Source organism: Pseudophryne corroboree, chromosome 5 (genome assembly GCF_028390025.1).
Source record: "Pseudophryne corroboree isolate aPseCor3 chromosome 5, aPseCor3.hap2, whole genome shotgun sequence".
NCBI classification, from domain to species: Eukaryota; Metazoa; Chordata; class Amphibia; order Anura; family Myobatrachidae; genus Pseudophryne; species Pseudophryne corroboree.
This window is the reverse complement of record NC_086448.1, coordinates 20481021-21057736: the sequence shown is the minus strand read 5'-3', so window position 1 is coordinate 21057736 and position 576716 is coordinate 20481021. Positions and strand designations below refer to the sequence as shown.

Here is a 576716-nt window from a genome sequence, read left to right as displayed (position 1 = left end):
AGACATTATAGGCCAAAGCACTGTCCCAGCATACTCTATAGGTTGAATGTTGTCCCACACCCAACCAGTGGTCCCGTGACCGCCGAGTGCATATAGAGGATGTCTCATCCTCCTCCCTGTCTTCCCCAAATATAGTCAAGTGTCTGATTTGCGAAATGAATACATACTTGTGTCTAGGTCATCGATTATTGTCTGAAATATTTTTTTCTTATGTTAATAATTGATGGCAGTTATTGTTTACTGCCAAAGGGTGGAGTGTTGAAGTCAAAAATATTACATAGAAAGAACATACAGACTCTACATATATAAGTCGCTATGCTTGCAAATACGCGCAGCGAGCACAGCAATATATGGTAACACACTCATTTACACGGACATGCCACAGAGATGGATTCGACACTTATTTCATACAGTACATAATTATAATAATATCAAGCGCCAGACATCATAATGATTTAACATTATATAATGGAGTAATGTCATGTATGTGTATTATTGGAACGAAGCAAGATAGGCCTGTCATATTTGGTATTAAAGCAAGAAGATTAATGTGTAGATTCATTTGATACTTGTTATTAAGTTGTAGGACATTGCAACAAATAGTTGATTAAATGTATGAAAGCTGAAATCACTCTTATTAGGACAATGGACAGGAAACTCAGGCCAGCCCCTTTAGATGTCTTCAAGGCTGAACCTGTTTAGCATACGAACAGAACAGTGACTCATCATGAATGAGAAAGTTCCCTCCCCCAAAACTAGATAACACATTACAGAGACACACAGTTGTTAGTTGCTGTTTTTTCCCAGACGATGATGGAGGTGCTTCTAGACCAGTTCCTGTATTTATTTACAGAGAGAGAGAGAGTGATATGGAGGGAAGACTTTTATACGAGAAAGATATGGTGATGTATTTGCTGAACTGTAACTGTAACTGTATGTATTAACTGCTTACTGTATGAATTGTAACCATTGTAACTATATGTATACTGGCCCTCATTCCGAGTTGTTCGCTCGGTATTTTTCATCGCATCGCAATGAAAATCCGCTTAGTACGCATGCGCAATGTTCGCACTGCGACTGCGCCAAGTAACTTTGCTATGTAGAAAGTATTTTTACTCACGGCTTTTTCATCGCTCCGGCGAACGTAATGTGATTGACAGGAAATGGGTGTTACTGGGCGGAAACACGGCGTTTTATGGGCGTGTGGCTGAAAACGCTACCGTTTCCGGAAAAAACGCAGGAGTGGCTGGAGAAACGGTGGGAGTGCCTGGGCGAACGCTGGGTGTGTTTGTGACGTCAACCAGGAACGACAAGCACTGAACTGATCGCACAGGCAGAGTAAGTCTGGAGCTACTCTGAAACTGCTAAGTAGTTAGTAATCGCAATATTGCGAATACATCGGTCGCAATTTTAAGAAGCTAAGATTCACTCCCAGTAGGCGGCGGCTTAGCGTGTGTAACTCTGCTAAATTCGCCTTGCGACCGATCAACTCGGAATGAGGGCCACTGTACATTGTAATATATTGAATCCATATCCTTTTAATAACAAATATATACATCAATGAGCTTTGGAACTCAGATAATGTGTGGGTGTATTGTTTTCTCTTATGGGATGCAGTGTTTTGCGATGTATAGCACACATTCATGGCACATGGTAATAAGATGTGCAGGAGTCTACAATATATATTAGAGCGGGCATTTTAAATATTTGTTAGAAAGCAATTTGGTATTTACAACTGGATCTATTATATTTGCATATTTATTTACTTATTATGGTATGTATAACCTTTTCCTGGCCACTTATTTATATTATTTCAATGCTTGATACAGCCTATACTATAGACCATCTATAGTGTTAAATATTAATACTGTATTCCGTACACTATCCAGGGCATAAAATGACCAAAGTTTACATTAATGCCCAGGATTTTTACTAGGTTCTTCTACCGCTCCCCCGACTCCTGCACTTGCTCCAATGTTCTGCAGAGTGGTAGATTGTGGATTGCATTTAGAAACCCCACTCTAGAATTCCTGCGTTTGCCACTGGAGATGAGCGGGTTCGGATCTTAGAAATCCGAAACCCCCCCAAAGTTCACGATTCAACCCAGGATCTGATCCCAGAATGAAGCAAAACGTCATCATCCCGCTATCGAATTCTTATGGGTTTTGGATTCCATATAAGGAGCCATGTGTCGCCACCATTTTCACTCCAGACTTGGAGAGTGAGGGAGATAGACTCTGTCTCTCAGTGGGTGGTAGCATCAGGTGGGGTTAGTGTGTGCTCTTTTGGGGTGCTGTCCTGTCACTCTGGTGTCCTGTGCTTTTATGGATGCTGTTCTGTGCTGTTAGGGGTGCTGTCCTGTCACTGTGGTGTCCTGTGCTGTTAGGGGTGCTGCCCTGTGATGTTAGGGGTGCTGTCCTGTCACTGTGGTGTCCTGTGCTGTTAGGGGTGCTGTCCTGTGGTGTCCTGTGCTGTTTGAGGTGCTGTACAGGGGTGTTGCTGTCCTGTGAAGTACAGGGGTACTGTCATGTGGTGTCCTATGCTGTTTGGGGTGCTGTTCTGGTGTGTCCTGTAATGTTAGGGGTGCTGTGCAGGGGTGTTGCTGACCTGTGCTGTACAGGCGCACTGCTCTGTGTGCTGTAAAAATACAGGGGTGCTGTGTCCCTGTCCTGTATGCTGTCAAATATTGAGGTGTTGTTAAAATACAGGGGTGCTGTGAAAATACAGGGGTGCTGTGTCCCTGTCCTGTATGCTGTAAAATTACAGGGGTGTTGTAAAAATAAAGGAACACTGGCCCTGTCCTGTATGCTGTAAAAATACAGGGGTGTCATTATAATACAGGGGTGCTGTGTCCCTGTACTGTATGCTGTAAAAATACAGGGGTGTTGTTAATATACAGGGGTGCTGTAAAAATACAGGGGTGCTGTGTCCCTGTCCTATATGCTGCAAAAATACAGGGGTGTTGTAAAAATGGGTGGTCTTCAGGTTGCCGAATGTCGGGATCCCGGTGCACAGTATACTGGTGCCGGAATCCCGACAGCCGGCATACCGACACACATTCTACCTCATGGAGGTCCACGACCTCCCTGGAGGGAGAATAAATAGCATGGCGCGCGTAGCGTGCCACCGTGCCTGCAGCGTGGCGAGTGCAGCAAGCCCGCAGGGGGCTCATTTGCGCTTGCCACGCTGTCGGTATGCCGGCAGTCGGCCTCCTGGCACCGGTATGCTGGTCGCCGGGAGCCCGGCCGCCGGCATACCATGCTACATCCGTAAAAATAAAGGAACACTGGCCCTGTCCTGTATGCTATAAAAAATACAGTGGTTTTGTTAAAACATAGTGATGCTGTAACAGGGGTGCTGTGTCCCTGTCCTGTATGCTGTAAAATGCAAGGGTGTTGTTAAAATACAGGGGTGCTGGCCCTGTCTTGTTTGCTGTAAAAATACAGGGGTGATGCTAAAATACAGGGTTGTTGTGAAAATACAGGGGTGCTGTGTCCCTCTCCTGTATGCTGTCAAAATACAGTGGTGTTGTAAAGCTAAAGGAACACTGGCCCTGTCCTGTATGCTGTAAAAATACAGGGGTGCTGTAAATATAAGGGGGCACTGTTCTGTTTGCTGTAAAAATAAACTTGGCGGTTCAGCTTCTCATGAAGATGGAAGCCCTCCTCCCTCTTGAAAAATTAAAAAAATAAAGCTTGTTAAAGCACAGGAAAAAACAACTGTGCATTCAGAGATATCACAAATCCCCAAGGAGAGTCCAAGTGTGTCCACGGTTGCGATGTCTAGGCCTGACCTTCACAACACTGTTTTGGAAGAGGAGGCTCCTACCACCATTTGCATGCCCTCTGTAAGTGCTGGAAGGAGCACCACCAGTCCAGTTGCTGATATTGAGTATGACACTGTAGAAGTACACCAGGATGAGGAGGATATTGGCAGTGGCGGATTTAGGGGGGGGGGGGGGGGGCACCAAGGCACGTGCCCCCCCCCCTGTCATTTTGAATAGATATTTGCATTTATTTATTTTTCTGCGCGCGGGGCCGACCTGATGAGGCTGCTGCAGCTGCTGCTGCTCCGGGATTGGCTCCCTTGAGAAACGTGACATGCAGTCAGTCAGTGCATGTCACGTTCCTGTCTGTGCAGAGGAGCCGAGCAGGAGGAGGTCCCAGCTTCAGCCCGCCGCTGACCCAGTCAGTCACACAGCGCTGCGCACCGGACAGCAGCCGCCAACGAGGGACAGCGCACCCGCCAGCAGCCAGCCCACCTTGCAAGAGGAAGATGCCTGCCCAGTGCCTGGCCCTTTCTGGTGAGTCTTGTCCTGAGGGGGTGGAGGGGGGGAGGGGGGAGAGGGGGAGAGCTACCCAGTGCCTGGCCCTGATTTCTGCTGGTGGGTCTTTTCCTGGTGCTGAGGGGGGGAGTGGACAGAGCAGAGGCCTGGGGGGGGTCGCATGTGGTGGAGTGGACAGAGCGGAGGCCTGGGGGGGTCGCATGTGGTGGAGTGGACTGAGCAGAGTCCTGGGGGGGGGGTCGCAAGTGGTGAGGAGTGGATAGAGCAGAGGCCTGGGGGGGAGAGGGAAGGTCGCAAGGGTTTCAGTATGAATGGTCGACAGTCATTGGGTCGACAATCATTAGGTCGACCACTAATGGTCGACAGTCACATGGTCGACGTGGACAAAAGGTCGACACATGAAAGGTCTTTTCCAACCCTGTGTATAAATTCAGGGACCACTGGATTGCTTCTAAGTATACTGTAAGTTATATATATATATATATTTTTTTACAGGTACTATTGGATTCTACATGCACAAGTGGACGTGATCGTCGTGGGATGTAGGTAAGTAATCTCTCTCTCTCTCCTGTTTTTCCCCCCTATTGGATTCTACTGGACAAGTGGATGTGATCGTCGTGGGATGTAGGTAAGTAATCTCTCTCTCATTTTTACAGGAAACCCTATTGGGGTCTACTGGACAAGTGGACGTGACCGGCGTGGGATGTAGGTAAGTATGTGTGAGTGTGTAAGTGTGGTTTAATAAAGTTTTACTTTCACGGTGTGCGTGTTGTGTTTTTATTTGGGTATTTTTTTGTTGTAGAACTACAGGTACCAGCTGGCCCATTATTTCCCCACATGCTGGTACTTGAGGTTCACCAAGTACCAGCAAGCGGGGGAGGCTTGCTGAGCCTTGTAGTTCCACAACAAAAAACAATATTCTTTTTTTACACACTTATGGCTATCAGCCTGGCACCCACCGCCCAGGGGTGCTGGGGACAGCCTCGGGCTTCACCCCTGGCCCTTGGGTGCCTGGAGGGGGGACCCCTTGATTTAAGGGGTCCCCACTTCTCCAGGGAACCCCGGCCAGTGGTGACTAGTTGGGGGGGTAATGCCACGGTCGCAGGGACCTCCATAAATGTGTCCCACGGCTGTGGCATAATGTCCCTGGCTAGTGGAGCCCGGTGCTGGTTTTTAAAATACGGGGGACCCCTACACTTTTGTCCCCCATATTTTTGGAACCAGGACCGGTCTAAGAGCCCGGTGCCGGTTGTCTAAATACGGGGAACACCTGTCCAATTTTTTCCCAGTATTTAAACAACCAGGACCAGCTCAAAGAGCCCGAGGCTGGTTATACTTAGGAGGGGGGACCTCACGCATTTTTTTTTTACATTTTTTTAACCCATTCAGACCCTTTTCCATTAAGTTAATGGAAGCCCTGGACAACAAAATTGCATTCATGTCCTCCTCCCACTCCCTTCCCTGTCCCAAACACTATTTTTTATTTCTATACAAATGTACAATATATGCAGCAGTCCCTCTCCTTCCGCATTGGCTGGCCAGCGCTGCTGTGAATGCTGGGATGCGCTTCCCTCATCCCAGCATTCACAGCGGCGGCGGGCAGCCAATGCAGAAGCAGAGGGACAGCTGCAGCGGCGCCTCTACCAATTACATAATCTACCAATTACATTCGGTCACCCGCTGACCACAAAGTTCCCACCATTGGTTACAATGGAGCGCATAGGCGCTACATTGTAACACTGCCGTGTGCTGCCTGTCATACAATACAGGAGCACACAGCCAATCAGGAGGGTGCCACAATGTGGCGCTCCCTGATTGGCTGAAGGAACCCTCTTAGACATAAGTCAGATGGGGTTCCTGGCATTCGGGGAAAGGGGTCCCATGTGAAAACATGGGGCCCCTTTCAGTGCGATGTCGGGTGTCTGTTTTTTTATTTTGACAAGTACCTGGATTACAAATGGATTACAAGAAGAGCCTTCTACACTGGATTTTGTGAGTATAATTTTTTCAACAGGTACACCATGGATTCTACATGGAGAAGAGGACCGACCCTCGTGTGAACATAAGGTAAGTATGTGTATATGGAGGTGTGGATGTATGTATTAAAGTTATACTTTCAAGGTGTGTGTCTTATGTTTTTATTGGGGTATTTTTTTAGTAGTAGTACTACAGGTACCAGCGGGCCCGGTTTTCCTCCGCATGCTGGTACTTGTGGTTCTCCAAGTACCAGCTTGCGGGGGAGGCTTGCTGGGACTTGTAGTACTGCTACTAAAAACAATATTCATTTTTTTACAAAACGGCTATCAGCCTCCAATCCGCAGCCCTTGGATGGGGGGGACAGCCTCGGGCTTCACCCCTAGTCCTTGGGTGGCTGGAGGGGGGGGACCCCTTGATTGAAGGGGTCCCCACTCCTCCAGGGTACCCCGGACAGGGGTGACTAGTTGGTTATGTAATACCAGGTTCGCCGGGACCTATATAAAAGTGTCCCCCGGCTGTGGCATTATGTATCTGGCTAGTGGAGCCCGGTGCTGGTTTCAGAAATACGGGGGACCCCTACTCTTTTTGTCCCCCGTATTTTTGGAACCAGGACCAGGCGCAGAGCCCGGTGCTGGTTGTTTAAATATGGGGGAAACTCTATCATTTTTTTCCCCATATTTTTGCAACCAGGACCGGCTCAAAGAGCCCGAGGCTGGTTTTGCTTAGGAAGGGGGACCCCACGCAATTTTTTTTTTTATTTTAACACTGATTTTTTTTTTATAAAAGGTGCACAATGAAGCCCAGCACGGATCTCTCAGATCCGGCCGAGATTCATTGTATTAAAGTCGGCAGTGTTTTACAAGTCACTCACGTAAAACACTGCCAAAAAAAACGAATGACATCGACATCGGTAAAACCGAAAATGCAGAATACGGCAGCTTAGTAAATTAGTCGTACTAAATTCAAAAAGTTGCACATTTACACTTTCGATGTCATTCGTGATTGAACTTTGACCTCAAACGGGAAAATACGAATTTTAGTAAATATACCCCATTGGCTGCTATGTTAGTTGTACGCAGACAATAGTTGATGAAGAACGTTGTAAAGTATTGCGTGATCCTTGGTGTACAGAAGAAAATGACCAATTTCCTTCTGTTGCACAGGGAAAAAAAATAGATCTTTTAAATTGCACTGGATAAAGGAGTTTCCTTGGTTGTCTTACAGTCATAAATTTAATGGATGTTTTTGCAGAATATGTGTCTTATTTGGAGGAGAGGAAGGAGGTCGTAGTCATGTGAAGCTAGGAAAGCTGGTGTTAGAACCTTTATGTTCGTATAAAGATGCCAAGAATGATTTCAGAGTTCATGAGAAAAATGAATATCATAAGAACAACTTGTTGAGATCTCAGAATTTTACTGACATCATGGATGGTAAAACATCAAGTATTGAGGCTTTAGCTGACAGTGCGATCAGACGTAGAATCGAAAGCAATAGACAAAAATTAATTCCAATTATTAAAACCATACTATTTTGTGGCATGAACAATATCCCATTAAGGGGTCACAGAGATTATGGATCTATCTTCACAGAAGACAGTGACGATAAATCAGTAACAAAAGGTAATTTTAAAGCATTGTTAAGATTTCGGATTGATGCTGGTGACAAAATCCTTGAGAGCCATTTGCAGACTGCTGGAAAAAAATGCTACTTTTATTAGCAAAACTACGCAGAATGATTTAATCACATGCTGTGGTGAAATTTTGCAAACTAAAATTGTTGACAAAATAAAAATGTCAAAATTTTACAGTATATTAGCTGATGAAACAACAGATATTAGCATTTCGGAACAGCTTTCATTATGTGTTCGGTACCTTGACACAGGTAACTGCTGTGTAGAAGAAAGATTTCTTGGTTTTACCAAAGTAGTAAATATGACTGGTGAAGCTTTGAGTGACACTATCATTGAGTTTTTGAAAAGTGCAATCTGGATATTGCATACCTCCGTGGACAAGGCTACGATGGTGGTGCAAACATGAGTGGATTGCTGAAAGGAGTACAAGCACGAATTTTGAGAATGCAGCCTCTTGCTATTTATACTCATTGTGCTAATCACAGATTAAATTTAGCTTTAAATAAGGCAAGTACTGTTACAAGTATTCGCAATACGGTTGGCATATTAGCAAACATTAACAATTTTTTACGAGACTCTGCATCTAGAACGCATCTGTTGAGTAACAAAATTAGTGAAATGTTGCCTTCTCAGAAAGCTGTAAAGGCCAAGAAGCTTTGTGAAACTTGCTGGGTTGAGAGGCATAATGGTATTTTAAATTTTTTAGAAATACTACCTGCAGTTGTTGGTGTACTAGAAGATATTGGTAACAGTACAAGTACAAACGCAGCAAGCAATGCCCAGTCAGTGTTGGCAGTAATTTGCAAATTTGAGTCTTTGGTAAGCTTAAAAATTTTGAGTAAAATTTTAGCCATAACACTACCACTTTCTGTCCAACTGCAAACTGTGAACGTAGACTTTGGAAAGTCTGTTGAAATGGTTGAATGAAATCTGCATTACGTAGAATCAGACAACATTCAGAGGATAAATTTAAAATTCTATTTGGGCAGACAAAGGTTGTTGCAGACAATCTAGATGTGGAAGTAAAACTTCCAAAAGTCAGAAATGTGCACCAACACCGAGCTAATTTGACAGAAATGGAAACTATTTTCGTGTTAACACATTCTTGCCTTATCTGGACTTTCTGATTTCTGAGTTAGAATCCAGATTTTCACAAGATAACACCTCACATATGGCAAAACTCCAAAAAATAATTCCAAAATATTATTTTGAGTCAAACACATCAGATGCAGACATACTGGAGGCAGCCAAAAAATATGAGTCAGCTATACCATCCATTGTACAGGTACCTGAAGGAGAACTGAAATTATGGAGGGAGTTTTGGGCAATGAAGTCTGAAAAAGTTGATACAGCAATGGAAGCTTATAAATTAGCATCTATGTTTCCTAACATCAGGACCCTATTGATGATTCTGTGTGTGATACATGTTACCACTGCAACAGCTGAACCATCTTTTAGCTCATTGAAAAGAATTAAAACATACTTAAGATCAACAATGGGTCAGGAAAGACTCAATGGTTTGGCCATGCTAAATATACATGACGATATTGAATTAGCCCCAGAAGAGGTTCTAGATGTATTTGCTGTAAAACATTCACGAAAACTTCAATTGCAGTTCATTTAAGAAAAATAATTCAGCGACTGTGGACCTAGGAAAAATCCGAAAAACAAAAGAGACCACTTAAGTTTCCCTGAACTGCATTGAACATAAGCACGCTGTGTCTATAAATACTTTGCATCATTAATAAAAGTTGCATTTTTTTCAGTCAGTCTGCACCACGTGGTAGTATATGTTATTTTATTACTATACATATAAAAGAAAAAGGTTGTCTTTGGTTATATCAAAGCTGGTTACTGGCTTGTTACATGTATGTATATTGGGGGTCATTCCGAGTTGTTCGCTCGTTATTTTTTTTTCGCAACGGAGCGATTAGTCGCTAATGCGCATGCGCAATGTCCGCAGTGCGACTGCGCCAAGTAAATTTGCTATGCAGTTAGGTATTTTACTCACGGCATTACAAGGTTTTTTCTTCGTTCTGGTGATCGTAATGTGATTGACAGGAAGTGGGTGTTTCTGGGCGGAAACTGGCCGTTTTATGGGAGTGTGTGAAAAAACGCTACAGTTTCTGGGAAAAACGCGGGAGTGGCTGGAGAAACGGGGGAGTGTCTGGGCGAACGCTGGGTGTGTTTGTGACGTCAAACCAGGAACGACAAGCACTGAACTGATCGCACTGGCAGAGTAAGTCTCGAGCTACTCAGAAACTGCACAGAGAAGTCTTTTCGCAATATTGCGAATCTTTCGTTCGCAATTTTGATAAGCTAAGATTCACTCCCAGCAGGCGGCGGCTTAGCGTGTGCAAAGCTGCTAAAAGCAGCTTGCGAGCGAACAACTCGGAATGACCCCCATTGTTCATCAGTGAATTCAGTGTTACGGTTATTACTTTCCTAGATTCACGTGAACACTGTAATCTGGTTTTTTGAATTGTATGTTCTTATCACTGCTGCTGTGTTTATAAATACTGTTCTCGAAGTAGCATTTTTTATATACAATCAGCATATGTTGGCATTTTCTGATTTTTTTGTCATAATGTATAAAACTATTGTTCTTTTGCAAAAAAATGTATATATTTTTTTTTAATAAACTGTTTAAAAGCAAATGTTTCTCATTTGTATTCATTAAAACTCCAAAATATATTATTGGGTAAACATATAAAACATTAATTTTCAAGTTCTTTGACATGTAAACTCAGAGTAAGTCTTAGTATACTCACAATTTCCTTTTTATAAGCTAGAGCTTATACTTTTTTTTTCAATTAGTTTTTTTAGATTTGTTCATAGGCCCATATAGAAATAAACAAATGTTAACAGATATACGGGGGTCATTCCGAGTTGATCGCACGTACAACTTTTTGCTGCCCGTGCGATCAACTAGACACCGCCTATGGGGGAGTGTATTTTTGCATAGCAAGGCTGCGAACGCTTGTGCAGCCGCGCTATGCAAAAACATTTTGTGTAGTTTCTAAGTAGGTCTGACGGTACTCACCCGCTGCGATGTCTTCAGCGTGTCTTATCCCGGAATTGATGTCAGACACCCGCCCTGCAAACACCTGTACATGCCTGCGTTGGACTCACCACTCACCGAAAACGGTGAGTTGCCGCGCCAGAACGCCTTCCTGCATTCAATCTTCATGCGATTGCTGCTGCGATCGCTTTCTTTGGTATTCTTGTCTTTGCCCAGCAACTGCCGTCGCTGGGCAATAACGCACCTGCGCATTGCGTCCGCCGCATATGCACAGTTCTGACCCATTCGCATGGCTGCGAAAACCAGCAGCGTGCGAACGGGTCGGAATGACCTCCATAAGGTATAAGAACTAACTGTGGACCTGTACCTCCTCCAGCAGTGCATTTCGACCACAGACACACTTGATACTCACATTGAGCACTTGACCACACCCCTCACACAATTGGTCACACCCACTGAAACTTGGTCACGCCCACTCCACTTCTAACTCCACCCCTCCTTGATAGCGCAACCACTTATGGTGTACCCCCTGTAATTTTTTTCTGGATCCGCCCCTGGATATTGGTGTAGCTGGCGTAGAGGAGAAAGTTGATGATGAGGATTCTGATGGTTATGTGGTTTGTTTGAATAAGGCACCAGTGGAGACAGTTGTTGGCCATGGGATGAAAAAGCCCATTGTAATGCCTAGGCAAAATACCAAAAAAAGCCACCTCTTCGGTGTGGAATTATTTCTCCACAAATCCGGACAACAGGGGTCAAGCCATGTGTTGCCTTTGTCAAGCTGTAATAAGTAGGGGAAAGGACGTTAACCACCTAGGAACATCCTCCCTTATGCGTAACCTGCAGCGCATTCATCACAAGTCATTGTCTAGTTCAGAAAATTTGGGTAAGAGCGTAAGCAGTCCACTGACACCTAAATCCCTTTTTCCTGTTGTAACCAAGCTCCTGCAAGCCACACCACCAACTCCCTCAACGTCAGGAACGGAAGTAGTCCTGCAGGCCATGTCACTGCAGTGGCAGAACTACCGCCAGTGCAAGCGGTGCCTTGGATTTATAATTGAAATAATTTTGTGGCCACACCCCTTCCCCATGAAGCCACGCCCCTATATTTTTTGCGTGCGCCTACGGCGCAAAATGCCCCTGCTCTCCATAGAGAGAAGGGCTCCGATGCCGTTTCATGCACACAGCGCTAAAATGTCTAGTACTGTATCTAGGTATCTATTTCCCTTGCCCTGAGCAGGTCCCCTTCACCAGATCCTCTCCAGGGGTGAGGGGGGTGGACTTAGACGGGATGGGGGGGGGGGGGGGGCAAAGCATTTTGTCACACCTGGGCTCACCGTTTGCTAGTTTCACCACTGTGCCACTGGCATGACTGATGAGTCCTCTCCTATCCGAGATTCTGTTGTTGCTGCTGGGAGTCGATCGTCATCCCAGAGGGGAAGTTGGAAGACCACTTGTACTACTTCCAGTAAGCAATTGACTGTCCAACAGTCCTTTGTGAGGAAGATAAAATATGACAGCAGTCATCCTGCTGCAAAGCGGATAACTGAGGCCTTGACAGCTATGTTGGTGTTAAGGTGTGTACACACGGTGAGATCCTTGCTATGTTCGATTTTTACTTGCTATTTCCCTTGAACTCCCCGGAGCCCAGATAGGACAGATTTTGACTAACTTTTCTTGAGATATGGACTATGTGTGCTTACGATTTTGGCTTATGTGAGATTTTGTCTTATGTGAGATGTCATTGACATGTGAGATGAACTAGATAGTACACCGATCTAGCAAGGATTGACTTGCCTGCACAGTCTATCTTTTCTTGCGATGCCGACCTGGCGGGGCCGCGCATCGGGATCGCAAGGTGACTTTCACCTTGCGATTTGCACTAACTTTTCTTGCGATTTTGACTATATAGTCAAAATCTCAAGAAAAAATCTCACCGTGTGTACACACCCTTAGACATGTGCCTGGTATCCACCATTAGTGCAGTGGGATTTAGACAGTTGATGGATGTACTGTGTCCCCGGCACCAAATCCCATCTAAATTCCATTTCACTAGGAAAGCGATTCCCGGACTGTACAGGGACATTAAGAAAAGTGTCCTCAAAAATGCTTGTACCCACTTTCCACTTAATCACGGACATGTGGACAAGTGGAACAGGGCAAACTAAGGACTATATGACTGTGACAGCCCACTGGGTAGATGTATGGCCTCCTGCAGAAACAACAGCAGCGGCACCAGTAGCAGCATCTCACAAACACCAACTCGTTGCTAGGCAGAGGCGTCACTCACCTCTTTTGTACCCGGTGTGGCGGGGGCATGGCTTCATGGGAGGGGGCGTGGCTTCATGGGAGGGGGTGTGGCTAAGCACCCCAACCCACATTTTCATCACTCCAGGGTCCGGGAGTTGTGGCCTGCCCCCGGAGACTGACGTGTCTGCAGAGCCAGGTCCTACATGGTGACAGGAGCCGGGTTGCTGCAGTAATGTTACAGTGCAGCACCCGGCTCCTGTAACTGAGCAGGAGCTGGCACTTTGGTGTCACCCCTCAGCGGATGACACCCGGGAGCTGGACCCCCCCCCCCCCGCACCCACCTTGTGACGCCACTGTTGCTAGGTGCTGTGAATCACTGGTTTTTGCAAGAGGTACACCGCTGAGAACCTCTTACAGAAACTGAGGGACATCATCAATTAATGGCTTACCCCACTTAGACTCTCCTGGGGATTTGTGATATCTGACAACGCCACCAATATTGTGTGTGCATTACATCTGGGCAAATTCCAGCACGTCCTATGTTTTGCACACACAATTAATTAATTTGCCACACGTGAAGTCAGTTCAGACACTGCCAGCTTGAGTCAGGTCATTCCCCTCATCAGGCTTTTGCAGAAGCAGCTGTAGAAATTGAAGGAGGAGCTAAGATGGAGCGATTCCACTAAGTATGTGGGACTTGTGGATGGAGTCCTTCATTCGCTTTGCCAGGATTCACGGGTGGTCAATCTGTTGAAATCAGAGCACTACATTTTGGCCACCATGCTCGATCCTAGGTTTAAAGCCTACGTTGTATCACTCTTTCCGGCAGACACAAGTCTGCAGCGGTTCAAAGACCTGCAATTGCCTACAGAAAGTAAACAGGGACCTGTGATGGTGGATTCCAGCGGGGACAAATTAATACTCTGTGAGGATGAGAATGTAAACACTGAAAATGGGGAAGAATCGGAGGATGAGGATGACATTTTGCTTTGCAAGGAAAGATTTATTGCTTCTTTTTTGGTGGGGGCCCAAACAAACCAATCATTTCAGCCACAGTTGTGTGGCAAACCCTGTCGCTGAAATGATGGGTTTGTTAAAGTGTGCATGTCCTGTTTATACAACATAAGGGTGGGTGGGAGGGCCCAAGGACAATTCCATCTTGCACCTCTTTTTTCTTTAACTTATCTTTGCATTATGTGATGTTTGGGGCCAATTTTTTTATCTGCCATCCTGTCTGACACTGCAGTGCCACTCCTAGCTGGGCCAGGTGTTTGTGCCGCACACTTGGGTCACTTAACTTAGTCATACAGCCACCTCGGTGCAACCTTTTGGCCTAAAAACAATATTGTGAGGTGTTCAGAATAGACTGGAAATGAGTGGAAATGATTGTTATCGAGGTTAATAATACCGTAGGAGCAAATATACCCCCAAATTCTGTGATTTTAGCTGTTTTTATGGTGTGGGGGGGAAGTTTCAAATAAATCCAGATCCAAAACCAAAACCCGAAAGGGTGGTTTTGGCAAAACCAATCCAGATCTAAAACACGAACGGAGATCCAGATCCAAAACAAAACACAAAACCAGAAAAGTGTCCTCCGCACATCGCTAATCGAAACTAATAATTATTTTTCCAGTTAACTTTAAAAGGAATTTGGGGACCAAAGTAGAGATAACGCCTTCTCCCCGGCAGGTCCATTGGAACATTACAAACCTAGTAAGCACGGCAGGAGGCTGTTACGATTTTGTACGTCCATAATTCTTTTTTTCTATTGTAGGCAGCTACACCTCCATCTTCTGTGTCCCTCAGTCTCCTGTCCGCAGAGGGAAGACATTGGAGTAAGCACAGGGTTAGGGAGGAGTTGCATGCACAGTGGCACCACTTCCCCATGTGCACTGAAGCTCCAAACAATGTTTACCAGTGCATGTGCCAACCCTATTCAGGGGGCACCAACCAACCTGCACGCCAGCCCCGACACCCAGTCCGCTTTACTGAACGTAGTGATATTTATTTTTGAAGAACTGATTTGCAAATGTTTAATAATCCTTCGGTATTTAATTTCAGAACTACAGTATGACAATTCAAAGTTTTAGTTCCAGCAAATGTTTTAGCTTGGTGTATTGGTATTGAAAAAGTTCAATCTGTCAATTTTTGGTTACAATTTGGAAGTTAGAGAGTATTTGGAGAGCACTGTAATTTGCTGAATCTCAAACAGATCTGGAAGGGAGATCAGGGGATCAGCACACAGATTAAGGGGGGGGGGGTGCAAGGGATACTGTACCCCAGGGCCCTCTCCGTCAGGGGGCCCCCCCGGCCCGAGTACACCGACATCACTAGCTCTCCCTCTTGTGCAGCAGCAGAACCAGGTAGCCTGAATTTAAGGACAGTATGCAGTGCAGGCAGAGACACAGGAGGACCAGAGTAGAGATAGGAAGGGGGAGAGAGCTGTAAATGACCCAGTGATCCCAGCATCTCCTCTTCTGTGTTGAAATACCTTTCTTATTAATTAAATAGTTCAACACAGGTGATGCCAATCATATAGTCCAGGAGCAGAGCATCATGTCCCTCCTGTAATGGGTCATTTGCGATGCACTATCTAAAATACACCGCCTCCCCTCTTCCCTAGGGTACCCTTATCTTAAATGCCCTGGACCCTCGAGGCTTAATCCAGGGTTCCAGAGCACTTAAGACAAGGGGACCCCAGGGAAGAGGGGAGGGGGTGTATTTTGGATCAGCATGTCACTTTCCGCATAGAATAGCAGTTTTAGTTACCAAGCACACTTGGATACCGGTTGTATTTGTGTTCAACATAAATTTTATTGGCAGGCGTTCGGTTAAGGGGACACTTATTCATTAGAACTAAGGTTTCGGGTTTGACGAGATGTCAGTGAGCAATTTATCTTGGAAGCGATACGCAGTAAGATTCCTCATCATGATGGGCCACCCCATAGCGTGAGACGTCATCACTGCATCTAATGAAAGGCAGGGAGATGGCACATCCACGGGAAGTACAGCGGCAATTTTCTGTTGTAACTTATTCATGACTCACCCATAACAATATATTTCATTTTTGGTAAAGATGTGCAGTTTTGTTCTTGAGAAATCTGAACCCTTCCAAATGTTGCAGCTCCGAACCTTACCGAGTTCCCATTACGTTCTCCTGAGGAGAGACAAACCAAAACGAATCCTGATTAGAGATGAGTGGGTCCGAGTCTCCGAGAACCAGACCAACCGAACTTCCAGAGAACCAGACCCACCCGAACTTCGCGAGAACCGGACTCACCCAAACTTCCCGATCTGAGACCTGCTCTGGGTTTCCCGCCTTACGCGGATCACAAATCGAGGCAAAACTTCATCATCCCGCTGTTGGATTCTCACAGGTTTTGGATTCTATAAAGGTCCCGGTGATCAGCACCATTTTGACTGTGGAGAGTGTACTGGATGGACGTGTCCGTCTCAGTACTGTGTTGCCTGACTAGCGTGGGGCTGTATCAAAAAGGGGTGCTCTGTCTGTCCATCCAAGGGCTCCGCCCCAGTGTGAAATGAAAACAATAAAAGCTAAAAACAAAAAGCCTAAAAATATAATTTCAAAAACAAACATGTTTTTTGTCTGTGCTGTACCCCAGGGTAATATACAATAAATTTTAATTTATTTCCATAAGTGCTGTGACACTGCCGGTCAGACCACAGTATATTATTTCCTACTCATACACGTATTGTAACACTGTATGTGCTACATTTTTTGTACAAATTGTAGTGTGTGCTGTACCCACTTGGTTCGTGTTTGTTGATACTTGACAGATATGGAGGACGAACAATTGAGAGGATAGGCATAAACGGCTTAATTCAGGGCATGTAAAATCAAATGTAAACGTAAAAGTCGGATTAGTAAAAGTCAGATTAGTGCAATCACATAACCAATAAAAATTGCTGTCTATTCATTAAAGACCGTCACCAAGGCCCACAATGATTCATTTACATTGATCCAAATACGAAGGAGATACAGATCCAAAACCCAAAATCGAGATTTGGTCAGGCGCACATCTGTAATCCTGATTCAGATCTTCACACAGTTTGGAATTTGGATTTTAAATCAGAATTTTGGGTTTTGGATTGCAAAAATGACATGATTTTAGCTGTTTTCATATATTTTCAAGAAATCTAAAATTCAAGATTTAGATTTTAAACCTGAATTCTGAAAACACTTAAAGGGAGGTTTTGCAAAACCAAAACACGACGATGAAATAAGAACCGAAACCAAAACACGACGATGAAATTAGAACCAAAACACGACGATGAAATGAAAACCGAAACCAAAACACGACAATGAAATTAGAACAGAAACCAAAACACGACGATGAAATTAGAACCAAAACCAAAACACGACAATGAAATTAGAACAGAAACCAAAACACGACGATGAAATTAGAACCGAAACCAAAACACGACAGTGAAATTAGAACAGAAACCAAAACACGATGATGAAATAAGAAACAAAACCAAAACACGACGATGAAATAAGAGCCAAAACCAAAACACGACGATGAAATTAGAACCGAAACCAAAACACGACGATGAAATAATAGCCAAAACTAAAACACGACGATGAAATTCGAACCGAAACCAAAACACGACGATGAAATAAGAACCAAAACCAAAATACGACGATGAAATAACAGCCGAAACCAAAACACGACAATGAAATAAGAACCAGGGCTGTTTCTAGCCAATTTGGCTCCCAGTGCAAGATTTCAAAATGCGCCCCCCCCCCCCCCCCCCCCCCTCATAGATAGAAAAAGCAAGCAAGCGCCTAAGGCGCGCGCGCTCCCGGCAAGGGTGTGTGGCCTCATTAATGATCTCATCATCACGGCCACCACAGGAAATAAAAAGTCCTCATTTTACACATTGCGGCAGGCACATGTTCCCATTTTACACATTGCGGCAGGCACGGGTTCCCATTTTACACATTGCGGCAGGCACGGGTTCCCATTTTACACATTGCGGCAGGCACGGGTTCCCATTTTACACATTGCGGCAGGCACATGTTCCCATTTTACACATTGCGGCAGGCACGGGTTCCCATTTTACACATTGCGGCAGGCACGGGTTCCCATTTTACACATTGCGGCAGGCACGGGTTCCCATTTTACACATTGCGGCAGGCACGGGTTCCCATTTTACACATTGTGGCAGGCACGGGTTCCCATTTTACACATTGCGGCAGGCACGGGTTCCCATTTTATACATTGCGGCAGGCACGGGTTCCCATTTTACACATTACGGCAGGCACATGTCCCCATTTTACACAGTACGGCAGGCAAGCGTCCCCACTTTACACATTACGGCAGGCACATGTCCCCATTTTACACAGCACGGCAGGCAAGCGTTCCCATTTTACACAGTACGGCAGGCACATGTCCCCATTTTACACATTACGGAAGGCACATGTCCCCATTTTACACAGTACGGCAGGCAAGAGTCCCCATTTTACACATTGCGGCAGACAAGAGTCCCCATTTTACACAGTACGGCAGGCAATAGTCCCCATTTTATACAGTATTGCAGGCAAGTGTCCCCATTTTTACACAGTATTGCTGGCAAGTGTCCCCATTTTACACAGTATTGCAGGCAAGTGTCCCCATTTTTACACAGTATTGCAGGCAATAGTCCCCATTTTACACAGTATTGCAGGCAAGTGTCCCCATTTTACACAGTATTGCAGGCAAGTGTCCCCATTTTTACACAGTATTGCAGGCAAGTGTCCCCATTTTACACAGTATTGCAGGCAAGTGTCCCCACTTTACACAGTATTGCAGGCAAGTGTCCCCATTTTTACACAGTATTGCAGGCAAGTGTCCCCATTTTACACAGTATTGCAGGCAAGTGTCCCCATTTTACACAGTATTGCAGGCAAGTGTCCCCACTTTACACAGTATTGCAGGCAAGTGTCCCCATTTTTACACAGTATTGCAGGCAAGTGTCCCCATTTTACACAGTATTGCAGGCAAGTGTCCCCATTTTACACAGTATTGCAGGCAAGTGTCCCCATTTTTACTAGAGATGAGCGGGTTCGGTTTCTCTGAATCCGAACCCGCACGAACTTCATGTTTTTTTCACGGGTCCGAGCAGACTCGGATCCTCCCGCCTTGCTCGGTTAACCCGAGCGCGCCCGAACGTCATCATGACGCTGTCGGATTCTCGCGAGACTCGGATTCTATATAAGGAGCCGCGCGTCGCCGCCATTTTTCACACGTGCATTGAGATTGATAGGGAGAGGACGTGGCTGGCGTCCTCTCCATTTAGATTAGGGTTGAGAGAGAGAGAGAGAGATTGACCTGAGGCTGTGATACTGTAGAAGAGAGTGCAGAGTTTAGTGACTGACGACCACAGTGACCACCAGACAGTGCAGTTGTTTGTTTTATTTAATATATCCGTTCTCTGCCTGAAAAAAACGATACACACAGTGACTCAGTCACATACCATATCTGTGTGCACTGCTCAGCCCAGTGTGCTGCATCAATGTATATATATATCTGACTGTGCTCAGCTCACACAGCTTATAATTGTGGGGAGACTGGGGAGCACTGCAGTGCCAGTTATAGGTTATAGCAGGAGCCAGGAGTACATAATATTATATTAAAATTAAACAGTGCACACTTTTGCTGCAGGAGTGCCACTGCCAGTGTGACTAGTGACCAGTGACCTGACCACCAGTATATATAATATTAGTAGTATACTATCTCTTTATCAACCAGTCTATATTAGCAGCAGACACAGTACAGTGCGGTAGTTCACGGCTGTGGCTACCTCTGTGTCGGCACTCGGCAGCCCGTCCATAATTGTATATACCACCTAACCGTGGTTTTTTTTTCTTTCTTTATAGTCATACTAGTTACGAGTATACTATCTCTTTATCAACCAGTCTATATTAGCAGCAGACACAGTACAGTGCGGTAGTTCACGGCTGTGGCTACCTCTGTGTCGGCACTCGGCAGCCCGTCCATAATTGTATATACCACCTAACCGTGTTTTTTTTTCTTTCTTTATACATACATACTAGTTACGAGTATACTATCTCTTTATCAACCAGTCTATATTAGCAGCAGACACAGTACAGTGCGGTAGTTCACGGCTGTGGCTACCTCTGTGTCGGCACTCGGCAGCCCGTCCATAATTGTATATACCACCTAACCGTGGTTTTTTTTTTCTTTCTTTATACATACATACTAGTTACGAGTATACTATCTCTTTATCAACCAGTCTATATTAGCAGCAGACACAGTACAGTGCGGTAGTTCACGGCTGTGGCTACCTCTGTGTCGGCACTCGGCAGCCCGTCCATAATTGTATATACCACCTAACCGTGGTTTTTCTTTCTTTCTTTATACATACATACTAGTTACGAGTATACTATCTCTTTATCAACCAGTCTATATATTAGCAGCAGACACAGTACAGTGCGGTAGTTCACGGCTGTGGCTACCTCTGTGTCGGCACTCGGCAGCCCGTCCATAATTGTATATACCACCTAACCGTGGTTTTTTTTTCTTTCTTTATACATACATACTAGTTACGAGTATACTATCTCTTTATCAACCAGTCTATATATTAGCAGCAGACACAGTACAGTGCGGTAGTTCACGGCTGTGGCTACCTCTGTGTCGGCACTCGGCAGCCCGTCCATAATTGTATATACCACCTAACCGTGGTTTTTTTTTCTTTCTTTATACATACATACTAGTTACGAGTATACTATCTCTTTATCAACCAGTCTATATATTAGCAGCAGACACAGTACAGTGCGGTAGTTCACGGCTGTGGCTACCTCTGTGTCGGCACTCGGCAGCCCGTCCATAATTGTATATACCACCTAACCGTGGTTTTTTTTTCTTTCTTTATACATACATACTAGTTACGAGTATACTATCTCTTTATCAACCAGTCTATATTAGCAGCAGACACAGTACAGTGCGGTAGTTCACGGCTGTGGCTACCTCTGTGTCGGCACTCGGCAGCCCGTCCATAATTGTATATACCACCTAACCGTGGTTTTTCTTTCTTTCTTTATACATACATACTAGTTACGAGTATACTATCTCTTTATCAACCAGTCTATATATTAGCAGCAGACACAGTACAGTGCGGTAGTTCACGACTGTGGCTACCTCTGTGTCGGCACTCGGCAGCCCGTCCATAATTGTATATACCACCTAACCGTGGTTTTTTTTTCTTTCTTTATACATACATACTAGTTACGAGTATACTATCTCTTTATCAACCAGTCTATATATTAGCAGCAGACACAGTACAGTGCGGTAGTTCACGGCTGTGGCTACCTCTGTGTCGGCACTCGGCAGCCCGTCCATAATTGTATATACCACCTAACCGTGGTTTTTTTTTCTTTCTTTATACATACATACTAGTTACGAGTATACTATCTCTTTATCAACCAGTCTATATATTAGCAGCAGACACAGTACAGTGCGGTAGTTCACGGCTGTGGCTACCTCTGTGTCGGCACTCGGCAGCCCGTCCATAATTGTATATACCACCTAACCGTGGTTTTTTTTTCTTTCTTTATACATACATACTAGTTACGAGTATACTATCTCTTTATCAACCAGTCTATATATTAGCAGCAGACACAGTACAGTGCGGTAGTTCACGGCTGTGGCTACCTCTGTGTCGGCACTCGGCAGCCCGTCCATAATTGTATATACCACCTAACCGTGGGTTTTTTTTCTTTCTTTATAGTCATACTAGTTACGAGTATACTATCTCTTTATCAACCAGTCTATATTAGCAGCAGACCAGTACAGTGCGGTAGTTCACGGCTGTGGCTACCTCTGTGTCGGCACTCGGCAGCCCGTCCATAATTGTATATACCACCTAACCGTGGTTTTTTTTTCTTTCTTTATACATACATACTAGTTACGAGTATACTATCTCTTTATCAACCAGTCTATATTAGCAGCAGACACAGTACAGTGCGGTAGTTCACGGCTGTGGCTACCTCTGTGTCGGCACTCGGCAGCCCGTCCATAATTGTATATACCACCTAACCGTGGTTTTTTTTTCTTTCTTTATACATACATACTAGTTACGAGTATACTATCTCTTTATCAACCAGTCTATATATTAGCAGCAGACACAGTACAGTGCGGTAGTTCACGGCTGTGGCTACCTCTGTGTCGGCACTCGGCAGCCCGTCCATAATTGTATATACCACCTAACCGTGGTTTTTTTTTCTTTCTTTATACATACATACTAGTTACGAGTATACTATCTCTTTATCAACCAGTCTATATATTAGCAGCAGACACAGTACAGTGCGGTAGTTCACGGCTGTGGCTACCTCTGTGTCGGCACTCGGCAGCCCGTCCATAATTGTATATACCACCTAACCGTGGTTTTTTTTTCTTTCTTTATACATACATACTAGTTACGAGTATACTATCTCTTTATCAACCAGTCTATATATTAGCAGCAGACACAGTACAGTGCGGTAGTTCACGGCTGTGGCTACCTCTGTGTCGGCACTCGGCAGCCCGTCCATAATTGTATATACCACCTAACCGTGGTTTTTTTTTCTTTCTTTATACATACATACTAGTTACGAGTATACTATCTCTTTATCAACCAGTCTATATTAGCAGCAGACACAGTACAGTGCGGTAGTTCACGGCTGTGGCTACCTCTGTGTCGGCACTCGGCAGCCCGTCCATAATTGTATATACCACCTAACCGTGGTTTTTCTTTCTTTCTTTATACATACATACTAGTTACGAGTATACTATCTCTTTATCAACCAGTCTATATATTAGCAGCAGACACAGTACAGTGCGGTAGTTCACGACTGTGGCTACCTCTGTGTCGGCACTCGGCAGCCCGTCCATAATTGTATATACCACCTAACCGTGGTTTTTTTTTCTTTCTTTATACATACATACTAGTTACGAGTATACTATCTCTTTATCAACCAGTCTATATATTAGCAGCAGACACAGTACAGTGCGGTAGTTCACGGCTGTGGCTACCTCTGTGTCGGCACTCGGCAGCCCGTCCATAATTGTATATACCACCTAACCGTGGTTTTTTTTTCTTTCTTTATACATACATACTAGTTACGAGTATACTATCTCTTTATCAACCAGTCTATATATTAGCAGCAGACACAGTACAGTGCGGTAGTTCACGGCTGTGGCTACCTCTGTGTCGGCACTCGGCAGCCCGTCCATAATTGTATATACCACCTAACCGTGGTTTTTTTTTTCTTTCTTTATACATACATACTAGTTACGAGTATACTATCTCTTTATCAACCAGTCTATATATTAGCAGCAGACACAGTACAGTGCGGTAGTTCACGGCTGTGGCTACCTCTGTGTCGGCACTCGGCAGCCCGTCCATAATTGTATATACCACCTAACCGTGGGTTTTTTTTCTTTCTTTATAGTCATACTAGTTACGAGTATACTATCTCTTTATCAACCAGTCTATATTAGCAGCAGACCAGTACAGTGCGGTAGTTCACGGCTGTGGCTACCTCTGTGTCGGCACTCGGCAGCCCGTCCATAATTGTATATACCACCTAACCGTGGTTTTTTTTTCTTTCTTTATACATACATACTAGTTACGAGTATACTATCTCTTTATCAACCAGTCTATATTAGCAGCAGACACAGTACAGTGCGGTAGTTCACGGCTGTGGCTACCTCTGTGTCGGCACTCGGCAGCCCGTCCATAATTGTATATACCACCTAACCGTGGTTTTTTTTTCTTTCTTTATACATACATACTAGTTACGAGTATACTATCTCTTTATCAACCAGTCTATATATTAGCAGCAGACACAGTACAGTGCGGTAGTTCACGGCTGTGGCTACCTCTGTGTCGGCACTCGGCAGCCCGTCCATAATTGTATATACCACCTAACCGTGGTTTTTTTTTCTTTCTTTATACATACATACTAGTTACGAGTATACTATCTCTTTATCAACCAGTCTATATATTAGCAGCAGACACAGTACAGTGCGGTAGTTCACGGCTGTGGCTACCTCTGTGTCGGCACTCGGCAGCCCGTCCATAATTGTATATACCACCTAACCGTGGTTTTTTTTTCTTTCTTTATACATACATACTAGTTACGAGTATACTATCTCTTTATCAACCAGTCTATATATTAGCAGCAGACACAGTACAGTGCGGTAGTTCACGGCTGTGGCTACCTCTGTGTCGGCACTCGGCAGCCCGTCCATAATTGTATATACCACCTAACCGTGGTTTTTTTTTCTTTCTTTATACATACATACTAGTTACGAGTATACTATCTCTTTATCAACCAGTCTATATTAGCAGCAGACACAGTACAGTGCGGTAGTTCACGGCTGTGGCTACCTCTGTGTCGGCACTCGGCAGCCCGTCCATAATTGTATATACCACCTAACCGTGGTTTTTTTTTCTTTCTTTATACATACATACTAGTTACGAGTATACTATCTCTTTATCAACCAGTCTATATATTAGCAGCAGACACAGTACAGTGCGGTAGTTCACGGCTGTGGCTACCTCTGTGTCGGCACTCGGCAGCCCGTCCATAATTGTATATACCACCTAACCGTGGTTTTTTTTTCTTTCTTTATACATACATACTAGTTACGAGTATACTATCTCTTTATCAACCAGTCTATATTAGCAGCAGACACAGTACAGTACGGTAGTTCACGGCTGTGGCTACCTCTGTGTCTGCACTCGGCAGGCAGTCCATAATTGTATACTAGTATCCATCTCCATTGTTTACCTGAGGTGCCTTTTAGTTGTGCCTATTAAAATATGGAGAACAAAAATGTTGAGGTTCCAAAATTAGGGAAAGATCAAGATCCACTTCCACCTCGTGCTGAAGCTGCTGCCACTAGTCATGGCCGAGACGATGAAATGCCAGCAACGTCGTCTGCCAAGGCCGATGCCCAATGTCATAGTACAGAGCATGTCAAATCCAAAACACCAAATATCAGAAAAAAAAGGACTCCAAAACCTAAAATAAAATTGTCGGAGGAGAAGCGTAAACTTGCCAATATGCCATTTACCACACGGAGTGGCAAGGAACGGCTGAGGCCCTGGCCTATGTTCATGGCTAGTGGTTCAGCTTCACATGAGGATGGAAGCACTCAGCCTCTCGCTAGAAAAATGAAAAGACTCAAGCTGGCAAAAGCAGCACAGCAAAGAACTGTGCATTCTTCGAAATCCCAAATCCACAAGGAGAGTCCAATTGTGTCGGTTGCGATGCCTGACCTTCCCAACACTGGACGTGAAGAGCATGCGCCTTCCACCATTTGCACGCCCCCTGCAAGTGCTGGAAGGAGCACCCGCAGTCCAGTTCCTGATAGTCAGATTGAAGATGTCAGTGTTGAAGTACACCAGGATGAGGAGGATATGGGTGTTGCTGGCGCTGGGGAGGAAATTGACCAGGAGGATTCTGATGGTGAGGTGGTTTGTTTAAGTCAGGCACCCGGGGAGACACCTGTTGTCCGTGGGAGGAATATGGCCGTTGACATGCCAGGTGAAAATACCAAAAAAATCAGCTCTTCGGTGTGGAGGTATTTCACCAGAAATGCGGACAACAGGTGTCAAGCCGTGTGTTCCCTTTGTCAAGCTGTAATAAGTAGGGGTAAGGACGTTAACCACCTCGGAACATCCTCCCTTATACGTCACCTGCAGCGCATTCATAATAAGTCAGTGACAAGTTCAAAAACTTTGGGTGACAGCGGAAGCAGTCCACTGACCAGTAAATCCCTTCCTCTTGTAACCAAGCTCACGCAAACCACCCCACCAACTCCCTCAGTGTCAATTTCCTCCTTCCCCAGGAATGCCAATAGTCCTGCAGGCCATGTCACTGGCAATTCTGACGAGTCCTCTCCTGCCTGGGATTCCTCCGATGCATCCTTGCGTGTAACGCCTACTGCTGCTGGCGCTGCTGTTGTTGCCGCTGGGAGTCGATGGTCATCCCAGAGGGGAAGTCGTAAGCCCACTTGTACTACTTCCAGTAAGCAATTGACTGTTCAACAGTCCTTTGCGAGGAAGATGAAATATCACAGCAGTCATCCTACTGCAAAGCGGATAACTGAGGCCTTGACAACTATGTTGGTGTTAGACGTGCGTCCGGTATCCGCCGTTAGTTCACAGGGAACTAGACAATTTATTGAGGCAGTGTGCCCCCGTTACCAAATACCATCTAGGTTCCACTTCTCTAGGCAGGCGATACCGAGAATGTACACGGACGTCAGAAAAAGACTCACCAGTGTCCTAAAAAATGCAGTTGTACCCAATGTCCACTTAACCACGGACATGTGGACAAGTGGAGCAGGGCAGGGTCAGGACTATATGACTGTGACAGCCCACTGGGTAGATGTATGGACTCCCGCCGCAAGAACAGCAGCGGCGGCACCAGTAGCAGCATCTCGCAAACGCCAACTCTTTCCTAGGCAGGCTACGCTTTGTATCACCGCTTTCCAGAATACGCACACAGCTGAAAACCTCTTACGGCAACTGAGGAAGATCATCGCGGAATGGCTTACACCAATTGGACTCTCCTGTGGATTTGTGGCATCGGACAACGCCAGCAATATTGTGTGTGCATTAAATATGGGCAAATTCCAGCACGTCCCATGTTTTGCACATACCTTGAATTTGGTGGTGCAGAATTTTTTAAAAAACGACAGGGGCGTGCAAGAGATGCTGTCGGTGGCCAGAAGAATTGCGGGACACTTTCGGCGTACAGGCACCACGTACAGAAGACTGGAGCACCACCAAAAACTACTGAACCTGCCCTGCCATCATCTGAAGCAAGAAGTGGTAACGAGGTGGAATTCAACCCTCTATATGCTTCAGAGGTTGGAGGAGCAGCAAAAGGCCATTCAAGCCTATACAATTGAGCACGATATAGTAGGTGGAATGCACCTGTCTCAAGCGCAGTGGAGAATGATTTCAACGTTGTGCAAGGTTCTGATGCCCTTTGAACTTGCCACACGTGAAGTCAGTTCAGACACTGCCAGCCTGAGTCAGGTCATTCCCCTCATCAGGCTTTTGCAGAAGAAGCTGGAGACATTGAAGGAGGAGCTAACACGGAGCGATTCCGCTAGGCATGTGGGACTTGTGGATGGAGCCCTTAATTCGCTTAACAAGGATTCACGGGTGGTCAATCTGTTGAAATCAGAGCACTACATTTTGGCCACCGTGCTCGATCCTAGATTTAAAGCCTACCTTGGATCTCTCTTTCCGGCAGACACAAGTCTGCTGGGGTTGAAAGACCTGCTGGTGACAAAATTGTCAAGTCAAGCGGAACGCGACCTGTCAACATCTCCTCCTTCACATTCTCCCGCAACTGGGGGTGCGAGGAAAAGGCTCAGAATTCCGAGCCCACCCGCTGGCGGTGATGCAGGGCAGTCTGGAGCGACTGCTGATGCTGACATCTGGTCCGGACTGAAGGACCTGACAACGATTACGGACATGTCGTCTACTGTCACTGCATATGATTCTCTCAACATTGATAGAATGGTGGAGGATTATATGAGTGACCGCATCCAAGTAGGCACGTCACACAGTCCGTACTTATACTGGCAGGAAAAAGAGGCAATTTGGAGGCCCTTGCACAAACTGGCTTTATTCTACCTAAGTTGCCCTCCCACAAGTGTGTACTCCGAAAGAGTGTTTAGTGCCGCCGCTCACCTTGTCAGCAATCGGCGTACGAGGTTACATCCAGAAAATGTGGAGAAGATGATGTTCATTAAAATGAATTATAATCAATTCCTCCGCGGAGACATTGACCAGCAGCAATTGCCTCCACAAAGTACACAGGGAGCTGAGATGGTGGATTCCAGTGGGGACGAATTGATAATCTGTGAGGGGGGGGATGTACACGGTGATATATCGGAGGGTGAAGATGAGGTGGACATCTTGCCTCTGTAGAGCCAGTTTGTGCAAGGAGAGATTAATTGCTTCTTTTTTGGGGGGGTCCAAACCAACCCGTCATATCAGTCACAGTCGTGTGGCAGACCCTGTCACTGAAATGATGGGTTGGTTAAAGTGTGCATGTCCTGTTTTGTTTATACAACATAAGGGTGGGTGGGAGGGCCCAAGGACAATTCCATCTTGCACCTCTTTTTTCTTTTCTTTTTCTTTGCATCATGTGCTGATTGGGGAGGGTTTTTTGGAAGGGACATCCTGCGTGACACTGCAGTGCCACTCCTAAATGGGCCCGGTGTTTGTGTCGGCCACTAGGGTTGCTAATCTTACTCACACAGTCAGCTACCTCATTGCGCCTCTTTTTTTCTTTGCGTCATGTGCTGTTTGGGGAGGGTTTTTTGGAAGGGACATCCTGCGTGACACTGCAGTGCCACTCCTAGATGGGCCCGGTGTTTGTGTCGGCCACTAGGGTCGCTAATCTTACTCACACAGCTACCTCATTGCGCCTCTTTTTTTCTTTGCGTCATGTGCTGTTTGGGGAGGGTTTTTTGGAAGGGACATCCTGCGTGACACTGCAGTGCCACTCCTAGATGGGCCCGGTGTTTGTGTCGGCCACTAGGGTCGCTAATCTTACTCACACAGCTACCTCATTGCGCCTCTTTTTTTCTTTGCGTCATGTGCTGTTTGGGGAGGGTTTTTTGGAAGGGCCATCCTGCGTGACACTGCAGTGCCACTCCTAGATGGGCCCGGTGTTTGTGTCGGCCACTAGGGTCGCTAATCTTACTCACACAGCTACCTCATTGCGCCTCTTTTTTTCTTTGCGTCATGTGCTGTTTGGGGAGGGTTTTTTGGAAGGGACATCCTGCGTGACACTGCAGTGCCACTCCTAGATGGGCCCGGTGTTTGTGTCGGCCACTAGGGTCGCTTATCTTACTCACACAGCGACCTCGGTGCAAATTTTAGGACTAAAAATAATATTGTGAGGTGTGAGGTATTCAGAATAGACTGAAAATGAGTGTAAATTATGGTTTTTGAGGTTAATAATACTTTGGGATCAAAATGACCCCCAAATTCTATGATTTAAGCTGTTTTTTAGTGTTTTTTTAAAAAAACACCCGAATCCAAAACACACCCGAATCCGACAAAAAAAATTCGGTGAGGTTTTGCCAAAACGCGTTCGAACCCAAAACACGGCCGCGGAACCGAACCCAAAACCAAAACACAAAACCCGAAAAATTTCAGGCGCTCATCTCTAATTTTTACACAGTATTGCAGGCAAGTGTCCCCATTTTACACAGTATTGCAGGCAAGTGTCCCCACTTTACACAGTATTGCAGGCAAGTGTCCTAATTTTACACAGTATTGCAGGCAAGTGTCCCCACTTTACACAGTATTGCAGGCAAGTGTCCCCATTTTACACAGTATTGCAGGCAAGTGTCCCCATTTTACACAGTATTGCAGGCAAGTGTCCCCACTTTACACAGTATTGCAGGCAAGTGTCCTAATTTTACACAGTATTGCAGGCAAGTGTCCCCACTTTACACAGTATTGCAGGCAAGTGTCCTAATTTTACACAGTATGGTAACAGCAGGCAAGTGTCAAGTAGGGGGAGAGGGAGGGGGGGGAGAGAGAGAATTAGAGATGAGCGGGTTCGGTTTCTCTGAATCCGAACCCGCCAGAACTTCATGTTTTTTTTCACGAGTCCGAGCGACTCGGATCTTCCCGCCTTGCTCGGTTAACCCGAGCGCGCCCGAACGTCATCATGACGCTGTCGGATTCTCGCGAGGCTCGGATTCTATCGCGAGACTCGGATTCTATATAAGGAGCCGCGCGTCGCCGCCATTTTCACACGTGCATTGAGATTGATAGGGAGAGGACGTGGCTGGCGTCCTCTCCGTTTAGACACTTGATTTACTAATTTTGGGGAGCATTAGGAGTACTCAGTAGTGTACAGTGCAGAGTTTTGCTGATAGTGACCAGTGACCACCACTTTTATTTATAATCCGTTCTCTGCCTGAAAAAAGCGATACACAGCACACAGTGACTCAGTCACATACATACCATATCTGTGTGCACTGCTCAGGCTCAGGCCAGTGTGCTGCATCATCTTATATATTATATATCTGTCTGACTGCTCAGCTCACACAGCTTATAATTGTGGGGGAGACTGGGGAGCACTACTGCAGTGCCAGTTATAGGTTATAGCAGGAGCCAGGAGTACATAATATTATATTAAAATTAAACAGTGCACACTTTTGCTGCAGGAGTGCCACTGCCAGTGTGACTAGTGACCAGTGACCTGACCACCAGTATATAATATTAGTAGTATACTATCTCTTTATCAACCAGTCTATATTAGCAGCAGACACAGTACAGTGCGGTAGTTCACGGCTGTGGCTACCTCTGTGTCGGCACTCGGCAGCCCGTCCATAATTGTATATACCAGTGACCTAACCGTGGTTTTTTTTTTCTTTCTTTATACATACATACTAGTTACGAGTATACTATCTCTTTATCAACCAGTCTATATATTAGCAGCAGACACAGTACAGTGCAGTAGTTCACGGCTGTGGCTACCTCTGTGTCGGCACTCGGCAGCCCGTCCATAATTGTATATACCAGTGACCTAACCGTGGTTTTTTTTTCTTTCTTTATACATACATACTAGTTACGAGTATACTATCTCTTTATCAACCAGTCTATATATTAGCAGCAGACACAGTACAGTGCGGTAGTTCACGGCTGTGGCTACCTCTGTGTCGGCACTCGGCAGCCCGTCCATAATTGTATATACCAGTGACCTAACCGTGGTTTTTTTTTCTTTCTTTATACATACATACTAGTTACGAGTATACTATCTCTTTATCAACCAGTCTATATATTAGCAGCAGACACAGTACAGTGCGGTAGTTCACGGCTGTGGCTACCTCTGTGTCGGCACTCGGCAGCCCGTCCATAATTGTATATACCAGTGACCTAACCGTGGTTTTTTTTTCTTTCTTTATACATACATACTAGTTACGAGTATACTATCTCTTTATCAACCAGTCTATATATTAGCAGCAGACACAGTACAGTGCGGTAGTTCACGGCTGTGGCTACCTCTGTGTCGGCACTCGGCAGCCCGTCCATAATTGTATATACCAGTGACCTAACCGTGGTTTTTTTTTCTTTCTTTATACATACATACTAGTTACGAGTATACTATCTCTTTATCAACCAGTCTATATATTAGCAGCAGACACAGTACAGTGCGGTAGTTCACGGCTGTGGCTACCTCTGTGTCGGCACTCGGCAGCCCGTCCATAATTGTATATACCAGTGACCTAACCGTGGTTTTTTTTTCTTTCTTTATACATACATACTAGTTACGAGTATACTATCTCTTTATCAACCAGTCTATATATTAGCAGCAGACACAGTACAGTGCGGTAGTTCACGGCTGTGGCTACCTCTGTGTCGGCACTCGGCAGCCCGTCCATAATTGTATATACCAGTGACCTAACCGTGGTTTTTTTTTCTTTCTTTATACATACATACTAGTTACGAGTATACTATCTCTTTATCAACCAGTCTATATATTAGCAGCAGACACAGTACAGTGCGGTAGTTCACGGCTGTGGCTACCTCTGTGTCGGCACTCGGCAGCCCGTCCATAATTGTATATACCAGTGACCTAACCGTGGTTTTTTTTTCTTTCTTTATACATACATACTAGTTACGAGTATACTATCTCTTTATCAACCAGTCTATATATTAGCAGCAGACACAGTACAGTGCGGTACTTCACGGCTGTGGCTACCTCTGTGTCGGCACTCGGCAGCCCGTCCATAATTGTATATACCAGTGACCTAACCGTGGTTTTTTTTTCTTTCTTTATACATACATACTAGTTACGAGTATACTATCTCTTTATCAACCAGTCTATATATTAGCAGCAGACACAGTACAGTGCGGTAGTTCATGGCTGTGGCTACCTCTGTGTCGGCACTCGGCAGCCCGTCCATAATTGTATATACCAGTGACCTAACCGTGGTTTTTTTTTCTTTCTTTATACATACATACTAGTTACGAGTATACTATCTCTTTATCAACCAGTCTATATATTAGCAGCAGACACAGTACAGTGCGGTAGTTCACGGCTGTGGCTACCTCTGTGTCGGCACTCGGCAGCCCGTCCATAATTGTATATACCAGTGACCTAACCGTGGTTTTTTTTTCTTTCTTTATACATACATACTAGTTACGAGTATACTATCTCTTTATCAACCAGTCTATATATTAGCAGCAGACACAGTACAGTGCGGTAGTTCACGGCTGTGGCTACCTCTGTGTCGGCACTCGGCAGCCCGTCCATAATTGTATATACCAGTGACCTAACCGTGGTTTTTTTTTCTTTCTTTATACATACATACTAGTTACGAGTATACTATCTCTTTATCAACCAGTCTATATATTAGCAGCAGACACAGTACAGTGCGGTAGTTCACGGCTGTGGCTACCTCTGTGTCGGCACTCGGCAGCCCGTCCATAATTGTATATACCAGTGACCTAACCGTGGTTTTTTTTTCTTTCTTTATACATACATACTAGTTACGAGTATACTATCTCTTTATCAACCAGTCTATATATTAGCAGCAGACACAGTACAGTGCGGTAGTTCACGGCTGTGGCTACCTCTGTGTCGGCACTCGGCAGCCCGTCCATAATTGTATATACCAGTGACCTAACCGTGGTTTTTTTTTCTTTCTTTATACATACATACTAGTTACGAGTATACTATCTCTTTATCAACCAGTCTATATATTAGCAGCAGACACAGTACAGTGCGGTAGTTCACGGCTGTGGCTACCTCTGTGTCGGCACTCGGCAGCCCGTCCATAATTGTATATACCAGTGACCTAACCGTGGTTTTTTTTTCTTTCTTTATACATACATACTAGTTACGAGTATACTATCTCTTTATCAACCAGTCTATATATTAGCAGCAGACACAGTACAGTGCGGTAGTTCACGGCTGTGGCTACCTCTGTGTCGGCACTCGGCAGCCCGTCCATAATTGTATATACCACCTAACCGTGGTTTTTTTTTCTTTCTTTATACATACATACTAGTTACGAGTATACTATCTCTTTATCAACCAGTCTATATATTAGCAGCAGACACAGTACAGTGCGGTAGTTCACGGCTGTGGCTACCTCTGTGTCGGCACTCGGCAGCCCGTCCATAATTGTATACTAGTATCCAATCCATCCATCTCCATTGTTTACCTGAGGTGCCTTTTAGTTGTGCCTATTAAAATATGGAGAACAAAAATGTTGAGGTTCCAAAATTAGGGAAAGATCAAGATCCACTTCCACCTCGTGCTGAAGCTGCTGCCACTAGTCATGGCCGAGACGATGAAATGCCAGCAACGTCGTCTGCCAAGGCCGATGCCCAATGGCATAGTACAGAGCATGTCAAAACCAAAACACCAAATATCAGTAAAAAAAGGACTCCAAAACCTAAAATAAAATTGTCGGAGGAGAAGCGTAAACTTGCCAATATGCCATTTACCACACGGAGTGGCAAGGAACGGCTGAGGCCCTGGCCTATGTTCATGGCTAGTGGTTCAGCTTCACATGAGGATGGAAGCACTCAGCCTCTCGCTAGAAAACTGAAAAGACTCAAGCTGGCAAAAGCACCGCAAAGAACTGTGCGTTCTTTGAAATCCCAAATCCACAAGGAGAGTCCAATTGTGTCGGTTGCGATGCCTGACCTTCCCAACACTGGACGTGAAGAGCATGCGCCTTCCACCATTTGCACACCCCCTGCAAGTGCTGGAAGGAGCACCCGCAGTCCAGTTCCTGATAGTCAGATTGAAGATGTCAGTGTTGAAGTACACCAGGATGAGGAGGATATGGGTGTTGCTGGCGCTGGGGAGGAAATTGACCAGGAGGATTCTGATGGTGAGGTGGTTTGTTTAAGTCAGGCACCCGGGGAGACACCTGTTGTCCGTGGGAGGAATATGGCCGTTGACATGCCAGGTGAAAATACCAAAAAAATCAGCTCTTCGGTGTGGAGGTATTTCACCAGAAATGCGGACAACAGGTGTCAAGCCGTGTGTTCCCTTTGTCAAGCTGTAATAAGTAGGGGTAAGGACGTTAACCACCTCGGAACATCCTCCCTTATACGTCACCTGCAGCGCATTCATAATAAGTCAGTGACAAGTTCAAAAACTTTGGGTGACAGCGGAAGCAGTCCACTGACCAGTAAATCCCTTCCTCTTGTAACCAAGCTCACGCAAACCACCCCACCAACTCCCTCAGTGTCAATTTCCTCCTTCCCCAGGAATGCCAATAGTCCTGCAGGCCATGTCACTGGCAAGTCTGACGAGTCCTCTCCTGCCTGGGATTCCTCCGATGCATCCTTGCGTGTAACGCCTACTGCTGCTGGCGCTGCTGTTGTTGCCGCTGGGAGTCGATGGTCATCCCAGAGGGGAAGTCGTAAGCCCACTTGTACTACTTCCAGTAAGCAATTGACTGTTCAACAGTCCTTTGCGAGGAAGATGAAATATCACAGCAGTCATCCTACTGCAAAGCGGATAACTGAGTCCTTGACAACTATGTTGGCGTTAGACGTGCGTCCGGTATCCGCCGTTAGTTCACAGGGAACTAGACAATTTATTGAGGCAGTGTGCCCCCGTTACCAAATACCATCTAGGTTCCACTTCTCTAGGCAGGCGATACCGAGAATGTACACGGACGTCAGAAAAAGACTCACCAGTCTCCTAAAAAATGCAGTTGTACCCAATGTCCACTTAACCACGGACATGTGGACAAGTGGAGCAGGGCAGGGTCAGGACTATATGACTGTGACAGCCCACTGGGTAGATGTATGGACTCCCGCCGCAAGAACAGCAGCGGCGGCACCAGTAGCAGCATCTCGCAAACGCCAACTCTTTCCTAGGCAGGCTGAGGCTACGCTTTGTATCACCGCTTTCCAGAATACGCACACAGCTGAAAACCTCTTACGGCAACTGAGGAAGATCATCGCGGAATGGCTTACCCCAATTGGACTCTCCTGTGGATTTGTGGCATCGGACAACGCCAGCAATATTGTGTGTGCATTAAATATGGGCAAATTCCAGCACGTCCCATGTTTTGCACATACCTTGAATTTGGTGGTGCAGAATTTTTTAAAAAACGACTGGGGCGTGCAAGAGATGCTGTCGGTGGCCAGAAAAATTGCGGGACACTTTCGGCGTACAGGCACCACGTACAGAAGACTGGAGCACCACCAAAAACTACTGAACCTGCCCTGCCATCATCTGAAGCAAGAAGTGGTAACGAGGTGGAATTCAACCCTCTATATGCTTCAGAGGTTGGAGGAGCAGCAAAAGGCCATTCAAGCCTATACAATTGAGCACGATATAGGAGATGGAATGCACCTGTCTCAAGTGCAGTGGAGAATGATTTCAACGTTGTGCAAGGTTCTGATGCCCTTTGAACTTGCCACACGTGAAGTCAGTTCAGACACTGCCAGCCTGAGTCAGGTCATTCCCCTCATCAGGCTTTTGCAGAAGAAGCTGGAGGCTTTGAAGAAGGAGCTAAAAGGGAGCGATTCCGCTAGGCATGTGGGACTTGTGGATGCAGCCCTTAATTCGCTTAACAAGGATTCACGGGTGGTCAATCTGTTGAAATCAGAGCACTACATTTTGGCCACCGTGCTCGATCCTAGATTTAAAGCCTACCTTGGATCTCTCTTTCCGGCAGACACAGGTCTGCTGGGGTTGAAAGACCTGCTGGTGACAAAATTGTCAAGTCAAGCGGAACGCGACCTGTCAACATCTCCTCCTTCACATTCTCCCGCAACTGGGGGTGCGAGGAAAAGGCTCAGAATTCCGAGCCCACCCGCTGGCGGTGATGCAGGGCAGTCTGGAGCGACTGCTGATGCTGACATCTGGTCCGGACTGAAGGACCTGACAACGATTACGGACATGTCGTCTACTGTCACTGCATATGATTCTCTCAACATTGATAGAATGGTGGAGGATTATATGAGTGACCGCATCCAAGTAGGCACGTCACACAGTCCGTACTTATACTGGCAGGAAAAAGAGGCAATTTGGAGGCCCTTGCACAAACTGGCTTTATTCTACCTAAGTTGCCCTCCCACAAGTGTGTACTCCGAAAGAGTGTTTAGTGCCGCCGCTCACCTTGTCAGCAATCGGCGTACGAGGTTACATCCAGAAAATGTGGAGAAGATGATGTTCATTAAAATGAATTATAATCAATTCCTCCGCGGAGACATTGACCAGCAGCAATTGCCTCCACAAAGTACACAGGGAGCTGAGATGGTGGATTCCAGTGGGGACGAATTGATAATCTGTGAGGAGGGGGATGTACACGGTGATATATCGGAGGGTGAAGATGAGGTGGACATCTTGCCTCTGTAGAGCCAGTTTGTGCAAGGAGAGATTAATTGCTTCTTTTTTGGGGGGGGTCCAAACCAACCCGTCATATCAGTCACAGTCGTGTGGCAGACCCTGTCACTGAAATGATGGGTTGGTTAAAGTGTGCATGTCCTGTTTTGTTTATACAACATAAGGGTGGGTGGGAGGGCCCAAGGATAATTCCATCTTGCACCTCTTTTTTCTTTTCTTTTTCTTTGCATCATGTGCTGATTGGGGAGGGTTTTTTGGAAGGGACATCCTGCGTGACACTGCAGTGCCACTCCGAGATGGGCCCGGTGTTTGTGTCGGCCACTAGGGTCGCTAATCTTACTCACACAGCTACCTCATTGCGCCTCTTTTTTTCTTTGCGTCATGTGCTGTTTGGGGAGGGTTTTTTGGAAGGGACATCCTGCGTGACACTGCAGTGCCACTCCTAGATGTGCCCGGTGTTTGTGTCGGCCACTAGGGTCGCTAATCTTACTCACACAGCTACCTCATTGCGCCTCTTTTTTTCTTTGCGTCATGTGCTATTTGGGGAGGGTTTTTTGGAAGGGACATCCTGCGTGACACTGCAGTGCCACTCCTAGATGGGCCCGGTGTTTGTGTCGGCCACTAGGGTCGCTAATCTTACTCACACAGTCAGCTACCTCATTGCGCCTCTTTTTTTCTTTGCGTCATGTGCTGTTTGGGGAGGGTTTTTTGGAAGGGCCATCCGGCGTGACACTGCAGTGCCACTCCTAGATGGGCCCGGTGTTTGTGTCGGCCACTAGGGTCGCTAATCTTACTCACACAGCTACCTCATTGCGCCTCTTTTTTTCTTTGCGTCATGTGCTGTTTGGGGAGGGTTTTTTGGAAGGGCCATCCTGCGTGACACTGCAGTGCCACTCCTAGATGGGCCCGGTGTTTGTGTCGGCCACTAGGGTCGCTAATCTTACTCACACAGCTACCTCATTGCGCCTCTTTTTTTCTTTGCGTCATGTGCTGTTTGGGGAGGGTTTTTTGGAAGGGACATCCTGTGTGACACTGCAGTGCCACTCCTAGATGGGCCCGGTGTTTGTGTCGGCCACTAGGGTCGCTTATCTTACTCACACAGCGACCTCGGTGCAAATTTTAGGACTAAAAATAATATTGTGAGGTGTGAGGTATTCAGAATAGACTGAAAATGAGTGTAAATTATGGTTTTTGAGGTTAATAATACTTTGGGATCAAAATGACCCCCAAATTCTATGATTTAAGCTGTTTTTTAGTGTTTTTGGAAAAAAACACCCGAATCCAAAACACACCCGAATCCGACAAAAATAATTCGGTGAGGTTTTGCCAAAACGCGTTCGAACCCAAAACACGGCCGCGGAACCGAACCCAAAACCAAAACACAAAACCCGAAAAATTTCAGGCGCTCATCTCTAGAGAGAATACTTACAAACAGTAGGAAGAGGCTCTTCCCGCTCTTCGTCCCGCGCGCCGGCTGGCTCCTCCTTCCAGCTGGCTCCCCCTCCTCTTGTCATCAGTACTCCTGTTCGGGGGGCGGAGTTTCGCGAAATGATGCGATTGCGTCTTGACGTCATGACGCAATCGCGTCATTGCTCGAAACTCCGCCCCCCGAACAGGAGTACTCGGGAAGGAGGAGGAGGGGGAAAAGGACCTGCACGGCTCGCCCGCCGCTAGAAACGGCACTGATAAGAACCAAAACCAAAACACGACGATGAAATTAGAACCGAAACCAAAACACGACGATGAAATAAGATCCAAAACACGACAATGAAATTAGAACCGAAACCAAAACACGACGATGAAATAAGAACCAAATCCAAAACACGACGATGAAATTAGAACCGAAATCAAAACACGAGACCCCGCGCACATCTCTAGTTTCGGGTGAGATCAGTGTAGGTTCAGTTTTGCAGGACAGGCAGAGTTTATGGTTTGGGTTTCTCGTCTTTCCATACAAAACAGTTTATTTTCTTTGCTGCTGTGAATAATATGTATATATTGTTACATCACACTGCACATGACACACGTACTGTAAATGAGGGGGCGTATTAAGAGAGGAGGGGCTTGTGTGCACTCTCCGTCCGGGCCGCCGCCTCTCTAGCCATCAGCGCAGTGCTACTCTGAGACCCTAGCTATTGTACCGCAATTGTTGTGGTGACCATTTTCCCTTTTTTTTTCTGACTGTACATGCGCAAAACACAGAGAAAATGTCCGGCGAACCGTATTCCCTGTGATATGTGCAGCACTGCTGCCACTGACATAGGTCTCCAGAGGAATACTTATTCAAGAAATGGGTGCAGGGTGTGAGGTGTGGGCCACCTTGGACCTGGGGGCCTACACACCTTGCACCCATTGCCGATACAACACTGCGTAAATGTATATAGTGGCACCTTTCATGAATAAGTATACAAGCAGTGCCCCTGTGGATTTTTTTTTGTATTATTGCCCCATGATTTCAATAAAGAGTAAAATGCTGCAGTTCCTCTATTCATTATCTAGCTAATATGCCCTACAATATCACATTTAAATATTGGGCTCGTTAGTTAACGCCAATCATTACTGTTCTTACGTTCCCCACAAACTGTTGCATAATGTAGTGGTTTTCCTAATTGACTTACTTTTCTCTTTGTTTGACCTGGATCTGACGCGGTCCCTTGGCCTTAAAAAACAAATAAACAGGGAACCAGCAATATCAGCTATTGGCCCATGTCAAATATGGCCAGCCAGTCACAAGCGGTCTCTCATCTATCACATGAGAGACCGCTGCGGATTGGCTGTGCCTTGATTTGCGCAGGTGTGTCCAGATTGCTGCTATAGGGCATAGGAACTAGCAGGATTTGCAGTAATAACAGACCGAGAGGTGATGTTTTCTAGTGTGCATGTGTCTAAGGGGTCTATGTACTAAACCTTGGAGATATATAAAGTGGATGGAGATAAAGGGGGTAATTCAGACCTGATCGTAGCAGCAAATTTGTTAGCAGTTGGGCAAAACCATGTGCAGTGCAAGGGGGGCAGATGTAACATGTGCAGAGAGAGTTAGGTTTGGGTGGGGTATGTTCAAACTGAAATCTAAATTGCAGTGTAAAAATAAAGCAGCCAGTATTTACCCTGCACAGAAACAAAATAACCCACCCAAATCTAACTCTCTCTGCACATGTTATATCTGCCTCCCCTGCAGTGCACATGGTTTTGCCCAACTGCTAACAAATTTGATGCTACGATCAGGTCAGAATTACCCCCAAAGTACCAGCCAATCAGCTCCTAACTGCCATGTTAAAGGCTGTGTTTGAAAAATGTCAGCTTGGAGCTGATTGGTTGGAACTTTATCTCTCTAAACTTTATCTCTCTTCAAGGCTTAGTAAATAGACCCCTAAGTTTGAAAATTGACAATAAGGAGCTGATTGGTTGGTAGTTTATCTCTCTCCAGTTTATCACTCTCCAGAGTACATATAGGTGGTCATTCTGAGTTGATCGCTAGATGCATTCGTTCGCTGGGCAGCGATGAGGCAAAAAAAATGGCACTTCTGCGCATGCGTATGCGGCGCAATGCATACGCGTGATGTACTGTTACAACGAACGATGTAGTTTCACACAAGGTCTAGCGAAGCATTTCAGTCGCACTGCTGGCCGCAGAGTGATTGACATGAAGTGGGCGTTCCTGGGTGTCAACTGACCGTTTTCAGGGAGTGTTCGAAAAAACGCAGGCGTGCCAGGAAAAACGCAGGCGTGGCTGGGCGAACGCAGGGCGTGTTTATGACGTCAAATCCGGAACTGAACAGTCTGAAGTGATCGCAAGCGCTGAGTAGGTTTTGAGCTACTCTAAAACTGCACAAAAAAACTTTAGTTCGCACTTCTGCTAAGCTAAAATACACTCCCAGTGGGAGGCGGCATAGCGATTGCATGGCTGCTAAAAACTGCTAGCGAGCGATCAACTCGGAATGACCCCCATGGCCCGAAGTGTAAAAAAAAATAATGAAGATGCTCCCTCCACTGGTGCCATTGGGGATAGGAATGTAACGATGGTCACTAAAGTCAGCTTCATCTGTGTTTTTTTCCCCCTCATATCGCTTAACAGGCCGTAGTATGAGTGCTGGGTCCGCGGCGCCAATCGCTGTCTGAGTAACTAATCAAAAAAAAAAACTATTTTTTTTCAAAAAACATTTTTATTTTTTCTACATAAGACGACAGAATTTTATGCTGTTTTACAACTTGAGACCCCCATAGGATATGCCCCCATGGCCTCGGCGGCACAGACAGCTTCTTCACGGGATTTCAGGAAATCTCCAAGTACAGTAACTTTCCAAAAGAAAATGAATAAAGGTGTAAACTGAAGGGTTTATTTTCAATTAATGCTAAAATGACTTCTTACACAAACAATTAAAGATGGCATAATCCCCTGTAAACACAGCATGCAAAACTTCTACCAGAATAACAACGGCGGGGGTCGTTGCCCCCAAATGTGCCGCTATCTAACTGCGAGGTACAGCAGCCTCTTCACAATAATTATATCTATCATCAGTCAATTTACAAGTGCTGAAGATGAGATAAAATCCCTGGCAGTCTCCGCGCAGTTGTCATGAATACTAATGGCTCTGCGCTGTGCTCATTTTTACAGGAATTATTTCAGTTTTATTAGTTTATGCCGGAATAATTACCCAGAGATTTTACTAAACATTGGCTTCAAAATTAAAATTGCCACACGGGCACCGTTGCATTAAATTCTTGTTTCTGTTCTGTCAGTCACGAGCGTCTACGTTGTACGCCCTGTCTTACTCTGTTCATTAACCTTGACATGTCCTCATTTACAATTTACTTTATTTTCATTCAAACTTTCCAGGTTTATCAAATCTTGGAGAGTGATAAACTGCAATGTGGTAAAGTACCAGCCAATCAGCTCCTAACTGCCATGTTACAGGCTGTTTGAAAAATGACAGTTAGGAGCTGATTGATTGGTACTTTATCTCTCCCCACTTTAAACTTTAATAAGACTACCCCCCAGTGTACCCACCCAGGCCTGTGGTGACCCCAATATGCATCCACTGACTTTAAAGGCATGCTACACAGAAGTTATGCTGGATATATAGAGGGTTTCCTCCTACTGCTTTCTGAATTACCCACCCCATTCATTGAGGTAAGTTCCACAACCTGACCTTATAATGTAACAATAATACAGCCTAATCACAGGTTATATAATATATATACAATGGTTTGTAAATGTTACCAGTTTTATTTTACAGGAACTTATCAGCAGACGGTATCCACAAAGAAACCCATGAGTTCATTCAACATACAATTTAGCAATAATCTACTATATATTTGGCCAGATCTGTGACTCTGTGACTCATTTCCTAATGCTGGCCGTGGCTAGGAGCTCTCATTGGATTAGCGGTAGGTCTATCACACCCAGCCCACAGCTGATTGGCCGAGAAATGCCCTCCCACACAGGTAACATCCAATGGGAGGCTCTGCCCTTTGGCTGCTGTGTGTTCCCTGGACTCCACTCGGCTGCAGAGGGACTCACCGTCGGGGGGAAGCAGCGGTGCCTGGCCCGGTCACAGAAGCCTTCACCGCCTGCTGCAGGGAGCACCAACAAAGGAAACCGGCTTAGCTGCTTCCAGGAGGAGAAGCAGGAGAATGATTACCCATCCCTACCCCACTCGCAGCACCTCCGGGCCCCCTCCCACATCCGCAGCACCCCACAGCCACCCTTCTCCCACCCGCGGTGGCTCTGGACCCCCTCCCCACCTGCGGACCCCCCACACCCACCCCTCCCCCACTCGCGGCACCCCCGCACCTACCCCTTCCCCACACAAGGTGGCTCTAGACCCCCTCCCCCACCCGCGGCACCCCCGCACCCGCCCTGCCCCCACCCACGGTGGCTCCAGATCCCCTCCCCCACCCACGGAACTCCCACACCCGACCCTTCCCCACCCGTGGCACCTCCGAAACCACCCCTCCCCCACCCGCAGCACCCCCGCACCGACCCCTCCCCCACCCGCGGTGGCTCTGATCCCATCCCCCACCTGCGGAACACCCACCCCTCCCCCACCAGCGGCACCCCCACACCCGACCCTCCCCCACCCGGGCACCCCAGCAACTGCCCCCCCCCGCGCACCCGCAGCACCCCCGCAACTGCCCCCACCTGCGGCAACCCCGGACCCCATCCACGTCTCCCCTGCATCCGCCACTCCCCCAACCACAGCACCTACTAGGTGATTCATCGTGCCCTGCGTGCACTCCTCACACCATCGCAAGGGGCTACGGTCCCTTAACCATCGCACGCCCTTTGTCCATGCAATATTTAACCACTCACATAATTAAGACTGGAGGTAATACTCCATATAATAAAAATATTGCACGCCCCAAGGACGTGCAAGGGTTAAGGGGGTGTAGCCCCTTGCGATGGTGTGAAGAGCGCCCGTAGGGCATGATGAGTCACCTAGTACAACTATAAATGTCATTATCAGGCGAGAGACGGAACGCTGTTTGTTTTTCTTATTTTTTGTTTTGTGTTTTGTCCTTTAATGTTTGATACTCATTATTGGAACCTGACATATGGGGCTTTACTTTGATGGAGAAATCTTGCTCCACCGTCCATTGTATTTATCAATGCCGTTACATTTCTCCTGCGAGGATTCTGCTGCAGTTAAAGATGGCACTTTTAATGTCTTTATTATCTGCTTGTGACATTGTCTATTGTTACTGTACTATTGTATTGTGTATGTCCAGATTACACTTTCATTATTTTATATTCTACTGCGGTGACGTTGTCCTTGCACTATTGTGTCGCATTCTGTACTTTGTATTACATGTGACGCTTGTTGTGGAAAAATCAACGTGGACAGTTGTGGTCAGATTAGAGTTTATATTGATAATGGCAGAGCAAGATTACAATAAAGTGACAGTCAGCATGCACTTACAAGTAATTACAAGGGAGCTCCATCTGCCTCCCGAACATTGCATAGATGGCCCCTAATATTGCATTTTACAAAGAATTACTCCACCCAAGCTTGGACCAATCACAGCAGGCCTTGAGGCCCATTCCTCCTTATCGAACACCATCTGGTCCTGGGTGGGCACATGACACAAATAAGCAAGACTAGGGTGACTTAGCAAGTTCTTGTCACGTACCTACATTCTTTGTCAGCAAAACATCTTACATAATAATGTCTGTTACGTATTACATGATATTAAAAAGTCAGAATAGATTCTATACATTGCTTAAATTTCCTTAACAATTCTCACCCTTTTGATAATTTTATTATCACACATATATAAAAACATAAACTAAAAGGTAACAATGGCAGTACTACTAATGCTAAGAAGGTGGTGTGACTGTGACTGGGGATGATATAGCCACAGACGCACCTGGGCCTACCCTGACTCTGTTGCCACACCCCGCAGTCAATTGGTACCTGCAGGTCAAAGTCTTGTCCTTTAGCAGCCGCTTTTCCCGGGCGAATTAGGTCCACCCAGTACTCTGATGCCCCCAGGTTTTATTATGTGACAAAGTACCAATTGAGACAGGATGTATGCAAGAGGAAGAACTGACTAAGTACTGCCTCGCGGTTGCTATTCTGCTAAGCATTCACACACCTTTATTGAAGCATTCACACACCTATCTATCTAGCTGTAAGAATAGTAACAGCAGCCAGAGGTGCACTAGGGCATAGAGACCACTCGGTGAATTCGCTGGAATCGGAATGACTGACTCGTCGAAATCACTTCTCGGGATAAACTCCCTCTGGGGTGGTGTCCAAACTGTCGAAGTGCACCTGCGGGACCCTCTTTCAGAGATGATGTCTTCCACCCAACTCTTACAACAACTGAGGGGTCTCTCAGAAGAGATGGGCAGTTGGGCTGGGCCATCAGACGGTCATCTCTGTGGCTGTTATCATTCTTCCTATTAGGCGAGCGAATCCACATTTTTCCTGAAATGAGAAATACAGCACATTAAGCATTTCCAAGCGATCAAAAGAAATACAATCAATCCTATCACTACCACTATGGGTTTTATTAAATCCGATAATAGATTGTTAAACCATACACCAATTGACCCCATCCAGGAGAAGGGATTCCATCCCTCCTTGGATATGTCTCTAGCTTGTTTCTGTAATTCCTTTACTTTATTCATGTGCTCTTCTATGGGGTCATGTGAGTCCTCAATCCAGGTACAACATTCCTCCCCTATAACAGCACAAGTTCCTCCCTCCATAGCTAACAAATAAATGAGAGCCATCCTATTTTGTAGGGTCACCTTCCTAATTTGAGCCTTTTCTTCATTGATAGCATGGATGGCACTTGTGGTCTCATTAATTATCCCATCCATAATATTTGCATATTTATTTAACTTATTTGCTAATTCAATTCCCCAGCCTGTCCAGGCAGGGAACCACATCCAGGCTTTATCTGCCGCAGTAAACAATTCTCTCTTGTATCTAGTCTCTCTAGGGCTTGTTTCTATCATATTGGTAAAAGAGATGTTCTCACGTTGTCTTATGGCTGGCACAACTCTTCCTATAGTGCAGTTCCCCCATGCTCCCATAGGAAGCCATGAGTATGCCCTATTTCCACAAATATAGTATAGGCCTTGCTTCAGCACCCTAGGGATTATCTTACCATGGTTTCCCAACCAGCTCTGAAACCATACCATATTATTGTGCACTTGGGTCTTACAATCCCAATCATTCTCATCCATCTGGTTAGGGCAGGCACACCTAGGGGCACAAAGAGCTTTCATATTTGCACACCAACATTGATTGTTACAGTTACCGTTCACCTTGTCACATAACTTTTCATTGTATTCCATGTTAAACACTAAGGCAGCATTTTCACAATTTGTTTCTCCAACATATACCTTAGGTAAGTTGACTAGGTGACCTTTTAGTTCAGCCACGTGGTTAATAAACATAGGCCCTATGCACATAGTGGGCGGAGAGATTATACCAGCAATTTCTAAATATATTCCTAGGTCTGAAAGAGCATTGTGAGCAGTGTGATTTATGTCTATTTCAACATTATAGCTATAATCTGTGAGGTTAAGATCATTCATCGAGATAGGGATACCAATCAAAGGGATTCCTTTATGGTTAGCAGGAACATAAGAACAGATCCAACAGTCAGTGGCGTTCAGCTCCTTAGCGGTCTGCTGATGTAGAAGCCATATAGAGTTCTTTTGCTGTTCTCCTTTCACCTGCACACACTGATATAAAGCACAAACAAGCAGGCAGAAAAACAAGCGTATCTTAACAGTCCATTCAGTTCTCTTCTCCCCGGGGGCCCCATGCTTTTAGGACCAGTTTGCATCATTGACCTGAAAGTTAATTTTCTTACAGTGAGAAGCGTACTTTCCTCTCCACTTTGACGGAGGTCACTGTGGTCAATAGCACCTGGTACGGGCCATCAAATCGGGGTTCCAGATGTGTCTTGTGGATCTGGTAAAGAAGAAAACACTTTGCCATGCAAATTAGTCAGTGGCTTATGAAGCTGAACAATGTAGTCAGTAAGAGAAGCGTACTGTCCATGTAACTTGAGTGGCAGCCTGCCAAACAGTATCTCAAATGATGAAAGTCCATGTAATCCCTTTGGGGTATACCTCATTGCAAAAGGATCTACTAGTAAAGCTTGTACCCATGTAAGTTTTGTTTGCTCACAGATCTTAGACATTTTTAATACGCTATTTGCTCTCTCAACCGTTTCATGTAGGCCATACCTGCACACAAATTCAGATATCAATTTCTTTGCTGTTACTGCAGCCGTTACCTTGGCAACAGGCCACGCCTCTATCTACAAGGAGAACATAACCATTCTGTTATAAAGTATTTCAAATACTGTGCAAACCAAAATATAGCAATCATAGCAATCATTCCCCCTTTGGAAACATATGAAGGGAGATGTGCACACAATCGACCATCCTCATGTTTCCAAACAATATTTATTTATTTATTTGCAACCTGCCTTCCCCCATTTACCAAGTGTTTGGGGACCTGCCTGATTTGACATACTTTCTCTCTTGAGAACACGGGCTGCTCCACCGTCCACCAGATACTCCACTGAGTAAAAAGGCATTTCAGAGAGGGTCAAGTGGACAACGGCATCACCCCCCTACTCTCCGAGTGTTAGGAAACGAGTACAATGTTACAAATTGAGACCCTGGAGCTCTGTGGAATGTGTGACAACTGGGGAGTTCCAGTACTCATGAGTGAAGCTGCGGTCAGTATGAATGGCCGCAGCAAGACCTTTTCTAACCCTATAACCATTACTCCTCCCAGTGGTCAGATGGTACCTGAGGTGCTAGTCTTCTGCCCAAGGCAGCCGCGTTTGAATGGGCGAATTAGGTTCGCCCAAACTCCGATGCCCTCCAGTCTTACAAGGTTACAAGGCACCACCTGAGACTGCGAGTGAGGGGAAAACTAGCTACAGCTAAGGTGACTATAACATGAGAACTAAACAAACAAGTTATGTGCGGCGCTGCCGCCAGTACAAAAACACAAAACTAAGGCTAGTGGGAAGACCCACAAAATATGACACTGTAGTTACCAGGCTAGTAAACAAAAGTATAGCACTCTAAATAAGTACATAAGAAATCCTGGCATGCAAACAGAAATATATCCTAAAATACATGAACCGAATGCAGCTAGTGGGAAGACCCACAAAATATGTCACTGTAGTTACCAGATTAGTAACCAAAAGTATAGCACTCTAAAGTACATAAGAAATCCTGACATGCAAACAGAAATATAACATACAATACATGAACCGAATGCAAACAGGAATGAACCACTGCTGTGGCTCATAACACCAAGATGACTGGTAACACTGGAAGCCCTCCCTGTCAGGCGCTATCCTGCCCCCCTTTTTGGAGCTGGACAATTTCTTGCAATGTGGCCCTGTTTCACACAATTGTAGCACTTCACATTTCTGGACTCCCAATTGTTCCTCCCCCTAAACTTACCCCTCTGGGGGTTGCTGGTGTGTCAACTACCATCACCCTCTGGACCCTTTTCTCCTGTACCTCCTGTATATTTCTCTGTCTTGAGCTGGCTAAACTGACTTGTACCAGGCATGAACTGCTCTCTAACAAGTTAGGCTGAGGCTTGAGGCAAGCGATATTCCTCAGCCCTTTCATCTCTCTCACCTTGGGTTATTTTGGGAGTGATGACAAGCTCACCTTCCACTCCACACAAATCCCTTCCTCCCCCTCTTTCTCATCTGACTGTACCTCCCCTCCTTGCTGATTTGCCCCTCCTGTTCTTGTTTCTGATGTAAAAAAAAATACTTTGGGCTTTTTGCTGTCTTTATAAGATTCTACCATCCACCTACTCCAAGCTGCCTATTCATTTGACTCAGTGAATTTTGTTTTATTTTTTTGTAGAGGGTTGCCCAGCGGGATAATTCAAAGGTTCCCTCTTTTGGGATCCCACAATCCATCCCCCTAGTCAGCCTGACCCACTTAGGTAAATGCCGGCTGACCCATTTGCCATATTTCTTACTCATCTCCTCCTGTGGGGTACGAGGAGTCTCAGGACGTCCATTACTCTGATTTGGTGATCAGCCAAATCCACGTTTGCTGTGACTGTTTCCCATAGCCCGGCTATGGTGGAGGGGACTCTTGCACCCCTCTCTCAGTGTTTCACAGCACTATATTCTATGGCTATTGGCTGTTAGGGGAAGTCCCACACAGCGAATCCCCGCTTTTGGTCCCTCCAAATTTTCCAACAGAGCCAAATGAAAATCAGCAAGGCGAAGATGCCAAACAATATTTGCCCTCTAATGTCCTCTAGGTTAAACCATGCAAGTAAGGGATTATCTAAGTAAGAAGTATGATTTTTCATGAGACACAGAGAGACGCCAGTCTGCAGCTTCAGGACACGCCCTTCAGTGTAGCGAGAAGCAGACTCAAACCAGTGTACACAGAGCTGTCAGATAGCAGGCCAGGAGGTAATCAGAGATTATATCGCTCCTGTTCTGTGGGGAGAGCCACAATCAGTTGCCCACAGACCGGTATTGACAAGCAAGGGTAGACCAGCAGAGAAACTACTCTTCACCAACACTTATCCTTATATTTGTCCTTCCACTATGCAGACAATGTTAATGACAGTTTACGTGACAGACTGAGAAGATAGGAAACATTCGTGTCTGAGGACGATAGGGTCCTCTTACTTTTTATTCCACTGCCCCCAGCATGTTTGGGGCAGCACAATCATTCAGCCATAAAGGGCCTCTCTCGTGCTGATGTGGCAATGTGCCAGCATCTACATACACTCACACATGCATATCCAAACAGATATTACAACATAAAACAACTGTTCAGGTTCTTGGGATCTGTACTCACGATAGTGGGACGGAGGGTCTTAGGAGCGGAGGAGGGGAGAGCAGACAGAGACACAAATGTTCTCACCTTTTTTGAATGGCGCCAATCTGGTCTCCAGTCCTCCGTTCCTGTCCTGATTCCGTTCCAATCGTTTTCAGATCCCGGGTTTCGGCACCAAATTGTTGTGGAAAAATCAACGTGGACAGTTGTGGTCAGATTAGAGTTTATATTGATAATGGCAGAGCAAGATTACAATAAAGTGACAGTCAGCATGCACTTACAAGTAATTACAAGGGAGCTCCATCTGCCTCCCGAACATTGCATAGATGGCCCCTAATATTGCATTTTACAAAGAATTACTCCACCCAAGCTTGGACCAATCACAGCAGGCCTTGAGGCCCATTCCTCCTTATCGAACACCATCTGGTCCTGGGTGGGCACATGACACAAATAAGCAAGACTAGGGTGACTTAGCAAGTTCTTGTCACGTACCTACATTCTTTGTCAGCAAAACATCTTACATAATAATGTCTGTTACGTATTACATGATATTAAAAAGTCAGAATAGATTCTATACATTGCTTAAATTTCCTTAACACGCTTCAATAAAAAAACACGTTTCAAAAACAAAATTTCAATGTCAACAAATGACTCCGATGTTACAGTATACTTTCCTGCTAAATGAAGTGCTGCGCTTCTTCATGACACTATAGATTACATAACTTGCAGAAGACAACGATTTGACCTTACAATACATGAATCTTATACTGCAGCATATGGAACCTTAGTGTCATTTAAATGTTTTTAAATTCTTTCTAGATAATGGACTCAATGGTACACAATGTTACTTCACTCTCCTCTGTAAGAATTATGGAGCAAAACCGGAACCCTCTAGGGATTTCTTTGGTAAGACGCCATAGATGGTGCTGCCGTATCAGTGACAAGCTCTGGAAAATGTTGCTTTCCGGTGCTTGATGCATATGGGCACATCGTAACCCCACAAAATTCTACAAGGACTGCTGAGCAGGCGGGATCCCACTGGATATATCTGCCAGCTGCCTCAGACCGCTCAAATACAGTAGATATGGGGACTGCATTATATTGCTTGATATGTAAGGGGTGAGATTTATCAAATAAATATATAAAGTGGAGCGAGAACAAGGTGGGGATATACAGTATCAAAGCTTGGAGAGAGATAAAGTGCTAACTAATCAACTGCAAGCTGTCATTTTTATAGCACAGCCTATACAATGACAGCTAGAAGCTGATTGGATTTATCAAGTCTCAAAGACTTGATAAATCTCATAAAAAGGGAGGCATACGGTAATTTGACATTATTATTATTATTATTATCCTTTATTTATATCGCGCCACAAGAGATCCGCAGCGCCCAATTACAGTCCCAGATTAAGATGGTATTTCTTGTCAACAGTTATATTACGCACGCTTTACAGAGAATATTTGGCCATTCACATCGATCCCTGTCACTATGGAGCGTACAGCCTATAGTTCTAATTCATGTACACACATATATACAGTACAGTACACTAGGGTTCATTTTTTTCTTTCAAAATCCAAGTAACTACCAATTAACACACTGTGGTATTAGAGGAAAAAAAGAGTACACAGAGAAAACATATGCAAACACAGACAGGCCCTTGGTGGGAATTGAACCCAAGACCTCAGTTCTGTGAGGCAGTTTGAAATATGACAACTTAGAAATGGACCAAAAATAAGAAGGTTACACACCCTATTTATTGTTTGTTTGTCTTACTACAAGATGTGCATCATAAATATATGAATTATGGCCCTCATTCCGAGTTGTTCGCTCGCAAGGCGAATGTAGCAGAGTTACACACGCTAAGCCGCCGCCTACTGGGAGTGAATCTTAGCTTCTTAAAATTGCGACCGACGTACGCGCAATATTGCGATTACAAACGAGTTAGCAGTTTCAGAGTAGCTCCAGACTTACTCTGCCTGTGCGATCATTTCAGTGCTTGTCGTTCCTGGTTGTCGTCACAAACACACCCAGCGTTCGCCCAGGCACTCCCACCGTTTCCCCGGCCACTCCTGCGTTTTTTCCGGAAACGGTAGCGTTTTCAGCCACACGCCCCTGAAACGCCGTGTATCCGCCCAGTAACACCCATTTCCTGTCAATCACATTACGATCGCCGGAGCGAAGAAAAAGCCGTGAGTAAAAATACTTTCTTCATAGTAAAGTTACTTGGCGCAGTCGCAGTGCGAACATTGCGCATGCGTACTAAGCGGATTTTCACTGCGATGCGATGAAAAATACCGAGCGAACAACTCGGAATGAGGGCCAATATCATTTAATAGTACAGGCAGGTCACACATTATATTTTGAGCACTACTGCCATCTACTGTCCCATGTTGGTATTGGTTTATGAGACAGTAATCCATTGTTCTGAATTGTAAAGCACAACACAATAGACTTGCACTTTATAAGTACTGAAGAAGGGCTAAGTGAGTAATTATTTGGATGAAGAAAAGCCATGTCAATATTATCCATAAAGCAGTTTAGGATGTATGATTCAACATGATCATTGCAGAGAAATCATTGGGCTCTCCTACTGTTTGTCAGGTGAATTGTTTATTTATGCCAATCTTATTTTCTGATGTTAAGAAAGTAATTTTCTTATCTTTTGTGTCCGTTTGTTATTCATTCATTGGGTTAGTGTTTCAGGACTGTAACCTTGATAACCTGCATCTTCTGCTATAAAACAATATTGAAATCGTCAATATCTCTGTCCGTAGACACATTTCTATAGAAGACAACAAAGCAAAGTGAGATGACATCTAATGCAAACTGAGATTTGACTCATTTTATGTGTATTTGTATGTATCAATATGTACTGTATGCTCAGTGAGACTTCCAGGGCACCTATACAGAGGGTCCAAATAAAAAACACATGTACTGTAAGAAAGAGTGTATCCATGAATATGTAGTCAGTCCATTCTCCAACCAGTAATATCTACATCAGAGAACGTAGCGTAGAGATAGCATAGGGCAAAAATAGTGTCGCCAGAGATAGTGTAGCCAAAGATAGCATACAGTAGGGCAGAGATAAAGCAGGGTGGATACTGTAGGGCAGAGATAGCATAGTGCAAAGATAATGTAGCGCAGAGATAGCATAGAGCTGGGAGCATAGTGAAGAGATAGTGTAGCACAGAGATAGCATAAGGCAGAGATAGTGTAGTGCAGAAAGAGCACAGTGCAGAGATAATGTAGCACAGAGATAGCTGTAGTGCAGAGAGAGCACAGTGCAGAGATAATGTAGCACAGAGATAGTGTAGTGCAGAGAGAGCACAGTGCAGAGATAATGTAGCACAGAGATAGTGTAGTGCAGAAAGAGCACAGTGCAGAGATAATGTAGCACAGAGATAGTGTAGTGCAGAGAGAGCACAGTGCAGAGATAATGTAGCACAGAGATAGCTGTAGTGCAGAGAGAGCACAGTGCAGAGATAATGTAGTGCAGAGATAGCTGTAGCACAGAGAGAGCACAGTGCAGAGATAATGTAGTGCAGAGATAGCTGTAGTGCAGAGAGAGCACAGTGCAGAGAGAGCACAGTGCAGAGATAATGTAGTGCAGAGATAGCTGTAGTGCAGAGAGAGCACAGTGCAGAGATAATGTAGTGCAGAGATAATGTAGTGCAGAGAGAGCACATTACAGAGATAATGCAGTGCAGAGAGAGCACAGTGCAGAGATAATGTAGTGCAGAGATAGTGTAGTGCAGAGAGAGCACAGTGCAGAGATAATGTAGTGCAGAGATAGTGTAGTGCAGAGAGAGCACAGTGCAGAAATAATGTAGTGCAGAGATAGTGTAGTGCAGAGAGAGCACAGTGCAGAGATAATGTAGTGCAGAGATAGTGTAGTGCAGAGAGAGCACAGTGCAGAGATAATGTAGTGCAGAGATAGCGTAGGGCAGAGAGAGCACAGTGCAGAGATAATGTAGTTCAGAGACAGCTTAGCACAGAGATAGCGTAGGGCAGAATTGTGTAGCACAGAGAAAGTACAGTGCAGAGATAGCATAGTGTAGAGATAGCATAGTGTAGAGATAGCACAGTGCAGAGATAGCACAGTGCAGAGATAGTACAGTGCAGAGATACTATGGGGGACATTTACTAAGCAGTGATAAGAGCGGAGAAGTGAGCCAGTGGTGAAGTTGCCCATGGCAACCAATCAGCAGCTTTGTATAATTTTATAGTATGCAAATTAAAGATGTTATTTCAGTGCTGATTGGTTGATGGGGCAACTTCTCCACTGGCTCACTTCTCCGCTCTTATCACTGCTTAGTGAATGTCCCCCATAGTGTAGTGGAGAGATAGCATAGGGCACAGATAGTGTAGTACAGAGATAGCATAGTACAGAGATAGTGTAGTGCAGAGATAGCGTAGGGCAGAGATAGCACAGTGCAGAGATAGTGTAGTGAAGAGATAGTATAGTACAGAGATAGCGTAGTGCAGAGATAGCGTAGGGCAGAGATAGCACAGTGCAGAGATAGCATAGTGAAGAGATAGTATAGTACAGAGATAGTGTAGTACAGAGATAGTGTAGTACAGAGATAGTGTAGTACAGAGATTGCACAGGGCAGAGATAGTATAGTGCAGAGATTGCACAGGGCAGAGATAGTGTAGTGTATAGATAGTGTAGTGCAGAGATAGTGTAGTGTATAGATAGTGTAGTGCAGAGATTGCACAGGCCAGAGATAGTGTAGTGCAGAGATAGTGTAGTACAGAGATAGTGTAGTACAGAGATAGTGTAGTGTATAGATAGTGTAGTGCAGAGATTGCACAGGCCAGAGATAGTGTAGTGTATAGATAGTGTAGTGCAGAGATTGCACAGGGCAGAGATAGTGTAGTGTATAGATAGTGTAGTGCAGAGATAGTGTAGTGTATAGATAGTGTAGTGCAGAGATTGCACAGGCCAGAGATAGTGTAGTGCAGAGATAGTGTAGTACAGAGATTGCACAGGGCAGAGATAGTGTAGTGTATAGATAGTGTAGTGCAGAGATAGTGTAGTGTATAGATAGTGTAGTGCAGAGATTGCACAGGCCAGAGATAGTGTAGTGCAGAGATAGTGTAGTACAGAGATAGTGTAGTACAGAGATAGTATAGTGTATAGATAGTGTAGTGCAGAGATTGCACAGGCCAGAGATAGTGTAGTGTATAGATAGTGTAGTGCAGAGATTGTACAGGGCAGAGATAGTGTAGTGTATAGATAGTGTAGTGCAGAGATTGCACAGGCCAGAGATAGTGTAGTGTATAGATAGTGTAGTGCAGAGATTGTACAGGGCAGAGATAGTGTAGTGTATAGATAGTGTAGTGCAGAGATTGTACAGGGCAGAAATAGTGTAGTGTATAGATAGTGTAGTGCAGAGATAGTGTAGTGTATAGATAGTGTAGTGCAGAGATTGTACAGGGCAGAGATAGTGTAGTGTATAGATAGTGTAGTGCAGAGATTGTACAGGGCAGAGATAGTGTAGTGTATAGATAGTGTAGTGCAGACATTGCACAGGCCAGAGATAGTGTAGTGTATAGATAGTGTAGTGCAGAGATTGTACAAGGCAGAGATAGTGTAGTGTATAGATGGTGTAGTGCAGAGATTGTACAGGGCAGAGATAGTGTAGTGTATAGATAGTGTAGTGCAGAGATTGCACAGGGCAGAGATAGTGTAGTGTATAGATAGTGTAGTGCAGAGATTGTACAAGGCAGAGATAGTGTAGTGTATAGATAGTGTAGTGCAGAGATTGTACAGGGCAGAGATAGTGTAGTGTATAGATAGTGTAGTGCAGAGATTGTACAGCGCAGAAATAGTGTAGTGTATAGATAGTGTAGTGCAGAGATTGTACAGGCCAGAGATAGTGTAGTGTATAGATAGTGTAGTGCAGAGATAGTGTAGTGTATAGATAGTGTAGTGCAGAGATTGCACAGGCCAGAGATAGTGTAGTGTATATATAGTGTAGTGCAGAGATAGTGTAGTGTATAGATAGTGTAGTGCAGAGATTGTACAGGGCAGAGATAGTGTAGTGTATAGATAGTGTAGTGCAGAGATAGTGTAGTACAGAGATAGTGTAGTGTATAGATAGTGTAGTGCAGTGATTGCACAGGGCAGAGATAGTGTAGTGTATAGATAGTGTAGTGCAGAGATTGTACAGGGCAGAAATAGTGTAGTGTATAGATAGTGTAGTGCAGAGATAGTGTAGTGTATAGATAGTGTAGTGCAGAGATTGTACAGGGCAGAAATAGTGTAGTGTATAGATAGTGTAGTGCAGAGATAGTGTAGTGTATAGATAGTGTAGTGCAGAGATTGTACAGGGCAGAGATAGTGTAGTGTATAGATAGTGTAGTGCAGAGATAGTGTAGTGTATAGATAGTGTAGTGCAGAGATTGTACAGGGCAGAGATAGTGTAGTGCAGAAATAGTGTAGTGCAGAGATTGTACAGGGCAGAGATAGTGTAGTGTATAGATAGTGTAGTGCAGAGATTGCACAGGTCAGAGATAGTGTAGTGTATAGATAGTGTAGTGCAGAGATTGTACAAGGCAGAGATAGTGTAGTGTATAGATAGTGTAGTGCAGAGATTGCACGGGGCAGAGATAGTGTAGTGTATAGATAGTGTAGTGCAGAGATAGTGTAGTGTATAGATAGTGTAGTGCAGAGATTGTACAGGCCAGAGATAGTGTAGTGTATAGATAGTGTAGTGCAGAGATTGCACAGGCCAGAGATAGTGTAGTGTATAGATAGTGTAGTGCAGAGATTGCACAGGGCAGAGATAGTGTAGTGTATAGATAGTGTAGTGCAGAGATTGTACAGGCCAGAGATAGTGTAGTGTATAGATAGTGTAGTGCAGAGATTGTACAGGCCAGAGATAGTGTAGTGTATAGATAGTGTAGTGCAGAGATTGCACAGGCCAGAGATAGTGTAGTGTATAGATAGTGTAGTGCAGAGATTGCACAGGGCAGAGATAGTGTAGTGTATAGATAGTGTAGTGCAGAGATTGCACAGGGCAGAGATAGTGTAGTGTATAGATAGTGTAGTGCAGAGATAGTGTAGTGTATAGATAGTGTAGTGCAGAGATTGCACAGGCCAGAGATAGTGTAGTGTATAGATAGTGTAGTACAGAGATAGTGTAGTGCAGAGATTGTACAGGGCAGAGATAGTGTAGTGTATAGATAGTGTAGTGCAGAGATTGTACAGGGCAGAGATAGTGTAGTGTATAGATAGTGTAGTGCAGAGATTGCACAGGCCAGAGATAGTGTAGTGTATAGATAGTGTAGTGCAGAGATTGCACAGGGCAGAGATAGTGTAGTGTATAGATAGTGTAGTGCAGAGATTGTACAAGGCAGAGATAGTGTAGTGTATAGATAGTATAGTACAGAGATTGTACAGGGCAGAGATAGTGTAGTGTATAGATAGTGTAGTGCAGAGATTGTACAAGGCAGAGATAGTGTAGTGTATAGATAGTATAGGGCAGAGATTGCACAGGGCAGAGATAGTGTAGTGTATAGATAGTGTAGTGCAGAAATTGTACAAGGCAGAGATAGTGTAGTGTATAGATAGTGTAGTGCAGAGATTGCACAGGGCAGAGATAGTGTAGTGTATAGATAGTGTAGTGCAGAGATTGTACAAGGCAGAGATAGTGTAGTGTATAGATAGTATAGGGCAGAGATTGCACAGGGCAGAGATAGTGTAGTGTATAGATAGTGTAGTGCAGAAATTGTACAAGGCAGAGATAGTGTAGTGTATAGATAGTGTAGTGCAGAGATTGCACAGGGCAGAGATAGTGTAGTGTATAGATAGTGTAGTGCAGAGATTGTACAAGGCAGAGATAGTGTAGTGTATAGATAGTATAGTGCAGAGATTGTACAGGGCAGAGATAGTGTAGTGTATAGATAGTATAGTGCAGAGATTGTACAGGCCAGAGATAGTGTAGTGTATAGATAGTGTAGTGCAGAGATTGTACAGGCCAGAGATAGTGTAATGTGTAGTGCAGAGATAGTGTAGTACAGAGATAGTGTAGTGTATAGATAGTATAGTGCAGAGATTGCACAGGCCAGAGATAGTGTAGTGTATAGTTAGTGTAGTGCAGAGATTGTACAGGCCAGAGATAGTGTAGTGTATAGATAGTGTAGTGCAGAGATTGTACAGGGCAGAGATAGTGTAGTGTATAGATAGTGTAGTGCAGAGATTGTACAAGGCAGAGATAGTGTAGTGTATAGATAGTATAGTGCAGAGATTGTACAGGGCAGAGATAGTGTAGTGTATAGATAGTGTAGTGCAGAGATTGCACAGGCCAGAGATAGTGTAGTGTATAGATAGTGTAGTGCAGAGATTGTACAGGGCAGAGATAGTGTAGTGTATAGATAGTATAGTGCAGAGATTGCACAGGAAAGAGATAGTGTAGTGTATAGATAGTGTAGTGCAGAGATTGTACAGGCCAGAGATAGTGTAGTGTATAGATAGTGTAGTGCAGAGATTGTACAGGGCAGAGATAGTGTAGTGTATAGATAGTGTAGTGCAGAGATTGCACAGGAAAGAGATAGTGTAGTGTATAGATAGTATAGTGCAGAGATTGTACAGGGCAGAGATAGTGTAGTGTATAGATAGTGTAGTGCATAGATTGCACAGGCCAGAGATAGTGTAGTGTATAGATAGTGTAGTGCAGAGATTGCACAGGGCAGAGATAGTGTAGTGTATTACAGAGATAACATAGCAACGCACCTTGACAATGCTCGTAGTACTGTAATTGCTGCAATAGCGTTACCCTATTTGCAAGCAATATAATAATGTACTGAACTCTCGCCTACACAAGAGAGAGAGAGATATTATTACTGCCATATAAATTGTAATTAAGTACAAACACAAATTCAAAATACAAATGAAATTAATCAGGAACTGCGTTGACCCCTCCAGCTGACAATACTTAAACCATTAGCATTGCGGCGACATTATATGATGTTGCGGCCGTCTGTTTGCGTTACTTAATTGACATTTCCAATTGAACTACCAGAAGGACAGAAGATTCACATTTGATTGTTATAGGGGAAACAACAGATGTTTGCATATAATTTAATTTGTTTTCCACATTAAAAATCAAACGTCCATCATATCGGTTTAATTATAACATCATTTGTGCATTTAAAGCACCTTTTTTCAGAATTAGTATCATACAAACCCGGGAGATTTAGCAGAGACGGTGAAAAGGCATCTAACGTTGAAGTTTTTTGCGCAGTCACCATATTGCCTCGGGAAAACATGGGCCCTCATTCCGAGTTGTTCGCTCGCAAGGTGATTTTATCAGAGTTACACACGCTAAGCCGCCGCCTACTGGGAGTGAATCTTAGCTTCTTAAAATTGCGAACGATGTATTCGCAATATTGCGATTACAAACTTCTTAGCAGTTTCAGAGTAGCTTCAGACTTACTCGGCATCTGCGATCAGTTCAGTGCTTGTCGTTCCTGGTTTGACGTCACAAACACACCCAGCGTTCGCCCAGACAATCCTCCGTTTCTCCAGCCACTCCCGCGTTTTTCCCAGAAACGGTAGCGTTTTTTCACACACTCCCATAAAACGCTGTGTTTCCGCCCAGTAACACCCATTTCCTGTCAATCACACTACGATCGCCGGAGCGAAGAAAAAGCCGTGAGTAAAAATACTATCTTCATAGCAAAATTACTTGGCGCAGTCGCAGTGCGAACATTGCGCATGCGTACTAAGCAGAAAAACGCTGCGATGCGAAGAAAATTACCGAGCGAACGACTCGGAATGAGGGCCATGGATCGGTGACAACTACACGTTAGCCAGTATCCGGTCACAGTGGGCGACGGTAACCACGTCAACATTCATATTGTCAACACCACAATTGCAACGTTAGAATGTCAACATAGTTCAACCTGTTAACAGGCACCAGGACGACATCCTCAAACTGTCGGCAATGTCAACATCTGAAATGTTATTGTGTGAAATACTGACATTCTGAGGATGCCGACTGTTAGGGTTAGGCTGCGGGGTCACTGTCGACATGCATGCCAACGAGGTGCATGTCGACAGTTGTATCATGTCAGTATTCTCATGTTGACCTGATGAAGGACGACGACGAGTCATACCACACCCATGTCAGCCAATACTAATTTCTTAGTGTGTGAGGGAGTTTCCCGGCGTTGGCTGTTTTGTAATTGGCTTCCATCGTTGCGTTTGAGTTTCTGATTCAGGTGCCCCCTATTTTATCCTCCGATGTTGAATACACCAGGGTCCCCGGCGAGTTACAATGGAAATAACAAAGCATGTATCTCTGTAAGCTCAGGCTGCCACGCCGCGCTACTTGTCCACATAAAAGCTGAAATCTGGACTCACCGGGCTTAATTATCTTTTGTATTATCTGCAATGTCAACGCTAAAGATAAAATGTCTTCTGCAACACAGGAACCATTCCGTATTCTCTTAGAGGCTGTCAGGTTCACATTTGTTAAGACTTTTTCTTTCCCTCTCTATAATACCAGTAAACGTATAAAACAGCAAAACACGACGTATCCCAGTAAAAGCACTTTTTCGTTTTCCTACAAAGGAAACATTTTAAAGGAGACGCTTTGTAAGAAGAAGGGGCAGCTTATTCCTGACACAGAACTAAAAACATTTTTACAGCATTCTGTGGACGCCAGTGTTGTTAGTGGCATCGCCGCAGCTCGCCGCCAGGGCCGGTTCTAGCCCTTGTGGCGCCTCGGGTGAAAAATAGGGGCGTGGCTTCATACAGGGGCGTGGTCAGTTACGCCCCCTGTAGAGTTGTGCCCCCATTTGTGCCCCCTGTACAGTAGCGCCGCCTACAAAAAAATGCAAAAAAACAATACTTACTATCCCCGCTCCTGATCCCCGACCGCTGCAGACCTCCGCCGGCGCCGCTCATCTCCTCTCATCGCGCACCGCACAGCAAATTTCCTCTTCACGAAGGGAAACTAGACGGGTAGCGTCTAGTTCCCTTCACAGCGGGGGACACAGCAGGGGGCACTGCCAAACAGTAGCGGATCTTGCCACAGTGTGGCGCCCTCCGGATGGCGCCGGCACCCTCCGGAAGGCGGCGCCCCGGGCAAAAGTCCTGCTTGCCCGTGGCAAGATCCACTACTGCTCGCCGCTTAGGACCAAGGGCATTCCTCGTGGTTCGGATTGAAGAAATATTCATGATGTTGGGCTTAAAGCTTGCGGTGTGACACCATTGCAGAACCTCAGCATAAGAGACCGGCGACGCTCTCCGAGGCTTGCGTGGTAACCGCGAGGAGCACATTTTTTATCCAATAACTGAACATTTAGGTGGAAATGCATCAAAACTTCTAAAGAGTACAGCTGGATTGACTGATTGGTTGCTACGGGCAACAACTTCACTTGTCCCCTTTAAGAAGCTATGATAAATTCCCCCTTACTACAAGGAAGCTCTTTTCCAACCTGGGCCCCTCACAGGTATCCGTTTGGCAGGTTGACCCTACTTAGGTCGACAGTCACTAGGCCGACCACTGTTGGTCGACATTGACATGGACAAATGGTTGACACATGAAAATGGTCGACACAGGTCGACGCATGAACAGGTCAACATGGCTTTTTTTTTATTAGATTTTTTTAACTTTTTCATACTTTACCATCCACGTGGACTACTATTGGGAATACAAACCTGTGCCAAGCGCAGCGGTAGAGGAGCGAGGCTCGCTCGCCTTGCAAGTTGACGCGGTACACTAAATGTGATTCCTGGTCATGTTACGGGAAAAATGACACCAAAAACAGTTTAAAAATCCATGTCAACCTTTTCATGTGTCGACCAGTCCTTAGTCGACCATTTTCATGTGTCGACTATTTGTCCATGTCGACCAATAGTGGTCGACTGTTGACCTTAACATCGTCAACCATTCATACCAGAACCCCCCTCACAAAGGTGGAACAGTCCATTGGCGGGCCCCACAGCAGAGCACAGAATTATACAGCGCTAGTTACTCTACCTGTATTGTAAATCCAATCACCTAATATAGGGGGTCATTCTGACCCGTTCGCACACAGCGGTTCATCGCTGCGTTGCGAATGGGTCAGAATTGCGCATGCGCGGCAGCCGCATTGTGCACAGGTGTCGTTGCCCGGCGACAGCAGTCACTGGGCAGCAACCAGAATAAAGAAGAAAGAGATTGCTAGCGCTATCGCAAGAAGATTGACAGCGGGGAGGTGTTCCGGGGCGTCTACTCACCATTTTCCAGGCGTGGTGATCCGAACGCAGGCGTGTCCAGGCGTTTGGATGTCTGACGTCAAATCCGGGACCTTCCTCACTGGATCGATCGCACAGGGAAAGTAACTGCAGGGCTGGTCTTTTTTTAGCATAGCAGGGCTGCACAAGCGATCGCCTCAGAATGACCCCCATGGAGTGGGGAGAAAAGCACGTTTGCTGCAATCCTCATACAGCTGGCATGGTAACAAGACGTGACTTAGACGCCCATTCATCATTACATAATTACAGGGGTTAAAGTGAGCCGAAACAGGGTGGAACTGTGTTCCGTCAGTTCCACTTGGAGATGGAATGCAGTTCCGCCTCCTCCGGCTCACCTAACCCGATGTGTGGCCGGCACTGCAGGGAGATGCCGGGCGCTTGCTGAGATTGTGCTACCAGCGGGCAGCCGGAGGCAGGAGCTCACAACTGAGCTCCGGCTTCCGGCGCTGTCACTGTGCGCTATGGGAGAGACGTCATAACGTCTCTCCCATAGTGCCGAGGAGCGGACACCCAGAGTACTGCAGCAGCCGGACACGGGAGCAGGGCTTGGTGAGTATTGTGATTTTTGTTTTTTTTCCTTTGTGTAGCGACGCATCTACTGTGGGGGTGGGGGGGCATTACTACTGGGGGCATCTACTGGGGGCATTACTACTGAGGGGCATCTACTGAGGGGCAAACTACTGGGGTGCATTACTACTGAGGGGCATCTACTGGTGGCAAACTACTGGTGGGCATTACTACTGGGGCAAACTATAGGGGGACATTACTACTAAGGGGCATCTGCTGGGGGCAAACTACTGGGGGGCATCTACTGGGGCAAACTACAAGGGGGCAAGCTACTGGGGGCAAACTACAAGGGGGATAACTACTGGGGGCAAACTACAGGAGGGCATTACTATTAGGGGCATAACTACAGGGGCATTACTAGTGGGGGCGTAACTACAGGGGCATTACTACTTGGGGGCATTACTACTGGGGGCTAAACTACTGGGGGCATAATTACAGGGGCTAAACTACAAGGAGGCATTACTACTGGTGGCTAAACTCCAAGGGGCATTACCACTGGGAGGCTAAACTAAAGGGGGGGGGTAAACTAATGGGGTCATAACTGCAGGGGCATTACCACTGGGGGCATAACTACTGGGGCTAAACTACAGGGGGCTAAACAACTGGGGGTATTACTACAAGCAACATTACTACTGGGGCAATACTACACAGGGGCATTACCATTAAGGGCATTACTACTGGGGGCACTGCTAATGAGGGCATTGTAAAGGGGGCACTTCATAAGGGGCATCATTACTGGGGGCATAAGGGGCACTACTACTGGGGGGCATTGCATAAGGGGCACCACTACTATGGGCTCTATATAAGGGGCACTACCACTGTGGGCACTACCAGTACAGTGGACATTGCATAAGGAGAACTACAACTGTGGGCATTATGTGTATTATGGGGTGCTACTACTGTGGGCATTATGTGTATTAGGGGTGCTTCTACTGTGGGCATTGTATAAGGGGCGCTAATGCTGTGGGCATTATGTGTATTATGGGGTGCTACTACTGTGGGCATTATTACTATTGTGTGCGCAATACCTTTATTACATGGGCGCCGTGGGGGGGGGGGGGGGGGGGGAGTTTCACCACCTCTCTAGGACCACTTTAAGCACTGCATAATTATCACTAGTGATGATAATTGCGTTTTAAACTCACTGCAAGTTTTTAAAAAAACCTTCCGAGGAATTTATCATGCCTCATTGCCTAAAGTATCACCTCCAAAAAACTTGAAGCAGCTCCGTGAAGCCTGAATGGGAGGAGGAACTTCAGTGAGCAGGTGAGCCAGAGGCAATGGGGAGTCTGGTGACACAGGGCTGCGGTGTCCTGCAGGGTAGGAGGGGGGGAGTCGGAGCGCTCAGCTCCCGGAGGTAAGCAGACACAGCAGGGAGGGAACCTGTGTATATTATCGGGGGCCGTGCGTCTCAGGATAGCGTTCAGTTACACCACCAAAAATGCTTTTTTGGGACTGGATGAATAGTCCTGACAATTTATACAAAAGTATGTGAAAATGTTCATTTTTGACTTGCAGAGCCAACCCCTGGAAGATCCAGTCTGACTAACGCGTTTCATGACTTCTACACAAAGTGACAGAAGTGAGGAGACAAGTTCAGGTATAAACAGATGAATAATTGGATGATTATTTTCCTTATTGTTTACTGAATAAATGATTGCTTTGTTTTGTCTTTATTTTTGGTTCATTAGTAACATGTTACAGTATGTACTGCAGAGAAACATCTCACATGAGGTTAGTGGTCTGTTCTCTAATGAGTGCAAACAGAATAAACTTGCAAGAATAACTGTTATGTGGGTACAGTGTAATCTGCGCCTGATGGAAATAATATCATCTGGATACTTTGTGTAACAAATAATATAAATAAATCAGGCATACATAAGTGAGTATGGCCCTCATTCCGAGTTGTTCGCTCACTAGCTGCTTTTAGCAGCATTGCACACGCTAGGCCGCCGCCCTCTGGGAGTGTATCTTCGCTTAGCAGAATTGCGAACGAAAGAGTAGCAGAATTGCGAATAGAAAATTCTTAGCAGGTTCTGAGTAGCTCGAGACTTACTCCTACACTGCGATCAGCTCAGCCCGTTTCGTTCCAGGTTTGACGTCACAAACACGCCCTGCGTTCGGCCAGCCACTGCCCCGTTTCTCCAGACACTCCCGCGTTTTTCCTGGCATGCCTGCGTTTTTCCGCACACTCCCAGAAAACGGTCAGTTTCCGCCCAGATACACCCACTTCCTGTCAATCAGACTCCGATCACTTCAACGATGAAAATTCTTCGTTCGGACGTGAGTAAATCTACTAAGTTTTGAGCTAAAATACTTAGCGCATGCGCACTGCGTACCATGGCCCTCATTCCGAGTCGTTCGCTCGGAAATAATCTTCGCATCGCAGCGTTTTTCTGCTTAGTACGCATGCGCAATGTTCGCACTGCGACTGCGTCAAGTAATTTTGCTATGAAGATAGTATTTTTACTCACGGCTTTTTCTTCGCTCCGGCGATCGTAGTGTGATTGACAGGAAATGGGTGTTACTGGGCGGAAACACGGCGTTTTATAGGCGTGTGGATAAAAACGCTACCGTTTCCGGAAAAAACGCGGGAGTGGCTGGAGAAACGGAGGAGTGTCTGGGCGAACGCTGGGTGTGTTTGTGACGTCAAACCAGGAACGACAAGCACTGAACTGATCGCAGATGCCGAGTAAGTCTGAAGCTACTCTGAAACTGCTAAGAAGTTTGTAATCGCAATATTGCGAATACATCGTTCGCAATTTTAAGAAGCTAAGATTCACTCCCAGTAGGCGGCGGCTTAGCGTGTGTAACTCTGATAAAATCGCCTTGCGAGCGAACAACTCGGAATGAGGGCCCATGTGCATGCGCATTTTCGCCTTAATCGCTCCGTTGCGAAAATCGGCAACGAGCGAACAACTCGGAATGACCCCCTATGAACAGATGGATAGAAATTTGCATCAATAGTGATGGAAGATCAAGCACAGGGGCTCATTTAAAGCTATACCTATTTAAAAAAAATTGCATAAGGTAATGCGAGGGCACCAGGGTAATGTTGAGGGTTTTCACCCTGCCTATAACTTCCCTGCCCCGCTGCAGCCTCATGTGCCATCCAGGGATCCTAGGTGGCTTGGAACACTTAACACTGCAGTTGTCTATGAATACAAGAGACGTCATATACAAAATGCACACTCCGTAAATTATAGCACTTAAATAAATAAATTTGCTGGGGTTTCCCAGGTCTTCCACCTTTTCCAAAAGCAGGTATAGACTCCAATTCCAAGTTTGGGTGTCCGCTGAGTCTGGGCGGCCAAACCACCATCTTTCACTCCTATATCAACTTGGCAGTAATCAAGTCCATAGACTATTGCCTTTGGGGGGACTCAAGAGGTCTGATGGAGATTTTCATGATCCACAATGCAGGTGATTCAAACCATGATGAGCCCACAATGCAGAAAACTGTAGCCCTTGTCAGCACTGTCCAAGCAGAACGCTGGCAGTGGGAGAAGCTCTATTTTATTCTCTTTCAGGCACCCATGGTAGCGTGGCTTCTGCAAGGCAGCCATTAGATAGCCACCCTTCACTCTGCTGGATCCCATGACTGTAGCAGCAGGCCCTGTGCTATGAATGGATGATGGCAGCCCAGGTTGTGCTGACATAGGTTCTCACTTTAGCAGACAATGGAGCATAATCACATCAGTTGTTGACTGACTGAAGAAAAGCCCCATTTACCCTGGCAAGATCTTTTTCTGTGGCTTGCTCCCCTGGACCAACCATCACTTTGGGCACAACATGGCTGACCACTGATGAAGACAGTCCTGTAAAGTCTTTGGCCAGCAGTTGACACAGATTCTCATGGCGCCTCCAGGGTACTTTGGTGACCACAAGTGATATTAGATCATATCAAGGCCATACAGAGAATGATCACACTGGGATCACTGGCAGACTATGCTAGATAACTGATAGCTAGAGGTTGGTTGCTATGAGAAACTTCTCCACTTTATCTCTCTCCAAGGCACATTCCACCACTGGAAAGAGGTGGAGATCTTAGAGGGAGAGGGAGAGAGTTTCAGAGGTGAGGAGCAGCACAGGTGAAACACTGGTGGCGGAAGTGGCGTGGCGAAGTGTCCTGCTAAGGACACATTAGTGTCTGGTGTTGGGACAGCATGGCCGCTCCCACACCAGAATCATAGCACTGGATGGAGGAGCTGAGTCCCCAGTGGACGGCACTGGGACACTGTGTCTGTTCCCAGCACCTATAATCACAGAAAAATTGCACCCACACCAATTCGCGCTATATATGAGGCAGCAAGAAACAGGGTAACCCCTTGGGTGTTATCCTAACCCAAAAAACAATACAAATATGAAGAGAATGGGGTAACCCCTTCTCTGCGCCTCCTAATAAGTCAATTAATACCATATATTTCTACTTAACTTATGAATGGGCGGAGCTCTCTCAGTCTGCTAATTTCTTCTTAATTAATAAGAGATATGATATCCAGGTAGAAAAACATGTAAAAATAGAAAAAGACAATCTAGTGCAGCATAATCACAAGAGATGTCAATCATATAGCTTTATCAGCCTATGATTCACTCACAACAGATAAACATATGCTTCTTAATAAAAAAAAATTAATATTAAAAAGTTCATAATAAAATATCCATGCAAGGATATGATGAATAATCCATAGATGTTACATCCACAGGAACACTTATGAGGGTGGCTTCCTACCAGATTTACAGAGTATGTAGGTGCATATAAAAGGAACCGATTGATGTTCCAAAATATACCCGGGGAAGATTTCAGCTCCAAGAATGGGTCACCCGTCTTCTCCTCATCTGGTCAGGTCGCCGTTCTGTCCCTCTCATCAGCCAACGCTTTTCAAAGACGCCCATTCATAAGTTAAGTAGAAATATATGGTATTAATTGACTTATTAGGAGGAGCAGAGAAGGGGTTACCCCATTCTCTTCATATTTGTATTGTTCCCAGCGCCTGTCAGAAAGCAGCGGGAGTCCGGTGCCAGGACCTCCTGTTGGCTCCTAGCACCGGACTTACAGTGGCATCAGGCAGCGCAGCGGAAGTGGCGATTCAAACTTGGTGCCAGTCCAGAAGCCAATAAAAAGCAGCGGTGGTCTAGTGAATATGGCGCCATTCACCAACCAATTACGGCTAGAAGGAGAAGAGAAAAGATGCTGGGTAAGGAGTGCCAGCGGTCGCAGAAGAGGACAGAAGACAGTGCACTTAACATAGAAGACATGCAGCGCTGGCTGGGTGAAGAAAGGATAGGTCAGTGGTCGTTGAGTGAAGAAGGGGCCTGGAAAGTGCTGCTAGTGGGGAGGATGCAAAAGAGCTAATTAAGCTCTCCACTGCAGCCTCTCCCATTGTGCAGATAGGCCCTCTGTGCGGCCCAACTGTAACTAACCCTCCCTAAACCACCAGGCATTGGGCAATAGGACCATGGGTATTGTCAGGCATTACGCCTGTGGCACAGTTGGCAGGCCCTCGGCCCGGGGCATGGTAAAGAACACTAAGCCCTGTACTTAAGTGCCCCTTTCCAGGTGAATCAAGTGATCTGTGTCATAAAACGTGCCCGGGCCCCTTGTCACTTAACCACTTACAGTATTTGCTCTGTTGCTCCGGACTTCAGCTAGTTAAGATACTTTTTCTGCAGTCCCGAAGCTCCACCATGGCTGCAACCTCCGCTCCCTCTTATTGCAACATCACACGTGTCTCCGGCATTCACACATGCCTTCTGCCATCGGTGCCGGCTACTTGGCATTGTCATGACAGTACCAGGTGACCGCTGCACCACCAATGGGAGACCAGTATTCCACCACATGATTCCTTTTCCCCAAGCCCAGTGAGCCTGTGGTATAAAAGTATTTCCTATGGAGTCAGCCAAAGCCAGTGCAATGTCATACAGAGCCCTAGTTGTGTCCTGATTGCTGTGCTCCTCGTTGCTATATTTATTCCAGAACATTGCGCTACCAGTGCAGTTGTCTCTACACTGCACTACCACTTACAGTCCAGTTCAGAGTATCCCTTCGGTTACAATCTGGTTCAGTGTATTCCTCCGGTTCAAGTCCGGTTCAGTGTATTCCTCTTGTTCCAGTCCAGTTCAGTGGAATCTTCAGGTTCCAGTGCGGTCGTAGAGCTTCTCTGGTTCCTGACCATTCAGTACTAATCCGGTTCTGTTACGAGCTGACGGCCCGCTTCTGTCCTGAGCCACCGGCTCACTCTCCCCAGCATCCCGACCATTGCTAGGTAACCCGGACACTGAAGAGCTTCTGCCCGGCGGCTTGCTGTAGTTGCTTAGCGCCGGGGATGCCGGGTGGAAATCAGTATGGATGTGCAGCAGCCAAGTGTTACAGCTAGCGATGGTTCTCCTAAGGAGGGCGGAGCTCACGGAAGTCTTCTGGGCAGTGACCCCTGAACACCTGGGGTTGAGACTCATAGAACCTACCAGCAGGTCTTCATGCCTATAACAGCCACTTTTCCCATAAGGCGGAACGTGCCTACAGGTACTGGGATGCCGCCGGGTCTTATGCCACTAGCGGTAGTATGAGCTCCTGAGTGACCTTAATCAATGCAGATGGAGTGAAAGACCAAAAGTGGATAGGAGCTACTCTAAGACAAGGGACTGGAGAACAAACAATAGACACTTAAACACAGAGCTTTCACAAACTCTGGACAGCTTTCAGGCCAGGAGAGAACATAAGGTATGTACACAGATAATACACTACAAAAAGAAGTTAGACAAAACAACAAATAGACAGAGCCACTGGCATAGGGAGAACTGAGGATATGCAGGTGAGATAGATAACTGAAGAAACACAAGACCGTATAGCAAGAAGATGAGAAGTACTCTAAGCAGAAATAACAAAAGCAATCAAGACAGATAACGCAACTGACACAGAGTAGTATGCTGATGATTATGTACTGACACAGAAGTAGACACAGGTATAACTGAGTAGGGTGCTGATAATTACATAACTAACACAGAGCTAGACACAGGTATAACTGAGTTGGATGCTGATAACTATACAACTGACACAAACTGAATACTGCAGAGGACAGTAGCAGAATAACCAAAGATTTCCATGACTAGTACTAGAACCTAGAGACAAGGGCTTGCGCTGCAACCAGGAACTATGACCAGCAAGAAGTGAGAGACAAACAACACATACATAGGAGACAAGAGCCAATGAGAGTCACAGCACAGCCAGCCTTCCCTAATTACCAACTCTATGCAGCTGTGCTGCTGCACATCCACCAGACTCCTGACTTTCACAAGAAACAACAGGATGGAGTCAGGTAACAAAGCATTCCCAAACAGATGTGCTGCTACACACAGTAGCCAACTTCAAGGTTGCTAGGAGACAGCCAGAAACACAAACAGAAATGAGCCGCAGCAGTGACTCATAACACCAAGCTGGGCACACTATTAATTAGGTAAGGAGCCTGGATGTGCAGCACTCAACTACACAGTATTGTTAATCAAGGGGGGTCTGGCTGCATTGAGCCTTATCATTGGTTGGTGCTGCTTTATATTCTCAGTCTGCCTATCATTCCCTGCTGGTTATAGTTCTGAGTCGCGGCGGGAGCCCTTGTCTCTCTGTGATTCTAGTTATTGGGAAATCCTTCTGACTTCTGTATAGTGGTTTTCCTGCAGCGTTCTGTGTCAAGCTCTGGTGAATCTCAGCTTCCAGTTCAGTAGCCTGTGCTCTGAACCCATTGTATTTTTCCTCATTCTTGTTTCTGTGTTTTTCCCCCTGATTTGTGTTTTGGTTCTCCTCATAGATTTGTATTATATGTTCATCTGTTGTCCTCTGCACTTCCAACTTAATCCGTCACCCCCTCCAGTCCGTCTCTGGTATTTCTTTTACTCGTTAGTCTCTCCGTGTTTTTCCATCTTATATACTGTCTTCTTATCTTCTTTGTGTCAACTGTTTACCAGCATTGATCCAGGTCACTCAGGGTTGAGCTCGTACTACCGCCAGCAGCGTAAATCCTGACGGCATCCAAGTAACAGTAAGCACGTTCCGTCTTAAAGGAAAAATGGCTGTTACAGGCGAGAAGACCAGGGGCAAAAGTTACTAAAGTTTGATTTTGGTGTTTCAAGGGATTTGGGATTCTGTTTAAATTCAATTTCCATTCGATTTGAGTTGAACAGATTTACTAAAGTCCAAATCGAAAGTCAAATCGATTCTATTGGCAGATTCGATTCATATCCAATTAGAAATCGAATTTCTAAAAAACATCAATGTTTTCCCATAGAACAACATGAAATGCCCTCATTTACTAAGGTTAGATTTGAAATGGACCTCCAAATCGAACCTCAAATCTCCAAATGTTTATAATGATCCTAGACATTCAATTTTGGCTTCTAACCCAATTCTAAAGATAGGAAAATGATAGTGATGACTTTAAGTACTAAAAAACACATAGGGCACAGTGAAAGTAGCAAAAATGGATGCCCAAGACAATGGTATGTTGTGCACCTACCTATACCATACAAAACACCACCTAACTGAGAAAACTCTGAAAAAGCATTCAGAGTACTGTCAGCAGCTTCATGAGTTGAGAAGAGCACATATTTAGACTTTTAGGCAAAAAAAATTAAATATGCAAAAGATAGTACCAGAGCACAATATTTGCAAATTTACAGTAAATTATGATGAAATTAGCAAATAAAAAACAAGAGTGAAGTAATTGCCTATCCAGATTCTGCCCATGATGTTTAGATCCTCACCAACTCATCCTTGTCTGTCTAAAATCTTGTTGGACAAATTGCAGAGGGATGGTTGTTGTATAAGAGAACAATACGTGTTAAAAAAAAAATGTAAAGGCACATATATCCACCCAATCCTTTGAAGAATGTATCTTTGTTTGATTCCAATTATATTTTTTACAAATTGCATATTTTTTAATCAATATTTGCAAAATTCGTCTTTTTGCTCAGCTGCTGTCTATTGCATAACCGTGCAAAAATGAATAAATATATATATTTTCATGTATAAAACAATGTAATGAGTGTGTTTTTCCTTTAATTATGGAACATGTGATACATTTGGACCAATAGGAAGCAATGAGGGGGTTCTATTCGATTTTACATTCTATTTGGCTGGGGATTTCAATTGGGATTTGAGGTTTGATTTAGGAAGGGATTACATAGATTCAATTCTAAAACCCTTTTAAACATGAATCAACATCAAATTCAATTATAACATTGAATGAAAAATCAATTTTTAGTGAATATGGTAAAATTCAAAAAGTTTAGAAAGACCAAATTGAATCGATTTCAATCGATTTGGAAGATTCATAAAGCCCCTTCCAAAATCAAATGTTAGTAAATATACCCCTGTCGGTAAGTTCTATGAGTCTCAACTCTGGGTGTACACGGTTTACTAGCTAGAAGAACCTTGCAAGCCTGTCCAGTGTGGAATAGGAAACTTGTTCAAGTCCTGTTGATCTACTTAAAGCTCCTTCACCAGCTTCACTAGTGCATTCTGAGTTACTGAGTTCTTCCTGTACTCCGGCTGCTCTCCTTGTGCCATCTTTTGCCGACAGCCAGTCCATGTTACCTGTCTTCACACATTCGTCATGCAGTATGAGACAGTATCTATGAGCAGGAACAATATTGGGCCATCCAGCTTCCAGTCTAGCACCTTAGACTCCACACCTGCCAGTGACTCAAATCTGGGTTCATAAACACAAACATAAAAATCTGGGTACTAGGCCCATGCCACTCCATCTAGCCATAAAGTAGTCAGGCCAACAGGCTCTGAGCCTTCTATTTAATAGGGCACTGGTTCTCAAACTCGGTCCTTAGTACCGCACATGGTTCAACTTTTCCATGTCACCCAACAGCTGCACTGTGTATCACCAACTGTCACATTTCAAAAATCTACAGGTGACCTGCAAAACATGAACCGTGTGGGGTCCTGAGGACCGAGTTTGAGAATCTGTGAAATAAGGTGATCTGGGTACTAGGCTCAGATCACTGGAAGTCCCATAAGAAGGCAGGCTATAGTAGAGTGGCCCTGAGCACTAGGCCTTGGTCACTAGTTTAGATGAGCCGAGCAGTAGTGTTGAGGATAGATTGGAATGGAGTGAGGATGGAGTACAGATTGTCCAGATTCAGCTATGAATTCTGATCCCTGTCTTCCATCTGGTCCTTGAACCTGAGGCAGCAGTATGGATGTATCTCTTAGATTGGTTCAACTATAGACAGAGGACCCTTAGGGTGGCAGGCTTTGACTTACGACTCTTAAGCAATAGTAGTGATAGAGGTGGGTGACCAGTGGCGCACGCAGGGGGATTTCTGAGCACCCAGAAACCCCCCCCCCCTCCCCTGACAAAAAAACATTTTTTTGCTGCTTTTTCACAGACCGCAATTTAAGCTCCGCTCCTCCCAGCTTTAGCCTCCGCCCCTTTAAAGACCCGCAAATCGCGGGTTGTGCAGCAAATTCTTCCTGGCTGCTATTTGTCTTCTAGCTGTGGCTCCCCCTGATCTCCACCTCCGTCCCCCCACTATCCAAGACTCCAGAGATGAATCTTATTAATGTCTGTCTGGCGTCCTCTGCAGCCTGCTGTCTTCCTGGTGGCACTTGTAAGTGCTTAATAAAAGTTTACTTTATTTTAATTACGGTCTACATTTATATTTAAAGTGGAAATTTTGAAGTGGGGGTATGGAAAAGTGAAGGTTGTAAATATGTGCGTGCAGAAGGAGTGCGCTCCGGGAAAGGGGGCGTGGTCATGGAAAATGGGGCATGGTCGCAGAAAAGGGGCGTGTCCTTAAGTGTAGTGTACCACACCATGCACCACAATACTAGGACCCCTTATACTATCTAGTACTGGTGCCCCTTAAACATTATGCCACACTGAATGAGCCACAATTCACATTGTGCAACACGGTATGAGCCACAATTCACATTATGCAACACGGTATGAGCCACAATTCACATTATGCAACAGGGTATGATCCACAATTCACATTATGCAACATGGTATGATCCACAATTCACATTATGCAAAAGGGTATGATCCACAATTCACATTATGCAAAAGGGTATGATCCACAATTCACATTATGCAAAAGGGTATGATCCACAATTCACATTATGCAACAGGGTATGATCCACAATTCACATTATGCAACATGGTATGATCCACAATTCACATTATGCAAAAGGGTATGATCCACAATTCACATTATGCAAAAGGGTATGATCCACAATTCACATTATGCAAAAGGGTATGATTCACAATTCACATTATGCAACACGGCATGATCCACAATTCACATTATGCAAAAGGGTATGATCCACAATTCACATTATGCAACAGGGTATGATCCACAATTCACATTATGCAACATGGTATGATCCACAATTCACATTATGCAAAAGGGTATGATCCACAATTCACATTATGCAAAAGGGTATGATCCACAATTCACATTATGCAAAAGGGTATGATTCACAATTCACATTATGCAACACGGCATGATCCACAATTCACATTATGCAACAGGGTATGATCCACAATTCACATTATGCAAAAGGGTATGATCCACAATTCACATTATGCAACAGGGTATGATCCACAATTCACATTATGCAACATGGTATGATCCACAATTCACATTATGCAAAAGGGTATGATCCACAATTCACATTATGCAAAAGGGTATGATCCACAATTCACATTATGCAAAAGGGTATGATTCACAATTCACATTATGCAACACGGCATGATCCACAATTCACATTATGCAAAAGGGTATGATCCAAAATTCACATTATGCAAAAGGGTATGATCCACAATTCACATTATGCAAAAGGGTATGATCCACAATTAAGGGACAGGGAGAGTGACAGCAGGAACATAGGGACAGTGACAGGGAGAGTGACAGCAGGGACAGTGACAGAGAGAGTGACAGCAGGGACAGAGAGAGTGAAAGCAGGGACAGAGAGAGTGACAGACAGGGACAGAGAGAGTGACAGACAGGGATAGAGAGAGTGACAGACAGGGACAGAGAGAGTGAAAGCAGGGACAGAGAGAGTGACAGACAGGGACAGAGAGAGTGACAGACAGGGATAGAGAGAGTGACAGCAGGGACAGAGAGAGTGACAGACAGGGACAGAGAGAGTGACAGACAGGGACAGAGAGAGTGACAGACAGGGATAGAGAGAGTGATAGACAGGGACAGAGAGAGTGACAGACAGGGACAGAGAGAGTGACAGACAGGGATAGAGAGAGTGACAGCAGGGACAGAGAGAGTGACAGACAGGGACAGAGAGAGTGAAAGCAGGGACAGAGAGAGTGACAGACAGGGATAGAGAGAGTGACAGACAGGGATAGAGAGAGTGACAGACAGGGACAGAGAGTGACAGACAGGGATAGAGAGAGTGACAGCAGGGACAGAGAGAGTGACAGACAGGGATAGAGAGAGTGACAGACAGGGACAGAGAGAGTGACAGCAGGGACAGAGAGAGTGAAAGCAGGGACAGAGAGAGTGAAAGCAGGGACAGAGAGAGTGACAGACAGGGACAGAGAGAGTGAAAGCAGGGACAGAGAGAGTGAAAGCAGGGACAGAGAGAGTGACAGACAGGGATAGAGAGAGTGACAGCAGGGACAGAGAGAGTGACAGACAGGGACAGAGAGAGTGAAAGCAGGGACAGAGAGAGTGACAGACAGGGACAGAGAGAGTGAAAGCAGGGACAGAGAGAGTGACAGACAGGGACAGAGAGAGTGACAGACAGGGATAGAGAGAGTGACAGCAGGGACAGAGAGAGTGACAGACAGGGATAGAGAGAGTGACAGACAGGGACAGAGAGAGTGACAGCAGGGACAGAGAGAGTGAAAGCAGGGACAGAGAGAGTGACAGACAGGGACAGAGAGAGTGACAGACAGGGATAGAGAGAGTGACAGCAGGGACAGAGAGAGTGACAGACAGGGACAGAGAGAGTGACAGACAGGGATAGAGAGAGTGACAGCAGGGACAGAGAGAGTGACAGACAGGGACAGAGAGAGTGACAGACAGGGACAGAGAGAGTGACAGACAGGGATAGAGAGAGTGACAGACAGGGACAGAGAGAGTGACAGACAGGGACAGAGAGAGTGACAGACAGGGATAGAGAGAGTGATAGACAGGGACAGAGAGAGTGACAGCAGGGACAGAGAGAGTGAAAGCAGGGACAGAGAGAGTGACAGACAGGGATAGAGAGAGTGACAGACAGGGATAGAGAGAGTGACAGACAGGGACAGAGAGTGACAGACAGGGACAGAGAGAGTGACAGACAGGGACAGAGAGTGACAGACAGGGACAGAGAGAGTGACAGACAGGGTGAGGGACAGCAGTGACAGAAGGACATAGGGAACAGTATCTGTGGTGAGCGGCAGAGTAGAGGCTGTAGTCTGCGATGGTGAGAAGGCCCTTACCAGTGGCAGCGGTGAGGAGGTCATGGGCGGCGGTGCAGAGTAGGCCCTGGGCAGCGGTGGAGATGATGAAGATGTGGGCGGCGGCGGCGTTGAGAAGAAGGCCAGGGGCAGCGTCCACCATTTGATCTGCTGTGGTCCGGCAGCCAATCCGGAGCGGCCGCACCTGATTGGCTGCCGGTTTCAGCACGGAATTTGAAAGACAATGGCGGGGGTTTTCAGCTATATACACCCTACAGGCACTGCCCGCTCACTGCATGATAGGAAGTCACACAGGACAGGGAACAGGGGATACACCCACAGGCTTCCAGGCACAGTGCCCACTGACGCACAGCCCACACACCTCTACACAGCGCCCGGCGACCACACACACACTGCACTTTGACACACTTACACAGCACGACACTTTATGACATGCACACGGCGCCGTGTCGCTCATCCGCCAGCTTGTGCCCCAGGCCGCCCCGCCACTACATGGAGTCTGCAGCCTGAGCTGTCTCCACCTGACGCCCGGATGTGTGCTATGTGCCGGCGAGAGTGGGTGTCCTGCTGTCTGGCCAGGCCCCTGCTACACTGAGGCTCCGGTAGCTGCTGCCAGGGGCAAATGCAGGATTTGTGAGGGGGGGTTTCCTTACACACGCATGCCTCGCACACGTGTATATTTTTACTATGCCTTCTATAAAACACTATAGATGTAAAGCCAACATCAAACACACACAGACTGCCCCACCCCCTCACACACACACACACACACACACACACACACAATCAGACTGAAGATTACACACACCGACAGCCCCCCTCACACACCCACTCATACTGTAGATTACACACTCACAGACTGGCCACCCCCAAACACATCCACTCAGAATATACACACACATACTCATACTCTCCCCTCCCCCACACACACTGGGCTGCTAAAATGAACACACACACTCACACTGTCCCGCCCCCTCTTACAGCACGCCTGCGCCCGATCTCCTGATAGTAAGCTAAGCTGTAGCGGGCCCAAAATCTGCCGTCGGGGAGCTGCTGCCTGCTCACCTGCACCTCCGGGAGCTCGGTGGCTGCTGTTGATGGCCCACATGTTGCGGGTGCAGGGAGCCGTTCTCTCAGTGGCCGCACTCCGGGGGCTTCATTGGCGCTCGAAGTCCTCATCCCTCCTCCGCACACACTGACCGCCCAGGCTCTTCCTGTGAGCGCTGCCAATGCCAGCGCCTCCCCTTACCGAGAGCGCACTCACACGCTGCCTCCCAGGCTCCCCTTCCACACTAATATTAAAAAAAATTCAAAATGACTTCCGGGTTTGCGGCAAAGTGCCGGTATGCCATACCGCCGCATACCGGCCCACTTCGACCACTGTATATGTGTGTTTGTGTGTTATACTTGTGTATATATGTACGCATATTCATATATTTATATTTATTTTCCGCAAGAATATACAAATAAATTGTTTAAAAATCATACAATGTGATTTCCAGATTCTGTCTCTCACAGTTGAAGTGTACCTGTGATGGAAATTACACACCTCTCTCATCTTTTTAAGTGGGTCACCTTGCACAATCGGTGGCTGTCCAAATACTTCTTTGCCCCACTGTATATATATATATATATATATATATATATATATAAAATAAGAATTTACTCACCAGTAATTCTATTTCTCGTAGTCCGTAGTGGATGCTGGGAACTCCGTAAGGACCATGGGGAATAGACGGGCTCCGCAGGAGACTGTGCACTCTTAAAAGAAAGATTAGGTACTATATCTGGTGTGCACTGGCTCCTCCCTCTATGCCCCTCCTCCAGACCTCAGTTAGGCAAACTGTGCCCGGAAGAGCTGACATTACTAGGAAAGGATTTGGAATCCAGGGTAAGACTCATACCAGCCACACCAATCACACTGTACAACTCGTGATAACCATACCCAGTTAACAGTATGAACAACAACTGAGCCTCAGTAACAGATGGCTCATAACAATAACCCTTTAGTTAAGCAATAACTATATACATGTATTGCAGAGAGTCCGCACTTGGGACGCCCAGCATCCACTACGGACTACGAGAAATAGAATTACCGGTGAGTAAATTCTTATTTTCTCTGACGTCCTAGTGGATGCTGGGAACTCCGTAAGGACCATGGGGATTATACCAAAGCTCCCAAACGGGCGGGAGAGTGCTGATGACTCTGCAGCACCGAATGAGCAAAGGCAAGGTCCTCCTCAGCCAGGGTATCAAACTTGTAGAACTTAGCAAATGTGTTTGAACCCGACCAAGTAGCAGCTCGGCAAAGCTGTAAAGCCGAGACCCCTCGGGCAGCCGCCAAAGAAGAGCCCACCTTCCTTGTGGAATGGGCTTTTACTGATTTAGGATGCGGCAATCCTGCCGCAGAATGAGCTTGCTGAATCGTGTTACAGATCCAGCGCGCAATAGTTTGCTTTGAAGCAGGAGCACCCAGCTTGTTGGGCGCATGCAGGATAAACAGCGAGTCAGTTTTCCTGACTCCAGCCGTCCTGGCTACATAGATTTTCAAAGCCCTGACTACATCTAGTAACTTGGAGTCCTCCAAGTTCCTAGTAGCCACAGGCACCACAATAGGTTGGTTCAAATGAAACGCTGATACCACCTTAGGGAGAAATTGGGGACGAGTCCTCAATTCTGCCCTGTCCATATGGAAGATCAGATAAGGGCTTTTACATGACAAAGCCGCCAATTCTGACACACGCCAACAGCATGACCACTTTCCACGTGAGATATTTTAGCTCCACGGTCTTAAGTGGCTCAAACCAGTGGGATTTCAGGAAATCCAACACAACGTTAAGATTCCAAGGTGCCACTGGAGGCACAAAAGGGGGCTGAATATGCAGCACTCCCTTAACAAACGTCTGAACTTCAGGCAGTGAAGCCAGTTCTTTTTGAAAGAAAATAGATAGGGCCAAAATCTGGACCTTTATGGATCCTAATTTTAGGCCCATAGTCACTCCTGACTGTAGGAAGTGCAGGAATCGACCCAGCTGGAATTCCTCTGTAGGGGCCTTCCTGGCCTCACACCAAGCAACATATTTTCGCCATATACGGTGATAATGTTGTGCTGTCACATCTTTCCTAGCCTTTATCAGCGTAGGAATCACTTCATCTGGAATGCCCTTTTCCGTTAGGATCCGGCGTTCAACCGCCATGCCGTCAAACGCAGCCGCGGTAAGTCTTGGAACAGACAGGGCCCCTGCTGTAACAGGTCCTGTCTGAGAGGCAGAGGCCATGGGTCCTCTGAGATCATTTCTTGTAGTTCCGGGTACCAAGTTCTTCTTGGCCAATCCGGAACGATGAGTATAGTTCTTACTCCTCTCTTGAGGCGGGACGCCATCATGTCTACCTGTGGCCGTTCCCAACGATTTACAATCAGCGTGAAGACTTCTGGATGAAGTCCCCACTCTCCCGAGTGGAGGTCGTGCCTGCTGAGGAAGTCTGCTTCCCAGTTGTCCACTCCCGGAATGAACACTGCTGACAGTGCTAGCACGTGATTCTCCGCCCATCGAAGAATCCTTGTGGCTTCTGCCATCGCCATCCTGCTTCTTGTGCCGCCCTGTCGGTTTACATGGGCGACCGCCGTGATGTTGTCTGACTGAATCAGCACCGGTTGGTTTGGAAGCAGGGGTTCTGCTTGACTCAGGGCATTGTAAATGGCCCGTAGTTCCAGAATATTTATGTGAAGGGAAGTCTCCTGACTTGACCACTGTCCTTGGAAGTTCCTTCCCTGAGTGACTGCCCCCCAACCTCGGAGGCTTGCATCCGTGGTCACCAGGACCCAGTCCTATATGCCGAATCTGCGGCCCTCGAGAAGATGAGCACTCTGCAGCCACCACAGCAGAGACACCCTGGCCCTCGGGGACAGGGTGATCAGCCGATGCATCTGAAGATGCGATCCGGACCACTTGTCTAACAGATCCCACTGAAAGATCCTTGCATGGAACCTGCCGAAGGGAATTGCTTCGTAAGAAGCTACCATCTTCCCCAGGACTCGCGTGCAGTGATGCACCGACACCTGTTTTGGTTTCAGGAGGTCCCTGACCAGAGATGACAATTCCTGGGCCTTCTCCCCCGGGAGAAACACCTTCTTCTGTTCTGTGTCCAGAATCATGCCCAAGAACAGCAGACGCGTCGCAGGAATCAGCTGCGACTTTGGGATATTCAGAATCCAGCCTTGCTGTTGCAGCACTTCCCGAGATAGTGCTACGTTGACTAACAACTGCTCCTTGGACCTCGCCTTTATAAGGAGATCGTCCAAGTACGGGATAATTATAACTCCCTTCTTCCGAAGGAGTATCATCATTTCGGCCATTACCTTGGTAAATACCCTCGGTGCCGTGGACAGACCAAACGGCAACGTCTGGAATTGGTAATGACAGTCCTGTACCACAAACCTGAGGTACTCCTGGTGAGGTGGGTAAATGGGGACATGCAGATAAGCGTCCTTGATGTCCAGCGACACCATAAAATCCCCCTCTTCCAGGCTTGCAATAACCGCCCTGAGCGATTCCATTTTGAACTTGAACTTCCTTACATAAGTGTTCAAGGATTTCAAATTTAGAATGGGTCTCACCGAACCGTCTGGTTTCGGTACCACAAACATTGTGGAATAGTAACCCCATCCCTGTTGAAGGAGGGGAACCTTGATTATCACCTGCTGAAGGTACAGCTTGTGAATAGCCGCCAGCACTACCTCCCTTTCCCTGGGAGCCGCTGGCAAGGCTGATTTGAGGTAACGGCGAGGGGGAGTCGCCTCGAACTCCAGCATGTATCCCTGAGATACCACTTGTAGAACCCAGAGATCCACCTGTGAGCGAACCCACTGGTCGCTGAAGTTCCGGAGACGTGCCCCCACCGCACCTGGCTCCACCTGTGGAGCCCCAGCGTCATGCGGTGGACTTAGTGGAAGCAGGGGAGGATTTTTGTTCCTGGGAACTGGCTGCCTGGTGCAGCTTCTTTCCTCTACCCCTGCCTCTGGGCAGAAAGGATGCGCCTCTGACCCGCTTGCCTTTCTGAGGCCGAAAGGACTGTACTTGATAATACGGTGCTTTCTTAGGCTGTGAGGAAACCTGAGGTAAAAAAGTCGACTTCCCAGCTGTTGCTGTGGATACGAGGTCCGAGAGACCGTCCCCAAACAATTCCTCACCCTTATAAAGCAAAACCTCCAAGTGCCTTTTAGAATCAGCATCACCTGTCCACTGCCGAGTCCATAATACTCTCCTGGCAGAAATGGACATTGCATTAATTCTAGATGCCAGCCGGCAAATGTCCCTCTGTGCATCCCTCATATACAAGACAACGTCCTTTATATGCTCTATGGTTAGCAAAATAGCATCCCTGTCGAGGGTATCAATGTTGTCTGACAGGGTATCAGACCATGCTGCTGCAGCACTACACATCCATGCTGAAGCAAGAGCAGGTCTCAGTATAGTACCTGAGTGTGTATATATAGACTTCAGGATAGCCTCCTGCTTTCTATCTGCAGGCTCCTTTAGGGCGGCCGTATCCTGAAACGGCAGTGCCACCCTTTTAGATAATCGTGTGAGCGCCTTGTCCACCCTAGGGGATGTCTCCCAGCGTAACCTATCCGTTGGCGGGAAAGGGTACGCCATCAGTAACCTCTTAGAAATCACTAGTTTCTTATCGGGGGAACTCCACGCTTCTTCACACAATTCATTTAATTCATCAGATGGGGGAAAAGTCACTGGCTGCTTTTTCTCCCCAAACATAATACCCTTTTTAGTGGTAACCGGGTTAATGTCAGAAATGTGCAACACATTTTTCATTGCCGTAATCATGCATCGGATGGCCCTTGTGGACTGTACATTTGTCTCATCCTCGTCTACACTGGAGTCAGACTCCGTGTCTACATCTGTGTCTGCCATCTGAGCTAGCGGGCGTTTTTGAGCCCCTGATGGCCTCTGAGACGCCTGGGCAGGCGCGGGCTGAGATGCCGGCTGTCCCAAGGCTGTTACGTCATCAAACCTTTTATGTAAAGAGTTGACACTGTCGGTTAATACCTTCCACATATTCATCCACTTCGGTGTCGGCCCCGTAGGGGGCGACATCACACTTATCGGCTCCTGCTCCGCCTCCATGTAGCCCTCCACATCAAACATGTCGACACAGCCGTACCGACACACCGCACACACACAGGGAATGCTCTGACTGAGGACAGGACCCCACAAAGTCCTTTGGGGAGACAGAGAGAGAGTATGCCAGCACACACCACAGCGCTATATAACACAGGGATTTTCACTATACTGAGTGATTTTTCCCAATAGCTGCTTATTAAGACCAATTTGCGCCTAAATTTATGTGCCCCCCCTCTCTTTTTTACCCTTGTTGTACTGGATACTGCAGGGGAGAGCCTGGGGAGCGTCCTTCCAGCGGAGCTGTGAAGAGAAAATGGCGCTGGCTGTGCTGAGGAAGATAGCCCCGCCCCTTCAGCGGCGGGCTTCTCCCGCTTTTTATAATGTTAATGGCAGGGGTTTTTGCACATATACAGTGTTATACACTCTATTATGTGCTATTTGTGCCAAAAGGTAAACTAATTGCTGCCCAGGGCGCCCCCCCCAGCGCCTTGCACCCAACAGTGACCGGAGTGTGTGGTGTGCTATGGGAGCAATGGCGCACAGCTGCAGTGCTGTGCGCTACCTTAATGAAGACAGGAGTCTTCAGCCGCCGTTTTTCATCTTTATCTTCCGTCTTCTGGCTCTGCAAGGGGGACGGCGGCGCGGCTCCGGGAACGGACGATCGAGGTCGGGCCCTGTGTTCGTTCCCTCTGGAGCTAATGGTGTCCTGTAGCCTTAGAAGCACAAGCTAGCTGCAAGCAGGTAGGTTTGCTTCTCTCCCCTCAGTCCCACGTAGCAGTGAGTCTGTTGCCAGCAGATCTCACTGAAAATAAAAAACCTAACAAATACTTTCTTTTCTAGTGAGCTCAGGAGAGCCCACTAGGTGCATCCAGCTCTGGCCGGGCACAGATTCTAACTGAGGTCTGGAGGAGGGGCATAGAGGGAGGAGCCAGTGCACACCAGATATAGTACCTAATCTTTCTTTTAAGAGTGCCCAGTCTCCTGCGGAGCCCGTCTATTCCCCATGGTCCTTACGGAGTTCCCAGCATCCACTAGGACGTCAGAGAAATATATATCAGTGATGAGCGGGTTCGGTTCGTCGGAATCCGAACCCGCCCGAACTTCACCTTTTTTTGCACGGGTCCAAGCAACTCGGATCCTCCCGTATTGCTCAGTTAACCCGAGCGCGCCCGAACGTCATCATCCCGCTGTCGGATTCTCGCGAGATTCGGATTCTATATAAAGAGCCGCGCGTCGCAGCCATTTTTCACTCGTGCATTGGAGATGATCGTGAGAGGACGTGGCTGGCGTCCTCTCAGTTTCTATGTTCAGAGGGCTGCAAATATCTGTGCTCAGTGGCCCTCATTCCGAGTTGTTCGCTCGCTAGCTGCTTTTAGCAGCTTTGCACACGCTAAGCCGCCGCCCTCTGGGAGTGAATCTTAGCTTAGCAGAATTGCGAACGAAAGATTAGCAGAATTGCGAATAGAAATTTCTTAGCAGTTTCTGAGTAGCTCGAGACTTACTCCTACACTGCGATCAGTTCAGTCAGTTTCGTTCCTGGTTTGACATCACAAACACACCCTGCGTTCGCCCAGACACTCCCCCGTTTTTCCAGACACACCCGCGTTTTTCCCTGACACGCCTGCGTTTTTCCACACACTCCCAGAAAACGGCCAGTTTCCACCCAGAAACACCCACTTCCTGTCAATCCCACTACGATCAGCAGAACGATGAAAAAGCTTTGTTAAGCCGTGAGTAAAATACCAAACTTTTGTGCTAATTTACTTGGCGCAGATGCACTGCGAACATTGCGCATGCGCAGTTTGCGACTTATCGCACCGATGCGAAGAAAAAGAACGAGCGAACAACTCGGAATGGGGGCCAGTGTGCTGCAAATATGTACGTTCTCTGCCTGAAAAACGCTCCATATCTGTGCTCAGTGTGCTGCAAATATTTGTGCTCACACTGCTTTATTGTGGGGACTGGGGACCACCAGTATTATATAGGAGGAGTACAGTGCAGAGTTTTGCTGACCAGTGACCACCAGTATTATACGTTCTCTGCCTGAAAAACGCTCCATATCTGTGCTCAGTGTGCTGCAAATATCTGTGCTCACACTGCTTTATTGTGGGGACTGGGGACCACCAGTATTATATAGGAGGAGTACAGTGCAGAGTTTTGCTGACCAGTGACCAGTGACCACCAGTATTATACGTTCTCTGCCTGAAAAACGCTCCATATCTGTGCTGCATTGTAGTATATATAATAGGAGTACAGTGCATAATTTTGCTGACCACCATTATATAATATATAGCAGTACGGTACAGTAGGCCACTGCTCTACCTACCTCTGTGTCGTCAAGTATACTATCCATCCATACCTGTGGTGCATTTCAGTTTTGCACAGTTTGCTGACCATCAGTATATAATATATAGCAGTACGGTACAGAAGGTAACTGCTCTACCTACCTCTGTGTCGTCAAGTATACTATCCATCCATACCTGTGGTCAGGGCCGGACTGGGACTAAAAATAGGCCCTGGCATTTTTGAAGCACACAGGCCCACCTCTGTGACTCCTCCCCTTACTATTCCTGACTCCTCCCACTTACTAGTCTCTGCTCTTACAAATATAATTAATATTCTAACAACATACAAGCGTACATCATTCTCTATTAAAATACACACAACCAGTGGTTGAAGTGGAAATTTTTAAATGGGGGTATGGAAATGTGAAGTTTGTAATTAAGCGCGCGTGCTCCGGAAAAGGGGGCGTGGTCACTCAAAAGGGTGCGTGGCCTTCAGTGTAGTTTACCACACCATATATCCCTTATACGCATTATGCACCACAATAGTAGGACCCCTTATACTATCTAGTACTGGTGCCTCTTTCACATTATACCACACAGTATGAGCCAAAATTCACATTATAGCACCCGGTATGAGCCGAAATTTACATTATAGCACCCGGTATGAGCCGAAATTCACATTACGGCACACAGTATGAGCCGAAATTCACATTACAGCACACAGAATGAGGTGAAATTCACATTATAGCACCCGGTATGAGCCAAAATTCACATTATGGCACACAGAATGAGCCAAAATTCACATTATAGAACACAGAGTGAGCCGAAATTCACATTATGGCACAAGAGTGAGCCGAAATTCACATTACAGGACACAGAATGAGCCGAAATTCACATTATAGCACCCGGTATGAGCCGAAATTTACATTATATGCCCCCAATAGTGCAGTGCCAGATCCACAATTGCCCCCACAGTGTCAGGTATACAAATGCCCCCACAGTGCCAGGTATACAAATGCCCCACAGTGCCAGGTATACAAATGCCCCCACAGTGCCAGGTATACAAATGCCCCACAGTGCCAGGTATACAAATGCCCCACAGTGCCAGGTATACAAATGCCCCACAGTGCCAGGTATACAAATGCCCCACAGTGCCAGGTATACAAATGCCCCCACAGTGCCAGATCCACAAATGCCCCCACAGTGCCATATCCACAAATGCCCCCACAGTGCCAGGTATACAAATGCCCCCACAGTGACAGATCCACAATTGCCCCCACAGTGTCAGATTCACAATTGCCCCCACAGTGTCAGGTAATACCTGACACTGTGGGGGCAGTTGTGGATCTGATACTGTGGGGGCAATTGTATACCTGACAGGTATACAAATGCCCCCACAGTGCCAGGTAAACAATTGCCCCCACAGTGCCAGGTATACAAATGCCCCACAGTGCCAGCCAATTGCCCCCACAGTGCCAGGTATACAATTGCCCCCACAGCAGCCAGTGCTGCTGCTGCTGCTGCTGCTCCTCCTCCGGGCTCCGGCTGTGAGGGACTGGTGAGTCAATAGAGGAGAGCGCCCGCCAGCGCGGCTGTATCTGGTGCGGCGGCGTATAGCGGACTTCGTTCAAACCAGCCGCCGGTTCGTGATCCAATCAGAGCTCGCGGACCGGCGGCTTCTGATTGGCTACTGGTCCGCGAGCTCTGATTGGCTCACGAACCGGCGGCTGGTTTGAAGTCCACTATACGCCGCCAGACATAGCGGCGCTGGCGCGCTCTCCTCCCCTGACAGCTGAGACACGCTGCCGCCGGACTGTCTCAGTGAGCGCTGGACCGGCCCACGTGGCCATCGGCCCTTCTGGCATTTGCCAGAAGTGCCAGATGGCCAGTCCGGCCCTGCCTGTGGTGCATTTCAGTTTTGCACAGTTTGCTGACCACCAGTATATAATATATGGCAGTACGGTACAGAAGGCCACTGCTCTACCTACCTCTGTGTCGTCAAGTATACTATCCATCCATACCTGTGGTGCATTTCAGATTTGCACAGTTTGCTGACCACCAGTATATACTATATAGCAGTACGGTACAGTAGGCCACTGCTCTACCTACCTCTGTGTCGTCAAGTATACTATCCATCCATACCTGTGGTGCATTTCAGTTTTGCACAGTTTGCTGACCACCAGTACATAATATATAGCAGTACGGTACAGTAGGCCACTGCTCTACCTACCTCTGTGTCGTCAAGTATACTATCCATCCATACCTGTGGTGCATTTCAGTTTTGCACAGTTTGCTGACCACCAGTATATAATATATAGCAGTATGGTACAGTAGGCCACTGCTCTACCTACCTCTGTGTCGTCAAGTATACTATCCATCCATACCTGTGGTGCATTTCAGGTTTGCACAGTTTGCTGACCACCAGTATATAATATATAGCAGTACGGTACAGAAGGCCACTGCTCTACCTACCTCTGTGTCGTCAAGTATACTATCCATCCATACCCGTGGTGCATTTCAGTTTTGCACAGTTTGCTGACCACCAGCAGTGATCGCGCTGATCCAAAAAAAAAGTGGGTCCCAGGGACCCCTCACTTTCAGAAATTGGGGTCCTACCGTTCTTTTTCTGGGTCCCATCGGAATGAAGGTTCTTATTAATCTTAATCTTGTTTGGACACTACAAAAGTGTTGCAAGGTGGGGGGATGGGGTGACAATGCTGCTGGGCTGTGTAGCATGCAGGACACCCTGTACCAGAGCTGTAACTAGACATTTTGGTGCCCTAGGCATAAAGTGAATTGATGTTCCACCTGCCAGCTTGCAAAGCATAGGCAGTGCGCGCCGAAGGCGCGCTGCAAAAATTAAGGGGCGTGGCTTCATGGGGAAGGGGCGTGACCACATAATAGTGCCAATTCACATTACACCACACAGTAGTGCCGCTTATACACATTGCACCAGGTAGAACCGCCTATGCACACTGCGCCAGGTAGAGCACGTTATACATATTGCACCAGGTAGAGCACGTTATATACATTGCACCAGGTAGAGCACGTTCTACACATTGCGCCGGGCAGAGCACGTTCTACACATTGCGCCGGGCAGAGCACGTTCTACACATTGCGCCGGGCAGAGCACGTTCTACACATTGCGCCGGGCAGAGCACGTTCTACACATTGCGCCGGGCAGAGCACGTTCTACACATTGCGCCGGGCAGAGCACGTTCTACACATTGCGCCGGGCAGAGCACGTTCTACACATTGCGCCGGGCAGAGCACGTTCTACACATTGCGCCGGGCAGAGCACGTTCTACACATTGCGCCGGGCAGAGCACGTTCTACACATTGCGCCGGGCAGAGCACGTTCTACACATTGCGCCGGGTAGAGCACGTTCTACACATTGCGCCGGGTAGAGCACATTACACACATTGCGCCGGGTAGAGCACGTTCTACACATTGCGCCGGGTAGAGCACATTACACACATTGCGCCGGGTAGAGCACGTTATACACATTGCGCCGGGTAGAGCACGTTCTACACATTGCACCGGGTAGAGCACGTTACACACACTGCACCAGGTGACCACTTGGGCACATTGTAGCCACCATCTCGGACCCCCAGTTGTCGTCCCCAGACACAGTGAATACGGGTGTCAGTGGAGGGGGTGTCAGATGAGTGTGTGTATAATGGGCACTGTGAACACGTTGTGGGGAGTGCGTATGATTGGCACTGTGTGAGTGTGTATAATGGGCAATGTGTGGGGATTATTGGGGGTGTGTATGATGGGCACTGTGTGGTTGGTGGGGTGCATGTGATGGCACTGTGTTGCTATGGAGGGTGTATGGAGGGTGTGGGTATATGGGGGTGGGGTAACTATGCTGGCCAATGTGTGCATTTGTGTTGGTGTATGCTGGGCACTGCCCTCACCCCCAGTGTTTGAATCGTTAGCTGTTGCCATCCCAATTTCCCATATGTTTATTACTAACATGAATCATCCATGCCTGGGGCTGCTTGAAATTCTTCTCTGTAGCTCCTCACTGCTGTGGGCAGGATGTAGTAACCTCTTCTGCAGCATTAACTGGCTTTCCCTGCGGCCACCCGTCTTTTCCCCGTCCCAGCGCTGCTATTCGCTTCTACCCCTCACCGCCGTGGCCACTCAGGACTTAGCGTTGTAAGTGCAGCACCGAGCCTTGGAATCCACCGGCGCATACCCCCGCATCCTAAGTGGCCGAGGCGGTGAGGGGGGAGAAGTGAATAGCAGCGCTGGGACGGGGAGGAGACGGGTGGCTGCAGAGAAATCCTGTTAACGCAGCAGTTCGGGCCGCCTTCTGAGTACGGGTGCCGCAGCTGCATACAGGAGTGAAAGGCACCAACAGCTCCTCCTCCCCGTCTACTAGTTCTCCCGGAAGCCCGGCTGTTTGAGGGGGAGACGTCGGTGTATACATGTGATTGGCCGCTGGACCTAAAAGGCACCACAGGATTGGCCGCTGGACCCAGAGACATCAATGAAGCCACAAGATTGGCAGCGGGACCCGGCAGAGAGATCAAAGGCGCTACAGGACTGCCTACAACGGAGCGCGTCCCCAGGGACGCACTCATTTTGTAAAAGCGAGTCCCCGATCCTCATTATGGGGTAAAATACGCGCTATAGCGCGTTTTTGCGATCACTGCACCAGTATATAATATATAGCAGTACGGTACTGTAGGCCACTGCTCTACCTACCTCTGTGTCGTCAAGTATACTATCCATCCATACCTGTGGTGCATTTCAGTTTTGCACAGTTTTCTGACCATCAGTATATAATATATAGCAGTACGGTACAGTAGGCCACTGCTCTACCTACCTCTGTGTCATCAAGTATACTATCCATCCATACCTGTGGTGCATTTCAGTTTTGCACAGTTTGCTGACCACCAGTATATAATATATAGCAGTACGGTACTGTAGGCCACTGCTCTACCTACCTCTGTGTCGTCAAGTATACTATCCATCCATACCTGTGGTGCATTTCAGTTTTGCACAGTTTGCTGACCATCAGTATATAATATATAGCAGTACGGTACAGTAGGCCACTGCTCTACCTACCTCTGTGTCGTCAAGTATACTATCCATCCATACCTGTGGTGCATTTAAGTTGTGCGCAGTATATATATATAGTAGTAGGACAGTGCATTGCCACTCCTAGATGGGCCAGGTGTTTGTGTCGGCCACCTGGGTCGCTTAGCTTAATTACACAGCTACCTCATTGCACCTCTTTTTTTCTTTGCGTCATGTGCTGTTTGGGGACTATTTTTTAAATCTGCCATCCTGTCTGACATTGCAGTGCCACTCCTAGATGGGCCAGGTGTTTGTGTCGGCCACTTGTGTCGCTTAGCTTAGCTATCCAGCGACCTTGGTGCACCTCTTTTTTTCTTTGCATCATGTGCTGTTTGGGGACTATTTTTTAAATCTGCCATCCTGTCTGACACTGCAGTGCCACTCCTAGATGGGCCAGGTGTTTGTGTCGGCCACTTGGGTCGCTTAGCTTAGTCATCCAGCGACCTTGGTGCAAATTTTAGGACTAAAAATAATATTGTGAGGTGTGAGGTGTTCAGAATAGACTGGAAATGAGTGGAAATTATGGTTATTGAGGTTAATAATACTATGGGATCAAAATGACCCCCAAATTCTATGATTTAAGCTGTTTTTGAGGGTTTTTTGTAAAAAAAAAAAACGAATCCAAAACACACCCGAATCCGATAAAAAAATTTCAGGGAGGTTTTGCCAAAACGCGTCCGAATCCAAAACACGGCGGCGGAACCGAATCCAAAACCAAAACACAAAACCCGAAAAATTTCAAGTGCACATCATAGTTACCAATGTCTTAGGAATATGAATGAGGCGGCACTCCCAGGTAAGTCCAAAAACTCGTGTATTACAGGATCAGCATATTAATCAGGTGCGTCAACGTTTCAAAGCCCGCAGGCTTTTTCGTCGGGACGTATAATAAAGTGTACACGTTGGCAGACAATACAGAGCCCTATTTGGTGTCTAGTACAGCATATAAAATACGGTATGATGAAGTCTCATATTCAGAATACAAAACAAATCTTCATTCTGGTGATCAGTTCACAAAGAAGACCTCACTCTGGTTATTACAAGTGCATCAATCCCAGTCTGGTGGCTAGTATACCATCCGGGCACCTTCGTGATATAGCAGAACTAATTCTTGTGGTGAAAAAATTATGTATATTCTGTTCAGGTGTCAGTGATACAATGACGCTGGCCTCCTTCCGATTACTAAGATTGCTCCATTACACTTCCAAACCTTGCTTGCCTGGATGGCCCCACAATTATTTTAGTAGTAGTCAAGCCAGAGCCGGCCCTAACCAGTATGATGCCCTAGGCAAGATTTTGGCTGGTGCCCCCTAGCACCGCCGCTAGTTCTGCAAGAGATGCCTGGCATGAGTCCGCTGGCAGCTCTACTAACTTCGGGCGCATTTTGTTTATGAAAGTGCATCTTATTTGCATTACTATATGGCTAGAATGTACTACAAGCAGCTTCTAATGATTAAAATGATATGCAGCATGCCTATATTCTGTGTGCGACTGCGGCTGTATCTGCATATACGAAATGCTACATTACAGTTATTTCCAGGAATACACGCAACGTAGCATTTCATATGCAGATACAGCCGCAGTCACACACAGAATATAGGCATGCCGCATATCATTTTAATCAGCAGAAGCTGCTGGTGCCCCTAAGCATACCAAATGCCCTAGGCATTTGCCTAGTTTGCCTATGCCTAAGGCCGGCTCTGAGTCAAGCCATCTAGTGCTTGTTTTCTGTCAATAAGAACACTTAAGCATGGGTACCAACTGCAGTGCTTCCTTATTTACCCATTACAAACTACTGTATACCTACTCCGTACACTGGACGATACCCACCTTCCAGCCGCATGTACATACCTGCCTGCTGGAGGCAGAGAGGATGCTCCAGAGCCGCCCGGCTGCTCTTTGCTAGCCTATAATAATACTATAATACATTAAGCTCCTCTCAGTCTCGGCAGGCGCGATCCTTATATCATGTCATATCAGGGCAGGATGCCGGGCGCCACAGCGCTGTGACTACCAAAGTAAGACTCTGACCATCACCCACCACATCTGCCCCACAGACTCTCTTACCGTCACCCACAACACCTGTCCCTGCAGACTCTCTCACCCTGTCACCCACCACACCTGTCCCTGCAGACTCTCTCACCCTGTCACCCACCACACCTGTCCCTGCAGACTCTCTCACCCTGTCACCCACAACACCTGTTCCTGCAGACTCTCTCACCCTGTCACCCACCACACCTGTCCCTGCAGACTCTCTCACCCTGTCACCCACCACACCTGTCCCTGCAGACTCTCTCACCCTGTCACCCACCACACCTGTCCCCACAGATTCTCACCCTGTCACCCACCACACCTGTCCCTGCAGACTCTCTTACCCTGTCACCCACCACACCTGTCCCTGCAGACTCTCTCACCCTGTCACCTACCACACCTGTCCCCACAGACTCTCACCCTGTCACCCACCACACCTGTCCCTGCAGACTCTCTCACCCTGTCACCCACCACACCTGTCCCTGCAGACTCTCTCACCCTGTCACCCACCACACCTGTCCCTGCAGACTCTCTCACCCTGTCACCCACCACACCTGTCCCTGCAGACTCTCTCACCCTGTCACCCACCACACCTGTCCCTGCAGACTCTCTCACCCTGTCACCCACCACACCTGTCCCTGCAGACTCTCTCACCCTGTCACCCACCACACCTGTCCCCACAGATTCTCACCCTGTCACCCACCACACCTGTCCCTGCAGACTCTCTTACCCTGTCACCCACCACACCTGTCCCTGCAGACTCTCTCACCCTGTCACCTACCACACCTGTCCCCACAGATTCTCACCCTGTCACCCACCACACCTGTCCCTGCAGACTCTCTCACCCTATCACCCACCACACCTGTCCCTGCAGACTCTCTCACGCTATCACCCACCACACCTGTCCCTGCAGACTCTCTCACCCTGTCACCTACCACACCTGTCCCCACAGACTCTCACCCTGTCACCCACCACACCTGTCCCCACAGACTCTCACCCTGTCACCCACCACACCTGACCCTGCAAACTCTCACACCCTGTCACCCACCACACCTGTCCCTGAAGACTCTCTCAACCATCACATCTGCCCGTGCAGACTCTCTACCTGTGCCAAATAATTGTGCCACCCGATAGTAATAGCAAGGAAGGGACTGTGGGCTCCTTTCTCTTCTGTTCTGCTACCGACAGGCAAAGCCAGTTTTCAGTTGGGGGCTGGGGCAATTAATAGGTTTAATGGTTTTGTTGTCGGGACCTATGTGTATGTTTCTTTCTGTGGGGGCCAATGCATGTGTTCTTTATTCTGTGGGTCCAAAGTGTTATTTTTTTCCTATGAGCGCCAATGTGTGTGTGGGGGGGGGTTTCCTGCGGGGGCCAACGTGTTTTATTTTATCCTGTTAAAGCCACTGTGCTTTTTTCCCCCGTTAGGTCCAATGGCTTTTTTTTCCCCTCTGGAGGCCAGTGTGTGTGTGTCTGTGTGGTTTTTTTTTTTTCTGTCTGTGAGGGCCAATGTGTTTTATTATTTCCTGTGGGGGCAATGTGTTTTTTTTCCCTTAGGTGGCCAATGTGTGTATTTTTTTACTTGTGGAGACCAATATTTTCTATTTTTCCTGCGAGGTCCAATGCATGTGCTTTATTCCTCTAGGGGGCAATGTATGTGTTTATTAATAATAAAAATAATATTAAAAGTATTAATTATGGATTTAGCTGAAAGTGATTGGGGGGCAGTGAAATGGACAGTGAGTGCTGTGAGGGGGTTAGTGATCTGTAGTGGACAGTGAGTTCTGTTGGGGGGGGGGAGCAGTGTGAGCTGCAAAGGTAATGAGATGCAACAGAGGGTGTAATCATATAAACCACTCCTGAAGTTTTTTGCCATGTCCATTTTGCGGTTGTCATGCGCTAGTGGAAAAGCCGGGTAATTTTAATTACTTTGTCCCTCAGGCTAAAAGTTGCCAGCCAGCCCCAGGTAGTGTCTGCCAAAATCTTGCAGTGTCACAGATGTGATGCAGTGACACTGCCAGTGATGGCCAGGAGTCAACTTGAATGGCCGCACGTGCGTCATCACTTAAGGTAAGTTAACCCACTATGTGACATTGCATGGCAGTGGTGGTGGGGTTATACAATGAGCAGGGCCGGATTAAGGTCTGTGGGGGCCCCTGGGCAACAAATTTGTGGGGCCCCCACACACTGTCCTCACAACTGCAAAAAAAAACATTCTGTTCCTTTAATGCTGCGTCTGCCGAGGAGCTTCACTCACAGCAGTGTGAAGTCTCGCGAGATAATGTCAAATCTCGAGAGACTTCACACTGCAGTGAGTGAAGCTCCTCGGCGGCCGCAGCTGTAATGGAACGTCTCAGATGCCGAGGAGGACGGCGAGGAGACAGGTAAATGCTGTACTCTTACTCCGATGTTTTTTTGCAGTTGTGAGGACAGTGTGTGGGGGGGCAACTTGTGTGGGGGCCCCGGGGCGACCGCCCCTTCCGCCCCGCCGTTAATCCGGCTCTGACCATGAGTTAACCCTACTGACATCAGAGCCGGCCCTAACCAATATGATGCCCTAGGCAAGATTTTGGCTGGTGCCCCCTAGCACCACCGCTGGTTCTGCCTCTGACCTTGCACCTCTTTCCCAGCACCATCACCCCTCACCCATAGCAGTCCTTGTACCCCCTATATTTTAAATAGGAACAGTTCGCACATTTGACGCACAGCCCAAAAAGGGGCATCTTCTTGCTGGGAAGGGACATGGCCACACAATAGTAACCCCAATTACGCCACACAGTACTGCAACTTTATTCACATTTTATCTTGCGATAGTGTCCATAATTCATATTACATCCCACAGTAGTATCACTTTACCTTATAAACGTTACTCCTCACAGTAGAGCCCCTTATTCACATTACATCACACTGAATTGCTCCTTATTCACATTACACCACACCTTATTGCTCTTTATTCACATTAGACGACACAGTAGTGCCCTTTCTATTTGCAACGCCACATAGTAGAGCACCTTATACACATAATGCCACACATTAGTAATGCATTTATACACAATTCCACACAGTAATGCCCCTTACACATATGAGACACATTAATGTCCTTATAAACATAATGCACCTTACACATTATGACAACCTTTATTAATGCCCTTTTACACATAATGTCCCTTACACATATGCTGCACATTATTAATGCCCCTTATACACATAATGACACACATTGTGCCCCCTACACATTTGCTGCACATTATTAGTGCCCCTATACACATAATGACACACATACATTAGTACCCTGTTACACATATGCCGCACATTATTAATGCCCTTATACACATAGTGACACACATAGTGGCCCTTTACACATATGTTGCACATTATTAATGCATTTTTACATGACACACATAATGCTCCTTACACATATTCTGAACACTACTGCACAACCAACCCACGCACACTTCCACTAACACTGTGACCTCTGCCTCTGCTTGGATACAGATGTGTCCTCACAAATCTTGCATCAATGCTAACATCGGGCACTTTTTTTAATGAAAATGCATCTTATTTGCATTGCTATGTGGCTAGGATGCACAAGCAGCTTCTGCTGATTAAAATGATATGCAGCATGCCTATATACTGTGTGAGACTGTGGCTCTATCTGCATATGAAATGCTACAAACAGAATATAGGCATGTCGCATATCCTTTTAATCAGCAGAAGCTGATGATGCCCCTAGGCATATCAAATACCCTAGGCAATTGCCTAGTTTGCCTATGCCTATGGCCGGCTCTGCTGACACTACTAGATAAATGACAGTTATAAACACTGGCGTGCGCAGCACATTTTATTAGGGGGTGCACCGTCGGAGGGGTGTGTCTAGCACTGCCTTTTGGGCGCGTTTAGGGGGTAATTCCAAGTTGATCGCAGCAGGAAATTTTTTAGCAGTTGGGCAAAACCATGTGCACTGCAGGGGAAGCAGATGTAACATGTGCAGAGAGAGTTAGATTTGGGTGGGGTGTGTTCAATCTGCAATCTAATTTGCAGTGTAAAAATAAAGCAGCCAGTATTTACCCTGCACAGAAACAAAATAACCTATCCAAATCTAACTCTTTCTGCACATGTTGTATCTGCCTCCCCTGCAGTGCACATGGTTTTGCCCAACTGCTAACAAAAATCCTGCTGCGATCAACTTGAAATTACCCCCTAAGTACCATCTATTGATGGTCAACACATATAAAATATCCATCTTTGTACCAATCCTAATAAAGCAGATACATTGTCTGATGTTGTGGTGTGCACCAAACAAACACCCCTGATGGCACTCACTGCAATTACACTGCTCCTCCTCAGCCTGGTCTGGCTCCCCCTCTCTTTCCCCTGCAAGCTGCAGCAGCTTACTTACAACTCAGTCACTCACTGACACTGACAGTCGCAGACTAGTACTGCTGCTGCTGGAAAAATGAGTGACGTGTCAATGCTGCTGCCGGCCGCCTGCCAGTATTGAATTTGTCTTCATAAGAGGAACACTGGCTGCATGCTGCTCCTCATCAGTGGCTGGTGTTGGCATAGCATAGAAGGAGAGAGGTGTGTATGTGGCGGGTGTGACGGGTGGGCATGCGAGCAGCATGACGTAATCACGTCACATCACACTGTTTTTGTACATAGAGGTGGAGCTGGGAATTTGAAAGCCGGTGGCAGTGGCACCCTTGATTATCCCAGGCGTCCAGTCAGTAATGCATTCCTGACAGGGTGCAGCACAGAGGGGACAGTAATCAGCCTGCTCGGCGATCGCTGCATCAGGCATGTGAGATTGGGGTGCCAGACATTAGGAGGTGCCTGTGCGCACCAGGCACCCCCCCTGCGCACACCTATGGTTATAAATGTATTGGTTGCTTTGGGCCACTTCTCCTTATTATCTTTCTCCAAGGCTCGATACATCTCCCCCTGAATATTCTGGGTACATTACCCACCACAAAGGTCAGTGACCAGCAATGCAGTTTTCTTACTTCCAGTTTGATAGAGGGGATATCTGATGTGACGGAAGCCACAATATAACAGGACGCATCTACCCGTGGGAATATTAATCCCACGTAACTATATGAAGTCCACACTGTTCATGTACCACAGATTTAATATAGATAAATGTCTGTTACAGGTAGAGCGGAGTGTATTGCGGCGCTCCAGGGAAAATGATTTAGAGGAGACTCTGCTTACTGTATATTTGATGCAATACACTCGTTTCTTCTATAGAAAGATATTGCAGAACTAATGTCAGCATTTAGCACAGTTACCCTTTTACCCTAATCCACGAGAAAAGCATTATTTACCCTCGCTGTGATTTCTAGGGCAGAGCCACCTACTCTCCTTCTGTGACAGAGGCCGCGACTCCTCTCACACTTTTAAAGGGTTTTTATTTTTTTTACCCAAGCAATTTTCATTAGATTTTAGTAATGAGTATTTAATTAATTTCAATTAAAATCTTCAAGGAAATGAGAGAGATGAAAGTTGCTTCTAATTACCAAACATATTTGATGTTACCCAGAGCAATTCAATATTCTACAGTAATCTCCTGAAGTAGCTGATAAGACTATAAATGAATACACCCCGCGCATGATATCATTCCTCCCTGGTGGATGAAAGTGTTTAAAACCAACAACCCTGCATGATATTTATATGGTAAAGGGGAAAAAATATTTTAATATATAACGAGCTGTCAGCTATGTTTAATGTCAAAAATGCTAAACAGTTTCCGAGTGCAGATACAAGACTAGAGCCAAAACATCCTCCAAAGGTGTCAGTATATTAAAGTACAGACCCTACAGTACAAGGGTGGTCATTCTGAGTTGTTCGCTCGCAAGCTGCTTTTAGCAGCTTTGCACACGCTAAGCCGCCGCCTACTGGGAGTGAATCTTAGCATAGTAAAATTGCGAACGAAAGATTAGCAGAATTGCGAATAGACACTTCTTAGCAGTTTCTGAGTAGCTCCAGACTTACTCGGCAACTGCGATCAGTTCAGTCAGTTTCGTTCCTGGTTTGACGTCACAAACACTCCCAGCTTTCGCCCAGACACTCCCCCGTTTCTTCAGACACTCCCGCGTTTTTCCCAGAAACGGCAGCGTTTTATCGCACACACCCATAAAACGGCCAGTTTCCACCCAGAAACACCCACTTCCTGTCAATCACATTACGATCACCAGAACGAAGAAAAAACCTCGTAATGCCGTGAGTAAAATTCCTAACTGCATAGCAAATTTACTTGGCGCAGTCGCAGTGCGAACATTGCGCATGCGCAATTAGCGGAAAATCGCTGCGATGCGAAGAAAATTAGAGCGAACAACTCGGAATGAGGGCCAATGTGCTGTCCGTCCGTCCGTCCTATTGCTTCTCTTCATTTGGAGAATGTTTTCCTCCTGGACTTTGTTAAAACCCTTGATATATGTGACAGTCTCTATCATGTGCCCCCTTTCCCTTCTCTGCTCCAAACTATACATATTGAGATTTCTTAGTATTTCTGGGTATGTTTTGTGATGTAGGCCATGCACCATTTTAGTTGCCTTTCTTTGTACAGTCTCTAATGTATTAATATCCTTTTGAAGATATGACCTCCAGAATTGTCCAATCAACTGAATTTACCACAGGTGGACTCCAATTAAGCTGTAGGAACATCTCAAGGATGATCAGTGGAAACAGGATGCACCTGAGCTCAATTTTGAGCTTCATGGCAAAGGCTGTGAATACTTATGTACATGTGATTTTCTTTAGAGGTGCTGCAAAGAGGAATGGGCGAAACTGCCAAAAGATAGGTGTGCCAAGCTTGTGGCATCATATTCAAAAAGACTTGAGGCTGTAATTGCTGCCAAAGGTGCATCAACAAAGTACTGAGCAAAGGCCGTGAATACTTATGTGCATGTGATTTCTTAGTTTTTTATTTTTAATAAATTAGCAAAAATCACAAAAAAATGTTTTTCACGTAGTCATTATTGGGTATTGTGTGTAGAATTTTGAGGGAAAAATTTATGTATTCCATTTTGGAATAAGTCTGTAACATAACAAAATGTGGAAAAAGTGAAGCGCTGTGAATACTTTCCGGATGCACTGTAGTAACACATTTTTGCATATACAGTGTATGTAGAGTTGTATGGTTCTTTGCAGCCAAGCTGCCCCCGTCCATATGCTTGTTCACAGCTGGGCACAACTGCCCCAGCACTGTCCATAGAGAACAATGAGGGGTTGGGGTGGAAATGCCCGAGGTCGGGATGCTGGCAGTCAGAATACTGACCGTGGCATCCCACTGTTTAGAATCCCAGCAGGGGTTGGGCAAGCATGCTACCCCACATCCCCTAACCCTCCCTTACTACAGCCTACATCTAACCCTCCCTCCCCCGCAGCCTAATGCTTACCCTCCCCGGTGGTGCCTAAACCTAACCTCTCTTCCCTGCAGCCTAACCCCAACCCCCCCCCCTCTCCCCGGTGGTGTCAAACCCTAACCCCGCCCTCCCTGCAGCCTGAACCTAACCCACCCTACCCGCAGCCTAACCCTAACCCTAAACCCCCCCCCCCCCCCCCCCGATGGTGTCTAACCCTAACCCCGCCCTCCCTGCAACCTAAACCTAACCCACCCCTCCCTGCAGCCTAACCCTCATCGTGGGGTGCCTAACTCTAAAACCGCTCTCCCTGCAGCCTAACCCTAACCCTCTTCCCGCAGCCTAACCCAAACCCCCACCCCCGCGCAGCCTAACTCTAACCCTCCCCGGTGGTGCCTAAACCTAACCTCCCTTCCCTGCAGCCTGAACCTAACTCTCCCTCCCCGCAGCCTAAACCTAACCTCCCTTCCCTTCAGCCTATCCCTAACTCTCCCTCCCCGCAGCCTAACCCTAACCCTCCCCTAACCCCGCCCTCCCTGCAGCCTAATGCTTACATGTGCTGGGCTGAGTAGAAAAGCTATAGCTGATGCTGCCAGGTAAAGAGGGGGGGGGACCTGGGCTGGGGTAATTAGTTTCAGGGCATTAAGCAGTGTCATAAATGGAAAAAGTGTCAAGTGATTTCATATAAATCTTGTTAGTATTTACACAGGAGAAACCGTCCTAGATCCAGGTAAGCCGCAATCTAATGACTTTTTTTTTTCTCTTTCTCCGTGTCATTTAAAACCATTTTTAGAAATTGCTGTAAAGGCATCAGAGTAATTGAGTTAAGTATGACACAGTCTGTTACTCCCTGATGAGAATGTATTATACACAGCAGCGCAGGTACCACAGATGACATTCACAGAGCGCTGTTACGTTTATCGCGGGTTTTATGTAAAACTGTCACCGCAGCAATAACACAAATAGATTATTTTATATATGAGCATTTATAGGTATTTTTTATTCTATATTATAAAACAGCTTAAAAGTAACAGTATTTACTTAAAGTTCCTAGAAACATAGAATGTGATGGCAGATAAAAACCACTCTGCCCATCTAGTCTGCCCCTTCTTTTATCCTCTAGGTCAGGCATTCCCAACCACGGTCCTCAAGGCACACTAACAGTGCAGGTTTTCGTGATATCCAGGCTTCAGCACATGTAACTAAATTAGTAGCTCAGTTATTTTGATTTAACCATGTGTGCTGCAGCCTGGATATCACTAAAACCTGCACTGTTGGTGTGCCTTGAGGACCGTGGTTGGGAATGCCTGCTCTAGGTAATCTCAATCCTTTTTGAACCTTAGTTCTTTGTAAGGATATCCATATGTCTATCTCAAGCATGTTTAAATTGGGTGTGAATACGTTACAACTCACATTTTTCAGGCTTGCTAAAAAAAAGTCGCAATCAGCAACTCGCGTCCAGATGTTTTCCAATACAAATGGTAGATCTCGGTCATGTAATGCAACGTGAGCACACAAAAAATTACCAAAAATCTGAAAACTCTAGCCCAGGTTCTGATAGGCAAGTTTGACAGAAGCATGCACAGATCAGTGTATTTAAATAGTATTTTAGTAAAAAAAAATGATGTGTAGTCCCCCCATCCCCCCAAGCATAACCAGCCCCAGGCTGTTTGAGCCGGTCCTGGTTGCTAAAATACAGGGAACAAATTGAGTAGGGGTCCCCTGTACTTTGAAACCAGCACCAGTCCCTTGGACTGGTCCTGGTTCCAAAAATATGGGGATGGGGGGGGACATAGGCCCCCCTGCATTTTTGGAACCACTAGTCAAGGAGATATTGGCACAGATGGGGGTACACTTTTTTACAGGTCTCTGCGGCCATGGCATCACCCCCCCCAACTAGTCAGACCTGGCCAGGGTTCCCTGGGGAGTGGCACCCAAGGGCCAGGGCTGAAGCTTGGGGCTGTCCCCGGCATTCCTGGGCTGTGATTGCTGGGCTGATAGCCCAAGTGGAAAATTAAGAGTAAATATTGTCTTTTATCTGTGGAACTACAGGTCCCAGGAAGCCTCCCACACATGCTGATACTTGGAGACCCACAAGTACTAGCATGCGGGGCATTAGTGGGCCCGCTGGTACCTGTAGTTCCACTTGTAAAATAAATATTACAATAAAGACAAGACACACACACCGTAAACTGCATAAGTTTAATAAAACATACTTGCACACTCACTTACACACGGATTCAGTATGATATACCGATGGAAGGGATGCCAGTGGTCAGAATACTGGATTCGTCAGAATCCTGACAGCCCCCCAGAAAGTACCCTAACCCTCCTCTGCCCCCTCCCCTAACCCTTCCTTGTGGGTATCTAACCCTTCCCGGTGGTGCCTAACCCTAACCCTACCTTCCCCACTGCCTAACCCTAACCCTCCCCAGTGGTGCCTAACCCTAACCCTACCTTCCCCATTGCCTAACCCTCCCCAGTGGTGCCTAACCCTACCTTCCCCACTGTCTAAACCTAATCCTACCTGCTTGGTGCCTAACCCTAGCCTCCCCTTGTAAGTGCCTAACCCCCTCCCCGGTACCTAACCACCACATTCCCGTCCCTGCACCCTAACTCTAACCCCCCTTTCTAATGCCTAAACCTAACCTCCCACCTCCGTGGCAGGACACCAGCGTGTCCCGTTAATAGAGCGTTTGGGATTCCAGACATTGGTATTTCGACCACCAGGAAACCGTCCGTCAGCATTGTAACTACATAACTTACATACATACACACACCTAAATATACCTACCTACTGACCCACGGTCCCCTTGTCTAGTAGTAATCCACAGGTTACCTGTACTTAAACAAAAATACTCACCTGCATCCAGTGTAGATCGGTCCTCTGGGGTCCATGTACAGTAGGCATCCATACTCACCTGTATCCGGTGTAGATCAGTCCTCTGGGGTCCATGTACAGTAGGCATCCATACTCACCTGTATCTGGTGTAGATCAGTCCTCTGGGGTCCATGGACAGTAGGCATCCATACTCACCTGTATCCGGTGTATATCGGTCCTCTTGGGTCCATGTACAGTAGGCATCCATACTCACCTGTATCCGGTGTAGATCGGTCCTCTGGGGTCCATGTACAGTAGGCATCCATACTCACCTGTATCCGGTGTAGACCGGTCATCTTGGGTCCATGTACAGTAGGCATCCATACTCACCTGTATCCGGTGTAGATCAGTCCTCTGGGGTCCATGTACAGTAGGCATCCATACTCATCTGTATCCGGTGTAGACCGGTCATCTTGGGTCCATGTACAGTAGGCATCCATACTCACCTGTATCCCGTGTAGATCGGTCCTCTGGGGTCCATGTACAGTAGGCATCCATACTCACCTGTATCCAGTGTAGATCAGTCCTATGAGGTCCATGTACAGTAGGCATCCATACTCACCTGTATCGGGTGTAGATCGGTCCTATGGAGTCCATGTACAGTAGGCATCCAGGGGTTTAAAAAAAAACAAATTACAGTGTCCCGAACCAGCGGACATAAAAGAGGATCCATGTAACACACTGTCAAATGAAAGGTATATAGCGAATAAAATGAAAAAGCAAATGTTGCTCAAACTAAGCATTATGGAAACAAATATAAAGTGCACATAGGGAGTCGTTCCGGTGCGGCTGCTCCTGCAACCATCGGTGCAAAGAACCCGTTCTGCACGTGCGCGATTGGGTCCTGCTGCATAGGATGCAGCCCAGCATCAAACTGTCTTTGATTGACAGCCTGATGCCGTTTCGGTGGCGGGGAGTGGGCAGTGATGGCATCTGTTTGTGAAATCGGAGGCGTGTTGGCGCCGTTGTGGGGGTGGAAAGAGGCCAGGGATCTCTATCGTATGGTGGAGATTTCCTAGCTTCTGCGACAGGTGGCTTGAGCGATGGTGGGTGGTTTGATCCAATATTGCCTCCTAGGACGCTAGCTGGGATCACTAGTGCAGCAGGAGATGGCTGCATGTAAAAGACGCCTCCTGCTGCATTTACATACAGCGCTATCACTGCTAAACCATCTGCACCTGAATGATCCCCATAATGCCGCAATACAAGTTTAAATTAACGACGCAATTGTAACACAAAAAATAAGTTTTCTGTCTGACTCGCTCCATGTCTCCTGTCAGCGGCTCTTTCAGCTGCCGGAACGTTTCATTATAGCTACAGAATGTTTACCGCATAGAGAGATAAGTAATCGGAATAACAATCAGTTGTCCTCTCCTTGCTGCATACGTTTGTCAGTTTGCAGATAATATTCGTTACTGTATTCTCGCTATGACAACCGTCCAAATCCAATTTCAGCATTAAAAACTCCAGGCAGGAGAGCAGAAAGGTTCTGTCATTAGCCAAGCGGCAATTACACCTGAGAAAGCCTCTGTAGCTCCCCAGTGTCTGCTCTCTTCCGAAGGTTTGGAGAACATTTGGGAGGAACGAGTGGTTGGGGCAAGTGGCTGTTACAGGGCACCATGTATAAAGGTTCATCCAGCTGTGTGGACAGCACTACGATGTGTCCAGGTACAATATAAATAAATGTTATTATTAATTATAATAATAATAGTAATAATCTATATTCACTGTGGCAGTGACATATACTGTGCAACTCCGGAGGAGAGCAAAGGAGGGAAGAGAGAGGGAGACATAGAAGGGAGAAGAGAGAGCAAAGGGAGGGAGGAGAGAGGGAGAGACAGAAGAGAGAGGAGAGAGCAAAGAAATGGAGGAGAGCAAGGGAGGGAGAAGGGAGGGAGAAATAGAAGGGAGAGGTGAGAACAAAAGGAGGGAGGAGAGCAAGGGACTGAGGAGAGAGGGAGAGATATAAGGGAGAGGTGAAAGCAAAGGGAGGGAGGAGAGAGGGAGAGATAGAAGGGAGGGGTGAGAGCAAAGAGAGGGAGAGATAGAAGAGAGAGGAGAGAGCAAAGGGAGGGAGTAGAGAGAGAGGAGAGCGAGAGAAGGAAGCATGAGAGAAAGGAGGGATGGAGATAGAGGAAAGAGGGTGGAGAGAGAGAGGGAGGAAGGAGAGCAAGGGAAGGAGGAGAGTGAGGAAGAGAGGAGAGAAGGAAGGAGAGCAAGGGAAGGAGGAACTGGGGCAATGTGGATAGTGTAGTGGTTAGCATTGCTCATTCACATTACTGATGTCATGGGTTTGATTGCCATCACCGTCCTGTCTGTGTGGAGATTGTATATTCTCCCCGTGCTTGCGTGGATTTCCTCAGGGTACTCCCCACACAATCTAAAAATATACTTGTAGACTAATTGGTTCCTGACAAATATTAACCCTAGTGGGTAAGTGTGTGCATGTGATAGGGAATATAGGTTGTAAGCTCCGCTGGGAAAGAACTGATGTGAATGGACAAGAATTATCTGGAAAGCGTGCACAATATGTGCTATATAAATAACTGGTAATAACTAATAATAATAAAATGGCAAATGTTTTGTATCATAGAGACAGGTGACAGGCAAGAATGTCTCTTGAATGACAGGCAGACAGGGTGGTTGGTAAGAAAACAAAGGTAGAGGCAGGTAGTAGACAGGGTGGTTGGTAAACATAAAAAAGGTAGAGGCAGGCAGCAGATAAGGATGTTCAGTAAAACAAAGGTAGAGGCAGGCAGCAGAAGACAAGAATGTTTGTAAACAAGCATAGGTAGAGGTAGATGGCAGAGAGGGTGGTTGGTAAACATACAAAGGTAGAGGCAAGCAGCAAACAAGGATGTTCAGTGAAACAAAGGTTGAGGCAGGCAGCAGACAAGGATGTTCAGTAAAACAAAGGTAGGGGCAGGCAGCAGACAAGGATGTTCAGTAAAACAGGTAGAGGCAGGCAGCAAACAAGAATATTTTTTAAACAAACATAGGTAGAGGCAGGAGGCAGACAGGGTGGTTGGTAAGAAAACAAAGGTAGAGGCAGATGGCAGACAGGGTGGTTGGTAAACATAAAAAAGGTAGAGGCAGGCAGCAGATAAGGATGTTCAGTAAAACAAAGGTAGAGGCAGGCAGCAGATAAGGATGTTCAGTAAAACAAAGTTAGAGGCAGGCAGCAGACAATAATGTTTATAAACAAGCATAGGTAGAGGTAGGTGGCAGAGAGGGTGGTTGGTAAACATACAAAGGTAGAGGCAGGCAGCAGACAAGGAGGTTCAGTAAAACAAAGGTAGAGGCAGGCAGCAGATAAGGATGTTCAGTAAAACAAAGTTAGAGGCAGGCAGCAGACAAGAATGTTTATAAACAAGCATAGGTAGAGGTAGGTGGCAGAGAGGGTGGTTGGTAAACATACAAAGGTAGAGGCAGGCAGCAGACTGAAAGGATATCAGCCTCTTCTTGTACCCCTCGATTTGATGGCCACTGACGTCAGTGAGAGCAATCCTTAAAATTACAGATTATACACGACACCATGTAATTAAGAATCACTCTGCGTTTATTGTTCATAACAATGGTATATAAGGCATCATTGTCTAGGGAGGGATTGGAATGTCCAGGGAGGGGTAGGCAAAAGTAAATACTTTATTGGTTTAACTTTACTGCATAGGAGGGATAAAACAGGCTACATGGGGGGGGATGTAGGATACAGCCTAGTACTTCATCTAGGGGTGGTGATTTCACACAGTTCCCAACAAACTATGGGTGGAGCTATATTCATTTTATGCAATGCAAGCTAAATCCAAGGCAAAAGAAAAAGAAACAATATTTACACAATGCACAATGACAGAGGAGATTTAACCCTTCAATCCCCTCTTAGAATCATGATTGTTATACGACATGATTCTTCTGTAGAGCCCCCTTTTTGTTTCTCCAATTTTTTAGATATTGAACATAATCATCGGGGCCTTTGCTATCAGAGGAGGTGATGGGGCTAGTGGTAACATCATAATACATCAAGACTGTGTCAATACCTTTAGATGTGAGTTTCTTTCCACAGGGAATCACACAATAAACTATGAGACCTATAAAGATTAAAGTTACAAGTATGAATATGCTTATTTGCACAAGAGCCTGTTTCCAATTTTCAAACCACCCAAAATATTGGCTCCATGGGTTATCAATACCTGAATTTTTCTTAAGTTCTATGGATAAGGTTTCTAACTTGTTTATGGCTAAAGTAACCTTACCGTTGGGACCAGTGTTGTCAGGAATATATGTACAACAGCCTTCCACCTTACTAATGTAAACACATGTACCGCCTTTTTCTGCTAGAATCATGTCAAGGGCCATTCTATTTTGGAAGGTCATTTGGGAAGTGGCTTCTAGCTGTTCAGCTATACCTTTAAGAGCATCTTTGGTATCATTAACAAATCTTTGTTGATTATAATATATATAATTAATCCAGGCTACGTTTTTATTTACAGTTACTATAGGGAACAATGATTCAAAACCCGCAGCCACTTCATCTCTAGCTTTGAACTCATTTGGAACACCTCTTGGGACCCCTATAGCATCAATGTATACGTGGGGGTCAAAGCTACCTCCTGGGAGTGCTCTTTTCTTTCGATTAGCAGGAGTATTAGAGGGAGGAGTGGGGTCATCGGTGATCATTAGGAGTGGCATTATGACTTTGGCCAGGGCACACTCACCATACCATGGTGTGTCTAATTTACTTCTAAGTTTCATATCCCCACATATGTAATAAATGTCGCCTAATGATCTAGTTTGGTTGACTAAAACAGTTGTTCTTTTATTTGCACAATACCCTGGTGGGAAGGTTTTTAAATTTCTCCCTGTGGTGGTGTTAGATGTATAACAGGTATAGTTTCCAGGATATATGGTTATGGTGCTTCCTGGGTTGGGATTTTTTGACAATATGGGATATTCCCTTTTCCACATTTCGCACTGACTGTCATTTGTTTTGGTGTCATTAAAAAGGCTGAAAAAACAATTTTCCTGTTCTAGGGGTATATTAAGGGGCACTGTACCTAGGTGGGGCCTAGATTTGCCACAGACATAACAGTTACTTTTATTATGTTTGCTAGCACTATACTTCATCCATTCTAACCAGAAATTGATGTCAGAGAAACCAGTTTCAATAGCTAGGGTGTCTTTAAAGGTGGGATTGTTAACGGCCATCATATCCTTGAAGGTGGTTATATGAGGTTTCAAGAGGTTGGGGCGTGGTTTAGGGGGCTTGAGCTGGGCATACTTTTCATTGTTAAACATATCCTGTAACAAGAATGGTGTAAGGGATGGGTTTAAAAAAAAGATTCACCTAGGACATAGGTGCCTGCATCAGTAGACTGGGGATGTTTTATGCTTAATATGAATTTACTATCACATCTGTTTTGTCTATGAAGGGTAAGACGGGTAAGCAGGGACTCACCATATTTGTCTTTTCTTGAGAGAGCCTCTTTGGGCTGGTATCCATAACTATGGCCAGAATTCCATCCCACTGATCCCCAATACGCACATTTATTTCCCCAATATTTACTAGTAACACAAATATAGGCTTCAGTGGGGGTATTACGTGTACCATACTGATCACACTGCCAGGCATAATGTTTGTTAAGACAGGGAGCAATGGTACAGAAATCTATTTTATAGGCGGCAACCTCAGTATTGGAGGAGTTATACCAAAATGTGTAGGTGCCGGATTTTTGTGTAATGTCTACTTCAGCTGTAGCTTGGCAAGTGAGGACCATTAGGATTATCAACATAGTCCCCAGGATAGAGGTAGGGGACAGGTTCCTCATCCTCCTCTGTTCTTCTGTCTTCGCTAGGTGGGAGGTCAGGGCTGTCTGCCCCCGTTTGTACCTCGCTGGAATCACTTGCTTCCCTCTCTAGGTCTGGTCTAGGAACCTTTTTCACTCGGGATGCATGGATCCAGGTGGGGCTTTCCTCTGTCAGGACTGCTGTTCTGGTTACTGCTACGACCTCTGTCTCTGGACCGTAGGTAAAGTCTCCTGGGCTCTTGTTCCTGGGGAGCACCTTCACCACGACTCTGTCTCCGACTTTAAAGGGGTGTGTAGGTTCCTGTGGATTCAAAGGGTTTTTACAAACAACCTCATGTTCAATTTCATTCAGTTTTATTATCAGGGACCTGACATACTCTTCTCTGATAAGTTCTAGATCTCCCTCCTGTATTACTAATGGTTTCTTAGCCCAAGGTGTAGGGAAGGGCCTACCCATTAATATTTCAAAGGGGGAGTAACCCAAAGTCTTTTGTGGTGTCATTCTAATTTCTGCCAAGATAATGGGAAGGACTTGCTTCCATTTGTGGAAGGTGCCTCCTGTGGCCTTCCTAAGCTTGTCTTTGAGGGTCCTATTCATGCGTTCTACGACCCCTGAACTCTGCGGGTGATACGGGATGTGGAACTTCCATTCCACCTGCAGGGCCTTTACCAAGGCCTGTGTAATTTTTGCTGTAAAGGCGGAGCCTTTATCACTATTGATTTGCAATGGGCACCCCCATCTGGGGATGATTTCCTGAGTTAGGATCCTAGCAACTGTCTTTGCATCCTCAGATTTAGTGGGGAATACCTCTGGCCATCGAGAGAACATGTCTACAATGACCAGGGCATACTCCTGTTTACCAGTACCTGGGATATGGGTGAAGTCAATTTGCAGGTGTGTAAAGGGTGTGGTGGGATATTCAAGATGCTGATGTTTTGCCTTGTCAGGGTTGTTGGGGTTGTTTCGCAGGCAAGTGATGCATCTACTGACATACTGATCTACTAATGACTTGGCATCCGTGACATAGAAATCATTACGTAAGAGTAAGGTAGTTGTTGCCTTACTGTGGTGTCCTATGCCATGGTAGTGAGCAATAAACAAGGGTGCACTGGACTGGGGTATACAGGGTTTCCCCTCTTTGCAGATTAATCCTGTTTTAGGATTCTTCTGCAAAACTGGGTAAGTCCAGTCAGCTAGGTCGGCAGTGGAGGCTGAGGCCTGTAACTGGGTGATCAGGTAATGGTTGTCGAGAGCTGGGGGGGTCATGATGGTCATGTGGGCCTGAGTGATGGGCTGTGAGGCTGCATGTTTGGCAGCAGAGTCAGCAAGGGCATTTCCAAGGGAGACTGCATCCTTCCCCCCGGTGTGTGCCCTGCAATGGAGGATTGCAATGTCAGAGGGTAAGGTTATGGCATGCAGAAGGTCAGAGATGAGTTGGGCATGTGATATGCCTTTTCCATCAGCTCCAAGGAAACCACGGCGTTGCCAAATGACCCCATGGTCATGCACGACGCCGTACCCGTATTTGGAGTCAGTGTAGATGGTGACTGGTTTATTCCGGTAAAGGTGACAAGCCCTTGTGAGAGCAATGAGCTCTGCAGCCTGTGCTGACTGGTAAGGAATGGGCTGTGCTTCCAGAATAATGTCAGGGAGAGTGACAATAGCATAACCCGCTTGGTACGTGGTGTCATTGGGTCTGCTACAAGAACCATCTACAAAAATGACATCCGCGTCGGGGACAGGGACAGGGGACATGTCCAGTCTGGGGGATGTTTCTGACTCAATGGAGGCTGAGCAGTCATGGGGTTCAGGAGGGTGGTCTTCAGGACCTTTGAGCCCCAGTAGAGCGTTGAGAATGGGTGCAGGACCTGAAGAGTTGGTGGCATACTTAATGGTGAGTGAGGGGTTGTTCAAAAGGAGAACCTCATATCCACTAAGGCGCTGAGCTGACATGTGTTGTGTGTGTAACCCTTTTAAAATGGTTAGAACATCATGAGTGGTGTGAAGTATTGTTGTGTGGCCTAGGGTGAGTGTGGTGGCCATTTCAGTTACCATTGCACAGGCTGCAAGTGCCCTGAGGCAAGCAGGCATACCTTGCACAGTGACAGGCATTACTTTGGAAAAAAATGCCACTGGGCGCAACTTTCCTCCATGAAACTGTGTGAGCACCCCCGCCATGGTTTTACAATTGTCCCTTGCAAACAAATGAAAAGGTAGTACATAGTTGGGGAGGCCAAGTGCCGGACTTTTCATTAACATACACTTTAAGCTTTCATATGCAGTTAACATTTCTTGTGACCATTGTACAATATTAGGTTTGTCTTTCAGTGTGGCTTGTCTCAAAATGTTATCATAATAGGAACAATCAGATATCCACTGTCTGCAGTAATTTACCATACCCAGAAAAGACAGCAGTTCTCTCTGGGTAGTTGGGGTGACCAGGCCCAATACAGACTGAATGCGCTGTGGACTGACTTTCCTTTCCCCCTGAGTGAGCACAAAACCTAAGTAATCCACATGCTTCTTACACCATTGCATTTTTGTTTTGGACACCTTGTGTCCACATTCACAGAGCCAGTTTAACAGTGATATACCATCCTCCCGGCAGGCCTCCTCAGTTTGACTACAGAGCAGCAGATCATCTGCATACTGTAGCAGGACTGAACCATGGTGAGGTTGCCAGGGCCCCAATGTGGCCTGGAGTACAATGCTATAGACAACGGGTGCGTCAATATAGCCCTGGGGTAAACGACACCAGGTGAGTTGCTTGCCCTCAAAAGAAAATGCAAAAAGTAACTGTGTCTGTGCATCCACTGGAATGCTAAAAAATGCATTTTTTAAATCAATCACAGAAAAAATTGCAGCATCTGCAGGGATAGCTGAAATGAGTGAGTTAATGTCAGGTACAATGGGTGCTATGGGCACAATGAGTTGGTTAATTGCCCTGAGGTCTTGTACAAACCTTACACTACCATCTGACTTAGCAACAGGGTTGACTGGTGTGCAGTAAGGTGAGATTATGTGTCTGAGAATGCCTTGTTGGAGAAACTGTTGTATCATTGGTCTAAGACCTTCAACCTTCTCTTGTGACAAGGGGTATTGCTTTTGATAGACAGGTTGTGTGTCAGGTTTCAGGGTTGCTCTATATGGTGTGCAAGGAATGAGGCCAGTGTCATAGGGACCCTCCGACCATAGAGCAGGGTTCACTTTGTCAAAATCAGGTGTAATGTCTGTTGCCTCCCACACCGGTAGGTGTGGGGACTCGACCTCCAGGCCACTGCTAGTGGGTGAAGGGAGAATGGAGATTTCGAGTTTGCTAAGAAGATCCCTTCCCAGAAGATTAATTGGACATTCAGGTATTACAGTGAAATTGTGTTTACCCATATACGTGCCTCCCGTGGTTCTGACACTAAGGGCATCTGTCAGGTAAGCATCTGTGGGTATCCCATTGATTCCCATTGAAGGAGCAGTCTTTTCCAAATGACCATCGTACAGGTCGACACACAAAACACTAGTAGTTGCCCCGCTATCTACCAGGAAAGGGATTGCTCTCTTTCCTATAATCAAGGTTAGTAGCGGTGGGTCCTTCCAGTGTCTGGTGAGTTGGGCAAAGGCTGGGATACCCTCCTCCGGGCCCCGTCAGTGGGAGGGATCCTGCCAGTCAACCCGGAATCGGACATGATCCTGAAAGGGGTTGTTGTGTGACTGTCGGGGATGATCCCGGGAGGGAGCCGGAGCTTGGGGCTGTCGGTGGTTTTGTGGGGGACAAGGGCAATCCCTTGCCCAGTGATCGTCCCTTCCACAGTTGAAGCAGGAGGTTTGTTTCCTGCTGGCAGAGTCAGGGGGGTGGGGTGGCCTGGCTTGTGGGTTTTGATATCGGGCTGGATTGCGGGGTGGGCCAGTAAAGTGCTGCTGGCGTCTATCTCCCCGGTTTCTGTGATTTTGGTAATTATGAGTTGGGGCATTCTGCAAGGGTTTTTTAACATCAAAGCATCCTGCAGCTTCCTTTTCATATAAGTGCTTTTCAAATTCCTTAATATTATCAGAGGTCCAGGAAGAAACACCTTGCTTAACAGGGACCATAACAGATGGCAACAAGTTATTTACAAAGGTAGAAATTAGTAAATGGTCTGTATCTACAAGAGTAAGACCTGCATCTTCAGACCAACACTTTTTAAACCTCTTCCAAAACTCAGTGACAGTTTCAGTGGGCTTTTGTTTACATGCTACGGCAATAGGAAGAGAAGCTCGGGTTTTAAAAATCTCTTTCATATGGGTCTCAATTTCCTTCCACATCTCCGTTACACCGTCCCCAGTATTGAGAGGGTAGCGAACGGCATCGTTAAGGGTGGTAGGAGTGTTTATGGTGGGAATCTTTTTCCAATCCCACCCGTTGTAATGGTCTATAACCCCATCTATGATCAGCTTCATATCTTCTTGAGTATAGCTGCGTCCTGTGCAAGCCTTTTTCAAGTAAGCTATGCAGCCGTCAGGTGCAACAGTGGGTTTGGGACAGTTCTTAACAATTCTGTCTAAATCCTCTATTTCAATGGGTTTCTTTAACAACTGATCCCCTACTGTCATAAAGGGCAGGTGCTGGGTGGCGACACTGCTGGCATCAGCACTGTTTTCAAGGAAACCAGTGCCGGATCGCGTTATGGAGGGGGTAAGAGGGTGGTGAATGATAACAGTTGAGTCAGCGTTACGGCGGGAGGTGATTTGTTTGTTAGGAGTAGGGGCACTAGGGGCGGGGGTGGTTACGTCTATGTGGAGGGTACTGTCAGGGGGGGCTATTCCTCCTGAGCCTCCTTCTCCTTCCCCTTCCCCTCCTCCCCCTCCCCTTTGCATCGGCATTCGTGACAAAGCAACTGAGCCTCCTTCTCCTTCCCCTTCCCCTCCTCCCCCTCCCCTTTGCATCGGAATTCGTGACAAAGCAACTGCAGCTAACAGATCTGTGTCTTTTAAGGAGGGGTATAGGGGACTGTAGGGCGGAGGAGAAGAGTTTTTTAGAAACTTGTTGCTTCTAAATTCCTCAGCTTTGTGTAGTCGGGAAGTTACAGATTTTATTCTACGCTGTTTCTGCTTGATATTCTTGTCATACCAATGAGGTGCTATCGTGAGCCATTGCTCTCCTCCAGCACGCATATATGTCATGTCCCATTGTGGGTCATGATCATACCATGGCCAGGCTTCCTTATCTTCCAGACAAAGACCTTTGACCATGTCCATATAAAAGGGATAATTAATACCGTCACGGGGGAATGGACTGGGGCTGCCAACTTTCTCTGTCCACCCCGCTAAGTTATCTACCCAAGGGTTAACTAAATAATAATCTGTGGTGGAGTTACGGGCAACATATTCCTTACATGTTTCTCCTGGTAAAGGTGGAGGATAAATGACTGTCTTACTCTGACCCCCTCCCATAGTAAAGAATACAATCTACACCAGCTTTCTACGCAATTTCTACAACAACTTATAACAACTGTCTATGCAATATCACAACAAAAATGCAGTTTAAAAAAAAACCTTCTATACAATTTCACAACAAAAAGACTTTCTATGCATGCATTAGCTAACACCAGTTAATTAGTCATTGACAATATCACAATATTATCTGTATAATGAGAACATGAAATCTTTTGACGGGTACGCTTACCTTCGTACAAGATGTCAGAAAAAATACAGCGTTTTAAACAGGAAGCAAGAAAAGTGTTTGAGTAAGATATCTGGCAGACGAAAACTTACCAGCCGTCTGAACCAAATATAAGAACTTATCACACTACAAACATACAAGAATATATAGGCGATCAAATCGGGGTATTTTCTACGTTACGTATAGACCCCAGGTCTATTTTTTTTAAGTATCCCAGATACTAACGTCTTTGGAGAATTGCGCTTTTCTCAGACGTATCTTTAAGTCCCAGACATTAAAGATTATATGGTATCCCTGATACCTGTTTTATGGCTTTACATAAAACTACGTAATATTAAGTCCCGGACTTAAATATTACCTTGTCACGTGTTCCCGGAACACGGAGCGAGTTCAAATTCAGTGTTTGAACGCAATCCCTTACGGAAAAGACAGACAATGAATTCTCTATCTTACCGATTCGGGGGCGATCAACTGAATCCCGGACGAGCCCCCACTTGAAAGGATATCAGCCTCTTCTTGTACCCCTCGATTTGATGGCCACTGACGTCAGTGAGAGCAATCCTTAAAATTACAGATTATACACGACACCATGTAATTAAGAATCACTCTGCGTTTATTGTTCATAACAATGGTATATAAGGCATCATTGTCTAGGGAGGGATTGGAATGTCCAGGGAGGGGTAGGCAAAAGTAAATACTTTATTGGTTTAACTTTACTGCATAGGAGGGATAAAACAGGCTACATGGGGGGGGATGTAGGATACAGCCTAGTACTTCATCTAGGGGTGGTGATTTCACACAGTTCCCAACAAACTATGGGTGGAGCTATATTCATTTTATGCAATGCAAGCTAAATCCAAGGCAAAAGAAAAAGAAACAATATTTACACAATGCACAATGACAGAGGAGATTTAACCCTTCACAGACAAGGAGGTTCAGTAAAACAAAGGTAGAGGCAGACAGCAGAAAATAATATTTTCTAAACAAGCATAGGTTGAGGCAGGAGGCAGACAGGGTGGTTGGTAAGAAAACAAAGGTAGAGGCAGGTGGCAGACAGGGTGGTTGGTAAACATAAAAAAGGTAGAGGCAGGCAGCATACAATGATGTTCAGTAAAACAAAGGTAGAGGCAGGCAGCAGACAAGAATGTTTTATAAACAAGCATACGTAGAGGTAGGTGGCAGACAGGGTGGTTGGTGACCAAGCAAAAGTAGAGGCAGTGGCAGACAAGGATCTTTGGTAAACAAACAAATGTAGAGGCAGGCGGGAGACAAGGATGTTTGGTAAACAAGCAAAGGTAGAGGCAGGTGGCATAAAGGGTAATTGATAAATAAGCACAAGTAGAGGACGGTGGCAGACAAGGTTATTTGGCAACCAAGCACATATACAGTATAGGCAGGTGGCATACAGGGTGGTTGATAAACTTGCACAGGTAAAGACAGGTAGTAAATAAGAAAGGTTTGTTAAACAGGCAAAGGTACAGGCAGGCGGCAGACAAGAAGAATCCAGGTAAGCAAAGTCAGACACAAGGCTGACATTCATGCAAATGCATTATCCTTTGTAATCTGGCAGGACCATTATGCAATAGATAACACCTATCCTTGTGTATCAATGCCTATTTCCCTATAGATTGTAAGCTTGCGAGCAGGGCCCTCCTACCTCTAGGTCTGTCTGTTATTACCCAGTTTTGTTCTATCACTGTTGTTTTCAATTGAAACGTGCAATGGAATTTGCTGAGCTATATAAGAAACTGTTAATAAATAATAAAATGTGGTAAGCGGACAAACCCCCAAAATACTGTGCTTAGACTTGGGTCACATGCCCAAGATAGCTCATTGAGGAATGCAAATATTCCAAACCAGAAGAATCCTAAATCCAAAATAAAATACTCCTGGTCCCAAGCATTTCGGATACGGGATAATGAAACTGTACAGCAAACGACACTAAAGTGTTTGCAGCAGCGCGTCACTCATCGGTCCAGTGATCCTGTTTGTTTTGTGAATTGGAAAAAAGGGACGTTACTGTAATTACAGCTCATTTTACACAACGCCCTTCTGCCACCATTTTACAGCAAATAGTTTAAAAACCGAACAGCGACAGGAAATCCACTGTATATAAAATACTTCTGTCTAGGAAATCAAGATAATAACACCCCTTTCATACAGAAAGGCAAATTCCCGTGTGCAGAAGTTCTACCCGGTAATTTGCCGAAAAACTGTGTGAAAGAGTGAAATTCCCGGGAATTTGATACAGGAGTTTACCATGTTTGACCCTTTCACACAGACAAAATACCCGTGTGGATCTGCAAATTACCGGGTAGAAATTCTTGACCCAGTAATTTGCTTGTCTGTGTGAAAGGGGGGTCAGGCAGGGACCGGCAAAACTGCTCGGCACTGAAATACCGGGTAATTGGTGGGACTTTCAGACATTTCTGTCTGAAAGTGACCTCAGTGTACTTTTCCATCAATTGCTCAGGTAAACCATATTTCTCTTACGTCCTAGAGGATGCTGGGGACTCCGTAAGGACCATGGGGATAGACGGGCTCCGCAGGAGACATGGGCACTTTAAGAAAGACTTTAGATCTGGGTGTGCACTGGCTCCTCCCTCTATGCCCCTTCTCCAAACCTCAGTTTACTACTGTGCCCAGAGGAGCTGGGTGCTTTTCAGGGAGCTCTCCTGAGCTTCCTAACAGAAAGTATATTTGTTAAGTTTTTTATTTTCAGGGAGCTCTGCTGGCAACAGACTCCCTGCATCGAGGGACTGAGGGGAGAGAAGCAGACCTACTTCTGTGAGTTGAAAGGTCCTGCTTCTTAGGCTACTGGACACAATTAGCTCCAGAGGGATTGGTACGCAGGATCTCACCCTAGCCGTCCGTCCCAGAGCCGCTCCGCTGTCCCCCTCGCAGAGCCGGAAGATAGAAGCCGGGTGAGTATGAGAAGAAAAGAAGACTTCAGAGGCGGCAGAAGACTTCATGATCTTCACTGAGGTAACGCACAGCACTGCAGCTGTGCGCCATTGCTCCCATACACCTCACATACTCCGGTCACTGTAAGGGTGCAGGGCGCAGGGGGGGGCGCCCTCGGCAGCAATATAAACCTCTTATTTGGCAAAAAAGGACATATATACTAGAGATGAGCGCCGGAAATTTTTCGGGTTTTGTGTTTTGGTTTTGGGTTCGGTTCCGCGGCCGTGTTTTGGGTTCGACCGCGTTTTGGCAAAACCTCACCGAATTTTTTTTGTCGGATTCGGGTGTGTTTTGGATTCGGGTGTTTTTTTCCAAAAAAACTAAAAAACAGCTTAAATCATAGAATTTGGCGGTCATTTTGATCCCAAAGTATTATTAACCTCAAAAACCATAATTTCCACTCATTTTCAGTCTATTCTGAATACCTCACACCTCACAATATTATTTTTAGTCCTAAAATTTGCACCGAGGTCGCTGTGTGAGTAAGATAAGCGACCCTAGTGGCCGACACAAACACCGGGCCCATCTAGGAGTGGCACTGCAGTGTCACGCAGGATGGCCCTTCCAAAAAACCCTCCCCAAACAGCACATGACGCAAAGAAAAAAAGAGGCGCAATGAGGTAGCTGTGTGAGTAAGATTAGCGACCCTAGTGGCCGACACAAACACCGGGCCCATCTAGGAGTGGCACTGCAGTGTCACGCAGGATGTCCCTTCCAAAAAACCCTCCCCAAACAGCACATGACGCAAAGAAAAAAAGAGGCGCAATGAGGTAGCTGTGTGAGTAAGATAAGCGACCCTAGTGGCCGACACAAACACCGGGCCCATCTAGGAGTGTCACTGCAGTGTCACGCAGGATGTCCCTTCCAAAAAACCCTCCCCAAACAGCACATGACGCAAAGAAAAAAAGAGGCGCAATGAGGTAGCTGTGTGAGTAAGATAAGCGACCCTAGTGGCCGACACAAACACCGGGCCCATCTAGGAGTGGCACTGCAGTGTCACGCAGGATGTCCCTTCCAAAAAACCCTCCCCAAACAGCACATGACGCAAAGAAAAAGAAAAGAAAAAAGAGGTGCAAGATGGAATTGTCCTTGGGCCCTCCCACCCACCCTTATGTTGTATAAACAGGACATGCACACTTTAACCAACCCATCATTTCAGTGACAGGGTCTGCCACACGACTGTGACTGATATGACGGGTTGGTTTGGACCCCCACCAAAAAAGAAGCAATTAATCTCTCCTTGCACAAACTGGCTCTACAGAGGCAAGATGTCCACCTCATCATCATCCTCCGATATATCACCGTGTACATCCCCCTCCTCACAGATTATCAATTCGTCCCCACTGGAATCCACCATCTCAGCTCCCTGTGTACTTTGTGGAGGCAATTGCTGCTGGTCAATGTCTCCACGGAGGAATTGATTATAATTCATTTTAATGAACATCATCTTCTCCACATTTTCTGGATGTAACCTCGTACGCCGATTGCTGACAAGGTGAGCGGCGGCACTAAACACTCTTTCGGAGTACACACTTGTGGGAGGGCAACTTAGGTAGAATAAAGCCAGTTTGTGCAAGGGCCTCCAAATTGCCTCTTTTTCCTGCCAGTATAAGTACGGACTGTGTGACGTGCCTACTTGGATGCGGTCACTCATATAATCCTCCACCATTCTTTCAATGGGGAGAGAATCATATGCAGTGACAGTAGACGACATGTCCGTAATCGTTGTCAGGTCCTTCAGTCCGGACCAGATGTCAGCATCAGCAGTCGCTCCAGACTGCCCTGCATCACCGCCAGCGGGTGGGCTCGGAATTCTGAGCCTTTTCCTCGCACCCCCAGTTGCGGGAGAATGTGAAGGAGGAGATGTTGTTGACAGGTCGCGTTCCGCTTGACTTGACAATTTACTCACCAGCAGGTGTTTGAACCCCAGCAGACTTGTGTCTGCCGGAAAGAGAGATCCAAGGTAGGCTTTAAATCTAGGATCGAGCACGGTGGCCAAAATGTAGTGCTCTGATTTCAACAGATTGACCACCCGTGAATCCTTGCTAAGCGAATTAAGGGCTCCATCCACAAGTCCCACATGCCTAGCGGAATCGCTCCGTGTTAGCTCCTCCTTCAATGTCTCCAGCTTCTTCTGCAAAAGCCTGATGAGGGGAATGACCTGACTCAGGCTGGCAGTGTCTGAACTGACTTCACGTGTGGCAAGTTCAAAGGGCATCAGAACCTTGCACAACGTTGAAATCATTCTCCACTGCGCTTGAGACAGGTGCATCCCACCTCCTATATCGTGCTCAATTGTATAGGCTTGAATGGCCTTTTGCTGCTCCTCCAACCTCTGAAGCATATAGAGGGTTGAATTCCACCTCGTTACCACTTCTTGCTTCAGATGATGGCAGGGCAGGTTCAGTAGTTTTTGGTGGTGCTCCAGTTTTCTGTACGTGGTGCCTGTACGCCGAAAGTGTCCCGCAATTCTTCTGGCCACCGACAGCATCTCTTGCACGCCCCTGTCGTTTTTTAAAAAATTCTGCACCACCAAATTCAAGGTATGTGCAAAACATGGGACGTGCTGGAATTGGCCCAGATTTAATGCACACACAATATTGCTGGCGTTGTCCGATGCCACAAATCCACAGGAGAGTCCAATTGGGGTAAGCCATTCCGCGATGATCTTCCTCAGTTGCCGTAAGAGGTTTTCAGCTGTGTGCGTATTCTGGAAACCGGTGATACAAAGCGTAGCCTGCCTAGGAAAGAGTTGGCGTTTGCGAGATGCTGCTACTGGTGCCGCCGCTGCTGTTCTTGCGGCGGGAGTCCATACATCTACCCAGTGGGCTGTCACAGTCATATAGTCCTGACCCTGCCCTGCTCCACTTGTCCACATGTCCGTGGTTAAGTGGACATTGGGTACAGCTGCATTTTTTAGGACACTGGTGACTCTTTTTCTGAGGTATGTGTACATTTTCGGTATCGCCTGCCTAGAGAAATGGAACCTAGATGGTATTTGGTACCGGGGACACAGTACCTCCAACAAGTCTCTAGTTGGCTCTGCAGTAATGATGGATACCGGAACCACGTTTCTCACCACCCAGGATGTCAAGGCCTCAGTTATCCGCTTTGCAGTAGGATGACTGCTGTGATATTTCATCTTCCTCGCAAAGGACTGTTGGACAGTCAATTGCTTGGTGGAAGTAGTAAAAGTGGTCTTACGACTTCCCCTCTGGGATGACCATCGACTCCCAGCAGCAACAACAGCAGCGCCAGCAGCAGTAGGCGTTACACGCAAGGATGCATCGGAGGAATCCCAGGCAGGAGAGGAATCGTCAGAATTGCCAGTGACATGGCCTGCAGGACTATTGGCATTCCTGGGGAAGGAGGAAATTGACACTGAGGGAGTTGGTGGGGTGGTTTGCGTGAGCTTGGTTACAAGAGGAAGGGATTTACTGGTCAGTGGACTGCTTCCGCTGTCGGCCCAAGTTTTTGAACTTGTCACTGACTTATTATGAATGCGCTGCAGGTGACGTATAAGGGAGGATGTTCCGAGGTGGTTAACGTCCTTACCCCTACTTATTACAGCTTGACAAAGGGAACACACGGCTTGACACCTGTTGTCCGCATTTCTGGTGAAATACTTCCACACCGAAGAGCTGATTTTTTTGGTATTTTCACCAGGCATGTCAACGGCCATATTCCTACCACGGACAACAGGTGTCTCCCCGGGTGCCTGACTTAAACAAACCACCTCACCATCAGAATCCTCCTGGTCAATTTCCTCCCCAGCGCCAGCAACACCCATATCCTCCTCATCCTGGTGTACTTCAACACTGACATCTTCAATCTGACTATCAGGAACTGGACTGCGGGTGCTCCTTCCATCACTTGCAGGGGGCGTGCAAATGGTGGAAGGCGCATGCTCTTCACGTCCAGTGTTGGGAAGGTCAGGCATCGCAACCGACACAATTGGAGTCGGACTCTCCTTGTGGATTTGGGATTTCGAAGAACGCACAGTTCTTTGCGGTGCTACTGCTTTTGCCAGCTTTAGTCTTTTCATTTTTCTAGCGAGAGGCTGAGTGCTTCCATCCTCATGTGAAGCTGAACCACTAGCCATGAACATAGGCCAGGGCCTCAGCCGTTCCTTGCCACTCCGTGTGGTAAATGGCATATTGGCAAGTTTACGCTTCTCCTCCGACAATTTTATTTTAGGTTTTGGAGTCCTTTTTTTACTGATATTTGGTGTTTTGGATTTGACATGCTCTGTACTATGACATTGGGCATCGGCCTTGGCAGACGACGTTGCTGGCATTTCATCGTCTCGGCCATGACTAGTGGCAGCAGCTTCAGCACGAGGTGGAAGTGGATCTTGATCTTTCCCTAATTTTGGAACCTCAACATTTTTGTTCTCCATATTTTAATAGGCACAACTAAAAGGCACCTCAGGTAAACAATGGAGATGGATGGATTGGATACTAGTATACAATTATGGACGGGCTGCCGAGTGCCGACACAGAGGTAGCCACAGCCGTGAACTACCGCACTGTACTGTGTCTGCTGCTAATATATAGACTGGTTGATAAAGAGATAGTATACTCGTAACTAGTATGTATGTATAAAGAAAGAAAAAAAAAACCACGGTTAGGTGGTATATACAATTATGGACGGGCTGCCGAGTGCCGACACAGAGGTAGCCACAGCCGTGAACTACCGCACTGTACTGTGTCTGCTGCTAATATAGACTGGTTGATAAAGAGATAGTATACTCGTAACTAGTATGTATGTATAAAGAAAGAAAAAAAAAACACGGTTAGGTGGTATATACAATTATGGACGGGCTGCCGAGTGCCGACACAGAGGTAGCCACAGCCGTGAACTACCGCACTGTACTGTGTCTGCTGCTAATATAGACTGGTTGATAAAGAGATAGTATACTCGTAACTAGTATGTATGTATAAAGAAAGAAAAAAAAACCACGGTTAGGTGGTATATACAATTATGGACGGGCTGCCGAGTGCCGACACAGAGGTAGCCACAGCCGTGAACTACCGCACTGTACTGTGTCTGCTGCTAATATATAGACTGGTTGATAAAGAGATAGTATACTCGTAACTAGTATGTATGTATAAAGAAAGAAAAAAAAACCACGGTTAGGTGGTATATACAATTATGGACGGGCTGCCGAGTGCCGACACAGAGGTAGCCACAGCCGTGAACTACCGCACTGTACTGTGTCTGCTGCTAATATAGACTGGTTGATAAAGAGATAGTATACTCGTAACTAGGATGACTATAAAGAAAGAAAAAAAAACCACGGTTAGGTGGTATATACAATTATGGACGGGCTGCCGAGTGCCGACACAGAGGTAGCCACAGCCGTGAACTACCGCACTGTACTGTGTCTGCTGCTAATATAGACTGGTTGATAAAGAGATAGTATACTACTAATATTATATATACTGGTGGTCAGGTCACTGGTCACTAGTCACACTGGCAGTGGCACTCCTGCAGCAAAAGTGTGCACTGTTTAATTTTAATATAATATTATGTACTCCTGGCTCCTGCTATAACCTATAACTGGCACTGCAGTGCTCCCCAGTCTCCCCCACAATTATAAGCTGTGTGAGCTGAGCACAGTCAGATATATATATACATTGATGCAGCACACTGGGCTGAGCAGTGCACACAGATATGGTATGTGACTGAGTCACTGTGTGTATCGTTTTTTTCAGGCAGAGAACGGATATATTAAATAAAACAAACAACTGCACTGTCTGGTGGTCACTGTGGTCGTCAGTCACTAAACTCTGCACTCTCTTCTACAGTATCACAGCCTCAGGTCAATCTCTCTCTCTCTCTCTCAACCCTAATCTAAATGGAGAGGACGCCAGCCACGTCCTCTCCCTATCAATCTCAATGCACGTGTGAAAATGGCGGCGACGCGCGGCTCCTTATATAGAATCCGAGTCTCGCGAGAATCCGACAGCGTCATGATGACGTTCGGGCGCGCTCGGGTTAACCGAGCAAGGCGGGAGGATCCGAGTCTGCTCGGACCCGTGAAAAAAACATGAAGTTCGTGCGGGTTCGGATTCAGAGAAACCGAACCCGCTCATCTCTAATATATACAGCTGGACACTGTATATATGTAAGAGCCCCCGCCAATTTTACACTTTGAGCGGGACTGAAGCCCTCAGTCGGGGGGGCGGGGCTTCTCCCTCAGCACTCACCAGCGCCATGTTTTTCTCCACAGCACCGCTGAGAGGAAGCTCCCCGGACTCTCCCCTGTTTATACCACGGTAGAAGAGAGGGTTTTAAAGAAGAGGGGGGGCACATAATTCGGCGCAGATAATAATAACAGCGCTACTGGGTAAACATTAAATTGCTGTGTTTTTTCCTGGGTCATATAGCGCTGGGGTGTGTGCTGGCATACTCTCTCTCTGTCTCTCCAAAGGGCCTTGTGGGGGAACGGTCTCCAGAAAGAGCATTCCCTGAGTGTGTGGTGTGTCAGTACGTGTGTGTCGACATGTCTGAGGTAAAAGGCTCTCCTAAGGAGGAGATGGAGCAAATGTGTGTGTGGTGTCTCCGTCGACAACGCTGGCACCTGATTGGATATGTGAAATTAAGTGCTAAGACAGGGAATCTACCCATGTCTGTCCCTATGTCGCAGAGACCTTCAGAGTCTCACAACGCCCACTATCCAAAATAATAGACACTGATATCGACACGGAGTCTGACTCCAGGGTCGACTACGATAATGCAAAGTTACACAGAAAAGTATTCAATATATGATTATTGTAATAAAAGATGTTTTGCATATCACTGATGACCCATCTGTCCCTGACACGAGGCTACACATGTTTAAGGGGAAGAAACCTGAGGTAAATTTCCCTCCTCTCATGAACCAAATGACTTGTGTGAAAAAGAGCGGGAATCTCCAGACAAGAAACTGCAGATTCCCAAAAGAATTCTCATGGCGTATCCTTTCCCTGCTAGGCCCAAGATACGATGAGAATCCTCCCCTAGGGTGGACAAGACGTTGACACGTTTACCCAAAAGATAGCGCTGACACAGCTACCCTCAGGGATCCTGCAGATAGCATGCAGAAAAGTACTTTGAAGTCCATTTACACACATTTTGGTACCCTGCTCAGACCGGCGATTGTGTCAGCATGGGCTTATAGCGCTGTAGCAGCGTGGACAGATACCTTATCAGCGGAGATTGAAACCCTAGATAAGGATACTATGTTATTGACCCTAGGATATATATATATATATATATATATAAAAGATGCTGTCTTATAATATAAGACATGCCCCAAAAGACATTGGTCTACTGGCTTCTAGAGTCAACGCTATGTTGATTTCTGCTAGACGTGTTCTGTGGAACATGCAATGGACAGGTGATGCCGACTTAAAGAGGCATATATAGGTTTTACCTTACAAGGGTGAGGAATTGTGTGGAGAAGGGCTCTCGGACCTGGTCTCCACAGCTATAGCTGGAAAATCTGATCTTTTGCCTTATATTTCTCCCCACAGCCTAAGAAAGCACGACATTATCAAATGCAGTCCTTTCGGTCGCAGAAAAACAATAAAGTACGAGGAGCGTCCTTTCTTACCAGAGGTAAGGGCACAGCTAGTTCCCAGGAACAGAAGTCCTCCCCGGCCTCTACTAAATCCACTACATGACGCTGGGGCTCCGCTAAGGGAGTCCGCCCCAGTGGGAGCAAGTCTTCGACTCTTCAGCCACATCTGAGTTCACTCACGGGTGGATCCCTGAGCAATAAAAATTGTTTCTCAGGGTTACAAGCTGGGATTCGAAGAGGTGCCTCCTCGCCGGTTGTCCTTATCGGCCCTACCGGCTTCTCCCCCAGAAAGGGAGATAATATTAAATACAATTCACACATTGTATCTCCAACAGGTGGTGCTCAAGGTTCCCCTCCTTCAACAAGGAAGGTGATATTACTCAACCTTGGCTGTAGTCCCGAAACCGGATGGTTCGGTCAGACCTATTTTAAAATTAAAATCTCTGAACCTATACTTGAAAAGGTTCAAATTCAAGGTGGAATCGCTCAGAGCGATCATCGCCAGCCTGGAAAAGGGGGGATTTTATGGGGTATCTAGACATAAAGGCTGGATACCTTCATGTTCCCATTTATCCACCCCATCAGGCGTACCTGAGAATTGCAGTACAGTATTGTCATTACCAATTTCAGGGTAATTGGCGGAAAGGATGGTGCTCCTACGCAAGCAAGGAGTCACAATTATCCCATACTTGGACGATCTCCTAATAAGGGCGAGATCAAAAGAGCAGTTGTTGTACAGCGTGTCACTTTCGCTGAAGGTGTCACAGCAACACGGCTGGATTCTCAATATCCCGAAGTCACAGTTGGTTCCTATGACTCGTCTGCCCTTCTTGGGTATGATTCTGGATACGGACCAAAAATGGGTTTATCTTCCGATAGAAAAGGCCCAGGAACTAATGACTCTGGTAAAAAATCTATTAAAGCCAAAACAGGTGTCAGAGCATCACTGCACTCGGGTCCTGGGAAAGATGGTGGCATCTTACGGGGCCATTCCCTTCAACAGGTTCCATGCGAGGACCTTCCAATGGGACCTACTGGACAAGTGGTCCCGGTCACATCTACAGATTCGTCAGTTGAACACCCTATCCCCCAGGGCAAGGGTATCTCTCCTGTGGTGGCTGCAGACTGCTAACCTCCTAGAGGGCCGCAGGTTCGGCATTCAGGACTGGATCCTGGTGACCACGGACGCGAGCCTCCGAGGTTGGGGAGCAGTCACACAGGGAAGTAATTTCCAAGGTCTTTGGTCAAGTCAAGAGACTTGTCTTCACATCAACATACTGGAACTAAGGGCCATATACAACGCCCTACGTCAAGCGGAGACCTTACTTCGAGACCAACCAGTTCTGATCCAGTCAGACAACGTCACCGCAGTAGCTCATGTTAACCGCCAAGGCGGCACAAGGAGCAGAGTGGCGATGGCGGAAGCCGCCAGTATTCTTCGCTGGGCGGAGAATCATGTAAGCGCACTGTCAGCAGTGTTCATTCCGGGAGTGGACAACTGGGAAGCAGACTTCCTCAGCAGACACGACTTACATCCGGGAGAGTGGGGACTTCATCAGGAAGTCTTTGCACAGATTACAAGTCGGTGGGGACTGCCACAGATCGACATGATGGCGTCCCGCCTCAACAAAAAGCTACAGAGGTATTGCGCCAGGTCAAGAGACCCTCAGGCAGTAGCTGTAGACTCCCTAGTGACACCGTGGGTGTTCCAGTCAGTCTATGTATTTCCTCCTCTTCCTCTCATACCCAAGGTGTTGAGAATAATAAGAAGAAGAGGAGTGAGAACAATCCTCATTGTTCCAGATTGGCCACGAAGGACCTGGTATCCGGATCTACAGGAAATGCTCACAGAAGATCCATGGCCTCTTCCTCTAAGACAGGACCTGTTACAACAGGGGCCCTGTCTGTTCCAAGACTTACCGCGACTGCGTTTGACGGCATGGCGGTTGAACGCCGGATCCTAGCTGAGAAAGGCATTCCGGATGAGGTAATTCCTACGCTGATAAAGGCTAGGAAGGACGTGACATCTAAACATTATCACCGTATATGGCAAAAATATGTTTCTTGGTGGGAGGCCAGGAATGCTCCTACGGAAGAATTCCATCTGGGCCGTTTCCTTCACTTCCTGAAAACTGGAGTGAATTTGGGCCTAAAATTAGGCTCCATTAAGGTTCAGATTTCGGCCCTATCCATTTTCTTTCAAAAAGAATTGGCTTCTCTCCCAGAAGTACAGACTTTTGTGAAGGGAATGCTGCATATTCAGCCTGCTTTTGTATCTCCGGTGGCGCCTTGGGACCTTAACGTGGTGTTAAGTTTCATTAAGTCACACTGGTTTGTACTACTTAAAACCGTGGAGTTGAAATATCTCACTTGAAAGGTGGTCATGTTATTAGTAGAGATGAGCGCCTGAAATTTTTCGGGTTTTGTGTTTTGGTTTTGGGTTCGGTTCCGCGGCCGTGTTTTGGGTTCGAACGCGTTTTGGCAAAACCTCACCGAATTTTTTTTGTCGGATTCGGGTGTGTTTTGGATTCGGGTGTTTTTTTCAAAAAACACTAAAAAACAGCTTAAATCATAGAATTTGGGGGTCATTTTGATCCCAAAGTATTATTAACCTCAAAAACCATAATTTACACTCATTTTCAGTCTATTCTGAATACCTCACACCTCACAATATTATTTTTAGTCCTAAAATTTGCACCGAGGTCGCTGTGTGAGTAAGATAAGCGACCCTAGTGGCCGACACAAACACCGGGCCCATCTAGGAGTGGCACTGCAGTGTCACGCAGGATGTCCCTTCCAAAAAACCCTCCCCAAACAGCACATGACGCAAAGAAAAAAAGAGGCGCAATGAGGTAGCTGTGTGAGTAAGATTAGCGACCCTAGTGGCCGACACAAACACCGGGCCCATCTAGGAGTGGCACTGCAGTGTCACGCAGGATGGCCCTTCCAAAAAACCCTCCCCAAACAGCACATGACGCAAAGAAAAAAAGAGGCGCAATGAGGTAGCTGTGTGAGTAAGATTAGCGACCCTAGTGGCCGACACAAACACCGGGCCCATCTAGGAGTGGCACTGCAGTGTCACGCAGGATGTCCCTTCCAAAAAACCCTCCCCAAACAGCACATGACGCAAAGAAAAAAAGAGGCGCAATGAGGTAGCTGTGTGAGTAAGATTAGCGACCCTAGTGGCCGACACAAACACCGGGCCCATCTAGGAGTGGCACTGCAGTGTCACGCAGGATGTCCCTTCCAAAAAACCCTCCCCAAACAGCACATGACGCAAAGAAAAAAAGAGGCGCAATGAGGTAGCTGACTGTGTGAGTAAGATTAGCGACCCTAGTGGCCGACACAAACACCGGGCCCATCTAGGAGTGGCACTGCAGTGTCACGCAGGATGTCCCTTCCAAAAAACCCTCCCCAATCAGCACATGATGCAAAGAAAAAGAAAAGAAAAAAGAGGTGCAAGATGGAATTGTCCTTGGGCCCTCCCACCCACCCTTATGTTGTATAAACAAAACAGGACATGCACACTTTAACCAACCCATCATTTCAGTGACAGGGTCTGCCACACGACTGTGACTGATATGACGGGTTGGTTTGGACCCCCCCCAAAAAAGAAGCAATTAATCTCTCCTTGCACAAACTGGCTCTACAGAGGCAAGATGTCCACCTCATCTTCACCCTCCGATATATCACCGTGCACATCCCCCTCCTCACAGATTATCAATTCGTCCCCACTGGAATCCACCATCTCAGCTCCCTGTGTACTTTGTGGAGGCAATTGCTGCTGGTCAATGTCTCCGCGGAGGAATTGATTATAATTCATTTTAATGAACATCATCTTCTCCACATTTTCTGGATGTAACCTCGTACGCCGATTGCTGACAAGGTGAGCGGCGGCACTAAACACTCTTTCGGAGTACACACTTGTGGGAGGGCAACTTAGGTAGAATAAAGCCAGTTTGTGCAAGGGCCTCCAAATTGCCTCTTTTTCCTGCCAGTATAAGTACGGACTGTGTGACGTGCCTACTTGGATGCGGTCACTCATATAATCCTCCACCATTCTATCAATGTTGAGAGAATCATATGCAGTGACAGTAGACGACATGTCCGTAATCGTTGTCAGGTCCTTCAGTCCGGACCAGATGTCAGCATCAGCAGTCGCTCCAGACTGCCCTGCATCACCGCCAGCGGGTGGGCTCGGAATTCTGAGCCTTTTCCTCGCACCCCCAGTTGCGGGAGAATGTGAAGGAGGAGATGTTGACAGGTCGCGTTCCGCTTGACTTGACAATTTTGTCACCAGCAGGTCTTTCAACCCCAGCAGACCTGTGTCTGCCGGAAAGAGAGATCCAAGGTAGGCTTTAAATCTAGGATCGAGCACGGTGGCCAAAATGTAGTGCTCTGATTTCAACAGATTGACCACCCGTGAATCCTTGTTAAGCGAATTAAGGGCTGCATCCACAAGTCCCACATGCCTAGCGGAATCGCTCCCTTTTAGCTCCTTCTTCAATGCCTCCAGCTTCTTCTGCAAAAGCCTGATGAGGGGAATGACCTGACTCAGGCTGGCAGTGTCTGAACTGACTTCACATGTGGCAAGTTCAAAGGGCATCAGAACCTTGCACAACGTTGAAATCATTCTCCACTGCGCCTGAGACAGGTGCATTCCACCTACTATATCGTGCTCAATTGTATAGGCTTGAATGGCCTTTTGCTGCTCCTCCAACCTCTGAAGCATATAGAGGGTTGAATTCCACCTCGTTACCACTTCTTGCTTCAGATGATGGCAGGGCAGGTTCAGTAGTTTTTGGTGGTGCTCCAGTCTTCTGTACGTGGTGCCTGTACGCCGAAAGTGTCCCGCAATTCTTCTGGCCACCGACAGCATCTCTTGCACGCCCCTGTCGTTTTTTAAAAAATTCTGCACCACCAAATTCAAGGTATGTGCAAAACATGGGACGTGCTGGAATTTGCCCATATTTAATGCACACACAATATTGCTGGCGTTGTCCGATGCCACAAATCCACAGGAGAGTCCAATTGGGGTAAGCCATTCCGCGATGATCTTCCTCAGTTGCCGTAAGAGGTTTTCAGCTGTGTGCGTATTCTGGAAACCGGTGATACAAAGCGTAGCCTGCCTAGGAAAGAGTTGGCGTTTGCGAGATGCTGCTACTGGTGCCGCCGCTGCTGTTCTTGCGGCGGGAGTCCATACATCTACCCAGTGGGCTGTCACAGTCATATAGTCCTGACCCTGCCCTGCTCCACTTGTCCACATGTCCGTGGTTAAGTGGACATTGGGTACAGCTGCATTTTTTAGGACACTGGTGACTCTTTTTCTGAGGTCTGTGTACATTTTCGGTATCGCCTGCCTAGAGAAAAGGAACCTAGATGGTATTTGGTACCGGGGACACAGTACCTCCAACAAGTCTCTAGTTGGCTCTGCAGTAATGATGGATACCGGAACCACGTTTCTCACCACCCAGGATGCCAAGGCCTCAGTTATCCGCTTTGCAGTAGGATGACTGCTGTGATATTTCATCTTCCTCGCAAAGGACTGTTGAACAGTCAATTGCTTACTGGAAGTAGTACAAGTGGGCTTACGACTTCCCCTCTGGGATGACCATCGACTCCCAGCGGCAACAACAGCAGCGCCAGCAGCAGTAGGCGTTACACGCAAGGATGCATCGGAGGAATCCCAGGCAGGAGAGGACTCGTCAGAATTGCCAGTGACATGGCCTGCAGGACTATTGGCATTCCTGGGGAAGGAGGAAATTGACACTGAGGGAGTTGGTGGGGTGGTTTGCGTGAGCTTGGTTACAAGAGGAAGGGATTTACTGGTCAGTGGACTGCTTCCGCTGTCACCCAAAGTTTTTGAACTTGTCACTGACTTATTATGAATGCGCTGCAGGTGACGTATAAGGGAGGATGTTCCGAGGTGGTTAACGTCCTTACCCCTACTTATTACAGCTTGACAAAGGGAACACACGGCTTGACACCTGTTGTCCGCATTTCTGGTGAAATACCTCCACACCGAAGAGCTGATTTTTTTGGTATTTTCACCTGGCATGTCAACGGCCATATTCCTCCCACGGACAACAGGTGTCTCCCCGGGTGCCTGACTTAAACAAACCACCTCACCATCAGAATCCTCCTGGTCAATTTCCTCCCCAGCGCCAGCAACACCCATATCCTCATCCTGGTGTACTTCAACACTGACATCTTCAATCTGACTATCAGGAACTGGACTGCGGGTGCTCCTTCCAGCACTTGCAGGGGGCGTGCAAATGGTGGAAGGCGCATGCTCTTCACGTCCAGTGTTGGGAAGGTCAGGCATCGCAACCGACACAATTGGACTCTCCTTGTGGATTTGGGATTTCGAAGAATGCACAGTTCTTTGCTGTGCTGCTTTTGCCAGCTTGAGTCTTTTCATTTTTCTAGCGAGAGGCTGAGTGCTTCCATCCTCATGTGAAGCTGAACCACTAGCCATGAACATAGGCCAGGGCCTCAGCCGTTCCTTGCCACTCCGTGTGGTAAATGGCATATTGGCAAGTTTACGCTTCTCCTCCGACAATTTTATTTTAGGTTTTGGAGTCCTTTTTTTACTGATATTTGGTGTTTTGGATTTGACATGCTCTGTACTATGACATTGGGCATCGGCCTTGGCAGACGACGTTGCTGGCATTTCATCGTCTCGGCCATGACTAGTGGCAGCAGCTTCAGCACGAGGTGGAAGTGGATCTTGATCTTTCCCTAATTTTGGAACCTCAACATTTTTGTTCTCCATATTTTAATAGGCACAACTAAAAGGCACCTCAGGTAAACAATGGAGATGGATGGATTGGATACTAGTATACAATTATGGACGGGCTGCCGAGTGCCGACACAGAGGTAGCCACAGCCGTGAACTACCGCACTGTACTGTGTCTGCTGCTAATATATAGACTGGTTGATAAAGAGATAGTATACTCGTAACTAGTATGTATGTATAAAGAAAGAAAAAAAAACCACGGTTAGGTGGTATATACAATTATGGACGGGCTGCCGAGTGCCGACACAGAGGTAGCCACAGCCGTGAACTACCGCACTGTACTGTGTCTGCTGCTAATATAGACTGGTTGATAAAGAGATAGTATACTCGTAACTAGTATGTATGTATAAAGAAAGAAAAAAAAACCACGGTTAGGTGGTATATACAATTATGGACGGGCTGCCGAGTGCCGACACAGAGGTAGCCACAGCCGTGAACTACCGCACTGTACTGTGTCTGCTGCTAATATAGACTGGTTGATAAAGAGATAGTATACTCGTAACTAGTATGTATGTATAAAGAAAGAAAAAAAAACCACGGTTAGGTGGTATATACAATTATGGACGGGCTGCCGAGTGCCGACACAGAGGTAGCCACAGCCGTGAACTACCGCACTGTACTGTGTCTGCTGCTAATATATAGACTGGTTGATAAAGAGATAGTATACTCGTAACTAGTATGTATGTATAAAGAAAGAAAAAAAAACCACGGTTAGGTGGTATATACAATTATGGACGGGCTGCCGAGTGCCGACACAGAGGTAGCCACAGCCGTGAACTACCGCACTGTACTGTGTCTGCTGCTAATATATAGACTGGTTGATAAAGAGATAGTATACTCGTAACTAGTATGTATGTATAAAGAAAGAAAAAAAAACCACGGTTAGGTGGTATATACAATTATGGACGGGCTGCCGAGTGCCGACACAGAGGTAGCCACAGCCGTGAACTACCGCACTGTACTGTGTCTGCTGCTAATATAGACTGGTTGATAAAGAGATAGTATACTCGTAACTAGTATGTATGTATAAAGAAAGAAAAAAAAACCACGGTTAGGTGGTATATACAATTATGGACGGGCTGCCGAGTGCCGACACAGAGGTAGCCACAGCCGTGAACTACCGCACTGTACTGTGTCTGCTGCTAATATATAGACTGGTTGATAAAGAGATAGTATACTCGTAACTAGTATGTATGTATAAAGAAAGAAAAAAAAACCACGGTTAGGTGGTATATACAATTATGGACGGGCTGCCGAGTGCCGACACAGAGGTAGCCACAGCCGTGAACTACCGCACTGTACTGTGTCTGCTGCTAATATAGACTGGTTGATAAAGAGATAGTATACTCGTAACTAGTATGTATGTATAAAGAAAGAAAAAAAAACCACGGTTAGGTGGTATATACAATTATGGACGGGCTGCCGAGTGCCGACACAGAGGTAGCCACAGCCGTGAACTACCGCACTGTACTGTGTCTGCTGCTAATATATAGACTGGTTGATAAAGAGATAGTATACTCGTAACTAGTATGTATGTATAAAGAAAGAAAAAAAAACCACGGTTAGGTGGTATATACAATTATGGACGGGCTGCCGAGTGCCGACACAGAGGTAGCCACAGCCGTGATCTACCGCACTGTACTGTGTCTGCTGCTAATATAGACTGGTTGATAAAGAGATAGTATACTCGTAACTAGTATGTATGTATAAAGAAAGAAAAAAAAACCACGGTTAGGTGGTATATACAATTATGGACGGGCTGCCGAGTGCCGACACAGAGGTAGCCACAGCCGTGAACTACCGCACTGTACTGTGTCTGCTGCTAATATATAGACTGGTTGATAAAGAGATAGTATACTACTAATATTATATATACTGGTGGTCAGGTCACTGGTCACTAGTCACACTGGCAGTGGCACTCCTGCAGCAAAAGTGTGCACTGTTTAATTTTAATATAATATTATGTACTCCTGGCTCCTGCTATAACCTATAACTGGCACTGCAGTAGTGCTCCCCAGTCTCCCCCACAATTATAAGCTGTGTGAGCTGAGCAGTCAGACAGATATATAATATATATAGATGATGCAGCACACTGGCCTGAGCCTGAGCAGTGCACACAGATATGGTATGTGACTGACTGAGTCACTGTGTGTATCGCTTTTTTCAGGCAGAGAACGGATATATTAAATAAACTGCACTGTGTGTCTGGTGGTCACTCACTATATAATATATTATGTACTCCTGGCTCCTGCTATAACCTATAACTGGCACTGCAGTAGTGCTCCCCAGTCTCCCCCACAATTATAAGCTGTGTGAGCTGAGCAGTCAGACAGATATATATAATATTATATATAGATAATAGATGATGCAGCACACTGGCCTGAGCCTGAGCAGTGCACACAGATATGGTATGTGACTGAGTCACTGTGTGCTGTGTATCGCTTTTTTCAGGCAGAGAACGGATTATAAATAAAACTGGTGGTCACTATCAGCAAAACTCTGCACTGTACTGAGTACTCCTAATGCTCCCCAAAATTAGTAAATCAAGTGTCTCTCTAATCTATTCTAAACGGAGAGGACGCCAGCCACGTCCTCTCCCTATCAATCTCAATGCACGTGTGAAAATGGCGGCGACGCGCGGCTCCTTATATAGAATCCGAGTCTCGCGATAGAATCCGAGCCTCGCGAGAATCCGACAGCGTCATGATGACGTTCGGGCGCGCTCGGGTTAACCGAGCAAGGCGGGAAGATCCGAGTCGCTCGGACCCGTGAAAAAAAACATGAAGTTCTGGCGGGTTCGGATTCAGAGAAACCGAACCCGCTCATCTCTAGTTATTAGCCTTGGCTTCGGCTAGGCGAGTGTCGGAATTAGCTGCTTTATCACATAAAAGCCCCTATCTGGTTTTCCATATGGATAGAGCAGAATTGCGGACCCGTCCTCAATTCCTGCCAAAAGTGGTTTCATCCTTTCATAGGAACCAACCTATTGTAGGGCCTGTGGCTACGCGTGACTTGGAGGATCCCGAGTCCCTTGATGTGGTCAGGGCTTTGAAAATTTACGTGGCCAGAACGGCTACAGTCAGAAAAACAGAAGCACTGTTTATCCTGTATGCGACCAACAAGATTGGTGCACCTGCCTCAAAGCAGACTATTGTTCGCTGGATCTGTAACACGATTCAGCAGGCGCATTCTACGGCTGGATTGCCGTTACCTAAATCGGTCAAGGCCCATTCCACTAGGAAAGTGGGCTCTTCTTGGGCGGCTGCCCGCGGGGTCTCGGCACTACAGCTGTGCCGAGCTGCTACTTGGTCAGGTTCAAACTCCTTTGCAAAGTTCGATAAGTTTGATACCCTGACTGAGGAGGACCTCCTGTTTGCTCAATCGGTGCTGCATAGTCATCCGCACTCTCCCGCCCGTTTTGGGAGCTTTGGTATAATCCCCATGGTCCTTACGGAGTCCCCAGCATCCTCTAGGACGTTAGAGAAAATAAGATTTTAAACCTACTGGTAAATCTTTTTCTCGTAGTCCGTAGAGGATGCTGGGCGCCCGTCCCAAGTGCGGACTATTTCTGCAAGACTTGTATATAGTTTTGCTTACATAAGGGTTATGTTATAGTTGCATCAGTCTTGAGCTGATGCTATGTTGTTTCATACTGTTAACTGGGTAGTTATCACAAGTTATACGGTGTGATTGGTGTGGCTGGTATGAATCTTGCCCTTGGGTTAACAAAAATCCTTTCCTCATACTGTCCATCTTCTCTGGGCATAGAGGGAGGAGCCAGTGCACACCCAGATCTAAAGTCTTTCTTAGGGTGCCCATGTCTCCTGCGGAGCCCATCTATCCCCATGGTCCTTACGGAGTCCCCAGCATCCTCTACGGACTACGAGAAAAAGATTTACAGGTAGGTTTAAAATCTTATTTTATCATCTGTATTATGCTAAATATATTATATACTACACAAAATGAGCATTTCCACCATTTAGGGCCTGATCCGGAGGTGGGCGTGCCACCGATGTCGTACCGCAGTAGAGCGATTTTGTACTTACTGCGTATGTGTCTATCAGGGGGGGATTCAGACCTGACCGCTGGTGATTCAGGCCTGAAAACGCACAGCAGCGATCAGGTCTGTATCATCCCCTGAGTCGTTCCACGCATCTAAAGAAGCACCAATCAGTATTACACCATCTGCGTACACTAATAGTACGCGCCTCAGTCCTTGCACAGTCATAGCCACGGTTGTGCACCAGGGAAGGGCTTGGGGGTAATTCAGACCTGATTGCTAGGCTGCGTTTTCTCACAGCCTGCAATCAGATCTGAACTGCGCATGCGTATGCACCGCAATGTGCAGACGCGACGGTCCGCAGCAATGGGGATCGCCGGTCAGCGATGAGATGGTGCGAAAAATTCCGACCACACCGGCGATCGCAAGGAGATTGGCAGGAAGAGGCCGTCTGTGCGTGGCAACTGACCGTTTTAAAGGAGTGTTCAGGAAAACGCAAGAGGGACCAGGCGTTTGGAGGGAGGGTTTCTGATGTCAGCTCCAACCCCCGATCATCGCAGCAGCAGAGTAAGTCCTGGGCTGAGCACAAACTGCACAAACTAATATTTGTGCAGTTCTGCTACACATGCGATCGCACACCTGCACACATATCCAATACCCTCTCCCTGTAGGCGGCAACTATCTGATCGCAGGGATGCAAAAAACGCATTCTAGCAATCAGGTCTGAATTACCCCCTTTGTATTGTCATTTGCAGACACGTGACCACTAAGAGGCGCAGAATCAACCCCTTGGTGTTGTTTTGCATATTGCAATTATCATTAGCTGAGGTTATACCAAGAAAAATAAATGGAGGTAGATATTCTAAATACATTAAATGCGGCTAGTTATGCGCACGTCATTACAGACACATCTTTCCCAATCGGCCTCTACGGACAGTCTAATTGTTTCTCTGTGTCCTAAATAGACAGGGCTTTAAAAAAGATTTAGACAAGCCTCTGGGTTAAATGAAAAATCTAGAGGAAACCAAGCAAGCACTCTTATCTCCCCACATGGGAACCGGGTGATTAGATCTAGTGCTCCATTAATCTCTCGGAGAAAAGATAAGTGATTTTTATACAGTCAAGTGGAAAGACGACGCTTATTCCGCAGCCCGGTTACACAGGCAGAATATATACTCAGTATTAGGAGGAGGATTTACAGTGATTTCCCCCTATTTTCTCTAAACGATGTAGGCCTGACGCTCCAATTAAAAAATGGAAACTCTCTAAAAGACAAATGGCGACGTAGACGCTGACTAAACAGCATGTCCAAAAGTCTCTTCCAGAATGGCCAAAACTGGCTTATTTGCATACTGTCCGTAGAGAGTGGCCCACAAATCTCTCTGACTATTATTTGTATATTGGCAACAAGTTAAACAGCGATTTGCAGAGAATGTTTAATCAGTGATAATTTATGACACAGCGCCACCTACTGTCCGTGCATTGTAGCTCCCCTGCAACACTTAGCCTGCAGCTATTGCTATTTTCCAGTGCAAAACATGAGAGAAGGGAGGTGGGAAATAGCTTTTAAAAAAAAGTTAAACTTGTTGTAAATGGCTACAATGTAACTGGCATTTTGCAGAAGTCTGTTCCTCAGAAGGGAAGTTTGTGGCCATACAGCCTAAAAATCATGGTTATTGCTTCTGAAGCAGTCCCTCTCAGCGGACTTCAGAGTACTACAGTCCCCAGCATCTCATGAGAATACATACTATTTACCGGTCTCGTGATTGCATCCCATCTCATGTTTGCAGAAATTGTTTCTATCATATTTTTGTATTTAAATATTTATCAGTATATATTAGGGATGAGCGGGTTCGGTTCCTCGGAATCCGAACCCGCCCGAACTTCATGTTTTTTTACACGGGGCCGAGCGACTCGGATCTTCCCGCCTTGCTCGGTTAACCCGAGCGCGCCCGAACGTCATCATCCCGCTGTCGGATTCTCGCGAGGCTCGGATTCTATCGCGAGACTCGGATTCTATATAAGGAGCCGCGCGTCGCCGCCATTTTCACACGTGCATTGAGATTCATAGGGAGAGGACGTGGCTGGCGTCCTCTCCGTTTATAGAGAAGAGAGTGAGACAGTAGAGAGAGACACAGTAGTAATTTTGGGGAGCATTAGGAGGAGTACTAGTTACTTGCTGAAGTGATAGATAGTGTGACTGTGTATTATCTGACTTGTGGGGGAGACACTGACAGTGGGGAGCAGTTAGAGTCTGAGAGCAGGACTCAGGAGTACATATAACGTACAGTGCACACTTTTGCTGCCAGAGTGCCACACTGCCATTGTGACCACACTGACCACCAGTATAATATATATTGTGATTGTCTGCTTAGGAGTACTACTTGCAAGTTGCTGATAGTGTGACCAGTGACCTGACCACCAGTCACCACCAGTTTAATATATATATATATATATATATATATAATTGTATATAATATATATATAATATTGTATACCACCTACCCGTGGTTTTTTTTTCTTTCTTTCTTCTTTATACATACTACTATAGTAGCTTACTGTAGCAGTCTGCGGTGCTGCTGAGCTGACTGTGTCCAGCAGGTCCGTCATCAGTCATTACATAATAAATATATATACCTGTCCGGCTGCAGTACTAGTGATATTATATATATATATATATATATTGATTTCATCTCATTATCATCCAGTCTATATTAGCAGCAGACACAGTACGGTAGTCCACGGCTGTAGCTACCTCTGTGTCGGCAGTCGCTCGTCCATCCATAATTGTATACCACCTACCCGTGGTTTTTTTTTTTTCTTTTTTCTTTATACATACTACTATAGTAGCTTACTGTAGCAGTCTGCGGTGCTGCTGAGCTGACAGTATCCAGCAGGTCCGTCATCAGTCATTACATAATAAATATATATACCTGTCCGGCTGCAGTACTAGTGATATTATATATATTGACAATGCTAAATTCCCTTGTCGTATAAACAACCCTTTATGAAGCTAAGAACACTGTACGCTGTTTGCTTAAGAAATACCGTATGGGTACGCTATCTGCGTAACGATCGCTAAGCCGTAGGCGAGACGCTCAAGCGTCACGTTCGCTCACGGCCCAGTGATCACAGGACACGTTATTGGTTATGTCTAGGGGAATGATTCGCTGTAGCGTAGCCTACGCTCGAGACCACGAGGAGGTCACCAGCGATGCAGACGCTCACAACACTATACCTTTATGTTAAAACCTTATACCAATGAAATACACTGAATACCTTAATGTGAGTACAGGGTGTAAGTGCAACCTTGTGTAACCTGACTAACTACAAAGCTGCTTGAGCGTCACCGACGCTCAAGTGAACACTTAACACTATAGAAAATACACAGATACTGGTTTAGGTTCCAAAGCCTATTAACTATGTATTATAACTAATATACTTGCAAAAAGGAATCACAGTACAAATGATACACTACAGTATAACATAAACCACCTAACCAGATAACTATACAGGAAACACACTACAATACAATACAGTTAAGTTTAAGGAGAAATAAGAGAAGATGAGAAGACAAGAGAGAGAGAGAGATTTGAGAGAGATTGGCTCACAATAACATTAAAAGACAATATGGTTGCAGCGAAGCTTACACATGTGAGGAACAATCGCTGCGCAGTTAATCAATGCTGAGAATCTTTGTTTAGAAAGTACTTGAGCTTACCCATGCTGCCTGTCCCTATATACACAACACCCAGCTACACAATCGTCCCTACAATGCCGCATGGGGCAGAAGCTAGACTCCATTTTATTCCAAAATGTCCAAGCCTCAAAACAATGCATATGTTCTGATTTTACAATTCCAAACAATCTAAATCACCTTTCACAATGTAATCCAACTTCCTAGAACCATCTCATAATTTCACATCCCAAACAACTTCAGTATCTCTATAACCAGAGCATATGAGTTATCACAAGACCAGACCACCAGGTACTCACAAGTATCAGCCTGCCATTGCTACCAGCACATATTCAAAAGTACTGCATGGTGGTATTTATGATTAACAAGATCCCAGCTACCATCACAGATTCCACAGGGCACCAACACTAACACCCAACAATCATCACAGCCAAGTTACAATATCCTATTTAAACCAGAAAGCAATATGTCTATATTTCCTTCTATAGCCATGTGATTCTATACTTAGCCTTTGGGAAGGAATTCTGTCCTGGGGATGTAGCCGCCATGCTGCTTGATGCTAGCTTAGTTCTCAGTGTCAGTCAGCCCTGTGATCTCCAGTGGGTATATCATACCTGCATTCCAGCTGTGGGGGGGTGTCAACCACAGGAAGTGTGTGTCCCTCCCAGCATGTGAGCCAGCTGCATCAGTGGCCTTGGTTATGTAACACAATGGGTGATGACCAACACATTCCTGTCTAGTGAGAAGCTATTGTTTGGCGAATACAAAACAGAATCCTGTCTGGGTTTTGTTCTATATTCATGATGTCCACTTTCAGTTGAGACAATGACATCTCAGCCCTCATTCTCCTGTATACAAATCCAGCCCCATTTGTAAACACAGGTGTTGGCCCTCCTTATTGAGTCTCAAAAGCTCAGTGTAATTAAAGGCTATTGTACTCCGTCTGCGGGAAAGATACTGATTTGGAGTACAATTGATCTTCAATTACTATTCCTGTGTTTACCTTATGCATGTGTAGATATGAGGCCCTCTTAACATGCAAACTATTGTTTGGGGGATCTCTGAGGTCAAAGAGACATTTGAGACCTACTGATGCCTGTCTCCAACTGTTCAGATGCATGACTAAGTAAGAACAAATAATAATAAATAAATGGACATAACTTCTTATGTCCATAACTATTCGCACGAGCAATTAATACGCTCCAAACCAACACCGGAATATTGCTAATTAAATACTCTTCCGATGGGTACCAAACACTGCTGTATGATTCCTGTTAGACCCTTCGTACGATGCAAAGAGGGATTCCTCAGCTCAGGGACATTCTATTTTAACCAAACTTTCAGAATCTATCAAAGGGACCATGATCTATAAACTACATTAATTGTGAACATATGTAACGTATGAATCGCACGCTATGACTACATAAACTCTACCGTAAATACGCATACCGTGCGCCTGCGGGTGCCCGCGGCTGTGAGTATGTGTACGTACGGGAGAGCGTACGCCTGCGCAGCGCGGACATGAATGAGGTGCAAATATGGCAACGTGCATAGAGACATTTTTCTGACTTCGACAGTCCACCCTTTGGCAGTCAATAATAACTGCCACAAAACGTTTAAGGAGAAAAATGTAAGTCAGGGGTTAATTGATTTCCATGGTGGGGTAAGGAAGAAGAGAAGAGTAGGTGTGAAAAGGGTATGACCTAGTGAGAGAGTAGAAGCATATGTGTATGAGTCCATGTTTGGAGGGTCATGTATCATCGTGCCGTACGTGTGGTAAATCAAGCTTCGAGGTATTGCGAAGTATACATTTGAATTCCTTCTTATCCTGTGGTACAGGTCTGTGGATGGGCTGTCAAACTCTACCGAGCTCATTTCGGCTGTGGTTGTAACAAAATGGGGATGCACATTTTAGTTGATGATACATGAATGGGGGAGGTATGTGGTTGCTGATATCTGTGCCTGTATTCCCTATCGACTATGTGTGTTATTACCTGAGGGTTGTAGAGATGAAGATAAAGAACACTTATGGAAAATGCAATGATATTCTATGTCAGGGAAATGTACATCTGTCGTCGAAGTTGTTTTCGGTATCTGTTGAGAGTCGTCTTCTTTGCGCTGTATTGCTCCTTAGGCATGAGCAAATAGCTTTGTCTGAGCCATCAGATTTACAAAAAAATGTTGGGCTAGCGTGAGTTTAAAAGTACTAGGGAAACTGGGGATCCATGGCAAAGTTCATCAAGTGTCCATATTTAAAGTTGTCAAATCTTCTTCTTTGGTCAATCCGTTGTCTGTATACATCTCGTCTCGTCAGCTTCCTCGTCCAAGGGGGTCTTTGTATCTTGGAGAAAAGCAGAAAAACAGGTGAAAGAAACGGACCGTATAATCGCATTTTCATCACATTCTGGTTTCTATCATTGGGTCATAAATCAAATCCAGGTTAATTACAGTTTCCTCGCTCCTCAAGCTCATCACTTTTGTACTTTGTTTGCACCTCATTAAAGCCTGCCCGCATCTAAATATCAATCCAATCGATATAACGACACCCAAGATACATAGTAGAAACTTTCCAACATCCATTATGACTCCTTGAGCCCAGTCTCCTAAACCGGAGAACCAATTTCGCGGGTTCAACCATGACACCCAACCAGTCAGCTCATTACCTACAGCAGCAAGGGTGAGATTGTGTTTTCGACGAAATTCCCACTTTAATTGGAGAATATCATCCATCTTTTGGTCTATGACCTCTACCGGATCCTCGGTGCTATTTGTGATATACGTGCAACACTTTATGCCGTACTGTGTTGCCAATGTAACACAATATCCGCCTGTTACTGCTGTAAGATAATTAAGAACCATCCTATGCTGAACTAGTTCTGTTTTATAAGCTTGAAGTTCTCTTCCAGTGTATCTAAACGTGTCATCATACATTTCAGTGATATTATCTAACAAATTGGCGAGTGCGGAAATGTATTTATAATTCATCACTCCCCGAGCGGTACGAGTGAAATCTAACGCTACCAGAACCTGAATCCCGGTGGATTCATGGATAAGATCGGAGGCCGGATGCTCTAACCTTTCTGACAGTTGTCTTTTAACTCGGTGCTCGTAGTGAGTGTGAGTATAAGGAGCTTGGGCACCACGGTGTATGTCCTTCATTTTGTCATGTGTAACAGTCATCACTTCAGGCAATATTTTTCCAATATAACACAATCCTTCAGAGTTTGGGGCAAGCCACTTGTACGCCTTTCTCCCGCATATGAAATATGCATCATCGGGGAGAACATATGGGACGGAGAAGGACATGACCATGTTACAAACCTTCCAGGTGAAATCTCCTGACCCTAATTCTTCCATCTGCCTAATGCACGTATCAGTTTGTATGATATGTGCACAGTATCCTGGTGATACCTCTCCAACTCTAGTAATCCTATTTCCTAAGGTATATCGATACCGGAAAGATTTTCCTCTACTGGCTATGTGGCGTACCAGCTCTGTATCTGTAGGCATTCTATCTGCTCTGTGTGAAAAGGTCATGGTAAGGTTGCTCCATGACACTTCCCAATTTCCCGGTTTTCTGGGATTGGAGATGTTAAAACATATGAGGGACCTATCCACATGGTATTGGTGGAGCTTCAAACTAGGAGGGCTGGAGATATTAAACCTCCGGTCCACCGGTCTCCCACCACTTAGCTCAAGTACCTCCCCTAACGTTAAAGGAAATGGTACTAGCCCTGATTTGCTGTGACCCTGAGGTACTTGAGAGCATACCCAACAATCTGTTTGGTTTAACACGTTACCCACTAGAGAGTGATAGTCACTCAATGGATGCCGGTCCATATGGATATTAAAACTGGATTGGCATTTCTTTGTTACAGAGCCTACAGATACAACTTTCTTTTTGAACTAACATTCCTTCACAGTTGTTTACAAATAACATGGTTGTTAGATCGTGCCCGGTACTCGCCTTTGCTTGGTGATTGGGTTGCTATTGGAAATTTACACCTCCGTCTCAGTCATCAGGACCTTTCTGGATCCTTTCTCGACCTCACTGGTACTCTCACCGAAACAGACTGCTCTGGTCAACATCATGGTTAACGGGAAAAATCCATATCACAGTCTCTTGGGGCAAGTCCATCTTACAGGAGGAGAAAAGAAGAAATTTGTAAATGGGGTATAAGAAAATCAGTTTGAGGGGGAGAGAACTCGTTACGATAATAAGTTCTCTCGTCTTGTTGTTCTTCTTGTTCTGCTGTCCTCTCAAAGGTGTTGTCTCTCAGTCTTCAAAAACGATCATTCTGGTGATGCAATATTCCTTCCTAACCGACGATCTTTCTGTAAGGAGCAAAAATCTGGCATTACCATTGGTCCAACTGAGGGGTGACATAGCATCTTTAAACCATGGAAACATGAGTGAGAAGAGAGAGAAAATAAAAAAAAACAAAAGAGATAGAGAACAATTCATGTGCATATATACATTACATAACTCGACAATAACCATCAATAAGAAAAGAGAAACAAAGCATTTTTAAACATTGTAAGAAAACATTGTTAGCATTAGAAAAACATTGTCAGACTTATTAGGCTGTCATATCTATGTGTCTACTGGTCTCCTTGAGCAGTCCCTCCCCACCAGCACCTGCATTACTCCACTGTCTGTATCTGGCCAGAAATACATTGTGGCGGAGGTCATGCTGGGGTTTGGTAGACTTCTGCAAGGACCAAGTGGGTATGCAATGTGTGAATTCTTACCACTACTAGTCAGAGATGGGGATAGAGAGAGGGAGAGAAAAACATTTTTCACAAATACATTTACAACTTTTCACCTGGTCATTCCTGTGTCTTTAGTGAATGACCTCCCACTTCATTAACCGTTACTTCAGGCTTGCCTCCATTCCTAATAATCACCTTTCCTGCCTATGTGATCCTTGATTATAATGGTGTGTATTGTAATTTTGCTCATTTCTTGGTCTAGGGGGTCTAACTTTATGTGGGTTGTTGCAGTTACTGGCATAATGCCCTTCTCTTTTGCACAGATCACAAATCCTTAAGTTCCTCCATGTGCCAATGGCCTGGGGTTTTGGTTGATTTGATGCCTCCTCAAACGCTTGGATGCTCATCACCATCAACCGCTTTCCCTGTACCTACCTGATTCCTTGGATACCATGATTATGTCGTTGTCTAGGGAGTTGATATACCTTCTGTGAATCTTTGATCATACAGTTAGATCTTTCCTAGGATCTGGGTAATCAGACATGATTGATCTCAATTCTGTCCGGGACCAGGGATGGCGCATTGCACTGTCCTTGACGGGAATGGTTCCCTGATCGTCAGTCTTCCCATTGGGGACTGTGATCACCCTGACAGGACTAAACTCAATTACATCACCTTGTTTTGGTCTTATAATATGGGGTACATTTGTTTGTGCGTGATATAAAACATTGTACGTACCTGTGGACACGACCTCACCTGACCCTCCGTTAGGGGGTTTGATTATTGCCTTTACCAATTTGGTCGTGTCCACCTGGATGTCTTGTAGGATGGCTTCTGGAAGAGGTGCCGACATCGTTCTGGGCTCACTTTCTTGTTTGTATTCCTGAGGGAGGTTTGACATGGGGTGCAGCTTGCACAGGTTAATAGTTGTACATTCAACAGTATTACAATAATCATTGTTACATTTATTACACTTATTCTTATAATCTATATTACAGTTGCTAAGAGCGTTTTTATTGTTCACCCTTGTGTCTTTCTCTCCGCAATCAACCCCTCTCCTGATGCCACTGTCTCTCCTCTCAAGATAAGAGTCAGAAAAGTCAATAGACTCTTTTTGTAATTCACTTTCCTGTTGCCATAACTGTAAATATTCATAATGTTTATTTTGTCTCTTCGTTGGTTCAATGAGACTTATCCTCCTCCTTAAATTTTGTAACACTACTGGACTGAAGCTACCTATTCTTGGGAATTTGTCCCTGTCTTGTACAGTCATTCTCTCCCATTCATCACATAAAACCTCTGTGTGACTACCGTATTTTTCACACATTACATATCGTGCCGACCCAACTGGTCGGTTCTCTGAATCAACCCGAACCGAGGTTGATCGCCCCCTACCTGAACAAATGGCCCCCATAATCTGCAGGCGTTGCTTATTCCTCCTTGGATCTTTATCTCAAGGTTTTCAGCGAACCCTTACAAACAAACCAAGATGTCCTTGGGCAGGCCGGCGGTGGTGGTTTATCAAGTACCCCACTTACTTCTCGCCCACGTTGGCCTGTGCTGCAATCACTGTAACCAGAGCTGCTGTACCCAACCCAGGGCCCCTGTGAACCTTTATTTACTGGGGCGCGTTCCCCAGCAAGTATCGGTTGTTGGATAGTTCCTGAGTGACCAGCGAACTTCCCTTCCAAAAATAAAAAATTACACAAATCACGTCAGAATGTACAAATAGCGTTTGTGACCACTTTACTCTAATGGTATTAGGTCAGATTACTAACTACTGCACACAATTACGTGCGGTCCAATCGTTCAGTACACGAGCACTACTTGTCATGTACTGAAAGACCAATGGAATCGATGTTTCCGGCCGCGATTCCTTCAGCAAGAGCTTATGGCCTATATGGTTTCTGCACCAACACCCCAGGCGTTGTGCCACTGGACTTTTATAGCGGACCTCTTTGTCTATTTTACCTGTTACCTTATGACCTCCTGGTCTGTTACCTTATGACCTCCTGGTCTTGTTACCTTATGACCTCCTGGTCTTGTTACCTTATGACCTCCTGGTCTTGTTACCTTATGGTCTCCTGGTCTTGTTACCTTATGACCTCCTGGTCTTGTTACCTTATGACCTCCTGGTCTTGTTACCTTATGGTCCGCTATACTCTAATGCTCAAATATTATTTAACCAGGGATGCCTCCCTAGCCACCGTATATGTCACTTACACGTATGTCCCTTGACGAGTACCCGGCTTTCCTTTTGGTTCCACCTTAAAGTTATATAAACTTTTGTATACAAAACACACTCACTCAACACATGTACACTTTTGTTTCTATATCTATTTCTGCGCAGAAATTGTCTTTAGGCCAAAAGTGTTACCAATTAGGAGCAGGATCTGTTAAACTAAATTTCAGATTTTCCAAAAATAGATTTGCGTTATTTACCGCTTCGCGTTATCTACCGCTGTGCGTTAATTATCGCCTTTGCGTTACTTCACTTTATCACAACTTGAGCTACGTGGGCGTAACCGGACGCTACGTTGCGTAATGTACACTGCGTGCGTCTGCCTTTTGGATTGCGTACGCTAGTCTTTGTTAGCGACACGTGTACGCAATGCAAAGGATCCACCGTAACACAATATATTTTTTATCAATGTAAATGATCCCTGATCATCTACCGCAATCCACACTGACTGCCTTGTATCTCAGACAAACCGTGTGTTGTTCTATACTTTAACTATTACCTCTACTATGAAATAACAGCAAATCTCTTTTTAGCACTTTCTATCAACTATAAAATTGGCAAACAGGAATAGTGATATACGAAAATGAAACAGAAATGCAGATATATGCGTGCGTACGCAAGACAAAAGAAAAATAAACAGTTTTAAAAGGACACAAGCGTTTTGTTCTTACTTCCGGTTACCGGGTTCCTTCAGCACTCTTTATCTAAGCGAAGCAGACGCTTATCCCGCCAGCACTATGAGACAATCTCCCACCCTTTGCTGGGGGATAATGTCTGCTGATCTACCTAGTGCAGATGTGAGAAGTATAGGACGAGTTCCCAATTGACAATGCTAAATTCCCTTGTCGTATAAACAACCCTTTATGAAGCTAAGAACACTGTACGCTGTTTGCTTAAGAAATACCGTATGGGTACGCTATCTGCGTAACGATCGCTAAGCCGTAGGCGAGACGCTCAAGCGTCACGTTCGCTCACGGCCCAGTGATCACAGGACACGTTATTGGTTATGTCTAGGGGAATGATTCGCTGTAGCGTAGCCTACGCTCGAGACCACGAGGAGGTCACCAGCGATGCAGACGCTCACAACACTATACCTTTATGTTAAAACCTTATACCAATGAAATACACTGAATACCTTAATGTGAGTACAGGGTGTAAGTGCAACCTTGTGTAACCTGACTAACTACAAAGCTGCTTGAGCGTCACCGACGCTCAAGTGAACACTTAACACTATAGAAAATACACAGATACTGGTTTAGGTTCCAAAGCCTATTAACTATGTATTATAACTAATATACTTGCAAAAAGGAATCACAGTACAAATGATACACTACAGTATAACATAAACCACCTAACCAGATAACTATACAGGAAACACACTACAATACAATACAGTTAAGTTTAAGGAGAAATAAGAGAAGATGAGAAGACAAGAGAGAGAGAGATTTGAGAGAGATTGGCTCACAATAACATTAAAAGACAATATGGTTGCAGCGAAGCTTACACATGTGAGGAACAATCGCTGCGCAGTTAATCAATGCTGAGAATCTTTGTTTAGAAAGTACTTGAGCTTACCCATGCTGCCTGTCCCTATATACACAACACCCAGCTACACAATCGTCCCTACAATGCCGCATGGGGCAGAAGCTAGACTCCATTTTATTCCAAAATGTCCAAGCCTCAAAACAATGCATATGTTCTGATTTTACAATTCCAAACAATCTAAATCACCTTTCACAATGTAATCCAACTTCCTAGAACCATCTCATAATTTCACATCCCAAACAACTTCAGTATCTCTATAACCAGAGCATATGAGTTATCACAAGACCAGACCACCAGGTACTCACAAGTATCAGCCTGCCATTGCTACCAGCACATATTCAAAAGTACTGCATGGTGGTATTTATGATTAACAAGATCCCAGCTACCATCACAGATTCCACAGGGCACCAACACTAACACCCAACAATCATCACAGCCAAGTTACAATATCCTATTTAAACCAGAAAGCAATATGTCTATATTTCCTTCTATAGCCATGTGATTCTATACTTAGCCTTTGGGAAGGAATTCTGTCCTGGGGATGTAGCCGCCATGCTGCTTGATGCTAGCTTAGTTCTGAGTGTCAGTCAGCCCTGTGATCTCCAGTGGGTATATCATACCTGCATTCCAGCTGTGGGGGTGTGTCAACCACAGGAAGTGTGTGTCCCTCCCAGCATGTGAGCCAGCTGCATCAGTGGCCTTGGTTATGTAACACAATGGGTGATGACCAACACATTCCTGTCTAGTGAGAAGCTATTGTTTGGCGAATACAAAACAGAATCCTGTCTGGGTTTTGTTCTATATTCATGATGTCCACTTTCAGTTGAGACAATGACATCTCAGCCCTCATTCTCCTGTATACAAATCCAGCCCCATTTGTAAACACAGGTGTTGGCCCTCCTTATTGAGTCTCAAAAGCTCAGTGTAATTAAAGGCTATTGTACTCCGTCTGCGGGAAAGATACTGATTTGGAGTACAATTGATCTTCAATTACTATTCCTGTGTTTACCTTATGCATGTGTAGATATGAGGCCCTCTTAACATGCAAACTATTGTTTGGGGGATCTCTGAGGTCAAAGAGACATTTGAGACCTACTGATGCCTGTCTCCAACTGTTCAGATGCATGACTAAGTAAGAACAAATAATAATAAATAAATGGACATAACTTCTTATGTCCATAACTATTCGCACGAGCAATTAATACGCTCCAAACCAACACCGGAATATTGCTAATTAAATACTCTTCCGATGGGTACCAAACACTGCTGTATGATTCCTGTTAGACCCTTCGTACGATGCAAAGAGGGATTCCTCAGCTCAGGGACATTCTATTTTAACCAAACTTTCAGAATCTATCAAAGGGACCATGATCTATAAACTACATTAATTGTGAACATATGTAACGTATGAATCGCACGCTATGACTACATAAACTCTACCGTAAATACGCATACCGTGCGCCTGCGGGTGCCCGCGGCTGTGAGTATGTGTACGTACGGGAGAGCGTACGCCTGCGCAGCGCGGACATGAATGAGGTGCAAATATGGCAACGTGCATAGAGACATTTTTCTGACTTCGACAATATATATATATTGATTTCATCTCCTTATCATCCAGTCTATATTAGCAGCAGACACAGTACGGTAGTCCACGGCTGTAGCTACCTCTGTGTCGGCAGTCGCTCGTCCATCCATAATTGTATAACACCTACCCGTGGTTTTTTTTTTCTTTCTTCTTTATACATACTACTATAGTAGCTTACTGTAGCAGTCTGCGGTGCTGCTGAGCTGACAGTGTCCAGCAGGTCCGTCATCAGTCATTACATAATAAATATATATACCTGTCCGGCTGCAGTACTAGTGATATTATATATATATATATATATATATATATATTGATTTCATCTCCTTATCATCCAGTCTATATTAGCAGCAGACACAGTACGGTAGTCCACGGCTGTAGCTACCTCTGTGTCGGCAGTCGCTCGTCCATCCATAATTGTATACCACCTACCCGTGGTTTTTTTTTTTTTTTTTCTTCTTTATACATACTACTATAGTAGCTTACTGTAGCAGTCTGCGGTGCTGCTGAGCTGACAGTGTCCAGCAGGTCCGTCATCAGTCATTACATAATAAATATATATACCTGTCTGGCTGCAGTACTAGTGATATTATATATATATATATATATATATTGATTTCATCTCCTTATCATCCAGTCTATATTAGCAGCAGACACAGTACGGTAGTCCACGGCTGTAGCTACCTCTGTGTCGGCAGTCGCTCGTCCATCCATAATTGTATACCACCTACCCGTGGTTTTTTTTTTTTCTTTCTTCTTTATACATACTACTATAGTAGCTTACTGTAGCAGTCTGCGGTGCTGCTGAGCTGACAGTGTCCAGCAGGTCCGTCATCAGTCATTACATAATAAATATATATACCTGTCCGGCTGCAGTACTAGTGATATTATATATATATATATATATATATATATTGATTTCATCTCCTTATCATCCAGTCTATATTAGCAGCAGACACAGTACGGTAGTCCACGGCTGTAGCTACCTCTGTGTCGGCAGTCGCTCGTCCATCCATAATTGTATACCACCTACCCGTGGTTTTTTTTTTTCTTTCTTCTTTATACATACTACTATAGTAGCTTACTGTAGCAGTCTGCGGTGCTGCTGAGCTGACAGTGTCCAGCAGGTCCGTCATCAGTCATTACATAATAAATATATATACCTGTCCGGCTGCAGTACTAGTGATATTATATATATATATATATATATATTGATTTCATCTCCTTATCATCCAGTCTATATTAGCAGCAGACACAGTACGGTAGTCCACGGCTGTAGCTACCTCTGTGTCGGCAGTCGCTCGTCCATCCATAATTGTATACCACCTACCCGTGGTTTTTTTTTTTTCTTTCTTCTTTATACATACTACTATAGTAGCTTACTGTAGCAGTCTGCGGTGCTGCTGAGCTGACAGTATCCAGCAGGTCCGTCATCAGTCATTACATAATAAATATATATACCTGTCCGGCTGCAGTACTAGTGATATTATATATATATATATATATTGATTTCATCTCCTTATCATCCAGTCTATATTATCAGCAGACACAGTACGGTAGTCCACGGCTGTAGCTACCTCTGTGTCGGCAGTCGCTCGTCCATCCATAATTGTATAACACCTACCCGTGGTTTTTTTTTTCTTTCTTCTTTATACATACTACTATAGTAGCTTACTGTAGCAGTCTGCGGTGCTGCTGAGCTGACAGTGTCCAGCAGGTCCGTCATCAGTCATTACATAATAAATATATATACCTGTCCGGCTGCAGTACTAGTGATATTATATATATATATATATATATATATATATATATTGATTTCATCTCATTATCATCCAGTCTATATTAGCAGCAGACACAGTACGGTAGTCCACGGCTGTAGCTACCTCTGTGTCGGCAGTCGCTCGTCCATCCATAATTGTATACCACCTACCCGTGGTTTTTTTTTTTTCTTCTTCTTTATACATACTACTATAGTAGCTTACTGTAGCAGTCTGCGGTGCTGCTGAGCTGACAGTGTCCAGCAGGTCCGTCATCAGTCATTACATAATAAATATATATACCTGTCTGGCTGCAGTACTAGTGATATTATATATATATATATATATATTGATTTCATCTCCTTATCATCCAGTCTATATTAGCAGCAGACACAGTACGGTAGTCCACGGCTGTAGCTACCTCTGTGTCGGCAGTCGCTCGTCCATCCATAATTGTATACCACCTACCCGTGGTTTTTTTTTTTTCTTTCTTCTTTATACATACTACTATAGTAGCTTACTGTAGCAGTCTGCGGTGCTGCTGAGCTGACAGTGTCCAGCAGGTCCGTCATCAGTCATTACATAATAAATATATATACCTGTCCGGCTGCAGTACTAGTGATATTATATATATATATATATATATATATTGATTTCATCTCCTTATCATCCAGTCTATATTAGCAGCAGACACAGTACGGTAGTCCATGGCTGTAGCTACCTCTGTGTCGGCAGTCGCTCGTCCATCCATAATTGTATACCACCTACCCGTGGTTTTTTTTTTTTCTTTCTTCTTTATACATACTACTATAGTAGCTTACTGTAGCAGTCTGCGGTGCTGCTGAGCTGACAGTGTCCAGCAGGTCCGTCATCAGTCATTACATAATAAATATATATACCTGTCCGGCTGCAGTACTAGTGATATTATATATATATATATATATATATATTGATTTCATCTCCTTATCATCCAGTCTATATTAGCAGCAGACACAGTACGGTAATCCACGGCTGTAGCTACCTCTGTGTCGGCAGTCGCTCGTCCATCCATAATTGTATACCACCTACCCGTGGTTTTTTTTTTTCTTTCTTCTTTATACATACTACTATAGTAGCTTACTGTAGCAGTCTGCGGTGCTGCTGAGCTGACAGTGTCCAGCAGGTCCGTCATCAGTCATTACATAATAAATATATATACCTGTCCGGCTGCAGTACTAGTGATATTATATATATATATATATATATATATATTGATTTCATCTCCTTATCATCCAGTCTATATTAGCAGCAGACACAGTACGGTAGTCCACGGCTGTAGCTACCTCTGTGTCGGCAGTCGCTCGTCCATCCATAATTGTATACCACCTACCCGTGGTTTTTTTCTTTTCTTTCTTCTTTATACATACTACTATAGTAGCTTACTGTAGCAGTCTGCGGTGCTGCTGAGCTGACAGTGTCCAGCAGGTCCGTCATCAGTCATTACATAATAAATATATATACCTGTCCGGCTGCAGTATTAGTGATATTATATATATATATATATATATATATATATATTGATTTCATCTCCTTATCATCCAGTCTATATTAGCAGCAGACACAGTATGGTAGTCCACGGCTGTAGCTACCTCTGTGTCGGCAGTCGCTCGTCCATCCATAATTGTATACCACCTACCCGTGGTTTTTTTTTTCTTTCTTCTTTATACATACTACTATAGTAGCTTACTGTAGCAGTCTGCGGTGCTGCTGAGCTGACAGTGTCCAGCAGGTCCGTCATCAGTCATTACATATTAAATATATATACCTGTCCGGCTGCAGTTCTAGTGATATTATATATATATATATATTGATTTCATCTCATTATCATCCAGTCTATATTAGCAGCAGACACAGTACGGTAGTCCACGGCTGTAGCTACCTCTGTGTCGGCAGTCGCTCGTCCATCCATAAGTATACTAGTATCCATCCATCTACATTGTTTACCTGAGGTGCCTTTTAGTTGTGCCTATTAAAATATGGAGAACAAAAATGTTGAGGTTCCAAAATTAGGGAAAGATCAAGATCCACTTCCACCTCGTGCTGAAGCTGCTGCCACTAGTCATGGCCGAGACGATGAAATGCCAGCAACGTCGTCTGCCAAGGCCGATGCCCAATGTCATAGTACAGAGCATGTAAAATCCAAAACACCAAATATCAGTAAAAAAAGGACTCCAAAATCTAAAATAAAATTGTCGGAGGAGAAGCGTAAACTTGCCAATATGCCATTTACCACACGGAGTGGCAAGGAACGGCTGAGGCCCTGGCCTATGCTCATGGCTAGTGGTTCAGCTTCACATGAGGATGGAAGCACTCAGCCTCTCGCTAGAAAAATGAAAAGACTCAAGCTGGCAAAAGCACCGCAAAGAACTGTGCGTTCTTCGAAATCCCAAATCCACAAGGAGAGTCCAATTGTGTCGGTTGCGATGCCTGACCTTCCCAACACTGGACGTGAAGAGCATGCGCCTTCCACCATTTGCACGCCCCCTGCAAGTGCTGGAAGGAGCACCCGCAGTCCAGTTCCTGATAGTCAGATTGAAGATGTCAGTGTTGAAGTACACCAGGATGAGGAGGATATGGGTGTTGCTGGCGCTGGGGAGGAAATTGACAAGGAGGATTCTGATGGTGAGGTGGTTTGTTTAAGTCAGGCACCCGGGGAGACACCTGTTGTCCGTGGGAGGAATAGGGCCGTTGACATGCCTGGTGAAAATACCAAAAAAATCAGCTCTTCGGTGTGGAAGTATTTCACCAGAAATGCGGACAACATTTGTCAAGCCGTGTGTTGCCTTTGTCAAGCTGTAATAAGTAGGGGTAAGGACGTTAACCACCTCGGAACATCCTCCCTTATACGTCACCTGCAGCGCATTCATAATAAGTCAGTGACAAGTTCAAAAACTTTGGGCGACAGCGGAACCAGTCCACTGACCAGTAAATCCCTTCCTCTTGTAACCAAGCTCATGCAAACCACCCCACCAACTCCCTCAGTGTCAATTTCCTCCTTCCCCAGGAATGCCAATAGTCCTGCATGCCATGTCACTGGCAATTCTGACGAGTCCTCTCCTGCCTGGGATTCCTCCGATGCATCCTTGCGTGTAACGCCTACTGCTGCTGGCGCTGCTGCTGTTGTTGCTGCTGGGAGTCGATGGTCATCCCAGAGGGGAAGTCGTAAGCCCACTTTTACTACTTCCACCAAGCAATTGACTGTCCAACAGTCCTTTGCGAGGAAGATGAAATATCACAGCAGTCATCCTGTTGCAAAGCGGATAACTGAGGCCTTGACAACTATGTTGGTGTTAGACGTGCGTCCGGTATCCGCCGTTAGTTCACAGGGAACTAGACAATTTATTGAGGCAGTGTGCCCCCGTTACCAAATACCATCTAGGTTCCACTTCTCTAGGCAGGCGATACCGAGAATGTACACGGACGTCAGAAAAAGACTCACCAGTGTCCTAAAAAATGCAGTTGTACCCAATGTCCACTTAACCACGGACATGTGGACAAGTGGAGCAGGGCAGGGTCAGGACTATATGACTGTGACAGCCCACTGGGTAGATGTATGGACTCCCGCCGCAAGAACAGCAGCGGCGGCACCAGTAGCAGCATCTCGCAAACGCCAACTCTTTCCTAGGCAGGCTACGCTTTGTATCACCGCTTTCCAGAATACACACACAGCTGAAAACCTCTTACGGCAACTGAGGAAGATCATCGCGGAATGGCTTACCCCAATTGGACTCTCCTGTGGATTTGTGGCATCGGACAACGCCAGCAATATTGTGTGTGCATTAAATATGGGCAAATTCCAGCACGTCCCATGTTTTGCACATACCTTGAATTTGGTGGTGCAGAATTTTTTAAAAAACGACAGGGGCGTGCAAGAGATGCTGTCGGTGGCCAGAAGAATTGCGGGACACTTTCGGCGTACAGGCACCACGTACAGAAGACTGGAGCACCACCAAAAACGCCTGAACCTGCCCTGCCATCATCTGAAGCAAGAAGTGGTAACGAGGTGGAATTCAACCCTCTATATGCTTCAGAGGTTGGAGGAGCAGCAAAAGGCCATTCAAGCCTATACAATTGAGCACGATATAGGAGGTGGAATGTACCTGTCTCAAGCGCAGTGGAGAATGATTTCAACGTTGTGCAAGGTTCTGCAACCTTTTGAACTTGCCACACGTGAAGTCAGTTCAGACACTGCCAGCCTGAGTCAGGTCATTCTAAAAGGGAGCGATTCCGCTAGGCATGTGGGACTTGTGGATGGAGCCCTTAATTCGCTTAACAAGGATTCACGGGTGGTCAATCTGTTGAAATCAGAGCACTACATTTTGGCCACCGTGCTCGATCCTAGATTTAAAACCTATCTTGGATCTCTCTTTCCGGCAGACACAAGTCTGCTGGGGTTCAAAGACCTGCTGGTGACAAAATTGTCAAGTCAAGCGGAACGCGACCTGTCAACATCTCCTCCTTCACCTTCTCCCGCAACTGGGGGTGCGAGGAAAAGGATCAGAATTCCGAGCCCACCCGCTGGCGGTGATGCAGGGCAGTCTGGAGCGACTGCTGATGCTGACATCTGGTCCGGACTGAAGGACCTGACAACGATTACGGACATGTCGTCTACTGTCACTGCATATGATTCTCTCACCATTGAAAGAATGGTGGAGGATTATATGAGTGACCGCATCCAAGTAGGCACGTCAGACAGTCCGTACTTATACTGGCAGGAAAAAGAGGCAATTTGGAGGCCCTTGCACAAACTGGCTTTATTCTACCTAAGTTGCCCTCCCACAAGTGTGTACTCCGAAAGAGTGTTTAGTGCCGCCGCTCACCTTGTCAGCAATCTGCGTACGAGGTTACTTCCAGAAAATGTGGAGAAGATGATGTTCATTAAAATGAATTATGATCAATTCCTCCGTGGAGACATTGACCAGCAGCAATTGCCTCCACAAAGTACACAGGGAGCTGAGATGGTGGATTCCAGTGGGGACGAATTGATAATCTGTGAGGAGCGGGATGTAAACGGTAATATATCGGAGGATGATGATGAGGTGGACATCTTGCCTCTGTAGAGCCAGTTTGTGCAAGGAGAGATTAATTGCTTCTTTTTCGGTGGGGGTCCAAACCAACCCGTCATTTCAGTCACAGTCGTGTGGCAGACCCTGTCACTGAAATGATGGGTTGGTTAAAGTGTGCATGTCCTGTTTATACAACATAAGGGTGGGTGGGAGGGCCCAAGGACAATTCCATCTTGCACCTCTTTTTTCTTTCATTTTTATTTGCGTCATGTGCTGTTTGGGGAGTGTTTTTTGGAAGGGCCATCCTGCGTGACACTGCAGTGCCACTCCTAGATGGGCCAGGTGTTTGTGTCGGCCACTAGGGTCGCTTAGCTTACTCACACAGCTACCTCATTGCGCCTCTTTTTTTCTTCTTTGCGTCATGTGCTGTTTGGGGAGTGTTTTTTGGAAGGGCCATCCTGCGTGACACTGCAGTGCCACTCCTAGATGGGCCAGGTGTTTGTGTCGGCCACTAGGGTCGCTTAGCTTACTCACACAGCTACCTCATTGCGCCTCTTTTTTTCTTCTTTGCGTCATGTGCTGTTTGGGGAGTGTTTTTTGGAAGGGCCATCCTGCGTGACACTGCAGTGCCACTCCTAGATGGGCCAGGTGTTTGTGTCGGCCACTAGGGTCGCTTATCTTACTCACACAGCTACCTCATTGCGCCTCTTTTTTTCTTCTTTGCGTCATGTGCTGTTTGGGGAGTGTTTTTTGGAAGGGCCATCCTGCGTGACACTGCAGTGCCACTCCTAGATGGGCCAGGTGTTTGTGTCGGCCACTAGGGTCGCTTAGCTTACTCACACAGCTACCTCATTGCGCCTCTTTTTTTCTTCTTTGCGTCATGTGCTGTTTGGGGAGTGTTTTTTGGAAGGGCCATCCTGCGTGACACTGCAGTGCCACTCCTAGATGGGCCAGGTGTTTGTGTCGGCCACTAGGGTCGCTTAGCTTAGTCATCCAGCGACCTCGGTGCAAATTTTAGGACTAAAAATAATATTGTGAGGTGTGAGGTATTCAGAATAGACTGAAAATGAGTGGAAATTATGGTTTTTGAGGTTAATAATACTTTGGGATCAAAATGACCCCCAAATTCTATGATTTAAGCTGTTTTTTAGGGTTTTTTGAAAAAAACACCCGAATCCAAAACACACCCGAATCCGACAAAAAAAATTCGGTGAGGTTTTGCCAAAACGCGGTCGAACCCAAAACACGGCCGCGGAACCGAACCCAAAACCAAAACACAAAACCCGAAAAATTTCAAGTGCACATCCCTAGTATATATATATATATATATATAATATGCAGCAAAAGCAGCGGCACTCAGCAGACAAATGTAGATGAAGAAAATAGCGTTTATTTACATCCTACGGCGTTTCGGGGAACAAGCCCCGTCTTCAGGGACAGACGATATAAATATACAGACATGCACACAACATATATATACCTGTGAGAACAATTAGTCCTAAGACGGGATTCAACTCACCTGTCAGACGCCATCACCGCTGCCGCATGCAGCCGGGAGCCAGCGTGTCACGAGTCCCCGGGCATTGACGTCAGTGTGCTGCGCCGGACAGGGAGCCAATCACGTCCGTTACCATGCGGTTACTAAGCAACTGCAGGAAACATAAACAACAAAACTTGTGAAAATGATACATTGCATATTAACATAACGAAATCAATTACTACAAACGACTAACAATAAACAAAACCAAACAAAAAACGAATCAAAATATGATACAAAAAAGATTAAAAAGAAGGAAACGATTATACCCTCTGATCATAGATCTGACTATCCAATAAAGGACCAAATAAACGATCATCATTATATTTCAGCCTATGATTACAATTACATATAAGACTGTTTCAATATTAACTAAGGGCCATAAACGTAACAGGAAAGGACAATGAGCACTGTGTGAATCTAAAGGTTACATCATGGGGCAACTAATCTATGGGTGCTAGCTTTGGGTAAAGATATCCTGTATTCATAAGAAACTTTGGAGACCCATAGTCTCGTTAAGACCCCGTGGTGACAGGGTATTAAGGAAAAAGATCCATCTGCTTTCTCGTTGCAGAAGGATCTTGTTCCTATCTCCACCCCGATGCGACAGGGGTACCTGATCTATTATCATGGCACGCATGCTGGCCACTGTATGCCTAGCTTGTACACAGTGACGAGCCACTGGCTGGTCACTGTTACCCTTCTCTAAGGCCAATTTGATGGCACTGCGGTGCAGTGCCATTCGTTCCCTAAATTGTCTCTGTGTTTTGCCTATATAGGCTAATCCACAGGGGCACTTTAACATATAAATTACATGGGTAGACGTGCAAGTTACTCTGTGTCTAATGGTAAATTTTTTACCCGTAATAGGGTGACAGAAAAAGGAACCCGTCATCAGAGTATTACAGGTGGAGCAACCTAAACAGCGGTAACAACCAAGTTTGGGACGCAAAAAGTGTGATTGTTCCGTTTTACTTAAAGGGAAAATGTCCAATTTAACGACTGTGTCTGCAATACTTTTACCCCTGGTGTAACTGGGAAGTAATTTAGAACCCATCAGGGCTGGCAAGGATTTATCAGTATTTATCATTGGCCACAGTTGTTTGGCCTTCCTTACCAGAGGGGTAGTAGCTGTCGTGTATTTGTTGACCCATGGAATTCTATTGATATCCGTAGTGTGACTACGTGATGGAGCGGTATTGTTCAATAGGGATTCCCGTGTCTGTTTAAGTGCTTTGATCTTATTAGCAAAAAGCTCTGCCTGTGGATAACCACGCTCTTCAAACTTGGTTATCATATGGTCCATGGTTGTTTCAGTCTGTGTGGGATCTGAAATAATGCGTCTGGCTCGTAATAATTGTGAATATGGTAAACCCCTGCGTGTGGTCAGGGGGTGGAAACTAGCATGATGTAGCACTGAATTTCTGTCTGTGGGTTTAACATAAAGATTAGTTTGTAGAATACCGTCAACTAGAGAAATGGCCACATCTAGAAAATGTACAGTCTGGGATGAAATCTGATAAGTGAATTTAACAACATTATTAGAGGCATTATGGTCATCCAAAAGTTTAGATAGTGATACTGCTGACCCATTCCAAAAAATCAGAAGATCATCTATGTACCTCTTATAGAAGTACACAGATGATCCAAGTAGACTGTCAAACAGTAAGGTCTCCACCTTATACATATAAGCATTCGCGTACGATGGGGCCACTGGGGACCCCATCGCACAGCCGGTCAACTGTAAAAAAAAATTTCCATTAAATGTAAAATAATTACGAGTCAAAACCAAATTTAACAATTGTAGAAATACTTCAATTGGTGGACCCAAAAACAAAGGATTGTTAGTAATTAACATCCGTACTGCCTCCACACCTGCTTCATGTGGGATGCAGGTGTAGAGGCTAGTTACATCTGCACTGCACAACTGCAGTTGATCAGAACAGGTATCCAGCCCATGTAAATGCTTCAATAAGGCTGTAGTGTCCCTTAAATAGGAAGGGACTGCCTGGACACATGGGTTGAGAAAGGCATCCAAAAAGATGGAAATAGGGTGATACAGGGATTTTCTAGCCGACACAATTGGTCGGCCCGGTGGATTTAACAAGGATTTATGTACTTTTGGTACTGTATAGAATAAAGGTACGGTCGGGTACTGTACTGACATAGCATTTACCTGTTCACTAGATAATGCTCCCGTACTAACTCCTTGTGCCAAAACCTTATCTAATTCTGTTTTGTATTGTGAGGTAGGATCAAATGTTAAACATTTATATGTGGCAGTGTCCGACAATAATCGATTGCTCTCTGTCACATATACTGGTAAATCCTGTATAACTACAGATCCCCCTTTATCCGCTTCCCTGATTACCAGGTCAGACCTTGTAGATAAGTCCTTCAAGGCCACTCGTTCCTCTATTGAGAGGTTAGGATGATAGGTAGTATCAGAGGTCTGTTGATATGTTTGTTCTAACATCCTTGAGAATGTTCTGATAGACGGATTGTTCGTATTGGGGTCAAATCTGGATCTTGGTGCCACCTTTCTTAACTTTGATGGAATATTGGAATCATGCTTAGGCCCCTCTGCTGTTCCAAAGTGTTCTTTGAGTCGTAAAGTCCTGTTGAATTTATAGTTTTCCACCAATGAAGTAAAGTCATCTGGTCTAGCGGTGGGCACAAATGACAATCCACGTGATAATACTCTATGCTCAGTTGGAGTAAGTGGAGTAGAGGATAAGTTAATGACTAGATCCGTCAATGGCGTGGTGGTCGACGTGCGTTTGAGCCTTTTGTTCTGCCCCGACCGCCTCGTCCTCGTCCGGGGGCTGGGCGATGTCCCGACCGGGTAGCCACCCCTAAAGGGTATGTTGTAGTATTAGACGTAGAGGGGGTACTTGGTTGTTCAGCTTCACTCAATGATGTACTGGAGTCAGTTTGCTCAAACGGATGATTTCTTTGCCGATACCTCCTAAAGTGTGTCGGTCGCTGTTGGGTAGAATTAGTATTACTGAGCCAAGAGTAAACTCTTCTCTGTTGATAATCAGCTTGGACCTTTTGCAATTTTTCTTTCTTATATTTAATCAGGTTGCTCCTGTATTGCTCCATGTGCACCTGTAATTTGTCTAGCCAATTAGTGGTAGAATCAGCTGACAAAGTTGGCTTATGTGCACTCTCGAATGTGGTGAGTTGCTCTTTAATCTGTGTCAATTCGCGTGTCGATTCTTCTATGACGAGCAACATTAGATCCATGGAACATTTGTTTAAAATTGCTACCCATCTTCTACAGAAGGGTATACTATACCGTCCTATCGTGGGGGTATTTTTTATCCTAAATCCCCTCGGTATTTGATTAGTACGGTAATAGTCCGATAGTGTGATACCGTGATAAGTAAAATCACACTCACGTTGTTTCATTTTGAGCCATTGACGGTATAGTTCTTCCGTCAATGGCTCAAAATGAAACAACGTGAGTGTGATTTTACTTATCACGGTATCACACTATCGGACTATTACCGTACTAATCAAATACCGAGGGGATTTAGGATAAAAAATACCCCCACGATAGGACGGTATAGTATACCCTTCTGTAGAAGATGGGTAGCAATTTTAAACAAATGTTCCATGGATCTAATGTTGCTCGTCATAGAAGAATCGACACGCGAATTGACACAGATTAAAGAGCAACTCACCACATTCGAGAGTGCACATAAGCCAACTTTGTCAGCTGATTCTACCACTAATTGGCTAGACAAATTACAGGTGCACATGGAGCAATACAGGAGCAACCTGATTAAATATAAGAAAGAAAAATTGCAAAAGGTCCAAGCTGATTATCAACAGAGAAGAGTTTACTCTTGGCTCAGTAATACTAATTCTACCCAACAGCGACCGACACACTTTAGGAGGTATCGGCAAAGAAATCATCCGTTTGAGCAAACTGACTCCAGTACATCATTGAGTGAAGCTGAACAACCAAGTACCCCCTCTACGTCTAATACTACAACATACCCTTTAGGGGTGGCTACCCGGTCGGGACATCGCCCAGCCCCCGGACGAGGACGAGGCGGTCGGGGCAGAACAAAAGGCTCAAACGCACGTCGACCACCACGCCATTGACGGATCTAGTCATTAACTTATCCTCTACTCCACTTACTCCAACTGAGCATAGAGTATTATCACGTGGATTGTCATTTGTGCCCACCACTAGACCAGATGACTTTACTTCATTGGTGGAAAACTATAAATTCAACAGGACTTTACGACTCAAAGAACACTTTGGAACAGCAGAGGGGCCTAAGCATGATTCCAATATTCCATCAAAGTTAAGAAAGGTGGCACCAAGATCCAGATTTGACCCCAATACGAACAATCCGTCTATCAGAACATTCTCAAGGATGTTAGAACAAACATATCAACAGACCTCTGATACTACCTATCATCCTAACCTCTCAATAGAGGAACGAGTGGCCTTGAAGGACTTATCTACAAGGTCTGACCTGGTAATCAGGGAAGCGGATAAAGGGGGATCTGTAGTTATACAGGATTTACCAGTATATGTGACAGAGAGCAATCGATTATTGTCGGACACTGCCACATATAAATGTTTAACATTTGATCCTACCTCACAATACAAAACAGAATTAGATAAGGTTTTGGCACAAGGAGTTAGTACGGGAGCATTATCTAGTGAACAGGTAAATGCTATGACAGTACAGTACCCGACCGTACCTTTATTCTATACAGTACCAAAAGTACATAAATCCTTGTTAAATCCACCGGGCCGACCAATTGTGTCGGCTAGAAAATCCCTGTATCACCCTATTTCCATCTTTTTGGATGCCTTTCTCAACCCATGTGTCCAGGCAGTCCCTTCCTATTTAAGGGACACTACAGCCTTATTGAAGCATTTACATGGGCTGGATACCTGTTCTGATCAACTGCAGTTGTGCAGTGCAGATGTAACTAGCCTCTACACCTGCATCCCACATGAAGCAGGTGTGGAGGCAGTACGGATGTTAATTACTAACAATCCTTTGTATTTGGGTCCACCAATTGAAGTATTTCTACAATTGTTAAATTTGGTTTTGACTCGTAATTATTTTACATTTAATGGAAAAAAATTTTTACAGTTGACCGGCTGTGCGATGGGGTCCCCAGTGGCCCCATCGTACGCGAATGCTTATATGTATAAGGTGGAGACCTTACTGTTTGACAGTCTACTTGGATCATCTGTGTACTTCTATAAGAGGTACATAGATGATCTTCTGATTTTTTGGAATGGGTCAGCAGTATCACTATCTAAACTTTTGGATGACCATAATGCCTCTAATAATGTTGTTAAATTCACTTATCAGATTTCATCCCAGACTGTACATTTTCTAGATGTGGCCATTTCTCTAGTTGACGGTATTCTACAAACTAATCTTTATGTTAAACCCACAGACAGAAATTCAGTGCTACATCATGCTAGTTTCCACCCCCTGACCACACGCAGGGGTTTACCATATTCACAATTATTACGAGCCAGACGCATTATTTCAGATCCCACACAGACTGAAACAACCATGGACCATATGATAACCAAGTTTGAAGAGCGTGGTTATCCACAGGCAGAGATTTTTGCTAATAAGATCAAAGCACTTAAACAGACACGGAAATCCCTATTGAACAATACCGCTCCATCACGTAGTCACACTACGGATATCAATAGAATTCCATGGGTCAACAAATACACGACAGCTACTACCCCTCTGGTAAGGAAGGCCAAACAACTGTGGCCAATGATAAATACTGATAAATCCTTGCCAGCCCTGATGGGTTCTAAATTACTTCCCAGTTACACCAGGGGTAAAAGTATTGCAGACACAGTCGTTAAATTGGACATTTTCCCTTTAAGTAAAACGGAACAATCACACTTTTTGCGTCCCAAACTTGGTTGTTACCGCTGTTTAGGTTGCTCCACCTGTAATACTCTGATGACGGGTTCCTTTTTCTGTCACCCTATTACGGGTAAAAAATTTACCATTAGACACAGAGTAACTTGCACGTCTACCCATGTAATTTATATGTTAAAGTGCCCCTGTGGATTAGCCTATATAGGCAAAACACAGAGACAATTTAGGGAACGAATGGCACTGCACCGCAGTGCCATCAAATTGGCCTTAGAGAAGGGTAACAGTGACCAGCCAGTGGCTCGTCACTGTGTACAAGCTAGGCATACAGTGGCCAGCATGCGTGCCATGATAATAGATCAGGTACCCCTGTCGCATCGGGGTGGAGATAGGAACAAGATCCTTCTGCAACGAGAAAGCAGATGGATCTTTTTCCTTAATACCCTGTCACCACGGGGTCTTAACGAGACTATGGGTCTCCAAAGTTTCTTATGAATACAGGATATCTTTACCCAAAGCTAGCACCCATAGATTAGTTGCCCATGATGTAACCTTTAGATTCACACAGTGCTCATTATCCTTTCCTGTTACGTTTATGGCCCTTAGTTAATATTGAAACAGTCTTATATGTAATTGTAATCATAGGCTGAAATATAATGATGATCGTTTATTTGGTCCTTTATTGGATAGTCAGATCTATGATCAGAGGGTATAATCGTTTCCTTCTTTTTAATCTTTTTTGTATAATATTTTGATTCGTTTTTTGTTTGGTTTTGTTTATTGTTAGTCGTTTGTAGTAATTGATTTCGTTATGTTAATATGCAATGTATCATTTTCACAAGTTTTGTTGTTTATGTTTCCTGCAGTTGCTTAGTAACCGCATGGTAACGGACGTGATTGGCTCCCTGTCCGGCGCAGCACACTGACGTCAATGCCCGGGGACTCGTGACACGCTGGCTCCCGGCTGCATGCGGCAGCGGTGATGGCGTCTGACAGGTGAGTTGAATCCCGTCTTAGGACTAATTGTTCTCACAGGTATATATATATGTTGTGTGCATGTCTGTATATTTATATCGTCTGTCCCTGAAGACGGGGCTTGTTCCCCGAAACGCCGTAGGATGTAAATAAACGCTATTTTCTTCATCTACATTTGTCTGCTGAGTGCCGCTGCTTTTGCTGCATATCATATTGGATCCCACAGAGGATTACAGAGGGCACCGCAGCAAGTATTCCAGCACCCTTATTCGTGAGTGCCGATCCCCACACCGCTATCTATATATATATATATATATATATATATATATATATATATATAAATGTAACCCACCTTTAGCTCTCTATACTATGTAGGTTACTAGGGGGAGGTGTACTAAGCATTGAAAAGAGTGGAGAAGTGAGCCAGCGGAGAAGATTTGCATGGCAACCAATCAGCATTGAAGTAACATTTATAATTCACATAGTATAAAATTATACAGAGCAGCTGATTGGTTGTCATGGGCTCAGGCTCACTTCTCTCTTTCCACTGGTTAGTACATCTCCTCTTAAATTCTCTAGTGCCTTAATCCAAGCAATACCTTGTCTGAATATATCTAGTGCCTGCTTGGGAAGAGAATATACTTTGATATCTTTTATCACTTAGCAAACCCACACAGTAATTTACTTTGTATCTTCTGTAGGAACCTATACACTTCATATCTATAACTATATATAGTGACCTAGAAAGAAACTGATATATGTGTGATATCGATGTGACATCAGGCAGAGGAGCAATAAAGAGAAAATCAGACGCTTCACACTCACTGGGTGCAGTGCGCAGGCTCCACAAGTCCAAAATTACTATATGTATATAAATGTACATTTTGGGGTAGATATATACTTCTAGGGACTGTTTATGAATGATCAAGACATCCACGAGAGCGAAGCCGCGAGCAGACGCTAGTTCATAAATAAATGTTTCTTTTATTATTTTCAGGAACTGTTCTTCTTCTGCACCAAGGATTCATGGACTCAGAATACAAGGTCAAGTTTCATGTGCAACTTTCCCAGAAGTATTAGGGTGGTCCCACAGTATGCTTATATTTTACCTATAAATAAATTATCAATCACCCCCTCAACTCAATGTTATTAATCTAACTATATTCTTCTTACATCGGCAATGGTGAGATGTGAGCAGCTCTGCTGAGCTTTTCACAGATCTCTCTAGATGGCTCTTAATGGTGCCTTATTTTACTTGGCTGCCCTGGCCACTACCCCATCTCCTTCCTCTCCCTAGCTATTGGTGGGGGGATGAGCACTGACTCTCAGTTGCACACCCATCTCATTTCCCCTCCATAGCTATTGGTGGAGGGATGAGCTCTCACTCTCAGTTGCACACCCATCTCCTTCCTCTCCCTAGCTATTGGTGGGGGGATGAGCACTGACTCTCAGTTGCACACCCATCTCATTTCCCCTCCATAGCTATTGGTGGAAGACAGCACACTCTCAGTTGCACACCCATCTCCTTCCTCTCCCTAGCTATTGGTGGGGGGATGAGCACTGACTCTCAGTTGCACGCCCATCTCCTTCCTTTCCCTAGCTATTGGTGGGGGGATGAGCACTGACTCTCAGTTGCACACCCATCTCATTTCCCCTCCCTAGCTATTAATGGAGGGACGAGCTCTCACTCTCAGTTGCACGGCCATCTCCTTCCTCTCCTTAGCTATTGGTGGAGGGACGAGATCTAACTCTCAGATACACATCCATCTCATTTTCCCTCCCTAGCTATTGGTGGAGGGACAAGCGCTCACTCTCAGTTATACGCCCATCTCCTTCCTCTCCCTAGCTTTTGGTGGAGGGACAAGCGCTCACAGTTGCATGCCCATCTTCTTCCTCTCCCTAGATATTGGTTTATGGACGAACTCTCACTCTCCATCACACGCCTGTCTCTTTCCTCTCCTCAGCTATTAGTGGAGGGACGAGCGTTCACTTTCAGTTGCACACCCATCTCCTTCCTCTCCCTGGCTATTGGTGGAAGACAGCACACTCTCAGTTGCATGCCCATCTCCTTCCTCTCTCTAGCTATTGGTGGCGGGATGAGCACTCACTCTCAATAGCACGCCCATCTCTTTCCTCTCCCTAGCTATTGTTGAGGGACAAGCGCTCACTCTCAGTTGCACACCCATCTTCTTCCTCTCCCTAGATATTGGTGGATGGACGAACTCACACTCTCCATCACACGCCTGTCTCTATCCTCTCCCTACCTATTGGTGGAGGGATGATCTCTCAATCTCAGTTGCACATCCATCTAATTTCCTCTCTCTAGCTATTGGTGGAGGGACAAGTTCTCACTCTCAGTTGCACGCCCATCTCCTTCCTCTCTCTAGCTATTTGTGGGGGGATGAGCACTCACTCAGTTGCACGCCCATCTCCTTCCTCTCCCTAGCTTTTGTTGGAGGGATGAGAGCTCACTCTCAGTTGCATGCCCATCTTCTTCCTCTCCCTGGCTATTGGTGGAAGACAGCTCACTCTCAGTTGCATGCCCATCTCCTTCCTCTCTCTAGCTACTGGTGGGGGGATGAGCACTCACTTTCAGTTGAACACCCATCCCCTTCCTCTCTCTAGCTATTGGTGGGGGGATGAGCACTCACTTTCAGTTGAACACCCATCCCCTTCCTCTCCCTAGCTATTGATGAGGGGATGAGCACTCACTCTCATTTGCAGGCCCATCTCCTTCCTCTCCCTAGCTTTTTGTTGAGGGAAGAGCGCTCACTGTCAGTTGCACACCCATCTTCTTCCTCTCCCTAGATATTGGTGGATGGACGAACTCACACTCTCCATCACACGCCTGTCTCTATCTTCTCCCTACCTATTGGTGGAGGGATGATCTCTCAATCTCAATTGCACACCCATCTCATTTCCTCTCCCTAGCTATTGGTGGAGGGACGAGCTCTCACTCTCAGTTGCATGCCCATCTCCTTCCTCTCCCTAGCTGCTGGTGGAGGGACGAGCTTTCACTCTCAGTTGCACGCCCATCTCCTTGCTCTCCCTAGCTACTGGTGGAGGGACGAGCTCTCACTCTCAGTTGCAAGCCCATCACCTTGCTCTCCCTAGCTGCTGGTGGAGGGACGAGCTCTCACTCTCAGTTGCACATCCATCTAATTTCCTCTCTCTAGCTATTGGTGGAGGGACAAGTTCTCACTCTCAGTTGCACGCCCATCTCCTTCCTCTCTCTAGCTATTTGTGGGGGGATGAGCACTCACTCAGTTGCACACCCATCTCCTTCCTCTCCCTAGCTTTTGTTGGAGGGATGATTTCTCACTCTCAGTTGCATGCCCATCTTCTTCTCCCTAGATATTGGTGGATGGACGAACTCTTACTCTCCATCACACGCCTGTCTCTTTCCTCTCCCCAGCTATTGGTGGAGTGACGAGCGCTCACTTTCAGTTGCACACCCATCTCCTTCCTCTCCCTGGCTCTTGGTGGAAGGAAGAGTGCTCACTCTCAGTTGCATGCCCATCTCCTTCCTCTCTCTAGCTATTGGTGGCGGGACGAGCTCTCATTCTCAGTAGCATGCCCATCTCTTTCCTCTCCCTAGCTATTGATGAGGGGATGAGCACTCACTCTCATTTGCACGCCCATCTCCTTCCTCTCCCTAGCTTTTGGTGGAGGGATGAGCGCTCACTCTCAGTTGCACACCCATCTTCTTCCTCTCCCTAGATATTGGTGGATGGACAAACTCACACTCTCCATCACACGCCTGTCTCTATCCTCTCCCTACCTATTGGTGGAGGGATGATCTCTCAATCTCAATTGCACACCCATCTCATTTCCTCTCTCTAGCTATTGGTGGAGGGACAAGTTCTCACTCTCAGTTGCACGCCCATCTCCTTCCTCTCTCTAGCTATTTGTGGGGGGATGAGCACTCACTCAGTTGCACGCCCATCTCCTTCCTCTCCCTAGCTTTTGTTGGAGGGATGAGCGCTCACTCTCAGTTGCATGCCCATATTCTTCCTCTCCCTGGCTATTGGTGGAAGACAGCACACTCTCAGTTGCATGCCCATCTCCTTCCTCTCCCTAGCTATTGGTGGGGGGATGAGCACTGACTCTCAGTTGCACGCCCATCTCCTTCCTTTCCCTAGCTATTGGTGGGGGGATGAGCACTGACTCTCAGTTGCACACCCATCTCATTTCCCCTCCCTAGCTATTAATGGAGGGACGAGCTCTCACTCTCAGTTGCACGGCCATCTCCTTCCTCTCCTTAGCTATTGGTGGAGGGACGAGATCTAACTCTCAGATACACATCCATCTCATTTTCCCTCCCTAGCTATTGGTGGAGGGACAAGCGCTCACTCTCAGTTATACGCCCATCTCCTTCCTCTCCCTAGCTTTTGGTGGAGGGACAAGCGCTCACAGTTGCATGCCCATCTTCTTCCTCTCCCTAGATATTGGTTTATGGACGAACTCTCACTCTCCATCACACGCATGTCTCTTTCCTCTCCTCAGCTATTAGTGGAGGGACGAGCGTTCACTTTCAGTTGCACACCCATCTCCTTCCTCTCCCTGGCTATTGGTGGAAGACAGCACACTCTCAGTTGCATGCCCATCTCCTTCCTCTCTCTAGCTATTGGTGGCGGGATGAGCACTCACTCTCAATAGCACGCCCATCTCTTTCCTCTCCCTAGCTATTGTTGAGGGACAAGCGCTCACTCTCAGTTGCACACCCATCTTCTTCCTCTCCCTAGATATTGGTGGATGGACGAACTCACACTCTCCATCACACGCCTGTCTCTATCCTCTCCCTACCTATTGGTGGAGGGATGATCTCTCAATCTCAGTTGCACATCCATCTAATTTCCTCTCTCTAGCTATTGGTGGAGGGACAAGTTCTCACTCTCAGTTGCACGCCCATCTCCTTCCTCTCTCTAGCTATTTGTGGGGGGATGAGCACTCACTCAGTTGCACGCCCATCTCCTTCCTCTCCCTAGCTTTTGTTGGAGGGATGAGAGCTCACTCTCAGTTGCATGCCCATCTTCTTCCTCTCCCTGGCTATTGGTGGAAGACAGCTCACTCTCAGTTGCATGCCCATCTCCTTCCTCTCTCTAGCTACTGGTGGGGGGATGAGCACTCACTTTCAGTTGAACACCCATCCCCTTCCTCTCTCTAGCTATTGGTGGGGGGATGAGCACTCACTTTCAGTTGAACACCCATCCCCTTCCTCTCCCTAGCTATTGATGAGGGGATGAGCACTCACTCTCATTTGCAGGCCCATCTCCTTCCTCTCCCTAGCTTTTTGTTGAGGGAAGAGCGCTCACTGTCAGTTGCACACCCATCTTCTTCCTCTCCCTAGATATTGGTGGATGGACGAACTCACACTCTCCATCACACGCCTGTCTCTATCTTCTCCCTACCTATTGGTGGAGGGATGATCTCTCAATCTCAATTGCACACCCATCTCATTTCCTCTCCCTAGCTATTGGTGGAGGGACGAGCTCTCACTCTCAGTTGCATGCCCATCTCCTTCCTCTCCCTAGCTGCTGGTGGAGGGACGAGCTTTCACTCTCAGTTGCACGCCCATCTCCTTGCTCTCCCTAGCTACTGGTGGAGGGACGAGCTCTCACTCTCAGTTGCAAGCCCATCACCTTGCTCTCCCTAGCTGCTGGTGGAGGGACGAGCTCTCACTCTCAGTTGCACATCCATCTAATTTCCTCTCTCTAGCTATTGGTGGAGGGACAAGTTCTCACTCTCAGTTGCACGCCCATCTCCTTCCTCTCTCTAGCTATTTGTGGGGGGATGAGCACTCACTCAGTTGCACACCCATCTCCTTCCTCTCCCTAGCTTTTGTTGGAGGGATGATTTCTCACTCTCAGTTGCATGCCCATCTTCTTCTCCCTAGATATTGGTGGATGGACGAACTCTTACTCTCCATCACACGCCTGTCTCTTTCCTCTCCCCAGCTATTGGTGGAGTGACGAGCGCTCACTTTCAGTTGCACACCCATCTCCTTCCTCTCCCTGGCTCTTGGTGGAAGGAAGAGTGCTCACTCTCAGTTGCATGCCCATCTCCTTCCTCTCTCTAGCTATTGGTGGCGGGACGAGCTCTCATTCTCAGTAGCATGCCCATCTCTTTCCTCTCCCTAGCTATTGATGAGGGGATGAGCACTCACTCTCATTTGCACGCCCATCTCCTTCCTCTCCCTAGCTTTTGGTGGAGGGATGAGCGCTCACTCTCAGTTGCACACCCATCTTCTTCCTCTCCCTAGATATTGGTGGATGGACAAACTCACACTCTCCATCACACGCCTGTCTCTATCCTCTCCCTACCTATTGGTGGAGGGATGATCTCTCAATCTCAATTGCACACCCATCTCATTTCCTCTCTCTAGCTATTGGTGGAGGGACAAGTTCTCACTCTCAGTTGCACGCCCATCTCCTTCCTCTCTCTAGCTATTTGTGGGGGGATGAGCACTCACTCAGTTGCACGCCCATCTCCTTCCTCTCCCTAGCTTTTGTTGGAGGGATGAGCGCTCACTCTCAGTTGCATGCCCATATTCTTCCTCTCCCTGGCTATTGGTGGAAGACAGCACACTCTCAGTTGCATGCCCATCTCCTTCCTCTCCCTAGCTATTGGTGGGGGGATGAGCACTGACTCTCAGTTGCACGCCCATCTCCTTCCTTTCCCTAGCTATTGGTGGGGGGATGAGCACTGACTCTCAGTTGCACACCCATCTCATTTCCCCTCCCTAGCTATTAATGGAGGGACGAGCTCTCACTCTCAGTTGCACGGCCATCTCCTTCCTCTCCTTAGCTATTGGTGGAGGGACGAGATCTAACTCTCAGATACACATCCATCTCATTTTCCCTCCCTAGCTATTGGTGGAGGGACAAGCGCTCACTCTCAGTTATACGCCCATCTCCTTCCTCTCCCTAGCTTTTGGTGGAGGGACAAGCGCTCACAGTTGCATGCCCATCTTCTTCCTCTCCCTAGATATTGGTTTATGGACGAACTCTCACTCTCCATCACACGCATGTCTCTTTCCTCTCCTCAGCTATTAGTGGAGGGACGAGCGTTCACTTTCAGTTGCACACCCATCTCCTTCCTCTCCCTGGCTATTGGTGGAAGACAGCACACTCTCAGTTGCATGCCCATCTCCTTCCTCTCTCTAGCTATTGGTGGCGGGATGAGCACTCACTCTCAATAGCACGCCCATCTCTTTCCTCTCCCTAGCTATTGATGAGGGGATGAGCACTCACTCTCATTTGCAGGCCCATCTCCTTCCTCTCCCTAGATATTGGTAGATGGACGAACTCACACTCTCCATCACACGCCTGTCTCTATCTTCTCCCTACCTATTGGTGGAGGGATGATCTCTCAATCTCAATTGCACACCCATCTCATTTCCTCTCCCTAGCTATTGGTGGAGGGACGAGCTCTCACTCTCAGTTGCATGCCCATCTCCTTCCTCTCCCTAGCTGCTGGTGGAGGGACGAGCTTTCACTCTCAGTTGCACGCCCATCTCCTTGCTCTCCCTAGCTACTGGTGGAGGGACGAGCTCTCACTCTCAGTTGCAAGCCCATCACCTTGCTCTCCCTAGCTGCTGGTGGAGGGACGAGCTCTCACTCTCAGTTGCACATCCATCTAATTTCCTCTCTCTAGCTATTGGTGGAGGGACAAGTTCTCACTCTCAGTTGCACGCCCATCTCCTTCCTCTCTCTAGCTATTTGTGGGGGGATGAGCACTCACTCAGTTACACACCCATCTCCTTCCTCTCCCTAGCTTTTGTTGGAGGGATGATTTCTCACTCTCAGTTGCATGCCCATCTTCTTCTCCCTAGATATTGGTGGATGGACGAACTCTTACTCTCCATCACACGCCTGTCTCTTTCCTCTCCCCAGCTATTGGTGGAGTGACGAGCGCTCACTTTCAGTTGCACACCCATCTCCTTCCTCTCCCTGGCTCTTGGTGGAAGGAAGAGTGCTCACTCTCAGTTGCATGCCCATTTCCTTCCTCTCTCTAGCTATTGGTGAAGAGGGATGAGCACTCACTTTCAGTTGAACACCCATCCCCTTCCTCTCTCTAGCTATTGGTGGCGGGACGAGCTCTCATTCTCAGTAGCATGCCCATCTCTTTCCTCTCCCTAGCTATTGATGAGGGGATGAGCACTCACTCTCATTTGCACGCCCATCTCCTTCCTCTCCCTAGCTTTTGGTGGAGGGATGAGCGCTCACTCTCAGTTGCACACCCATCTTCTTCCTCTCCCTAGATATTGGTGGATGGACAAACTCACACTCTCCATCACACGCCTGTCTCTATCCTCTCCCTACCTATTGGTGGAGGGATGATCTCTCAATCTCAGTTGCACACCCATCTCATTTCCTCTCTCTAGCTATTGGTGGAGGGACAAGTTCTCACTCTCAGTTGCACGCCCATCTCCTTCCTCTCTCTAGCTATTTGTGGGGGGATGAGCACTCACTCAGTTGCACGCCCATCTCCTTCCTCTCCCTAGCTTTTGTTGGAGGGATGAGCGCTCACTCTCAGTTGCATGCCCATCTTCTTCCTCTCCCTGGCTATTGGTGGAAGACAGCACACTCTCAGTTGCATGCCCATCTCCTTCCTCTCCCTAGCTATTGGTGGGGGGATGAGCACTGACTCTCAGTTGCACACCCATCTCATTTCCCCTCCATAGCTATTGGTGGAGGGACGAGCTCTCACTCTCAGTTGCACACCCATCTCCTTCCTCTCCCTAGCTATTGGTGGGGGGATGAGCACTGACTCTCAGTTGCACGCCCATCTCCTTCCTTTCCCTAGCTATTGGTGGGGGGATGAGCACTGACTCTCAGTTGCACGCCCATCTCCTTCCTTTCCCTAGCTATTGGTGGGGGGATGAGCACTGACTCTCAGTTGCACACCCATCTCATTTCCCCTCCCTAGCTATTGGTGGAGGGACGAGCTCTCACTCTCAGTTGCACGGCCATCTCCTTCCTCTCCTTAGCTATTGGTGGAGGGACGAGATCTAACTCTCAGATACACATCCATCTCATTTTCCCTCCCTAGCTATTGGTGGAGGGACAAGCGCTCACTCTCAGTTATACGCCCATCTCCTTCCTCTCCCTAGCTTTTGGTGGAGGGACAAGCGCTCACAGTTGCATGCCCATCTTCTTCCTCTCCCTAGCTATTGGTTTATGGACGAACTCTCACTCTCCATCACACGCATGTCTCTTTCCTCTCCTCAGCTATTAGTGGAGGGACGAGCGTTCACTTTCAGTAGCACGCCCATCTCTTTCCTCTCCCTAGCTATTGATGAGGGGATGAGCACTCACTCTCATTTGCAGGCCCATCTCCTTCCTCTCCCTAGCTTTTTGTTGAGGGAAGAGCGCTCACTTTCAGTTGCACACCCATCTTCTTCCTCTCCCTAGATATTGGTGGATGGACGAACTCACACTCTCCATCACACGCCTGTCTCTATCTTCTCCCTACCTATTGGTGGAGGGATGATCTCTCAATCTCAATTGCACACCCATCTCATTTCCTCTCCCTAGCTATTGGTGGAGGGACGAGCTCTCACTCTCAGTTGCATGCCCATCTCCTTCCTCTCCCTAGCTGCTGGTGGAGGGACGAGCTTTCACTCTCAGTTGCACGCCCATCTCCTTGCTCTCCCTAGCTACTGGTGGAGGGACGAGCTCTCACTCTCAGTTGCAAGCCCATCACCTTGCTCTCCCTAGCTGCTGGTGGAGGGACGAGCTCTCACTCTCAGTTGCACATCCATCTAATTTCCTCTCTCTAGCTATTGGTGGAGGGACAAGTTCTCACTCTCAGTTGCACGCCCATCTCCTTCCTCTCTCTAGCTATTTGTGGGGGGATGAGCACTCACTCAGTTGCACACCCATCTCCTTCCTCTCCCTAGCTTTTGTTGGAGGGATGATTTCTCACTCTCAGTTGCATGCCCATCTTCTTCTCCCTAGATATTGGTGGATGGACGAACTCTTACTCTCCATCACACGCCTGTCTCTTTCCTCTCCCCAGCTATTGGTGGAGTGACGAGCGCTCACTTTCAGTTGCACACCCATCTCCTTCCTCTCCCTGGCTCTTGGTGGAAGGAAGAGTGCTCACTCTCAGTTGCATGCCCATCTCCTTCCTCTCTCTAGCTATTGGTGGCGGGACGAGCTCTCATTCTCAGTTGCATGCCCATCTCCTTCCTCTCCCTAGCTGCTGGTGGAGGGACGAGCTTTCACTCTCAGTTGCACGCCCATCTCCTTGCTCTCCCTAGCTACTGGTGGAGGGACGAGCTCTCACTCTCAGTTGCAAGCCCATCACCTTGCTCTCCCTAGCTGCTGGTGGAGGGACGAGCTCTCACTCTCAGTTGCACATCCATCTAATTTCCTCTCTCTAGCTATTGGTGGAGGGACAAGTTCTCACTCTCAGTTGCACGCCCATCTCCTTCCTCTCTCTAGCTATTTGTGGGGGGATGAGCACTCACTCAGTTGCACACCCATCTCCTTCCTCTCCCTAGCTTTTGTTGGAGGGATGATTTCTCACTCTCAGTTGCATGCCCATCTTCTTCTCCCTAGATATTGGTGGATGGACGAACTCTTACTCTCCATCACACGCCTGTCTCTTTCCTCTCCCCAGCTATTGGTGGAGTGACGAGCGCTCACTTTCAGTTGCACACCCATCTCCTTCCTCTCCCTGGCTCTTGGTGGAAGGAAGAGTGCTCACTCTCAGTTGCATGCCCATTTCCTTCCTCTCTCTAGCTATTGGTGAAGAGGGATGAGCACTCACTTTCAGTTGAACACCCATCCCCTTCCTCTCTCTAGCTATTGGTGGCGGGACGAGCTCTCATTCTCAGTAGCATGCCCATCTCTTTCCTCTCCCTAGCTATTGATGAGGGGATGAGCACTCACTCTCATTTGCACGCCCATCTCCTTCCTCTCCCTAGCTTTTGGTGGAGGGATGAGCGCTCACTCTCAGTTGCACACCCATCTTCTTCCTCTCCCTAGATATTGGTGGATGGACAAACTCACACTCTCCATCACACGCCTGTCTCTATCCTCTCCCTACCTATTGGTGGAGGGATGATCTCTCAATCTCAGTTGCACACCCATCTCATTTCCTCTCTCTAGCTATTGGTGGAGGGACAAGTTCTCACTCTCAGTTGCACGCCCATCTCCTTCCTCTCTCTAGCTATTTGTGGGGGGATGAGCACTCACTCAGTTGCACGCCCATCTCCTTCCTCTCCCTAGCTTTTGTTGGAGGGATGAGCGCTCACTCTCAGTTGCATGCCCATCTTCTTCCTCTCCCTGGCTATTGGTGGAAGACAGCACACTCTCAGTTGCATGCCCATCTCCTTCCTCTCTCTAGCTACTGGTGGGGGGATGAGCACTCACTTTCAGATGAACACCCATCCCCTTCCTCTCTCTAGCTATTGGTGGAGGGATGAGCACTCACTTTCAGTTGAACACCCATCCCCTTCCTCTCCCTAGCTATTGATGAGGGGATGAGCACTCACTCTCATTTGCACGCCCATCTCCTTCCTCTCCCTAGCTTTTTGTTGGGGAAGAGCGCTCACTTTCAGTTGCACACCCATCTTCTTCCTCTCCCTAGATATTGGTGGATGGACGAACTCACACTCTCCATCACACGCCTGTCTCTATCTTCTCCCTACCTATTGGTGGAGGAATGATCTCTCAATCTCAATTGCACACCCGTCTCATTTCCTCTCCCTAGCTATTGGTGGAGGGACGAGCTCTCACTCTCAGTTGCACGCCCATCTCCTTCCTCTCCCTAGCTGCTGGTTGAGGGACGAGCTCTCACTCTCAGTTGCATGCCCATCTCCTTGCTCTCCCTAGCTGCTGGTGGAGGGACGAGCTCTCACTCTCAGTTGCACGCCCATCTCCTTGCTCTCCCTAGCTGCTGGTGGAGGGACGAGCTCTCACTCTCAGTTGCACGCCCATCTCCTTGCTCTCCCTAGCTGCTGGTGGAGGGACGAGCTCTCACTCTCAGTTGCACGCCCATCACCTTGCTCTCCCTAGCTGCTGGTGGAGGGACGAGCTCTCACTCTCAGTTGCACATCCATCTAATTTCCTCTCTCTAGCTATTGGTGGAGGGACAAGTTCTCACTCTCAGTTGCACGCCCATCTCCTTCCTCTCTCTAGCTATTTGTGGGGGGATGAGCACTCACTCAGTTGCACGCCCATCTCCTTCCTCTCCCTAGCTTTTGTTGGAGGGATGATTTCTCACTCTCAGTTGCATGCCCATCTTCTTCTCCCTAGATATTGGTGGATGGACGAACTCTTACTCTCCATCACACGCCTGTCTCTTTCCTCTCCCCAGCTATTGGTGGAGTGACGAGCGCTCACTTTCAGTTGCACACCCATCTCCTTCCTCTCCCTGGCTCTTGGTGGAAGGAAGAGTGCTCACTCTCAGTTGCATGCCCATTTCCTTCCTCTCTCTAGCTATTGGTGAAGAGGGATGAGCACTCACTTTCAGTTGAACACCCATCCCCTTCCTCTCTCTAGCTATTGGTGGCGGGACGAGCTCTCATTCTCAGTAGCATGCCCATCTCTTTCCTCTCCCTAGCTATTGATGAGGGGATGAGCACTCACTCTCATTTGCACGCCCATCTCCTTCCTCTCCCTAGCTTTTGGTGGAGGGATGAGCGCTCACTCTCAGTTGCACACCCATCTTCTTCCTCTCCCTAGATATTGGTGGATGGACAAACTCACACTCTCCATCACACGCCTGTCTCTATCCTCTCCCTACCTATTGGTGGAGGGATGATCTCTCAATCTCAATTGCACACCCATCTCATTTCCTCTCTCTAGCTATTGGTGGAGGGACAAGTTCTCACTCTCAGTTGCACGCCCATCTCCTTCCTCTCTCTAGCTATTTGTGGGGGGATGAGCACTCACTCAGTTGCACGCCCATCTCCTTCCTCTCCCTAGCTTTTGTTGGAGGGATGAGCGCTCACTCTCAGTTGCATGCCCATCTTCTTCCTCTCCCTGGCTATTGGTGGAAGACAGCACACTCTCAGTTGCATGCCCATCTCCTTCCTCTCTATAGCTACTGGTGGGGGGATGAGCACTCACTTTCAGTTGAACACCCATCCCCTTCCTCTCTCTAGCTATTGGTGGAGGGATGAGCACTCACTTTCAGTTGAACACCCATCCCCTTCCTCTCCCTAGCTATTGATGAGGGGATGAGCACTCACTCTCATTTGCACGCCCATCTCCTTCCTCTCCCTAGCTTTTTGTTGGGGAAGAGCGCTCACTTTCAGTTGCACACCCATCTTCTTCCTCTCCCTAGATATTGGTGGATGGACGAACTCACACTCTCCATCACACGCCTGTCTCTATCTTCTCCCTACCTATTGGTGGAGGAATGATCTCTCAATCTCAATTGCACACCCGTCTCATTTCCTCTCCCTAGCTATTGGTGGAGGGACGAGCTCTCACTCTCAGTTGCACGCCCATCTCCTTCCTCTCCCTAGCTGCTGGTTGAGGGACAAGCTCTCACTCTCAGTTGCATGCCCATCTCCTTGCTCTCCCTAGCTGCTGGTGGAGGGACGAGCTCTCACTCTCAGTTGCACGCCCATCTCCTTGCTCTCCCTAGCTGCTGGTGGAGGGACGAGCTCTCACTCTCAGTTGCACGCCCATCTCCTTGCTCTCCCTAGCTGCTGGTGGAGGGACGAGCTCTCACTCTCAGTTGCACGCCCATCACCTTGCTCTCCATAGCTGCTGGTGGAGGGACGAGCTCTCACTCTCAGTTGCACATCCATCTCATTTCCTCTCTCTAGCTATTGGTGGAGGGACAAGTTCTCACTCCTAGTTGCACGCCCATCTCCTTCCTCTCTCTAGCTATTTGTGGGGGGATGAGCACTCACTCAGTTGCACGCCCATCTCCTTCCTCTCCCTAGCTTTTGTTGGAGGGATGAGCGCTCACTCTTAGTTGCATGCCCATCTTCTTCCTCTCCCTAGATATTGGTGGATGGACGAACTATTACTCTCTATCACACGCCTGTCTCTTTCCTCTCCCCAGCTATTGGTGGAGTGACGAGCGCTCACTTTCAGTTGCACACCCATCTCCTTCCTCTCCCTGGCTCTTGGCGGAAGGAAGAGTGCTCACTCTCAGTTGCATGCCCATTTCCTTCCTCTCTCTAGCTATTGGTGAAGAGGGATGAGCACTCACTTTCAGTTGAACACCCATCCCCTTCCTCTCTCTAGCTATTGGTGGCGGGACGAGCTCTCATTCTCAGTAGCACGCCCATCTCTTTCCTCTCCCTAGCTATTGATGAGGGGATGAGCACTCACTCTCATTTGCACGCCCATTTCCTTCCTCTCCCTAGGTTTTGGTGGAGGGATGAGCGCTCACTCTCAGTTGCACACCCATCTTCTTCCTCTCCCTAGATATTGATGGATGGACAAACTCACACTCTCCATCACACGCCTGTCTCTATCCTCTCCCTACCTATTGGTGGAGGGATGATCTCTCAATCTCAATTGCACACCCATCTCATTTCCTCTCCCTAGCTATTGGTGGAGGGACGAGCTCTCACTCTCAGTTGCACGCCCATCTCCTTCCTCTCCCTAGCTGCTGGTGGAGGGACGAGCTCTCACTCTCAGTTGCACGCCCATCTCCTTGCTCTCCCTAGCTGCTGGTGGAGGGACGAGCTCTCACTCTCAGTTGCACATCCATCTAATTTCTTCTCTCTAGCTATTGGTGGAGGGACAAGTTCTCACTCTCAGTTGCACGCCCATCTCCTTCCTCTCTCTAGCTATTTGTGGGGGGATGAGCACTCACTCAGTTGCACGCCCATCTCCTTCCTCTCCCTAGCTTTTGTTGGAGGGATGAGCGCTTACTCTCAGTTGCATGCCCATCTTCTTTCTCTCCCTAGATATTGGTGGATGGACGAACTCTTACTCTCCATCACACGTCTGTTTCTTTCCTCTCCCCAGCTATTGATGGAGTGACGAGTGCTCACTTTCAGTTGCACACCCATCTTCTTCCTCTCCCTGGCTCTTGGTGGAAGGAAGAGTGCTCACTCTCAGTTGCATGCCCATTTCCTTCCTCTCTCTAGCTATTGGTGAAGAGGGATGAGCACTCACTTTCAGTTGAACACCCATCCCCTTTCTCTCTCTAGCTATTGGTGGCGGGACGAGCTCTCACTCTCAGTAGCACGCCCATCTCTTTCCTCTCCCTAGCTATTGATGAGGGGATGAGCACTCATTCTCATTTGCACGCCCATCTCCTTTCTCTCCCTAGCTTTTGGTGGAGGGATGAGCGCTCACTCTCAGTTGCACACCCATCTTCTTCCTCTCCCTAGATATTGGTGGATGGACAAACTCACACTCTCATCACACGCCTGTCTCTATCCTCTCCTTACCTATTGGTGGAGGGATGATCTCTCAATCTCAGTTGCACACCCACCTCATTTCCTCTCCCTAGCTATTAGTGGAGGGACGAGCTCTCACTCTCAGTTGCACATTCATCTCATTTTCCCTCCCTAGCTATTGGTGGAGGGACGAGCTCTCACTCTCAGTTGCATGCCCATCTCCTTCCTCTCTCTAGCTGTTTGTGGGGGGATGAGCACTCACTCAGTTGCACGCCCATCTCCTTCCTTTCCCTAGCTTTTGTTGGAAAAATGAGCGCTCACTCTCAGTTGCATGCCCATCTTCTTCCTCTCCCTAGATATTGGTGGATGGACGAACTCACACTCTCCATCATACACCTGTCTCTTTCCTCTCCCTAGCTATTGGTGGAGGGACGAGCGCTCACTTTCAGTTGCACACCCATCTCCTTCCTCTCCCTGGCTCTTGGTGGAAGGATGAGCACTCACTCTCAGTTGCACACCCATCTTCTTCCTCTCCCTAGATATTGGTGGATGGACAAACTCACACTCTCCATCACACGCCTGTCTCTATCTTCTCCCTACCTATTGGTGGGGGGATGATTTCTCACTCTCAGTTGCACATCCATCTCATTTTCCCTCCCTAGCTATTGGTGGAGGGATGAGTGGTCACTCTTAGTTGCACGCCCATCTCCTTCCTCTCTCTAGCTATTGGCGAAGGGACGACGAGCACTCACTCACTGTTGCACGCCCATTTCTTTCCTATCTCTAGCTATTGGTGTGGGGATGAGCGCTCACTCTCAGTTGCATGCCCATCTTCTTCCTCTCCCTAGATATTGGTGGATGGATGAACTCTCACTCTCCATCACACCCTTGTCTATTTCCTCTCCCCAGCTATTGGTGGAGGGACGAGTACTCGCTCTCAGTTGCACACCCATCTCCTTCCACTCCCTGGTTATTGGTGGAGGGATGAGTGCTCACTCTCAGTTGCACGCCCATCTCCTTCCTCTCTCTAGCTTTTGGTGGAGAGACGAGCGCTCACTCTCAGTTGCACACCCATCTTCTTCCTCTCCTTAGATATTGGTGGATGGATGAACTCTCACTCTCTATCACACCCTTGTCTCTTTCCTCTCCCTGGCTATTGGTGGAGGAATGAGCGCTCACTCTCCGTTGCACACCAATCTCCTTCCTCTCTCTAGCTATTGGTGAAAGGATGAGCTCTCACTCTCAGTTGCACGCCCATTTCTTTCCTCTCTCTAGCTATTGGTGGGGGGATGAACACACTCTCAGTTCCACGCCCATCTCCTTCCTCCCCTTAGCTATTGGTGAAGGGACGAGCACTCACTCTCTGTTGCACGCCCATTTCTTTCCTATCTCTAGCTATTGGTTTGGGGATGAACACTCACTCTCAGTTGCATGCCCATCTTCTTCCTCTCCCTAGATATTGGTGGATGGATGAACTCTCACTCTCCATCACACCCTTGTCTATTTCCTCTCCCCAGCTATTGGTGGAGGGATGAGTACTCGCTCTCAGTTGCACACCCATCTCCTTCCACTTCCTGGTTATTGGTGGAGGGATGAGTGCTCACTCTCAGTTGCACGCCCATCTCCTTCCTCTCTCTTGCTTTTGGTGGAGGGATGAGCGCTCACTCTCAGTTGCACACCCATCTTCTTCCTCTCCTTAGATATTGGTGGATGGATGAACTCTCACTCTCCATCATACGCCTGTCTCTTTCCTTTCCCTGGCTATTGGTGGAGGAATGAGCGCTCACTCTCAGTTGCACACCCATCTCCTTCCACTCCCTGGCTATTGGTGGAGGAATGAGCGCTCACTCTCAGTTGCACACCAATCTCCTTCTTCTCCCTGGCTATTGGTGGAGGGATGATCGCTCACGCTCAGTTGCACACCCATCTCCTTCCACTCTCTAGCTATTGGTGGGGTGATGAGCACTCACTCTCAGTTGCACACCCATCTCCTTCCTCTCCCCAGCTATTGGTGGAGGGACGAGCGCTCACTCTCAGTTGCATGCCCATCTCCTTCCTCTCCCTGGCTATTGGAGGAGGGCCGAGCGCTCTGTCAAAGTCGAAAAATATCATGATGCATACCCCATGTACTAACCTCATGCATGTGCGAGCTGCTCGTGCACTCAGTCCGCCGTACGTGCACACATCCACAAGTTGCGTAGGATCGCTCCGGCGATCGTGCGCATAATGTGGGTATTTACGGCGGAGTTTGTGAGCGTGTAGCGTGTGACTCGAATATAGCATATTTAACCCATATAGTGCATTTTGTAGTAAATATTCCCCTAGACTATGTCAGCGAGTATGATTAGTTTAAACTGTTCCTGGACAAAGGGATTCCTCTTTGCATGATAGGAAGGGTCAGATAAAGTTTGAAAGGTGGTGTCTAGTATCCAGCTGTAGGGTATTTTAAGGGTAACATTCTGGTGTTAGTTAGGAAAGAATTGCATGTTCCTGCGTATAGTTATGCGCAGAAGTAGAAAATAGATAAATTGTATTTTAAAATATATTACGAATGGGGAGGGGACGAGAATGGAATACAGACACACATAAATTTCCCACAGACTGAGATACAATGGCCTTATTTACACTAAGCTTTGAGATTCTATGAAGAGGGCATACACCTTTGTTTATGAATAGGGCCAGGTTTCTCCCCAGAATAATGAGTGCTGAGTTGCCATTGTCTCAACAAAGAAAGAGACAAATAAGGGTGAACAAATGACCAGGAGCAGAGTATGTTTGGAAGATCAGAAACAATAGCTTTCCACAACATAACCAGACAGAGAGGAATTTAGAATACTAACAAGCCCTAGCCCAAAATCCATGGAGATAGAGGTATTAATTTATATATGTTTTATATATATATATATATATATATATAAGTGAATAAATATATAATGCCTAACAAATTGTAATAGCAGGAATGTGTGTGTTTGTATATATATATATATATATATATATATATATATATGAATATGTGGATATATGAATATCTTGAAGATTGAAATAGATAGTAATATCATATGTGGGTTCATATTGTTCAGAGTCACGTGAACATTAATCTGGTGGGAATAAGAACATTGTAAAAACTTACCTCATTAAGATATTAATAATACCAGATTTATGTTTAATGTGATGGGTTTAGACTGATTATGGGGCGGGAACTCCACATCCCAAGTCCTAGCCATCGCCCACTTCTTGAACTAACCAATGGTCCCTGGTGCAGGACATGTCCCACCCCTAACCAATGGAAGAAGAGCACATAGTGTATATTGTATTATGTCTTGAGCTAGTGAATAAATAGAGCTTGCAGCAGGCTTGGACACACAAGTCTCTGAAGGCTTTCTCCCAGAAGGCTGAGGACTGCTCCAGGACGCGCTTGCGAACGTATTCCACACGTATGTATTATTCTCTGTAGCGATTATTCTCTGTTATTCTCTGTTATTGTTATTCTGTTATTCTGTTAGATTTCTATGTTAGTTTGTAGTGTATAATTTGTACTGTTTTCCCCTTTTATTCTGAATAATCCACGGCAGTGTTGGAGCTGCTGCGGTTATAACCAAATTCGGTGTGGTGTCTTCACTTTCCTGCAAAGGGCTCTCACTTAGCGTCTTAATAGCACAAACAGCATATACATTGTTAAGGTTTCTAAGCGTTACATCATTACAGTATTTGACTAAAGGTTTAGAGTATAAGCATATTCTTACTGTGTTTATTAATAAGGTTTAAAGGTTATCAACTGTGTGTGCGCTCGCTGTGTGTATTCCGTACACTCAGCGCAGCGTGTGTGCGCCGAGTGCGTACCACGTACGGTACTCTCTATGCAAATAGCGAGCAAAGTGCGTAGCACGTGCACGTGGTATAGCGGCCATAGCGGCTCAACGGTAATAGTATATAGCTTTATGTTTAAAGGTAATATTTGACATTATCAGCTCACTCTCAGTTGCATGCCCATCTCCTCCCTCTCTCTAGCTGTTGGTGGTGGGATGAGCACTCACTCTCAGTTGCACCTCCATCTCCTTCCTCTTCCTAGCTATTGGTGGAGGGACGAGCTCTCACTCTCAGTTGCACGCCTAGCTCCTTCCTCTCCCTAGATATTGGTGGAGGAATGAGTGCTCACTTTCAGTTGCATGCCCATCTTCTTCCTCTCCCCAGATATTGGTGTGGGTGGATGAGCACTCACTTTCAGTTGCACACCCATCTCCTTCCTCTCTCTAGCTATTGGTGGAAGGATGAGCTCTCACTCTCAGTTCCACGCCCATCTCCTTCCTCCCCTTAGCTATTGGTGTAGGGACGAGCGCTCACTCCCAGTTGCATGCCCATCTTCTTCCTCTCTCTAGATATTGGTGGATGGACGAACTCTCACTCTCCATAACACACCTGTCTCTTTCCTCTCCCCAGCAATTGGTGGAGGGATGAGCACTCGCTCTCAGTTGCACACCCATCTCCTTTCACTCCCTGGTTATTGGTGGAGGGATGAGCACTCAATCTCAATTGCACACCCATCTCATTTCCTCTCTCTAGCTATTGGTGGAGGGACAAGTTCTCACTCTCAGTTGCACGCCCATCTCCTTCCTCTCCCTGGCTATTGGTGGAGGGCCGAGCGCTCACTCTCAGTTGCACGCCCATCTCCTTCCTCTCCCTGGCTATTGGTGGAGGGCCGAGCGCTCACTCTCAGTTGCACGCCCATCTCCTTTCACTCCCTGGCTATTGGTGGAGGGACGAGCGCTCACTCTCAGTTGCACGCCCATCTACTTCCTCTCTCTAGCTTTTGGTGGAGGGATGAGCGCTCACTCTCAGTTGCACACCCATCTTCTTCCTCTCCTTAGATATTGGTGGATGGATGAACTCTCACTCTCCATCACACCCCTGTCTCATTCCTCTCCCCAGCTATTGGTGGAGGGATGAGCACTCAATCTCAATTGCACACCCATCTCATTTCCTCTCTCTAGCTATTGGTGGAGGGACAAGTTCTCACTCTCAGTTGCACGCCCATCTCCTTCCTCTCCCTGGCTATTGGTGGAGGGCCGAGCGCTCACTCTCAGTTGCACACCCATCTTCTTCCTCTCTCTAGCTATTGGTGGTGGGATGAGCACTCTCTCTCAGTTGCACCTCCATCTCCTTCCTCTCCCTAGCTATTTGTGGAGGGACGAGCTCTGACTCTCATTTGCACGCCTATCTCTTTCTTCTCCCTAGATATTGGTGGAGGAATGAGTGCTCACTCTCAGTTGCACGCCCATCTTCTTCCTCTCCCCAGATATTGGAGTGGGGATAAGCACTCACTTTCAATTGCACACCTATCTCCTTCTCTCTAGCTATTGGTGGAGGGATGAGCTCTCACTCTCAGTTGCACGCCCATTTCTTACCTCTTTTTAGCTCTTGGTGGGGGAATGAACACTCACTCTCAGTTGCACGCCCATCTCCCTCTCCCTAGTTTTTTTTAGGTGGAGGAACGAGCACTCACTCTCAGTAGCACGCCCATCTTCTTCCTTTCCCTAGATATTGGTGGATGGACAAACTCTTATTGTCCATCACACGCCTATCTCTTTCCTCTCCCCAGCTATTGGGGAAGGGACGAGCGCTCACTTTCAGTTGCACACCCATCTTCTTCCTCTCCCTGGCTCTCGGTGGAAGGAAGAGCGCTCACTCTCAGTTGCATACCCATCTCTTTCCTCTCTCTAGCTATTGGTGGGGGAATGAACACTCACTCTCAGTTGCACACCCATCTTATTCCTCCCTCCAGATATTGGTGGATGGACGAACTCTCACTCTCCATCACACGCCTGTCTCTTTCCTCTCCCTAGCTATTGATGTGGGGATGAGCACTCACTCTCATTTACATGCCCATCTCCTTCCTCTCCCTAGCTTTTGGTGGAGGGATGAGTGCTCACTCTCAGTTGCACACCCATCTCCTTCCTCTCCCTGGCTATTGGTGGAGGGAGGAGCGCTCATTCTCAATTACACACCCATCTCCTTCCTCTCTCTAGCTATTGGTGGGGGATGAGCACTCACTCTTATTTGCACACCCATCTCATTTCCAGTGCCTAGCTATTGGTGGAGGGACGAGCTCTCACTCTCAGTTGCATGCCCATCTCCTTCCTCTCCCTAGCTATTGATGTGGGAATGAGCACTCACTCTCAGTTTCACTCCCATCTCCTTCCTCTAACTAGCTTTTGGTGGAGGGATGAGCGCTCACTTTCAGTTGCACGCCCATCTTCTTCCTCTCCCTGGCTATTGGTGGATGGACGAACTCTCACTCTCCATCACACGCAAGTCTCTTTCCTCTCCCTGGCTATTGGTGGAGGTAGGAACGTTCACTCTCAGTTGCACACCCATCTCCTTCCTCTCCCTGGGTCTTGGTGGAAGGAAGAGCGCTCACTCTCAGTTGCACGCCCATCTCCTTCCTCTCTCTAGCTACTGGTGGAGTGACGAGCTCTCACTCTCATTCATACACCCATCTCTTTCCTATCCCTAGCTAGTGAGGAGGGTATGAGCACTCACTCTCTTTTGCACGCCCATCTCCTTCCTCTCCCTAGCTTTTGGTGGAGGGACCAGCGCTCACTCTTAGTAGCACACTTATCTTCTTCCTCTCCCTAGATATTGGTGGATGGATGAACTCTCACTCTCCATCACACGCCTGTCTCTTTCCTCTCTCTAGCTTTTGGTAGTGGGAAGAGCGCTTACTCTTAGTTGCACACCCATCTCATTTCCCCTCTCTAGCTATTGGTGAAGGGACGAGTGGTCACTCTCAGTTGCACGCCCATCTCCTTCCTCTCCCTAGCTATTGGTGGAGGGACGAGCTCTCATTCTCAGTTGCATGCCCATCTCCTTCCTCTCCCTAGCTATTGCCGGAGGGATGAGCGCCCACTCTCAGTTGCACGCCCGTCTCCTTCCTCTATCTAGTTAGGGTTAGAAATAAAGGCAGGTACTTATCTATCATACAGTACCATCATTTGCTCCAAAATTATTCTGCAGCAGGACAACAACACCAAAAATACAGCCAATTTCATTAAGAACTACCTTCAGCATAAAAAAGAACAAGGAGTCCTGGAGGTGGTGATATGGCCCCCACAGAGCAGTGATCTCAACATCATCAAGTCTGTCTGGGATTACATGAAGAGACGGAAGGATATCAGCAAGCCTACATCCACAGAAGATCTGTGGTTAGTACTGCAAGATATTTGGAACAACCTCTCTGCCGAGTTCCTTCAAAACCTGTGATGTTCTGGCATCTTGGTGGGAACGATCTCTGTCAGTGGACTACTCTTGATTTGCGGTTTTTTATTATTCAGGACTTGCAACTTGTTGCGGAGGCTTTGCCATCATGTAAACTTGTGTGGTCGGCCATATTCTCTCGACATGTCTGGTGGAATACAAAATCTAGCACTTGGTTGTTGGGGAACAGTGTTGGTGTTGTGGAGCATATCTTGATCCAATTTCAAGATGCCCACCTTTGTCAGTCAGATGCGGTTCACCTAGGCGCAGAAGTTTTTTGTTTCTGGAAGCTGCATTTAGTTGGATGAGGCTTAGGCCTTGCTGTGGCGGTAAAGGGCGGTAGTTCAATGGTTTAAGTTAGGTTTTAGGATTAGTGGGGGAGTGCTCCTTGCATGAGGGACATGTTGTGAGCCAATTGTCTTGCACAGGAAATAGTTACACCACCTGAACGGGTGGGTTGTGGTAAGCAAAGACCCACAATGTTTGGTCTATTTGGTTGTCCTGGCCGTTCTTTAGTGCCGCCCACCATTGAAACATTTAAAGTAAATGTATTTGTATTTATAGCTAAGCTATGTTGGGGGTGATGTCAAGGTTCTTTGATTTTGCAGTGCAACACGGTAATACACGCTGATACTGAGAGTATAGCTGCAAGGAATGACTTAGCGATGGCTGCATGCTTCCTCCAGGAACCATTGCTGCTCTTGGTGAATTACATTTTATTCCTGTTTTTAACTGAATTCACGTCATGTAATATTCCTTTCTGTATAATGGACACTGTCCCCCAGGCCGGGAGAGTACACACACGGTGTTTTATTTTGGCATGAAGGAAATGTCTGGAACATTTGAAGAGATAAAATGTATCTTTATTGGGAAAGCTGTGTAGTAGAAGTTTTGGACAATACAGAACAAGGCGTTTTATGCATTGTTTTATGGGTAAAACATTTGCATTGTGTTCCGATTTATTACCTGATAACGATTGGTTGGTTATTAATGATGACCGTGTGGTGCATATTGTACATCTCTGGAGTACAGTGCGCCTAATTCAGATGCGGATGCAGAGCGGCTATTGTGCGCAAATCGGTCGATGTTTTCTTACTGCACATCTGAGCTGCAGTGCGCACGCACAACGAGTGAAATGCGATTGGATCTCACTGATGAATTAGTCTCAAGGTGAGTAACAGGAAGACAGCGTTTGTGAGTGGTAATGGGGTGTGGCTGGGTAAACGCAGGCGTGTCATGTTCAGATGGAATTTTCTGGGCGTGCATAAGTTAGCAGTTGCGATTTCACTTGCTACTGGAAAACCCTCAGCATCTCGGGAGAGCAGCTTTGCCTGGGCATCTACAGAGGCATTCAGACCCTGTGTCATGAACCAAATTGAGATGATGGTACCGATGTATCAGCAATTATACACCGCCTGTTGGAAATTATATGACAGCAGTGGGCGTCCCTTTGCTCAGGTTAGCTTTTGTCCATATTAGCATGTAACCGCAACTGCATATGGCAAAGGATAGCAACCGCATCTGAATTAGGCCCAGTATGCACAGGGCAGGATTTCTGGAGGAGAGTCTCACACACTGGAGTTTGGTTCCCTGTTACCAGATCCATCTGTGTCACTTTGCTGCCATCTGTTTCCTCACGGGCTGCATTTCACGTCTCCAGAGTCTGTACTCACTTACAGGTATCTGTAACTGTGATTGGCATTTCACTCATGGCGGTTCCCGTTGTTCCGCATCATGAGCACCGCCATCTTGGACTGTACCACATAATCCGTTCTGTCTAACCAGCTACCAGCAACTCCATCAGTACCGTTTCTTGCGGCAGGTGAGCCGTGCGATAGCACGGGGCTCCCGCCGCGGCACTTTGTGGCTCCTTCTGCTCTCCCTCCTCCCTCTAGCACACTACTCCGCTCGGGGGGTGGAGTTTTGCGGAATGACGCGGTTACGTTGTGATGTCATGCTCTGGCAACGATCACGGATGCCAGAGCATGAAACCCCTGGAAATGAGCATGACACCCAGCACATGAAACTCCTGGCAACAAGCATGACACCAAGCGCATGAAACCCCTGGCAACGAGTGTGACACCCAACATGAAACCCTGGCAACGAGCGTAACACCCAGTGCATGAAACCCCTGGCAACGAGCGTGACACACAGCGCATGAAAGCCCTAGCAACAAGCAGGTACAGTAATTTAAAAGTAATTAGAAGCTTTACTGTAGGGCATAATGTATCATGGGCATTGCGGTGTATGCATTACTGTGTGGGCTTAATATGGTGAAATGTTTATTTTTGCCAGTGGTGGCCGAGGTCTGTTGTTGCAGGGTCAAAAACTGGGGTGTAAGGTTGTCTTTTCGTGCGAGGCCACACCTATTTTAGTGAGGTCACACCCTTTTTAGCAAGGCCACGCCCCTCGCCGGGAATCTATTTTTCTTATGTCTACTGGGGGGGGAGCAATTTTGAATGTCTGGGGGAGGGGGGGGGGGGCACATCTTTTTTAATGCTCGTACTGGGAGTCATATTGTCTAGAAACAGTCCTGAACTCCATTCACACGTCTCACCCAGCCTATCAGTGCTCAGGGTACCCTATTTAAACCAGGAACTTCTGTCAGCACATTGCCAGTACAGCAACTCTCTCAGAGGATCAGTACCATGTCTCCTGGTTCAGTACCTGCTCCAGTATTGCTTCACAGCATTCTGCTCCAGTGTTGTCCAGGAAACCTGCTCCAGTACTGTCTCACAGCATATTTCACTGCAGCCTGCTCCATTAGTTCTCCAGCACCCAGCACCCTGAGTTTCCTGCAGTCTGCTAGTTGTGCTTCAGCCACTTAGTTCCAGTATATTCTCGCAGCCAGCCTGTTTTATATACTCGGTTCTATATACATTCTTGTAGCCATACTGCAGAACTAGTCCTCTGCTACTACTAGTCGCCAGCACGGGGAATAGCATTATCAAGCCATCCACCTTCATTCACTCTTCAGCACATACATTAAACCCAGGGTGTCCCGACCCGAACCAAAAAGCTCCTAGGGCCTGATTACGTGTTGATCGCGCGAAGCTGCTTTTTGCAGCCCGTGCGATCAACTATACTCCGCCTGGTATCCGTTTGGATGGTCGACCATGTTATGGTCGACAGTCATTAGGTTGAGCACTATTGGTCGACAATGACATGGACACATGGTCGACACGTGAAAATGGTCGATGCGTGAAATATCGACGCATTAAAAGGTTGCCATGAGTTGTTTTTTTTAAAATCCTTTTGGGGAACTTTTCCATACTTTACGATCCACGTGGACTACGATTGGGAACGGTAATCTGTGCTGAGCGCAGCGAGGCACCGTGCCTGAAGCATGGCGAGCGAATCGAGCCATGCGAGGGCATACGGTGCACTAGTTGGGGTTCCCCGTCACTTTACGCAGAAAACGACACACACAAAAGTTTAAAAAAACCTCATGTCGACCGTTTCACGTGTCGACCATTTTCATGCGTCGACCATTTGTCCACGCCGACCATGCCAATGTCGACCAATAGTGGTCGACCTAATGACTGTCGATCATAACATGGTCGACCATTCATACCGGAACCACTCCGCCTATGGGGGTGGGTTTTTTCCCATAGCAAGCCTGCGATCGCTTGTGCAGCCCTGCTATGTGAAAAAAAAGTGTGCAATTTCTATCTAGGGGGGTCATTCCGAGTTGTTCGCTCGGAAAATTTCTTCGCATCGCAGCGATTTCCCACTTAGTGCGCATGCGCAATGTCCGCACTGCGACTGCGCCAAGTAAATTTGCTAAGAAGTTTGGATTTTTACTCACGGCTTTTTCATCGCTCAGGCGATCGGAGTGAGATTGACAGGAAGTGGGTGTTACTGGGCGGAAACAGGCCGTTTTATGGGCGTGTGGGAAAAAACGCTACCGTTTCTGGGAAAAACGCGGGAGTGGCTGGAGAAACGGAGGAGTGTCTGGGCGAACGCTGGGTGTGTTTGTGACGTCAAACCAGGAACGACAAGCACTGAACTGATCGCACTGGCAGAGTAAGTCTCGAGCTACTCAGAAACTGCACAGAGATGTCTTATCGCAATATTGCGAATCTTTCGTTCGCAATTTTAAGAAGCTAAGATTCACTTCCAGAAGGCGGCGGCTTAGAGTGTGCAATACTGCTAAAATCGGCTTGCGAGCGAACAACTCGGAATGAGGGCCTAGGTCTAGAGATACTTACCAGCTGCAATGTTTTCAGCCTGTTCGGTCCTGGCTCTGACATCAAACACCCGCACGGGACACGCCTGCATTTCATCAAACACGCCCGCGTTTTTCTTACCACTCCCAGAAAACGGCTCCGAACGCTGTGTTGCCGCTCAGGAACGCCCATGCCTGTCAATCTTCAAGCGATCGTCGCTGCGATCACTTTCTTCGCTCCCTTTGTTGTTGCCCGGTGGCAATGACGCGTGCATGTATTATGGCCCCCGTGCATGCGCAGTAGTGACCCGGTCGCAGCTGTGCGAGCGAAAGCACGCTGCGATCGGGTCGTAATGACGCCCCTAGTGCGGTGGCAGGAGGTTTCCGAACATTAGATGTCACAGCAAAGCAAAATAAAACCCTTTTGCTGCACCAGTAATATAATTAGACAATGTATAGAGATGCAATAACATATTGGCCCTCATTCCGAGTTGTTCGCTCGCAAGCTGCATTTAGCAGCTTTGCACACGCTAAGCCGCCGCCTACTGGGAGTGAATCTTAGCTTAGCAAAATTACAAACGAAAGATTCGCAATATTGCGAAAAGACTTCTCTGTGCAGTTTCTGAGTAGCTCGAGACTTACTCTGCCAGTGCGATCAGTTCAGTGCTTGTCGTTCCTGGTTTGACGTCACAAACACACCCAGCGTTCGCCCAGACACTCCTCCGTTTCTCCAGCCACTCCCGCGTTTTTCCCAGAAACGGTAGCGTTTTTTCAAACACTCCCATAAAACGGCCTGTTTCCGCCCAGAAACACCAACTTCCTGTCAATCACATTACGATCACCAGAACGAAGAAAAAACCTTGTAATGCCGTGAGTAAAATACCTAACTGCATAGCAAATTTACTTGGCGCAGTCGCAGTGCGAACATTGCGCATGCGCAGTTAGCGGAAAATCGCTGCGATGCGAAGAAAATTACCGAGCGAACAACTCGGAATGACCACCATTGTACGTTAAAGAAACAAATGCACAAGACTAAATGAAGATGTAGATTAAAGTAAAAACCCCACATGAATAGAAACCTCCTCTTACATAAATCCATCGTAACAACGCTACCAAATGAAATACAATTTAGTATTTTGTTTATTAATAAAACTCTACAAAACAAATGCAAAACTCTCCTCACATGCAATTAGAGTTTTATTGTAGATGACACTAATTATACATTACTAGAGTTCCTCACCCAGCGCTTCACGTCACCGTGCAGAGGACGCTGTAACTTTCCGCACTTCCATAGTCGCACAAAATGTCACAGTCTCGGATAATTAGTTGTCAGTAAAGGTTTAGCGTCGGGTGTGTTGAGGCACAGAGTCTGACAGACCACGTGGTGTTCACCAGAGACCATGGTATGGGATTAGCTGCTGGGAGCCTGCTCATTGGCGTATCTCTAATGGGTGCAGAGTGTGCGGGGCACACAGGCCCCGAGATCCAGGGGTGCCTACCCTGCACACACTGCACCTATTTGTTTAATACCTATCTCTCCGGAGTCCCCCGTCGGAGCCATCCCTTCTCAGCAACGCAATAGAGTCTGAACACTAGGGGGAACAGACTCTATTGCGTCCTGCTGAAAACTCTGGAAACGAGGCACGGCGGCCATTTTTCTGGAGTTTTGCACATGCACATTAGGTAAATCTTCTAGAAAATAGCCACCCGCTGTGTTCCCGGAGGTCTGCGCTATAGACTCTATTGCCGCTGCGGAGAAGGACGGCACCGCCGGGGGACTCTGGAGAGGTAAGTATTAAATCCTTGTGCCTCGGTCAGAGAGGAGAGGGCCTGTGATGCTGGAGGCTGCACACGGGCCTCCTCCTCTCTTAAAATGCCCCTGAGCCTGCTGGTCACAGCCCTCTAACAACACCCCCACTCCCTCAACTCCATGTCACTAGCGGGGAGTAAGGAGCTGTACAGCAGTAGCGTCATTAAAGCAATACATCAGGTACCTCATAACTAGAGATGAGCGGGTTCGGTTTTTCTCGGATTTACCCGAATCTCCTCATTGGCAATCAGACGGCACGTGTTTTGGATAGCCAAAGGGAAAAATCCAGAAAATAAGAAATGGCGATAATTCTGGCGTAAAGCCGAGTAAATCCGAAACCGCTCATCTCTACTCATAACTGTCCTGATGTAGATGAGGTGAGCCGAATTTGATAACTTTATAATCCCCGGCCAGCCATGTTCCACTAGAAGGTGTGTCTGATAGAGCAGGAGTGGACAGCTGCCATGCGTTCCTGTCACTGTCAAGTTTTGCAATGAACAGGCCTTGGAAGTTGAGGAGGACTATTGGACAACCTAACACTTAACCACATTAGGCCTGCAGTCTAGGTGTGGCCATGCCGCATGCGCATGTGCCAAATGGATCTCCTCTGTAAAAGCTGGGGGACGCAGTGGGGTGGTGATGGTCACATGGGATGTGACCATGTCAGGTAAAGCCTACACCAGTTAAATGGCTAAAGGCTGGGTAATGAAGCGGGGTCTGAGTTACTGCATTCTCCAAATGAGTGAGAGACGGCTTGGAGGAGCTACCTGGGTCTCCTAGTCAACAAACTCATTAAATTGTTGCATGTGTCTCCCTTGCAGAAGTGGATGCGTCTCACGTTCCGACTAGCCATGCAATCTGTGTGAAAAGCCTCTTTTTTACCAACGCATTTTACCCTTGCCTCAAAATGCGTCCAACTCAGACTTGAAGTACACCTTCAGCAATTGAGGAATGGCATTTCAGTTTGATGTTTTCTGTATAAATGTTAATACAGGTTGAGTATCCCTTATCCAAAATGCTTGGGACCAGAGGAATTTTGGATATCGGATTTTTCCGTATTTTGGAATAATTGCATACCATAATGAGATATTATGGTGATGGGACCTAAATCTAAGCACAGAATGCATTTATGTTACATATACACCTTATACACACAGCCTGAAGGTAATTTTAGCCAATATTTTTAATAACTTTTTGCATTAAACAAAGTGTATCTACATTCACACAATTCATTTATGTTTCATATACACCTTACACACACAGCCTGAAGGTCATTTAATACAATATTATTAATAACTTTGCGTATTAAACAAAGTTTGTGTACACTGAGCCATCAAAAAACAAAGGTTTCACTATCTCACTCTCACTCAAAAAAGTCTGTATTTCGGAATATTCCGTATTTCGGAATATTTGGATATGGGATACTCAACCTGTATAGAAAGAGTCTGATAATGGAGAGCACCAGTGGCGGAACTAGCGAGCGGTGGGCCCAGGTGCGGCAAAATGCTTTGGGCCCCATCCCATCCAAGTCCACCCCCTCACCCCTGGAGAGGATCTGGTGAGGGGGACCTGCTCAGGGGCAGAGAAATGGATACCTAGCAACAGTGCCGTAACTAGACATTTTAGCACTGTGTGCAAGAAACGGCATCGGAGCCCCACCCCTGCATGCAAAACAGGGGCAGTGCGTGCCGTAGGCGCGCGCAAAAATACATAGTGGCGTGGCTTCGTGGGGAAGGGGTGTGGCCACAGAATAATACCAATTCATAAAACGGTGCACAGTAGTCTCCATTATTCAAATTACGCCGCACCGTAGCACCACTACACCAGGTAGAGACCCTTTTACACCTTACGGCGGACAGATTCCTCTTTTTACACATTACGGCAGACAGCGTCCCCTTTTTACACATTACGGCAGACAGCGTGCACTTTTTACACATAACGGCAGACAGCGTTCCCTTGTTACACATAGTGGCAGACAGCGGGCCCTTGTTACACATTACGGCAGACAGCGTCCCCCTTTTTACACATTACGGCAGGCAGATTCCCCCTTTTTACACATTGCGGCAGGCAGATTCCCCATTTTTACACATAGCGGCAGGCAGATTCCCCATTTTTACACATAGCGGCAGGCAGATTCCCCATTTTTACACATAGCGGCAGGCAGTCCCAACACAAAGAAAGAAAGAAAGAAAGAAAGAAAGAAAGAAAGAAAGAAAGAAAGAAAGAAAGAAAGAAAAAGAGAAAGAAAGAAAGAAAGAAAGAAAGAAAGAAAGAAAGAAAGAAAGAAAGAAAGAAAGAAAGAAAGAAAGAAAGAAAGAAAGAAGAATTATACTTACCCTCTCCGCTGGCTCAGGCTCCTCGGTGCAGCTTGACGATTCCCGGGCAGGAGAGAAGGAGGAGGAGGGAGGTGGAGGAGGGAGCCGCAGCAGCGCTGTGTTATTGGTAGAGGCGCTGCTGCTGCTGCCCCTCTGCTTCACTATATGCTGTTCTCGGAAGACAGCCTATAGTGAAGCAGAGGGGCAGCAGCAGCAGCGCCTCCACCAGTAACAAAGCGCTGCTGTGGCTCCCTCCTCCACCTCCCTCCTCCTCCTTACCCCGTACCGCTGCTCCTCTCCTTCCGGGCGGCTGTGCGCTGCGGGCAGCGGTTGCCCGCAGCACGCAGCGGCATGTAATGAGTCAGTTTGACTCATTACATGCTTTGGGCCCCTGGACAGAGGCGGGCCCCAGTGCAACGCACTGGTTGCACTGGCGGTAGTTCCACCTCTGGAGAGCACATTCTATTGCTGCCTATTGCCGGTTGCTATAAAGAGATGGATCGCACATCTTTCTGCCAAGTAGTGAGCGCCGATTGCGTCAAATTAATCTGTATTCAGCTCCTCAACTCTGTAGCTACATTCTGGAGCAGTAAAAACACAAAAGGTAAGGGCGCTGCTGTGTGATCTAATGATTTATAACTCAAAGGTGACCAGCAAAGGGTGCTAAACAATAAAATGGAAAATCAGGTGCACAATAATATATGAAGTGGGGCCCATCAATAGGAATACTCCCCCCCCCCCCCCCCCTTCCTGGGCTATTGGTACTTACATTGTAATAATGCAGATATTTTAATAAATACACAGTTGAGACACACAACAGACTGTAACGCTGAATAAACATTGGCGTTAGAAACACTTACATGGACAATAAATTAGCTCTCATCTAAAAACATTTCTACGTCTGCATTCATCTTACCGGCTCCCTAGTACATGAGGAACAAGAATGGTGAGAACCCACCACTATACATCTGAGCGTGCTGCAATTAAACCCCCACACACTAAAAGAAGGATCTGTCAATCGAATGAAATCTGTGGCTGGAAGGTTTTTCCTTGTCTGCAAATCGCTGTTTTATTAAAACAGTATAATAATTATGTCTGCATAAATATGTTCCCACAAACACCAAGGCATTTAATACAATTTTAAAATAAAAGGGGGAAAAAAAAAGCTTTTTAATGCCAGACTTAACAAAGCTGAAAGCCTGACAGGAGCGCGAATGGAAGGAGAGAGCGCAATTTTTTTCATGACCTTTAAATAAATGCTTTTCAAGTGATAATAATAAAAAAAAAAGAAATGGAACAGGCTTGGTGAGGATTTTAGCAGGACGTCGGATTTCTTTGGAGGTTTCCAATTAAAATTTTGGCAGCGCCGGCTGGGTCGTTGAAGTGTTGAACCTACATACGCTGCGATGACTGAAACCGCTTTTTGTTTCTGAGAAATGAAATAAAACAAGAATGAAATTGCTGTGATTATTACCGCTTATCATGGCAGAGCACAGAGACAGCCAGACAGAGAGGAAGACTTCCAAGTCTGAGCCGCCGCACTTGGCTTGTTGGCCCCCACGTAAATCCCTGACAAGAGGGAATATGCAGGATGGATTTCACCTGGTTGTGTGGCGATAAGCCGTCTATCACTGGTGTACAGGACAGCGGATTCCTGGTGGGGGGAGGGGGGAACAGGTTGTTTGGAGTTGGGTGAAGATGACTCCATTTGCGGGTAGGGGATGAGTCAACGACTTTAAAGTTAAACTGCAAATAAAAAGTTACATTTATAGAATGTGATACTGTATAAAAAAAAGCGTTGAGAAAATACTAAACATTAACATATTAAGCATACAGTTATGTATTTTTTGGTCTTGTGACCATTGCTTGTAGAGATGAGCAGGTTCGGTTCTCCGAGAACCGAACTCCACGTGTTTTACATGGGTCCGAAGCAGGCTCGGTTGTTCCCACCTGACTCGGAAAACCCGAACGAGGCAAAACGTCATCATCCCGCTGTCGGATTCTTGCGATATTCGGATTCCATATAAAGAGTCATGCATCGCCGCCATTTTAACTCGTGCATTGTAGAGAGAACAGAGAGGACGTGGTTACGTTCTCTCAGTGGCAAATCTCAATATCAGTGCTCAGTATCAGTGCTTATTGCTGCTCAGTAATACAAGTACAGTGTCTCTCTTGTGCTGCATCTTGCTGCTGTAGGGTGCTGTGGTAGTAGTGTCCTGTGACCAGAGCCGGCCCTAACCAATATGATGCCCTAGGCAAGATTTTGGCTGGTGCCCCCTAGCACCACCGCTGGTTCCGCCTCTGACCTTGCACCTCTTTCCCAGCACCATCACCCCTCACCCATAGCAGTCCTTATTTTCGTGTTTGTACCCCCTATATTTTAAATAGGAACAGTTTGCACATTTGGTGCTCAGCCCAAAAAGGGGTGTGTTTTTGCTGGCAAGGGGCATGGCCACACAATAGTAACCCAAATTACAATTACACCACACAGTACTGCAACTTTATTCACATTTGATCATGCGATAGTGTCCATAATTCATATTACATCCCACAGTAGTACCACTTTACCTTAAAAACGTTACTCCTCACAGTAGAGCCCCTTATTCACATTACATCACACTGAATTGCTCCTTATTCACATTACACCACACCCTATTGCTCTTTATTCACATTAGACGACACAGTAGTGCCCTTTCTATACGCAACGCCACATAGTAGAGAACCTTATACACATAATGCCACAGAGTAATGCCCCTTACACATATGAGACGCCTTATTAATGTCCTTATAAACATAATGCGCCTTACGCATAATGACAACCTTTATTAATGCCCTTTTACACATAATGTCCCTTACACATATGCCGCACATTATTAATGCCCTTATACACATAATGACACACATAGTGCCCCCTACACATTTGTTGCACATTATTAGTGCCCCTATACACATAATGACACACATACAGTAGTACCCTGTTACACATATGCCGCATATTATTAATGCCCTTATACACATAATGACACACATAGTGGCCCTTTACACATATGTTGCATATTATTAATGCATTTTTACATGACACACATAATGCTCTTTACATATATTCTGAACACTACTGCACAACCAACCCACTCACATGCACACAGCACTCACACTGCCACTAACACTGTGACCTCTGCCTCTGCTTGGATACAGATGTGTCCTCATAAATCTTGCCTCAATGCTAACGTCGGGCACATTTTTTTAATGAAAATGCATCTTATTTGCATTGCTGTGTGGCTAGGATGCACAAGCAGCTTCTGCTGATTAAAATGATATGCAGCATGCCTATATACTGTGTGAGACTGTGGCTGTATCTGCATATGAAATGCTACACACAGAATATAGGCATGCTGTATATCATTTTAATCAGCAGAAGCTGCTGATGCCCCTAGGCATATCAAATGCCCTAGGCAATTGCCTAGTTTGCCTATGCCTATGGCCTGCTCTGCCTGTGACTGTGCATCGGTCATCATCATTCCAGTCACAGTGGTATCTGGGGGGGGGGGGGGGGGGACAATTCCAGAGTGCTTTTGTGCTGCACACTAATACTAGTACAGTGTCTTGTGCTGCTCAGTGTCAGTTCTCAGTAGTATCATCATCAGTGCCGAGTATCACTGCTCATTGTCTTGTGCTGCATCGTGCTGCTCAGTGTCAGTTCTCAGTAGTATCATCAGTGCTCAGTATCACTGCTCATTGTCTTGTGCTGCATTGTGGTGCTCTGTGTCAGTTCTCAGTAGTATCATCAGTGCTCAGTATCACTGCTCATTGTCTTGTGCTGCATTGTGGTGCTCTGTGTCAGTTCTCAGTAGTATCATCAGTGCTCAGTATCACTGCTCATTGTCTTGTGCTGCATAGTGGTGCTCAGTAATACTACATTACTATTACTTGTACAGTGTCTTGTGCTGCATCTTGCTGCTCGTGTCAGTTCTCAGTAGTATCATCATCAGTGCTCAGTTTCACTGCTCATTGTCTTGTGCTGCATTGCAGTGCTCAGTAATACTACATTACTAATACTAGTACAGTGTCTTGTGCTGCATCGTGCTGCTCAGTGCCAGTTCTCAGTAGTATCATCAGTGCTCAGTATCACTGCTCAGTAGTATCATCAGTGCTCAGTATCACTGGTCAGTGCTCAGTGTCTTGTGCTGCATTGTGGTGCTCAGCAGTGGCGGATTTAGGGGGGGGGGGCACTCGGACCCGTGCCCCCCCTGTCATTTGTGACCCCCCCCGGTGCCGCCGCCGCATAGGGAGATGACGGGCGCCCGCTGAGATTGTGTTACCAGCGGGCGCCCGTCTCCCTGCACAGCGGCAGCCGGAGGCAGGAGCTCAGTACTGAGCTCCGGCTTCCGGCGCTGTCACTGTGCGCTATGGGAGAGACGTCAGTCATGACGTCTCTCTCATAGTGCTGAGTGACTGAGGAGCGGACGCCAGGAGGAGGAGGACTGCAGCGGCGCGGGAACGGGGCTCGGTAACTATGTATTTTTCTTCCTTAATGCATCTACTGGGGGCTAACTATGGGGGACATTACTACTGGGGGGCATCAACAAGGGGCATGTCAAAGTCAGAAAAATATCTCTATGCACACTACCATATTTGCACCTCACACAGGTCCGTGCTGCGCATGCGTGCGCTCTCCCGTACGTGCGCATACTCACAGTCGCGGGCACCCGCAGGCGCACGGTATGCGTATTTACGGTAGAGTTTATGTGATCGTAGCGTGCGACTCAATCGTTACATATTTTCACTATATAATGTATTTTGTAGATCATGGTCCCTTTGATAGATTCTGAAAGTTTAGTTAACATAGCATGTTCCTGAACAGAGAGATCCCTCTTTGTATTGTACGAAGGGTCTAACAGGGGTCATACAGTGGTGTTTGGTACCCATCGGAAGAGTATTTAAATAGCAATATTCCGGTGTTGGTTTGGAGCGGATTAATCGCTCGTGCGAATAGTTATGGACATAAGAAGTTTATGTCCATTTACTATTATTTGTTCTTATTTAGTCATGCGGCGGGAAACTCAGTGTCCCACCCACCTGAACAGTTGGAAGCAGTCACAGCCCACCTGTATGAATCAACCTATGACCTTTTGTTATAATGCGAAGCCGAATTCCTGTGTCCAATGAACAATGAGATTGTAGGGACCATTGAATTGCATTGTGTGTGGGGCATAAATAGGCAGGCCGACCATACCCAGTTCACTCTCTTCAACGGTTCTCATTGCTGATAATCGGGAGCTGGATATCGAGGCGCATGCAATCGTTTCCCCTTGTGCGTAAGTGTTTCTCCGCAACTATATTGATCTTCTTGTTATTGTGGGCCAATTTCTCTCTCTCTCTCTCTCCTCCTCTTTTTCTCTTATTTTCCCTTAAATAGTAATTGTATTATATTTCCTGTGTAGTTATCTGGTTAGGTAGTCTATGTTATATTGTAGTGTATGATTTGTATTTGTATTAATTCTTTTGCAAAGTATATCATTCAAAATATATATATATTAGGCGTTGGACCCTAAGCACGGTATCTGTGTAATTCTTATAGTGTTAAGTATTCTCAGAGCGTCGGTGACGCTCATTCAGCTTTTGAGTTAATAAGGTTACACTAGGTTGCATCTACACCCTATCTCTACACTAAGGTTTTACAGCATATTTCATTGTTTATGGTTTAGATATAAAGGTTTAACATTGTGAGCGTCAGCGCCGCTCGTGATCTCCTCGTGGTCTCGAGCGTCCGCTACGCTGATAGCGTAGCATTACGGTAGTCGCTCACCTATAAGTGTGCCCGATACCAACAGCGTATTCTCGTGAGCGTCTGTATCGCTCGAGCAGCCCGCTCCCGATACAGCGTCCGTTACGCTATAGTGAACCATTACGTTAGTCAGCAGCCAATAGCGTGCCTGCCTGTGATCTCTTGGCCGTGAGCGAACGTGACGCTTGAGCGTCTCGACTACGGCTAAGCGATTGTTACGCAGCGAGCGTACCCTTACGGTACTTCATACATAAATAGCGTACAGTGTTCTTAGACCTCATAAAGGGTATTATATACGATAAATATTTAGCTTTATCAATTGGCGGCTCGCCCTGTCCTTCACATATCTGCACTAGAGTAATTTCAGCAGACATTATCCAGCAGCAAAGGGCGGGAGATCATATTCCTCGTAGTGCTGTTTGGATAAGCGTCTGCTTCTCTTAGTAAAGGGTGCTGAAGGAATCCGGGAACCGGAGGTAAGAACAACACGCTAGTCTCTTTTAAAACTGTTTATTTTCTGTCTTGCGTACACACGCACGCACATATATATCTGCATTTCTTTTTCATTTGTGTATTTTCGTATATCACTCTTCTGTTTGCCTTTTTATAATTGATAAACGTGCTGAGAGAGATTTGCCGCTATTTTAATAGTTTAAGAGTAAAGGTAATATAGTTAAAGTATAGACAAACACACAGCTGTGCCTGAGAGACAAGGCGAAGTCAGTGTGGTGCGTGGTAGATGATAAAGGATCATCTACATTGATAAACGTATAAATTGTGTTACGGTGGATCTTTGCTTTGCGTACACGTGTCTCTAACAAAAGACTGAGACTTGTGTACGCAATCCAAGGGCCGACGCACGCAGCGTATATTACGCAACGGAGCGTACGGGTACGCCCACGTAACTCAAATCACAAGCGTTAAAAACAATTTTTTTCAACGCGATAAATAGCGCAACGCGGTAAATAACGCAAGGCGATAAATCGCGCAAATCTATTTTAACATTCAAATTTTAAATTAATAGATCCTTCTCCTAATTTGTAACACATCTGGTCTAAAGAAAATTTCTGCGCAGAAATAGAAATAGAAACAAAAGTGTATATGTGGTGAGTGAGTGTTTGTTTTTACAATTTTTGAGGTTGAACCACAAGAAAAGTCGAGTTCTCGTGAGGTACATGCGTGTAAGTGACGTACATGGTGGCTAGGGAGGCATCCCTGGTTAAAACATACAATTTGAGCATTAGAGTGTAGCAGACCAGGAGGTCATACTGTAACAGACCAGGAGGTCATAGCAGACCAGCAGGTTCAGGTACAGCAGACAAGGAAGTCCGCTATACAGTCCACAGGCACAACACCAAGAAAGGGTTGGTGCAACACCCATATAGGCCATACAAGCTCTGGCTGAAGGAATTCGCAGCCGCAATTTTCGATTCCACTGGTCGCTCCGTACATAAGATTAGTTGCTTATGTGCTGAACGATTGTACCGCACGTAATTGTGTGCATTAGTAAACCTGACCGGTACTATTTGTGTACGAAGGTCATAAACGCTATTTGTACATTCTAACGTGATTTGTGTAATTTTTTTTATTTTAAGGGAGGTTCGCTGCTCACTCAGGAACTATCCAACAACCAATAGTAACTGGAAAGAGTAAGTGTTCTTCGGATCACCCTCACAGGTTCCAGTAAATAGAGGTTCAGGTCGCAGGGGCCCTAGGTCGAGTACGCCAGCACCATATCGGTGTGATCAGGTCGTATTGGTCGGCGTGGGCGAGTGAGTGGGGTACTCGGTAAACCGCCACCGTCAGCCTATTTTGAACATTTTGGTTTGCGTAAGGGTTGGCTGAATAAAGCAACACCTTCGAACTATGGGGGCCACTTGTTCAGGTAGGGGGCGATCAACCTCGGTTCGGGTTGATTCAGTGAACCGACCAGTCGGGTCGGCAAGATACGTAATGTGTGAGAAATACGGAAGTCACACAGAAGCTTTATGTGATGAATGGGAGAGAATGACGGTACATGACGGGGAGAAATTCCCAAGAGTAGGTAGCTTCAGCACAGAAGTGTTAACGAATTTAAGGGGAAGGATATGTCTCATTAAATCAGCCAAGAGACGAATCAAACATTATGATTATTTACAGTTGTGGCAACAGGAGGGTGACATACAGAGAGGATTGGCTCAGGCGGCGGGATCTGGCTCGATCAGAAAACTGATAGCCACGGCCCCACCGCCACCATATATATCGGGAGAAAAATTGGTTGCGGAGAATGACGCATTAAGGTGTAACAAACAAACACTTAGCAACTGTGTAAATGTTAAAGATAATGTTAACCAATTAACCAATGCAAGTATTAACCCGTGCAAGTTGTACCCTGTTTTGAACTTTCCTCAGGAGTGTGATCAAGAGGACGAATCGGCAACAATTTCAGCGCTCTCTCTAGCAGCCACCATAGCAGAGACCACTGTAGGCACAGCTCAACCCCCGAGATTAGTAACGAAAGCCCCTAGCGGAGGGATAGGTGAGGTCGTATCAACGGGTAAGTACGGCACCATACACTATGCTGAAACTATTTCACCACAGCCTGTAGAATCTACACAGGATGAGGTTGTTAGAGTTAATCCTGTTAAGGTAATAGTAGTTCCAAATGGGAAAACAGACACTTCAGGAGTCACTCCTGTTAGGAACATTGCCATGTACAGCCCATTTTCCCGAATGGAATTAAGGACCATAGTGTCGGAATTCCCTGACCCTAGAAAAGACTTAGTTGCCAGCCAAAAATACATCAGAGACCTAGGTAACACGTTAGAGCCCAACAACAAAGACTGGCAGATATTGCTGAGAGCATGTTTACCCTCCAATGTCGACGCAGCTCAATTTTTAGCTGACTGTGGATTAGATCAGGATGTACCTCTTACAGATGTGTACAACAAAGACAATGTAAAAAGAATAAGCTTACAGTTAAAAGAGTATTTCCCAGCCGTAGTTAAATGGAACAAAATATTCTCCATTAAACAGAAGGAGTCAGAAACAGCTGCAGAGTATTTTCACAGAGCATTATCAGAAATGGCAAAATACACAGGCATAGAGGACATTAAAACAAACATAAACCATCGAGAAGTAGCAGTATCGGTACTGATGGATGGTTTAAAAGAGTCATTGAAGACTAGGGTACAGACCACACAACCATGTTGGCGAGGTCTGTCTGTGGCTACTTTGAGAGAGGCTGCTATTGATCACGATAGGAACATCACCAGACACAGGGAACAACAAGGTGATAAATTAATGTCAGTAAGTATACAGGCCCTGACCACAAGGCAGCCTTTGTTTATATCACCAAACCCTGTGGGTAAGTCAAGTGTGGTTACTTGTTATTCTTGTCATAAACAGGGATACATGGCACGAGATTGTAAAATGAAGAATTCACGAAACTCATACCAACCCCCTAGACAACGACACGACACACGACATTGGGAGCAAGGTCCGCAGAAACGGAGTTATGAGCCACATACAGGGGAAACAAAAAGATACCCCCCGAACAGAGACTGGCAAGCCTCTGGTAGCTCCCAATTAACTCCATCACAAGTAGTTGCTGCCAGCAGGATTCAGGGAGGTCACCATACCCAATAGGGGTGTGGCCATACCTGTAATCTGCAGCCAGTAAAACTGATTGCAAGTCTTGGAAGTGAACCAGAAATTGCAATCAATGTAGCTGGTAAATCATTAAACTTTCTTGTAGACACAGGGGCGGCCAAATCAGTGATAAATTCGACAGTGGGCATGAGAACCACTGGTAAGACAATTCCAGCCATAGGGGTAATGGGAGTAGTCCAGCACTACCCTGTTAGCAAACCAGCCGAGATTACAGTAGGGCCTTTACATACCAAGCATTCCTTTTTGCTGGCTGCATCGGCACCGACTAATCTCCTGGGAAGAGACTTACTGTGTAAAATGGGGTGCGTCATTTATTGTACTCCTGAAGGTGTATTCTTGGACATACCTGAGAATCACGCTCAGGAAGTGCGAGACATGTTAGACTCCCCGTCAAAATTAATGTCACATACCATTATGACAAATAGGACTCCCTCCCAAGTAGAAGAAATGACATCTCAGATACCAGAGTCACTTTGGACTAAAGATGGACAGGACACTGGATTAATGGCAAACGTAGCTCCGGTAGTTGTACAAGTAAAAGATGGTAGGATAGCTCCAAAAATCCCACAGTACCCTCTGAAGCCAGAGGTGGAGTTAGGAGTGTATCCCGTAATAGAGCGCTTGCTACAACAGGGCATTCTAGTAAGAACGTCCAGCACTGCCAATAGTCCCATCTTCCCTGTTAAAAAAAGTGGGGGGAGGGGTTACCGGCTAGTGCAGGATCTAAGGGGGATTAACAAAATAGTTGAGAGTCAGTTCCCCGTAGTGCCAAATCCAGCTGTCATCCTAATGCAAATCCCTCCCACTGCGAAATTTTTCACTGTTATTGACCTCTGCTCCGCTTTCTTTTCGGTACCTCTGCACCCTGACAGTCAATATTTGTTTGCATTTACATACAGAGGAGTCCAATACACATGGACTCGATTACCACAAGGATTCATAGATAGCCCAAGTATATTTTCTCAGGCTTTGCATGATTGTTTACAGTCTTTCCAACCAGTGAGTGGATCAGTATTAATACAGTACGTGGATGATCTACTACTGTGTTCTGATTCATTGGAAGCATCCCTGAAGGATACGAAACAGCTCCTGTTTCATCTTTCAGACACAGGACACAAGGTTTCCAAAGACAAGTTGCAATTATGCCAAACTAAGGTAAAATATTTGGGACACTGTTTAACACAAGGACTGAGACACCTGACCGCTGATAGAATTCAAGCAATTAGAGACATGACTCTGCCACAAACCCAGCAACAGATCAGAACATTTTTAGGAATGTGTGGGTATTGCCGTAACTGGATCCCAGGGTTTTCCATCCTACCGTTACCCTTGCAGGAGATGGTCTCCTCAAACAAACCTGATCGGATTTCGCATACAGACGAGTCTGAGACAGCATTTGAGAGACTTAAACAGTGCCTAACGCAGGCACCAGCATTAGGTATGCCTGACTATGGGAAACCCTTTGAACTATACGGAACAGAAAGTGCTGGTTGCGCGGCAGGCGTACTAACCCAAAAGCACGGTGATGCCAGCAGGCCGGTAGCATATTACAGCGCTCAGCTAGATACGGTAGCGCGATCCCTCCCCACATGCTTGCGAAGCGTTGCTGCGATAGCATTGCTAGTAACGAAAAGCGAAGACGTCGTGCTAGGTCACAACCTCACAATTCATACACCACATGCAGTGTCAGCCTTGTTAAATTCTGCACAAACCAGACACGTCTCATCAGCGCGGTTTACAAGATGGGAATTGGCACTAATGGCCCCCGTAAACATCACCATAAGGAGATGCAGTGCATTAAATCCTGCAACATATCTCCCAGGTGTGCCTGGACAGGCACAAAGGGTGGAGGATGAGAGTGGTGGGGAAGGAGAATTTAACACAAAGGAAGACACTCATGATTGTATGGAATATTTGACCCAAAATTTTACCGCAAGGCCTGACATCAGTGACAACCCACTGGAAGATGTAGAACTTACGTTCTACACGGACGGTAGTTGTCATAGACAGTCAGACTCGGGAGACTTGTGTACTGGATACGCAGTCGTAGATGACCAAGGCACCATAGAAGCGGAACCGCTAGGCCCACCTCACTCAGCCCAGGTTGCTGAACTGGTCGCCCTAACCAGAGCATGTGAATTGGCTAAGGGCAAATCAGCCAATATCTACACCGACTCTAGATACGCATTCGGGGTAGTCCATGATTTCGGAGCCCTATGGCGCCTCAGAAATTTCATGACGGCAGCTGGTACACCGGTAGCGCATGCAGCTCACATAAAAAGGCTTCTAACAGCGATACAGGAACCCGACAGAGTGGCTGTTATCAAATGTAAAGCACACACATATAGCCAAGACCCAGTATCACTTGGTAACAGCCGAGCAGACGAAGCTGCTAAATTAGCAGCTGCTACCCCCAGACAGACAGACACCACACAACTGATGGTAATAAATACCATCAACACACAGAAGTTGTGTGAGATGCAAAATTTGTGTTCCACACAGGAAAAGGCAGTCTGGAAGGCAAAGGGATATGGTCAGGAGTCCTCAGGACTCTGGACGGATGGACACGGTAAACCAGTGGCCCCCAAAGCATACCTTCCATGCTTAGCTGAGGCAGCTCACGGGCTGACTCATCTGGGCAAGGAAGGGATGTGCAAGTTGGTAAGAGCATATTGGTGTGCCCCAGGATTTTCTTCTCATGCGAGTAAAAGGGCAATGTCATGCCTTACCTGTCTGAGAAAGAACATCGGAAAGGCAATACCTACAGAACCATCTCATATCCCACCTGCCGGCGGCCCTTTCCAGGTAATACAGATTGACTTTATTCAATTACCCCCTTGTCGAAATTTGAAATATGTACTTGTTTGTATAGATGTTTTTTCAAATTGGGTCGAAGCATTTCCGGCGGCCACAAATACCGCTATGTTTACTGCTAAGAAAATTGTGCAGGAATTTGTATGTAGATATGGTATCCCTAGAATTATCGAAAGTGATAGGGGTACCCATTTTACAGGTGATGTCTTTCAAGGAATGTGTAAATTGATGGGAATTGATAGCAAGCTGCACACTCCATACCGTCCACAGGCGAGTGCGAAAGTGGAAAGAGTGAACAGCACTATTAAAAAATAAACTGAGTAAAGTGATGGCAGAGACAGGATTGACATGGCCAGAAGCTTTACCCATTGTACTGTACAGCATCAGAACCACTCCCAGGTCCCCTCTTAATCTGTCTCCCTTTGAAATCTTGTTTGGTCGACAACCGCATGTTATGATTAACCCTCAGGATGATTTGAAGTGTAACAATGAAGTGACTGTAAAATACTTGATTAACATGAGTAAACAGTTGAGGAATCAAAATGATAATCTGAAGTTAGTGATTCCTGATTTACCAGATAGTAATTGTCATGACATTGAACCTGGGGATTATGTAATGATACGGAATTTTCTACGCTCAGGTTGCCTTATTGACAGATGGGAAGGACCACACCAGGTCTTATTGACTAGCACTACAGCATTGAAGGTTGCTGAGAGAGAGACTTGGGTTCATTCGTCCCACTGTAAAAAGGTTGCTGATCCAGAGAGGTCCCGTGATAAGGAACAGACGGTAGAGGTTGTATCACTGGAGTGTCTGTTCCAGGAGGATTAAGGCGGCACCTGAGCATTGAAAATCACAAGACCAAAAGCAGTTGTCGATCCCCTGTTCCCTTTTATTGTTTTTCTCCAACTTCCCATCCCCTCTCCTTCAAATTATTTTTTCCCCCTTCTCATTCTTCTCCGTTTCCTCCTACAAGATGGACTTGCCCCAAGAGACTGTGATCCGGATTTTCCTGTTGACCATGATGTTGACCAGAGCAGTCTGTTCCGGCGAGAGTACCATGGAGGTCGAGAGAGGTTCTGGAATGGGTTCTGATGACAGAGATGGAGGCGTAGTTTTCCAAGAACAACATAATCAACAAGCAAAGGCGAGTATCAGAAAACGATCCGATAGCATTGACCATAGAAGGAATTGTGAAGGATTGTTAGCTGAAGAAAACTGTATCTGTCGGCTCTGTAACAATGTCATTGAGGATGGGTGCATAAAGAAATGCCAATCCAGTTTTAATATCCATATGGACCGGCATCCATTGAGTGACTATCACTCCTTAGTGGGTAGTGTGTTAAATAAAACAGATTGTTGGGTATGCTCTCAAGTACCTCAAGGTCATAGCAAATCAGGGCTAGTACCATTTCCTTTAACGTTAGGGGAGGTACTTGAGTTAAGTGGTGGGAGACCGGTGGACAGGAGGTTTAATATCTCCAGCCCTCCTAGTTTGAAGCTCCACCAATACCATGTGGATAGGTCCCTATTATGTTTTAACATCTCCAATCCCCGAAAGCCGGGAAATTGGGAAGTGTCATGGAGTAATCAGACCATGACCTTTTCGCATAGAGCAGATAGAATGCCTACAGATACAGAGCTTATACGCCACATAGCCAGTAGAGGAAAATCTTTCCGGTATAGGTATACCTTAGGAAATAGGATTACGAGAGTTGGAGAGGTATCACCAGGATACTGTGCACATATCGTACAACCTGATACGTGTACTAAGCAGATGGAAGAATTAGGGTTAGGAGATTTCACATGGAAGGTGTGTAATATGGTTATGTCCTACTCCGTCCCATATGTTCTCCCCGATGATGCATATTTCATATGCGGGAGAAAGGCGTATAAGTGGCTTGCCCCAAACTCTGAAGGATTGTGTTATATTGGAAAAGTACTGCCTGAAGTAATGACTGTATCACACGACAAAATGAAAGACATACACCGTGTTGCCCAAACTCCTTATACTCACACCCATTACGAGCACGTAGTTAAACGGCACCTGATAGAAAGAACAGAGCATCCGGCCTCTGACATGATCCATGAATCCACCGGGATTCAGTTTCTAATCGCGTTAGACATCACTCGCACCGCTAGAGGAGTGTTGAATTATAAATACATATCTGCGCTCGCCAATTTGTTAGATAATATCACTGAAATGTATGATGACACGTTTAGGTATACTGGAAGGGAACTTCAAGCTTATAAAACAGAACTGGTACAGCATAGAATGGTTCTTAATTACCTCACAGCAGTGACAGGCGGATATTGTGTCACACTGGCAACACAATACGGCGTGAAATGTTGCACATATATTACGAATAGCACCGAGGACCCGGTCAAGGTCATAGACCAAAAGATGGACGATATTCTCCAACTGAAGTGGGAATTTCGCAGGAGACACAATCTCACTCTTGCTACTGTAGGTAATGAGCTGACTGGTTGGGTGTCATGGTTGAACCCGCGAAATTGGTTCTCTGGTTTAGGAGACTGGGCTCAAGGAGTCATAATGGATGTTGGGAAGTTTCTCCTATGTATCTTAGGTGTTATCATAACGATCGGTTTGATATTTAGATGCGGTCAGGCTTTAATGAGGTGCAATCGTCGTACTAGGGTAATGAGTTTAAGGAGCAAGGAAACTGTAATTCCAATGAACTTGATTTATGACCCAAATGTAGAAACAATAATGTGATGAAAATGCGATTTCTACGGTCCGTTTCTTTCACCTGTTTTTCCGTTTCCTCCAAGGTAAAAAGACCCACTTGGACGAGGAATTTGATGAGCCGATATACAGACAACAGAGGGATTAAAGAAGAAGTTTTGACAACCTGATACACAGATTTTTGATGAACTATGCCATGGATCCCCAGTTTCCCTAGAAATTTTAAAATTACGCTAGCCCAACACTTTTGTAAATCTATGGACATTGACAGCTTTTGCTCGCACCTTATGGGCAAAAGCACAAAGAAGACTGCATTCAACAGACATCAAACAAGACCTCAATCGACGAATGTACATTTACCTGACATAGAATACCACCGCATTTACCGTAATTATGTCTTTTCTTCATTTCTACAACCCTCAGGTAAATGACACACATAGTCGATAGGGAATACAGGCATAGATATCAGCAATCACATATCTCCCCCATTCATGTATCATCAACTAAAATGTGCTCCCCCATTTTGTTACAACCAAAGCCGAAAAGAGCTCGGTAAAGTTTGACAGCCCATCCACAGACCCGTACCACGGGATAAGAAGGAATTCAAATGTATACTTCGCAATACCTCGAAGCTTGATGTACCACACGTACGGCACGATGATACATGACCCCCCAAACATGGACTCATACACACATGCTTCTGCTATCTCACTAGGTCATACCCTTTTCCTACCTTCTCCTCTCCTCCCCTACCCAACCATGTAAATGTATTAACCCCTGACATATATTTTTCTCTTTTGAAATGGTTTAGAAGGTGGCAGTTATTATTGACTGCCAAAGGGTGGACTGTCAAAGTCAGAAAAATATCTCTATGCACACTACCATATTTGCACCTCACACAGGTCCGTGCTGCGCATGCGTGCGCTCTCCCGTACGTGCGCATACTCACAGTCGCGGGCACCCGCAGGCGCACGGTATGCGTATTTACGGTAGAGTTTATGTGATCGTAGCGTGCGACTCAATCGTTACATATTTTCACTATATAATGTATTTTGTAGATCATGGTCCCTTTGATAGATTCTGAAAGTTTAGTTAACATAGCATGTTCCTGAACAGAGAGATCCCTCTTTGTATTGTACGAAGGGTCTAACAGGGGTCATACAGTGGTGTTTGGTACCCATCGGAAGAGTATTTAAATAGCAATATTCTGGTGTTGGTTTGGAGCGGATTAATCGCTCGTGCGAATAGTTATGGACATAAGAAGTTTATGTCCATTTACTATTATTTGTTCTTATTTAGTCATGCGGCGGGAAACTCAGTGTCCCACCCACCTGAACAGTTGGAAGCAGTCACAGCCCACCTGTATGAATCAACCTATGACCTTTTGTTATAATGCGAAGCCGAATTCCTGTGTCCAATGAACAATGAGATTGTAGGGACCATTGAATTGCATTGTGTGTGGGGCATAAATAGGCAGGCCGACCATACCCAGTTCACTCTCTTCAACGGTTCTCATTGCTGATAATCGGGAGCTGGATATCGAGGCGCATGCGATCGTTTCCCCTTGTGCGTAAGTGTTTCTCCGCAACTATATTGATCTTCTTGTTATTGTGGGCCAATTTCTCTCTCTCTCGCTCTCTCTCTCTCCTCCTCTTTTTCTCTTATTTTCCCTTAAATAGTAATTGTATTATATTTCCTGTGTAGTTATCTGGTTAGGTAGTCTATGTTATAGTGTAGTGTATGATTTGTATTTGTATTAATTCTTTTGCAAAGTATATCATTCAAAATATATATATATTAGGCGTTGGACCCTAAGCACGGTATCTGTGTAATTCTTATAGTGTTAAGTATTCTCAGAGCGTCGGTGACGCTCATTCAGCTTTTGAGTTAATAAGGTTACACTAGGTTGCATCTACACCCTATCTCTACACTAAGGTTTTACAGCATATTTCATTGTTTATGGTTTAGATATAAAGGTTTAACATTGTGAGCGTCAGCGCCGCTCGTGATCTCCTCGTGGTCTCGAGCGTCCGCTACGCTGATAGCGTAGCATTACGGTAGTCGCTCACCTATAAGTGTGCCCGATACCAACAGCGTATTCTCGTGAGCGTCTGTATCGCTCGAGCAGCCCGCTCCCGATACAGCGTCCGTTACGCTATAGTGAACCATTACGTTAGTCAGCAGCCAATAGCGTGCCTGCCTGTGATCTCTTGGCCGTGAGCGAACGTGACGCTTGAGCGTCTCGACTACGGCTAAGCGATTGTTACGCAGCGAGCGTACCCTTACGGTACTTCATACGTAAATAGCGTACAGTGTTCTTAGACCTCATAAAGGGTTTTATATACGATAAATATCTAGCTTTATCAGGCATTACTACTGGGGGTCAAACTACTGGGGGCATTATAACTGGGGCATCTACTGGGGGCATCACTACTGAGGGGTCATCTATTGGGGGCAGCTACTGGGGGCCATATTTACTGGGGGCCATCTACTGGGGGCATTACTACAGGGGGGTCATCTATTGGGGCAAACTCGTAGGGGGGCATTATTACTGGGGGGTCATCTATTGGGGGCAGCTACTGGGGCATTATTACTGGGGGGCATCTACTGGGGGCATTACTACTGGGGGGGTCATCTATTGGGGGCAGCTACTGGGGGACATTTTTCCTGGGGGGCATCTACTGGAGGCATTATTACTGGGGGGCATCTACTGGGGGCATTACTACTGGCGGGTCGTCTATTGGGGGCAAACTCCTAAGGGGCATTACTACTGGGGGCAAACTACTGGAGGACATTATTACTAGGGGGCGTCTACTGGGGGCAAACTGCTGGGGGACATTATTACTGGGGGGGCATCTACTGGGGGCAAACTACTGGGGGACTATTACTGGGGGCCAACTACAAAGGTGCTAACTACTGGCGGTGTAACTACAGGGGCATTACTACTGGTGGCTTAACTACAGGGGCATTACTACTTGGGGGCTAAACTAAAGGGGGGGGGGTAAACTACTGGGGTCATGACTGCAGGGGAATTACCACTGGGGGCATAATGACTGGGGGCATTACTACAGGCAACATTACTACTGGGGGCAATACGGGCATTGCATGAGGGGCACCACTACTATGGGGTCTATATAACGGGCACTACCAGTACAGTGGACATTGCATAATGAGCGCTACAACTGTGGGCATTGTATAAGAAGCGCCACCTCACATGCACCGAAGCCGCACGCAAATGTACTTGCCCCTTCCATGGTGCCCCCCCTATCATTTTCTTCTGGATCCGCCCCTGGTGCTCAGTAATACTACATTACTAATACTAGTACACTGTCTTGTGCTGCATCTTGCTGCTGTAGGGTGCTGTGGTAGTGTCCTGTCACTGTGCATAGGTCATCATCATTCCAGTCACAGTGGTATCTGGTATCTATCTAGTGGTATCTAATTCCAGACATTACCGCCGTTTAATTCCAGATATATTACTGGCATATAATTCCACACATTAAAAATGGAGAACAAAAATTTGGAGGGTAAAATAGGGAAAGATCAAGATCCACTTCCACCTAGTGCTGAAGCTGCTGCCACTAGGCATGGCAGAGATGATGAAATGCCATCAACGTCGTCTGCCAAGGCCGATGCCCAATGTCATAGTAGAGAGCATGTAAAATCCAAAAAGCAAAAGTTCAGAAAAATGACCCAAAAATCTAAATTAAAATCGTCTGAGGAGAAGCGTAAACTTGCCAATATGCCATTTACGACACGGAGTGGCAAGGAACGGCTAAGGCCCTCTCCTATGTTCCTCATGACTAGTGGTTCAGCTTCACATGGCGATGGAAGCACTCATCCTCCCGCTAGAAAAATGAAAAAAGTTAAGCTGGCAAAAGCACAGCAAAGAATTGTGCGTTCTAAATCACAAATCCCCAACGATAGTCCAAATGTGTCGGCGGGTGTGATGCCTGACCTTCCGAACACTGGACGGGAAGAGGTGGCACCTTCCACCATTTGCACGCCCCCTGCAAGTGCTGGAAGGAGCACCCACAGTCCAGTTCCTGATATTCAAATTGAAGATGTCACTGTAGAAGTATACCAGGATGAGGATATGGGTGTTGCTGGCGCTGAGGAGGAAATTGACGAAGAGGATTCTGATGGTGAGGTGGTTTGTTTACGTCAGGCATCCGGGGAGACACCTGTTGTCCGTGGGATGAATAAGGCCATTGACATGCCTGGTCAAAATACAAAAAAAAATCATCTCTTCGGTGTGGAATTATTTCAACAGAAATGCGGACAACAGGTGTCAAGCCATGTGTTGCCTTTGTCAAGCTGTAATAAGTAGGGGTGAGGACGTTAACCACCTAGGAACATCCTCCCTTACACGTCACCTGGAGCGCATTCATCAGAAGTCATTGACAAGTTCAAAAACTTTGGGTGACAGCGGAAGCAGTCCACTGACAACTAAATCCCTTCTTCCTCTTGTACCCAAGCTCCTGCAAACCACACCACCAACTCCTTCAATGTCAATTTCCTCCTTAGACAGGAACGCCAATAGTCCTGCAGGCCATGTCACTTTCAAGTCTGACGAGTCCTCTCCTAACTGGTATTCCTCCGATGGATCCTTGAGTGTAACACCTACTGCTGCTGGCGCTGCTGTTGTTGCTGCTGGGAGTCGATTGTCATCCCAGAGGAGAAGTCGGAAGACCATTTGTACTACTTCCAGTAAGCAATTGACTGTCCAATAGTCCTTTGCGAGGAAGATGAAATATCACAGCAGTCATCCTGTTGCAAAGCGGATAACTTAGGCCTTGACAACTATGTTGGTGTTAGACGTGCGTCCGGTATCCACCGTTAGTTCACAGGGACTTAGAGAATTGCTTGAGGTAGTGTGTCCCCGGTACCAAATCCCATCTAGGTTCCACTTCTCTAGGCAGGCGATATCGAGAATGTACACAGACGTCAGAAAAAGTGTCCTCTGTGTCCTAAAAAATGCAGTTGTACCCACTGTCCACTTAACCACGGACATGTGGACAAGTGGAGCAGGGCAGACTCAGGACTATATGACTGTGACAGCCCACTGGGTAGATGTATTGCCTCCCGCAGCAACAGCGGCGGCGACACCAGTAGCAAAATCTCGCAAACGCCAACTCATTCCTAGGCAGGCTACGCTTTGTATCACCGCTTTCCATAAGAGGCACACAGCTGACAACCTCTTACGGAAACTGAGGAACATCATCGCGCATTGGCTTACTCCAATTGGACTCTCCTAGGGATTTGTGAGTTCGGACAACGCCACCAATATTGTGCGTGCATTACATCTGGGCAAATTCCAGCACGTCCCATGTTTTGCACATAAAATTAATTTGGTGGTGCATAATTTTTTGAAAAACGACAGGGGCGTGCAGGAGATGCTGTCGGTGGCCCGAAAAATTGCGGCCCACTTTCGGCATTCAGCCACCACGTGCCGAAGACTGGAGCTCCAGCAAACACTCATGGACATGCTCTGCCATCAGCTGAAGCAAGAGGTGGTAACTCTATACTTCAGAGGATGGAGGAGCAGCAAAAGGCCATTCAAGCCTATACATCTGTCTACGATATAGGCAAAGGAGGGGGAATGCACCTGACTCAAGCGCAGAGGAGAATGATTTCCATGTTATGCAAGGTTCTCCAACCATTTGAACTTGCCACACGTGAAGTCAGTTCAGACACTGCCAGCCTAAGTCAGGTCATTTCCCTCATCAGGCTTTTGCATAAGCAGCTGGAGAGATTGAAGGAGGAGCTAAAGCGGAGCGATTCCGCTAGGCATGTGGGATTTGTGGATGGAGTCCTTTATTCGCTTAACCAGGATTCACGGGTGGTCAATCTGTTGAAATCAGAGCACTACATTTTGGCCACTGTGCTCGATCCTAGGTTTAAAGCCTATGTTGTATCTCTCTTTCTGGCAGACACAAGTCTGCAGATGTTCAAAGACCTGCTGGTGAGACAATTGTTAAGTCAAGCGAAACGTGACCAGCCAACAGCTCCTCCTTCATTTTCTTCCGCCACTGGAGCTGCCAGGATAAGGATAACATTTCCAAAACCTCTCGCTGGCGGTGATGCAGGGTAGTCAGGTGCAAGTGCTGACATCTGGTCCGTACTGAAGGACCTGCCAACGATTACTGACATGTCGTCTACTGTCACTGCATATGATTATGTCACCATTGAAAGAATGGTGGAGGATTATATGAGTGACAGCATCACTGTAGGCATGTCAGACAGTCCGTACGTATACTGGCAGGAAAAAGAGGCAACTTGGAGGCCCTTGTACAAACTGGCTTTATTTTACCTAAGTTGCCCCCCCTCCAGTGTGTACTCCGAAAGAGCGTTTAGTGCAGCCGGTCACCTTGTCGGCGTCGGCGTACGAGGTTACTTCTAGAAAATGTGGAGAAGATGATGTTCATCAAAATGAATTATAATCAATTCCTCCGTGGAGACATTCACCAGCAATTGCCTCCAGAAAGTACACAGGGACCTGAGATGGTGGATTCCAGTGGGGACGAATTAATAATCTGTGAGGAGGGGGATGTACACGGTGAAAGGGGTGAGAAATCGGAGGATGATGATGAGGAGGACATCTTGCCTCTGTAGAGCCAGTTTGTGCAAGAGGATATTGATTGCTTCTTTTTTGGTGGGGGCCCAAACCAACCAGTCATTTCAGCCACAATCGTGTAGCAGACTCTGTCGCTAAAATGATTGGTTTGTTAAAGTGTGCATGTCCTGTTTAGAGAACATAAGGGTGGGTGGGAGGGCCCAAGGACAATTCCATCTTGCACCTCTTTTTTATTTATCTTTGCATCATGTGCTGTTTGGGGCTAATTTTTTTTAAGTGCCATCCTGTCTGACACTGCAGTGCCACTCCTAATTGGGGCAGGTGTTTGTGCCGCCCTCTTGGGTCGCTTAGCTTAGTCATCCAGCGACCTCGGTGCAAATATTAGGACTAAAAATAATATTGTGAGGTGTGAGGTGTTCAGAATAGACTGGAAATGAGTGGAAATTATGGTTATTGAGGTTAATAATACTATAGAATCAAAATTACCCCCAAATTCTATGATTTAAGCTGTTTTTGAGGGTTTAAAAAAAAAAAAACGAATCCAAAACGCATCTGAATCCGACAAAAATCCGAAATGGTGGTTCTGCCAAAATGCGTTTGAATCCAAAACACGACCGCGGAACCGAATCCAAAACCAAAACACAAAACATGAAAAATGCCCGCTGCACATCTCTAATTGCTTGCCTTCTATTTTACCAATCTATGAGCAGTGTGGTATGGTGTGTGCAGTGTATAAGACAATTTATCCCAGTACAAGAAGTACAGATCAAACCGTAAAGTACAGTGCAAGGGAATGGAAGTCTTACGGGCCTATGTATTATTAACATTATTATGTATTAATAATGTGTCTATTAACAGTCTATATCGCAATGGATATTTTAATTTTGAATGAAATTTACGCACAATGGCCCTCATCCTAGATTATCAAAGCTGTGCTAAATTTAGCACAGCTACGATCATTCACACTGACATGCGGGGGTGACGCCCAGCACAGGGCTAGTCTGCCCCGCATGCCAGTGCCGGCCCCCACCGCAGAAGTGCAAAGGCATTGCACAGCGGCGATGCCTATGCACTTCAAGAGTAGCTCCCGACCAGCGCAGCTTTAGCGTGCTGGCCAGGAGCTACTCGTCACTCCCTGGCCCACAGCGGCTGCATATGACATCATGCAGCCGCTGCGGGCCGCTCCCCGCACGGTCCGGCCACGCCTGCGTTGGACGGACCACGCCCATGAAACGGCGGCCAAATGCCGCTGTTCTGCCTTCTCCCGCCCAGTGACCGCCTCTGCCTGTCAATCAGGCAGAGGCGATCGCAGCCCAGCCATGGCCTTTGGCCGTCTGGCATGCGCCGGTACACTACGGCGCTGGTGCAGTGGGTACCCGTTCGCTCGGCTGTGATAAAAAGCAGCGAGCAAACGGGTCAGAATGACCCCCATTGTACTAAGTGAAACTTGCAGAGACAGTGATAGTGATAACCGCTGTCCCTGCGAGATCCTTCCCTGGGATATCGGAGCGGATAACAGTTGTCCCTGCGAGTTCCTTCCCTGGGATATCGGAGTGGATAACCACTGTCCTTGAGAGTTCCATCCCTGGGACATTGGAGCGGATAACCACTGTCCCTGCGAGTTCCTTCCCTGGGATATTGGAGTGGATAACAATTGTCCCTGCGAGTTCCTTCCCTGGGATATCGGAGTGGATAACCACTGTCCTTGAGAGTTCCATCCCTGGGACATTGGAGCGGATAACCACTGTCCCTGCGAGTTCCTTCCCTGGGATATTGGAGCGGATAACAGTTGTCCCTGCGAGTTCCTTCCCTGGGATATCGGAGTGGATAACCACTGTCCCTGCGAGTTCCTTCCCTGGGATATCGGAGTGGATAACCACTGTCCTTGAGAGTTCCATCCCTGGGACATTGGAGCGGATAACCACTGCGAGTTCCTTCCCTGGGATATTGGAGCGGATAACCGTTGTCCCTGCAAGATCCTTCCCTGGGATATCGGAGCGCATAACCGTTGTCCCTGCAAATTCCTGACCTGGGATATCGGAGAAGATGCGGGTCATTCCGAGTTGTTCGCTCGCTAGCAGTTTTTAGCAGCCATGCAAACGCTATGCCGACGCCCAATGGGAGTGTATTTTAGCTTAGCAGAAGTACGAACGAAAGGATCGCAGAGCGGCTACAAAAAAAATTGTGCAGTTTCTGAGTAGCTCCAGACCTACTCAGCGCTTGCGATCACTTCAGACTGTTCAGTTACGGATTTGACATCACACACCCACCCTGCGTTCTCCCAGCCACGCCTGCGTTTTTCCTGCCACGCCTGTAATTTTCCGAACACTCCCTGAAAACGTTCAGTTGACACCCAGAAACGCCCTCTTCATGTCAATCACTCTGCGGCGGACATTGCAAATTAAAAGCTTTGCTAGACCTTGCGTGAAACTCCATCGGTTGTTGTGAAAGTACGTTGCGCATGCGCAGAAGTGCCGCTTTTTCACTTAATCGCTGCGCTGCGAACATTTTTATCTAGCTATCAACTCGGAATGACCCCCTATAACCGTTGTCCCTGCAAGCTCCTTCCCTGGGATATCGGAGAGGATAACCGTTGTACCTGCGAGCTACTTCCCTGGGATATCAGAGCAGATAACCGCTGTCCCTGCGAGCTCCTTCCCTGGGATATCAGAGTGGATAACCGCTGTCCCTGCAAGTTCCTTCCCTGGGATATTGGAGTGGATAACCGCTGTCCCTGAGAGTTCCATCCCTGGGACATTGGAGCGGAAAATAACTGTGCCTGCGAGTTCCTTCCCTGGGATATTGGAGCGGATAACCGCTGTCCCTGCGAGTTCCTTCCCTGGGATATCGAAGCGGATAACTGCTGTCCCTGCGAGTTCCTTCCCTGGGATATCGGAGGGGATAACCGTTGTCCCTGCGAGTTCCATTCATGGGATATCAGATCGTATAACCGTTGTCCATGCAAATTCCTTCCCTGGGATATCGAAGAGGATAACCGTTGTCCCTGCGAGCTCCTTCCCTGGGATATCAGACCAGATAACCGCTATCCCTGCGAGTTCCTTCCCTGGGATATTGTAGCGGATAACCGTTGTCCCTGCAAGTTCCTTCCCTGGGATATCGGAGCGGATAACCACTGTCCCTGCGAGCTCCTTCCCTGGGATATCGGAGCAGATAACTGTTGTCCATGCGAGCTCCTTCCCTGGGATATTGTAGCGGATAACCATTGTCCCTGCGAGCTCCATTCCTGGGATATCAGAGCGGATAACCGCTGTCCCTGCAAATTCCTTCCGTGGTATATCGAAGAGGATAACCGTTGTCCCTGCGAGCTCCTTCCCTGGGATATCAGAGCGGATAACCGCTGTCCCTGCAAATTCCTTCCGTGGTATATCGAAGAGGATAACCATTGTCCCTGCGAGCTCCTTCCCTGGGATATCAGAGCGGATAACCGCTGTCCCTGCGAGTTCCTTCCCTGGGATATCAGAGCGGATAACCACCGTCCCTGCGAGTTCCTTTCCTGGGATATCAGAGTGGATAACGGCTGTCCTTGCGAATTCCTTCCCCGGGATATTGTAGCGGATAACCACTGTCCCTGCGAGTTCCTTTCCTGGGATATCGGACCAGATTACCGCTGTCCCTGCGAGTTACATCCCCAGGAAATTGAAGCAGATAACCGCTGTCCCTCCGAGTTACATCCCCAGGAAATTGAAGCAGATAACCGCTGTCCCTCCGAGTTACATCCCCAGGAAATTGGAGCAGATAACCGCTGTCCCTGCGAGTTGCTTTCCTGGAATATTGGAGCGGATAACCATTGTCCCTGCGAGTTCCTTCCCTGGGATATTGTAGCGGATAACTGCTGTCCCTGCAAATTCCTTCCCTGGGATTTTGTAGTGGATAACCGCTGTCCCTGCGATTACCTTCCCTGGGATATCGGAGCGGATGACCGCTGTCCCTGCCAGTACCTTCCCCAGGATATTGTAGCGGATAACCGCTGTCCCTGCGAGTTCCTTCCCTTGGCTATCAGAGCGGATAACTGCTGTCCCTGCGAGTTCCTTCCCTGGGATATCAGAGCGGATAACCACCGTCCCTGCGAGTTCCTTTCCTGGGATATCAGAGTGGATAACGGCTGTCCTTGCGAGTTCCTTCCCCGGGATATTGTAGCGGATAACCACTGTCCCTGCGAGTTCCTTTCCTGGGATATCGGACCAGATTACCGCTGTCCCTGCGAGTTACATCCCCAGGAAATTGAAGCAGATAACCGCTGTCCCTCCGAGTTACATCCCCAGGAAATTGAAGCAGATAACCGCTGTCCCTCCGAGTTACATCCCCAGGAAATTGGAGCAGATAACCGCTGTCCCTGCGAGTTGCTTTCCTGGAATATTGGAGCGGATAACCATTGTCCCTGCGAGTTCCTTCCCTGGGATATTGTAGCGGATAACCGTTGTCCCTGCAAGTTCCTTCCCTGGGATATTGTAGCGGATAACTGCTGTCCCTGCGATTACCTTCCCTGGGATATCGGAGCGGATGACCGCTGTCCCTGCCAGTACCTTCCCCAGGATATTGTAGTGGATAACCGCTGTCCCTGCGAGTTCCTTCCCTTGGCTATCAGAGCGGATAACTGCTGTCCCTGCGAGTTCCTTCCCTGGGATATCAGAGCGGATAACCACCGTCCCTGCGAGTTCCTTTCCTGGGATATCAGAGTGGATAACGGCTGTCCTTGCGAGTTCCTTCCCCGGGATATTGTAGCGGATAACCACTGTCCCTGCGAGTTCCTTTCCTGGGATATCGGACCAGATTACCGCTGTCCCTGCGAGTTACATCCCCAGGAAATTGAAGCAGATAACCGCTGTCCCTCCGAGTTACATCTCCAGGAAATTGAAGCAGATAACCGCTGTCCCTGCGAGTTGCTTTCCTGGAATATTGGAGCGGATAACCACCGTCCCTGCGAGTTCCTTTCCTGGGATATCAGAGTGGATAACGGCTGTCCTTGCGAGTTCCTTCACCGGGATATTGTAGCGGATAACCACTGTCCCTGCGAGTTCCTTTCCTGGGATATCGGACCAGATTACCGCTGTCCCTGCGAGTTACATCCCCAGGAAATTGAAGCAGATAACCGCTGTCCCTCCGAGTTACATCCCCAGGAAATTGAAGCAGATAACCGCTGTCCCTCCGAGTTACATCCCCAGGAAATTGGAGCAGATAACCGCTGTCCCTGCGAGTTGCTTTCCTGGAATATTGGAGCGGATAACCATTGTCCCTGCGAGTTCCTTCCCTGGGATATTGTAGCGGATAACTGCTGTCCCTGCAAATTCCTTCCCTGGGATTTTGTAGTGGATAACCGCTGTCCCTGCGATTACCTTCCCTGGGATATCGGAGCGGATGACCGCTGTCCCTGCCAGTACCTTCCCCAGGATATTGTAGCGGATAACCGCTGTCCCTGCGAGTTCCTTCCCTTGGCTATCAGAGCGGATAACTGCTGTCCCTGCGAGTTCCTTCCCTGGGATATCAGAGCGGATAACCACCGTCCCTGCGAGTTCCTTTCCTGGGATATCAGAGTGGATAACGGCTGTCCTTGCGAGTTCCTTCCCCGGGATATTGTAGCGGATAACCACTGTCCCTGCGAGTTCCTTTCCTGGGATATCGGACCAGATTACCGCTGTCCCTGCGAGTTACATCCCCAGGAAATTGAAGCAGATAACCGCTGTCCCTCCGAGTTACATCCCCAGGAAATTGAAGCAGATAACCGCTGTCCCTCCGAGTTACATCCCCAGGAAATTGGAGCAGATAACCGCTGTCCCTGCGAGTTGCTTTCCTGGAATATTGGAGCGGATAACCATTGTCCCTGCGAGTTCCTTCCCTGGGATATTGTAGCGGATAACCGTTGTCCCTGCAAGTTCCTTCCCTGGGATATTGTAGCGGATAACTGCTGTCCCTGCGATTACCTTCCCTGGGATATCGGAGCGGATGACCGCTGTCCCTGCCAGAACCTTCCCCAGGATATTGTAGTGGATAACCGCTGTCCCTGCGAGTTCCTTCCCTTGGCTATCAGAGCGGATAACCACTGTCCCTGCGAGCTCCATTCCTGGGATATCAGAGCGTATAACCGTTGTCCCTGCAAATTCCTTCCCTGGGATATCAGAGCAGATAACCACTGTCCCTGCAAGTTTATTCCTCTGGATATTGTACAGGATTACTGCTGTCCCTGCAAGTTCCTTCCCTTGGATATCGGAGCGGATAACTGCTGTCCCTGCGAGTTCCTTCCCCGGGATATTGTACAGGATAACCGCTGTCCCTGCGACTTCCTTCCCTGGGATATCGAAGCGGATAACTGCTGTCCCTGCGACTTCCTTCCCTGGGATATTGTAGCGGATAACTGCTGTCCCTGCGACTTCCTTCCCTGGGATATCGAAGCGGATAACTGCTGTCCCTGCGACTTCCTTCCCTGGGATATCGAAGCGGATAACTGCTGTCCCTGCGACTTCCTTCCCTGGGATATTGTAGCGGATAACCACTGTCCCTGCGACTTCCTTCCCTGGGATATTGTAGCGGATAACTGCTGTCCCTGCGACTTCCTTCCCTGGGATATCGAAGCGGATAACTGCTGTCCCTGCGACTTCCTTCCCTGGGATATCGAAGCGGATAACTGCTGTCCCTGCGACTTCCTTCCCTGGGATATTGTAGCGGATAACCACTGTCCCTGCGACTTCCTTCCCTGGGATATTGTAGCGGATAACCGCTGTCCCTGCGACTTCCTTCCCTGGGATATTGTAGCGGATAACCGCTGTCCCTGCGAGTTCCTTCCCTGGGATATTGTAGCGGATAACCGCTGTCCCTGCGACTTCCTTCCCTGGGATATTGTAGCGGATAACCGCTGTCCCTGCGAGTTCCTTCCCTGGGATATTGTAGCGGATAACCGCTGTCCCTGCGACTTCCTTCCCTGGGATATTGTAGCGGATAACCGCTGTCCCTGCGAGTTCCTTCCCTGGGATATTGTTGTGGATAACCGCTGTCCCTGCGACTTCCTTCCCTGGGATATTGTAGTGGATAACCGCTGTCCCTGCGACTTCCTTCCCTGGGATATTGTAGCGGATAACCACTGTCCCTGCAAGTACCTTCCCTTGGATATCGGAGCGGATAACCGCTGTCCCTGCAAGTTTATTCCTCTGGATATTGTACAGGATTACTGCTGTCCCTGCAAATTCCTTCCCTGGGATATTGTAGCAGATAACCGCAGTCCCTGCGACTTCCTTCCCTGGGATATTGTAGCAGATAACCGCAGTCCCTGCGACTTCCTTCCCTGGGATATTGTAGCAGATAACCGCAGTCCCTGCAAGTACCTTCCCTGGGATATCAAAGCGGATAACCACTGTCCCTGCAAGTTCCTTCCCTTGGATATCGGAGCGGATAACTGCTGTCCCTGCGAGTTCCTTCCCCGGGATATCGGAGTGGATAACCGCTGTCCCTGCGACTTCCTTCCCTGGGATATTGTAGTGGATAACCGCTGTCCCTGCGACTTCCTTCCCTGGGATATTGTAGTGGATAACCGCTGTCCCTGCGACTTCCTTCCCTGGGATATTGTAGTGGACAGCCGCTGTCCCTGAACGGACTCGCTAGAATCTCGCCAGAGCCTACATCATGCCGGCTATTAAATAAGCTCCCACCCAACCCCACACCGTGGCCCATGGCACATGGGGGTGAGGATATGACAGACAGGTGCCTAGACCACTTTGATGCACAAAATGCGATTCAACAATCTCACTAAACTAGAGCGATGGAAAAATCGCAACGGTCCCTTGAGCAATTTATGTGCCCTTCTGATTACATATGGTTAAAGTCATAGCGATTGTCTCACGTGAAGGGGCTTCATTTTGTGATGGAAAAAAAAAACCTGTACATAAAAAAACAACAACACAGAATAAAGTGTTTCTACTGTACATTGTCATTCTAATTAGAGACTTCACAGTGCAATTTTACTCTGCAAAATAATTATTTTTGTGCATGGTTGTACAATGAGGAGCACCAACGTGGCCACCCCCAAAGAGAACTGAGAACGCACCTGACCTTCCCGGGTCGTCCAATGAAAACGTACAAAGCGTAACGAACGTGGCTATCTCTGGTCCTGCTAATTGAATGCGCTTTGCATAAAACCTGCCATATTATACAAAGTAAGTGGCAGAATGTCACAAAGTCATGCGCGCAGCCAGCCGTGGTTTTTGCACTTTCAAAAATAACCTTTCATGGATGGAAGCTCCAGGTAGCGAGAAATCTACCATGTACAAATAAATCATAATGCATGGATGGTAAAAATAAAAACAATATAAAACAAACCAGATTGAGACTTTATGAAGTTGTTAGGCAGTTACTAGGCAGCACTTCTAGGAGCCATGCGGAGAATAGCGTTCTCGTTACCTGGACTGCCCTAAAAACATTATTATTTTTTATTGTTTTTTAAAGTTACAAATATAATAAATGAAAATCATTGTAAGGGGCCCATTCACTTCCCTCTTTCACAGTGGAAAATGGTTCTGCAATCCTAAAACCTAGACTGTTACACACAGAATTTGGAATAGCTGGGTATTATCTATATATATAAAAGGCAAATACCACTGACTCATAACAAAATCTCCTGAACCATAAGGACTAGGAACTTGACATTTGGACAATAGCTTGCTTTTGTGATGTAGCACCCACTAACAAGGGATTTTTCCAAATTCCACCCACAAAGGGGTTAAAAGTGGTGAGATAATTCTCCCCTCACAGAGGAGAGTTAAGACATCCTATCCAGCCGGGGCTATAAAGAATGAATGGTGCCGGTGATACCAAGTAGCAGAGGGGGTGGGACACAATGCTTTGATCCTGGACTTCCTTGCCAGTGGCAGTTGCAGAACAGGCCATTAATCAAAAAGGGGAGCCACATCAACTGCCACCTCTAAAGACTGTCAAACATCGTTGGGTGTGGCTCCCCTCTTTGAATAATGGACTACTCTGCAACTGCCACTGGCAAGGAAGTGCAGCCTTATGGTTCAGGAGATTTTGATGAGTCAGTGGTGTTTGCCTTTTATATATATAGAGATTTCAGGTATAAGTACTTAACCAACCTATTACCAGTCAGGAGAGGATAGTGCCTCAATTATCAGAGGATAACCTGTCACTTGAACTAAACATTGCCGAATCTCTCAGAGAGCAATAGGAGGAAACGAGAGATAGATATTTTGACTCTTAAATGCATTACAGGAAAGCTTGATAGTCAGCAACTGCTTATCTGCTGTGTAAAGGGCACTAACAGCTCTTCCAGTGACCTTAAGTGTCGTGCGAAAATCTTTACCTTTTTACCTCAAAGGAGGAGCCCTAAGTAGAGCGAGAAGCTAAGCAAGGAGACCTCGGACCCTGTGGAATAGAGTCAGCCTATCCCTGCAAACCGTACATATGTAACATACAGCGGGCGGAGCATGGCCTGTCATCCCAGCATTTACAGCACTAAGCAGGGCAGTATCAGAGGCGGGATGGGGCAGAGAAGGAGGCGGATTATTCTCCTCAGCACCAGCATTTACAGCACTGAGCAGGGCAGCATCAGAGGCGGGACGGGGCAGATAAGGAGGCGGATTATTCTCCTCAGCACCAGCATGTACAGCACTGAGCAGGGCAGCATCAGAGGCAGGACGGGGCAGAGAAGGAGGCGGATTATTCTCCTCAGCACCAGCAGTTACAGCACTGAGCAGGGCAGCATCAGAGGCAGGACGGGGCAGAGAAGGAGGCGGATTATTCTCCTCAGCACCAGCAGTTACAGCACTGAGCAGGGCAGCATCAGAGGCGGTATGGGGCAGAGAAGGAGGGGGATTATTCTCCTCAGCACCAGCAGTTACAGCACTGAGCAGGGCAGCATCAGATGTGAGACGGGGCAGAGAAAGAGGCGGATTATTCTCCTCAGCACCAGCAGTTACAGCACTGAGCAGGGCAGCATCAGAGGCGGGATGGGGCAGAGAAGGAGGCGGATTATTCTCCTCAGCACCAGCAGTTACAGCATTGAGCAGGGCAGCATCAGAGGCGGGACGGGGCAGAGAAGGAGGCGGATTATTCTCCTCAGCACCAGCAGTTACAGCACTGAGCAGGGCAGCATCAGAGTCGGGACGGGGCAGAGAAGGAGGCGGATTATTCTGCTCAGCACCAGCAGTTACAGCACTGAGCAGGATAGCATCAGAGGCGGGACGGGGCAGAGAAGGAGGCGGATTATTCTCCTCAGCACCAGCAGTTACAGCACTGAGCAGGGCAGCATTAGAGGCAGGACGGGGCAGAGAAGGAGGCGGATTATTCTCCTCAGCACCAGCAGTTACAGCACTGAGCAGGGCAGCATCAGAGTCGGGACGGGGCAGAGAAGGAGGCGGATTATTCTCCTCAGCACCAGCAGTTACAGCACTGAGCAGGGCAGCATCAGAGGCGGGACGGGGCAGAGAAGGAGGCGGATTATTCTCCTCAGCACCAGCAGTTACAGCATTGAGCAGGGCAGCATCAGAGGCGGGACGGGGCAGAGAAGGAGGCGGATTATTCTCCTCAGCACCAGCATGTACAGCACTGAGCAGGGCAGCATCAGAGGCGGGACGGGACAGAGAAGGAGGCGGATTATTCTCCTCAGCACCAGCAGTTACAGCACTGAGCAGGGCAGCATCAGAGGCGGGACGGGGCAGAGAAGGAGGCGGATTATTCTCCTCAGCACCAGCAGTTACAGCACTGAGCAGGGCAGCATCAGAGGTGGGACGGGGCAGAGAAGGAGGCGGATTATTCTCCTCAGCACCAGCAGTTACAGCACTGAGCAGGGCAGCATCAGAGGCGGAACGGGGCAGAGAAGGAGGCGGATTATTCTCCTCAGCACCAGCAGTTACAGCATTGAGCAGGGCAGCATCAGAGGCGGGACGGGGCAGAGAAGGAGGCGGATTATTCTGCTCAGCACCAGCAGATACAGCACTGAGCAGGGCAGCATCAGAGGCGGGACGGGGCAGAGAATGAGGCGGATTATTCTCCTCAGCACCAGCAGTTACAGCACTGAGCAGGGCAGCATCAGAGGAGGGATGGGGCAGAGAAGGAGGCGGATTATTCTCCTCAGCACCAGCATTTACAGCACTGAGCAGGGCAGCATCAGAGGAGGGACAGGGCAGAGAAGGAGGCGGATTATTCTCCTCAGCACCAGCAGTTACAGCACTGAGCAGGGCAGCATCAGAGGTGGGACGGGGCAGAGAAGGAGGCGGATTATTCTCCTCAGCACCAGCAGTTACAGCACTGAGCAGGGCAGCATCAGAGGCGGGACGGGGCAGAGAAGGAGGCGGATTATTCTCCTCAGCACCAGCAGTTACAGCACTGAGCAGGGCAGCATCAGAGGCGGGACAGCATCAATCCAGGGAAGGCCCGTTTGGAGGTGCAGCGTGACAAAGATTGGCAGTTGCGGGCGGAGCATATCCTGTTGTAAGTCTAATTAGTTTACCAGGAAGTCCTTCAAAATTAAAGTTATCCGCGTGGAAATACTTGAAATTCCGTAGCGTAGCATGGGTATTCATCTAGTACAGTATATTTATGTGGTATGAATCAATTCTGCACTACTAGGGGTATATTTACTAAAGGTCAATTTTCATGCATTTTAAATAGATGGAAATCAATCTAAATTGATATTGAGTTTCAGGGGCTGTTACACACATGCGTGTTTTAGCTCCAGAAATACAACATCAGTTTGGATTTCTGTTGTTTCTTTTTTTGTTTTTTTATTGATTTTAGATCGATAAAAAAAAGAATATTAAAAAAAAATTGACCTTTTATTAAATAAACCCCCTATTGTCTACAAACTGCATTGTAAAACATTCATCGCACAGGTAGTTGCTGCCCAGAAATGGAAAAAGACACACTGGCCCTCATTCTGAGTTGTTCGCTCGCTAGCTACTTTTAGCAGCATTGCACACGCTAGGCCGCCGCCTACTGGGAGTGTATCTTAGCTTAGCAGAATAACGAACGAAAGATTAGCAGAACTGCTACTAAATAATTCTTTGCAGTTTCTGAGTAGCTCCAGACCTGCTCACAGATTGCGATCAGCTCAGCCTGTTTTATTACTGGTTTGACGTCACAAACACGCCCTGCGTTCGGCCAGCCACTCCCCCGTTTCTCCAGACACTCCCGCGTTTTTCCGTTTTTTTAGCACACTCCCGGAAAACGCTCAGTTACCACCCAGAAACACCCACTTCCTGTCAATCACTCACTGATCAGCAGTGCGACTGAAAAGCGCTGCACGAAACTGCTAAGTTTTTAGTTAAATAACTTAGCGCATGCGCGCTGCGTACAATGCGCATGCGCATTTAGCAACAAATCGCAGCATAGCGAAAATCGGCAACGAGCGAACAACTCGGAATGACCCCCTCTATTACCTACTTTTCTTTGCTGCCTCAGGAGCCATTCTTTCTTCTCACTCCACTCTGTTTCTCATCACTAGCCCACATTCATCTCTTTTCTCTCCCTCACCCCTTGCTCTACTTCATGTTTTACTACCTTGCACTGTTTTACCAGAGGCTGCTGCTGCTGTACCTCTTCTTCCTGCCTCTTCATTCTGTGTTGTCAGTCACAGGCTCACAGATCACGCAGCCTTGCAGGCTTGCAGCTTGCAGCAGTGCCAAGAGCTAGCCCCGCCCCTGCAAGACGTCATGCAGGGGCAGAGCTTATATAATGAGGACGTAACGTATAAGTACCGTGGGTTACAGATTCCAGGGGGTAAATTTACTAAGATGGGAGTTCTATTTAAGATGGGATGTTGCCCATAGCAACCAATCAGATTCCAGGTATTATATTCTAGAAGGTGCTAGATAAATGAGAAGTAAAAGCTGATTGGTTGCTATGGGTAACATCCCATCTTAAATAGAACTCCCATCTTAGTAAATTTACCCCCAGGTGAGAGAGGGGGCTGTCCCAGTAATACATGAATATGTTGGGGCAGGATGTATAAGCCTTTTTGTTTTGACGTCTTAGACTACTGAACTAATAGAAATTTAACTTATCATAAACTTCTTCACAGGTTTTATTTAATTCATTTTGAATGAATTGATTATTTTCTCCGATCTTATGAGTAGAGATGAGTGGGTTCAGATCTCAGAGATCCAAACCCCTCCAAACTTCACGATCCGAGCCAGGAACAGAGTCCGGCTCTGGACTTCCCGCCAGACTCAGAGCCCAGAACGAGGCAAAATGTCATCATCCCGCTGTCAGATTCACGTGGGTTTTGGATTCCATATAAGGAGCTACGCATCACCACCATTTTCACTCCGAACTTAGAGAGTGAGGGAGACAGACCTCTGTCTCTCTGTGGGTCGTGGTATCGGGTGGGGTCAGTGTGTGCTACTTAGGGGTGCTGTCCTGTGTGCTGTTAGGGGTGCTGTTCTGTCACTGTGGTGTCCTGTGCTGATAGGGGCTCTGCAGCTGTACATGGGTGTTAGTGTCCTGCTGTAAAACATACAGGGGTGTTGTAAAAGTACACTGGCCCTGTCTTGTATGCTGTAAAATTACAGGGGTGCTGTGAAAATAAATGTATACTGGCCCTGTTTTGTATGCTGTAAAAATACTGGGGTGCTGGGAAAATAAATGTACACTTGCCCTGTCCTGTATGCTGTAAAAATACAGGGCTGCTGTTGTTAAAATAAAGGCACATTGGCCCTGTCTTGTGTGCTGTAAAATTACAGGGGTGTTGTTAAAATAAAGGGGTGCTGGCCTTGTCTGTATGCTGTAAAAATACAGAAGTGCTGTGAAAATAAATGTACACTGACCCTGTCTTGTATGCTGTAAAAATACAGGGGTGCTGTGAAAATAAATGTACTCTGGCCCTGTCTTGTATGCTGTAAAATTACAGGGGTGTTGTGAAAATAAATGTACACTTGTCCTGTCCTGTATGCTGTAAAAATACAGGGGTGCTGTGAAAATAAATGTACACTGGCCCTGTCTTGTATGCTGTAAAAATACAGGTGTGCTGTGAAAATAAATGTACACTGACCCTGTCGTGTATGCTGTAAAATTACAGGGGTGTTGTGAAAATAAAGGGGTGCTGGCCTTGTCCGTATACTGTAAAAATACAGGGGTGCTGTGAAAATAAATGTACATTGGCCCTGTCCTGTATGCTGTAAAAATACAGGGGTGCTGTGAAAATAAATGTACACTTGCCCTGAACTGTATGCTAAAAAAAAATACAGGGGTGCTGTGAAAATAAATGTACACTAGCCCTGTCGTGTATGCTGTAAAATTACAGGGGTGTTGTGAAAATAAATGTACACTGGCCCTGTCTTGTATGCTGTAAAATTACAGGGGTGCTGTGAAAATAAAGGGGCACTGTCCTGTGAATGGAGAACAAAAATTTAGAGGAAAAAATAGTGAAAGATCAGGAACCACTTCCAGTTCCTAGTACTAGTGCTGAAGCTACTGCTGCCACCATGTGAAAAGAACAATATGGCACCGATACATACAACCTAGCGCATCAGATGAAGATCAGAGAGCCACTGTAGTCAGTAGTCCTCATGCGTGAAATTCCAAAACAGCTATATACACCTGACCACTGGAGGGAGATCCTGGGCTTTTAACCAGATGGAAGGTGAAGGAGGCGCTGCAGCTGCTGTGGACTTACATACTTAAAACGCCTTTTTTCATCTATATCCGGTAATTACCCACCTTTGGACTCCCCATGTGGATATTCTATTTGCTGCTAGACACATTGCACTTTGTGTTATATTTCTTTGCTGCTACTGCATTGATTACTGTGTGTGGACCTATGTTTTTATGTGTGCATATTAAATGTTTTTAAACTTACAAATGTTAATGCACTCTTTGAACTTGTCTTTCACTATATGCACTTTCTTTTCCTCTGTTTTGGAATTTCACGCATGAGGACTACTGACTACAGTGGCTCTCTGATCTTCATCTGATGCGCTAGGTTGTATGTATCGGTGCCATATTGTTCTTTTCACGTTTGTCCCATTTATTGGGGTGGAGGTATTTATAGGGAGTCACCTCTGAGTCACCTTGATACGCTACTAAGCTGCTCAAAAAAGTGCGCACTCAACATAGGATCTATATTTCATTTGTCTCGTACTGCTGCCACCAGTCCTGACATTGACGATGCAATTCCATCAATGTTGTCTGATGTCCAATGTCATAGAGGGCATGTAAAATCCAAGAAGCAAAAATTAATAACCAAAAAAAGAAATTATCTGATGAGAAACGTAAAATTGGCACGATACGAAGTGGCAAGGAAAGGCTAAGGCCTTGGCCTATGTTCATGACTGGTGGTTCAGCTTCTCATGAAGATGGAAGCCCTCCTCCCTTCAAAAAAATAAAAAAAATAAAGCTTGTTAAAGCACAGGAAAAAACAACTGTGTGTTCAGAGATATCACAAACCCCAAAGGAGAGTCCAAGTGTGTCTGTAGTTGCGATGTCTAGGTCTGACCTTCCCAAGACTGTATGGAAAGAGGAGGCTCCTACCACCATTTGCATGCCCCCTGCAAGGGCTGGGAGGAGCACCGCCAGACCAGTTGCTCCTATTGAGATTGAGGATATCACTGTAGAAGTACACCAGGATGAGGAGGATATTGGTATAGATGGCGCTGAGGAGGAAGTTGATGATAAGGATTCTGATGGTGATATGCTTTGTTTGAATAAGGCACCAGTGGAGACAGTTGTTGTCCATGGGATGAAAAAGCCCATTGTCATGCCTGGGCAAAATACCAAAAAATCTACCTCTTCGGTGTGGAATTATTTCTCTGTGAGGATGAGGCTGTAAACATTGAATGGGGTGAGGAATCAGAGGATGAGGGTGAGGACAACATCTTGCCTCTGTAGAGCCAGTTTGTGCAAGGAGAGATTAATTGCTTCTTTTTTGGTGGGGGCCCAAACAAACCAATCATTTCAGCCACAGTCATGTGGCAGACCCTGTCGCTGAAATGATTGGTTTGTTAAAGTGTGCATGTCCTGTTTATACAACATAAGGGTGGGTGGGAGGGCCCCAGGACAATTCTATCTTGCACATCTTTTCTTTGTCTGCCACATCATTCTAAGGGTGCTGCCCTATATGGGGTGCTGCCCTTCTGCCCTATCAGTCCAGGGGTGCTGCCCCACTGCCGTTTAAATCCATGGGTGCTGTTGTATGTCTGCTTTGCTCTGTAATTCTCCTGGGGTGCTGCAAATTCTGTATAAGTCCAGGGGTGTTTCCTATCTGCTGTATAAATCCAGAGGTGCTGCCTATCTGCTGTAAATCCAGAGGTGCTACTGTATAATTCCAGGGGTGCTGCTGTACTTGATCCTAGGTTTAAATTAAAGCCTAGAGTAGAATATGAAACAAGCTTCATCATCACAACCAGATTTATGAAAACATATAGCAGCAAAGGTGGAAATGGAAATTGCAATTTTGACTAAGTGTTTTTTAATAAAGTGGGGAAAGACCACATTTGTGGCCAAAGTCAGTCAGACTCAGAAGTGACAGAATCATAATCCAGTGGAACGTGACATAGCAACATCTACTTCATTTTCTCTGGCAACTGCCGGAGAAAACTAGATTTTCCAAACACCCCTTTGTCTCTATGTTTGCCATATAATTCCAGGGGTGTCCTGTCTGACCCCACTCATCTCTATTAGATATGTCTTCTAGTGTGCACTGTGTACCCAGCATTACAGAGAGGTTCTTCTCAATTATTACATGTTAGGGACTCAAATGAATGGCTTCAATTACTCAACTTTAATTTTTATTTATTATTAAAGTTCCACATTTTGGGATTATTTTCAAGATGCACATTTGTTGTACAGGGTTCTTTTCCTTTATTTTATAAATGTTTTCTCCTTAATAATTGTACAATGTAAGGGCTGTGTAGGGTTATCGCAAAACCTTGTGGTGTTAGAAAAACAGAGTTTCAGTGATCTTGCATTGCAAAATTAAATCTCAGCTTTCCATTGCACTGCAGCACTAGATGGGTCAGGAGCTCATGTGAGGCACAAACAGTTACTGAAAAAGGCCCAGTATGGAGTCTCATGGTGGCTTTCAGCCAGGAAGATGTCTGGCCTGCCAGGCTGAGGCATGCTGTGGGCACAGAGGTTAGCACTGCTTCCTACCACAGTCCTACTTATGCTATGAAATGAGTTCAATAACAAAAAAATCACTGCACAGTCCTGCTTAGTACTGTACCGAACCCACCCGAACTAAACTATTCCCATCCGGGGCTGCTGCTAAAACATATGAGGGGCCGCTTTGTTTAAAAATAAAATCTGAATAAAATAAACAAGACACACAGGTATGCTCACATGCGTGTAACTAGGACACACAGGTATGCTCACATGCGTGTAACTGGGAGCTGTGAAAAACAAAAATAAGGCATCTGCCACAAAAAATGTAAATAAAAATGCAATAAAAAAAATGGAAAAAAAAGAAACCCACAAGATTTTCACAAAATAAGTCTCCAGACTCCGTGGAGGGGTAAATATCCAATCTTGATCCTGTGGTATACACCAGTTTATTTGCATTCCAGCATTAAATCCGAGATTATCTTAATCCCTGAAAATGGAGAAGGGGGTACAAATTCGGAGGCTTTGGCCCCTAGTTTTTCAGTTTGTCCAGTAATGTGGTAATTATATATTTGCTTGGATGAAGTCCTTTCTGTTCCACACCAATATAGGAGTGGAGGTGAAAGCCTGTGTGTTGTTCCTGATTGCGTGTGCACCTCTAATTTTTAATCACCTTCTTGACACTGTCCTCTTCCTTTTGCCTCTTCTCATAATGTGAAAAGTCATCAAATATAAAGGTGGTATGTTTGTAGCTAGCTATGATTCGGAGAACTTTGCGAGCTTTTTCCAGGGGGAACACCTGTCGCTGAAATGATTGGTTTATTAAACTGTGCATGTCCTGTTTAAACAACATAAGGGCGGGTGGGAGGGCCCAAGACAATTCCAACTTGCTCCTCTTTTTTTTCTTTGCATTATGTGCTCTTTGGGGCCTATTTTTTAAACTGCCATCCTGTCTGCCACTGCAGTGCCACTCCTAGATGGGCCAGGTGTTTGTGCCGCACACTTGTGTCGCTTAGTGTTAGGGTCTCCTGCCCTGTGCTGCCACGTCGTCATGGCAACCGGGAGACAAGTGCTAGCGGAGTAACCTGAGCGCAGCTGATACTCCGGTTCGGGTCTTTTGCTGTGCAGTGGTTACAGGCATGGGATCCGGTGCTGGTTTTTGTGCTCACAGTCTGTGAGGTCTGAGGGGGCGTGGACAGCACCTGCTTTATAAGGCCTCTTCTCAGGTTAAGCAGATGCTGCTGAATCTTTGTTGGTTAGTCAGTTCCTGAAAGTTAGCCAGTACTGTGTAGCTTTGTATTTTGTTGTTGCTTACTGCAAATAGGCCTGGGCATTTGGTACTACACTCTGCCAATCCAGACCTAGCAGTAAGACTGGAGTCAGTCGTTTAGCCTGCTGAGGTTCTTTTGCTATTCTGTGAACCCAGCAGGTTTGTGGCTGTACTTTCAGACCTGCCTGCATAATCCTCTCTCACTGTGCAGGGCGTCCATGTGTCAGTTTAGTGGCAGTAAGCTGAACCTGGGCCCTGCAAGTGAGAATTAGGATTGTGGAGACTCTCCTTGTGTCTATTATTCCATCTCTGACCAAGGAGTTTACTGCCACACCCGTTGGTAACCCTTTAGGGTTTTGCTGTTGCCCTTAGCAACAGCATTTCGGGTTCTCTACGTATTAAAACACAACATCTTTTTCCATCTGAGCATTTCTAATACTAGGGAGACACCCAGTTTCTTAGCCTCTGGGCTTCTCTGTTCACTCTGTGTTGGTTTTGTTACCCTATCACCTTCTGTGTACGTTATGCCATATTTCCCAGTCTGTCTGTGAGTTCATTTGTTTGCATCCCTCTCTGTTCAGACACCAGTACATTCCTGCAGGCACTGGTGTGCATAACACTTAGCTTAGTCATCCAGCGACCTCTGTGCAACCTTTTGGCCTAAAAACAATATTGTGAGGTGTTCAGAATAGACTGGAAATGAATGTTATTGAGGTTAATAATACCGTAGGATCAAAAATACCCCCAAATTCTGTGATTTCTGCTGTTTTTATGTTTGTTTGTTTTTCAAAAATCATCCAGATCCAAAACCAAAACCCAAAAGGGTGGCCTTCCACTACATACATACTTCAACTCATATGGGCCTCTGATCTAGTTATTAGTTATTGATTCATGAAAGCTTTCTTGGTTACTTTCTAATGGGGTCATATAGTTTAATAAACTGCCACCCTGTCTGCCACTGCAATGCCATTCTGTTTCCTAGATGAGCCATGTTGGAAATTTAAGTGCCACAAGATCGGGTCGCCCACTGCTGTTGCTTAGCTTAGTCATCCAGCGTCCTCGGTGCAACCTTTTGGCCTAAGCTGAATAAAAAAATATTGTGAGCTGTGAGGTGGTCAAAACTGAAGTGAGTGGAAATGGATGTTATTGAGGTTTAAAATATTGTAGGAACGAAAATAAAACAAATTCTGAGATTTTAGCTGTTTTTATGAGTTTTAAAATAAAATACAGATCCAAAACCCAGCGCACATCCCTAACAAGAAGCGACTGGGAAACATAAAAATGCTTTATTTCATTAAATAAAGCAGTGCTTTGAAAAAAAAAAAACCTGAATTAGTATTTGATTAATGCTTAATTTCTATAAAAAAAGAAAAAATTACTTTGCCTTTTTTTTATATTGAAAGTGGCAACTGAATCTCAGGTCATTCCAGGCCACACGTGGGCTCCTGCACTGTCCTGGTGAAGCGGTACATTCAGCACCAGAATCCCAGGTCATTCTAGGTCACTCCTGGGCTCCTGTAGTATCCTTGTGAAGGGGTACATTCAGCACCAGTGTCCCAGGTCGTTCTAGGTCACACATGGGCTCCTGCACTGTCCTGGTGAAGCGGTATATTCAGAACCAGAATTCCAGGTTGTTACAGGCCACATATGGGCTCCTGTGCTCTCCTGGTGAAGGGGTACATTCAGCACCAATATCCCAGGTTGTTCCAGGTCACACGTGGGCTCCTACACTGTCCTGGTGAAGCGATACATTCAGCACCAGTAACCCAGGTCATTGCAGGTCACTCGTGGACTTCTGCACTGTCCTAGTGAAGCAGTACATTCAGCACCAGTATCCAAGGTCGTTGCATGACACACATGGGCTCCTGCACTGCCCTGGTGAAGCAGTATTTTCAGCATCAGAATCACAGGTCGTTTCAGGTCACACGTGGGCTCCTACATTGTCCTGGTGAAGCAGTACATTCGGCTCCAGAATCCCAGGTTGTTACAGGTCACAAGTGGGCTCCTGCACTGTCCTGATGAAGGGGTACATTTAGCATCAGAATTCCAGGTCGTTGCAGGTCACACATGGGCTCCTACACTGTCCTGGTGAAGCGGTAAATTTAGCACCAGTATCCCAGGTCATTGCAGGACACATGTGGGCTCCTGCACTGTCCTGGTGAAGCGGTACATTCAGCACCAGAATGCCAGGTTGTTCTAGGTCACACGTGGGCTCCTACACTGTCCTGGTGAAGCAGTACATTCAGCACCAGTATCCCAGGTTGTTCTAGGTCACACATGGGCTCCTACACTGTCCTGGTGAAGCGATACATTCAGCATCAGTATCCCAGGTCATTGCAGGTCACTCCTGGGCTCCTGCACTGTCCTGGTGAAGCGGTAAACATTCAGCACCAGTATCCCAGGTTGTTCTAGGTCACACGTGGGCTCCTACACTGTCCTGGTGAAGCGGTACATTCAGCAACAGTATCCCAGATCGTTGCAGGTCACACGTGGGCTCCTGCACTGTCCTGGTGTAGCAGTGCATTCACCACCAGTATCCCAGGTTGTTCTTGGTCACACGTGGGCTCCTACACTGTCCTGGTAAAGCGGTACATTCAGCACCAGTATCCCAGGTCATTGCAGGTCACTCCTGGGCTCCTGCACTGTCCTGGTGCAGTGGTACATTCAGCACCAGTATCCCAGGTTGTTCTAGGTCACACGTGGGCTCCTACACTATCCTGGTGAAACGGTACATTCAGCAACAGTATCCCAGGTTGTTTCAGGTCACATGTGGGCTCCTGCACTGTCCTGGTGAAGCGGTATATTCAGCACCAGTATCCCAGGTTGTTCTAGGTCACACGTGGGCTCCTACACTATCCTGGTGAAACGGTACATTCAGCAACAGTATCCCAGGTTGTTTCAGGTCACTCCTGGGCTCCTGCACTGTCCTGGTGAAGTGGTACATTCAGCACCAGAATCCCAGGTTGTTCTAGGTCACACGTGGGCTCCTACACTGTCCTGGTGATGCGGTACATTCAGCAACAGTATCCCAGGTCGTTGCTGAACACACGTGTGCTCCTGCACTGTCCTGGTGAAGTGGTACATTTAGCACCAGTAATCCTGGTCATTGCAGGACACACGTGGGCTCCTGCACTGCCCTGGTGAAGTGGTACATTCAGCACCAGTATCCAAGGTCGTTTTAGGACACACATGGGCTCCTGCACTGCCCTGGTGAAGTGGTACATTCAGCACCAGTATCCAAGGTCGTTTTAGGACACAGGTGGACTCCTGCACTGCCCTGGTGAAGCGGTATGTTCAGCACCAGAATCCCAGGTCATTTCAGGTCACACGTGGGCTCCTACACTGTCCTGGTGAAGTGGTACATTCAGCTCCAAAAACCCAGGTTGACCCAGGTCACATGTGGGCTCCTGCACTGTCCTTGTGAAGCAGTGCATTCAGCACCAATATCCCAGGTCATGGCAGGTCACACGTGGGCTCCTGCACTGTCCTAGTGAAGCAGTACATTCAGAAACAAAATACCAGGTCTTTGCAGGTCACTCCTGGGCTCCTTCACTACCCTGGTGAAGCGGTACATTCAGAATCAGTATCCCAGGTCATTGCAGGTCACTCCTGGGATCCTGCACTACCCTGGTGAAGCGGTACATTCAGCACCAGTATCCCAGGACATTGCAGGTCACTCATGTGCTCCTGCACTGTCCTGGTGAGGTGGTACATTCAGCACCAGAATCCCAAGTCATTGCAGGTCACTCGTGGGCTCCTGCACTGTCCTGGGGAAGCGGTACATTTAGCATCAGAATCCCAGGTCATTGCAGGTCACACGTGGGCTCCTACGCTGTCCTGGTGAAGCGGTACATTTAGCACCAGTATCCCAGGTTGTTGCAGGACACACGTGGGCTCCTGCACTGCCCTGGTGGAGCAGAATGTTCACCACCAGAATCCCAGGTCGTTTCAGGTCACATTTGGGCTCCTGCACTATCCTGGTAAAGTGGTACATTCACCTCCAGAATGCCAGGTTGTCCCAGGTCACATGTGGGCTCCTGTACTGTCCTTGTAAAGCAGTGCATTCAGCACCAGTATCCCAGGTCGTTGCAGGTCACACATGGGCTCCTGCACTGTGCTAGTGAAGCAGTACATTCAGCACCAAAATCCCAGATCTTTGCAGGTCACTCCTGGGCTCCTTCACTACCCTATGAAGCGGTACATTCAGAATCAGTATCCCAGGTCGTTGCAGGTCACTCCTGGGCTCCTGCACTGTCCTGGTGAAGCGGTACATTCAGCACCAGTATCCCAGGTCATTGCAGGTTACATGTGGGCTCCTGCACTGTCCTGTGAAGCGGTACATTCACCATTAGTATCCCAGGTCATTGCAGATCACACATGGGCTCCTGCATTGTCCTAGTGAAGCAGTACATACAGTACCAGAATCCCAGGTCACTCCTGGGCTCCTGCACTACCCTGGTGAAGCGATACATTCAGAATCAATATCCGAGGTCGTTGCATGTCACTCCTGGGATCCTGCACTACCCTGGTGAAGCGGTACATTCAGCACCAGCATCCCAGGTCATTGCAGGTAACTTCTGGGCTCCTGAACTGTCCTGGTGAGGTGGTACATTCAGCACCAGAATCCCAGGTCATTACAGGTCACACGTGGGATCCTACACTGTCCTGGTGAAGTGGTACATTTAGCACCAGTATCCCAGGTCTTTGCAGGACACACGTGGGCTCCTGCACTGCCCTGGTGAAGCGGAATGTTCACCACCAGAATCCCAGGTCGTTTCAGGTCCCACTTGGGCTCCTGCACTGTCCTGGTGAAGCGGTACATTCAGCTCCAAAATCCCAGGTTGTTCCAGATAGAGATGAGCGGGTCGGTTCTCAGAGAACCGAACCCCCCCGGACTTCACGTCAAGAGCCCGGATCCGAGTCAGGCATGGGTTTTCCCGCCTGACTCGGAAACCAGAATGAGGCAAAACGTCATCATCCCGCTGTCGGATTCTCGCAGGGTTTTGGTTCCATATAAGGAGCCGTGCGTCCCCGCCATTTTCACTTCGTCATTGGAGAGTGTAGAGAGAGAACGTGTCTCCATCCTCAGTGTCCTCAGTGGTAGTGTCTTGTGCTGCATCTGTCCAGTTACAGTGGTTGTGTCCTCTGCTGCCATATGTCCAGTGATGCTGTATAAGTCCAGTCCAGTGGTGCTGTGTTGTGCTGCATCAGTCCAGTGGTGGTGTCTTGTGCTGCATCAATCCAGTCACAGTGGTGGTGTCCTCTGCTGCCATATGTCCAGTGCTGCTGTATAAGTCCAGTCCAGTGGTGCTGTGTTGTGCTGCATCAGTCCAGTGGTGGTGTCTTGTGCTGCATCAGTCCAGTCACAGTGGTGGTGTCCTCTGCTGCCATATGTCCAGTGCTGCTGTATAAGTCCAGTCCAGTGGTGCTGTGTTGTGCTGCATCAGTCCAGTGGTAGTGCCTTGTGCTGCATCAGTCCAGTGGTAGCGTCTTGTGCTGCATCAGTCCAGTGGTGGTGTCTTGTGCTGCATCAGTCCAGTCACAGTGGTGGTGTCCTCTGCTGCCATATGTCCAGTGCTGCTGTATAAGTCCAGTCCAGTGGTGCTGTGTTGTGCTGCATCAGTCCAGTGGTGGTGTATAAGTCCAGTCCAGTGGTGCTGTGTTGTGCTGCATCAGTCCAGTGGTGGTATCTTGTGCTGCATCAGTCCAGTCACAGTGGTGGTGTCCTCTGCTGCCATATGTCCAGTGCTGCTGTATAAGTCCAGTCCATTGCAGTGGTGCTGTGTTGTCCTACATCAGTACAGTGGTGGTGTCCCTGTGCTGCTGTATATGTCCAGTGATACTGCCGTATATGTCCATTGATACTGCCGTATATGTCCAGTTGTACTGCCGTATAAATCTAGTGTTCCTGCCGTATATTCCAGTGGTACTGGCGTATAAGTCCAGTGATCCTGCCGAATAATTCCAGTGGTACTGGCGTATAAGTCCAGTCCAGTTATACTGCCGTATATGTCCAGTGATACTACCGTATATGTCCATTGATACTGCCGTATATGTCCAGCGGTACTGCCGTATAAATCCAGTGATCCTGCCGTATAACTCCAGTGATCCTGCCGTATAATTCTAGTGGTACTGGCGTATAAGTCCAGTCCAGTGATACTGCCGTATATGTCCAGTGATACTGCCGTATATGTCCATTGATACTGCCGTATATGTCCAGCGGTACTGCCGTATAAATCCAGTGATCCTGCCGTATAACTCCAGTGATCCTGCCGTATAATTCTAGTGGTACTGGCGTATAAGTCCAGTCCAGTGATACTGCCGTATATGTCCAGTGATACTGCCGTATATGTCCATTGATACTGCCGTATATGTCCAGCGGTACTGCCGTTTAAATACAGTGATCCTGCCATATAATTCCAGTGATCCTGCCGTATAATTCCAGTGGTACTGACGTATAAGTCCAGTCATCCTGCCGTATAATTCCAGTGATCCTGCCGTATAAGTCCAGTCCAGTGATGCTGCCTCATATGTCCAGTGGTACTGCCACATAATTCCAGTGATACTGCCGTGTATATATATATATATATATATATATATATTGTGCAAAAGGGTCCGGCACTCCTCGTCCCTGCTGGGTACCTGCTCAGGTGCCCTCCTTAGGCTGTAAAAGCTCAATGTATGTGTAATGGAAGGCGGCACTCAGAGGCTGTCATCAGGTGAAAAACATGTGCTTTAATCGACGTTTCGGGAGACGTACTCCCTTCCTCAAGACACAGCAAACAAAAGTGCAAGTGCAATACAACGTTTAAAAAGACTTACCAACCCCTGGTACGCCCGTTCCCGCTGCAGCCAGCGGCGTCCCGCTCCACGGCGCCCGCACTTCCGGCTGCAGAAGACTCCGCCCTCCGGTCGTGACGTCCTTTCCGCAGACGTGGGTTGCCGCTGCTGCAGGGGGACGCAGGAAGTGACAACACGTTGCCATGGGGTTATGAATAAACAAACAGGCAACCTCTGAAAAAATTACATTACATTAAAATTCTAGCCACATCTAGTGGAAATACACAATGGGGGTAATTCCAAGTTGATCGCAGCAGGAAAATTTTTAGCAGTTGGGCAAAACCATGTGCACTGCAGGGGGGGCAGATATAACATTTGCAGAGAGAGTTAGGTTTGGGTGGGTTATATTGTTTCTGTGCAGAGTAAATACTGGCTGCTTTATTTTTACACTGCAATTTAGATTGCAGATTGAACACACCACACCCAAATTTAACTCTCTCTGCACGTTATATCTGCCTCCCCTGCAGTGCACATGGTTTCGCCCAGTTGCTATCAAAAATCCTGCTGCGATCAACTTGGAATTACCCCCAATGTGAACATTAAAAACTGGGTACATGTGAAAAGAAACCCCGTGCACCAATAAGACACACCCTGTCTGTTGTCAGAGTGTGATGACAAACTAAATGAACATGCCTAAAATCCAACATATTTCATAAAACATACAGTTATAGTGCTGCAATGTGCAAAAATACAACATCTCTGTTCATAAAGGTAACATCCCTTTGCTCAAGGCTATCTCACTTGGGTCTATCAGTTCCTATTTTATGGCTGCTTCTTACTGGACTAATGGGCCGTTCACATGATGCAACTAGCTTCTGCTCCAGATCTATGAGCCACTATTTTTCTTTGATTTTAACATATATGATACATACGGTAGTTGTATCATATATGTGAAAATCAAAGAAAAAAATATGTTGGATTTTAGGCATGTTCATTTAGTTTGTCATCACACTCTGACAACAGACAGGGTGTGTCTTATTGGTGCACGGGGTTTCTTTTCACATGTACCCAGTTTTTAATGTTCACATTGTGTATTTCCACTAGATGTGGCTAGAATTTTAATGTAATGTCATTTTTTCAGAGGTTGCCTGTTTGTTTATTCATAACCCCATGGCAACGTGTTGTCACTTCCTGCGTCCCCCTGCAGCAGCGGCAACCCACGTCTGCGGAAAGGACGTCACGACCGGAGGGCGGAGTCTTCTGCACCCGGAAGTGCGGGCGCCGTGGAGCGGGACGCCGCTGGCTGCAGCGGGAACGGGCGTACCAGGGGTTGGTAAGTCTTTTTAAACGTTGTATTGCACTTGCACTTTTGTTTGCTGTGTCTTGAGGAAGGGAGTACGTCTCCCGAAACGTCGATTAAAGCACATGTTTTTCACCTGATGACAGCCTCTGAGTGCCGCCTTCCATTACACACATATATATATATATATATATATATATATATACACACTGCTCAAAAAAATAAAGAGAACACTAAAACAACACAATGTAACTCCAAGTCAATCACACTTCTGTGAAATCAAACTCTTAGGAAGCAACACTGATTGACAATCAATTTCACATGCTGTTGTGCAAATGGAATAGACAACAGGTGGAAATTATAGGCAATTAGCAAGACACCCCCAATAAAGGAGTTGTTCTGCAGGTGGTGACCACAGACCACTTCTCAGCTCCTATGCTTTCTGGCTGATGTTTTGGTCACTTTTGAAAGCTGGCGGTGCTTTCACTCTAATGGTAGCATGAGATGGAGTCTACAACCCACACAAGTGGCTCAGGTAGTGCAGCTCATCCAGGATGGCACATCAATGCGAGCTGTGGCAAGAAGGTTTGCTGTGTCTTTCAGCGTAGTGTCCAGAGCATGGAGGCGCTACCAGGAGACAGGCCAGTACATCAGGAGACATGGAGGAGGCCGTAGGAGGGCAACAACCCAGCAGCAGGACCGCTACCTCTGCCTTTGTGCAAGGAGAAACAGGAGGAGCACTGCCAGAGCCCTGCAAAATGACCTCCAGCAAGCCACAAATGTGCATGTGTCTACTCAAACGATCAGAAACAGACTCCATGAGGGTGGTATGAGGGCCCAACGTCCACAGGTGGGGGTTGTGCTTACAGCCCAACACCGTGCAGGACGTTTGGCATTTGCCAGAGAACACCAAGATTGGCAAATTCGCCACTGGTGCCATGTGCTCTTCACAGATGAAAGCAGGTTCTCACTGAGCACATGTGACAGACGTGACAGAGTCTGGAGACGCCAAAGAGAACGTTCTGCTGCCTGCAACATCCTCCAGCATGATCGGTTTGGCAGTGGGTCAGTAATGGTGTGGGGTGGCATTTCTTTGGGGGGCTGCACAGCCCTCCATGTGATCTCCAGAGGTAGCCTGACTGCCATTAGGTACCGAGGTGAGATCCTCAGACCCCTTGTGAGACCATATGCTGGCCCTGGGTTACTCCTAATGCAAGACAATGCTAGACCTCATGTGGCTGTAGTGTGTCAGCAGTTCCTGCAAGACGAAGGCATTGATGCTATGGACTGGCCCGCCCGTTCCCCAGACCTGAATCCAATTGAGCACATCTGGGACATCATGTCTCGCTCCATCCACCAACGCCACAGACTGTCCAGGAGTTGGCGGATGCTTTAGTCCAGGTCTGGGAGGAGATCCCTCAGGAGACCATCCGCCACCTCATCAGGAGCATGCCCAGGCGATGTAGGGAGGTCATACAGGCACGTGGAGGCCACACACACTACTGAGCCTCATTTTGACTTGTTTTAAGGACATTACATCAAAGTTGGATCAGCCTGTAGTGTGTTTTTCCACTTTAATTTTGAGTGTGACTCCAAATCCAGACCTCCATGGGTTAATAAATTTGATTTCCATTGATCATTTTTGTGTGATTTTGTTGTCAGCACATTCAACTATGTAAAGAACAAAGTATTTAATAAGAATTTTTCATTAATTCAGATCTAGGATGTGTTATTTTAGTATTCCCTTTATTTTTTTGAGCAGTGTATATATACCCTGTTGCAAAGCGGATTACTGAGGCCATAACAACTATGCTGGTGTTAGAGGTGCATCCGGTATCCACAATTAGTGCAGTGGGACTGCAGTGCCACTCCTAGATGGGCCAGGTGTTTGTGCCGCACACTTGTGTCGCTTAGCTTAGTCATACAGACACCTCGGTGCAACCTTTTGGCCTAAAAACAATATTTTGAGGTGTTCAGAATAGACTGGAAATGAGTGGAAATGAATGTTATTGAGGTTAATAATACCGTAGGATCAAAATTACCCCCAAATTCTGTGATTTTAGCCGTTTTTATGTTTTTTTTCCAAAAATCATCCAGTTCCAAAACCAAAACCAAAACACGAAAGGGTGGTTTTGGCAAAACCAAGCCAAAACTAAAACACAAAAGTGGAATTAGAACCAAAACACAAAACACGAAAAGTGCCAGCCGCACATCTCTATTCTTCCATGCATGCGTCCCAAATTTCGCCATACAGAGTCGCAGGTCAAATTTAGGTCACAGTATCAGAAATGTAATAGCGTCCCTGGGCGGTGACTGGGAGGTAACTGGGGGGTGGTTAATAATACACACAGTGTTACTGTCTGCGTCCGACTCATATTCAGGCCATTAGGGTACCAATGCAAGTGGCCATTCTCTTAATTGATGCCTGCTTTCCATGCCACTGTCCCCACACACCGGAGAGCAGCCGATGCTCTGTACAGCCGATGCTTTGTAACCGCGTTCATATCTTACAGCTGGTGGGAAAGAAACTTTGAGAGACGGAATATCAGAAGCTGGATGTGATTCTGTACTCTGGCCGACCTTTGCTCCGCTCCCATAAGTGACAGACGCAGTCAGCACTATTTTTAATGGGCAAAGTCTGTCCTTAGGGAAATCTGTGTTATTAATATCTGCCGCTGTGTGAATCTGAGGTGTTAGACGCACTGAGGTGAGCTCCAACCAAGCGGCAGATCCCTTCCTCTGCCTCAGCACTATTTGTCCTCTTCAATTCATTTTCATTTGCTTCAGTGTAACAGCTTAACTTTTATTTCCTCTATTTGGGAAACGCCTCACCTGTCAACACGGCCGGAAGTACGCAGTGATGTCACTGCGCCACGGAGCTAAGCGTCAGCTGATGGAAGGAATCGGGGGGATGAGGGAAAACATGCAATTTAAAAAATGATTTTTTTTTTTCCGCCAGACCTAAGTGAAGGTCAAATCGCTCTGTGACATCATCTCATTGGAGCGCACTTACCGCATAGGATAAGTAGCTATGACTATGGGAGTAATTCAGAGTTGATCGCAGCAGCAAATTTGTTAGCAGTTGGGCAAAACCATGGGGGTCATTCCGAGTTGTTCGCTCGTTAGTTTTTTTTGCTACGGAGCGATTAGTTGCAAACTTCGCATGTGCAATGTTCGCTGTGCGCCTGCGCCAAGTAAATTAGCACAAAAGTTTGGTATTTTACTCACGGCCTAACGAAGATTTTTCAGCGTTCTGGTGATCGTAGTGTGATTGACAGGAAGTGGGTGTTTCTGGGCGGAAACTGGACGTTTTATGGGAGTGTGCTGAAAAACGCTGACGTTTCTGGGAAAAACGCGGGAGTGTCTGAAGAAACGGGGGAGTGTCTGGGCGAACGCTGGGTGTGTTTGTGACGTCAAACCAGGAACGAAACTGACTGAACTGATCGCAGTGTAGGAGTAAGTCTCGAGCTACTCAGAAACTGCTAAGAAATTTCTATTCGCAATTCTGCTAATCTTTCGTTCGCAATTCTGCTAAGCTAAGATTCACTCCCAGAGGGCGGCGGCCTAGCGTGTGCAATGCTGCTAAAAGCAGCTAGCGAGCGAACTCGGAATGAGGGCCCATGTGCACTGCAGGGGGGGGCAGATATAACATGTGCAGAGAGAGTTATATTTGGGTGGGTTATTTTGTTTCTGTGCAGGGTAAATACTGGCTGCTGTATTTTTACACTGCAATTTAGATTTCAGTTTGAACACACCCCACCCAAATCTAACTCTCTCTGCACATGTTACAACTGCCTCCCCTGCAGTGCACATGGGCCCTCATTCCGAGTCGTTCGCTCGGTATTTTTCATCGCATCGCAATGAAAATCCGCTTAGTACGCATGCGCAATATTCGCACTGCGACTGCGCCAAGTAATTTAACAATGAAGATAGTATTTTTACTCACGGCTTTTTCATCGCTCCGGCGATCGTAATGTGATTGACAGGAAATGGGTGTTACTGGGCGGAAACACGGCGTTTTATGGGCGTGTGGTTGAAAACGCTACCGTTTCCGGAAAAAACGCAGGAGTGGCTGGAGAAACGGGGGAGTGTCTGAGCGAACGCTGGGTGTGTTTGTGACGTCAAACCAGGAACGACAAGCACTGAACTGATCGCACAGGCAGAGTAAGGTTGAAGTTACTCAGAAACTGCAAAGTCGTTTGTAATCGCAATATTGCGATTACATCGGTCGCAATTTTAAGAAGCTAAGATACACTCCCAGTAGGCGTAGGCTTAGCGTGTGTAACTCTGCTAAATTCGCCTTGCGACCGATCAACTCGGAATGAGGGCCATGATTTTGCCCAACTGCTAACAAATTTGCTGCTGTGATCAACTTGGAATTACCCCCAATATCTGACTCTCATTGGCTCTAGCGCTTGCTCAGTAAAACTCTTTGCAAGGGGAAAATCCCCTCTTTCATATAAGGGCACCCTTGTACAATGAAGTTATAGAACACGTGGCTGTTTTATGAGACCTTATTATGAGAGGCCACAGGTCAAACAATACACTTCTGTGACACGTGTAACTGTGCTGTGTCCCTCCAGGAGGATGGGTCAGTAAGGACACGCGTGTAGGTCAGAGATGTTCTAAGGGGCCTATTCAGCAAAGTCTCTGAGAACTGCATTTTTTTTTCTGATTACAGCAATATGTATTACCACTAGAGATGAGCTGGTTCGGTTCCCTGAGAACCGAACCCACCTGAACTTCACCACCCGAGTCCGGATCCGAGTCAGACTCTGGTTTTCCCACCTGACACGGAAACACGCGTCCCTGCCATTTTCACTCCGGCATTGGAGAGTGTAGTGAGAGGACGTGTCTCCGTCCTCAGTGTCTGTGCGGGAGGGGAAGTGGGGTGGCGATTACAGTGCTGTCTTGTGCTGATCAGTCCAGTCACAGCGGTGGTGTCCTCTGCTGCCATATGTCCAGTGCTGCTGTATAACTCCAGTCCAGTGGTGCTGTGTTGTGCTACATCAGTCTCTGTGTAGTATATGGGATTTTCCCCTCAGTCTCTGTACAGTATATGGGATTTCCCCTCAGTCTCTGTACAGTATATGGTATTTCCCCTCAGTTCCTGTACAGTATATGGGATTTCCCCTCAGTCTCTGTACAGTATATGGGATTTTCCCTCAGTCTCTGTACAGTATATAGGATTTCCCCTCTGTCTCTGTACAGTATATAGGATTTCCCCTCAGTCCTTGTACATTACATAGGATTTCCCCTCAGTCCCTGTACATTATATAGGATTTCCCATCAGTTTCTGTTAGTGATGAGCGGGTTCGGTTTCTCGGAAACAGAACCCCCCCGAACTTCACCCTTTTTACACGGGTCCGAGCCATACTCGGATTCTCCCGTATGGCTCGGGTAACCCGAGCGGGCCCGAACGTCAGCATCCCGCTGTCGGATGTTCGCGAGATTCGGATTCTATATAAGCAGCCGTGCGTCGCCGCCATTTTCACTCGTGCATTGGAAATGTTAGGGAGAGGACGTGGCTGGCGTCCTCTCCGTTATTGTTGAACTTGATTGTGCTGTGCACTATTGCTTAATTGTGGGGAGGGCTGGGGAGCAGCTGTATAATATAGGAGGAGTACAGTGCAGAGTTTTGCTGATCAGTGACTACCAGTTATCCGTTCTCTGCCTGAAAAAAACGCTCCATATCTGTGCTCAGTGTGCTGCATATATCTGTGCTCACACTGCTTAATTGTGGGGACTGGGGAGCAGCTGTATTATATAGCAGGAGTACAGTGCAGAGTTTTGCTGACAGTGACCACCAGTATACGTTGTCTGCCTGAAAAACACCCCATATCTGTGCTCAGTGTGCTGCTTTATTGTGGGGACTGGGGACCACCAGTATAATATTATATAGGAGGAGTACAGTGCAGAGTTTTGCTGACCAGTGACCACCAGTATATAATATATAGCATTACGGTACAGTAGGCCACTGCTGTACCTACCTCTGTGTCGTCATTAAGTATACTATCCATCTACATTCTATACCTGTGGTGTATTTTAGTTTTGCAGTTTGCTGACACAGTGACCACCAGTATACTATATATAGCAGTACGGAAGGCCACTGCTGTACCTACCTCTGTGTCGTCAATAAGTATACTATCCATCTACATTCTATACCTGTGGTGCATTTTAGTTTTGCAGTTTGCTGACACAGTGACCACCAGTATACTATATATAGCAGTACGGAAGGCCACTGCTGTACCTACCTCTGTGTCGTCATTAAGTATACTATCCATCTACATTCTATACCTGTGGTGCATTTTAGTTTTGCAGTTTGCTGACACAGTGACCACCAGTATACTATATATAATAGCAGTACGGTACGGAAGGCCACTGCTGTACCTACCTCTGTGTCGTCATTAAGTATACTATCCATCTACATTCTATACCTGTGGTGCATTTTAGTTTTGCAGTTTGCTGACACAGTGACCACCAGTATACTATATATAGCAGTACGGAAGGCCACTGCTGTACCTACCTCTGTGTCGTCATTAAGTATACTATCCATCTACATTCTATACCTGTGGTGCATTTTAGTTTTGCAGTTTGCTGACACAGTGACCACCAGTATACTATATATAATAGCAGTACGGTACGGAAGGCCACTGCTGTACCTACCTCTGTGTCGTCATTAAGTATACTATCCATCTACATTCTATACCTGTGGTGCATTTTAGTTTTGCAGTTTGCTGACACAGTGACCACCAGTATACTATATATAATAGCAGTACGGTACAGAAGGCCACTGCTGTACCTACCTCTGTGTCGTCATTAAGTATACTATCCATCTACATTCTATACCTGTGGTGCATTTTAGTTTTGCAGTTTGCTGACACAGTGACCACCAGTATACTATATATAGCAGTACGGAAGGCCACTGCTGTACCTTCCTCTGTGTCGTCATTAAGTATACTATCCATCTACATTCTATACCTGTGGTGCATTTTAGTTTTGCAGTTTGCTGACACAGTGACCACCAGTATACTATATATAGCAGTACGGAAGGCCACTGCTGTACCTACCTCTGTGTCGTCATTATGTATACTATCCATCTACATTCTATACCTGTGGTGCATTTTAGTTTTGCAGTTTGCTGACACAGTGACCACCAGTATACTATATATAGCAGTACGGAAGGCCACTGCTGTACCTACCTCTGTGTCGTCATTAAGTATACTATCCATCTACATTCTATACCTGTGGTGCATTTTAGTTTTGCAGTTTGCTGACACAGTGACCACCAGTATACTATATATAATAGCAGTACGGTACGGAAGGCCACTGCTGTACCTACCTCTGTGTCGTCATTAAGTATACTATCCATCTACATTCTATACCTGTGGTGCATTTTAGTTTTGCAGTTTGCTGACACAGTGACCACCAGTATACTATATATAGCAGTACGGAAGGCCACTGCTGTACCTACCTCTGTGTCGTCATTAAGTATACTATCCATCTACATTCTATACCTGTGGTGCATTTTAGTTTTGCAGTTTGCTGACACAGTGACCACCAGTATACTATATATAATAGCAGTACGGTACGGAAGGCCACTGCTGTACCTACCTCTGTGTCGTCATTAAGTATACTATCCATCTACATTCTATACCTGTGGTGCATTTTAGTTTTGCAGTTTGCTGACACAGTGACCACCAGTATACTATATATAATAGCAGTACGGTACAGAAGGCCACTGCTGTACCTACCTCTGTGTCGTCATTAAGTATACTATCCATCTACATTCTATACCTGTGGTGCATTTTAGTTTTGCAGTTTGCTGACACAGTGACCACCAGTATACTATATATAGCAGTACGGAAGGCCACTGCTGTACCTTCCTCTGTGTCGTCATTAAGTATACTATCCATCTACATTCTATACCTGTGGTGCATTTTAGTTTTGTAGTTTGCTGACACAGTGACCACCAGTATACTATATATAGCAGTACGGAAGGCCACTGCTGTACCTACCTCTGTGTCGTCATTATGTATACTATCCATCTACATTCTATACCTGTGGTGCATTTTAGTTTTGCAGTTTGCTGACACAGTGACCACCAGTATATATAGCAGTACGGTACAGAAGGCCACTGCTCTACCTACCTCTGTGTCGTCAAGTATACTATCCATCCATACCTGTGGTGCATTTCAGTTGTGCGCAGTATATATAGTAGTAGGCCATTGCTATTGATACTGGCATATAATTCCACACATTAAAAAATGGAGAACAAAAATGTGGAGGTTAAAATAGGGAAAGATCAAGATCCACTTCCACCTCGTGCTGAAGCTGCTGCCACTAGTCATGGCCGAGACGATGAAATGCCATCAATGTCGTCTGCCAAGGCCGATGTCCAATGTCATAGTAGAGAGCATGTAAAATCCAAAAAACAAAAGTTCAGTAAAATGACCCAAAAATCAAAATAAAAAGCGTCTGAGGAGAAGTGTAAACTTGCCAATATGCCATTTACGACACAGAGTGGCAAGGAACGGCTGAGGCCCTGGCCTATGTTCATGGCTAGTGGTTCAGATTCACATGAGGATGGAAGCACTCATCCTCTCGCTACAAAAATGAAAAGACTTAAGCTGGCAAAAGCACAGCAAAGAACTGTGCGTTCTTCTAAATCACAAATATCCAAGGAGAGTCCAATTGTGTCGGTTGCGATGCCTGACCTTCCCAACACTGGACGGGAAGAGCTTGCGCCTTCCACCATTTGCACGCCCCCTGCAAGTGCTGGAAGGAGCACCCGCAGTCCAGTTCCTGATAGTCAAATTGAAGATGTCACTGTTGAAGTACACCAGGATGAGGATATGGGTGTTGCTGGCGCTGGGGAGGAAATTGACAAGGAGGATTCTGATGGTGAGGTGGTTTGTTTAAGTCAGGCACCCAGGGAGACACCTGTTGTCCGTGGGACGAATATGGCCATTGACATGCCTGGTCAAAATACAAAAAAAATCAGCTCTTCGGTGTGGAATTATTTCAACACAAATGCGGACAACAGGTGTCAAGCCGTGTGTTGCCTTTGTCAAGCTGTAATAAGTAGGGGTAAGGACGTTAACCACCTTGGAACATCCTCCCTTAAACGTCACCTGCAGCGCATTCATCATAAGTCAGTGACAAGTTCAAAAACTTTGGGTGACAGCGGAAGCAGTCCACTGACCACTAAATCCCTTCCTCTTGTAACCAAGCTCCTGCAAATCACACCACCAACTCCCTCAGTGTCAATTTCCTCCTTACCCAGGAAAGCCAATAGTCCTGCAGGCCATGTCACTGGCAAGTCTGTCGAGTACTCTCCTGCCTGGGATTCCTCCGATGAATCCTTGAGTGTAACGCCTACTGCTGCTGGCGCTGCTGTTGTAGCTGCTGGGAGTCGATCGTCATCCCAGAGGGGAAGTCGGAAGACCACTTGTACTACTTCCAGTAAGCAATTGACTGTCCAACAGTCCTTTGCGAGGAAGATGAAATATCACAGCAGTCATCCTGCTGCAAAGCAGATAACTCAGGCCTTGGCAGCCTGGGCGGTGAGAAACGTGGTTCCGGTATCCACCGTTAATTCAGAGCCAACTAGAGACTTGATTGAGGTACTGTGTCCCCGGTACCAAATACCATCTAGGTTCCATTTCTCTAGGCAGGCGATACCGAAAATGTACACAGACCTCAGAAAAAGACTCACCAGTGTCCTAAAAAATGCAGTTGTACCCAATGTCCACTTAACCACGGACATGTGGACAAGTGGAGCAGGGCAGACTCAGGACTATATGACTGTGACAGCCCACTGGGTAGATGTATTGCCTCCCGCTGCAAGAACAGCAGCGGCGGCACCAGTAGCAGCATCTCGCAAATGCCAACTCGTTCCTAGGCAGGCTACGCTTTGTATCACCGCTTTCCAGAAGAGGCACACAGCTGACAACCTCTTACGGGAACTGAGGAAGATCATCATAGAATGGCTTACCCCAATTGGACTCTCCTGGGGATTTGTGACATCGGACAACGCCAGCAATATTGTGCGTGCATTACATCTGGGCAAATTCCAGCACGTCCCATGTTTTGCACATACATTGAATTTGGTGGTGCAGAATTATTTAAAAAACGACAGGGGCGTGCAAGAGATGCTGTCGGTGGCCCGAAGAATTGCGGGCCACTTTCGGCATTCAGCCACCGCGTACAGAAGACTGGAGCACCACCAAATATTCCTGAACCTGCCCTGCCATCATCTGAAGCAAGAGGTGGTAACGAGGTGGAATTCAACCCTCTATATGCTTCAGGGGATGGAGGAGCAGCAAAAGGCCATTCAAGCCTATACATCTGCCCACGATATAGGCAAAGGAGGGGGAATGCACCTGACTCAAGCGCAGTGGAGAATGATTTCAACGTTGTGCAAGGTTCTGCAACCCTTTGAACTTGCCACACGTGAAGTCAGTTCAGACACTGCCAGCCTGAGTCAGATCATTCCCCTCATCAGGCTTTTGCAGAAGAAGCTGGAGACATTGAAGGAGGAGCTAAAACAGAGCGATTCCGCTAGGCATGTGGGACTTGTGGATGGAGCCCTTAATTAGCTTAACCAGGATTCACGGGTGGTCAATCTGTTGAAATCAGAGCACTACATTTTGGCCACCGTGCTCGATCCTAGATTTAAAACCTACGTTGTATCTCTCTTTCCGGCAGACACAAGTCTGCAGAGGTTCAAAGACCTGCTGGTGAGAAAATTGTCAAGTCAAGCGGAACGTGACCTGTCAACATCTCCTCCTTCACATTCTCCCGCAACTGGGGGTGCGAGGAAAAGGCTAAGAATTCAGAGCCCACCCGCTGGCGGTGATGCAGAGCAGTCTGGAGCGAGTGCTGACATCTGGTCCGGATTGAAGGACCTGCCAACGATTACTGACATGTCGTCTACTGTCACTGCATATGATTCTCTCACCATTGAAAGAATGGTGGAGGATTATATTAGTGACCGCATCCAAGTAGGCACGTCAGACAGTCCGTACGTATACTGGCAGGAAAAAGAGGCAATTTGGAGGCCCTTGCACAAACTGGCTTTATTCTACCTAAGTTGCCCTCCCTCCAGTGTGTACTCCGAAAGAGTGTTTAGTGCAGACGCTCACCTTGTCAGCAATCGGCGTACGAGGTTACTTCCAGAAAATGTGGAGAAGATGATGTTCATCAAAATGAATTATAATCAATTCCTCCGTGGAGACATTCACCAGCAGCAATTGCCTCCACAAAGTAGACAGGGACCTGAGATGGTGGATTCCAGTGGGGACGAATTAATAATCTGTGAGGAGGGGGATGTACACAGTGAAAGGGGTGAGGAATTGGAGGATGATGATGAGGTGGACATCTTGCCTCTGTAGAGCCAGTTTGTGCAAGGAGAGATTGATTGCTTCTTTTTTTGGTGGGGGCCCAAACCAACCAGTCATTTCAGTCACAGTCGTGTGGCAGACCCTGTCGCTGAAATGATGGGTTCGTTAAAGTGTGCATGTCCTGTTTATACAACATAAGGGTGGGTGGGAGGGCCCAAGGACAATTCCATCTTGCACCTCTTTTTTCTTTCATTTTTCTTTGCATCATGTGCTGTTTGGGGACAATTTTTTTGAAGTGCCATCCTGCCTGACACTGCAGTGCCACTCCTAGATGGGCCAGGTGTTTGTGTCGGCCACTTGTGTCGCTTAGCTTAGCCATCCAGCGACCTCGGTGCAAATTTTAGGACTAAAAATAATATTGTGAGGTGTGAGGTGTTCAGAATAGACTGGAAATGAGTGGAAATTATGGTTATTGAGGTTAATAAAACTATGGGATCAAACTGACCCCCAAATTCTATAATTTAAGCTGTTTTTTAGGGTTTTTTGTAAAAACACCCGAATCCAAAACACAACCGAATCGGACAAAAAATTTTCGATGAGGTTTTGCCAAAACGCGTCCGAATCCAAAACACGGCCGCGGAACCGAATCCAAAACCAAAACACAAAACCCGAAAAATGTCCGGTGCACATCACTAGTTTCTGTACAGTATATGGTATTCCCCCTTAGTCTCTGTGCAGTATATAGGATTTCCCCTCAGTCCCTGTACAGTATATGGGATTTTCCCTCAGTCTTTGTACAGTATATGGGATTTCCCCTCAGTCTCTGTACAGTATATGGGATTTCCTCTCAGTCTCTGTACAGTATATGGTATTTCCCCTCAGTCCCTGTACAGTATATGGGATTTCCCCTCAGTCTCTGTACAGTATATGGGATTTCTCCTCAGTCTCTGTACAGTATATGGGATTTGCCCTCTGTCTCTGTACAGTATATGGAATTTCCCCTCAGTCCTCGTACATTATATAGGATTTACCATCAGTTTCTGTACAGTATATGGTATTCCCCCTTAGTCTCTGTTAGTGATGTGCACCGGAAATTTTTCGGGTTTTGTGTTTTGGTTTTGGATTCAGTTCCGCGGCCGTGTTTTGGATTCGGACGCGTTTTGGCAAAACCTCCCTGAAAATTTTTTGTCGGATTCGGGTGTGTTTTGGATTCGGGTGTTTTTTTTACAAAAAACCCTCAAAAACAGCTTAAATCATAGAATTTGGGGGTCAGTTTTCAGGCAGACAACGTATACTGGTGATCACTGTCAGCAAAACTCTGCACTGTACTCCTCCTATATAATACTGCTGGTCCCCAGTCCCCACAATAAAGCAGTGTGAGCACAGATATATGCAGCACACTGAGCACAGATAAGGAGTGTTTTTCAGGCAGACAACATATACTGGTGGTCACTGTCAGCAAAACTCTGCACTGTACTCCTCCTATATAATACAGCTGCTTCCCAGTCCCCACAAATAAGCAGTGTGAGCACAGATATATGCAGCACACTGAGCACAGATATGGAGTGTTTTTCAGGCAGACAACGTATACTGGTGGTCACTGGTCAGCAAAACTCTGCGCAGGGATGTGCAGTCAGGGGAGGCAGTGCCTCCCCTGTCATAATCATTAAAATAATATAAAGAAAATACTTATGACACATATTCTGTGTCATAAGTATATGCATTAGGCTTTATATTATTTTAATGATTCTTGGTGTCTAAATATTCTTTTTAATTGAGTTTAGGAGGCACCGCTGTCAGTGCCTCCCGCTGTCAGTGCAAAGGACAGGAAGTGGGGAGGCGGGACCAAGAATTGGGCTGTAAAAGCCCATTCAAAAATGCAGCTGAAGCGGCACTTAGTGGAAGTGCCGCTTTGACAGGGGAGTGGCAGGGGCGTGCTTTCAACCCATAGCACGCCCCTGTAGCTAACACTGACCAGCAGCAGCGGTGGAGCGGGAAGCTGCTGGCTGCCCGTCAGCCGTCAGCCCAGAATCAGCAGAGCGGGAGGGGAGCTGTCCCGGAGCCCAAGTCTCTGTCCTGCCGCTGCAAGGGTTGTGAGGCGCGCCTTCCCCTTGTCCCTCCGCCGCCGCCATCCCCGAGGTCCGCCGCCGCCGTCCCCGAGTCCCGCCGCCGCCGTCTCTGCTCAGCCCCAGAGACCAGCTCCCTGCTGCCGCTGGCTGTCTTCCGCTCTAAGGGGCTCCGAAGCGTCGCAGCAGCTGCCAGGATCTGCATCCTGTGGATGGTGGATCGTGGCCCCCCAAGGCGAGTACCAAATAAACACACACACACACACACACTCACTCACTCACACTCTCTCTCTCTCTCTCTCTCTCTCTCGTCTGCTGATGTAATGTGTAAGAAAAATAAAAAAGGGGAATCTGTCTGCTGTAATGTGTAAAAAAGGGGAGCGCTGTCTGCCGTAATGTGTAAAAAGAGGACGTTGTCTGCCGTAATGTGTAAAAAAGGGGGGCGCTGTCTGCCGTAATGTGTAAAAAGAGGACGTTGTCTGCCGTAATGTGTAAAAAAGGGGAGCGCTGTCTGCCGTAATGTGTAAAAAGAGGACGTTGTCTGCCGTAATGTGTAAAAAAGGGGGGCGCTGTCTGCCGTAATGTGTAAAAAGAGGACGTTGTCTGCCGTAATGTGTAAAAAAGGGGACGCTGTCTGCCGTAATGTGTAAAAAAGTGGACGCTGTCTGCCGTAATGTGTAAAAAAGGGGACGCTGTCTGTCGTAATGTGTAAAAAAGGGACGCTGTCTGCCGTAATGTGTAAAAAGTGCACGCTGTCTGCCGTAATGTGTAAAAAGAGGACGTTGTCTGCCGTAATGTGTAAAAAGAGGATGCTGTCTGCCGTAATGTGTAAAAAAGGGGACGCTGTCTGCCGTAATGTGTAAAAAAGGGGACGCTGTATGCCGTAATGTGTAAAAAAGGGGACGCTGTCTGCCGTAATGTGTAAAAAAGGGTACGCCGTCTGTCGTAATGTGTAAAAAAGGGACGCTGTCTGCCGTAATGTGTAAAAAGGGGTACCTAACTCTGATCCCAAATCCCCCAACTATTTCAACTCACGGCTACCTAAAACACATATTTTTTATTTTTTTAATGTTTAACTACAAAAATAGTAGGCAGGCACTGTCAACCTACTTCGATGACATCACAAGTGGCGGTAAGTTTCATCATCGGACTCTGCGGATCATTATGGCTGCAGTGCCTCACCAGCCAATGACCTCACCGCACGCCACTGCTCTGCACTGTACTCCTCCTATATAATACTGCTGGTCCCCAGTGCCCACAATAAAGCAGTGTGAGCACAGATATATGCAGCACACTGAGCACAGATATGGAGTGTTTTTCAGGCAGACAACGTATACTGGTGATCACTGTCAGCAAAACTCTGCACTGTACTCCTCCTATATAATACAGCTGCTCCCCAGTCCCCACAATTAAGCAGTGTGGGCACAGATATATGCAGCACACTGAGCACAGATATGGAGTGTTTTTCAGGCAGACAACGTATACTGGTGGTCACTGGTCAGCAAAACTCTGCACTGTACTCCTCCTATATAATATACTGGTGGTCCCCAGTCCCCACAATAAAGCAGTGAGAGCACAGATATATGCAGCACACTGAGCACAGATATGGAGTGTTTTTCAGGCAGACAACGTATACTGGTGGTCACTGGTCAGCAAAACTCTGCACTGTACTCCTCCTATATAATATACTGGTGGTCCCCAGTGCCCACAATAAAGCAGTGTGAGCACAGATATTTGCAGCACACTGAGCACAGATATGGAGTGTTTTTCAGGCAGACAACGTATACTGGTGGTCACTGGTCAGCAAAACTCTGCACTGTACTCCTCCTATATAATATACTGGTGGTCCCCAGTCCCCACAATTAAGCAGTGTGAGCACAGATATATGCAGCACACTGAGCACAGATATGGAGTGTTTTTCAGGCAGACAACGTATACTGGTGGTCACTGTCAGCAAAACTCTGCACTGTACTCCTCCTATATAATATACTGGTGGTCCCCAGTGCCCACAATAAAGCAGTGTGAGCACAGATATATGCAGCACACTGAGCACAGATATGGAGTGTTTTTCAGGCAGACAACGTATACTGGTGGTCACTGTCAGCAAAACTCTGCACTGTACTCCTCCTATATAATACAGCTGCTCCCCAGTCCCCACAATTAAGCAATAAGCACAAATATTATTAATAAACGGAGAGGACGCCAGCCACGTCCTCTCCCTAACATTTCCAATGCACGAGTGAAAATGGCGGCGATGCGCGGCTGCTTATATAGAATCCGAATCTCGCGAGAATCCGACAGCGGGATGATGACGTTCGGGCGCACTCGGGTTAACCGAGCCATACGGGAGAATCCGAGTATGCCTCGGACCTGTGTAAAATGGGTGAAGTTCGGGGGGGTTCGGTTTCCGAGGAACCGAACCCGCTCATTACTAGTCTCTGTGCAGTATATAGGATTTCCCCTCAGTCTCTGTACAGTATATGGGATTTCCCCTCAGTCTCTGTACAGTATATGGGATTTCCCCTCAGTCTCTGTACAGTAAATTAGATATCCCCTCAGTCTCTGTACAGTATATGGGGTGTACCAGTGGCATAAGTTCATCCCAGTTGCCCGGAGGCAAGATAAATGTTGGTGCCCCTCTATTTCCTATATTAAGATAAGTGTGTGTGTGTGTGTGTGTGTGTGTGTGTGTGTGTGTGTGTGTGTGTGTGTGTGTGTGTGTGTTAGAGATGAGTGGATTCGGTTCCTCGGAATCCGATCCCGCCCGAACTTCATGTTTTTTTACACGGGTCCGAGCGACTCGGATCTTCCCGCCTTGCTCGGTTAACCCGAGCGCGCCCGAACGTCATCATCCCGCTGTCGGATTCTCGCGAGGCTCGTATTCTATCGCGAGACTCGGATTCTATATAAGGAGCCGCGCGTCACCGCCATTTTCACACGTGCATTGAGATTGATAGGGAGAGGACGTGGCTGGCGTCCTCTCCGTTTATAGAGAAGAGAGTGAGACTAGAGTAGAGAGAGACACAGTATTTACTTTAGTAATTTTGGGGAGCATTAGGAGGAGTACTACTACTTGCTGAAGTGATAGTGTGACTGTATATCTGACTTGTGGGGGAGACAGTGGGGAGCAGTTAGAGTCTGAGAGCAGGAGTACATATTTTAACGTACAGTGCACACTTTTGCTGCCAGAGTGCCACACTGCCATTGTGACCACACTGACCACCAGTATATATATTGTGATTGTCTGCTTAGGAGTACTACTTGCAAGTTGCTGATAGTGTGACCAGTGACCTGACCACCAGTTTAATTAATCACCACCAGTTTAATATATATATATATAATTGTATATAATATATATATATAATTGTATACCACCTACCCGTTTTTTTTTTTTTTTCTTTCTTCTTGATACATACTACTATAGTAGCTTACTGTAGCAGTCTGCGGTGCTGCTGAGCTGACAGTGTCCAGCAGGTCCGTCATCAGTCATTACATAATAAATATATATACCTGTCCGGCTGCAGTACTAGTGATATTATATATATATATATTAATTTCATCTCATTATTATCCAGTCTATATTAGCAGCAGACACAGTACGGTAGTCCACGGCTGTAGCTACCTCTGTGTCGGCAGTCGCTGGTCCATCCATAATTGTATACCACCTACCCGTTTTTTTTTTTTTCTTTCTTCTTGATACATACTACTATAGTAGCTTACTGTAGCAGTCTGCGGTGCTGCTGAGCTGACAGTGTCCAGCAGGTCCGTCATCAGTCATTACATAATAAATATATATACCTGTCCGGCTGCAGTACTAGTGATATTATATATATATATATATTAATTTCATCTCATTATCATCCAGTCTATATTAGCAGCAGACACAGTACGGTAGTCCACGGCTGTAGCTACCTCTGTGTCGGCAGTCGCTGGTCCATCCATAATTGTATACCACCTACCCGTGTTTTTTTCTTTTTCTTTCTTCTTGATACATACTGCTATAGTAGCTTACTGTAGCAGTCTGCGGTGCTGCTGAGCTGACAGTGTCCAGCAGGTCCGTCATCAGTCATTACATAATAAATATATATACCTGTCCGGCTGCAGTACTAGTGATATTATATATATATATATATATTAATTTCATCTCATTATCATCCAGTCTATATTAGCAGCAGACACAGTACGGTAGTCCACGGCTGTAGCTACCTCTGTGTCGGCAGTCGCTGGTCCATCCATAATTGTATACCACCTACCCGTGTTTTTTTTTTCCTTTCTTCTTGATACATACTACTATAGTAGCTTACTGTAGCAGTCTGCGGTGCTGCTGAGCTGACAGTGTCCAGCAGGTCCGTCATCAGTCATTACATAATAAATATATATACCTGTCCGGCTGCAGTACTAGTGATATTATATATATATATATTAATTTCATCTCATTATCATCCAGTCTATATTAGCAACAGACACAGTACGGTAGTCCACGGCTGTAGCTACCTCTGTGTCGGCAGTCGCTGGTCCATCCATAATTGTATACCACCTACCCGTGTTTTTTTTTTTTTTTTCTTCTTGATACATACTACTATAGTAGCTTACTGTAGCAGTCTGCGGTGCTGCTGAGCTGACAGTGTCCAGCAGGTCCGTCATCAGTCATTACATAATAAATATATATACCTGTCCGGCTGCAGTACTAGTGATATTATATATATATATATATATATATATTAATTTCATCTCATTATCATCCAGTCTATATTAGCAGCAGACACAGTACGGTAGTCCACGGCTGTAGCTACCTCTGTGTCGGCAGTCGCTGGTCCATCCATAAGTATACTAGTATCCATCCATCTCCATTGTTTACCTGAGGTGCCTTTTAGTTGTGCCTATTAAAATATGGAGAACAAAAATGTTGAGGTTCCAAAATTAGGGAAAGATCAAGATCCACTTCCACCTCGTGCTGAAGCTGCTGCCACTAGTCATGGCCGAGACGATGAAATGCCAGCAACGTCGTCTGCGAAGGCCGATGCCCAATGTCATAGTACAGAGCATGTAAAATCCAAAACACCAAATATCAGTAAAAAAAGGACTCCAAAATCTAAAATAAAATTGTCGGAGGAGAAGCGTAAACTTGCCAATATGCCATTTACCACACGGAGTGGCAAGGAACGGCTGAGGCCCTGGCCTATGTTCATGGCTAGTGGTTCAGCTTCACATGAGGATGGAAGCACTCAGCCTCTCGCTAGAAAAATGAAAAGACTCAAGCTGGCAAAAGCACCGCAAAGAACTGTGCGTTCTTCGAAATACCAAATCCACAAGGAGAGTCCAATTGTGTCGGTTGCGATGCCTGACCTTCCCAACACTGGACATGAAGAGCATGCGCCTTCCACCATTTGCACGCCCCCTGCAAGTGCTGGAAGGAGCACCCGCAGTCCAGTTCCTGATAGTCAGATTGAAGATGTCAGTGTTGAAGTACACCAGGATGAGGAGGATATGGGTGTTGCTGGCGCTGGGGAGGAAATTGACAAGGAGGATTCTGATGGTGAGGTGGTTTGTTTAAGTCAGGCACCCGGGGAGACACCTGTTGTCCGTGGGAGGAATAGGGCTGTTGACATGCCTGGTGAAAATACCAAAAAAATCAGCTCTTCGGTGTGGAAGTATTTCACCAGAAATGCGGACAACATTTGTCAAGCCGTGTGTTGCCTTTGTCAAGCTGTAATAAGTAGGGGTAAGGACGTTAACCACCTCGGAACATCCTCCCTTATACGTCACCTGCAGCGCATTCATAATAAGTCAGTGACAAGTTCAAAAACTTTGGGCGACAGCGGAAGCAGTCCACTGACCAGTAAATCCCTTCCTCTTGTAACCAAGCTCACGCAAACCACCCCACCAACTCCCTCAGTGTCAATTTCCTCCTTCCCCAGGAATGCCAATAGTCCTGCAGGCCATGTCACTGGCAATTCTGACGAGTCCTCTCCTGCCTGGGATTCCTCCGATGCATCCTTGCGTGTAACGCCTACTGCTGCTGGCGCTGCTGTTGTTGCTGCTGGGAGTCGATGGTCATCCCAGAGGGGAAGTCGTAAGCCCACTTTTACTACTTCCACCAAGCAATTGACTGTCCAACAGTCCTTTGCGAGGAAGATGAAATATCACAGCAGTCATCCTGTTGCAAAGCGGATAACTGAGGCCTTGACAACTATGTTGGTGTTAGACGTGCGTCCGGTATCCGCCGTTAGTTCACAGGGAACTAGACAATTTCTTGAGGTAGTGTGCCCCCGCTACCAAATACCATCTAGGTTCCACTTCTCTAGGCAGGCGATACCGAGAATGTACACGGACGTCAGAAAAAGACTCACCAGTGTCCTAAAAAAATGCAGTTGTACCCAATGTCCACTTAACCACGGACATGTGGACAAGTGGAGCAGGGCAGGGTCAGGACTATATGACTGTGACAGCCCACTGGGTAGATGTATGGACTCCCGCCGCAAGAACAGCAGCGGCGGCACCAGTAGCAGCATCTCGCAAACGCCAACTCTTTCCTAGGCAGGCTACGCTTTGTATCACCGCTTTCCAGAATACGCACACAGCTGAAAACCTCTTACGGCAACTGAGGAAGATCATCGCGGAATGGCTTACCCCAATTGGACTCTCCTGTGGATTTGTGGCATCGGACAACGCCAGCAATATTGTGTGTGCATTAAATATGGGCAAATTCCAGCACGTCCCATGTTTTGCACATACCTTGAATTTGGTTGTGCAGAATTTTTAAAAAAACGACAGGGGCGTGCAAGAGATGCTGTCGGTGGCCAGAAGAATTGCGGGACACTTTCGGCGTACAGGCACCACGTACAGAAGACTGGAGCACCACCAAAAACGCCTGAACCTGCCCTGCCATCATCTGAAGCAAGAAGTGGTAACGAGGTGGAATTCAACCCTATATATGCTTCAGAGGTTGGAGGAGCAGCAAAAGGCCATTCAAGCCTATACAATTGAGCACGATATAGGAGGTGGAATGTACCTGTCTCAAGCGCAGTGGAGAATGATTTCAACGTTGTGCAAGGTTCTGCAACCTTTTGAACTTGCCACACGTGAAGTCAGTTCAGACACTGCCAGCCTGAGTCAGGTCATTCCCCTCATCAGGCTTTTGCAGAAGAAGCTGGAGGCATTGAAGGAGGAGCTAAAAGGGAGCGATTCCGCTAGGCATGTGGGACTTGTGGATGGAGCCCTTAATTTGCTTAACAAGGATTCACGGGTGGTCAATCTGTTGAAATCAGAGCACTACATTTTGGCCACCGTGCTCGATCCTAGATTTAAAACCTACCTTGGATCTCTCTTTCCGGTAGACACAAGTCTGCTGGGGTTCAAAGACCTGCTGGTGACAAAATTGTCAAGTCAAGCGGAACGCGACCTGTCAACATCTCCTCCTTCACATTCTCCCGCAACTGGGGGTGCGAGGAAAAGGCTCAGAATTCCGAGCCCACCCGCTGGCGGTGATGCAGGGCAGTCTGGAGCGACTGCTGATGCTGACATCTGGTCCGGACTGAAGGACCTGACAACGATTACGGACATGTCGTCTACTGTCACTGCATATGATTCTCTCCCCATTGAAAGAATGGTGGAGGATTATATGAGTGACCGCATCCAAGTAGGCACGTCAGACAGTCCGTACTTATACTGGCAGGAAAAAGAGGCAATTTGGAGGCCCTTGCACAAACTGGCTTTATTCTACCTAAGTTGCCCTCCCACAAGTGTGTACTCCGAAAGAGTGTTTAGTGCCGCCGCTCACCTTGTCAGCAATCGGCGTACGAGGTTACTTCCAGAAAATGTGGAGAAGATGATGTTCATTAAAATGAATTATAATCAATTCCTCCGTGGAGACATTGACCAGCAGCAATTGCCACCACAAAGTACACAGGGAGCTGAGATGGTGGATTCCAGTGGGGACGAATTGATAATCTGTGAGGAGCGGGATGTACACGGTGATATATCGGAGGATGATGATGAGGTGGACATCTTGCCTCTGTAGAGCCAGTTTGTGCAAGGAGAGATTAATTGCTTCTTTTTCGGTGGGGGTCCAAACCAACCCGTCATTTCAGTCACAGTCGTGTGGCAGACCCTGTCACTGAAATGATGGGTTGGTTAAAGTGTGCATGTCCTGTTTATACAACATAAGGGTGGGTGGGAGGGCCCAAGGACAATTCCATCTTGCACCTCTTTTTTCTTTCATTTTTCTTTGCGTCATGTGCTGTTTGGGGAGTGTTTTTTGGAAGGGCCATCCTGCGTGACACTGCAGTGCCACTCCTAGATGGGCCAGGTGTTTGTGTCGGCCACTAGGGTCGCTTAGCTTACTCACACAGCTACCTCAATGCGCCTCTTTTTTTCTTCTTTGCGTCATGTGCTGTTTGGGGAGTGTTTTTTGGAAGGGCCATCCTGCGTGACACTGCAGTGCCACTCCTAGATGGGCCAGGTGTTTGTGTCGGCCACTAGGGTCGCTTATCTTACTCACACAGCTACCTCATTGCGCCTCTTTTTTTCTTTGCGTCATGTGCTGTTTGGGGAGTGTTTTTTGGAAGGGCCATCCTGCGTGACACTGCAGTGCCACTCCTAGATGGGCCAGGTGTTTGTGTCGGCCACTAGGGTCGCTTATCTTACTCACACAGCTACCTCATTGCGCCTCTTTTTTTCTTTGCGTCATGTGCTGTTTGGGGAGTGTTTTTTGGAAGGGCCATCCTGCGTGACACTGCAGTGCCACTCCTAGATGGGCCAGGTGTTTGTGTCGGCCACTAGGGTCGCTTATCTTACTCACACAGCTACCTCATTGCGCCTCTTTTTTTCTTTGCGTCATGTGCTGTTTGGGGAGTGTTTTTTGGAAGGGCCATCCTGCGTGACACTGCAGTGCCACTCCTAGATGGGCCAGGTGTTTGTGTCGGCCACTAGGGTCGCTTAGCTTACTCACACAGCTACCTCATTGCGCCTCTTTTTTTCTTCTTTGCGTCATGTGCTGTTTGGGGAGTGTTTTTTGGAAGGGCCATCCTGCGTGACACTGCAGTGCCACTCCTAGATGGGCCAGGTGTTTGTGTCGGCCACTAGGGTCGCTTATCTTACTCACACAGCTACCTCATTGCGCCTCTTTTTTTCTTTGCGTCATGTGCTGTTTGGGGAGTGTTTTTTGGAAGGGCCATCCTGCGTGACACTGCAGTGCCACTCCTAGATGGGCCAGGTGTTTGTGTCGGCCACTAGGGTCGCTTATCTTACTCACACAGCTACCTCATTGCGCCTCTTTTTTTCTTTGCGTCATGTGCTGTTTGGGGAGTGTTTTTTGGAAGGGCCATCCTGCGTGACACTGCAGTGCCACTCCTAGATGGGCCAGGTGTTTGTGTCGGCCACTAGGGTCGCTTATCTTACTCACACAGCTACCTCATTGCGCCTCTTTTTTTCTTTGCGTCATGTGCTGTTTGGGGAGTGTTTTTTGGAAGGGCCATCCTGCGTGACACTGCAGTGCCACTCCTAGATGGGCCAGGTGTTTGTGTCGGCCACTAGGGTCGCTTATCTTACTCACACAGCTACCTCATTGCGCCTTTTTTTCTTTGCGTCATGTGCTGTTTGGGGAGTGTTTTTTGGAAGGGCCATCCTGCGTGACACTGCAGTGCCACTCCTAGATGGGCACGGTGTTTGTGTCCGCCACTAGGGTCGCTTAGCTTAGTCATCCAGCGACCTAGGTGCAAATTTTAGGACTAAAAATAATATTGTGAGGTGTGAGGTATTCAGAATAGACTGAAAATGAGTGGAAATTATGGTTTTTGAGGTTAATAATACTTTGGGATCAAAATGACCCCCAAATTCTATGATTTAAGCTGTTTTTTAGTGTTTTTTGAAAAAAACACCCGAATCCAAAACACACCCGAATCCGACAAAAAAAATTTGGTGAGGTTTTGCCAAAACGCGGTCGAACCCAAAACACGGCCGCGGAACCGAACCCAAAACCAAAACACAAAACCCGAAAAATTTCAAGTGCACATCTCTAGTGTGTGTGTGTGTGTGTGTCAGGGCTGTTTCTAGCCAATTTGGCTCCCAGTGCGAGATTTCAAAATGCGCCCCCCCCCCCCCCATTGACATTAAAAAAATGCGCCCCCCCAGATATAAAAAAGAAAAACATGGGCGTGGTCTCATTAAAATGGGAGTGGCCTCATCTGATATCATCACGGCCACCACAGGGGGAAAAAAAGTCCTTATTTTACACATTACGCAGGCAAGAGTCCCCATTTTACACATTGCGGCAGGCACGTGTCCCCATTTTACACATTACGCAGGCAAGAGTCCCCATTTTACACATTACGGCAGGCAAGAGTCCCCATTTTACACATTACGGCAGGCACGTGTCCCCATTTTACACATTACGCAGGCAAGAGTCCCCATTTTACACATTGCGGCAGGCACGTGTCCCCATTTTACACATTACGCAGTCAAGAGTCCCCATTTTGCACAGTACGGCAGGCAAGAGTCCCCATTTTACACATTGCGGCAGGCACGTGTCCCCATTTTACACATTACGCAGGCAAGAGGCCCCATTTTGCACAGTACGGCAGGCAAGAGTCCCCATTTTACACATTGCGGCAGGCACGTGTCCCCATTTTACACATTACGCAGGCAAGAGTCCCCATTTTGCACAGTACGGCAGGCAAGAGTCCCCATTTTACACAGTACGGCAGGCAAGTGTCCCCAATTTACACAGTACGGCAGGCAAGTGTCCCCAATTTACACAGTGCAGCAGGCAAGTGTCCCCAATTTACACAGTGCAGCAGGCAAGTGTCCCCAATTTACACAGTGCAGCAGGCAAGTGTCCCCAATTTACACAGTGCAGCAGGCAAGTGTCCCCAATTTACACAGTGCAGCAGGCAAGTGTCAAGTGGGGGGAAGGAAGAGAGAGAGACACAACTTACATATGAAGGATCTTCCCGCTCTTCAGGTCGGCCGCCTCTCCTTCCGCGCGCCTCCTCCTTCCAGCTTCCTCGCGCCACCTCCTTCCAGCCCTCCTCCGTCTTCCCAAGTACTGCTGCTCGGGGGGCGGAGTTTCGCGGAATGACGCGATTGCGTCTTGATGTCACGACGCAGCCGCGTCGTTCCGCGAAACTCTGCCCCCCGAGCAGGAGTACTCGGGAAGACGGAGGACAGGGAAACAGGGACCAGCAAAGTGCCGCGGCGGGCGCCCCGTGCGGTTACACGGCTCGCCCGCCGCAAGAAACGTGTGTGTCAGGGCTGTTTCTAGCCAATTTGGCTCCCAGTGCGAGATTTCAAAATGCGCCCCCCCATTGACATTAAAAAAAATGCGCCCCCCCCAGATATTAAAAAAAAAAACCATGGGCGTGGTCTCATTAAAATGGGCGTGGCCTCATCTGATAATCATCACGGCCACCACAGGGGGAAAAAAAGTCCCCATTTTACACATTACGCAGGCAAGAGTCCCCATTTTACACATTGCGGCAGGCACGTGTCCCCATTTTACACATTACGCAGGCAAGAGTCCCCATTTTACACATTACGGCAGGCAAGAGTCCCCATTTTACACATTACGGCAGGCACGTGTCCCCATTTTACACATTACGCAGGCAAGAGTCCCCATTTTACACATTGCGGCAGGCACGTGTCCCCATTTTACACATTACGCAGTCAAGAGTCCCCATTTTGCACAGTACGGCAGGCAAGAGTCCCCATTTTACACATTGCGGCAGGCACGTGTCCCCATTTTACACATTACGCAGGCAAGAGGCCCCATTTTGCACAGTACGGCAGGCAAGAGTCCCCATTTTACACAGTACGGCAGGCAAGTGTCCCCAATTTACACAGTACGGCAGGCAAGTGTCCCCATTTTACACAGTGCAGCAGGAAAGTGTCCCCAATTTACACAGTGCAGCAGGCAAGTGTCCCCAATTTACACAGTGCAGCAGGCAAGTGTCCCCAATTTACACAGTGCAGCAGGCAAGTGTCCCCAATTTACACAGTGCAGCAGGCAAGTGTCCCCAATTTACACAGTACTGCAGGCAAGTGTCAAGTGGGGGGGAAGGAAGAGAGAGAGACGCAACTTACATATGAAGGATCTTCCCGCTCTTCAGGTCGGCCGCCTCTCCTTCCGCCCGCCTCCTCCTTCCAGCTTCCTCGCGCCACCTCCTTCCAGCCCTCCTCCGTCTTCCCAAGTACTGCTGCTCGGGGGGCGGAGTTTCGCGGAATGACGCGATTGCGTCTTGATGTCACGACGCAGCCGCGTCGTTCCGCAAAACTCTGCCCCCCGAGCAGGAGTACTCGGGAAGACGGAGGACAGGGAAACATGGACCAGCAAAGTGCCGCGGCGGGCGCCCCGTGCGGTTGCATGGCTCGCCCGCCGCAAGAAACGGCACTGGTGTGTGTGTGTGTGTGTGTGTGTGTGTGTGTGTGTGACTGTGTGTGTGTGTGTGTGTGTGTGTGTGTGTGTGTGTGTGTGTAGTGTTCTTAAAGAAATGTATATACTGTATTTATACATTTAATTGTCTTTTATTTTAAATCACACATTTCTTAGCAGTCATACCCAGGATTAGAAGCCATGACCTGTTACACTGACAGCAGACACTTTACTGATGGAGCTATTTGCTCCTGTAGAGGAAGTATGAGAATTCTAACTATATGAAGTTACGTGTAATTGTCAGAGAAGTATCTTCATATAGTTAGAATTCTCATATTTCCTGTACAGGAGCAACAGCTTCATCAGTAAGGTGTCTGCTTCCAGTGTAATAGGTTGTGGTTTCTAATCCTGGGTATGACACTTGTAAAATGTGTATATTCAGTATAATAAAGAGGGTGTGATTTGTAAGGTGCAGGGACCAGTGAGGAAATCGGCCACTGAAAAGATAATGGCAGCTATTAATTAACTTAATTCAATAGTGTCGCAGAATGGGAGGAGAGGTGCCCCCCTTCAGAGCAGGAGCCCGGCGGCAGATGACTCCGTTGCCTCCCAGAGTTCTGCTCTGGGGTGTACCCCTCAGTCGTTGTACAGTATATGTGATTTCCCCTCAGTCCCTTTACAGTATACAGGATTACCCCTCAGTCTCTGTACAATATATAGGATTTACTCTCAGTCTCTGTACAGTATATGAGATTTTCCCTCAGTCCCTGTACAGTATATGGGATTTCCCCTCAGTCTCTGTACAGTATATAGGATTTCCCCTCAGTCCTTGTACAGTACAGTATATAGGGTTACCCCTCAGTCTCTGTACAGTATATAGGATTTCCCCTCAGTCTCAGTACAGTATATGGGATTACCCCTCAGTCTCTGTACAATATATAGAATTTCCCCTCAGTCCCTGTACAGTACAGTATATAGGATTACCCCTCAGTCTCTGTACAATATATAGGATCTCCCCTCAGTCCCTGTACAGTACTGTATATAGGATTACCCCTCAGTCTCTGTACAGTATATAGGATTTCCCCTGAGTCCCTGTACAGTATATGGGATTTCCCCTCAGTCTCTGTACAGTATATAGGATTACCCCTCAGTCTCTGTACAATATATAGGATTTCCCCTCAGTCCCTGTACAGTACAGTATATAGGATTACCCCTCAGTCTCTGTACAGTATATAGGGTTTCCCCTGAGTCCCTGTACAGTATATGGGATTTCCCCTCAGCCTCTGGGATTACCGCTCAGTCCCTAATCTGTATAAATAACACTTAGTTTATTGCATTATTTGCAGATGAATTATGTTACTGGCTCATACAATGTATTCTATTCTGCAAAATTTACTGAATAAATATTTCACTTAGTTTAAATCTGTTTGTTTTGTTTTCTCTCCAGGCGTAGACATGAACTCGCTGCAGGGAGGAGGCGCGAGAACAGCGGCACGTTTACTCTTCAGATTAAAGGAAAACTACCATCCAGAAAATGTTATATAGTATGCATTCTATCAAAATGAAATGAACATTTTATTAACCATTTCATCTTTTTTTCTTCTCCAATTGGATGTGGGATACAAAAACACATCAGCTAATATACTTATCTATAATGGTTCACAAAACATTTTGAAGATCATCATTTTCATATGTAGGTTGAAACTTGAAACACAGTCATTAATTCCCCTTTTACACCGCCAGCTTTTAACACGGGGTTATTGCACATGACCACGCATAACCCGTGTTGCTGTGCGGTGTAACAGGGCCCAGCTGGAAAAATCTAGGTCGAGTGATGCGGTTTTCCAACTCGGGTAGCTCACAGGGTTGAACCATAGTTACCTACTTTGCTGCCTCCTCCTCCGGGAGGAGGCAGCGTTGTAGGTGTATGGGGGGCGTGGCCGGCACAGGATAGGCGGTCCGGGGCGTAGCCTGCAGCAGGATGGGCGGTCCGGGGGCGTAACATTAGGGTCGCGTCATCGTGACTCCGCCCCCTGCTGTGCTGTGCCGAGAAACGAGCATAGCGGGGGGCGGAGCTACGATGACGCGATTCAGCGCGAATCGCGTCATCGGACCCCCTCGGGCCGCCCGCTTGTTCTCTGCTGCGGGCGGCCGAGGGGGAAAGCGGGAGGCTTGCCCACCTTTCCGGGGAGCCGGGAGGGTCACCCGATTTTCGGGAGCCTCCCGGCCATTCCGAGAGGGTAGGCAAGTATGGGTTGAACACAAGTTCAACCTGGCAAGCTGTGTATGTACGGGCGGCGCTTGGAGATCATGTGATCATACTTTGCAGCATTTCTTCCCCACACCTGCCTAAAACTTTAGGCAGGTGTGGGAAAAACACAAACACGGAAGAGCGCAGTCCCCATTACATTCACATTCATACAGCAATAGTCCCAGCAAATGCTCCAGATCAGCAAACTAGCAGTGCAAGCGAATCACGCTCAGTGACCTAGGGGTCTATAGACAGAACCGAGCCTTGGAAAGAGATAAAGTGTATGGAGATAAAGTACCAGCTAAACCAGCTCATGTCATTTTTCAAACACAGTCTGTAACAGCACAGTTAGTGATCGGCTGGTACTTTATCTCTCTCCGAGGCTTAGTTCATAGAGCCTCTAAACTCTAATTGTTTCTATCTGCTGCCCCTATCATTGTACTATATTGGCATGATTATCTGACAGGTGACACTGCACAGACTACACATACAGGAGACAGGCTGTAGTTACACAGAACAGACAGGAATGAGCCACAGCAGCAGCAGCATGGACCACTTTACAGTGACAATGGCAAGAGGACACTAGCAGCTTCCAGCTTAGCATGGGGGCATCAGCAATGTTCCTGATGGGCGTAGTACAGTAAGTGGGAACATGGGTCACTACCGGGCTGACGGGGAGACATGTTACTACAGTAATGATGGGAGAACATGTTATTAGTAAGAGATGGGGGGAATGGGGTATAGTCATATTTCCACTACCACCAGCAGGCTTCAGCTCCAGGGGTACCACAAGCTTCAGCATGTCTGATTTGCTGAAGCTTGTAGTTTTAGAAGAACTGGCGCATGCAGGGGTTGGGGCTTTATCTTTGGGGATATGAAGCTCCACCTTGGCAATGACAGTAGAGCGGAAGAGGAAGGCAGCAGGGTAAAGCCATGGGAATGTCCACTATCATGGTCCATCAGGGGAGGACCCCCGAACCGAAACCTTGCCTGGGGCCGCACTAAGGAGCATATTCATTGATTATCAGGTTATACACCCTATAGTTATAATTTATTATCGCTGCTGACGCCATCTGGAGATCCTAAACCGGCACAGTCTGGGGCTCACACAGTGTAACTTTTTAAAAGATATTGAATTCATAAAAGATGGCAAAGTAGAAACAAAATAAAAGGTTTTACTATAATGGGAGTCAGGACTCTAGGAGCACATAGAGCCTGATTGACGGAGACCGTTTTAAAAAACGGGGGCACATTGCACCCATTTTGCAGGTACGCCGACTGCCGAGGCCAGGGTTGGCGTCTTCCGACGCAGATTTCCTGGCCCCAGCACGAGTTCAGGTGGCGATTTTGGTCGCAATGTTTATATGATGCTACATCTTTGGATGCAGCATTCGGATCCTCTATGTCTTTGCACCAGCCACGGCGTACAAAGCCGCAGCAGCTGTACAATACTGTACAGATAGGAATCAGGCCCAATGATAATACAATAGAGTGAACATTAATGATTGCATAAGGAACAATACTCCAACAGAAGGACAGCCATAAAACGTATTCCCAGAGAATGAAATCTGAGCGGATCTATGGCACCCAAATATAAACACAACTGGGGGACACTGGGTCTGATCAGAGATGGACACAGTTTACTGTGAATATATGTCGCAGCCGCAGGGATTTGTACTGAGACAGAGCCCGCTGACCACCTCTTGCTGGTTTTGGGAACACAGCACAAAACCCCTGACTCAGGGGCGTTTTAAGAGAGGGGGCCCCACTCCTCTCCGGCAGCAGTAGACTCTGGCATAATGCCATAGTCTACTGCGCATGCGCAGGTCTCCAGGAACATGGCGCCCAGGGGTTAAAGTGAGCAGGAACGGGGCGGAACTGCGTTCCATCAATTCCATTTGGAGACAGAACACAATTGCTCCTCCTCCGGCTCACCTAACCCGATGTGTGCCCAGCACCGCAGGGAGATGCCGGACGCCCACAGAGATTGTGTTACCAGTGGGCGCCCGGCTCCCTCTCCACAGCGGCTGCTAGAGACAGGAGCTCACCCCCGAGCTCTTGCTTCCGGCTCTGGCAGTGTACGGCTGTGCGCTATGAGACAGATGTCATGATGTCTCTCCCATAGTTCCGAGGAGAGGGCAGCGGTCTGGAAACAGGAGCGCAGCTTGGTAAGTATTGTTTTTTGTTTTTGTGTGTGTAAGCGGCTTATGCAGGGTGCATTACCAGAGGGGCTAAACTACAGGGGGGCTGAACTGCAGGGGGGCTAAACTACGGGGGGTATAACTACAAGGGCTATAACTACAGGGCCTAAATTACAGGGGGCTAAACTACTGTAGGCATAACTACAGAAGGGTGTAACTACAGAAGGGCATAAATACAGGGGGGGCAAAACTACTGGGGGCATTACAACTGGGGGTCCAAACAGGATACGGCCATTAGGTCAACACCACTTAGGTCGACAGTCATTAGGTCGACATGTACATTTTTTTTCTCAATTTTTGGACTTTTTCATACTTTATGAACCACGTGGACTACGATTGGGATCGGTAACCTGTGCTGAGCGCAGCGGTAGCATAGTGAGGCACCTTGCCTGAAGCATGGCAAGTGAAGCGAGCCATGCGAGGGGACACGGTGCACTAATTGGAGTTCCCGGTCACTGTATGGAGAAAACAACACAAAAAAAATAAAAAAACTCATGTCGACCTTTTGACCTCTAGACCTAGTACATGTGGACCTAGTGACCATGTCAACCTAATGACTGTCGACCTAAGTGGTGTCGACCCAACGACCGTATCCCGTTTAGACCCATACCCGTCTAAACTACAGGGTAGCTATAACTACAGGAGGCATTACCACTGGGGGCATAACTACAGGGGCTAAACTACTGGGGGAATTACCACTGTGGGGCATTACCCCTGGGGGCTATAACTACTGGGGGCATAACTAAAGGGGGCATAACCACTGGGGGCATAATTACAGGGGGCTAAACTACAGGGAGCATAACTACAGGGGGCTAAATGACTGGGGGCACTACTACAGGGGCATTACTACTGGGGACAATACCACACAGGGGCATTACCACTAAGGGCATTACTACTGGGGGCTTTACATAAGGGGCACTACCACTGTGGGCACTACCAGTACAGTGGACATTGCATAAGGGGCACTAGTACTGTGGGCATTGTATAAGGGGCGTTACTGCAGTGGTCATTATGTGTATTAGGGGTGCTACTACTGTGGGCATTATGTGTATTAGGGGTGCTACTACTGTGGGCATTATGTGTATTAGGGGTGCTACTACTGTGGGCATTATGTGTATTAGGGGTGCTACTACTGGGGGCATTATGTGTATTAGGGGTGCTACTACTGTGGGCATTATGTGTATTAGGGGTGCTACTACTGTGGGCATTAGGTGTATTAGGGGTGCTACTACTGTGGGCATTAGGTGTATTAGGGGTGCTACTACTGTGGGCATTAGGTGTATTAGGGGTGCTACTACTGCGGGTATTAGGTGTATTAGGGGTGCTACTACTGTGGGCATTATGTGTATTAGGGGTGCTACTACTGTGGGCATTATGTGTATTAGGGGTGCTACTACTGTGGGCATTAGGTGTATTAGGGGTGCTACTACTGCGGGCATTAGGTGTATTAGGGGTGCTACTACTGTGGGCATTATGTGTATTAGGGGTGCTACTACTGTGGGCATTATGTGTATTAGGGCTGCTACTACTGTGGGCATTAGGTGTATTAGGGGTGCTACTACTGCGGGCATTAGGTGTATTAGGGGTGCTACTACTGTGGGCATTATGTGTATTAGGGGTGCTACTACTGTGGGCATTATGTGTATTAGGGCTGCTACTACTGTGGGCATTATGTGTATTATGGATGCTACTACTGTGGGCATTATGTGTATTATGGATGCTACTACTGTGGGCTTTGTGTATAAGGGGCACTAATGTGTGTCATAACATGAATAAGGGACAATGTGAATAAGGGTAATGTGAATAAGATTGTGCTACTTTGCGGCATAATGTTAATTGGGGATACTATTGCGTGACCACGCCTTTCTTTTTGAGACCATGCCCCTTTTTGTGGGGCGCACTTCTACGGCGCGCTTAATCCCAGCCTTGTTCTACCTTCCCATTCAGCCCTCCCATTCTGGGAAGGTAAACACCTCATAGGGGCCATTTGCCGACTCTCCAGGTCCGTCCAGGGTCTACTAAATTTTGGGAAGAGCAAAATTCCCTCCTACATCCCGGCCATTACCCTAATGAGAAAGATGTGAGAAAGGACCTTTTTCCATGTCGACCTAGCGGGCCCCTAACCAAACATGTCCTATCAGGCATGGAGGTGCACCGTTCCAGGGCTGTAACTAGAGCAGGGTGAGTGGTGCCGCCACTCAGCACACAGGGCCTAAGTGGTGACCCTGTTGCCTTCCCACGGAGCAGCATTTGGTTTGCAGAGTGCCTGGATTAATGAAACACTCCGCAGAGTCCGCACACTCTCAGGTCATTCCTAGTCCAGGCGGCTCCTATCCCTTGTTGTGACATCACGTTTGAGGTGTGGGGGAGCGGCACAGGGTGGATTATTGCTCCGCTTCGGTCCTGCACTGTCCCACATGCTAATATACAAGGCATAGGTGCCGGTAGGGACATTGCTGTAAATTAATGTTATTATCATTATGTAATCACATTTTCCTTCCGATAATTGTTGTTCGTATCCTTAAGGTTCTGCTTTCCTCTGAACACCAACAATACATCTGCATACACTAAGCAAGAGTCACGTTAGTTTATAGTCTCTGTCACAGCTAATTTGCCGTTTTGAGGTTCTTATGATTAAAGCAGTTTTGCAGAAAATGAAACCTCGGCTCTTTCCTCAGGGCCGCAACTCCGAACCATGTCACCGTGACAGCTTGACAACATAGTATTCCTGCGCAGACACTGTCATTCCTCACCCTGGGCACCTGCTGTTTCTCTATTGCTTCTTCTTAAGAGGCTCTTTGTCAGAGCGGCTCGGAGCAGAGGTGTCAGAAATGCATTATTACATGTCGGTGCTTTATAACTAGAACTTGCGGCTGCTCCCAGTGAAGGGCAGTAGCGTCAGAGTCACAGGAACGGGTTATTAATGAAAACACAATCAGAAGTTGCTGGAACTTTCTATGGCTGGAGGCAGCCCGGCCCCTCTGGGGCTGCAGATGTCATTAATTGGACAGCGGAATTCAGGGGAGAGGGGTATTTAAACAGCAGTCTCTCTTTTACCAGCTGTCAGTTTGGCAGGAGGAAAGGGAACAGCAGAACTGACGCGCGGTTTAGCCCGTCTGTACACTTGTGCAAAGGTAACTTTGTGACTAGTTAAAAAAAAAAAAAAAAAATTATAAAAAAATATATAACAATTTTAATGTTGCTCGTTTATCGCAGACAAACAATTCCGGGGTCTTGCGCTGGGTAATTTCTGAGGCTGATTCTCGCTAGGAAAATAGTTTTTTAAAAAATAAAAAAAAGTTTGTTTTGCTGCAAATACATAAAATACTTTGGGGCGTATTGCGGCCCATGGCCCTCATTCCGAGTTGTTCGCTCGTTAGCTGCTTTTAGCAGCATTGCACACGCTAAGCCGCCGCCCTCTGGGAGTGTATCTTCGCTTAGCAGAATTGCGAACGAAAGATTAGCAGAATTGCGAATAGAAATTTCTTAGCAGTATCTGAGTAGCTCCAGACTTACTCCTACACTGCAATCAGTTCAGTCAGTTTCGTTCCTGGTTTGATGTCACAAACACACCCAGCGCTCGCCCAGCCACTCCCCCGTTTCTTCAGACACTCCCGCGTTTTTCCCTGACACGCCTGCGTTTTTCCGCACACTCCCAGAAAACGGTCAGTTTCCGCCCAGAAACACCCACTTCCTGTCAATCACACTACGATCAGCAGAACAATGTAAAACCTTGTTACGCTGTGAGTAAAATACCAAACTTTTGTGCAAATTTACTTGGCGCAGGCGCACTGCGAACATTGCGCATGCGCAGTTTGCGACTAATCGCTCCGTAGCGAAAAAAAATAACGAGCGAACAACTCGGAATGAGGGCCCATGTCCAGCACTGTACACATCTCTGCAGCCGGACCAGCGCCATCTTTGTATTCACGTACCCGTCCAACTCTGCGCAGCTGCGTTGACACTGAGCATTGCCTAATTGGAGAACACCCTGTTCGGTTCCAGCACAGTTACATCCACTCTGTCAGAAGTGGAAATGCATCTGAAATGCGCAGGACCCCTCATCGCCGATAGTGACGCAGGTTGATAGAGTGCGTGAGCGGCGCAAAAGCAGTCATTAAATATTCCGCAAACAGATGTACGCTCATTTCTGAATCCGCCCCATAGGTCGCAGGGTTGCACAATAAAATCACTTGGAAGTAGGATTCTTATTGAGCTAAACATGACGGATCTGCTCCAGTTTTTAGGATTTAGTTGATCCCTGAAAATGGGTGTCGTACGGTATGCCGGCGCTCGGGCTCCTGACGCCCAGCATACCGGCGCCGGGAGCCCGACCGCCGAAATACCGACAGCGTGGCGAGCGTAAAGGAGCCCCTTGCGGGCTCGCTGCGCTCGCCACGCTGCGGGCACGGTGGCGCGCTACGCGCGCCACACTATTTTATTCTCCCTCCAGGGGGGTCGTGGACCCCCACGAGGGAGAATAGTTGTCGGTATGCCGGGTGTCGGGATTCCGGCGCCGGTATAGTGTGCGCTGGGATCCCGACATTCGGCATACAGAAGACCACCCCTGAAAATGTATCCTGAATTTGGTGGATCCCTACTTTTCTCCTGTTGCCAAATTTGTCTATTTTGAGCCGAGATGCAGATTAAAAACCATTCTTGAATGTGTAGGAGCGCATTGCGGGTGCAAAGATTTGTAGCCAAAATAATTCAAAACTCTGCGTCATTTATTGGAAGGAGTTGGGTGGATCTGGGGTGTCCTGAGCTGAGTGTGGAGTGGGATTTGCTTACTTTTATGGCCACATGCAATATAAGAATTTATTTTTACTGGATAAAATTAATTCAATTAAACCAAAGTGTGGGTCTCCTCTCTATGGTTCCTCTAGAACTGGAAGGTCAAGCCTTCTGCTGGTAATGGACTGATTGGAGAGACCTCGCATTCTTTGTCCCCCTGATTTTTCCAACACCAGCCTAGGCACAAGAAAGCTCAGATGGGAGGACCCTATGTGTTTTCTTTTGTTTCATTACTTTGAACAATAGCTACACATTCAGAACGAACGCGGTGTGGGCCATCTATTGTTTTGCGAGATATTACGGCACAATTCCAGCTACCTTAGAACTTGGAGACTAAAAATGTTTGTATAGACAGTGTGTATGTGGGATATTTGCATGAAACTCCTCCTGCAGCAGTAAAGGCGAATCCGCGGCTTGGGGCCAGGATGTAGCGCTCAGTGGGCTGACATGCAGCCATTCAGTTCTTCCCCCCTATTCAGACACTCTCCCTATGTCGTAGTGAGCGCAGTGAGTTGACGCGGTGGTAGGTTGGTCAATGCATGGGGGCTGTCAGGGAATCTCCATCAGACTGTAACAAAGGCCTCTTCTGGTGCAAAGCCGGCCCTAAGCGTAGGCAGTATAAGCAGATGCCAAGGGTCATTTGAGCTGACTGGATATCTACAGAGAATTCTAATTAGCAATTTCGTGCTGTGGCTTTATTGCACTGTTCATTGCGGCAAATCGTGCGTGACATCATGACTACACAAAACCATTGTGACGTGTGGTCAGAAGGTAAGTGTGGTGGTTGGAGAGACACTTGTGTGGGCTGCGGCCGGAATCTGTAGGGATTCATTTGTGTTGTTTGAGATATTATATATATTAGTGTGCACTATTTTCTCAATGTTCTGGGTCTGAGGCTGGAGAGACTCTTGTGTGGACTAGAGAAACACAAGGGGAAGGTGAGGGGTGCTGCTTTATAGTACCAGAAGGCCATGCCCCTTCTGCAAGGCAATGCCGTTTTTTCATGTGCTCCCACATTGGGGTATGAGACAATGGGTGTAATTCAATTGTTTGAAAAGTCGGTTGGGTGTATGTTTTATCCTGTCTATTAGATAGGAAAAAACAGACTCCCAACTGACTTTTCAAACAATTGAATACCCCCCATATCTTGCCAAATTGGTCTAGGCTGGCTCTGCTCTGGTGACAAAACTGTTCTCACAATGATGACTGCAATGTATGCCAGGAAAGGATTGGAGACCAGGATGCAGTAGACAGAGGCGGGCTGGTCCGGGGGGCAGGGTGCCATCTGCCCCCTGGGCCACGCTACTGCCAAGGGTCGCGGACCGGTCACCACCTTCCACTACACAGCTCTGCTGAAGCCGCGGCCGCACTGACACGTTTATAATAAAGTATCTATGGGATAATTTAAACCAGGCCTAATTTTTTTTTTATTAATAAATATTTTTTAAACTAAAAAACCTCCATTTAAGATGGCGCCATTACTTATGGGCCAGTGCTCTGTACTTGCCCACCAAGCTAAAAGTTGCCTGCCAGCCCCTGGCAGTAGATGGTTAAATCGGGGGGGCAGGTAGGTTTAGGTTGCGGGGGGAGGGTTAGGGTTAGGCTGCGGACGGGGAAAGGGGGGGGGGGGGGTTTAGGGTTGGGAACCCAACCTCCCCACCCCCCTCCCGGAGGGTTAGGCTGCAGAGGAAAGGTTAGGTTTAGGCTGCGGGCAGGGGGGGTTAGGTTCAGGCGCCACCACAGACGGAGGGTTAGGGTAAAGCTGCAGGGAGGGAGGGTTAGGCACCATGTTGGAAGGTAAGAATACTTAACTTCCCCTGTTGGGATTCTGATCGCCGGGATACTGCGGTCGGTATTCCCTCCTACCGTCAGATGCAGCCGCGGCTGGTGTAAGTGCTCAGTGATAATGATGACAGATATGAAACCCAGTGTAGGGATAGGGGAGGTGCCTACAACTTCGTATACAGGCAAATATCTGTATTTGGGGATAATTAAAGCCGACTTGCTCTGTACAGAAATCACCCTCATTGCTTGGAATGTCCGTTGTATCCCACAGCTAAAGCATTTCACGTGCAGACTCAGAATGAAGCAATGCACGGTGACACCAAATAATTTTCAGGCAATTAACGTCAATTAAAAGGCGGATGAGGACCGTATGTGCAAATCATTTTACTTTTCTCATCCAATAATCCTCCAGAAAACACACGATACAGTGTAATCATACAGAGATATAATTACCTCCTCTCCTCATTAGGCTTATATTAAAAAGCATCAATAACAGTGTCAATTAAATTCATAATCGCCACGCCACTTCACTTATGTGACCGTATTATTAACTGCTGCGATAAAGACATTCCGGTACCCATTGTTTTTATTATTGCGGATACACAATGATCACACAGGAACCACAGCAGCACAAATGCCCTCAAGTGTATAATTTTGCACAATTGCGCTGCTTTACTGGAAAGTGCATGCTAAGATGGCGGACATATTTGTGCTGAATGACGGGAGTGCATGGCGGGTTTCCGTGCTGAGTGTGAATTGCATGTGAGTGTGCCTAGTTCCAACATGACAGGATGAGATTTCAGAGAAGACTTGGGGTGGGGGGCACATAATTATCAAAGCTTGGCTTGGAGATAAAGTAGAGAGTGAGCGTGCTCATTGTGAGAGGCTTGCATTATAAAGTGAGGCTTGGCTTATTAAGTGAGTTTGAAACAGCAGCAGGTGAGTTAGAATACAGCAACAGGTGAGTTTTATAATACACCAAGTGACACACAAATTTGCAATACCATTAACATCTGATACAATGTTTGGCCTTGTGCAGTGCAATGGATGTAAAGCATTTGTTTGGAAAGAGGCAGCGTGGAGACTCAGCTGCTGTCCAATCTGTGAGCAATTTTCTCTGCTGAAGGAGGAGATAGCAAAACTGCATGCTGAGATTTGTAGGTTGTCTGTGTCTTTGAAGCCTCCACTGCCTCAGAGAGCCACCAGAAGACATTCTGCCAGGACTACTGTGGGCTCTCAAGGGCAGAGATTTCCAGAGGGACACAGACACCTCCCGCAAGCGGTGACACTGCAAAATTCGTATGCTACTCTTGCAGGGCTGGAAGATACAACTAATAGAGGCACTACAGAACAGGAGGATATGGGGACTTCTACCAACTATAGGAACAGGAAATGGAACAGGAAAATTGCATCTCCAAAAAGGACTGCACTTCTCTTGGGAGATTCCATTATTAGAGGAATACATCTGGGAAATGCAAATGAAGTAGAGAAACAAGTAAGGTGCTTACCTGGAGCCACAGCTCCAAGGGATAAAGAGCGCATGCTAAGAATTGTAAAGGCAGCAAGAAAAGATGGGGAGGTGGATGTCATTGTCCACCTAGGGACAAATGACCTGGCAAATGCTGAACACATGGCCATAAAAGATGAATTTAGGAAGTTAGGGACTGCTCTGGAGCAGGTGGCAACCACTGTATCTTTTTCAGAAGTATTGCCAGTACACAGAGGGGAAGACAGAACTCATTGCATCAGAAACTTCAATGTTTGGCTAAGGACATGGTGCAATGAGGAGAGATTTGGATTTATAGGCCACAGTCACACCATCTGGCAAGATAGGAGCTTATACAAAAGTGACGGTCTGCACCCATCTTCAAGGGGAACAAGAATACTAACTGAACAGTTTGGATGCTTCATCAAGAACTATTTAAACTAACAAAGGGGGGCAGTGAACCAAACAGGAATAAAGAAATCTGCTCCCCCAACACAGAGGTATTGTTTCTGCAGGCAAAGGGAATAGGAAGCATATCCACAGCAACAGAAGATAATTCAGATCAAAACCAAATAAAAATAGGCAGAGAGAAGAACATAGCTAGGAACAGAAAAAGCACAAACAAAACTCTAAAAGCTATGTGTGCAAATGCTAGGAGCTTAGGAAATAAAATCCCAGAACTAACTGCAATAATGACAAGGGATGATCTAGACATTGTGGCAATTACAGAGTCATGGTACAATGAAAATCATGACTGGGACAAAGCTATACCGGGATATACTTTATTTAGGAAGGACAGAATTGGAAAAATCGGAGGAGGGGTAGCAATGTATGTAAAAAATGCCATAAATACTAGTGATGAGCGGGTTCGGTTCCTCGGAATCCGAACCCCCCCGAACTTCAGCCTTTTTACACGGATCCGAGGCAGACTCGGATCTTCCCGCCTTGCTCGGCTAACCCGAGCGCTCCCGAACGTCATCATCCCGCTGTCGGATTCTCGCGAGGCTCGTATTCTATCGCGAGACTCGGATTCTATATAAGGAGCCGCGCGTCGCCGCCATTTTCACACGTGCATTGAGATTGATAGGGAGAGGACGTGGCTGGCGTCCTCTCCGTTTATAGAGAAGAGAGTAGAGAGTTAGAGACACTATTTACTAATTTTGGGGAGCATATTAGGACTGGAGTACTACTACTTGCTGATAGTGTGACCAGTGACCATTGACCACCAGTTTAATTTATCCGTTCTCTGCCTGAAAAAAAACGATACAGTGTGACACAGTCACATACCATATCTGTGCTCAGCCTCAGTGTGCTGCATCATCATATGTAATACTGTATATCTGACTGTGCTGAGTGCTCACTGCTCACACAGCTTAATTGTGGGGGAGACTGGGGAGCAGTTAGAGCAGGAGTACATAAATAATATATTTTAAGTACAGTGCACACTTTTGCTGCCAGAGTGCCACACTGCCAGTGTGACTGACCAGTGACCACACTGACCACCAGTATATTGTGATTGTCTGCTTAGGACGGAGTACTACTTGCTGATAGTGTGACCAGTGACCACCACCAGTTTAATTAATCCGTTCTCTGCCTGAAAAAAAATGATACACAGTGTGACACAGTCACATACCATATCTGTGCTCAGCCCAGTGTGCTGCATCATATGTAATACTGTATATCATTATCTGACTGTGCTGAGTACTCACTGCTCACACAGCTTAATTGTGGGGGAGACTGGGGAGCAGTTATAGCAGGAGTACATATTTTAAGTACAGTGCACACTTTTGCTGCCAGAGTGCCACTGCCAGTGTGACTGACCAGTGACCACTGACCACCAGTATATTGTGATTGTCTGCTGACCACCAGTATATTGTGATTGTCTGCCTGAAAAAGTTAAACACTCGTCGTGTGGTGTTTTTATAAACGCATTCTGCAGACAGTGTCCAGCAGGTCCGTCATTACATAATATATACCTGTCCGGCTGCAGTACTAGTGTGATATATATATATTTTCATTTTATCTCATTATCATCCAGTCTATATTAGCAGCAGACACAGTACGGTAGTCCACGGCTGTAGCTACCTCTGTGTCGGCAGTCGCTCGTCCATCCATAATTGTATACAACCTACCCGTGTTTTTTTTTTTTTCTATCTTCTTGATACTAGTAGCTTACTTTAGGAGTCTGCAGTGCTGACAGACAGTGTCCAGCAGGTCCGTCATTACATAATATATACCTGTCCGGCTGCAGTACTAGTGTGATATATATATATATTTTAATTTTATCTCATTATCATCCAGTCTATATTAGCAGCAGACACAGTACGGTAGTCCACGGCTGTAGCTACCTCTGTGTCGGCAGTCGCTCGTCCATCCATAATTGTATACCACCTACCCGTGGTTTTTTTTTTTCTATCTTCTTGATACTAGTAGCTTACTTTAGGAGTCTGCAGTGCTGACAGACAGTGTCCAGCAGGTCCGTCATTACATAATATATACCTGTCCGGCTGCAGTACTAGTGTGATATATATATATATTTTAATTTTATCTCGTTATCATCCAGTCTATATTAGCAGCAGACACAGTACGGTAGTCCACGGCTGTAGCTACCTCTGTGTCGGCAGTCGCTCGTCCATCCATAAATGTATACCACCTACCCGTGGTTTTTTTTTTTTTCTATCTTCTTGATACTAGTAGCTTACTTTAGGAGTCTGCAGTGCTGACAGACAGTGTCCAGCAGGTCCGTCATTACATAATATATACCTGTCCGGCTGCAGTACTAGTGTGATATATATATATATTTTAATTTTATCTCATTATCATCCAGTCTATATTAGCAGCAGATACAGTACGGTAGTCCACGGCTGTAGCTACCTCTGTGTCGGCAGTCGCTCGTCCATCCATAATTGTATACCACCTACCCGTGGGTTTTTTTTTTCTATCTTCTTGATACTAGTAGCTTACTTTAGGAGTCTGCAGTGCTGACAGACAGTGTCCAGCAGGTCCGTCATTACATAATATATACCTGTCCGGCTGCAGTACTAGTGTGATATATATATATATTTTAATTTTATCTCATTATCATCCAGTCTATATTAGCAGCAGACACAGTACGGTAGTCCACGGCTGTAGCTACCTCTGTGTCGGCAGTCGCTCGTCATCCATAAGTATACTAGTATCCATCCATCTCCATTGTTTACCTGAGGTGCCTTTTAGTTGTGCCTATTAAAATATGGAGAACAAAAATGTTGAGGTTCCAAAAATAGGGAAAGATCAAGATCGACTTCCACCTCGTGCTGAAGCTGCTGCCACTAGTCATGGCCGAGACGATGAAATGCCAGCAACGTCGTCTGCCAAGGCCGATGCCCAATGTCATAGTACAGAGCATGTAAAATCCAAAACACCAAATATCAGTAAAAAAAGGACTCAAAAATCTAAAATAAAATTGTCGGAGGAGAAGCGTAAACTTGCCAATATGCCATTTACGACACGGAGTGGCAAGGAACGGCTGAGGCCCTGGCCTATGTTCATGGCTAGTGGTTCAGCTTCACATGAGGATGGAAGCACTCAGCCTCTCGCTAGAAAAATGAAAAGACTCAAGCTGGCAAAAGCACAGCAAAGAACTGTGCGTTCTTCGAAATCACAAATCCACAAGGAGAGTCCAATTGTGTCGTTTGCGATGCCTGACCTTCCCAACACTGGACGTGAAGAGCATGCGCCTTCCACCATTTGCACGCCCCCTGCAAGTGCTGGAAGGAGCACCCGCAGTCCAGTTCCTGATAGTCAGATTGAAGATGTCAGTGTTGAAGTACACCAGGATGAGGAGGATATGGGTGTTGCTGGCGCTGGGGAGGAAATTGACCAGGAGGATTCTGATGGTGAGGTGGTTTGTTTAAGTCAGGCACCCGGGGAGACACCTGTTGTCCGTGGGAGGAATAGGGCCATTGACATGCCTGGTGAAAATACCAAAAAAATCAGCTCTTCGGTGTGGAAGTATTTCAACAGAAATGCGGACAACATTTGTCAAGCCGTGTGTTGCCTTTGTCAAGCTGTAATAAGTAGGGGTAAGGACGTTAACCACCTCGGAACATCCTCCCTTATACGTCACCTGCAGCGCATTCATCATAAGTCAGTGACAAGTTAAAAAACTTTGGGCGACAGCGGAAGCAGTCCACTGACCAGTAAATCCCTTCCTCTTGTAACCAAGCTCACGCAAACCACCCCACCAACTCCCTCAGTGTCAATTTCCTCCCTCCCCAGGAATGCCAATAGTCCTGCAGGCCATGTCACTGGCAATTCTGACGAGTCCTCTCCTGCCTGGGATTCCTCCGATGCATCCTTGCGTGTAACGCCTACTGCTGCTGGCGCTGCTGTTGTTGCTGCTGGGAGTCGATGGTCATCCCAGAGGGGAAGTCGTACTCGTAAGCCCACTTTTACTACTTCCACCAAGCAATTGACTGTCCAACAGTCCTTTGCGAGGAAGATGAAATATCACAGCAGTCATCCTGCTGCAAAGCGGATAACTGAGGCCTTGCTATCCTGGGCGGTGAGAAACGTGGTTCCGGTATCCATCATTACTGCAGAGGCAACTAGAGACTTGTTGGAGGTACTGTGTCCCCGGTACCAAATACCATCTAGGTTCCATTTCTCTAGGCAGGCGATACCGAAAATGTACACAGACCTCAGAAAAAGACTCACCAGTGTCCTAAAAAATGCAGTTGTACCCAATGTCCACTTAACCACGGACATGTGGACAAGTGGAGCAGGGAAGGCTCAGGACTATATGACTGTGACAGCCCACTGGGTAGATGTATGGACTCCCGCCGCAAGAACAGCAGCGGCGGCACCAGTAGCAGCATCTCGCAAACGCCAACTCTTTCCTAGGCAGGCTACGCTTTGTATCACCGCTTTCCAGAATACGCACACAGCTAAAAACCTCTTACGGCAACTGAGGAAGATCATCGCGGAATGGCTTACCCCAATTGGACTCTCCTGTGGATTTGTGGCATCGGACAACGCCAGCAATATTGTGTGTGCATTAAATATGGGCAAATTCCAGCACGTCCCATGTTTTGCACATACCTTGAATTTGGTGGTGCAGAATTATTTAAAAAACGAGACGGGCGTGCAAGAGATGCTGTCGGTGGCCAGAAGAATTGCGGGACACTTTCGGCGTACAGGCACCACGTATAGAAGACTGGAGCACCACAAAAAACGCCTGAACCTGCCCTGCCATCATCTGAAGCAAGAAGTGGTAACGAGGTGGAATTCAACCCTCTATATGCTTCAGAGGTTGGAGGAGCAGCAAAAGGCCATTCAAGCCTATACAACTGAGCACGATATAGGAGGTGGAATGCACCTGTCTCAAGCGCAGTGGAGAATGATTTCAACGTTGTGCAAGGTTCTGCAACCTTTTGAACTTGCCACACGTGAAGTCAGTTCAGACACTGCCAGCCTGAGTCAGGTCATTCCTCTCATCAGGCTTTTGCAGAAGAAGCTGGAGACATTGAAGGAGGAGCTAACACAGAGCGATTCCGCTAGGCATGTGGGACTTGTGGATGGAGCCCTTAATTCGCTTAACAAGGATTTACGGGTGGTCAATCTGTTGAAATCAGAGCACTACATTTTGGCCACCGTGCTCGATCCTAGATTTAAAACCTACCTTGGATCTCTCTTTCCGGCAGACACAAGTCTGCTGGGGTTCAAAGAACTGCTGGTGACAAAATTGTCAAGTCAAGCAGAACGCGACCTGTCAACATCTCCTCCTTCACATTCTCCCGCAACTGGGGGTGCGAGGAAAAGGCTCAGAATTCCGAGCCCACACGCTGGCGGTGATGCAGGGCAGTCTGGAGCGACTGCTGATGCTGACATCTGGTCCGGACTGAAGGACCTGACAACGATTACGGACATGTCGTCTACTGTCACTGCATATGATTCTCTCCCCATTGAAAGAATGGTGGAGGATTATATGAGTGACCGCATCCAAGTAGGCACGTCAGACAGTCCGTACTTATACTGGCAGGAAAAAGAGGCAATTTGGAGGCCCTTGCACAAACTGGCTTTATTCTACCTAAGTTGCCCTCCCACAAGTGTGTACTCCGAAAGAGTGTTTAGTGCCGCCGCTCACCTTGTCAGCAATCGGCGTACGAGGTTACATCCAGAAAATGTGGAGAAGATGATGTTCATTAAAATTAATTATAATCAATTCCTCCGTGGAGACATTGACCAGCAGCAATTGCCTCCACAAAGTAGTACACAGGGAGCTGAGATGGTGGATTCCAGTGGGGACGAATTGATAATCTGTGAGGAGGAGGATGTACACAGTGATATATCGGAGGATGATGATGAGGTGGACATCTTGCCTCTGTAGAGCCAGTTTGTGCAAGGAGAGATTAATTGCTTCTTTTTTGGTGGGGGTCCAAACCAACCCGTCATTTCAGTCACAGTCGTGTGGCAGACCCTGTCACTGAAATGATGGGTTGGTTAAAGTGTGCATGTCCTGTTTATACAACATAAGGGTGGGTGGGAGGGCCCAAGGACAATTCCATCTTGCACCTCTTTTTTCTTTCATTTTTCTTTGCGTCATGTGCTGTTTGGGGGGTGTTTTTTGGAAGGGCCATCCTGCGTGACACTGCAGTGCCACTCCTAGATGGGACAGGTGTTTGTGTCGGCCACTAGGGTCGCTTAGCTTACTCACACATCTACCTCATTGCGCCTCTTTTTTTCTTTGCGTCATGTGCTGTTTGGGGAGTGTTTTTTGGAAGGGCCATCCTGCGTGACACTGCAGTGCCACTCCTAGATGGGCCAGGTGTTTGTGTCGGCCACTTGGGTCGCTTAGCTTAGCCATCCAGCGACCTCGGTGCAAATTTTAGGACTAAAAATAATATTGTGAGGTTTGAGGTGTTCAGAATAGACTGAAAATGAGTGGAAATTATGGTTATTGAGGTTAATAATACTTTGGGATCAAAATGACCCCCAAATTCTATGATTTAAGCTGTTTTTTAGGGTTTTTTGAAAAAAACACCCGAATCCAAAACACACCCGAAAAAAAATCGGTGAGGTTTTGCCAAAACGCGTTCGAACCCAAAACACGGCCGCGGAACCGAACCCAAAACCAAAACACAAAACCCGAAAAATTTCCGGTGCTCATCACTAATAAATACTACATTAATACAAAGTATTGAAGAAAAAACTGAGGCCCTTTGGGTGACCATAGAAACAGGGGAAAAGTTGATTATTCGTATTGGCGTGATATACAGGCCACCAGGTCAGGAAGAGGAACTTGACAAGAACCTATTGCAGGACATAACTAAAATGGCATTAAAAGGAGAGGTAATAATCATGGGAGACTTTAATCTTCCTGATGTAAACTGGGAGGTGTCTGTTGCTAGTTCCACTAGAAGTAGGAACATTTTAAATTCCCTTCAGGGAGCATCCCTCCACCAATTGGTGAGGGAGCCCACTCGGAAAGACGCAATATTAGACTTAATACTTACAAATGGAGACAGATTATCGGACGTAAAAGTGGGTGAAAACCTGGGATCCAGTGATCATCAAGCAGTATGGTTCAGCATTAAGACAGAGACTGACTCGTCGGGTGGTCTTCTGTTTGCCGGCGGTCGGGCTCCCGGCGCTCAGTATACCGGCGCCGGGAGCCCGACAGCCGGAATACCGACAATTATTTTCCCTCGTGGGGGTCCACGACCCCCATAGAGGGAGAATAAAATAGTGTGGCGCGTGTAGCGCGCCACCGTGCCCGTAGCGTGGCGAGCGCAGCGAGCCCGCAAGGGGCTCATTTGCGCTCGCCAAGCTGTCGGTAAGCCGGCGGTCGGGCTCCCGGCGCCGGGATGCTGGTCGCCGGGAGCCCGACCGCCGGCCAGCCGTAGTGAACCCGACTCGTCCCATACAAAAACAAAGGTGTTGGATTTTAGGAAGGCTGATTTTGTAGGGATGGGAAAATGTGTAAGCAATTCTTTGGCAGAGTGGAGGAACTTGGAAACAGTGCAGGAGAGGTGGGAAACATTAAAATGTGCAATATTGAAGGCATCAGACCTTTGTATCAAAACTGTTAGGAAAAACACAAGTAAAAGGAAGCCAGTGTGGTTTGCAAAAGAAGTAGCAAATATTGTGAGAGCAAAAAAGATGGCTTTTAGGAAATATAAGCAGACACAAAATAATGAAGACAAAAAGATATATCTTGTTAGACAGAAGGAGACAAAGAAGGTAATCAGATGTGCAAAGGCACAAGCTGAGGAGAAAATGGCCCAGTCAGTGGGTAAAGGAGGCAAAACTTTTTTTAGGTATATAAGCGAAAGGAGAAAAACAAAAGGCGGAATTATAAAACTAAAGACGGACACTGGGAGTCTTGTTGAAGGAGACAATTTAATAGCAGATCATCTTAATGATTATTTTTGCTCAGTATTTACTACTGAAAGAGAGGGGAAGGGGCCACAGTTAAGTTGCAGGGATATTCAGGAAAATGGAACAAGTACATTTACAGAGGAGAAGGTCCTAACAGAACTCTCAAAGCTGAAAGTGGACAAATCTATGGGGCCAGATGGGATACATCCAAGGATACTAAAAGAACTTAAAGAGGTGCTGGTAGCACCATTGACAGAATTATTCAACCAGTCATTAGCTACAGGAGTAATTCCAGGGGACTGGAAAAGAGCAAACGTAGTCCCACTGCACAAAAGTGGAAGCAAGGAAGAGGCAAACAACTACAGACCAGTGAGTCTTACATCAGTAGTAGGGAAATTGATGGAAACACTCTTAAAAGAAAGAGTTGTAGACTATCTCAAATCCGGCAATTTACTGGATCCCAAACAGCATGGATTCACTGGGGGGAGATCATGTCAAACAAATCTTATTGACTTTTTTGATTGTGTGACTAAAGTGATGGATAAAGGTGGAGCCATGGATATAGCTTATCTAGACTTTAGCAAGGCTTTTGACACAGTTCCACATCGCAGACTGCTAAATAAACTTGAAAGTTTGGGATTGGATATTAGGATTATTGAATGGATAAGATCTTGGTTGAAGGATAGAAAACAGAGAGTTGTGGTAAATGGAGTGCATTCACAGGAGGGAAATGTTACCAGTGGAGTACCCCAGGGATCTGTACTTGGACCAGTGCTTTTTAATATCTTTATTGGTGACATTGCAAATGGCATTAAAGGGAAAGTATGCCTTTTTGCAGATGACACAAAGGTATGCAACAGGGTAGACACACCAGGTGGGGTAAAACAAATGATTGAGGATCTAGGTAGACTAGAGGAATGGTCAAGAGTCTGGCAATTACAGTTTAATGCCAAAAAATGCAAAATCATGCACTTGGGTCTCAAAAATCCTAAAGCTAAATACAGTATTAATGGCACTATACTGGAAACTACTGAGGAGGAAAGGGATCTAGGAGTCACTATTTCAGATGACTTAAAGGCAGGTAAGCAATGTAACAAGGCAATGAGGAAGGCTAGCCAGATGCTTGGCTGCATTGGGAGAGGAATCAGCAGCAGAAAGAAAGAAGTAATAATGCCACTGTATAGGTCATTGGTACGGCCTCATCTAGAATACTGTATTCAGTTCTGGAGGCCATATCTTCAAAAGGATATTAATACATTAGAAACTGTACAAAGGAGGGCAACTAAAATGGTGCATGGCCTACATCACAAAACATACCCAGAAAGACTAAGAAATCTCAATATGTATAGTTTGGAGCAGAGAAGGGAAAGGGGGGACATGATAGAAACTTTCAAATATATCAAGGGTTTTAACAAAGTCCAGGAGGGAAACATTCTCCAAATGAAGAGAAGCAATAGGACACGAGGACATGCACTGAGGCTGGAGGGGGGGAGGTTCAGGGGAAATTTGCGGAAAAATTATTTCACAGAAAGGGTAGTGGACAAGTGGAATAGCCTCCCATCAGAGGTGGTAGAGGCTAAGACAGTAGAGCAATTTAAACATGCATGGGATAGACATACGGATATCCTTACAAAGAAATAAGGATCAAATAAGGTTAGAGATAAAAATAATATAAAAAAAAAAAGGGGGCAGACTAGATGGGCCAAGTGGTTCTTATCTGCCGACAAATTCTATTAGGGGTCAGATATATGTCCTTACTTATTTATCAATGAGTGATACATTTCACTGTGAGTGATAAATTGCACCAGCCAACCAGCTCCTACAGTAACTGTCATTTTTCAAACCCAGCCTGTAAATAAGGACAATAGTATGCATTGCATTTTGGATATGATACATACCACCAATTATGACGTGCATGGTGGCGTTAATAACACTGGTATGCAAATAGAATTGTGATTAAAATCGCAAAGGACAGCTGTTTCCAAAAAGAGCTGTCCTTTAAGATGATAGGACTTCCGAGTCCTTCTGTGCATTTGAGGGTGATATGCGAGCCACGGGGGGACGCTAGGAGGGATACGATTGGATACCTCTGAGAGGTAAAAACTCTGGAGATAGAACTTGTCTGAGTTTTGACCACATTTTACCAGCCAATCAGCTCCTAGCTGCCATGTTACAATCTGTGGGGTCTATGTACTCAGCTGTGGAGACAGATAAAGTATCAGCCAATCAGCTCCTAGCTGTGGGGTCTATGCACTCAGCGTGGTGACAGATAAAGTATCAGCCAATCAGCTCCTAATTGCCATGTTACAGGCTGTGGGGTCTATGCACTTAGCCGTGGTGACAGATAAAGTATCAGCCAATCAGCTCCTAGTTGCCATGTTCCAGGTCCAATGAAGAGAGACCTGGAGAACCATCTTCCTTTTTATTCCAATCTGCCTCACCTGGGTACAAGTTAGAGGGGAATTGTGCTGATTACTAGGCAACAAGCAGTGTGTAAGGGCCAGAAGCACACGATTTGAAGACTGCACTAGGCTTCCAAACACGCCAAACCCGCTATTGCACATGCGTGGCGCCATCTTATCACTGTGTTAGAGCGCCACAGTCAAAGCAGGACGTCTTGCACTTAGTATCAGGGAGACTCCGCCAGTTTATCGACAATGAGCTGCCTCTTACCTTTTACAGAGCCTGGTACCTAACAGATACGGTTACCGGCTTGAGAGCTGTATGACACCCGCTCCACATGACCAGTGTGTATAACTGTGAGTATGGCTGCAGCTCTTATCTCCCTGCATTATAAATTAAATCTACAGATTCTTTGGATTGTTCACTGCAGCCAGGGGACCACCAAGGAATTTCTGGGCAAGGACAGATGACTTCTTTCTGGTCTCATCAGCCTCTGCTGTCGAGTCTCAGCAAATCCTTGTGGGACCCCCAGCACAATTGAACACAACTTGCTTGGCCCCTTGTGTGTTCTTTTTTCAGCGTCTGCAGCTGATGCTAGTATGTCAGCTGTGAAATGTTTCATTAGTAATCTTTAGTTAAACACAAAAAAGGACAATACAACAAAAAGATTTAAAACATGTTTTGTACCAACAGATGATCAATACAGTAAGTCAGAATTAACACAAGGTCAAATTGCATTTGGAGTGTATTGCACAGGCATCACATTTATCATGTATATTGATATTGTGCTGAGTGAGATGAAAAGAAATATAACATTAAATAGTTGCAAACAAGAAATCCAGTACTGCGGGCAGCAATGCTTGCAACATTTCCCAAAATATATTGTTACTAATGTTATATAGAAATATCTCACAGCAAGCATTTAAGCATAGATACACCCATATGTGGAGCTAGACAGGCCCTTTGGGTGGAGCATATCCCCACGTCCAACGGCACACCACGCTTCCCACAGCGCATTCTATTATCAACTATAATCTCCCTGAAACTAGTTTTCAAAAGTAGGCACAAATGACCTGCACACACATGTTCCAACACTTAGGAGTGGTTGTTGACCCCACCACCTTTAACAGTTGCTAAGCATGAATGCATGCCTTACACTAACACTGTCTCCCTTTCTTAATACCCTGTGCAGGAATCATAAGTAGTTCCAGGTGCCAGTAGTAGCAGAACCTTCCTACATCTGGGAATGCCATATTGGGGTTAACACTCATAGTTGGCCAGTGGCTTCCAATGGAGTCAGTGGGTGGGATGTATTAAGTATTGCTTATACTATGTGATACATCAGGCCCCCCCTCTCAGGCATACCGGCATTTAATGACACCGGTATGCAATAATACCCTCTGGGAGAACTCTTCTAATAGGAGCTGTACCTTGCAATGACAGTACTTCAGGTTTATGACTCGGGAGTCCTATTGTGAATGTGCGGCTGCTGGACTGCGTAATCCATGGGGGGGGGGGGGGGGGGGAATTACCCTCTGCTTTCCTGTTTCATACACCAAGACCAGGAATAGGGGTCACTTATTACAGCAAATGCCACCTGTCCATCAACAATCTCCACAAGTGTAGGTGCGGCTGGTTAGGTACGTCACACGAGGATGCCACCGCCTATGGTGATCACTTCCCAGACCCAGCCGTCTGCGTGTCCTCACATTGGAAGTGCTCATGCACACACAGGACGGCTTATATTTACTAAACAGATGAGTAGCAGTGGTCTAGCCCTCGGGATTTATAATGACAATAACAATGAGAGTAATGGTTTTGCATACAATATTATTACCATATTAAATTCCATGGGCAAAACCTCCATGAATCTGTTGGTTTGAAAACTCACCTCTTAGTAAATATATCTCGAAGTCTTTATCAAGCACAGACGTAGAAGCATGATCGAGGTCCAAGCAGGACTATGGCCAAACTACCACATTTATTGTTATAATTAATGATATGACATATAGTAACCATTGTGTTTTGCTTCTGGAGCTAAATCTTGCAGATTGCATTTCATGCACCTCTCTGTTGGGCACTTTTTGCTTCACCCACCATTAGAGAATCCCCCTAAATGCCCACATCCTGTATTATAAAAGCCAACTCTGCTCCTCACCTCTGTTATGTGCACTGCCGGCCACTAGAGGCCGCCACATGGAACAAATGATTTCTTTGTGTGCTGGAAGCTGACACAGCTCAAAGTAGGTATGGATATCGGAAGCCCACCATAAAATCGAATCTTTCGATGTGATGGTAACTATCGCATAAGAAGAATTCTTTTTAAAAAAAACAAGATAAGATTTGCGCATACATTAAAAAAAAACTGTTTGTGCATGCGCAAACCCTCTGTTGTGTGGACGGACGAGGACAGGATCATCGGAACACCATCAAATGTTTACCATTCAATGGCGGCAAGCACTGGCGTGCGCAGCACATTTTATTAGGGGGTGCACCGTTGGAGGGGTGTGTCTATCACCGCCTTTTGGGCATGTCTAGCACCATCTATTGATGTCAACGCATATAAACCTTTGTACCAATCCTAATAAAGCAGATACATTGTCAGATGTTGTAGTGTGCACCAAACAAACACCCCTGATGGCACTCACTGCAATTACACTGCTCCTCCTCATCCTGGTCTGGCTCCCCCCCTCTTTCCCCTGCAAGCTGCAGCAGCTTACTTACAATTCAGTGACTAAACTGACACTGACAGTCGCAGACTAGTATTGCTGCTGCTGGAAAAAAACGAGTGACGTGTCAATGCTGCTGCCGGCCGTCTGCCAGTATTGAATTTGTCTTCCTACGAGGAATGCTTGCTGCATGCTGCTCCTCATCAGTGGCTGGCGTTGGCATATCATATGAGAGAGGTGGGCGTGTGGCGGGTGTGACGGGTGGGCATGTGAGCAGCATGACGTAATCACGTCACATCACACTGTTTTTGTACATGGAGGTGGAGCCGGGAGTTTGAAAGCCGGTGTCAGTAACACCATTAATTAACCCAGGCATCCGGTCAGTAATGCAGTCCTGACAGGGTGCAGCGCAGAGGGGACAGTAATCAGCCTGCTTGGCGATTGCTGCATCAGGCATGTGAGATCAGGGTGCCAGACATTAGGGGGTGCCTGTGCGCACCAGGCACCCCCCCTGCGCACACCTATGGCGGCAAGCATGGGAATGCTGCCATCGAATGGTAAAAACACTGACATCGCAACAAAACCATCAATGGTTCCAAACCATCTCGATGCAATGTCCATCCTGTCACAAAACTGAGGTTTACAGCGCTTCTCAGTCGTACTTTGACCTACCTGCGATGCAGTCCAAAGCGCTGTCCGCCATTCGCTGGTCCATCCGGCGTCCCGCACTGTCAGTCACAGCATTCATTTCAGGATAGTTAGGCTTCGACTCCTTCCCGGCCTGCTAGGCCTCAGTTTACTCTGAAGCCTAGCCTGGAGTACTGCATGTTACTTCCTGATCGGCTGACTCTGCAGAGAACTCTCCAACCAGGTAGCGTTTCCCTGACATGTGATCCCTCCAGCCTATCACCAGAGAGCATGGGGTATATACAGTATTCCAGCTCCAAGCACTGGAAAGCTGTCAGTGATTTGTTGTCATCAAGCCTGTAGAGAGCTCCTGCAATCTCCTGCTTAAAGAGACCAGGATATCTGCAAACCTGCACCTCTGGTTATCTAATCTCCAGGATATCTGCAAGCCTGCACCGCTGGTTGTCCTATCTCCAGTATACCTGCACTCCTGTATTGCTGGTTCAATCCCAACTTCCAGCTATCCTGTACTGCTGGTTCAATCCCAGCTTCCAGCTATCCAGAACTGCTGGTTCAATCCCAGCTTCCAGCTATCCTGAACTGCTGGTTAAATCCCAGTTTCCAGCTATCCAGTACTGCTGGTTCAATCCCAGTTTCCAGCTGTCCACCTATCCTGAACTGCTGATTCAATCCCAGCTTCCAGCTATCCAGTACTGCTGGTTCAATCTCAGCTTCCAGCTATCCAGCTGTCCTGAACTGCTGGTTCAGTCCCAGCTTCTAGTTATCAATCTCTACCACAAGTGTCACTCAACTTTCATTGCACTGGTATCCCCAGTGTTCTAGTTCCCCGTAGTTGTACAAACACCTGTGGCCAGCCATAGACTTTAGCCGAACCTACCACGCCTGTATGAGCAGGCCATATATCAAGCCCACACTATTCCGTCTTCGGACCTCCAGCCAACTAGCTACTAGACCACTTCCAGTTCCACAAGTACCAACAACCGTGACAGTAAGCACTGATCAATGGATCTGGCAGGCAGTGCTGGTTTAAGTGCTGACATGCTGCAAGCTATAGAGGCATTCCTGGAGGGTCTGGAAACAATGCAGCAACAGATGGTAAAAGGCTTACAGGACCTCGCTGCGTGGCATCTATGGCTACACCCTCGTCTCAATTTACTGCCCGTGAAGTTACAAATATCCTTCTGCATCTTCCAAGGCTATCTGCCTCACTACACCAGATAAATTTGATGGAAATCCTAAGGTTTGCAGGGGATTTCTAAATCTCTGTGATGTGCATTTCACGCTTCTTCCTGAAAATTTTCCCTCCTCCAAGTCTAAGGTAGCAATCACCATTTCTCTCCTGTCTGGAGAAGCCCTTGAGTGGTTATCTCTTCTGTGGGAGAGATCAGATCCCATTCTCAGTGACTACTCAAGGTTTCTACAGTCTTTTCGCATAATCTTAGACAAGCTTGGACGGTCAACGTCCGCTTCCATTGATATCATGAGAATCCGCCAAGGCTCTAGGACAGTCGGACGGTACATAATTGACTTTCAAACTCTGGCATTTGAACTCCAATGGAATGAGGAAGCCTTGACCGTGTCTTTCCGGCATGCCCTCTCTGGAAAACTCAAAGATGAGATAGCTTCTAGAAATATGCCTTCTACTCTCAAAGAGCTTATGGCTTTATGTAATAAAATCGATCTTCACCTGAGAGAAAAGGATTCATGAAAAATCTCATCTCGACCGAGTTAAGCCGCGTCCACCTCCTCGCCTTCCTTCTCCTTCTTCAGATGTTGAGCCTATGCAGATAAATCGCTCCAAGTTTTCTGCAAAAGAGAAACAACATCGTCGTCAGATGAATATCTGTATGTACTGTGGAGAATGTGACCACCAACTGACAACCTTTTCCAAGCATCTGGGAAATGGGTGATCCTAGTCTCCGGAGGAGGGTTGAAGTTAGGAAGCGTAAAAAAACTCTCCAAGCAAGAAATATTCCATTATCTCTGCAGCTTCCCACCGCTTCTGAAACTTTTCCTGCTCTACTAGATTCCGGCGCTGCAGAAAACTTAATTTTGGCTGACCTGGTGTGCAATCATCAGATACCTACTAGGAAGCTTTCTCAAGCCATCACTCTCACGGCAGTAGACGGTAGTCCTATATGTTGTGGGACTATTCTCCAAGAGACTTGCAATTTAACCCTCCAGGTGGGGGTGTTACATTTCGAGGCTCTCTCATTCTTAGTTATCTCCAGAGCAACTCATCCTCTTGTTCTTGGTCTTCCTTGGCTCCAGCAGCATAATCCCCAGTTGGACTGGACTTCCATGCAAATTCCTTCCTGGGGTTCTAAGTGTCATGACAAATGTCTTTGCAAGTTCATTCCAGCTTATCAGGCGGAAGTTCCTGTTCCTGATGATCTCCCTGAGCAATTGCACCCATTTGCTGATGTCTATAGTAAGGGAGGAGCAGACAAATTACCACCGTATAGAGAATGGGACTGCTCCATAGACCTTATATCTGGCAAATCTCCACCCAGAGGAAGCACTTATCCTTTGTCCATTCCTGAAACAGCTATCATGTCCGAGTATATCAAGGAGAACCTTGAGAAAGGATTCATACATCCCTTATCTTCGCCTGCAGGAGCAGGTTTCTTCTTTGTCAAAATAAAGGATGGAGGATTCCGCCCCTGTATCGATTACAGGGGGTTAAATGACATTACAGCCAAGAATCACGACCCGCTACCCTTAATTACTGAACTTTTTGATCGGATTAAAGGAGCCACAATTTTTTCAAAACTGGATCTAAGAGGGGCATATAATTTAATTCGTACTGCCATTCGGTCTCAGTAATGCACCAGCAGTGTTCCAGCACTTTGTCAACAAAATCTTCCAAGATTTATTGTACCAGTCTGTTGTGGTATATTTAGATGACATTTTTATATTCTCCTGTGACCTACAAACTCATCGTCAGCAGGTCCAAGAAGTGCTCAGAAGTTTGAGGAAGTATCAATTGTTCTGCAAACTTGAGAAGTGCGTCTGTGAAGTGCCATCCACTGCATTCTTGGGTTACATTATTTCCGGTTATAATCTGCGCATGGATCCAGAAAAGGTCAAGGGCCATTCTCTCCTGGAATGAACCTTCAACTCTCAAAGCAACTCAACGCTTCCTAGGATTCGCCAATTATTACAGAAAATGTATTCATGGCTTATCAACTTTGGTGGCTCCTATCACATCTCTCACTAGCAAAAATGCCAACCCGACTGTTTGGCCTCCCGAAGAAAAACAAGCTTTTTGTCTACTGAAAGAAGCATTCACTTCAGCCCCTGTGCTTCAGCATCTAGACATTTCTCGGCTATTCATCCTGTAAGTCGACGCTTCTTCTGAGGGCGCGGGAGCAGTTCTCTCTCAGCGATTCTCCGATGAGAAAATTCATCCTTGGTCTTATTTTTCAAGAAAATTCTCTTCCACCGAGAAGAATTATCCAATTGGGGAAAAGGAATTATTGGCAATTAAACTTGCTTTTGAAGAGTGGCGATGCCTCTTAGAAGAAGCTCAAGTCCCAATTACCGTTTTCACAGATCATCGGAATCTCCTATTCCAAGAGTCTTCAATGCTGCTCTCCTAGCCAGGCATGGTTGTATCAATTCTTTTCTTGCTTCAATTTCAAGCTCACCTACCGACCTGGTTCCCAGAATGGGAAGGCGCTTAAGCTTTCATTGCCTCCTGTGTTAGATGTGCCCAGCATAAGTCGTCCCGTCAAGCACCTGTGGGTCCATTACACCCATTATCCATTCCAGTTCGTCCATGGACTCATATATCGATGGACTTCGTTACTGATCTTCCTCCATCACAGGGAAAGAACACCATCTGGGTCATCGTCAACCACTTCTCTAAAATGGCGCATTTCCAGTTATCCAGCTATTCTGTACTGCTGTTTCAATTCCAGTTATCCAGCTACCCTGTACTGCTGGTTCTATCCCAGCTTCCAGCTATCTAGCTATCCTGTACTGCTGGTTCTATCCCAGCTTCCAGCTATCCAGCTATCCTGTACTGCTGGTTCTATCCCAGCTTCCAGCTATCCAGCTATCCTGTACTGCTGGTTCTATCCCAGCTTCCAGCTATCCAGCAATCCTGTACTGCTGGTTCAATCCCAGCTTCCAGCTATCAATCTCTACCACAAGTGTCAGTCAAATATCATTGCACTGGTATCCCCAGTGTTCTAGCTCCCCGTAGTTGTACAAACACCTGTGGCCAGCCATAGACTTTAGCCGAACCTGCCACGCCTGTATGACCAGGCCATATATCAAGCCCACACTATTCTGTCCTCGGGACTCCAGCCAACTATACACACTGCACTCCCATCCTCTTCCATATTCTGCACCCCTCACCATATACTGCCCAAATATACACACTACACCCCCCTACCCCTTCATATACTGCCCCCTATATTCAGGGCACCTCCTCCTCCATGTACTGCTCCTGCTACATACTCTGCACCCCCTCCGCCATATACTAATACTATATATAACAAGTAGCAGCAGTAACCAGGAAACAGATGCAGGATCCACCGGACGGTCCTGCAGCGCTCGGAGCAGACACGTGGGGAGAAGGTGAATCAGTCTGGCAGGAAGGGGTGAGAGCCTATGCTGGGTGAGCAGTGCGGTGACTGGGAGGAGGAGAAGGAAGGGTCGTGCTGGAGCTACAGATGATGCGGGTGAGGAGGACGCAGATAACCGGCTCAGCTGCTTTCTATATACTGCGCGCTGGCAGAAGGGTGGGGTCCTGTGCTCACCCTCCCACACCCCGCACAGGCCATGCCCAGACCCCTCCGGCCAGCTGCTGGGGGCTACTGGTGTCCTCTACACGCAGACTGGCCGGGAGCTGTGCGGGGACTGGTGAGATTACACGTGCCAGTACTGGTGTATATAGCGCAGCATCATTATAGCCTGCCCGTTACACATATACAGCATCTATATTTATAAAAGGTCAAAGCTACACGTCACACACACACACACACACACACTCAGCATGAGAGCAGCAGGACTTCCAGAAACCCAGCAGCGGCAGTGTGAGTAGCGCCTGCCCTTCTAACACAATACGACCCTGCTGTCCGTCATTTTGACAGGCTTTTAACTAGCAACTGAGCAGTCACATCATGTTCCGAAAAGTATAATCAGTGACTTCTGTGAGGGAGCAGGAGACTGATTCACATATTAGCGTCTGCGGTGCGTCCGGCTGTGTGGAGTCTGGATAAGATCTGGAACAAATGACAGTCCATGTGACATATATACACTCACATGTGATGTACTGGGCTGGGTGCAGCAGTATGACAATGTCCCTTATAATGGGCATAATGTTCTGCCTAACGCATAATATAAAGGATATTAAGAGCTAGTGGGAAGTTCTGTAAATGTATAAATGCAGGAGGCGGCGGAACCATTTTATACAAGTCAGAGTGACGCCTGAGAGTCACTTCTAATAACATCACTGCTTCTAATACGCAGGTCCCAATTTAAAATGAAACAAGTAGGTGATCCTGCCATCATGCACGTTCATTCCAAAATAAGTCAAGTGACACTGGTGACATTGCCAATATGTATGTGAATATATCAGTACTTGAGTGACATCACTTCTCCGTATGATAACATCACCACTCATCGCTTATAAGAATATACCATCACGTCGATCACCTATCATTGGAATGTAATGCCCACGTTTACCTTTTCTGGGGCACATGCATCAGCGCCTGGAGAGTGATAAAGTGAAGAGAGATAAAGTACCAGCTAATCAGCTTCTAACTGTCATATTTCAAACACATCCTGTAACATGGCAGCTAGGAGCTGATTGGTTGGTCCTTTATCTTTCTCTTAGCATTGATACATATGCCCTGTGTAACCTTCCTACTGAATGTAATATTCTCCTGTGATGTTAATAGTGACTCATGTTACAGGTATTATTATTATTATTATTATTATTATTATTATTATTATTTACCACAAGGGATCCGCAGCGCCTAATTACATAAAGAATTAAGCAAAACAAGAAAACAGTGACTTACAGTTCAAGACAATATAGAACAAGTACAGGGTATATAAACATAGCTGCGTCACGAGACGACACTGAAATAAGTATCAGGGTGGCAGAAAACTGAGAGATTTGTTGCCGTCAAAGAGAGTATTGAAAAAGAACATAGGTTAAGTAAGAGATGGAAAAGCACATGAGGGAAGAGGGCCCTGCTCGTGAGAGCTTACATTCTAAAGGGGAGGGGCTGACAGACAGGGGTGACACAGATGGGGTAGAAAGTGAGCATGGGACAAAGGGTTTAGAATGAGAGATAGCTGGGTTTGGTGCAGAGGGTGGTCATGGGAGCCCATTTGAAGTTTTGTAGAGAGGTGGAGAGTCTAAGGGAGTGAGGTAGAGAATTCCAGAGAAAGGGGGCAGCACGTGCAAAATCTTGGAGGTAGGAGTGGGAGGAGGTAATCAGTAGGCAGGAGAAGCGGCATGCATTAGCAGAGCGAATAGGACGGGTGGGAGTGTAGAGAGAGATAAGGTCAGAGATGTAACTGGGAGAGGAGTGGGTGAGGGCTTTGAGTGTGAGAAGCTTGAAATGGATTCTGAGGGGAAGGGAAGCCAGTGAAGGTCTTGCAAGAGAGGAGAAGTGGACGTAGTGTGTTTGGTGAGGAAGATGATCTGGGCAGCAGCATTGAGGATAGATTGGAGTGGAGAGAGGCTTTTGTCAAGGATCCCAGATAGGAGAAGATTATAATAGTCCAGTCTGGAGATGATTTGTGAGTGGATAAGTGTCTTACTGGCAACCTGGGTGAGAAAGGGTCTGATCCTAGAGACGTTTTTGAGATGGAAACAATAGGTTTGAGAGAGGTGCTCAATATGTGGTTTGAAGGAGAAGGAGGAGTAAAGGGATACTTCAAGACAGCGCGCTTGGGGGCTAGAGGAGATAATGAAATTGTGGGAGGTGAGGCTGTGCGATAGGGTGTGAAGATGATCAACTCAGTCTTATACATGTTAAGTTTAAGAAAGCACTGGGACATCCAAGAAGACATAGCAAAGAAACAGTTGGAGGTACGAGTGAGGAGAGCAGGTGAGAGGTCAGGGGAGGAAAGGTATATTTGAGTATCATCAGCATTGAGATGATATAGTAAGTCCAAAAAGCTAATGAGCTCACCTAAAGAGGATGTTCAGAGAGAGAAAAGGAGAGGCCCAAGAAGAAAAAAAGGAGAGGCCCCAGAGCTTTGGGGGTGATAAAGCTAAATATTTATCTTACTTAAAACCCTTTAAGAGGTCTAAGAACACTGTACGCTATTGACGTATGGAATACCGTAAGGGTACGCACGTTGCGTAACAATCGCTTAGCCGTAGTCGAGACGCTCAAGCGTCACGTTCGCTCACGGCCAAGAGATCACAGGCAGGCACGCTATTGGCTGCCGACTAACGTAATGATACGCTATTAGCGTAGCGGACGCTCGGGACCACGAGGAGATCACAAGCGGCGCTGACGCTCACAGTGTAAAACCTTTTATATCTATACCATAAAACAATGTATTATGCAGTAAACCTTGGTGTAGTGATAGGGTGTAGATGTAACACAGTGTAACCTTATTAACTTAAAAGCTGTTCGAGCGTCACCGACGCTCTGAGAATACTTAATACTATAAGAAATACACAAATACCGGGCTTAGGGTCTAACGCCTTATATGAATGTTATACTTGAAAAAGAATAATACAATACAAGTCATACACTACAATATAACATAGACTAACTAACCAGATAACTACACAGGAAATACAATACAATACAATTACGTTTAAGGGAAAATGAGAGAGAAAGAGGAGAGAGAGAGAGAGATATGGCTCACAATAACAATAAAGACAATATGATTGCGGAGAAAACTTACGCACAAGGGGAAACGATCGCATGCGCCTTTCTGAATATCCAGCTCCCGATTATCAGTGATGAGAACCGTTGAAGAGAGTGTGCTGGATATGATCGGCTTGTCTATTTATGCCCTACACACAATACAATTCAATGGTCCCTACAATCTCATTGTTCATTGGACACAGGAATTCGTCTTCGCATTATAACAAAAGGTCATAGGTTGATTCATACAGATGGGCTGTGTCTATTTCCAACTGCTCAGGTGGGTGGGAAACTAGGTTTCCCGCCGCATGGATAAGTAAGTGCAAATAATAGTAAAAGTACATAAACTTCTTATGTCCATAACTATTCGCACGAGCGATTAATCCGCTTCAAACCAACACCGGAATATTGCTAATTAAATACTCTTCCGATGGATACTAAACACCACCTTATGACCCATGTCTGACCCTTCGTATCAAACAAAGAGGGATCTCTTTGTCCATGAACATGCTATATTAACTAAATTTTCAGAATCTATCAAGGGGACCATGATCTACAAAATACATTATATAGTTAAAATATGTAACGATTGAGTCGCACGCTGGGCACACAGAAACTCTACCGTAAATGCGCATACCATGCGCCTGCGGGTGCACGTAACAGCGGGTATGCGCACGCACGGGAGAGCGCACGCATGCGCAGCGCGGACCTGTATGAGGTGCAAATATGGTAGTGTGCATCGTGATATTTTTCTGACTTTGACAGTCCACCCTTTGGCAGTCAACAATAACTGCCACTTCCTAAAACATTTCAAAACGAGAAAAATATATGTCAGGTGTAAATACATTTCCATGGTGGGGTAAGGGAGGAGAGAAGAAGGTGTGAAAAGGGTATGACCTAGTGAGATAGCAGAAGCATGTGTGTATGAATCCATGTTTGGGGGGTCATGTATCATCGTGCCGTACGTGTTTTAGATCAAGCTTCGAGGTATTGCGAAGTATACATTTGAATTCCTTCTTATCCCGCGGTATGGGTCTGTGGATGGGCTGTCAAAATTTACCGAGCTCTTTTCGGATTTTGGTTGCAACAAAATGGGGGAGCACATTTTAGTTGATGATACATGAATGGGGGGATATGTGACTGCTGATATCTGTGCCTGTATTCCCTATCGACTATGTGTGTCATTACCTGAAGGTTGTAGAAATGAAGATAAAGAACAATTATGGTAAATGCAGTGGTATTCTATGTCAGGTTAATGAACATTTGCCGATTGAGGTCTTGTCTGGTGTCTGTTGAATGCAGTCTTCTTTGGGCTTTTGCCAAAAAGTGTGGGCAAAAGCTTTGTCAATGTCCATAGACTTACAAAAGTGTTGGGCTAGCGTAATTTTAAAATTTCTAGGGAAACTGGGGGTCTATGGCATAGTTCATCAAATATCTGTGTATAAGGTTGTCAAAACTTCTTCTTTAATCCATCAGTTGTCTGTATACAGGTTCATCAAATTCCTTGTCCAAGTGGGTCTTTTTTTTACCTTGGAGAAAACGGAAAAACAGGTGAAAGAAACGGACCGTATAATCGCATTTTCATCACATCATTGTTTCTACCGTTGGGTCATAAATCAAATCCATTGGAATTACAATTTCCTCACTCTTTAGACTCATTACCCTGGTACTACGTTTGCACTTCATTAAAGCCTGACCGCATCTAAATATCAAGCCAATCGATATGACAACACCTAAGATACATAGAAGAAACTTCCCTACATCCATTATGACTCCTTGAGCCCATTCTCCTAAACAAGAGAACCAATTTCGCGGGTTCAACCATGACACCCAACCAGTCAGCTCATTACCCACAGCAGCAAGGGTGAGATTGTGTCTCCTGCAAAATTTCCACTTTAATTGGAGATTGTCGTCCATCTTTTGGTCTATGACCTCGACCGGATCCTCGGTACTATTCGTAATATATGTGCAGCATTTCACGCCGTACTGCATTGCCAGTGTGACACAATATCCACCTGTCACTGCTGTGAGATAATTAAGAACCATTCTGTGCTGAACCAGTTCTGTTTTATAAGCTTGAAGCTCTCTTCCAGTATACCTAAAAGTGTCATCATACATTTCTGTGATATTGTCTAACAAATTTGCAAGCGCAGATATGTATCTATAGTTCAGCACTCCTCTAGCGGTGCGAGTGAAATCTAACGCAAGTAGGACCTGAATCCCGGTGGATTCATGGATCATGTCAGAGGCCGAATGCTCTGTCCTTTCTGTCAGTTGCCTTTTAACTACGTGCTCGTAGTGGGTGTGAGTATAAGGAGCTTGGGCACCACGGTGTATATCTTTCATTTTGGCATGTGATACAGTCATTACTTCAGGCAGTACCTTTCCAATATAACACAATCCTTCAGAGTTTGGGGCAAGCCACTTATACGCCTTCCTCCCGCATATGAAATATGCATCATCGGGGAGAACATATGGGACGGAGTAGGACATAACCATATTACACATCTTCCATGTGAAATCTCCTAACCCTAATTCTCCCATCTGTCTAGTACACGTATCAGTTTGTACGATATGTGCACAGTATCCTGGTGATACTTCTCCAACTCTCGTAATCCTACTTCCTAGGGTATACCTATATCGGAAAGATTTTTTCTCTACTGGCTATGTGGCGTATAAGCTCTGCATCTGTCGGCATTCTATCTGCTCTATATGAAAAGGTCATGGTTTGGTTACTCCATGACACTTCCCAATTTCCCGGCTTTCGGGGATTGGTAATGTTAAAACATATTAGGGATCTAAGAATGAACCAAACCTGGCGCTGTGATTTACACAAATGTTTTGAAGCTGCTCTCTATAGGGCTATTGGTATATATGCCCCAAATATAAAGCACAAAAAAGAAAATCAAGAGAGCGCTAGTTCACATTTGATGTGGATATTTTATTTATATTAAATGAAAAAAAGTTATAAGAAAAATTTATTATTTCTCTAGCAATGTTTAAAACATTTCAACTTATTGCCGGCCGGCAGAAACACTCTCACCACATAAAAAATAATAATAATTCTAAAACAGGACAATTCCCTTTCTTAAAAAAGAACAATTTGCATGAATCCTAAAAATACAGCTATTTATATAGTAATCAGTGAATGCTTCACAATTTTTCTCACAGATTGTATATGTATTAATTTTAACCATGGATGTAATACTAGTCACATATTTTAAGCAAAGTCTCTCCAGAGAATTGAAACCTGTATTCAGTTGCTTTTTGAAATCTTGCTACAATGTAACAGTCCACGTATCAAAATTGTGAAGGAATGCTGAAGATATTCCTGGGTATGTTTATGAAACAATGAAACAACATTCAAATGAGCTATAATGATTAGTGGCAATTGCTTTCACTGGTAATTATTTGCTCTTAGATGAATATGCTCGTTAAGCCAATATACTTTCACAGATGTTTGAGCCAGTTATCCGTAGCCTGTACTAAATATATAGAATGAATGTTTTGTCATGCAAAAATGTCTCCGAAGCAATCACCGTGCGTGTGATAGTGCTCCCGGCTGATTGACTCACCGATCACCTGTTAGCTGTGGGACTTAAATTTCTCATCTATCCACGGCAGCAGACAGTTCGTCCTCCCGGCTTTTAATGGTAATATCTTGTACCTTTAGCCTTATCCGGAGTCCGTGAATTCAAGCTGGTGGTAGTTTTCCCTTCTCAGGTGGTGTCGGTTTACACCGATCAGGCTGGTGTGAGTTCCTCCGTATGGATTCCTCCGCTAACTGTGCGGGCAATGATAGACAGACGCGTTTCTCCGCCTACTCCTCAGTATCGGCGGCTTCCTCAGTGTCATACCCTTAGCTCCCTTCAGCTTCCTTTATATATGTGTTTCATTGTCCAGATGGTGTGGATAATTTCTGATTGCTGTTCAAGCCTCACTTTCATCACATTGCTGGCTGTATACTTAACAACTTGATATGCTTAAAGGGAACCTGCAGTTATTTTATTTATTATCCTACATTCATAATAATCATTAAACAATATCAACAATATATATAAATAATAATTTAAAACATTGCTAGATATTTCTAAATATTTCATATATATAAAAGGACACACACATAACTATATGATGAATTAATATTTACCATTTAAAAATAATAATAATAATAATAAAGATGATCGAGATTAACAAAAAACAACAACAAACAAATAGATACTTTCATTTTGCATAGAACTTCCTTCTTCCGATATATATTTTATACCATGCAAATACATATGGATCTACATGTATCTAATATACAAGGAAATTACTATGCATTATTATTTATAGAGCTATACTGGTATATTCACAGTTCTTCATTTTTGGAAAGAATATATACATATGTATTGTTACAAGACTTTATTAACTCTAACCAATCAATTAGTAGTCATAAATTGAAAAAATATATGTACACAAAAGTTTAATCAAAAAAGTCTCTCTCTCAAATGCATATTATACACATTAACCTAATGACTTTCTTTCCCCCCTTCCACCATATATAGGTGGAGTATGAAAAAACTAAATGAATCAATGGTGTAGAGGGGGGGGGGGGGGTGGAGAAACGAGAGATTGGGAAAGAAGAGAATGGATTTTATATGGGTAAAGGGGATCCGGAAACAAAAATAAAATAATAATAAAAAAAAAAAAAAAAAAATTATAAAAAATTATAAAAAAAGAGGGGGGAAGGGGAGGGAGGCGGGCAAAAAAGAAGGATTTTTAAGAGGATTTTATAAACAACCTAATATTATCTATTTATACTCCATTGAGCTCCACCGTATCATTTAATCCTATTGGGACCATACAATCCAGTAAAAAAATCCAATATGCTTCACGTCTACGTAATTTATTAAAACGATCTCCCCCTCTATTCGTCACTCTAATATGTTCGATTCCAATCATAGTGATATTATCCCATTTGGATTTCTGGCATTGTACCACATGGTCAGACAATGGATGCTTTGCTCCCTTAAGTATATTCCTCCTATGCTCCATACATCTAATGTGTAGGGTTCTAGTGGTGCGCCCCACATATTGTTTCCCGCATTTGCAAGTAATTAAGTAGATAATATAAGTAGAAAGGCAATTGATAAAATCCTTTATAGGATATATTTCACCTGTTACAGAGGATTTGAAATTCTCACTTTTCCTAGGTGCAATGATGCAAGATTGGCAATTATTTTTCCCACATCTGTGGTAACCATTTGGCCTCACAGGAAGCCAGGAATTATTTGTCATATGGAGGATCTTCTTCTCTTTAACAAAGTGGCTCGGCATTAATTTTTTTCGCAGGTTGTCTGCTTTTCTATAGATGACTGCCCCTCTAGGGTTTATATGTGGTTTTAGTAAGTCATCCAGAAGTAACAGAGATGTATTTTTCTTTATGACTTGATTAATTTTATGTGCACAACTATTATATTGAGTTACAAACGCTGTGCTCCTATCATTTTTTGTACTACTTGTTCCATATTTATTGTTATTTTTATTTTTATTTTTTGGGATTAATAGTTGTTCCCTATCCATATCTACAACTTCCAAAAAAGCCTTCTCCAATAGATCCTGAGGATATCCCTGTTCTAAAAATGATTCCATCAACAATTTAGCTTGTACCTGATATGTCCCAACAGAGGAACAATTGCGTCTTAGTCTGACAAATTGTCCCCTGGGGATATTGTCCTTCCAACTTTGTTTGTGAGAACTATTATAATTTAAATATCGGTTTTGGTCCACTTCCTTAATGTATGTTTTAGTGACCAATTTATCTTGCTCAACGGATAGCTCTATATCAAGGAAACTGATATTTGTCTTACTATAATTGGACGTGAATTTTAATCCATAATCATTCTGATTGAGTGCATTGGTGAATGTGTGCAATGATTCCAACGTGCCCCCCCAAATTATAAATAAATCATCTATATATCGGCCATAGTAGATTTTATCCCCTTACATATAAGGGTCCATATGTGGACAGTTTTTACAAATCCACATTGGCTAGCTTTAGAGCAATATGTGAGAAATCTGAGGAGTCTAAGTACTGGGATAATCTCACCCCTGGGGAACGTAAGGCGCTTAAAATATTGCAAAGTGATTTATCAATTGTAATAAAATCGGCAGATAAGGGGGGTGGGGTTGTGGTCTTAGACACAGAGCAATATATGTCGGAATGTTACAGACAACTGCAGGATGAGAAATTCTATCGCAAAATAGGCTCAAATTGTTGATGGAATCATTTTTAGAACAGGGATATCCTCAGGATCTATTGGAGAAGGCTTTTTTGGAAGTTGTAGATATGGATAGGGAACAACTATTAATCCCAAAAAATAAAAATAAAAATAACAATAAATATGGAACAAGTAGTACAAAAAATGATAGGAGCACAGCGTTTGTAACTCAATATAATAGTTGTGCACATAAAATTAATCAAGTCATAAAGAAAAATACATCTCTGTTACTTCTGGATGACTTACTAAAACCACATATAAACCCTAGAGGGGCAGTCATCTATAGAAAAGCAGACAACCTGCGAAAAAAATTAATGCCGAGCCACTTTGTTAAAGAGAAGAAGATCCTCCATATGACAAATAATTCCTGGCTTCCTGTGAGGCCAAATGGTTACCACAGATGTGGGAAAAATAATTGCCAATCTTGCATCATTGCACCTAGGAAAAGTGAGAATTTCAAATCCTCTGTAACAGGTGAAATATATCCTATAAAGGATTTTATCAATTGCCTTTCTACTTATATTATCTACTTAATTACTTGCAAATGCGGGAAACAATATGTGGGGCGCACCACTAGAACCCTACACATTAGATGTATGGAGCATAGGAGGAATATACTTAAGGGAGCAAAGCATCCATTGTCTGACCATGTGGTACAATGCCAGAAATCCAAATGGGATAATATCACTATGATTGGAATCGAACATATTAGAGTGACGAATAGAGGGGGAGATCGTTTTAATAAATTACGTAGACGTGAAGCATATTGGATTTTTTTACTGGATTGTATGGTCCCAATAGGATTAAATGATACGGTGGAGCTCAATGGAGTATAAATAGATAATATTAGGTTGTTTATAAAATCCTCTTAAAAATCCTTCTTTTTTGCCCGCCTCCCTCCCCTTCCCCCCTCTTTTTTTATAATTTTTTATAATTTTTTTTTTTTTTTTTATTATTATTTTATTTTTGTTTCCGGATCCCCTTTACCCATATAAAATCCATTCTCTTCTTTCCCAATCTCTCGTTTCTCCACCCCCCCCCCCCCCTCTACACCATTGATTCATTTAGTTTTTTCATACTCCACCTATATATGGTGGAAGGGGGGAAAGAAAGTCATTAGGTTAATGTGTATAATATGCATTTGAGAGAGAGACTTTTTTGATTAAACTTTTGTGTACATATATTTTTTCAATTTATGACTACTAATTGATTGGTTAGAGTTAATAAAGTCTTGTAACAATACATATGTATATATTCTTTCCAAAAATGAAGAACTGTGAATATACCAGTATAGCTCTATAAATAATAATGCATAGTAATTTCCTTGTATATTAGATACATGTAGATCCATATGTATTTGCATGGTATAAAATATATATCGGAAGAAGGAAGTTCTATGCAAAATGAAAGTATCTATTTGTTTGTTGTTGTTTTTTGTTAATCTCGATCATCTTTATTATTATTATTATTATTTTTAAATGGTAAATATTAATTCATCATATAGTTATGTGTGTGTCCTTTTATATATATGAAATATTTAGAAATATCTAGCAATGTTTTAAATTATTATTTATATATATTGTTGATATTGTTTAATGATTATTATGAATGTAGGATAATAAATAAAATAACTGCAGGTTCCCTTTAAGCATATCAAGTTGTTAAGTATACAGCCAGCAATGTGATGAAAGTGAGGCTTGAACAGCAATCAGAAATTATCCACACCATCTGGACAATGAAACACATATATAAAGGAAGCTGAAGGGAGCTAAGGGTATGACACTGAGGAAGCCGCCGATACTGAGGAGTAGGCGGAGAAACGCGTCTGTCTATCATTGCCCGCACAGTTAGCGGAGGAATCCATACGGAGGAACTCACACCAGCCTGATCGGTGTAAACCGACACCACCTGAGAAGGGAAAACTACCACCAGCTTGAATTCACGGACTCCGGATAAGGCTAAAGGTACAAGATATTACCATTAAAAGCCGGGAGGACGAACTGTCTGCTGCCGTGGATAGATGAGAAATTTAAGTCCCACAGCTAACAGGTGATCGGTGAGTCAATCAGCCGGGAGCACTATCACACGCACGGTGATTGCTTCGGAGACATTTTTGCATGACAAAACATTCATTCTATATATTTAGTACAGGCTACGGATAACTGGCTCAAACATCTGTGAAAGTATATTGGCTTAACGAGCATATTCATCTAAGAGCAAATAATTACCAGTGAAAGCAATTGCCACTAATCATTATAGCTCATTTGAATGTTGTTTCATTGTTTCATAAACATACCCAGGAATATCTTCAGCATTCCTTCACAATTTTGATACGTGGACTGTTACATTGTAGCAAGATTTCAAAAAGCAACTGAATACAGGTTTCAATTCTCTGGAGAGACTTTGCTTAAAATATGTGACTAGTATTACATCCATGGTTAAAATTAATACATATACAATCTGTGAGAAAAATTGTGAAGCATTCACTGATTACTATATAAATAGCTGTATTTTTAGGATTCATGCAAATTGTTCTTTTTTAAGAAAGGGAATTGTCCTGTTTTAGAATTATTATTATTTTTTATGTGGTGAGAGTGTTTCTGCCGGCCGGCAATAAGTTGAAATGTTTTAAACATTGCTAGAGAAATAATAAATTTTTCTTATAACTTTTTTTCATTTAATATAAATAAAATATCCACATCAAATGTGAACTAGCGCTCTCTTGATTTTCTTTTTTGTATATTAGGGATCTATCCACATGATATTGGTGGAGCTTCAAACTAGGAGGACTGGAGATATTGAACCTCCTGTCCACCGGTCTCCCACCCTTTAGCTCAAGTACCTCCACTACCGTTAAAGGAAATGGTACTAGTCCTGATTTGCTATGACCTTGAGGTACTTGAGAGCATACCCAACAATCTGTTTGATTTAACACACTACCCACTAAGGAGTGATAGTCACTCAAGGGATGCCGGTCCATGTGGATATTAAAACTGGATTGGCATTTCTTGATGCACCCATCCTCAACTACATTGTCACAGAGCCTACAGATACAGTTTTCTTCAGCTAACAATCCTTCACAATTCCTTCTATTGTCAATGCTATCGGATCGTTTTCTGATACTCGCCTTTACTTGTTGGTTAAGTTGTTCTTGGAAAACTACGCCTCCATCTTTGTCATCAGAACCTTTCTGGATCCTTTCTCGACCTCCATGGTACTCTCACCGAAACAGACTGCTCTGGTCAACATCATGGTCAACAGGAAAATCCATATCACAGTCTCTTGGGGCAAGTCCATCTTACAGGAGGAGAAAAGAAGAAATTTGTAATGGGGGTACAGAAAAACAGTTTGAGGGGGAGAGAAACTTGTTACGATAATTAGTTCTCTAGTCTTGTTGTTCTTCTTGTTCTGCTGTCATCTCAAAGGTGCTGTCTCTCAGTCTTCCAAACGAACATTCTGGTGATGCAATATTCCTTCCCAACCAGCGATCTTTCTGTAAGGAGCAAAAATCTTGCATTACCATTTGTCTAACTGATGTGTGACATACCATCTTTAAAACATGAAAACATGAGTGAGAAGAGAGAAAACAAAAAAAAAACAAAAGAGAGAGAGAACAATTCATATATGTATATATCACATAAATCAACAGTGAACAACAACAGGGAAAAAAAAAACATTTTTTTTTCCCAAACATTTTAAAACATTGTCAGATCATCAGGCTGTCATATCTACATGTCCAATGGTTTCCTTGCGCAGTCCCTCCCACCAGCACCTCCATACTCCACCCTCTGTATCTGGCCAGGATACATTGATGCGGATAGGTCATGCTGGGATTTGGTAGACTTCTGCAAAGACCAAGCAGATATGCAATGTTTGAGTCCTACCAATAATCGTCAGAGATGGGGAGAGAAAAAGAAACATTTCACAGATACATTTACAACGTTTCACCCGGTCATTCCTGTGTCTTCAGGGAATGACCTCCCAATTTACTAACCGTTACCTCAGGTTTACCATCAGTCCTAATGATCACCTTTCCTGACTATATATCATGGGTGTGGCTCAAAATTCTTCCTATATGATCCCTGATTGTAATTTGGTGTGTTATAATTTTGCTCATTTCTCTGTCTAGGGGGTCTAACTTTATGTGGGCTATTACAGTTGCTGGCATAATGCCCTTCTCTTCTACAAAGATAACAAATCCTTGGCTTCCTCCATGTGCTAGGGGCCTGGGGTTTAGGTCGACTTGATGCCTCCTCTAGTGCTTGAATGCTCATTACCATCAACCGCTCTCCCTGCGCTTCCCTGGTTCTTTGGATATTGCGGTCATGCTCGATAGCGGACTCTCTTAATGCAGCCACCGAGATACCTCTCCAGTGAGGTAGAGATGTTTGTACCCTGACTTTTAGTGTGTCTTTTAAGCCGTCCATTAATACGGACACAGCTACTTCTCTGTGGTGTACATTAGTTTCAATGTCATCTATACCAGTGTACCTAGCCATATCCTGCAGAGCCCGGTGAAAATACTCTGGTGTGGATTCACCTTCTTTTTGTCTTATTGTAAAGATTTTATTCCACTTTACTACTGCAGGAAAATATACTCCTAACTGTAGATTGATTCTTTTTACATTATCTTGGTTATACTTGTCTGTTAGTGGTACTTCCTCATCTAGCTTACAATCAGCGATAAATTTCAATGAATCAACATCGGGGGGTAAGCATGCCCTCAAAACTGTCCTCCAATCTTTGTTATTTGGCTCTGCAGTATTTCCTAGCTCTCTAATATACTTTTGACAAGCAACTAAGTCTTTCCTGGGATCAGGGAATTCAGACAAAATTGTTCTCAATTCTGTTCGGGAAAAGGGGCAGTACATGGCGATGTTCCTGACAGGAGTGGCTCCTGCAGTGTCAGTTTTCCCATTTGGTACTGCAATTACCCTGACAGGATTAAGTCCAGTGACGTCATTCTGAATTGATTCTACGATATGAGGTACATTTGTTTGTGCGTGATGTATAACACCATACGTACCTGTGGACACGACCTCACCTGACCCTCCGTTAGGGGGTTTGATTACAGTCTTTACCGTTTTGGTCGCGTCCACCTGGATGTCTTGTGTGATGGCTGCTGGAAGAGGTGCCGACATCGTGCTGGGCTCACTTTCTTGTTGGTGATCCTGAGGAAAGTTTAACATGGGGTGCGACTTGCATGGGTTAATAGTTGTACATTTAACACTTTCATTTTTATAAACCTTATTACGTTTGTTACGTTCATTCTTAATACAGTTACTAAGTGCATTTTCATCGTACAACCTCGTGCCTTTCTCCGCAACCATAATCCTCTCCATTGCCATGTCTCTCCTCTCAAGATGAAAGTCAGGTATGTAAGTTAAATTTCTTTGCCTTTCACTTTCCTGTTGCCATAACTGCAAACAATCATCATGTTTAACCCGTTGTCTCCAGGATTTTATGAGACAGATCCTCCGCCTTAAATTATGCAATACCTCTGAGTCAAAACTACCTATCCCAGGAAATGGTGCTTTATCCCCCACAGTCATTCGTGTCCATTCGTCACAAAAGGTCTCAGTGTGGGGACCATATCTCCCCCACATTACTAACCGAGCAGACCCTCGGGGTCTGCAAGCCTCTGCAGTCTGAACCCTGACTGCTGAACGTCCCTGTGTTGTGCACTTGGCTGCCATTGTGGACCTCTTTTAACACAGAAAAACTTCCTAAAATGCACCAAACACAGTCTACGGTGGGAGTTTTTTTCAAGCTCTTCCACCAGCTTCTTCTGCTCCGGGTATCTCCGGTCCGCCTTCTAGCAGACACGTGTAGCCGTTGCAGGCCCTACCTCTAGAGATTTTCCTGAGAAAATTCCCTTCCTTTTTCTTTACACAAATCACGCTTGCATGTGCTTCCCACAACACGTATGAGGGCAATTTACCTCGTATCACGTTGCGTTATTGGTCACACCTACAACCGTGCGGTCCAATCGTACCACTTATAGACACTTGTTGCCCATAAATGGTAGGATCATTGGAGTCTCCCTACTGTGCTCCAAAACAGCCAGAGCGTAATACAACAAAAACTTTATCACACTCTGTCGCACGTTTTCAACCTAGACCGTGCTCATCACGTTTCACCAAGACCACCAAGATCACTCAGTTCACCAAGCGGGATTCAATACACTCATACCGTTTTCAACCCACTATCATTCTATAGTTTTCTGATCAGAAAAATCATTTCCCGTAATCTGATAGTTCTCCCCAGAGGCGTTACATTAAAGTAAGGTATTTAAACTAAGTTTTGGAAACTGAAATCAATTTGTGCTATTATCGCGTGGCTATATTATACCGCCCCCACTAAAACAATGCTATTGTGCGATTTGAGTTTCGGTGGGCGTACCCAGACGCTCCGTTGCGTAATATACGCTGCGTGCGTCGGCCTTTGTGTTGCGTTCGCGAGTCTCAGCCTTTTGTTAGAGACACGTGTACGCTGGCCACAAAAATACAATTAGCACGTTTATCAATGTAGATGATCTTTAACTGTAATCATCTACCAAGCACCACACAGGTCTTTCCTTGTATCTCAGGCGAAGCTGTGCGTGTGTTTTACAAATTACCCCTTAATGTATCGTTTTTACTCTTTAACTACCAATAGCAACAAATCTTTCTCAGCACGTTATCAATTGTGAAATGGCAAACAGGAGAGTGATATGAAAATACACGAAAAAGAAATGCAGCTATATGCGTGTGTACGCAAAACAGAAATAAAACAGTTTTAAAAGATACTAGCGTTTTGTTCTTACCTCCGGTTCCCGGATTCCTTCAGCACCCTTTACTAAGCGAAGCAGACGCTTATCCAGTCAGCACTGCGAGGAATATGATCTCCCGCCCTTTGCTGATGGATAATGTCTGCTGAAATTACCTAGTGCAGATATGTGAAGGACGGGCGAGCCCCCAATTGATAAAGCTAAATATTTATCTTACTTAAAACCCTTTAAGAGGTCTAAGAACACTGTACGCTATTGACGTATGGAATACCGTAAGGGTACGCACGTTGCGTAACAATCGCTTAGCCGTAGTCGAGACGCTCAAGCGTCACGTTCGCTCACGGCCAAGAGATCACAGGCAGGCACGCTATTGGCTGCCGACTAACGTAATGATACGCTATTAGCGTAGCGGACGCTCGGGACCACGAGGAGATCACAAGCGGCGCTGACGCTCACAGTGTAAAACCTTTTATATCTATACCATAAAACAATGTATTATGCAGTAAACCTTGGTGTAGTGATAGGGTGTAGATGTAACACAGTGTAACCTTATTAACTTAAAAGCTGTTCGAGCGTCACCGACGCTCTGAGAATACTTAATACTATAAGAAATACACAAATACCGGGCTTAGGGTCTAACGCCTTATATGAATGTTATACTTGAAAAAGAATAATACAATACAAGTCATACACTACAATATAACATAGACTAACTAACCAGATAACTACACAGGAAATACAATACAATACAATTACGTTTAAGGGAAAATGAGAGAGAAAGAGGAGGGAGAGAGAGAGATATGGCTCACAATAACAATAAAGACAATATGATTGCGGAGAAAACTTACGCACAAGGGGAAACGATCGCATGCGCCTTTCTGAATATCCAGCTCCCGATTATCAGTGATGAGAACCGTTGAAGAGAGTGTGCTGGATATGATCGGCTTGTCTATTTATGCCCTACACACAATACAATTCAATGGTCCCTACAATCTCATTGTTCATTGGACACAGGAATTCGTTTTCGCATTATAACAAAAGGTCATAGGTTGATTCATACAGGTGGGCTGTGTCTATTTCCAACTGCTCAGGTGGGTGGGAAACTAGGTTTCCCGCCGCATGGATAAGTAAGTGCAAATAATAGTAAAAGTACATAAACTTCTTATGTCCATAACTATTCGCACGAGCGATTAATCCGCTTCAAACCAACACCGGAATATTGCTAATTAAATACTCTTCCGATGGATACTAAACACCACTGTATGACCCATGTCTGACCCTTCGTATCAAACAAAGAGGGATCTCTTTGTCCATGAACATGCTATATTAACTAAATTTTCAGAATCTATCAAGGGGACCATGATCTACAAAATACATTATATAGTTAAAATATGTAACGATTGAGTCGCACGCTGGGCACACAGAAACTCTACCGTAAATGCGCATACCATGCGCCTGCGGGTGCACGTAACAGCGGGTATCCGCACGCACGGGAGAGCGCACGCATGCGCAGCGCGGACCTGTATGAGGTGCAAATATGGTAGTGTGCATCGTGATATTTTTCTGACTTTGACAGGGGGACACCTACAGTTAGTGGAAGTGGGGGTGGAGTCATGAGAGGAGACAGAGAAGGAACGATCAGAGAGGTAGGAGGACAGTCAGGAGAGGGCAGTATCACACAGAACAAGGGAGTGAAGGATTTGCAGAAGGAGAGAGTGGTCTACAGTGTCAAAAGCAGCAGAGAGGTTAAGGATAATGAGCAGAGAGTAGTGACCCTTAGATTTGGCTGCATGGAGGTCATTGCAGACTTTTGTGAGGGCAGTTTCAGTGGAGTGGAAAGGACGGAAGCCAGACTGGAATGGGTCAAGCAGTGAGTGTGAGTAAAGAAAGGCAGTGAGTTGGTTATAAACAATATGCTCAAGGAGTTTGGAGGCAAAAGGAAGGATAGAGATGGGTCGATAGTTGGGGAAAGTGTGTGGATCAAGGGTAGGTTTATTTAGAATAGGGGAGGTGAGTGCATGCTTGAAGGTAGAGGGGACAGTGCCTGATGAGAGGGAGAGATTGAGGAGGTGGGCATGATGGGAGCAGGCAGAGAAAGGTAGCGGAGCAGGCAGGAGGGGATAGGGTCAAGTGGGGAGGTGGAGGGGGGTGAGGAACGGATGAGGGCCATGACTTCCTCACCAGAAACATGGGAGTAAGATGTTAGAGTTGGTTAGAGGGAAGGGGAAGGGTGGTAAGGGATAGGAGGTGGCTGGTTGCTGATGGTCTGGTGTGATGTCCTGAAATATGGAGTTAATCTTTGATGTGAAGTAAGTGGCAAAGTCAAGAAAAGAGAGTGAGAGTTGGCAGAGGAGGAAGTTGAGAGTGTCAAAGAGGTGCCGGGGGTTCAAAGACTGGGATAAGATGAGATTCTTGAAGTATGACTGTTTAGCGAGGGAAAGCGCAGCATTGAAGGATGAGAAGATAAGTATGAAACGGAGGAAGTCCTAAGGGCCCTACACACTGGCCGATTACACTGAAAGATATGAACGATCTCGTTCATTAGTGAACAAGATATCGTTCATATCTTTCAGTGTGTATGCACCAACGATGAACGATGCACGGCCACGTTAATCATTGGTGCTGGCTCATTTATGCCTGCAAGCCAATATGGACAATATCATCCATATTAGCATGCAGGGCTATAGGGTCGGGTGATGGGGGGGAGTGAAAAAACTTCACTCGGGGGGGAGTCACACACACCCAGCTACCGGGTTGTCTGTCAGTTATATTGGCTGTCGGGCACCTCAGCGGCCAGTCGCCCAGTGTGTAGGGCCTATTAGAGCGTGATTTCGTCCTCTGTCGCTCTGCAGTACGTGAGCATTTTTGCAGATATCGGGTGTTTTTGGTGTGCCAGAGTTGAGGTGTTGATCTGCGAGGGTGAATAGTGGTTGGTGGAGCAACAGAGTCAAGAGCAGAAGTAAGGGATGCATTGTATAGGGAAGTGGCTTGTTCAAGGCATGAGAGAGAGAAGTGAGTCGGGCAGGGAGGATAGGAAGCTATTGTCAATAGCCTCAAGGTTATGCTTAGTGATGGTAGTCTTAGGAGGGAGAGATGGAGAAGCAGAGAGAGATAAGTTAAAGTTATGCCTGTTTTCCCATCACTACCAAATCTGGCAAACATATCATCGACCCATGCGCCACGTGACAATTAGCCATACAAGTGAGCGAGTTCTGTAACCCAGAAGAAATATCTTTTACACCTTTGAGATTTTTATTTACAATATTTTCCTTTCACAAAGATGGGGAATTATTTGTGAGTATTTGCTGCCCTCTAGTGGTCGCTGACGGTTAGTGCAGACTTCCTTTGTGTATTATGCAAGGCGACAGAATGCTAGACTGAATCTACAGCAGAAGGCTGGCAAAAGGTGTTTCATGAAAACTATATGGAAAAGATGGATTAAACCATGAAACACTTTAGGGTCTATTGACTAAGCCTTGGATGGAGATAAAGTACCAGCCAATCAGCTCCTAACTACTATGTCACAGACTGGGTTTGAAAAATGACAGTTAGGAGCTGATTGGCTGGTACTTTATCTCCATCTAAGGCTTAGTAAATAGAGTAACAGGCCCCTTTGTTTTTCATCGTACCCAAAAACTCGTCGGTTAAACATGTGACAAAAGCACTATAGTTACAGGTGAGAGAGTGCCAAGCTCTCGCTGTGTCTCTGAAGGTACAGTAGCATGGTGGCAGCGCTCCACGTCCTTTATGTCCATGCGTTTATGACAACTGAATAGGAAACTGATTTCCCATGTGACAAGTCCCCGGCCTGTGATTTCCCGTCTGTGTTCTACCGTAGTCCCACATTGTCTGTGTCCCTTCTCATCCAACCGCTTCAGTGTGTGCAGGCGGATGTGAGAAAACATATCTGATGGTAAAAGCACTTTCCTGTGTCAAACCAGGCGCATTACAAGTATAGATGAGTGGTCACATTCCAGGGAATCCAGACTGCTCCGAACATCGGGAGTTCCCTCCACACTCGGATCCCACCTCGAGAGCGAACGTCATCCTCGCAACGTTGGATTCTCGCGGGAATTGGATTCTATATAAGGTGCTGCGGCCGGGACATGGCACCATTTCACACTAAAGCATGCTGCCAATTGCTGCACTGTACTCTGCTGTATTAGCTGTCCTGTGTCCACAGGTGGCTGTGCTCTAGTGACTGTATATAGGGGCACACTGACAGCACGTTGCTGTATGCTGCACTGTACTCTGCTGTATTAGCTGTCCTGTGTCCACAGGTGGCTGTGCTCTAGTGACTGTATATAGGGGCACACTGACAGCATGCTGCTGTATGCTGCACTGTACTCTGCTGTATTAGCTGTCCTGTGTCCACAGGTGGCTGTGCTCTAGTGACTGTATATAGGGGCACACTGACAGCACGCTGCTGTATGCTGCACTGTACTCTGCTGTATTAGCTGTCCTGTGTCCACAGGTGGCTGTGCTCTAGTGACTGTATATAGGGGCACACTGACAGCACGCTGCTGTATGCTGCACTGTACTCTGCTGTATTAGCTGTCCTGTGTCCACAGGTGGCTGTGCTCTAGTGACTGTATATAGGGGCACACTGACAGCACGCTGCTGTATGCTGCGCTGTACTCTGCTGTATTAGCTGTCCTGTGTCCACAGGTGGCTGTGCTCTAGTGACTGTATATAGGGGCACACTGACTGCACGCTGCTGTATGCTGCACTGTACTCTGCTGTATTAGCTGGGCTGTGTCCACAGGTGGCTGTGCTCTAGTGACTGTATATAGGGGCACACTGACAGCACGCTGCTGTATGCTGCACTGTACTCTGCTGTATTAGCTGTCCTGTGTCCACAAGTGGCTGTGCTCTAGTGACTATATATAGGGGCACACTGACAGCACGCTGCTGCATGCTGCGCTGTACTCTGCTGTATTAGCTGTCCTGTGTCCACAGGTGGCTGTGCTCTAGTGACTGTATATAGGGGCACACTGACTGCACGCTGCTGTATGCTGCACTGTACTCTGCTGTATTAGCTGTCCTGTGTCCACAAGTGGCTGTGCTCTAGTGACTGTATATAGTGGCACACTGACTGCACGCTGCTGTATGCTGCACTGTACTCTGCTATATTAGCTGTCCTGTGTCCACAAGTGGCTGTGCTCTACTGACTGTATATAGGGGCACACTGACTGCACAATGCTGTATGCTGCGCTGTACTCTGCTGTATTAGCTGTGCTGTGTCCACAAGTGGCTGTGCTCCAGAGACTATATATAGGGGCACACTGCTGTATGCTGCTGTATGCTGCACTGTACTCTGCTGTATTAGCTGTCCTGTGTCCACAAGTGGCTGTGCTCTACTGACTGTATATAGGGGCACACTGACTGCACGATGCTGTATGCTGCACTGTACTCTGCTGTATTAGCTGTGCTGTGTCCACAAGTGGCTGTGCTCCAGAGACTATATATAGGGGCACACTGCTGTATGCGGCGCTGCACTCTGCTGTATTAGCTGTGCTGTGTCCACAAGTGGCTGTGCTTGTATATAGTGACTGTATACAGGGTCTGTAAGTTGTACTGTTTGGTGAACTTTACCCTAATGAGCTTTGTTCACGTGCATTTATAAGCCCTGCAATCCACGCAGCTGCACGTGAGCAAAGCGCACTAGGGTAAAGCTTACCGTACAGTACAAACAATTTTTTTTTTTGTTGCTGCAAGTTCAAAAACAGAAATATATACTCGTATTTACATTGTTTGTACGGTCTGGTGCACTTTACCCTACGTTCACATGCATCTATGAGCCCTGTGATCCACTGAATTGAACTGATCCACCAGTTAAGAAACAAAGGGGGAAAAAAAAAAATATATATATGTATATATACATATATATTGTTTGTACTGTTTAGTGCGCTGTGTTCACGCGTATCTATCAGCCCCGTGATCCACATAGTTTAAACCGAGCTGCGAGTTCAAAAAAGAAAATTGACAGGAAAATAATGTTATTGAGATTAATAATACTGTAGGAACAAAGGCCCAAATTATGTGATTTTTGCTTTTTATGTCAATTTTTGAAGGAAACAAAATACAAATCCAAAACCAGTCATGGTGGTTTGTTAAATCCAAATCCAGACGACAACTCAGAGCCAAATTCAGCAAAAACGGTCCGGCGCACATCTTTAATTGCAACATCATGTAGGAACAGAGCATTAAAATCATTTAAATATTAACTCCATCTTTAGTCAAATACGCTCCTCATCCCATCGGTAGCAGGTCGGGTGTCCAGCATTCTCACTCAGAGGGGTATATTTAGTAAAGGTCGATTTTCATCAATGTGTAGATGCGACTACAGGTACCGGCATTGCGGCAAACATGGCTTCTCACGTCATCTCAGGTTTATATTTTACACAAAATGAGTTTCCCCATCTCTATATCACTACAGAATACAGAGGAAGAAGTCTTTGCATCGTTCCCACCTCACAGCTAGTCATTAAAATAAATGCTCTTTCTTTCTCCCGATACAGTGGCTGTGAATGGGGAGTGGACTGTGTAATGCCGGCCTGCCCGCCGCGGCGCTGTATTCTGTATACGCTCCACTCTGTCACCGCTGATTAATGGCACCAAACTTCTCAGAACAGCTCCTGTATGTGTAATTATTGTTACATAGCGGCCGCAGAGCGGTCAGGCTGCTGTAAAGTCATCCAGATTTAGCCTAAAAATGAAGCTGATAAATAAAGTGTCGGCAGCCGTCTGATTGTGTCTCTGCGAGCGAAAGGTCAGCGCAATTCAATGAGGGGAAGATCACGCTTCTTATAAGGTCTATTTAACACTGGAATGGCTAACAAGCCTTTATTACTGCGCGGCGGAGGCGGAAATGCTCTGATTATGGTGCACGGGCCGGGTCACAGCGCTCTCACTCTGCATTGCCTAATCCTGCCTTATATACATGATGATGTTCTCATGTGTGACTGTGTGAGGACAGGGCTGCATGTGACACAGACTGACAGTTATATAGTGGGAGGAGCAGGGTCCCCAGCAGCACAGAGTATATCAGGAGATGAGTGATGTGATAGTGAGGACAGGGCTGCATGTGACAGGGGCAGTGACATGATGTGAGGAGGGGAATGGAGGCAGCAGGAAGCCACAGACTGAGTTATATAGTGGGAGGAGCAGGGTTCCCAGCAGCACAGACTATATCAAGAGATGAGTGATGTGTCAGTGAGGACAGGGCTGCATGTGACAGGGGCAGTGACATGATGTGAGGAGGGGAATGGAGGCAGCAGGAAGCCACAGACTGAGAGTTATATAGTGTGAGGAGCAGGGTCCCCAGCAGCACAGAGTATATCAGGAGATGAGTGATGTAACAGTGATGACAGGGCTGCATGTGACAGGGGCAGTGACATGATGTGAGGAGGGGAATGGAGGCAGCAGGAAGCCACAGACTGAGAGTTATATAGTGTGAGGAGCAGGGTCCCCAGCAGCACAGAGTATATCAGGAGATGAGTGATGTGTCAGTGAGGACAGGGCTGCATGTGACAGGGGCAGTGACATGATGTGAGGAGGGGAATGGAGGCAGCAGGAAGCCACAGACTGATAGTTATATAGTGGGAGGAGCAGCGTCCCCAGCAGCACAGAGTATATCAGCAGATGAGTGATGTGTCAGTGAGGACAGGGCTACATGTGACAGGGGCAGTGACATGACATGAGGAGGGGAATGGAGGCAGCAGGAAGCCACAGACTGAGAGTTATATAGTGGGAGGAGCAGGGTCTCCAGCAGCACAGAGTATATCAGGAGATGAGTGATGTATCAGTGAGGACAGGGCTGCATGTGACAGGGGCAGTGACATGATGTGAGGAGGGGAATGGAGGCAGCAGGAAGCCACAGACTGAGAGTTATATAGTGGGAGGAGCAGGATCCCCAGCAGCACAGAGTATATCAGGAGATGAGTGATGTGTCAGTGAGGACAGGGCTGCATGTGACAGGGGCAGTGACATGATGTGAGGAGGGGAATGGAGGCAGCAGGAAAGCCACAGACTGAGAGTTATATAGTGGGAGGAGCAGGGCCCCATCAGCACAGAGTATATCAGGAGATGAGTAATGTGTCAGTGAGGACAGGGCTGCATGTGACAGGGGCAGTGACATGATGTGAGGAGGGGAATGGAGGCAGCAGGAAGCCACAGACTGAGACAGTGATGGCTAACCTTGACACTCCAGCTGTTGTTGAACTACACATCCCATTATGCCCTGCATCAGTGTTAGCATGGCCAAATAGCAAAACTGATGCAGGGCATGCTGGGATGTATAGTTCAACAACAGCTGGAGTGTCAAGGTTAGCCATCACTGGACTGAGAGTTATATAGTGGGAGAAGCAGGGTCTCCAGCAGCACAGAGTATATCAGGAGATGAGTGATGTGTCAGTGAGGACAGGGCTGCATGTGACAGGGGCAGTGACATGATGTGAGGAGGGGAATGGAGGCAGCAGGAAGCCACAGAGTGAGAGTTATATAGTGGGAGGAGCAGGGTCCCCAGCAGCACAGAGTATATCAGGAGATGAGTGATGTGTCAGTGAGGACAGGGCTGCATGTGACAGGGGCAGTGACATGATGTGAGGAGGGGAATGGAGGCAGCAGGAAGCCACAGAGTGAGAGTTATATAGTGGGAGGAGCAGGGTCTCCAGCAGCACAGAGTATATCAGGAGATGAGTGATGTATCAGTGAGGACAGGGGTGCATGTGACAGGGGCAGTGACATGATGTGAGGAGGGGAATGGAGGTAGCAGGAAGCCACAGACTGACAGTTATATAGTGGGAGGAGCAGGGTCCCCAGCAGCACAGAGTATATCAGTAGATGAGAGATGTGACAGTGAGGACAGGGCTGCATGTGACAGGGGCAGTGACATGATGTGAGGAGGGGAATGGAGGCAGCAGGAAGCCACAGACTGAGAGTTATATAGTGGGAGGAGCAGGATCCCCAGCAGCACAGAGTATATCAGGAGATGAGTGATGTGTCAGTGAGGACAGGGCTGCATGTGACAGGGGCAGTGACATGATGTGAGGAGGGGAATGGAGGCAGCAGGAAGCCACAGACTGAGAGTTATATAGTGGGAGGAGCAGGGCCCCATCAGCACAGAGTATATCAGGAGATGAGTGATGTGTCAGTGAGGACAGGGCTGCATGTGACAGGGGCAGTGACATGATGTGAGGAGGGGAATGGAGACAGCTGGAAGCCACAGACTGAGAGTTATATAGTGGGAGGAGCAGGATCCCCAGCAGCACAGAGAATATCAGGAGATGTGTGATGTGTCAGTGAGGACAGGGCTGCATGTGACGGGGCAGCAACAAAATGTGAGGAGGGGAATGGAGGCAGCAGGAAGCCACAGACTGGAAGTTATATAGTGCAAGGAGAAGTTTCCCCAGCAGCACAGAGTATATCAGGGGATGACTGATGTGTCAGTGAGGACAGGGCTGCATGTGACAGGGGCAGTGACATGATGTGAGGAGGGGAATGGAGGCAGCAGGAAGCCACAGACTGAGAGTTATATAGTGTGAGGAGCAGGGTCCCCAGCAGCACAGAGTATATCAGGAGATGAGTGATGTGTCAGTGAGGACAGGGCTGCATGTGACAGGGGCAGTGACATGATGTGAGGAGGGAAAGGGAAGCAGCAGGTAGTCACAGACTGATAGTTATATAGTGGGAGGAGCAGGGTCCCCAGCAGCACAGATTATATCAGGAGACGAGTGATGTAACAGTGATGACAGGGCTGCATGTGACAGGGGCAGTGACATGATGTGAGGAGGGTAATGGAGGCAGCAGGAAGCCACAGAGTGAGAGTTATATAGTGGGAGGAGCAGGATCCCCAGCAGCACAGAGTATATCAGGATATTAGTGATATGTCAGTGAGGACAGGGCTGCATGTGACAGGGGCAGTGACATGATGTGAGGATGGGAATGGAGGCAGCAGGAAGCCACAGACTGAGAGTTATATAGTGGGAGGAGCAGAGTCCCCAGCAGCACAGAGTATATCAGGAGATGAGTGATGTGCCAGTGAGGACAGGGCTGCATGTGACAGGGGCAGTGACATGATGTGAGGAGGGAAAGGGAAGCAGCAGGTAGTCACAGACTGAGAGTTATATAGTGGGAGGAGCAGGGTCCCCAGCAGCACAGAGTATATCAGGAGATGAGTGATGTAACAGTGATGACAGGGCTGCATGTGACAGGGGCAGTGACATGATGTGAGGAGGGGAATGGAGGCAGCAGGAAGCCACAGAGTGAGAGTTATATAGTGGGAGGAGCAGGATCCCCAGCAGCACAGAGTATATCAGGAGATGAGTGATGTATCAGTGAGGACAGGGCTGCATGTGATGCATTTATGTGAATACCACCACAATAAACTTGGCCTATGTGAGGACACCCGATTGCAGCCCAATTGCGCCTCTTCAGTCACAAGTTAGGACATACCTCCCAACTTTAAAGTCTCAGCAAGCGAGATTCTTACGCGGCATGTCACACCAGCTGGGAAAAGGAGGTGTGGATTTAGAGAAAGGGGGCATGGCTTCACGTTAATGCTGTGATCGCGAACCACGCCCCCGTTTCCCATCACTACGGGGGCATGGCCAGCGCTCAGTGAGCTGCTGGCATGTCCCCAGTCCCTCTGTCTCCGTGAATAGACGCAGTGTGCGCATGCGGCCCATGGGTGGGACAGTGAGATTGTCCCAAAAAAACAGGACTGTCCCGCGAAAATCAGGACAGTTGGGAGGTATGGTTTGGATGCAGCTGAAATGCGCCTGTGTCACTCTCACTTTTCTATTTCAATGATGTGAAATAAAGACATTGCCATAAAATGACAGATGAAAAAATAAGAATTTACTCACCGGTAATTCTATTTCTCGTAGTCCGTAGTGGATGCTGGGAACTCCGTAAGGACCATGGGGAATAGACGGGCTCCGCAGGAGACTGGGCACTCTAAGAAAAAATTAGGACTACTGGTGTGCACTGGCTCCTCCCTCTATGCCCCTCCTCCAGACCTCAGTTAGGGAAACTGTGCCCGGAAGAGCTGACACAACAAGGAAAGGATTTGGAATCCCGGGTAAGACTCATACCAGCCACACCAATCACACCGTACAACTCGTGATAACTATACCCAGTTAACAGTATGAATAACAACTGAGCCTCACTGAACAGATGGCTCATAACAAAAACCCTTTAGTTAGGCAATAACTATATACAAGTATTGCAGACAATCCACACTTGGGATGGGCGCCCAGCATCCACTACGGACTACGAGAAATAGAATTACCGGTGAGTAAATTCTTATTTTCTCTGACGTCCTAGTGGATGCTGGGAACTCCGTAAGGACCATGGGGATTATACCAAAGCTCCCAAACGGGCGGGAGAGTGCGGATGACTCTGCAGCACCGAATGAGCAAACTCAAGGTCCTCCTCGGCCAGGGTATCAAACTTGTAGAATTTTGCAAACGTGTTTGATCCCGACCAGGTAGCAGCTCGGCAAAGTTGTAAAGCCGAGACCCCTCGGGCAGCCGCCCAAGAAGAGCCCACCTTCCTCGTGGAATGGGCTTTTACCGATTTAGGATGCGGCAGTCCAGCCGCAGAATGTACAAGTTGAATCGTGGAACAGATCCAGCGAGCAATAGTCTGCTTAGAAGCAGGAGCACCCAGCTTGTTGGGTGCTTGCAGGATAAACAGCGAGTCAGTCTTTCTGACTCTAGCCGTCCTGGAAACATAGATTTTCAGGGCCCGGACTACGTCCAGCAACTTGGAAGCCTCCAAGTCCCGGGTAGCCGCAGGCACCACAATAGGTTGGTTCAAATGAAACGCTGATACCACCTTAGGGAGGAATTGGGGACGAGTCCTCAATTCTGCTCTGTCCATATGGAAGATCAGATAGGGGCTTTTACAGGACAAAGCCGCCAATTCTGACACCCGCCTAGCCGAAGCCAAGGCCAAAAGCATGACCACTTTCCACGTGAGATATTTTAATTCCACGGTCTGAAGTGGCTCAAACCAATGTGATTTTAGGAAATCCAACACAACGTTGAGATCCCAAGGTGCCACTGGGGGCACAAAAGGGGGCTGAATATGCAGCACTCCCTTAACAAACGTCTGAACTTCAGGCAGTGAAGCTAGTTCTTTTTGAAAGAAAATAGACAGGGCCGAAATCTGGACTTTAATGGATCCCAATTTTAGGCCCATAGTCACTCCTGATTGTAGGAAGTGCAGAAATCGACCCAGTTGAAATTCTTCAGTGGGGGCCTTCATAGCCTCACACCAAGCAACATATTTTCGCCATATGCGGTGATAATGTTTTGCTGTCACATCCTTCCTAGCTTTTATCAGCGTAGGAATGACTTCAACCGGAATGCCCTTTTCCATCAGGATCCGGCGTTCAACCGCCATGCCGTCAAACGCAGCCGCGGTAAGTCTTGGAACAGACAGGGCCCCTGCTGTAGCCTCTGAGAGGCAGAGGCCAAGGGTCCTCTGAGATCATTTCTTGTAGTTCCGGGTACCAAGTCCTTCTTGGCCAATCCGGAACGATGAGTATAGTTCTTACTCCTCTCTTTTTTATTATCCTCAGCACCTTTGGTATGAGAGGAAGAGGAGGGAACACATAAACCGACTGGTACACCCACGGTGTCACTAGAGCGTCCACAGCTATCGCCTGAGGGTCCCTTGACCTGGCGCAATATCTTTTTAGCTTTTTGTTGAGGCGGGACGCCATCATGTCCACCTGTGGCCTTTCCCAACGATTTACAATGAGCTGGAAGACTTCTGGATGAAGTCCCCACTCTCCCGGGTGGAGGTCGTGCCTGCTGAGGAAGTCTGCTTCCCAGTTGTCCACTCCCGGAATGAACACTGCTGACAGTGCTATCACGTGATTTTCCGCCCATCGGAGAATCCTTGTGGCTTCTGCCATCGCCATCCTGCTTCTTGTGCCGCCCTGTCGGTTCACATGGGCGACCGCCGTGATGTTGTCTGACTGAATCAGCACCGGCTGGTTTTGAAGCAGGGGTCTTGCCTGACTTAGGGCATTGTAAATGGCCCTTAGTTCCAGAATATTTATGTGTAGGGAAGCCTCCTGACTCGACCATTGTCCTTGGAAGTTTCTGCCCCCCAACCTCGGAGGCTTGCATCCGTGGTCACCAGGACCCAGTCCTGTATGCCGAATCTGCGGCCCTCGAGAAGATGAGCACTCTGCAGCCACCACAGCAGAGACACCCTGGCCCTCGGGGACAGGGTGATCAGCCGATGCATCTGAAGATGCGATCCGGACCACTTGTCTAACAGATCCCACTGAAAGATCCTTGCATGGAACCTGCCGAATGGAATTGCCTCGTAAGAAGCTACCATCTTTCCCAGGACTCGCGTGCAGTGATGCACCGACACCTGTTTTGGTTTCAGGAGGTCTCTGATTAGAGATGACAACTCCTTGGCCTTCTCCTCCGGGAGAAACACCTTCTTCTGTTCTGTGTCCAGAATCATACCCAGGAACAGCAGACGCGTCGTAGGAACCAGCTGCGACTTTGGGATATTCAGAATCCAGCCGTGCTGTTGTAGCACTTCCTGAGATAGTGCTACTCCGACCAACAACTGCTCCCTGGACCTCGCCTTTATAAGGAGATCGTCCAAGTACGGGATAATTATAACTCCCTTCTTTCGAAGGAGTATCATCATTTCGGCCATTACTTTGGTAAATACCCTCGGTGCCGTGGACAGACCAAACGGCAATGTCTGGAATTGGTAATGGCAGTCCTGTACCACAAAACGGAGGTACACCTGGTGAGGTGGGTAAATGGGGACATGCAGGTAAGCATCCTTGATGTCCAGTGATACCATGTAATCCCCCTCTTCCAGGCTTGCAATAACCGCCCTGAGCGATTCCATTTTGAACTTGAACTTCCTTATATAAGTGTTCAAGGATTTCAAATTTAGAATGGGTCTCACCGAACCGTCTGGTTTCGGTACCACAAACATTGTGGAATAGTAACCCCGTCCCTGTTGAAGGAGGGGAACTGTTAATATCACCTGGAGGTACAGCTTGTGAATTGCCGCCAGCACTACCTCCCTGTCCTGGGGAGTAGCTGGCAAGGCTGATTTGAGGTAACGGCGAGGGGGAGACGTCTCGAATTCGAGACCATCCCCAAACAATTCCTCACCCTTGTAAGGCAAAACCTCCATGTGCCTTTTAGAATCCGCATCACCTGTCCACTGCCGAGTCCATAATACTCTCCTGGCAGAAATGGACATTGCATTAATTCTAGATGCCAGCCGGCAAATATCCCTCTGTGCATCTCTCATATATAAGACTACGTCTTTAATATGCTCTATGGTTAGCAATATAGTGTCCCTGTCAAGGGAATCAATGTTATCAGACAGGGAATCAGACCACGCTGCTGCAGCACTGCACATCCATGCTGAAGCAATAGCAGGTCTCAGTATAGTACCCGAGTGTGTATATACAGACTTCAGGATAGCCCCCTGCTTTCTATCCGCAGGCTCCTTTAAGGCGGCCGTATCCTGAGACGGCAGTGCCACCTTTTTTGACAAGCGTGTGAGCGCTTTATCCACCCTCGGGGATGTCTCCCAACGTAACCTGTCCTCTGGCGGGAAAGGGTACGCCATCAGTAACTTTTTAGAAATCACTAGTTTCTTATCGGGGGAAGCCCACGCTTCTTCACACACTTCATTCAACTCATCTGATGGGGGAAAAACCACTGGTTGCTTTTTCTCCCCAAACATAATACCCTTTTTAGTGGTACCTGGGTTAATGTCAGAAATGTGCAACACATTTTTCATTGCCGTAATCATGCAACGGATGGCCCTCGTGGAATGTACATTAGCCTCGTCATCGTCGACACTGGAGTCAGACTCCGTGTCGACATCTGTGTCTGCCATCTGAGGTAGCGGGCGTTTTTGAGCCCCTGATGGCCTTTGAGACGCCTGGGCAGGCACTGGCTGAGAAGCCGGCTGTCCCACAGCTGTTATGTCATCGAACCTTTTATGTAAGGAGTTGACACTGTCGTGTAAAACCTTCCACATATCCACCCACTCTGGTGTCGACCCTGCAGGGGGTGACATCACATTTATCGGCACCTGCTCCGCCTCCACATAAGCCTCCTCATCAAACATGTCGACACAGCCGTACCGACACACCGCACACACACAGGGAATGCTCTGACTGAGGACAGGACCCCACAAAGTCCTTTGGGGAGACAGAGAGAGAGTATGCCAGCACACACCACAGCGCTATATAAACAGGGATTTACACTACACAAAGTGATTTTCCCTATAGCAGCTATATAAATACAGTTTTGCGCCTAAATTTAGTGCCCCCCCCCCTCTCTTTTTTACCCTTTGAGCCTGGAAACTATAGGGGAGAGCCTGGGGAGCTGTCTTCCAGCGGAGCTGTGAAGAGGAAATGGCGCCAGTGTGCTGAGGGAGATAGCCCCGCCCCCTTCACGGCGGGCTTCTCCCGATCTTTAATATTATGGCAGGGGATTTTTGCACATATATAGTTTATTAGACTATATTATGTGCTTTTTGCCAATTTAAGGTACTCTAATTGCAGCCCAGGGCGCCCCCCCCCCCCCCCAGCGCCCTGCACCCATCAGTGACCGGAGTATGTGGTGTGCATAGGGAGCAATGGCGCACAGCTGCAGTGCTGTGCGCTACCTTAATGAAGACCGGAGTCTTCAGCCGCCGATTTCCAGGACGTTCTTCTTGCTTCTGGCTCTGCAAGGGGGACGGCGGCGCGGCTCCGGGACCGGACGACCGAGGCTGGGCCTGTGTTCGATCCCTCTGGAGCTAATGGTGTCCAGTAGCCTAGAAGCCCAAGCTAGCTGCAAGCAGGTAGGTTCGCTTCTCTCCCCTAAGTCCCTCGTAGCAGTGAGTCTGTTGCCAGTATGCCTTTTTGCAGATGACACAAAGGTATGAAACAGGGTAGACACACCAGGTGGGGTAAAACAAATGATTGAGTATCTAGGTAGACTAGAGGAATGGTCAAGAGTCTGGCAATTACAGTTTAATGCCAAAAAATGCAAAATCATGCACTTGGGTCTCAAAAATCCTAAAGCTAAATACAGTATTAATGGCACTATACTGGAAACTACTGAGGAGGAAAGGGATCTAGGAGTCACTATCTCAGGTGACATAAAGGCAGGTAAGCAATGTAACACAGCAATGAGGAAGGCTAGTCAGATGCTTGGCTGCATTGGGAGGGGAATCAGCAGCAGAAAGAAAGAAGTAATAATGCCACTGTATAGGTCATTGGTACGGCCTCATCTAGAATACTGTATTCAGTTCTGGAGGCCATATCTTCAAAAGGATATTAATACATTAGAAACTGTACAAAGGAGGGCAACTAAAATGGTGCATGGCCTACATCACAAAACGTACCCAGAAAGACCAAAAAATCTCAATATGTATAGTTTGGAGCAGAGAAGGGAAAGGGGGGACATGATAGAAACTTTCAAATATATCAAGGGTTTTAACAAAGTCCAGGAGGGAAACATTCTCCAAATGAAGAGAAGCAATAGGACACGAGGACATGCACTGAGACTGGAGGGGGGGAGGTTCAGGGGAAATTTGCGGAAAAATTATTTCACAGAAAGGGTAGTGGACAAGTGGAATAGCCTCCCATCAGAGGTGGTAGAGGCTAAGACAGTAGAGCAATTTAAACATGCATGGGATAGACATAAGGATATCCTTACAAAGAAATAAGGATCAAATAAGGTTAGAGATAAAAAATAATATAAATAAAAAAAAAAAAGGGGCAGACTAGATGGGCCAAGTGGTTCTTATCTGCCGACAAATTCTATGTTTCTATGTTTCTATCTCACTGAAAATAAAAAACCTAATAAATACTTTATTTTACTAGAAGCTCTGGAGAGCCCCTAGTGTGCAACCAGCTCGAGCCGGGCACAGATTCTAACTGAGGTCTGGAGGAGGGGCATAGAGGGAGGAGCCAGTGCACACCAGTAGTCCTAATTCTTTCTTAGAGTGCCCAGTCTCCTGCGGAGCCCGTCTATTCCCCATGGTCCTTACGGAGTTCCCAACATCCACTAGGACGTCAGAGAAAATAAAAATAATATATTGAATAAAATGGAAAGAATAAGGGATGCTATGAAGGAAAAGGTAAATGGCGTGTAAATCATACTTACCTACATTGTAAGTCTCCTCTCCGGGAGAAGCCCGGAGAGGAGACGCAGCAGGTGTCTTCGGGGGGCTGGGCTGGACTGTGACATCACTAAGCCCCGCCCCCGCATCGGGAAATGCTGCGATTCGCGGGTCGTCGGGAAGGGGGCGGGGCTAAAATGGCGCGATTTGCGTCATTTTAACCCCTTCTCCACCCCGACGGACCCGCGAATGTGGGAGGTTATCGCCATCCTGCTCGCATCACTAAGATGCGAGCAGGATGCGGGAGACCTGCCCACTCTTCCGGGGGTGCGGGGGGCTACCCCAAAAAACGGGAGCCTCCCGCAGCTTCCGGGAGAGTAGGTAAGTATGGTGTAAATGCAGAAAACAAATGCAGAATTACACTAAGTATCAGACAGACGTTACAGCAGGTTGCGGAACAGTTTCTTTCCTTCTGCAATTGTTAGTTTACATTTTTATTACTTGTATTTTAAATATATACTGGAGTGGTGAGCGCATCACATTGTCATTTCACCTATGCAATATGTAATGTTGTAGTGACAATAAACCATTAGAATTTGAATTTACAGTAAATGTCCTTGGTGTAAATCTCTCTTCGGATCCCACACAATCACATACACTGTGTAATAAGACAAGGGGGGTAATTCTGAGTTGATCGCAGCAGGATTTTTGTTAGCAGTTGGGCAAAACCATGTGCACTGCAGGGGAGGCAGATGTAACATGTGCAGAGAGAGTTAGATTTGGGTGGGTTATTTTGTTTCTGTGCAGGGTAAATACTAGAGATGAGCGGGTTCGGTTTCTCTGAATCCGAACCCGCACGAACTTCATGTTTTTTTTCACGGGTCCGAGCGACTCGGATCTTCTTGCCTTGCTCGGTTAACCCGAGCGCGCCCGAACGTCATCATGACGCTGTCGGATTCTCGCGAGACTCGGATTCTATATAAGGAGCCGCGCGTCGCCGCCATTTTCACACGTGCATTGAGATTGATAGGGAGAGGACGTGGCTGGCGTCCTCTCCATTTAGATTAGGAGAGAGAGAGAGAGATTGACCTGAGGCTGATACTGTAGAAGAGAGTGCAGAGTTTAGTGACTGACCACAGTGACCACCAGCAGTGCAGTTGTTTTATTTAATATATCCGTTCTCTGCCTGAAAAAAACGGTACACACAGTGACTCAGTCACATACCATATCTGTGTGCACTGCTCAGCCCAGTGTGCTGCATGCCTGCATCATCTATGTATATATTATATATCTGACTGTGCTCAGCTCACACAGCTTATAATTGTGGGGGAGACTGGGGAGCACTGCAGTGCCAGTTATAGGTTATAGCAGGAGCCAGGAGTACAAGACAGTCACATACCATATCTGTGTGCACTGCTCAGCCCAGTGTGCTGCATCATCTATGTATATATTATATATCTGACTGTGCTCAGCTCACACAGCTTATAATTGTGGGGGAGACTGGGGAGCACTGCAGTGCCAGTTATAGGTTATAGCAGGAGCCAGGAGTACATATTATATTAAAATTAAACAGTGCACACTTTTGCTGCAGGAGTGCCACTGCCAGTGTGACTGACCAGTGACCTGACCACACTGACCACCAGTATAGTTAGTAGTATACTATATTGTGATTGCCTGAAAAAGTTAAACACTCGTCGTGTGACTTCACTAGTGTGGTGTTTTTTTTTTTATTCTATAAAAAACTCATTCTGCTGACAGACAGTGTCCAGCAGGTCCGTCATTATATAATATATATACCTGTCCGGCTGCAGTAGTGATATATATATATTTTTTATATCATTATTTATCATCCAGTCGCAGCAGACACAGTACGGTAGTTCACGGCTGTAGCTACCTCTGTGTCGGCACTCGGCAGTCCATCCATAATTGTAAACCACCTACCCGTGTTTTTTTTTTCTTTCTTCTTTATACATACATACTACTACATCTCTTTATCAACCAGTCTATATTAGCAGCAGACACAGTACAGTACGGTAGTTCACGGCTGTGGCTACCTCTGTGTCGGCACTCGGCAGTCCGTCCATAATTGTATACCACCTAACCGTGGTTTTTTTTTCTTTCTTCTTTATACATACATACTACGACATCTCTTTATCAACCAGTCTATATTAGCAGCAGACACAGTACAGTACGGTAGTTCACGGCTGTGGCTACCTCTGTGTCGGCACTCGGCAGTCCGTCCATAATTGTATACCACCTAACCGTGGTTTTTTTTTCTTTCTTCTTTATACATACATACTACGACATCTCTTTATCAACCAGTCTATATTAGCAGCAGACACAGTACAGTACGGTAGTTCACGGCTGTGGCTACCTCTGTGTCGGCACTCGGCAGTCCGTCCATAATTGTATACCACCTAACCGTGGTTTTTTTTTCTTTCTTCTTTATACATACATACTACGACATCTCTTTATCAACCAGTCTATATTAGCAGCAGACACAGTACAGTACGGTAGTTCACGGCTGTGGCTACCTCTGTGTCGGCACTCGGCAGTCCGTCCATAATTGTATACCACCTAACCGTGGTTTTTTTTTCTTTCTTCTTCATACATACATACTACGACATCTCTTTATCAACCAGTCTATATTAGCAGCAGACACAGTACAGTACGGTAGTTCACGGCTGTGGCTACCTCTGTGTCGGCACTCGGCAGTCCGTCCATAATTGTATACCACCTACCCGTGGTTTTTTTTTCTTTCTTCTTTATACATACATACTACTACATCTCTTTATCAACCAGTCTATATTAGCAGCAGACACAGTACAGTACGGTAGTTCACGGCTGTGGCTACCTCTGTGTCGGCACTCGGCAGTCCGTCCATAATTGTATACCACCTACCCGTGGTTTTTTTTTCTTTCTTCTTCATACATACATACTACGACATCTCTTTATCAACCAGTCTATATTAGCAGCAGACACAGTACAGTACGGTAGTTCACGGCTGTGGCTACCTCTGTGTCGGCACTCGGCAGTCCGTCCATAATTGTATACCACCTAACCGTGGTTTTTTTTTCTTTCTTCTTCATACATACATACTACGACATCTCTTTATCAACCAGTCTATATTAGCAGCAGACACAGTACGGTAGTTCACGGCTGTAGCTACCTCTGTGTCGGCACTCGGCAGTCCGTCCATAATTGTATACTAGTATCCATCCATCTCCATTGTTTACCTGAGGTGCCTTTTAGTTGTGCCTATTAAAATATGGAGAACAAAAATGTTGAGGTTCCAAAATTAGGGAAAGATCAAGATCCACTTCCACCTCGTGCTGAAGCTGCTGCCACTAGTCATGGCCGAGACGATGAAATGCCAGCAACGTCGTCTGCCAAGGCCGATGCCCAATGTCATAGTACAGAGCATGTCAAATCCAAAACACCAAATATCAGTAAAAAAAGGACTCCAAAACCTAAAATAAAATTGTCGGAGGAGAAGCGTAAACTTGCCAATATGCCATTTACCACACGGAGTGGCAAGGAACGGCTGAGGCCCTGGCCTATGTTCATGGCTAGTGGTTCAGCTTCACATGAGGATGGAGGCACTCAGCCTCTCGCTAGAAAAATGAAAAGACTCAAGCTGGCAAAAGCAGTAGCACCGCAAAGAACTGTGCGTTCTTCGAAATCCCAAATCCACAAGGAGAGTCCAATTGTGTCGGTTGCGATGCCTGACCTTCCCAACACTGGACGTGAAGAGCATGCGCCTTCCACCATTTGCACGCCCCCTGCAAGTGCTGGAAGGAGCACCCGCAGTCCAGTTCCTGATAGTCAGATTGAAGATGTCAGTGTTGAAGTACACCAGGATGAGGAGGATATGGGTGTTGCTGGCGCTGGGGAGGAAATTGACCAGGAGGATTCTGATGGTGAGGTGGTTTGTTTAAGTCAGGCACCCGGGGAGACACCTGTTGTCCGTGGGAGGAATATGGCCGTTGACATGCCTGGTGAAAATACCAAAAAAATCAGCTCTTCGGTGTGGAACTATTTCAACAGAAATGCGGACAACAGGTGTCAAGCCGTGTGTTCCCTTTGTCAAGCTGTAATAAGTAGGGGTAAGGACGTTAACCACCTCGGAACATCCTCCCTTATACGTCACCTGCAGCGCATTCATAATAAGTCAGTGACAAGTTCAAAAACTTTGGGTGACAGCGGAAGCAGTCCACTGACCAGTAAATCCCTTCCTCTTGTAACCAAGCTCACGCAAACCACCCCACCAACTCCCTCAGTGTCAATTTCCTCCTTCCCCAGGAATGCCAATAGTCCTGCAGGCAATGTCACTGGCAATTCTGACGAGTCCTCTCCTGCCTGGGATTCCTCCGATGCATCCTTGCGTGTAACGCCTACTGCTGCTGGCGCTGCTGTTGTTGCTGCTGGGAGTCGATGGTCATCCCAGAGGGGAAGTCGTAAGCCCACTTGTACTACTTCCAGTAAGCAATTGACTGTTCAACAGTCCTTTGCGAGGAAGATGAAATATCACAGCAGTCATCCTGCTGCAAAGCGGATAACTGAGGCCTTGACAACTATGTTGGTGTTAGACGTGCGTCCGGTATCCGCCGTTAGTTCACAGGGAACTAGACAATTTATTGAGGCAGTGTGCCCCCGTTACCAAATACCATCTAGGTTCCACTTCTCTAGGCAGGCGATACCGAGAATGTACACGGACGTCAGAAAAAGACTCACCAGTGTCCTAAAAAATGCAGTTGTACCCAATGTCCACTTAACCACGGACATGTGGACAAGTGGAGCAGGGCAGGGTCAGGACTATATGACTGTGACAGCCCACTGGGTAGATGTATGGACTCCCGCCGCAAGAACAGCAGCGGCGGCACCAGTAGCAGCATCTCGCAAACGCCAACTCTTTCCTAGGCAGGCTACGCTTTGTATCACCGGTTTCCAGAATACGCACACAGCTGAAAACCTCTTACGGCAACTGAGGAAGATCATCGCGGAATGGCTTACCCCAATTGGACTCTCCTGTGGATTTGTGGCATCGGACAACGCCAGCAATATTGTGTGTGCATTAAATATGGGCAAATTCCAGCACGTCCCATGTTTTGCACATACCTTGAATTTGGTGGTGCAGAATTATTTAAAAAACGACAGGGGCGTGCAAGAGATGCTGTCGGTGGCCAGAAAAATTGCGGGACACTTTCGGCGTACAGGCACCACGTACAGAAGACTGGAGCACCACCAAAAACTACTGAACCTGCCCTGCCATCATGTGAAGCAAGAAGTGGTAACGAGGTGGAATTCAACCCTCTATATGCTTCAGAGGTTGGAGGAGCAGCAAAAGGCCATTCAAGCCTATACAATTGAGCACGATATAGGAGGTGGAATGCACCTGTCTCAAGCGCAGTGGAGAATGATTTCAACGTTGTGCAAGGTTCTGATGCCCTTTGAACTTGCCACACGTGAAGTCAGTTCAGACACTGCCAGCCTGAGTCAGGTCATTCCCCTCATCAGGCTTTTGCAGAAGAAGCTGGAGACATTGAAGGAGGAGCTAACACGGAGCGATTCCGCTAGGCATGTGGGACTTGTGGATGGAGCCCTTAATTCGCTTAACAAGGATTCACGGGTGGTCAATCTGTTGAAATCAGAGCACTACATTTTGGCCACCGTGCTCGATCCTAGATTTAAAGCCTACCTTGGATCTCTCTTTCCGGCAGACACAAGTCTGCTGGGGTTGAAAGACCTGCTGGTGAGAAAATTGTCAAGTCAAGCGGAACGCGACCTGTCAACATCTCCTCCTTCACATTCTCCCGCAACTGGGGGTGCGAGGAAAAGGCTCAGAATTCCGAGCCCACCCGCTGGCGGTGATGCAGGGCAGTCTGGAGCGACTGCTGATGCTGACATCTGGTCCGGACTGAAGGACCTGACAACGATTACGGACATGTCGTCTACTGTCACTGCATATGATTCTCTCACCATTGAAAGAATGGTGGAGGATTATATGAGTGACCGCATCCAAGTAGGCACGTCACACAGTCCATACTTATACTGGCAGGAAAAAGAGGCAATTTGGAGGCCATGGCACAAACTGGCTTTATTCTACCTAAGTTGCCCTCCCACAAGTGTGTACTCCGAAAGAGTGTTTAGTGCCGCCGCTCACCTTGTCAGCAATCGGCGTACGAGGTTACATCCAGAAAATGTGGAGAAGATGATGTTCATTAAAATGAATTATAATCAATTCCTCCGCGGAGACATTGACCAGCAGCAATTGCCTCCACAAAGTACACAGGGAGCTGAGATGGTGGATTCCAGTGGGGACGAATTGATAATCTGTGAGGAGGGGGATGTACACGGTGATATATCGGAGGGTGATGATGAGGTGGACATCTTGCCTCTGTAGAGCCAGTTTGTGCAAGGAGAGATTAATTGCTTCTTTTTTGGGGGGGGGTCCAAACCAACCCGTCATATCAGTCACAGTCGTGTGGCAGACCCTGACACTGAAATGATGGGTTGGTTAAAGTGTGCATGTCCTGTTTTGTTTATACAACATAAGGGTGGGTGGGAGGGCCCAAGGACAATTCCATCTTGCACCTCTTTTTTCTTTTATTTTTCTTTGCGTCATGTGCTGTTTGGGGAGGGTTTTTTGGAAGGGACATCCTGCGTGACACTGCAGTGCCACTCCTAAATGGGCCCGGTGTTTGTGTCGGCCACTAGGGTCGCTAATCTTACTCACACAGTCAGCTACCTCATTGCGCCTCTTTTTTTCTTTGCGTCATGTGCTGATTGGGGAGGGTTTTTTGGAAGGGACATCCTGCGTGACACTGCAGTGCCACTCCTAAATGGGCCCGGTGTTTGTGTCGGCCACTAGGGTCGCTAATCTTACTCACACAGTCAGCTACCTCATTGCGCCTCTTTTTTTCTTTGCGTCATGTGCTGATTGGGGAGGGTTTTTTGGAAGGGACATCCTGCGTGACACTGCAGTGCCACTCCTAAATGGGCCCGGTGTTTGTGTCGGCCACTAGGGTCGCTAATCTTACTCACACAGTCAGCTACCTCATTGCGCCTCTTTTTTTCTTTGCGTCATGTGCTGATTGGGGAGGGTTTTTTGGAAGGGACATCCTGCGTGACACTGCAGTGCCACTCCTAAATGGGCCCGGTGTTTGTGTCGGCCACTAGGGTCGCTAATCTTACTCACACAGTCAGCTACCTCATTGCGCCTCTTTTTTTCTTTGCGTCATGTGCTGATTGGGGAGGGTTTTTTGGAAGGGACATCCTGCGTGACACTGCAGTGCCACTCCTAAATGGGCCCGGTGTTTGTGTCGGCCACTAGGGTCGCTAATCTTACTCACACAGTCAGCTACCTCATTGCGCCTCTTTTTTTCTTTGCGTCATGTGCTGATTGGGGAGGGTTTTTTGGAAGGGACATCCTGCGTGACACTGCAATGCCACTCCTAAATGGGCCCGGTGTTTGTGTCGGCCACTAGGGTCGCTAATCTTACTCACACAGTCAGCTACCTCATTGCGCCTCTTTTTTTCTTTGCGTCATGTGCTGATTGGGGAGGGTTTTTTGGAAGGGACATCCTGCGTGACACTGCAGTGCCACTCCTAAATGGGCCCGGTGTTTGTGTCGGCCACTAGGGTCGCTAATCTTACTCACACAGTCAGCTACCTCATTGCGCCTCTTTTTTTCTTTGCGTCATGTGCTGATTGGGGAGGGTTTTTTGGAAGGGACATCCTGCGTGACACTGCAGTGCCACTCCTAAATGGGCCCGGTGTTTGTGTCGGCCACTAGGGTCGCTTATCTTACTCACACAGTCAGCTACCTCATTGCGCCTCTTTTTTTCTTTGCGTCATGTGCTGATTGGGGAGGGTTTTTTGGAAGGGACATCCTGCGTGACACTGCAGTGCCACTCCTAGATGGGCCAGGTGTTTGTGTCGGCCACTAGTGTCGCTTAGCTTAGTCATCCAGCGACCTTGGTGCAAATTTTAGGACTAAAAATAATATTGTGAGGTGTGAGGTATTCAGAATAGACTGAAAATGAGTGGAAATTATGGTTTTTGAGGTTAATAATAATATGGGATCAAAATGACCCCCAAATTCTATGATTTAAGCTGTTTTTTAGTGTTTTTTTAAAAAAACACCCGAATCCAAAACACACCCGAATCCGACAAAAAAAATTCGGTGAGGTTTTGCCAAAACGCGGTCGAACCCAAAACACGGCCGCGGAACCGAACCCAAAACCAAAACACAAAACCCGAAAAATTTCAGGCGCTCATCTCTAGTAAATACTGACTGCTTTATTTTTACACTGCAAATTAGATTGCAGATTGAACACACCCCACCCAAATCTAACTCTCTCTGTACATGTTATATCTGCCCCACCTGCAGTGCACATGGTTTTGCCCAACTGCTAATAAAAATCCTGCTGCGATCAACTCAGAATTACCCCCAATAAACGCCCCACTCTCTCCCTGCTAATAGCACTAGGTTGTTACATTTATACAGGGCCTGACAACACAATAACACAAACAATCCGGATAATGGACATGTTATGTTGAGGCGTTGATGGGTCTAGAACAAACGTATTGGGTTATTGATTAATACTTCATTTTATTCCTTGTAAAGCTATTGTTCCGTGTTTCTCCGTTGATACAATGAACCATCAGGAATGAGATACAGTGTTTCAGTCTGTATATAATGGTACCTGCAGTATACAGCTGACGTCTCTTATCTCCCACCTGTGTATAAATCATGGACGGCTGCGGCTCCCTGCACCTGGCGCTACTACAAATATAGGCTGAGGCGTGCGCAGGAGCGTTGTGCGTGTGCAGAATGGGGCTCATGATACAGCATTCTCTGATATAGGAATTCAGAGCAATCTATAATAGATGAGCAGATCTATAGCAATATCCATCAGGGATCAATCAGCACATTGTGAATGTGGCGTTACCTGGCTTTGCAGCCCTCAGAGATGGAATGAGAGTGTCGCTTTAGTACTTGCTGATATCAGGATGGGAGCAGTACTGCGATACGTGGGATGAGATAGAAGTAGACACACGTGTAATGATGGCGTTTCCCGCTACAATATGCTGCACTGCCATTGATCATTAAAGTGCCATTGTTTTGTTTTCCTATAATTGTGCAAATTTAGGGTCTCATTCACAGGTGGGCGTATATGCGGCTGTGTCTTGTCTTGGCTGCAGCAAATCCCTTCTCCTGTGTGCGTTCGTGCAAGGACTGGGCGTCTGTAGATGCTGTAATGCTTGCTGGTGCGTCTTTAGACGTCACCATTAGACGCACCATGGCACGTGCAGATTCTCCATTTATGGCCTCCAGTGCGAATGATATAGCACGTGAACACGCCAACACTGCAGCAACACGCCCGTGACACTTCCATAACACGCCCCTAAGACCGTCCATCTCTGTGCATTGCCCAGGAACGTCCAGGACTTCTCCAATGCATTTCTGATAGCGTGCGTCACAATCACAACAGCGCCCCCGAGAGTACACTCTGTGTAATGCAAGCGCCGTAGGAGGATTTATGGAATTTTCATGCAAATATCCACTCAGCTAATGTAATTGTGGACGCATTGATTTGAGGTTGACCACCACGCTGCGCTGGCAGGTCGGTCCGCCACCATTTTTTTTTATGGGAGTAGCTGCATGTGACATCACACAGCCACCCCGAAAACGCATGCAACACGCCCCTGGTTTAGCCATCTCGCCTCTGCAATGCCCAAATGCCGTCCCCCAAATGCCCGCCACTGTCAATCAACTTGTGGGGATGTGGCCTCAAGGAGAAGGGTCGCACGTGCGCACTGCGAGCATGCAGACCAGATGTTTGCGGCCGCTATATACAGATGCGCGGCTGTGTCCGTCTCTGAATCGCCAGCTTTGCCCAGCAGAATTATGTGCACACCCATATCAGCGCCATGCACATAGATGTTGTGTAATTGGGTGTGAAAAGCTGCAGCAATATCACAGGTGCAATAAGACAGTAACATGCTAATGATGTGTGTGATGGGGCCGCGATGTTCTCCTCATGTTCTGAGAGGGACCAGAGCCTCAGGTGATTAGAGAAACGATTCTGCGTCCTGAGACGACCCAGCGCTCTGTCACAGATCAGCGACGGTGATTACATAGAGATGACAGCTCACCTGTAACTGCGAATGGGATATCCGCACCCAGGACACTCTCTGCTTCCTCCTATCATTACTAATGCAGCATCCATCTCTACCTGTGTGTCATGTCAGCCATTGGTTCCGAACGCTTTATTCTGTAGGTGATCCCATTTATCCGTCTCTGGCTAATTCATTCAATTGCAAATGTGTCACTTTGACCTTGAGAAACCCACTCAAGAGTCTGAGGAGGAATTTATTTCAGACACTCAAAAGATGCGTCTTACGCTTCACTCACGCCACGTCCCCACTGTGCTTCATCTGCAGCTTTGTACTAGAGATGTGCACTAGGCCCCCCGGGTTTTGGTTCGGTTAAGATCCACAAAACTCGGGGGGGGGGGGGGGATTCAGATTTCTGGAGAACCATACATCTCTACTTTGTACGTGTATAAAACTAATTCCTGTGTGGTTAAAGTCGCAGCCCGGCGCCTCTGGTACACTGAGATGAGAGTGGTCTTTTACGAAGCGTGCTAGATGTAAAGTGTAAAGAAATGTACAGTACGCTACACCGGTTAGAGCATCTCTGTCATGTAAAGGTCTCATGCTGTATATGTGTAAAGAAACGGCCATTGGGGGTCATTCCGAGTTGTCCGCTCGCAAGCGGATTTTAGCAGATTTGCTCATGCTAAGCCGCCGCCTACTGGGAGTGAATCTTAGCATCTTAAAATTGCGAATGATGTATTCGCAATATTGCGATTACACACCTCGTAGCAGTTTCTGAGTAGCTTCAGACTTACTCGGCATCTGCGATCAGTTCAGTGCTTGTCGTTCCTGGTTTGACGTCACAAACACACCCAGCGTTCGCACAGACACTCCCCCGTTTCTCCGGCCACTCCTGCGTTTTTTCCGGAAACGGTAGCGTTTTTTCCCACACGCCCATAAAACGGCCTGTTTCCGCCCAGTAACACCCATTTCCTGTCAATCACATTACGATCGCCAGAACGATGAAAATGCCGTGAGTAAAATTCCTAAGTGCATAGCAAATTTACTTGGCGCAGTCGCAGTGCGGACATTGCACATGCGCATTAAGCGGAAAATCGCTGCGATGCGAAGATTTTTACCGAGCGAACAACTCGGAATGACCCCCATTGTGTAGGGACAAAAGTTATGCCGCCTTATTCCAATCCCTTCCCGGACTGTACTTTTTAGCCCCGTGTTCTTTAAGTGCTTCACATCCTGGTGATCATGCTGGTCCTGTACTGATAATATGACGTTGTAGTTACGATTACGATTACGTGCAGAGCTGTCAAGAGCCACGCCGGGCCCCAGTAAAGGAGGTGTGGCTTAAAAAGAGGCGTGATGACGCCCTTAACTATTAAAAATATTAATCTAAAAATATAATTGTGCTCCACTGGGGGGAAGGGCGCAATTTTAATGCAGATGGGTGGCGGGGGGGGGGGGGCACGGGGGAGGGCACCCGCTTCCTACCTTACAAGAACAGGAAGCGGGTCCCTCCGTCTCAACCAGCGCCATCTTTCCAGTGATATTTGGGAAGTTGATGCTGGCCGCTAGAGAGCAAAGACCGTAGCACAGTGCCAGAGTCTTTGCTTTCGTACCCATGCCCCCACTCTCGGTGCCACTGGTTACGTGCTGCCGTGTGATATTATGTAGTAGACGTTGCCATCTGTGTGTCCCTGTGCCTGTAGAAACTGACCATACCAGACGTATCTGTGAGGGAAAGGTGACATCTGCCTGGAGAAAGCACCTCACCGGTTACACTCAAGGGTTGAGTGAATTAGGTAGCATTACCCCTTCCGTTTGCTTCATACTGTCCAATAGGGATCCATGCGAGACAGCCAGGAGTCGGTCCCAGGATGGGATCACCTGAGAGAGAACACTTGGGGGGGGGGGGGGGGGGTAGTGGGGGCTGGCTATTGCAAATACCCCACCAACCTGAACCTTGTGTAATTCCCCTGGGCAGGGCATTCCCACGGGGGGGTGTTAGTAATAAAGGTGGGCGACTGTGAGGGCTGGAGGATTAGTCACTGACCCTAGAGAGGGGATACTCTGCTGGGGATTTGTTGTGGGAACTATTGTGTGGAATTGTTGGATTGTATTCCCCATGATACGTATGGGTGTGGTATGTAAGGTCGACAGTAAGTAGGACGACAATGTTTGGGTCGACCACTATTGGTCGACAGTAAGCATGTCAACAGGGATTATCGGTCCACAGGGTCTTTAGGTCGACGTGAGTTTTTTAGGTGTCGTTTTCTCCGTACAGTGACCGGGATCCCCAATTAGTGCACCGCGTCCCCTTACAAGGATCGCTTCGCTCGCCAAGCTTCGGGCAAGGTGCCTCGCTCCAACTACCGCTGCGCTCGGCACAGGTTACTATTCTCAATCGCAGTCCGCGTGGATCGTTATGTATGAAAAAGTTCAAAAAAAGAAAAAAAATGTGATAAACTCATGTCGACCTTTTGACCTGTCAACCTAGAACATGTCGATCTAAAGACCCTGTCAACCTAGAAACCCTGTCGACCTACTTACTGTCGAGCTAAAGACCAGATCCCAATATGTATAGTGACCATTCGGCGTGGCTGGGATTTTGGCTTGCTGTTTAGGGAGTGTGCAGAACCGCAAAAACAGAAAGAAAGAATAGAATAATGGGGGTCATTCCGAATTGTTCGCTCGCAAGCTGCTTTTAGCAGCATTGCACACGCTAAGCCGCCGCCTACTGGGAGTGAATCTTAGCTTCTTAAAATTGCGAACGAAAGATTTGCATTATTGCGAAAATACATCTCTGTGCAGTTTCTGAGTAGCTCGAGACTTACTCGGCATCTGCGATCAGTTCAGTGCTTGTCGTTCCTGGTTTGACGTCACAAACACACCCAGCGTTCACCCAGACACTCCTCCGTTTCTCCAGCCACTCCCGCGTTTTTCCCAGAAACGGTAGCGTTTTTTCACACACTCCCATAAAACGGCCAGTTTCCGCCCAGAAACACCCACTTCCTGTCAATCACATTACGATCACCAGAACGAAGAAAAAACCGTGAGTAAAATTCCTAACTGCATAGCATATTTACTTGGCGCAGTCGCAGTGCGGATATTGCGCATGCGCACTAAGCGGAAAATCGCTGCGATGCGAAAAAATTTACCGAGCGAACAACTCGGAATGACCACCAACGTCCAAACAGAAAGAAAGTTGGGGATTCTCAGGCCACTAAAAATAATTTAACGAAACCTGAAACACTAATGAAACAGATAAAAGGCACCAAGATCACATTTATATCATGCAGGAAGCCAGGGCTATGTAAAGACTAGCACACACTTTTTGCAGAGCAGCGAGCAGATAGTCGACGCTATAGGGGGGTGTATTTTCGCTTTGCAAGTGTGCGAATGCTTGTGCAGCCGAGCGGGGCGAAAAAGTTTTTGGCAGTTTCTGAGTAGCTCTGGACTCAGCCGCTGCGATCACTTCAGCCTGTCCGGGGCCGGAATTGACGTCAGCCACCCGCCCTGCAAACGCCTGGACACGCCTGCGTTTTCCCTACCACTCCCAGAAAACGGTCAATTGACCCATGAACGCCCTCTTCCTGTCAATCTCCTTGCGATCGGTTGTGCGAATGGATTCGTCGCTAGAAGCATTGCACAGCAACGATGCTGTTTGTACCCGTACGACGTGCGTGCGGATTGCGGTGCATACGCATGCGCAGTAGAAACCCGATCTCTGGACTGCGAAAAATGGCAGCGAGCGATCAACTCGGAATGAGGGCCCCTGTACAATACGTAATGATAGTCAGTGTTTGGGAGTCAATACTGCTGTATAAATACCATCACAGATATAAATCTCATTAACTCGCTCCATGGAGTCTAAGCAATGATTCAGATATACTATTATGAATAAAGATGACTCCATTCTCTGGGTATTGGGTAATAGGTTTACCGGTCACATGTGCACCTTATGTGTTCACAACTAGTGCCTGCTTGTGCGACAGTAGCTCCCAAAGTGAATTGCTTGTATCAGTATATAGATTAGTATTTGGGCTGTGTATAGAGGCCACAGTTGTTTATTCTCTATTTCTTCAAAAGCATTCCTTTTCTGCATCATTGGATGAAACTAAGCTGGTTTTATTCACAACCCCTCAACAGGGCACAAAGAAGTTCTGCAATCATAGAGAAGTGTGAAATGATTCTCAGATAATAACTGGTACACAGGGTACACAGACCAGAGATCGATATGACTGAGCCGCGTCATGGTGGTCATTCCGAGTTGTTCGCTCGCTAGCTGCTTTTAGCAGCCGTGCAAACGCTATGCCGCCGCCCTCTGGGAGTGTATTTTAGCTTAGCAGAAGTGCGAACGAAAGGATCGCAGAGCGGCTACAAAATAATTTTGTGCAGTTTCAGAGTAGCTTCAGACCTACTCAGCGCTTGCGATTACTTCAGACTATTCAGTTGCTGTTTTGACGTCACAAACGCGCCCTGCGTTCGGCCAGCCACGCCTATGTTTCCCCAGCCATGCCTGCGTTTTTATCTGACATGCCTGCGTTTTTCCACTCACTCCCTGAAAACAGAGTGTCGCGGATGCGGGAGGCGACGTCGCGCTCACATACTCACTATGGTTATATAGGAGGTGAGTACAATATGTTTTGTTGTATTTGCTGCTATTCTTGATAAAAGTGCCGACAAGCACTAAAACGTTGAAGCACATGATGCAGTCCTGAGTAATTCTTTATGAGACTGGAGTGCCATCTTCAAGAACCATAGTGCTGGACACCAAGGTGACTTCATCACCCACACCGCCTGTTGCCATATCAAGACAGACACCTAGAACAGCACTGGGCTACCCATGTATGAGGGCATGGTCACACAATCAGGGAACACAGGGCCTCATCGCCCCACCGAACGATCCTTTGGGTCCTGCCGCTTTGGACAATTCCTTCAACAGTGTCCTGGATTGTTACCCTCACAGCCCCTTCTGGGGTCACCTTGTAGTCTGTGTCAACATCTCTTGCTGGTCTCGGTCTGGTGACTGGCCCGACAACCTTTCCCACTGTCTGAGACACATTTTCAGGGCGTAATATCGGTCAGTAGCTCTCGCAAGCTCTGATACACCCTGTTGGAGCTGACTGCCTATACCAGCCTGTGTCTTTCCTCCTGGGCCTCAGTCACCTCTATCTGCGCCAGTATTGCAGCCAGTATTGCAGCTTTTAGCTGCAGATTATCCGCCACCTGGGCTGTGGGAATATACACGTAGGTAGGCTTACCATATATCCCTTTAAACTGGGACACTCATGAATTACACAGGTTCTGTGACTGGATGATTTCAAGAATGCATTTCACCTGGTTTTAAGCAGCTAGAGAACCTGTGTAATTCCTAAGTCTCCCGGTTTAAAGGGATCGTATGGTAAGTCCACACACAGGCCCGCAGTGCTTCACCCACCAAACAAGGAGCCAGTTTCTCAAACCACTCCTCTGGTGGCCACTTTAGCTCAGTTGCCGTTCTTTCAAATGACAGCAGAGATGCCTCAACACCATCTGAGGGGGTCATCTTCTGTAACAGCTCAGTCCTGCATTCGCCCTTTCGGAGCTGAATGAGCTCTACCCGCAACAACTTGTTGCTTTGCGCCTGGGCCTCAGCAACGGGCAGCATTTGGGCCTCTTGAGTCTGCTGAATAGCAACCATATTAATTAGCAAGATGGAGGAAATCCTCCGGGCCCAATCTGAGGCATTGGTAATGTAATACCCTGGAGTTATTACATAATTGGGGGCCACCTGTTTTTTTAATATAAACTACAATACTGTACTGTAGAGCCCGGCGGCAGGGCTCTTGTTGAACTTTTACTGACCCTGTCAGCTCAGACAGGGAGAGTTTGGCGCCACTGCCTGCTAAATTATCCCCTTTAGCTAGCAACAACAGAGCCCGGGGAACTGGGCCCCCACTGATTGGCCCCCCTGGGATGTAGGGCATAGTGGCCCAGGGGAGGGCTGTTGCTGGGGCCCAGGGAATCAGTCATAGTGGAAGAGAGAGGTGGAGCAGCACCAAGACCCATATAAGCGGGTCCCCAGCGCGGGGGAAGGAGAGCCCCGGAGGAATGTGACTAAGCCTACCTGGGTATTTCAGCCATGTGACGTCCCGCTGTAGAGCTGTGCTGGCCAGCCGCTGTGGAGTGAAGCTGCTGCTGGAAGCCAGGAGACCACCTGATGCTTTGCCTCGGGAGTCAAGACGCCCGCCGGGATCGTTCACGCCGTTCAGCGCTGGGTGAAGAGCAGCCAGTGCCTGCCGCTGTGTGATCCGGAGGCTGAGAGAAGAGATCTGACCAGGAGCGAGGACCCCTGTGGAGGACGAGCCATCTACGCCGCTGCCTGCCAGTGTAAGAGGATCGCTGGGACGACTGGAGAAGTCTGGTGCTGATCCAGGCTGTAGAGGAGCGTGTGGAGAGACGGCCCAGGCTGCTGCTTCAGGAGGACGCAGACCAGGCAGTGGAGACCAAGCGCGCAGGCACCACTGAGGACAGCCCCGGGTGAGAAGACCCCAGCGAGGACCCCTGGCCGCCTGGCCGGAGAGCACCACGGCTGGAGAAGAGGGCCCAGGGTGCTGAGAAGGACGGCGCAGATCAAACTGGCAGCGGGAGGACAGCAAGGACCCGGAGAAGACCCTGGTGTGCGGAGGAATGAGGACAGCGCAGAGACCGGGACAAGGGTGTATCCTCGGTGTGGTGCTCTGCATCCCAGGTGGCACCGAAGACAAGGAGCCGATCCGAGGTGGCAGAAGCACTGCAGCCAGTGGTGAGAGCCCTGTAACCCTTCTGATGCCAGAACTCTGCATTGGGGATATTAGAAGAAGGGGGTAGGCTCCCCTCACTTATATTTATGCCCCATGTCACCTTTTTTTACCCAGCATCGTATTTGTTAAAAAGGGGATAGGCTCAACTATATCTGTGTTCCCCCTGTTAACCCCTTCCGCTGCCAGCTCTCTGCATTAGGGAAAAAGTAATTTAGGAAAAGGGGGTAGGTTCCCCTCATTATCTGCACCCCTGCATATTGTTTATAAAGGGAGTGGGCTCCCCTTATTGCTATACCCAGTAGGACAAGTTAAGAAAAGGGGGTAGGCTCCCCTTCTCCTTGTTAACGTTATTAACGCTAATCTATTGTGATAATGATATTGGGCTTATAGTGTGAACTGTGTTATGCAAGCTCCGCCCAGCAGTGTTTGTTAAAGTAATATACCTGTGTGCTTTATTACTTCCAAGGCGGGGTTATTATTGATTGTGTTATGCAAGCTCCGCCCAGCAGTGTTTGTTAAAGTAATATACCTGTGTGTTTTATTACTTCCAAAGTAGGCTCATTATTGACTATGTTATGCAAGCTCCGCTCAGCAGTGCTGTTAAAGTTATTATACCTGTGTACTTACTATTACTGCTGGTTATACGAGACTGTGCAATTAGAAAGACGTCAGCTTGCTTACCTGTTCCCGTAACTTACCTGCCTATTGTTATTGCTGGTTATACTAGACTGTGCTATTATAAAAACAACGCCAGCTTATTTTCCAAGTTTTCCCTGTTGTGCATCAAATAAAGTATTTTTAAGCATAATTGTTACATATTCTGTCACTGTCACCTCTAGCATATAATAATAAAGGGGAGTTGGATCCTGTACCGTGTGCTGTCATTGTGTCTGAGGGGTAAAGCAGGTCTGCCTCTCTGATCGTAACCGAACCTGATTTATCTTACTACCCCACACTTAGTTTAAGTTCCGGCACCGGACCGGGGTGTTACAGTAGGGTTACCACCTCAGCCCTTTAATTCTGGACACATATTAATTACACAGGTTCTGTGGCTGATTAAAACCAGGTGAAATGGAGACTTGAAGTCAGCCAGCCACAGAACCTGTGTAATGAGTCCAGAATTAAAGGGATGAGGTGGTAACCCTAGGCAATGAGATAGCCAAATTTTCCTCCCATAACATACACCAACAAGCCACTTTCTGACAAAATCTAAGCTGCCAGTGACTTATGTATTACCGGAATACATACGTTTTACTGGCGGCCGGGATGCTGGCTGCCATGATCCCGAAATGCGGTTGTTCCTCCACTTCCTGTAAGTGTAATCGATCTGAAGCGACGCATCACAGCAGCTGTTGCGAGTGTTGATGAGGACGTGCTCCGGTGAGTTTTAGAGTTGTGCAGCGGGCATTTATCGTGTTTTGTGTTTTGGTTTTGGATTCGGGTCCGCGGTCGTGTTTTGGATCCGGACGCGTTTTGGCAAAACCACCCTTTCGGGTTTTGGATTCGGGTAATTTAAAAAAATAAATCAAAAACTGCTAAAATCATAGAATTTGGGGTTAATTTTGATCCTATAGTATTATTAACCTCAATAACATTCATTTCCACTCATTTCCAGTCTATTCTGAACACCTCACACCTCGCAATATTATTTTTAGTCCTAAAATTTGAACCAAGGTCGCTGGATGACTAAGCTAAGCGACCCAAGTGGGCGGCACAAACACCTGGCCCATCTAGGAGTGGCACTGCAGTGTCAGACAGGATGGCACTTAAAAAAAGTCCCCAAACAGCACATGATGCAAATAATAAATAAAAAAAGAAGTGCAAGATGGAATTGTCCTTGGGCCCTCCCACCCACCCTTATGTTAAATAAACAGGACAGGCATACTTTAGCAAACCAATAATTTCAGCGACAGGGTCTGCCACACGACTGTAGCTGAAATGATTGGTTTGTTTGGGCCCACACAAAAAAAGAAATGAATCACCCCACCAAAAAAGAAGCAATTCATCTCTCCTTGCACAAACTGGCTCTACAGAGGCAAGATGTCATTCTCATCCTCGCCCTCACCCTCAGATTCCTCACCCCTTTCAGGGTGTAGATCCTCCTCCTCTACCTCATCACAGATTATTAATTCGTCTCCACTGGAATCCACCATCACAGGTCCCTGTGCACTTTCTGGAGGCAATTGCTGGTAAATGTCTCCACGGAGGAATTTATCATTCATTTTGATGAACATCATCTTCTCCACATTTTCTGGAAGTAACCTCCTACGCCGATCGCTGACAAGGTGACCGGCTGCACTAAACACTCTTTCGGAGTACACACTGGAGGGAGGGCAACATAGGTAAAATAAAGCCAGTTTGTGCAAGGGCCTCCAAATTGCCTCTTTTTCCTGCCAGTATACATACGGACTGTCTGACATGTCTACAATGGTGCTGTCACCCATATAATCCTCCACCATTCGCTCAATGGCGACAGAATCATATGCAGTGACAGTAGACGACATGCCAGTTATCGTTGGCAGGCCCTTCAGTCCGGACCAGATGTCAGCACTTGCTCCTGACTGCCCTGCATCACCGCCAGTGGGTGGGCTTGGAAATGTTATCCTTTTCCTGGCAGCTCCAGTTGCGGTAGAAAATGAAGGAGCTGTTGACGGGTCACGTTCCACTTGACTTGACAATTGTCTCACCAGCAGGTCTTTGAACATCTGCAGACTTGTGTCTGCCGGAAAGAGAGATACAATATAGGCTTTAAACCTAGGATCGAGCACGGCGGCCAAAATGTAGTGCTCTGAGTTCAACAGATTGACCACCCATGAATCCTGGATAAGCTAATGAAGGGCTCCATCCACAATTCCCACATGCCTAGTGGAATCGCTCCGTCTTAGCTCCTCCTTCAATCTCTCCAGCTGCTTCTGCAAAAGCCTGATGAGGGGAATGACCTGACTTAGGCTGGCAGTGTCTGAACTGACTTCATGTATGGCAAGTTCAAAGGGTTGGAGAACCTTGCACAACACGGAAATCATTCTCCACTGCGCTTGATTCAGGTTCATTTCCCTTCCTTTGCCTATATCTTAGGCGGATGTATAGGCTTGAATGGCCTTTTGCTGCTCCTCCATCCTCTGAAGCATATAGAGGGTTGAATTCCACCTTGTTACCAACTCTTGCTTCAGGAGATGGCGGGGCAGGTTCAGGAGTGTTTGCTGGCGCTCCAGTCTTCGGCATGCGGTTGCTGAATGCCGAAAGTGGCCCGCAATTTTTCGGGCCACCGACAGCATCTCCTGCATGCCCCTGTTGTTTTAAAGAAAATTATGCACCACCAAATTAATTGTATGTGCAAAACATGGGACGTGCTGGAATTTGCCCACATGTAATGCACGCACAATTTTGGTGGCGTTGTCCGATATCACAAATCCCCAGGAGAGTCTAAGTGGGGTAAGCCATTGTGTGATGATGTTCCTCAGTTTCCGTAACAGGTTGGCAGCGGTGTGCCTCTTACGGAAAGCGGTGATATAAAGCGTAGCCTGCCTAAGAACTAGTTGGCGTTTGCGAGATGCTGCTACTGGTGCCGCCGCTGCTGTTGTTGCTGCGGGAGGCAATACGTCTACCCAGTGGGCTGTCACAGTCATATAGTCCTTAGTCTGCCCTGCTCCACTTGTCCACATGTCCGTGGTTAGTCCTTAGTCTGCCCTGCTCCACTTGTCCACATGTCCGTGGTTAAGTGGACAGTGGGTACAACTGCATTTTTTAGGATACTGAGGACACTTTTTCTGACGTCCCTGTACATTCTTGGTATCGCCTGCCTACTGAAGTGGAACCTAGATGGGATTGGTTCCGGGGACACACTACCTCAAGCAATTCTCTAAGTCCCTGTGAACTAACGGTGGATACCGGACGCACGTCTAACACCATCAGAGTTGTCAAGGCCTGAGTTATCCGCTTTGCAACAGGATGACTGCTGTGATATTTCATCTTCCTCGCAAAGGACTGTTGGACAGTCAATTGCTTAATGGAAGTAGTACAAAGGATCTTCCGACTTCCCCTCTGGGATGACGATCGACTCCCAGCAGCAACAACAGCAGCGCCAGCAGCAGAAGGCGTTCCACTCAAGGATCCATCGGAGGAATCCCAGTTAAGAGAGGACTCGTCAGTCTTGCCAGTGACATGGCCTGCAGGACTATTGGCGTTCCTGTCTAAGGAGGAAATTGACATTGAGGGAGTTGGTGGAGTGGTTTACAGGAGCTTGGGTACAAGAGGAAAAAGGTATTTATTTGTCAGTGGACTGCTTCCGCTGTTACCCAAAGTTTTTGAACTTGTCAATGTCTTCTGATGAATGCTTTCCAGGTGACGTATAAGGGAGGATGTTCCGAGGTGGTTAACGTCCTCACCCCTACTTATTACGGCTTGACAAAGGCAACACGCGGCTAGACACCTGCTGTACGCATTTCTGTTGAAATAATTCCACACTGAAGAGGTAATTTTTTTGGTATTTTGACCAGGCATGTCAATGGCCTTATTCATCCCATGGACAACAACTGTCTCCCCGGGTGCCTAATTTAAACAAACCACATCATCATCAGAATCCTCCTCGTCAACTTTCTCCTCAGCGCCAGCAACACCCATATCCTCATCCTGGTGTACTTCAACAGTGACATCTTCAATATGAATATCAGGAACTGGACTGCGGGTGCTCCTTCCAGCACTTGCAGGGTGGCGTGCAAATGGTGGAAGGAGCCACCTCTTTCCATCCAGTGTTGGGAAGGTCAGGCATCGCACCCGCTGACACATTTGGACTCTCCTTGGGGATTTGTGATTTAGAACACACAGTTCTTTGCTGTGCTTTTGCCAGCTTAACTATTTTAATTTTTCTAGCAGGAGGATGAGTGCTTCCATCCTCAGGTGAAGCTGAACCACTAGTCATGAGGAACATAGGAGAGGGCCTTAGCCGTTCCTTGCCACTCTGTGTCGTAAATGGCATATTGGCAAGTTTACGCTTTTCCTCAGACGATTTTAATTTATATTTTTGGGTCATTTTACTGAACTTTTTCTTTTTGGATTGTACATGCTCTCTACTATGACATTGGCAATCGGCCTTGGCAGACGACGTTGATGGCATTGAATCGTCTCTGCCATGACTAGTGGCAGCAGCTTCAGCACTAGGTGGAAGTGGATCTTGATCTTTCCCTATTTTACCCTCCAAATTTTTGTTCTCCATATTTTAATGTGTGGAATTATATGCCAGTAATATATCTGGAATTAGATGGCAGTAATGTCTGGAATTAGATACCACTATATAGATACCAGATACCACTGTGACTGGAATGATGTTGACCTATGCACAGTGACAGCACCCTACAGCAGCAAGATGCAGCACAAGACACTGAGCACTGATGATACTACTGAGCAGTGATACTGAGAACTGACACTGAGCAGCACAAGACACTGAGCACTGACCAGTGTGATACTGAGCACTGATGATACTACTGAAAACTGACACTGAGCAGCACGATGCAGCACAAGACACTGAGCACTGACCAGTGATACTGAGCACTGATGATACTACTGAGCAGTGATACTGAGCACTGATGATACTACTGAGAACTGACACTGAGCAGCACGATGCAGCACAAGACACTACTAGTATTAGTAATGTATTACTGAGCAGCACAAGACAATGAGCACTGATACTGAGAGAACGTAGCCACATCCTCTCTAAACTGTCTACAATGCCCGAGTGAAAATGGCGGCAACACGCGGCTCTTTATATGGAATCCGAATCCCGCGAGAATCCGACAGCGGGATGATGACGTTTTGCCTCGTTCGGGTTTTCAGAGTCAGGCAGGAATAACCGAGCCAGGCTCGGAACCGTGTTTGACACGTGGAGTTCGGGAGCATCTCTAGTGAGTTTGGAATGAATTGGATTATCGTAATCATATCTGTCAACTGACAAAAGGCTCACACATAGAACATCTGTATCTTATTCATAGACACTTACAGACTTAAGGGGTATCCAATTACCCGTGATAGTGCCACAGGCACGAAAAAAAATGGGTGTTTTTTGATTTTTTTTATCACCCTAACCAATTAGGTCCAGTAAAAAACACCCAATTTCACGTGAAAATTCATAGACCCCACGAAAAGCCGCAGACCTGTGTATTTTCGGGGCACATATAGCAGTTTATGCTTCTGGTACATGAGGCACGCAAAGCATAGTCCGTAATATCAGCTGGCATCGGGGGAGGAGCGCACCGCATCGGGGCTAATTGGATACCACCATAATCTACATAACAGTATTTTGACTATAGCAATAATATTTTGGTTTATCTAAAACATTAAAAGGGTCTATTTCTTTTATAGCAATCGTGTGTGTGTGTGTGTGTGTGTGTGTGTGTGTGTGTGTGTGTGTGTGTGTGTGTGTATACACACACACACTCGTGTATATACATATATGCGCGCGCACACACACACACACAGTATTGCTGGCCACAGTCACAGTTATAATAGGATTTTCATTACCTACCGGTAAATCCTTTTCTCGTAGTCAGTAGAGGATGCCGGGGTCCACTTTAGTACCATGGGGTATATACTAGAGATGAGCGGGTTCGGTTCCTCGGAATCCGAATCCGCCCGAACTTCATTTTTTTTTACACGGGGCCGAGCGACTCGGATCTTCCCGCCTTGCTCGGTTAACCCGAGCGCGCCGGAACGTCATCATCCCGCTGTCGGATTCTCGCGAGGCTCGGATTCTATCGCGAGACTCGGATTCTATATAAGGAGCCGCGCGTCGCCGCCATTTTCACACGTGCATTGAGATTCATAGAGAGAGGACGTGGCTGGCGTCCTCTCCGTTTATAGAGAAGAGAGTGAGACTACTAGAGAGAGACACAGTAGTAATTTTGGGGAGCATTAGGAGGAGTACTACTACTTGCTGAAGTGATAGATAGTGTGACGTGTATATCTGACTTGTGGGGGAGACACTGACAGTGGGGAGCAGTTAGAGTCTGTGAGCAGGACTCAGGAGTACATATAACGTACAGTGCACACTTTTGCTGCCAGAGTGCCACACTGCCATTGTGACCACACTGACCACCAGTATAATATATATTGTGATTGTCTGCTTAGGAGTACTACTTGCAAGTTGCTGATAGTGTGACCAGTGACCCGACCACCAGTTTAATAATCACCACCAGTTTAATATATATATATATATATATATATAATTGTTTTCTTTCTTCTTTATACATACTACTATAGTAGCTTACTGTAGCAGTCTGCGGTGCTGCTGAGCTGACAGTGTCCAGCAGGTCCGTCATCAGTCATTACATAATAAATTTATATACCTGTCCGGCTGCAGTACTAGTGATATTATATATATATATATTGATTTCATCTCATTATCATCCAGTCTATATTAGCAGCAGACACAGTACGGTAGTCCACGGCTGTAGCTACCTCTGTGTCGGCAGTCGCTCGTCCATCCATAATTGTATACCACCTACCCGTGGTTTGTTTTTTTTTCATTCTCCTTTATACATACTACTATAGTAGCTTACTGTAGCAGTCTGCGGTGCTGCTGAGCTGACAGTGTCCAGCAGGTCCGTCATCAGTCATTACATAATAAATATATATACCTGTCCGGCTGCAATACTAGTGATATTATATATATATAAATATATATTGATTTCATCTCATTATCATCCAGTCTATATTAGCAGCAGACACAGTACGGTAGTCCACGGCTGTAGCTACCTCTGTGTCGGCAGTCGCTCGTCCATCCATAATTGTATACCACCTACCCGTGGTTTTTTTTTTTTCATTCTTCTTTATACATACTACTATAGTAGCTTACTGTAGCAGTCTGCGGTGCTGCTGAGCTGACAGTGTCCAGCAGGTCCGTCATCAGTCATTACATAATAAATATATATACCTGTCCGGCTGCAGTACTAGTGATATTATATATATATAAATATATATTGATTTCATCTCATTATCATCCAGTCTATATTAGCAGAAGACACAGTACGGTAGTCCACGGCTGTAGCTACCTCTGTGTCGGCAGTCGCTCGTCCATCCATAATTGTATACCACCTACCCGTGTTTTTTTTTTTTCCTTTCTTCTTTATACATACTACTATAGTAGCTTACTGTAGCAGTCTGCGGTGCTGCTGAGCTGACAGTGTCCAGCAGGTCCGACATCAGTCATTACATAATAAATATATATACCTGTCCGGCTGCAGTACTAGTGATATTATATATATATATATTGATTTCATCTCATTATCATCCAGTCTATATTAGCAGCAGACACAGTACGGTAGTCCACGGCTGTAGCTACCTCTGTGTCGGCAGTCGCTCGTCCATCCATAATTGTATACCACCTACCCGTGGTTTTTTTTTTTCCTTTCTTCTTTATACATACTACTATAGTAGCTTACTGTAGCAGTCTGCGGTGCTGCTAAGCTGACAGTGTCCAGCAGGTCCGTCATCAGTCATTACATAATAAATATATATACCTGTCCGGCTGCAGTACTAGTGATATTATATATATATATATATTGATTTCATCTCATTATCATCCAGTCTATATTAGCAGCAGACACAGTACGGTAGTCCACGGCTGTAGCTACCTCTGTGTCGGCAGTCGCTCGTCCATCCATAATTGTATACCACCTACCCGTGGTTTTTTTTTTCTTTCTTCTTTATACATACTACTATAGTAGCTTACTGTAGCAGTCTGCGGTGCTGCTGAGCTGACAGTGTCCAGCAGGTCCGTCATCAGTCATTACATAATAAATATATATACCTGTCCGGCTGCAGTACTAGTGATATTATATATATATATATTGATTTCATCTCATTATCATCCAGTCTATATTAGCAGCAGACACAGTACGGTAGTCCACGGCTGTAGCTACCTCTGTGTCGGCGGTCGCTCGTCCATCCATAATTGTATACCACCTACCCGTGTTTTTTTTTTCCTCTCTTCTTTATACATACTACTATAGTAGCTTACTGTAGCAGTCTGCGGTGCTGCTGAGCTGACAGTGTCCAGCAGGTCCGTCATCAGTCATTACATAATAAATATATATACCTGTCCGGCTGCAGTACTAGTGATATTATATATATATATATTGATTTCATCTCATTATCATCCAGTCTATATTAGCAGCAGACACAGTACGGTAGTCCACGGCTGTAGCTACCTCTGTGTCGGCAGTCGCTCGTCCATCCATAATTGTATACCACCTACCCGTGTTTTTTTTTTTCCTTTCTTCTTTATACATACTACTATAGTAGCTTACTGTAGCAGTCTGCGGTGCTGTTGAGCTGACAGTGTCCAGCAGGTCTGTCATCAGTCATTACATAATAAATATATATACCTGTCCGGCTGCAGTACTAGTGATATTATATATATATATATTGATTTCATCTCATTATCATCCAGTCTATATTAGCAGCAGACACAGTACGGTAGTCCACGGCTGTAGCTACCTCTGTGTCAGCAGTCGCTCATCCATCCATAATTGTATACCACCTACCCGTGGTTTTTTTTTTTCCTTTCTTCTTTATACATACTACTATAGTAGCTCACTGTAGCAGTCTGCGGTGCTGCTGAGCTGACAGTGTCCAGCAGGTCCGTCATCAGTCATTACATAATAAATATATATACCTGTCCGGCTGCAGTACTAGTGATATTATATATATATATATATTGATTTCATCTCATTATCATCCAGTCTATATTAGCAGCAGACACAGTACGGTAGTCCACGGCTGTAGCTACCTCTGTGTCGGCAGTCGCTCGTCCATCCATAAGTATACTAGTATCCATCCATCTCCATTGTTTACCTGAGGTGCCTTTTAGTTGTGCCTATTAAAATATGGAGAACAAAAATGTTGAGGTTCCAAAATTAGGGAAAGATCAAGATCCACTTCCACCTCGTGCTGAAGCTGCTGCCACTAGTCATGGCCGAGACGATGAAATGCCAGCAACGTCGTCTGCCAAGGCCGATGCCCAATGTCATAGTACAGAGCATGTAAAATCCAAAACACCAAATATCAGTAAAAAAAAGGACTCCAAAATCTAAAATAAAATTGTCGGAGGAGAAGCGTAAACTTGCCAATATGCCATTTACCACACGGAGTGGCAAGGAACGGCTGAGGCCCTGGCCTATGTTCATGGCTAGTGGTTCAGCTTCACATGAGGATGGAAGCACTCAGCCTCTCGCTAGAAAAATGAAAAGACTCAAGCTGGCAAAAGCAGTAGCACCGCAAAGAACTGTGCGTTCTTCGAAATCCCAAATCCACAAGGAGAGTCCAATTGTGTCGGTTGCGATGCCTGACCTTCCCAACACTGGACGTGAAGAGCATGCGCCTTCCACCATTTGCACGCCCCCTGCAAGTGCTGGAAGGAGCACCCGCAGTCCAGTTCCTGATAGTCAGATTGAAGATGTCAGTGTTGAAGTACACCAGGATGAGGAGGATATGGGTGTTGCTGGCGCTGGGGAGGAAATTGACCAGGAGGATTCTGATGGTGAGGTGGTTTGTTTAAGTCAGGCACCCGGGGAGACACCTGTTGTCCGTGGGAGGAATATGGCCGTTGACATGCCTGGTGAAAATACCAAAAAAATCAGCTCTTCGGTGTGGAAGTATTTCAACAGAAATGCGGACAACAGGTGTCAAGCCGTGTGTTGCCTTTGTCAAGCTGTAATAAGTAGGGGTAAGGACGTTAACCACCTCGGAACATCCTCCCTTATACGTCACCTGCAGCGCATTCATAATAAGTCAGTGACAAGTTCAAAAACTTTGGGCGACAGCGGAAGCAGTCCACTGACCAGTAAATCCCTTCCTCTTGTAACCAAGCTCACGCAAACCACCCCACCAACTCCCTCAGTGTCAATTTCCTCCTTCCCCAGGAATGCCAATAGTCCTGCAGGCCATGTCACTGGCAATTCTGACGAGTCCTCTCCTGCCTGGGATTCCTCCGATGCATCCTTGCGTGTAACGCCTACTGCTGCTGGCGCTGCTGTTGTTGCTGCTGGGAGTCGATGGTCATCCCAGAGGGGAAGTCGTAAGCCCACTTTTACTACTTCCACCAAGCAATTGACTGTCCAACAGTCCTTTGCGAGGAAGATGAAATATCACAGCAGTCATCCTGTTGCAAAGCGGATAACTGAGGCCTTGACAACTATGTTGGTGTTAGACGTGCGTCCGGTATCCGCCGTTAGTTCACAGGGAACTAGACAATTTCTTGAGGTAGTGTGCCCCCGTTACCAAATACCATCTAGGTTCCACTTCTCCAGGCAGGCGATACCGAGAATGTACACGGACGTCAGAAAAAGACTCACCAGTGTCCTAAAAAATGCAGTTGTACCCAATGTCCACTTAACCACGGACATGTGGACAAGTGGAGCAGGGCAGGGTCAGGACTTTATGACTGTGACAGCCCACTGGGTAGATGTATGGACTCCCGCCGCAAGAACAGCAGCGGCGGCACCAGTAGCAGCATCTCGCAAACGCCAACTCTTTCCTAGGCAGGCTACGCTTTGTATCACCGGTTTCCAGAATACGCACACAGCTGAAAACCTCTTACGGCAACTGAGGAAGATCATCGCGGAATGGCTTACCCCAATTGGACTCTCCTGTGGATTTGTGGCATCGGACAACGCCAGCAATATTGTGTGTGCATTAAATATGGGCAAATTCCAGCACGTCCCATGTTTTGCACATACCTTGAATTTGGTGGTGCAGAATTTTTTAAAAAACGACAGGGGCGTGCAAGAGATGCTGTCGGTGGCCAGAAGAATTGCGGGACACTTTCGGCGTACAGGCACCACGTACAGAAGACTGGAGCAACACCAAAAACGCCTGAACCTGCCCTGCCATCATCTGAAGCAAGAAGTGGTAACGAGGTGGAATTCAACCCTATATATGCTTCAGGGGTTGGAGGAGCAGCAAAAGGCCATTCAAGCCTATACAATTCAGCACGATACAGGAGGTGGAATGCACCTGTCTCAAGCGCAGTGGAGAATGATTTCAACGTTGTGCAAGGTTCTGCTGCCCTTTGAACTTGCCACACGTGAAGTCAGTTCAGACACTGCCAGCCTGAGTCAGGTCATTCCCCTCATCAGGCTTTTGCAGAAGAAGCTGGAGACATTGAAGGAGGAGCTAACACGGAGCGATTCCGCTAGGCATGTGGGACTTGTGGATGGAGCCCTTAATTCGCTTAACAAGGATTCACGGGTGGTCAATCTGTTGAAATCAGAGCACTACATTTTGGCCACCGTGCTCGATCCTAGATTTAAAACCTACCTTGGATCTCTCTTTCCGGCACACACAAGTCTGCTGGGGTTCAAAGACCTGCTGGTGAGAAAATTGTCAAGTCAAGCGGAACGCGACCTGTCAACATCTCCTCCTTCACATTCTCCCGCAACTGGGGGTGCGAGGAAAAGGCTCAGAATTCCGAGCCCACCCGCTGGCGGTGATGCAGGGCAGTCTGGAGCGACTGCTGATGCTGACATCTGGTCCGGACTGAAGGACCTGACAACGATTACGGACATGTCGTCTACTGTCACTGCATATGATTCTCTCCCCATTGAAAGAATGGTGGAGGATTATATGAGTGACCGCATCCAAGTAGGCACGTCACACAGTCCGTACTTATACTGGCAGGAAAAAGAGGCAATTTGGAGGCCCTTGCACAAACTGGCTTTATTCTACCTAAGTTGCCCTCCCACAAGTGTGTACTCCGAAAGAGTGTTTAGTGCCGCCGCTCATCTTGTCAGCAATCGGCGTACAAGGTTACTTCCAGAAAATGTGGAGAAGATGATGTTCATTAAAATGAATTATAATCAATTCCTCCGTGGAGACATTGACCAGCAGCAATTGCCTCCACAAAGTACACAGGGAGCTGAGATGGTGGATTCCAGTGGGGACGAATTGATAATCTGTGAGGAGGGGGATGTACACGGTGATATATCGGAGGATGATGATGAGGTGGACATCTTGCCTCTGTAGAGCCAGTTTGTGCAAGGAGAGATTAATTGCTTCTTTTTTGGTGGGGGTCCAAACCAACCCGTCATATCAGTCACAGTCGTGTGGCAGACCCTGTCACTGAAATGATGGGTTGGTTAAAGTGTGCATGTCCTGTTTATACAACATAAGGGTGGGTGGGAGGGCCCAAGGACAATTCCATCTTGCACCTCTTTTTTCTTTTATTTTTCTTTGCGTCATGTGCTGTTTGGGGAGTGTTTTTTGGAAGGGCCATCCTGCGTGACACTGCAGTGCCACTCCTAGATGGGCCAGGTGTTTGTGTCGGCCACTAGGGTCGCTTATCTTACTCACACAGCTACCTCATTGCGCCTCTTTTTTCCTTTGCGTCATGTGCTGTTTGGGGAGTGTTTTTTGGAAGGGCCATCCTGCGTGACACTGCAGTGCCACTCCTAGATGGGCCAGGTGTTTGTGTCGGCCACTAGGGTCGCTTATCTTACTCACACAGCTACCTCATTGCGCCTCTTTTTTTCTTTGCGTCATGTGCTGTTTGGGGAGTGTTTTTTGGAAGGGCCATCCTGCGTGACACTGCAGTGCCACTCCTAGATGGGCCAGGTGTTTGTGTCGGCAACTAGGGTCGCTTATCTTACTCACACAGCTACCTCATTGCGCCTCTTTTTTTCTTTGCGTCATGTGCTGTTTGGGGAGTGTTTTTTGGAAGGGCCATCCTGCGTGACACTGCAGTGCCACTCCTAGATGGGCCAGGTGTTTGTGTCGGCCACTAGGGTCGCTTATCTTACTCACACAGCTACCTCATTGCGCCTCTTTTTTTCTTTGCGTCATGTGCTGTTTGGGGAGTGTTTTTTGGAAGGGCCATCCTGCGTGACACTGCAGTGCCACTCCTAGATGGGCCAGGTGTTTGTGTCGGCCACTAGGATCGCTTATCTTACTCACACAGCTACCTCATTGCGCCTCTTTTTTTCTTTGCGTCATGTGCTGTTTGGGAAGTGTTTTTTGGAAGGGCCATCCTGCGTGACACTGCAGTGCCACTCCTAGATGGGCCAGGTGTTTGTGTCGGCCACTAGGGTCGCTTATCTTACTCACACAGCTACCTCATTGCGCCTCTTTTTTTCTTTGCGTCATGTGCTGTTTGGGGAGTGTTTTTTGGAAGGGCCATCCTGCGTGACACTGCAGTGCCACTCCTAGATGGGCCAGGTGTTTGTGTCGGCCACTAGGGTCGCTTATCTTACTCACACAGCTACCTCATTGCGCCTCTTTTTTTCTTTGCGTCATGTGCTGTTTGGGGAGTGTTTTTTGGAAGGGCCATCCTGCGTGACACTGCAGTGCCACTCCTAGATGGGCCAGGTGTTTGTGTCGGCCACTAGGGTCGCTTATCTTACTCACACAGCTACCTCATTGCGCCTCTTTTTTTCTTTGCGTCATGTGCTGTTTGGGGAGTGTTTTTTGGAAGGGCCATCCTGCGTGACACTGCAGTGCCACTCCTAGATGGGCCAGGTGTTTGTGTCGGCCACTAGGGTCGCTTATCTTACTCACACAGCTACCTCATTGCGCCTCTTTTTTTCTTTGCGTCATGTGCTGTTTGGGGAGTGTTTTTTGGAAGGGCCATCCTGCGTGACACTGCAGTGCCACTCCTAGATGGGCCAGGTGTTTGTGTCGGCCACTAGGGTCGCTTATCTTACTCACACAGCTACCTCATTGCGCCTCTTTTTTTCTTTGCGTCATGTGCTGTTTGGGGAGTGTTTTTTGGAAGGGCCATCCTGCGTGACACTGCAGTGCCACTCCTAGATGGGCCAGGTGTTTGTGTCGGCCACTAGGGTCGCTTATCTTACTCACACAGCTACCTCATTGCGCCTCTTTTTTTCTTTGCGTCATGTGCTGTTTGGGGAGTGTTTTTTGGAAGGGCCATCCTGCGTGACACTGCAGTGCCACTCCTAGATGGGCCAGGTGTTTGTGTCGGCCACTAGGGTCGCTTATCTTACTCACACAGCTACCTCATTGCGCCTCTTTTTTTCTTTGCGTCATGTGCTGTTTGGGGAGTGTTTTTTGGAAGGGCCATCCTGCGTGACACTGCAGTGCCACTCCTAGATGGGCCAGGTGTTTGTGTCGGCCACTAGGGTCGCTTATCTTACTCACACAGCTACCTCATTGCGCCTCTTTTTTTCTTTGCGTCATGTGCAGTTTGGGGAGTGTTTTTTGGAAGGGCCATCCTGCGTGACACTGCAGTGCCACTCCTAGATGGGCCAGGTGTTTGTGTCGGCCACTAGGATCGCTTATCTTACTCACACAGCTACCTCATTGCGCCTCTTTTTTTCTTTGCGTCATGTGCTGTTTGGGGAGTGTTTTTTGGAAGGGCCATCCTGCGTGACACTGCAGTGCCACTCCTAGATGGGCCAGGTGTTTGTGTCGGCCACTAGGGTCGCTTATCTTACTCACACAGCTACCTCATTGCGCCTCTTTTTTTCTTTGCGTCATGTGCTGTTTGGGGAGTGTTTTTTGGAAGGGCCATCCTGCGTGACACTGCAGTGCCACTCCTAGATGGGCCAGGTGTTTGTGTCGGCCACTAGGGTCGCTTATCTTACTCACACAGCTACCTCATTGCGCCTCTTTTTTTCTTTGCGTCATGTGCTGTTTGGGGAGTGTTTTTTGGAAGGGCCATCCTGCGTGACACTGCAGTGCCACTCCTAGATGGGCCAGGTGTTTGTGTCGGCCACTAGGGTCGCTTATCTTACTCACACAGCTACCTCATTGCGCCTCTTTTTTTCTTTGCGTCATGTGCTGTTTGGGGAGTGTTTTTTGGAAGGGCCATCCTGCGTGACACTGCAGTGCCACTCCTAGATGGGCCAGGTGTTTGTGTCGGCCACTAGGGTCGCTTATCTTACTCACACAGCTACCTCATTGCGCCTCTTTTTTTCTTTGCGTCATGTGCTGTTTGGGGAGTGTTTTTTGGAAGGGCCATCCTGCGTGACACTGCAGTGCCACTCCTAGATGGGCCAGGTGTTTGTGTCGGCCACTAGGGTCGCTTATCTTACTCACACAGCTACCTCATTGCGCCTCTTTTTTTCTTTGCGTCATGTGCTGTTTGGGGAGTGTTTTTTGGAAGGGCCATCCTGCGTGACACTGCAGTGCCACTCCTAGATGGGCCAGGTGTTTGTGTCGGCCACTAGGGTCGCTTATCTTACTCACACAGCTACCTCATTGCGCCTCTTTTTTTCTTTGCGTCATGTGCTGTTTGGGGAGTGTTTTTTGGAAGGGCCATCCTGCGTGACACTGCAGTGCCACTCCTAGATGGGCCAGGTGTTTGTGTCGGCCACTAGGGTCGCTTATCTTACTCACACAGCTACCTCATTGCGCCTCTTTTTTTCTTTGCGTCATGTGCTGTTTGGGGAGTGTTTTTTGGAAGGGCCATCCTGCGTGACACTGCAGTCCCACTCCTAGATGGGCCAGGTGTTTGTGTCGGCCACTAGGGTCGCTTATCTTACTCACACAGCTACCTCATTGCGCCTCTTTTTTTCTTTGCGTCATGTGCTGTTTGGGGAGTGTTTTTTGGAAGGGCCATCCTGCGTGACACTGCAGTGCCACTCCTAGATGGGCCAGGTGTTTGTGTCGGCCACTAGGGTCGCTTATCTTACTCACACAGCTACCTCATTGCGCCTCTTTTTTTCTTTGCGTCATGTGCTGTTTGGGGAGGGTTTTTTGGAAGGGCCATCCTGCGTGACACTGCAGTGCCACTCCTAGATGGGCCAGGTGTTTGTGTCGGCCACTAGGGTCGCTTAGCTTAGTCATCCAGCGACCTCGGTGCAAATTTTAGGACTAAAAATAATATTGTGAGGTGTGAGGTATTCAGAATAGACTGAAAATGAGTGGAAATTATGGTTTTTGAGGTTAATTATACTTTGGGATCAAAATGACCCCCAAATTCTATGATTTAAGCAGTTTTTTAGTGTTTTTTGAAAAAAAAACACCTGAATCCAAAACACACCCGAATCCGACAAAAAAAATTCGGTGAGGTTTTGCCAAAACGCGGTCGAACCCAAAACACGGCCGCGGAACCGAACCCAAAACCAAAACACAAAACCCGAAAAATTTCAAGTGCACATCTCTAGTATATACAGGTCCACCAGGAGCCACTGGCACTTTAAGAGTTTGAGAGTGTGGGCTGGCTCCTCCCTCTATGCCCCTCCTACCAGACTCAGTTTAGAAAATGTGCCCGGAGGAGGCGGTCACAGTTAGGGGAGCTCTTAGAGCTTTTCTAGTTTTATTATTTTTTTTAAAGATGTTAGGCACAGGGAGGCTGCTGGCAACAGCCTCCCTGCTTCGTGGGACTTAGTGGGGGAGTAGCGTCCAACCCTAAGAGGTTAATGGCCACTATCTCCGCTGACAGGACATTAAGCTCCTGAGGGTGATGATCGTTAGCCCCCGAGGCGACAGCTCACTCCCGCAGCTTGCCGCCACCCCCTAACAGAGCCAAAAGATCGCGGTGGTGAGTGTGTCACCGCTGACCCGACAAGCGGGGAACCGGTGTAAATGGCGGCATCAGGGTGGGAGCGCAGTACTGACACTGCACTCCAGGATGGCTCAACGGTGAGGGGCACCCTGGGCTAGCGCATATACCCTAAACTGGTCACCTCTCCTACCAGGGACGTTAGTTCTTCTTAGAATGCATTAACTCAGGCCAGTATAATCCTGTAAAGTGCGGGAAGCCACGTCATGTTTGGGGGTGGAGCTTCTCCTCAGAGCGGACCCAGCAGCTCACCAGCACCATTTTCTTCCTGCAGTTCATCACTAAGAGACGCTGGCAGGGAGCGCTGCCCTCCACACGACTTCAGCTATCCTGTGCGGTACCAGGGGGTTGTAGAAGGGGGGGAGGCTGTAAATTACTGTGTAATCTATTAAGGTACACAGTCAGCGCTAGGCAATTACTCTAACTGTCTACTGGGGCGCTGTGTGTGCTGGCTCCAATCTCTGTGTTTCTCTGAAGGTACTTGGGGGAAACTATGTCTGACATTTTCCTGTGTGTGTGTATGCAAATTATCACATAACCATGTCCAGGGACTCTGTGTCTTGTGCGGCAGAATATGTATCTTCTCCAGAGGAATCCATTCCATGTAATCAGGAATGTAATATTTTGTCTTAGCCTTCCAAAGCCGAGCCCCAGTGGGTAGCTTCTATCAAGGGAATGATATCCCAGATTTCTACTAGGATTGCACATTATGAGACTAAATCACAGATTTTAAAACAATCTGTGGAGGTTTTGTCTGGTTCTGTCCCTATTACCTCAAGTAATTGCACTTGCTCAGATTATGCAGGTCGACTCAGACACTGACTCTGACGCGGCAGAGGGTGATGCGGATTTGGAGGGGGATGAGGCTTCCCTGGCAAGAGGGGTACAAATCAATTCCAGATCCCAAAGAGGGTTTTTGTGGCTTTTTCTTTCCCTGATGATAGGAAAAAGTGGGAAAACCTGCCTATAGTAGACGCTTCTGTATCTAGACTGTCTAAAAAGGTAGTTTTGACAAAGCTAAGTATAGAATACTCTTTACTAAGCATTCACTTTATGCAATGGGCGACAGACCCGGTGGCTTCTTGGCCAGACTGGCGCGTACTGAGCAACTGTCTAACACTGTGGTTCATCTTATAGGCCATGACGGCACTGTGTACGACCATACCCCCGATATAGCCAATCAATTTCTTGATTACTATATTCATTTATATAGCACTAGGTTGTCATGCACGGATGAGAATCTTCTGTCGTATCTTGCTGCTGTCCCTCTGCCGACACTGACCCCTGATGCACCCGATTTTCTTGATTCCCTGATCTCTCTGGCTGAGGTGGAAAGGGCAATAAAGTCCTTCCCTGGTGGCAAAGCGCCGGGGCTGGATGGCATACCTGTAGAATTCTATAAGAAGCACGGGGAATTCTGCGCGCCTAGATTGTTGGCTCTCTATGAAGGGATGTTTAGGGAGGGGGCTTTACCAGAATCTATGTCTGAGGCACTGATTATTGTGCTGTTGAAGCCTGAAAAAGACCCTACTAGAATGGAGTCATATCGGCCCATATCTCTGCTGCCTACCGATGTCAAAATCCTAGCTAAAATACTAGCGATTAGACTTAACTCAGTTATTGCCCAGCTGATTCATGGTGATCAGACCAGGTTCATGCCTGGGAAATCTACTCTGATCAATCTTAGGAGATTGTTTACTCATCTGCAGGTCCCCCATGGGGACGACCACTCCTCGATTATAGTTTCATTGGACGCTGCTAAAGCGTTTGACTCAGTGGAGTGGAAGTTCCTTTGGGGGACCATGGAGAAATTTTGGATAGGTCTTGGTTTTATTAAATGGGTTAAATTGATGTAGTCGAACGGGCTAGGGTATCGGTTAACGGCTTTATCTCCTCCTCGTTCCCGTTGCAGAGGGGGACTAAGCAGGGCTGCCCCCTATCCCCTATTCTATTCGCACTGGTGGTGGAGCCATTGGCGTGTCTCATTAGGCACACTGCGACTATACCCGGTTTTAAAATTGGCCCCAGAGAAGACAAGATAGCTTTGTATGCAGATGACATATTGCTTTTTGTTTCAGACTACCCCGTCACCATGCCTATAATCCTTAATATAATTAATGACTTTGGTGTGTACTCGGGCCTTCTGATAAACTGGGGCAAATCCTGTATAATGCCGCTCGGGTCAGTGTCCAGAGACTCCTAGAATATCCCTGCCGCTTCAGTGGGTGGAAGTCTTTAAGTACTTGGGAATATGGATATCTAACGACCCTTCTAGGTATGTAACCCTCAATGTACAACCCCAATTGGATTACTTGAAATCTTGGATAGCAATCTGGGGCAGGCTCCCGCTGACTATCACCGGGAGAATTAATCTCATTAAAATGACGGCCCAGCCTAAGTTATTGTATGCATTACAGCATTCCCCGATATATATATCCCTCAAGCGGTATTTAAGCGCATGGACAGTTTCATCTCCTCTATAATATGGTCTAATAAGAGAGTGCAAATCAAACTGGACACTCTAACTCGGGATAGAAACTCTGGGGGTATGGCGGTGCCATGTTTTAGACTGTACTATTGGGCCACACAACTGACACATATTTATGATTGGCTTAGCGACGAGGCCGGGTCGGATCTTCCTTCTCTGGTGGTATCTACATTGGTTCCTGGACTCACTCCACTGCACTGCTTGCTGTCTGGCAATAATAACTTAATTGGCTTACCAATATTTAAGCAGGCTGTGATGATTTGGATGCAAGCTGAGATTCTGCTTTTGAGTGAGGAATGGGACCCAGATGCTCCATTAGATGGTACCATTGGGTTTAGGGAACTGAGGGGTCCTAGTCTCCGTGAAGTATGGGGTAGATGGGGTATTTATGCTATTGGGCAGTTATACTCTGGGAATGTGTTTAAATCATTCTCACAACTACAGACGGATTATCCGATTCCCTACACTTACTTTTATCGCTACTTACAGCTGCGGCACGCCTGCTCTGCTCAATTCCCTGACAACTCGATTCAGCTGCAACAGTTCCCTGTTAGGCTAATGCTGCTGTCCCTGGATGGCTCCCATCTCATGTCCCAGATATACTCTAACCTGCTCGCTTCACACCATGTGACTGACATGCCACGCCTTCATTCACAATGGGAAGCGGACCTGGGGCCCTTGTCTCAGGACGCCTGGGATGCTGCCCTGACTAGCCCTCATATTTCGTCCACTTCAGCGAGATTTCAACAGATTCAATTATTCATACTGCACAGAGTATATGTGATGCCCAGCATCTGCTTCCCCCCAGCCCCTGCTAAAGACGATTGTGGCCGATGATCCCCACAGGGGTAATGGACTGCCTGGTTGCTAGGCAACCACGGCCGCATGGAGGACACTAGGACCCAGTGGCAGGAAGGACGGGTCCTACAGAGCGGGAAGACAGACCCCAGGCATTGGCTGGTTGGATCAGGCTGAGGAGAAAGGCGGGACTGGCGCCGAAGAGAGAAGGCGGGAGACTGAGAGCCCGCGCAGAGCCACGGTGAAGGGAGACGGACGTGGACAGAGCCAGTCGGAGGACAGCTGCTGCTGCGGAAGGAGAGAGCCGTCTTGTGCCCCCTGTGCAGGGGTGTGGTTGCCAGGGAATGACGGCAACGTGAGGCGCCTTTGAAGAGGACAAGAGCCGCTGCTGCCTGTGAGCGAGGGAGAAGAGAGCCGCGGCCGATCCAGAAGCCGCCAGCCAAAGCAGGGAGCCGACGCCGCTGAGGGAGCAAAGCCACGGCGTGCACGGGAGAAGCAGAGCGCACCGCCAGACGGATAGGAGAAGCCGCTGTGGAAAGCCTGAGGTCGCCAGCTCAGAACGGAGGAGGCTGCAGTGATCGGGAGTACGGCTGCAGACAGCAGGACACTGCAGGTACACTCACATATCCCCCACTATTCTAAACTGGCTGTTCTGCAAGAGAGGCTGTTGCTGCAGCCACCAGTATAGACTGTACACTCTCACCCATAGTGGAAGGCCATCGCTCACTACCCTACTATCTGAGAAAAGGGGGACGCCCCTAGCTTCAAGCCAGCTCCGTCAACGACCCCCCATGTAATGGTGCCCTATGACAGTTGCATGTGGGACCTTGTATACTGTGCGTACTGCATCCAGCACTACGGGATAACGTCCACTCACCCCTGGGGAAACCACATTTAGACCCGGATGTGCGGCACCAACCCATCCACTGGGCAGCCCTCCCAGTGACTGCTGATGCCTGGTTACTAAACATTTAACCCTGTATCATCCCCAACCCCTATATCCTTTGGAGCTATCACGTACCTTACGTGGACTCATACCGTTCAGGACGTTAGATAGGGTCAGAGACTCTGATAGGAGTTCAAAGCGCCACCCAGTGGCTTATTAATTTAATGTTGAAATTCTCTTACATTCATATGTCAAATGTGATCTCTTGCAGTAGTTATTTCTAATGTACCGTGCCTATCAAAAAAGTGTTCAATACAGTACTAATGTATTATGACGTAATGTGTCTTACCGAAATGTGCTGAACGTACTTCCCAGTTACTCACGTCACGTAGCTGACGCAATAAACCTTTGTTACCGTGTCCCACCATAGTTATTGTTGTACGCTTGGGGGGGGTGTTGTTCGCACTGGGGTATCTCCGTCCTTCTGCCCAGGTCCTACGCAGCCTTTCCACGCAGATTCCGCCCGACGTCACGACAAGCAAGAACCGAACGACCAGAGAGGCCGCAACTGGACAGGTGTGAGACGGCAGGTACGCTTTACCACATATTACACTTGGCGTCCGCGAACAGGATACGAGCAAGATGACGGATCCACAGGTACCCGCTGATCCCATGCTACCACCGTCACCCGGACAAGGAAACACGACCACCATGGCGGCATCACCGTTGACTATGCCATACTATTTTGGAGCACCATGGTTACCAACGTTTGCAGGAAAACAAGTGCCGGGTTCGAGTACATTCAAAGAATTTAAAGACAAGATGTACTCCATGTTCCGCCTGTACTCACTAACTGAAGAACAGAAAATAGAGATTGTGATGGGTCAATTGACAGATTCGGCACTACGGGAAGTGAAGGCATGGGAAAACAGTGAAAAGAAGACCGTCGAATGCATCTTCAAGAAGCTAGTGACCATATTCGACTGCCAGACTATAGCGGAATTGAAGAGCCGCCTTTATGCGAGGAAACAAAGACCCGATGAATCACTGCGTGACTTCGCGCTGGCCCTACAAGAAGCTGCAAAGACTATATGGGCTCTAGATGAACGAGAGGTCGAAGGGATAGACAGAACGTTAACAGACCTGTTTGTTGAAGGGGCAAGAGGAGAGATGATTCGATCTCAAATGCGCATGGAGAGACGACGGCAACCAGAGAGCTCCTTCTCCGAATTCAAAGAGACGATGCTGCAGATCCTTGGGAAAAATCAGAGTAATAATGTCGAGAAAGACGCGTCTTCAGAGTGGAGTGAAGAGGACAGCTACTGAGAAACCACACCGCTCAGGAAATCTGACGGACCAACTCAAGTAGGAACGGCCCTCCAACAAGCGCAAGCCTCACCGAGTCCAGATTCTATGGAAACGCTCAACCAAAAGCTGGCGGAGATGACGGCGAATCTCTCCCGAATGAACCGAAGGATGGATGAGTTCGACAGGGACCAAGATAGGAATAGGCGCCGAGAATGGCGTCAAGAACGAAGTGGGCGGAGTCGTCCTCGCTGGGATGTGGTAAAAGAATCTGGCCGAAGACCCACCGACCAGTTCGACTCTCAGGGGAGCCCGATATGCAGAAGGTGTCGACAGAGTGGCTATATCGAAAGGAACTGCCCTGCGGCCGCTTTAAACGAAGAACTCCCGAGGCAACGGACCGACCTTCGGGAGAGGAACCAGTAAGTGGGCCACTGCCCCAAGAATGGTCCAGATACGTCGGGGAGTGCCCGCACCTGAAGATCTGTATCAATGGAATTGAAATTCCAGCTCTGTTGGAAACTGGGTCACTAGTCTCCACCATCCGGATCACCGAGTTCCTCCAGCACTGGGACGAAGCCGCCACTGTGTCCCCACCAACCACCTGGCTCCATCTGCTGGCCAGCAATGGACAACCCATAACGTATCAGGGTTACTGGGAAGCGGACACAAAAATTGGAAATGCGACATTGCCCCGGCAAGGGTACCTTGTCACCACGGCTCCTAACATGCACCTACCTCCCGTCATTCTGGGGATGAATATCTTGAAGAACTGCCCCGACGAGCTGGTGGAAGCCCTTCGGCAGGAGATGCAGATAGCAGCCCCAGTGGAGCGGAGAGCCTTGCAGCAGACGGTGCACCTGCTGGAGAAGGAGAAGAAATTCACCAACCATCGAGGGGAGGTGGGGAAGGCCAGAGTCGCCGACCACCGGTCCATCCTCTTGAGGCCAAACTCCGAACATGTAATTTGGTGTAGGGCGAGAATCGGTCCAGGAGGACGAGATTATGTAGCCTTGGTGGAACCCTGTGACTCGGAGGGTCAACAACCCTTCGCGGTGGCAAGAACGCTAGCGGAACACGGGAAAGTACCAGTACGCATCTTGAACCCGCATCCTTATGTTATTAGACTGCACAAGCGCTGCCTGGTGGCGAAAATAAGCTCAGTTGACTTCCAAGACATCGTGGGCCAGAGTATGACCACAGCTGCCCAAGAGACGGCGACCGAGGGGCCGTCGACAATGGGTCAAGAACCCCCATGGTGGGCCGATATCCAGGTCGGCGACGCAGATACCCCCAACGAACAGAAAGCGGGAGTATTACGAGTGGTGCAGCGGAATGCAGCAGCTTTTAGCCAACACCCTTCTGATTTCGGAGTAGCCGACAAAGTGTACCACCACATTCCTACAGGGACGACCCCTCCTATTAAGGAGAGACACCGACCCCTTCCCCCAGCCTTGTACCAACCTGTGAGAAAAATGATAGCAGAAATGAAAGACGCAGGAGTTATCAAAGAAAGTCACAGTCCCTAGGCAGCTCCGTTAGTGATCGTTAAGAAGAAGGACGGCAGCCTACGCTTCTGCGTCGATTACCGCAAGCTCAATGCGGCTACTCATAAGGATGCCTACCCGCTGCCTCGGATCGAAGAGTCCTTGACGGCACTGAAGACTGCTGCATACTTTTCGACCCTTGACCTCACCAGTGGATACTGGCAGATTCAGATGGCCCCCGAAGACATGGAAAAAACGGCCTTCACGACACCGATGGGTCTGTTCGAATTCGAAAGGATGCCTTTCTGGCTTTGTAACGCGCCTGCCACATTCCAACGTGTCATGGAACACTGTCTTGGACAACACAACTTCGAAATGGTCTTGCTATACCTCGATGACGTAATAATTTTCTCGAAGAGTTACGAGGACCACTTGCAACATCTCGAAAAAGTATTCCAACAACTGACAAAATGTGGTCTGAAACTTAAACCCACGAAATGCCACCTGCTCAAACCCAAGGTCCAGTACTTAGGCCATGTCGTCAGCGCGGAAGGCGTGATGCCCGACCCCGAGAAGGTCAGAGTTGTTCGGGACTGGCCAGTGCCGAAGACCGTTAGAGATGTCCGAAGTTACCTCGGGTTCGTGGGCTACTACAGACGTTTCGTGGAACACTTTGCCAAAGTGGCAGCTCCGTTGCATGAACTGCTGAGAGGCCAGTCTGGCCGCGAAAGGAGGGGATCGTCACCAGTGCAGTGGGGTGAAGAATAGCAACGGGCCTTCCACCAGTTGAAGACCTCCTTGACGGAAGCCCCGCTATTGGCTTATCCTAATTACGAGCAGCCGTTCCAAGTCTGCATAGACGCCAGCCACCGTGGATTGGGAGCCGTATTGTCTCAGGTGCAGAATGGGTGTGAGAGAGTAATTGCATATGCCAGTAGTGGATTACGCAAGACAGAACGGAATTGCGAAAATTACAGTGCTTTCAAATTGGAACTGCTCGCCTTAGTCTGGGCCGTCACAGAAAAATTCAAACACTATCTCGCTGCGACGCCATTTATCATCATGACAGACAACAACCCCTTGGTGCACTTGTCCACTGCCCGACTCAGCGCCCTTGAACAGCGATGGGTATCACGGCTCGTCAATTTCCAATACAATGTGTCCTACCGGAGTGGGAAGTCCAACTGCAACACCGACGCTCTGTCCCAGTTACCCACCACCGATGTGGTGGAGGAAGGAAGGGATGTCGAGGAAGAAATAGAAGCCCCTGTCTTCAAAGCCTCGAAGAAAAGATGGACGGTCACCTCAGACCCATTAGCCGTCACGGACCAACAGCGATCGGATTTATCCGAAGCCCCTGCTGTAGACTGGGAAGCGATCCAGCGACAGAATCCAGTGCTGAAGGAACTCACAACGCTACTACGAAGAAACCACCAACTGACCTGGGCACAACGTGCCGAAGCGGATCCGGAACTGGTAAAGCTACTGCGACATCGAAGAAAATTTCACCTGAAACAGGGCATCTTAGTACGTACCAGTATTGACCCCGGTACTCACCAGACAGTGAACCAAGTAGTTGTTCCCAGGGAACAGGCCAATTTCCTACTCACCGCCTACCACGACAAGTCAGGGCATTTCGGTACACAAAAAACAGAAGCCATCTTGCGTACCCGGTACTTCTGGATAGGTCTACATGATGACGTAGAACGATGGTGTCGGGACTGTGTCCCCTGCAACCTGAAGAGACACCCAGATGCACATCAGAAGGACCACTTGCACCCCATCAAGAGTCACCGCCCGCTGCAAATCGTCGCTCTCGACCACGTGAAACTAGAGCCCAGCACCAGTGGACACAACTATGCCTTAACCATGACCGACCACTATAGCAAACTCTTAGTGGCGGCCCCTGCAAAAGATTGACTGCTAAGACTACGGCCGAACTATTCCTGAAACACTTTGCCAGACCCTATGGGTACCCCGAGTGCATACTAACTGACCAAGGGCCTGCCTTTGAGTCGCAGCTATTTTATGAACTGTGCTCCTATTATGGCTGCCGGAAAGCAAGGATGACAGCGTACCACCCACAGGGGAATGGTTTGTGCGAGAGAGCGAACCAGACCCTCATTGGGATGCTCAGAAGCCTACCAGCCGGAGACTGCGCCCGTTGGCCGACCTTACTGCCCGAACTCGTCTACCTCTACAATAATGCGGAACATTCCTCCACCGGTTTCACACCATACTATCTTATGTTCGGTCGACAAGGTAAAATGCCTCAAGACCTAGAACTTGCCCCCGCGCTAACGTCTCCTGCCACTCCACAAACCGACTGGGTCCGCGAGCATCAGCGGAGAATTGAAGCGGCCAGAGAACTGGTGGAGATGCGGATGGGAACCGTCCGACATCACCAAGAGAAGAATTACAATGCAACCATCCATTCTACGCCTCTGTACGTGGGCGACCTCGTTTGGAAGAAACGGAACCACCGCACCAGTAAGTTGGACACTATGTGGGAAAACGCACCCTATGTCGTCGTCAGCGTCCCGGAGGGGGAACAGTTCACATATGAGATCCGCCGAGGTCAAGATGGGCCTGTCAGTGTTGTATCCAGAGAACAACTCAAACTGTACACCTCCGAAGTATCACCAGAAACAGCAAACTCACCTGCGGCAGAGGGGCGGGGATCCCCGGGCGGCGTACCCCTACTTGACCCCATGGAGCTCTTACTCTTTATGTGTGGTCCACCCGCATTGAGCCCAGCACCTCATGACACCCTAGACCTCGGGGTTACTGGGCCCTTAGAGGGTCAGAGTCGACCCAACCCAGTCACTACCTATAGTGAGCACAGAGCCCCCACGGTTGAAATTAGAAGGTCGGGACGCAGCACAACGGGCGTCCCGCCCTCTAGGTACAGAGAATGAGCTAATATTTGATATGTAAATACGTTTGTTCAGAAATGGATATGTATGTTGGTATCCAACTTGGTTATGTTCACCTGTTTACTACTGTGTGCACCTTGAAAGACTGTGACATTGACTTTTGACATGTTGCCTAATGCGTGAGGACACGCAATCTTCCACAAGGGGAACATGTGATGCCCGGCATCTGCTTCCCCCCAGCCCCTGCTAAAGACGATTGTGGCCGATGATACCCACAGGGGTAATGGACTGCCTGGTTGCTAGGCAACCACGGCCGCATGGAGGACACTAGGACCCAGTGGCAGGAAGGACGGGTCCTACAGAGCGGGAAGACAGACCCCAGGCATTGGCTGGTTGGATCAGGCTGAGGAGAGAAGCGGGACTGGCGCCGAAGAGAGAAGGCGGGAGACTGAGAGCCCACGCAGAGCCACGGTGAAGAGAGACGGACGTGGACAGAGCCGGTCGGAGGACAGCTGCTGCTGCGGAAGGAGAGAGCCGTCTTGTGCCCCCTGTGCAGGGGTGTGGTTGCCAGGGAACGACGGCAACGTGAGGCGCCTTTGAAGAGGACGAGAGCCACTGCTGCCTGTGAGCGAGGGAGAAGAGAGCCGCGGCCGATCCAGAAGCCGCCAGCCAAAGCAGGAGCCGATGCCGCTGAGGGAGCAGAGCCACGGCGTGCGCGGGAGAAGCAGAGCGCACCGCCAGACGGAGAGAAGCCGCTGTGGAAAGCCCGAGGTCGCCAGCTCAGAACGGAGGAGGCTGCAGTGATCGGGAGTGCGGCTGCAGACGGCAGGACACTGCAGGTACACTCACATATCCCCCACTATTCTAAACTGGCTGTTCTGCAAGAGAGGCTGTTGCTGCAGCCACCAGTATAGACTGTACACTCTCACCAATAGTGGAAGGCCATCGCTCACTACCTAGACGCCCCTAGCTTCAAGCCAGCTCCGTCAACGACCCCCCATGTAATGGTGCCCTATGACAGTTGCATGTGGGACCTTGTATACTGTGCGTACTGCATCCAGCACTACGGGATAACGTCCACTCACCCCTGGGGAAACCACATTTAGACCCGGATGTGCGGCACCAACCCATCCACTGGGCAGCCCTCCCAGTGACTGCTGATGCCTGGTTACTAAACATTTAACCCTGTATCATCCCCAACCCCTATATCCTTTGGAGCTATCACGTACCTTACGTGGACTCATACCGTTCAGGACGTTAGATAGGGTCAGAGACTCTGATAGGAGTTCAAAGCGCTACCCAGTGGCTTATTAATTTAATGTTGAAATTCTCTTACATTCATATGTCAAATGTGATCTGTTGCAGTAGTTATTTCTAATGTACCGTGCCTATCAAAAAAGTGTTCAATACAGTACTAATGTATGACGTAATGTGTCTTACCGAAATGTGCTGAACGTACTTCCCAGTAACTCACGTCACGTAGCTGATGCAATAAACCTTTGTTACCGTGTCCCACCATAGTTATTCTTGTACGCTGGGGGGGGGGGGGGGTGTTGTTCGCACCGGGGGTATCTCCGTCCTTCTGCCCAGGTCCTACGCAGCCTTTCCACGCAGATTCCGCCCGACGTCACGACAAGCAAGAACCGAACGACCAGAGAGGCCGCAACTGGACAGGCGTGAGACGCTTTACCACATATTACATATACATTACACCTATGCGCTTGCTTCAGATGGGAGGTAGGGGGGATTCTAAATGCCCTAAATGTGACTCGTTGGAGGGCACGTTCTGGCACCTTTTATGGTCCTGCCCTGTGGTTAATTTATTCTGGACAGAGATTATTCGTGTTCTGGTTTCCACGGGGATATCCTCGGATGCTTGCACACCTGCTATATGCTTGCTAGAGGCTTTTGATGATGATGCTATTGACAAAAATATGCAACGGTATATTGCCAACCTCTGTATGCTGGCCAAGGTCTGTATAGCCAGAGTGTGGATGTCCGCTAGCGGTCCTTGTACCGCGACCTGGATATCTCTTACTAACGAGGTTGTCAAACACGAAAAGTATGTATATATGAGTAGACGTGCTGAAGCAAAATACTACTGCATCTGGGAAAGGTGGTTGAACTCAACGTGTATACACCAGTAGATGTGTCCCTGACTGAATGTTGTTGATCGCATGATGCTGCTTAACTAAACTGTCAGTTGATATGATTCTGATTCGTTGACTCTACTGTACTAATGCACTTTAGTATGTATCTGAACACAAGAACCACACATGATACCAGAATATTCCACATATAGTTATTTATTTGATTGCCTTTTTCATCTATACAATTTTCTTGAGACTACCAAATGCAATGTTACTATTGTATTATATGTCAGTTTCTGGGGAGGATTTGTAGTTTATTTTTCTTTTCTGTACTGTATATGAAAAAATCTTTCAATAAAAACTTTTAAATTAAAAAAAAAAAAAAAAGTAGTTTTACCTGTCCAGGGTTCTACCGCTTTGAAAGAACCGTGAGACCGCAAGATTGAAACTATGCTCAAATTCATATACACTGCTTCAGGAGTGGCGTTAAGGCCCACTATTGCCTGTGAATGGACTTCTAAAGCCATAGTAAAGTGGTCAGGCACATTACTAGAGGACTTAGATTCTATGGATAGAAGTGATATTGAATTGTTTTTACGTAACATACAGGATTCTGCGGGTTTCATGGTGGAGGCCATGAAGGACCTGGGTAATCTGACTGCAAGGACATCGTCCATGGCTGTCTCAGCACGCAGGGTACTCTGGCTACACCAATGGTCTGCAGACGCGGAATCCAGGAGAAGTGTGGAGAACCTACCCTTCACAGGTCAGGCTCTCTTTGGGGAAGCATTGGATGCGTGGATCTCCATAGCAACAGATGGTAAGTCTACCTTTCTTCCCTCAGCTTCTCAGATGATGAAGAAACCTTTTCTACATCTTTGGTGCAGTCCTTTCGGTCTGAAAAAGCTAAAAACTCCAAGACTCCTACCACGTTCTTCAGGGGTGGCCGAGCTAAATCCAAGAAACCGGCACCTGCAGGTTCCCAAGACCAGAAACCTGCCTCTGTGTCCTCAAAATCCTCAGCACGACGGTGGACCTCCGTGCCTGGAGAACGGGCAGGTGGGAGCGAGGCTCAGACGTTTTAGTCACGTCTGGGTGTCGTTCGGTCTGGATCCCTGGGTACAGGATATTGTGTCCCAAGGGTACAAACTGGAGCTTCAAGAGCTCCCACTCCACAGGTTCTTCAAATCAGGTCTGCCAGTTTTGCTGGCAGACAGGGCTATCCTTCAGGAAGCCATTCACAAATTGGAAAGGGCAGATGTAATTGTTCCAGTTCCACCTCATCTGGTAAACCAGGGTTACTTTTCAAACCTTTTTGTGGTACCGAAACCGGATGGTTCGGTCAGGCCAATTTTGAACCTGAAGTCGCTAAACCCTTATCTAAGGGATTTCAGGTTCTAAAAGGAGTCGCTGAGAGCGGTGATCTCAGGGCTGGCGGAGAGAGAGTTTCTGGTATCCTTGGACATCAAGGATGCATACCTCCACATTCCGATTAGGCCGCCACACCAGGCTTATCTCAGATTTGTGCTCTTGGAATGTCACTATCAGTTCCAGGCACTGCCGTTCAGCTTCTCCACAGTATCGAGGGTGTTCACCAAGGTAATGGCAGAGATGATGATCCTCCTCCGCAGGCAGGGGGTGAATATAATTAATTATCTGGACAATCTGCTGATAAAGGAATCTTTCAGGGAGAAGTTGTTGCAGTCCATTGCTCTTATGACTCGACTGCTCAGGGAACATGGATGGATCCTGAATCTTCCAAAATCACATTTGGAGCCGACAAGGAGATTGTCTTTCCTGGGGATGGTCCTCGACACGGAAGTGCAGAGGGTATTTCTACCGGTGGAAAAGGCGTTGGTGATCCAAAGTATGGTCCGGGATGTCTTGAAGCCTACCTGGGTATCGGTTCATCAGTGCATTTGCCTTCTGGGGAAGATGGTTGCCTCCTACGAGGCTCTTCAGTATGGAAGATTTCATGCATCAACTGGACCGTCTGTCGCCGAAAGCCCGGATTTCAGTCCTCTGGTGGCTGCAGATGTCTCACCTTCTGGAGGGCCGCAGGTTCGGGATTCAGGACTGGATCCTTCTAACCACAGGCGCAAGTCTCCGGGGCTGGGACGCAGTTACTCAAGCGTAAACCTTCCAAGGAAGATGGTCAAGTCAGGAATCCAGTCTTCCAATAAACATTCTGGAACTAAGAGCAGTGTATAACGGTTTTCTTCGAGTGGCACATCTTCTGCGAGATCGTGCCATTCAAATACAGTCGGACAATGTGACAATGGTGGCCTTCATAAACCGACAGGGCGGAACGAAGAGCAGAGCTGCAATGTCAGAGGTAAAAAGGATCCTCCTCTGGGCAGAAAGGCATGCGCTGGTGCTGTCAGCAATCTTCATTTTGGGAGTAGACAACTGGGAAGCGAACTTCCTCAGCAGACACAATCTCCATCCAGGAGAGTGGGGCCTCCATCCGGAGGTGTTCACGGAGGTAACAGATCTTTGGGGTGTACCTCGAATAGACATGATGGCCTCCCGTCTCAACAAGAAGCTTCGGAGGTATTGTTCCAGGTCAAGAGACCCGCAAGCAGTGGCGGTGGACGCCCTGGTGACTCCGTGGGTGTTCCAGTCAGTGCACATGTTTCCTCCTCTTCCACTCATTCCAAGGATTCTAAAAATCATAAAGAGAACAAGAGTTCAGGCAATCCTCATTGCTCCGGACTGGCCAAAAAGGGCTTGGTATGCGGATCTTCTGGATCTACTGCTGGAAGATCCGAGGCCTCTTCCTCTTCAGGAGGACCTTCTGCAACAGGGGCTGTTCGCTTATCAAGACTTACTGTTGCTACGTTTGACAGCATGGAGGTTGGATGCCAGATATTAGCTTGGAAGGGCATGCCGATCAAGGTTAATCCTACACTGATACAGGCTAGGAAAGGAGTTACGTCTAAACATTACCATCACATTTGGAAAAAGTATGTGTCTTGGTGTGAATCCAAGAAGTTTCCTACAGTGGAGTTTCAACTGGGACGGTTTCTCCTCTCCCTGCAAGCAGGTGTGGATATGGGCATGCGTTTGGGATCCATAAAGGTCCAGATTTTGGTCTTATCCATTTTCTTATAGAAACAACTGGCTTCCCTCCCTGAGGTTCAGACTTTCTTGAAAGGGGTTCTGCACATCCAGCCTCCCTTTGTGCCACCTACGGCTCCCTGGGATCTTAACGTGGTACTGCAGTTCCTCCAATCGGATTGGTTCGAGCCTCTACAGGAGGTTGAGGTCAAATTACTCACGTGGGAGGTTGTCACTTTGTTGGCCTTAGCTTCTGCTAGACATGTGTCAAAGTTGGGGCTTTGTCTTGGAAAAGTCCATACTTGATCTTCCATGAAGTTAGAGCTGAGCTCCGGACTTGTCAGCAATTCCTTCCAAAGGTTGTGTTGGCTTTTCATATCAACCAACCGATTGTGGTGCCAGTTGCTACGGACTCCTCAATCTCGTCAAAGTCCTTGGATATGGTAAGGGCTCTAAAAATGTATGTGATGAGGACTGCTCGTCACAGAAAATCGGGCTCTCTGTTTGTCCTGTATGATTCTATGAAAATTGGGTGTCCTGATTCTAAGCAGACGATCTCTCGCTGGATCAGGCTCACTATCCAGCATGCATATTCTGCGGCAGGATTGCCATGTCCAAGATCTGTTAAGGCCCACTCTACTCGTAAAGTGGGTTCTTCCTGGGCGGCTGCCCGGGATGTCTCGGCTTTACAGCATTGCCGAGCGGCTACTTGATCTGAGTCAAACGCATTTGCTAAGTTCTACAGGTTTGATACTTTGACCCAACTTGAGGTCCTCAGAGGCCAATCAGCTCTGCAGGAGCCTCCACGCTCTCCTTCCCATTCTGGGAGCTTTGGTACATTCCCATGGTACTAATATGGACCCCAGCATCCTCTAGGACATAAGAGAAAATAGGATTTGAATTATCTACCGGTAAATGCTTTTCTTGTAGTCCGTAGAGGATGCTGGGCGCCCGCCCAGCGCTTCGTTATCCTGCAGTGGTTACTTGGTCAGTGCTGCTTTGTTCTTGGTTAAGTACTGCATTGTTACTTGATTCAGTAATGTTATTCAGCTGTTGCTGAATTTTTTAAGCTAGTTAGACTGGTTTGCCTTGTATGTGTGAGCTGGTATGAATCTTGCCACTATCTGTGTAAAATCCTTCTCTCGAAGTATGTCCGTCTCCTCGGGCACAGTTTCTAGACTGGGTCTGGTGGGAGGGGTATAGAGAGAGGAGCCAGCTCACACTCTCAAACTCTTAAAGTGCAAGTGGCTCCTAGTGGACCCGTCTATACCCCATGACACTAATGTGGAACCCAGCATCCTCTACGGACTACGCAAAAAGGATTTACCAGTAGGAAATTCAAATCCTATTATTACCCCCATACCAGCAGTATACACAGAATTGCCCCCACATGTGTAATATACACATTATTACCCCCATACCAGCAGTATATACAGCATTACCCCATATATGTAATATACACATTATTACCCCCATACAAGTGGTATATACAGCATTGTCCCCACATATGTAATATACACATTATTACCCCCATACAAGGGGTATATACAGCATTGCCCCCACATATGTAATATACACATTATTACCCCCATACCAGCAGTATATACAGCATTATCCCCACATATGTAATATACACATTATTACCCCCATACCAGCAGTATACACTAGAGATGAGCGGGTTCGGTTCCTCTGAATCCGAACCCGCCCGAACTTCATGTTTTTTTTCACGGGTCCGAGCGACTCGGATCTTCCCGCCTTGCTCGGTTAACCCGAGCGCGCCCGAACGTCATCATCCCGCTGTCGGATTCTCGCGAGGCTCGGATTCTATCGCGAGACTCGGATTCTATATAAGGAGCCGCGCGTCGCCGCCATTTTCACACGTGCATTGAGAGTCATAGGGAGAGGACGTGGCTGGCGTCCTCTCCGTTTAGAGAAGAGAGAGACACAGTAGAGACGAGAGAGACACAGTAGTAGTAATTTTGGGGAGCATTATTAGGAGGAGTACTACTATACTACTATACTACTTGCTGAAGTGATATAGATTAGATAGTGTGACTGTAAGTGTATTGTATTATCTGACTTGTGGGGGAGACACTGACAGTGGGGAGCAGTTAGAGTCTGAGAGCAGGACTCAGGAGTACATATAACGTACAGTGCACACTTTTGCTGCCAGAGTCAGTGCCACACTGCCATTGTTTGTGACCACACTGACCACCAGTATAATAATATATTTTGTGATTGTCTGCTTAGGACTCGGAGTACTAGTTGCAAGTTGCAACGTGAGTGACCTGACCACCAGTTTAATAATCAATCACCACCAGTTTAATATATATATATATATATATATATAAAATTGTATATAATATATATATATATATATAATATTGTATACCACCTACCCGTGGTTTTTTTTTTTTTTTCATTCTTCTTTATACATACTACTATAGTAGCTTACTGTAGCAGTCTGCGGTGCTGCTGACCTGACAGTGTCCAGCAGGTCCGTCATCAGTCATTACATAATAAATATATATAGTACCTGTCCGGCTGCAGTACTAGTGATATTATATTGATTTCATCTCATTATCAATAATTTATCATCCAGTCTAGACTCTATATTAGCAGCAGACACAGTACGTTAGTCCACGGCTGTAGCTACCTCTGTGTCGGCACTCGGCAGTCCATCCATAATTGTATACCACCTACCCGTGGTTTTTTTTTTTTCTTTCTTCTTTGTACATACTACTATAGTATAGTAGCTTACTGTAGCAGTCTGCGGTGCTGCTGAGCTGACAGTGTCCAGCAGGTCCGTCATCAGTCATCATTACCTAATAAATATATTATCTACCTGTCCGGCTGCAGTACTAGTGATATTATATATACATACATATATATATTGATTTCATCTCATTATCAATCATCCAGTCTATATTAGCAGCAGACACAGTACGTTAGTCCACGGCTGTAGCTACCTCTGTGTCGGCACTCGGCAGTCCATCCATAATTGTATACCACCTACCCGTGGTTTTTTTTTTTTCTTTCTTCTTTGTACATACTACTATAGTATAGTAGCTTACTGTAGCAGTCTGCGGTGCTGCTGAGCTGACAGTGTCCAGCAGGTCCGTCATCAGTCATCATTACCTAATAAATATATTATCTACCTGTCCGGCTGCAGTACTAGTGATATTATATATACATACATATATATATTGATTTCATCTCATTATCAATCATCCAGTCTATATTAGCAGCAGACACAGTACGTTAGTCCACGGCTGTAGCTACCTCTGTGTCGGCACTCGGCAATCCATCCATAATTGTATACCACCTACCCGTGGTTTTTTTTTTTTCTTTCTTCTTTGTACATACTACTATAGTATAGTAGCTTACTGTAGCAGTCTGCGGTGCTGCTGAGCTGACAGTGTCCAGCAGGTCCGTCATCAGTCATCATTACCTAATAAATATATTATCTACCTGTCCGGCTGCAGTACTAGTGATATTATATATACATACATATATATATTGATTTCATCTCATTATCAATCATCCAGTCTATATTAGCAGCAGACACAGTACGTTAGTCCACGGCTGTAGCTACCTCTGTGTCGGCACTCGGCAGTCCATCCATAATTGTATACCACCTACCCGTGGTTTTTTTTTTTCTTTCTTCTTTGTACATACTACTATAGTATAGTAGCTTACTGTAGCAGTCTGCGGTGCTGCTGAGCTGACAGTGTCCAGCAGGTCCGTCATCAGTCATCATTACCTAATAAATATATTATCTACCTGTCCGGCTGCAGTACTAGTGATATTATATATACATACATATATATATTGATTTCATCTCATTATCAATCATCCAGTCTATATTAGCAGCAGACACAGTACGTTAGTCCACGGCTGTAGCTACCTCTGTGTCGGCACTCGGCAGTCCATCCATAATTGTATACCACCTACCCGTGGTTTTTTTTTTTTTTTTCTTCTTTGTACATACTACTATAGTATAGTAGCTTACTGTAGCAGTCTGCGGTGCTGCTGAGCTGACAGTGTCCAGCAGGTCCGTCATCAGTCATCATTACCTAATAAATATATTATCTACCTGTCCGGCTGCAGTACTAGTGATATTATATATACATACATATATATATTGATTTCATCTCATTATCAATCATCCAGTCTATATTAGCAGCAGACACAGTACGTTAGTCCACGGCTGTAGCTACCTCTGTGTCAGCACTCGGCAGTCCATCCATAATTGTATACCACCTACCCGTGGTTTTTTTTTTTCTTTCTTCTTTGTACATACTACTATAGTATAGTAGCTTACTGTAGCAGTCTGCGGTGCTGCTGAGCTGACAGTGTCCAGCAGGTCCGTCATCAGTCATCATTACCTAATAAATATATTATCTACCTGTCCGGCTGCAGTACTAGTGATATTATATATACATACATATATATATTGATTTCATCTCATTATCAATCATCCAGTCTATATTAGCAGCAGACACAGTACGGTAGTCCACGGCTGTAGCTACCTCTGTGTCGGCACTCGGCAGTCCATCCATAAGTATACTAGTATCCATCCATCTCCATTGTTTACCTGAGGTGCCTTTTAGTTGTGCCTATTAAAATATGGAGAACAAAAATGTTGAGGTTCCAAAATTAGGGAAAGATCAAGATCCACTTCCACCTCGTGCTGAAGCTGCTGCCACTAGTCATGGCCGAGACGATGAAATGCCAGCAACGTCGTCTGCCAAGGCCGATGCCCAATGTCATAGTACAGAGCATGTCAAATCCAAAACACCAAATATCAGTAAAAAAAGGACTCCAAAACCTAAAATAAAATTGTCGGAGGAGAAGCGTAAACTTGCCAATATGCCATTTACCACACGGAGTGGCAAGGAACGGCTGAGGCCCTGGCCTATGTTCATGGCTAGTGGTTCAGCTTCACATGAGGATGGAAGCACTCAGCCTCTCGCTAGAAAACTGAAAAGACTCAAGCTGGCAAAAGCACTGCAAAGAACTGTGCGTTCTTCAAAATCCCAAATCCACAAGGAGAGTCCAATTGTGTCGGTTGCGATGCCTGACCTTCCCAACACTGGACGTGAAGAGCATGCGCCTTCCACCATTTGCACGCCCCCTGCAAGTGCTGGAAGGAGCACCCGCAGTCCAGTTCCTGATAGTCAGATAGAAGATGTCAGTGTTGAAGTACACCAGGATGAGGAGGATATGGGTGTTGCTGGCGCTGGGGAGGAAATTGACCAGGAGGATTCTGATGGTGAGGTGGTTTGTTTAAGTCAGGCACCCGGGGAGACACCTGTTGTCCGTGGGAGGAATATGGCCGTTGACATGCCTGGTGAAAATACCAAAAAAATCAGCTCTTCAGTGTGGAGGTATTTCAACAGAAATGCGGACAACAGGTGTCAAGTAGTGTGTTGCCTTTGTCAAGCTGTAATAAGTAGGGGTAAGGACGTTAACCACCTCGGAACATCCTCCCTTATACGTCACCTGCAGCGCATTCATAATAAGTCAGTGACAAGTTCAAAAACTTTGGGTGACAGTGGAAGCAGTCCACTGACCAGTAAATCCCTTCCTCTTGTAACCAAGCTCACGCAAACCACCCCACCAACTCCCTCAGTGTCAATTTCCTCCTTCCCCAGGAATGCCAATAGTCCTGCAGGCCATGTCACTGGCAATTCCGACGAGTCCTCTCCTGCCTGGGATTCCTCCGATGCATCCTTGCGTGTAACGCCTACTGCTGCTGGCGCTGCTGTTCTTGTTGCTGCTGGGAGTCAATGGTCATCCCAGAGGGGAAGTCGGAAGACCACTTGTACTACTTCCAGTAAGCAATTGACTGTCCAACAGTCCTTTGCGAGGAAGATGAAATATCACAGCAGTCATCCTGCTGCAAAGCGGATAACTGAGGCCTTGACAACTATGTTGGTGTTAGACGTGCGTCCGGTATCCGCCGTTAGTTCACAGGGAACTAGACAATTTATTGAGGTAGTGTGCCCCCGTTACCAAATACCATCTAGGTTCCACTTCTCTAGGCAGGCGATACCGAAAATGTACACAGACCTCAGAAAAAGACTCACCAGTGTCCTAAAAAATGCAGCTGTACCCAATGTCCACTTAACCACGGACATGTGGACAAGTGGAGCAGGGCAGGGTCAGGACTATATGACTGTGACAGCCCACTGGGTAGATGTATGGACTCCCGCCGCAAGAACAGCAGCGGCGGCACCAGTAGCAGCATCTCGCAAACGCCAACTCTTTCCTAGGCAGGCTACGCTTTGTATCACCGCTTTCCAGAATACGCACACAGCTGAAAACCTCTTACGGCAACTGAGGAAGATCATCGCGGAATGGCTTACCCCAATTGGACTCTCCTGTGGATTTGTGGCATCGGACAACGCCAGCAATATTGTGTGTGCATTAAATATGGGCAAATTCCAGCACGTCCCATGTTTTGCACATACCTTGAATTTGGTGGTGCAGAATTTTTTAAAAAACGACAGGGGCGTGCAAGAGATGCTGTCGGTGGCCAGAAGAATTGCGGGACACTTTCGGCGTACAGGCACCACGTACAGAAGACTGGAGCACCACCAAAAACTACTGAACCTGCCCTGCCATCATCTGAAGCAAGAAGTGGTAACGAGGTGGAATTCAACCCTCTATATGCTTCAGAGGTTGGAGGAGCAGCAAAAGGCCATTCAAGCCTATACAATTGAGCACGATATAGGAGGTGGAATGCACCTGTCTCAAGTGCAGTGGAGAATGATTTCAACGTTGTGCAAGGTTCTGATGCCCTTTGAACTTGCCACACGTGAAGTCAGTTCAGACACTGCCAGCCTGAGTCAGGTCATTCCCCTCATCAGGCTTTTGCAGAAGAAGCTGGAGACATTGAAGGAGGAGCTAACACGGAGCGATTCCGCTAGGCATGTGGGATTTGTGGATGGAGCCCTTAATTCGCTTAACAAGGATTCACGGGTGGTCAATCTGTTGAAATCAGAGCACTACATTTTGGCCACCGTGCTCGATCCTAGATTTAAAGCCTACCTTGGATCTCTCTTTCCGGCAGACACAAGTCTGCTGGGGTTGAAAGACCTGCTGGTGAGAAAATTGTCAAGTCAAGCGGAACGCGACCTGTCAACATCTCCTCCTTCACATTCTCCCGCAACTGGGGGTGCGAGGAAAAGGCTCAGAATTCCGAGCCCACCCGCTGGCGGTGATGCAGGGCAGTCTGGAGCGACTGCTGATGCTGACATCTGGTCCGGACTGAAGGACCTGACAACGATTACGGACATGTCGTCTACTGTCACTGCATATGATTCTCTCACCATTGAAAGAATGGTGGAGGATTATATGAGTGACCGCATCCAAGTAGGCACGTCACACAGTCCGTACTTCTACTGGCAGGAAAAAGAGGCAATTTGGAGGCCCTTGCACAAACTGGCTTTATTCTACCTAAGTTGCCCTCCCACAAGTGTGTACTCCGAAAGAGTGTTTAGTGCCGCCGCTCACCTTGTCAGCAATCGGCGTACGAGGTTACATCCAGAAAATGTGGAGAAGATGATGTTCATTAAAATGAATTATAATCAATTCCTCCGTGGAGACATTGACCAGCAGCAATTGCCTCCACAAAGTACACAGGGAGCTGAGATGGTGGATTCCAGTGGGGACGAATTGATAATCTGTGAGGAGGGGGATGTACACGGTGATATATCGGAGGATGATGATGAGGTGGACATCTTGCCTCTGTAGAGCCAGTTTGTGCAAGGAGAGATTAATTGCTTCTTTTTTGGTGGGGGTCCAAACCAACCCGTCATTTCAGTCACAGTCGTGTGGCAGACCCTGTCACTGAAATGATGGGTTGGTTAAAGTGTGCATGTCCTGTTTATACAACATAAGGGTGAGTGGGAGGGCCCAAGGACAATTCCATCTTGCACCTCTTTTTTCTTTAATTTTTCTTTGCGTCATGTGCTGTTTGTGGAATGTTTTTTGGAAGGGCCATCCTGCGTGACACTGCAGTGCCACTCCTAGATGGGCCCGGTGTTTGTGTCGGCCACTAGGGTCGCTTATCTTACTCACACAGCTACCTCATTGCGCCTCTTTTTTTCTTTGCGTCATGTGCTGTTTGGGGAGGGTTTTTTGGAAGGGACATCCTGCGTGACACTGCAGTGCCACTCCTAGATGGGCCCGGTGTTTGTGTCGGCCACTAGGGTCGCTTATCTTACTCACACAGCTACCTCATTGCGCCTCTTTTTTTCTTTGCGTCATGTGCTGTTTGGGGAGGGTTTTTTGGAAGGGCCATCCTGCGTGACACTGCAGTGCCACTCCTAGATGGGCCCGGTGTTTGTGTCGGCCACTAGGGTCGCTTATCTTACTCACACAGCTACCTCATTGCGCCTCTTTTTTTCTTTGCGTCATGTGCTGTTTGGGGAGGGTTTTTTGGAAGGGCCATCCTGCGTGACACTGCAGTGCCACTCCTAGATGGGCCCGGTGTTTGTGTCGGCCACTAGGGTCGCTTATCTTACTCACACAGCTACCTCATTGCGCCTCTTTTTTTCTTTGCGTCATGTGCTGTTTGGGGAGGGTTTTTTGGAAGGGCCATCCTGCGTGACACTGCAGTGCCACTCCTAGATGGGCCCGGTGTTTGTGTCGGCCACTAGGGTCGCTTATCTTACTCACACAGCTACCTCATTGCGCCTCTTTTTTTCTTTGCGTCATGTGCTGTTTGGGGAGGGTTTTTTGGAAGGGACATCCTGCGTGACACTGCAGTGCCACTCCTAGATGGGCCCGGTGTTTGTGTCGGCCACTAGGGTCGCTTATCTTACTCACACAGCTACCTCATTGCGCCTCTTTTTTTCTTTGCGTCATGTGCTGTTTGGGGAGGGTTTTTTGGAAGGGCCATCCTGCGTGACACTGCAGTGCCACTCCTAGATGGGCCCGGTGTTTGTGTCGGCCACTAGGGTCGCTTATCTTACTCACACAGCTACCTCATTGCGCCTCTTTTTTTCTTTGCGTCATGTGCTGTTTGGGGAGGGTTTTTTGGAAGGGCCATCCTGCGTGACACTGCAGTGCCACTCCTAGATGGGCCCGGTGTTTGTGTCGGCCACTATGGTCGCTTATCTTACTCACACAGCTACCTCATTGCGCCTCTTTTTTTCTTTGCGTCATGTGCTGTTTGGGGAGGGTTTTTTGGAAGGGACATCCTGCGTGACACTGCAGTGCCACTCCTAGATGGGCCCGGTGTTTGTGTCGGCCACTAGGGTCGCTTAGCTTAGTCATCCAGCGACCTAGGTGCAAATTTTAGGACTAAAAATAATATTGTGAGGTGTGAGGTATTCAGAATAGACTGAAAATGAGTGTAAATTATGGTTTTTGAGGTTAATAATACTTTGGGATCAAAATGACCCCCAAATTCTATGATTTAAGCTGTTTTTTAGTGTTTTTTAGAAAAAAAACACCCGAATCCAAAACACACCCGAATCCGACAAAAAAAATTCGGTGAGGTTTTGCCAAAACGCGGTCGAACCCAAAACACGGCCGCGGAACCGAACCCAAAACCAAAACACAAAACCCGAAAAATTTCCGGCGCTCATCTCTAGTATACACAGCATTATCCCCACATATGTAATATACAAATTATTACCCCCATGCCAGCAGTACAGTATATACAGCATGGCCCCCACCTATGTAATATACACATTATTACCCCCATAGCAGCAGTATATACAGCATTATCCCAACATATCTAAGATACACATTACCACAACATCTGTAATATACACATTGCATGTCTTCCAACATGCCCCTTCATGAAGGGACAAAACGTTCTGTTCCGAGTTGGTTCCTTCCTATTTATATTCTGAATTCTGATTGCCATCACCTGTGTTAAACCACCTTTGTTATCATATAACAGGTGATGACCATCCTAAATTAAGAGGGAAATCCAGGAACAGAGCATTTTGTTCCTCCTGGAGAGCGTTATGTTGGGATATATAGGACATTATTACCCCCATACCAGTATGTATTGTACTGACTAGAGTAGAATAATGGTTCCACCACCTTTTTTTTTTATAATTAGAACATTTTATTGATTTTCTTATTTACATTATAGGAACCAAATAATATCTAATAGAAAATGTAGATGTCTGGGCTGTGGAAAACTATTTCATTTCAGTAGTGATACAACAAATAATGTTTTGAAAATAACAATAAGTATATCCTATGGCCCTTAGTATAACTGAGCCTGTAGCTATTAATTGACAGCCCAGCCTCGCAGTGTATGCAGAATGTGATCCCACTGGTGTCTCAGTGTCAGAGACTTTCACTTTCATTTCTCTCTCCTGCTGCAGCGATGGCGTCTGCTGATCTGTTCCATCTGCCTGAGCATTTATACAGATCCTGTAACCCTGAGATGTGGCCACAACTTCTGCCGGGTCTGTATTGATCGTGTGCTGGATGCACAGGGGGGGTCTGGAGTTTATACCTGTCCTGAATGCAGAGCAGAGTGTCAGGAGAGCCCTGCACTGCAGAGGAACATAACGCTGTGTAACATAGTGGGGAGGTTTCTGTCTACTTGACCAGATCAGAAGGAGACTGGGATCTTCTGCACTTACTGTGTGGACTCTCCTGTACCTGCTGCTAAATCCTGTCTGCTGTGTGAGGCTTCTCTGTGTGATAAACACCTGAGACTACACAGCAAGTCACCAGAACACGTCTTATGTGATCCCACCACTGCCCTGGGGAACAGGAAATGCTCCGTCCATAAGAAGATCCTACAGTATTACTGCACTGAGGATGCTGCCTGTATCTGTGTGTCCTACTGCCTGATTGGGGAACACAGAGGACATCAGATGGAGTCGCTGGATGAGGCCTCTGAGAAGAAGAAGCTTAGGAATGTTCTGCAGAAACTGACCACAAAGAGAGTGGAGACTCAGAAAAGAGTCCAGAGTCTGCAGAAGAGCAGGAGAAAAGATCAGAGAAAAGCAGCTAGTGTAACGGAGACAGTCAATGCCCTGTTTAGAGACATCAGGAGACAGCTGGAAGGACTGGAGAAGAGAGTGTTGAGAGAGATCTCCAGGCAGGAACAGCGCGTTTCACTCTTGGTCTCTGATCTGATCCAGCAGCTGGAAATAAAGACGGACGAGCTGTCCGGGAAGATGCGTCACATTGAGGAGCTGTGTAACATGTCTGACCCAGTAACTGTCTTACATGAACCAGACACAGGGGACTTGTGTGATACTGAGGACACAGAGAGACATGATAACCAGGTCCATGGTGCAGGAGATCTGGATGTGGGTCTCATCTCAGGGACATTACACACATTATCTGATATAATAATGTTATGCACACCAGTGCCTGCAGGAATGTACTGGTGTCTGAACGGAGAGGGATGCAAAACAAATGAACTCACAGACAGACTGGGGAATATGACATTACGTACACAGAAGGTGATAGGGTAACAAAATCAACACAAAGTGAACAGAGAAGCCCAGAGGCTAAGAAACTGGGTGTCTCCCTAGTATTAGGAATGCTCAGATGGAAAGAAGTGAGATGTTGTGTTTTAATACGTAGAGAACCCGAAATGCCGTTGCTAAGGGCAACAGCAAAACCCTAAAGGGTTACCAACGGGTGTGGCAGTAAACTCCTTGGTCAGAGATGGAATAATAGACACAAGGTGAGTCTCCACAATCCTAGTCCTCACTTGTAGTGCACTGGTTCAGCTTACTGCCACTAAACTGACACCTGAACACCTTGCACAGTGAGAAAGGATTTTGGCAGGCAAGTCTGAGAATACAGCCGCAAACTTGCTAAGTTCACAGAGTAGCAAAAGAACCCCAGCAAGTTAAACGACTGACTCCAGTCTTACTGCTAGGTCTGGATTGGCAGAGTGTAGTACCAAATCCCAAGGCCTATTTGCAGTAAGCAACAAACAAATACAAAGCTACACAGTACTGGCTAACTTTCAGGAACTGACTAACCAACAAAGATTCAGCAGCATCTGCTTAACCTGAGAAGAGGGTTTATATAGCAGGTGCTGTCCACGCCCCACTCAGACCTCACAGACTGTGAGCACAAAAACCAGCACCGGATCCCCTGCCGTGCACAAAGCCTGTAACCACTGCACAGCAAAAGACCCGAACCGGAGTATCAGCTGCGCTCAGGTTACTCCGCTAGCACTTGTCTCCCGGTTGCCATGACGACGTGGCAGCACAGGGCAGGAGACCCTAACAGTACCCCCCCTCTGACGAGGGGTCAAAGAACCCCTACCACCGGGTTTATCGGGGAACTGCGAGAAGAAAGAGCGTATCAGTCTGGGGGCATGAAGATCACAACTGCGCACCCACGACCGCTCCTCCGGGCCATACCCCTTCCGGTGCACCAAAAATGACAGCCGACCCCGAACCATCTTGGAGTCAAGAATCCTTTCAACAACAAACTCCCTCTGGCCACGTATCAGAAGAGGAGAAGGTCTTCCACTGGAAGAAGGATTACTAATCGCCCGTTTTAAAAGGGAACAATGAAATGTTTTATTAATACCCAAAGAACGGGGCAGATCTAACTGAAATGCCACCGGATTGATAACCCTAGTGATCTTATAAGGGCCGATGAACCGGGGGCCTAACTTATGAGATGGCTGTCTCAACTTCAAATTCTTGGTGGACAACCAGACGAAGTCTCCTAATTTGAAGCTGCAGGGTCTTTTCCGCTTATCAAAAACCCTTTTGGTCACTAATGACACAGACACAAGGGCTTTCTTCACTTTCCTCCAAATACCCCTAAGGACCGAAACCACAGAGGAACCACCAGGCGTGGAGTCCAGGGGGTCAAAAGAATTGGCCTTAGGATGATGCCCATACACACAAAGGAAGGGAGAGATCCCTGTAGCAGAGTGAGCCGCGTTGTTATAGGCAAACTCCGCCATGGACAGATGAGCAACCCAGTCAGTCTGACACTTGGAGACATAACACCTGAGGAACTGCTCCAAGGACTGGTTCACCCTTTCAGTCTGCCCATTAGACTGCGGATGGTAGCCTGACGACAAGCTGACAGAAATCTGAAGATCGGAACAAAATGCCCTCCAGAATTTGGCCACAAACTGGGATCCGCGGTCAGAGACCACATCAAGTGGCAACCCGTGGAGGCGCACAACATGCAGCATAAATAATTCAGACAGGCGTCTGGCCGATGGCAGCCCAACCAGTGGAATGAAGTGCGCCATCTTCGAAAACCTGTCAACGACAACCCAGATGGCTGTCATCCCCGAGGATTTGGGCAAGTCCACCACAAAATCCATTGAAATGTGGGTCCATGGCTTAGATGGAATAGAGAGTGGATGTAATGGGCCAACAGGAACCCCTCTAGGAGTCTTATTTCGGGCACAGATGTCACATGCCCGAACCCACTGATCCACATCCTTAGCCACCGAGGGCTACCACACCGCCCTAGATAGCAACTCCCGAGTCCTGGCAATACCCGGGTGACCTGCCGACTTCTTGGCATGGAATTCCAGGAACACTCGCTGTCTTAACCTAGGAGGCACAAACAAAAGACCTACCGGAAGGTCTGGAGGAGCCTGCTCCTGTGCTCTAAGGACTAATGACAAGAGGTCCTGGGTAATGCCCACTTTAATACATGATGGGGACACAATGGGCAATGGCTCCTCGGTGGTCTCCTGGATTGGAGCAAAACTCAGCGAGAGCACATCAGCCTTGATGTTTTTTGACCCAGGGCGATATGTTATCAAAAAATTAAAGCGAGCAAAAAACAAAGCCCATCGTGCCTGCCTGGCATTGAGACGCTTCGCTGACTCTAAATATGCCAAATTCTTATGGTCGGTGAGAATTGAGACCACAAACTTAGCCCCCTCAAGCCAGTGTCTCCACTCCTCGAGTGCATCCTTAATAGCCAACAATTCCCGGTTACCCACGTCATAATTCATCTCGGCAGGCGAAAATTTACGGGAAAAGCAAGCACAGGGATGAAGGCGATTATCAGACACTCCCATCTGAGAGAGCACTGCCCCAATACCCATCTCAGAGGCATCCACCTCCACCACAAAAGGACGCTCTGGATCTGGGTGTCGCAGCACCTTGGCCGAGACAAATGCCCTTTTGAGACGGCCAAAAGCCGCTTTGGCCTCACAAGACCAGTGAGCAACATCCGCCCCTTTCTTAGTGAGTGCCACCAAGGGCGCCACTATAGACGAAAATCCAGCGACAAATCGTCTATAAAAATTCGCAAAGCCCAGGAAACGCTGAAGCGCCTTCAAGCTAGTGGGCTGCACCCAATCCAGGACTGCCTGTACCTTGGAACCCTCCATTTGGAAACCTTCTGGGGAGATAATATATCCTAGAAATGCGATTTGATGAACTTCAAATTCGCACTTCTCCAGCTTCGCCCCAAGCCGGTGGTCTCTGAGTTTCTGGAGGACTAAGCGTACATGCTTCCGATGTTCCTCCAGGGAATGGGAGAAGATTAGGATGTCATCTAAGTATACAACTAAGAATCTATCCAAATATTCCCTGAGCACATCGTTCATGAAATCCTGGAAGACTGCCGGGGCATTACAGAGCCCAAAAGGCATCACCAAATATTCATAATGCCCTGAGTGGGTATTAAAGGCAGTCTTCCATTCATCCCCCTCTCTTATTCGGATTAGATTGTACGCACCGCGTAGGTCAATCTTAGAAAAAATGGTGGCAGTACGAAGCTGGTCAAACAAGACCGAAATGAGAGGCAGTGGATATGAGTTTTTAATCGTGATACGGTTCAATTCCCTGAAGTCGATGCAGGGTCGCAACGAACCGTCCTTTTTACCCACAAAGAAGAACCCCGACCCAACTGGAGACTGTGAAGGTCTGATAAATCCCTTAGCCAAGTTCTCCTGAATGTACTCTGCCATAGCCTGAGTCTCAGGACGTGACAGGGAGTACAACCTGCTCTTGGGAAGCTTAGCATTCGGCAACAAATCAATGAAACAGTCATAGGGGCGATGGGGAGGTAGTACCTCTGCAACTTTTTTGGAGAACACGTCCGCAAAATCTGCATAACATCCTGGCAATCCTGGCAAACTTAGCTGCGAAAGCCTGACTGGAAGGCTCAAGCAACTCCTGAAACAATCAGTACCCCAACTAAGAATCTCCCCAGAGACCCAGTCAAATTGAGGATTGTGGGCCCTTAACCAGGGTAACCCCAACACCAATGGGGCAAAAGTACAGACAGTCACATAAAAGGACAATTTTTCAGAGTGTGTGGCTCCAATAAACAAAGAAATCTGGCTAGTGCAAGAGGTAATTTTACCCTGGGATAATGGTTCCCCGTTTAACCCACAGATCTCAATTTCCGATGCCAAGGGTACTAAGGGAACAGAGTGTTTCAGGGCGAATTGGCGGTCCATAAAAACCCCGTCGGCCCCACTGTCCACAAAGGCCTCAGTCTTGACAGTTTGACCGAGGATCTTCAAGGTCACCGGAATGATAAAAGTCTTCTTGGGAAATTCTGACTTCTGGCCTGACAGGATATTTCCCATCACCCTCAGGCCCTGAAGTTTTCCGGCTTTTCTGGGCATGATACTACCACATGACCTTTATTCCCACAGTACAAACACAACCCCTGCTGTCTCCTCCGCGTCTTCTCACGCGAGGAGAGGCGGGTAGTCCCAATCTGCATAGGCTCCTCGGAAAATTCCTCAGAGTCTGAGGTTCCCTTGGGAAAGAAGGAAACCTTGGTCTCCCTTTCAAGCCTACGCTCTCTCAGCCGTCTATCCACCCGGATGGATAACTGCATGAGCTGATCCAAGCTATCAGGCAAGGGATATTGTACCAGTTGTTCTTTTATCTGGTTAGAAAGACCTCTTCGGTACTGGTGTCTCAGGGCTGGGTCATTCCACTGGGTATCATGGGCCAACCTCCGAAACTCCGTACAGTAAACCTCAACTGGCCTTCGCCCTTGCTTAAGGATCGAAATCTGAGCCTCGGCTGAGGCCGTCTTGTCAGGGTCATCATACAACATGCCCAGTGCCGTAAAAAAAGCATCAACACTTTTAAGCGATGGACAGTCAGGCTGCAACCCATATGCCCAGACCTGTGGGTCTCCTTGTAGCAAGGAAATCACTATGCCCACCCGCTGAATCTCCGACCCAGAAGACTGAGGCCTAAGCTGGAAATATAGCTTGCAGCTCTCCTTGAAACAAAAGAACTGCGAGCGATCTCCAGAAAAACGATCCGGGAGATTTACTTTCAGCTCCTTAACCCCTGAAGGTGCTGCTGCTGCGGGAGCTCCGCCAGCGGCCTGGGAGGTGTGCATTTTAATGGACAAATCATTAAATTGTCGAGTCAAGACCTGCACCAGATCGACCACCTGTTGCAAAGTATTTTGAGGGGTATGCTCCATATTCCCACAAAATTTCAACAGGAGTATTGGGCTGCTGAATATGTTATGCACACCAGTGCCTGCAGGAATGTACTGGTGTCTGAACGGAGAGGGATGCAAAACAAATGAACTCACAGACAGACTGGGGAATATGACATTACGTACACAGAAGGTGATAGGGTAACAAAATCAACACAAAGTGAACAGAGAAGCCCAGAGGCTAAGAAACTGGGTGTCTCCCTAGTATTAGGAATGCTCAGATGGAAAGAAGCGAGATGTTGTGTTTTAATACATAGAGAACCCGAAAATGCCGTTGCTAAGGGCAACAGCAAAACCCTAAAGGGTTACCAACGGGTGTGGCAGTAAACTCCTTGGTCAGAGATGGAATAATAGACACAAGGAGAGTCTCCACAATCCTAGTCCTCACTTGTAGTGCACTGGTTCAGCTTACTGCCACTAAACTGACACCTGAACACCTTGCACAGTGAGAAAGGATTTTGGCAGGCAAGTCTGAGAATACAGCCGCAAACTTGCTATGTTCACAGAGTAGCAAAAGAACCCCAGCAAGTTAAACAACTGACTCCAGTCTTACTGCTAGGTCTGGATTGGCAGAGTGTAGTACCAAATCCCAAGGAATATTTGCAGTAAGCAACAAACAAATACAAAGCTACACAGTACTGGCTAACTTTCAGGAACTGACTAACCAACAAAGATTCAGCAGCATCTGCTTAACCTGAGAAGAGGGTTTATATAGCAGGTGCTGTCCACGCCCCACTCAGACCTCACAGACTGTGAGCACAAAAACCAGCACCGGATCCCCTGCCGTGCACAAAGCCTGTAACCACTGTACAGCAAAAGACCCGAACCGGAGTATCAGCTGCGCTCAGGTTACTCCGCTAGCACTTGTCTCCCGGTTGCCATGACGACGTGGCAGCACAGGGCAGGAGACCCTAACAAATAACAGGTATAAATACAGGGATCTATGTGCAGGAGGCTACAGACATATTACTGGATGTAACCACAGCTGGTAATTATATACATATATCAGGTGACAGGAAATCTACATCCAGGTCACAGATAAACCAGAATCACCCAGTAACACCAGAGAGATTTCAGGATCCTCAGGTAATAAGCAACAGGGGATTCTCCTCAGGGCGACATTACTGGGAGGTGGATGTCAGTAAGATGGAGGGTGGGGATGTGTTATCCCAGTATAGACAGGAGGGGACGTCAGTCATACATTGAATTTAATAACAAGTCCTGGTGTGTGTGTAGGTGGAATAATCAGTACTCAGTGATACATGACAGTGCAGTGATCCGGTTACCTGACAATACCCCCTGTGACAGAGTGAGGGTATATCTGGATTATGAGGCAGGACAGCTGTCCTTTTATTCTCTGTGTGACCCCATCAGTCACTTACACACCTACACTGCCGTCCTCACTGAGCCCCTCCATGCTGCACTAGGTGTAGATGATGGGTGTATAACCATATCTGGGAGCGTCAGGAGCTGGGAGAAATTACCATGAGAATTCTGCCTGGCGATAACACATGGAAGGGAATATGATTGGTGGAATATTCAGCCAATAGGATGAAGGTGTGTGGGGGGGGGGGGGAATGCGTGTGCGTGTGTGTGTATGTGTGTGTGTGTGCGCGCGCGCGCGCCATGTATAGATGTCACTTTTGTGTATACAGCGTTTATAATAAGCCTTAAGGCTGTACTTTAAAAAAAATAAATTATAATATATTATACAAACTTTGATTACATTAATATATTAATTATAACATGATTTTTAGATTACATATGCTAAAGGTCATAGGTTCTCAAACTCAGGACCCCACACAGTGCATGTTTTGCAGGTAACCCAGCAGGTGCACAGGTGTATTAATTACTCACTGACACATTTTAAAAGGTCCACAGGTGGAGCTAATTATTTCTCTTGTGATTCTATGAGGAGAAAAAAGGTTTTGAGACAAACCGCACTCGACCTCTCCTATAGCCGTAGAATCCTCCCTAATGGGCCCTACAGACATGGCGATATGCTGCCGAGTTGCCTTTCCGCCGATACGGCAGACGGGCGACCCGGCGGCAGGGGGGCAGTGACGGGGGGAGTGAAGTTTCTTCACTCCCCCCATCACCTGGCTCCATTGAAGTGCAGGCAAATATGGATGAGATCGTCCATATTGGCTTGCATGCACAGCTGACGGGGAACCAGCGATGAACGAGCGCGGGGCCGTGCATCGTTCATTGCTGGTGCCTCCACACTGCACGATATGAACGTTATCTCGTTCATTAATGAACGAGATCGTTCATATCGTGCAGTCAAATCGCCCAGTGTGTAGGGCCTATTAGAAAGGAGAAAAAGTCTACCCGGAGAATGAAAATTCAAGAGTTAACCAACTACCTAATTATTTTACAATGGAAAATCAGGGACTAACGAGTTGGTGGTGCTCCCCAGAGTCAGAAATAGCATTTATTTAACAGGAAAGAAAAGAAGACTCTTTTTGGGGGGCACTCTTTGTTTATACTGTAATGAACAGGGTTGTGCCAAGTTTATTCAACTTTGACCTTTAATGATTATGTTAAAAAATAACTGGGACTGTGACAATTTCATGAATACAGGACGTACAACATATATAACACTACAAAAACAAAATGAATAGCAGTATTCTAATGCCCTGCATACTTTATTGGAAATATAATTATTCTAAATGTGGGTGAGCTAAACTATGTGAACCCTGATTCACCTATTATTACTCTACACTACCACAGGTACTATGGCAAATATTGTGTTGTATATATAATAACTTAATTGCACATTAAATGAGGGATTAATACAGATGTTGTTGTAGCAGTAGCATACTACATAGAGCCTCTATCATAGAGTATTCTCTATGTATCAGCAGCACGTGGATATGATGAAGCTCAATTGCACATTAGGTATAAGGTTATTGCCAGAGCCGGCCCTAACCAATATGATGCCCACGCAAGATTTTGGCTGGCGCCCCCTAGCACCACCGCTGGTTCCGCCTCTGACCTTGCACCTCTTTCCCAGCACCATCACCCCTCACCCATAGCAGTCCTTATTTTGCTGTTTGTACCCCCTATGTTTTAAATAGGAACAGTTCGCACATTTGGCGCACAGCCCAAAAAGGGGTGTGTTTTTGCTGGTAAGGGGCATGGCCACACAATAGTAACCCCAATTCCAATTACGCCACACAGTACTGCAACTTTATTCACATTTGATCATGCGATAGTGTCGATAATTCATATTACATCCCACAGTAGTATTACTTTACCTTATAAACATTACTCTTCACAGTAGAGCCCCTTATTCACATTACATCACACTGAATTGCTCCTTATTCACATTACACCACAACCTATTGCTCTTTATTCATATTAGACGACCATTTCTATACGTAACGCCACATAGTAGAGCACCTTATACACATAATGCCACACATTAGTAATGCATTTATATACATAATTCCACACAGTAATGCCCCTTACACATTATTAATGTCCTTATAAACATAATGCGTCTTACACATTATGACAACCTTTATTAATGCCCTTTTACACATAATGTCCCTTACATATATGCTGCATATTATTAATGTCCTTATACACATAATGACACACATAGTGCCCCCTACACATTTGCTGCACATTATTAGTGCCCCTATACACATAATGACACACATACAGTAGTACCCTGTTACACATATGCCGCACATTATTAATGCCCTTATACACATAATGACACACATAGTGCCCCTTACACATATGTTGCACATTATTAATGCATTTTTACATGAAACACATAACGCTCCTTACACATATTCCGAACACTACTGCACAACCAACCCACTCACACTGCCACTAACACTGTGACCTCTGCCTCTGCTTGGATACAGATGTGTCCTCATAAATCTTGCCTCAATGCTAACGTTGGGCACCTTTTTTTTATGAAAATACATCTTATTTGCATTACAATGTGGCTAGGATGCACAAGCAGATTCTGCTGATTAAAATGATATGCAGCATGCCTATATATTGTGTGAGACTGTGGCTGTATCTGCATAAGAAATGCTACACACAGAATATAGGCATGTCGCATATCATTTTAATCAGCAGAAGCTGCTGATGTCCCTAGGCATATCAAATGCCCTAGGCAATTGCCTAGTTTGCCTATGCCTATGGCCGGCTCTGGTTATTGCATAGGTAGGTGATATAATTATGTGGCAAATACCAGATAACAATTATCAGTCCGTCACATAACATTGTGCAGGCTTTCAATATCATCCAACAAAATACACGAACGAAAACCCACTACTGAGCCTCATTTTGACTTGTTTTAAGGACATTACATCAAAGTTGGATCAGCCTATAGTGTGTTTTTCCACTTTAATTTTGAGTGTGACTCCAAATCCAGACCTCCATGGGTTAATAAATTTGATTTCCATTGATAATTTTTGTGTGATTTTGTTGTCAGCACATTCAACTATGTAAAGAACAAAGTATTTAATAAGAATATTTCATTCATTCAGATCTAGGATGTGTTATTTTAGTGTTCCCTTTATTTTTTTGAGCAGTGTATATATATATATATATATATATATATATGTGTGTATATATATATATATATATATATATACACACACACACACACATATATATATATGTATATATACATATATACACACACACACACATATATATATATATATATATATATATATACACACACATATATATATATATACACACACACACACACACATATATATATATATATACAGTGGGGCAAAAAAGCATTTGGACAGCCACCAATTGTGCAAGTTGACCCACTTAAAAAGATGAGAGAGGTCTGTAATTTCCATCATAGGTACACTTCAACTGTGAGAGACAGAATCTGGGGGGGAAACAGGAAATTACATTGTAGGATCTTTAAACAATTTATTTGTATATTTTTGCGGAAAATAAATATTTGGACAATCAGAAAGTTGAACTCAATACTTTGTAATATAACCTCGGTTGGCAATTACAGAGGTCAAATGTTTCCTGTAGTTCTTGACCAGGTTTGCACACACTGTAGCGGGTATTTTGGCCCACTCTTCCATGCAGATCTTCTCTGGATCTGTCATGTTTTGGGGCTGTCGCCGGGCAACATGGACTTTCAACGCTCTCCACAGATTTTCTATTGGGTTGAGGTCTGGAGACTGGGTAGGCCACTCCAGGACCTTGAAATGCTTCTTACGGAGCCACTCCTTAGTTGCCCGGGCGGTGTGTTTGGGGTCATTGTCATGCTGGAAGACCAAGCCACGTTTTATATTCAATGCTCTTACTGAGGGAAGGAGGTTTTTGCCCAAAATCTCACGATACATGGCCCCATTCATCCTCTCCATAATACGGATCAGTCGTCCTGTCCCCTTTGCAGAAAAGCAGCCCCAAAGCATGATGTTTCCACCCCCATGCTTCACAGTGGGTATGGTGTTCTTGGGATGCCATTCATCATTCTTCTCCCTCCAAACACGGCGAGTGGAGTTTATACCAAAAAGTTTGATTTTGCTCTCATCTGACCACATTACATTCTCCCAATCCTCCTCTGGATCATCCAGGTGGTCACTGGCAAACTTTAGACGGGCCTGGACATGTGCTGGCTTAAGCAGGGGGACCTTTTGGGTGCTGCAGGATTTTAATCCATGTTTTGTGTTAAAACTACCTTTTTGTTTTGTGTTAAAACTAGAGATGAGCGCCGGAAATTTTTCGGGTTTTGTGTTTTGGTTTTGGGTTCGGTTCCGCGGCCGTGTTTTGGGTTCGACCGCGTTTTGGCAAAACCTCACCGAATTTTTTTTGTCGGATTCGGGTGTGTTTTGGATTCGGGTGTTTTTTTCAAAAAACCCTAAAAAACAGCTTAAATCATAGAATTTGGGGGTAATTTTGATCCCAAAGTATTATTAACCTCAAAAAACATAATTTACACTCATTTTCAGCCTATTCTGAACACATCACACCTCACAATATTATTTTTAGTCCTAAAATTTGCACCGAGGTCGCTGTGTGAGTAAGATAAGCGACCCTAGTGGCCGACACAAACACCGGGCCCATCTAGGAGTGGCACTGCAGTGTCACGCAGGATGTCCCTTCCAAAAAACCCTCCCCAAACAGCACATGACGCAAAGAAAAAAAGAGGCGCAATGAGGTAGCTGTGTGAGTAAGATTAGCGACCCTAGTGGCCGACACAAACACCGGGCCCATCTAGGAGTGGCACTGCAGTGTCACGCAGGATGTCCCTTCCAAAAAACCCTCCCCAAACAGCACATGACGCAAAGAAAAAAAGAGGCGCAATGAGGTAGCTGACTGTGTGAGAAAGATAAGCGACCCTAGTGGCCGACACAAACACCGGGCCCATCTAGGAGTGGCACTGCAGTGTCACGCAGGATGTCCCTTCCAAAAAACCCTCCCCAAACAGCACATGACGCAAAGAAAAAAAGAGGCGCAATGAGGTAGCTGACTGTGTGAGAAAGATAAGCGACCCTAGTGGCCGACACAAACACCGGGCCCATCTAGGAGTGGCACTGCAGTGTCACGCAGGATGTCCCTTCCAAAAAACCCTCCCCAAACAGCACATGACGCAAAGAAAAAAAGAGGCGCAATGAGGTAGCTGTGTGAGAAAGATAAGCGACCCTAGTGGCCGACACAAACACCGGGCCCATCTAGGAGTGGCACTGCAGTGTCACGCAGGATGTCCCTTCCAAAAAACCCTCCCCAAACAGCACATGACGCAAAGAAAAAAAGAGGCGCAATGAGGTAGCTGTGTGAGTAAGATTAGCGACCCTAGTGGCCGACACAAACACCGGGCCCATCTAGGAGTGGCACTGCAGTGTCACGCAGGATGTCCCTTCCAAAAAACCCTCCCCAATCAGCACATGATGCAAAGAAAAAGAAAAGAAAAAAGAGGTGCAAGATGGAATTATCCTTGGGCCCTCCCACCCACCCTTATGTTGTATAAACAAAACAGGACATGCACACTTTAACCAACCCATCATTTCAGTGACAGGGTCTGCCACACGACTGTGACTGATATGACGGGTTGGTTTGGACCCCCCCCAAAAAAGAAGCAATTAATCTCTCCTTGCACAAACTGGCTCTACAGAGGCAAGATGTCCACCTCATCTTCACCCTCCGATATATCACCGTGTACATCCCCCTCCTCACAGATTATCAATTCGTCCCCACTGGAATCCACCATCTCAGCTCCCTGTGTACTTTGTGGAGGCAATTGCTGCTGGTCAATGTCTCCGCGGAGGAATTGATTATAATTCATTTTAATGAACATCATCTTCTCCACATTTTCTGGATGTAACCTCGTACGCCGATTGCTGACAAGGTGAGCGGCGGCACTAAACACTCTTTCGGAGTACACACTTGTGGGAGGGCAACTTAGGTAGAATAAAGCCAGTTTGTGCAAGGGCCTCCAAATTGCCTCTTTTTCCTGCCAGTATAAGTACGGACTGTGTGACGTGCCTACTTGGATGCGGTCACTCATATAATCCTCCACCATTCTATCAATGTTGAGAGAATCATATGCAGTGACAGTAGACGACATGTCCGTAATCGTTGTCAGGTCCTTCAGTCCGGACCAGATGTCAGCATCAGCAGTCGCTCCAGACTGCCCTGCATCACCGCCAGCGGGTGGGCTCGGAATTCTGAGCCTTTTCCTCGCACCCCCAGTTGCGGGAGAATGTGAAGGAGGAGATGTTGACAGGTCGCGTTCCGCTTGACTTGACAATTTTGTCACCAGCAGGTCTTTCAACCCCAGCAGACCTGTGTCTGCCGGAAAGAGAGATCCAAGGTAGGCTTTAAATCTAGGATCGAGCACGGTGGCCAAAATGTAGTGCTCTGATTTCAACAGATTGACCACCCGTGAATCCTTGTTAAGCGAATTAAGGGCTGCATCCACAAGTCCCACATGCCTAGCGGAATCGCTCCGTGTTAGCTCCTTCTTCAATGCCTCCAGCTTCTTCTGCAAAAGCCTGATGAGGGGAATGACCTGACTCAGGCTGGCAGTGTCTGAACTGACTTCACGTGCGGCAAGTTCAAAGGGCATCAGAACCTTGCACAACGTTGAAATCATTCTCCACTGCACTTGAGACAGGTGCATTCCATCTCCTATATCGTGCTCAATTGTATAGGCTTGAATGGCCTTTTGCTGCTCCTCCAACCTCTGAAGCATATAGAGGGTTGAATTCCACCTCGTTACCACTTCTTGCTTCAGATGATGGCAGGGCAGGTTCAGTAGTTTTTGGTGGTGCTCCAGTCTTCTGTACGTGGTGCCTGTACGCCGAAAGTGTCCCGCAATTTTTCTGGCCACCGACAGCATCTCTTGCACGCCCCTGTCGTTTTTTAAAAAATTCTGCACCACCAAATTCAAGGTATGTGCAAAACATGGGACGTGCTGGAATTTGCCCATATTTAATGCACACACAATATTGCTGGCGTTGTCCGATGCCACAAATCCACAGGAGAGTCCAATTGGGGTAAGCCATTCCGCGATGATCTTCCTCAGTTGCCGTAAGAGGTTTTCAGCTGTGTGCGTATTCTGGAAAGCGGTGATACAAAGCGTAGCCTGCCTAGGAAAGAGTTGGCGTTTGCGAGATGCTGCTACTGGTGCCGCCGCTGCTGTTCTTGCGGCGGGAGTCCATACATCTACCCAGTGGGCTGTCACAGTCATATAGTCCTGACCCTGCCCTGCTCCACTTGTCCACATGTCCGTGGTTAAGTGGACATTGGGTACAACTGCATTTTTTAGGACACTGGTGAGTCTTTTTCTGACGTCCGTGTACATTCTCGGTATCGCCTGCCTAGAGAAGTGGAACCTAGATGGTATTTGGTAACGGGGGCACACTGCCTCAATAAATTGTCTAGTTCCCTGTGAACTAACGGCGGATACCGGACGCACGTCTAACACCAACATAGTTGTCAAGGACTCAGTTATCCGCTTTGCAGTAGGATGACTGCTGTGATATTTCATCTTCCTCGCAAAGGACTGTTGAACAGTCAATTGCTTACTGGAAGTAGTACAAGTGGGCTTACGACTTCCCCTCTGGGATGACCATCGACTCCCAGCGGCAACAACAGCAGCGCCAGCAGCAGTAGGCGTTACACGCAAGGATGCATCGGAGGAATCCCAGGCAGGAGAGGACTCGTCAGACTTGCCAGTGACATGGCCTGCAGGACTATTGGCATTCCTGGGGAAGGAGGAAATTGACACTGAGGGAGTTGGTGGGGTGGTTTGCGTGAGCTTGGTTACAAGAGGAAGGGATTTACTGGTCAGTGGACTGCTTCCGCTGTCACCCAAAGTTTTTGAACTTGTCACTGACTTATTATGAATGCGCTGCAGGTGACGTATAAGGGAGGATGTTCCGAGGTGGTTAACGTCCTTACCCCTACTTATTACAGCTTGACAAAGGGAACACACGGCTTGACACCTGTTGTCCGCATTTCTGGTGAAATACCTCCACACCGAAGAGCTGATTTTTTTGGTATTTTCACCTGGCATGTCAACGGCCATATTCCTCCCACGGACAACAGGTGTCTCCCCGGGTGCCTGACTTAAACAAACCACCTCACCATCAGAATCCTCCTGGTCAATTTCCTCCCCAGCGCCAGCAACACCCATATCCTCCTCATCCTGGTGTACTTCAACACTGACATCTTCAATCTGACTATCAGGAACTGGACTGCGGGTGCTCCTTCCAGCACTTGCAGGGGGCATGCAAATAGTGGAAGGCGCATGCTCTTCACGTCCAGTGTTGGGAAGGTCAGGCATCGCAAACGACACAATTGGACTCTCCTTGTGGATTTGGGATTTCAAAGAACGCACAGTTCTTTGCGGTGCTTTTGCCAGCTTGAGTCTTTTCAGTTTTCTAGCGAGAGGCTGAGTGCTTCCATCCTCATGTGAAGCTGAACCACTAGCCATGAACATAGGCCAGGGCCTCAGCCGTTCCTTGCCACTCCGTGTGGTAAATGGCATATTGGCAAGTTTACGCTTCTCCTCCGACAATTTTATTTTAGGTTTTGGAGTCCTTTTTTTTCTGATATTTGGTGTTTTGGATTTGACATGCTCTGTACTATGACATTGGGCATCGGCCTTGGCAGACGACGTTGCTGGCATTTCATCGTCTCGGCCATGACTAGTGGCAGCAGCTTCAGCACGAGGTGGAAGTGGATCTTGATCTTTCCCTAATTTTGGAACCTCAACTTTTTTGTTCTCCATATTTTATAGGCAGAACTAAAAGGCACCTCAGGTAAACAATGGAGATGGATGGATTGGATACTAGTATACAATTATGGACGGACTGCCACGGTTAGGTGGTATAAAAAAACCACGGTTAGGTGGTATATATTATAATAATAATACAATTATGGATGGACGGACTGCCTGCCGACTGCCGACACAGAGGTAGCCACAGCCGTGAACTACCGCACTGTACACTGGTTGATAAAGAGATAGTAGTATACTCGTAACAACTAGTATGACACTATGACGACGGTATAAAGAATGAAAAAAAAACCACGGTTAGGTGGTATATATTATAATAATAATAATACAATTATGGATGGACGGACTGCCTGCCGACTGCCGACACAGAGGTAGCCACAGCCGTGAACTACCGCACTGTACACTGGTTGATAAAGAGATAGTAGTATACTCGTAACAACTAGTATGACACTATGACGACGGTATAAAGAAAGAAAAAAAAATACCACAGTTAGGTGGTATATATTATAATAATAATACAATTATGGATGGACGGACTGCCTGCCGACTGCCGACACAGAGGTAGCCACAGCCGTGAACTACCGCACTGTACACTGGTTGATAAAGAGATAGTAGTATACTCGTAACAACTAGTATGACACTATGACGACGGTATAAAGAAAGAAAAAAAAATACCACAGTTAGGTGGTATATATTATAATAATAATACAATTATGGATGGACGGACTGCCTGCCGACTGCCGACACAGAGGTAGCCACAGCCGTGAACTACCGCACTGTACACTGGTTGATAAAGAGATAGTAGTATACTCGTAACAACTAGTATGACACTATGACGACGGTATAAAGAATGAAAAAAAAACCACGGTTAGGTGGTATATATTATAATAATAATACAATTATGGATGGACGGACTGCCTGCCGACTGCCGACACAGAGGTAGCCACAGCCGTGAACTACCGCACTGTACACTGGTTGATAAAGAGATAGTAGTATACTCGTAACAACTAGTATGACACTATGACGACGGTATAAAGAAAGAAAAAAAAATACCACAGTTAGGTGGTATATATTATAATAATAATACAATTATGGATGGACGGACTGCCTGCCGACTGCCGACACAGAGGTAGCCACAGCCGTGAACTACCGCACTGTACACTGGTTGATAAAGAGATAGTAGTATACTCGTAACAACTAGTATGACACTATGACGACGGTATAAAGAAAGAAAAAAAAATACCACAGTTAGGTGGTATATATTATAATAATAATACAATTATGGATGGACGGACTGCCTGCCGACTGCCGACACAGAGGTAGCCACAGCCGTGAACTACCGCACTGTACACTGGTTGATAAAGAGATAGTAGTATACTCGTAACAACTAGTATGACACTATGACGACGGTATAAAGAATGAAAAAAAAACCACGGTTAGGTGGTATATATTATAATAATAATACAATTATGGATGGACGGACTGCCTGCCGACTGCCGACACAGAGGTAGCCACAGCCGTGAACTACCGCACTGTACACTGGTTGATAAAGAGATAGTAGTATACTCGTAACAACTAGTATGACACTATGACGACGGTATAAAGAATGAAAAAAAAACCACGGTTAGGTGGTATATATTATAATAATAATACAATTATGGATGGACGGACTGCCTGCCGACTGCCGACACAGAGGTAGCCACAGCCGTGAACTACCGCACTGTACACTGGTTGATAAAGAGATAGTAGTATACTCGTAACAACTAGTATGACACTATGACGACGGTATAAAGAATGAAAAAAAAACCACGGTTAGGTGGTATATATTATAATAATAATACAATTATGGATGGACGGACTGCCTGCCGACTGCCGACACAGAGGTAGCCACAGCCGTGAACTACCGCACTGTACACTGGTTGATAAAGAGATAGTAGTATACTCGTAACAACTAGTATGACACTATGACGGTATAAAGAATGAAAAAAAAACCACGGTTAGGTGGTATATATTATAATAATAATACAATTATGGATGGACGGACTGCCTGCCGACTGCCGACACAGAGGTAGCCACAGCCGTGAACTACCGCACTGTACACTGGTTGATAAAGAGATAGTAGTATACTCGTAACAACTAGTATGACACTATGACGACGGTATAAAGAAAGAAAAAAAAATACCACGGTTAGGTGGTATATATTGTAATACAATTATGGATGGACGGACTGCCTGCCGAGTTCCGACTGCCGACACAGAGGTAGCCACAGCCGTGAACTACCGCACTGTACTGTGTCTGCTGCTAATATAGACTGGTTGATAAAGAGATAGTATACAATACATACAACAATATACTACTATACTGGTGGTCAGGCACTGGTCACCACTAGTCACACTGGCAGTGGCACTCCTGCAGCAAAAGTGTGCACTGTTTAATTTTAAATTAATATAATATTATGTACTCCTGGGGGCTCCTGCTATAACAACCTGCAGTGCTCCCCAGTCTCCCCCACAATTATTATAAGCTTTGCCTTTTATACATTGATGTGCAGCACACTGGGCTGAGCTGAGTGCACACAGACTGAGTCACACTGTGTGACTGGCTGCTGCTGTGTATCGTTTTTTTTCAGGCAGAGAACGGATATAGCAGAGAACGGATATATTATATTAAAATAAATAAAAGTTAACTAACAACAACTGCACTGGTCACTGTGGTAAACTCTGTCTGACTCTGCACAATCTCTCTCTCTCTTCTAATCTAATTTCTAATGGAGAGGACGCCAGCCACGTCCTCTCCCTATCAATCTCAATGCACGTGTGAAAATGGCGGCGACGCGCGGCTCCTTATATAGAATCCGAGTCTCGCGAGAATCCGACAGCGTCATGATGACGTTCGGGCGCGCTCGGGTTAACCGAGCAAGGCGGGAGGATCCGAGTCTGCTCGGACCCGTGAAAAAAACATGAAGTTCGTGCGGGTTCGGTTTCAGAGAAACCGAACCCGCTCATCTCTAGTTAAAACTACCTAATGTTGTTAAACCACGTCTATCTTGCATAGTCTCAGAGGTGCTGGTGCAAACCGAGGATCAACAAAGAAAATACATTTTCTTTGGGTCTGTTGGCGCGAAAATAAGCACACAAGCGTATAGGTATTCCCCTGTATTGTTGCCATAAGTTATAAACAGTCATTGTAGATTAGATCTGTACAACATCGGATAAGTTGCCTGTTTCCCAAGTGTTGAAAATGTATAAAGTGTTTAAAGTGTTATTGTTAATGAAAAGTCACAAAATATTTGCATTTCATAAGGGAAGCTCCGTTCCTGCCTAAAAGTTTAGGTAGCACGAAGCAGAATTTGTCCGGCAGGGGACTTCCGGTGCTCGAAGGGAACGTGGAAGCATTTATCTAACTGCTACAATAAAAGTACAGTGTTTTTGTTGTATTACTAGAGTTGGGTAAGAGTGTGGCAAGCCGCATGCAAAGGTACGCAGTGATACACACTTGCATACACAAGTATACACGTCATAGTACAATAGTACATGGACGCGTATACAGCGACGCACGGGTACACACGCGGTTGCACTGTCAAAGTCAAAAATAATACATGCACATAACATGCAAACTCCAAACAGAGTGGCCTCTGTTCGGGCGCGTTGCCGCCGTGCGTACGCACACACGCATGTTACGTACACAGGTTCACGAGCCTTGCATATTGGCGCGTGGTATTTATTTATTATTTATTTATTTATTACCAGTTATTTATATAGCGCACACATATTCCGTAGCGCTTTACATAGAATATTTGGCCATTAACATCAGTCCCTGCCCCAGTGGAGCTAACAATCTATATTTTATACCACATGTACACGCACACACATTCACACTAGGGTTAATTTTGTTGGGAGTTGCCAATTAACCTACCAGTATATTTTTGGATTGTGGGAGGAAACCGGAGCCCCCGGAGGAAACCCACGCAAGAACGGGGAGAATATACAAACTCCACACAGTTAGGGCCATGGTGTGAATTAAACTCATGACCTCAGTGCTGTGAGGCAGTAATGCTAACCATTACACCATCCGTACTGTGAGTATATACGGTAGCATACGCATTTGCACAGAAAAGCCACAAAGACATATTCAATATTCAATTCATATAGTGCAAAATTCACAGTCTCCATACACATTGTCAGCAACTTACATACACTTAAAAGGTAAAACAACAGAGCTATTCAGCTTTACATAGTGTGAGGGGATGGAGCAGTATTAGGTCTTAGTGTTTGGTATCCAAATGTACAGTATTTTGTGATCCACATTTCGAGGGCTATTTCCAGTTTATCGCATGTTTCTGCGTATATATATATATATATATATATATATATACAGAGATAAACAAACGGCGGCACTCAGGAGACGATGAAGTGGTGAAACAGAGCGGTGCTTTATCTACGTTTCGGGGTACATAGCCCCGTCATCAGGACACACACAGTGAAACATCAAACAGTGTAAACTTAAATACCTTACCTGGCGCTTGTTCCAGCCGTCCACGCCGCGCCTCTGCTCCGCTTCCGGGATCTGGACTTCCGTTCACAGGGGTGGTCACCTGACCGGATGCCTGCTCACCGGGCTTTCAGTCAGAGGCAGGGAGGATTATTGCTAGGCAACGCCTAAAAACAATACCAACACACATATGAATGAGACGTGAATGACATAAAATATGACAGGCTATTAATTAATAATGCCTGAATAAAAGTGAAGACAACATTTCTGATGAAAAAGTGCTTACATTATTATGTGCTAAAAAGTAATGTAAAGTTAAAAAAACAGTGTAAAGTTAAAAAGCAGTAAGCATCAATTGCACAGTGCGATGATAACCAGTATCCCCCAATCTGGGTTGAGTTATCTGAATAAACTGTAAATACTAACAGCCTAACTAATACTAAATGGAGCTGTTCTATAGCAATCTTCCTAAAGACGTCATTTACTGTCAGGTAGGTCTCCTAAAGCAAACTGCTATAAGATCCCTATTCCCTGTATCTGAAAATCCAGTCACTACTGGACTAATGTGGTGTCCTAGATTAGTCAACCACTGTTATACCCTGGACTGATCATCCAGGTTACACAAATAGAGATAAACTGAAAAGATGCCATTAAATAAAGTTGCTCATACCCAGAGATTCATTCAATCCTCTGGGACTGAGTGTGTTAAGAGTTAGAATCCACCTGGTCTCAAGCTGTAATAGGCGCCTAGCCCTGTCACCACCCCTTTATGAGAATGGAACCTGGTCTATAATGCGGTCACGTAGAGTGGCCAGGCTATGCTTAGCTAGAACAAAATGTCTAGCTACCGGTTGATCACTAGAGCCTGTATTCAGGGCAGCTCTAATGGCTGATCTGTGTTGCGTCATTCTCACTTTGAAGCTGCATTCCGTTTTCCCTACACAATGTTGTCCGCAGGGACACTTCAGCAGGTACACTACAAATTTTGAATTGCAGTTAACCGCTACTCGGATGTTAATTTTTTTACCGGTGTATGGATGCTGGAACGCATCTCCAGGTATAAGGAAATTGCACGTAGTGCATCCACATTTATAGCAGCCCATTCTTTGTTTCAAAAAGTGAGTACTGGCGCTAGCTGTTTTTGATATATCTGTTTTTACTCTCAAGACTCCTAATATTCCTGCTTCTGGTATAGCTGGGCATTTATCTGCTCTTTTGAAACATCCACAGCTCAGGATCTGTTTGGATGATGGGTCAGAGTTCTTTAGCTTTTTTACTGGTATATGTGCTATGCGTGTTGTATTGGTTAACCCATGGAAAAATATTGTCACCTTGTTTATTCTCTTTAATCTCCAGGAGTTGTTGTCGGGGTTTACTCAAGGCTGTAGTACGAGCCTGTAATAACAATTCCAAGGGTTACCCTCTTTCTCTAAATTTTAGAATCATCTCATCAAGTTGTCTATCACGCAGGGCCGGTGCTAGGGTGCTCGGCGCCCTCCTGCAAACTATAAATTTTGCGCCCTCCTATAAATACAGATGTGATCGCTCTCATCCTACCCGCAAGCGGCCGCATTGTGCTTGCAACTAGCTGCGGCAAGCTGCATCTGGTTGGCTGGAACATACAAGCCATGCAATCACAATGTCCGTGATACATTATGCCACACACCACATTGCCCACTACACATTAAGACCTACAGTTCGGCTTCTAATTACTTTTAAATTACCTGATCGTGGCCAAGGGTTTCATGATCTTGGTTCCATGCACGGTGCCAGGGCTTTTCATGCTCAGGGTGTCATGCTTGTTGCCAGGGGTTTCATGCGCTGGGTGTTATGCTCGTTGCCAGGGGTTTCATGCACTGGGTGTCATGGGGAGTAATGCTGCCCAAACCGCTCCCCGCTGTATAGTGTGCCGTGTGCACTGCTGCCCGATCCCCCTGTTGCTGCTGCTGCCGCCGCGCCAGGGTAGCAAGTTGGCAGGGCTGCAGCCTGCAGGGTGCCGCCGGCCGCGGCCAGCGCTATGCACTCCCGGCACTTCCTAGACGCTAGAGGTCAAGTATGACCTCTAGCATGTCTCCTCCATGGCGGCGGCCATTTTGGAAGGGACATTTAGCAGATTTACATGCGGACGACTAGTCCGCGCATGCCAATCTGCTCTGAATTAGTGGCAGTGCCCCCGTAGCCCTGCGCCTCCTAGCCTCCACAGTGGCTGCGGGGGCAGTAGTTACGCCACTGAATAGGACACTTTATCTCCCCCCCCCATTAATATGCAACTCTCTAGCACACATTAATATGACACTACCCCCCCAAAAAAACAAATATAATACAACCCACCCACCCCCCAAAAAAAACACATTAAAATGACATTACCCCCAGCTTATATTAATATAACACTACCCCCCTTTCCAGCACACAACAACATGACAGTGACACTACCCCCCCAAAACACATTACTATGACATTACCCCCCAAGCACATATTAATATGTCACTCCTCCCCCCAAAAAACACATGAATATGACACTTTAACACTCTCCCCTTCTTCCCTCGCCCCCCCCCCCCCCCCTTCCTTCATTTATCTGCAGCAGAATTTACCTGAGACTTAGCTGGGCCTCTGCTCCTATGTGTGCCTGTGGTGCTGCAGGCTGCTACACTGCAACGCTGCTCCTCTTCTGGCTGGCTCCTCCTGTGCATCATGTGACTTCCTGTTTATCGGTGCCCCGTGAATCCAGCACTGATGGGAAGGGAGGGGGGCTGCTGAAGACTGCTGTGTCTCCTCAGTGACAGAGAGGAGACTCAGGAGAAAGGGGTATGGGGGGGCGGGGGTGCTGGTGCGCGCACTGCTGCCTGTCTTCCAGCTAGGTGCAGCTCGGAGGAACAAGCCGTGGAGGAGAAGGAAGGGGGAGGCACCTGACAGGCTCACACACAGCACACTGGAGGAGAATTTATGTTTGTTATGCCGGCGCTGCCTGTCACTTTGACAGGCAGAGCCTGCGGCAGCGGACAGCAGCACTGCGGGCCAGCAGGGTAGCAGAGCGAGGACAGCGCCTCTCCCACCCGGCGCCTCCCTGCTTTGCAGACCTTGCTGAGCGGGTAGCGCCGGGCCTGCTATCACGCATAAGTGGATCACTGTTAATCCTGCACACCCTCAGCATCTGTGAATAGGGTAGACCGTATATAGTGGCTTTTGGATGAAAGCTATCAAACATAAGTATGGTATTACGATCAGTATCCTTTTTGTACAAGGAGGTACTGATCATCCCGTTACTTATGGAGATCTGCACATCAAGAAAATTGATTTGATGGTTATCCATGACCATCGTGAGTTTGACTGGGCTAGACGACCTATTCTGTGTAGCGATCAGGTCCTCAAGAATTTCTCTTGGACCAGACCCCAAAATCAGCAGGTTGTCTATGTATCTAGTGTACAAAATGAGATATTGTGCAATACTTGTTTGTGTGAGAAAAAGATCTTTATCTAACTCCCACATAAATGAATTTGCAAACGACGGGGCCACACAGGACCCCATCGCACACCCTGTGAGCTGTAAATAAAATTTGTTGTCATGTACAAAATAATTATGAGTGAGTGTAAATGCAAGTAAAGACAAAAAGAAACCAATCTCCGGCCCAGTATATAAAGGATTTTCTCTATCGTCCTAGTGGATGCTGGGGTTCCTGAAAGGACCATGGGGAATAGCGGCTCCGCAGGAACAGGGCACAAAAAGTAAAGCTTTTCCAGATCAGGTGGTGTGCACTGGCTCCTCCCCCTATGACCCTCCTCCAGACTCCAGTTAGATTTTTGTGCCCGGCCGAGAAGGGTGCAATCTAGGTGGCTCTCCTAAAGAGCTGCTTAGAAAAAGTTTAGCTAGGTTTTTTATTTTACAGTGATTCCTGCTGGCAACAGGATCACTGCAGCGAGGGACTGAGGGGAGAAGGAGTCAACTCACCTGCGTGCAGGATGGATTGGCTTCTTGGCTACTGGACATCAAGCTCCAGAGGGACGATCACAGGTACAGCCTGGATGGTCACCGGAGCCGCGCCGCCGGCCCCCTTGCAGATGCTGAAGTCAGAAGAGGTCCAGAATCGGCGGCTGAAGACTCCTGCAGTCTTCTAAAGGTAGCGCACAGCACTGCAGCTGTGCGCCATTTTCCTCTCAGCACACTTCACACGCGGTCACTGAGGGTGCAGGGCGCTGGGGGGGGGCGCCCTGGGAGGCAAATGTAACCTATATAAAGGCTAAAAATACCTCACATATAGCCCCTAGAGGCTATATGGAGATATTTAACCCCTGCCTGATTTCTCTAAATAGCGGGAGACGACCCCGCCAGAAAAGGGGCGGGGCCTATCTCCTCAGCACACGGCGCCATTTCCTCTCACAGCTCCGCTGGTCAGGACGGCTCCCAAGTCTCTCCCCTGCACTGCACTACAGAAACAGGGTAAAACAGAGAGGGGGGGGCAAATTTATGGCGATATTTTGATATAACAAAGCAGCTATAAGGGAGCACTTATTATAAGGCTATCCCTGATATATATATAGCGCTTTTGGTGTGTGCTGGCAAACTCTCCCTCTGTCTCCCCAAAGGGCTAGTGGGTCCTGTCTTCGTTAGGAGCATTCCCTGTGTGTCTGCTGTGTGTCGGTACGTGTGTGTCGACATGTATGAGGACGATATTGGTGTGGAGGCGGAGCAATTGCCAAATATGAGGATGTCACCCCCTAGGGAGTCGACACCAGAATGGATGCCTTTATTTATGGAACTACGGGATAGTGTCAACACGCTAAAGCAGTCGTTTGACGACATGAGGCGGCCGGACAATCAATTAGTGCCTGTCCAGGCGACTCAAACACCGTCAGGGGCTGTGAAACGCCCTTTGCCTCAGTCGGTCGACACAGACCCAGACACAGGCACTGACTCCAGTGGTGACGGTGACGAATCAACCGTATTTTCCAGTAGGGCCACACGTTATATGATTTTGGCAATGAAGGAGGCGTTACATTTAGCTGATACTACAGGTACCACTAAACAGGGTATTATGTGGGGTGTGAAAAAACTACCTATAGTTTTTCCTGAATCAGAAGAATTAAATGACGTGTGTAATGAAGCGTGGGTTGCCCCTGATAAAAAGCTGATAATTTCAAAGAAATTATTGGCATTATACCCTTTCCCGCCAGAGGTTAGGGAGCGCTGGGAAACACCTCCTAGGGTGGACAAGGCGCTAACACGCTTATCTAAACAAGTGGCGTTACCCTCTCCTGAGACGGCCGCACTTAAAGATCCATCAGATAGGAGGATGGAAAATATCCAAAAAAGTATATACACACATGCAGGTGTTATACTACGACCAGCTGTAGCGACTGCCTGGATGTGCAGTGCTGGGGTAGTTTGGTCAGAGTCCCTGATTGAAAATATTGATACCCTGGACAGGGACAATATTTTACTGTCGTTAGAACAAATAAAGGATGCATTTCTTTATATGCGTGATGCACAGAGGGATATCTGCACACTGGCATCACGGGTAAGTGCTATGTCCATTTCGGCCAGAAGAGCTTTATGGACGCGACAGTGGACAGGCGATGCGGATTCAAAACGGCATATGGAAGTTTTGCCGTATAAAGGGGAGGAGTTATTTGGAGTCGGTCTATCAGATTTGGTGGCCACGGCTACAGCCGGGAAATCCACCTTTCTACCTCAAGTCACTCCCCAACATAAAAAGGCACCGACTTTTCAACCGCAGCCCTTTCGTTCCTTTAAAAATAAGAGAGCAAAGGGCTATTCATATCTGCCAAGAGGCAGAGGTCGAGGGAAGAGACAGCAACACGCAGCTCCTTCCCAGGAACAGAAGCCCTCCCCGGCTTCTACAAAAGCCTCAGCATGACGCTGGGGCTTCTCAAGCGGACTCGGGGACGGTGGGCGGTCGTCTCAAAAATTACAGCGCGCAGTGGGCTCACTCGCAGGTAGATCCCTGGATCCTGCAGATAATATCTCAAGGGTACAGGTTGGAATTAGAGACAGATCCACCTCGCCGTTTCCTGAAGTCTGCTTTACCAACGTCCCCCTCCGAAAGGGAGACGGTTTTGGAAGCCATTCACAAGCTGTACTCTCAGCAGGTGATAGTCAAGGTACCTCTTCTACAACAAGGGAAGGGGTATTATTCCACTCTTTTTGTGGTACCGAAGCCGGATGGCTCGGTAAGGCCTATTCTAAATCTGAAGTCCTTGAACCTGTACATAAAGAAGTTCAAGTTCAAGATGGAGTCACTCAGAGCAGTGATAGCGAACCTGGAAGAGGGGGACTTTATGGTATCCTTGGACATCAAGGATGCGTATCTCCACGTTCCAATTTACCCCTCACACCAGGGGTACCTCAGGTTCGTTGTACAAAACTGTCACTATCAGTTTCAGACGCTGCCGTTCGGATTGTCCACGGCACCTCGGATCTTTACAAAGGTAATGGCCGAGATGATGATTCTTCTTCGAAGAAAAGGCATATTAATTATCCCATACTTGGACGATCTCCTAATAAGGGCAAGGTCCAGAGAACAGCTAGAGATGGGATTAGCACTGTCTCAAGAAGTGCTAAAACAGCACGGGTGGATTCTGAATATTCCAAAATCCCAGTTAATGCCGACAACTCGGCTGCTGTTCCTAGGGATGATTCTGGACACGGTTCAGAAAAAGGTTTTTCTCCCGGAGGAAAAAGCCAAGGAGTTATCCGAGCTTGTCAGGAACCTCCTAAAACCAGGAAAGGTGTCTGTACATCAATGCACAAGAGTCCTGGGAAAAATGGTGGCTTCTTACGAAGCAATTCCATTCGGCAGATTCCACGCAAGAATTTTCCAAAGGGATCTGTTGGACAAATGGTCAGGGTCGCATCTTCAGATGCACCTACGGATAACCCTGTCTCCAAGGACAAGGGTGTCTCTTCTGTGGTGGTTGCAGAGTCCTCATCTATTGGAGGGCCGCAGATTCGGCATACAGGATTGGATCCTGGTGACCACGGACGCCAGCCTGAGAGGCTGGGGAGCAGTCACACAAGGAAGAAACTTCCAGGGAGTATGGACGAGTCTGGAAACGTCTCTTCACATAAACATTCTGGAACTAAGAGCAATATACAATGCTCTAAGCCAGGCAGAACCTCTGCTTCAGGGAAAACCGGTGTTGATCCAGTCGGACAACATCACGGCAGTCGCCCATGTGAACAGACAGGGCGGCACAAGAAGCAGGAGTGCAATGGCAGAAGCTGCAAGGATTCTTCGCTGGGCAGAGAATCATGTGATAGCACTGTCAGCAGTGTTCATCCCGGGAGTGGACAACTGGGAAGCAGACTTCCTCAGCAGACACGATCTTCACCCGGGAGAGTGGGGACTTCATCCAGAAGTCTTCCACATGCTGGTAACCCGTTGGGAAAGACCAATGGTGGACATGATGGCGTCTCGCCTCAACAAAAAACTGGACAGGTATTGCGCCAGGTCAAGAGATCCGCAGGCAATAGCTGTGGACGCGCTGGTAACGCCTTGGGTGTACCAGTCGGTGTATGTGTTTCCTCCTCTGCCTCTCATACCAAAAGTATTGAGAATTATACGGCAAAGAGGCGTAAGAACGATACTAGTGGTTCCGGATTGGCCAAGAAGGACTTGGTACCCGGAACTTCAAGAGATGATCACGGAGGATCCGTGGCCTCTACCTCTAAGGAGGGACTTGCTTCAGCAGGGTCCCTGTCTGTTTCAAGACTTACCGCGGCTGCGTTTGACGGCATGGCGGTTGAACGCCGGATCCTAAAGGAAAAAGGCATGCCGGAAGAAGTCATTCCTACTTTGATTAAAGCAAGGAAGGAAGTAACCGTGCAACATTATCACCGAATTTGGCGAAAATATGTTGCGTGGTGCGAAGATCGGAGTGCTCCGACGGAGGAATTTCAACTGGGTCGATTCCTACATTTCCTGCAATCAGGATTGTCTATGGGTCTCAAATTGGGATCTATTAAGGTTCAAATTTCGGCCCTGTCGATTTTCTTTCAAAAAGAATTGGCTTCAGTCCCTGAAGTCCAGACCTTTGTTAAGGGAGTGCTGCATATACAGCCTCCTGTGGTGCCTCCAGTGGCACCGTGGGATCTCAATGTGGTTTTGGACTTTCTAAAATCTCATTGGTTTGAACCACTAAAAAAGGTGGATTTGAAATATCTCACTTGGAAAGTGACCATGCTTCTAGCCCTGGCTTCTGCCAGGAGAGTATCAGAATTGGCAGCTTTATCTTACAAAAGCCCATATCTGATTTTCCATTCGGACAGGGCAGAACTGCGGACTCGTCCGCATTTTCTCCCTAAGGTGGTGTCAGCATTTCATCTGAACCAGCCTATTGTAGTGCCTGCGGCTACAAGTGACTTGGAGGACTCCAAGTTACTGGACGTTGTCAGAGCATTACAAATATATATTGCAAGGACAGCTGGAGTCAGAAAATCTGACTCGTTGTTTATATTGTATGCACCCAACAAGATGGGTGCTCCTGCGTCTAAGCAGACGATTGCTCGTTGGATCTGTAGCACAATCCAACTTGCACATTCTGTGGCAGGCCTGCCACAGCCTAAATCTGTAAAGGCCCACTCCACAAGGAAGGTGGGCTCATCTTGGGCGGCTGCCCGAGGGGTCTCGGCATTACAACTTTGCCGAGCAGCTACGTGGTCAGGGGAGAACACGTTTGTAAAATTTTACAAATTTGATACTCTGGCTAAGGAGGACCTGGAGTTCTCTCATTCGGTGCTGCAGAGTCATCCGCACTCTCCCGCCCGTTTGGGAGCTTTGGTATAATCCCCATGGTCCTTTCAGGAACCCCAGCATCCACTAGGACGATAGAGAAAATAAGATTTTACTTACCGATAAATCTATTTCTCGGAGTCCGTAGTGGATGCTGGGCGCCCATCCCAAGTGCGGATTATCTGCATAAATTGTACATAGTTATTGTTAACTAATTCGGGTTATTGTTGAAGGAAGCCATCTTTCAGAGGCTCCGCTGTTATCATACTGTTAACTGGGTTTAGATCACAGGTTGTACGGTGTGATTGGTGTGGCTGGTATGAGTCTTACCCGGGATTCAAAATCCTCCCTTATTGTGTACGCTCGTCCGGGCACAGTACCTAACTGGAGTCTGGAGGAGGGTCATAGGGGGAGGAGCCAGTGCACACCACCTGATCTGGAAAAGCTTTACTTTTTGTGCCCTGTCTCCTGCGGAGCCGCTATTCCCCATGGTCCTTTCAGGAACCCCAGCATCCACTACGGACTCCGAGAAATAGATTTATCGGTAAGTAAAATCTTATTATTAGTGATGAGTGTCTTAACAGCCTGTATTCCCTGACAGTGGGGAATACAGGTGTACAGACTGGAGACATCTATGGTGGCCAGTATTGTGGAAATAGGGACTGATTTAAGTGTCTCCAATTTTCTCAATAATGCCGACGTATCTTTAAGATGCGTTTGAGTAGCTTGAATACAGGGCTGTAAGAAGGAATCCAGATGCACTGCTATAGGTTCACATAATGATCCCCTGGCAGAGATGATGGGTCTGCCAGGGGGGTTATTAGCATCTTTGTGAATCTTCGGGATCACATAAAATAAAGGTGTGACTGGATGTGTCCTACTTAATGCCTTATGTATAGCTGGCGTGATAATGCCCTCGTTAAGGGCCTCAGATAGTAAGGTCTCTAGTTCTTTATGGAACCTATATGTAGGGTCCTGAGTTAGGCAGGTGTAGGTAGAGTCATCACCAAGGAGTCGGGAGCATTCCTCTTTATATTTGTCCATGTCCATGATGACTATGGCTCCTCCCTGATCGGCTCCCCGAATCACGATGTCATCTCTATCCCTCAAATCTTTTAGAGCCTGCTGTTCCCCTCTTGATAGATTAGAACTGTATTTCTTCCCTTTATGTTCAATTGAGGCTTCCAGCATCCGGCTGAATGTTTTAACAGAGGAATTAGACGAGGTGGGTTCAAACTGAGACTTAGGCTTGAATTTCCTTAGAGGCTCAGGTAGCGGCAAGGGAGACTCCGCCGCTGTATTTGTAGCTGTGGACTTATTGCCATAAAATTCTTTCAACTTTAAATTCCTTTGTAATCTGTAATTGTCAATCTTCCATTGTATCAAGTCGGGTTTGTGCGTTGGCACATATGATAAACCTTTACTTAAAACCCCGACCATATCATTTGAAAGAGGAAATGATGACAAATTAAAGATTAGTTGTGTTTCCCTTTGGGAGGCTTCCTGTCTGATGCGCCTCCTCTCCCTCCGCCTCGTTTGCCCGCCCCTCCTCGTGGGCCTACTTTTCTGCCACTGGTGCCAGCCCGGGTGCGTGCCCCTAAAGGGACATCCTGCATGCGTTGCCCCCAGGCGAGGTGCAATTCCTCATTGTCACTGGCTGACGTGCTGGAAAATTGAGCCGTCCGGCGTCTTCTTGCTTGTGTTCTAGGTCCAGGCTGCTGTGGCTGTGTTTTAGCCCCTAGCCAGGCATATACTTTGTGTTGGATATAATCCTGCTGCACTCGTGCAAGCTTCTGCTTTTTGTAGCGGATCAGCTCTCTTTGGTATTGTTCCACCTGTGTCGCTAATTTTTCCATCCACTTGGTGGAGGTGTCAGCCATGAGACTTGTTCCATGCTGTGACTCAAATAAAGTGATGTTTTTCTTCGTGCTGTCAAGTTCTTTCTTGGGCTCTTCGATCACATGCATGATCAAGTCCATTGAGCACTTATTTAATATTGAGATCCAGCGCTTACAGAACGTTAAATTGTACCTGCCGATCGTAGGCATATTCTGGATACGGAATCCGCGGGGGATCTGTTTAGCTCGGTAATAATCAGAAAGAGTCTTTCCATGATAGAGGAAATCTATCTCTCTTTTCTTTAATTTGAAAAGTTCCCTATAGAGATCCTCATTAAGTGGAGTATCAGTTGTACCAAATGCCGGTTCACTATACAGTATATTCTCCGCCTCCGCATCTGAAAAGCTGAAGTTATCACTTTGCATGAAATGTGGCATGACCTCCTCGAGGTCCTCTCCTCCTTCTGCCATATTTATAAAATCTATTGCGTTGCTCCAAAGCTGTGAGGCTGCTGCTTTAAATATTGCTCAAAAGCTTGATGCTGCTAAATATATCAATAAATCACACTGTGCCAATGTGTGATGAAAACAAACTGGAAAGCGTCCTTGATGAGATATAAACTGGTGAAATAGTATTGGGGTGCCTTGACCACTTCTGTGCACACTGCGTAGCAGAATGTCCAGGGGTGCAATATATGTGATGATGTCCGTCACTCCCACAAATAGCAGTCACCTGTAAAGTTGCTCCGGTGTCCTCCTCGCGGACACTGCGGTCCGTGCACATACAGAGATAAACAAACGGCGGCACTCAGGAGACGATGAAGTGGTGAAACAGAGCGGTGCTTTATCTACGTTTCGGGGTACATAGCCCCGTCATCAGGACACACACAGTGAAACATCAAACAGTGTAAACTTAAATACCTTACCTGGCGCTTGTTCCAGACGTCCACGCCGCGCCTCTGCTCCGCTTCCGGGATCTGGACTTCCGTTCACAGGGGTGGTCACCTGACCGGATGCCTGCTCACCGGGCTGTCAGTCAGAAGCGGGGAGGATTATTGCTAGGCAACGCCTAAAAACAATAACAACACATATGAATGAGACGTGAATGACATAAAATATGACAGGCTATTAATTAATAATGCCTGAATAAAAGTGAAGACAACATTTCTGATGTAAGCACTTTTTCACTGCAGTGCCACTCCTAGATGGGCCAGGTGTTTGTGTTGGCCACTAGGGTCACTTAGCTTAGTCACACAGCTACCTCATTGCGCCTATTTTTTTCTTTGCATCATGTGCTGTTTGGGGACTATTTTTTTCAAGTGCCATCCTGTCTGACACTGCAGTGCCACTCCTAGATGGGCCAGGTGTTTGTGTCGGCCACTAGGGTCGCTTAGCTTAGTCACACAGCTACCTCATTGCGCCTCTTTTTTTCTTTGCATCATGTGCTGTTTGGGGACTATTTTTTTCAAGTGCCATCCTGTCTGACACTGCAGTGCCACTCAGTGGCGGATCTTGCCACGGGCAAGCAGGACTTTTGCCCGGGGCGCCGCCTTCTGGAGGGCGCTGGCGCCATCCGGAGGGCGCCGCACCGTGGCAAGATCCACCACTGCTGCCCGCTGTGTCCCCGTCCGCCTCCGCTGCCCGCTGCCGTCCCCGTCCGCCTCCTGAAGGGAACTAGACGCTATGCGTCTAGTTTCCCTTCCTGGAGAGTAACTTTGCTGAGCGGTGCGCGATGACGTCATCGCGCACCGCACAGCAAAGGTCCTCTCTACGAAGGGAACTAGACGCATAGCGTCTAGTTTCCCTTCGTGGAGAGGACCTTTTGCTGTGCGGTGCGCGATGACGTCATCGCGCACCGCTCAGCATTCAAGCGGCGCTTTTAATGTACAGGGGGCGTAATTGACCACGCCCCCTGTATTAGGCCATGCCCCATTTCCTGCCCGGGGCGCAGAGCGCCCCTGAACCGGCCCTGGTGCCACTCCTAGATGGGCCAGGTGTGTGTGTCGGCCACTAGGGTCGCTTAGCTTAGTCACACAGCTACCTCATTGCGCCTCTTTTTTTCTTTGCATCATGTGCTGTTTGGGGACTATTTTTTTTGAAGGGCCATCCTGCCTGACACTGCAGTGCCACTCCTAGATGGGCCAGGTGTTTGTGTCGGCCACTTGTGTCGCTTAGCTTAGCCATCCAGCGACCTCGGTGCAAATTTTAGGACTAAAAATAATATTGTGAGGTGTGAGGTGTTCAGAATAGACTGAAAATGAGTGGAAATTATGGTTATTGAGGTTAATAATACTATGGGATAAAAATGACCCCCAAATTCTATGATTTAAGCTGTTTTTTTAGTGTTTTTTGAAAAAAACACCCGAATCCAAAACACACCCGAATCCGACAAAAAATTTCTGGTGAGGTTTTGCCAAAACGTGTCCGAACCCAAAACACGGCCGCGGAACCGAACCCAAAACCAAAACACAAAACCCGAAAAATTTCCGGTGCACTTCACTAATATCTACTATCCAGAGAATGTAGCTCTCTAATGTGTGGAATCTGCTACATTTCCTAAGTGATACAATAAATATAGCTTTGAAAATAGCTGTGTTATCATAATTATCTCCTATGGCCCTTAATGTAACTGAGCCTGTTGCTATAATCTGAGTTACAGCTCAGCCTTTGCCCTGTGTACAGAATGTGACCCCACTGGTGTCTGAGTGTCAAAGTCTATCACTTTAATTTCTCTCTCCTGCTTCCAGCGATGGCGTCTGCTGATCTGAGACAGGAGCTGCACTGTTCCATCTGCCTGAACATTTATACAGATCCTGTAACCCTGAGATGTGGCCACAACTTCTGCCGGGTCTGTATTGATCGTGTGCTGGATGCACAGGAGGGGGCTGGAGTTTATACCTGTCCTGACTGCAGAGCAGAGTGTCAGGAGCGTCCTGCACTGCAGAGGAACATAACACTGTGTAACATAGTGGGGAGTTTCCCGTCTACTTGGCCAGATCAGGAGGAGACTGGGATCTTCTGCACTTACTGTGTGGACTCTCCTGTACCTGCTGCTAAATCCTGTCTGCTGTGTGAGGCTTCTCTGTGTGATAAACACCTGAGAGTTCACAGCAAGTCAGCAGAACACCTCTTATGTGATCCTACCACTTCCCTGGGGAACAGGAAATGCTCCGTCCATAAGAAGATCCTAGAGTATTACTGTACTGAGGATGCTGCCTGTATCTGTGTGTCCTGCTGTCTAATCGGGGAACACAGAGGGCATCAGATGGAGTCGCTGGATGAGGCATCTGAGAGGAAGAAGAAGAAGCTGAGGAATGTTCTGCAGAAACTGACCACAAAGAGAGCGGAGACTGAGAAGAGAGTCCAGCGTCTGCAGAAGCGCAGGAGAGAATATCAGAGAAAAGCAGCTGGTGTAACAGAGACAGTCACTGCCCTGTTTAGAGACATCAGGAGACAGCTGGAACACCTGGAGAAGAGAGTCCTGAGTGAGATCTCCAGGCAGGAGCAGCGCGTTTCACTCTCGGTCTCTGATCTGATCCAGCAGCTGGAAATAAAGACGGATGAGCTGTCCGGGAAGATGCGTCACATTGAGGAGCTGTGTAACATGGATGACCCAGTGACTGTCTTACAGGAACCAGACACAGGGGACTTGTGTGATACTGAGGACACAGAGAGACATGATACCCAGGTCCGTGGTGCAGGAGATCTGGATGTGGGTCTCATCTCAGGGACATTACACACATTATCTGATATAATAACAGGTATAAATACAGGGATCTATGTGCAGGAAGCTACAGACCTGTTACTGGATGTAACCACAGCTGCTAATAATATACAGATATCAGGTGACAAGAAAACTGCATCCAGGTCAGGTATAATCCAGAATCACCCAGTAACACCAGAGAGATTTCATTGTGATCAGGTAATAAGCACCAGGAGATTCTCCTCAGGGCGACATTACTGGGAGGTGGATGTCAGTAAGTCAGTGTACTGGAGGGTGGGGATGTGTTACCCCAGTATAGACAGGAGAGGAGGGAAGTCACTGATTGGGGATAATAACAAGTCCTGGGGTTTGCGCAGAGATAATAATCAGTACTCAATGAGACATGATTGTAGATGTATCGGGTTACCTGACAATATCCCCTGTGACAGAGTGAGGGTATATCTGGATTATGAGGCAGGACAGCTGTCCTTTTATGTTCTGTGTGACCCCATCAGTCACTTACACACCTACACTACCACCTTCACTGAGCCACTCCATGCTGCATTGTGTGTATGGGGAAGAGGTTGCATAACTGTATCTGTCGGAGTCAGGAGCTGGGAGAAATTACCATGCAACACAGGGAAGGCAATCTGATAGGTGTAATATTCAGCCAATAGAATAAATCAGTGGGTGGAGCTATAGCTGAGTCCCTCCCTCTGTGTACCAGGTGACCAGTGTGCCTGGATGTATTCCCGTGTTTGGGTCTTATTCCTGTGTGCGCCATGTATATCTGTTATTCTTCTGTGTGCGCATTCATATATGTTAATCCTGTATGCTACATGACTGTATGTTATTCACAGTTGTGTGCGCCATGTACTCGTATATGTGTTATTCCTGTGTGTGCGCAATGTATAGATGTTATTGTAACCATATATATAGTGTTAATGATGTGTATATAAAAATAAATAATATATATATATGCTGGTGTAATATATCTATATGTGTATAAGGTATGTTGTAAGATGAAATATGGTGGTATTAGATAAATGTGTATATAAAAAAGGATTTGGAGGGGGATAACTAAATTAATTTGTTTGGAATGATTAATGTAATACGACAAGAATGAAACAGAGGTCGTATATTGTGATTTTTTTTAGTCAGCCACTATGGTGTACTATCTAGAACGAGGCATAGAACGAGGCATTGTGAGCCGGTAATAGTCTGCAGGGTAATAGATGGATCTCTAGAGTATCCACGCGCTGCAGGAGTAACAACCTGCCGGGCGGGAACAGCGGGTCCGCGAGCAAAGAGCAAGGCTGACCGCGAGGCTAGGGGAAAGATGGATATTGATTGGCGGCAGCAGGGGGATCGCGCGGCTCCGGCGGGAAGCGGGCGGCACGAGCCGGAGGTCTGGGGGGGGATAAATAGAGCTCCCCGGCGGCAGATAGGCAGATTGCTGTTCCCCCGGGTGGAGTGTGTGCACTGTGTCCGGAGCGCTGCTGAAGAGCTGCAGTAGCGCTGCTGGGATACGTGTATTACACCGGCACCGGGCATACCTGATTGCGAGAGTTGGCAGAGGCAGCTAGGTGACAGAATCTGAAGCCGGAGAAGCCGCGCTGCAGTCCGCACTGAAGTCCGGGGCGGCGGGAGGCGGTACAAGGGTTGAGCGACTGTTCCCCAGCAACAGAGGGACGCAAGAGCCGGGTCGTTTTCAGCCAACACAAGAAGGCAGGGGGCGCCGCCCATAGAAACGTACATCAGCATCATCTGCCAAGCCTGTCAGCAAGTCAAAGGGAGGAGTCGGGGGAGAGTTCACCTGCGATCAGCATTTCTGAGAAGCGTAAGTGCATATTTAACCTATTGCACCACTATCACACTGAAAGGAAAAGCACTTACAATAGACTTCTCAGCCTACCACATAGAATCCTTTATTGAGGGAGAGATTACAACGCAGGAGCTTAAATAATATTCAGCTGTTGTATATAATACTAGAGACAGGAGTTCTTACCATGTCGGGTCAATAGAAGAAGCAATAGCTAAAGGGCATTGAATATATACCCTATCTCCTCATAAGTGAATGTTATTCTAAGCTGGATGAACTGTTTATTGGCACCTGGGTCATTATATATTGTAACCCATTATAGACTTGAGCATTCACTGAAATACTATTCATGTTATGTTCCACAGACTGATGTTATATACGATAAAGTGGGGACTGAAATATTATAACCGTTGCCCCTTTTCCCAGAGTAAATAGTGAAACAGTGGCTGGGTGTAATAAAAAAAAACCCAACAGAGCCTGGTGATACATTAACAGAGGAACTGCCCTGTAAGAATTCATACTGCACAGCTGAATAGAGATAGACCCCCTTTGGATGTCATCACTTACTCAGCAAGACAGCTCCACTTTATTTCTGATAAACCTACCTATGCATATCAACCTCATAGAAAGAAAAGACTGAGATTTATGTGGATACTTCAGAGATAAATAGAAGCAGCTGTGCCGTAATCAAATTATAGGTCTATGGCATAGAGTGACTAAAATAAATATGGAGCTATAATGCAACAGTCTTGTATATTCATTTAAACTACAACCTCAATAAGCTTAAGGGTTGGTCCTTCAAATATATTATATTACCTTTTACCCTCATCAATACAGAAGTGGGACAGCTATCACTTAAAAAGGACATGTAAAGTATAGAAGGTGTAGACTATATGCATGGCCATTGGACAGTGTTAAAAGCCTAACTATTATGAGGGACAGCGAAGTGGAAAGACTAATGTACCTAAACTAAGAGATGAGTGTATTGATTATTACTTATAACAAGTTTTAAAGCTACGAAGGTAGTGTTAACAACCTCAGAAATTGCATAAAGAAAAAAGGAAACGAGATAGCCAACTGGAAGGAATAGATACTTTTTATTTAGCTAGAGAAAAGGATACATAAGTGACACTCTACAGAACAGAAATTGCAACAGTAACATTCTACCTTGAGCTGAACAATTCATCAACATATTGAAAGCCACTAAAGGAAAATGTTATTATTTCAGTGAAATGTTAAATTGTTATTACTATTGTGAATTTTATGGGCCCTAATAGTGCACTATTTATCGCATTAAGAGTACCCGGGTCACTCATTCATTGAGGTTTAAACCATATAGTTTTTTGTATTGCATGCAATTAAATTGTATAGGAAGGTGGGGTAGCTAGGAAATAATATATATATGTGGGATGTGTTATCTTTTATTAAAAATATTATACTTACCATTTGCTGTCGCTGGATGTTGATTGAAGAGCTGAAAAGACAAACAGGTACATGAGTAATATGTATTAATTGACATTCGTTTAGAGATAGCATCATCACTATAATTTACATCCTAACAGAATTCAGGCATCCCAGGCAGCCTGTTGTCAATCAATAGCTTGGGTGGAGGCACATTACTAGATAAAGTAACCATCCCTTTGGTGAGAGATAAAGCACCTATAGTTAGAGCGGTAAGAGGGGGTTACATTTGGAGGCACTGCTGAGTGCATTCTTGATTAGGTTAGACAAGCTACTATATAAGATAGTGGATAAAGGAGGTATAGTAAGGGATGATGTGGACAGAAGCAGAATGAAACAGTTACTGCGGGGTGCCTTGACCACTGACTCGGTAGCTCAAAAATTAAGATGTTTAGGAATTAAAGAACCTTTTCCTACTTTTAACGAACTGTTAAAAGAAGTCAAACAAGAAGAGGTATTAATAGAAATGAGGGAGAAAACGGTAAAGAAGGTTAAGGTAATACAACCGGTAGTGGAAAGCAATGCATTTGAAGAAAAAATATTAAAGTTGATGGACAAACAAAGTAAGAAAATTGACAAATTCATTGCAGCACAGGCTGTGAATACTTCTCTGCAAATATCCAATGAAAGCAGCCCCGTAAGAGGATTAGGTAGAGGGAGTAACAACTTTAATAGAGGATGTTTTAAATGTGGGAGAACAGGACATCGGGCCTTTGAATGTCATTTGAATAGAAATTGGAATCGGAATATTGACCATGTTTCAGGTGGTAACCAGAATACGGAAGGTTCGGGGTCGGGAAACGGACGGGGGCGGTCTGTGGGCCCCTCACAGGCCCCCTAGAGGTTAGTCACTGTGCTATGGGGAATTCCTGGAGGAGTGGAAGTCTACCAGAAGGATTGCTGGGACCTGCTCCCCTTTTGAATGCGAATATAAATGGACGCCACTGCAAGATCTTGGTGGATAGTGGATCCCAAGTTTCTATCATATTTGAAAATTGGTACCATGAGAACATTCCTGATGTACCCATCCAGCCTTTAAGCGGATTAGTGATATGGGGTCTAAGTGTTGAAAAGTACCCTTATCTAGGGTATGTACAAGTTACTCTTGAAATCAGCAACAGGGTAAGAGAAGAGGAAGGGATGCAGACATCACTTATTGCATTGATATGTCCAGAAGTTCCTGAAGGGAGGGATGAACCACCTGTGATTATAGGGACTAACACCCGGATATACCCTTTACTGGCTGAATGGTACGAAGGAGACAAGGAATTGTCTTCTGCACGGACTTGTTGCATTCAATCCGCTGAGAGTATAATGGTTTTAGAAAATAAATTTGATATATGTTTCCGAGGGAGTGACATTTCTTTGGAGGAAAAATCTGCTTTAATTAAGGAGCTGGAATCCAAGAAACAGGTATTCTCTATGGGAGAATGGGATCTGGGGACAGCTAATGGGGTGGAGCACAGTATTAGATTAATGGATGAGACTCCTTTCCGGGAACGATCCCGCAGGATAGCTCCTGCAGACTTTGAAGACGTAAGGCAACACCTTAAAGGATTACTTGAGAATCAAGTTATAATCGAGTCTAGAAGTCCTTACGCTTCCCCCATAGTGATTGCGCGGAAAAAGAGTGGAAAAATACGAATGTGTGTAGACTACCGCACATTGAACCACAGAACTGTTACAGACCAGTATACAGTACCAAGGATAGACGAAGCTTTGGACTGTCTCCAAGGGAGCTCTTGGTTTTCTGTGTTAGATTTAAGGAATGGGTACTACCAAATACCCATGAAGCCGGAAGACCGTGAAAAAACTGCATTTATATGCCCGCTAGGTTTCTTTGAATTTCTAAACATGCCCCAAGGAGTAAAAGGAGCCCCAGCTACCTTTCAAAGAACAATGGAAAGGACTGTGGGGGATATGAACTATAGGGAAGTCATTGTATATCTAGACGATATAATCGTTTTTGGAGCCACCCTGGAGGAACACAATAAACGACTTTTTAAAGTTCTGGATAGATTGATGGAAGGGGGCTTGAAATTATCACTGGAAAAATGTCATCTTTGCCAATCCACGGTCAAATACTTAGGGCACATTGTAAGCAGAAGTGGGGTTTCCACCGACCCAGAAAAAGTGGAGGCCGTTAAGAATTGGCCTAGACCAACAAAGTTAAAAGAACTAAGGTCTTTCCTAGGCTTTTGCGGGTACTACCGCAGGTTTGTCCCAAATTATTCCAGTATAGCTAGGCCTTTAACCGATTTGACAAGAGGATATCCAACGTCAAATAAGAAGAAGAGGCGAGAACGGTCGGGTGAAGGAGGTCCCTTGCATAAAGTAAATGATCCATTTGGAGAAAGATGGACTACCGACTGTGAAATGGCCTTTAATTTGTTAAAACAAAAATTGACTAATGCCCCTGTATTAGCCTATGTAGATCCTGGGTTGTCCTATGTCCTTCATATTGATGCCTCTTTAGAAGGATTGGGGGGTGTTCTGTATCAAAAACATTCCGATGGATTGAAACCTGTTTCATTCATAAGTCGAGGCCTAACTAGTAGCGAAAAACGGTATCCCGCTCACAAATTAGAGTTCTTGGCTTTGAAATGGAGTGTAATAGATAAATTCCATGATTATCTATATGGAGTAACATTTGAGGTACAGACAGATAATAATCCTCTGACCTATGTCCAAACAACGGCAAAACTAGACGCCACGGGTCACCGGTGGTTGGCTGCCCTGGCGCTATATGATTTCACACTGAAATACAGACCAGGGGTGAGCAATATTGACGCCGACTCCCTTTCCAGAATTCCCAACCAGCAGATGGAACATACAGAAGAAGAGTGGATAGAGATACCAGCGGGAGAAATCAAAGGAATGTGTCATACAATGAGTTTGAAAGTATCAGCTGGAAGTGAACAAGTTAGCACTTTGGGAATGAAGTCAACCGCACTGCCTCCATCATATTGCTGGATTAGTCATGTAGAGCTTGAAGATTTGCCTAAACTGAAACGCTATCAAATTCGGAAAGAGCAACAACAGGACCCCAGCATACAACACTTAATTCCTGGCAGTAGAAAATCAGAAATTGCCCATGAATCTCTATTAGAAGTCAGACTGTTGAGGAAACAAAAGCGTAATTTGCTTATAAAAGCGGGGATATTGTACCGCAGCATTAGACAAATGGATGGACGAAAGAAGTTTCAGCTAGTGTTACCTAAGAAACACCGTGCTCTAATAATGCACGCATTACACGATAAGCATGGTCATTTAGGGTTTGAGAAGACGTTAAACCTTATAGCAGATAGATTTTACTGGCCGGGTATGGGAAAGGAAATAAAAGAATACTGCCAAAACTGCGGAAATTGTGTATTACGGAAAACGTTACCATCCAGAGTAGCTCCTTTGGTGACATTTAAAAGCAAAGGGCCCATGGACTTGGTCTGTATGGACTTCCTCTCCCTTGAAGTAGAAGAAGGAAAGAAGTGTAATATATTAATTGTGACAGACCACTTCACTCGTTATGCCCAGGCATATGTGACGCCAAATCAAAAGGCCACCACTGTAGCAAACACTTTGTGGGATAAATTTTTTATCCATTATGGTTTGCCGAACAGATTGCATACGGACCAAGGGAGAGACTTTGAAAGTCGACTAATTAAGGAAATGTGTTTGAGCTGTGGGATTTCCAAATCTAGGACTACTCCATATCACCCTCAGGGTGACCCGCAACCCGAGAGGTTCAACAGAACCTTGTTAGACATGTTAGGGACCCTGAATCCCTTAAACAAGCAGCATTGGAAGAGGCATATTGACCGTCTAATACACGCGTACAATTGTACCCGAAACGAGGCCACTGGATTTTCACCTTACTATTTAATGTTTGGAAGGGAGGCTAAGCTCCCAATCGATGTATGTATGGGAACTAATGCAGGCAATGACCCTTGTGTTTCTCATTTAAAGTATGTAGAAAGACTGAGAAGAGAATTGGGGGATGCCTATGCTTTAGCTGAGCGAACTGCCAGTAAATTGGGGGAGAAGAACAAGGTTCGCTATGATAGAAGTGTGCGGGATCAGGTTCTGTCTCCTGGGGACCGAGTGTTGTTAAGACAACTAGGGATTCCGAGGAAATTAAAAATTTCTAATCGATGGAGAGAGAACCCCTATATAGTGATAGAAAAGTTTAAAGACTTACCTGTGTATAGAGTTCAGCTTGAAAATGGACAAGGTGCAGTTTTAACTCATCATAGGCAGAATCTACTTCCCATAGGTAGAGAAGTACGCCTAGAAGACCCTGAAAGTATAAATAATATAGTACCATTTGGGAAGGAGACATCAAATAAGCTAACTGATTCATTAAGATCTAACAATGATGGTGGTGATGAGGGAGAAGATGAAGGTCAGGGCTGCTATTATAAGGATCCATATGTTGAAAGTAGGAAAGTGGATGATATAGGAGACATCAGGGGGCTCCCTGAGTCTTTTTCAGAGCTTGACCACACAGTTACCTGTATAGATCCTGTAGAGTATGACAGTGCTGTTCAAGATAAGGAGAGTAGTGGTCCAGGGGAGGGATTTGATCATTATTCTCCCTGTAGTGATATAAGCATAGAACAAGAAACTATAAATAGACCAAGAAGAACATGTCAACCCCCATCTATGCTTACTTATGATGAATTAGGAGTCCCTAGCATTATACCCAGGATAATACATCCCAATGCTATACTTACTTGGCCCTATTTTGAGAATTATACAAATAGTTATCGAATAAACTAATATTGTGTATATTTGTGGTAATCTAACCCAAATACCTTTGTTTAGATCACCAGGGGGAGAGTGTAACCATATATATAGTGTTAATGATGTGTATATAAAAATAAATAATATATATATATGCTGGTGTAATATATCTATATGTGTATAAGGTATGTTGTAAGATGAAATATGGTGGTATTAGATAAATGTGTATATAAAAAAGGATTTGGAGGGGGATAACTAAATTAATTTGTTTGGAATGATTAATGTAATACGACAAGAATGAAACAGAGGTCGTATATTGTGATTTTTTTTAGTCAGCCACTATGGTGTACTATCTAGAACGAGGCATAGAACGAGGCATTGTGAGCCGGTAATAGTCTGCAGGGTAATAGATGGATCTCTAGAGTATCCACGCGCTGCAGGAGTAACAACCTGCCGGGCGGGAACAGCGGGTCCGCGAGCAAAGAGCAAGGCTGACCGCGAGGCTAGGGGAAAGATGGATATTGATTGGCGGCAGCAGGGGGATCGCGCGGCTCCGGCGGGAAGCGGGCGGCACGAGCCGGAGGTCTGGGGGGGGATAAATAGAGCTCCCCGGCGGCAGATAGGCAGATTGCTGTTCCCCCGGGTGGAGTGTGTGCACTGTGTCCGGAGCGCTGCTGAAGAGCTGCAGTAGCGCTGCTGGGATACGTGTATTACACCGGCACCGGGCATACCTGATTGCGAGAGTTGGCAGAGGCAGCTAGGTGACAGAATCTGAAGCCGGAGAAGCCGCGCTGCAGTCCGCACTGAAGTCCGGGGCGGCGGGAGGCGGTACAAGGGTTGAGCGACTGTTCCCCAGCAACAGAGGGACGCAAGAGCCGGGTCGTTTTCAGCCAACACAAGAAGGCAGGGGGCGCCGCCCATAGAAACGTACATCAGCATCATCTGCCAAGCCTGTCAGCAAGTCAAAGGGAGGAGTCGGGGGAGAGTTCACCTGCGATCAGCATTTCTGAGAAGCGTAAGTGCATATTTAACCTATTGCACCACTATCACACTGAAAGGAAAAGCACTTACAATAGACTTCTCAGCCTACCACATAGAATCCTTTATTGAGGGAGAGATTACAACGCAGGAGCTTAAATAATATTCAGCTGTTGTATATAATACTAGAGACAGGAGTTCTTACCATGTCGGGTCAATAGAAGAAGCAATAGCTAAAGGGCATTGAATATATACCCTATCTCCTCATAAGTGAATGTTATTCTAAGCTGGATGAACTGTTTATTGGCACCTGGGTCATTATATATTGTAACCCATTATAGACTTGAGCATTCACTGAAATACTATTCATGTTATGTTCCACAGACTGATGTTATATACGATAAAGTGGGGACTGAAATATTATAACCGTTGCCCCTTTTCCCAGAGTAAATAGTGAAACAGTGGCTGGGTGTAATAAAAAAAAACCCAACAGAGCCTGGTGATACATTAACAGAGGAACTGCCCTGTAAGAATTCATACTGCACAGCTGAATAGAGATAGACCCCCTTTGGATGTCATCACTTACTCAGCAAGACAGCTCCACTTTATTTCTGATAAACCTACCTATGCATATCAACCTCATAGAAAGAAAAGACTGAGATTTATGTGGATACTTCAGAGATAAATAGAAGCAGCTGTGCCGTAATCAAATTATAGGTCTATGGCATAGAGTGACTAAAATAAATATGGAGCTATAATGCAACAGTCTTGTATATTCATTTAAACTACAACCTCAATAAGCTTAAGGGTTGGTCCTTCAAATATATTATATTACCTTTTACCCTCATCAATACAGAAGTGGGACAGCTATCACTTAAAAAGGACATGTAAAGTATAGAAGGTGTAGACTATATGCATGGCCATTGGACAGTGTTAAAAGCCTAACTATTATGAGGGACAGCGAAGTGGAAAGACTAATGTACCTAAACTAAGAGATGAGTGTATTGATTATTACTTATAACAAGTTTTAAAGCTACGAAGGTAGTGTTAACAACCTCAGAAATTGCATAAAGAAAAAAGGAAACGAGATAGCCAACTGGAAGGAATAGATACTTTTTATTTAGCTAGAGAAAAGGATACATAAGTGACACTCTACAGAACAGAAATTGCAACAGTAACATTCTACCTTGAGCTGAACAATTCATCAACATATTGAAAGCCACTAAAGGAAAATGTTATTATTTCAGTGAAATGTTAAATTGTTATTACTATTGTGAATTTTATGGGCCCTAATAGTGCACTATTTATCGCATTAAGAGTACCCGGGTCACTCATTCATTGAGGTTTAAACCATATAGTTTTTTGTATTGCATGCAATTAAATTGTATAGGAAGGTGGGGTAGCTAGGAAATAATATATATATGTGGGATGTGTTATCTTTTATTAAAAATATTATACTTACCATTTGCTGTCGCTGGATGTTGATTGAAGAGCTGAAAAGACAAACAGGTACATGAGTAATATGTATTAATTGACATTCGTTTAGAGATAGCATCATCACTATAATTTACATCCTAACAGAATTCAGGCATCCCAGGCAGCCTGTTGTCAATCAATAGCTTGGGTGGAGGCACATTACTAGATAAAGTAACCATCCCTTTGGTGAGAGATAAAGCACCTATAGTTAGAGCGGTAAGAGGGGGTTACATTTGGAGGCACTGCTGAGTGCATTCTTGATTAGGTTAGACAAGCTACTATATAAGATAGTGGATAAAGGAGGTATAGTAAGGGATGATGTGGACAGAAGCAGAATGAAACAGTTACTGCGGGGTGCCTTGACCACTGACTCAGTAGCTCAAAAATTAAGATGTTTAGGAATTAAAGAACCTTTTCCTACTTTTAACGAACTGTTAAAAGAAGTCAAACAAGAAGAGGTATTAATAGAAATGAGGGAGAAAACGGTAAAGAAGGTTAAGGTAATACAACCGGTAGTGGAAAGCAATGCATTTGAAGAAAAAATATTAAAGTTGATGGACAAACAAAGTAAGAAAATTGACAAATTCATTGCAGCACAGGCTGTGAATACTTCTCTGCAAATATCCAATGAAAGCAGCCCCGTAAGAGGATTAGGTAGAGGGAGTAACAACTTTAATAGAGGATGTTTTAAATGTGGGAGAACAGGACATCGGGCCTTTGAATGTCATTTGAATAGAAATTGGAATCGGAATATTGACCATGTTTCAGGTGGTAACCAGAATACGGAAGGTTCGGGGTCGGGAAACGGACGGGGGCGGTCTGTGGGCCCCTCACAGGCCCCCTAGAGGTTAGTCACTGTGCTATGGGGAATTCCTGGAGGAGTGGAAGTCTACCAGAAGGATTGCTGGGACCTGCTCCCCTTTTGAATGCGAATATAAATGGACGCCACTGCAAGATCTTGGTGGATAGTGGATCCCAAGTTTCTATCATATTTGAAAATTGGTACCATGAGAACATTCCTGATGTACCCATCCAGCCTTTAAGCGGATTAGTGATATGGGGTCTAAGTGTTGAAAAGTACCCTTATCTAGGGTATGTACAAGTTACTCTTGAAATCAGCAACAGGGTAAGAGAAGAGGAAGGGATGCAGACATCACTTATTGCATTGATATGTCCAGAAGTTCCTGAAGGGAGGGATGAACCACCTGTGATTATAGGGACTAACACCCGGATATACCCTTTACTGGCTGAATGGTACGAAGGAGACAAGGAATTGTCTTCTGCACGGACTTGTTGCATTCAATCCGCTGAGAGTATAATGGTTTTAGAAAATAAATTTGATATATGTTTCCGAGGGAGTGACATTTCTTTGGAGGAAAAATCTGCTTTAATTAAGGAGCTGGAATCCAAGAAACAGGTATTCTCTATGGGAGAATGGGATCTGGGGACAGCTAATGGGGTGGAGCACAGTATTAGATTAATGGATGAGACTCCTTTCCGGGAACGATCCCGCAGGATAGCTCCTGCAGACTTTGAAGACGTAAGGCAACACCTTAAAGGATTACTTGAGAATCAAGTTATAATCGAGTCTAGAAGTCCTTACGCTTCCCCCATAGTGATTGCGCGGAAAAAGAGTGGAAAAATACGAATGTGTGTAGACTACCGCACATTGAACCACAGAACTGTTACAGACCAGTATACAGTACCAAGGATAGACGAAGCTTTGGACTGTCTCCAAGGGAGCTCTTGGTTTTCTGTGTTAGATTTAAGGAATGGGTACTACCAAATACCCATGAAGCCGGAAGACCGTGAAAAAACTGCATTTATATGCCCGCTAGGTTTCTTTGAATTTCTAAACATGCCCCAAGGAGTAAAAGGAGCCCCAGCTACCTTTCAAAGAACAATGGAAAGGACTGTGGGGGATATGAACTATAGGGAAGTCATTGTATATCTAGACGATATAATCGTTTTTGGAGCCACCCTGGAGGAACACAATAAACGACTTTTTAAAGTTCTGGATAGATTGATGGAAGGGGGCTTGAAATTATCACTGGAAAAATGTCATCTTTGCCAATCCACGGTCAAATACTTAGGGCACATTGTAAGCAGAAGTGGGGTTTCCACCGACCCAGAAAAAGTGGAGGCCGTTAAGAATTGGCCTAGACCAACAAAGTTAAAAGAACTAAGGTCTTTCCTAGGCTTTTGCGGGTACTACCGCAGGTTTGTCCCAAATTATTCCAGTATAGCTAGGCCTTTAACCGATTTGACAAGAGGATATCCAACGTTAAATAAGAAGAAGAGGCGAGAACGGTCGGGTGAAGGAGGTCCCTTGCATAAAGTAAATGATCCATTTGGAGAAAGATGGACTACCGACTGTGAAATGGCCTTTAATTTGTTAAAACAAAAATTGACTAATGCCCCTGTATTAGCCTATGTAGATCCTGGGTTGTCCTATGTCCTTCATATTGATGCCTCTTTAGAAGGATTGGGGGGTGTTCTGTATCAAAAACATTCCGATGGATTGAAACCTGTTTCATTCATAAGTCGAGGCCTAACTAGTAGCGAAAAACGGTATCCCGCTCACAAATTAGAGTTCTTGGCTTTGAAATGGAGTGTAATAGATAAATTCCATGATTATCTATATGGAGTAACATTTGAGGTACAGACAGATAATAATCCTCTGACCTATGTCCAAACAACGGCAAAACTAGACGCCACGGGTCACCGGTGGTTGGCTGCCCTGGCGCTATATGATTTCACACTGAAATACAGACCAGGGGTGAGCAATATTGACGCCGACTCCCTTTCCAGAATTCCCAACCAGCAGATGGAACATACAGAAGAAGAGTGGATAGAGATACCAGCGGGAGAAATCAAAGGAATGTGTCATACAATGAGTTTGAAAGTATCAGCTGGAAGTGAACAAGTTAGCACTTTGGGAATGAAGTCAACCGCACTGCCTCCATCATATTGCTGGATTAGTCATGTAGAGCTTGAAGATTTGCCTAAACTGAAACGCTATCAAATTCGGAAAGAGCAACAACAGGACCCCAGCATACAACACTTAATTCCTGGCAGTAGAAAATCAGAAATTGCCCATGAATCTCTATTAGAAGTCAGACTGTTGAGGAAACAAAAGCGTAATTTGCTTATAAAAGCGGGGATATTGTACCGCAGCATTAGACAAATGGATGGACGAAAGAAGTTTCAGCTAGTGTTACCTAAGAAACACCGTGCTCTAATAATGCACGCATTACACGATAAGCATGGTCATTTAGGGTTTGAGAAGACGTTAAACCTTATAGCAGATAGATTTTACTGGCCGGGTATGGGAAAGGAAATAAAAGAATACTGCCAAAACTGCGGAAATTGTGTATTACGGAAAACGTTACCATCCAGAGTAGCTCCTTTGGTGACATTTAAAAGCAAAGGGCCCATGGACTTGGTCTGTATGGACTTCCTCTCCCTTGAAGTAGAAGAAGGAAAGAAGTGTAATATATTAATTGTGACAGACCACTTCACTCGTTATGCCCAGGCATATGTGACGCCAAATCAAAAGGCCACCACTGTAGCAAACACTTTGTGGGATAAATTTTTTATCCATTATGGTTTGCCGAACAGATTGCATACGGACCAAGGGAGAGACTTTGAAAGTCGACTAATTAAGGAAATGTGTTTGAGCTGTGGGATTTCCAAATCTAGGACTACTCCATATCACCCTCAGGGTGACCCGCAACCCGAGAGGTTCAACAGAACCTTGTTAGACATGTTAGGGACCCTGAATCCCTTAAACAAGCAGCATTGGAAGAGGCATATTGACCGTCTAATACACGCGTACAATTGTACCCGAAACGAGGCCACTGGATTTTCACCTTACTATTTAATGTTTGGAAGGGAGGCTAAGCTCCCAATCGATGTATGTATGGGAACTAATGCAGGCAATGACCCTTGTGTTTCTCATTTAAAGTATGTAGAAAGACTGAGAAGAGAATTGGGGGATGCCTATGCTTTAGCTGAGCGAACTGCCAGTAAATTGGGGGAGAAGAACAAGGTTCGCTATGATAGAAGTGTGCGGGATCAGGTTCTGTCTCCTGGGGACCGAGTGTTGTTAAGACAACTAGGGATTCCGAGGAAATTAAAAATTTCTAATCGATGGAGAGAGAACCCCTATATAGTGATAGAAAAGTTTAAAGACTTACCTGTGTATAGAGTTCAGCTTGAAAATGGACAAGGTGCAGTTTTAACTCATCATAGGCAGAATCTACTTCCCATAGGTAGAGAAGTACGCCTAGAAGACCCTGAAAGTATAAATAATATAGTACCATTTGGGAAGGAGACATCAAATAAGCTAACTGATTCATTAAGATCTAACAATGATGGTGGTGATGAGGGAGAAGATGAAGGTCAGGGCTGCTATTATAAGGATCCATATGTTGAAAGTAGGAAAGTGGATGATATAGGAGACATCAGGGGGCTCCCTGAGTCTTTTTCAGAGCTTGACCACACAGTTACCTGTATAGATCCTGTAGAGTATGACAGTGCTGTTCAAGATAAGGAGAGTAGTGGTCCAGGGGAGGGATTTGATCATTATTCTCCCTGTAGTGATATAAGCATAGAACAAGAAACTATAAATAGACCAAGAAGAACATGTCAACCCCCATCTATGCTTACTTATGATGAATTAGGAGTCCCTAGCATTATACCCAGGATAATACATCCCAATGCTATACTTACTTGGCCCTATTTTGAGAATTATACAAATAGTTATCGAATAAACTAATATTGTGTATATTTGTGGTAATCTAACCCAAATACCTTTGTTTAGATCACCAGGGGGAGAGTGTAACCATATATATAGTGTTAATGATGTGTATATAAAAATAAATAATATATATATATGCTGGTGTAATATATCTATATGTGTATAAGGTATGTTGTAAGATGAAATATGGTGGTATTAGATAAATGTGTATATAAAAAAGGATTTGGAGGGGGATAACTAAATTAATTTGTTTGGAATGATTAATGTAATACGACAAGAATGAAACAGAGGTCGTATATTGTGATTTTTTTTAGTCAGCCACTATGGTGTACTATCTAGAACGAGGCATAGAACGAGGCATTGTGAGCCGGTAATAGTCTGCAGGGTAATAGATGGATCTCTAGAGTATCCACGCGCTGCAGGAGTAACAACCTGCCGGGCGGGAACAGCGGGTCCGCGAGCAAAGAGCAAGGCTGACCGCGAGGCTAGGGGAAAGATGGATATTGATTGGCGGCAGCAGGGGGATCGCGCGGCTCCGGCGGGAAGCGGGCGGCACGAGCCGGAGGTCTGGGGGGGGATAAATAGAGCTCCCCGGCGGCAGATAGGCAGATTGCTGTTCCCCCGGGTGGAGTGTGTGCACTGTGTCCGGAGCGCTGCTGAAGAGCTGCAGTAGCGCTGCTGGGATACGTGTATTACACCGGCACCGGGCATACCTGATTGCGAGAGTTGGCAGAGGCAGCTAGGTGACAGAATCTGAAGCCGGAGAAGCCGCGCTGCAGTCCGCACTGAAGTCCGGGGCGGCGGGAGGCGGTACAAGGGTTGAGCGACTGTTCCCCAGCAACAGAGGGACGCAAGAGCCGGGTCGTTTTCAGCCAACACAAGAAGGCAGGGGGCGCCGCCCATAGAAACGTACATCAGCATCATCTGCCAAGCCTGTCAGCAAGTCAAAGGGAGGAGTCGGGGGAGAGTTCACCTGCGATCAGCATTTCTGAGAAGCGTAAGTGCATATTTAACCTATTGCACCACTATCACACTGAAAGGAAAAGCACTTACAATAGACTTCTCAGCCTACCACATAGAATCCTTTATTGAGGGAGAGATTACAACGCAGGAGCTTAAATAATATTCAGCTGTTGTATATAATACTAGAGACAGGAGTTCTTACCATGTCGGGTCAATAGAAGAAGCAATAGCTAAAGGGCATTGAATATATACCCTATCTCCTCATAAGTGAATGTTATTCTAAGCTGGATGAACTGTTTATTGGCACCTGGGTCATTATATATTGTAACCCATTATAGACTTGAGCATTCACTGAAATACTATTCATGTTATGTTCCACAGACTGATGTTATATACGATAAAGTGGGGACTGAAATATTATAACCGTTGCCCCTTTTCCCAGAGTAAATAGTGAAACAGTGGCTGGGTGTAATAAAAAAAAACCCAACAGAGCCTGGTGATACATTAACAGAGGAACTGCCCTGTAAGAATTCATACTGCACAGCTGAATAGAGATAGACCCCCTTTGGATGTCATCACTTACTCAGCAAGACAGCTCCACTTTATTTCTGATAAACCTACCTATGCATATCAACCTCATAGAAAGAAAAGACTGAGATTTATGTGGATACTTCAGAGATAAATAGAAGCAGCTGTGCCGTAATCAAATTATAGGTCTATGGCATAGAGTGACTAAAATAAATATGGAGCTATAATGCAACAGTCTTGTATATTCATTTAAACTACAACCTCAATAAGCTTAAGGGTTGGTCCTTCAAATATATTATATTACCTTTTACCCTCATCAATACAGAAGTGGGACAGCTATCACTTAAAAAGGACATGTAAAGTATAGAAGGTGTAGACTATATGCATGGCCATTGGACAGTGTTAAAAGCCTAACTATTATGAGGGACAGCGAAGTGGAAAGACTAATGTACCTAAACTAAGAGATGAGTGTATTGATTATTACTTATAACAAGTTTTAAAGCTACGAAGGTAGTGTTAACAACCTCAGAAATTGCATAAAGAAAAAAGGAAACGAGATAGCCAACTGGAAGGAATAGATACTTTTTATTTAGCTAGAGAAAAGGATACATAAGTGACACTCTACAGAACAGAAATTGCAACAGTAACATTCTACCTTGAGCTGAACAATTCATCAACATATTGAAAGCCACTAAAGGAAAATGTTATTATTTCAGTGAAATGTTAAATTGTTATTACTATTGTGAATTTTATGGGCCCTAATAGTGCACTATTTATCGCATTAAGAGTACCCGGGTCACTCATTCATTGAGGTTTAAACCATATAGTTTTTTGTATTGCATGCAATTAAATTGTATAGGAAGGTGGGGTAGCTAGGAAATAATATATATATGTGGGATGTGTTATCTTTTATTAAAAATATTATACTTACCATTTGCTGTCGCTGGATGTTGATTGAAGAGCTGAAAAGACAAACAGGTACATGAGTAATATGTATTAATTGACATTCGTTTAGAGATAGCATCATCACTATAATTTACATCCTAACAGAATTCAGGCATCCCAGGCAGCCTGTTGTCAATCAATAGCTTGGGTGGAGGCACATTACTAGATAAAGTAACCATCCCTTTGGTGAGAGATAAAGCACCTATAGTTAGAGCGGTAAGAGGGGGTTACATTATTCCTGTGTGTGCGCCATGTTTATATGTTATTCCTGTGTGCGCCTTGTATATATGTTATTCTTGTGTGTGTGTGCCATGTATATGAGTATGTTATTCCTGTGTGCACCATGTGTACTATATATGTTATTCCTGTGTGTACACCATGTATATATGTTATTCCTGTGTGCACCATGTATATATGTTATTCCTGTGCGCACCATGTATATATGTTATTCCTGTGTGTGCGCCATGTATATATGTTATTCCTGTGTGCGCACCATGTATATATATTATTCCTCTGTGTGCACCATGCATGTTATTCCTGTGTGTGTGCACCTTGTATATATTTTATTCCTGTGTGTGCGCCATGCATATATGTTATTCCTGTGTGCGCACCATGTATATATGTTATTCCTGTGTGTGCAGCCTTTATAATAAGATTTAACGCTGTCCTTTTTTTATGAATAATACTATATCATACAAATGTTGATTACATTAACATATTGATAACAATATAATGTTTATATTACATATGCTTACGGTTATACTTTTTTCATTAAAAATAAAATATTTTTTATGACATTAATAGGACATTCCTTATTACAGTTAGAATTGAATAACAATAGGTGGCAGTAGGGTGCGCAATAAGTCCCAGAAATCATCCAGTGAAATTACAAGTTTCACCTTGCTTCCTTGAAATAGGTCCCAATATTGCAAAAGAATGTAATTCCACTCAGGTGCTCTCCAAGATTAACAGAGATGTATCTCAAGCTAGGATCAAACATAACAGAATTTCTTCTCTTCCTCCTCCTCTCCTCCACAACCTGACGTGTGTCTATGTTTGGGGAAGAGAGATGCACACTCTTAGCACTAAGAACACTTATAATAAAAATAATTTACATAAACCCTCACAATTAACATGGAGTATAATTGGCACTCCTCCCATTCACCCTCAGGTGTTTTAATTAGCTGGGTTCCTGCATTTCAGATCACACATTGATAAGGCCCTATTTCATACTTACCGACTTTTTTGCTGCTCTCTCCGGGAGACAGCAGCCAGGTCGGTTCGGCAGGGGGGCGGGCTGCGATGTGTGTGCAGAGGGGGGTGGGCTGGAGGCGGACCGGGGGCGTGACTCTGGGGATTGTGTCGTGTAAGCCCCGCCCCCCACTGTGTAATGCCGCTATTATGGCATTATACAGCAGGGGGCGTGGCTACGATGACGCGATTCAACAAGAATCGCGTCATCGCCTGCCCGGACCGCCCACTTTACTCGCTAAGTGGGCGGCCGGGCTTGGGGGGACCCCTGTAATCGGGAGACTTGCCTGCTCTTCCGGGGTGCCGGGAGGGTCACCCGATTTTCGTGAGCCTCCCGGCCATTCCGGGAGAGTAGGCAAGTCTGCCCTATTTAGAGGTAAGTCCTGTATAAATTTATAGAATGTGATAATATTAGGGATGTTAGGGACCCATGTGATGAAGTCACCTGGCCGCGGTACATGGGCCCGCATATTTGTGCAAATGTGTGCTAAGAACTTCAATTATACTCCATGTTAATTGTGAGGGTTTATTTAAATTATTTTTATTATTAGTGTTCTTAGTGCTAACAGTGTGCATCTGCATCTCTCTTCCCCCTGCATAGTATTAGAAGCCTCAGCATGACATGATAGCACCTCTTGATAACTTTAGTATTAGGATGTGCAATCCAGGTTCCCCCCTTTTTTCGTGTGTCTATGTTTGCAAAGTATAGAAAGACTGCGTAGGGAACATACTGTGACCATAGCAGCATAAACGCACCGTCGGGGCTTCCGCAGCGCCGCTCAGTGCATCACCTTGGCTTGGAAGGGGTTAATGTTTTGTGGTGGGAGGAACGTGGAGAGAGGGTCCGAGGGGCTGATTGGCTGATCATGTATAGGGGCTGGCCTGTCATACATATAGGCTGCTGACATGGTACTTTCTCCCTCTTTTCAGCTCTTCTCGTGACCCGCCCTGGGGACTTGGTTTTGGTTTTTATTTATTTTTTGTTCTACAGTCGGGTTCATTGTGTCGGCTTTTGGTGGCCGGTTTCTGAATGGTTACTTAATTTTAATTATGAGTTCAAGGTTAGTAAGTTTGGGTGTACTTTTAGGTAAATGTTATAGTTTTATAATTAGTTTACGGGCATCGCTTTACCAAGTGGGTCCATATAACTGGTATAAACATATGTGGATGGCGGGGCCGGTGGCCCAATTTTTACCATGTAGGGGCGGAGCGTTCCTCCGTCCCTGCAACTGTTGGTGGGGCAGGGGTAGTGGCAGAAGGCCGACCCCTGTCCTTGGATTTTTGATTTTCGATGTCTGGGATGGAGGCAGGAGGCCGATCCCGGAACATCTGAGGCAGAAGGCTCCCTAACACATATGTTTTTTATTGCTTGTTTTTCTGTATTATAACATTGATCACCCGTGTTACGTTTATCATGCTTAACCGTTCTTCTCCCCGCCACCTTAGTTAGAGAGGGAAGTCTGCATTTTAGTTTTAGTATTTAATAGTGATGAGCGGGTTCGGTTTCCGAGAAACCGAATCCCCCCGAACTTTACCCTTTTTACACGGGTCCGAGCCATACTCGGATTCTCCCGTATGGCTCGGCTAACCCGAGCGCGCCCGAACGTCATCATCCCGCTGTCGGATTCTCGCGAGATTCGGATTCTATATAAGCAGCCGCGCGTCGTCGCCATTTTCACACGTGCATTGAGATTGATAGGGAGAGGACGTGGCTGGCGTCCTCTCCGTTTATATACGAGACAGATGATCTGATTGCTTTGCTTGTTTATTTTACTATTGTGGGGAGGATTGGGGAGCAGCTGTTAGGAGGAGTTTTGCTAGTTTTTTTTTATCCGTTCTCTGCCTGAAAAAAACACTCCATACCATATATGTGCTCAGCCTCAGTGTGCATGATATATCTGACTGTGCTGAGTGCTCACACTGCTTAATTGTGGGGGAGACTGGGGAGCAGCTATAGCAGGAGTACAGTGTCAAAGTCAGAAAAATGTCTTAATGCACACTGCCATATTTGCACCGCACACTGGTCCGTGCTGCGCGTGCGTACGCTCTCCCGTGGAAGCGCATACTCGCAATAGCGTGCACTCGCACGCGCAGTATGTGCATTTACGGTAGAGTTTATGTGATCGTAGCGTGCGACTCATTCGTTACAAATGTTCACAATTAATGTAGTTTATAGATCATGGTCCCTTTGATAGATTCTGAAAGTTTGGTTAAAATACAATGTCCCAGAGCTGAGGAATCCCTCTTTATATCGTACGAAGGGTCTAACAGGAATCATACAGCAGTGTTTGGTACCCATCGGAAGAGTATTTAATTAGCAATATTCCGGTGTTGGTTTGGAGCGTATTAATCGCTCGTGCGAATAATTATGGACATAAGAAGTTTATGTCCATTTCTATTAATTACACATACTCAGGTATGCGGCGGGAAACCCAGTTTCCCACCCACCTGAGCTGTTGGAAATCGTCACAGCCCACCTGTATGAATCACCCTATGACCTTTTGTTATGATACAGGGCCGAATTCCTTCGGCCAATGGACAATGGGATTGTAGGACCAGGAGATTGCATTGTGTGTGGGGCATAAATAGGCAGGCCGACCACATCCAGCTCACTCTCTCATCAACGGTTATCTGCTGATAATCGGGAGCTGGATATCGAGGCGCAGGCGATCATACCCTTTGTGCGTAAGTTCTCTCCATAATCATTGTCTTTCTGCGAGCCAATATCTCTCTCTCTCTCTCTCTATCTCTCTCTCTCCTCTTTTCTCTTAAATACTTCATAGTAGTATTGTATTGTATTGCATTTAGGTCAGTGTAGTATTGTCTTTTTGTATTTATTGTTTAGTTCTGTGGTTAGGAAGTCTCTGTTATATTGTAGTGTATCATATGTACTGTTATCCCCTTTTACAAGTATATTAGACATAATACAGTTAATAGGCTTTGGAAACCTAAACCAGTATCAGTGTATTTACTATAGTGTTAAGTGTTCACTTGAGCGTCGGTGACGCTCAAACAGCTTTGTAGGTAGTCAGGTTACACAAGGTTGCATTTACACCCTGTACTCACATTAAGGTATTCTGTGTGTTTCATCGGTATAAGGTTTAATATCAAGGTATAGTGTTGTGAGCGTCTGCACCGCTGGTGACCTCCTCGTGGTCTCTAGCGTATGCTACGTTACAGCGAATCTTTCCCCTAGACATAACCAATAACGTGTCCTGTGATCACTGGGCCGTGAGCGAACGTGACGCTTGAGCGTCTCGCCTACGGCTGAGCGATCGTTACGCAAATAGCGTATCATTACGGTATTTCTTAAGTAAACAGCGTACAGTGTTCTTAGCTTCATAAGGGTTGTTTATACGACAAAGGAATTTAGCATTGTCAATTGCGGGCTCGTCCGGTCCTTTTCACATCTGCACTAGGTAGATCAGCAGACATTATCCCCCAGCAAAGGGTGGGAGGTTGTCTCGCAGTTGCTGACGGGATAAGCGTCTGCTTCGCTTAGGTAAAGAGTGCTGAAGGAATCCGGTAACCGGAAGTAAGAACAAAACGCTTGTGTTTTTTTTAAAACTGTTTATTTTTCTTTTGTCTTGCGTACGCACGCATATATCTGCATTTCTGTTTCATTTTCGTATATCACTATTCCTGTTTGCCAAATTTTATAGTTGATAGAAAGGGCTAAAAGGAGATTTGCTGTTATTTAATAAGTAGAGGTAATAGTTAAAGTATAGAACAACACACGGCTTGTCCGAGAGACGAGGCAGCCAGTGTGCAGTGTGGATTGCGGTAGATGATCAGGGATCATCTACATTGATAAAATATATATTGTGTTACGGTGGATCCTTTGCATTGCGTACACGTGTCACTAACAAAGACTAGCGTACGCAATCCGAAAGGCAGGACGCACGCAGCGTACATTACGCAACGTAGCGTCTGGTTACACCCACGTAGCTCAAGTTGTGATAAAGTTGAATTAGCGAAAAAAAGCGAATTAACGCAAAGGCGATAATTAACGCACAGCGGTAGATAACGCGAAGCGGTAAATAACGCAAATCTATTTTTAGAAAATCTGAAATTTAGTTTAACAGATCCTGCTCCTAATTGGTAACACTGTTGGGCTAAAGACAAATTTCTGCGCAGAAATAGATATAGAAACAAAGTGTACATGTGTTGAGTGAGTGTGTTTTGTATACAAAAGTTTATATAACTTTAAGGTGGAACCAAAAGGAAAGCCGGGTACTCGTCAAGGGACATACGTGTAAGTGACATATACGGTGGCTAGGGAGGCATCTCTGGTTAAAATAATATTTGAGCATTAGAGTATAGCGGACCATAAGGTAACAAGACCAGGAGGTCATAAGGTAACAAGACCAGGAGGTCATAAGGGAACAAGACCAGGAGGTCATAACAAGACCAGGAGGTCATAAGGTAAGGTAAAAGGTCCGCTATAAAAGTTCAGTGGCACAACGCCTGGGGTGTTGGTGCAGAACCCATATAGGCCATACAAGCTCTGGCTGAAGGAATCGCGGCCGGAAACATCGATTCCATTGATCTTTCAGTACATGACAAGTAGTGCTCGTGTACTGAACGATTGGACCGCACGTTATTGTGTGCAGTAGTTAGTAATCTGACCTAATACCATTAGAGTAAAGTGGTCACAAACGCTATCTGTACATTCTGACGTGATTTGTGTAATTTTTTATTTTTGGAAGGGAAGTTCGCTGGTCACTCGGGAACTATCCAACAACCGATACTTACTGGGGACTGGTAGGTCCAGCACGCCCCAGTAAATAAAGGTTCACAGGGGCCCTAAGTTGGGTACAGCAGCTCTGGCTACAGTGATTGCAGCACAGGCCAACGTGGGCGAGAAGTAAGTGGGGTACTTGATAAACCACCACCGCCGGCCTGCCCAAGGACATCTTGGTTTGTTTGTAAGGGTTCGCTGAAAGCCTTGATATTCAAGGAGGAATAGGCAACGCCTGCAGATTATGGGGGCCATTTGTTCAGGTAGGGGGCGATCAACCTCGGTTCAGGTTGATTCAGAGAACCGATCCATCGGGTCGGCACGATATGTGATGTGTAAGAAATATGGAAATCACGCTGAAGTTTTATGTGATGAATGGGAGAGAATGACTGTACAAGACAGGGACAAATTCCCAAGAATAGGTAGCTTCAGTCCAGTAGTGTTACAAAATTTAAGGAGGAGGATAAGTCTCATTGAACCAACGAAGAGACAAAATAAACATTATGAATATTTACAGTTATGGCAACAGGAAAGTGAATTACAAAAAGAGTCTATTGACTTTTCTGACTCTTATCTTGAGAGGAGAGATATGGCAGCAGGAGAGGAGTTGATTGCGGAGAGAAAAGCACAAAAGTGGAACAATAAAAATGCTCTTAGCAACTGTAATATAGATTATAAGAATAAGTGTAATAAATGTAACAATGATTATTGTAATACTGTTGAATGTACAACTATTAACCTGTGCAAGCTGCACCCCATGTCAAACCTCCCTCAGGAATACAAACAAGAAAGTGAGCCCAGAACGATGTCGGCACCTCTTCCAGAAGCCATCCTACAAGACATCCAGGTGGACACGACCAAATTGGTAAAGGCAATAATCGAACCCCCTAACAGAGGGTCAGGTGAGGTTGTGTCCACAGGTACGTACAATGTTTCATATCACGCACAAACAAATGTACCCCATATTGTAAGACCAACACAAGATGATGTAACTGAGCTCGATCTGGCCAGGGTGATCTCAGTCCCCAATGGGAAGACTGACGATCAGGGAATCATTCCCGTCAAGGACAGTGCAATGCGCTGTCTCTTGTCCCGGACCGAATTGAGATCAATTATGTCCGAATTTCCTGATCCTGGGAAAAATCTAGCCAAATGTCAAAGGTTTATTAAAGAACTAGGAAACGCCACAGAACCCACCAACAAAGAGTGGCGGACAGTGCTGAGGGCATGTTTGCCCTCCAGGGTTGACCCTGAAAAATTCATTGCTGATTGTAAATTAAACACGGAGGTACCTTGTATGGAGGAACACAATCAGGAATGTATTAGGCAGATTAACCGACAGTTGGGAATATATTTCCCAACCCCTGTCAAGTGGAGTGAAATTTTCTCCATAAGGCAAAACGAAAAGGAAAATGTTTCTAATTATTTCAATCGAGCACTGCAAATAATGGCTAGAAACACTGGGATCGCAGACATCAAGACAAATGCACAACATAAAGGAATAGCGGTTAAGGTATTAATGAATGGTTTAAAGGATGAATTAAAAACAAGGGTACAGACCACCAACCCAAACTGGAGAGATATCTCGGTGGCCGCACTAAGAGAGGCCGTCATTAATCATGACCAGAATATCACCAGGTACAGAGAGTCACAAAGAGATAAGTTAATGGCAGCAAATATACAGGCCCAAACCACAAGACCACCCCAACAAAAGCCCCACACCCCTGCGAGAAACCCAGATATGGTAGTCTGTTACCATTGTCATAAAAAGGGACACATTGCAAGAGATTGTAGATCAAGAGAAAGACAACGACATAATCATGGTATCCCAGGAACCAGGGAAGTACAGGGGAAACGATTGATGATGATGAGCATCCGAGCGTTTGAGGAGGCATCAAATCAACCAAAACCTCAGGTCATTGACACGTGGAGGGAGCCAAGGATTTGTTACCATTGTAGGAGAGAAGGGCATTATGCCAGCAACTGTAATAACACACATAAAGTTAGACCCCCTAGACCAAGAAATGAGCAAAATTACAATACACACCATTATAATCAAGGATCATATAGTCAGGAAAGGTGATCATTAGGACTGATGGTAAGCCTGAGGTAACGGTTAATAAATTGGGAGGTCATTCACTGAAAGACACAGGAATGACCAGGTTAAACGTTGTAAATGTATTTGTGAAAAATGTTTTTTTTCTTTCTCTCTCTATCCCCATCTCTGACGATTATTGGTAAGAATTCAAACATTGCATATTCGCTTGGTCCTTGCAGAAGTCTACCAAACCCCAGCATGACCTATCCACCACAATGTATTCTGGCCAGATACAGACAGTGGAATAATGCAAGTGCTGGTGGGGAGGGACTGCTCAAGGAAACTATTAGACACGTAGATACGACAGCCTAATAGTCTGACAATGTTTTCTTAATGTTGACAACGTTTAAAAATGCTTTGTTTCTCTTCTCTTATTGGTGGTTATTGTCGGGTTATGTAATGTATATATGCATATAAATTGTTCTCTATCTCTTTTGTTTTTTTTTATTTTCTCTCTCTCCTCACTCATGTTTCCATGATTTAAAGATGGTATGTCACCCCTAAGTGTTAACCAATGGTAATGCCAGATTTTTGCTCCTTACAGAAAGATCGTCGGTTAGGAAGGAATATTGCATCACCAGAATGATCGTTTTTGAAGACTGAGAGACAACACCTTTGAGAGGACAGCAGAACAAAAAGAACAACAAAACGAGAGAACTTATTATCGTAACGAGTTCTCTCCCCCTCAAACTGATTTTCTTATACCCCATTTACAAATTTCTTCTTTTCTCCTCCTCAAAGATGGACTTGCCCCAAGAGACTGTAATCCGGATTTTGATGTTAACCATGATGTTGACCAGAGCAGTCTGTTCCGGCGAGAGTACCATAGAGGTCGAGAGAGGTTCTGGAATGGGTTCCGATTATGATGATGGAGGCGTAGTTTTCCAAGATCAACCAAGCCAACAAGCAAAGGCGAGTATCAGAAAACGATCCGATAGAAGAAATTGTGATGGATTGTTAGCTGAGGAAAATTGTATCTGTAGGCTATGTGATAATCTGGTTGAAGATGGATGCATAAAGAAATGCCAATCTAGTTTTAATATCCATATGGACCGGCATCCATTGAGTGACTATCACTCTCTAGTGGGTAGCGTGTTAAACCAAACAGATTGTTGGGTATGCTCTCAAGTACCTCAGGGTCACAGTAAATCAGGGCTAGTACCATTTCCTTTAACGTTAGGGGAGGTACTTGAGCTAAGTGGTGGGAGACCGGTGGACCGGAGGTTTAACATCTCCAGCCCTCCTAGTTTGAAGCTCCACCAATACCATGTGGATAGGTCCCTCATATGTTTTAACATCTCCAATCCCAGAAAACCGGGAAATTGGGAAGTGTCATGGAGCAACCTTACCATGACCTTTTCACATAGAGCAGATAGAATGCCTACAGATACCGAACTCGTACGCCACATAGCCAGTAGAGGAAAATCATTCCGGTATCGATATACCTTAGGAAATAGGATTACTAGAGTTGGAGAGGTATCACCAGGATACTGTGCACATATCGTACAAACCGATACGTGCATTAAGCAGATGGAAGAATTAGGGTCAGGAGATTTCACCTGGAAGGTTTGTAACATGGTCATGTCCTTCTCCGTCCCATATGTTCTCCCCGATGATGCATATTTCATATGCGGGAGAAAGGCGTACAAGTGGCTTGCCCCAAACTCTGAAGGATTGTGTTATATTGGAAAAGTATTGCCTGAAGTGATGACTGTTACACATGACAAAATGAAGGACATACACCGTGGTGCCCAAGCTCCTTATACTCACACTCATTACGAACACCGAGTTAAAAGACAACTGTCAGAAAGGTTAGAGCATCCGGCCTCTGATCTTATCCATGAATCCACCGGGATTCAGGTTCTGGTAGCGTTAGATTTCACTCGCACCGCTCGAGGTGTGATGAATTATAGATACATTTCCGCACTCGCCAATTTGTTAGATAATATCACTGAAATGTATGATGACACGTTTAGATACACTGGAAGAGAACTTCAAGCTTACAAAACAGAACTAGTTCAGCATAGGATGGTTCTTAATTATCTTACAGCAGTAACAGGCGGATATTGTGTTACATTGGCAACACAGTACGGCATAAAGTGTTGCACGTATATCACAAATAGCACCGAGGATCCGGTAGAGGTCATAGACCAAAAGATGGACGATATTCTGCAATTAAAGTGGGAATTTCGTCGAAAACACAATCTCACCCTTGCTGCTGTAGGTAATGAGCTGACTGGTTGGGTGTCATGGTTGAACCCGCGAAATTGGTTCTCCGGTTTAGGAGACTGGGCTCAAGGAGTCATAATGGATGTTGGAAAGTTTCTCCTATGTATTTTGGGTGTCGTTATATCTATTGGATTGATATTTAGATGCGGGCAGGCTTTGATGAGGTGCAAGCAAAGTACGAAAGTGATGAGCTTAAGGAGTGAGGAAACTGTAATTAACCTGGATTTGATTTATGACCCAATGCTAGAAACCATGACGTAATGATGTAATGAGTATACGGTCCGTCTTTCACCCATTTCTATGTTTTCCTCCGAGGTACAAAGACCCACGTAGACGAAGGATTTGATGAGCCAAGGGGCCGACAATGGAAAGATGGAAAGAAGAAGAGCAGACGACCTGATATACAAGATTTTGATGGACAATGCCATGGGTACCCCAGTTTCCCTAGGAACTTTAAGATCACGCTAGCCCAACATTTTTTGTAAATCCATGGACGTTGTTTGCTTTACTCACGATTTATGAGCAAAAGCACAAAGAAGAAGACTCCAATCAACCGACACCAATCAAGACCTCAATCGACGAACGTACATTAACCTGACATAGAATATCATTGCATTTTCCATAAGTGTTCTTTATCTTCATCTCTGCAACCCTCAGGTAATAACACACATAGTCGATAGGGAATACAGGCACAGATAGCAGCAACCACATACCCCCCCCCAATTCATGTATCATCAACTAAAATGTGCATCCCCATTGTGTTACAACCACAGCCGAAATGAGCTCGGTAGAGTTTGACAGCCCATCCACAGACCTGTACCACAGGATAAGAAGGAATTCAAATGTATACTTCGCAATACCTCGAAGCTTGATTTACCACACGTACGGCACGATGATACATGACCCTCCAAACATGGACTCATACACACATGCTTCTACTTTCTCACTAGGTCATACCCTCTTCACACCTACTCCATTCTTCTTCCTTTCCCCACCATGGAAATCAATTAACCCCTGACTTACATTTTTCTCCTTAAATATTTTGTGGCAGTTATTATTGACTGCCAAAGGGTGGACTGTCAAAGTCAGAAAAATGTCTTAATGCACACTGCCATATTTGCACCGCACACTGGTCCGTGCTGCGCGTGCGTACGCTCTCCCGTGGAAGCGCATACTCGCAATAGCGTGCACTCGCACGCGCAGTATGTGCATTTACGGTAGAGTTTATGTGATCGTAGCGTGCGACTCATTCGTTACAAATGTTCACAATTAATGTAGTTTATAGATCATGGTCCCTTTGATAGATTCTGAAAGTTTGGTTAAAATACAATGTCCCAGAGCTGAGGAATCCCTCTTTATATCGTACGAAGGGTCTAACAGGAATCATACAGCAGTGTTTGGTACCCATCGGAAGAGTATTTAATTAGCAATATTCCGGTGTTGGTTTGGAGCGTATTAATCGCTCGTGCGAATAATTATGGACATAAGAAGTTTATGTCCATTTCTATTAATTACACATACTCAGGTATGCGGCGGGAAACCCAGTTTCCCACCCACCTGAGCTGTTGGAAATCGTCACAGCCCACCTGTATGAATCACCCTATGACCTTTTGTTATGATACAGGGCCGAATTCCTTCGGCCAATGGACAATGGGATTGTAGGACCAGGAGATTGCATTGTGTGTGGGGCATAAATAGGCAGGCCGACCACATCCAGCTCACTCTCTCATCAACGGTTATCTGCTGATAATCGGGAGCTGGATATCGAGGCGCAGGCGATCATACCCTTTGTGCGTAAGTTCTCTCCATAATCATTGTCTTTCTGCGAGCCAATATCTCTCTCTCTCTCTCTCTATCTCTCTCTCTCCTCTTTTCTCTTAAATACTTCATAGTAGTATTGTATTGTATTGCATTTAGGTCAGTGTAGTATTGTCTTTTTGTATTTATTGTTTAGTTCTGTGGTTAGGAAGTCTCTGTTATATTGTAGTGTATCATATGTACTGTTATCCCCTTTTACAAGTATATTAGACATAATACAGTTAATAGGCTTTGGAAACCTAAACCAGTATCAGTGTATTTACTATAGTGTTAAGTGTTCACTTGAGCGTCGGTGACGCTCAAACAGCTTTGTAGGTAGTCAGGTTACACAAGGTTGCATTTACACCCTGTACTCACATTAAGGTATTCTGTGTGTTTCATCGGTATAAGGTTTAATATCAAGGTATAGTGTTGTGAGCGTCTGCACCGCTGGTGACCTCCTCGTGGTCTCTAGCGTATGCTACGTTACAGCGAATCTTTCCCCTAGACATAACCAATAACGTGTCCTGTGATCACTGGGCCGTGAGCGAACGTGACGCTTGAGCGTCTCGCCTACGGCTGAGCGATCGTTACGCAAATAGCGTATCATTACGGTATTTCTTAAGTAAACAGCGTACAGTGTTCTTAGCTTCATAAGGGTTGTTTATACGACAAAGGAATTTAGCATTGTCAACAGTGCACAGTTTTGCTGACAGTGACCACCAGTATACGTTTGTCTGCCTGAAAAACACTCCTGTGGTGTCTTTTTTTCTTTATACTATAAACGCAGTCTGCTGACAGTGGTGGTCATTCCGAGTTGTTCGCTCTGTATTTTTTTCTCGCAACGGAGCGATTAGTCGCTAATGCGCATGCGCAATGTCCGCAGTGCGACTGCGCCAAGTAAATTTGCTATGCAGTTAGGTATTTTACTCACGGCATTACGAGGTTTTTTCTTCGTTCTGGTGATCGTAATGTGATTGACAGAAGTGGGTGTTTCTGGGCGGAAACTGGCCGTTTTATGGGTGTGTGCGAAAAAACGCTACCGTTTCTGGGAAAAATGCGGGAGTGGCTGGAGAAACGGAGGAGTGTCTGGGCGAACGCTGGGTGTGTTTGTGACGTCAAACCAGGAACGACAAGCACTGAACTGATCGCAGATGCCGAGTAAGTGTGGAGCTACTCAGAAACTGCTAAGTGTCTATTCGCAATTCTGCTAATCTTTTGTTCGCAATTTTGATAAGCTAAGATTCACTCCCAGTAGGCGGCGGCTTAGCATGTGCAAAGCTGCTAAAAGCAGCTTGCGAGCGAACAACTCGGAATGACCACCTGTGTCCACCAGGTCCATTATACTGTATATAGCAGTACGGTAGGCCACTGCTGTACCTACCTCTGTGTCTTCAGTCACTCGTCGTCATACATAAAGTATACTATCCATCCATCTACATTGTATACCTGTGGTGTCTTTTTTTCTTTACACTATAAACGCAGTCTGCTGACAGTGTCCACCAGGTCCATTATACTGTATATAGCAGTACGGTAGGCCACTGCTGTACCTACCTCTGTGTCTTCAGTCACTCGTCGTCATACATAAAGTATACTATCCGGCTGCAGTACTAGTGATATTATATATATATATATATATATATTAATTTCATCTCATTATCATCCAGTCTATATTAGCAGACACAGTACGGTAGTCCACGGCTGTACAGTAGCTACCTCTGTGTCGGCAGTCGCTCGTCCATCCATAAGTATACTAGTATCCATCCATCTCCATTGTTTACCTGAGGTGCCTTTTAGTTGTGCCTATTAAAATATGGAGAACAAAAATGTGGAGGTTAAAAAAATAGGGAAAGATCAAGATCCACTTCCACCTCGTGCTGAAGCTGCTGCCACTAGTCATGGCCGAGACGATGAAATGCCATCAACGTCGTCTGCCAAGGCCGATGCCCAATGTCATAGTACAGAGCATGTAAAATCCAAAACACAAAAGATCAGTAAGAAAATGACCCAAAAATCAAAATTAAAAGCGTCTGAGGAGAAGCGTAAACTTGCCAATATGCCATTTACGACACGGAGTGGCAAGGAACGGCTGAGGCCCTGGCCTATGTTCATGGCTAGTGGTTCAGCTTCACATGAGGATGGAAGCACTCATCCTCTCGCTAGAAAAAAGAAAAGACTTAAGCTGGCAAAAGCACAGCAAAGAACTGTGCGTTCTTCGAAATCACAAATCCCCAAGGAGAGTCCAATTGTGTCGGTTGCGATGCCTGACCTTCCCAACACTGGACGGGAAGAGCTTGCGCCTTCCACCATTTGCACGCCCCCTGCAAGTGCTGGAAGGAGCACCCACAGTCCAGTTCCTGATAGTCAAATTGAAGATGTCACTGTTGAAGTACACCAGGATGAGGATATGGGTGTTGCTGGCGCTGGGGAGGAAATTGACAAGGAGGATTCTGATGGTGAGGTGGTTTGTTTAAGTCAGGCACCCGGGGAGACACCTGTTGTCCGTGGGACGAATATGGCCATTGACATGCCTGGTCAAAATACAAAAAAAATCAGCTCTTCGGTGTGGAATTATTTCAACAGAAATGCGGACAACAGGTCTCAAGCCGTGTGTTGCCTTTGTCAAGCTGTAATAAGTAGGGATAAGGACATTAACCACCTCGGAACATCCTCCCTTATACGTCACCTGCAGCGCATTCATCATAAGTCAGTGACAAGTTCAAAAACTTTGGGTGACAACGGAAGCAGTCCACTGACCACTAAATCCCTTCCTCTTGTAACCAAGCTCCTGCAAACCACACCACCAACTCCCTCAGTGTCAATTTCCTCCTTACCCAGGAAAGCCAATAGTCCTGCAGGCCATGTCACTGGCAAGTCTGACGAGTCCTCTCCTGCCTGGGATTCCTCCGATGCATCCTTGAGTGTAACGCCTACTGCTGCTGGCGCTGCTGTTGTTGCTGCTGGGAGTCGATCGTCATCCCAGAGGGGAAGTCGAAAGACCACTTGTACTACTTCCAGTAAGCAATTGACTGTCCAACAGTCCTTTGCGAGGAAGATGAAATATCACAGCAGTCATCCTGCTGCAAAGCGGATAACTGAGGCCTTGGCAGCCTGGGCGGTGAGAAACGTGGTTCCGGTATCCATCGTTAATTCAGCGCCAACTAGAGACTTGATTGAGGTACTGTGTCCCCGGTACCAAATACCATCTAGGTCACCAGTGTCCTAAAAAATGCAGTTGTACCCAATGTCCACTTAACCACGGACATGTGGACAAGTGGAGCAGGGCAGACTCAGGACTACATGACTGTGACAGCCCACTGGGTAGATGTATTGCCTCCCGCTGCAAGAACAGCAGCGGCGGCACCAGTAGCAGCATCTCGCAAACGCCAACTCGTTCCTAGGCAGGCTACGCTTTGTATCACCGCTTTCCTGAATACGCACACAGCTGAAAACCTCTTACGGCAACTGAGGAAGATCATCGCAGAATGGCTTACCCCAATTGGACTCTCCTGGGGATTTGTGGCATCGGACAACGCCAGCAATATTGTGCGTGCATTACATCTGGGCAAATTCCAGCACGTCCCATGTTTTGCACATACCTTGAATTTGGTGGTGCAGAATTATTTAAAAAACGACAGGGGCGTGCAAGAGATGCTGTCGGTGGCCCGAAGAATTGCGGGCCACTTTCGGCGTACAGGCACCGCGTACAGAAGACTGGAGCACCACCAAAAACGCCTGAACCTGCCCTGCCATCATCTGAAGCAAGAGGTGGTAACGAGGTGGAATTCAACCCTCTATATGCTTCAGAGGATGGAGGAGCAGCAAAAGGCCATTCAAGCCTATACATCTGGCCACGATATAGGCAAAGAAGGTGGAATGCACCTGACTCAAGCGCAGTGGAGAATGATTTCAACGTTGTGCAAGGTTCTGCAACCTTTTGAACTTGCCACACGTGAAGTCAGTTCAGACACTGCCAGCCTGAGTCAGGTCATTCCCCTCATCAGGCTTTTGCAGAAGAAGCTGGAGACATTGAAGGAGGAGCTAAAACAGAGCGATTCCGCTAGGCATGTGGGACTTGTGGATGGAGCCCTTCATTCGCTTAACCAGGATTCACGGGTGGTCAATCTGTTGAAATCAGAGCACTACATTTTGGCCACCGTGCTCGATCCTAGATTTAAAACCTACGTTGTATCTCTCTTTCCGGCAGACACAAGTCTGCAGAGGTTCAAAGACCTGCTGGTGAGAAAATTGTCAAGTCAAGCGGAACGTGACCCGTCAACATCTCCTCCTTCACATTCTCCCGCAACTGGGGGTGCGAGGAAAAGGCTACGAATTCCGAGCCCACCCGCTGGCGGTGATGCAGGGCAGTCTGGAGCGAGTGCTGACATCTGGTCCGGACTGAAGGACCTGCCAACGATTACTGACATGTCGTCTACTGTCACTGCATATGATTCTCTCACCATTGAAAGAATGGTGGAGGATTATATGAGTGACCGCATCCAAGTAGGCACGTCAGACAGTCCGTACGTATACTGGCAGGAAAAAGAGGCAATTTGGAGGCCCTTGCACAAACTGGCTTTATTCTACCTAAGTTGCCCTCCCACAAGTGTGTACTCCGAAAGAGTGTTTAGTGCCGCCGCTCACCTTGTCAGCAATCGGCGTACGAGGTTACTTCCAGAAAATGTGGAGAAGATGATGTTCATTAAAATGAATTATAATCAATTCCTCCGTGGAGACATTCACCAGCAGCAATTGCCTCCAGAAAGTACACGGGGACCTGAGATGGTGGATTCCAGTGGGGACGAATTAATAATCTGTGAGGAGGGGGATGTACACAGTGAAAGGGGTGATGAATCGGACGATGATGATGAGGTGGACATCTTGCCTCTGTAGAGCCAGTTTGTGCAAGGAGAGATTGATTGCTTCTTTTTTGGTGGGGGCCCAAACCAACCAGTCATTTCAGTCACAGTCGTGTGGCAGACCCTGTCGCTGAAATGATGGGTTCGTTAAAGTGTGCATGTCCTGTTTATACAACATAAGGGTGGGTGGGAGGGCCCAAGGACAATTCCATCTTGCACCTCTTTTTTCTTTCATTTTTTCTTTGCGTCATGTGCTGTTTGGGGAGTATTTTTTTGAAGGGCCATCCTGCGTGACACTGCAGTGCCACTCCTAGATGGGCCAGGTGTTTGTGTCGGCCACTTGGGTCGCTTATCTTAGTCACACAGCTACCTCATTGCGCCTATTTTTTTCTTTGCGTCATGTGCTGTTTGGGGAGTATTTTTTTGAAGGGCCATCCTGCGTGACACTGCAGTGCCACTCCTAGATGGGCCAGGTGTTTGTGTCGGCCACTTGGGTCGCTTATCTTAGTCACACAGCTACCTCATTGCGCCTCTTTTTTCTTTGCGTCATGTGCTGTTTGGGGAGTATTTTTTTCAAGTGCCATCCTGTCTGACACTGCAGTGCCACTCCTAGATGGGCCAGGTGTTTGTGTCGGCCACTTGGGTCGCTTATCTTAGTCACACAGCTACCTCATTGCGCCTCTTTTTTTCTTTGCGTCATGTGCTGTTTGGGGAGTATTTTTTTGAAGGGCCATCCTGCGTGACACTACAGTGCCACTCCTAGATGGGCCAGGTGTTTGTGTCGGCCACTTGGGTCGCTTATCTTAGTCACACAGCTACCTCATTGCGCCTCTTTTTTTCTTTGCGTCATGTGCTGTTTGGGGAGTATTTTTTTGAAGGGCCATCCTGCGTGACACTGCAGTGCCACTCCTAGATGGGCCAGGTGTTTGTGTTGGCCACTTGGCTCGCTTAGCTTAGTCACACAGCTACCTCGGTGCAAATTTTAGGACTAAAAATAATATTGTGAGGTGTTCAGAATAGACTGAAAATGAGTGGAAATTATGGTTATTGAGGTTAATAATACTATGGGATCAAAATGACCCCCAAATTCTATGATTTAAGCTGTTTTTTAGGGTTTTTTGAAAAAAACACCCGAATCCAAAACACACCCGAATCCGACAAAAAATTTCGGTGAGGTTTTGCCAAAATGCGTTCGAACCCAAAACACGGCCGCGGAACCAAACCCAAAACCAAAACACAAAACCCGAAAAATTTCCGGTGCACATCACTAGTATTTAATAGGCCTCCCTATCAGTCAGAAAATAAAAGCTGACCCCTTTCACGCCAATTACAGTTGTTGTGTCTTTATTTTATAAGATAAGTGTGCTTGAGTGGCGCGTGTATGCATCTGACGTGTGAGGTTTATGAATAAAAGCATATCATCCAGCAAACACTCCTGTTGTGACATCTAGGAAACCCACCAGTGATCTCAGTTGGTAGTTGCAGGCAGGCAAGCCAGAGTCCTGGGACCACAGCTTACCATCCTGGGGGTCCGTACATGGTGTGGTCACAGTCATGCAGGATGAATGCCGCTTAACGCGTTTCGGTACACCTTCAAATGCGGATATTGCTACATTACCCCACACTCCTTTTATACCCATATAGCACGAGACCTCCCCCATTAGCCAAATTAATCTATATCCGCTGTGGTGAATCGCTCTGTTTTTCCGGGTCCAAGATGGCGCCCGGCACTTCTGGTGGTGCGTTCCACACACCAGCGGAGTCACCTGGATCCAGTATGGTGGCTTTACTTCTGGTTTCCGGGGCATGCGGTTCATATGCGTTCCAAGGTCCGCGGAACCCTGAAGTCCTCTCATATCTAAGTTGATTTTTCTCAAACAGATCCACAAATCAAGTGGCAGGGGTCCCAATCAGTCCACAACAGTGCATCGGGCAGTGCGGGTCCATAAAACACAGATCAAATACATGTTAGGTACACAACGAATTCAGACCTGATCACTGGGCTGCAGATTACACTGTCCTGCGATCAGATAGTCGCCGCCCAGGGGGAGTGACAATTCGCCCCGTGCAAGTGTGCGACCGCATGTGTACGCCGTGCGAAAATTCCCCTCAGTCAGCGGACAGCTGCAAATCTGTTCCCATCACACTCACCATCGAATGTTTCTCCCATTCTGCACAGTCTGTGCGTAGCTCAATACTTACTCCTACAGTGCGAAGGAATCAGGCTGATCGGGGGCGGAGCTGACGTCACACACCCGCCCTGAAAACGCTTGGGAACGCCTGTGTTTTTCCTGACACTCCCAGAAAACGGCCAGATACCACCCCCAAATGTCCTCTTTCTGTCAATCACCTTGTGAACGCCTATCCTGTCGCTGTTTAGCGACGCGCGTGCACATTGCGGTGCATACGCATGCGCAGTCATTTGATAATCACCCGCTGGGCGATTTCGCACAACAGCGAACAGGTCTGAATCGGCCCCTAAGTTAAAAACCATTTCAACTCAAACTCCCCATTCAGACCACAAGGTGTCAAGGTTTTAACGTAAAAAATCCTCCTAATTTCTGTCTTCGCTAATTTAGCTTCAATATTGTTATTTTTCCATGTTCCAGTGACTTCTTGTAAACCCCAAAAATTCTTATTTCTCTTACGTCCTAGAGGATGCTGGGGTGCACATTAGTACCATGAGGGGTATAGACGGGTCCACCAGGAGCCACTGGCACTTTAAGAGTTTGAGAGTGTGTGCTGGCTCCTCCCTCTATGCCCCTCCTACCAGACTCAGTTTAGAAAATGTGCCCGGAGGAGCCAGTCACAGCTAGGGGAGCTCTACAGAGTTTCTCTAGTAAAAGTTTTTTTTTTTAGAGTTTATTATTTTACAGGGAGGCTGCTGGCAACAGCCTCCCTGCTTCGTGGGACTAAGGGGATGAGTAGTGTCCGCCCTGCGGGGTCTGAGCCACTATCTCCGCTGACAGGACACTGAGCTCCTGAGGGGATAGATCGTTATCCGCCCCAGGCGACCGCTCACTCCAGCAGCATGCCGCCACCCCCTAACAGAGCCAGAAGATGTTTGTGGCGAGTGAGCCACTGGCCCCCCTAGCAAGCGGGGAGCCGGTGTGAAGATGCTGGCAACAGGGTAGGGAGCGTGGTACTAACTGTGCTCCGGGGCCAGAGCCGGCCATAGGCATAGGCAAACTAGGCAATTGCCTAGGGCATTTGATATGCCATGGGGCATCAGCAGATTCTGCTGATTAAAATGATATGCGGCATGCCTATATTCTGTGTGTAGCATTTCATATGCAGATACAGCCACAGTCTCACACAGTATATAGGCATGCTGCATATCAGTTTAATCAGCAGAAGCTGCTTGTGCATCCTAGCCACATAGCAATGCAAATAAGATGCATTTTCATGAAAAAAAAGGTGCCCGACATTAGCATTGATGCAAGATTTATGAGGACACATCTGTATCCAAGCAGAGGCAGAGGTCACAGTGTTAGTGGCAGTGTGAGTGCTGTGTGCATGTGAGTGGGTTGGTTGTGCAGTAGTGTTCGGAATATGTGTAAGGAGCATTATGTGTGTCATGTAAAAATGCATTAATAATATGCAACATATGTGTAAAGGGCACTATGTGTGTCATTATGTGTATAAGGGCATTAATAATGTGCAGCATATGTGTAAGGGACATTAATTGTAAAAGGGCATTAATAAAGGTTGTCATAATGTGTAAGGTGCGTTATGTTTATAAGGACATTAATGTGTCTCATATGTGTAAGGGGCATTACTGTGTGGAATTATGTGTATAAATGCATTACTAATGTGTCGCATTATGTGTATAAGGTGCTCTACTATGTGGCGTTGCATATAGAAAGGGCACTACTGTAACGTCTAATGTGAATAAAGAGCAATAGGGTGTGGTGTAATGTGAATAAGAAGCAATTCAGTGTGATGTAATGTGAATAAGGGGCTCTACTGTGAGGAGTAACGTTTATAAGGTAAAGTGATACTACTGTGGGCTGTAATATGAATTATGGACACTATCGCATGATCAAATGTGAATAAAGTTGCATTACTGTGTGGCGTAATTGTAATTGGGGTTACTATTGTGTGGCCATGCACCTTCCCAGCAAGAAGATGCCCCTTTTTGGGCTGTGCGTCAAATTTGCGAATTGTTCCTATTTAAAATATAGGGGGTACAAACACCAAAATAAGGACTGCTATGGGTGAGGGGTGATGGTGCTGGGAAAGAGGTGCAAGGTCAGAGGCGGAACCAGCGGTGGTGCTAGGGGGCACCAGCCAAAATCTTGCCTAGGGCATCATATTGGTTAGGGCCGGCTCTATCCGGGGCTCAGCGGTACATAGTGCGGCGTTATGAGGGGCGCCCTGAGCCAGTCAGGGTCACCGGATCGCTGCCAGCAGAAATCCTCAGGCCAGTATAATACAATGAAGAGCGTGAAGCAGCGCCATGTTCAGGGGGAGCTTCTCCTCAGAATGGACCCAGCAGCGTTCAGCGCCATTTTCCTGCCTGCAGTTCCTGTGTAATAGACGCTGACAGGGAGAGCTGTTTCTCCAAGCAACTCCCAGATATCCTGTGCGGTACCAGGGGGTTGTAGAAGGGGGGGGCTGTGTGAAGTCTGTGTAGTCTATTAAGGTCAGGGCCGGCTGCAGGCCTACTAGCACCCTGAGCGAGAAAAATCTAAAAGCGCCCCCACCAAACCCCCAGGAAAAGTGGGCATGGCCTCCTGGAAAAGTGGGCGTGGCCTAGTATATTATCAGACTATAAATATATTTTCACACCCCCTCTACGCACACAATTAGCAGCCTTACACATAACAGCCACACTAGTGTTCCTTACACACAATGGGGGTCATTCCGAGTTGTTCGCTCGTTGCCGATTTTCGCAACAGAGCGATTAAGGCAAAAATGCGCATGCGCATGGTACGCAGCGCGCATGCGCTAAGTATTTTAGCACAAAACATAGTAGATTTACTCACGTCCGAACGAAGAATTTTCAACGTTGAAGTGATCGGAGTGTGATTGACAGGAAGTGGGTGTTTCTGGGCGGAAACTGACCGTTTTCTGGGAATGTGCGGAAAAACGCAGGCGTGCCAGGAAAAACGTGGGAGTGTCTGGAGAAACGGAGGAGTGGCTGGGCGAATGCAGGGCGTGTTTGTGACGCCAAACCAAGAATTAAACGAGCTGAGCTGATCGCAGTGTAGGAGTAAGTCTCGAGCTACTCAGAAACTGCTAAGAATTTTCTATTCGCAATTCTACTAATCTTTCGTTCGCTATTCAGCTAAGCTAAGATACACTCCCAGAGGGCAGCGGCTTAGCGTGTACAATGCTGCTAAAAGCAGCTAGCGAGAGAACAACTCGGAATGACCCCCAATGTCTCCAGTATAGTGCCAGATACACATAATGTGCAGTGCCAGATAGATATGATATGCCCCCCAGCAGTGCCAGCTACACATGACATGCCCCGCAGCAGTGCCAGCTACACATGACATGCCTCCCAGCAGTGCCAGTTACACATGATAGTGTTCACTTTTTAGGGCAGGGTTCTGATCACAGGGAGGGCACATTTTTAAGTTAGGAGGGCAAAATTATGTACATACTGTAATGCTTGGTGCTCACCTACCCACATGACAGAGCATGGACAGTGCGCGCCAAAGGCGAGCAGCAAAAATTTAGGGGCGTTGCTTCGTGGGGAAGGAGCGTGGCCACATAATAGTGCCAGTGACATGCTCCCACAGTGCCAGATAAATAAATGCCCCCACAGTGCCAGATAAATAAATGCCCCACAGTGCCAGATACATAAATGCCCCCACAGTGCCAGATACATAAATGCCCCCACAGTGCCAGATACATAAATGCCCACCCAGTGCCAGATACATAATTGCCCCCACAGTGCCAGATAAATGAATGCCCCCACAGTGCCAGATAAATAAATGCCCCCACAGTGCCAGATAAATAAATGCCCCCACAGTGCCAGATACATAATTGCCCCCACAGTGCCAGATACATAAATGCCCCCACAGTGATAGATAAATAAATGCCCCCACAGTGCCAGATAGATAAATGCCCCCACAGTGCCAGATAAATAAATGCCCCCACAGTGCCAGATAAATAAATGCCCCCACAGTTCCAAAAAAATAAATGCCCCCACAGCGCCAGATACATAAATGCCCCCACAGTGCCAGATACATAAATGCCCCCAGTGCCAGATACATAAATGCCCCCACAGTGCCAGATAAATAAATGCCCCACAGTGCCAGATAAATAAATGTTCCCACAGTGCCAGATACATAAATGCCCCCACAGTGCCAGATACATAAATGCCCCCACAGTGCCAGATACATAATTGCCCCCACAGTGCCAGATAAATAAATGCCCCCACAGTGCCAGATACATAATTGCCCCCACAGTGCCAGATACATAATTGCCCCCACAGTGCCAGATACATAATTGCCCCCACAGTGCCAGATACATAAATGCCCCCACAGTGCCAGATACATAAATGCCCCCACAGTGCCAGATAAATAAATGCTCCCACAGTGCCAGATACATAATTGCCCCCACAGTGCCAGATACATAATTGCCCCCACAGTGCCAGATACATAAATGCCCCCACAGTGATAGATAAATAAATGCCCCCACAGTGCCAGATACATAATTGCCCCCACAGTGCCAGATACATAAATGCCCACCCAGTGCCAGATATGCCCCCACAGTGCCAGCAGTGGCGGATCTTGCCACGGGCAAGCAGGACTTTTGCCCGGGGCGCCGCCTTCCGGAGGGTGCCGCACCATGGCAAGATCTGCTGCTGCTCCTGCCGCTGCCCGCTGTCCCGCTGTGAAGTTCGTGGGCTGCCCGCTGTGAAGGGAAACTAGACGCTACGCGTCTAGTTTCCCTTCTTGGAGAGGACCTTAACTGTAATGATGTGCGGTGCGCGTTGACGTCATCGCGCACCGCACAGCAAAGGTCCTCTCCACGAAGGGAACTAGACGCGTAGCGTCTAGTGTTCCTTCGTGGAGAGGACCTTTACTGTGCGGTGCGCGATGACGTCATCGCGCACCGCACATCATTACAGCGGCGCTACTACTGTACAGGGGGCGTAACTGACCACTCCCCCTGTATGAAGCCACGCCCCCTATTGCCGCCCGGGGCGCAACAAGAGTCTGAACCGGCCCTGAGTGCCAGATACATAAATGCCCCCACAGTGCAGATATGTCCCCACAGTGCCAGATACATAAATGCCCCCAGTGCCACATACTCAATTGTCTCCACAGTGCCAGATAAATAAATGCCCCCACAGTGCCAGATAAATAAATGCCCCCATGGTGCCAGATACATAATTGCCCCCACAGTGCCAGAAACATAATTGCCCCCACAGTGCCAGATACATAAATGCCCCCACAGTGTCAGATAAATAAATGCCCCCACAGTGCCAGATAAATAAATGCCCCCACAGTGCCAGATAAATAAATGCCCCCACAGTGCCAGATACATAATTGCCCCCACAGTGCCAGATACATAATTGCCCCCACAGTGCCAGATACATAAATGCCCCCACAGTGCCAGATACATAAATGCCCACCCAGTGCCAGATACATAATTGCCCCCACAGTGCCAGATAAATGAATGCCCCCACAGTGCCAGATAAATAAATGCCCCCACAGTGCCAGATAAATAAATGCCCCCACAGTGCCAGATACATAATTGCCCCCACAGTGCCAGATACATAAATGCCCCCACAGTGCCAGATACATAAATGCCCCCACAGTGCCAGATAAATAAATGCCCCCACAGTGCCAGATAAATAAATGCCCCCACAGTGCCAGATAAATAAATGCCCCCACAGCGCCAGATACATAAATGCCCCCACAGTGCCAGATACATAAATGCCCCCAGTGCCAGATACATAAATGCCCCCACAGTGCCAGATAAATAAATGCCCCACAGTGCCAGATAAATAAATGTTCCCACAGTGCCAGATACATAAATGCCCCCACAGTGCCAGATACATAAATGCCCCCACAGTGCCAGATACATAATTGCCCCCACAGTGCCAGATAAATAAATGCCCCCACAGTGCCAGATACATAATTGCCCCCACAGTGCCAGATACATAATTGCCCCCACAGTGCCAGATACATAAATGCCCCCACAGTGCCAGATACATAAATGCCCCCACAGTGCCAGATACATAAATGCCCCCACAGTGCCAGATAAATAAATGCTCCCACAGTGCCAGATACATAATTGCCCCCACAGTGCCAGATACATAATTGCCCCACAGTGCCAGATACATAAATGCCCCCACAGTGATAGATAAATAAATGCCCCCACAGTGCCAGATACATAATTGCCCCCACAGTGCCAGATACATAAATGCCCACCCAGTGCCAGATATGCCCCCACAGTGCCAGCAGTGGCGGATCTTGCCACGGGCAAGCAGGACTTTTGCCCGGGGCGCCGCCTTCCAGCGGGCGCCGCACCATGGCAAGATCTGCTGCTGCTGCCGCTGCCCGCTGTCCCGCTGTGAAGTTCGTGGGCTGCCCGCTGTGAAGGGAAACTAGACGCTACGCGTCTAGTTTCCCTTCTTGGAGAGGACCTTAACTGTAATGATGTGCAGTGCGCTTTGACGTCATCGCGCACAGCAAAGGTCCTCTCCACGAAGGGAACTAGACGCGTAGCGTCTAGTGTTCCTTCGTGGAGAGGACCTTTGCTGTGCGGTGCGCGATGACGTCATCGCGCACCGCACATCATTACAGCGGCAGCTACTACTGTACAGGGGGCGTAACTGACCACTCCCCCTGTATGAAGCCACGCCCCCTATTGCCGCCCGGGGCGCAACAAGAGTCTGAACCGGCCCTGAGTGCCAGATACATAAATGCCCCCACAGTGCAGATATGTCCCCACAGTGCCAGATACATAAATGCCCCCAGTGCCACATACATAATTGTCTCCACAGTGCCAGATAAATAAATGCCCCCACAGTGCCAGATAAATAAATGCCCCCATGGTGCCAGATACATAATTGCCCCCACAGTGCCAGAAACATAATTGCCCCCACAGTGCCAGATACATAAATGCCCCCACAGTGTCAGATAAATAAATGCCCCCACAGTGCCAGATAAATAAATGCCCCCACAGTGCCAGATAAATAAATGCCCCCACAGTGCCAGATACATAATTGCCCCCACAGTGCCAGATACATAAATGCCCCCACAGTGCCAGATACATAAATGCCCCCACAGTGCCAGATACATAAATGCCCACCCAGTGCCAGATATGCCCCCACAGTGCCAGATATGCCCCCACAGTGCCAGATACATAAATGCCCCCACAGTGCAGATATGCCCCCACAGTGTCAGATACATAAATGCCCCCACAGTGCAGATATGCCCCCACAGTGTCAGATACATAAATGCCCCCACAGTGCAGATATGACCCCACAGTGACAGATATGCCCCCACACAGTGCCAGTGCCCCCACACAGTGCCAATGCCCCCACAGTGCAGATGACCCCACAGTGCCAGATATGCCCCCACACAGTGCCCGATGATCCCCACAATACCTGCGGCGGTGCTGGGAGGGGGAGTGCTGCTGTCTGAAGGCGCGGGACTGGAGGACTTTTCCCGACCGCTTGAGCGCTCCATGCGCGCTGCGCGGCGCCAGTGTCTGACGTCAGACGCCGGCGCAGTGCACACACAGTCAAAGGCCGGGGTGAGGTGTAGTGCACAGGGCCGGCTCCAGGTACGACTATGGCGGCGCCAGCGCGCTGCGCCCATTATGGGTGGCGCCCCGCGCGGCTGCTCTAGTCAAACATGCCTGGAGCCGACCCTGATTAAGGTATACAGACAGCGCAGGTAGTTTCATCAGTTCTACCTTAAAAAGCGCTGTGTATGGGTTGGCTCCAATCTCTGTGTCTCTCTGTGGCATACTTGGGGGGAAACTGTTTCTGACGTGTGTGTGTGTGTGTGTGTGTGTGTGTGTGTGTGTGTGTGTGTGACTATCTCCCATAGCCATGTCTAGGGACTCTGTGTCATATGCTGCAGGAGATGTTTCCTCTCAGGAGGGATCCATTCCATGTACACAGGAATGTAATGCTTTGTCTCAGACCCATATTGTTGAGCCTGAGTGGTTAACTTCTATCAAAGGAATGATCTCTCAGAGCTCTACTAGGGTAGCTAATACTGAGACTGAAACTCAGGTGTTGAAGAAGTCTATGGCTCTGTCCCTATTCCTGCGAAATCCCCTAGCATGTTCCCACAGAAACGTGCACTAGCCCAAATTATGCAAGATGACACGGATACCGATTCTGATACTACAGACGTGATGGGGACGGGCTCAGGGGGACGGCATCACTTGCTAAGAGGGTGCAGCTCATGATTGAGGCCATTAGAGATGTGTAAAACATTAATGACACTACACCTGAGCAGGTTGAGGAGGCTTACTTCACTAATAATAAGAAAGCCACGCTAACCTTTCCCGCGTCTAAAGAATTAAACGCTATATTTGAAAAATCCTGGGAAAACCCGGAGAAAAAATTCCAGATCCCAAAAAGAGTTCTGGTTGCTTTTCCCTTCCATGAGGAAGATAGGAAAAAATGGGAAAACCCACCAATTGTTGACGCATCTGTCTCCAGACTGTCTAAAAAGGTGATTTTACATGTCCCTGGTTCTACCGCGTTGAAGGAACCAGCTGATCGTAAGATTGAAACTACGCTCAAATCCATATACACTGCATCAGGAGTGGCCTTAAAGCCCACTATTGCCTATGCATGGATTTCTAAAGCCATAGTAAAGTGGTCAGGCACATTACTAGAGGATTTGGATACAATGGATAGGGGTGGTATTCAGGTTGTCGGTGGCCGGGCTCCCAGCAACCACCATACCGGCGCCGGAATCCCGACCGCCAGCGTACCGACATCTTTTCTCCCTCTTGGGGGTCCACAACCTCCCTGGAGGGATATTAGATAGCGTGTACCCGCAGCGTGGAGAGCGCAGCGAGCCTGCAAGGGGCTCATTTGCGCTCGCCTAGCTGTCGGTATGCCGGCAGATGGGATTCCAGCGCCGGTATGCTGGTCGCCGGGACCCCGACCGCCGGCAAACCATACTACACCCATGGATTGAAGTGACATTGAATTGTTTTTACGTAACATACAGGATTCTGCTGGGTTCATGGCGGAATCCATGAAGGACCTGGGTACGCTGACTGCACGGATATCCTCCATGTCGGTATCAGCTCGCAGGGGACTCTGGCTATGCCAATGATCTGCAGACGCGGAATCCAGGAGAAGAGTGGAGAACCTACCCTACACAGGTCAGGCTCTATTTGGGGAAGCGTTGGATGCGTGGATTTCCACGGCAACCGCGGGTAAGACACCTTTCCTTCCCTCTGCTACTCCTACGAAGAAACCATTTTCTTCAGCTGTGCAGCAGTCCTTTTGGACCGCTAAGACAAAAAAGCCCAAGCCTTCTATCACTTTCTTTAGAGGTGGTCGGGCAAAATCCAAAAAGCCTGCACCCGCAGGCTCCCAGGACCAGAGATCTGCTTCTGGTTCCTCAAAATCCTCAGCATGATGGTGGACCTCAAAGCCTGGAGGACGGGCTGGTGGGTGCGAGACTCAGACGTTTCAGCCACGTCTGGGTGTCATCCGGCCTGGATCCCTGGGTACAGGATATTGTGTCCCAGGGGTACAGACTGGAGTTTCAAGAGCTCCCGCCTCACCGATTCTTCAAATCAGGCTTGCCAGCTTTGCTGACAGACAGTGCTATCCTACAGGAAGCCATCCTAAAATTGGAAAAATCACAGGCCATTGTCCAGTTCCACCTCATATGCAAAACAAGGGTTATTATTCAAACCTTTTCATGGTACCGAAACCGGATTGTTCGATCAGGCCAATTTTGAACTTGAAATCGTTGAACCCTTACCTGAGGGTGTTCAAATTCAAAATGGAGACTCTCAGAGCAGTGATTTCATGTCTGGAGGAGGGAGAGTTTCTGGCATCCCTGGATATCAAGGATGCGTCCCTCCACATTCCGATTTGGCTGCCTCACCAGGCACTACCATTCGGCCTCTCCACGGCACCGAGGGTGTTCACCAAGGTGATGGCAGAGATGATGGTTCTCCTCCGCAAACAGGGGGTGAACATAATCCCATATCTGGACAATCTGCTGATAAAGGCATCATCCAGGGAGAGGTTGTTGCAGTCCATTGTTCTCACGACTCATCTGCTCAGGGAACACGGTTGGATCCTGAATCTTCCAAAATCACATTTGGAGCCGACAAGGAGATTGTCTTTTCTGGGAATGATGCTCAACACAGAAGTGCAGGGGGTGTTTCTTCCAGAGGAGAAAGCGTTGGTGATACAAACAATGGTCCGGGATGTCCTGTAGCCAGCCCGGGTTTGGGTTCATCAGTGCATTCGCCTTCTGGGGAAGATGGTGGCCTCTTACGAGGCTCTACAGTATGGAAGGTGTCGTGCTCGGCCCTTCCAACTGATCTCCTGGACAAGTGGTCGGGATCTCATCTACACATGCACCAGAGAATACGTCTGTCGCCAAAAGTCAGGATTTCACTCCTCTGGTGGCTACAACTACCACACCGTCTGGAGGACCGCAGGATCGGGATTCAGGACTGGATCCTTCTAACCACGGGTGCAAGTCTCTGGGGCTGGGGCGCAGTCACTCAAGGGGAAACCTTCCAAGGAAGGTGGTCAAGCCTGGAATCCAACCTACCAATCAACATTCTGGAACTAAGAGCCATCTCTCTGGAACTAAGAGCCATCTACAACGGTGTTCTCCAAGCGGCCCATCTTCTGCGGGATCGAGTCATTCAAGTGCAGTCGGACAATGTAACGACAGTGGCTTACATAAACCGACAGGGCGGAACGAAGAGCAGAGCTGCAATGTCAGAGGTAGTGTTAATATAACTAGGTAATCTACACTCCTTTGAATTTTGGATCTGCTCAGAATATATATGCAGCAGTAATAGTGTTATTATAACTAGGTAATCTACACTCCTTTGCATTTTGGATCTGCTCAGAATATATATGCATCAGTGATAGTGTTATTATAACTAGGTAATCTACACTGTCAGTTTGTATATTATAAGCTATATTGTATTCTAGGATGAAACTGTCTTGCAGCTTTATATAGTTGGTAACTGCTATCTTAGTGTTTGTTTTAGTTGAGTTTTATGGCATGCTCTGTAAACGGGGGTGGGATGTTAGGCCTTGATTGCAATTACTAGAGACACAAGGATACTTACCATTCATAAGGAAAGATGCCTGGCTGTACAACAGCCGGCTGAACAGGGCTTTATTAGAAGGGCTGTTTAAAAGGGTTATGAAAATATTACAATATAGACTTACCCAGGACTTACCAGAACGAAAACAGACGGAAACAACCCACCGACAAAACAGAAAACATCGTCCCTTCCTTACATTCCCAATCATCTGTGTATTTCAGCGTATGTAAATATTTTACCAACTAAAATCCTTATGACCTCTAAGAACAAAATGCAACCAATTTGGTATACAACTATAAACATTGTGATTACATGTGATTGTACATACCTGTTTGTCACTTTGCTCTATAATGCACAGTTAACATACAGCAGAACAACACCAGTAAATAGGCACCTGAACTTTTAACTTGAACAAGTAAAACCTTACACTCTCAGCCTAGAAAACACTGGTTTCATCTCAAACTAACTATGTTCCACAAATTGATTTTCTGCATTGCTCTTCATGGAGTATTCATAAAGGCCATTACATCATTCAGTCTCCCAGCAACTCAGCCCTCTGTACATGTTGCCCCCTCAATTCTACACTCCCCTCTTATTAGCACTCATGAGCTTTTTACTTCCCTATACTCATTGACAATAACATCTACAACCTCTCACCATAAAAAACTTTCACAAACCTCTGACACCCACATTTATCTCTCTCTTCTGCTTCTGATAGCTGGTGACATTTCACCAAATCCAGGACCCAGCCACTTGCATCACTCGCATTCACCTGATTCACAGCAACATAGAAATCCAGCTAACCTCATAAACATCACATGTCTTCCATCACCCTCCAGATCACTAAAATGTGCCTTATGGAATGCACGCTCTGTTTGTAACAAATTAACATCCATCCATGACCTCTTCATATCTAACAACATCAATCTGCTGGCTATAATAGAAACCTGGCTCACACAATCTGACACAGCCTCCCCTGCAGCACTGGCACATGGTGGTCTCCACTTTACACACACCTCCAGACCCGATAACCATAAAGGAGGAGGAGTTGGACTTTTACTTTCCCAATCTTTTTCTAATACTGTTCTACCACAGGTTCCATCACTCACATTTACATCATTTGAAGTACATTCCATTAGGGTTTACTCTCCTTTCTCTCTGCGTGTTGCAGCTATCTACCGCCCACCTGGGCATCCAAAACAATTTTTGGAAGATTTTTCTGCCTGGCTCCCTCACTTCCTATCCTCTGACATCGCCACCATTATCATGGGTGATTTCAATATTGCTATTGATTGTCCAAAATCTGCTGCGCATGCCTCCAAACTACTCTCTCTAACCTCCTCTCTTGGCCTCTCCCAATGGACTGACTCCTCTACTCATCAGGAAGGCCACTGCCTTGATCTAGTATTCACCAGACTATGCTCCATCTCTGAACTCACTAACACTCCTTTCCCCCTCTCAGATCACAACCTTATCACCTGCATGCTCTCCTCTGTTAATTCAAACCCTGTGTTGCGGAAGTTCTCCAATCTTCCTCAAACCCGCAGAAATATTAACACAATTAATCTTCAAGAACTTTCCACTTCACTCCAACAACTGCTTTCATCTATTTCTGCATTCACCTCTCCTGAGATGGCTGTATCACACCTTAATAAGACTCTAGAACTAGCCCTTGATGAAGTGGCTCCAGCTACCCATCACACTCCACGTAGGCCTAGATGTCAACCATGGCACTCCAAATTGACAAGACAACTACAAAAACTCACACGTAAACTTGAACGTCAGTGGCGTAAATCTCGTATTTCAAGTGACTTCCTCACATATAAGACTGTCTACCACTCTTATAGAAATGCCCTGGACACTGCCAAACAAACATATTTCCAAACTCTTATCTCTGCTCAAGCCTCTAACCCCAAACGACTCTTTAATACATTTAAATCACTTCTGAATCCTCCCGCACCTACCCCACCAGCCACTATCACGGCACAGGATCTTGCTTCCTACTTCAAGGAGAAGATTGATAAGATCCGAGATGAAATGGTATGCTCTTCGGCAGCCAGTGACCTGCTCCGTTCTTTACCTGAACCCTCTGGCACTCTTTCTTCATTTGATCCCACAAATGAAGATGAAGTATCATCACTCTTCTCATCCTGCTTCTCTACTACCTCTCCACTTGATCCTTTACCCTCACAAATAAGTAAAGCTCTGTCTCTGGTGCTCATCCCTACCTTAACTAACATCTGTAATCTCTCTCTCTCTACTGGTATTTTTCCTTCACTCTTCAAGCATGCAGTGATTACTCCCATTTAAAAAAAACAAAATTCTGACCCTAATGCTCTCTCAAACTATCGCCCTATCTCTCAGCTCCCTCGTCTCTCTAAGCTACTTGAGAGACTTGCCTACACTCGACTCACACACTTTCTTAACTCATACACTTTGTTGGACCCACTTCAGTCAGGCTTCCGTTCCCAACATTCCACAGAGACAGCACTGACTAAAGTGGTTAATGATTTGGTCACTACGAAGTCTAAAGGCCACTACTCACTACTTATTCTTCTAGATCTATCTGCTGCATTTGACACTGTAGACCACTCTCTTCTCATACAGACACTACAATCCCTAGGTCTTAAAGACACAGCCCTTTCTTGGTTCCTATCGTACCTATCTAATCGCTCCTTCAGTGTTCGCTTCTCTGAATCTACCTCCTCTTCGCTACCTCTTTCAGTTGGAGTACCGCAAGGCTCAATCTTGGGTCCTCTGCTTTTCTCTATCTATACCTCATCTTTCGGTAAACTAATCAGCTCTTTTGTTTTCAGTATCATCTGTACGCAGATGATACTCAAATCTACCTATCCTCCCCTGACTTGTCCCTATCTGTACTGTGCCGGGTCACTGAATGCCTTTCTGCCATCTCATCCTGGATGACATCTCGCCACCTCAAACTTAATATTTCAAAGACAGAGTTAATTATATTTCCACCGGCCAATAGTAGGTACCAACCTGATATCTCTATCACTGTTGAAAACTCGACTATCTACCCTACCCCACAAGCTCGCTGCCTAGGTGTCATCCTTGACTCTGATCTGTCCTTTGTTCCCCACATTCAATCTGTCTCAAGATCATGTTACATGCATCTAAAAAACATATCCAAAATACAACCATACCTTACACAAGACACTGCTAAAACTCTAATCCACGCTCTCATTATCTCCCGCATTGATTATTGCAATAGTCTCCTAACTGGTCTTCCCAAAACGAGACTCTCCCCACTACAATCCATTCTGAATGCTGCGGCGAGGCTTATCTTCCTCGCTAGACGTTCATCGTCTGCAGATCCGCTCTGTCAGTCCCTCCATTGGTTACCTGTACTCTACCGCATTCAATATAAAATACTTTTACTCACACACAAGGCTATTAACCATACTACACCAACGTACATCACTTCGCTTATCACAAAATATCTCCCAACCCGACCTCTTCGCTCTTCACAAGACCTGCGTCTCTCATCCACACTCATTACTCGCTCCCACTCACGACTGCAGGACTTTCATCGGGCTGCACCCACTCTGTGGAATGCCCTACCATGCACAATAAGACTCTCCTCTAGTCTCCAAACCTTCAAGCGTTCCCTCAAAACTCACCTCTTTAGGCAAGCGTATCAAATTCCTGAACCGCCCACATAACTTTCATAAACCTTCCTATCAAATTACATCCACTCTGTACAGTCCACACATATCCTCACATGTCATCTCATTCTATGCAATAGATAGCACATTTCCTTGTGTACATATGCCTATTTCCCTATAGATTGTAAGCTTGCGAGCAGGGCCTTCCTACCTCTATGACTGTTATCACCCAGTTTGTTATTGTTATTTCAAATTGTAAAGCGCAACGGAATTTGCTGCGCTACATAAGAAACTGTTAATAAATAAATAAACAAGAATCATCCTCTGGGCAGAAAAACACGCGTTGGCGCTGTCAGCAATCTTCATTCCGGGAGTAGACAACTGGGAAGTGGACATTCTCAGCAGACACGATCTCCATACAGGAGAGTGAGCCTCTCATCTCAGCAAGAAGCTTCAGCGGTATTGTTCCAGGTCGAGGGACCCGCAGGCCGTGGCGGTGGACGCCCTAGTGACTCCGTGGGTGTTCCAGTCGGTGTACGTGTTTCCTCCACTTCCACTCATTCCAAGAGTTCTAAAACTCATAAGGAGAACAAGAGTTCAGGCAATCCTCATTGCTCTGGACTGGCCAAGAAGGGGCCATTGACTTATCAAAACTTACTGCGGCTACGTTTGACGGCATGGAGGTTGAATGCCAGATATTAGCTCGGAAGGGCATTCCGAACAAGGATATTCCTACCCTGATACAGGCATTACCATCATATTTGGAAAAAATATGTATCCTTGCTGTGAGTCCAAGAAGTTTCCTACAGTGGAGTTTCAACTGGGACGGTTTCTCCTCTTCCTGCAAGCAGGTGTGGATATAAGCCAGAGGTTGGGATCCGTAAAGGTCCAGATTTCGGCCCTATCCATTTTCTTCCAGAAACAGTTGGCTTCCCTCCCGGAGGTTCAGACCTTTTTGAAAGGGGTTCTGCACATCCAGCATCCCTTTGTGCCGCCTACGGCACCATGGGATCTTAACGTGGTGCTGCAGTTTCTCCAATCGGATTGGTTTGAGCCTCTACAGGAGGTTGAGGTCAAGTTTCTCACATGGAAGGCTGTCACTTTGTTGGCCTTAGTTTCTGCTAGACGTGTGTCGGAGCTGGGGGCTTTGTCTTGTAAGAACCCCTACTTGATCTTCCATGAAGCTGAGCTCCAGACACGTCAGCAGTTCCTTCCGAAGGTTGTGTCGGCATTTCATATCAACCAACCTATTGTGGTGCCAGTTGCTACTGACTCCTCAATTTCATCAAAGTCCTTGAATGTTGTAAGGGCTCTGAAAATCTATGTGAAGAGGTCTACTCGTCACAGAAAATCAGACTCTCTGTCCTGTATGATCCCAAGAAACTTGGGTGTCCTGCTTCTAAGCAGACGATCTCTCGCTGGATCAGGTTCACTCTCCAGCATGCGTATTCTACGGCAGGATTGCCGTGTCCTACGTCTGTTAAGGCCCACTCTACTCGTAAGGTGGGTCCATTCTGGGCAGCTGCCCGGGGTGTCTCGGCTTTACAGCTTTGCCGAGCGGCTACTTGGTCGGGGTCGAACATGTTTGCAAAGTTCTACAAGTTCGATACCTTGGCCGCTGAGGACCTGAAGTTTGGTCAATCAGTTCTGCAGGAGCCTCCGCGCTCTCCCTCCCGTTCTGGGAGCTTTGGTACATCCCCATGGTACTAATGTGGACCCCAGCATCCTCTAGGACGTAAGAGAAAATAGGATTTTAATTACCTACCGGTAAATCCTTTTCTCATAGTCCGTAGAAGATGCTGGGCGCCCGCCCAGTGCTTCGTGATCCTGCAGTGGTTACTTGGTTCAGTACTGCTTAGTTCTTGGTTTAGTACTGTTTTGTTACTTGGTTAAGTAATATCGTTCAGCCGTTGCTGATATTTCAAGCTAGTTAGCTTGGTTTGCCAAAATTGGGGGGGTTTTATCTGCGCACCGAGTCCTCTCTGCTTCGGACAAGCTGCCGTACTAAATAGGTGACCACCTACGTACGTAAATCTATAGACAGGTAATTGTACTGCGCTCAGTCCTATGTTCATCTGTAGATGATGAAAGTTTATATATGGATAGTGTTCTGTGTAGTTGATAAGGGTAGTAGTAATAAACGATAACTGAAAAGGAGATTTTGTGTCTGTGTGTACCGTTTGCCTTGTGAGTTTAATGAACAACAGACCTGAAAGAAGAAATTAATAGGATTTTATTCTAATCATAAACTGACCTCCGTTATGGTGCATTTTAGTACCAGAAAAAAATAAAAATGAAAACATAAAAATAAAAATAATAATAAATGATAAATATTAGTGCAAATTTCTAAAATGAAAAAACAAAGATAAATCAAGAATAAAAAAACAGGTAAAAAATAGAAAAAAATATAGAAAAAAACAATAGAGCTTGAGCAAATGCTCACAGTCCGGAATGATGGGGTAGTGTGGATTTTCAAAAAAAGCACACTTCTCCCAGAGGAAGACCCCTATGGGGTTGAAACGCGTTGGAGCCACTAATACACCCTGCTAAACAGGACCTACATTTAACAGAGAGCCACGAGTGGAAGACGGGACATCCCGGTCACGTGACCCCGAAGAACGAAAGTAACAGGACGTCACCTAACAACCAGGAGGACGCTGTAAAGGAGGACGGGAGCCAGTGCAGAGACACGGTGGACGGCAGGAAGCGGCAGCAGGTGAGTCTCCGTACGCGGTGAGGGATTTCACGGGCAGACGCTCCGTGATCACCCAAACCCTAGGCACTGTTCGTCCCTCGAACCGATCAGGTACCAGGGGAACGCCTGAACACGGGCGCGACTCTCGGGACCAGGGGAGAGGTGGACGAACTAGCCCGGAGCTTTAACTCATCCACTCCTTGCCAGCTCACAATATCCAGCACTGCACTAACCTCATATACTATCACGTACCCTGATATCATCCACTCCCTCGAGCGCTCTGAGAAAATTTATGCGGGACGCCGCAAATTGTATGAACTGCATCTGAACTTTGGATACCAACGTTTAATAGACCTTTTTTTGAAAATCCACACTACCCCATCATTCCAGGCTGTGAGCATTTGCTCAAGCTATATTGTTTTTTTCTATATTTTTTTCTATTTTTGACCTGTTTTTTATTCTTGATTTATCTTTGTTTTTTCATTTTAGAAATTTGCATTAATATTTATCATTTATTATTATTTTTATTTTTATGTTTTCATTTTTATTTTTTTCTGGTACTAAAACGCACCATAACGGAGGTCAGTTTATGATTAGAATAAAATCCTATTAATTTCTTCTTTCAGGTCTGTTGTTCATTAAACTCACAAGGCAAACGGTACACACAGACACAAAATCTCCTTTTCAGTTATCATTTATTACTACTACCCTTATCAACTACACAGAACACTATCCATATATAAACTTTCATCATCTACAGATGAACATAGGACTGAGCGCAGTACAATTACCTGTCTATAGCTTGGTTTGCGTTGTATGTATGAGCTGGTATGAATCTCGCCACTATCTGTGTAAAATCCTTCTCTCGAAGTTGTCCGTCTCCTCGGGCACAGTTTCTAGACTGAGTCTGATAGGAGAAGCATAGAGGGAGGAGCCAGCCTATACTTTCTATCTCTTAAAGTGCCAGTGGCTCCTAGTGGACCCATCTATACCGCCATGGTACTAATGTGGACCCCAGCATCCTTTACGGACTACGAGAAAAGGATTTACCGGTAGGTAATTAAAATCCTATTTTTTTTATTCCTTCAATTTATGACACAGTTTAAAAGCATGGATAGGGTGTCTCTAGACCCTTCTTTATACACTGTAGTATATATAAGTTCAGTCTGGTTTTTAACATTCTAGTGGTCTTCCCCATGTATAATAGACCACACTTGCACTCTATTACATAAATTCCATTTTTTGAAGTGCACGTAATAAAATGATTCATTTTATAACAGGTGCCTTTGATGTTCTCTTCCTTATATTTAGTGACAACACTTTTCACAGTTTTGCAGACCAAACAAGGGCCCTCATTCATACCTGGACGTAGCCGCACGGTCGCTCGCAATAGCCACATCCAGGTGGTCTGTGCCAGTGGCGTGCGGTGAGGTCAGTGGCTGGTGAGGCACTGCAGCCATAATGTCCACCGTGTCCCGCCGATGCCCGCTACCGCCACTGTCCCTGCATGCGCTGAAGGTATGCGTGCTCCCGGAAAAGTGGTTATGATCTTGCAATGAGGGTGTGGCCTTACAACAAGGGACATGGCCGTATGAGGAGGTTAGGGTGATGCCTTGGAAAGGCAGTGGGTGACAGGAGAGAGATGGTGATGAGGAGACTGTGATGCAAGGGCGATGCAGTGGGTGACAGGCAGAGGGTGTCAGAGAGAGGCAGTGGGTGACAGGGAGAGGGTGACACCAGGGAGAGGATAACAGCAGTGGGTGAGAGGAAGAGGGTAACACCAGGGAGAGGGTGATAGCAGTGGGTGATATCAGGGAGAAGGTGGTACTAGGGGAGAGGGTGACGGAGAGAGGCAGTGGGGTGACAGGTAAAGGGTGACGGAGAGGGGCAGTGGGTGACTGAGAAAGGCAGTGGGTGACAGCAGTAGGTGATGCTAGAGAGAGGGTGGCAGGGAGAGGGTGATGCCAGTGGGTGACAGGGAGAGGGTGACACCAGGAAAAGGATGACAGCAGTTTGTGACAGGGAGAGGGTGACAGCAGTGGCTGATGCCAGGGGGAGGGTGATGCCAGGGAGCTGGTGACAGGAAGAGGGTGACAGCAGTGGCTGATGCCAGGGGGAGGGTGATGCCAGGGAGCTGGTGACAGGGAGAGGGTGTCAGAGAGAGGCAGTGGGTGACAGGGGGAGGGTGATGCCAGGGAGCTGGTGACAGGAAGAGGGTGACAGCAGTCGGTGCCAGCTCTTGGTGACTGGAAGAGGGATGTGCCCTGGATGTTGCATGACCACTGCCCGCACTTGGATAGTAGTAGTCTTCCACCAGCTGTCATGTCCTTTCATATCTATCTACAGCACCAGTCACTATACACACACACAGATGCTGTGGTTAGAATATGGGCTTTCATGTATATCTTGTCAGACATAAAACACTTTCCTTGTGACCTGTCTTCTTAATAACCTATAATACTGTATACTCACTATACTGCAGTACCAGGATGGAATACTGATTGCAAGCTCTTGGGACGCCAAACTATACACACTGACACCACTGTAACTCCCTATTACATGTTAGCAACTGTAACATTTCCATTAAATGCCGGTTTGGAGATTACAGTGGCTTGGCAAAAAGTTACCCAACATGTGATGTTATGGAACTACAAACCCCAGCGTGACGTGGCAAGACATGCTGGGAATTGTAGTTCTATCAACCTGTGGAGAGCCACAGGTTGGCCAGGCCAGCTACAGGGGTTTATCGTGGGCCTATCTATATAAACAATAATGCAACTCCCTGGCTGCATGGTGCCCGCCTCACCTTGTAGGTGTTCTCGGTGATCGTGGCCACGGCTTCAGGGTCCCGGGACATGACTCCGGCTGCCTCCTGGTCATCACACGCAGTCACACGGGCAGATTACAGGGGCAAACGCAGGATTTCTGTAGGGGGGTTTCCAAATATTTGATTTTACTGCCATTGTCGCCAGGCCAATAAAGATGCATAATTGGCATGTAACAAGCTATAGTCTGCCCCAAACACATTGCCGTGAGTCCCACCCCCTTCCAGACAGGTCAGGCACCAAGAACACACACACACACCAACAGCACCCCCACCCCTCCATGGAAAGCAAAGCTACCAAGGTCACCCCCACCCACCCTCTCCAGACAGTTCAGGCACAAAGATCACTCTCACCAGCAGCCCCCCCTCCCCTTCCAGACAGTACAGGCTCCAAGATCATACAAACCCCCACCCCCAGGTGCAGGCACCAAGATCATACCCCACCCCCCACACACACACACACACAGTGCAGGAACCAGGATCATACACCCCCCCCCCCCCCCCCCCCCCAGTGCAGGCATCAAGATCATACCCCCCCCCCTTCCCCATAGGCAGACTGCACAGTTCCACCACAACACCCGCAGCCAGTCCCCGACATATACAGAGTAGAGATGAGCGGGTTCGGTTTCTCTGAATCCGAACCCGCCAGAACTTCATGTTTTTTTTCACGGGTCCGAGCGACTCGGATCTTCCCGCCTTGCTCGGTTAACCCGAGCGCGCCCGAACGTCATCATGACGCTGTCGGATTCTCGCGAGGCTCGGATTCTATCGCGAGACTCGGATTCTATATAAGGAGCCGCGCGTCGCCGCCATTTTCACACGTGCATTGAGATTGATAGGGAGAGGACGTGGCTGGCGTCCTCTCCGTTTAGACAGTGACACTTGATTTACTAATTTTGGGGAGCATTAGGAGTACTCAGTAGTGTACAGTGCAGAGTTTTGCTGATAGTGACCAGTGACTGACCACCACTTTTATTTATAATCCGTTCTCTGCCTGAAAAAAGCGATACACAGCACACAGTGACTCAGTCACATACCATATCTGTGTGCACTGCTCAGGCTCAGGCCAGTGTGCTGCATCATCTATTATCTATATATAATATTATATATATCTGTCTGACTGCTCAGCTCACACAGCTTATAATTGTGGGGGAGACTGGGGAGCACTACTGCAGTGCCAGTTATAGGTTATAGCAGGAGCCAGGAGTACATAATATATTATATAGTGAGTGACCACCAGACACACAGTGCAGTTTATTTAATATATCCGTTCTCTGCCTGAAAAAAGCGATACACACAGTGACTCAGTCAGTCACATACCATATCTGTGTGCACTGCTCAAGCTCAGGCCAGTGTGCTGCATCATCTATATATATTATATATCTGTCTGACTGCTCAGCTCACACAGCTTATAATTGTGGGGGAGACTGGGGAGCACTACTGCAGTGCCAGTTATAGGTTATAGCAGGAGCCAGGAGTACATAATATTATATTAAAATTAAACAGTGCACACTTTTGCTGCAGGAGTGCCACTGCCAGTGTGACTAGTGACCAGTGACCTGACCACCAGTATATAATATTAGTAGTATACTATCTCTTTATCAATCAGTCTATATTAGCAGCAGACACAGTACAGTGCGGTAGTTCACGGCTGTGGCTACCTCTGTGTCGGCACTCGGCAGCCCGTCCATAATTGTATATACCACCTAACCGTGGTTTTTTTTTCTTTCTTTATACATACATACTAGTTACGAGTATACTATCTCTTTATCAACCAGTCTATATATTAGCAGCAGACACAGTACAGTGCGGTAGTTCACGGCTGTGGCTACCTCTGTGTCGGCACTCGGCAGCCCGTCCATAATTGTATATACCACCTAACCGTGGTTTTTTTTTCTTTCTTTATACATACATACTAGTTACGAGTATACTATCTCTTTATCAACCAGTCTATATATTAGCAGCAGACACAGTACAGTGCGGTAGTTCACGGCTGTGGCTACCTCTGTGTCGGCACTCGGCAGCCCGTCCATAATTGTATATACCACCTAACCGTGGTTTTTTTTTCTTTCTTTATACATACATACTAGTTACGAGTATACTATCTCTTTATCAACCAGTCTATATATTAGCAGCAGACACAGTACAGTGCGGTAGTTCACGGCTGTGGCTACCTCTGTGTCGGCACTCGGCAGCCCGTCCATAATTGTATATACCAGTGACCTAACCGTGGTTTTTTTTTCTTTCTTTATACATACATACTAGTTACGAGTATACTATCTCTTTATCAACCAGTCTATATATTAGCAGCAGACACAGTACAGTGCGGTAGTTCACGGCTGTGGCTACCTCTGTGTCGGCACTCGGCAGCCCGTCCATAATTGTATATACCAGTGACCTAACCGTGGTTTTTTTTTCTTTCTTTATACATACATACTAGTTACGAGTATACTATCTCTTTATCAACCAGTCTATATATTAGCAGCAGACACAGTACAGTGCGGTAGTTCACGGCTGTGGCTACCTCTGTGTCGGCACTCGGCAGCCCGTCCATAATTGTATATACCACCTAACCGTGGTTTTTTTTTCTTTCTTTATACATACATACTAGTTACGAGTATACTATCTCTTTATCAACCAGTCTATATATTAGCAGCAGACACAGTACAGTGCGGTAGTTCACGGCTGTGGCTACCTCTGTGTCGGCACTCGGCAGCCCGTCCATAATTGTATATACCACCTAACCGTGGTTTTTTTTTCTTTCCTTATACATACATACTAGTTACGAGTATACTATCTCTTTATCAACCAGTCTATATATTAGCAGCAGACACAGTACAGTGCGGTAGTTCACAGCTGTGGCTACCTCTGTGTCGGCACTCGGCAGCCCGTCCATAATTGTATATACCAGTGACCTAACCGTGGTTTTTTTTTCTTTCTTTATACATACATACTAGTTACGAGTATACTATCTCTTTATCAACCAGTCTATATATTAGCAGCAGACACAGTACAGTGCGGTAGTTCACGGCTGTGGCTACCTCTGTGTCGGCACTCGGCAGCCCGTCCATAATTGTATATACCAGTGACCTAACCGTGGTTTTTTTTTCTTTCTTTATACATACATACTAGTTACGAGTATACTATCTCTTTATCAACCAGTCTATATATTAGCAGCAGACACAGTACAGTGCGGTAGTTCACGGCTGTGGCTACCTCTGTGTCGGCACTCGGCAGCCCGTCCATAATTGTATATACCACCTAACCGTGGTTTTTTTTTCTTTCTTTATACATACATACTAGTTACGAGTATACTATCTCTTTATCAACCAGTCTATATATTAGCAGCAGACACAGTACAGTGCGGTAGTTCACGGCTGTGGCTACCTCTGTGTCGGCACTCGGCAGCCCGTCCATAATTGTATATACCACCTAACCGTGGTTTTTTTTTCTTTCTTTATACATACATACTAGTTACGAGTATACTATCTCTTTATCAACCAGTCTATATATTAGCAGCAGACACAGTACAGTGCGGTAGTTCACGGCTGTGGCTACCTCTGTGTCGGCACTCGGCAGCCCGTCCATAATTGTATATACCAGTGACCTAACCGTGGTTTTTTTTTCTTTCTTTATACATACATACTAGTTACGAGTATACTATCTCTTTATCAACCAGTCTATATATTAGCAGCAGACACAGTACAGTGCGGTAGTTCACGGCTGTGGCTACCTCTGTGTCGGCACTCGGCAGCCCGTCCATAATTGTATATACCAGTGACCTAACCGTGGTTTTTTTTTCTTTCTTTATACATACATACTAGTTACGAGTATACTATCTCTTTATCAACCAGTCTATATATTAGCAGCAGACACAGTACAGTGCGGTAGTTCACGGCTGTGGCTACCTCTGTGTCGGCACTCGGCAGCCCGTCCATAATTGTATATACCACCTAACCGTGGTTTTTTTTTCTTTCTTTATACATACATACTAGTTACGAGTATACTATCTCTTTATCAACCAGTCTATATATTAGCAGCAGACACAGTACAGTGCGGTAGTTCACGGCTGTGGCTACCTCTGTGTCGGCACTCGGCAGCCCGTCCATAATTGTATACTAGTATCCAATCCATCCATCTCCATTGTTTACCTGAGGTGCCTTTTAGTTGTGCCTATTAAAATATGGAGAACAAAAATGTTGAGGTTCCAAAATTAGGGAAAGATCAAGATCCACTTCCACCTCGTGCTGAAGCTGCTGCCACTAGTCATGGCCGAGACGATGAAATGCCAGCAACGTCGTCTGCCAAGGCCGATGCCCAATGGCATAGTACAGAGCATGTCAAAACCAAAACACCAAATATCAGTAAAAAAAGGACTCCAAAACCTAAAATAAAATTGTCGGAGGAGAAGCGTAAACTTGCCAATATGCCATTTACCACACGGAGTGGCAAGGAACGGCTGAGGCCCTGGCCTATGTTCATGGCTAGTGGTTCAGCTTCACATGAGGATGGAAGCACTCAGCCTCTCGCTAGAAAACTGAAAAGACTCAAGCTGGCAAAAGCACCGCAAAGAACTGTGCGTTCTTTGAAATCCCAAATCCACAAGGAGAGTCCAATTGTGTCGGTTGCGATGCCTGACCTTCCCAACACTGGACGTGAAGAGCATGCGCCTTCCACCATTTGCACGCCCCCCTGCAAGTGCTGGAAGGAGCACCCGCAGTCCAGTTCCTGATAGTCAGATTGAAGATGTCAGTGTTGAAGTACACCAGGATGAGGAGGATATGGGTGTTGCTGGCGCTGGGGAGGAAATTGACCAGGAGGATTCTGATGGTGAGGTGGTTTGTTTAAGTCAGGCACCCGGGGAGACACCTGTTGTCCGTGGGAGGAATATGGCCGTTGACATGCCAGGTGAAAATACCAAAAAAATCAGCTCTTCGGTGTGGAGGTATTTCACCAGAAATGCGGACAACAGGTGTCAAGCCGTGTGTTCCCTTTGTCAAGCTGTAATAAGTAGGGGTAAGGACGTTAACCACCTCGGAACATCCTCCCTTATACGTCACCTGCAGCGCATTCATAATAAGTCAGTGACAAGTTCAAAAACTTTGGGTGACAGCGGAAGCAGTCCACTGACCAGTAAATCCCTTCCTCTTGTAACCAAGCTCACGCAAACCACCCCACCAACTCCCTCAGTGTCAATTTCCTCCTTCCCCAGGAATGCCAATAGTCCTGCAGGCCATGTCACTGGCAAGTCTGACGAGTCCTCTCCTGCCTGGGATTCCTCCGATGCATCCTTGCGTGTAACGCCTACTGCTGCTGGCGCTGCTGTTGTTGCCGCTGGGAGTCGATGGTCATCCCAGAGGGGAAGTCGTAAGCCCACTTGTACTACTTCCAGTAAGCAATTGACTGTTCAACAGTCCTTTGCGAGGAAGATGAAATATCACAGCAGTCATCCTACTGCAAAGCGGATAACTGAGTCCTTGACAACTATGTTGGTGTTAGACGTGCGTCCGGTATCCGCCGTTAGTTCACAGGGAACTAGACAATTTATTGAGGCAGTGTGCCCCCGTTACCAAATACCATCTAGGTTCCACTTCTGTAGGCAGGCGATACCGAGAATGTACACGGACGTCAGAAAAAGACTCACCAGTGTCCTAAAAAATGCAGTTGTACCCAATGTCCACTTAACCACGGACATGTGGACAAGTGGAGCAGGGCAGGGTCAGGACTATATGACTGTGACAGCCCACTGGGTAGATGTATGGACTCCCGCCGCAAGAACAGCAGCGGCGGCACCAGTAGCAGCATCTCGCAAACGCCAACTCTTTCCTAGGCAGGCTACGCTTTGTATCACCGCTTTCCAGAATACGCACACAGCTGAAAACCTCTTACGGCAACTGAGGAAGATCATCGCGGAATGGCTTACCCCAATTGGACTCTCCTGTGGATTTGTGGCATCGGACAACGCCAGCAATATTGTGTGTGCATTAAATATGGGCAAATTCCAGCACGTCCCATGTTTTGCACATACCTTGAATTTGGTGGTGCAGAATTTTTTAAAAAACGACAGGGGCGTGCAAGAGATGCTGTCGGTGGCCAGAAAAATTGCGGGACACTTTCGGCGTACAGGCACCACGTACAGAAGACTGGAGCACCACCAAAAACTACTGAACCTGCCCTGCCATCATCTGAAGCAAGAAGTGGTAACGGGGTGGAATTCAACCCTCTATATGCTTCAGAGGTTGGAGGAGCAGCAAAAGGCCATTCAAGCCTATACAATTGAGCACGATATAGGAGATGGAATGCACCTGTCTCAAGCGCAGTGGAGAATGATTTCAACGTTGTGCAAGGTTCTGATGCCCTTTGAACTTGCCACACGTGAAGTCAGTTCAGACACTGACAGCCTGAGTCAGGTCATTCCCCTCATCAGGCTTTTGCAGAAGAAGCTGGAGGCATTGAAGAAGGAGCTAAAAGGGAGCGATTCCGCTAGGCATGTGGGACTTGTGGATGCAGCCCTTAATTCGCTTAACAAGGATTCACGGGTGGTCAATCTGTTGAAATCAGAGCACTACATTTTGGCCACCGTGCTCGATCCTAGATTTAAAGCCTACCTTGGATCTCTCTTTCCGGCAGACACAGGTCTGCTGGGGTTGAAAGACCTGCTGGTGACAAAATTGTCAAGTCAAGCGGAACGCGACCTGTCAACATCTCCTCCTTCACATTCTCCCGCAACTGGGGGTGCGAGGAAAAGGCTCAGAATTCCGAGCCCACCCGCTGGCGGTGATGCAGGGCAGTCTGGAGCGACTGCTGATGCTGACATCTGGTCCGGACTGAAGGACCTGACAACGATTACGGACATGTCGTCTACTGTCACTGCATATGATTCTCTCAACATTGATAGAATGGTGGAGGATTATATGAGTGACCGCATCCAAGTAGGCACGTCACACAGTCCGTACTTATACTGGCAGGAAAAAGAGGCAATTTGGAGGCCCTTGCACAAACTGGCTTTATTCTACCTAAGTTGCCCTCCCACAAGTGTGTACTCCGAAAGAGTGTTTAGTGCCGCCGCTCACCTTGTCAGCAATCGGCGTACGAGGTTACATCCAGAAAATGTGGAGAAGATGATGTTCATTAAAATGAATTATAATCAATTCCTCCGCGGAGACATTGACCAGCAGCAATTGCCTCCACAAAGTACACAGGGAGCTGAGATGGTGGATTCCAGTGGGGACGAATTGATAATCTGTGAGGAGGGGGATGTACACGGTGATATATCGGAGGGTGAAGATGAGGTGGACATCTTGCCTCTGTAGAGCCAGTTTGTGCAAGGAGAGATTAATTGCTTCTTTTTTGGGGGGGGTCCAAACCAACCCGTCATATCAGTCACAGTCGTGTGGCAGACCCTGTCACTGAAATGATGGGTTGGTTAAAGTGTGCATGTCCTGTTTTGTTTATACAACATAAGGGTGGGTGGGAGGGCCCAAGGACAATTCCATCTTGCACCTCTTTTTTCTTTTCTTTTTCTTTGCATCATGTGCTGATTGGGGAGGGTTTTTTGGAAGGGACATCCTGCGTGACACTGCAGTGCCACTCCTAGATGGGCCCGGTGTTTGTGTCGGCCACTAGGGTCGCTAATCTTACTCACACAGTCAGCTACCTCATTGCGCCTCTTTTTTTCTTTGCGTCATGTGCTGTTTGGGGAGGGTTTTTTGGAAGGGACATCCTGCGTGACACTGCAGTGCCACTCCTAGATGGGCCCGGTGTTTGTGTCGGCCACTAGGGTCGCTAATCTTACTCACACAGTCAGCTACCTCATTGCACCTCTTTTTTTCTTTGCGTCATGTGCTGTTTGGGGAGGGTTTTTTGGAAGGGACATCCTGCGTGACACTGCAGTGCCACTCCTAGATGGGCCCGGTGTTTGTGTCGGCCACTAGGGTCGCTAATCTTACTCACACAGTCAGCTACCTCATTGCGCCTCTTTTTTTCTTTGCGTCATGTGCTGTTTGGGGAGGGTTTTTTGGAAGGGACATCCTGCGTGACACTGCAGTGCCACTCCTAGATGGGCCCGGTGTTTGTGTCGGCCACTAGGGTCGCTAATCTTACTCACACAGTCAGCTACCTCATTGCGCCTCTTTTTTTCTTTGCGTCATGTGCTGTTTGGGGAGGGTTTTTTGGAAGGGACATCCTGCGTGACACTGCAGTGCCACTCCTAGATGGGCCCGGTGTTTGTGTCGGCCACTAGGGTCGCTAATCTTACTCACACAGTCAGCTACCTCATTGCGCCTCTTTTTTTTCTTTGCGTCATGTGCTGTTTGGGGAGGGTTTTTTGGAAGGGACATCCTGCGTGACACTGCAGTGCCACTCCTAGATGTGCCCGGTGTTTGTGTCGGCCACTAGGGTCGCTAATCTTACTCACACAGCTACCTCATTGCGCCTCTTTTTTTCTTTGCGTCATGTGCTGTTTGGGGAGGGTTTTTTGGAAGGGCCATCCTGCGTGACACTGCAGTGCCACTCCTAGATGGGCCCGGTGTTTGTGTCGGCCACTAGGGTCGCTAATCTTACTCACACAGCTACCTCATTGCGCCTCTTTTTTTCTTTGCGTCATGTGCTGTTTGGGGAGGGTTTTTTGGAAGGGACATCCTGCGTGACACTGCAGTGCCACTCCTAGATGGGCCCGGTGTTTGTGTCGGCCACTAGGGTCGCTAATCTTACTCACACAGTCAGCTACCTCATTGCGCCTCTTTTTTTCTTTGCGTCATGTGCTGTTTGGGGAGGGTTTTTTGGAAGGGCCATCCTGCGTGACACTGCAGTGCCACTCCTAGATGGGCCCGGTGTTTGTGTCGGCCACTAGGGTCGCTAATCTTACTCACACAGCTACCTCATTGCGCCTCTTTTTTTCTTTGCGTCATGTGCTGTTTGGGGAGGGTTTTTTGGAAGGGCCATCCTGCGTGACACTGCAGTGCCACTCCTAGATGGGCCCGGTGTTTGTGTCGGCCACTAGGGTCGCTAATCTTACTCACACAGCTACCTCATTGCGCCTCTTTTTTTCTTTGCGTCATGTGCTGTTTGGGGAGGGTTTTTTGGAAGGGACATCCTGCGTGACACTGCAGTGCCACTCCTAGATGGGCCCGGTGTTTGTGTCGGCCACTAGGGTCGCTTATCTTACTCACACAGCGACCTCGGTGCAAATTTTAGGACTAAAAATAATATTGTGAGGTGTGAGGTATTCAGAATAGACTGAAAATGAGTGTAAATTATGGTTTTTGAGGTTAATAATACTTTGGGATCAAAATGACCCCCAAATTCTATGATTTAAGCTGTTTTTTAGTGTTTTTGGAAAAAAACACCCGAATCCAAAACACACCCGAATCCGACAAAAAAAATTCGGTGAGGTTTTGCCAAAACGCGGTCGAACCCAAAACACGGCCGCGGAACCGAACCCAAAACCAAAACACAAAACCCGAAAAATTTCAGGCGCTCATCTCTAATACAGAGAGTGACAGCGCCTCCTACTTGCCCCCTCCTGCGTGCGCGTATGACTCCCCAGGTTTCCCTAGAAGCCAGGATCCCGGCAGCAGCTCTCCCTCCTCTCAGCACACCTGGCTCTGCCCTGCGCCCCGTACCATGCCCCCCGCCTCAGCTCAGCCTCTCGGGTCCTTACTGTCCCACAACTTGCGGGGACCTTCGGCAGTGGAAAGGTGAGACGGCAGCAGGGCCGGTGAGTCAGCGGGTACTTACTGTCACAACTTGCGGGGACCGGCGGCAGCGGAGAGGTGAGGCGGCAGCAGGTCCTTACTGTCACAACTGGCGGGGACCAGCGGCAGCAGGGCCGGTGAGGTCAGCGGCGTGGGGAGAGGGATGAAGTAGACACCGGGAGAGAAGTAGAGGGGAGGGGGTGAGCTGGCTGCTGGAGCTTGTAGGCAGGGACTCGGGAGCAGTGGTTAGTGACGGGGGCGTGCTCTCATATGGGCTGAAAGCACGCCCCTGTCAAAGCGTCACTTCCTGTAAGTGCCGCTTTTGCTGCTTTTTTTAATGGACTTTCACTGCCCAATGCTTGGCCCCGCCCCCCGCTTCCAGTCCTTTCTCACTGATAGCGGGAGGCACCGAGAGCGGTGCCTCTGAAATACATTAAAAGCATTTTTAAATAAGGTAAAAGTTATTAAAATACAGTAAAGGCTAAAGCAGATACTTATGACACATAATATGTGTCATAAGTATCTTCTTTGTATTATTCAATCATTAATGCACATGCACCGACCGTTGTGCGCATGCGCAACCTTCCTGGATGCGGCCGCAGTGTGATTGACAGCGACGGTCATCGGGGGGTTGACGACACATTGGGGGTGTGTGCCCTTTATTGACAATTTTTTGTGATGTCACGCAGCAGCCCCGAAAATGCTCCCAACATGCTCCCGTTAGGTACACCGACCGCCTGACTGCGCAGCCAGGGGTCAACATTATATCCGAGATGTCCGCAATCTAATTGCGGGCGCTTTGGGAGGCGGCCTCACACATGCTGGGCGGCCCCCAGCACGTGCAGAGATGAGCGCAGATCTGGCTGTGTATGCCGCGATCTGCATTCACCTCTGAATAACCCCCATGATCCACATCTAAGGAAACCACGGGCCTGCGACTCAGGGTCGACACCAATTGGTCGACACGCCCTAGGTCAACACCTGAAACAGGTCGACATGGAAAATAGGTCAACATGAACAAAGTCGGCATGGAAATAGGTCAACATGAGTTTTTTATGTTTTTTTGGTGTCGTTTTCTCCGTAAAGTGACCGGGAACCCCAATTAGTACACCGTGTCCCCTCGCATGGTTTGCGCCTTTGGCCACAGGTTACCGTTCCCAATTGTATTCCACGTGGATCATAAAGTATGAAAAAGTTAAAAAAATGAAGAAAAAAAAGGTGAAAAACTCATGTCGACCTTTTTCCATGTCGACCTTGTTCATGCCAACATATTGTCTGTGTTGACCTATTTCATGTGTTGACATAAGGTGTGTCGGCCAATTAGTGTCGACCTAAGTGGTGTCGACCTGGAGTCCGGATACCGGAAACCACGTACCCGCCCACTACTCCTCTTATTTTCATCTAAAGCGCTCTTAACCAGTTTGTTTTTAATGGGTGTGGTATGGAAGGTCGACAGTAACTGGGTTGACAGGGATGCTAGGTCGACAGGGTCTCTAGGTCAACATGGTCTAGGTCGACAGGTCAAAAGGTCGACATGAGTTTTTTAAGGGGGGTTTTGGTGTCATTTTCTCTGTACAGTGACCGGAAACCCCAATTCGTGCACCGTGTCCCCTCGCATTTTTTGACCTGTCGACCTAGAACATGTCAACCTAGAAACTCTGTCGACCTATTACTATCGACCAATAGTGGTCAACCTAGACAGTGTCGACCTAGAGACCGGATGCCATCTTTAATGGATCTGGACTTCCCATATACATAAAGGACGCTCTTTCAGGGAGTACTCCTTTTAGAATCGGATCTTGCTCCAATAGTTTCTCTTTTTCTATGCATACAACTATCACCAGAAATAAAGGAGCATTCAGAGTTTTCTTGAGGTAGTTTCTTGAGTTTCTCTATCAGACGTTCCTGTCTTTCTGTACATTCAGCCCTTTCTTCTGCACTCTGTCATTTTTCTTTTTTACAACCCTTTTGTTCAGAGCACAATGCTATTTGGTTTACATGTTCATTACATGATGCTCTGAGAAATTTCGTCCAGCCCTTATAAATCGACTGAAAGGTTTCCCCTACGTGGGGGATGGGGAGAGCGGTTCATAGAAGCACGGAAAGCTAAACTTTCCGCTTCGCTTCTCAAAAGAAACTCGCCATTCCAGGATGGAGTAATTAGGCCGGCGAGAGGAGAAAAGCAGCGGACACTCCTGTCTCCCCGACTCCTCCCTGTTATCCCCGCCCCCTACACTGACACTGGCCAATCAGCGGCCATAGCAGCAGCGCATGGGGCACAGCTTTATAGTGTACGTATTAGTAAAGGGACCGGGCATATGCTGAGATCTCTCAAACTGCCCGCTTTATCTGATACATATCTTCACCCCCACTGCTGACCACCCTCCCGAGTCACCCGTATGCTGGCTGGGGGAGGCTAGTGTCAGCTGGGTAATGGTATGCTGGGGGGGTCAAATGTTATACCAGGGCCGCAACTAGGTCAACTGACCGTTTTCAGGGAGTGCTTAGAAAAACGCAGGCGTGTCAGGAAAAAACGCAGGCGCGGCTGGGTGTGTAACGTCAAATGCCGTCCCTCCGTCGCTAGAATCAACGCACACGAAGAGTAACTACAGGGCTGGTCTTGTTTTGCACAAAATGTGTTTGCAGTCGCTCTGCTGCATAGGCGTTCGCACTTCTGCAAAGCGAAAATACACTCCCCGGTGGGTGGCGACAATGCGTTTGCACGGCTGCTAAATGTAGCTAGCAAACGATCAACTCGGAATGACCCCCATAATCACCTGCTGTGTGTTTTCGCACAGCGGGCGATCAATGATAGACATGTGAAAACACTGCAATGCGCACGAGCATCGGCAAACAACTACGCGCATCGCCGAACAGAGACAGGCTGGTGCGAAAATTTCAATTGCACAGCCATTCGCAGGCTGACTGACAGGAAGAGGGTGTTTGTGGGTGGCAACTGGCCGTTTTCTGGGAGTGTCAGGGAAAACGCAGGCGTGCCCAAGCGTTGTCGGGGAGGGTGTGTGACGTCAGCTCCGGCCCCGATCAGCCTGTTCTCATCTCATCGCGCTGTAGGAGTAAGTCCTGGGCTGCGCACACACTCCACACACTGGTGAGTGTGGTGGGAACGGCTTTGCAGCTGTCTGCTGACTGAGGGATTTTTTGCAGCTCGGCGTACACATGCGAACGCACACTTGCACGGCGAATATACACTCCCCTAGGGCGGCGACTATCTGAACACAGCACAACAAATTTAGCAGCCCAGCGATCAGGTCTGAATCCCCCCCTATATCTATATAGTATGATTCAGTTACATACTATGGCCCTCATTCTGAGTTGTTCGCTCGCTAGCTGCTTTTAGCAGCTTTGCACACGCTAAGCCGCCGCCCTCTGGGAGTGGATCTTAGCTTAGCAGAATTGCAAACGAAAGATTAGCAGAATTGCGAATAGAAATTTCTTAGCAGTTTCTGAGTAGCTCGAGACTTACTCCTACACTGCGATCAGTTCAGTCCTTTTCGTTCCTGGTTTGACGTCACAAACGCGCCCAGCGTTCGTCCAGACACTCCCCCGTTTCTCCAGCCACTCCCGCGTTTTTCCCCGAAACGCCTGCATTTTTTCGCACACTCCCATAAAACGGCCAGTTTCCGCCCAGAAACACCCACTTCCTGTCAATCACACTATGATCACCAGAACGATAAAAAAACCTTGTTAGGCCGTGAGTAAAATACCAAACTTTTGTGCAAATTTACTTGGCGCAGCCGCACTGCGAACATTGCGCATGCGCAGTTTGCGACTAATCGCTCCGATGCGAAGAAAAATAATGAGCGAACAACTCGGAATGAGGGCCTATGTGTGTGCGCAAATCCATCAGCAATAGCGTCAAAGTAAGTCAGACTATCTCTGACGCTTCCTATTCCGGTGACGAGTCATATTAATTTAATTGTGCATATTTTAAGCTGTAAAAAAGAATAACAATTAACAAAGTAACGTAAAACAAAGTCTCACATACGATATACAATGAAGAGCGGGATCATCCAATAATTATACAGTAGCGAATAAATAGCGCTCGCTGAAAGGGATGAATGTGAGTTTCCTAAACTCCACCTGTCTGCGGCCTTTCCCGAACCACAACAAGAAGCTGCTGGAAACAGTGACGGATGACTGAAATTCTATCTCCGAGATCCCAGGAGAGCCCTTCAATCTTTATTAACGAGGGAAATTCCCGCCCAAATGCCACAGTGATTAAGGTCTTACCGCCCAATACAGGAGCAGTGTGGAAATTAAATCCTCAGCTGGGACCAGTTCCTTTCAGCAACAGACAGTAAATTGTCACTAATGTGGATGTAATAAGGGGCATAGCTATGCCGGGGGAAGGGAGCGAGGAATTGAAATCCTTGGCTAAACCTGAGGAGAATTATATCCCAGCCACCCGGTGAATGAGTTTTACTGTTCCTGTGACCTAGAGGCAGCGCCCTGCGCTGAGGTGAGGGACGCTGGCTCTCTCCGGTAGATGAGGCCCTAGCCGCTTGCAGAGCAGAGGCGGACAGTTCTGACAAATTGCGCTAGAAGTTTATGTGATAAAGAGCATTAGCAAAACAATATCCATTCTGCGCTTCGCTCTGAGTTATGGATGGCAGGAAGCCATGAATAAAAGCAGAGAGAACTTATTCCATGGCTAAAAGAATCAGTCTAACTTGCTCAATGATGAGGGATAGTTGGAAAACAGGACGCAGTCTTTTAATGGCAGAACACAGCGCTGTAACATATTATGGGGGACATTTACTAAGCAGTGATAAAAGTGGAGAAGTGAGCCAGTGGAGAAGTTGCCCATGGCAACCAATCAGCATTGACATAACATTTATAATTTGCATACTATAAAAATATACAGAGCAGCTGATTGGTTGCCATGGGCAACTTCTCCACTGGCTCACTTCTCCACTTTTATTGCTGCTTAGTAAATGTCCCCTAAAGTAACATAATAAGGGGCCTATTCATGATGGCTAATGAGCCCATTACACCCGTTTACACATCTTTTGCATAACGGTCCCACTCATTAATAGGGGCCCATTATTCAGGAAAGTTTGTGAACTGAAAGTTTGCCTGCGGGAACCTACGCCATCTGACGCTTTTCGGGAGCACCCGCCCCCACTCCGGAGAAATACTGAATTGCTCAGGTGTTTTAGTATCCACAGGGAAAAGGTAGCAGGTGCACTATCTCACACTAGCTCAACCTGTAGTAACCAGAGGCACTTAGCATATTCCTGGCCATGGCGATGAGCTTACCCACCGCATCAAGGTAGCCTCTCATTGGGTAAGTCCCTAACACTAACTATAGGGGTTGAGGTCCGGGGGGCAGGACACCCCAGAGCCACCCAGCCAGACAACCCCAGGGCATCGCAGGAGTGATAAAAATATAGGGTTAGAGAGGTAGGAGCAGCTGTTGCTGCATGTGTGAATTATGTGAGGAGTAAAGGAAAATTATGTGAAGGTGTTACATATATATAAAACAAACTATAAGTGCCATGGAGTGATGAAATAGTGTTAAATTGCGATGCCCCAGGGACACCCAGTCACGGTAGGCACAGGGAGCCCCGCACCCCAGAGAATCCCCCCCATTATGGACTGCCATATTAAACAAAATGTAGGAGTCTTACCTCAGTGTGCTCATTCCAAATGTAAAGGCCCTGGGGTTGTTTGGCTGGGTGGCTCTGGGGTGTCCTGCCCCCCGGACCTGAATTCCTATAATTAGTGTTAGGGACTTACCCAATGAGAGGCTACCTTGATGCGGTGGGTAAGCTCATAGCCCTGGCCAGGAATATGCTAAGTGCCTCTGGTTACTACTAGAGATGAGCGCCTGAAATTTTTCGGGTTTTGTGTTTTGGTTTTGGGTTCGGTTCCGCGGCCGTGTTTTGGGTTCGAACGCGTTTTGGCAAAACCTCACCGAATTTTTTTTTGTCGGATTCGGGTGTGTTTTGGATTCGGGTGTTTTTTTCAAAAAACACTAAAAAACAGCTTAAATCATAGAATTTGGGGGTCATTTTGATCCCAAAGTATTATTAACCTCAAAAACCATAATTTACACTCATTTTCAGTCTATTCTGAATACCTCACACCTCACAATATTATTTTTAGTCCTAAAATTTGCACCGAGGTCGCTGTGTGAGTAAGATAAGCGACCCTAGTGGCCGACACAAACACCGGGCCCATCTAGGAGTGGCACTGCAGTGTCACGCAGGATGTCCCTTCCAAAAAACCCTCCCCAAACAGCACATGACGCAAAGAAAAAAAGAGGCGCAATGAGGTAGCTGTGTGAGTAAGATTAGCGACCCTAGTGGCCGACACAAACACCGGGCCCATCTAGGAGTGGCACTGCAGTGTCACGCAGGATGGCCCTTCCAAAAAACCCTCCCCAAACAGCACATGACGCAAAGAAAAAAAGAGGCGCAATGAGGTAGCTGACTGTGTGAGTAAGATTAGCGACCCTAGTGGCCGACACAAACACCGGGCACATCTAGGAGTGGCACTGCAGTGTCACGCAGGATGTCCCTTCCAAAAAACCCTCCCCAAACAGCACATGACGCAAAGAAAAAAAGAGGCGCAATGAGGTAGCTGTGTGAGTAAGATTAGCGACCCTAGTGGCCGACACAAACACCGGGCCCATCTAGGAGTGGCACTGCAGTGTCACGCAGGGTGTCCCTTCCAAAAAACCCACCCCAATCAGCACATGATGCAAAGAAAAAGAAAAGAAAAAAGAGGTGCAAGATGGAATTATCCTTGGGCCCTCCCACCCACCCTTATGTTGTATAAACAAAACAGGACATGCACACTTTAACCAACCCATCATTTCAGTGACAGGGTCTGCCACACGACTGTGACTGATATGACGGGTTGGTTTGGACCCCCCCCAAAAAAGAAGCAATTAATCTCTCCTTGCACAAACTGGCTCTACAGAGGCAAGATGTCCACCTCATCTTCACCCTCCGATATATCACCGTGTACATCCCCCTCCTCACAGATTATCAATTCGTCCCCACTGGAATCCACCATCTCAGCTCCCTGTGTACTTTGTGGAGGCAATTGCTGCTGGTCAATGTCTCCGCGGAGGAATTGATTATAATTCATTTTAATGAACATCATCTTCTCCACATTTTCTGGATGTAACCTCGTACGCCGATTGCTGACAAGGTGAGCGGCGGCACTAAACACTCTTTCGGAGTACACACTTGTGGGAGGGCAACTTAGGTAGAATAAAGCCAGTTTGTGCAAGGGCCTCCAAATTGCCTCTTTTTCCTGCCAGTATAAGTACGGACTGTGTGACGTGCCTACTTGGATGCGGTCACTCATATAATCCTCCACCATTCTATCAATGTTGAGAGAATCATATGCAGTGACAGTAGACGACATGTCCGTAATCGTTGTCAGGTCCTTCAGTCCGGACCAGATGTCAGCATCAGCAGTCGCTCCAGACTGCCCTGCATCACCGCCAGCGGGTGGGCTCGGAATTCTGAGCCTTTTCCTCGCACCCCCAGTTGCGGGAGAATGTGAAGGAGATGTTGACAGGTCGCGTTCCGCTTGACTTGACAATTTTGTCACCAGCAGGTCTTTCAACCCCAGCAGACCTGTGTCTGCCGGAAAGAGAGATCCAAGGTAGGCTTTAAATCTAGGATCGAGCACGGTGGCCAAAATGTAGTGCTCTGATTTCAACAGATTGACCACCCGTGAATCCTTGTTAAGCGAATTAAGGGCTGCATCCACAAGTCCCACATGCCTAGCGGAATCGCTCCGTGTTAGCTCCTCCTTCAATGCCTCCAGCTTCTTCTGCAAAAGCCTGATGAGGGGAATGACCTGACTCAGGCTGGCAGTGTCTGAACTGACTTCACGTGTGGCAAGTTCAAAGGGCATCAGAACCTTGCACAACGTTGAAATCATTCTCCACTGCACTTGAGACAGGTGCATTCCACCTACTATATCGTGCTCAATTGTATAGGCTTGAATGGCCTTTTGCTGCTCCTCCAACCTCTGAAGCATATAGAGGGTTGAATTCCACCTCGTTACCACTTCTTGCTTCAGATGATGGCAGGGCAGGTTCAGTAGTTTTTGGTGGTGCTCCAGTTTTCTGTACGTGGTGCCTGTACGCCGAAAGTGTCCCGCAATTTTTCTGGCCACCGACAGCATCTCTTGCACGGCCCTGTCGTTTTTTAAAAAATTCTGCACCACCAAATTCAAGGTATGTGCAAAACATGGGACGTGCTGGAATTGGCCCAGATTTAATGCACACACAATATTGCTGGCGTTGTCCGATGCCACAAATCCACAGGAGAGTCCAATTGGGGTAAGCCATTCCGCGATGATCTTCCTCAGTTGCCGTAAGAGGTTTTCAGCTGTGTGCGTATTCTGGAAAGCGGTGATACAAAGCGTAGCCTGCCTAGGAAAGAGTTGGCGTTTGCGAGATGCTGCTACTGGTGCCGCCGCTGCTGTTCTTGCGGCGGGAGTCCATACATCTACCCAGTGGGCTGTCACAGTCATATAGTCCTGACCCTGCCCTGCTCCACTTGTCCACATGTCCGTGGTTAAGTGGACATTGGGTACAGCTGCATTTTTTAGGACACTGGTGACTCTTTTTCTGAGGTCTGTGTACATTTTCGGTATCGCCTGCCTAGAGAAATGGAACCTAGATGGTATTTGGTACCGGGGACACAGTACCTCCAACAAGTCTCTAGTTGGCTCTGCAGTAATGATGGATACCGGAACCACGTTTCTCACCACCCAGGATGCCAAGGCCTCAGTTATCCGCTTTGCAGTAGGATGACTGCTGTGATATTTCATCTTCCTCGCAAAGGACTGTTGAACAGTCAATTGCTTACTGGAAGTAGTACAAGTGGGCTTACGACTTCCCCTCTGGGATGACCATCGACTCCCAGCGGCAACAACAGCAGCGCCAGCAGCAGTAGGCGTTACACGCAAGGATGCATCGGAGGAATCCCAGGCAGGAGAGGACTCGTCAGACTTGCCAGTGACATGGCCTGCAGGACTATTGGCATTCCTGGGGAAGGAGGAAATTGACACTGAGGGAGTTGGTGGGGTGGTTTGCGTGAGCTTGGTTACAAGAGGAAGGGATTTACTGGTCAGTGGACTGCTTCCGCTGTCACCCAAAGTTTTTGAACTTGTCACTGACTTATTATGAATGCGCTGCAGGTGACGTATAAGGGAGGATGTTCCGAGGTGGTTAACGTCCTTACCCCTACTTATTACAGCTTGACAAAGGGAACACACGGCTTGACACCTGTTGTCCGCATTTGTGGTGAAATACCTCCACACCGAAGAGCTGATTTTTTTGGTATTTTCACCTGGCATGTCAACGGCCATATTCCTCCCACGGACAACAGGTGTCTCCCCGGGTGCCTGACTTAAACAAACCACCTCACCATCAGAATCCTCCTGGTCAATTTCCTCCCCAGCGCCAGCAACACCCATATCCTCCTCATCCTGGTGTACTTCAACACTGACATCTTCAATCTGACTATCAGGAACTGGACTGCGGGTGCTCCTTCCAGCACTTGCAGGGGGCATGCAAATAGTGGAAGGCGCATGCTCTTCACGTCCAGTGTTGGGAAGGTCAGGCATCGCAAACGACACAATTGGACTCTCCTTGTGGATTTGGGATTTCAAAGAACGCACAGTTCTTTGCGGTGCTTTTGCCAGCTTGAGTCTTTTCAGTTTTCTAGCGAGAGGCTGAGTGCTTCCATCCTCATGTGAAGCTGAACCACTAGCCATGAACATAGGCCAGGGCCTCAGCCGTTCCTTGCCACTCCGTGTGGTAAATGGCATATTGGCAAGTTTACGCTTCTCCTCCGACAATTTTATTTTAGGTTTTGGAGTCCTTTTTTTTCTGATATTTGGTGTTTTGGATTTGACATGCTCTGTACTATGACATTGGGCATCGGCCTTGGCAGACGACGTTGCTGGCATTTCATCGTCTCGGCCATGACTAGTGGCAGCAGCTTCAGCACGAGGTGGAAGTGGATCTTGATCTTTCCCTAATTTTGGAACCTCAACTTTTTTGTTCTCCATATTTTATAGGCAGAACTAAAAGGCACCTCAGGTAAACAATGGAGATGGATGGATTGGATACTAGTATACAATTATGGACGGACTGCCACGGTTAGGTGGTATAAAAAAACCACGGTTAGGTGGTATATATTATAATAATAATACAATTATGGATGGACGGACTGCCTGCCGACTGCCGACACAGAGGTAGCCACAGCCGTGAACTACCGCACTGTACACTGGTTGATAAAGAGATAGTAGTATACTCGTAACAATTAGGATGACACTATGACGGTATAAAGAATGAAAAAAAAACCACGGTTAGGTGGTAGGTATATAATAATAAATAATACAATTCTGGTCGGACGGACTGCCTGCCGTGTGCCGACACAGAGGTAGCCACAGCCGTGAACTACCGCACTGTACACTGGTTGATAAAGAGATAGTAGTATACTCGTAACAATTAGGATGACACTATGACGGTATAAAGAATGAAAAAAAAAACCACGGTTAGGTGGTAGGTATATAATAATAAATAATACAATTCTGGTCGGACGGACTGCCTGCCGTGTGCCGACACAGAGGTAGCCACAGCCGTGAACTACCGCACTGTACACTGGTTGATAAAGAGATAGTAGTATACTCGTAACAATTAGGATGACACTATGACGGTATAAAGAATGAAAAAAAAACCACGGTTAGGTGGTAGGTATATAATAATAAATAATACAATTCTGGTCGGACGGACTGCCTGCCGTGTGCCGACACAGAGGTAGCCACAGCCGTGAACTACCGCACTGTACACTGGTTGATAAAGAGATAGTAGTATACTCGTAACAATTAGGATGACACTATGACGGTATAAAGAATGAAAAAAAAACCACGGTTAGGTGGTAGGTATATAATAATAAATAATACAATTCTGGTCGGACGGACTGCCTGCCGTGTGCCGACACAGAGGTAGCCACAGCCGTGAACTACCGCACTGTACACTGGTTGATAAAGAGATAGTAGTATACTCGTAACAATTAGGATGACACTATGACGGTATAAAGAATGAAAAAAAAACCACGGTTAGGTGGTAGGTATATAATAATAAATAATACAATTCTGGTCGGACGGACTGCCTGCCGTGTGCCGACACAGAGGTAGCCACAGCCGTGAACTACCGCACTGTACACTGGTTGATAAAGAGATAGTAGTATACTCGTAACAATTAGGATGACACTATGACGGTATAAAGAATGAAAAAAAAAACCACGGTTAGGTGGTAGGTATATAATAATAAATAATACAATTCTGGTCGGACGGACTGCCTGCCGTGTGCCGACACAGAGGTAGCCACAGCCGTGAACTACCGCACTGTACACTGGTTGATAAAGAGATAGTAGTATACTCGTAACAATTAGGATGACACTATGACGGTATAAAGAATGAAAAAAAAAACCACGGTTAGGTGGTAGGTATATAATAATAAATAATACAATTCTGGTCGGACGGACTGCCTGCCGTGTGCCGACACAGAGGTAGCCACAGCCGTGAACTACCGCACTGTACACTGGTTGATAAAGAGATAGTAGTATACTCGTAACAATTAGGATGACACTATGACGGTATAAAGAATGAAAAAAAAACCACGGTTAGGTGGTAGGTATATAATAATAAATAATACAATTCTGGTCGGACGGACTGCCTGCCGTGTGCCGACACAGAGGTAGCCACAGCCGTGAACTACCGCACTGTACACTGGTTGATAAAGAGATAGTAGTATACTCGTAACAATTAGGATGACACTATGACGGTATAAAGAATGAAAAAAAAACCACGGTTAGGTGGTAGGTATATAATAATAAATAATACAATTCTGGTCGGACGGACTGCCTGCCGTGTGCCGACACAGAGGTAGCCACAGCCGTGAACTACCGCACTGTACTGTGTCTGCTGCTAATATAGACTGGTTGATATTTAAAGAGATATTAGTAGTATACAACAATACTATACTGGTGGTCAGGCACTGGTCACCACTCCTGCAGCAAAAGTGTGCACTGTTAATTAATATAATTGTACTCCTGGCTCCTGCTAACAACCTGCAGTGCTCCCCAGTCTCCCCCACAATTAATTATAAGCTTTTAATTTATACATTGATGACTGTGCAGCACACTGGGCTGAGCTGAGTGCACACAGACTGAGTCACACTGTGTGACTGACTGTGCTGTGTATCGTTTTTTTTTTCAGGCAGAGAACGGATATAGCAGAGAGAAGTGAACGGATATATTATATTAAATAAAAGTTAACTAGCAACTGCACTGGTCACTGACTGTGGTAAACTAACTCTGTCTGCGACTCTGCACAATCTCTCTCTATCTATCTAATCTATCTCTATTCTAATGGAGAGGACGCCAGACACGTCCTCTCCCTATCAATCTCAATGCACGAGTGAAAATGGCGGCGACGCGCGGCTCCTTATATAGAATCCGAGTCTCGCGATAGAATCCGAGCCTCGCGAGAATCCGACAGCGTCATGATGACGTTCGGGCGCGCTCGGGTTAACCGAGCAAGGCGGGAAGATCCGAGTCGCTCGGACCCGTGAAAAAAAACATGAAGTTCGGGCGGGTTCGGATTCCGAGGAACCGAACCCGCTCATCTCTAGTTACTACTAGTGATGTGCACCAGACATTTTTCGGGTTTTGTGTTTTGGTTTTGGATTCGGTTCTGCGGCCGTGTTTTGGATTCGGACGCATTTTGGCAAAACCTCCCTGAAAATTTTTTGTCGGATTCGGGTGTGTTTTGGATTCGTTTTTTTTTTACAAAAAAACCTCAAAAACAGCTTAAATCATAGAATTTGGGGGTCATTTTGATCCCATAGTATTATTAACCTCAATAACCATAATTAACACTCATTTTCAGTCTATTCTGAACACCTCACACCTCACAATATTATTTTTAGTCCTAAAATTTGCACCGAGGTCGCTGGATGGCTAAGCTAAGCGACACAAGTGGTCGACACAAACACCTGGCCCATCTAGGAGTGGCACTGCAGTGTCAGGCAGGATGGCACTTCAAAAAAATTGTCCCCAAACAGCACGTGATGCAAAGAAAAAAAGAGGCGCACCAAGGTCGCTGTGTGACTAAGCTAAGCGACCCAAGTGGCCGACACAAACACCTGGCCCATCTAGGAGTGGCACTGCAGTGTCAGACAGGATGGCAGATTAAAAAAATTGTCCCCAAACAGCACATGATGCAAAGAAAAAAAGAGGCGCAATGAGGTAGCTGTGTGACTAAGCTAAGCGACCCAAGTGGCCGACACAAACACCTGGCCCATCTAGGAGTGGCACTGCAGTGTCAGACATGATGGCAGATTAAAAAAATTGTCCCCAAACAGCACTTTGCGTTCAGCGGTGAGGTTACTTTCGGTCAACCGCTGACCGCAAAGTTCCCACCATTGGCTACAATGGAGCGCATAGGCGCTACATTGTATCACTGCCGTGTGCTGCCTGACAGACACTACAGGAGCACACAGCCAATCAGGAGAGTGCCACGACGTGGCGCTCCCTGATTGGCAGAAGGGACCCTCTTTGACAGGAGTCAGGGGGGGTCCTGGCAGTCGGGGAAAGGGGTCCCATGTGTAAACATGGGGCCCCTTTCAGTGCGTGGTCGGGTTTCCGTTTTTTTGTTTTGCCAAGTACGTGGATTATACAAAGAAAACAAGATGCCCTGGATTATGTGAGTATAATTTTTTTCACAGGTACTCCAAGGATTCTACATGGAGAAGAGGACCGAGCCTCGTGGGAACATAGGTAAGTATGTATGTATGGAGGTGTGCATGTATGTAATAAACTTATACTTCCACGGTGTGTGTGTCCTGTTTTTTTGGGGGTATTTTTTTAGTAGTAGTACTACAGGTACCAGCGGGCCCGGTTTTCCACCGCAAGCTGGTACTTGTGGTTCACCAAGTACCAGCTTGCGGGGGAGGCTTGCTGGGACTTGTAGTACTGCTACTAAAAACAATATTCAAATTTTTTCAAAAGGCTATCAGCCCCCTATCCGCCGCCCTTGGATGGGGGGGACAGCCTCTGGCTTCACCCCTGGCCCTTGGGTGGCTGGAGGGGGGGGACCCCTTGATTTAAGGGGTCCCCACTCCTCCAGGGTACCCCGGCCAGGGTTGACTAGTTAGTGATTTAATGCCAGGGCCGCAGGGACCTATATAAAAGTGTCCCCCGGCTGTGGCATTATCTCTTTGACTAGTGGAGCCCGGTGCTGGTTCAAAAAATACGGGGGACCCCTACGCTTTTTGTCCCCCGTATTTTTTCCACCAGGACCAGGCGCAGAGCCCGGTGCTGGTTGATCAAATATGGGGGAACACTTGTCAATTTTTTACCCATATTTTTTCAACCAGGACCGGCTCAAAGACCCCGAGGCTGGTTATGCTTAGGAGGGGGGACCCCACGCAATTTTTCCAGATTCTTAAACACTTTAAAAACCTTTTTAAGGTACACAATGAAGCCCTGCACGGATCTCACAGATCCGGCCGGGATTCCTTGTGTTTTGTCAGGCAGTGTTTTACTCATCACTCCCGTAAAACACTGCCTGATATTACGAATCGCATCGACATCGGAAAAAAACGATTGTGCAAAACTCGGCAGCTTCGTGAATGATCGTATCAGGATTCAAAAAGTTGCAGTAAAATGCACCCGATACCATTCGAGTTCAAACACCCTTCAAAACGGAGAAAACACAAATCTTTGTAAATATACCCCATTGAGGAAGTGGAAAGTGACACACGAAACGCATGAGGTAGTGTGCCCCTGCCCAGCAGATTGCAGGCTGCCCGTGAGGTAGTGTGCCCCTCCCCAGCTGATTGCAGGCTGCCCGTGAGGTAGTGTGCCCCTGCCCAGCTGATTGCAGGCTGCCCGTGAGGTAGTGTGCCCCTGCCCAGCTGATTGCAGGCTGCCCGTAAGGCATACTTGCCTACCTGACCCTCTCCATGAGGGAGAAAATGCTCTGTTCCTGGACTTTCCTGGTAATGTATGATTGCCATCACCTGTGGTGAAACACCTTTCTTATCAATTACCTAGCTCACCACAGGTGATGGCAATCATACATTACCTGGAAAGTCCAGGAACAGAGCATTTTCTCCCTCATGGAGAGGGTCAGGTAGGCAAGTATGCCGTAAGGTAGTGTGCCCCTGCCCAGCTGATTGCAGGCTGCCCGTAAGGTAGTGTGCCCCTGCTCAGCTGATTGCAGGCTGTGATGTAGTGTGCCCCTGGGAAGGAAGGAAGGAAGGAAGGAAGGAAGGAAGGAAGGAAGGAAGGAAGGAAGGAAGGAAGGAAGGAAGGAAGGAAGGAAGGAAGGATCTGTGTGAATCGTCTGCATCAGGTCTGTTACACTCTATTCACAGCACTACATCCCAGGGAGGCACTTGACTTCTAATATTATATATGTAACTGCTGATATAGCTGCAGTACATTCATCTGCCACTGACTTCACTTCAACTGAGAAATTGCAGTCAAGCAGCTCTGAGAGAGTACACTGGTAACTGCCAATGGTATACAGAGACATTGATGCCAGATCATTGTACTTCCTCAAGGACAGTAGCGGATCTTGCCACGGGCAAGCAGGACTTTTGCCCGGGGCGCCGCCTCCCGGAGGGCGTTGCACCAGGGCAAGATCCGCTGCTGCTGTGCCCCCCGCTGCCGCTGGCCGCTGTGAAGGGAAACTAGACGCGTACGCGTCTAGTTTCCCTACGTGGAGAGGACCCCCTAATGCCGCCCGGGGGTGCACAGAGCCCCAGAACCGGCCCTGCTCAGGGATAATCACAGCCATCTCTTCACTACAGTGTTGCAGCATATCCAGTGACAGTTGCACATCTGCATCACACTGCAAGCGCCACCTCCAGCAGGTTATTTGTACACTCTCAGTCAGCGCAGCTATACAGACTTTCCAGCAGTTTCAGCAAGGAGACACAAGTGGATTGTACCAGCTCTTTAACTAATATCCAAGGTTATTCCTCCTCACTTCACTACAAATTTGTTTATGACCCGGGTCACCCAGAAGATACATGGGCCATATATCCTTGCTGTAAAAGTTAATATTGTGCAAGTGGTGGATGTAAACTTATAGATTGTTGTGGATTTTAACTAGTTAGTAAATTGGTATCTGGTAGTAACAAGTCTGAGTGATAAACCGATTTATTTAAGTCATACTTGCTGATATTGCTGCCCCCTCTTCCGGGAGGGGGCAGCCTGGACGGCAATGCAGGGGGGAGTGTGCCTGGTAGTGAGGGGGGGTGTCTGGGGCGTGGTGGCATAAAAACGTCATTATGCTCCGCCCCACGCTATTCAGTGCCAAGGAAACAGTCACTGGATAGTGGGGGGTGGAGCTACGATGACGCAATTCAGCGCAAATCGCGTCATTGGGTCCCCCTCAGACCGCCCATTAGTGCTCCGATGTTGGCGGCCAAGTGGGGGGTGCGGGAGCTGGCAGCGGATGCGGGACACTTGCTGAACTTTCCGGGGGGCCGGGAGTGCCACACGATTTTCGGGAGCCTCCCGTCCATTCCGGGAGGACAGGCAAGTAGATTTAAGTGTTATTATCACTATTCGCATAAGTTACAGCTGGATTGCAGAAGAGTTCTAAATGAATAAACAGACATTTTATTTTCATTTATTGAGTCAGTTACTGAGTTGGGTTTGTGGGACTGGCTCCCTCTCTGCTGTGGGCGTGCAAAGTCTGGAAGAAGCCCCAGGAACGACCACAACAGTGAGCACACCACGCCATTCGATCCTCTAATCAGTGTCGGCCATGGGCATAGGCAAACTAGGCAATTGCCTAGGGCATTTGATATACCTAGGGGCATCATCCGCTTCTGCTGATTAAAATGATATGCGGCATGCCTATATTTTGTATGTAGCATTTCATATGCAGTTACAGCCACAGTCTCACACAGTATATAGGCATGCTGCATACCATTTTAATCAGCAGAAGCTGCTTGTGCATCCTAGCCACATAGCAATGCAAATAAGATGCATTTTCATGAAAAAAAAGGTGCCCGACATTAGCATTGATGCAAGATTTATGAGGACACATCTGTATCCAAGCAGAGGCAGAGGTCACAGTGGCAGTGTGAGTGCTGTGTGCATGTGAGTGGGTTGGTTGTGCAGTAGTGTTCAGAATATGTGTAAGGAGCATTATGTGTGTCATGTAAAAATGCATGAATAATATGCAACATATGTGTAAAGGGCACTATGTGTGTCATTATGTGTATAAGGGCATTAGAATGTGCGGCATATGTGTTTCAGGGTACTACTGTATGTGTGTCATTATGTGTATAGGGGCACTAATAATGTGCAGCAAATGTGTAGGGGGCACTATGCATGTCATTATGTGTATAAGGGCATTAATAATGTGTGGCATATGTGTAACAGGGTACTACTGTATGTGTGTCATTATGTGTATAGGGGCACTAATAATGTGCAGCAAATGTGTAGGGGGCACTATGCATGTCATTATGTGTATAAGGGCATTAATAATGTGTGGCATATGTGTAACAGGGTACTACTGTATGTGTGTCATTATGTGTTTAGGGGCACTAATAATGTGCAGCAAATGTGTAGGGGGCACTATGTGTGTCATTATGTGTATAAAGGCATTAATAATGTGCAGCATATGTGTAAGGGACATTATGTGTAAAAGGGCATTAATAAAGGTTGTCATAATGTGTAAGGTACATTATGTGTATAAGGGCATTAATAATGTGCGGCATATGTGTAAGGGACATTATGTGTAAAAGGGCATTAATAAAGGTTGTCATAATGTGTAAGGCGCATTATGTTTATAAGGACATTAATGTGTCTCATATGTGTAAGGGGCATTACTGTGTGGAATTGTGTATAAATGCATTACTAATGTGTGTCATTATGTGTATAAGGTGCTCTACTATGTGGTGTTGCGTATAGAAAGGGCACTACTGTGTCATCTAATGTGAGATAAAGAGCAATAGGGTGTGGTGTAATGTGAATAAGGAGCAATTCAGTGTGATGTAATGTGAATAAGGGGCTCTACTGTGAGGAGTAACGTTTATAATGTAAAGTGATACTACTGTGGGATGTAATATGAATTATGGACACTATCGCATGATCAAATGTGAATAAAGTTGCAGTACTGTGTGGCGTAATTGGAATTGGGGTTACTATTGTGTGACCATGTCCCTTCCCAGCAAAAACACACCCCTTTTTGGGCTGTGCGCCAAATGTGCGAACTGTTCCTATTTAAAATAAAGGGGGTACAAACACCAAAATAAGGACTGCTATGGGCGAGGGGTGATGGTGCTGGGAAAGAGGTGCAAGGTCAGAGGCGGAACCAGCGGTGGTGCTAGGGGGCACCAGCCAAAATCTTGCCTAGGGCATCATATGGATTAGGGCCGGCTCTGGCTCTAATACCCTTAGGGTGTTACTGAAGCTGTATGGATGAGAATACAGTGAGAAGAGACAACGTAGATAAAATAATAATTACTGTAGTATATAAAAGTATCTGTACTTATAATATCGCCGGTCACAGCAAGCATTGGGCGCTTGCGTCACTGGTACTATTGTCAGTTATTATTACTTACGTATTCATTCTTTATAGAGCATGCATTTAATTTATTTCTTTTTCATACTTTCTCCCAACACTCCTCCTTTTCTCTTTGAAGCTATGTCATACCCGGTTGTGCGGCATGTACAGCTGACTGTGCGGAATGATGCCGCTTTATTCCTGGAACAAGTAAGTCATTTTCTGGGAAAATCTGTGGGCCATGTATTGAGACTCACCCTTTATTGTTGTGGGCACCGCTCATTTATAACACTATTTACTGTGATTACATTATTCCCTTGGTTATCTCATGAACACCGTTATATGGACCTATCGTCTGATGGCGGAATATAACAATTTCATTCTATTGTGTTCCTGTTCTCTTTTCAAGCCTTTTCTTTTGCATTAGAACCGTCTGTTCCAGGCAGATGCTCGATGATAAAAGTTGAAGCACAAAAGTGTTTTCTTCCCTTTTTTCCAGCATAATCCAATAATGTGCGTTTGCTTTTTAAATAGAATTAATGTCATTGCATCCTTGTGCTTCAGCCTTCACCTACCTGGGGCAATATTTACTAATATTCGTGTTTGAGTCGGTTTGTGTAGTGTTTAAACTCGTTTTGTATCGGGTGCATTTTCATGCAACTTTTTGAATCCATATACCCAAAGTTACGAAGCAGTCGACTTTATGGTTTTCGTGTTTTCCGATGTCGATGCCAGTCGGGTTTTTTTGGCACATTTACGGCAGTCATTGTCGTTTGCGTACGTGTTTTTGTTGTATTTGCTGTTTTTTTTTCCCTAAGTTAAACGCGGCAGGATTTTTTTTCCCCCGCGGCCGCATTTTCACTTTCAGTTTCGATTTTCATCCCCGTTCGTGATTGGTTGTGTTTCAGATGGTAGGAGTGTCTGTGCGCAACCATATAAATACGCCCCAAACCGTCCGCACCTCGTGGGTTTAGTTAGTGGTGAGGAGGAGGGAGGTTGTGCTGTGGAGTTAGGTGAATTTGTGGTTTGAAGAGGAGTGGTGGTAGCGATTTCTGAGTGTGGTATTGTGTTTGAAAGTCGTCTTGTCATTCTTGTTGTCTTGTATTTTGTGGTTTTGTCTCAATTTTAGTCCAAGTTATTTTTCTTTATAGTCCCTTGTCAGTGTGTGTGTGTGTGTGTGTGTGTGTGTGTGTGTGTGTGTGTGTGTGTGTGAGTTGTGTAGTGGTAGTGGAGGAGTGTGTTGTTTGTCTTTTTTTTTTCCTGTGTTAACTGTTTAGACACACAATTATGTGTGACTCAGAGGTGGAGGGTGTGAGTGAGGGGGAGGAGGTTGGTCAGGTGGAGGAGGTGAGTGTTAGTGAGGTTAGTGAGGTGGAGGAGGTGGGTGAGGTTGCTGCAGCAGCCTCAAGTGATAGTGACAGTCAGAGTGCTCCGCAGCCACGCACCACTACTAAGACTGGGCAGAATGTTAAGTTTAGTTTTGCTGAAAATGTGGCATTGGTGCGTGAGCTGATGAAGTATCAGAGGCAGCTATTTGGCCCTGAGTCCGCCAAGGTGCCAACACGGAGGAAGACGGTGTTGTGGGCGAAAGTAGTTGCTGCTGTCAATAGTGAGGGGGTGGTCAAGCGGACGGAGGACATGTGCCGCAAATGGTACTATGACATAAAGCGACGTGCCAAGTCCAAAATGGCCAAGGAGGCCAAGTCGGCTCGGAAAACCGGTGGTGGGCAGCCCTATATTGCAAGTTATCTGGAGTATGAGGAGCCCATGCGGAGTGTAATACCTCCAGAAGTTGTCTCTGCAACCCATGTCCGGGATTCAGATAGGCCCAGGAAGAATGGTGAGCATGTGTATTTGCATTTACTTTTTTGTTTGTTTTTTTGTTATGTGTGTCATGTGACGTTGCATATTACTCCCATCTTCAAGTGTGTGTCAGCAAATACATTGTTTTGGTTAATGTTTTATATAAAAGCCAATGTAACATCTTACTTTATTGTATGTCATGTGTTTTTCAGACAGATATTTTGCATGTGTAGTTTGGACTTGGTGTGTCTCTGAATTGTCCTGCAATAATGTTTTCCTTTTGGGCGTTTTTTTTTTTTTAAATTGTGACTATGTTTTATATATAAGTGATCCATGTTGAATTTTTTTTTAAAAAGTCGTTGTCATGTTAGAGGCTGGAGTACTGGAAAGTGGTTTGGAAACCACTTACATGTGTAATGTCATCTTTAGATAATGTTATTTATTTAATTTAAAAAACATTTTTTTTTTTTTTTTTTTTTGCTTGTATTTGTACCGTGACACCACACTGCAGTGTAATTTTTTTTATAAATTGCTGCATTTTGTTTTTGCTCATATAGTGGTAATGTGTCTTTGGAGTGCCACATCACAGAGCAAATTAGATATTGCATCTGTAATATTTTTCCTTCCAATACAAAATGAAGTTGTGTTTTGTTTTTTTTGTTTTTAAACCTTTCCTTGAACTTGTGGCCTATGTCAGTGTCCTGTACATGTTTTCCTGTGTTGATGTTGCCATAGTGCATATGTGTTTTGGTCATTGTTGTTTTTTTTTTTTTTATTATTTCTGGTCCTTATGTTTGTTTTAAATAAAAACCAAGCATTTCTAGAAGAATAAATGTTTATAAGCATAATGGGTGGATGTATACACAATAGCATGATTTTTTAATATAATTCATTTTATACAGTGTCTGAAAAAAGCAGTACTACTCGTTGGCCAGTAACTTCTATCACATCTGATGATGATGACGCTGCGGAAGCAGGTAAAGTGTCCATTGTAGTATAGGGTATGCTTGTAAAGGAATGGGCATAACAAAATTGCACTTTCATTAAAAGGTCCATCAAAAGAAGTATGGAGCAGCAGAAGTGGCACTTCTGTAAGACATCACCACAAAAAACCTGTGGCCGAAAAGAAAGCAAGGTCGTATGTCCCGGCACAAACACAGCAGGCTACCCCATCACGAAGATTATCGTCCGTATGTTCTGTGCCCCCACTCCAAATTTTGGACACACCTCCAAGACGTCATCCACAGTCCCCTCATCTTGATTGTGAGTATCAAACTGAAAAAAATGTGTAAAATGTCAGAACATAATCAAAATCAGTCATAACCGCATAAGTCAAAACACATCCAAAACTAAAATACTTACCGCAGTAAGTAAAAGCTGAAATGGAATCCAAACTAAATGGCCTTGTCCACATCCAGTAAAGATATGTATGTCCACTTGAGCCACACAGTATGACATTGGGTATAAGATGCTGCAACAAAAAAGCATGTTTGTTTGCAAAAAGTAAGTTTGTTTTTCCAAAAATCTCATGTGTGCTTGAGGTAACATTGCAAAAAACATATAAAAACATTACTATGTTTGTTTGAACAAAGCTATAAGGTAACACATTATGTATTCCAATGTGTTTTTATGGTGGAGTATGTGTGAGCTACAATAAAACTAAAGTGTTTGCTTTCACAATTAAGTAACCAGACACATTTGCCTCAAACAGGCATATGTATGTATTTAAGCTATGAGTGATGATGTTGCTAGCCAGAATAGTTGAAAGCAACAGTGAATGACATGTGTTCCATGTATAGTAATTTTTTAACATTTCACAAACATATGGATAGCTAACGGAGATTTGTTTAACATTTCAGCTTCGAGTCCTGGGAACAGCATCCCTCCGCAACAACACCAACACAGTGACATGGAGGAGACAAACATCTTAGAAATGCAGCCATTAATGCAAGGAATGAGCCCCCCAGCACCTGTGAGTACACCACCACAGCAAAGCACACCACCACCACAACACAGCCCAACAACACCAGGAACACAAGGCCCTGATCATGTGTTTTGGACTATTTGGGCTAGACAGCAGGCACTAATGAAGATTGCCTGCGTAAGCAGACACAAATGTTTGCAAGCCTACCATCTCACCTCAGAAGAATATCAAGAAATCTGAGTAGACAAAATGAGCAAACAACCAGAATAGGCAATACCATGGAACTCATGCGTACAGACATTACACAGGTCATGGGCAACTTACAGCACATAATGGAAGAACAGCACAGACAACAGCAAAGTTATATGAGCATTTTTCAAAACAATCAAAAGATTAATGAAAGTTTATTCCGAATAGTAGACAATCAAAATGCTGCTACACGTGAACTCAATGCCACCCTCACTAACCTGAATGAAACACTCAGATGCATGCACCAACAGCAAACAAGCAGCAGTTCTGGTACGACTACTCCAAATATCACGCCAGTCTCATCACCACCAAGACGGTCCACCAGAGCACGCTAACATGACAGTGCTAAACGCAAAGGGCAGGACAAGCAGCCACCCAAAAAAACGTGAAAAAAAACAAGTTAGACATTTGTGATAAGTAACTCAAAATAGTTAGCAAGTGTTTTTGTTGCTTAAAAAAATATAACACTTAGCTCCTTGACCCTTTTTTCAACATCATTAATTATAAGTGGGCCAAAAAAAAAAAAATTAGTACGCACATTTATTCATTAACATTTTTTTTTTGGTATTGGAGGAGGGAAATGCTGATGGAGTCACACATACATGTTAGCAGGAAGTAAACTGACCACTTGATTTTTTTCTAATCATTACTCTTTCTAGATTCCAATCATTTTCTTTGCCTGCAGACACAATAATTGCCAGCCAGGCAGAATTTCTTTAGCAGGAAGTAAACTGACCACTTGATTTTTTTCTAATCATTACTCTTTCTAGATTCAAATCATTCTCTTTGCCTGCAGACAATCCAAATTACAATGTTAGTGATACATATCTTAGCTATCTTATCTATACAACATTACAAGAAGAACACAATTGAGTTGCGTAAAAAGCTTGTAATATGTTGCCTTTGTTTTGTTTGAAAAACATTGTCCAAATTAATGTCAGTATTGTTGGGACATGTTTGTGTGTGTTAAAAATTAGTAAGAATGTTTTTACACATGATGCTGAAACAAACAAATATGTACTTTTACACCAAAAAACAAAAAAAGTGTATAATAATGTATATGTGTGGCAAACTGTGTATTTACTTACACATCATCAAGTTTACAGCATCAAACATTAGGAATTAAATTTTTCCTGATTACAGTAAGTCTGTGAGTCTTAAATATGATGGTGCATCACACATAGGGACACATGTATTCCTCAAGGCTAACATATTATATGTTGAGGAGTGTTTTTTGGGAACACAGGTTCTCAAACTCGGCCCTCAGGAACCCACACAGTGCATGTTTTGCAGGTCTACTCACAGAATCACAAGTGACATAATTAGCTCCACCTGTGAACCTTTTAACACATGTCTGTGAGTAATTCATACACCTGTGCTTCTACTGGGTTACGAGAAAAACATGCACTGTGTGTGGTCCTGAGGGCCGAGTTTGTGAACCTGTGCATTAGGACGTTACACACAATGATAAAGTGAAATACTAAATGGATGATGTGGGCTTGTAAGAAATTAGCACTGCAAGTTTTCGATCACTTATCCAGACTCAATGCATGCTACTCATAATCTGTTGTTTTGAGATTAAAAATACACACAATACACATGCAACATTTGTTTTTCATATAGCGAGGGTATGTTTGTATGTGTCAAGGAGACAGACACATTCTGAGTAATGGTTTTTGGAAAAAAAGGCAAAACATCTATTTATGATTACACAACAAATGAAATAAGCAAACCAAGCTTACCTTAGAAATAGCGATTGATGATCTGTTGCCTAACCTGCCTCCCTACATCAGTACTCCAAGTATCACCAGATGTCTCTAATTCCTCTGCCTGCTGGCTGCTTTCTTCCTCCTCCTCCTCCTCCTCCTCCTCCTCCTCCTCAACATGTGGCAGATGTTATTGCAAACACATGTTATGAAGAAAGCAGCAGCAGAACACAATTTGAGTCACCTTGGAGGGACTATACAACAAAAGGCCACCAGACTTATCCAGACACCGAAACCTAGATTTCAGCACACCAAAACATCTTTCTATCACATTCCGCGTGGACTTATGTGCATTATTGTAATTGTGTTCAGCAGGGGTATCAGGTCGGGACAATGGAGTTAGAAGCCAAGAGAAACAGCCATATCCTCCATCACCTAAAAGACAGATATAGTAACGTGATTCATGTTAAGATACAGCAACACATAAGTAACACACTGTGGGGCAGATGTATTAACCTGTAGAAGGCATAAGAAGTGAAAAACCAGTGATATGATTATGTGCAAGGTGATAAAGGCAGCAGACAATCTGTTCCTAAATGTTAATTTACATATTGGAGCAGATTGGCTGGTGCCTTTATCACCTTGCACAGATCACTGGTTTCTCACTTCCTTATGCCTTCTGCAGGTTAATACATCTGCACCTGTATTTGGACAAAGTATACGCAGGCCTACACATATCAAATTACATACCCAGCAGCCATCCATCTGGATTTGTCCGTCCTCAAACTTATCAAAGAGGGATGACTGACTGAGGATGAAGGAGTCATGGCAGCCCCCAGGGTAACCAGCAACAACACTCATTATTTTGAGATTTGCATCACAAACCACCTGCACATTTGTGGAGTGTTCGAAATGGCGGTTTGTATATATGTGCTGCCTGCCCCTAGGTGGTCTCAGCTGAATGTGTGTGCAATCTATGGCTCAAAGCACATTGGGCATGCCAGCCAGCTCATAGAAATCTACCCTGACGGCATGCCACTGAGACTCCTGGGTAGGGAAGCAGATTGAGGCCTCGATGTGGGGCTGCAAAACAGCCAACACCTGTGTGAACATTTTAAAAAACAATAAACATGAGATTTTAGGACAGAACTGGCCACCGAGAAATTAAAACAAACACAAAACAGAAGAGGTCGTTAGGTATACATCACCTGTGTTAAGATTCTGGAAAATGAGGGCGGTGAGATTCCTATGACATCCCCAGACACAGCCTGAAAGCTGCCAGTAGCCAGAAAGTGCAACACAGCCAGGAGTTTGTGCAGGCCTGAGACAGGGTGAGAGCGTGCTGTCTCAGGGTCTAGGCCCAGTTTGACAAGGTCATACAGACGGAAAATGTTGTTACGATTTAGACGGAACATCTGTATGACCTTATCATCGGACAATGCGTTCAAGTTTAAACGCCCCCTAAAAAAATGAGTAACGCCCCCTAAAAAAACGAGTCCTGCGCAGCCTCCGCGGAACCTGTACAACCTGCTGACCATGTTCAGTTTCTTGGCCCTGGGTACTTACAGGCTGATGTCTTAGTCTGAGGAATCCCACAGCACACAAAAGATCACTGGCCCACAGTCCTGCTGCCATTTCTGAGTGTAGGTGTATTGAAATGGGCCTAACATCCTTTTATAGGCATCCTAATTCAGGTGTGAGTGATTTTTTTATTTGCAACACATGTAAACACGACTGAAAAAAGCAGGTCTATTTTTTTGCCGCTTTTTTTAACGAATCGCAAAAAAATACGACCGCATTTGAGCACTCAGAGACTAACACCCAAATACGAATGAATAGTGAATTCCCGTATTCTATGAAATAACAGCCGCGTTTGACCGATGGTCTATTCATTCGTATTTCGGAACGTTGTCATTAAAACCATTACGAATAGACCAGACACTGCCGAGATTGGTGCTTAGTGAATTCCCGGATTGGGACTTAGAAAAAAAAAACACAAATCGGCCAAACTCGGATTTTTACTAAATACTGGCCCTGGTGTTTTCACAAATAGCAAGTGCCACCATGTGGTCAGCAAGAAGAACTGCAGGTAGCCATCTACAAGGGTGCTGGTCTTACTTCAGATAATAATTTGTTGCTGCAATATGTTGATATCAGCCATTTATAAAGCACGCATCTAAGAGAAAACTATACGTATTTACCTAAATAAAGCATCTTATTACTAATGCTAACATTAGGCTAGCCCAGGAAAATGGCCAGCCGTGCAGGGTTTAAGGAACACCTAAATACTGAGGGCCTGATGTACAGGTGGGCAAAGTGGTGATGTCAGACGCAAGCGGAAGATGTTCTCAGTATGTGCTTGCGTCCGGCTCGTACTGCGCGTGTGTCCTGGTGGTTACCCATCAAAGACGCAGATCATAATTGAATGCAGATAGATGCAATTTCAGGGGGCGTTTGTGGGTGGTTACAGTGGGGTTGGTTAACCAGTAGCGGGCAGAGTCAGACTGGCCCACCGGAGTACCGGGGAAATCCCCATAGGGCCCCACTGCCTGAGGACCCACCTACTCCTCTTGGGATCAGGTTCCAGACAGTTCACTTGAATCATCCTTTTGGTGCCTGGTCATACCCCTAAGCATGTGCAGAGAGAGTTAGATTTGGGTGGGGTGAGTTCAAACGGAAATCTAAATTGCAGTGTAAAAATAAAGCAGCCAGTATTTACTAGTGATGAGCACCGGAAATTTTTCGGGTTTTGTGTTTTGGTTTTGGGTTCGGTTCCGCGGCCGTGTTTTGGGTTCGAACGCGTTTTGGCAAAACCTCACCGAATTTTTTTTGTCGGATTCGGGTGTGTTTTGGATTCGGGTGTTTTTTTCAAAAAACCCTAAAAAACAGCTTAAATCATAGAATTTGGGGGTCATTTTGATCCCAAAGTATTATTAACCTCAATAAGCATAATTTCCACTCATTTTCAGTCTATTCTGAACACCTCACACCTCACAATATTATTTTTAGTCCTAAAATTTGCACCGAGGTCGCTGGATGACTAAGCTCAGCGACCCAAGTGGCCGACACAAACACCTGGCCCATCTAGGAGTGGCACTGCAGTGTCACGCAGGATGGCCCTTCAAAAAACTACTCCCCAAACAGCACATGACGCAAAGAAGAAAAAAAAGAGGCGCAATGAGGTAGCTGTGTGACTAAGATAAGCGACCCAAGTGGCCGACACAAACACCTGGCCCATCTAGGAGTGGCACTGCAGTGTCACGCAGTATGGCCCTTCCAAAAAACACCCCCCAAACAGCACATGACGCAAAGAAAAAAAGAGGCGCAATGAGGTAGCTGTGTGACTAAGATAAGCGACCCAAGTGGCCGACACAAACACCTGGCCCATCTAGGAGTGGCACTGCAGTGTCACGCAGGATGGCCCTTCCAAAAAACACCCCCCAAACAGCACATGACGCAAAGAAAAAAAGAGGCGCAATGAGGTAGCTGTGTGACTAAGATAAGCGACCCAAGTGGCCGACACAAACACCTGGCCCATCTAGGAGTGGCACTGCAGTGTCACGTAGGATGGCCCTTCCAAAAAACACCCCCCAAACAGCACATGACGCAAAGAAAAAAAGAGGCGCAATGAGGTAGCTGTGTGACTAAGATAAGCGACCCAAGTGGCCGACACAAACACCTGGCCCATCTAGGAGTGGCACTGCAGTGTCACGCAGGATGGCCCTTCCAAAAACTACTCCCCAAACAGCACATGACGCAAAGAAAAATGAAAGAAAAAAGAGGTGCAAGATGGAATTGTCCTTGGGCCCTCCCACCCACCCTTATGTTGTATAAACAGGACATGCACACTTTAACCAACCCATCATTTCAGTGACAGGGTCTGCCACACGACTGTGACTGAAATGACGGGTTGGTTTGGACCCCCACCAAAAAAGAAGCAATTAATCTCTCCTTGCACAAACTGGCTCTACAGAGGCAAGATGTCCACCTCATCATCATCCTCCGATATATCACCGTGTACATCCCCCTCCTCACAGATTATCAATTCGTCCCCACTGGAATCCACCATCTCAGCTCCCTGTGTACTTTGTGGAGGCAATTGCTGCTGGTCAATGTCTCCACGGAGGAATTGATTATAATTCATTTTAATGAACATCATCTTCTCCACATTTTCTGGATGTAACCTCGTACACCGATTGTTGACAAGGTGAGCGGCGGCACTAAACACTCTTTCGGAGTACACACTTGTGGGAGGGCAACTTAGGTAGAATAAAGCCAGTTTGTGCAAGGGCCTCCAAATTGCCTCTTTTTCCTGCCAGTATAAGTACGGACTGTCTGACGTGCCTACTTGGATGCGGTCACTCATATAATCCTCCACCATTCTTTCAATGGGGAGAGAATCATATGCAGTGACAGTAGACGACATGTCCGTAATCGTTGTCAGGTCCTTCAGTCCGGACCAGTTGTCAGCATCAGCAGTCGCTCCAGACTGCCCTGCATCACCGCCAGCGGGTGGGCTCGGAATTCTGAGCCTTTTCCTCGCACCCCCAGTTGCGGGAGAATGTGAAGGAGGAGATGTTGACAGGTCGCGTTCCGCTTGACTTGACAATTTTCTCACCAGCAGGTCTTTGAACCCCAGCAGACTTGTGTGTGCCGGAAAGAGAGATCCAAGGTAGGTTTTAAATCTAGGATCGAGCACGGTGGCCAAAATGTAGTGCTCTGATTTCAACAGATTGACCACCCGTGAATCCTTGTTAAGCGAATTAAGGGCTCCATCCACAAGTCCCACATGCCTAGCGGAATCGCTCTGTGTTAGCTCCTCCTTCAATGTCTCCAGCTTCTTCTGCAAAAGCCTGATGAGGGGAATGACCTGACTCAGGCTGGCAGTGTCTGAACTGACTTCACGTGTGGCAAGTTCAAAAGGTTGCAGAACCTTGCACAACGTTGAAATCATTCTCCACTGCGCTTGAGACAGGTGCATTCCACCTCCTATATCGTGCTTAGTTGTATAGGCTTGAATGGCCTTTTGCTGCTCCTCCAACCTCTGAAGCGTATAGAGGGTTGAATTCCACCTCGTTACCACTTCTTGCTTCAGATGATGGCAGGGCAGGTTCAGGCGTTTTTGGTGGTGCTCCAGTCTTCTGTACGTGGTGCCTGTACGCCGAAAGTGTCCCGCAATTCTTCTGGCACCGACAGCATCTCTTGCACGCCCCTCTCGTTTTTTAAATAATTCTGCACCACCAAATTCAAGGTATGTGCAAAACATGGGACGTGCTGGAATTTGCCCAGATTTAATGCACACACAATATTGCTGGCGTTGTCCGATGCCACAAATCCACAGGAGAGTCCAATTGGGGTAAGCCATTCTGCGATGATCTTCCTCAGTTGCCGTAAGAGGTTTTTAGCTGTGTGCGTATTCTGGAAAGCGGTGATACAAAGCGTAGCCTGCCTAGGAAAGAGTTGGCGTTTGCGAGATGCTGCTACTGGTGCCGCCGCTGCTGTTCTTGCGGCGGGAGTCCATACATCTACCCAGTGGGCTGTCACAGTCATATAGTCCTGAGCCTGCCCTGCTCCACTTGTCCACATGTCCGTGGTTAAGTGGACATTGGGTACAACTGCATTTTTTAGGACACTGGTGAGTCTTTTTCTGAGGTCTGTGTACATTTTCGGTATCGCCTGCCTAGAGAAATGGAACCTAGATGGTATTTGGTACCGGGGACACAGTACCTCCAACAAGTCTCTAGTTGCCTCTGCAGTAATGATGGATACCGGAACCACGTTTCTCACCGCCCAGGATGCCAAGGCCTCAGTTATCCGCTTTGCAGCAGGATGACTGCTGTGATATTTCATCTTCCTCGCAAAGGACTGTTGGACAGTCAATTGCTTGGTGGAAGTAGTAAAAGTGGTCTTACGAGTACGACTTCCCCTCTGGGATGACCATCGACTCCCAGCAGCAACAACAGCAGCGCCAGCAGCAGTAGGCGTTACACGCAAGGATGCATCGGAGGAATCCCAGGCAGGAGAGGACTCGTCAGAATTGCCAGTGACATGGCCTGCAGGACTATTGGCATTCCTGGGGAAGGAGGAAATTGACACTGAGGGAGTTGGTGGGGTGGTTTGCGTGAGCTTGGTTACAAGAGGAAGGGATTTACTGGTCAGTGGACTGCTTCCGCTGTCGCCCAAAGTTTTTGAACTTGTCACTGACTTATGATGAATGCGCTGCAGGTGACGTATAAGGGAGGATGTTCCGAGGTGGTTAACGTCCTTACCCCTACTTATTACAGCTTGACAAAGGCAACACACGGCTTGACAAATGTTGTCCGCATTTCTGTTGAAATACTTCCACACCGAAGAGCTGATTTTTTTGGTATTTTCACCAGGCATGTCAATGGCCCTATTCCTCCCACGGACAACAGGTGTCTCCCCGGGTGCCTGACTTAAACAAACCACCTCACCATCAGAATCCTCCTGGTCAATTTCCTCCCCAGCGCCAGCAACACCCATATCCTCCTCATCCTGGTGTACTTCAACACTGACATCTTCAATCTGACTATCAGGAACTGGACTGCGGGTGCTCCTTCCAGCACTTGCAGGGGGCGTGCAAATGGTGGAAGGCGCATGCTCTTCACGTCCAGTGTTGGGAAGGTCAGGCATCGCAAACGACACAATTGGACTCTCCTTGTGGATTTGTGATTTCGAAGAACGCACAGTTCTTTGCTGTGCTTTTGCCAGCTTGAGTCTTTTCATTTTTCTAGCGAGAGGCTGAGTGCTTCCATCCTCATGTGAAGCTGAACCACTAGCCATGAACATAGGCCAGGGCCTCAGCCGTTCCTTGCCACTCCGTGTGGTAAATGGCATATTGGCAAGTTTACGCTTCTCCTCCGACAATTTTATTTTAGATTTTTGAGTCCTTTTTTTACTGATATTTGGTGTTTTGGATTTTACATGCTCTATACTATGACATTGGGCATCGGCCTTGGCAGACGACGTTGCTGGCATTTCATCGTCTCGGCCATGACTAGTGGCAGCAGCTTCAGCACGAGGTGGAAGTCGATCTTGATCTTTCCCTATTTTTGGAACTTCAACATTTTTGTTCTCCATATTTTAATAGGCACAACTAAAAGGCACCTCAGGTAAACAATGGAGATGGATGGATACTAGTATACTTATGGATGGACGAGCGACTGCCGACACAGAGGTAGCTACAGCCGTGGACTACCGTACTGCGTCTGCTGCTAATATAGACTGGATGATAATGATATAAAAATATATATATATATCACTACTGCAGCCGGACAGGTATATATTATATAATGACGGACTTGCTGGACACTGTCAGCACTGCAGACTCCTAAAGTAAGCTACTAGTATCAAGAAGATAGAAAAAAAAAAACACCACAGGTAGGTGGTATACAATTATGGATGGACGAGCGACTGCCGACACAGAGGTAGCTACAGCCGTGGACTACCGTACTGCGTCTGCTGCTAATATAGACTGGATGATAATGATATAAAAAATATATATATATCACTACTGCAGCCGGACAGGTATATATTATATAATGACGGACCTGCTGGACACTGTCAGCACTGCAGACTCCTAAAGTAAGCTACTAGTATCAAGAAGATAGAAGAAGAAAAAACAACAGGTAGGTGGTATACAATTATGGATGGACGAGCGACTGCCGACACAGAAGTAGCTACAGCCGTGGACTACCGTACTGCGTCTGCTGCTAATATAGACTGGATGATAATGATATAAAAATATATATATATCACTACTGCAGCCGGACAGGTATATATTATATAATGACGGACCTGCTGGACACTGTCAGCACTGCAGACTCCTAAAGTTAACTACTAGTATGAAGAAGATAGAAAAAAAAAACCACCACAGGTAGGTATACAATTATGGACGAGCGACTGCCGACACAGAGGTAGCTACAGCCGTGGACTACCGTACTGCGTCTGCTGCTAGTATAGACTGGATGATAATGATATAAAAAATATATATATATCACTACTGCAGGACAGGTATATATTATATAATGACGGACCTGCTGGACACTGTCAGCAGAATGCGTTTATAGAATAAAAACACCACACGACGAGTGTTTAACTTTTTCAGGCAGACAATCACAATATACTGGTGGTCACTGGTCACTGGTCAGTCACACTGGCAGTGGCACTCTGGCAGCAAAAGTGTGCACTGTTAATGTACTCCTGCTATAACTGCTCCCCAGTCTCCCCCACAATTAAGCTGTGTGAGCAGTGAGCACTCAGCACAGTCAGATATACATAGATGATGCAGCACACTGAGGCTGAGCACAGATATGGTATACTGTGTCACTGTGTATCGTTTTTTTTCAGGCAGATAACGGATTATATTAAATAATAATAAAACTGCACTGGTGGTCACTGGTCAGTCACTAGTAAACTCTGCACTCTCTGAGTACTCCTAAGCTCCAGTAAATCAAGTGTCTCACTCTCACTCTCTATTTCTTTTCTAAACGGAGAGGACGCCAGCCACGTCCTCTCCCTATCAATCTCAATGCACGTGTGAAAATGGCGGCGACGCGCGGCTCCTTATATAGAATCCGAGTCTCGCGATAGAATCCGAGCCTCGCGAGAATCCGACAGCGGGATGATGACGTTCGGGCGCGCTCGGGTTAACCGAGCAAGGCGGGAAGATCCGAGTCTGCCTCGGACCCGTGTAAAAAGCGTGAAGTTCGGGGGGGTTCGGTTTCCGAGAAACCGAACCCGCTCATCACTAGTATTTACCCTGCACAGAAACAATATAACCCACCCAAACCTAACTCTCTCTGCACATGTTACATCTGCCCCACCTGCAGTGCACATGGTTTTGCCCAACTGCTAACAAATTTGCTGCTGCGATCAGGTCTGAATTACCCCCTGAGTCTGTAAAGGGATATTAAAGGGAGGTATGGATCCTGTATGTCAGTAATGGGCTGGGGGTACGGCACTGGGATATGATACCGGAGACCTGAGCCGAACACCCAGCAGGAGAGAATGCTGTCCTGTCCTCACTCCACATATTGGGGTGCATGTGTTGGCACTGCCTGTTTCTGTGCCCTGTATAAATGGCAATCCCCCTGTGTAAGATATATCCCCTCTTCTATCCATCTTGGTGTATTATCAGTACCACACGCTGATGTGTAGCAGTCCTTGCTAGGACTATTTATGAGCAATAGACACTATAGCAGGCTTCCTACAAGCTCCTGTATGATACCTATCACTAGCTGTGATCCTGTCACCTACACACAAGAGCTAACCCTCTAATCCATTCCTGGGGATTCTGTGTTCAACCCATCTCATGAAGTCATCGCTCTGCCCGCTTCCCTGGAGTCCTGAACCAAAGTAAGACATCAGGAGTATACAGCCAGCTACCAGCAGAGGGGCGCTACAACAGGTATACCAACACCAAGGGGTAAGTGGTTCCAGGCGCCGGCGATGACAGTACCCAGGAATTTAGCATTTAAGCTACAATGGCCAATGCCTGCTAGAGATGGTGTTTCTACCGCGGCCAAGCGCCGGAACGCTTCTCATTCTGTAGTTTGGTATATTTGCAGTTTAGCGGGTTTTGTGATGAAAAACAGGGAACCATATCAGATCTATCCAATATCTGCACCGTGCCTCCATACATACATTCAGCAATTTATTTTTAGAGCTATGCCCCTGAGGCCCCACCCCCTTTCATACTTACCTACATTTCTTTTCTCCTCCCCTCCGATTTTGCCCTATTTAGCTACCCATTCTGCCCACTTCCCTCGGAAGTGGGCAGAATACAGGAGGGGTGCCCACTTTTCCGGGGCTTCGGGGGACTACCTGAGAAACCGTGTGTCTCCCGCAGAATACGGGAGAGTAGGTAAGTATGCCCCCTTTGCAGCACGATGCCGCGATTCATGGATGATCCAGTGGGCAGCAGGGCTAAATGATGCGGTTAACTCCCTCCTTTGCCCACCACCACCTCCTCTCCCTTCCTCATTGTCTGCTCTTGACTTTGACACTTATTTCACATCCAAGATTGACTCCATACATCAGGATATCACATCCCACCAGACCAGCAACCAGCCACCACCCATCCCTTGCCACCCCTCCCCTTCCCCCTTACCAACTCTGACATCTTTCTCCCATGTATCTGGCAAGGAAGTCATTGCCCTCATCCGGTTCCCCCCCCCACACACACACACAACCTCCCCACTTGACCCTATCCCCTCCCACCTCCTCCGCTACCTCTCTCCTTCTGCCTGTTCCCATCTTGCCCACCTTCTCAATCTCTCCCTCTCATCAGGCACTGTCCCCTCTGCCTTCAAGCATGCTCTTGTCTCCCCTATTCTTAAAAAACCTACCCTTAATCCAAACACTCTTTCCAACTACCGACCCATCTCTCTCCTCCCTTTTGCTTCAAAACTTCTTGAGTGTATTGTCTATAATCGCCTCACTGCCTTTCTTTCCTCTCACTCACTGCTTGACCCATTCCAGTCTGGTTTCCGCTCTCTCCACTCCACTGAAACTGCCCTTGCAAAAGTCTGCAATGACCTCCATGCAGCCAAATCTAAGGGCCACTACTCTCTGCTTATTCTTCTTGACCTCTCTGCTGCTTTTGACACTGTGGACCACCCTCTCCTTCTGCAAATCCTTTACTCTCTTGGTCTGTGTGATACTGCCCTCTCCTGGCTGTCCTCCTACCTCTCTGATTGTTCCTTCTCTGTCTCCTCTCATGATGCTACCTCCCCCCACTTCCACTAACTGTTGGTGTCCCCCAAGGCTCTGTTCTTGGTCCTCTCCTTTTCTCTCTTTATACGTCCTCTTTAGGTGAACTCATTAGTTCTTTTAATTTCCAATAACACCTCTATGCTGATGACACTCAAATCTACCTCTCCTCCCTTGACCTCTCCCCCGCTCTCCTCACTCGTACCTCCAACTGTCTTTCTGCTATCTCTTCCTGGATGTCCCAGCGCTTTCTTAAACTCAACATGTCTAAGACTGAGCTGATCATCTTCCCACCCTCCCGCACAACCTCACCTCCCACAATCTCATCCATTGATGGCATGACTATCTCCTCTAGCCCCCAAGTATGCTGTCTTGGCGTAATCCTTGACTTCTCCCTTTCCTTCAAACCACACATTCAGCACCTCTCACAAACCTGTCATTTTCATCTCAAAAACATTTCCAGGATCAGACCCTTTCTCACCCAGGATGCTACTAAGATCATTATTCACTCACTGATTATTTCCAGACTGGACTACTGTAATCTCCTCCTAACTGGCCTCCCTTACAATTACCTCTCTCCACTCCAATCTATCCTCAATGCTGCTGTCTGGCTCATTTTCCTCACCAAACGCACTACGTCCACCTCCCCTCTCCTACAAGACCTTCACTGGCCTCCCTTCCCTTTCAGAATCCATTTAAAACTTCTCACACTCGCTTACAAAGCCCTCACCCACTCCTCTCCCATCTACATCTCTGACCTTATCTCCCTTTACACTCCCACCCGTCCTCTTCGCTCTGCTAATGCACGCCGACTCTCCTGTCTTCTGATTACTTCCTCCCACTCCTATCTCCAAGATTTTTCACGTGCTGCTCCCTTTCTCTGGAATTCTTTACCTCTCCCCCTTAGACTCTCCACCTCTCTACAAAACTTCAAACGGGCTCTTAAGACCCACTTCTTCACCAAACCCAGCCAAATCTCATCCTATCCCTCTGTTCTACGCTCTCTATGTACCCCGTCTGTGTCACACATCTGTCTACCCCTCCCCTTAGAATGTAAGCTCTCACGAGCAGGGCCCTTTTCCCTCATGTGCTTATCCTTTTCTTACTTAATAATCCTCAACTGCCCAAATCACGCAGTTTTTTGGCCACCTGGAACTTATCTCTATGTCGTCTACTGGTGTAGTTATGCTTAGTTACCCTGTACTTGTCCTATATTGTCTTCAACTGTAATCACTGTTTTCCTGTTTTGATTATGTGCATATGTACTCTGTAATTGGGTGCTGCAGAACCCTTGTGGCGCCATATAAATAAAGGATAATAATAATAATAATTTTAGCTAGTTAGTAAATTGGTATCTGGTAGTAACAAGTCTGAGTGATATACTGTACCGATTTATTTAAGTCATACTTGCCGATATTGCTGCCCCCTCTTCCGGGAGGGGGCAGCCTGGATGGCATATGGGGGAGGAGCGTGTCCGGTAGTGAGGGGGCGTGTCTTGGGCGTGGCGGCATAAAAACATAATTATGCTCCGCCCCACGCTATTCAGTGATGAGGAAACATGCACAGGAGAGTGGGGGTTGGAGCTACAATTACGCAATTCAGCGCAAATCGCGTCATTGGGTTCCCCTCAGACCGCCCATTAGTGCTCCGATGTTGGCGGCCAAGTGGGGGGTGCGGGAGCTGGGAGCGGATGCGAGACACTTGCTGAACTTTCCGGGGGGCCGGGAGCGCCACACGATTTTCGGGAGCCTCCCGGCCATTCCGGGAGGGTAGGCAAGTATGATTTAAGTGTTATTATCACTATTCGCATACGTTACAGCTGGATTGCAGAAGAGTTCTAAATGAATAAACAGACATTTTATTTTCATTTATTGAGTCAGTTACTGAGTTGGGTTTGTGGGACTGGCTCCCTCTCTGCTGTGGGCGTGCAAAGTCTAGAAGAAGCCCCAGGAACGACCACAGCGGTCAGCACACCACGCAGGGGCGTAGCCAGAACTTTTTGGGCCCCATAGCAACATTATGCTTCTAGAGAGACACTACTCTGCAGCAGTTGTTAATGAATTCCCTGTAATAGTTGCTAGTTCATTTTCTGACCCATAGTAGAACCTTATTTAATGTTATGCCCCATAGTAGTGCCCTGGTTTCATTTATAAATCGTAATAGTGCTTAAGTTCACCCTATGTCACATTTCAGAGCTGCCAATAAATATTATTCCACACAGTACCCCCAAATCACATTATGCTGCACAGTACCCCCAGTATACATTATGCTGCACAGTACCCCCCAGTACACATTATGCCGCACAGTACCCCCAGTACACATTATGCTGCACAGTACCCCCAGTATACATTATGCTGCACAGTACTACCAATTCACATTATGATATATAGTGCTCCCCGTTCATATTGTGCTTCATTACAGTGCCCCAGTTCATATTATATAACATTAAAAATGCCCTCCAGTTCATTTTATACCACACTACAATAAGCAGTTCCAGGGGCATACCTAGATATATTGCAGGCCCCAAGGAAAAAGTTTGAAAGGAACCCTCGTACCACCCAATGGCGAAAAATGTATATAACACATGTAACTGTGACAGGGTAGGTGGCCCCTCTCAGCTCTGGGCCCCATAGCAGCTGCACTCCCTGCACCTATGGTAGCTACACCCTGTATATAACACATGTAACTGTGACAGGGAAGGTGGCCCCTCTCAGCTCTGGGCCCCATAGCAGCTGCGCTCCCTGCACCTATGGTAGCTATACCCTGTATTTAACATATGTAACTGTGACAGGGAAGGTGGCCCCTCTCAGCTCTGGGCCCTATAGCAGCTGCACTCCCTGCACCTATGGTAGCTACACCCTGTATATAACACATGTAACTGTGACAGGGAAGGTGGCCCCTCTCAGCTCTGGGCCCCATAGCAGCTGCACTGCCTGCACCTATGGTAGCTACACCCTGTATATAACACATGTAACTGTGACAGGGAAGGTGGCCCCTCTCAGCTCTGGGCACCATAGCAGCTGCACTCCCTGCACCTATGGCAGCTACACCCCTGTATATAACACATGTAACTGTGACAGGGAAGGTGGCCCCTCTCAGCTCTGGCCCCATAGCAGCTGCACCCCCTGCACCTATGGTAGCTACACCCTGTATATAACACATGTACCTGTGACAGGGAAGGTGGCCCCTCTCAGCTCTGGGCCCCATAGCAGCTGCACTGCCTGCACCTATGGTAGCTACACCCTGTATATAACACATGTAACTGTGACAGGGAAGATGGCCCCTCTAAGCTCTGACCCCATAGCAGCTGCACTGCCTGCACCTATGGTAGCTACACCCTGTATATAACACATGTAACTGTGACAGGGAAGGTGGCCCCTCTCAGCTCTAGGCCCCATAGCAGCTGCACTCCCTGCACCTATGGTAGCTACACCCTGTATATAACACATGTAACTGTGACAGGGAAGGTGGCCCCTCTCAGCTCTGGGCCCCATCGCAGCTGCACTCCCTGCACCTATGGTAACTACACCCTGTATATAACACATGTAACTGTGACAGGGAAGGTGGCCCCTCTCAGCTCTGGCCCCATAGCAGCTGCACTCCCTGCACCTATGGTAGCTACACCCTGTATATAACACATGTAACTGTGACAGGGAAGGTGGCCCCTCACAGCTCTGGGCCCTTAGCAGCTGCACTCCCTGCACCTATGGTAGCTACGCCCTGTATACATACTTGCCTACTCTCCCGGAATGGCCGGGAGGCTCCCGAAAATCGGGTGACCCTCCCGGCCCCCCGGAAGAGCAGGCAAGTCTCCCGATTCGTGGGGACCCCCCTGCCCGTCCGCCCACTTAGTGTGTAAAGTGGGCGGTCCGGGCAGTTGATGACGCGATTCTTGCTGAATCGCGTCATCATAGCCACGCCCCCTGCAGTGTAATGCCGGTGACCGCGGCATTACAGAGCGGGGGGCGTGGCTTAACAGAGGCATCGTCATGACCCCGCCCTTGCTCCGCCCCGTCCCGCCTCTGGCCCACCCCCTCCACGATGTCACAGCCTCCCCTGCCCGCCCTCTGAGCTGACCTGGCTGCTCTCTCCCGCAGAGAGCAGCCAAAATGTAGGTAAGTCTGCCTGTATATAACACATGTAACTGTGACAGGGAAGGTGGCTCCTCTCAGCTCTGGGCCCCATAGCAGCTGCACTGCCTGCACGTATGGTAGCTACACCTTGTATATAACACATGTAACTGTGACAGGGAAGGTGGCCCCTCTCAGCTCTGGGCCCCATAGCAGCTGCACTGCCTGCACCTATGGTAGCTACACCCTGTATATAACACATGTAACTGTGACAGGGAAGGTGGCTCCTCTCAGCTCTGGGCCCCATAGCAGCTGCACTGCCTGCACGTATGGTAGCTACACCCTGTATATAACACATGTAACTGTGACAGGGAAGGTGGCCCCTCTCAGCTCTGGGCCCTATAGCAGCTGCACTGCCTGCACCTATGGTAGCTACACCCTGTATATAACACATGTAACTGTGACAGGGAAGGTGGCTCCTCTCAGCTCTGGGCCCCATAGCAGCTGCACTGCCTGCACGTATGGTAGCTACACCCTGTATATAACACATGTAACTGTGACAGGGAAGGTGGCCCCTCTCAGCTCTGGGCCCCATAGCAGCTGCACACCCTGCACCTATGGTAGCTACACCATGTATATAACACATGTAACTGTGACAGGGAAGGTGGCCCCTCTCAGCTCTGGCCCCATAGCAGCTGCGCTCCCTGCACCTATGGTAGCTACGCCCTGTATATAACACATGTAACTGTGACAGGGAAGGTGGCTCCTCTCAGCTCTGGGCCCCATAGCAGCTGCACTGCCTGCACGTAAGGTAGCTACACCCTGTATATAACACATGTAACTGTGACAGGGAAGGTGGCCCCTCTCAGCTCTGGGCCCCATAGCAGCTGCACACCCTGCACCTATGGTAGCTACACCATGTATATAACACATGTAACTGTGACAGGGAAGGTGGCCCCTCTCAGCTCTGGGCCCCATAGCAGCTGCGCTCCCTGCACCTATGGTAGCTACGCCCTTGACACCACGCCATTCGATCCTTTAATACCCTTAGGGTGTTACAGAAGCTGTATGGCAGAGGGCTGAGAATACAGTGAGAAGAGACAACGTAGATAAAATAATAATTACTGTAGTATATAAAAATAAGAATTTACTTACCGATAATTCTATTTCTCGGAGTCCGTAGTGGATGCTGGGGTTCCTGAAAGGACCATGGGGAATAGCGGCTCCGCAGGAGACAGGGCACAAAAAAGTAAAGCTTTACTAGGTCAGGTGGTGTGCACTGGCTCCTCCCCCTATGACCCTCCTCCAGACTCCAGTTAGGTACTGTGCCCGGACGAGCATACACAATAAGGGAGGCATTTTGAATCCCGGGTAAGACTCATACCAGCCACACCAATCACACCGTACAACTTGTGATCTAAACCCAGTTAACAGTATGACAACAGAAAGGGCCTCTTAAAGATGGCTCCTTAACAATAACCCGAATTAGTTAACAATAACTATGTACAAGTATTGCAGATAATCCGCACTTGGGATGGGCGCCCAGCATCCACTACGGACTCCGAGAAATAGAATTATCGGTAAGTAAATTCTTATTTTCTCTATCGTCCTAAGTGGATGCTGGGGTTCCTGAAAGGACCATGGGGATTATACCAAAGCTCCCAAACGGGCGGGAGAGTGCGGATGACTCTGCAGCACCGAATGAGAGAACTCCAGGTCCTCCTTTGCCAGGGTATCAAATTTGTAAAATTTTACAAACGTGTTCTCCCCCGACCACGTAGCTGCTCGGCAGAGTTGTAATGCCGAGACCCCTCGGGCAGCCGCCCAAGATGAGCCCACCTTCCTTGTGGAGTGGGCTTTTACAGTTTTAGGCTGTGGCAGGCCTGCCACAGAATGTGCAAGTTGAATTGTGTTACAAATCCAACGAGCAATCGACTGCTTAGAAGCAGGTGCGCCCAACTTGTTGGGTGCATACAATATAAACAGCGAGTCAGATTTTCTGACTCCAGCCGTCCTTGCAATGTATATTTTTAAGGCTCTGACAACGTCCAACAACTTGGAGTCCTCCAAGTCGCTAGTGGCCGCAGGCACCACAATAGGTTGGTTCAGATGAAATGCTGATACCACTTTAGGGAGAAAATGCGGACGAGTCCGCAGTTCTGCCCTATCCGAATGGAAGATTAGATAAGGACTTTTATAAGATAAAGCCGCCAATTCAGATACTCTCCTGGCAGAGGCCAGGGCTAGTAACATAGTCACTTTCAATGTGAGATATTTCAAATCCACCTTTTTCAATGGTTCAAACCAATGGGATTTGAGGAAATCTAAAACTACATTTAGATCCCACGGTGCCACCGGAGGCACCACAGGAGGCTGTATATGCAGTACTCCCTTGACAAAAGTCTGGACCTCAGGGACAGAGGCCAATTCTTTTTGGAAGAATATTGACAGGGCCGAAATTTGAACCTTAATGGATCCCAATTTGAGACCCATAGATAATCCTGATTGCAGGAAATGTAGGAAACGACCCAGTTGGAATTCCTCCGTCGGAACCCTCCGATCCTCGCACCACGCTACATATTTTCGCCAAATGCGGTGATAATGTTTCACGGTGACTTCCTTCCGTGCCTTAATCAAGGTAGGAATGACTTCTTCTGGAATGCCTTTCCCTTTTAGGATCTGGCGTTCAACCGCCATGCCGTCAAACGCAGCCGCGGTAAGTCTTGAAAAAGACAGGGACCCTGCTGTAGCAGGTCCCTTCTCAGAGGTAGAGGCCACGGTTCGTCCGTGAGCATCTCTTGAAGTTCCGGATACCAAGTCCTTCTCGGCCAATCCGGAACCACTAGTATTGTTCTTACTCTTCTTTGCCGTATGATCTTCAATACCTTTGGTATGAGCGGCAGAGGAGGAAACACATACACTGACTGGTACACCCAAGGAGTTACCAGTGCGTCCACAGCTATTGCCTGTGGATCTCTTGACCTGGCGCAATATTTGTCCAGTTTCTTGTTGAGGCGAGACGCCATCATGTCTACAATTGGTCTTTCCCAACGGTCTATTAACATGTTGAAGACTTCTGGATGTAGACCCCACTCTCCCGGATGAAGATCGTGTCTGCTGAGGAAGTCTGCTTCCCAGTTGTCCACGCCCGGGATGAACACTGCTGACAGTGCTATCACGTGATTCTCCGCCCAGCGAAGAATCTTGGCAGCTTCTGCCATTGCACTCCTGCTTCTTGTGCCGCCCTGCCTGTTTACATGGGCGACCGCCGTGATGTTGTCCGACTGAATCAACACCGGCTTTCCTTGCAGGAGAAGTTCCGCCTGGCTTAGAGCATTGTAGATTGCTCTTAGTTCCAGAATGTTTATGTGAAGAGACTTTTCCAGACTCGTCCATACTCCCTGGAAGTTTCTTCCTTGTGTGACTGCTCCCCAGCCTCTCAGGCTGGCGTCCGTGGTCACCAGGATCCAATCCTGAATGCCGAATCTGCGGCCTTCTAATAGGTGAGCCTTCTGCAACCACCACAGAAGTGACACCCTTGTCTTTGGTGACAGGGTTATTCGCAGGTGCATCTGCAGATGCGACCCTGACCATTTGTCCAACAGATCCCTTTGGAATATTCTTGCATGGAATCTGCCGAATGGAATTGCTTCGTAAGAAGCCACCATTTTTCCCAGGACTCTTGTGCATTGATGTACTGACACTTTTCCTGGTTTTAGGAGGTTCCTGACCAGATCGGATAACTCCTTGGCTTTTTCCTCTGGAAGGAAAACCTTTTTCTGAACCGTGTCCAGAATCATTCCTAGGAACAGCAGACGAGTTGTCGGGATTAAATGGGATTTTGGAATATTCAGAATCCACCCGTGTTGTCTTAGCACCTCTTGAGATAGTGCTAAAGCTGTCTCCAGCTGTTCTCTGGACCTTGCCCTTATTAGGAGATCGTCCAAGTATGGGATAACTAATACGCCTTTTCTTCGAAGAAGAATCATCATCTCGGCCATTACCTTGGTAAAGACCCGAGGCGCCGTGGACAATCCGAACGGCAGCGTCTGAAACTGATAGTGACAGTTTTGAACAATGAACCTGAGGTACCCCTGGTGTGCGGGGTAAATCGGAACGTGTAGATACGCATCCTTGATGTCCAAGGATACCATAAAGTCCCCTTCTTCCAGGTTCGCTATCACTGCTCTGAGTGACTCCATCTTGAACTTGAACTTTTTTATGTAGAGGTTCAAGGACTTCAGATTTAGAATAGGCCTTACCGAGCCATCCGGCTTCGGTACCACAAATAGAGTGGAATAATACCCCTTTCCTTGTTGTAATAGGGGTACTTTGACTATCACCTGCTGAGCGTACAGCTTGTGAATGGCTTCCAACACCCTCTCCCTTTCGGAAGAGACGGTTGGTAAGGCAGACTTCAGGAAACGATGAGGAGGATCCGTCTCTAATTCCAACCTGTACCCCTGAGATATTATCTGCAGGATCCAGGGGTCTACCTGCGAGTGAGCCCACTGCGCGCTGTAATTTTTGAGACGGCCCCCCACTGTCCCCGAGTCCGCTTGAGAGGCCCCAGCGTCATGCTGAGGTTTTTGCAGGAGCCGGGGAGGGCTTCTGTTCCTGGGAAGGAGCTGCCTGTTGGTGTCTCTTCCCTCTTCCTCTGCCTCGTGGCAGGTACGACAAGCCCTTTGCTCTCTTATTTTTGTAGGAGCGAAAAGGCTGCGGTTGAAAGGTCGGTGCCTTTCTCTGTTGGGGAGTGACTTGAGGTAAAAAAGTGGATTTCCCGGCAGTAGCCGTGGCCACCAAGTCTGATAGACCAACTCCAAATAACTCCTCCCCTTTATACGGCAAAACCTCCATGTGACGTTTTGAATCCGCATCGCCTGTCCACTGTCGTGTCCATAAGGCTCTTCTGGCTGAAATGGACATAGCACTCATCCGAGATGCCAGTGTGCAAATATCCCTCTGTGCATCACGCATATAGATAAATGCATCCTTTATTTGTTCTAACGACAGTAAAACATTGTCCCTATCTAGGGTATCAATATTTTCAATCAGGGATTCTGACCAAACTACTCCAGCACTGCACATCCAGGCAGTTGCTATAGCTGGTCGTAGTATAACACCTGCATGTGTGTATATATTCTTTTGAATAACTTCCATCTTTCTATCTGATGGATCCTTAAGTGCGGCCGTCTCAGGAGAGGGTAACGCCACTTGTTTGGATAAGCGTGTGAGCGCCTTGTCCACCTTAGGGGGTGTTTCCCAGCGCGCCCTAACCTCTGGCGGGAAAGGGTATAATGCCAATAACTTTTTTGAAATTATCAACTTTTTATCAGGAGCAACCCACGCTTCATCACACACGTCATTTAATTCTTCTGATTCAGGAAAAACTGTTTGTAGTTTTTTCACACCATACATAATACCCTGTTTTACGGTATCTGTAGTATCAGCTAAATGTAACGTCTCCTTCATTGCCAAAATCATATAACGTGTGGCCCTACTGGAAAATACGTTTGAATTTCTACCGTCGTCACTGGAATCAGTGCCCGTGTCTGGGTCTGTGTCGACCGACTGAGGCAAAGGGCGTTTTACAGCCCCTGACGGTGTTTGAGGCGCCTGGACAGGCATTAATTGATTGTCCGGCCGCCTCATGTCCTCAACTGACTGTTTAAGGGAAGATAAACCATCACGTAATTCCACAAATAAAGGCATCCATTCTGGTGTCGACCCCCTGGGGGGTGACATCTGCATATTTGGCAATTGCTCCGCCTCCACACCAATATCGTCCTCATACATGTCGACACCACGTACCGACACACACCGCAAACTCACAGGGAATGCTCTAATGAAGACAGGACCCACTAGCCCTTTTGGGGAGACAGAGGGAGAGTCTGCCAGCACACACCACAAAGCGCTATATATACAAGGGATATCCTTATATTAAGTGCTCCCTTATAGCTGCTTTAATATATATATATATATAGCCATTAATGTGCCCCCCCTCTCTGTTTTACCCTGTTTCTGTAGTGCAGTGCAGGGGAGAGACCTGGGAGCCGTTCTGACCAGCGGAGCTGTGACAGAAAATGGCGCCGTGTGCTGAGGAGATAGGCCCCGCCCCTTTTTCGGCGGGTTCTTCTCCCGCTATTTTTCCAGTCAGGCAGGGGTTAAATATCTCCATATAGCCCCTATGGGCTATATGTGAGGTATTTTTAGCCTTGTATAAGGTTTATATTTGCCTCTCAGAGCGCCCCCCCCCAGCGCTCTGCACCCTCAGTGACTGCCCAGTGAAGTGTGCTGAGAGGAAAATGGCGCACAGCTGCAGTGCTGTGCGCTACCTTATGAAGACTGAGGAGTCTTCAGCCGCCGGTTTCCGGACCTCTTCACGCTTCAGCATCTGCAAGGGGGTCGGCGGCGCGGCTCCGGGACCGGACTCCACGGCTGGGCCTGTGTTCGATCCCTCTGGAGCTAATGGTGTCCAGTAGCCAAGCAGCAAATCCACTCTGCATGCAGGTGAGTTTACTACTTTCCCCCTAAGTCCCACGTTGCAGTGATCCTGTTGCCAGCAGGACTCACTGTAAAGAAAAAAACCTAAACTAAACTTTCTCTAAGCAGCTCTTTAGGAGAGCCACCTAGATTGCACCCTTCTCGTTCGGGCACAAAATCTAACTGGAGTCTGGAGGAGGGTCATAGGGGGAGGAGCCAGTGCACACCACCTGACCTAGTAAAGCTTTACTTTTTTGTGCCCTGTCTCCTGCGGAGCCGCTATTCCCCATGGTCCTTTCAGGAACCCCAGCATCCACTTAGGACGATAGAGAAAGTATCTGTACTTATAATATCGCCGGTTACAGCAAGCATTGGGCGCTTGCGTCACTGGTACTATTGTCAGTTATTATTACTTACGTATTCATTCTTTATAGAGCATGCATTTAATTTATTTCTTTTTCATACTTTCTCCCAACACTCCTCCTTTTCTCTTTGAAGCTATGTCATACCCGGTTGTGCGGCATGTACAGCTGACTGTGCGAGATGATGCCGCTTTATTCCTGGAACAAGTAAGTCATTTTCTGGGAAAATCTGTGGGCCATGTATTGAGACTCACCCTTTATTGTTGTGGGCACCGCTCATTTATAACACTATTTACTGTAATTACATTATTCCCTTCGTTATCTCATGAACACCGTTATATGGACCTATCGTCATTGTGTTCCTGTTCTCTTTTCAAGCCTTTTCTTTTGCATTAGAACCGTCTGTTCCAGGCAGATGCTCGATGATAAAAGTTGAAGCACAAAAGTGTTTTCTTCCCTTTTTTCCAGCATAACCCAATAAGGGGGGTCATTCCGAGTTGTTCGCTCGTTATTTTTTTGTCGCAACGGAGCGAATAGTCGCTAATGCGCATGCGCAATGTCCGCAGTGCGACTGCGCCAAGTAAATTTGCTATGCAATTAGGAATTTTACTCACGGCATTACAAGGTTTTTTCTTCGTTCTGGTGATCGTAATGTGATTGACAGGAAGTGGGTGTTTCTGGGCGGAAACTGGCCGTTTTATGGGAGTGTGTGAAAAAACGCTACCGTTTCTGGGAAAAACGCGGGAGTGGCTGGAGAAACGGAGGAGTGTCTGGGCGAACGCTGGGTGTGTTTGTGACGTCAAACCAGGAACGACAAGCACTGAACTGATCGCAGATGCCGAGTAAGTCTGGAGCTACTCAGAAATTGCTAAGAAGTGTCTATTCGCAATTCTGCTAATCTTTCGTTCGCAATTTTGATAAGCTAAGATTCACTCGCAGTAGGCGGCGGCTTAGCGTGTGCAAAGCTGCTAAAAGCAGCTTGCGAGCGAACAACTCGGAATGACCCCCAATGTGCGTTGGCTTTTTAAATAGAATTAATGTCATTGCATCCTTGTGCTTCAGCCTTCACCTGCCTGGTGTTTTCACAAATAGCAAGTGCCACCATGTGGTCAGCAAGAAGAACTGCAGGTAGCCATCCACAAGGGTGCTGGTCTTACTTCAGATAATAATTTGTTGCTGCAATATGTTGATATCAGCCATTTATCATGCACGCATCTAAGAGAAAACTATACGTATTTACCTAAATAAAACATCTTATTACTAATGCTAACATTAGGCTAGCCCAGGAAAATGGCCAGCGGTGCAGGGTTTAAGGAACACCTAAATACTGAGGGCCTGACGTACAGGTGGGCAAAGTGGTGATGTCAGACGCAAGCGGAAGATGTTCTCAGTATGTGCTTGCGTCCGGCTCGTACTGCGCGTGTGTCCTGGTGGTTACCCATCAAAGACGCAGATCATAATTGAATGCAGATAGATGCAATTTCAGGGGGCGTTTGTGGGTGGTTACAGTGGGGGTGGTTAACTAGCGGGCAGAGTCAGACTGGCCCACCGGAGTACCGGGGAAATCCCCAGAGGGCCCCACTGCCTGAGGACCCACCTACTCCTCTAGGGATCTGGTTCCAGACAGTTCACTTGAATCATCCTTTTGGTACCTGGTCATACCCCTAAGCATGTGCAGAGAGAGATAGATTTGGGTGGGGTGAGTTCAAACGGAAATCTAAATTGCAGTGTAAAAATAAAGCAGCCAGTATTTACCCTGCACAGAAACAATATATGTAATGTCTGCCCCTGTGATGGTGTAGTGTCGTACCTGTGCTTCCAGATGACGCTTGCGCTTTAGGATCTCTCGTAGCTTCTTCTTCGGGAGCCTGTGGCGGGTGAATGGTCACCCCAAGGAGGACCCCACAGATAAAGGAAAGGCAAATGGATGGTGACAGTACGTTTATTGAATTAGGGAAAAGAAACGTCACCGTTTAAAGTATTCAAGTGTGGGCTAGGAAATCAACTTTATCTCAGAAGGCACATTTCAGAACATCACATATCAATTGCATAATAGGCAAGTACTTTCAGAACATTTAAAAGCCAACATATAATTTAGCAGAGCTGGTTCACGAAGGTTCAAACAGTACACTAATATGCCACTGGGTGGCGATATGAACTCACATTAGGAAGTCTCTGACTATCACTGCGGGAATTTTGACCGATCTTAAAAGTCACTTGGCCCCGTCTCCGGTCCCTGCAGCGGGCGGCGTGTGGCAGCTCAGGGCTCTTGGGTGGGTCTCCCGCTCTGTGCGGCTGGCGGGTGGTCAGGTACCAGCTCTCTCTCTCACTCACTCTGTGCGGCTGGCAGTTCTGCTCCCGGCGGCTGTGGGTAGCGGCTGGTCTCTCCTCCTCCACTCCCAGCGCCCCCACAGTGCGCGGCTGCGGCTCGCTTCCTGGCTGAGTGCTGATGGCGGCTCTGTCCCGGCGGCAGCAGACCCTCCTCAGTGCCGGTGCCCCGCTCTCGGTCTCGAACAGCTGTGGCTCGTCTCAGCGCTCTCTTGTCGACACACTCGGCGGCGGTGGTCAGCGGTCCTCTCTCCCTCTGTTGCGCGGCAAAAAAACTTTTTTATGACCCTCTTTCTTCCCGCCCGGCTCCAGCCAATCCAAACGGGGACAGGCTTCCCGCGCTGCTGGGACATGTAAGTCACAAATCCTGGGTCCTAGTGCCCTACTGTTTTCTCCTCCCTGGTGCTACTGTTGCCTAGCAACCGGGTGGAAGATTAAACCCACCCCCCCCCCCCCCCCCCCTCCCCGCAGTCTCTATTCTAAAGGCTCAGGTAAATAAATCTGGGGTACCCCAGAGGCAGGGTACCACACATAACCCACCCAAATCTAACTCTCTCTGCACATGTTACATCTGCCCCACCTGCACTGCACATGGTTTTGCCCAACTGCTAACAAATTTGCTGCTGCGATCAGGTCTGAATTACACCCTGAGTCTGTAAAGGGATATTAAAGGGAGGTATGGAACCTGTATGTCAGTAATGGGCTGGGGGTACGGCACTGGGATATGATACCGGAGACCTGAGCCGCACACCCAGCAGGAGAGAATGCTGTCCTGTCCTCACTCCACATATTGGGGTGCATGTGTTGGCACTGCCTATTTCTGTGCCCTGTATAAATGGCAATCCCCCTGTGTAAGATATATCCCCTCTGCTGTCCATCTTGGTGTATTATCAGTACCACACGCTGATGTGTAGCAGTCCTTGCTAGGACTATTTATGAGCAATAGACACTATAGCAGGCTTCCTACAAGCTCCTGTATGATACCTATCACCAGCTGTGATCCTGTCACCTACACACAAGAGCTAACCCTCTCTAATCCATTCCTGGGGATTCTGTGTTCTACTCAGCTCATGAAGTCATCGCTCTGCCCGCTTCCCTGGAGTCCTGAACCAAAGTAAGAGATCAGGAGTATACAGCCAGCTACCAGCAGAGGGGCGCTACAACAGGTATACCAACACCAAGGGGTAAGTGGTTCCAGGCGCCGGCGATGACAGTACCCAGGAATTTAGCATTTAAGCTACAATGGCCAATTCCTGCTAGAGATGGTGTTTCTACCGCGGCCAAGCGCCGGAACGCTTCTCATTCTGTAGTTTGGTATATTTGCAGTTTAGCGGCTTTTGTGATGGAAAACAGGGAACCATATCAGATCTATGCAATATCTGCACAGTGCCTCCATACATACATTCAGCAATTTATTTTTAGAGCTATGCCCCTGAGGCCCCACCCCCTTTCATACTTACCTACATTTCTTTTCTCCTCCCCTCCGATTTTGCCCTATTTAGCTACCTATTCTGCGCACTTCCCTCGGAAGTGAGCAGAATGTGGGAGGGGTGCCCACTCTTCTAGGGCTGTGGGGGACTACCTGAGAAACTGGGTGTCTCCCGCAGAATCCGGGAGAGTAGGTAAGTATGCCCCCTTTTTTGCACGATGCCGCGATTCACAGATGATCCAGTGGGCAGCAGGGCTAAATGATGCGGTTTCGCTTACTTTAGCCCCTCCATTAGGAACCGCAAATCCCAGGTATAATCTCCTCATCCTGTCCACTTTACTAGGAAGTGGGTGGAATGCGGGAGTTCTGACCGCTCTTCCAGGGGATGCGGGTGATTACCCAATAGTCTCCCGCATCTTGCAGAATAGTAGGTAAGTATGGTCCACAATAGAGCAGCAGGTACCTACCAGCAGCAGAGGCGTGTGTACTGCCTAGATGGAGGATATACCTGGACGGAGAGGTTGGTTTTGCTAAATGTCAGCAGCAGATTCATTACTGTAGTTGGAGAGGAACTTTCTGCCAGCGGAACTTATCTGTAATACATGGAGCCCTGAATCCTGAGTGGTGGAAATGCCTCCTGAATTCCTGGGAACTCATGTCGGAATATCCTATGCGGTGTCTTTACTATAAGATTTACTAACAGATGAATTTTTTTTTATATTAATTTTTAAATGTTGTGTGTTTTAGACCTGGAAGCCCAACATCGATTTTAATTGAACTAAAATGAATCAAAATCAACCTTTAGTAAATATACCCCTTGTTTACTAAGCTATACAATAGTGAAAGGGACCCGGTCACCATAACGACACTGGAATCCCAACACTGGGTTACATACCTCCCAACATGTGGAGCACGCAAAGAGAGGCTGCCTGAAATTGGGTGTGGCTTAAAGAAAGGGGGCGTGATTTTCGCATGCATGCCGTGATCGCGAGCCACACCTCCAATTTTCATAGCTGTGGGGCCATAGCCAGCCATCTGTGAGCTGCTGATATGCCCCCTCTACCCCTGTCCAGCAGTGACAGGAGCCTCCCAATTGCCCCCCCCCCCCCCACCGTGGGACACTGTGGCCCGTGCGTGGGACAGCGGGACGGTCCCCAAAACACTGAACTGTCCTGCGAAAATTGGGAATAAGATAACCAGAGGGAAATGCCAAAGCAGAATATAGGGGGATCAGAATCAACACTTTTGCAAGATAATGGCCCAATACGTACAGTAGCGGATCTTGCCACGGGCAAGCAGGACTTTTGCCCGGGGCGCCGCCTTCCGGAGGGCGCTGGCGCCATCCGGAGGGCGCCGCACCATGGGAAGATCTGCCACTGCTGCCCGCTGTGTCCCCCGTCCGCCTCCGCTGCCCGCTGCCGTCCCCGTCCGCCTCCTGTGAAGGGAACGTCTAGTTTCCCTTCGTGGAGAGTAACTTTGCTGAGCGGTGCGCGATAACGTCATCGCGCACCGCACAGCAAAGGTCCTCTCCACGAAGGGAACTAGACGCATAGCGCATAGGTCTATTCAGGGAGTCGGGGAGATTGCTGCTTTTTCAGGGAGTCTCCTGCAGAATGCAGGAGGGTAGGCAACTATGCAGTTATGATGTCACATGGTTTGAATGTCAACGCCTGTAAAATGCTGACATGGAAAGAACGTCAACATATGAAATCCCAACATTGTAAAAATGCTGACGTTAGCACTGGAGTTGCAGCTAGGCTTAGGGGTTAGAAATAGAATCAAACAAGCACATTGTTGACATTCTCACCATGCCGACATCTCATCAGTGCCACAAGCTGACATAATATACCGAGCCCAGCCGAGAGCTATAATCCATATAGGGGTGAGGCAAACGCTGGATCAGAGCCACCAGGCATGGCACTATGTGTCAGTGATATAGGTGTCAATTTACTAAGCCTTGGAGAGAGATAAAATACCAGACAATCAGCTCCTAACTGCCATGTCACAGGCTGTGTTTAAAAAATGACAGTTATGAGCTGATTGGCTGGTACTTTATCTCCGGCCACTTTCTCTCCACCCAAGGCTTAATGCATAGACCCCCATAATCTTTAGGCGTTCAATTTAGTTTCCCGTGAAACCTGCAAAACAACTTCAGCATTCAGAATGTCGACAACGTCTGAGGAATGCCTGGGTGCTCAGCGGGATTGACCCACACCTACCTCTATGTCTCTTCCGCCCCACATTGCTCCGGGACCCTGGACGCATTTTGGTGGTGGCAGGGTAGGCGGTATATGAATATTCATCAGATCTCTCTATGATATAAGTCTGTCAGTGAATCAAAGTAAACCAGCTATGCTCTCTGTACCAACCAATCAGCTCCTGTCATTTTTCAAACACAGCCTGTGGAGCTGATTGGCTGGTACTTTGTCTCTGTCCACTGTATTCCTCTCCAAGGCTGAGTACATAGACCCCACTTTCTTCTCCCTTTCTTATATATTCTCCTCGTTAGGGTCTGATTTGGATAAACCGGCTTCGGTTAAATTGCAATTAGCAACAGATCACGGAGGAGATGGTATCCGATGATGTAATGATTCAGCAATACCCAGCCGATTGGATATCTACCAGAAGCGCTAGGTTTAAATAGCGCTATCCAGGGTCGGACTTGCCCACAGGGGTACAGGGAAACCACCGGTAGGCCCCCTGCCAGAGGGCCCACTCCTTCCTCTAGGGATCAGGTTCCAGACTGTGCACTTGTATTATACATGGTAGATATTACACTGCCCTAGACTATTGTGTATTTCAAGCCTCTGTGGAGGCTGGCCACACCCCCTTTGTAGGCTGGCCACCCCCCTAAGTATGGGCCCCCTATAACTGCATTCCCCCGGTGGGCCTTTCACGCCCCAGTCCGACACTGGCGCAATCCATGGGTCATACCATGTGAGCTTTCTTCCTGTGACAGAGCCATCCACCCGGCGAAACGTACGTCAGGAGCAGCAACGGGTATGTCCGCTAATTGCGCATAGCGGACTACCCCAGCACACAGGTTACATGTAGTATAGAATATTTATAATATCTAATTCTATCATATTGGTATCCTAAAATACAGTGAATACAAGCCACTATAGAGTGGGGAGTAAGGGACATTTCATTAGACTATTATAGACACGATTTAAGTGTATATATGAACTATTCAGTCTAACTCAACCGAGTGTCCCAAATGTATTTTCTCTGACGTCCTAGTGGATGCTGGAAACTCCGTAAGGACCATGGGGAATAGACGGGCTCCGCAGGAGACTGGGCACTCTAAAAGAAAGATTAGGTACTATCTGGTGTGCACTGGCTCCTCCCTCTATGCCCCTCCTCCAGACCTCAGTTAGATTTCTGTGCCCGGCCGAGCTGGATGCACACTAGGGGCTCTCCTGAGCTCCTAGAAAGAAAGTATATGTTAGGTTTTTTATTTTACAGTGAGACCTGCTGGCAACAGGCTCACTGCAACGAGGGACTAAGGGGAGAAGAAGCGAACCTACCTGCTTGCAGCTAGCTTGGGCTTCTTAGGCTACTGGACACCATTAGCTCCAGAGGGATCGACCGCAGGACCCGTCCTTGGTGTTCGTTCCCGAAGCCGCGCCGCCGTCCCCCTTACAGAGCCAGAAGCATGAAGATGGTCCGGAAAATCGGCGGCAGAAGACTTCAGTCTTCACAAAGGTATCGCACAGCACTGCAGCTGTGCGCCATTGCTCCTCATACACACTTCACACTTCGGTCACTGAGGGTGCAGGGCGCTGGGGGGGGCGCCCTGAGCAGCAATAAAAACACCTTGGCTGGCAAAATAATCACAATATATAGCCCCAGAGGCTATATATGTGATAATTACCCCTGCCAGAATCCATAAAAAATCGGGAGAAAAGTCAGCGAAAAAGGGGCGGAGCTATCTCCCTCGGCACACTGGCGCCATTTTCTCTTTACAGTGTAGCTGGAAGACAGCTCCCCAGGCTCTCCCCTGTAGTTTTCAGGCTCAAAGGGTTAAAAAGAGAGGGGGGGCACTAAATTTAGGCGCAATATTGTTTATACAAGCAGCTATTGGGGAAAATTCACTCAGTGCTGGCATACTCTCTCTCTGTCTCCTCAAAGGGCTGTGTGGGGTCCTGTCCTCAGTCAGAGCATTCCCTGTGTGTGTGCGGTGTGTCGGTATGGCTGTGTCGACATGTTTGATGAGGAGGCTTATGTGGAGGCGGAGCAGATGCCGATAAATGGGATGTCGCCCCCTGTGGGCCGACACCAGAGTGGATGGATAGGTGGAAGGTATTAACCGACAGTGTCAACTCCTTACATAAAAGGCTGGATGACGTAACAGCTATTGGACAGCCGGCTTCTCAGCCCGCGCCTGCCCAGGCGTCTCAAAGGCCATCAGGGGCTCAAAAACGCCCGCTCCCTCAGATGGCAGACACAGATGTCGACACAGAGTCTGACTCCAGTGTCGACGAGGTTGAGACATATACACAATCCACTAGGAACATCCGTTACATGATCCCGGCAATAAAAAATGTGTTACACATTTCTGACATTTACCCAAGTACCACTAAAAAAGGGTTTTATGTTTGGGGAGAAAAAGCAGGCAGTGTTTTGTTCCCCCATCCAATGAGTGAATGAAGTGTGAAAAAGCGTGGGTTCCCCCGATAAGAAACTGATCATTTCTAAAAAGTTACTGATGGCGTACCTTTTCCCGCCAGAGGATAAGTTACGCTGGGAGATATCCCCTAGGGTGGATAAGGCGCTCACACGTTTGTCAAAAAAGGTGGCACTGCCGTCTTAGGAGACGGCCACTTTGAAGGTACCTGCTGATAAAAAGCAGGAGGCTATCCTGAAGTCTGTATTTACACACTCAGGTACTAGACTGAGACCTGCAGATAGTGCTGCTGCAGCGTGGTCTGTAACCCTGTCAAACAGGGATACTATTTTGCGAACATAAGACGTCGTCTTATATATGAGGGATGCACAGAGGGATATTTTGCCGGCTGGCATCCAGAATTAATGCAATGTCCATTCTGTCAGGAGGGTATTAGAGACCCGACACTGGACAGGTGATGCTGACTTTAAAAGGCACATAGAGCCTTATAAGGGTGAGGAATTGTTTGGGGATGGTCTCTGGGACCTCGTACCCACAGCAACAGCTGGGAAGAAAAATTTTTACCTCAGGTTTCCTCACAGCCTAAGAAAGCACTGTATTATCAGGTACAGTCCTTTCGGCTTCAGAAAAGCAAGCGGGTCAAAGGCGCTTCCTTTCTGCACAGAGACGAGGGAAGAGGGAAAAAGCTGCACCAGTCAGCCAGTTTCCAGAAGCAAAATTCTTCCCCCGCTCCTTTGAGTCCACCGCATGACGCGGGGGCTCCACAGGCGTAGCCAGGTACGGTGGGGGGCCGCCTCAAAAATTTCAGCGATCAGTGGGCTCGCTCACAGGTGGATCCCTGGATCCGTCAAGTAGTATCTCAGGGGTACAGGCTGGAATTCGAGGCGTCTCCCCCCCCCCCCCCCCCCCCCGCCGTTTCCTCAAATCTGCCTTGCCGACAACTCCCTCAGGCAGGGAGGCTGTGCTAGAGGCAATTCACAAGCTGTATTCCCAGCAGGTGATAGTCAAGGTGCCCCTACTTCAACAAGGACGGGGTTACTATTCCACACTGTTTGTGGTACCGAAACCGGACGGTTCGTTGAGACCCATTTTAAATTTGAAGTCCTTGAACACATACATAAAAAAATTCAAGTTCAAGATGGAATCGCTCAGGGCGGTTATTGCAAGCCTGGAGGAGGGGGATTACATGGTATCCCTGGACATCAAGGATGCTTACCTACATGTCCCCATTTACCATCCTCACCAGGAGTACCTCAGATTTGTGGTACAGGATTGCCATTACCAATTCCAAACACTGCCGTTTGGACCGTCCACGGCACCGAGGGTCTTTACCAAGGTAATGGCAGAAATGATGATACTCCTTCGAAAAAAGGGAGTTTTTTAATTATCCCGTACTTGGACGATCTCCTTATAAAGGCGAGGTCCATGGAGCAGTTGTTGGTCGGAGTAGCACTATCTCGGGAAGTGCTACAACAGCACGGATGGATTCTATACATTCCAAAGTCACAGCTGGTTCCTACCACACGCCTGCTGTTCCTGGGGATGGTTCTGGACACAGAACAGAAAAAAGTGTTTCTCCCGCAGGAGAAAGCCAAGGAGCTGTCATCTCTAGTCAGAGACCTCCTGAAACCAAAACAGGTATCGGTGCATCACTGCACACGAGTCCTGGGAAAAATGGTAGCTTCTTACGAAGCAAAATTCCATTCGGCAGGTTCCATGCAAGAACCTTTCAGTGGGACCTCTTGGACAAGTGGTCGGAATCGCATCTTCAGATGCATCGGCTGATAACCCTGTCTCCAAGGACCAGGGTATCTCTACTGTGGTGGCTGCAGAGTGCTCATCTTCAAGAGGGCCGCAGATTCGGCATACAGGACTGGGTCCTGGTAACCACGGATGCCAGCCTTCGAGGCTGGGGGGCAGTTACACAGGGAAGAAATTTCCAAGGACTTTGGTCAAGTCAGGAGTCGTCCCTACACATAAATATTCTGGAACTGAGGGACATTTACAATGCCCTAAGTCTGGCAAGGCCTCGGCTTCAAAACCAGCCGGTACTGATCCAATCAGACAACATCACGGCAGTCGCCCATGTAAACCGACAGGGCGGCACAAGAAGCAGGATGGCGATGGCAGAAGCCACAAGGATTCTCCGATGGGCGGAAAATCACGTCTTAGCACTGTCAGCAGTGTTTATTCCGGGAGTGGACAACTGGGAAGCAGACTTCCTCAGCAGACACGACCGACACCCGGGAGAGTGGGGACTTCATCCAGAAGTCTTCCAACTGTTGATAAACCGTTGGGAAAGGCCACAGGTGGACATGATGGCGTCCCGCCTAAACAAAAAACTAGATATTGCGCCAGGTCAAGGGACCCTCAGGCAATAGCTGTGGACGCTCTAGTGACACCGTGGGTGTACAAGTCGGTTTATGTATTCCCTCCTCTGCCTCTCATACCAAAGGTACTGAGAATAATAAGAAAACGAGGAGTAAGAACGATACTCGTGGTTCCGGATAGGCCAAGAAGAGCTTGGTACCCAGAACTTCAAGAAATAATATCAGAGGACCCATGGCCTCTACCGCTCAGACAGGATCTGCTACAGCAGGGGCCCTGTCTGTTCCAAGACTTACCGCGGCTGCGTTGGACGGCATGGCGGTTGAATTCCGGATCCTAAAGCAAAAGGGCATTCCGGAGGAAGTCATTCCTACGCTGATAAAAGCCAGGAAAGAAGTAATCGCAAACCATTATCACCGTATTTGGCGAAAATATGTTGCGTGGTGTGAGGCCAGGAAGGCCCCAACAGAGGAATTTCAGCTGGGTCGTTTTCTGCACTTCCTACAGTCAGGAGTGACTATGGGCCTAAATTTGGGTTCCATTAAGGTCCAGATTTCGGCTCTGTCGTTTTTCTTCCAGAAAGAACTGGCTTCACTGCCTGGAGTTCAGACATTTGTAAAGGGAGTGCTACATATTCAGCCCCTTTTTTGTGCCTTCTGTGGCACCTTGGGATCTCAACGTGGTGTTGAGTTTCTTAAAATCACATTGGTTTGAGCCACTTAAAACTGTGGATTTGAAATATCTCACGTGGAAAGTGGTCATGTTATTGGCCTTGGCTTCGGCCAGGCGTGTGTCAGAATTGGCGGCTTTGTCATGTAAAAGCCCATATCTGATTTTCCATATGGATAGGGCAGAATTGAGGACTCGTCCCCAGTTTCTCCCTAAGGTGGTATCAGCTTTTCACTTGAACTTTTCACTTGAATTATAGTGCCTGCGGCTACTAGAGACTTGGAAGATTCCAAGTTACTGGACGTAGTCAGGGCCTTAAAAATTTATATTTCCAGGACGGCTGGAGTCAGGAAAACTGACTCGTTTTCTATCCTGTAGGCACCCAACAAAATAGGTGCTCCTGCTTCTAAGCAGACTATTGCTCGCTGAATTTGTAGCACAATTCAGCTGGAGCATTCTGCGTCTGGATTGCCGCATCCTAAATCAGTAACAGCCCATTCCACGAGGAAAGTGGGCTCATCTTGGGCGGCTGCCCGAGGGGTCTCGGCTTTACAACTTTGCCGAGCTGCAACTTGGTCAGGGGCAAACACGTTTGTTAAATTCTACAAATTTGATACCCTGGCTGAGGAGGACCTTGAGTTCTCTCATTCGGTGCTGCAGAGTCATCCGCACTCTCCCGCCCGTTTGGGAGCTTTGGTATAATCCCCATGGTCCTTACGGAGTTCCCAGCATCCACTAGGACGTCAGAGAAAATAAGATTTTACTCACCGGTAAATCTATTTCTCGTAGTCCGTAGTGGATGCTGGGCGCCCATCCCAAGTGCGGATTGTCTGCAATACTTGTATATAGTTATTGCCTAACTAAAGGGTTATTGTTGAGCCATCTGTTGAGAGGCTCAGTTATATTTCATACTGTTAACTGGGTATAGTATCACAAGTTATACGGTGTGATTGATGTGGCTGGTATGAGTCTTACCCGGGATTCAAAATCCTTCCTTATTGTGTCAGCTCTTCCGGGCACAGTATCCTAACTGAGGTCTGGAGGAGGGGCATAGAGGGAGGAGCCAGTGCACACCAGATAGTACCTAATCTTTCTTTTAGAGTGCCCAGTCTCCTGCGGAGCCCGTCTATTCCCCATGGTCCTTACGGAGTTCCCAGCATCCACTACGGACTACGAGAAATAGATTTACCGGTGAGTAAAATCTTATTTTCTGTGCACATATATGTAATTCTGCCTGGATATTGCAGCACTTTAGTAATTACCTATCGGTTACTTTTTGACAATCTGCAACTTTAGTAGCAATTTTCCTGCTCTGAAATACTACTGTGGGAATGATGGAGAAATAATCTATGCTATTTTGTTTATTTAGAACACTTGGTTCATCCTACAGTGTTATGAGCGTTTTTGCACAGAAATAATTTGATCTCATGCTAAATGAATGTATCTGTTTATCACAAATGATACTGATGATATATATAACGGTCTATTATGTTTAATGTGTCAGTGAAATCGGAGACAGCATGTACGATTTGATCTACTCCCTGTGCACATATGTGTAACTCAATCTGGGCACTGCAGCATTTTATGAACTGTATATAGGGCACTAATTAACAATCTGTAACAATAGTAGCAATTGTTCTGTTCTCAAATGTTTTTCAGCTAACACAGTAATATTGCTGCCATAGAAAATGTGTGAATGATAGAATAACAATTCATGCTGTAGTATTTTCCATTGATCGATCCTACAGTGTTATATACAGTTTTGACAGACTTGACCAGATTCAGTCACAGTTTTCTTTTGTGTCAGCTTATTCAGTAATTAATGTCTTTATATAGGCAATAACTTGGAGACAATTTTGAACATGATACACACTTTATCTTATTTTCGTCATTGAGGGGGACAGTCTAATACTTCTCTCATTGGCTGCGCTGTGTTCAACACACATCAGACAAAAGCAGAAAAGAAAAACTACCCAACTTTTTGATATTCTTTATTCCCAAGGACTAACATCAGTAAGAATCTCTCATCCCCCATTCACTGCTTAGCACATGGCTGACGGCAGAATTCTGAAGATGTCCTTATAGTCCTGTCTGTTATCTTCACACAATAATTATTTTTTTATGCACAATTTGTATCCGGTTGGTCTAACGTGACACAAACTGGGGGAGAGATAGAACAAGTGTCTGTGCCACTTTGTTTACTTTGAAATGATTGATTCAATCTATATTTGGGCAGACATATACTTTATTACAGTTCTTCTCCCCTTACTCAGTGTACAATTATGCTGCTGTCAACGCTAACATATAGATAGCATTTTGGAGAAATTTTGAACACAATGGGGTATATTTACTAAAATTCATATTTTTCCGAATGAGGTTAAAGTTCAAACACGAATGACATCGAAAGTGTAAAATTGCAACTTTTTGAATTTTTTACGACTAATTTACTAAGCTGTCGTATTCTGCATGTTCGTATTTTCCGATGTCAATGTCATTCGTATTTTTTGGCAGTGTTTTACGGGAGTGAATTGTAAAACACTGCCGACATTAACACAATGAATCTCGTCCGGATCTGTGAGATCCGTGCTGGGCTTCATTGTGCACCATTCGTAAAAACTAAAACATTGTTAAAAATCCCAAAAAAAATGCGTGGGGTCCCCCCTCCTAAACAAAACCAGCCTCGGGCTCTTTGAGCCAGTCCTGGTTTAAAAAATATGGGGGGAAAAATGACAGGGGTTCCCCCATATTTAATCAACCAGCACCGGGCTCTGCGCCTGGTCCTGGTTCCAGAAATATGGGGGACAAAAAGCGTAGGGGTCCCCCGTATTTTTTAAACCAGCACCAGGCTCCACTAGCCAGGTACATAATGCCACAGCCGGGGGACACTTTTATATTGATCCCTGCGGCCCTGGCATTACATACCCAACTAGTCACCCCTGGCCGGGGTACCCTGGAGGAGTGGGAACCCCTTAAATCAAGGGGTCCCCCCCTCCAGCCACCCAAGGGTGAAGCCCGAGGCTGTCCCCCCCCCATCCAAGGGCGGCGGATGGGGGGCTGATAGCCTTTTTGTCAAAATGTGAATATTGTTTTTAGTAGCAAAACTACAAGTCCCGGCAAGCCTCCCCGCAAGCTGGTACTTGGAGAACCACAAGTACCAGCATGCGGAGGAAAACCGGGCCCGCTGGTACCTGTAGTACTACTACTAAAAAATACCCCAATAAAAACAGGACACACACACCTTGAAAGTAAAAGTTTATTACATACATGCACACCTCCAAACATACATACTTACCTATGTTCACACGAGGGTCGGTCCTCTTCTCCATGTAGAATCCATGGGGTACCTGTGGGAAAATTATACTCACATAATCCAGTGTAGATCGGTCCTCTTCTGTTCTTTTTGTAATCCACGTACTTTGCAAAATAAAAAAACGGACACCCGACCACGCACTGAAAGGGGCCCCATGTTTTCACATGGGACCCCTTTCCCCGACTGCCAGGAACCCTCCCTGACTTCTGTCTAAGAGGGTTCCTTCAGCCAATCAGGGAGCGCCACGTCGTGGCACCCTCCTGATTGGCTGTGTGCTCCTGTAGTGTCTGTCAGGCAGCACACGGCAGTGATACAATGTAGCGCCTATGCGCTCCATTGTAACCAATGGTGGGAACTTTGCGGTCAGCGGTTGACCGAAAGTAACCTCACCGCTGACCACAAAGTTCCCACCATTGGTTACAATGGAGCGCATAGGCGCTACATTGTATCACTACCGTGTGCTGCCTGACAGACACTACAGGAGCACACAGCCAATCAGGAGGGTGCCACGACGTGGCGCTCCCTGATTGGCTGAAGGAACCCTCTTAGATAGAAGTCAGGGAGGGTTCCTGGCAGTCGGGGAAAGGGGTCCCATGTGAAAACATGGGGCCCCTTTCAGTGTGTGGTCTGGTGTCCGTTTTTTTATTTTGCAAAGTACGTGGATTACAAAAAGAACAGAAGAGGACCGATCTACACTGGATTATGTGAGTATAATTTTTCCCACAGGTACCCCATGGATTCTACATGGAGAAGAGGACCGACCCTCGTGTGAACATAGGTAAGTATGTATGTTTGGAGGTGTGCATGTATGTAATAAACTTTTACTTTCAAGGTGTGTGTGTCCTGTTTTTATTGGGGTATTTTTTTAGTAGTAGTACTACAGGTACCAGCGGGCCCGGTTTTCCTCCGCATGCTGGTACTTGTGGTTCTCCAAGTACCAGCTTGCGGGGGAGGCTTGCTGGGACTTGTAGTACTGCTACTAAAAACAATATTCACATTTTGACAAAAAGGCTATCAGCCCCCCATCCGCCCGCCCTTGGATGGGGGGGACAGCCTCGGGCTTCACCCCTGGCCCTTGGGTGGCTGGAGGGGGGGACCCCTTGATTTAAGGGGTTCCCACTCCTCCAGGGTACCCCAGCCAGGGGTGACTAGTTGAGGTTGTAATGCCAGGGCTGCAGGGACCAATATAAAAGTGTCCCCCGGCTGTGGCATTATGTACCTGGCTAGTGGAGCCCGGTGCTGGTTTCAAAAATACGGCGGACCCCTACGCTTTTTGTCCCCCGTATTTTTGGAACCAGGCGCAGAGCCCGGTGCTGGTTGATTAAATATGGGGGAACCCCTGTCATTTTTTTTCCTATATTTTTTCAACCAGGACCGGCTCAAAGAGCCCGAGGCTGGTTTTGCTTAGAAGGGGGGACCCCACGCATTTTTTTTCAACAAATTTAGCACTTTCCCACCCCTTCCCACTGATAAACATGCACGGATCTCATGGATCCGTGCATGCCTATCAGAACACGGTAAAAAAAAGCAGGTCTGTTTTATTTTAGCACTTTTTCACGATTTGTATTTTTTCACGGCAGTGTTTGGCTATTGTCGGCAGTGTTTGTGAATTACACTTTTTAGTAAATTACCGAGTTCTACCAAATAACAGGCGTATTTGACCGATGGTGTATTCATTCGGAATTTTTTTCTTTGCGTTCCAAAAAATACGAATGCCCTCATCACTGCCGTGATTTGAGTTTAGTAAATTCCCGAGATGACACTTTGAAGAAAAAACACCATCTCGGTCAAAATCGGGACCTTAGTAAATATACCCCAGTGTATACCTCACCTTATTTTCTTCATTGAGGGGGACAGCCGAGTATTTCTCTCATTGGCTGCACTGTGTCCAGTACACCTCAGCCAAAAGCAGAAAAGAAAAACTGTCCAACTCTCTGTTAATCTTTACTTTCCAAGGACTGACACCAGTAAGAATCTTTCACCCCCCATTCACTGTTGATCACATGGGCGATAGCAGAATTCCGATAGTGTCTCAATAGTCCTGCCTATCATCTGTACATCTATTTGGATACCACATATACACTCATATACATATATGATTAACATTGTGTACTCTACAACTAATCTAACCTGTGTGCTTTTTAAACTTTGTGTTTTTTACTTCTATGTTTTGTATTGTCTCTATATTTCGCCTTTGTGGATCGTTAGTTCCAAATATGTTAGTCTTTATGCCTATTAGCAGGCCTTTTGAATACTTTCTAATAAAAGTTACGTTTTAATTTGATCCCTCAGTTCTAATAGAGTGCTCCACCACCTTTAGAGCCCTTTTTTAAGCACTTTTTCTTAAGAGCTTGATCCTGTTTGTTGTAATTTTATAATATGTATATTAAATGTTACTGCAATGCTGATTGGTTGCCATTGGCAACTTCTCCACTGGCTCACTTCTCCACTCTTTTCACTGCTTAATACATCTCCCCCCCTAGTCTCTTCCATTGTTAAACCTGGTGTCAGCATTTATCCAGTGTATATTCCAGACCATAGGTGCAGGTCTGATAATCCAGACCATAGGTACAATAATCCAGGCCATTGGTGCAGATCCGATAATCCAGGCCATCGGTGCAGATCCGATAATCCAGGCCATCGGTGCAAATCCGATAATACTGGCCATCGGTGCAAATCCGATAATCCAGACCATCGGTGCAAATCCGATAATTCTGGCCATTGGTGCAAATCCAATAATCCAGGCCATCGGTGCAAATCTGATAATTTAGGCCATCGGTGCAAATCTGATAATTTAGGCCATCGGTGTGGATTATCTGTGTCAGTTACCCAACTCCAACCGGTTCTGAGACAGCGTCGGATACACAGATATCACAGAACCTGACAATTACCTGGTAATACCTGGCATATCACCACCTGTGCACAGTGGCGAATTTCCCATTAGGCATGAAAGGCACATGCCTAAGGCTGGCACCTATTTGGGGGCGGCACTAGGATGCTTGTGTTGGTACTGTCAGCCCAGAAAGTACCAGTAATTGTAAATTATTTCCTCTGTACTGCACCATATGTCATCTTGAAAGGAGTGTAAATGGGTAGGACATGCGCGTACTACCCCTGTAAACTGTCCTACTTAGTAAATATGTATACATAATTAAAATGTCATAGTTAGTGGCTTTATTATTATTATTATTATTATTATTATTATTGTTGTGTTGTTATTATTCTTATTATTATTATTATTGTCATTTGGCTACCATCAAATGAGGGCTTATAATCAATCAATAAAAATAATAAAATTATGCAGGGGGGTAGCCATTACTGTTGTGCCTAGGTGTGCCCTCACCCTTAAATCCGCCCCTGCCTGCCCATCATTACCCGGCATATCACCACCTACTCACTACTTCCAGTAACTACATTCCCCTCTCTGGCTGCAGAACTAGTAATATTTGGCTGTATGAGGAAGTCTCAGGTCTTTATATAGCTAATATTCTGAGCCGCTATTACAGTAAGGGAAGCAATGAGAACTAATGGAGCATATCCTGTAAACAACACAAAAAGGGCAAAAACATTCAGCACTAACGTGTCCATTAATAAGAATATAGCATCATTATTATTACCCCTGACCAGCAATAACACATACACATCTGTGACACAACAAATCAGCAATAAGCTTTTGTCTGCTGAGAGGAACATTGGCGCTACGCGTCTGATGGGTTGCCATGATAGCCCGAGGTGCGGATAACAGGTATGACTCTGCGTGGGTATCGGCTCATCAGTAAAGTGCAATGTATTCAGTTGGATTGTCAGAAAATGTGCGCCGGAAATGTCTTTGTGCCTAATTCAGCATGGATCGCAAAAAGCCAAATCTTTCTCTAATGGGCAAAACCATGTGCACTACAGGGGGGCAGATGTAACATGTGCAGAGAGAGTAAGATTTGGATGGGGTGTGTTCAAACTGCAATCTAAAGTGCAGTGTAGAAATAAAGCAGCCAGTATTTACCCTGCACAGAAACAAAATAACCCACCCAAATCTAACTCTCTCTGCACATGTTACATCTGCCACACCTGCACTGCACATGGGGGGTCATTCTGAGTTGTTCGCTCGTTGCCGATTTTCGCAACGGAGCGATTCAGGTGAAAATGCGCATGCGCATGGTACGCAGTGCGCATGCGCTAAGTATTTTAGCTCAAAACTTAGTAGATTTACTCACATCCGAACGAAGGATTTTCATCGTTGAAGTGATCAGAGTGTGATTGACAGGAAGTGGGTGTTTCTGGGCGGAAACTGACCGTTTTCTGGGAGTGTGCGGAAAAAACGCAGGCGTGCCAGAGAAAAACGCGGGAGTGGCTGGCCGAACGCTGGGTGTGTTTGTGACGTCAAACCAGGAACGAAACTGACTGAACGGATCGCAGTGTAGGAGTAAGTCTCGAGCTACTCAGAAACTGCTAAGAATTTTCTATTCGCAATTCTGCTAATCTTTCGTTCGCAATTCTGCTAAGCTAAGATACACTCCCAGAGGGCGGCGGCCTAGCGTGTGCAATGCTGCTAAAAGCAGCTAGCGAGCGAACAACTCAGAATGAGGGCCATGTTTTTGCCCATTAGAGAAAGAAGTTGCTTTTGCTATCCATGCTGACTTATGCCCTTTGGCCCTCATTCCGAGTTGATCGCTAGCTGCTTTCGTTCGCAGCGCGGCGATTAGGTGAAAATGCGGCACTTCTGCGCATGCGTATGGTGTGCAGTGCGCACGCGCGACGTACTTTCACAACAGCCGATGGAGTTTCACACAAGGTCTAGCGACGCTTTTCAGTCGCACTGCTGGCCGCAGAGTGATTGACAGGAAGTGGGTGTTTCTGGGTGGTAACTGACCGTTTTCGGGGAGTGTGTGAAGAAACGCAGGTGTGTCGGATAAAAACGCAGGAGTGGCTGGGGAAACGGGGGAGTGGTTGGCCGAACGCAGGGCGTGTTTGTGACGTCAAAACAGGAACTAAACAGTCTGCAGTGATCGCTAGCTAGGAGTAAGTCTGGAGCTACTCAGAAACTGCACAAAATTATTGTGTAGCCGCTCTGCGATCCTTTCGTTCGCACTTCTGCTAAGCTAAGATACACTCCCAGTAGGCAGCGGCCTAGCATTTGCACTGCTGCTAAAAGCAGCTAACGAGCGATCAACTCGGAATGAGGGCCCTATCTCCACAGGTGCGTCCAGCCCATTTTAAAGTGCACCACTACATCCTGGGTCTTCCAACATCCCTGGCAAAATCAGTCAGTACCTAGGCCCCAATATATTAAACCTTAAAAAGTGATATAGTGGAGACGGATAAAGAGTGATCCATTACCAACAAATCAGCTCTTAGCTGTCATGTTACAGGTTGTGTTTAAAAAATTACAGTTAGGAGCTGATTGGCTGGTACTTTATCTCTCTTTATCAGTCTCCACTTTATCACTTTTTAAGGCTTAATGCGGCGGTCTCTACACTGCATAATACAGTACCCACTCTGCACCATGTACTGCTGAATTCATCTGAGCAGTTCCCACTGTGTTTGTTTGCTGTTCTGAGAGGCATAGATGGAGTCATCATTTGGAGGGGTGTAGTACTGGTGGCCGGCGGTCTCCTGACCGCCGGTCACCTTACCGACGCCGGGATCCCGGCAGCATACCGACGCCGGGATCCCGGCGGGGAGGGGCGAGTGCAGCAAGCCCCTTGCGGGCTCGCTGCGCTCGCCATGCTGCGGGCTCGGTGGTGACCTGCGGTCGCCACGGGTTCTATTCCCACTCTATGGGTGTCGTGGACACCCACGAGTGAAAATAGTCCCTGTTGGTCGGCATGCCGACCATCGGGATAGTGAGCCGTCGGGCTCACGGAGGAGGTCATGTGACTGTCGGTCAGCTGACCGGCGGTCACATGAATACCACCCATTTGGAGGGCATGCTGCTTCTTGTAGTGCTACTTGGAGATCCCAGGGGTGGCTCCTAGGTAAGCTGGCCCTCATTTTGGGTGTATTTCTGTATGTGCCTGTATGATGAGGCCTTACAATAGACAATCACATGGCCCTCAGTGGGCACTATTATCATGCAGTATAGGGACTGCCGGTTATCAGAGAAGCCATGAAGGGGCTCGGCAGCTTACTATGTATTTGCAAATGCATGCAACAAATATCTCTGAATTTCTATTACCATATCATACCTCTCAACTTTGGCAACGTGCAGAGCGGGACGTGTTGCACCAAAGGAGCGGCCGGAAAGGGCGGGGCCTAGTGGAAATGGGTGGGCTTTGGATAAGGGGGCAGGGTGTCGTGCTACGACCCCGTTTTTTTTTTTTTTTTGGGGGGGTAGTGGAAATGGGATTTTGCTAGTTAGTCTTTGCTAGTTAGTTTGTCCTGAACATGACTAGGTCCTTCATCAAATGGGCAGTCCTGATATTTAGGGTCCACAACAGGCGGTGGTGCCTGACCATTGTGACACATGGAGCATGGGGAGCAAGATCCTGATTTTTGGCCCAAGCTTGTTGAGAGCTATATATACAGTATATATACTGTCCAAGCAGTGTGACGGTTCTGTCTGGATCATTAGCCAGGTATGTGTGTAACCATGCCTCCATCACTGCGGATATCTAGGGCTGTACTTACCAAATAGACAAATTAGGTACATACCTGGGCACAGTTTAGTAGGAATAGGTTTTGTATACACTTTGCATATTTTCCTTTTTCTTTTTTTGCTATTTTACTAGTACCTACTGTATTTAAAAAAAAATGGAGTCCGTCTCCACCTTCACCGTAGCCCTTCTCCAGCTGCGAGCATACGAATATGCGCATAGCAAATGAGGCTCACTATGTTATATTGTACGCTGTGTCCAGACTAATTCTAATACACCCTATATAATCCCTCCAGGGAGGAATCCCTGGATCCAGCACCACAATAACAATCCCCTTTCCCATAAAATGCCTGATTATAGCAGCAAATAGCTTGGGATATGTACTAGCCCCATAAACCATTTTCACACACAAGAAGAATGTAATTCTTCCTGATATGCTGACAGATGTCGGCGGTTCTCAGGCCTGAGGAAATCTGTTACCCACCACTGGAGTACGGAGCTGTGTATCTCTGTGGCCCGAGGGCAGTTGCTACGTAATCCATCAATTCCTCTACAAGACAAGGGAAATCACATCTCTGGGTTTGCGGGATGCTTGTCCTATAGCTGCTCTCGGAGGTCTGAGCCGCGTCCCCAGCATGCGACATTATCTAGGAATCGTTTCAACTTTGTCTGACCCAACTGAAAATGCGACGTAGCGGAGACATGGCGCCATCGGCTGCATATGCCACAAAAACATGTATGAGCTCAACCTAGAAGTCTACAAGCTACTCGGGGCATATTTATCACAATTCACATTTTAAATCTATACGACAACATTAATTAATATTGCATTGCAATATTAGATATTATCACAGAGATTTATTATAATTAGGGTGACGGAACACAGCTTGCAAGAAAGCGATGTTCCAGCGATGTGTCCGCATCGTACAATCACAATAGTGAACGCCTTCTCTTGCGGGGGAACACCCTGCGCTCACCCTGTAAGGCAGTGCAGCGTGTGGAGACAGGGCACGCAGTCTTTGCCGGATACAGTAGGATACAGGCTGCATGCAGAAAGAAGATAAATGTTTGTAATACAAAATAAAGGCGGGATTTCGAAAAAGCAAATTTGTGGCTTATAAATCACACACGTGGCAGCTCATTTTCATTAAATTGTTTGCGCAAGTCAACTGTAAATTACCATTTTCAAGGATCGCAGCAATTTTTGATGTGTATCTTCCCAATGAGTTCAGATCTCAGAACAAGGCTATGCGTCGTCTTTCAGAGGCCACACGTCGGCAGGCAGGAAGTCTCGTCTCCGAGATCTGAGGTAAAACTGAGACGCTTGTCTCTAGTTAATTCTACAATGTGCGACCTGCTGCGTTGTGAGCGCAGCGAGCCCACGAGGGGCTTTGTTGTGCTCGCCCCCGCCGCCGGACATCTGACAGACGGGGTCCCGGCGTCGGTATGGCCGATACCAACCCCTTACAAGGTGTCAAATGGTTGTTGTTTTTTTTTCTTACAAAGATGAAATGTGAGCAAGTCTTTACAGTAAAGTGCGGAAGATAAAAATGTCTGTTCATCGGTATTTTTGCTTGTGTTTAAACACAAGTTTTCAAAAAGTTTTGAAATAAACACTTGCAACTAGGGTTGCCACCTCATGCATCATCGATTCCTTCAGATCCACCTCCCAACCCAATCCCAAACCCCCCCCCCACCGACACCAAGCAATGTACGTGTAAATAAAATGATGTACCATATTTATAAAATAGTAAATATGTATTTTTTTTTTTAAATACACTCAATTTTAAAAAACAAAAACTACTTTCATATAGACAAGAGGTCCAGAACTGTTTGGTACGCACCTTTTTTTCATGTGTATTCTACTTCTTAAAGCTTTATTTATCATTTGAACGCACAGATTTTAATATGTCTGGCTTTGAACAAAAAAATGCTGTCAGTCTGCGACGCTGAGCGACACTGGGCACTACTAATGCCGCAATAGCCTAGGTGAGTACATGTAAATCATCTACTTATATCACAAATAACCTCCTTTAGAAAACCTCCCCCACACATGAGAGCGCAGGCAACAAATCCAGAACACACAAATGTATCCCACTACACTAACACAAATGGTGTAACCTTCCATAATCCAAGTCCATAGGAGTAGCCAAATTAAGCCATTCATGGCCGTCGCACGCACCGCCACCGCCCCCAGCAGTCCCACTGGTTTGTGGGCTGGTGGAGGCAGAGCTCTGCTAAAACTGACAGGTCTGTGTCAAACTGACACAGACCTGTTAGTCTTGGTCCGGTGGCAGTGCGTGCGCCGTGCACATAGGGGACAGGACGGCCATGACTGACACAGACCTGCCTCCGCTCCCAGGTCGCCTTATTTCCGATTACAGAGATACTGATCCTGAACAGAAGCCGCATCATTGCACTCAGCGCACTGCTCAGTTAGCACCGCCGGTAGACCCCCAGCACACCTTACCGATCTCTGCAGCCAGGAGGGCCGAGAATCCCCATAAGCCGCGACAACTTGCCGCAAGAGGTATTTACCAGCACTCACCTCCACACGAGCCACTCAAACATCCATTCACTGGCACCGTGTGTTGTCAATGAACATCTAGTTTCCGGCATAAGGGTCTGACATTGCAGAAAAAGCACACCGACCACTTAATAGGAACTACAACCAGGAAACTTACAAATAAAGTTATCATTACATAAAGTGACGGAGTGGGTAAGACGCAAACAGCGCATCACCCTCACATATGTACCTTAATGACTTTGAAAGGATGTTTATTCTGATCCACCTCAAGTGATCACACTTAGGGTGTGTACACACGGTGAGATATTTTCTTTCGATTTTGACTATATAGTCCAAATCGCAAGAAAAGTTAGTGCAGATCGCAAGGTGGAAGTCACCTTGCGATCCCGATTCGATCCCGATGCGCGGTCCCGCCAGGTCGGCATGGCAAGAAAAGATAGACTGTGCAGGCAAGTCAATCCTTGCTAGATCGGTGTACTATCTAGTTCATCTCACATGTCAATGACATCTCACATAAGCCAAAATCTCACATAAGCCAAAATCGTAAGCACACGTAGTCCATATCTCAAGAAAAGTTACTCAAAATCGGTGGTGCTGGGCTCCAGGGAGTTCAAGGGAAATCGCAAAGTGAAAATCAGGCATAGCAAGAATCTCACCGTGTGTACACACCCTTAATTGACTTTAATTACTGTGCACTAGAGGTCAAGCTGTGGAGTAAGGAAAACTTTGTGATTTCAATAACAGCCATCCAGACCTCCAAAGTATTTTTTTTATTGCAATTTACTTTACTTTCTACATATGTGTGTTATTTATAGTGATGTGCACCGGAAATTTTTCGGGTTTTGGTTTTGGATTCGGTTCCGCGGCCGTGTTTTGGATTCGGACGCGTTTTGGCAAAAACCTCCCTGAAAATTTTTTGTCGGATTCGGGTGTGTTTTGGATTCGGGTGTTTTTTTACAAAAAACCCTCAAAAACAGCTTAAATCATAGAATTTGGGAGTCATTTTGATCCCATAGTATTATTAACCTCAATAACCATAATTTCCACTCATTTTCAGTCTATTCTGAACACCTCACACCTCACAATATTATTTTTAGTCCTAAAATTTGCACCGAGGTCGCTGGATGACTAAGCTAAGCGACACAAGTGGCCGACACAAACACCTGGCCCATCTTTGAGTGGCACTGCAGTGTCAGACAGGATGGCACTTCAAAAAAATAGTCCCCAAACAGCACATGACGCAAAGAAAAAAAGAGGCGCAATGAGGTAGCTGTGTGACTAAGCTAAGCGACCCAAGTGGCCGACACAAACACCTGGCCCATCTAGGAGTGGCACTGCAGTGTCAGACAGGATGTCACTTCAAAAAAATAGTCCCCAAACAGCACATGACGCAAAGAAAAAAAGAGGCGCAATGAGGTAGCTGTGTGACTAAGCTAAGCGACCCAAGTGGCCGACACAAATACCTGGCGCATATAGGAGTGGCACTGCAGTGTTAGACAGGATGGCAGATTTAAAAAATAGTCCCCAAACAGCACATGATGCAAAGAAAAAAAGAGGTGCACCAAGGTCGCTGGATGGCTAAGCTAAGCGACCCAAGTGGCCGACACAAACACCTGGCCCATCTAGGAGTGGCACTGCAGTGTCAGACAGGATGGCACTTCAAAAAAATAGTCCCCAAACAGCACATGATGCAAAGAAAAAAAGAGGTGCAATGAGGTAGCTGTGTGACTGTCACAACTGAGGGCCTGAGCTGACGGGAGGCAGCCTCAGTTGTAGGGGCTGAGATGTACCGGAACCTGGGAGGTTGTATCAGACCCCTGGACATGTAAGTAACATGAATAATAACTGCCCGAAGGCGTGACCACGACAACTTAGATAAAAGTCAATGATGTTTATTATGACAACTCCGCAACACAGCAGCAGTAAAAGAAAACGTAAAAGTCAGCAAAGAATAAATACAGTTCCTGGGTACTACAGGATGGCAGGAGCCACAGGGCACTGGTAGTGTGAGATAGTTCTTATAATCTTCTAGATGGAAAGTCCTTACCAGGCCCGACTGTAGCAATGGAGATAACCCAGGATTGTACCAGCTGGTGTTCCAGGAAAAGCTGGGTTGCTGAAGATAAAACGGCTGCTGTGGATACTGGCTGGAACCAGACTGTTGTTAGCACGGAGTGGATACTGGCTGGAACCAGTTAAATAATAAATGAACTTGGGAGCGATGAAATATGAACTGAAATGTAGAACTTGAGAGCGGAGAAATAATAATACCGGTGGAGAGTGGTAAAGTGTAGAAAGGACACCGGCCCTTTAAGAGAAGCTGTACTCTGCTGGAAGCTGGGCTGGAAGCAGGTAATGTTGTAGCTGGAAACAGATGAATCCACAATGGATTGGAGAGTCAGGCTACACCGCAGGTGGAATGCTGGTGCGGGTCTCTATGGTGGAAGTCTTGAGACAGGAGCTGGAACCTGGAAGACAATCACAGGAGAGAGACAAACAGGAACTAGGTTTGACAACCAAAGCACTGACGCCTTCCTTGCTCAGGCACAGTGTATTTATACCTGCAGCAAGGAAGGGATTGGCTAGGCAATTATGCAGATTAACAATACTGACAACAGATTGGAGGAAATGATCAGCTGACAGAATCCAAGATGGCTGCGCCCATGCAGACACTTGGAGGGAAGTTTGGTTTGTAATCCATGTGGTAATGAAAACAGTAATGGCGGCGCCGGCCACTGGAGACAGGAGACGCCAGGCTGACAAGTGCACATCCAACCACGCGGACACAGCGGAGGCCGCGGCTGACGTAATCGCCACTCTGACACTCTGCATGCAGAAGCTCAGGGACGGCGGCGGAGGCCGCGGGAGACGCCATGCCAGATGTAATAAGGCGTTACTGTGACAGCGTCTCAGAGAGACAGGAGAGGATGCAGGAATGTGAACATTAGGATAACAGATGGGATCCGGTCCTGGAGCGCTGAGCCAGCCTTAGGAGGCATCTGATGGGTAAGAAATGGCGTCCAGATACCCGGATCGTGACAGCACCCCCCCCTTTAGGAGTGGCCCCAGGACACTTCTTTGGCTTTTGAGGAAACTTGGAATGGAATCTCCGGACCAAGGCAGGAGCATGGACATCAGAAGCATTGGTCCATGAACGTTCCTCAGGGCCGTAACCCTTCCAGTCAATAAGATACTGTAGTTGACCGTAACGGTGACGTGAGTCCAGGATCTTGGCCACTTCATACTCAACGCCTCGTTGAGTTTGGACTTTCGGAGTTGGAGGAAGTGAGGAATGAAACCGATTCAAGATCAGCGGTTTCAACAGGGAAACATGGAATGTCCTGGGTATTTTTAAGAAGGGAGGCAACTGAAGTCTGTAAGCAACAGGATTGATGACTTGTTCAATCTTGAAAGGACCGATATAGCGAGGTGCAAACTTCATACTGGGAACTCTTAACCTCAAATTCTTCGTGGATAACCATACCCGATCACCCACCTTGAGAGCAGGAACTGCTCGACGCTTCTTATCCGCAACCTTCTTGTACCTGAACGATGCCTTGAGCAGAGCTGATCGTACGCTCTTCCAGATATTGGCAAACTGATGCAAGGTGATATCCACTGCGGGAACAGAAGTTGCTGGAAGCGGTTGGAACTCAGGGACTTTAGGGTGGAATCCAAAGTTAGTGAAGAATGGTGTTGAAGCAGATGAAGAATGATACTGGTTGTTATGACAGAACTCGGCCCAGGGAAGTAATTGAACCCAGTCATCTTGAGAGGAGGACACATAGATGCGGAGGAAGGCCTCCAAGTCCTGATTCACCCTCTCGGTTTGACCATTGGTCTGAGGATGGTAAGCCGTGGAAAACTTTAGCTTGACTTGAAGGACTTGACATAAACTTCGCCAGAATTTGGCTGTGAATTGAACTCCTCGATCTGAGATAATTTCTTCAGGAAGACCGTGGAGTCGGAAGATCTCTTGTATGAATACTTGAGCCAACTTGGAAGCTGACGGGAGACCGGTGAGAGGAATGAAGTGTGCCATCTTGGTGAACCGGTCAACTACCACCCAGATGGTATTGAACTTGTTGCACATGGGTAAATCTGTAATAAAATCCATCGACAAATGGGTCCAAGGTCGACGGGGAACAGATAGTGGAACCAGTTGCCCCGCAGGCGACTGGCGGGATACCTTATGTTGAGCACACTTTGGGCAAGATGCAATAAACTCCAAGACGTCCTTTTTCAGAGTTGGCCACCAATAGGACCTAGAGATAAACTCCAGGGTTTTTTGGATACCTGTATGTCCGGCAAAACTGGAAGCATGGGCCCAATGCATGAGCTTCTTCCTTAGCATCGGTTTCACAAAACTTTTCCCTGATGGGGGCGTAGAGTCCATCCCTACCGTGGAGAATGCCAACGGATTTATAATAGGATGCTTGTCTGAAGACTGACTCATTTTCTTGCTCCCATGAGCGGGAAAGGGCATCGGCCTTGCGATTCTGAGAGCCCGGACAGAACTGGAGTTTAAAGTCGAACCTGGAAAAGAAAAGTGCCCATCTGGCCTGACGAGGGTTGAGACATTGTGCGCCTTTCAGATATAAAAGGTTCTTGTGGTCTGTAAGTATGGTGATTGAATGAGAAGCTCCCTCCAACAGATACCTCCATTCTTCTAGAGCGAGCTTGATGGCTAGCAACTCCTGGTCGCCAATGGCATAGTTGCGCTCAGCTGGGGAGAACTTCCGGGAGAAGAAACTGCAAGGGTGTAAATGGCCATCTTTAGCCCTCTGAGATAACACCGCTCCTACTCCAACGGAGGAGGCATCCACCTCTAAGATGAAAGGAGAGTCGATGTCAGGCTGTTTCAGAACAGGCGCAGAGATGAACCTTTGTTTTAAAAGATGAAATGCTTGCATGGCTTCTTCAGACCACTTGGACGGGTTAGCACCCTTCTTAGTGAAAGCAGTAATAGGCGCCACAATGGTGGAAAAGTCTCGTATAAACTTTCGGTAATAGTTGGCGAACCCCAAGAACCTCTGGACCCCTTTGAGGGTTAAGGGTATCGGCCAATTTTGGATTGCTTGTAGTTTCTCAGGATCCATCTCTAGTCCGGAACCGGACACAATGTACCCTAGAAACGGAATGGACTTGACTTCAAAGACGCATTTCTCTAATTTGCAATAGAGATGATTGACACGGAGACGGGACAGAACCTCTTTAACCCAAAAACGATGTTCCTCTAAATCGTTGGCAAAAATGAGGATATCGTCTAGATAGACCACGACATGACGGTATAGAATGTCTCTGAAGATCTCATTGACAAAATGCTGGAAGACAGCTGGAGCATTGCTCAATCCGAAGGGCATGACGAGGTACTCATAATGTCCGTCACGGGTGTTAAAGGCGGTCTTCCACTCGTCACCCTCACGGATCCGGATGAGATTGTATGCACCTCTCAAGTCCAGCTTTGTAAAGATGGTAGCTCCGCTAACTCTGTCAAAGAGCTCAGTAATCAGGGGTAAAGGATAACGGTTCTTGATGGTAATGTCGTTCAAACCTCTGTAGTCGATGCACGGCCGCAGACCACCATCTTTCTTTTTTACAAAAAAGAAGCCTGCGCCGGCTGGAGAAGAAGAAGGTCGAATGAACCCCTTTGCTAGGTTCTCTTTAATATATTCCTCCATAGAATGCGTCTCAGGCAGAGACAACGGATAAGTTCGGCCTCGAGGTGGAACCTTCCCTGGAACGAGATCAATCGGGCAGTCCCATTCTCTATGAGGAGGAAGGATATCAGCAGAAGCTTTACTGAACACATCCGTGAAATCTTGATATGGAGGAGGTGGAACATCAGACGACCTGGGGGGAGGAAGAACAGACAGGCAATACTTTAAACAAACATGTCTCAGCACAGGAGGAACCCCATGCCAGGATTTGCGTAGTCGTCCAATCAATTGTAGGATTGTGAAGACGGAGCCATGGAAGGCCCAGGACCACAGGATGTGTGGCTCTTGGAATCACTAAAAAAGAAATAAGTTCGGAATGAAGAACTCCCACTCTCAGACGAACTGGTAGAGTCCTTAAAGAAATAACTGCATCAAAAATTTTGCTGCCATCCACGGCAGTTAAAGAAATGGACGAAGGAAGTCTCTCGGTGGGTAGGGACCACCGTTTAACATAGGCTTCGGTAATAAAGTTCCCAGCTGCTCCGGAATCAAGGAGGGCAATGACGTTCCGATAACGTTGAGCAACTTGAAGCGAGACTGGGAGATTACAATCTTGAGGAGATGGAGAGGAGATCATTACTCCTAGCCGGCCCTCTCCTTGGCGAGCTAGGATTTGGAGTTTCCCGGACGTTTGGGACAGTCATTAATGGTGTGAGACGGAGCTGCACAATAGAGACAGAGAGACTCGGAGAGACGTCTTCGGCGCTCAGCAGGAGTTAAACGGGAACGGCCAAGTTGCATGGGCTCATCTTTAGAAGGTGACAGTTGACGAGGAGGAGGAGCAGAAGATTTTGGAGCAGATGATCTTCCACGCTCAGTTGCTCTCTCTCTGAAACGTAAATCAACTTTCGTGCAGAGTGAGATTAGCTCATCTAACTTAGAAGGTAAGTCTCTGGTAGCTAACTCATCTTTAATACGCTCAGATAAGCCATGCCAGAATGCAGCATACAGGGCCTCGTCGTTCCATGCCAGTTCGGATGCCAGGATCTGGAACTGTATCAGATATTGTCCTACAGTACGTGACCCCTGGCGTAAACGGAGAATCTCGGATGAAGCTGAGGTTACCCGGCCTGGCTCGTCGAAGATGCGCCTGAATGTTGACACGAAGGCAGTGTAGGAAGATAGCAGGGTGTCGGACCTCTCCCATAACGGTGATGCCCAATCAAGGGCTGAGCCACTGAGAAGAGAAATAATGTAGGCAATTTTTGTACGGTCACTGGGAAAATTGCCAGGTTGTAGCTCAAACTGAATCTCACACTGGTTGAGAAATCCCCTGCAGAATCTTGGAGATCCGTCAAATTTTGCTGGCGTTGGAAGATGAAGACGTGGAGCAGAAATGGGTAAGGTGGGTGGGGTTATAGCTGGAGTCACTGTGGTTGACGCACCAGACGCGCCTGATCCACGGAGAGTTGTCTGAATCCCATCCAGCCGAGTAGAGAAATCCTGGAGACAGCGGATGATGTGGCCCTGTGCAGCCTCCTGATGTTCTAGTCGGGCTGCCAGTTCTTGCATCGGCCTGGCCGCTTGATCCTGGTCTCCGGCTGGATTCATTAGGTCAGTGCTTACTGTCACAACTGAGGGCCTGAGCTGACGGGAGGCAGCCTCAGTTGTAGGGGCTGAGATGTACCGGAACCTGGGAGGTTGTATCAGACCCCTGGACATGTAAGTAACATGAATAATAACTGCCCGAAGGCGTGACCACGACAACTTAGATAAAAGTCAATGATGTTTATTATGACAACTCCGCAACACAGCAGCAGTAAAAGAAAACGTAAAAGTCAGCAAAGAATAAATACAGTTCCTGGGTACTACAGGATGGCAGGAGCCACAGGGCACTGGTAGTGTGAGATAGTTCTTATAATCTTCTAGATGGAAAGTCCTTACCAGGCCCGACTGTAGCAATGGAGATAACCCAGGATTGTACCAGCTGGTGTTCCAGGAAAAGCTGGGTTGCTGAAGATAAAACGGCTGCTGTGGATACTGGCTGGAACCAGACTGTTGTTAGCACGGAGTGGATACTGGCTGGAACCAGTTAAATAATAAATGAACTTGGGAGCGATGAAATATGAACTGAAATGTAGAACTTGAGAGCGGAGAAATAATAATACCGGTGGAGAGTGGTAAAGTGTAGAAAGGACACCGGCCCTTTAAGAGAAGCTGTACTCTGCTGGAAGCTGGGCTGGAAGCAGGTAATGTTGTAGCTGGAAACAGATGAATCCACAATGGATTGGAGAGTCAGGCTACACCGCAGGTGGAATGCTGGTGCGGGTCTCTATGGTGGAAGTCTTGAGACAGGAGCTGGAACCTGGAAGACAATCACAGGAGAGAGACAAACAGGAACTAGGTTTGACAACCAAAGCACTGACGCCTTCCTTGCTCAGGCACAGTGTATTTATACCTGCAGCAAGGAAGGGATTGGCTAGGCAATTATGCAGATTAACAATATTGACAACAGATTGGAGGAAATGATCAGCTGACAGAATCCAAGATGGCTGCGCCCATGCAGACACTTGGAGGGAAGTTTGGTTTGTAATCCATGTGGTAATGAAAACAGTAATGGCGGCGCCGGCCACTGGAGACAGGAGACGCCAGGCTGACAAGTGCACATCCAACCACGCGGACACAGCGGAGGCCGCGGCTGACGTAATCGCCACTCTGACACTCTGCATGCAGAAGCTCAGGGACGGCGGCGGAGGCCGCGGGAGACGCCATGCCAGATGTAATAAGGCGTTACTGTGACAGCGTCTCAGAGAGACAGGAGAGGATGCAGGAATGTGAACATTAGGATAACAGATGGGATCCGGTCCTGGAGCGCTGAGCCAGCCTTAGGAGGCATCTGATGGGTAAAAAATGGCGTCCAGATACCCGGATCGTGACAGTGACTAAGCTAAGCGACACAAGTGGCCAACACAAACACCTGGCCCATCTAGGAGTGGCACTGCAGTGTCAGACAGGATGGCACTTCAAAAAAATAGTTCCCAAACAGCACATGATGCAAAGAAAAAAAGAGGCGCAATGAGGTAGCTGTGTGACTAAGCTAAGCGACCCAAGTAACCGACACAAACACCTGGCCCATCTAGGAGTGGCACTGCAGTGTCAGACAGGATGGCAGATTAAAAAAATTGTCCCCAAACAGCATATGATGCAAAGAAAAAAAGAGGCGCAATGAGGTAGCTGTGTGACTAAGCTAAACGACCCAAGTGGCCGACACAAACACCTGACCCATCTAGGAGTGGCACTGCAGTGTCAGACAGGATGGCAGATTTTAAAAATAGTCCCCAAACAGCACATGATGCAAAGAAAAAAAGAGGTGCACCAAGGTCGCTGGATGGCTAAGCTAAGCAACACAAGTGGCCGACACAAACACCTGGCCCATCTAGGAGTGGCACTGCAGTGTCAGACAGGATGGCACTTCCAAAAATAGTCCCCAAACAGCACATGATGCAAGGAAAAATGAAAGAAAAATAGGTGCAAGATGGAATTGTCCTTGGGCCCTCCCACCCACCCTTATGTTGTATAAACAGGACATCCACACTTTAACAAACCCATCATTTCAGCGACAGGGTCTGCCACACGACTGTGACTGAAATGACTGGTTGGTTTGGTACCCCACCAAAAAAAAAAGCAATCAATCTCTCCTTGCACAAACTGGCTCTACAGAGGCAAGATGTCCACCTCCTCCTCTTCCTCCGATTCCTCACCCCTTTCACTGTGTACATCCCCCTCCTCACAGATTATAAATTAGTCCCCACTGGAATCCACCATCTCAGGTCCCTGTGTACTTTCAGGAGGCAATTGCTGGTGAATGTCTCCATGGTGGAATTGATTATAATTCATTTTGATGAACATCATCTTCTCCACATTTTCTGGAAGTAACCTCGTACGCCGATTGCTGACAAGGTGAGCGGCTGCACTAAACACTTTCGGAGTACACACTGGAGGGGGGGTAACTTAGGTAAAATAAAGCCAGTTTGTGCAAGGGCCTCCAAATTGCCTCTTTTTCCTGCCAGTATACGTACGGACTGTCTGACGTGCCTACTTGGATGCGGTCACTCATATAATCCTCCACCATTCTTTCAATGGTGACAGAATCATATGCAGTGACAGTAGACGACATGTCAGTAATCGTTGGCAGGTATTTCAGTCCGGACAAGATGTCAGCACTCGCTCCAGACTGCCCTGCATCACCGCCAGCGGGTGGGCTCGGAATTCTTAGCCTTTTCCTCGCACCCCCAGTTGCGGGAGAATGTGAAGGAGGAGCTGTTGACGGGTCACGTTCCGCTTGACTTGACAATTTTCTCACCAGCAGGTCTTTGAACCTCTGCAGACTTGTGTCTGCCGGAAAGAGAGATACAACGTAGATTTTAAATCTAGGATCGAGCACGGTGGCCAAAATGTAGTGCTCTGATTTCAACAGATTGACCACCCGTGAATCCTGGTTAAGCGAATTAAGGGCTCCATCCACAAGTCCCACATGCCTAGCGGAATCGCTCTGTTTTAGCTCCTCCTTCAATGTCTCCAGCTTCTTCTGCAAAAAGCCTGATGAGGGGAATGACCTGACTCAGGCTGGCAGTGTCTGAACTGACTTCACGTGTGGCAAGTTCAAAGGGTTGCAGAACCTTGCACAACGTTGAAATCATTCTCCACTGCGCTTGAGTCAGGTGCATTCCCCCTCCTTTGCCTATATCGTAGGCAGATGTATAGGCTTAAATGGCCTTTTGCTGCTCTCTCCATCCTCTGAAGTATATAGAGGGTTGAATTCCACCTCGTTACCACCTCTTGCTTCAGATGATGGCAGGGCAGGTTCAGGACTGTTTGCTGGTGCTCCAGTCTTCAGCACGCGGTGGCTGAACGCCGAAAGTAGCCCGCAATTCTTCGGGCCACCGACAGCATCTCTTGCACGCCCCTGTCGTTTTTTAAATATTTCTGCACCACCAAATTCAATGTATGTGCAAAACATGGGACGTGCTGGAATTTGCCCAGATGTAATGCACGCACAATATTGGTGGCGTTGTCCGATGTCACAAATCCCCAGGAGAGTCCAATTGGGGTAACCCATTCTGCGATGATGTTCCTCAGTTTCCGTAAGAGGTTGTCAGCTGAGTGCCTCTTATGGAAAGCGGTGATACAAAGCGTAGCCTGCCTAGGAACGAGTTGGCGTTTGCAAGATGCTGCTACTGGTGCCGCCGCTGCTGTTCTTGCTGCGGGAGGCAATACATCTACCCAGTGGGCTGTCACAGTCATATAGTCCTGAGTCTGCACTGCTCCACTTGTCCACATGTCCGTGGTTAAGTGGACATTGGGTACAACTGCATTTTTTAGGACACTGGTGACTCTTTTTCTGACGTCTGTGTACATTCTCGGTATTGCCTGCCTAGAGAAATGGAACCTAGATGGTATTTGGTACCAGGGACACAGTACCTCCAACAAGTCTCTAGTTCCCTGTGAATTAACGGTGGATACCGGAACCACGTTTCTCACCACCCAGGCTGCCAAGGCTTGAGTTATCCGCTTTGCAGCAGGATGACTGCTGTGATATTTCATCTTCCTCGCAAAGGACTGTTGGATAGTCAATTGCTTACTGGAAGCAAACTGTGCAAAACTGAAATGCACCACAGGTATGGATGGATAGTATACTTGACGACACAGAGGTAGGTAGAGCAGTGGCCTACTGTACCGTACTGCTATATATTATATACTGGTAAGGAAAGTGCGGATCTGTTGCTGAGTTTGTGGCAGAGTCATGTCGCGAATCGCCTGTATTCTATCAGCGGTGAGGTATCTAAGTCCTTGTGTCAAGCAGTGTCCCAAATATTTGACCCTGGTCCGGCACAACTGCAACTTATCCTTTGAAACCTTGTGTCCTGTGTGGGAAAGATAAAACAGAAGCTGTTTCATATCTTTCAAGGACGATTCGAGTGAGTCAGAACACAACAACAAGTCATCGACATACTTTATTAGCACTGATCCACTCTCAGGTTGAAAAGATTGTAAACAGTCATGCAAAGCCTGTAGCAAGGGCCAGTGTACTTGTGCGGTCACTGGCCCTGCTACTGGCATGTGCGTCCCTCCTCACCTGGGACGCCCTGGCGCCATTCCATGGGGCCGGAGGTAGCGCGGGCTTCGGGCGGTGCTGGGGACTGGACCTGGTCCGGTCTCCACCTGCCCAGCTGAATGCAGAGTTCGGCAGCGGGCGTGGGGACGGCGGTGCATATCCACCGCCGCTCCACGCGGGTGATGGCGGCGGGCCTGCATCCTCCGGGACGCAGACCCCGCCAATCGCCGCCCGGCATTTTGAATTTGGCGCCAGCCGCGAGCCAATCACGGCTCGTGAACTGGCAGCCAATCGGGAGTGGCGGCGGCGAGCCAATCCCGGCTCGCCGCGTCATAGCCCCGCCCCCCTGCACTGGCTTGTATTAGCCAGCGCCGGGCGCGGGAGTTCAGTTCGGCGGCAGAGAGGGAGCGGAGAAGAGCTCCTGAAGAGTGAAGGAAGAAGACGGCGCCGGAAGTCCCGGAGGGCGGCGGTGGTTGCAAAAGAGCTGAGACACGCCGCCGCCCGCCGGGTGAAGTACAAGGAGCCGACCCCCGTCGGTGAAGACCTCGGAAGCCCTGGGCCAGTGGTGTGCAACGCAAAAGAGCTTGCACCGGCCACCGCTGCCCAGGTGAAGTCTCCAGGAAGCCCGGAGGTGGTGGGAGCCATCCCGCCTCCGGCGAAGACAACGCGGTGGGCGTGGTCGGACCAGGCTTGGTCCAGCCGTGGCCCTTTGGACGGGTAAGTGCAGGTGCCCCCCCTCTCCCTCCCCTAGACCACCAGGGATCGGGCATTAGGCCCGTGGGCATAGTCAGGCCCTTCCGGCCTGTGGGCATAAAGTCGGGCCCTCCCGGCCCGTGGGCATTTCTGGACGGGCCCTCCTGGCCCGTGGCACAGTTGAGCGGGCATTAGGCCCGAGGGGATAGTCAGGCCACCGGCCTGTGGCACCAGTAGGCGGGCACTAGGCCCGTGGGGCAAAACAGGCACTAGGCCTGAGCAACAGAGGGCGCAAGGCCCCATTACCCTCCAGATAGGCAGCCATAGGTAGGGGGCCTCCAGGGCAAGGAAGCCCAACACAATTGTGTGTATCTACAGTCGGCGTTACGCCGCAGGTTGCTGAAGTCGGCGATAGGCCGCAGGTTGCTGAAGTCGGCACTAGGCCGCAGGTTGCTGAAGTCGGCGATAGGCCGCAGGTTGCTGAAGTCGGCACTAGGCCGCAGGTTGCTGAAGTCGGCACTAGGCCGCAGGTTGCTGAAGTCGGCACTAGGCCGCAGGTTGCTGAAATCGGCACTAGGCCGCAGGTTGCTGAAGTCGGCGATAGGCCGCAGGTTGCTGAAGTCGGCACTAGGCCGCAGGTTGCTGAAGTCGGCACTAGGCCGCAGGTTGTTGAAGTCGGCGATAGGCCGCAGGTTGTTGAAGTCGGCGACAGGCCGTAGGTTGCTGAAGTCGGCGTTATACCGCCGGTTGCTGAAGTCGGCGCTACGCCGCAGGTTCACGTAAGTTGGCGCTACGCCGCATGTGTGATGAGTCCTCAGTTTTCCCCACAGCCAGGCCCCCATGAAAGGTAGGCTGTCGGAAGTACGCGTTGGTGAGTACCACAAGGTTGAAACAGTATTACGGTGTTGTGCTATAACCTTTGTATAAGTGTCTCTCCATCATAAAGCGTAAGCAGCGCCACGTTCCGTGGGCTGTGTTGTGTGTTCTCTTACAGGAGCAAAGAAGAAGGGACAGTCGTCTGGCGGAAGCCGAGTATATAGCTGGTGAGCATAAA

The 576716-nt window shown here is 46.7% G+C and overlaps 1 protein-coding gene and 1 long non-coding RNA gene across 6 annotated transcripts; one reads left to right on the top strand and one right to left on the bottom strand.

Annotated features, from left to right (window-relative positions):
* Positions 1 to 106652: 106652 nt before the first annotated feature.
* On the bottom strand, positions 106653 to 542101 carry LOC134927118 (uncharacterized). Of its 5 annotated transcripts, none has more exons than XR_010177556.1 (12): positions 541550 to 542101; positions 444379 to 444409; positions 441707 to 441790; positions 441394 to 441492; positions 437181 to 437211; positions 434509 to 434592; positions 434196 to 434294; positions 429983 to 430013; positions 423941 to 424083; positions 413761 to 413824; positions 412454 to 412596; positions 106653 to 106997 (listed from the first exon to the last, which is right to left on the bottom strand). It is a non-coding gene; the product is annotated as an uncharacterized LOC134927118 (long non-coding RNA). The 5 variants fall into 5 exon arrangements; XR_010177558.1 differs by lacking the exon at positions 541550 to 542101 and adding an exon at positions 445292 to 445436; XR_010177560.1 differs by lacking the exon at positions 106653 to 106997 and adding an exon at positions 194312 to 194965.
* LOC134927117 (E3 ubiquitin/ISG15 ligase TRIM25-like) lies at positions 425740 to 427739 on the top strand. Its single transcript, XM_063921149.1, has one exon. The coding sequence runs from the start codon at positions 425764 to 425766 to the stop codon at positions 427369 to 427371; it is 1608 nt and encodes a 535-aa protein (XP_063777219.1). The 5' UTR covers positions 425740 to 425763; the 3' UTR covers positions 427372 to 427739.
* Positions 542102 to 576716: the final 34615 nt, after the last annotated feature.

Excerpts from the sequence above, each read along its gene's own strand:
- LOC134927117 (XM_063921149.1), top strand. The coding sequence starts at position 425,764 with ATGGCGTCTGCTGATCTGAGACAGGAGCTGCACTGTTCCATCTGCCTG.